We start from the raw sequence: 576,336 nt of genomic DNA on the forward strand, positions 1-576,336 counted from the left end.
GTCAGATTTGGATGGTTGATGCCCCTCCGTGTAGCTTTAGCTTTGTTCTTCTGTTTAGCTGCCCGGCCTTCTGGACGGTTAGATGTTGGGGTCGCCGGCGCTGCTTTCCGCTTGTACTTGTGGAGGTGAGTGTGTGGCTCATCTCCCAGCCCAGCCCCTGGGTCTTTCGGGAACAGAAGGGCCTCTAGCTTTTCCCAGAAAATCTGAAAGGACCTGTTCAGCCGATGCTCGACCTCTGGAAGCTCGCTTTGAGAGCTAGGGAAGGATGCCGCCTCCGCCATTTTGAGTGCCTTGTCTTCGCTCGTGGCAGTGCCCTGTGTCATCGTGACATTCTTGTTGGGTTGTCTCAGGGTCTCCCTAGGGTGGACCGGGATAACCCCCACCGGTCCATAGGGGGGGAACGGGGGTCTGGTCTCCGTTTGTCAGCCGCCATTGCCAGCGGGGGAGCGGCCGTCTCCCTCACGCCGGCCACATGTGTAGGCCGCACTGGAAGAGTCGGTGTAGTAAGCCGGGGTCGTCGCTTAAGTGACATTGTTGTGTGCCCCTGGGTTTCACCTGTCTTCTGGGGTCCTTTTTGAACCGATCAGGTCCCGTTTTGATTGTCTATAGCTGATTAATTAGTGCCGCAGAGCAGGAGCCGTATGAGTTTGCATCCTCTGCTCTCTGCGGCCAGGCCCCGCCCCCGTAAGCATGGGTTTTTGTATGGAAAATGTGTGAGTGAATGTAGGGGTGTGTAGTGTTGGCGTTTGAATGCAGGCATGCATTTGTGTGTAGTGTTGGCAGTATAGGGCAGTGGTGTGGTTATATCAAAAACATGGTGATGTTTTAAAGGTATGTTTGTTTGTAGTGTTGTTTGAATGCATTGGATATGCTTGTGTGTAGTGTTGGCAAAATGCTGAGATGTATGCACATATACACATACACAAATATATTCGCACAATCAGACAACACATTTGCATAGAATTCATACTAGCCACCCAGATTTCCTGTTCTGCGCTGGCTGACACCTCTAAACTTCGATCTTTGTTTAGCAGATAACTCCTATTTGATATCCCTATGTGAGATTGCCATATTTAGATACAAACCCTAATTTGGCATATTTAAATATGGAAATCTCACATAAGAGCATTAATTTAGGGAATTATCTACTAAACTGCTAAAAGATCAAAATTTAAAAGCCTTTTACTTAATTTTAATATTTCAGTTGTTTAGTAGATAACTCCCGTATTTGTTATCCTTATGTGGGATTGACATATTTAAGGACACCAAATAAGGGAGCGATCTACTAAACACATACACATTTATATACACACAGACTTGCACATCTGTGGTTGTGTGTGTATATAAATACACACACAATCCCAGACATACACCTAATCACAATAAACACACACTTAACGACAGAGATACACACAATCCCAGACACACACAAAAATCACATTCTTACACACATTTAGTAATTAAGATGTCCACCCAGCTTCCCTACCTTGCTCTTGGATCTTCCCCATGGTGATTAACGGTTGCTGCTGGGCGCTCTTCCTGCACAGCTCACTTGTGCTCCCAGTAGTGATGACGATGCCATCTTATCCCAGCTGCCGGTTCACTGCAGGGCGCGCACTAACCTCACTGCCTCCCAGAATATATCTGTCCTTGTCCCTTGTGTAAAAAAAATGTGTTTGTGACAGCGTATGTATGTGCATTGTGTGTGACTGCATATGTAATTTGTGAATGTGAGCCTGTGTGTAATGTGTCTATGTGACAGTAGGGGAACAGTTGTATGTGCCTGGGTGGGTCGGAGTAGATTGGGGTCTGGGACTTTCTGTGTGATATTGCATGGGGGAATAGGGCAGGGAGGGTGAGGGTATAATGGCACGGAGGGTGGGGGATATAGGGCAGGGGGTGGGGTTATAATGGCAGGGGGTTATAGGGTGGGGGGGTATAGTGGTACCTTACCATTTAGGAGGGTGCAGGATCAGCAGGGTCTGTTTCACCATTTGGTGGCTGTTCTGGGGTTATAATGGCAGTGAGGTGGGGTATAGGGCAGGAGGGGTGGGAGTATAATGGTAGGGGGGTTATAATGGCAGTGAGGTGGGAGTACAGGGCAGGGGGTGTGGGGGTAAAGGGGTGGGAGTATAATGGCGGGGGTATAGGGCAGGAGGGGTGGGAGTATAATGGCAGGGGGGTTATAATGGCAGTGAGGTGGGAGTATAGGCCAGGGGGTGTTATAATGGCAGGGAGGTGGGGGTATAGGGCAGGGGGGATTAAAATGGCAGGGAGGGTGGGGGTATAATGGCCGTGAGGGTGGGGTAGAGGGCAGGGAGGGTGGTGGTATAATGGCAGGGGGTATAGGGCAGGTGTGGTGGGGTATAAAGCAGGGAGGGTGGTGATATAATGGCAGGGGTATAGGGCAAGGGGTGGGGTATAGGGCAGGGAGGGTGGTGGTATAATGGCGGGGGGTATAGGGCAGAGAGGGTGGTGGTATAATGGCGGGGGTGTATAGGGCAGGGGGGTATAGGGCAGGGAGGGTGGTGATATAATGGCAGGGGGGTATAGAGCAGGGAGGGTGGTGGTATAATGGCAGGGGGTACAGGGCAGGTAGGGGGTGGTATAATGGCAGGGGGCATAGGGCAGGGGTGGTGATATAATGGCAGGGGGGTATAGGGCAGGGAGGGTGGTGGTATAATGGCAGGGGGGTATAGGGCAGGGAGGGTGGTGGTATAATGGCAGGGGGGGTTATAGGGCAGTGAGGGTGGTGGTATAAAGGCAGGGGGTACAGGGCAGGGAGGGTGGTGGTATAATGGCAGGGGGTACAGGGCAGGGAGGGTGGTGGTATAATGGCAGGGGGTACAGGGCAGGGAGGGTGGTGGTATAATGGAAGGGGGGTATAGGGCAGGGGTGGTGGTGATATAATGGCAGGGGGTATAAGGCAGGGGGTACAGGGCAGGGAGGTGGTGGTATAATGGCAGGGGGTATAGGGCAGGGGGGTGATATAATGGCAGGGGGTACAGGACAGGGAGGAGGGGTTATAATGGCAGGGGGTATAGGGCAGGGAGGGTGGTGATATAATGGCAGGGGGGGTGATATAATGGCAGGGGGGTTATAATGGCAGGGGGGTACAGGGCAGGGAGGGGTGGGGTATATGGCAGGGGGTTTATAATGGCAGTGGTGGGTGGGGTATCGGGCAGGGAGGGTGGTATTAAAGTTACTTATGATTTTTCATTTAGGAGGGTGCATGGGCAGCAGCTCCTTCCCAGGCAGGCAGCTCCTTCCCAGGCAGGCAGCAGGTGCAGGGGATCTGTACAGAGTGACCGCGGGGGAGCAACCTGGCTCTGCGCCCCCTGCTGGTACACTCCGAAATAGCCTCCCTGCTGCTCAGTGTGTGAGTCAGAACACAGGCTGGGAATCCCCTCCTTGTGCTCTGACTCACAAACTGAGCGCCGGTCTGCCGGAGCTGCGGGAGAGCAGGAGGTACAGAACCTGGCACCCCCCTGCTGAGTGGCACCCGGGGCGGAAACCCCCCTGCCCCCCCCCCTTAGTACGCCACTGTATATACATATATATATAAAGGTAATGTTTCAGTTGATCTCATACATAGCAGAGCTATGTACAGACATATGGTTGGATCCAGATCCACTCTCCCGATCCCCATCCATTCTTTTCCGTCTACATTTTAGTATATATTTTTCACACACACACACACACACACACACACACACACACACACACAAAAATAATTCCTGCACTCACGCTATTGCATCCCTTAGTGACCAGGTGCCAGCCATGCGTAGTTAGTGTATCCAGAAAATCCAAGTAGATGGCTGCACTCATGGTTTTGTATAAAAGTCCAAAGTTTATTGAAGAATCATTAAAAAAAATTGCGATCCAAATTTTTTTATGATTCTTCAATAAACTTTGGACTTTTAAACAAAACCGTGAGTGGAGCCATCTACTTGGATTCTCTCTCTCTCTCTCTCTCTCTCTCTCTCTCTCTCTATATATATATATATATATATATATATATATATAAATGTAAAATAAGTAGTGTAAAGATAGCACTCCAAGGACTTCAGAAATATGGTGAAAAAACTTATCTTTATTCAGGCATCTGCCTAGGTGGATCAACGTTTCAGTTCACTAATGGAACTTTCATCCATTAGTTCCATTAGTGAACTGAAACGTTGATCCACCTAGGCTGATGACTGAATAAAGATACGTTTTTTTCACCATATTTCTGAAGTCCTTGGAGTGCTATCTTTACACTACTTATTTTATATTTATTGCTGACCAGCACCAGTCCGATTATCTCTTAACAGGAGTGCAAGCATTGGATTTTATATATATATATATATATATATATATATATGTAAACAAATAATGAAGATGAGTGCACTCAATTGATTTCCAATTAAAATAAGTGTATTAAATATCGCCAATTAGGATCAATGTTTCGACCTGACTGTCTTTATCAAGATGGCAATACAGTGCTTAACATATGTTTATATAGTATCTATAAAATAAGAATAAGTGACTTACCAAGTGCAGGTGAACTGAGTAAACAAGCAGAGTACTGTGAAACCCGGAAGTGTCCCCTGCGTGATAGCGTGATGACATGTACATGCGTCCCGCTGTCATGGTGACGACATAAGTTAACGGTAGCCTGTGACGTACACGTAAGTGAAATGTACAAAGATAATAAAATGAATAATACAATCTATAATGGAGGAGAAGAATGATATACATAGGAACTTGGTGAAAGATGCAGTGGAAGGTGTGTGAAATGTGCCGAGCGTGAAGAGTGAGGTGAAGTAAAGTGATGGGAAAAAAGTTAGTGTTTGAGAGTGATGGGAGTATGTGTGGTGAGCTGTGAAGGATCACAAGTGAGAGGCAAAAACTGACTGATGTGAAAGTGCTGTAAAAATCAAAGTGAAGTGATCAAAACAATGTGATAGAAAAAGTGAGAGGAACGAAAGAGGAAGGAAAAGTCAGAGAAAGAAATGGAAAAAGGAAAAAATGTGCAGAAATTAATAGTGATAGTAAATATATTTATTTTATTTTACTTCACTATTTAATTTTTTTCTCCATATATATATTTTTTCTTCATATATTTTTTCTATATATTTTTAGATTTTTTCTTTTCTTTATATTATTTTTCTTCTACATTTATTTTTAGTTTTTATTATATATTTTTATTTTCATATTCATATGTATTTATATTTTATTTTTCATTTCTTACTTTTATTTTATATTCATTCATCATTACAACTCTTTTAATTATATTATTTTTACATTGCACGTACATCTTCAATACATTATACATGTCTACCTACTCTTACGTCTTATATCATTTATATAATTTTATCTTTGTAGACTGTTTCCATATTCAGGTATCTAAACATTTTTTGTATGTTATATATCTACTTGGGTTAGTACCAGGAAAAATCCCCAAATGGATTTTATTACATTCACACAACATATAAAATAGTTTTGTTTTAAAGTGACTCTTTATTATTATTATTATTTACTTCACATTATTATAGTGTTTTCTTCCATAGGGGGGAAATGTCCGTGGTTACTATCCAATTGCATACATAATTGTTATCAAGACAGTTCAATGATTTGTTGGTTAGTACTAATTATATTTTTCTCAGAGTTTAAAGTTTGCTAAATGCACGTCAAATATGGCAATTCACCCCATACATCGAAGGTGGAACGCACACTAACGACTGAATGAAACGCATACGTCATCAAGAAATTCCACAGAAGATCAACGTACCGGAAGTGACATCAGAAGATGCGAAACAATAATTTAACTGGGAAAAAGAAGATATATTAATGGAAATGGATTATTAACAGCTGAAATCCATTTGGACTATCCCATAAGAAGACAGAAGAGCCATATTTAAGGAAGGACTCGGGAGGGGATGTATATTGCTTTTGTTATTTGGATAACTCTATGTTATTTGTTATTGTATTTATTGTTATACTTTTATACTTCATTTAATTTATTTGTTGCTTTAATACTTTGGAAGGTCCCTGAGGAAGTCCTTTTGGGACGAAACATGTAGTACCATACCCAGCAACTATACTCTGTAACTTTTTGGACACTTTTTCTTCCCCTTTGAATCCCTGGGAAGGTGAGGCTCTTCCCCTCCCCCAGTTCCATTGTTCTCCAGCAGGGCATTGCCCCAGGGACACTGCCAGACCAGTGGGAACTGGTTTGGGCAGGAAAGCCATGCTTGCAATTGGTAATTAAGGGACCTCAACCTAACTTTTTAACCACTGGACGGATTCATGTGATTTTTACATATGTTGCGCCCCAAGTTATGCTGATCACAGAAATATAATTTTATTTGTATGTGATGTAAAATCAGGGAGTTATAAAAATGTATAAAAAGTATGATTTTTCAGCTTGGAGATAAATGAGTAGATACAGTAAGAAACTCAATTATCTCCCAAGCAGAGGGGAGGAGATGTATGGGAGTGCTTGTACTGTATACTACGTGTTTATTGGTTGTTCTGTAAACCCCTGTGGGTAGTCCTGTATGTGTTAAACCTGCATAAAAGAAGGACCTTTGGTGCCAAGTAAACAGAGTTCTGCTTTGACCTCAAAACAAAGTGTTGTCTCGTTATTGGGGGCATTGGACTGTATGCTGATTGTCAGGAGTGTAAGCTGGTTGAATGCTTTTCCTGTTCAGCTGTTTACAGCATTCCTATGCTTGAGAGCATTCATATGCTTCTCCGGTTCGGTGGTTGTGGTGTCTGCTGCAGTGCTTGGAGTCCTCAGGAAGCGCTAGGAGCATCCTTCAACGGAGGTATCCAGTCGGGGTGTCCGTCGCTCCGTTACACCTTGCACCGGTCCTGATCAGCCCCCCACTTATATTGGGGGTGGCACCCTAAGGTGACTTACCAAACTTCATCTTATGAGGGCTAATTTATTTGCGCAATAACTTTCTGTTATACAGTGTTACACTATTTGTGTTTCTTTCTGTTTCCTTATTTTCTTTGTAGATCTGCAGCTGTATTCTCCATTGTGTTCGTATTTTTTCAAACTATATACACTACACATTTGTGTGAGGGTGGTTTTGGTGCTCTGTGACACATTCATACACCCAGGGTATTAGTGTTCATTTTATTACAGTGGAAGTTTGACACACTCATTCATTTATGAAGGCAGAAAGGATGGTGGCAATTGGTTGAATTAGGGTGAGTGTATGAGGAATGTTTTCCTGTCCTCTGATGACATCAGTCCCATGTTTTGGTATTATATGATTAATTTTGAGCATGCTAGTCACTTTATGATGCCTATGTGCATTCAACAGAAGTGTGTATATATATATATATATATATATATATATATATATATATATATTATTGTTATTAGAACTTGGTTATACAATCATAAAACCACACAATACTTTTACCTATGTTGAGCTATGCTCCTGTAAATGAAAGTGCTAAAGGGTACTGAATAGCCATATGATAATCTTTATATATATATATATATATTAAAAAAGATTATCATATGGCTATTCAGTACCCTTTAGCACTTTCATTTACAGGAGCATAGCTCAACATAGGTAAAAGTATTGTGTGGTTTTATGATTGTATAACCAAGTTCTAATAACAATAATATATATATATATATATATATATATATATATATATATATATATATATATATATATATATATATACACTTCTGTTGAATGCACATAGGCATCATAAAGTGACTAGCATGCTCAAAATTAATCATATAATACCAAAACATGGGACTGATGTCATCAGAGGACAGGAAAACATTCCTCATACACTCACCCTAATTCAACCAATTGCCACCATCCTTTCTGCCTTCATCATCTAACTACATCCTGCCATATCCATCCAATCCCTCTCAAATATCATACTCCCTCTACTTCAGCTTTCACATTCCCATTGCTCCAAAATTATTTTATTAATTTCATTCAGCCATATTTTCTATCTCCTCATCTCTGTATCATTCATCTCTTCATTCAACATATTTTATATAGCCCTAAACACTTCTAATCCCTCTCACTACATGTACATCTTTTATAAAATCCCCCCTCTACATGTCCTCCCCCCATCCATATGCTCCAAGCTGTACTTTATTCTCCCTCCACAATCCATATCCCTTGCCGGACTCATTTATGTGTCTTTTCATCACCCCTACTCTCTCACTACATGTAAATCACATATCCCATGCTCCTCCATGAATTGTCATCACACAATGATTCTCTATTTCACTTTCAATTATGCCCTTTCCTTTCATCCCCTGGCCATCGCCATTCTATTCTTCCTGAATGTATCTCCTCCTGCATGTCATTTTCCTTTTATACTTACTCTGGTCTCCGAATTGCACTCCTCTTTAGTCTTTTTTTCCTGATTCTATCACTTCTCCTGTAATAACATCTCTACCTCCTCCATTCTATTGTCTTCTTCCAGATTAATTCTGTTTCCCCTTCCATTCCATCCTTGCTTTTTCTTGTTGTGTTATTTCCCGTTTTATATTTTTTTCTTGCCATCTCAAAATTAAAGGATCTTTCTTGAATAACTTAAATAGGTATATGTAAATTATAATTTAAGTGACAGAGTTACTTTAACACGATCACCATGTACAAACATGCTAAGATTAGTTTTGCATTGTAAATCTAGGCAAAATTTAAATTAGTGCTTAAAGCTCTACTGGAAGGGTATCTATAATCACAAAAATAACAATCATTATTTGAGGACTATAGGTTCCATTTTGCCCACCCCTTTTTGCAAGCAAAAATGAAAGTTTAAAAGAGATTACCACCTTGTTTCCCATGCTAGGACTCCTCAGTTACAGACTCCAGTTCCGTTAATTCCAGTACAGGTTTTCTTCCTACAGGGAAACAAACATGTCTTCCTGTTATGTACATCATGTTCACATTCCAGTGGCATTTTAGGTCATTTCTTTTCAACAACCAAAAGCCTACAAATATCCAGAATCAAGATATTAAACCAGGTTAAATTGTTTTGTAGCACTCAAAAAACGTATTCCTTGCTTTTCTTTTTCCAGACTTAACCTTATACGTTGCAAAAATTGTGAAGTCAAGCATATCTATAGTTCCCCAACAGGTTTATAAATGATGTAAATAAAAAAGTAAAAACATGTACATTTACATAAATGTAATTCTAATTGTCTATGCACAAAATTTACCCCACAATGTTCTACCAATACATCAAATGTTTGGATTTAAAAAAAAAAAAAAAAGAGAAAACATTGTTGGGGTCTAAATAAAAAGGTAACGTAAGTGTTTTGAAATTGTGTCATTTTTATTAATTTCACTATTTTCATAGTATTGTCTTTTGTATTGCAATCCTCATTTTGTATTGCTTTATATATTACACATATACAATTTATGAATGCATACATATTCAACATATCTTCATGCAAACATCCTGTGTGCACCGTGTTTATCACTTTTTTTCCCCTTAATTAAAATAGGAAAGCACGTCTTTGTGCAAAGTCAATTGTACATTTTATGGGACTGTATTCCGTGTGTGGTATATCCATACAATTAAAGATGATTAAAATGAAAAAAAAAAAAAAAAAACAGGAATAAAGGATCCTTTCCTTGCACTTCTGAAAGAAAAAACATTGCTAAAAGAGAACACAGACTTGCCAGCTAGATTCTACAAGGCTTTCTTTTTCTGAAAATTCCCTACAGATACTGTTAAAAAGAAAGATAACAGATATATTAATGTAACTAAGCCATGCTGTTTAGTTTTAATGCTGTGAACTTTAACTCCCAATATACTCAGCCACAAACTCTGCATTATGTGATGTGTATTTTACTACAGATGCCTATCTCTGAACTTAAATACAAAACATAAACATAAAATACACCAGATATACATACATTACATATTTGAATTTAACTGTGAAAAAACAATAACATGAAATTACACATATACATTCCTGTACATTTTCTTGTAATTGTCCCCCCCTCCCCCCCCCCCCCTCATAATATTATAAAGTGCTGCGGAATCTGTTGGCGCTATATAAATGGCAATAATAATAATAAGACTCAGGTAAGTTTTAATGCAGTATAAAGAATGTCTATCATATTGACATTTGACAAGCTTTTTTTTTATTTTTATTTTTTTTAAACATTAGGGTAAATATATACCTGCAACTCCACCCAACAATTTCAAGACAGACAGACAGACAGACAGACAGACAGATTAGATAGAATGGAATGAAAGATCTCAAATTGCTCTATACAAATCTGCTGCTCACACTTTGCAGTAAGTAGAGAGGATGTGTGAAAAAGTAATAAAGTCATGTGCTGATTTGAATAATTAAATAAGCAGAATTTGTCTTTTGTGCCCAGACACCGTATCATAGCTTCACACAGGGAGCTCTGTGAGTGGCATGTGACGTCAGAGTGGGTTTGTTCAGTGTTTGCTAGGGAAAGAAGGTGATGCTAAGATCTGGCTTGTTACTGTGTAGAGCAGCAGATATGCTGCTGGGGAGAGCATCCTTGGTGCTTTGGAGCTGTTAGTGCAATAACCATCAGTCCTCTTCTGCACCATTCAAAGTAAGTAAGCTGTTGTGAGAGCAGAAAGTGTGTCCTCTCATTAAGTCACAGCATGGGAACAGGAGGCCACTCCAAAGACTAATTGTCCAGCAGCCTTGAAAGGGGATGCCAGAAGCAAAAAAAAATCTTCAAAGTTAAAAAAAGGGTTTCTTTGTCATATTTCTAGAAGACAAAGATCAGTGTCAATTCCCTTTAATGCTCTGCAGTACCTCTCTAATTAAAAGAAGTTGGATCAATCTCAATGGACAAACAAAAAATAGCTTGAATGAAATGGGGAAGAAAAGGGAACAAAGGATGGGAAATGTTCTTACAAAAAAAAAAATCTCAAACAAAAAAAAATCCGAATGAGAAAGATCAATGGTAGTTAAGGAGAAGAAGTAACGTTCCAGGAATCCAGGCACTGAGAAAGGACCTGCTGAACAAATGCAATGAAAGTAATAAGAAAGTCTTCCAATGGGCTCTGTCTGGTCCAGTCTAAGTGTATGTGTGAAATTGATATCCATTTGATCATCCCCTGCATGGTTTGGATTATACTGTCTGTGGCATGTGCTCCAGGTGACGCTCCTACAAGGTAAGCAGTCTAATTACTTTGTATCTGACATGCTCCGGGGAAGCTGTGAACCTTCTTTCTTGCCTGAATTTCCTCCTGGTCCCAAAAGGGACCTCAATCCTGCATAACTCGAAAAGAAAATGCCAATAACATGCTAGTACACTGAATGACAGCTACGGGCTTTAGGCAAATCCATTAAAGTTCAGGTTTAACCCTTCGTGTGAGGGACCGTTTGGGGTGACTATCCTCACACAGCACTGCCTTCTTGGCTAATGTTCTGATTCTTTTCTTTGTGTGGGATCTGTGGGATCTTAAAGCATATTGATTTCATCCAAATCCCTATGTTGCTATATTTAATGCAGTCTGCCTATTAAACAGTGCAAAGTGTGCTCAGACATTGTAAATGATCAATGCCATGTTTAAGACAGCAAGAAAAATTCATTTATTTTTTCTGGTCTCTGTTCAATATATTGTAAATGAAAAATGTAGTAATAATACAGTCAGATATGGTCATGCACAGATTTTGGGATGTAAAATTAACCATCTGATTAACAAAGACAAATGTGCTGCATTGTTCAAATCAGATGACTACATGATGTAGATACAATTCCTTTACCTGTGTTAGGATTTGACATGTACACAATGACACTGCTGGCTAGGTAAGGGGGTGATATGAAAATTGTTCTCACATGTGTCTTGCAGATCATGTCCCAAATAAAGTAAATTGCTCAGGGATTAAAAGTCAAATGTGCACGGTCACTCTTGTAGGAACACCAATATGAACTTAGTCCCATCAGTGTTGGTGGGACCAATTCCCCAGAGGCATTCCATGCTTAGACAAAGTAGAAACAGAAAATCAGAATAGAGATATGCCTGAAGGTGGAGTGAGTGACAGCTACTAGATATGTTAATTCCCTTTCTCTTTCTTTAACATGAACTGCCCTTGGAAGTAAAAGGCATGTTTAACACAAAGGTCTAAAATATTAAGCCATAGTCTTCTATGTTTGTGCCAAAACAGGTAATTTATCACCACAAGAGCTGTCACTTGTTAAGCGTGTTCTTTACTAAGCAGGGTAATTTAAAGCAGTATATTGTATTGTTTTAATGAGAGTATAATGTATTTAGAATATATAAGTATTATAAGTTCCATATCACTGTGAAGCGATTAAAGGCTTTGGATTATTGTGATTAAAGCACACTGATGGGTATTTTTATGAGACCTTGCAGTTTGAAATAAATATTACAAGGTATCTAGCCCAGCAATATTTATTAGTAGCAAGCCATGGATATTACCAGAGATAAATTATTTGTTGCTGAGCATAATTTTTAGGAACTGACAGCTGGATTCTATCCCTTGGGCATGCCATATTTTGTCTGTTATTAAAATAATAATGAAACCAGTGGAGTATTCAAAGACCCAGAGTAGCATTCTGCTTTCTGAAAATGGTAATGCCTTTGGGGGCAGAAATATTAGAACTCGTTTAATAATATTGTTTTGATCATGGCGTAAGATAGAACTGCGGTCACCATTTAAAGGCATTTTATTCCCCATTTGTTTTATTTACCACCATAGTAGCTTGTTTTTTCTTGATGTAGATAAACATGGTTTTTGGATACTTACCAAACACCAACAGACAGAGTGTGGCATAAAAAAAATGTTTGGATTAAAGCACTTCAGTACCAAGTAATAATTGTTTTTAAAAATAGCATATTACTTATTTGGAAACTGGGATAATTAGCTTGCATATAACAGCACCATAAAACAGCAGATTTATAATTTTGGTATGACAAAATCAGCTATTTAAAAAGTATGCTTGTGCATTCTATTTTAAATGCATTACAATTCGGCAGAATTTTGGTTGAGCATCCTGTTGTCTGAATTCCATAACTTGGACGCGCCATATGGACATATCATGGAACAACCAAAACAATGGATGAACAGTTTTGTTTGTTTCATGCTTGGAGTTACATCAATAGAGCCAAAAAAAAGAGTTAAGTGATGGCAAAATAAAAAGATTCATGTTTAGGGGACAGTCACTTATAGGGTTGTTAACTTAAATGAGAATCCAAGAGGAATTCAATCTGAATTTAAAATTTAAGGCCAAAGTAGCTGAACTGGAAGCATTACCGAGTTTGATAACTTTTCCAGTCACTTTGAATTCTCACTATAGTGCATAACCCTGCTAAGTTATTCAGTGACCAACAGAGGGGAAATAAACAGTAGCAGAAGAAGTAAAAAAAAAATCTCTATATAGTATATAGCTAGTAAATTTAATTTTCTACTACTTTTCCTTTTTTCCCTCTATTGGTTAATTCTTCTTACTTTATCTTCCATAAACAAAATTTGCGGAAATATGCACCTATCATTGTCTTTTCGACTTCCACAAATCTAATAAAAACTGTGTTAACTGTGAAGAGTGTGTCTTTTTTATAATTTTACAAAACTTTAGATTTCAAAGAAATGGCTACTTTTATAGATACCCTTATTACACAGCTCCTGCCGGCTGTCAATCAGACAATCGGTCCTGTTACTTCCTGGTTGTTTAGCTAAGTGGATCTAAACTCAAGAGGCAGGCAATAGCTCAGAGCTGCCTTGCATAGACCTCTCATTGATCTGCATCAGGAAGTTTTTGATCGGACAGACACAGAAAGTCCGAGCTGGGCTATAAGAGAAGGGTTTGCAAAAGTTTCAGACAAGAGCTCTGCAGCTTTTGCAAGTTTTTAGACTTTTTAGTTTTTAGTTTATTAGATTTATCTCTAATGGAAAAATACATAATAAGACGCATTTATGTTTTTATTGGGGTATCAACTGAACAGGGATTTTTTAAATTATTTTTTTAGGCAGTGCAAGGTCCCTTTAATACTAAACATTTTTAAAATAAATTGCTTCATAGGATGCAGTTGCAGTCTACAATAAATCACTCAAATATACTCACTATGTCTAGTGCCTTGCTCCCTTGCTACCGTAAAGTTTGACCTATAAAATTACTAAAGGGTATGGGAGAGGATAGCGATTGTGCTATTTGCTATCCAAGATTAACCCAAGAGAGTATGGGTCCCTTTTTAAGAAAGTTGCAAAATACAGCACGGGAGCAGCAACTGGATCAGCATTTATGGCAACATATGGATCAGTATATAACAAGGCACTGTGAGCATACATGGGACAAATATATTGGACAATACATGGAGAAATTTGATTATAAATGTAACAATGTATAGGGGTTAGTATGAGACATTTGGAAAATGTGAATTTCTAAATATGAGTGTTCAAGGTAATTGCTTCCACACAAAAATGGTGGTGAGTAATTAACAGCTCAGTATGGAAAATGTAGGTTCTGAAATCCCCACTACAGGATATTTTCTATGTTATCTCACAATTTCCAATGATGCAATGAAACAGAGAAATAGAACACATTAGACAAGTTTAACAATATCAATGTTTTTAGATTGCCGTTAATAAAAAGCACTTTAATAAACCTTGGCCTGGCTGTGTTCAATATGGGGCACTATAAATATTTTGAAGTATAATGTTCTGAAAAATGGTGCGCAGTACTAAACGTGGGGCAATCTCCCTGTAAAGCAGCAGTGGAGGCTCATCTATATGGACACATGGGACAGTACCCCACCAGTTTTTATTGGGAAAAATATATAAAATTATGCAGGGCCACTAAAATTATTTTTCTGGGTGGGAAAAGGTCATCTTAAAATATGAGAAAACAAAAATAAATTAAAATACTCCAGCAATTGCCTATTCTATGTCAAAATAAATTTTAAAAAAATCTGTATCCCTTTTTTTGTCATACGTTTCAACACTGCAGGGCCCCTCTGCTTGATAGCTGTCTGTCTGGTGAAGCTTTGTTGGGAGCAGCTAGCCATGTAGAAAAATATGTATATAGCACAGAGACAGCACAGAAGCGGCAGCTTTTGACCCCTATCACATGAAAGTGTATAATATTATATTCTCTACTCCAAAAGCATCATAAGGTCCAATTAGCAAATGAATTAACTAAAATATATCATTAATATAATATACACATTAAATATACACTTTGATAAATCTCCCCAAATGAGATGGCACTATGGTCGCAGCAAAGTATTATTTAGCATTTATTTAGGAAATTACCTCTGCAGACACCAAAATATCCATAGGCAGTTTTTTAAAAAAAATTGGATTTCTAGTTTAATAAAAACATAATTGTGTTTACAAATTAAAATAACCTATATAGTTAAGGCATGCCTATTAGATTAAAGGGAACCTCCAGACACAATAACTACTTTATCAGAATGAAGTTGTTATGGTGCCAAGAGGTCCCTGGAGCCAGCTGTTAATGAACAGTTTAACGCCAAAATTAAATCCAAAGCCATTCAGTTCTGCTCTTTAGATCTGCATGCAACTGAGAGCAGATGTTTTTCGTTCACGTCACAAGATTGATGTTATTTCCCCCATGTGGCAACTTCGTACCTTTGGAAAAAGGTGATTGGTTCAGGGAAATTTAACCGAAAGAGTGAGTGAAAGGGAGTTAAGTTCAAGAATGGGAAATTTGTTATGTTGAGGTAAAATTGTTCCCAACTTTTAGGCCAAATATTTCAAAATTGCTGATTGAAAGCCAAACAGTAACATGCTATAGGTTACAGGTAGTTTGAATGTAGATGGCATGACCTCTTTAAATTTACAGGCATCTTGCAAATATCTCTCTCCTTTGTCAAAAATGAGATTTCCCTTTTGTAATTCTGTTATTTACACTGTGTATGGGATGAACTGTTCTCCAGATGAAACCTCAGAACTTAGATATGCCTGTACATTGTAATACAATGTAATACATAGATTGTTCGCGGTCGCCGCGGCGGGCGAACATATGCGATGTTCGGTCCGCCCCCTATTCGTCATCATTGAGTAAACTTTGACCCTGTATCTCACAGTCAGCAGACACATTCCAGCCAATCAGCAGCAGACCCTGCCTCCCAGGCCCTCCCACCTCCATGACGAATAGGGGGCGGACCGAACATCGCATATGTTCGCCCGCCGCGGTGACCGCGAACAAGCTCTGTTCGCTGGCGAACAGTTCCCGGCGAACTGTTCGGGACATCTCTAAATACAATATCTTAGATCCCCTTTTGTAGATTAAGTCAACCATTTTAGCTATACATTTATGTTATTTTACATCTTCTATTTTATTTTTTCACGTTTTAGCCTTTCCATAAATTAATTATGTGCCTAAAGTGTTTTTCATATAAATGTATGCCCAGATTTTCACTATATTCATGCTAGGTTTGTCTAATTCGTTGTAAAGTGGTTTTACGTAATTTCTATTGCTATATCAATACACTTCTGATATACATCACATATACAAATATTTTATTTAATGGTTTAATTTTAAGAGAAGTGATGATTCCTCTTTAACTTTAATGTGTGAATATAAACCAGAGAGCGAGAAACCAAATCCTCTGCCAGCTGGTCCAAGGGTCACTGAGTACCGAGTAAGGTATACAAATAGAAAACATGTTATCGGTAAGCCAATTCTGATGCAGAATAATGCAATAATATAACAGAGTTGAATTAGTAAAGGTTTGGAATATTTTGTGTAATTAAAGCTAAGTTTTTTTAACCAGTAAAGCTTTCAGGGTAAATCCCAAGACTCTATTTCTATATGATAAATCAGAAAAGATGCTAGGGAATCAATCCGAGATGATGGAGAATGAAAAAAGTTTGTAATCCAAGTGAGAAAGCCATGAAGTTCAGTCTGTACATGAAAAAATATTTTAGGATAATGTTTTGGACCAAACCCAAAGAGAATCATTGGAGTCTAATACTGCTAAACCGGAAATACAAATATGAGCTACAGGAAGTCAGGCAATCAGAGTGATCTGACAGACAAATAACCCCACTGGCAAGACTTTCCTGGGAATACATACATATTAGACTGAAAGGTTTAGGTACTTCCAGAATACTTGGTGCTGCAGTATCTTTAGTATTGTTTTATGTAGGTGTGTGTGTGTGTGTGTGTGTGTACGTGTGTGCAAGTGTTTTTTAAACTGGCTTGTATTAACACCACCTAAAAACATTTTTTTTTCTGTCTTACTGTACAAAATATTACAGGTAGAAGCATTGACTGAGAGGTTTAATGTATTCATATTGCAGCATCACAAATTCCATTGTCTGTCTGAGAAGACTTGTGGCGCATACGACCTGACCTCTCAGTCTCCATTCTGATTGTCAGTAGACACTCTTGGGAGACAATAAGCAGAAGAAGAGAACCAGACTATGACAGACACATATAAAATCATGCAGGTTATGCAATGATATAAAATCATGATGACTAAAATAAGTCAGTAAACTCAGTCTGTACAAGCTTGACCCAATAAGTCAATCTGTTGAAGGCTTTATGACAGGTATTCAGATGGCCTTCCATTCCATAAACTGAAGCACTACTTTACTTATTTATTCCTTAATCATGTTTATGGCACTTCATACAGATTATGTTATAGACTCAACTCAACACTTAATTAATACAATCATCCTAGTTTTGAATATGTTGTCCTATGAGGAATAATTACAGAAATGAATTCAAGTACCTATCAATGGCAGGCTGTTTAAGATTCTGGTACTGATAAAATTAACTTCCACATTCTTTTTAAACATTATAAAAAATATTAAGCATCATAAGTACAACTGTAGTACTTGCTTGTCTGGTACCCAAAGGGTAAACCCAGTTTCAGCATCAGGCTATTTTGAGCATTTGGTACTCACTTGTATAAGTGTGCATAATGTTGTGATTTACTCACCTCACCTTCTTGCAGATCATTTAACTTGTTATATTCAGAGAACCTACACAGTATTTGCTTTACTTGAACTGGAACCAGAAAAATAGGCTATCTTGTTCTTACATCTTTCTTTCTTATAAGTAGATTTCTGTCGACTTAATATATGCATTAAATCTTAGCTTGGAATATAGTAAGAATTATAATATATTAATAAAAATGAGAAAGGACATCTTTACTGTTACTAGATTTCAAGAATATTCTTTTAGTATAGATATCATGATTGTCAAACGTAATAGTTCAAATTATATCAGCCTTGGAATGATGAATTCAAAACTGACTTTGGCAGGAGTCTAACATATTCCATTTAAATTAATGCAGTTGGAAAAGTTGGAGCACTAAAAACTGGGCCATCTCATTAGCATTCTGTACCTAAGCATGGGTTGGTGATTGTCTCCTTTTGCTAAGATTGCAAAACAAGGATTTATTAGCTAAACAACACAAGTGAGCTTAAAACTGACATGAAATTAAGACCAAAATTGCAATGTTAGAATGGAATCTCCAATTGTCATGAATTAGGAAATTTCGAACTTTATTTCCCAAGATATTCCTCAACTCACCACAGTGAACTGATGTATTGCGAGATGCTGTTATACTAAGTAAGCATAACTGTGATTATTGATAGGCATTTTCCCCAAAGCAATCAAATGGAGAACTGCTATGCAGTTAGCAAAATATATATTTTTTTTCATAGAATATAGGTATCTATTACTTTGAAATAATATTGTAATTATTATCATCATTTATATAGTACCAACATGGTCTGAAGCTCTTTTACAAAATTAAATACAAAAGGTTATTTAACAGCAAATAAGATGCAAACTATTACATACGTGAATAGCTTCAAGAGGTTCATGAGAGCCTATCCAAATAAACAAAACATATACTTCATCGTCACAGTTGTACTTGATGTGGCTGATCATGTGGTATTCATTATAGATATCGCCAAAAGAGTTGCTAGAAGCAACTATATTTTTATAGCAGGTCTCATTAGCAGTAACATTAAACTCTAAAAATAATTCTGTTTATCTGTTTTGTGGGATTTCATTTTAGCAAAGCAGACAAAGATTGTTTAGCTGTACTATTTCCTTATTTTATAACCCTCAATATTCAATATTATCAAAGTAGGATTCGCATCATTACATGCAATGATATCTGCAGCTACTAACAAAATGTCATTGTGTTTCTCAAAAATAATGAATGTACCTTGCTACGGCATCCTCGTATTCTGTTACAAGAGTGGTTATGGTGGGAGGAGGGTAAATGAATAGTTGTATTAGTCTGTCCTTCTAGCTTTTACATCAGATGAGCAAAGCTAAAAATGCCCTTTCACTGAAAGGGAGATGGATGCTTTGATTCTTGCTATTACTACAATAGGAAGATCTGACATCCATAGAGTTTCAATCAGTATATCTCAGACAGAAAAACAACCGAGTTGATATCGTTTACATTTTCATATTACCGATCTGCCAACCTGCCAGCTCAGTGACACATATAATCCAACTTGAAAGGCTATGTCCTCTATGAATTAAAGCACCTTACACTAGCCAACAGAGAGTTGGTAAAATCTGTTAAGGTAAACTAATAAAGAGGAAAAAAAGGGCTGGTAGAGATATCGGAAAATAGTGAGATATCCAGACTGAGAAATATGTGGATAACAATAGTAGGACATTTTTAAAATAAAGTAAAACAGTGGAAATGAGAAATGTATTAAATCAGTTGTAATGAACCTTCTCCTAATACCACTATCCTGAAGCTGTGATTACTACAAATAATAGTGGTGGAGGTAGTGGTGGTTGTGATGGTGGTGGAGCTATCAGGTATCAGCCGTCTTCATGGCGAAGGTGTTCAAACTCTCAGAAACCTTGACACTACTGCTGATGGTTTACTGGTTTACAATACCCCTTTTCCTACCCTCCTTTAATGTTGGCCTTGGGGTAGAATGTTACATTTAAGATGGTGGGTTTCTTTTTCTAATTACAATAAATTAGGCAAGGTATAGAAATGATTGTGTATAATGTAAACTAACACAACTTTACATTAGTAAAAAAAAAAAAAAAAAATAAAATAAGCAGGATTTCTTTCCTTTAAACAGTTAACCAAAAAAAAGCTGTATTTTGGGGAAACAGTCTTGCACTAGGATGAATGACCAAATGCCTGCCAATCCAAGTGACAACCTCCTATCTCCAACTCAAAGTTTTCTCTGGTGCTCCTAGCAGTAACAGCTACATATAGAATTAAGCTACAGGTAGTGTCACATTAGAATCAATGGCCCAGGCTATTTCCCACTTCAACACTGGCACAGCAAGGGAAACATGTTTTATCACTGCTGGTTTGTCTTCCTCTATTGGTTACTTCACATGACCTGAACGGATCCTGCAGCAAACTGAACCAGATCTAGGTGTATTACCTTGTGTTACATTGTATTTTTTTATACACAATTAATAATATAAAAGGTTTTACACTATCGAGGTTTTATTATCTCTCCCACGCTAAGGAACTAGGAGATCCGAAAAACCCTCACTGTATAATAATAAGGTATCAAGTGGAATTTTTTTTTAATGCAATAGATCGCTTTAAATAAGCGCTCTAAAAGCGCTCTAAAACACTTGTGTGGGAATATTTTATACCCCACACCAAAAAAAGTAAAAACATATAAGTGATTAAAATTCATGGTAGTGGAGCGCTTTAAAAACAATAAAAATGAAATCTTGCTTAACCTTATAATGCATGGGTAGGAAATACACCAATATGACATAAAAAAAAAGAATAAATATATAGTGCAGATGATAATTGCTAAAATACTTAGTGACATGATGATGATATTGAAAAACACTTACATGGACAAAAGCCTGTCAGTACCGGCCCAGTAGATTGCACCTTTATGCTTTGTAGGGAGCATCACACATTCCTCTGATTAAATGCAGGTCTCAAATACAAAAGGGAAACATATACCAATAGTGTAATATGTACAGATCCAAGTCACTTAACAGGTTTATAGTATTAAGCTCACCTTGTAAATCTCTGGCTCTGAGGTTGAGAGGCTTATTGTCAACGTGTGGGGGCACCTCTCTGTTAGGTAGCTCCTGGAACTGGAAATCAAGCCAGACACAAAGAGTACTAGATGTCTAGATGAACAATTTATTTAATATTAAAACAACAAATAATTAAAAATAAATATATATTGCAGGTGGAACTAGATCATTTTATTAAGATAAAGTGGTCTGGGTGCATATAGTGTTCCTTTTATGCTGGAAGCTAGAATTAAAGCAATTCATATAAGATCCAGAAACTATGTTTTAACGATCATATTTAAATTGCTTGGATAACTACGAGCAAATCTAAAATAGAATGGCAATTTGCCTATTTAATTATAAGACAAAATGTCACTGCATAAGCAAGAGATACTGACATGTTCACAGTATCTCGCTATCCATTACAAGTATCCATTACACTTTTGGAAATGCTTTTACAGACTAATTATCAGTCTCTGGTGTCAACATTTTAGGTCCTGTTATCAAAGATATGACATTTATTTTTAATATACATTTACTCAGGCAGAGAATGTTGTCCCTACTTCAATTCAATGAAGTGGTTATAGTGCCTGAAGTCCTCTGGCACTGCTCTCCTATTCAGCACTAAAAAAAAAATGTCAATGCCAAATGGGAGCCCCCATCAGCTCTCCCCTTCTGTACTGCTCAGACTAATGAGGTAGCTGAGTGTGTCAATTGACTGTTTTCAGCCTAAAACGTTGGTATAAATTGGTATAGCTAGAAGAAAGTGTGTATTATCAGCCTTAGCCATTCTTCAGTATGCTTTGTGTGGCCAGGGGTAAGATGCTTTAAAATGGTTTAATGCTGAATATAGGGAATATGCCAGGGGATGGCAGGCTTTATAACCAATCCAGTTAAATGAAGTAGCTATAGTTACTAAGGGGTCCATTTAAATACAGGCACATCATTTATTCCGTTTTGGAACTAAGAATTAAACAGATTACCTGTCACCTATTTTCAATTGAGGAACATTGTGTCTCATGAAATTGGTTGGATGGTAGACTCCACTCCTTGATGCCTATAGTTTAGCCTCTTTTAGACTTGAATAGTCCGTTGTCATTGTTCAATATGACAATTCATTTACAGCTGGTACACTATAACAAACTGACTTTATGAAAGGTTGACACAAATTGAGATGCTCACAGATGTTGACACCTATAATGGCTTCAAGGAAGGCAATATTTCTCATGTAAAAAAGACGCTTTGACAGGAGACAAAATTCTAAGAATAGAAACACAGACGGATCCAAATCTGATTCAAATTATATCACTAACAGAAAGGGGTCTCGATCTTTATCACGTTCCCGACAGAGCTCCAAGGGAATCCTACATGGTCAGGACAAATCGGTATAATTTTTAGAAACCTTACCCCCCACTACCTGCGCTACAACTTTTTTAGACCAGGAATGACCTCCCCTGCAGAGAGGCCGCTTGAGAGACAGAAGAAAGTGGGGTTACAAACCAGAAAGGATCAACAAAAGACAATAAATACTACAAACATTCAAAACGAGGACAACAAAATAATTAATCTGTCAAACTTCATACTAACGAACGACCACATTTCACTTCTGATGAAAGGCCTATCATTTGTCCCTACCCCAGGGGCTTATAGATTTGATTGGGTTAAAGACACCAACCTATTTGGGAGGAAACATGCATTATGCTCTATACATAAACGTAGAGAGCATAAATTATGCAAAGAAATAGGTATTTCCACCGAAGATCATCCCCATTTACAAACTTTGATACAATTATTGTTTAAACAGAGAATATTTTACATCTTACTGACCTTAAACCTCCTAGTTGGTATACCCCTAATTTTAAGGAAGTTACTAATGTGGATCTTTTTGTCCAAAAGACCACAGATAAGATCAAAAAACTACCAATTTTCCCTATACAAAAACACAATCTATCCCAAAAGGAACAAAGTATGATAACTAAGTATCAATAAAAATCTTGTTATAAAACCTTCAGATAAAGGGGGAAACACTGTCCTCGTAAATCGGGACATGTATATCTCAATGTGCATGGATCATCTTAAAGATTCTTCCTTCTATGAAAAATTACCTAAAGATCTAACCATAAAATATTTGGAAGAATTGAAACAAGTTCTCAATCAAGCACTAGAACTTAGTCTCGTACATACAGGACACCAAACAGACCCTACTGTTGTTGGAAGACCTCACAGTACCACTCTATACCCTATTGGCAAACCTAGATGTGGTATCCCTTTATAACAATATCCCTCACCAAATGGGGTTGAAAGCTATCATGTATTTTTTGAACAAATCTGAGATATTTTCAACTCCTCAAAAAATGTTCATACTGGAATTACTCCAGTTTGTACTAATGCATTATTGTTTTGTTTTTAACGGGAACCATTATCTACAAATCAAAGGCACAGCCATGGGCACAGCTTGTGCCTCAAGCTATGCCAACCTATATTTGTGTTGGTGGGAAGAGACAATCTTAACTCAGGTCTTAGCTACACAGTATGGGCAATTTGTACAACACTTGTACAGGTATTTTGACAATGTCCTATTATTCTGGACGGGCCCAACAAATATGTTTAAAGAATTTGTACAGATTCTGAATTACAACGACATCCTATTAACATTGGCGCAAGTCATTGGTGTTAAAGAACTAGAGTCCCTGGACCTCAGGATCCATCTTAATTTAGATGGAAAAGTAGACACAGAACTATTCAGGAAAATGACCTCTACCGATAATCAACTTCATTGGGAAAGTCATCACCCCTACAAAAAAAAAAGCAGATATACTGTACGGCCAATATTTAAGAACAAGGAGAAACTGCTCTAATGAAGAATCTTTTTAAAGAGAAGCAAAAGAATTGCAAAAACGTTTTAAATCTCAAGGGTATCCCAATAAAGTACTAAAAAGGGCATATCAACGGGCGGCCTCCATGGAGAGAGCAACATCTCTAAGGACCACAAAACCACAATTGGAAAAACAACCTATATGCTGCATTGGCACCTTTGATCAGCTATGGGATCCAATCAAAAAATTTATTCAGATCACTGGCCAATTCTGAGACACGATGGTGATCTAGCAAACCATCTTACACAGTTTCCCAGCATCACAGCCCGTAGGTCCAGAAATTAAAAGGACATCCTTGTACATAGTCACCTGGAACCAGAGTCGACTCAAAAAACATGGCTCACTACTATCAAAGGAGTATATAGATGTGGCCACTGTAAGGCCTGTGACTTTGTAAAACCCTCAAAAATTGTAGAATGTACACAAAAAAATAACAATTCTACATAAAGCAATTTGTAAACTGCGCCTCTACCAAAATTGTCTATGTTATTACCTGCAGTTGTGGACTACAATATGTGGGGAAGACGTATCAACAGTTTAGACGACGTCTTTTACAGCACGTCAATACTGTGACCAACCTGAACATAACAACTCCAGTGGCTAATCACATCAGAAAAATTCATAATAGTGATGCCTCTCACCTCAAGTTTCAGGCTTTTGAACTGATTACTCTCAATTCCAGAAAGGGCAATTTCAATCTGAAACTACTTAGACAGGAATCTAAATGGATCTATGTGCTCCAAACACTGGCACTTCAAGGCCTAAACGAAGAGTTCAACTTTACCCCTGTCATTCATGGATAGAAGTCATCTCTTCAATTAACAATTAACGTATGCTCCTGCCTTTTTTACAATCAGATGTTGGATCATCCTTACCCTTAACTACAGTTATAGCGGAAGTCTGACCCATTAATTTATATATGGGCTGACTTTTCCCTCCTCAAATCATCATAAAAAGCAGGAGTTAATGGCTGTCGTCATAGTGTCATATTTTAACATCTAAATTGCACATAGAATAAGAAAAGTGACCCTCTAATTGAATGTATAAAATGAGATGAGGACCATAATTATCATCCTATGACTGAAGATATCCTTATTTTCACATGGGTATCCACAGCCATTAAACCAGCTACTAAGTGGGTTCACATTACACAAAACAACTGTAAATACTGTAAATATTTCAATTAATATGAATCTGTAATTCTATCAAAACAGCCCCCAAAGTGTTAAAATATCATCAGTTTTTCTATATATCCCTCTTTGTCTTCATAACAAATACTAAACAAATGGACACATGAAAATGGCCAGACAGCCTAATATGCAGTAATTTTGGAGGGACAATAGATATGTTTATATTTGCTATATATTTTGTTCTAACTGATATCCAATGTTATTGCAAGTAAACTACTGAATTTAAATCTCTTCATTTTTGTTTTGATTCATCAACACACACGCGACCCTTTAATTGTATTTACAAAACAGTTATGATGGCCGTAGTATCATCCTATTGCAGATGATAATCTCAATTCCCTATGTGTATCTACAACTATTAAATCGGCTAATAAACGTATTCTCACCAAAAAAACACTGTAAACACTGTAAATATCTTAATCAATATTAATATGCAAATTTATTATGACAGTATAGTTATCAAATTAGCCCTTAAAGTGTTCAAAACTATCAGTTGTATACATACCCCTTTATTTTCATGAAAAATGACCAAACAAACGGATACATTAAAAATAGAATTGACTAATATGAATATGCAACATTTCTATATGGAGATCATTATATGCGTTCATATTTGCAATACTTTTTGCTTTAACCCCTTATGGACACATGACATGTGTGACATGTCATGATTCCCTTTTATTCCAGAAGTTTGGTCCTTATGGGGTTAAACTGACATTCAATTTTATCATAAGTCAACTACCGAATTTAAATCTCTTCCTTTTGGTCTTTTTCCCCTTGGCTATAAAAAAAAGCAATGTCCCTGCTCAAATTCACAAAGCTTCCAAGCATATTAACGTTAGGGGTTAAGCTTTTTCCCCAATTAGTAACGTCACACAGCTAGGCTGTACTAACATCATATTGGATAATTCAAACAGACCAGTTCCAATCAAATCAAAGCACCTCTTTTTTAAACCAGCAAAACATTGTGTCCGGTTCCTCTCTGATGAGCTGACAAGCGAAAAGCGCGTCAGGGAAACCAGGGCAACTTGTGCTACCAGAGATCTATTACCACAATTCATCTCCAGCTACCAGTGAATATACAAGAATCCTGTTCTTTTTTTTATTTTTGGCCGATTCTATAGATAATTGCTGATTTTATAACTTAGCTTGAATCTGGGGGAGGTGGATTTTTACTAGGGTGAGCTTTTTACTGTGGATAAGGGGTGCCCTCGAAGGCACAGTAGGGAATGTTGTACTTAGTCCCACGATCCTCTGAGCTATAGCCAGACACCAATATCTCCCCTACATACCTTACCTGTTTGTCATTGCCTAGAACTACACGGTGTACTAAGAAATCTCACATTTACAGACAAGCGTCAATCTCGACCAACAAAAGGTTAAAACCTTTTGTATTTGACTTCACTAGTATCCCCTATACTGATGGGATTGCTACAGTGATAGTTGACACTGCATACAAACGGATACAATTTAGAATTAAGTAAAAATTAGTCTAAGGAAAGCTTACTGCTATTAACAGACATTATTCAGTGTATTGTAGCAGGCAAAAATTAACATACGTTACACAGCAATCTTTTGCAACAATACTGAAAGTTTTACAACTTTAGAGATACCTCATGAAACATGGAAATTGTATAATTGGTAGTTGCCCTATTGAGTCAAACATTATTTGTTTTGGTTATTACCAACCACTTAGGATACATTTTGGCTCTATCTTATTGAGTCCTTACAAAGAATCAGTGGACAGATTGAGTCCTGCTCCAGTCAGTTATCATGACTGATTACTTTTTAGATTTTTTTTTTTATATTAGTTTGTAGTGTTATTAAGTCCACATTCTGGGACTTTTTAATAGGATATTATTAAAAGTGACATTTTAATTAATTATCTTCTCAGGATATTCCACTCTTTCTATATACCTTATTTGCTATTACCTCCAATTTTATTATTCTCTCGTGCATACCTCATGTGTCACATTTCATTCCCCTTGTCATATTTCATAACATTTTCATAATCTATCCAATGTATTTCACTACATTTTCCATGCCATATTTTAGATTCTTAATTCATCATTTACCATATGTTATTGCCAATTTTATCACTGATTTAGTGTTCAGACTACTGGATTCTCTATGCTATTCCAACTGGTATTACCAAAACTACATACTAATGTTATACCCATCAATAATGACTAAAAACCAACCAATTTATAATCTGATACACAGGGCCTCACAACTGCAGAGCCCTCTCCTTCTCCCCTCAACAGACAGAGGAGAAGTCATTACAGAAAATTCATTTAACCTGGTGGACTGTATTATTATGTTTTCCACACTTAGTTAGATGGGCTTCGGAGAGGGTTTTTGCAAATGGATAGCAGCCCTATACTTGTGCTCCGCAGCTCATTTAAGGATTAAAGTGGCACTTACAAATTCGGAGGAATCACCTACCACCTACATAGAACCCAGATCCCAAACCCTCTCCAATGCCCGTACATCAACACTACCCTTAGGGTTTGCATTAACTGTTAACACAATTGTACTTCCATTCCAGCACCCATGCTGCTAACTCACAACCCTGACTTCCCCACGGGCACCCATCATCTGAGTCTAGCCTTTTTTGGTAAGGGATTTTTGGTATGATTTCTGGACTCAAAGTTAGTCCCCTTTCGGACCTAAAGGATAAAGATTCTTTAACAGGGATAGATAGGCTCCACTACTTCCAAATTGCTAACTTTTACAAATCACTGTTCCCCTAAATTAATCTCCACCAACAGCACTATAACTTTGAACTCTACTGATATGCTTGGGAAAGACTATCCCGGAGTATCTCAGTCTTGTTCCAGTTGCTCCTCACACCAGTAGTCTCTGTGACTCCTACATTCATCACCAGGTGGGAGGCTGGTCTGGGACATGTTCTTACAGAGAAACAATGGTCAAAGATTTATCAGTTAACTCATAAAGCTTCCATCAACTCCACCATACAGGAAACCAATTACAATCTATTAACTTTTTGGTATCGCACCCTCCAACTATTGCACAAATTCAATAACGAAATCTCAGGTCTGTGTTGGAGGTGCGGATAGGAAGTGGGTTCTTTGTTTCACATTTGGTGTCTATGTCCAGTTATAGCCGCCTATTGAAAATCAATACATTCAACTATGAAACAGATAGTGAGTGACATAACAGTGCTGCAACCAGCAGAAATGTAGCTCCACCACACTTCAATGCCAATATCACAATACAAAATATCTCTAACTAAACACCTGCTAAATGTGGCTTAATTTTTTATCCCAGTCCTCTGGCAGCAAAGGTGTGCACTGACACTCAGTGACTTACCAGTGTAGAGGACACATGACAAATGGAAGCACCGATGGCTTCCCTACAAAACAGGACTTAAAAATATTACACAACATGGCTCCCCTGGATTGAGTATATATTCAGACTGGATGGGCTTAACCGGGTGTCTACAGATTGCTAATAGAGTCCCATTAACTTATCTCTTCTTTCCCTAAAATAAATTCAACATCTTCTTTAATTGCACCTCTCTTTTTTTACTTTTCTTTTACCTCTATCTGCTACCTCACATCCTTGACTTTAGCCCGATCCGCCATTATATTTATTCTCTTCTTGTAACCTCACCCTCATCCCCCCACATAAACAACGCAGATCACGTTCAACATAAAGAAATGTCTAATGAAAATGACAATTACCTCTCTTTACACCCAACCAGAGAGGCAACACAAGGGCAGTTTGGTTATTTCAAAGTGCTCACTCCTTACCAGATACATAAATCTCGAAAGTGTACTTATACCAAATGTTATGATTTTGTGAATTATAATATAATATGATTGTGGGAAATTGTACCTACTTCCTTGTCCTTCCCATTGAAAATCCTGTGCTTGAAACTTTATTAAAAAAAAACAGATTGTCAAAAAATAAAGAAAGAAAAGAAAGAAAGAAAAAGAAAAAACAAGTGGCAAAAAAGTAAGATTTCATAGAGGCTCCCTGCAGGCATCCTTAGAAGATGAAACAACCACGTACATTTACCAAATAAGTTTTAGTAAAACCTCGCACATATAATCTGAAATTAGGTTATACAGAAAACAGTCCAATGCTCACATAACTTGGCTGCAATTCAAGATGAAATGTAGTAAATGTTTCAAAACATAATTGCTCTTAGGAATCTAACAAGAAAGTAACAATCGGAATAAAAATACACAATCAACGAAAACAAAATTTATAAAGATATACTATCTGAATTAGATTATTCCTCTAACCTTTTCACGAGCTTTGATGAATCTTCAAACAAACAAATGGTTCTTAACATTCATTGATTCTCCATATTCATTTATACACAGTATTTTCTATTTGTTGAAATCAGATTGGCTGGTACTTGGCTTGGAATCAGCCAGTGAGATCACAAGAAATCTGATTAATTATTCTGAACATTCAAAACTGAACCAATTAAAATAATCACATTTCAGTTGAATTTACTTCTAGTGAATATAATTGTAAATAAAGATGAATATTCAGTTAATTTAACCTCATGTTGTCACTCTGAACCATATCTGGTCCTTAGTGAATATCCCTGTAAGATAATTAACAGTTACGCATGTAGTGGTTCTAGGGATTATATTGTGTATACTGATTAGAACAATGATCCCTCGATCTGAACCCATCCTCCAATCATAATACAATGCCAAGATTTGATCAGCAGTGCCATAGAAGGCAGAGCGTATTTTGTGGAGATATTTTGTGTATCCACAGTCCAAGCCTTTACTTGGAAACTTTTTAAATTGTTTTAGGAAAGCTGCCTTAGTTTTTCTAACTTTTATTCCTGAAGTTGCAAAATGTCTGCCAACTTTTTTTTATTTTTTATTTTTTTTAAATTCTTTATTTTTGACGTGCAGCAAGATATCATGGATAGGTTACATATGTAAGATATTGATTCACAAATACGGTTATCTAGCAAACATAATGAGAAAAACAGCACGCATTTTTAGATACATGAAATATGGGAACAGTACCAGGCTGGCGTTTGCTAGGGTAGTCATAGGAGTGTCAGTATGCATTGATCACGGCAGGACTGGAGTTCAGTTTAGGCTTACACCGGTAGGTGGGCTGTTTGTAGGGATATTAATCAATTTCGGGAGTTGACCGGTATTGCTTTAGAGCCCATTTACTAAGGGGGAGGGGGTGGGGGTTGTATTATAGGTGGGCACAGCCGTCGTGTATTACTTAGGAGGGAGATGTTTCAGGTAAGTCCTCATTAATTGAGGTTATGCAGTGGAGGAGAGCAGAAACGTTAACTTAGTCTAACTATAGAGAAATATTAAAATCAGGTAACAACATTAAACATTGCAAAGGCGTGTGAATGTCCCAGGTTAGCCCTGGGTATCAGGATCTCTTCACCCAATGCCTGGTGCGTTCCTGGGTGTGAAAGGCACCACGTTATCTATGTCCCATTGTGTGGTGGACACATGAGCTGTATCTGGGGCTGGTTGGTCGGATAGTCCGAGGGCTTGAAGAAAGCCGGGTGCACCAGTGATGTCTTCCAGCCTGTGTTCCTTGCTGTCTCGGTAGGCACACAGCATGCGTGGTGTGCCCCATCTGTAGCGAATCCCAGCTGCCTGTAGTCGCTGAGTAACGGGACGCAGTGTTGCTCTCCATGTGAGAGTGGCTCTGACAAGGTCGTCGTAGAAAGATAGAGAGGAGCTTTCAAAGTCCAGTGGTTGTTTGTCTCGCACGGCAGACGTTACAGCTCGCTTGTCTGTAAGGGATTGGAAAGTCACAATCACATCCTGCAAAGGAGCTGTCGTGGGTCCACGGGCGCGGCCCACTCGGTATATCCCCTCAGTGGGCATCGATTTCACCTGTTTGGGTGGTAGTAGTGTGGACAGCAGGCGTCGGACATACTGTGGTAATTCCTCAGTGCTTATGTCGTTGCTCACCCCCCTTTTTTAAGGTTGCGTCGGCGCTGGGTGTCTTCCAGGCCTGCTACCCTGCGGGCTAGTGTGGCACATTGTTGTGTGAGCTGTTGGTTAAGTAAGGCCGTGTCGAGGTGAGTCTGACGGGCCGTCGCGGCTTCCTCTTCAACTGACTTCATGCGGCCGGAGAGGGTGTGTATGTCCTCCCGGATCTGTGCGCAGTCAGCTTGGAACATTGTACGTAGTTCTTGCAGTAAGAGTTTAAGGTCGCCCTTGGTAGTTGGGGCGCTGTCATCATCCACCTCCGTTGCCCTTCTCCCCTTCTTAGCTGCAGATGCCCTGGCTTCTGGAATGGGGTCTGGAGCATCATACTCCAACTCACCCGAGGAGCAGGAAGGCGATCTTTGCAGCGGGGCCGCCATCTTGGGCTGCGGCCTAGTGCGGAGCAGATCCCCGATATCACGGGATCCCTCGCTCCGATCCTGTCGGGATTTGAGGGTCTTTTTCCCCATGCTGGTCGGAGGCGATAGGTGTCAACCGGGCTCCGTTATGGGCTTTCGGTGCGCCTCAATGTGGGCTTAGTACGGCTTGTCTCCCGGAGCTCTGCTGAGATGCGACTTGGCGCGACGGCTGCTTGCTCCGCCCCCTGCCAACTTTTTTATAGATTAGAATAAGCCATGTTTACAACCAGGCTGAATATCTACTTTTTAAACAAAAACGAAAAGATACATTAAACATGTTTAAAGAGTTACAAATCATACCAATTTTGACACTTGCTGCCAAAGTTTCATTAAAAGCAACAAGTATGTCGACACATCACATCTTTTTTAATCTACATTGCTTTAGCTTCATTTTTGAATTCATCAGTTCATAAATTTTATGAAAGCTTAGGAACTTAGGTTAACTTAAAAATCGTGGTTAAGTGACAAGTCCACTTTGAAAGCCATTAACTTTTACCTTATTAAAGATATTGCAAAATTTGACCTTGTCAAATATAACTACAATGTGTGCAATACAAAAAAAAATTAATTATGGAAACAAATATAATCATTTAAATGGTGTGATGAAAACAGAAAAAAAAGTCCACACATTTTCTGCAAAATAGAAAACAGCAAAACCATTGGAGTTAAACAGAGAACACATTGTGGGGTTTCATAGCTGGGAGTTATTTATCAAGTTCTCAAGAACCTGTAAATGGCAATACTGCGTCTTAAAACATTGTCTAGATTTCAATAAACTGGATAAGCTGCAGTCATCAATTAGTTCTGTGGATATAATACTTTTGAGCCATCCCGACTGCTTTGCCAGAGCACAGCATTTTAATTAGAACATTTTACTACTACTTAGTTTCATAACTATAGTCCCAATATATTGTGATAGTAACTTCTTAAATGCTGGTAGATAATAACAATGGTATTGTACCCTTTTAACTAGAAAGTTATGTTTCATAATTCGTTCTTTATTATTTTATTTTATTACTATACTACATAGCATAAAGTATCATATTTATGTAACTACACAACGATATATAAAGATAGATAGATTGATAGACAGACAGACAGATAGATAATTAGACTTGTGCATTAGTATGTGGATGAATACAAAAATTTACTTTTTTTTGTTAACTTCATCCAGAAACTAATATGGGTAAATAAATTAGCGAATTACCAAATTAACTAATCTACCACTGAATGAATTCAATTTGGTGCCATTCTGTCATTTGTTGACCGGCAGCTGCTCTTCTGGGTGCATGAGAAAGTAACATACGTAATATATATATATATATATATGTAATCTTTTCTTGTTTTGCAATATTTTAGAATTCCCTATTTAATCATTACAACGTATTTTCTTTAAATGATCCCAGTTACCTTTAGAGTCCTCCAGTGTACACTGTAAATAAAAAAAAAGTTACTTACCTTTTCTTAAGTGCAAAACTTCCTTTAGTGCTGCTGCCCGCTCCTCCTTGCATGACGTCGTTATGGAGGCAGTCCTATCTTGTAGAGGAGAATTGTGGACCCTAGGCACATGCATGTGCTCTCCACAATCCACCACATGTGCGAGTGACATCACAATATGCCTGAGTACAGTAGCAGAAGTAATATAGAGAGGGCCCTGCTTTAAGAATATTTTTGGGCCCCCCTATCACAAGGGTAGCCAAAAGGTAGAGCCCCAAAACGTACAACTCCCATAATGCTTTGCCAATTGGGAATCTACCAATTGTCCATCATTGCAGTAATGTATTTGACACTGGACTTTAGAAATATGCAATATATAGACACACAGTAACACACAGATACAAACACACCCTGACACTTGCTACACAGACACAAACACTGACACATATACAGATACACAGGCACATATATAAAAAAAAGTGACACACATAAAGATACAGGGACACACATACATATGCAAAGACACACATAAAGATACACAGACACACAAGTACACACATGCAGATCATAGACACACAGTCACACACTGATAGACAGACACAAACTGACACACATAAATCTACACAGACACAAACACTGGCACACATACAGATACACAGATGCAAACACATATACAGATACACAGAAACACGCACAGGTACACACACTGATACCCATGCAAGTCAAAATGTGCACAAACCCTCCTGCTTCCTACCTTATGTGCAGAAGGTTGGCTCCTGCTGGCAGACTTATACTGTAGGCACTATAACAACTTCAGTTAGTTGAAGTTGTTGTAGTAAATACAGTGTTCATTTAATAACAATTTATATACCTTCTAACTTTATTATTTCCTTTTAAAGGGGGTTATTGTGACTGCAACCTTTTGAATTCCTTATTTCCCAGAGGGATTAACAGGTGCCCAAAATTTGTTAAGTTAAAAAAAAAAGGAAAATTTTAATTTTCAGATAAAACCAGATCTCTATTTAAAATATTTCCTGCCAAACACAAAATCTTAAATTGTCAACTGAACTTAATCAAAAATATTTCCGTAAAAATTTCTAATAGAAATATTGTTAACAGCTTAATCTGCAGATGATATTAATTATAATTCATATAAATTATGATATGAAAAGCTATTTATGTAACAGGTTCCCTTTAATTTCATAGATTCAATTCTTTGGAATAGTTTTCTAGCAACATTTTTTTAAATGGCAGTTAGAAAATGCTTATTTTTCTAAAAAGAATATAAGGTATATTGCTTCATGTTAAAAACAGACCACGGCGCGTATTAATCCGCTCAACTCCCAAACCAACTGTGTAAATGGCTTCTATAAAAGTCTGATCTGGAACAGATAGTAACAAAACGAGAGGGCTTGAGTGACAGTGGAGTTGCTAAGAGGAGTTTTGAGTGATATCCTTGCATAATTATCTTTACAAAATCCATCTAACAAATAACAAGTAGTTGAGCTCTGAGCCTGGGGAGACTTGTTCAAACAGGAAAGATGTGTATTTGAACCGTTTATTAGTAAGAAATGTATGTAGGACATGCTTTTCAGTATCAATCATGCTTGAATATTGACACTGTGGGTTTCCTACTGCCTTGCTAGTCACTAAGCAATATATCACCATAATACCTATTATATCGCTATCTTATGTTGTCTTTGTCATCATTGTGATATCAATTATGTGTTTTTTCTCAGAACAATATTGGTGCTCTATTAAAATTCATATTACATATTTTAACAAGACACAAGAGAAACTTATGAAACTTACAGAGTCTCTCCAGCTACCAAAACAACTTAATCTAAATTAAGTTGTTATGGTGCCAGAAGGCCCCTGGAAGCAGACTTACCCCAAGGGTTAAATTGTTCTTGAATGTTTAACCCTAAAGTTGCCTGCTGTGGTGGTAATGCTCTCAGCTAATCAGTGTTGCCCCATTCACAAATCTGGCTTGGAAAGAAATGTACCTTTCTCAAGCCAGTTTACTGAATGGGGAGTCACTGATTGGCTGAGAGTGCTAGCTGACCGCTCTCAGCTAATCAGCAGCGTCCCTGCCAGGCAGCACTCCACACTTCCTGAAGCCGGATGCCACCAGGGGAGAAGTGGACATCACTGCTGGAGGCAACTGTGGGGTTAAACCATGAATGGTTTAACCCCTTGAAGTAAGAGTGCCTCCAGGAGCCTTCTGGCACCATAACAACATTTAGATTAAGCTGTTTGGTGCCTTGTGTTTCCCTTTAAGTCAAATCATAATGTAAAACTAGAATGTTTTTTTAGCCATAGTAAGGCCCATACAATTTCTTAGGGAGAAAAGAAACACATTAATTTATAAATCTGTGCTTTAGGCTCATGGATCTATTGCTACCCATAATGATGAACAAGTAAAGAGAAAGAGTAACACACAGTAGCCAGCTTTCATTGAGAAAACATTTATACAATTCACATATCTAACAATATGAAGAGCATTAACTGTATCGATAGAGAATAAACCTTGTTTTGTTTGTTGCAGAAGGTATTACCAAACCTGATAATGTATGGTAATGGAGACAGGACAGTAGTTATCAATTAAAACAGTAGAAAAGATTTTGTGCTTTTCATGGTGCAGCTTTATCATGGGAATAGTTACAACAAAACGAGGCACATAAACCGTTCAATGTATTTAGTCTCTAAAGCACTTGTTCTCCAACGCGAATGCGAATCATGTGATATAATTATATTAAGCTGTGTTCGGAAAACAAGGAAAATAGGATGAGAATCCTTCTCAAGCTGTTGAGAGTGTGAGTGGGCTAAGCTCTGCATTGATATATGCTACTCATATGGTAATTAAAAAAACTTAAACAGATGGTCTAGCAAGTTCTAAATGTTGACGTCACCCTCTCCTAAATATTTTTATAAATTTACAACATATCTTAATTGTCAAATGTGTGTGTGCATGTTTATCCCACTCTTTTCTTCCATATAACTAGTTCTTTTTGTTTGCTATTTTCTCCTAGAATTTCAAATTTCATGAATTCATGATTTAATGAATATCAGTATGCATCTACTTCTGAGATGGGATGCAGCATCTAAAAATATGAACACAAAATATTTTCATTCTGAATAGAGAAATCTCTTTTATTCCTACATTCCCATGCCTATTTGCAGGACCAGATTTACATAAATTTGTCTAAAAAAATAACTTCAGTCTTACAGCAACTTCAAGCATGTATAGTTTCCTAAACGCTTTGATGCTAATTAAATCTTAATATTTAGTAGTAGTAAGAAGCATGCACCTTGCTTTGTGAGGTTGCAGAGGCATATTTTCCTGAAAATCAATGTTGTATATTGTGTAAAGTAAAACAATGTCTTTAAATAAACCGCTCCAACATAATGTAGTGATCTTGGTGCCTAGATAGTTCTCCCGCATTCTGTGAAATGTATGCATTGTCAGATGATGCTCTCAGCCTTTCACCAGATCCCCATTCACAAAACTATACCTATCTCACACAGTGTTGTGAATGTGGAACTGTTGATAGGTTGAGAGAATTAGCTGACTCTTTCAGCCTATTACCTATTACTGGTGCCCAGATGGACATATTGGAAGGAGAGTAGAGGGGACCTCTTAAGGTAAGATGATGCCCATGGCCTCCAGATGCCATAGCAACCTCATTGAAATTAAGCTTAATAAATGATCACTGATATAATAAAACATCTCTTGACATTAATGTGACAATAACTAATACGATTCTGTGAACATTCTACTGAGATAGGTTATATAATCCTATCAGATCTAAAGATCTCTGTGTGTGTGTGTGTGTATGTGTTTGTGTTTCTAATTGTGTGCTGTGTGTGTGTGTGCATGAATGTGTGTGTAAGGGTGTTTTTGTGCATGAGTGTGTGTATGTTTGTCTGTATGTGTATTGGTGTGTGTGTATAGTGTAGTCAGACCATCCATGTTTTCCTGGGAAATCACTTCCTATAACAGGGTAAAAACCCTAGAATTACTCCTTGATGAATGAACTTGCTTCTCTCTTGTAGCTTATGAATAATATATAGTATCTATATAGTATTGCAGAGTTTTTTTGTTTGTTGCCCATAATATGAATGGACATTTTCAGTCTAGGTAACATGATGGACCTAGCAATACTATTTGTGTATAACATATAATACAATTAAAAATAGTCTTTATGTCATTTACACAGTAACTCATATGATATTCAAAATTAGCAATTGTTTTTTAATCCTGAATTAATCCTCTGTTATCATAGAGCTCATCTTTAAATTGTAAGCTTGTTAAACATAATCAAATCATAATAATTTGTTGTAAGCCATTTTTTTGTTTTTTTCATTGTAAAAAAAAAAAAAACTCGCCACAAATGTATATTCTGCCTGAATTATGGCTTTAATTTATGTTTTTTCTCCTTATGTTGCATGCCTCTCAATTTTGGAATAATTCTGATTATGCTAACAAATACCATGGGAGATGATTCCTTAATTAAGTCTTGTAGAGACATAGAAATCATTAGACTGAGTTTGCATAAAATGGGCATGAGAAAATCATTGCTGTTCTAAGAAGTGCTAAGTAAAATTATTCTGGACAAAGAAAATACTGGTATTCATTTGCGGTGCCCTGGTAAAAGCCCAAATTACAGTGTGAAAATCCTGGTTCACGATAATGAAAAGATTGTGCTTCAAAAAAGACATCTGATGGGAGCAGAAGAAGGCTTTGTTTTAACCTGCATAATTTATGCTATTTTATTTTTATTTTTTTAAACCGTTCATCGTGGTATTTTGATGTATATGTGTAATCGGATAATCCTCCTATTGATTTCTAAAGCATTGTCTAGCAGTTACACACACAAATTCATGTAAGATAATAATTAGAAGAATATCAATAAGCAAAGAGAGTTGGCAGAGAAAATAAATTTGTTTTTCAGAGAACTGACAATAAATCCCCTGGATAACAGGAGCTCAGCTTAAACAGCATTTATTTTTCTTTTGCTGTTTTTCTTTATCTTTTTTTTATATTTATTGTTATGTATTCCTAATTGTGCCATTTAATTTGAATTTGTCTTTTGTTCCAAAGAGAATGAACCTGACTTTGACTTTATATAGCTTAGATACCTAACATTTACTGACAACTTAACTAAATACAGACTGATCAACATGATATTAATCAATTTAATGAAAATAGAAACTGAATCACAAACCATGCATCTTATCCCACCCAACAAATAGTATTAGATTACAGACCAGTTTAACAGTGAGATTGACCAGTTGTCTGCGTGCATATTTTGATTCTCTGTAGGACTGCTCTCAGTGATATTATTATTTATAAAATATTTTACCAGGAAAGATACATTGAGATTTCTCTCGTTTTCATGTATGTCCTGGGTCCACAAATCATATTATATATTGAGTACTGTAAAATAAACCTAGAAGCAGAAATGGTGAAATTACTATATAAAGGTGGTGACATCAGATTTTTGCTCTCCCCTCATTATTCTTTTCAACCCTCGCTCCTTTGCCATTCCTGCTTATTTCATCTTTTGAAGTTCATTCCATTTGATTTTTACATCCCCTCACTGCTCTTGATCATTTTTTTTCTTGTTTTCTTCACTTTTCTCTTTTGACATTAAATCCCTCATTCCTGGCAACGTGAACATGCCAATTAATTAGCCTAACAGCTTAATAGCCATAAAATGTATTTCCATTATCTCCTTCTATTTTTTTTCTCGCTGGACTAGCACTTCTACACATATAGATAATAATACCCTTTTCACTTGCTTCTCCAACATAAGCCCAGTCAAGTTGAAAAAAATAAAAATAAACAGATGGCCCACCCATGCAAATTTCAGATGAGTAATCTCCTCCCAGTATTAAAGGGAAACTATGGTGCTAGGAAAACAAAGTTGAAGGGGCTAAAAACCCCTTCTGTCACTTACCTTATTCCAGCGCTGATGGTTCACTGGTTCAGGCTCCACCTCCACTCCTCTTTCACTCCTCCTCTGCTTACGTCAGCCGGTGTGGGGGACCTAATACGCATGCATGGCTAGTGCCACAATCGCATTCTGACTTTACCCATAGGAAAGTATTATATAATGCTTTCCTATGGGGTTCTGGGTGATGTTAGATGTCCTCATACAGAGCGTGAGAACGTCCAGCGTCAGGTGACCAAAAGTCGCCTAAGCACCCAGAGGTCCCTCTAGTAAAAGTCTTATATCACATGACAGGAGACTTCATATGCATTAACTTCCATTACTCCTCCAATAGCAGCAAAGAACAAATAAAAATAAATGACCAATAAGAGACAAGCAGAGTATATATGAGGCCTCTCCCACTGAGGCGCTTCCTCTTTCTTTGCTGCTCCATCACAAGTCAGGTCAGAATATTGTGTCTAACACTTTGCCACTGGCTTGTCTTGTTATTATATTTGTGTAATTATTTTTATTATTATTGTTACTATTACTGTGTTTCTAGTATATTTTGTATTGATTTCTGTGGAATGTTGAGAGCTATCCTGCACCCTTTCTGGGGTGCTTGAGGGTTAGGTTTTTTGGCCCTATTCCCTTTCTCCCTATTTTCTCTCTGTTTTTTTTTCTTTTCCCCCCAGGTTTCTACTTTCCAGATCATACCGACGGTATACCCCACTCTCTCTGTGGCTACGCTTGCCACTTTTGGGGAGTCCTCGTGACAAGTCACGCTCACTAGGGTGAGCGTAGAGTGCCCGGGAGGCTCTCCTAACTGCCAGATGCACGCGCCCCGCCTGCATTTTTACGGCGGCGTTCGTCTGTTCGGGACGTTTTACCCGACTGGGTACATTGCCTTACACGTTCGGTGAAATTTTCCCTGTTAGCGTTCGCTGACTTCCCTCAAACCCATGGTTGTTCGCAGGCACCAGTTTTTGCATAACATCCACATCGTACCTACCATACGCGACTAACAAACCACTTGTGTTTGGTAGTTTTGGCTCCCATCAGTTTCATATGTATTTCCGGGAACAGTTGTTGATGAACAACGGCATTCGCGGCTTAGCACTGTTCATTTTTCTATCTCCTCGTTCAGGAGTTTTTTCCCATTATCCTATTGTGGATTTGCGGGCTTGTTTCAGTGGCCATCTTAGATTTTGCAAGCGAGAGTCCCGGCGGCCATTTTAAACGCTGAGTGAGCCCCAGAATTTTGTCTGCGTATACGTGGGCATTATATACACAGGCCAGTACCAAACCCTGGGTGGTCACTGCTGACTATCTGCCGCAACGTGCCTAGTTGAAAAGGCCTTAGATGACGAGACATGGGGTCATAGCTCCTTCATTAAGGAGACTTTCCTGGGTGAGCCCCAGTAACAAGAGGACGTAGACGAGGCAGAGGCCTCAGAACATCCGGATAGTGAGCGCTTTTATGACTCCACAGGTCAGTGAATATTCGACCCAAGGAACATCCGACACCCACGTTTGGGAGATTGGATACCTCCATCTCATCTCACTAAGTTCATGCATTTCTGGCTGAGGAAGGAAGGACAAAGGGGAGGAAGGAAGGACAAAGAGTTCCGCAATAGATTGTTGCCCGGTAAAGTTGCACTCACTCCGGAGTTCGATCAACTCATGCTAGAAGAGTCAAAAAGAGCTTTAAAGGAGCCCAGGTTAAGCTGTTGGATGCTATAGGGCAACTGGCCCACGTGATGACACTAGCAGACCAAGCCTATGCTCAGTCTGATTCTTTTAAGTCAGACATGGTACGCGACTGGGCACATGATGTTAGTGTGTGCCCAAAGATGTTTCTGTTTTTTGGGCAACACCAATGTGGCCTTCTCATCAAAGAGGTGCTGAGCAGCGCTTATCAGAATATATGAAAAACTGGTGAATCTTGGGGCCAAGGAGTTGGGACCTCAGGCACGTGGCAACTTGTTCGGCGAACCTTTTATGAAGGAGCTGAACAAGCATGTGAATGCGTTCACATCATTAAATAAGGCGCAAACATCGATGCGCAGAGTCTTTAGAGGCAGTACCCCAAGTGGGGTTTTTGGCATGACTGGCCATACTGCCAGCCGATTCTAGCCTTCAGGCCCCCGATACCCATGGACACAGCACTTCTACCCAGAAGTTGCCGGACACCAACAATTCCAATACTCCCAAAGTTCTAACAGGGGCCGCGGAGGCCATGGACGCCCCCGTGGACACTTTGCAACAGGTAAGACACCGTTATTTAATCTTAATATCTTCTGTCTTAACTATGGCACCCCCAGCGGGTTGCCTTTTATATTTTTTCCAGAACTGGGTAGAACTCCCAACAGATGCCTGGGTTCTACAGACAGTACAAATCTATAGCATAGAGTTCGAAACCACTCCAACTGAGGCCTTGCCTCCATGTCCGCTCTACTTCACGAGACCAGGGCCATATAACCGACTACGTCCCCAAGAGGTTTCTTCAGCAATATGTTCCTAGTGCAGAAAAAGCCTGGAGAATACCATCCAGTAATCAAACCTAGGGATTTAAATGTACATATTACCTTCCACAATTTCAAGATGGAAGGTATACATCTACTATGAGATCTGCTCCAAGAAGGAGACAAGACAAGGTTCATCCGGCTAGATCTCAAGGATGCATACATGTCCGTCCTAGTATCGAAAGTTGAACATTTTTGAGATTCCTATGGCAAGGAACACCTTGGCAATTCACTTGCCTTCCATTCGGTTCAGCTCACCACCATGGTGCTTTACGAAGGTTATGAAACCAGTGATGGCCCACCTTCGAGAATTGGGTATCAGATGCATAATATATCTGGACGACATACTTTTGTTCAGTCAAATACGACAATGACTGGTGTTGCAGATGGCATATTGTCAGGATTGCAAGTTGATCCAGCACGCAGAACTGTGTCACACCTAGGATTAAGGATAACATATAACCGGACCTTAGAATGGCCGGACTTAACGTATCCAAGAATATTAAAAATACTTGCCGAGGTCAGGAACACAGAATCAGACACAACAATGTGGGAAAGCCAAAAGTCAAGGATACCAGAATTCAGGGAAGTCAAATTGAAGCCAAAGACAAATACCAGAAAATCAAGATCAGGAACACACTCTCGTATTACCACCAGGATAAAACCATGACAGGGCAATGAGCAAAAGGAGAATTGGGTTTTAATACCCCTACTGTGGATCTGATTGGCCATGACCGGCCTTTGACCCTAAAAGCAATTACCAGGTTTCCTTGTGTATGATTACTGCTCGGCACAACTTTTCCTGTCAGGACGGTAATGCTGCTCGGCACAACCTTTCCTGTCAGGACGGTAAATGCCATTAACCACATGTGCGGTTGAATATGTGACACATACATAGTACAAGTGTTGGAATACCTGTGATTAATCGTAAATTGCACACAATTAGCAATGATTCTGGTTCAATGTGTACAATTTCTGGGCTTCGACATAGACTCAAGGTCTTGTACACTTCGACTTATATCAATGAAGGTTTCAGCAATCCGGAAGGAGTTTGCAGGCTCCTCCATTGGGATTCGATCCCGCTTCGAATGTTAGCACTGGGTCTCCTATATTCCTCCATTCAGGCAATATTCCCAGCATGCTGCACTATCGTGCCATGCAACGCCTGAAGGCACGTTTCCTCAGGTGAAACCCCACCTACGACCAACCCATTCCCGTGACTGAAGAAGTCCGACAGGAACTTCGGTGGTGGCTCGATTGCATGCAAGCCTGGAATGGATGGGCCATTTTTGGCTTAAGTCCGGATTTTGCACTGGAATCGGACGCGAGCCGATGGGGCTGGGGTTCCACCGATGGACAAATAGCCACAGGCGGGGTAAGGACGACGGAGTTACTCACTCTCCATATCAATTACCTATAATTGCTGGCAGGGGCTTTTGCAATTCATAGCTTGACGAAGGGGAAAACCAATTGCTGTATCTTACTGCGCATGGACAACGTCTCTGGGTATTGATACATCAACCATCTAGGAGGCATCCGCTGCCAAACATTGGTGGATCTCACAAAGGACATCTTCGAGTACTGTCTACCACGCAACATCTGCTGGGGATTCCAACCTAACAGCGAACTTGGTGGGACAGCAGCGACTGGCAATTGGATCCTCACATATTTGCATTGCTAAAAAAATGGAGAGACCCACTCGAGGTAGACCTTTTTGCGTCTCACACCAACCGACAACTACCAACCTTCTACAGTTGGCTTCTGGTTCCAGATAGTTCAGCAGTGGATGCATTCATACAGAATTGACTGACCAGAGGCGCATACATCTTCCCGCCTTTTGCGATGATCGCAAGAGTACTGGACCACATCAGGTTTCAGAGAGTGACGGTTCTCCTATTGATCCCTCTACCCGAACCTTCTAGCTCTATAATGCGAGGACCCTCTCCTCCTCCCATTTGGCCAAACATTGCTCAAGGACCCCATGGGGAACCCGCATTCAATGCTCCTAGATGGACTTTGGTGGCCTGGACTCTTTCAGGGGATCATGGTGCACCAAGGAAAATATGCCGGAGACTAAAGACATCCTCTGGGAATCATGGGCTCCAGGAACTAGAATCTGGGATGTAGCCCAGGTTCTCTGATTCCTAAAGGACTGGCCTTCTAACGCTCATCTGTCCCAGAGACAATTGTCGGCCAAGTTAACTCTTCTCCTTTGTCTAGTCTCCTTCCGTCGGGTTTTGGACATTCGAGCCTTCAATGCAGATGCTTTTTCCTTTTCTCTGGAGGATGTAAGATTCCGGATATCGCGACGTACGAAATCGGATTCTACATCAGTTCTTTACCGCTTTTTTCTATCGGAACCCCATTTATGTGTGGTACAAACTCTACAGGCTTACTTAGAGGCTACTACTGCATTACGGCCTATATCCTCCCATCAATTGTTAATCTTCTATGTTAAACCACATGGCCCGGTCTCAGTTACCACCTTGTCACGTTGGGTTAGGTGACTTTTATCTTTCTATGGTATCGACATGTTGTTTGGTGCACACCCGGTTTGGTAGCAGTAGTGGATTGGTCGCGGGAATCCACTTTTCGGACCTTTCATTTTCAGCCTGCTCTCCTTGTTGCAATAGCATTAAAATTGCAAAATATGAAGCCTCCTGTCATGTGATAAAATTGAAGATTATGCTAACTTTAGTGAACTAATAATCTTAATTTTAATAATGACAGGAGGCAAGTATTTTCCCCCAATTTTTGTAATTTCTTTTCGCTGCCTTGACTTTGGGTTTCCAGCTTGGGATCATATGGGGGCCTTATGTATACTGTTTATTTGTTTTCACTGTTAAGGTATTCACATTTATGCTATACATCTCTGTGTACGTGCAATTAGTCATTATTTCATATGGCATAATTGTGTTAGTCAGTTAGACTGGGTTGGCTATTTACTACATTTAACAAGTAATGTTACTAGTTAGCCAGACGATGGTTGCTCATGTATATCACAGTTACTTGCTATACCACTCAAACATTCTCGGTTTTGTTTCAGCTTAATGCAACACGACACAGGCTCCGGATGTACTCTTGAGAAGATGTTTCTGCATCCCGACTCTCGAATGGAGTTTAAAGGGACAATCTCTATTCTATTAACACTTGTTGGACGTTTCCTGGTTCGGTTTACGTTTATTTGAACTTGTGATGTCGCTAATTTTCATGAGGAAGTGGGAGGGGCTTGATATATACTCTACTTATCTCTCATTGGTCATTTCTTTTTATATGTTCTTTTGCTGCTATTGGAGTAGTAATGGAAGTTAATGCAAAATACTCACCTCCTGTCATTATTAAAATTAAGGTTATTAGTACACTAAAGCTAGCATAATCTTCAATTATTGCAGTTAATCAAAAATTGCAATAATTATAGTTGAGGGACACTACACACAAACCACATCAATGAGCTAAAATGGTCTGGTTGCCTATAGTGTCCCTTTAATCTAAAAGGTTTGTTACAAACTCGATTACTCCTACTCCTGTAATACCATGGATGCCCCAAACAAAAGAATTGCAAAATAATAATGAATATTCTCTAAAGCTTTCTAAGCATAGAAGTATTAAAAAGACTGTACACACAATATACGGCACAGAAAAAAAAGGAAGAAGAATTAGTTTAACTCCAAAATTGAATATCCATACTTCAAATCAGTGCAATCTTATACAAGCCAGGGGTGATTCAGAGTACTATATATTTACATCGTAACATTTACTTTTAAGTGCTAGAACTTGAATACTAATGCAATGAGCATACAACGGATAGAGGAGAAAATTAACTTTATCCAATTTAATATTTGATACAACTTTTATTACTAACTTTGCTATATTACAAAAGGGAGGAATGTCCGCCTTACCTTTAACATAATGTGTGACTCTCTTGTCTAATTGCACTTGTTATATAGACATTATTATAAGCAAACATTGGAAAAAGTTTTTTTTATTTCATTTTCTTTTCATTTGTATTACAATAGTATTAAGTATTGTGTTTATACTTAATGTTGCATTATGTATACATCAAAAGAAAAAGTATCTAAAGAAAGCCAAAATGTGTCCGTTAAAATCCTAATCATGTTTAATAACTCCAATTACATTATCTATATACAAAAGGAAATAGTAATTCTTAATACTTTTATACATAGGGACCTTTAAAATAAGTTTACATATGTTCAGTATAATGTGGGAATATTTTTTATTGTTTTGTACTTTTTTCGAGTTTTCCGTGGACTAACAAGAGTAGTTGTTAACTTGTATGTAGTGATCCCTTCATTCTAATTCTAGGAAGATGTGAAAAGGTAATATAGGGAAGCAGCACCTTCACTAATGTCCTCAAACCCAATTGAGTATGGGTTAATATGAAACGATAAAAAGAAAATATAATGAAATCTAGTACAGTGTTTTCATTGCTAGTGTTATTAAATAAGAAGAAAGAACTACACTTAAAATTTTCTGGAGCTTAAAATCAAAAAAAGTCAAAGCCTTTAACTTAGAAAGAGCCTGACTGTGGGCAAATGTATTAGTGTTTTATTGGAATTTTACATGATATTATTGGTTTTATTTGCTTCCTAAAAAAATAGTTTTTACCTTTTCTCAACCTTCCTAATTTTATCTTTACCTGCAAGATGTCAGGAACGACACAGGGATCCAAAACGCAGAATGCAAAAATAGGAGAACGTTTACCGTGCCTTAGAATGGCCGGACTAATGTAGCAAAGGACAGAGAATAGTAAGGGACAAGCCGAGGTCAAGCCGAGGTCGAGGGAGCCATACAACAGGTAAGCGAATATACAAGCCTAGTCGAAGGGAAGGAGAACACAGAATATTTAAAATCAGAGCCAAGTCAAATACCAATAAACCAAACCAGAGTATGCTCTATTGGAACAATAAAGCTAGAACCAGGACAGGGCAATGATTCATTGCAAATGAGTACTTTTTATAGTTTGGCTCTTTAAGTGATGACCACACACCCAAAATTCCCTAAATCAGCGCGTCCGGCAACTGAACGGCCGAGATGAGAGGAGGGAATGTGAGGAGTGTCCCCATCATGTGGGTGAAGACCCACAGGCTGGATTCCTGCCTGGGCAGTAACCACAGGTATCCTGACACAAGATTTCATATTTTATAGGTGGAGTTGATACCACCTAAGCCTTAAAAGATTGAGCAAAACTTAACTTTCCTCTCCTTTTGTGGGTATCCCTCCTTTTATTTCTTATATTACCATTTTATCCATAAAGAAAGCACTAATTTCTGTTTTTATTATTTTTTTGCTGGTGAACTTTTATTGATGAAACACAATGTACTGAAAGAAAACACTTCAAGCAACCGGTGACTGCTGCTCACCACTGACAGGCCTGAGGATATCTCCCAACACAAGACTAGGACCTAAAGCAGCATATCCATAGGCAGAAATACCTTCCAAGCGAATATATCTGGAGCTGATTTTAAGCTCCAGAAAATTGTAAGTGCATTTCATTCTTCTTATTCAATAACACCAGCAATTAATATACTGCCCTAGATTTCATTTCATTGTCTTTTTATTGTTTCATATTATCCCATACTCAATTGGATTTGAGGACATTACTGAAGGCACTGCTTCCCTACATTCCCCTTTTTACATTTACCTACTGCCAGAAGGAAGAGACTCTGGATTGGAAAGTCCAAGCAGCCACTGCACAAGCTCTAGAAATCCCATCTGTCTCATTTAATTCTAGGAAGAGATTACTAGCCTGCATTTTCATATCAATGAATTTAAACAATTTATGACTTTTTCAACTAGACCAAAGCTATGAAAAAGCACCTTAAGGCAAAAGTGCATTGGAGTTATCAGGATGACACTAGTTCTCAACCTAGAACATTTTTTTATATTATAAATATTTGTTACTCTGATGCTTGATCTCCAGGTTGCTACAATTGTACTTTCATCACAGAGCTCTACATAGTTATTATTATACTGACAAGCATTTCCAGGTAACATATTTTCACTTTTTTTTGTGATTAGGTGCTTTTTCTCCGTTTTCAGTTCTCAACATACTTCTCCCAAACATAACTTAGTGGTTACTTTTCTGACACCATGTCCTCTGCTACTCTCAGATGAAATCCCCAAGGATTAATTAGTGGTCCCTTTTTGTTTTCCATTTTTGCAGCATATCGTGGTAACCCATTTAGCTCCTTTATGTTAATAACACTGAGATTTACCTGTCTTTCCTTGATCTATCTCCTGCCCTCCTACAACACAAATTGCCTCTCTTCTATCTCTTACTAAATGGCTGAGGCTTCCTAAGCTATCTCAGCCAATCACTGCCTTCTAGGTTAAACAAAACAAGCATTAACAATGCAGCACATGGGGGTGGTCTGCAGAAGTCTGGATACCAAGATGAGTCCAAGTTTACGTAAAAATGGTTAATAATAAATGGTTTGATGTTAAACAGCAGGAAAATACTCAATACACCAGATAGCATAATCACTATTTCAGTCTGCAGCAGTTATGTTGTTTCTACTGTTATTTTAAAACTTGGTTATACCTTGTTACTCTAAAAAGTATACAATTAGTTAATTCACCAACTCTTAGTGTTTTATTCAATAATTTCCCTTTAGTTTGTCACTGTTAAAGGAAAACTATAGTCACCATGAAGCAGTTTTGGTGTATGTATCATACCACTGAAGTCTCACTGCTCAATTCCCTGCCATTTAGGAGTTAAATCACATTGTTTATACAGCTCTCGTCACACCTAGCTGCATGTGACTTACACAGCATTCCTAAACACTTCCTGTAAAGAGTACTCTAATGTTTACACTTTAGTGCAAATTCTGTTTAATTTAGATTGTATTATCTCCTGATCTGTTAATAGCTTGCTGAACCCTGCATGAGCCTCTTGTGTGTGATTAAAGTTCAATTGATAGCAGGAGATAAAAACTTTTAAAATAAATTACATTACTTCTGATAGAAAATTAAACCATTTTGTTTTTATGCAAGCTGTATCAGTCACAGTCAGGGGAGATGTGGCTAGGGCTGCATAAACAGAAAAAATAATAATTAAACTCTTAAATTGCAGCGAATTGAGCAGTGATACGTCTGAAGTATGATCTATACACTAAAACTGCTTCATTAAAGGACCACTATAGTGCCAGGAAAACAAACTCATTTTCCTGACACTATAGTGTTCATAGGCCCCCCACCCTCAGGATCCCACTCCCACCAGGCTCTAGGGGGAGGAAGGGGTTAAACACTTACCTTTCTTCAGCGCCGGGCTCCCTCGGCGCTAGGGGATTCTCCTCCTTCTTCCGACGTCATCGGCTGAATGTGCATACGAGGCAAGAGCCACGCGCGCATTCAACCAGTCTCAATGCTTTCCTATGGACGCTGGCGTCTTCTCACTGTGAAAATCACAGTGAGAAGCGTGGAAGCGCCTCTAGCGGCTGTCAATGAGACAGCCACTAGGGGCTGGATTAACCCTATTGTAAACATAGAAGTTTCTCTGAAACTGCTATGTTTACAGCAGGCAGGGTTAACCCTAGATGGACCTGGCACAAAGACCACTTCATTAAGCTAAAGTGGTCTGGGTGCATATAGTGGTCCTTTAAGATAAAGTTGCTTTGGTGAAGTTTGCTTTTATAGTGTCTCTTTAAGATCAAAATATATTTATTAGTGTTTTGAAAATCTACAAATCTTTTCAGTCATGGGCTTTAATGTAAGCAGATTTCTACACAACCAGTGCTTTCATTCCAATGTATCCATGTGAGTATCTACGTTTTGGTTATGCTTGGTTAATTAGGGTTGATAGGCGGTAAATACTTTATCTAAATTTGCCAATATAAACAAGAATCCTATAACTTGTGATTTTCTTACATTATTTATCTGATTTTACCAAGCATCCTCATTGTGTGAGCACAGTGTGCTGGCAGATGTTTGAAATGTGTAGCAACGTATGAGCGTCTGGTAGACAGGAATGATAAATAAATTATAAATTAATAATAAAGAATGATGGTGGATGACAGGTTGAAACACACAACTATACTCCATTGAAGCATGGATTACATGCCAAGAGAATCTAGAAGCTCTGCATGCTACACTCACAAAAGTATACTGTGACTGCCATATATGACTGATCACAGCGTTCTGTTTGTATGTACCACTGTGCATACAATTCCCTTTTAAGTTGGTGAATAACTCTTTGAAAACTAGAGTAGCAAGCTGCTCAGCCCTTTTACACTTAATGCAAATCCACTATTGAGAGCTTTTCATAATAATATACTTGAAACATTGATTTTATAAAGAGCAGATTGGTGTAAAGGTAACTGTTCGGGATTATAAAATGAATCAGTTGTTTTTTTAAAGCACCATTTATACAACTAGGATGCAGTGATATTTTATACACTTCATGTGTACTCTCCCAAAACGACACTGTCTCTTATTTCAAATAAAGTAGATCTTACCTTATACAATTTTAAAGCACCCTGTGTACATTACTAAACTAATTACACGTACCAGTTACTAACTCAAATATTTTCAGGGGAGTTGTGTAGCTGGTCACTCAGTCTTCTTGATACTTTACCTTATTTAATTCTGCATTCCAGCATCGGCTGTGCGGATCTATGATTGAAGGCAAACTCACCGGACTGGGGTTACTGCTATAATCCTACACTACATCCATTGTTTAACCCTATACTTGCTAGCATTATCTGTTAGACTATGAGGTTTGTTTCTTTATTAACTGCAATTCATCCAAATTTGGGTCGATCCTCTGAATTCACGATTTCCGAATCGCCATATAGACAAATCATGAAGCAAATTACACAATGGATCAGCGTTTTTATCTGATTCGTGATTCAGAGTTACTCCCAAGGCACCAAAACAAGAGATGGTTTAGGAGAAAATTGATGATTGGTGATCAAGGGATCAATAGTGTAGTATTTTAGATGCGATTTGGGGTTATGTTAATTTTATCAAACTCAGATGTACTAGAGCCAGGTCGATTAAATGGTTCAATGACATGTGAGTTTGATATCAATTCACATAATCCTAAATTACATCTAAAATCTTACACTATTATAGTTTTGTATTTTTGTTTTGGTGTATATGTAAATACACAGAGAAATAAAAATAACAAATAGATAAGATTTACAGGTAAAATATATATTGGTGCAGATCTCCACTTTAACAGCAGGTATAATGATATATTTAATATTTTGGATTGGTTGTTTTTGCATTCCGTTATCTGTACAACACATGTAAAAAATGATGTCAATTGCAGGCTGGAGTGCCCATTAATTTAAAATTATGTTAGGAATCTCTGACAAACCAAGAAATCAATAACCACCTGAGTGCTTCTCCGCGTGTTTTACAAAAGTTGCACTCTAACTGGGATTATTATGAAAGTGAAAAATAATATAACTTCAATGCTTGCTTTAACTCCTTAATAATATGTATACAGAGTTAAACAGTAAATATTTAAAATAACTACATCTATAGTAAATACTTAAGATGTGTTCTCTCTTTGAAGCATGCATTTTTTTCACTTCCTTAATAATAATTGTATTTCAGAAAAATCCCAGTGTGTGCTCTCATTTTTCAAATGTTCAGTGAAATGATACTCTGTTAATAGAATGCAATTAGTAAAAGGCTACCTGACCTCCAATTTTAATATAAATAAATATGCCATTTTACAGGATTAATAAACATTTGTGGGTAGATGTATCAAGTCCTACTGTCTAAATCAGGCTTCCACAAACTCCGGCCCTCTAGATGTTGCTGAACTACAACTACATTCTATTAATAAAATAGGCTGAGAATCATGGGAGTTGTAGTTCAGCAACATCTGGAGGGCCGAAGTTTGGGAAAGCCAGGTCTAAATGCTTCCCCTTTGTGGTTTTTAACCCATCCGATTAATATATATATATTTTATTTTTTGGAATATATTATCCCTCCATGCAGGTGCCTTAGAGGGAATTGTGTTGCAAATGCACCTTACGTAGAAGGAAAAAGAGATTCCAAATGCTTTTGCATGAAATAACAGTTCGCCATTTCAAAATATTGAATTGAGTTTATTGATATATTTGTGCAATAGAACCAACAGAAAATTGATATAATTAATTGATTTATTATATAAATATATATATATATATATATATATATATATATATATGTATATATATTTATAAATATATATATATATATTTATATATATTAGATAAATACATGTATCTAATACGTATATATAATAAATCAATATATCAAAGGTATCCATTCAATTTGGTATGTTTTAGATTTAGAATATGTTATTTTTTTTATATTAAAGGAAAAAAGGGAAAAGGAAGTGAGCCAAATAGTATACACCAATATAGTCTGCCTCATGTTATTTTTTTTTATATTAAAGGAAAAAAGGGAAAAGGAAGTGAGCCAAATAGTATACACCAATATAGTCTGCCTCACTACCTTCAATCAAATCCTAACTAAATGTATAATAATAATAATTTAATTTGTATGTGTTTATTTTAAATATGTAACTTGTAATTGCACTATTGCAGTATAAGTGCACTCCAGGACATACTTGAAATGAAAAACCTGTCATTATATTCTGCCTGGAATGACTGACTGAAGATGATAAATCAAATCCCATTTGTGCTATTTGACTTGCTGCAGAAATGACAGTACTAACGCAGCCAAGAAAATCTCAGCTACAATAATTAGGCTGACGAAACACAATGTGTCTAAGCAGCGCCACCACTTAAACAGCATTTTTCTTTTTGTATCATAAACACAACTTACACATGACTGGTCCAAGATGGCAAATCAGAATCACAACTGTAAAATATGACTATTTACAGCACTGAAAGATATCTCAGTGACAACTAAGCAGGCTTCTGAAAGATGACATGTCAAAATGTACCACAATCTAAACAAAAAAAAAATTTAACACAGAAAAAAAACAAACAAAACAAAACATGAATAAGATGGTGAATCAGAATCAAAATTATAAAACAAGCTTGTAAAAATGCTTACATCTTAAACACAGAAAATATATGAAAACTTTTAGTATTTCCCCTAGTGAATGACTACATTCCCAAAATGCTTCAGCCCCCCTTCACTATTCTTCAAGAAACAACAACACAACTAGTAAAAAAAAAATGCCTTAGGTTCTTCCTATTTTATATTAAAAAGGAAAAAAATAGCTAGAAGGATAGACAGATAGATGATAGAAAGATAGATAGATAGATAGATAAATAGATAGATAGATAGTTGGATCAGAAACATGCAACATATTTATTAATAAATTACATATTGCCTTCTTATCTTCGTGGAAGAAATGTGTGCCTTTCTCACTCTCTAATTAGCACATAAAGACTTGTGAGGATGATCACGAGTTCTGTGGACGTTTGACAATTTTGCCTTCATTAGGTAGAGGTGGCAGTTAGAAACTCCTAAGGAAAGTCCTCCCTGAAATTCTTTTATTTTATTTTTTATTAATGCAGTTAACTGTATAAAAAAATGATGTATTATAGTTCAGCTTTTATCATCATTAAATTATATTATAATGTCACAGTATAAAGTATTAACTCTATAGCTAGTTCTTTTCTTCTTAAAGCTAATTTTCAGTAATATTATCTTGCTTTTACCATTCTGTTGCAGACGAGGTCACATAACAGTTTCCTCTTAGCAGTTGGGTTTTCAAATTATGTGGTGAATGTGTTTCTTAGACGTGTGCATTCAGTTTCAAATTAATTACAATTCACCCAAATTTTGGGTCATCTGCAGTTCTTCTGAATTTTATATATCTGAAACTATATGGACGAATTACAAAACAAACTAAATGGACAATGGATTAATAGTTTTGTTTGTTTTGTCATTCAGAATTTTGGAATTTATGATTAGGGTACAGGCACTAAATGTTGATTTTATTAAAAGAGCAAGTGAGACACGATCAACAGAAAGGGAAAAAAGGAGAATCAGTAAAAAAAAATCTATCTATTTATATGTTATATATTTAAAATATATATAATATATAAATATATAAACAGTTTAGTTTTTTTACTGCTTCTACTTTCTTCTCTCTATTGGTTACTTCTCTCTTGATCTGTGAACCAAATGGCAGGAAATCTGTGTACTCCAAAATATATAAAATGTATGTATCTTTAATTTAATATATGAAGATATATATTGCAGTACACTGATTGCCCCATTTATATGCCCTTTTGGTTTATCTGAATTATTTTCCCCAAAATGATCGCATGGATGAAATTTGTCAGAATATTGTCAGAAACACCCCATGAATTAATTCAGAATCGAGCAACACAAGACACACACAAGACATACATACAAAGACACATACACAAACAAACACACATTATATTTAAGTCACCCTCCTGTTTCCTACCTTTAAGGTGCAGGAGGGTGACTTTCCCTGGGGTCCAGTGGTGGCTCAGGTGGATGGGAGTCAGAGTTCCGACTCTAACTCCCTCCTCCTCATTCCTCCCGCGGGCTCTCAGTATGCTGGGAGGAGTGACCGGGGAATCACTTCCTCCCAGCAGAGATGATGTCATCACAGAGGGCCCGGTCGCGCTGTTAAAGCGCCCAGCGCTGACCGGGCCCCCTCACAATCCACATCCATCAGGTGGCCCTGACAGCATGGGCCACCCGATGGACCCCTCCATATGCAGCCCCGGCAGTTTGCCGCGCGGGCCGGGGCCACAAGTGGTGATGGCGGTACCCGGTCGCAGGGTGATGGCGGTACCCGGTCGCCGGCTCGCACCCGCCCACCCGCTCACCCAATCTGTAAAAAAATTTGAAAATCCCTACCGCCCACCTGGAATCCTGAAACGCCCACTAGTGGGCGGTAGGGACCAGGTTGATGACCCATGAGTTAGATAATGCAATAGCGTTTTTTGTGGTTACAGAATACTATCTGTATGGAATGGAAGTTTTGTCCTTATAGAATACCTTCTGAACAAAGACTTTCTGTATTCTTGAGTGGATGGAATGTCTTAAAAAAAATAGAGTTTGTATTGCCAGTGTTCCCACAAAACAGCTCAGTAGGCATGACAAAAGGGTAAATAGACTTCTATTTAAGCCTGGGTCTGATTTAGGCACTCTCTTGTAATTATCGCGGAGCAATACTGTAATACTGAGAAAGAAATAAGGACATAAATTACAACACAGTTGGGGAGGGTCTTGAGTGCAGGTTTAATGCTGCAAGTTTTAGGATAATGCTGTTGTTGTAGGGTTAATATAGCATGCTGTTAATACAAGTGTGGTGTAAACCTTTTCTGATTTATTACCCTGATCATACACTTTAATACAGCCACAAAACTGTTACACATTGCTCCTGTGTTTCCAATTTTGGAGTTCAATTGCAAATATGTTTATTTGTATGTATATATATATTCCTTTTTGTTTTTCTTAATCTTAATTTATTAAGGTCAAAAAGGACTTGTAAGAGACAATTCAAGGGAGTCGTGAGGTACAAAAATACTGAGAAAAAAAATAAGTATAAAATCCCTGCATAATCAGCTAAGGTATGCCAAATATGCCAGTGGTGTGTGGGAGGTTGGTATTACTAAGGCGTATTTATTATTATTCATAGCCAGGAAACACCAGAGACATAAAATAAAATAAAAATAAAAAATAAAATAAAAGAAGCATCCAGCAGAAAAAAAAAGAAGTAGAAAAATGAATATAGACTATGTTAACAGACAGTTCAAGCTCAAAGCATACACAAGGGCAGAGAATACAATTTCCATGATTTCCACCAAGAGGTCTTCACATTAACCCTGAACGCTTCACCAGGAAAAATGAAGCAATGGTTGGTATGTCCCAGGTTTGTGAGGTCTCCTGCCTCAAAGTTGCTCCTGCTAGGACACAGAAGCCAAATGCATGCAGAAAGGTGCCACATTTGGATCCATATTTAAAAAGGTATGCACCTGATCATCCCTCTTCACTTCTAGAATGAGGATCTTTCCAATGTTAAGAAATAACAGAATCCCGCTATTGTTAGTGACTTGTCTACATTGTATTGCAGACTGGCATACGTTTTCAAAGAATGTGCACTGATGGAATTCAAATGTTAAGGGCTCCTTATACATTGCGTTTATACATGTAGCCTTTTCTCCAACAGATGGAATGCATAAAATAATGTCCTTGGTAGCAGACCCTGACGGTTTAGGCAGGTGATAGAAGCTATCTAAGGAGATGCCTTCAGCTTGTTTGTGAGACAGCAGCTAGGTTAATAGGTGGTGGAAAAATTGAGGTAGCTCCTCGGGGTCCACATTATCAGCTAGTCACCTGCGTTTAACATTCTTACACCTGCTGGCGTCACCCTTTTTTATATAGTTACATAGACAAGTAGAGATAACATTTTTGTAAGCCCTTATGTGGTAATGCTTTCTTGAGACTGCTGGAATCTTGAGATGTCTTCCTCTATGCATCCAATGTAGCCTTTTAATGTGGTTATGACCAATTTAAGAACTGGAAGTCCTGCTGTGAACAATGCTTTAATGTTCTGCATTAAGGAGGTTATGTCCCCTTTACTAGCTGGAATGCTCAAGTCCTCACCTGAGGATGTTGTGGGTGATAGAGTTCTAGAGTGAGTTAGATGGTCAGTTTGCTCCATGTTATGATTATCTGAGGCTGAATAAAAGGTCTTTAGCAACATATTGGGCCTCATTTTGGCAACGAGACAATGAAACTCTGATATCTGTAAAAAAATGGAAATAGCCCATTATAGCAATATCATTGGTGATCAGTTACAGGTAGAGACGTGGGACACATTTGCTCCACTAGCTGGTAGCTTCACCCTCCTATTTATGGATGATTTTCTTTAGTTTGGATAAACAGAGATAAAGAAGGATGTTTGAAAAGTTGAAGTTGATGGCCTTAATCATCAAGTAGAAATGCACAAGTTCTTATTTCACATGAAAGGCAAACTTGTTCTTCAAAAATAGCACAGCACAATATTAACACAATGACATGAAATAAAGGGTAAGGACACAGGTCAAGTGAATAACATTGATTAAATGATTACAATGGCATCTGTCAAGGGGTGAAATATATTAGGCAGCAAGTGAATCGGTATGTTGAATTTCATGTTTTGGAAGCAGGAAAAATGGGCAAGCAAAAAAAAATTGGTTTACTGACAAGGGCTGGATGACTGGGTCAGAGCATTTCCCAAGCAGTGTTTCTGATATGCTGTGATTAGTACCTACCAAATGTGGTACAAGTAAGAACAATCGGTGAACTGGGGTCACAGTCATGGGCGCACAAGGCTCATTGATGCACATTGGGAGTGAAGGCTATCCCATTTGGTCCAATCTGGTCCAATCACACAGAGCTACTTTAGCCCAGATTGCTTAAATACCTAATGATAGAGAAATGTAAGAGCAAACAGTGCATCACAGTTAGCTGCATATGGGGCAGAGTGCTCATGATGACCCCTGTCCACTGCCGAAAGGGCCTTCAATGGGGATGTGAGCATCAGAATTGGACCATGGAGCAATAGAAGAAGGATGCCTGGTCTGATGAATAATGTTTTCTTTTAGATCAGATGGATGTCCGAGTGTGTGTGCATCGTTCATCATGAAAGCAGGATGCACTATGGGAAGAAGGCAGGTCAGCAGAGGCAGAGTTGTTATGCTCTGGACAATGTTATGCTGGGAAACATTTAATTCATGTGGATGTTACTTTGACAAGTATCACCTACTTAGAGATTGTTACATACACCACTCCATGGCAATGGTGTTGCCTGATGGTAGTTGCCTCTTTCAGCAGGAAAAGGCACCCTGCCAGGCTGCCACACTGCAGGATTGTTCAGGAATGGTTTAAGGAACATGACCAAGAGCTCAAGGTGTTGCATTGGCCTCTACATTCCCCAGATCTCAATCCAATTAAATATCTGTGGGATGTGGTAGAACAACAAATTTGATCCATTAATGCCCCACTTCGCAACTTGCAGGACTAAAAGCATATGCTGCTAGTAACAGATACCATAGGATATATTCAGAAGTTTTGTGGAGTCCATGCCTCAATGCATCAGAGCTGTTTTGGCAGCAGACGTAGGATCTACACAATATTAGGCAGGTGGTGTATGTTGTGCCTGATCAGTGCATATATTTAAAAATGTTTATACATTTTCCTGCTAGAAATATTGAAATCTGAAGTAAGATAGTAGATTCTGTTCATGGAAAATTAAACAATGTTCTTTGTGCATATGCCTGTTTATTTAATGTATATTTATATATACCAAAATTGAGATCAATAAAAATTATTTCAATGCAGGGAGAGGTTTGGATGCTTCTGTAGAGATATATATACCATACAAATAATTTAACAATAAAATATAATATATCTGTATGCATATCTATTCTTTCTTATCAGTTAATTTATTCACACAGTATATTAATATATCAATCATTAACAGTGCTAAAAGGGCATTGAGGGAGTTCATTTACGGAGTACTCCGTGGAAGCTTGCAAGCATTGCTTTTCAGGCTCCAGTACCTGATCAGGTTTAAATTTCCCATGAGGATATAAAACAAGAACATTGTGTTTTGCTGTTTGATCTCTTTGTTTTGTTTGAAAAAGTCTACACTCAAAGCATAGAATCTTAATTAATTATGCTTTTAAATGTGAGCAGTAGTTAGAGGTGCAATTAAAAAGAATTTATCATTAACATTGTGTCTTAGTTTTTGTTAAAATGCAGCCTTAGGTAGTGTGGAGTATTTGTATTTGTCATATATGATATGTGTCAGTTTGCATATACTGTACAGTTCTATGTTCCTTTTTTCTCTAAGCATCATAAATACATATGTATTTAGCACTAATTTTCTATGTGCTCAAATAGCATAGAGCAGGGTTTTCCAGTATTTTTTTCCCATGGAACCCCATCAACAACGTGGAACCCCCATCCCCCGTAAAAAAAATAAAAATTGTGCCATTGCATAAACCTTTGTTGTTGTTGTATGTGCCAGTGTGTCTGTGTGTCAAGGTGTGTGTATCTGTTTTTGTATGTGCCAGTGTGTGTATCTGTGTGTCAATGTGTATCTGTGTGTGTGTGTGTTTGTGTGTGTATGTATCTGACACACAGATACACAAGCACACACTGGCACATATTGGCACACAGATACACACACCTTGACCACTGTACCCCCATGCAGCTACTACAGTCCCGATGCCCTTCTGCACCTACTACAGCCCATATCCCACACAATTCAGCCACTATCAACACACACAAACTGCAGCCTTTGTATCCCCCAAACAGTAGAGCCTCTATTATCCATACAAACACAAACTACAGCCCCAGGATCCCCCAGTAACCTACTACAGCCTATCCCACACACATACAACAGCCCCTACCACACACACTGCAACACAACTAGCCGTCTCCACCCACATACTAAACTGCAAACAGCCTCATACACACACACAAACACACCAGGAGCCTCACTGTATGCACACAGTCCAACAAGCAGCATCCCCACACATGGAAAACCACATGAAGCCTCCCTACGAACACTTATCACAAGCAGCATCCCCACCATTGCAATACTGCATACAGCCTCCTCACCCACACACACACGCAATTATTACAACCATTTATATAGCACCAACATATTCTGCAGTGCAGTACAATAGGTAAAAGAAGAGAAACAATTCTAACACAACACATTGACATACAGGAACACAACATCACGATCAGCATCCCACACACTGAATCTCCCATGTAGCCTACAAATACATGTTTGGAGGCTACTTACATGGACTTGTATGATTGAAAACAAATGTGAGGGATGCTGCTTTTGATGTCACCAGCAAACACAGAGAAAGCGTATAATTACATATTACATTGGCTTTATTTCTTTATTTTAGTGGGGTTGGGGTGTCGAGGCATGCCAGTTAGGGTTACTCCATTCAAAACAGTGTTTTATTAAAACACCTTTTGGTTGGATTAACCTCCTAAAAGCAAAACCCTGTTTGGAGGCCTCGTGGGTGGAAGTCATGATTGTGTGGTTCTCACACAGCCATTATGGGTGTTTGCAGCATGCATATAATATCTTTGTGAGAGTCACACAAAGAAGGGGGAGAAAAGTAGCAGTATCCAAAACACTTTGCACCAGAAGGGGCCTTTGGTCTCCCATTGCCTGAGGGCCCTGTGAGTTGTCAGTCCGCCCCTGGGCCCTATATATTAATGTACTTTTTTGTGTTTTACATGTTATTTTAACCCCTTAAGGACCAAACTTCTGGAATAAAAGGGAATCATGACATGTCACACATGTCATGTGTCCTTAAGGGGCTAAAGGTACCCAGATCACTTTATCTCAATTAACTGGTCTGGATGTAGTGGCCCTACAAACTTATGGAAAGTGCAATGTATCTATTGTAGAGTTAACCCACTGGTTTTCATGACAGCCACTAGAGGCACCTCTTCATTCAGAACCAAGTCAAATGTGGTTCTCAATCAAATGCTGCACATAGAGCTTCCAGCGCAGCATTTGATTGATGCAGCATGCTATTCCTCTATGTGGAAACATTGGATTGGATAAGATCATCAATCTTGATTATCTCAGCCAAATAGGAGGAGCAGCATGATGGAGACAATAGCGGTGATGGCTGTAGGCTATGCAAAACTCACCTTTCAAACCCTCACAGGCATGGAGATAGACCTAAATAGGTATCTTAAAACTATAGTGTTTGGAATACATGTTTGTATTCCTTACACTATAGTGTTCCTTTAACATCAGCCAACTGGCATTTATCCACCCCATTGGCAAGACATTTATTGATTGTTTTCTATGAAATCTCTACATCTACAAAAGGCTTGAAAAATATATGTGTGTGTGTCATCAGCATAAAACTGATTGTGTGAACTTTATTGCTGATATCGCCCACTCAAAGTATGCTGTGGCAAACCTAGCCACTTCTGAACTATATTTACTGTAGGTTGTCCATAGGCTGAATGCATACTGTGTGTCCTTACCTGTATATGTGCTGTGTTATGGCCGTTCGCATGCTGGCAGCCGTACGCTGCCAGCATACAAAGCATTCGTTCGACGAAACACGGCTATCCCGGCCGTTCGCCGTACGAATGCGGGCTCCCCAGGTAGACCACCCATTCACAAGTCGTGTGGCACCAATTAACCGATTGCAACAATGTTGCAATCAGTAATTAAGGGCTCTCCTAGGTGGCCGCCGTTCGGCTACCGACCATGCGGCGGTCGGCCATCTTGGATCCTTTGTCTCTGCAGCGGTGTTCGGTCGTCGAGAGCCTGGAACTGAAAAAAGCTACTCAATGATCCGAACACCGCTGGACTTCCAGAGCGTTCGGGAGTCCCGCGTTCGGCACATTCTGTTCCCCCTAGCTGTTCGGTACTTTTAAACCGAACTCAATGTTTTAATGTGTTTTGTGCGCCGTTCGGTCAATTCAGCTGGGATCAAAGCGGTATTCCCACGAAGTATGCGCTTCGACCCCAGCTATCTACCGAACATTCAGTCATCTTAAAATACCGAATATTGTGGAAAATATGTATTTTAAAGTAAATTGTCAGTTCTGCTGCACGAGGGGATAATCCACTTAATCGTCCATTTTGGTGGGAGTATCCCTCTCGTGCAGCAATGCCTGCTGGGAAAAGAACAATGCATGTTGGGAGAAATCCCCTGGATTATCTGTAAGGAAACCCCTTGCATGGGGAACTGCTTAAATATGCCAGCCTGTGAATAAACTGAGTTAGTTGACTCCCAAACTGTGTTTCGTCCGGTTATTGGGAGGATGGGGAATATTGCCGTGCTTTCTGCCCTGACTGTGGATTTCCTGAGGATACCAACGGATATCGTGGACTAATGTACTGCATTCCGTTACATATGTCCTCAGTGAATACATAAAGCATATGCAGCCTTGAAATACTTCCCATGTCAAAGGGATATATGCACAGTATGATGGGTATACACTCTGTGATCAGTCAGAAAGGAAATATTTCCACCACCGTGAACCATTAGTTATCCCTTCAACATCCTGCAAATGGCCACTTAAAACGCTATGGTCCATGGTGTTGGATGCTGTAGACATATCAGCATTCACCCCTTTCTTTGCCAAAAGAAGATTATGTATACTTACAAATTAAGTCTTAATATTATGCCTATTGTAGCAAACATCCCAGTGATGAGTCATACAATTTGTCAGTAGCCAGACGTCTAGTTCGCCTCACAATGACTTTACTAAAAGTGAAGATTTGAGTTAAGACCCACTATCTATGATAACATTTGTAACTACTAGTACTACTACCCATGCGCCCCGCTGCCCTCAAGAATTTTATTTTCCCCATTGCTGCCAGCCAGGGACCCACACACTAAGTAGACCCACCAGTTGGTCCATGCACTTACGGCCACCCAGTGGGCTTGCTTTTAGCAGAAGCACGGTCATGCGCTAAAAACAGTGCGACCGGACCCTTGCTTATCAGCAGCCGTCTGGGAGGAAGTGACAGCCGCAAGTCACTTCCTCCTATAGAGAGGAGTCGTGCGGGAGGGGGCAGAAGGAGCCGCGCAGGAGGGAGGAAGAGAAGGAGGCAGTGTGTTAGTATTTATGTCAGTGTATGTGAATGTGTGTGAGAGTCAGTATGTCTGTTTGTGTGTCAGTATGTCTATCAGTGTATGTGTCTGTCTATCAGTGTGTGTGTGTGTGTGTGTAAGTATGTCTGTGTGTGTTAGTATTTATGTCAGTGTATGTGAATGTGTGTGAGGGTCAGTATGTCTGTTTGTGTGTCAGTATGTCCATCAGTGTATGTGTCTGTGTTGTGTGTCAGTATGTCTGTCAGTGTATGTAATGTATATGTGTCAGTATGTCTGTCAGTGTATATATCTGTGTGTGTCAGTATGTCTGCCGGTGCATGTGTCTGTGTGTCAGCACGTCTGATAGTATATGTGTCAGTGTATCTGTGTGTTGTCAGTGTGTGTATCTGTATGTAGTTAGAGTGTGTATCTGTGTATCTGCATGTGTGTCAGACACACATACACATACACTGACAGAGTGTATGTTTGTGTGTCAGTATGTCTGTCAGTGTATGTATCAATATGTCTGTCAGTGCATGTGTCTGTGTTTGTATGTCTGACAGTATATGTGTCTGTGTATCTGTATGTGCGTGTGCTTTTTTATGTGTGTATCTGTATGTTGTAAGTGTGTATACTTGTGTGTCTAAGCATTTGCATGTGTGTCAGGTTGTGTATCTGTTTGTCTGTATCTGCAAGTGTGTCAGTGTGTATCTGTGTGTATGTGTATCACAGTGTGTGTGTGGCAGTGTATGTGCATATGTGCATACATCTCAGCATTGATACACCAACACTACATACACTACACTATATTCAAATACACCACTGCATTCAAATTTTAATACTACATACAAGCACACTCCTGCATTGAAACATCAACAATACATACAAACACGCACATTTTGGTGTTAAATACCAATAATATATAAGCACACCCCTACATTCAAAAAACAACACTACACATAAATGCATGCTTGCATTCAAATGCCACATACAAACGCACGCCTGCATTCACACAAACATACTCCATATAAAAACATGCTTACATTCAAACACACCAATATGGCTCAGTGATAAATACCCCAGCTATCAAAGCATTGTTGGAGTCGCACGACAGATAGGGATCTACCTTCTGGCCACCCTTGTAATTGGGGATGCCCCAACAAAAATTATTGCGCCAGTCCGTTACTGAGTTGGGTTGGAGGGCTTGATTGCATGCAAGGGAGTGAGGGGGAGGTGGCGGCGGCAGGGTATAGGGAGCCCAAGCAAATGCTTGCCCTGTGTCCATTCAGTATTAAAGATAGCCCTGATTGCATGTCTTGTGAAAGGTAATTTCTGTATGGCTGGCAACTGATACTTTCATATTACATATGCTTCCTGTCCTTACATTGGCTTCCTGTATCCTATAGTAATCAATTCAAAGTGCTAACCCATACCTATAAAGCACTGCACAATTCTAGCCCCTCTTATATCTGTTCACAGATCCATAGAAATGCCCCTTCCCGGTCTCTCCGCTCTGCCCGTGACCTTCTCCTGTCTGTTGCTCGCACTCGTACGGCCAACTCACGCTTGCCGGACTTCTCGCTGGCGGCTCCCTTCCTATGGAATAGCCTGCCTACCCTAGTCTTGTATCCTTTAAGAAGTGCCTTAAACTCAATCTCTTCAGGAAAGCGTATGGCCTCCCAGAGTAACCTCTACCTCACATATCTGTCTCTTGCTCTCTCCTAAAGGGCAGCACTCTACTCTCTCCTCCAGCTCTGCTTCACTCCCACCCTATTTGATTTCTATTTCCTGTCCTAATGTGTTCTGTACCCCACCTTCTATAGACTGTAAGCTCGTTTGTGCAGGGTCCTCTTCAACCCATCGTTCCTGTAAGTTTTCTTGAAATTGTCCTTTTTATGGTTAAATCCCCTATCATAAAATTGTAAAGCTCTGCGGAATCTGTTGACGCTATATAAATGGCAATAATAATAATAATAATAATAATAATAATAATAATATGCATATCCATAATACATTTTTAGTGAGATTGAATTTATTTGCAAATGTGTTTCAGTATCACACCATATGTTACTCGTCCCATCCCCCGCCTACCGCATCTCCCTGTGTGCCTGCAGAAAGCATGTTTGTGGATTCTCAACTTCCTGTGCATTCATACTCTCTCCATATTCTGTCCTGTACCCTGACTTCCCTCAGAAAACACTTCCACAATTTTGCTACCACTAACCCTCCCCCCACTCATCCACCCCTGCTCCCCCTTTGTTTATAACACGTTCCTTCAACTGCTTCAAGTCTTAACTATTTAACTGACTCACACGCTACTTAGTATTAACGTATGTCCACAGATCTCTGGCCATCAACATCAAACACCCTCCGCAACCTCATGTCTCAACCCCCCATTATTACCTTGATTTTGTAAGCTCACAAGTCATATTGCTAAGCACTTTGTACAAAAGTACAGTAATTGCTAGACTGTAAGCTCATGGGCAGAACTCTATGCTTCTTTTGTATTAATTTGTGTTTATTGTTTGTCTATATTCTCTATCAATGGATATGCTCTGTTTTTACAAATTACGAAGTGCTCTGGATGAGGGCCCTGTTTAAGTTTTGTATTGATCTGTGACGGTGTGCTGTCTTTTTCAACAAATGTACAGTGCTGCAAAATATGTGGACACTTTATAAATGCCAGTAATAATAATGTATTTTTCACAATTGTCTTTAATGCTTGTCTGGTATGGTAGTGACTTGTTTTTTTAGAGTACTTGTGTATTTTTATCTGTCAGTGAGTTTGGTATTTTAGAGTAAATGGATTTATCAGCAAAGAAGACTATACACTTCTCCCATTTTAGTTGAGTTGAGATTGTGTTTAAACAGTTAGGTTTGCAGAGCTTTTTCTACTACAAATACACTTTCAAAATGTTAAGAACGGTATTTGATCATTTACTGCAAGACTCCAAACTTCCCTTTTTTAATTACCCACTTTTGACAGAATGTTTATTCAGCAGATTACTTAGAAAAGTTTGGGCTGTATTTTTTCCACTTCACTTAATGTAATCCCTAGATCATATAGAGAAACTGTTTGCTGAATTGCATGCTTGATTCATTGCATATATTCCAGCATTTGCAGCCATGTGTAAATTTCCAATATTGGGAAAAGTCTGACTGAACTCCAAAAGTGTAGTCATGCATAGGCATTGTGCAAAATAAAAATAATTTTAAGGTAACCTAGTAAAGCTTAGAAATTAAAATAAAATAAAAATAGCCGGGCATTAGAAAATGAAAGTTTCTCTACAGAGCATATTAATTGAAAGGGAATTATAAAATATTATCGTCTCTCCGTAGTTGTACTTATAAAAAAAAACATAGTTTAAAATTAAGAATTTTGCAATTTCTAATTTCAATGCAAGATGATTTTCTAAAATACTCTAGTGTAATGGTACAATATTCATTGCAAGTGCACAGGTTGATTAAAAGTATAAAATTTTGGCACTATAGCCACCTCATCTCATTGAAGTGATTATGGTGCTTGCAGTTCCCTCTTCAGTGTTAAATAATGATTTTATTTTTTTACACCAAATGAGAGTTATCTTGGCTTTGTGGCTCTACCCCTTGAGGATACAGCAAATGCAGAGCCTATCACTGCCACCCATAATTTAGCTAATATGCTCAATCAATGAAGCAGAGAGGAGCCAGACTGCAGTAAGCCAATGACCCTCATTCAATGTTAAACTATGAAAACACAGTTTGACACTGAACAGTTAGATGGTGCCATGGGATTGTAAACACTATAACACCTTCAATAAGATAAAGTGGTTAAAGTGACTAGAGTCCCTTTAATGTTAACAATTTAAATCCTAAAGATTAAGATGCATTAATATCTGTATTTGTAATCCTAAAGGCTGATCTGTATTTGTATGTATCTTTGTGTTTGTTTGTGTGTGTGTGTGTGTGTGTGTGTGTGTGTGTCTGTGTTTGTATGTGTGTGTCTGTCCTTTACCACAAGTTGCAAGTCTCTTTCCTAATGAACTACACTTATCAGCCCTAACATAAAAAACACTTGGCTAATATTGTGTAGGTCCCTTTGTGCTGCCAATACAGCTCTGCATTACACAAGACCTCTGAATGTATCCTGTGGTATCTGACACAAGACTTTAGCAGTAGATCTGTTAAGTCCCCTACATTGCTAGGTGGGGCCTAAATAAATTGATATTTTGGGAATTTGGAGGTCAAAGCAGCACCTTGAACTATTTGTCATGTTTCCCAAACAATTCCTGAACAATTTGTGCATTGTCACAGGGTGCTATCCTGCTGAAAGAGACCACTGCCATCAGAGAACACCATTGCCATAGAAGGTTGTGTTGGTATGCAACAATTTTTGAGTAGGTAGCATGTTGCAAAGTAACATACATATGAATGCCAACACCAAGGTTTCCCAACAGAACATTGCTGAGTGAATGACACTGACTCCACTGACCTGCCTTCTGCCCATAGTGCATCTTGCTGCCATCTCTTCCCCAGGTAAATGATGCACACGCACCTGGACATCCACCCGATCTAAAAGAAAATGTGATTGATCAAACCAGGCAACCTTCTTTCATTGCTCCATGGTCAAATTCTGACACTCATTGAAGGCGCTTGGGCACTATGACCAGTTTATGTTTTTCCAGCCCCATAGACAGCAAACAGTGATGCACTGTTTGTTCTAACACCTTTCTATCATGACCAGCATTAAGTTTTTCAGCAATTTGTGCTCCAGTAGCTCTTTTGTGTGATTGGACCAGATAGGCTAGCCTTCACTCCCCATGTGCATCAATGAGCCAGAGAAATTCATGAACTGACTGTTCACTTGCTGCCTAATATATTCCACCCATTGACAAAATAATCAATGTTATTCGATTCACCTACCAGTGGTTTAAATGTTGTGTCTGATCAGTGTATAGTGTCATTGATTGCTCAGTACCTGACCATTACAAGTGTCCAGTGCCTTAAAAAAACAGTGCAATAGTGAGCCCAACACTGTTCCGCTAAAAGAGGCTAATTCCCTACTTTACAACATAAAAAGCGACCAATCCCCAGGCTTTAAAGGAGCACTCCAGACCCCTGAAGTACTTTAGCTTTATTAAGTGCTTTCGGTATGAAGAGTGTGTCCTCCACCCTTGCTATCATTCTGACAACCAGTCCTATTGCTTGCTGATTGTTAAGCTCAGAGCTAAACTCAAGAGGCAGGTAACTGACCAGAGCACCTGTCTTGCAAAGACATCCTATGGAGCTGCAATGGGAAGTCTGTGATTGAACAGTCTGGGCTTGGTTTGAATGGGAGGGCATACAGCAGACTAAAGATCTGCAGCTTGTGCAAGTTGTTTTAGATATACTCTCAATAAAAATGCATAATGAAATGCATGCATCTTTTTAGTGGGTGCATATCTACTAAATACTGATTTTTTTTTATTTTTCTTTATTTAAGCAATGTAACTTAAGTGAGAATTGGTGGGAATTCCAAGTGACTGAAAAAATTCTCCAAGTCAGCTATGATTCTAGTTTGTGTATGGTATAGGGCTATTCCAAGCTAGCGAAATAAGAAATATAGGGCATAGTGCAATACTGAATGAAAATATACAACATTTAGAGGAACAAATAGCTAATGTTAAAAATAAAAAGAAATTAAGAGATAGAGACGATAAACTTAAAAACACTTTCTCTACTGTAAATAAAATGAAAAACAGATCTAATTACAGAAAATTTGGTGAGAATAGGCATTTTGGACGAAAAATTGGTCCAGAAAACAATCGTTATAACAACAAATATGGAAATGATCCTAGAGGGAGCAAATATTCCTATACTAAACCTTCCAACACTTGGGGTAATAATGAGAACAAACCTCCAAATAGAAAGGAACAATTTGTACCACCTAAGCGTAACAGCAATAGAGGAGAAAAGGGACAGTCTCCACCCTTTTTTCACACTAAAGAAAGAACAAGAAATGCTTCAGGAAATCCTCCCATCCAGAGATCTAGCATTTCCACACAGAAACCTAGTACCTCTACCTATCAGAGAACATATGCAGAAACAGCTAGTTCTGGTCGGGAAAATTTTCAAGAGAGGGAGGAATGTTTTTTAGAGAGGGAGCCAGACCAAAAAGAACGGCGAATAACTCAGTTTTTCAAACCCCGCAACAACCAGTGGGAAAACAGATTCTCCCCACTGGAAAGTCCCATGGAAACTCCACCCAAAAGAAAGAGAGCAGAGGAAAACCTCCGGAGGGAGGAATATCCAAAAAGGAATTAGAAATAAAATTAGGCATTTATAATTTAACAGATATAGAGCTAACTCGATCTAAAAGCTCTTAACTCCTTAAGGACCAAACTTCTGGGAAAAAAAGGAAATCATGACATGTCACACATGTCATGTGTCCTTAAGGGGTTAAAAAGGGTCTTAAATTCGCACCCAATCAAGGTATGAATTATTTTAATACCTATATAGACTTACAAAAATTTGTTCGAAAGATGACTCTTAAAAGGTTCTTTCTAAAACATCCAGCTAAAGAAAATCCTATTCAAATTTCACAGCCAGAGGAGAAAAAGTTTAAAAAGAGATCACATTTTTACCCTATTAGCCAGAAAGGCCATCATTTGGAAACTTTCAGTAATATGGTCTGCAGTGATCTAGAACAACTAGATCTACAGCAAAAAACTAATAAAAATAAGAATAAATTCAATCTCACTAAAGGGGAAAATGCCAGTATTAAAAAACTCCAAAGTATGGAAAATGTCATCATTAAAGAAGCGGACAAGGGAGGGGCAATAGTCCTAATGATTAAAGACTATTACCTAAAAGAGGCAGATAGAATTTTAGGGGACAATAAAACGTATTTAAAACTAAAATGTGATCCTACAATTCAGTTTAATCAAGAACTAAAAACACTTCTAAATCTTGCTTGGGAAAAAGATGTGGTATCTAAAGAAAATATTGAATATCTTTATGTTGAATTTCCTGTGATCCCGATTTTCTATTTTTTACCCAAGTTGCACAAGAACCCTGTAGAACCCCCAGGAAGACCTATTATAAGCGGGATAGATTCAGTTACATCACGCCTTTCCGAATTTATAGATTATCATTTACAAACATTTGCTCAACAAGCATCCTCCTATATACGAGATTCTTCTCATATCTTGGAGTTGATGGCAAATAAAGATTGGGAGGAAGATTACATATGGGTAACGATTGATGTAACTTCGTTATACACAATAATCAAACATGAATTGGCTATTCAAGCAGTAGATAAAATCATGAAGGAGGACATTAATACGTCAAGTACATTTTGTATTGGATGGTATTCACTTTATTTTACACCATAACTACGTTTCCTTTAACAATGTTTTTTACATTCAACAAACTGGCACAGCCATGGGGACCAGGTTTGCCCCCAGCTATGCCAACATATACATGAGAGATTGGGAGACCAACTCCGTGTGGAGGGGGCATGGCTGGGTTGCAAACCTGGTCCTTTGGAAGCATTTCATAGACGACATTATCCTAATTTGGAAGGGAACCCAGAGTGAACTAAAAAAATTCTTGAATTACATTAACATTAATAACTATAATTTAAAGTTCACACATACATTTGACACCAGAAGCATAAATTTTCTGGACATTACATTCTATATTAAAAACAATAAGGTTTAATCGAAGTGCTACTTCAAAGAGACAGAAGGGAACAGTTTTATTCACAAAAAGAGTTGCCATCATGAACATTGGCTAAATTCTATACCTAAAAGCCAACTAATCAGAATCAAAAGAAACTGTACCAACAATTATGATTACCAGGAACAAGCTAAACATTTATGTAATAAACTCATGTCCAAAAAATATGAAAGAAGTGTATTAGACAAGGAAATTAAGGAGACAGGAAGACTAGACAGAAAGGAGCTAATTAAAAAGAAGAAAAGAGTCAAAGACAACGGAGAAAATTTCAAATATGCATTTATCACCCAGTATAATACCCAACATCAAAAAATTAAAAATATTCTAAATAAGCACTGGGGAATCTTGCTTAAAGATCCGATTTTAGGAGAGACATTACCCAAACAGCCACCTATGATTTTTAGGAAAGCAAAAAATTTTAAAAGCTTATTGGCTCATAGCTATGCTTTAAAAAAAATAAACATGAAAATAAGAAAGGTGAAATAAAGGGTTTTAGCTCATGCAATCATTGTAAAGCCTGTTTGACACAGAGGCTTCTGAAAGCAACAAATTTTAGAAGTTCGGTTACAGGTAGGGAATTTAACATCAAAACCAACATAAACTGTGATAGTAAAAATGTAATATACTTGCTACACTGCCCCTGTGGAAAGCAATAAGTGGGACACACGTGTAGAAAACTTAAAGAACGAATCCTGGAACATAAAAATAATATTAGAACAAAATATGATAAACACTCAGTTCCCATGCATTGTAACTCATTTTAGTTGGAAACATTTCCACTATATAGGTTTAGAAACAATTAATAATCATTGGAGGGGTGGCAATCTCACTAAAAGATTGGCACAGCGAGAAACGTATTGGATCAATATATTAAAAACCCTTCAACCAGGAGGACTAAATGCAGATATAGATCTGTGGTGCTTCTTAGAGTAATCCTTTTTTCCTCTGCTCTCTTTTCTTTTTCTTTTGCTCTCTATGGGTGGTGTATATTGTCATATATCCCTCTATATGTTTTTTGGTATTGAACAAGCCAAGAATCTATTCTATTTTTTCCCACCATCAAATATAGAGGAACGTTTCCTCTCAAAATTATAAATACGTGGTCTTCTAGTGGCATTAGATATGCCTTAATTTTAAAATTACAGATTTTTTTGTTGAAGGTAGAAAAACTACCATGTTTTTTTATTACACATCTTTTATTATCATTATTTTTTATATACATTTATTTTTTGCAGAATTATATGTTTTAATACATTTATGGCATTATTTGGAATATCTTGGCTTGTGCATATTACATTATGCAGTGTGCATGCTGCCTTATGCAGTATGGAGTTAGGCATTCATGCACACTGACATATAAATATATCAATGTAAGAAACACAGGTTATTGGTGTGTTTGTTTTGTCTTTTATAAATAAAGATTATTCAAAAAACCTTCAAATGAGCAATATCTCTTTAACCTCTTTGCCATTCCCTTTTGTACACTCCCCCCATTTGTATTTCTATTCAGAAACAGTCTTTTTTGGACTTTTTTGAACATCTCAGCCTGTCATTATGAGTGACAGCCGAAACAAAGGTGGAACACATAGCTGGAACGCATGACGTCATCACTGAAGTCACGTGACCGCACTGGACACACGAAACCCGGAAGTAACTCAAATTTGAATTGAAAAAAGCTGAAGAGAAATTGAATCATCATCAGAACCATCATTGGGACTGATTGGGGGTGGTATATATTAGGGGATGTTTGTAACTAGGTTTGTAAGTATTTTTATTCATCATCTTTGTTAAAGATTGTCCCTGAGGAAGTCCCTAACAGGGAAGAAACGCGTTGGACTGATTTACCGGCTTTTATTTACTTTGCTGTAAGTAATAAATGCTTTTTTTACTCTTTACTCATACAGTCATCCAATCTATTTTTTGCACTTAGTTTTTTATGTGAGATTCACATTTACCAAGTATTTGAAGCAAAGAAGACACACCAAGTATATTTCTGAAGGCACTTCTTGGGATGTCAAAGTGTGAGTGAGCATTTGTCACTTGCCCATATATCCAATTATAATATATACAGTATTGCACTATGCCATATATGTCTTATTTCCCTAGCTTGGAATAGCCCTATACCATACACATGTTGAATTGAAGATAGGAGGAAATCTCCGGGCATATCCTATATTGCTAGGGGAAGTCATTTCACTTTTTATCACAATCACTTTTTGAATTGAGATTTATACAGCACTGTATGTGGACACTATCCGTGAGTGTGTGAGAAATTCTATATATCTTTTATATTGTATGATTCTAGTTTGGCTACTTTACTTTAAATTGTAAATTCACCATGTATTCTGAGAATTTCACATTAGAAAATACAACGGATAGTTTTTCAAATCATTCAAAGTTCAAAGTCATTCCCATATATGTTGCCTTATAGAGATATCAAACATTAAAACTACAAATGTCAAAAAGTCCATAAACCATGCAACCCATGCCTGTTTGCTGAATTCATTTCTCTTTATGTTGCTTATTGTTGTATTTTGTTTTAAATGTATTTATTTATTTCACCAGGGTTATAGACTAAAATGAGAATTCAAAATTAATTAAAAGTGAATTTTAAATTTAGGCAACGGAAAGGGTTTTTTACAGTAAGAACTATAAGGATGTGGAATTCTCTACCTGAAGAGGTGGTTTTATCAGAGTCTATACAGATGTTTGGATACTTGCAAAAACATAGGGGATATAATTTTTAATTTGTGCGGTAATGGCTTCTTGATCAAAGGAGAGATCTAACTACCATTATGGGGTCAAGAAGCATTGTTTTCCTAGTTTGTTGCAAAATTGTAAAATGCTTCAAACAGTTAGTTTTTTTTTTCTTCCTTTCTTTGGATCAACAGCAAAAAGGGCTGAATTTGATATACCCATGTTTCTTTTCAGCTATTTAACTATGTAAATTTGAGGCCAGATTAGCCTAGCTAGAGTAGATAAATGTTCCAGTTTGGCTATTTTGACCTTAAATTTAAAATACATTTTTAATTCATTCTGAATTCTCACTTTTGTAAATAACTCTGTAAGGGGCATTATGATATCTTTATTTTTGTTTTGTTTTTTGTTTGTTTTTTAGTTCATTTCAGTTTGCAGACAATGCATGTTCGGAGATTCTGCTTGACAACAATAACAGTGTAATCACATTTCTTATTTTCTTGTTTTAAATTGAACCTCTTCTTTCCCTACGTTGCATATACATAGGCTACGTTTTGCTTTGCATGTCGTGAAAAACAAAAGCCCCACATTCCTTCCTGTTTGTGATAGCACAGTCTACACTTAGCCAAAATAAAAGAAAAGTATTGGGATGCATTATGGTCTTTAGACACAAATTCCAACCTGCTGAATTGATGTGAGCATTATCTCTACATTCCGGTGGCATTTCTATGAATTAGCATTAACTAACAAATTTGTATCAGGCTCCTTACACCCTACTGTTTCTACTTCCCTATTAATTTTTAACACCATGTCTGAAATTATTGCAAGATTAAGGATTCCATACATTCTCTGTGTATATGTTGTTTTTCCCCTTCCCCAATGTTACTGGTCAAGATGAATGAGGACATGGGTAAAGGTATATTAGTTAAATGCATATACATTTCAGCTTTTAGGTATCCATGAACAGCAATTTATAATTTAAAAAAAATCTACATTTATGCACCTTGTATGCACCTTGTATGCATACCGTGTTTCAAATAAATATTATACTATTTTTTAAAATATAAAGTAACAAACATAATTCAAGCTCTTATTTAGATAGACTGGAGGACTGGGCACTCAAATGGCAGATGAAATTTAATGTTGAAAAATGCAAAGTTATGCACTTCGGCGTAAAGAATACACAAGCAACGTATACCCTTAATGGAAGCGAATTAGGAATAACAACACACGAAAAGGACTTGGGAATTGTTCTAGACAACAAACTATGCAACAATGTGCAATGTCAATCAGCAGTGGCCAAGGCCAGTAAGGTATTGTCATGCATGAAATAGGGCATTCATTCTCGGGACGAGAATATCATTTTGCCTCTCTATAAATCACTGGTAAGACCACATATTGAATATGCTGTGCAATTTTGGGCACCTGTTCTAAAGAAGGATATCATGGCACTAGAAAAAGTGCAGAGGCGGGCTACAAAATTAATAAAAGGAATGGAACATATCAGCTATGAAGAAAGGTTAACAAATTTAAACCTATTTAGTTTAGAAAAACGTCGCCTGAGAGGGGATATGATAACATTATACAAATATATTCGGGGCCAATACAAACCATTGTGTGGAAATCTATTCACAAACCGGACTTTACATAGGACACGAGGCCATGCGTTTAGACTGGAAGAAAGAAGATTTCGTCTAAGGCAAAGGAAAGGTTTTTTTACTGTAAGAACAATCAGGATGTGGAATTCTCTGCCTGAAGAAGTGGTTTTATCAGAGTCCATACAGATGTTCAAACAGCTACTAGATGCATACTTGCAAAGACAGAATATTCAAGGATATAATCTTTCAATGTAGGGTAATAACTGCTTGATTCAAGGATAAATCTGACTGCCATTCTGGGGTCAATAAGGAATTTTTTGTCCTAGCTTGTTGCAAAATTGTGCTTCAAACTGGGGTTTTTTTTTTTTTTTTTCTCTTTTGGATCAACAGCAAAAAACAGGTGTGAGGAAGGCTGAACTTGATGGACGCAAGTCTCTTTTCAGCTATCTAACTATGTAACTATGTAAGCTTTTGATAAGAGACCTTTCCTTCTTAAAAAGTACAGGCAATGAAAGATAGGCTAATAAGAGTAATACCATCTTATAAAATCAGAGTATTTCAGTTATAAGCTAAAGCAGAAATGTATGTTCAATAACAATGTCATTCCTATAAATTAGCAACAATGGTCAGTTTTATAGTCTCTCTGCAGAGATGCAGAGGGACCGAATATAATCCTGACACTGACATATGGATACAAAACAGCTCTGGAGCAATGGGAAAAATACCTGGGGGTCTAAGATGTGAATTTTACTATGGCATTGCTATATATACATGCAAGTGAGAAGGAAACACGAAAAGACTGCAAGTTTGAGTTAATATGGTGTACTATTTTACTTGACTTCAAATGTCAATGCAAGCAATGAAAGTGGATTTATTTCATACTAGTTTGCATATTTTACTTTTAAGATAGAGTGTAAAAAATTACTTTTTATTAAATAACTAATGAATTGCTGTTCTGTTTCTGAAACAGTTATTATTCCATGCAGGTCTCTTTTGAATTATATTCCTTTTTAATATTTTACATCGTCTTGCAGACTCCCTTTGATGGTTTTTGCCATGCTTTTATTTCAGTTTGTGATGCAACTAGAGATAGGTGTGATCCTGTACCCTTTCATATAAGAAAACATCTTTAGAGCTGTCTGTATATTTTTCCATTAGACATTAACCTTAAAGCTGCCCTGGAATCTCTGCTAAAACAATGATGTTAAATCCTATTTTAACTGAACCTGAAAAATATTCACAACAGAAATGATACTGTAAGGATGTAATTGCTGTGCCTTGAGTCTATCTCCTATAATTTTTGTTATATATTAATATGAGGGTTGTTCATCAATGTGAGAATTGTTAGAAATTCAAAGTGAGTTTCACGTTAGGGCCAAAGTAGCCAAACTAGTAGGTGAAATTTTTTCACATTCTTCTATTTTTGACTTAAATTTGAGATTACACGCAATTCTCACTTAAGTACATAACCATATACACTAATTTAGAATACACTAATTTTGTAATTCTTTCCTTTTTAGCAATTTAGGTAGTCACAGTTTGTAAAAGAGTAGGAAGAGAGAAAACAACTACCCCTGTGATGAAAGCATATCTGGTGGCCAATACAGTGAGGGAAAAAACATATTTGACCCCCTACTGATTTTGAATCAGACTGATCATTTCTTTGTCAGTGGGCAAATGTTCAAAGTCAGCAGTGGATCAAATACTTTTTTCCCTCACTGTATCTACATTAAAGAGATCAAGAGTTTATGTAATACTGATTTGCAAATAAAGACAGTAAGAACAGGGGGAAAGAGTCAGCGCTAGATAACAAACTGAAAAGCAGCAACCCAGCAAAAGGGAATCCATCAAGACCCTTATTAAAACAAGATAAAAGATGTGAAGGAGGTGAGGGCTGCACCTAGGGCTAGTAACAGTAATCCATAGCAATAAGAACCAGACCAAATAGTAGGCCTATTCAGATAATAAAATAGTAGAGAGTAAAAAAGTCTCAATGAGACAACAGAATAAAATAGGGGAATAATCTTCAGGAGTTGATCTGTCCGGATAATTAAATATTAATATAAAAGGGGCGGGACTTCCGGTCCCACGGAACGGTCGCATGGTGTGAAAGCTCCGTGATGATAGTGGCCCAAACCGACAAAAAAACGCGGCTTTCGGATAACTACCTACTTGTCACAGCAGCACTAACTTGGGGAGACCTCACCCTACACGATGGCACCCCCAAAAGCACAGCGTGCATCAGATTTCTTCCGCCAAGGCAGACGAGATAAGACGCGGCCGGAACAAGATGGCGGCGGCTCCCACTCACCAACGCCTGCCTCAGACCAAGGATCAGACACAGAGACCACACAGCCTCCCCCTGGGGAGATCTCCATGTCGGAGAAAAGAATGGCGGCTATGCTACAGGAGCTCCGCTCCTCTATGAAGGAGGATCTACAACTGGCGGTTAATGACATCCGCCGAGAGGTACATGAGGTGGGCAGCCGTTTAAACGCTTTAGAGGAAAAAACTGACGATCTCTGCCTTGCCAATGATGGCATTCTGGAGAGAGTCCACAAATTAGAAGAAGAGCAAACACGTTTAAAGGTCAAATTGGCGGACCTAGAGGACAGGTCGCGCCGAAATAACATCAGGGTGCGTGGGGTTCCTGAAACTATATTAGGAGCTGACCTCCCAGGATACCTCCAACAACTCTTTAAAGCCATACAGCCGACCATGGACCTGGCGGACCTCCGACTGGACAGGGCACACAGAGTACCTAAACCTGTGAACTTGGCCCAAGATATACCCAGAGACATTGTCACAAGGCTTCATTACTTTAGCGCCAAAGAGGCTATACTCACAGCGCAACGCCAAGCCACGGCAATGCCCCCAGGATATACTAATATCTCATTGTATGCTGACCTATCTCCCATGACAATGGCTAGACGAAGGGACTTTGTAAACGTTACAAAATGCCTCCGCAATCACAAGATCCCCTACCGCTGGGGCTTCCCTACGAAACTATTAATCTGGAGAAATGGATCTCTAACGAAACTGGATGACCCGGACCAGGGAATGAACAAGCTGAAAGCCTGGGGCCTATTCCCGGACCGAGCGCCTACCGGCACCCCCGCATCCCCGAAAAGAGTGGCCCAGGAGTGGACCAAAGTTCCAAAAAAGAAATGACTGGACCGCTGCGCACCTCCCCCTGCTACGGATTTCACAATCTCACCTGCCGGGCCCCTCATGAGACCCTACATGATGAACTTGACCCCCTTAATTTGCCTGCAGGAGAGGGACCGAGTCTGGAGGCGATTAAGTATTTCACCGCGTGAGTAAGCAAAGTACTGTCTGCCACCCCATAACCCCACATGGATGGGCTGCAGCTGCCCTAAACATTATATGTTATGACCCCATGCCCTGGGCAATACACCCCACCCTTAGGGCTGTTTCCCCCTCTCTGCTGTCACAAGTGACCATGTACAGATGAGTCCCCATATGGCCCGGAGCTGCCCACATGCTTTCCAACCCATCTGGTTCCAATACCTGTGGTACCCCTGCACAGAACATTGTGCGCATGCCATGGACAGCGACGAGAGAATGAACGATCTTTGGGGTCCCCCTCATGCCCGCTAGAAGTATCCTCCATGACCATGTAGGCCACTTCTGAACCTGGATCGTTACCCCGCCTCCCGCTGAGACTCGCACCTGCGGTGTTACCTCCCCAGTGCAGTGGGGTTCGTGCATCCGCGGGTCAGCCTCGACATAATGCTGTTATGCTTTATGAGATGTATATACTTTTGTTTTGTTCACTGTTTCCCCCCTCAGTTATCTGTTATGTTTTACCCTAGCCCCCCCACCCCTCTGGAGATGCTGAACACCTCAGGTTACGCACATAGCGGAGTTCCCTCCCCCTTACAGCCGCCACAGCAAACAGGGAGTCGGGAAAGGCGCTGTCGCCTGGGCACCACACAGGGTCCCCCCAGCCTTCTCAGATGACCCCCCTTCACCAGTTTAATGTTCTCTCCTTAAACGCCCGTGGCCTGAACACACCACAGAAGCGCAGGCTCGCCCTCTCCCAGCTCCATGCGCTGCAAGCCGCAGTAGCCTGTATACAGGAGACCCATTTCTCTATCACAAACCCCCCGAAATTCTCCTCTGCCAGATACCCCGCCTCCTACCATGCCCTGGCGCCCAACAAAACAAGAGGAGTTAGTATCCTATTCCACTCAGATTGGAACTTTACTTGCTCCACGGAGTATAAATGTGCTGAGGGTAGACTGCTGATTTTAGTTGGCATGCTCAATGGTGTCCCTGTGACGATAGCGAACCTGTATGCCCCCAATACCAACCAATATGCCTTCATTAGGAAATCTCTGAAAAAGCTGGATAGACTACGACAGGGCCAGACATACGTATGCGGAGACTTTAATTGTGTCCTAGACCCTGATCTCGACAGATCGGACAAGCCGGGCTCCCACCCTCGCTCCACCTCTCTCGGCGAAAAACTCTCTGCCCTCATACACTCCCATGGCCTATATGACACGTGGCGCTCATTGTACCCAGCAACTAGGGACTACACATACTACTCGATGGTCCACGACCAATACTCTCGTATAGATATGTGCCTAGTAGACTTAAAAACCCTGGACACACTGGCCAAGGTCACTATCGACTCTATCACATGGTCGGACCATGCCCCCCTGCTGTCCTCCTTCACCACACTGCACCCAGTCAGGGGACGAGGAACATGGCGCCTCAATGAGTCGCTTATAGATCAAGCTGAAAATAATGTAGAGGTGAGGAAAACCATAGTGCACTACTTTGCGGAAAACCAGTGTCAAGACACGCCCGAGACAGTGACATGGCTAGCCCATAAGGCAGTGATACGAGGGGTACTGATTAAAAAGGGAGCGTCATTGAGACGCAAAATTGCGGAAACCAGTACCGCACTACTTAGGGACCTGAAGATAGCTGAGGATCTCCACAAATCCTCACCCACAGACACACACAGAAGGGAAGTTAATAAGATCAGGGCGGCCCTAGAAACCCAGCAACTTCAGCGAGTGGAGAGGGCACTCCGCAAACTCAAGTGTGATTACTACAGACAAGGGAACAGGGCAGGGAAGCTATTAGCCGCTCAGCTACGCGAAAAAGCATCCCAGATGCGGATAGCACACTTAGTGGATAACGCGGGAACAAAACTGACGAACCCCAAAACAATAGTGGATGAGTTTGCGACGTTTTACGGGGCACTCTACAACCTTGCCTTAGACCCTCTCCAACACCAACCGACTCCGCAGGAACTAACCACCTACCTGGACGGGGTGGGACTCCCCCAGCTCTCTAGCGACCAAGCCTCGCCCCTTAACAACCCTATCACCCCCGAGGAAATCTCTAGAGCACTGAAGGACACTCCTAGACATAAAGCCCCTGGCCCAGACGGATTTACCACCCACTACTATCGAGTCTTTGAAGACCTACTGCTCCCACACCTGACCTCCCTGTTCAACAACATCATGGAGACAGGCTGCATACCCCCCGAAATGCTGGAGGCCACCATAATCACTATCCCCAAACCAGGCAAACCCACGGACCTCTGCGCAAATTACCGCCCTATTTCATTACTCAATGCCGACACAAAACTGTTTGCCAAGGTATTAGCTAACAGAATACGCCCCCTTTTATGCACGCTTGTCTCCCCAGAGCAATCGGGCTTTGTCCCAGATCGCCAGGTGGAGGACAACACCAGGAGGGCATTAGATGTACTGGAGCTCATGTCCAAAAATAAAACGCAAGGACTGTTGATGGCTCTGGACGCAGAAAAAGCCTTCGACAGGCTTCACTGGGGCTACATGACGGAGGTCCTTCGCAGATTCGGATTTCCTGAAAAATTTCTCGGAGGCCTCCTGTCACTGTACTCCTCCCCGACAGCTACGGTCATGAGCTCTGGCTTCATATCCCGTCGCTTTGCCCTAACGAACGGTACGAGGCAGGGGTGTCCATTATCACCCCTCATATTTATCCTAGCTTTAGAACCCCTGCTACACAAAATTAAAATGGCCCGGAACATTGCAGGAGTCCCCTCGCCAATAGGTCCCCAAAAAATAGCCGCCTTTGCCGATGACATCCTCCTATTCCTGACCAACCCGACAGTCTCCCTGGACCATCTCCTGTCCCTACTCCAAGAATATGGCCGAGTATCCTACTATAAAAATAATGTGGCAAAAACACAGGTGCTACCTATGAACGTCGCCACCTCCCACCTCACTGCCCTACAAGCCCTACACCCCTTTGACTGGAGGAAGGACACTCTCTCCTATTTAGGTACACATCTGGCACCTTCGCGGCACTGCCTCATACGACACAATCATGAAAAGTTACTAACTAAAGCAGAGGCGCAGCTGGAGAGCTGGGGGGCCAAAAACACCTCTTGGCTGGGCCGAGTCAATGCCGCCAAAATGATCATTCTCCCACAAATCCTTTTCCTCTTCCGAGCCCTCACTATTGAACTCCCAAAGCGGCTACTGCAACGATTTCAGCGCATGCTCAACGCGTATATTTGGAAAAAGAAACCGCCAAGGGTTTCCTTAGCGAGCATAACCCTACCCATGGGTGGTGGAGGAGTGGGAGTACCCAACATTCCCAAATACTATTTAGCTACAGTCCTATCCCAAACAGCACGCTTACTGAGGGCCCCAACACGCCCCCTGTGGTACCACCTGGAAACCGCAACTATCGCACCTCACACTCTATTGGACCTCCTATGGGTCCCACTCAAATCTCAACCCCGACACTCTGGCCTGCTATCCACTACTAGCACAGCCCTTCACATTTGGCGGCGGTGGGCTCCAAAGCTGCTAACTCGCCCTATGATTTTATATGCCCCCCTAACAAGTCTACAATACCTCACACAAGACCTGACCCTAGACAAATGGACAGAGAGGGGGATAGTAAGGGTATCCCAAATTTTGGAGCAAACGGGAATAAAGCAATTCCCCGAACTTCAGCAGACGTTCCTCCTCCCTGGTAGGGAACTTTTTACCTACCTCCGTGTGAAGCACATACTGCAGGGCGTCGCCCACGCGGCATCTGACACCCGAGTGCCTAACATGTTTGACTCCCTATGCTGCAACCTCAAAACCCCAGCAAAGCCGCTTTCCCTCTGCTACCGAAAACTCCTAGAGGTGGACAAACTAGATAAGCTAAGATACATGGTGCAATGGGAAAACGAGCTTAACTGCACACTAGATGTGAACAAGTGGTTAGCAGCAATGGCATTGGTAAAAAAGTCCTCGCACTGCCTAGACCATGTGGAAGCTGCCTACAAACTCTGGATGAGATGGTATCTCACCCCCCAGCGATTGGCTCTGATATACCCAGGTGCGCAGCAGACATGTTGGCGCTGCTGCAGGCAGGTGGGTACCATGTGCCACATATTCTGGCAATGTCCTGTGCTGACCACCTTCTGGAGCCAGGTACAATCGCTCATAGAAACAAGTCTACGGAAGAAGCTCCCGCTTACTCCGGAGACCTACCTACTACACATGCTGCCCGCAACTCTCTCGCACTCTGAGGCGGCGCTAACCACCCACATTACATTAGCGGCCAAACATTGCATAGCCTCCCTCTGGAAATCAACTATGGCACCGGGAATACAGCAGGTGGTTAACAAGGTGAATCAAACACAGCAACTAGAGAAAGTATCACACACAATCAAAGGTGCCTTAACACGTTATAACCAAATATGGTCCAAATGGTCAGGTTAGCTGAACCTGGACCCAACACACTTGTAGGTCCATCAGCCACCCCGTCCCAGTAGTCAGGGCAATGCGAGACTGAGCACTCAACATGGCTCCCTCAAATCTCACGAAGAAGGCAATGGCGGCTGAGCAGAACCTGTGCGAACTAAGAGTGTGAGTTGAAACAACGCTCTGAGATAGCACTCTAGATGGTGATGCAGCATTCCAAACTCCTCCCCCCACTCACATTCCCTTCCCCTCCCAACACTAGTTACCCCCCTCCCTTTCGTATCATATTTTTATTTTTAAACCCTTCCTAGTACTCACATACGGTATCCAAAATAGCCAGATTTGGCTTGCCTATATACCCACCAGACGACAGCGATAAGACACCTGCTGCCATCCAATGTTCCTACTCCCTTTATATGTGACTTGCAAACCAAGATATGGCCGTAAAGCTGCACTCTCTGTAACATCTGGTTAAACTATACCATGGAAGGATGTTTAAAATGTTTATAATGTTTATCTGTTATTCATTCCGCTTTGAAAGCAATGTGACACAAGTGCTGAAACACACAATAAAAACGAAATATTAAAAAAAAAAAATAAAAAAATAAAATATTAATATAAAAGTCAAACAAAAGTCTCACTAATATATCAGCGATAAGGTAGGGGTACAATCCTCAGGAGTTGATCAGTCCGGATGGTTAAAATATCTGTATATGTGGAGCGACAAAGGGGAAACACGACAAACAGCCTATAGTTTAATATAGCCAAGATCCAATGATAACATGGATAGGTTACAATGAAGGTAATAAACTCACATTTGAGAGAGCTCTAACCAGCTCTGGAGTGAAGGGCGTATAGCGGTATAATCCCCGCTAAAGGATATAGTGGAGAGGTGCGTCCGTCAATCCGGTCTGATTTTTCAGTGCTCCAGGATATATAAAAAAACAGCAATAGTGCTCTCAATATATACAGAAAGAGTAGTAAAATGTATATACACTGTACTTACAAGTATAGAGCAGAAGGTACTGCTCTATTAACACAGCGTTGGTGGAATAATCCCCACCTCGGATTGCTTTAGTACAGGATACAATACAAAAAATGTCAGGGAAAGTAATAATAAAAAGTGCATATAAAATACAATAAAAAGATAATTGGTACAGGAAAAAAGTAACCAAAAAACGTTTATTGCTAAAATATACAATTAAAAACCATTAACGCGTTTCACCTACCAGATGTATATGTAAATGGTACTTGCTAGTAGAGAGTAATTTTTGCAACTGAATAACACAACACAACTTGGTTCACATTGAGTACAATTAAGATGCTGTTATTCATGCTAAGCAAACATTTAAAAAACATTCCTTGGTTAGGGGGTACTGACCACACGCACACCACATGAGCATCAACAAAGCACATAGGGCAACCTAGGGACAGAGATACCTACGCCCACACCAAACACGATAGGACATTGGGCCCTAGACATTGCCACAATGACAAGAAGTGTGGCAACTTTCTTTATCGCCACAGACAACTTCAAGTACCACTTACACGGGTCTAGGAATGGTTGCTCAGAACCCAAGTCATACACTAGGCGTAAAGAGCATATTGAACACACACAACTAGTTCCTCTAGACAGGAGAATGTGGCAATCTAACGATAGCTCCAGGCAGAATGTTGTAACGTATGAACCTAACCTAAAAAATGTGCACCGTATCCTAATGCCAAATGTTTATTTATGTCTTACGTATTGAAGCCTGAGAAAACTGTTGTGGCATCTCAAGCGACTATGTTAAGCAAATGCACAACAAAAATAAAGAATTAAGAAAAAAAAAAACTAGAATATAATGTTTATGTAATATAACATTATATACATGTATAATATTTACCAGTATATGGTAATTATTAATATTATTACATGCTTTGAATTATGTATCATTATTTATACTGGTACCAAAATAATGTCATTATTGGGAATCAAGATGGTTTTAGAAAATGTAAACTATGACAAATCATGTTAATTGCATTCTCTATAGAAGTGAGCAGAAGTATAGAATACAGAGTTGTAGGATATTTGATCTTCTTGGAGTTTGCTAAACGTATTTGACTCAGTTCCAGAACATTTCTGTACAAATTGAAAGTAATCAGACCAGCTTCTAGAGACTGAATTTCTTTTGGATTTTTATGACAAAGACTAATAAAGTAGAATTATTCTTCTCACATTATTCATTAAGAGTAAAACTACTAAGTTATCATAAATGCATCCTATATAAGAAATTTATTCCAATCCTACTCTAGTATTGTGAACTCTGGAAATACAGGTGAAGTGTCCAAGGTCCCTCAAATCTTCACCCTAAAGGATTGTATTTTCCTAAATTTGAGCAAGCATTCATTTTTGCATTATAATGCTAACTCCAAATGATAATTTTGACAAAGATACGCTACCTGTTTAGAGCCATGCAGATTGTGGTTCCTAACAGTGATCTCTCCAAATTTGTTAGGAATATGCTGAAATATGTTTAGGCAGGCAAAAAGGCACATTTATCAACATCTATAGCTCTTAGACCTCAAAGGGTTGGGGACCAGATGTCTTAAATTTATCCCTGTTTTACAGACCTGCCCAGTTTGCACAATCACTTAAATAGGGAGCACCTCCAGGAATGATTTGCGGGTGGATATAGAGAACAGCATCTGCTCCATGAAACTTCTATCTGCCTAGCTCTGGATTAACCTACATAGAAAGAATGTGGGTTGTTTCCTCCAAATAAAGTCCATACCCACACCTTTTCCTTATGGCAGAGATGAGCAGGCAAGGATGGTTTTTGATTCTGTTGATGTCAACTCCGTTTTCCATTGCCACTGCAGAATAAGGCACGATGGTTTCTCATATTGCAATAGTCTATCTTTGACTACAGTGGAACACTATGAATGGCAGGTTAGCTTTTAAAGCTGAGTTCTTTATGGAGAAATTTGGTGCCCTTTGAAGGAGTACTTGGCCTTGTTACCTCCTGACTAGCCCATTCTTCTTCAAGACTACCTTACTTTCCTTGATTGGGTTAATATCAAAATGATGTTCCATACAACTATTTTTAGTGTTTGGCATGCCTCCATCCATTGACTCCTTTCTCCACCTTTTTTTTCCCTATACTCTCTTATTTACTTTTAACCCTATGTTAGTGCTCACAGCTTTCTATTTTCTATTTGCATAAAAGAAAAATGAATCTCTTTTATGAGTACTTTTATGAGTACCTTAATTTTTGTTTTATGTTATTGTAGTATATTCATGAGCTATTGCACTTTGACAGGTGCTGCTATATTACTTACATTTTAAAAAAAAATTTTAAGAAATAAGCGCCATTACCACAATTTTTGATATTTGTATTTTCTATTTGTCACTTATTTTCCTCGTGTTTTCATTTCGCTGATTTCTTCTGTGTTCTTATTATTTCTTCTATTTTCTGTATTGGCTCGTCTTTTGTTTCTCGTATGTCCTCTTTTGTTAAAATTGTTATGATGTTTAATTTGTCTCTTGGCCTTTGACCAAATATTATGTAGATCCTCTTGGATGCTCAACAGTGTTTTTTTTTTTTTTTGGTTCATTATTTTTTCAACAACAATGTTGTACTGGTGGAGTTCAGTTAAAAGGAAAAAAAAAGAGGGGTGAATAAAAGGGGGAAAAGTGAGTTTGTAGTTTGAATTTATTTACAGAATTGGATTCTGTCTGTATGCTTGATGTTGTACTGTTTATTCTATCGTTCTTGCCACTGTGTATAAAAATCCACATATAAATTGTGTTTTGTTCAGGATTTTCCTCCCAAACAAAAACTGATTTAAAAAACAATAATAATCAGTGATGCTGCTTATTCATTATATATTTTTTATCATAAGAAGCCTGTTTTTTTATTAGTACAGTAGTGACATTTCTTTTTAGTAAGCATTATATGTCTAGACTGATATGCATTTGTTTCTCTACCTAAAATATAAAAGTTGTGCAGCCATATCACATCAAGCAATAAAAAGTATAATTACTTTTTGTAAATATATGCAAGCATGGTTTGGTCGTAATTAATGATGGCAAATGCAAAATACATTTCTTGAAATTATTCAGAAGTATAAAACAGACAGGAAGGTCTAGCTCCCTCCACTACCCTTCATCCAATGAACAGCAGAGGAGGCACATTAATAATAATAATACGAGTAAAATAGAGAAAATGGTGCTCTCATCCATTGGAAGGGGTGACTGATAATTACATTTAGATGAGACCTTCCAAAATATTTCCTCAGTGTCACAAGCTACAAACAGTGGGTGAGGGATTAAAGTTAGAGTAGGCAAACATACCACCCACCCATTTTCAACATCCAACCATTGATGTCCCCTCTAGTCTCAACACAAGGACATCACTGGTGCACTATTTATGGCAACAGAGGAATTACCAACACGGTTAATGGGTGTTAGGAATTTTAGCAGATTCCTGTCTGAAAGATGCTATAAACTGTCAAGCTTAATATTTTGTCTGACTATAATGGGAGTTACAGTTCTCAGCTTCATGAAAGCAAATATTATGTAGCCATATGTCCCTCATAATCCTAACTTCAAAATCCCCTAACTAGAAACACTCAAAAACCCTAATTGTAAATACTGCCTGTAAGTACCTGTAATATTACCTGTAAGTACTAACTCAAATTTCCCCTACTTTCCCTACATCTAGTTAGTCTAATGGCTGGCCTAAAATGCACTTCCAGTTTTACCATGGCTTATTACACTCAGTAACCACAAACACACTAGTTGTAGCTCAAATATAATCGGGAATAATTAAGAAAAGATAGCGTTACATGCAAATGTGCTTGTATACAGTACCTGTGTTTGTAGTTAGAGTTGGGCCAAATTTGACTTTAAAGGCATACGATAGGCATCAAACCATTTTTAGCTTAATCAAGATGTTTGGGAGTATATATCATGCCCTTGAAGGCTCATTGCTCAATTATCTGCTACACATAATAATAAATTAAATTTGCAACAAAAACAAAAAATGTAAGAACTCTGATACCTTGCCCTTGGTAAATTCTCAATACCCTGGCCTTGGTAATTCCCTGCTGAGGGCTCAAACTAGTGTTTGCTCTCTTGTGCCATTACAGAGTGAATCTGTACCATTTGCATATCAGATAAGGGAAGTCCAGATCCAAAAAGTCTGCCACTTCCCTCTGCACAAGAGATACAGCAACCCAAGATGATAATTTTGGCATTATTTGAGCCTCATCATTGAGGTGTAGCTGATATCCTTCGAGGAAAAGTGAGCACAGGTTCACGTCCGGATCATACTTTAAACTTAGGGAGAATTGATACATTGCAACAAAAAGACTATGATAACTCTGAGAATGGAAACTAGTTTTTGCTAATTCATGCCATTAAAGAGTGAACCTATACCATTTGCATATCAGACTGCCCATAAGGGCAGCCCAGATCCAAAATGCAAGATACAGCATCCCATGGCGATCGTTTAGGCCTTGTCAGTGAGGTGCAGTTGATACCGCTGTAGGCACAGTGAGCACGGGTCCACATCTGGATTACCCTTTAAACTTAGGAAGAGTTAACTTACTTTAGACCTTTTTATTTCCTGTTCTGTAAATTGCACTTTAATCACACAGTGGAGGCTCTTGCAGAGTCTAGCAGTTAATTAACAGAGCACAAGATAAAAAATTTAGAATTCAATAGATTGTGCAAAAGGAGGTTTAAACATTAGATCTCTTTTTACAGGAAGTGTTTAGAAAGGCTACGTAAGTCACACGCATAACACCTAAATGGCAGTTAATTGAGGAGTGAAGCTGCAGGGGCATGATCGATACAACAAAACCACTTAATTAAGCTGAAGTTGTTTTGGTGCCTATAGTATTCCTTTAAAGGCTTACTTAAACTATAACCACTTCTTCTTGTTGAAGCGGTTATGGTGCATGGACTCTGTATGAGACCTTTCTTCTTGAAACACTGCTAATAAATAATTGCTTTAAAAAATTTACTGGGTGTAACTCCACTTCCAAACACGATTATCTTCCCATTGGCCATTGATGCTCTATACTCACAACATCTTTTTGCTTAACCATTTTTTATATTTGTTTGATTTCCTTTTTTGTTTTTACATAGTAAAAGTAGTAAGTCTACAAGCATCAGAATATGTGCCTTTCCGAAATCTAGGCATAATGCAGTATTCATAATTCTCTCTACATCAGTTGTTTGTAAATAATGTAAGGAACCTCAGGATAACATGTATATAATACACAGATGCATATATTGATTTAAATATGTATATGAATGTATATGTATTAGTATAATATGTATTTAAATGTTTAAATATATGTATTGATATACATGTGGATAGATAAACTTTTAAATAAGGTAGTGAATGATATAATAAATATATTAATAAATACTGTATGTAATTTTTGCCTATATTATAGTTTTGCTAATGTTGTTGCCATGGCACCTGAATCTTCTCAAAATTCAAGAAGCACAAGAAAGCCATTGAACATGCTTATATTTCGAGTTATTGAGCTATTAAGCAGTATTTACCCCGTAGGGAGAAATTTTATGATACGGAAAGGCAGTCCTTGTGCATTTTATACAACATTACTCATTTCTGACATTTGAAGTGTGTTTTTAGATACAGGGCAAAGAAATGAAAAAAATCTCAAATGTAAATAAATCCTCCCAAATATGCCACATGCAGCATATTTTTATGACACTATATACAAATGTATGTGATCTGTAACATGAATGAGCATAAATGCGGATAGAATCAACTAACTGCATGCAAATCAGATATTCCGTATGGGTTGAATTTTTTTGAATTTCTTTATTATTATTTGGCAGAACAACTATTTTGCATTCCTTGCTACTGCATACATTTTGCTCATTACATTTTCTTGCATGGGCATTTCTTTACTTTCTACTTTATCATTATAACAGTTATTGTAATTTTTAGAAAATTTTGAACATAAGTTTATATTTCAAATTAAATCCAGTCCTTAATTGGGAGGCAAATTTTTGATTTTTACTGAAAATCAGAACTATATCATATTTTTTAAACCAAGACAATTTTTTCATAAAATAAACATAATGAGGCAAATGTACATGGATTATACAAGATTACTGAACTCCATAGTTTTGCTCCCTCCCTAGTTCAGTCAGGAGCTATAGGTTAAATGTGATATGCAGTAAGATCAATAAAATCAAGTTCTTCTGAATGGATCTATGTACACTGAACTAAATTATAAACGCAACACTTTTGTTTTTGCCCTCATTTTTCATGAGCTGAACTCAAAGATCTAAGACTTTTTCTATGTACGTAATAAGTCTAGTTCTCTCAATTATTGTATACAAATCTGTCTAAATCTGTGTTAGTGAGCACTTCTCCTTTGAGACGGCTCATGGTAGAGAAATGAACATTCAATTCACAGGCAACAGCTCTGGTGGACATTGCTGCAGTCAGCATGCCAATTGCACTCTCCCTCAAAACTTGCAACATCTGTGGAATTGTGCTGTGTGATAAAACTGCACATTTTAGAGTGGCCTTTTATTGTGGCCAACCTAAGGCACACCTGTGCAATAATCACGCTGTCTAATCAGCATCTTGATATGCCACACCTGTAAGGTGGATGGATTATCTCAGCAAAGGAGAAGTGCTCACTAACACAGATTTAGACAGATTTGTGAACAATATCTTTTGTGTACATAGAAAAAGTTTTAGATCTTTGAGTTCAGCTCATGAAAAATGGGGGCAAAAACAAAAGTGTTGCATTAATAATTTTGTTCACTGTATATATATAAACTGATTTTCTCACCCCTCCTGGTGTTATATTTATTCCTCATTCTCGGGTCCTCTAGCTGAAACTTGGGAGTCTGAGGGATCTGCACAGTGTGCTAACTGTTATTAAAACTGCACTCTTCTGGGCAGCGATCTCCTATGTCCCACCTGGAATCTATTGAAGCCACTGCCCCATCTTGGGAGTCACAGCCTTCACTTTCCAAATCCTATCTAGCTCTTACTTCAGTTCATGGTATTTATCCATCTTCTCATGTTCCTTCTTCCTGATGTTATAGTCACCAGGGCTGCAGTCTTCTGTTCTTTTCCAACCCCCATGATGTCAGGTTGTTTGGGAGGTACTTGCTTGACTGTCAGGATAAGGATGTCCCACAGGATCTTAGCCCTGTCATTCTCAACTATCCTTTGTGGTATGTCCCATCTGGACTAAGACAGGTCCATTCCATATTCTAAGCAGATGTTTTGGTACACAATCAACTTGGTTGGGTCTCTCATTGTATGCTGTTCATGCTAACATCTTGCAACCGGTCACTATGTATTGGATTGTCTCATAGGCCTCTTTGCACTGCCTGCACCTTCGGTCTTGCCTGGTGTGGTAGACTCGTGCTTCTATTGATCTGGTGCTGAGTACCTGTTCCTGTGCTGCTGGGATTAATGCCTCAGTGCTGTCATTTAGTCCTTCCTTTTTGTAATGTGAACCACATCCACTATCTGCCGGTTGTACACCCCATGAAGAGTTTTGTCTTGACATGGAATCTCCTCCTTTTCTGCATCCTGTATCTGTTGAAGTCTCAGGCATTCCCTTAGCAGTTCATGTTTGGGAGCCATCTTCCTGATGTACTTGTGGATGCTCTGTTTCATCCAGGATTGTGGCCTTGACACTCATCAGCCCCCTACCTCCTTCCTTCCGTCTTGTGTACATTCTCTGGGTGCCAGATTCCTAGATTTCATGAGTCAGTTAAGGTCTAGTTTATATTTTAAAACCACTAGTGGTTATTCAATGTTACTATGTCTACTTGTTTAGAATTATAAATCAAAGATCAAGATATATATATATATATATATATATATGTAATGCATTATCTCTATAAAATGAAGGAATGATATATGTCATAAATTCTGCACATAATCTTGGACATGAAATACATTGTAGTTGCTTATTGCATAGAGATCTTATTTGAATATTAATCCACTTACTTGGGAAATGCATTCTCCTGAGACTCTCTGCAGTGTTTTGTTAAACTATGTCTTACAAGTACAACAGTACACCCCTTATACAGGTATCAGGATCGCCAGGCAAGGTATGAATGCCAATCATTCGGACATACTATGTCACCCTAATGGTATTAAAGCTCACTTTTATCAGGACAGTATAGTACACCGTAACAGTGTTTAGGTTTTAATAATTAGAGGATCATTCCTTGTTTAATTTTTTTTTTTCATTTGTTCTATCAACTGCACTTTTTATCACAGAAGTATGTACTCACTTATCAAATATTTCATTTACATGTTACCAGCGACTCAAAATCCTATTTACAGTTCAACATGGAAAAAGATGTTCAGTAAATCAGCATTTTCCCCAGACAAAAAAATTCTAGAACCATACTTTTTATTTTTTTAGGTATTTAAAGTGAGCTTAAATTAGACTGGCTCATGTAATCTAATTTAAAGAAAGGTCATAAAAAAGAAGTCTTTAACATTTCCATGATGGGTAACATGGGGGAAATATGTCTTCAAAGCACACAAAAGACCAAGCAATAACACACCTAGCACAGATCTTCACAGATTTTCGTGTTATGATCAAACCTATGAACACCTGCTTTACAGAATGTTTGACTGTAACGCAACCTGCACAGAATACTGTGGATTCCAAAGATACTATTTTTCTCAAGAGACAATTCATCTGTTTTTCCTTACAGGCTACATACATACTTCAAGGTTCACAAATGTCAGGTAAAATGGAGAAATGCATTAGAAATACCTAGTGCTGCCCTACAACTACATTTTTTTTTCTGTTCTCTGTTTTGTTTTGTTTTTAAAACACAAAAAGCTAAACATCTGGCCACAAAAACTGGAAAAAACAAAACTTTGAATGCTTGTTTACATGCCAGCAAGCTGAAATTAAATATGTCCTTGTAGAGAAAGAGTGGATGGATGGTAGCACGGACGGGTGGATGGTTGTGTGAACAGAAAGATGGATGATGGCTGTAAGAGAAGTTTTTTAGATGTATCTTGATATACATTGAATAATGAAGAAAAGTCCAGTGCAGTTTAAACTTTTTTCTGAAAGAAAACTATGTAATTATGGATTGGCAACATGGAAAAAAAAAAAAAAAACATATTTAGTTTTTCCACGAAAAAGTCTTCATGAATGCCAACACAATATGACATTTGTTTAACACTGTGATGAAAATAAATTTGATATAGCCCATTGTGTAATAATAGTATGCTTGGTAATAAGTGAGTCTCCTGCATTGTATCTCTTCCATTATATCCACTATCTTCTATGTTTGACCCCCAGATGTTTATTTCCATACTCCATAATGATTTCATAAGTAGGGCACTTTACAAGGCTTGGATAAAAGCACAGGTAATTCTTATTTTATTGATTTTATGGAGGGGGTTCACATTGAGTTGGATCTGCAAAGCAAAAAATGATTTTAAAGATGTTTGGTGATTCTTGTCTTCTGATGACAGTTTAGTGCCGAGTCTTACAATGAATAATTTTACAACTTCTGTTTGTTAAAGTGTCTGAGTTTAGAAATAGAGATTATGTTATGTTTCAAAATATATAAAAGATAAAGAAACAATCAGGAAATATTACAATGCAATTTTAATAACCAAAATGCATATACTATACGGGAAGTAATACTATAGGTGTGACAGAACAGTCAGATTAAATTTGTAATGTAGTAACACATTATGGTTATAACAGGCTTGGCCAGAACAAATGTTTTTTTTTTTTTTTTCATGCAAGTTATGTTAGTTATGTTGTTTCAAGAGGCCATACATGCATATAATGTTGGCTGCCTTAGAACTAGAAAACTCAGGTTTGACTCATTGTCAGATCACCTCACCAGTAAGTGACCCCTGCACTCCCCTATATATCTGACTACCCCAAATCCTTTTTGGGTGTAAGCTAGTTTAAGTTTTCTCCAGCAGAGAGAAATCTGTCCCTGCCTGCATCTCTCAATTTAATGTGATTAACTACAGTTCCTCAGCAAAGTGTAGCACTGGAGCCTATGATACTAAATTAATAATGTTGACTATTTTTCTGTTATAGCTGAAACATTCACTGTTGCTTTTTTGTAAATTTATATTTTCTTTTAAACTGTTCCATGTCAACAAAATGTTTCCTGCAACATAAAGTAAAAGACCAAATATATATGTTAATTTTTGTTTTTCAAAAAATGTATGTTACGGGCTCTTAACCCCTTAAGGACACATGACATGTCATGATTCCCTTTTATTCCAGACGTTTGGTCCTTAAGGGGTTAAAAGATTTTTTTGTATGCCAAACAAAAAAAATGTCCCGCATTAGTTTTAAATTATCCTGGAGTTTATAAATAATTAAATGAAAACAGTAAATGTTACGCAACTTTTTACTGTGATCCTTGCACTCAACAAAAATATATAAATGCATAAAAAAATAATAGCTGTTTTTATTAATTTCTATTTGCGCCGAGCCATCTAATTAATTGAAATAGGATCTTTGATCCTTCTTAATTTCTGAAAGTAGCTATTACTGATTTCTGTCTATTTGGGAACAAAAAAAAAAATACACAACTTGACTTTCAGATGAAAATCTCAAGATCTGGGAATTGTCTCTATGAAGAGATATGCTTGGGTTCATTTCAAAGCAATATTTTTCAGTGAGTTGTTCTAGTCAAACAGATGTGAAGTACTTTCAAATAAGCCCTTAAGGTGTAATATAAGTGCTATTCTATTCATTTTCTTTTTACAAACTTTAAGGACTAGAGTCAAAATGGACAACTGTCGGGAAATAATTATGTAATTTATTGTAAAGTGAGTAGAATATATCTAGTTATAATAGTTATAATATGTACAACATTTTGGATATAGATACTTTAGTCAGTAGCTTATTCGTTATTTCTTCTACCTTAAACAAAAAAAGTGTCCTTGGATATATTAAGTGAGATCCATTAGCTCATTTCATGCAAAGTCATGTGCCCAAAAAATCATTGACTTTCAGAATAAATATTTTCAGTTTATGTGGCAAGTTATGTTTTATCTTAGAAAAGTATTTAAAACTATATAAAGTTCATTTTTAAAAAATGTCTTGGTATATGTCAATAAATTCCATTCGTACATAGCGAACAAGATTCTAATGTTACGTAACAAAAAGTGGTGCCAGTGGCTATAATGAAAAAAGGTTAAATAAGAAACAAGTGATAACAGCAATGTGAGTCTTGTAGTGTCTTAGATGTCTACCTGTGAACCTCCAACAAGGTGCAAGAGGGACAATGAATAAAATTCAGATGCATATATATATATATATAAGTGAAAAGGTAAACATAAGTCGAATGGTGAAATACTACATTTATAGCTATCTGTAATACCTACTTCAAAATAAGTAGTTATTCAAAGTGAATTTCAAATTTAAAGGAACAATGTAGCATTAGGAATACATATCTGTACAATTAGTCCTGCCCCCACTATCTTAAAATAAATACAACATAATTAACTTTAAAACAAATTACTCACTCTTCTCTGAATCTCCCTCTGCGATTTCGCCATGTCCTTCTTCAGTGACATTAGTGACTCACAACAAGACCATAACATATTTATAAAGGGGTAGGGAAGATAATAACTAACTCAAACTATCTCCCCTGCCTGCAGAAATCATACCATGCAAATCTTCCTGAGTATGCAAATTAACAAGCCTTGCTATTCAGGTAGTGCATATAGCTGTTTCAAGCTCCCTGCTACCTACACTATACAGACTCCACAGCCAAATCCTCCTAGATGACTGCAAGCATGCATCACTTCAAGACCCTTGCAAACAACAGGTGGCACTGTACAGTCTCCACAGCCAAATCCACTTAACTCAGTGGTTCCCAACCCAGTCCTCAAGTACCCCCTACCAGTCCAGGATTTAGGGATGTGTCTAACGTGCTTTTTTTTCTTTTCTAAAAACACCTTAGACACAACTGGGTAATCCCTAAATCGTGGACTGGTACGGGGTACTTGAGGACTGGGTTTGGAACCACTGACCTAACTGATTGCAAGAATCAGCAGGGGAGGAGAGAACACAAACATTTACTAATAAGCATTACATTTTACACACCCTGCAACCTATAATAGGCTCAGGGTGACAAGGATATCAGAATAACCTAGAGATCTACATAAAGTGTCCATCTTCAGCCCCCAGTGATGGTGACTACTGTCACAGTCTATATATCTATGTATTTGTAGGATGTGTAAGAGAGACTGTGGCATCCAGGTCTCCAATCCTGCCTACTTACCCCACTCACCCTAATAATAGTGAAGGTGAACAATAAACCTAATACATTTAAAATACTATATATACTTGCCAAATAAAAATGCAAAGTTCCAGACGCACCTAATTAAAAAAAATATATATATTTTTGCAAAAAAACACAAGAAAAAACTAAAAAAGAACACACTGCAAGACTGGAATACTGGACGAAAGGAAATTTAGTCTAAGGCAAATTAAAGGTTTTTTTTTTTTTACTGTAAGAACAATAGGGATGTGGAATTCTCTGCCTGAATAAGTGGCTTTATCAGAGTCTGAACAGATGTTTAAACAACAATTAAATGCATACTTGCAAAAACATTATATTTAAGGATATAATTTTCAATTGTAGTGTAATAGCTTTTTGATCCAAGGATAGATCTTACTGCCATTCTGGGGTCAAGAAGGAATTGTTTCAAACTTTTTTTTTTATTTATTCTTTTTGATCAATAGCAAAACAAAAAGCAGATTTGAGGATGGTTCAACTTGATAGACAACTTTTCAGCCAATGTAACTATATAACTATGCAATAAAATGAATCCATCTTTACCCATGGCGGGCTACGCTCCAACTGAACTCTTATACAGGCTACATAAGCTATGTCAGCTATTGCAAAGCATGGGAAAATTTCCCACACTTTGCTATACGAGTAGGAATCCTGTGATTGGTTGGCAAGTAAGGCAACCAATCAGAGTGCTCTGACAACCAAGTCTCAAAAGATGTGAGAGCTCAGTGAGTTTCAGTACTTAAACTATAAATTAATTCAGATCATTTTTCCAGCTCAATTATTTTTATCATACATTTGAAATGCATTGAAATTTAATGTACTTTAAATTCTCACTTTAGTGAATAGTGTGTGTGTGTTTGTATTATTTTATTTATATATTTATGACAAGAAGTTGTCTTTACATGAGAATTGTCACTGCTCTGTAATCTACACCACTAAATCAAACATTAAAAAACATTCGTAACTTGTGTTTTTTTGTTTTTCGATTTAAAGTTACATTAAAGACAAGGCTAACATTGCAAATGAAGAGAAGGAATACATAATTTAATTTTTACTCTTCTCTGTATGCGAACTCTTTGCTGACTGTCAGGTTCAAAGGATAGAGCTTATAGCAATTGGCAGAGAGCTAAGATGGAGGCACACAGTTGTAGAATACTGATGTGTGTGTTTTTTTTTTTTTACCCCTCACACCCACAAATTTGATACATATAAGGATACGTAAATATGTGTATATGGTTATGGTAATTATAAAATGAGCAGCTTAACAGAAAGAGGGTGCTGGTAAAAACTGACTAATTATTAAAATCATCTAGGCAGTTTTTATGCTATATTTGATTGATCTTCATTAGGTGACAAGTCCATTTTAGGGGGAAAAATGGGAATTTAATCATCTTCAGTAAATAAGATATCTGTCGAAAATTCAAAATACATAATATGTAAATAATTTCAGCATTTCTGTTTGAATATCAATGCATCTAATGTCACAAGGAATATTTTCCAATTTAAATATTCAGTTGTTATAAAGATATATAAAGATTTGTACTAGAAGATATATCTGCTTCAATAAACTAAAATTATTGAAAGTGAATTCTCTTCAGCAAATAAGGAATTTGCTACGTCAATTTGTTTAAAAGTCTTCAGATTTTTAGATGTTTGCTTATACATTCCTAATGTATTTATTTACATTATTGTTTAACAATATTACAGTCATTATAAAATTGCCCATTTTATTTTAATACTTTGATATTTGTAATAACTACAGGTTCTGCAATGCTGTCTTCATTACATCATTTAACAACATTTTATGCAATATCCAGAATCTATGAACAACACGCTGGAGAGCCCAGCTTAGATTGCTGCAATGAGCTGAATTGGAGGAAGCAGTTCTCTGGCTCTTAATATCTGCCAATGAATCATGTATCGATTGTACAGCTTCCATTTATATTTTAATTCCCGACTGAACTTCCTTTGAAAATTCCAGATTGAGCTACCTATCAAAACAGTACCTCCACATTGTACGTTTCTTCGAGCATGATCCTCAATAACTTTGTGTTTTCTGTTAAAGGAACAATACAGTGTTAGAAATGCAAACCTATAAACAATGAAGTATTCAAAACTATTAATAGGCTGGTATGGTCTGGAATATATATATAAAAAAAAAAAAAAGAAATACAAAGCTGTATTCCTAACACTTGAGTGTCCCTCTGCGCCCTCTCCACGACCATGTAAAGGGTTAAAAAAAAATTAAAAATTAAACACCCGATTTCAGCACCAATGTCCCTAGGTTCTGGATCATGCTCCTCCTCTGTTGGCGTCAGTGCGATCCGGGTATCTGGCAAGTACCGTACGCGCATGATTTCTTCCCCATAGGAAAGCATCAACTCACTGTTTTCGTATGGGTTTTTTCAACACGCTGGACATCCTCATACAAAGCATCGTCGTTTCACTGAGTTTAACTGAGTGAAATTGCAGAAAGCGCTTCTAATGACAGCCACTAGAGGCAGCCTTAGCACTGCAATGTAAACATTGGAGGGTTAAGGGGACAGGGATAGTGCACCAAGACCACTTAAATTAGATGAAGTGGTCTGGATGCCGATTGTGTCCTTTTAACAATTATACTAATTTGTCTTTTAATTTGCTGTAATAGCCCCACATTAACATTGTAAAAAGTTGTGGAATATGTTAGCACTATAAAATACTAATAATAATAAAATATCAGTGAGTTGTTCTGGCATACCCCAAGAGTCATAATGAGATTTTGCAACAGATCTCAAAAAGTCTCTGAGCATAAATGATTTTATTGTTGAGAAAACACCTTTTTTTTTTTTTAATAAGTTACTGCATTTTTCAAGACATAGCATATCTTCCTTTTCACTTTGTGACTCAGGCTATGAGGTTAAGTGAAAGTAAATTGTCCCTTTGGCCAATGCTTATGGTGTCAAAAAGATTATTTACTTTACACTGCTTGTCTGTGGGCGAAGATCAGCTAATGACCTTTCATTTTTATATTTGACCTGCCATATATCATAGTGGCCCGAGATAATACATATGTAAAACCTGAATAGATTTCACAATTCAAGCACATGCAGACATATTACAAATATGTAAATGCAAGGCATTTATTCTAGAGCAGTGCTTCCAAGCTTTGCATGCAATAGCTTAAGGAGCTTAAAAAGAAAATATATATAAAAATAGAATATATGTTTTTATGGTGACTGGTAGTGGTCAACTAAACCCTAGGTGACTACTATATGCTATAGTTGGTACAACAAAGATCAAAGATGTAGAATTCTTTGCTACATTATTTCATCAAAATATATGTATAATAGTTGTATCTTTTGATTCACCGCCAAAATGATTACAATTATTTAGGCAAATCAGATCCACTCTACAAATTTAAGGAAAATTAGAAATAGCATTTGCTTTTATGAAGGTAACATATGGTTCTAAGGGGCTTTATTTTTTTACAAATTAGTACTACGTCTATCAGAAGTGAAACATCTTTTAAATCAACATTGTCCCTTTTTCATTAAGGCATAACTCAACAAGGTAGCACCTTAGTCTTTTACATAGATCAGTTGTGTTTGCCAAGAGTAGTTAATAGAGAAATTACCATAATACTGATACCTTTTATACTGGATATAAGGCCATTTTCTTTGTTATATGTTTTAGTTACAAAAAATATATATCCATTCGTTCAATTTTCTAGAATTTTCTTTCAGATTAATAAAGTATACATTGTCTATACCCTGTGTAGAGGAACAGAAAGGACTTAGTGATATTAATCTCTGGATGTCTAATATGGAATCAGTTAAGCAATAAATTACAGTAATAGAACTATGACAAAATAACATGCATCTGGATGTTAATTTATCTACAAACAGCTTTGTTAACATGTGTTGGATTGATTGGTTACTTTTTCTGAAGCCTTTACATTTTTATCAATATTCCTGTTAGTGGAGAAAGATCAGATAAAGTGATATCAGTATATTTTAATGCACAAATAAATATGTGTAATATATATATATATAGATATATATCTAGTGATGTAAAGCACAGATAAATACAGGGAGGCATTTTTGAGACAGGATAAGATAGAGCTGGAGAAGCTATTTATTAAAAAGAAATTCTATATCACATAGGAGGTAAATCCCGCTGAGCAATATCGAGACAATCTAATAGGATTATTGAATGCTACCGTCATTGAAGAAACATCTTTATATTTGGGATTTAGATGTGTTCCAGTTGGGCAAGATACCTGCAATAAACAGTCGGAAAAACTATACATAACATGATAGCATGTAATTCAATTTACTGGTAGATAATCTGCACATAATTGACTCTATATTGATTTATATAGCAAATAAACAGATAAATTCCTTCCTATAAGTTGCTTTAAAATGAACACAGTATTAAGCTTAATGTAAATTTGTGGATGATAATATAGAATAATGGTTTTAAACAATATGAACCTCTCCATGTACATTAGTTGCTTGTGATAGACTCAACATTCATCAATAAAGTGAGAATAATCTGGGTCCATGTCCCCTTTCTCTTACACCTCCCAAGATAAATGTTTATGGGTGATCCAAGGGTCACTGACATCATAGGACCGGATTGAATGAATGCAGCTAAATTATTTATCTCTTTCCACATCTTATTCCCCATCCCTTTAAATCTTTTTTTTTTTTTAATTTAAATCAACTTTTTATATGCCTAACACTTTTCACAATAAATGACATCACAGTAAACATAGTCCTAAAAATTCTAGGGATAATGTTCACCCTAGTAATGATGATAAGCTATAACAGTGCAGATGTCCATGAAACACATGTGGCTTTGTGTTGCATGGTGTAGTTTACTAGATGGGTGAATGTATGTGAACAGGGCTATGGATGGATGGATGAGTAAAATGTAACAGGTTATTTAAGTATGGCTTTGGGTAACATGTGACTAGGTGAGTGACGAACCAGGCAGCTGGGTGTACATGACTTTATGAGGTGTGTTGCAGGGTGTGTAGCTGAGTGAATGTGAATGAGTGCTGGTATGTAAAAGTTTGTGAGTATATGACAGGGTGCATGACAGATAAATGCAACAGAGTCTGGGGAGAGAGACAGGGTGGGTTTACAGTAAAGAGAAACCTTTGGGAGCCTGCAGCCCATGCACTCCTCTTAGTTCACATTTTACATTATATAATTATATACAGAATATAATTGAGTTAAACTGCAGGGATAGTTAAAGCACTAAAATCACATTGTTTTAATTAAGTGGCTTGGGGGCATTTATGCAGCCATTGTTTTCTTGCAAATGAAAACAGTGTCCTTTCTGAGAAACATCATGAGTACCTGATTTGGCAATAATCATCAGTATTGATGACTTCACAGGAGGCAGACTGGACTCCTTTTTAGAGATAGTCCCAGTACTGGAATAAGGGTAAATTTTAATGGCATAAAAAAAAAAAATGGGGAGAAGACAATATTCTCTAAATATAAGAACACATCTAATTAAAATACAATCAGAGTCTTCCTTTAATATCCATTCTCTGCTTAGAAAATAATATATATTTTTGTTTTCTGTTTAAACAAATACTTGTTTTTTATTCCTCTTCCGGATGCTTGTTAAGAGCACTGAATTGTTGTTTTGGGTTTTGTATTGTTTTAGTTTTTGTTTTTAAAATCATTTTCAACCCTTCAAGTTTGTAAATACTTTAAAAGTTACATTCAAGAACATAATTGGCATATGTTATTAGCTGAGCATAAAGACAGTAAATATGACAAATATGAATGTGTTGTGAGTATTTATGACTGTTCGCAGCGATTATTGCAAAAATACATATTATTATTATTAGCCTTTTTATAGAGCCAACATATTCTGCAGCTCTTTATTATTATAGAAACGTGAAGAAGGCCCTGCTCAAACAAGCCTACAATCCATCAGGATTTGACATATGCAGATACACAGTAAATTGTTTGGTGTCTTGCCCAGGGACACTTACTGGTAAGGTGGTCTAACTGGGATTCAAACCTGGGTTTCCCATTTCTAGGGCAGTGATGTTAGCACTGAATGAATAAACAATAATTTTCATTGCATTTGAGTTATGATTGGCAATTCAGCAGATAATGTACCAGAACTATAACATAGATTATAAGTTTTATAGGTTTCTGAGCAACAATCAAAGCCATCTAGCTGTAACATCGATTACCTGTATATTTCTGCAAAACGTACTCTTATTGCTCCTGCAGCATGAATGTCCACCTAGGGACCTGATATAAACTTCAGATTTGGTCTTGAATTGCTACAACCTGTTAATAGTTTGTACTTTAAAGCACATGCTCGAGTGTCAAATGCACAGTTACTCATTTAATTTTTGTTTATGGATTTCTCTCTTTACCATTTATTAAGATATTGGTTTTGTCTTGTTACTTTCTTCATATTGACTTTTACATTTTAATAGCATGTTATGTGATGTTGACGTTGTTTACCACTGTCTTTGTTTATAGTGGTTGCAGTATGTATATTATTTTACACATTATTTTATTTAACTTTTGTGCAGACATGTGTTTATTTTTTGTTTCATTCCTTAAACATGCTAAGGAGACATTTATTTAATTGCTTGTTTGCTGTGGTTTTTTTTTTGATACCTTGAGGTTTTTTTTTTTGATACCTTGAGATGATATTGTGAGAAAAAAAAAGAATTCTCAATTTTGTAATAAAAAGTGAAGACAAGACCATGCTACAAAACAAAATCAGGGACTGTAGTATTAACCCCTTAAGGACACATGACATGTGTGACATGTCATGATTCCCTTTTATTCCAGAAGTTTGGTCCTTAAGGGGTTAAAGACACTAAAGACACTATGCATCAAAGCCACTGCAGATTAATTTAGTAGTTTTTTGTTCAAAGACACTGTCCATGAACTCTAACAAATGTAAACATTGCCTTTTTTGACAATTGACAATGTTTACATTTGTCAATCTGAATTCCCTTTATCAGGATATCATTCAGACAGCCATTGGACACATTATCTTGTGAAAACTTTCAATAACTTTCAATAGCTGAGCATCTTTATGTTCTACATTGTAAAGTGTTGTGAATACTTCTAATAGAGTAACACTGGATTTAAGCATCTGATTTGTTGAAACTGCTTAAAATTTTACATAATTAATATTTCCATACCACAATACAATGCCAAAGAAAAGTTGTTTTATTTTTCCAATGTTATATATTTCCATTTAAGGTAAGGTGATGGAATGCACGTTGGAGTTTTTTGATGCTATACAGTTAACATGCATTTATAAATTACTCATCAGATTTATCGGCTCTATAAAATAATAGACTAGCTCATATTACAGATTGAATGCTTAAAACATTAGTTTAAAAATGATAATGGATTGCAAATATATTATGCTATTACTATGGTAATTGCATGTAACATTATTATTAACAAATGCACACACTTTTAGTGGTGACTAAAATTCCTACATGGCTGAATTAGTTGTATACATCAATTGTGTGAAGTTAAATAACCACTAAAGAAACCCAGACCACTTTATCTCAATGATGAAAATTAATAACAAGATGTTTTGGAGATATTATTTTGATAATTTATTTATAAATTTCCAGCAGATTATGCATTGTCGTTTGATTGTGATGTAGATTCATTTGTGGCGTATTGAAACAGACAGAGACAGATGGTATGGGAAGCTGTGCTTGCCAGAGCTTACAATCTAAATATAATGTAAAAATGATAATGAGGAGTTAATGATCCTAGTTAGTATATGAGTTTACCAGAAAGTGACTGAGAATTCGGGCCTCACATGACCAGCTACCGCAATTGTGGCTGTTCAGGAGTATTGAGACTTAACCCCTTAAGACCGGAGGGCGTACAATTACGTCCTTTTAAAAGTGTCTCTAAACGCCGCAGGGCGTGATTGTATGCCCTCAGTTTTTTTGTTACTTACCCGGTCGCCGGCGATCCCACGCCGGCGATCGCGGTTGGGGGGACTCCCAGGGAGCCCCCCGCGGCACGTCCGCCCTCTTCAGCCCTCCGGGCCATGTGAGAGTGAGGTCCTTGCGAGGACCTCACAATCACATGGCCGGGATAGCTGGCTGCAGCAATGCCAGCAGGGGGACTAACTGTAATGACAGTTAGTCCCCCTGCTGGCTGGAAATCAAATTAAAATAAATTAAATAAGTGTAAAAGAAATATATATATACTTAGATCATATATATATATATATATGATCTAAGTGTATATATACACATATACACACACACACATACACTGTCTAGGTGTATTTTAATATTAATATATATATATATATAATTATATATATATATATTAATATCAAATTACACGTAGACTGATACTGATTAAAAATATATATAATTATTGTTATATATATATATATTTATATATAATATAAAAAAATATGTAAATACGTAAAAAAATAAAAAATAAAAAATAAAATATTAAAAAATATATAGATGTGTTTTATTTCGTTCTAACTGTATTGTGATATTAATATATATATATTTATATCAAAATACACGTAGAACGAAATAATATATATATATATCTATATACATAAATATATACGTATATATCACTATATATATATACCTATATATAAATACAAATATTTTAAAAAAAGTATATATATATATATACGTATATATACACATAGGTATATATATATACATATATTAATTCTACACATATATTTATGTAATATTTTTACATAATTAGGTATCCTAATTAATTACAATTAGCGGGACCTGCCTGACAACCCATGCCGAAAGTATAGGGAATTTAATTTGCTAGCACTATATTTAACCCTATAACTTTCCAAGACACCATAAAACCTGTACATGGGGGATACTGTTTTACTCGGGAGACTTCGCTGAACACAAATATTAGTGTTTCAAAACAGTAAAATGTATTACAACGATGATATCGCCAGTAAAAGTGAAGTTTTTTGCATTTTTCACGCACAAACAGCACTTACACGGACGATATTATTGCTGCAATACTTTTTACTGTTCTGAAACACAATTGTGTTCAACGAAGTCTCCCGAGTACAACAGTACCCCTCATGTACAGGTTTTATGGTGTTTTCAAAAATTACAGCGTCAAATATAAGGCTTGTGTTTCATTTTTTTCACATTAAAATTCGCCAGATTGCTTACCTTGCCTTTATGACCCTATGGTAGCCCAAGAATGAAAATTACCCCTATGATGGCATACTATTTGCAATAGTAGACAACCCAAGGTATTGCAAATGGGGTATGTCCAGTCTTTTTTAGTAGCCACTTAGTCACAAACACTGGCCAAAATTGGCGTTTTTTGCATTTTTCACACACAAACAAATACTAACGCTAACTATGGACAGTGTTTGTGACCAAATGGCTACTAAAAAAGACTGGACATACCCCATTTGCAATACCTTGGGTTGTCTACTATTGCAAATGGTATGCCATTATGGGTGTAAATTTCTTTCCTGGGCTACTATACAGTCTCAAAGGCAACGTAATCAATCTGGCGAATTTCAATTTCAAATGTAGCATGCTATATTTGACCCTGTAACTTCCCAAAACACCATAAAACCTGTACATAGGGGGGCACTGTTTTACACGTGAGACTTTGCTGAATACAAATATGTGTATTTTATTGCAGTAAAAGCAAAGAGTATTATGACATTGACAGTTAAAATGTCATGTAGAACTAAAAAAAAAAAAAAAATCTTATTTTCTCCCATTTGTTTATATTGTTTTCATATTAAATTATGTTTCATAGCTAAATATTTGATGTTAAATTAAACCCTGTTTCGCCAGAATAAAATGATATATAATAAGGGGGGGTGCATTTAATATGAAAGAGGTGAATTACGGTTGGACAGACATATAGCGCAAATGCCAGGTTTTGTTTACATTTTGTTTCGTTCACAACGTGTACATTTGGCTCCGTCCTTAAGAGGTTAATAAAGATGTTGAAAGTAAAATGTATGAAGGGGTTTGTTTATTTTTCTAAATTTAGCTAGAGATAATGTTTGTTGGGTCTGTGAGTTTCCGAGTCATTATTGTCTGTAGAATAATTGAACAACCGTGACAGATATAATGTGTGAAGTATGAATATCCATTATTTTAAAGGTTGAAAATTTAAACATGTGTGTAAATATAAAAAAACAGTCAAAATACAAAGTCCCAGTGGGTCCAATAGGTTATATGTGAAACTCTAACACCTAGGTGGGATTCCCCTAACCAACAACAACAAATATACAATACAAATATAAATAAGGTGGAGTATCTTACATAAAATTTCCAAAGGCTTTTAGTCTTTATGGAATGTATCCTATAATTGAAACAAGGAAAACAAATACTAGTGCAATATTGTCTGAATATAAACATTAAGTGAATAAAGATAGATGTTTACACTCACAAGTGTAGAGCCAGTAAATGTTGGCTCAATCTATGAGCGTTGTGGGATTTTTCAGGGTCCAACTCCCTCTTCTGTATGTTGAAATATTAGATGATCCTTAGTAGTAGTCACCACTCCAGTGATTTTCAAAGTGCTTTATTTGGCAAACTCTGGCTTGTGATGGAGCAGCTGCCAGTCTGCCCCTACCATATGGCATAGTTAAGCTACCCGCCACACTGACAGAGCCATTGTTGCCACTTTGGGAAGCTACGTTCATAGAAGCCTTTGATGCTCTATGCCTTCTAGAAATGGATCGAGGCCCAGTGGGAAACACAATCACTCACCTCATCCATGGAGGCCTTCAGCAATGTTCTGGCGCAATGCTCTTCTTTTGGTCCAGAGGCCGAAATGGATACTGTGCCCATGAGCCATTATCAGCCTGCTAACCCTACCACAGGAACTGAGGAATTTGGTGGTTTACAGGCACCAACTCATATGCCGGCATGGGCATGGGGAGCTGAGATGCTGGCACACCAACACACCTACTATCAAGACCTGGGGGGCACTCATGTTCAGTTGGGAAGCAGTGGCAGGGACATTCGGCAACCTATGGTTGAAAGTGAAGACAGAGCCCAAACTAAGCCAGTCTGCTTCATCGGCTGATTCATGTATCATATCCAAACTCCAGTCTGTTAAACCCAGCTAAGAGATAGTGTTTATATCAGACAAAGAGTTTTAGATTTTGGTACCAAATCCTATATTTACTCTCAGGTTAATTAGCATACAGTTGTATCACCCTCTGATCCTAACTGGTGGAACTACTCATTGTGTCTATCTATGCATTTTCTCCTTACTTATGCTTGTTTAACTTGTATCTTTAATTTAGCATGCTCTACATAAGTTAAAAAGAGGCAGCTTTTGTGAGGAGTTTATTCCCTAAAATGTACTTAAATTGCAATATTTTTGCTGTTGCTCATGCTATGTTTTTACTCGCATATGTGCTCTTGTTATGACTCCTAATGTATACTGTACTTATCTTTTGCCTCACAAATAAAAAAGAGTGACAAAAAATGAAAAAAAAAAAAGGAAACAAAATGTGATATAATATGAATTTGTGTTTGTTCGACAAATAAAAATGCTGGAAATTGATTCAACACATGGAAAAAAATGCCAGAATTGCCCTCAAGTCCAAAATTAGCAAACTAAAGCTGTCTCTTTATGGGGTCAAAAAAAAAACACTGACTACAAGGCTACATCAATCTTCTCTTTAACTTTTGTTTTTATTTAATTTCAAATTGCCCATATGAATCAGTTTGTAGCCAAGGCAAATGTTAAAAGCTTGATATGATATATATGTAAAGATATAGTTATGCACTTCCTAAACAACACATTGAGCTTGTTGCTGCCTCTAATATTATTAAAACAAATCACAAACGAAAGTAACTACAGCTTAATTCTCCCTTTGGTTCTAAGAAGCACTCGTGTATAAAATATATCAGAGAAAAATAAAATGGAAAAATGCTCTTATTTACATATTTCCTTTGCATCTAACATCTATTTGGCGGATCTCGTTGTACGTTGTGTTCCTATTAGTATATCTAGCTATGGGCAACATTTTTAGCATGCTAGCAAGTGATTTCCTGGATCATAATATATTTTATCCAAATGTTCCTCATTTACACAGGACTTTACTATTTATATTATCAAATAGAAGCATAACTCATTTTGTACAATTAATTATCTTAATAACGGGCCATTCTCTGATACTATTAATTACTTAATAATGTGTATAATTATAGAACATTCCTCAAAACTTTACTTGTATTTTGCACGATAAACGCATACAACCACCATAAACATGTATTCCATCCTTTAACATTGCATTGTCTATGAGTTCAAAATTCATTTTGTTTCCTAATTATATTTATCTTTATTACTTAATGACCAAAGATTTAGTAGAGCTGATTTTCACTCCCATGGTAACATGAATTGCTGCTCTGTAACCTATTAAAATATTAAGAATTATATTGTCCATTTTATGTTTTCCTGGCTATCTGCTTTTCTAATTTTGGTTCTTTATAATATTTTCACAGAATATTTTGCCTGTTTGTTGCCAGGAGATCACCTTCAGCATAGTGATGTCATCTAATATTGGTGTTTTACAAAATCTTCAGTTTTTTTTTTAATTCAACACAATTCATTGTTTAGTGAACACACTTCTAAGTTCTAAGTAAATAAAAAATGAAAGATTTCACTTGATCGTGACTTGATCAGTGTTGCTATGATCACTGTGACACAAAAGTTTTTTGTCTCACAAAAGTTAGCTTTTCAATTAAATGCTGCTTCCTGCCTTATTCTTAAGTCACTTCAACACTTGACATAACTCCAAAGCCCCAAGCATGCATACTAGTTGAACTGAATAAAATTACAGTACATGACTAAATTAAACAAATAAAACCGGATTCTTCATGTCATTATTGATTTTTGTGACTGTGTGTCCTTTATTTTGTCAGTATCAAATTACATCATGCTTGTCTAACCTGTGACGTAGCTTAGCACTCAGCTTGAGTGTCTCCGTCAAGGGTCCCTCTCTTTCAGTACTTGGATACCTGAAGTGATTAAAGATGTTATAGCTGTCTCACCTAAACACTAGTTAAGACTTTGTTAAGACTGTATAAGAACTGGTTGATTGGGAACAAGGCACACTTTTATACATATGACCCCAACAGATTGAACAATGTACTTCCCACCCTGGCGCCTCTGAGTCTGGGAGATAACTAGATCAGTAACTGATAAGTTTATTATCCCCCAGACATCATGGCACTATTACAATAATTAAAAAAAAAAAAAAAACATATGGAATAACACAAATAATCCCAACATGTCTTATATCCCTTGATAGTTCTCTATCCCTACTTTGGTCAAAAGAGTGCTGTTGTCACATTCATTATGTCGAATCACCAGCCTGGTTAAAGTTTTAGCCAGAGTGATCAATAGGAGGCTCACAGCTTTCCTTGTGAGACTTGGTTACTGGGTGAGTTGGAGGAGTATGCTCTTTGGGGCTGTGTCTGGTGAAGGGCAGGGAGACAAACAGGGAGTGTAAGTTCAGCTCTTAGGTAAGAATAAATGACTCTGCATAGTGGCAAAACTGTGGTTCTGTGACATGACCTAAAATAAACTTTAAAAGTATATTTATGGAAATTTATTAGGCCTGTATTCAGAATGTTACATGTAAACTGCCCAGTAATGTGTTGCATCCCAACATGTTTTCCTTATCTTTTTTATGTCATATTGTTACTGTATGTTATTGCATCTAGTGCTATTTATGTTCCTTGCCTTAATAAGCATACATGTAATATTGTCACTTGTACGGTATATAACTTTTTATTACTTGCTTCCTCGGTTCAGATCTTTACCATCCACCATTTCTGTTCTGGTTTCATTTTGTAGACTTCTGTGCCCCTCCCCTCACCACTACTAGTTTAGAAGCTTCTCCAACCTTCTAGCCATACTGTCCACAAGATCAGTTGACCCTTTTCTATGTATTTGCAATCCATCATGGCTATAGAGATGATACTACTTCACAGTTTTTAATAAATTACCATTAGTGATTCTTTTTTTAGAAAAATCATATTAAGCGCAAATTTATGTACAACAAAGTAATACTTTCTAATAAATACTGAATTATGCCACTATGTAGTGACATGAGTGATCAGTATAAACAGGGCAGCTGTATCCATGATAATAAATAAAATATAACAATATCTGAATTTATATAGAGAAAACACACTAAACACAAAAAAGAAGAGCAATGACATTATTCTGATGAATGAAAACAGTAGTTCTGCATTTTTATTCAATTGTTTGAAACTGCAATTTGACATTCTGACAGATGTGAACTTAATATAAACACATTGCACATTATATCACTTTCCTTTAAAAGAGAGGCTGAGGAGTTTAGCCATTAAAATCTGACATTCAAAGTTCTGAAAACCAGATACGAACCAATGGGTCCAAAATGTATGCGCCACCATATCATGGTAACGCGCCAAGGAAATACCAGCACCCTTTCACTTGAAATGCCTATAAGTCATCCGTGCTTGGTTTTCCTGGCTTTGCTGGTGTTTCTAACCCCAGCTTCTACCAACCGCATCTGTAATGGTAGCAGGTGCTGCACTGCAGGGTCTGCATAAATCAGCCAAGCAGGGTGTAACCACTAGAGTGAAAGACATCAGCATGTTCCCTGTAAAGAAAACATTTGCTCAGCAGACCACACAATCTTCTTCTCATCCCAGTAGCTTAGAGGTCACCAGTTTCAGCTTCCTGACCAGTTCTGCTACATCAGTGTGCAGTGTTCCACCAGGAACTAATTTCCTGTTTTACAAGTTGCCATCCATAATAGTTATGAGGTGGATGTACAAGGGTATGACCTGTCCCAAAATGACATTACTCTGGGTTAATTTTCTGTCTGTTTCTGTTTTCTGTCTTGTTAAATAGAGTAAGAGTAAGAACTGCTATAAGCTACCCTATTACTGTCCAATCCTCACACCCAAGTAGGAGTCAATTCCAGTGGAGTGGCAGAGAGCTAGACTATGAATAGCCCACTGCTGTTCCAGTATTCTTGCAGCATGTCTAAAGTGAAGTTCCATTATGTGCTAGACGGTGTGTGGTAAGCCCTCTTTTTCCTTGCTTCTGCCTCATGCTCTTCTCTCTGGACTCTCCACTTGATATTCATCTGGATCATAGTCAATTTTTTTCAGGGAGAGACTTAAATGTGTGGACTGGTGGGAGAAAGAGCAATATCATCATCGTTAGGTTCCTCACCACCACTACCAAGACCAAACATTGGGGACATTACTTGGGTACTCTGCTCAACCATTTAAGTAAAGAGTGGCATTGATGGCTCTCTAGTGAGCTTTCCCTTTGTTGCTTCTTCGGTGGTGTGGCGAAAGTAACCTCACCACGTGTTCTTGAAAGGGCCTGTTTGCCAGCCTCCTGTCTCAGGACTATGGGTCATGCACAAAGGCTATTTTGTTCGGCAGTTTGCATTCCCCTCCTATTTTAACATTGTCCCGTTCGACTACCGAACAACCGCACAAATCAGGGACCACCCGGGAGCTTGTTAACACCTATGAACAACTTGGAACGTTTCTCACGGCAGTGTTCTAATTGTTCGTCTGGGTTGCCGCAATTACTATGGACAACCACAAGATGGCCTCCACCTTGTGGTTGTCCATAGGAATTGCGGCAACCCAGACGAACAATTAGAACACTGCCGTGAGAAACGTTCCATTAACGCAGGCAGCGGTGTTTGGGCATGAATCTCATGGAACTAAAATCGGACACAGAAACTCCCGCACACCGCTGGACTTCCATCATCACCTGCGTTTGGTTCTATACATGTTAGAAGGGCACTGTTCGGTAGGATTGTTCATCTGGATGAGGGGAACCAGCTCCAGGGTAAAAACATTGACCATGTTCGGTAGTTTATTCATTTTTAAACTACTGAACTAGACCCTGATTCTCTGGAACTATTTTTGAGCATGGGACCATGCGTGCAGTTGGTCAAATAAATTACTTCCAGTAAATTCCTGAACCCCTGAACTGATCTGGGTGATTTTTGGATATGTTGACTTTTGTGGGGTTTTGTGTGTTTTGGGGTTACTTTTGGGGTGTTTGGGAAAAGAATGTGTTTTTCTGTACTTGGAGATAACTGGCTTAGATTAGTACATTTCCAGATCCAATTATCTCCCAGGCACAGAGGGGGGTTATCCGTTTATGTATGGGAGTGTTGTGTATTGTAACACCGTTGTCATTGGTCTGTGACTTTATACTGTAGTTCCCCACGAGGTCCATGTGGGAGCATGGGGAATTGCATAAAAGGTGAGTGTGGCTACCAATAAATCAGTTCCTGCTTACCCTCAACATAGAGCATCATCTTGTGTGGGGGGAAACGGCTGTATCTACCCTGGCGATTGCTATATCACTATACTTCCCTTGGATTATAATCACTAGCTCTTATAAGAGCTGTTCCTGCTATACTCTCTGGAGAAGGAGAGGTTCACACACTGTAAGCTGGATCCTGGTCTTGGGTCTAGGGTGGGTGGGGGATGGTGAGTTTCCAGGCAAGCTGTAATGCTGGACGTGGGGACTACAGTGCTGATGGTGTCTGGTGGAGTGCTTGGAATCCTCAGTGAGCACTAGGAGCATTGATTGGTGGAGGCAACCGGTCAGGTGGGATCCAAGAAATGGGGGTTACACAGCAATGGCAGCAAGTCCATATTTTTCACTGATCCCTTTCTGCATGCACCATAAAACACAAAAACTGTAGTGCTTAAACTAGCTATGGTAGATGGAGCTGCAGCACTAGTGGAAGCAACAGCCAAAGTTATTGGTGATAAATTGGACTTAAAATGCTGCTAATCCCACTATCCTGAGGCCGAATACAATTAAAAGTGTCAGTGGTGGTGGTGAAACCAGTGGTGGGGAGGTTTTTTAGCAGTACTCATGGCTGAGAGAGAGGTGTTCAAACTCTCATAGGTTAAGGCACTACTGCTGATGGTGGATTAGGGAACACAACTTCCCCTGCCCTTCCAGCTGCTTGGTTGATTTACTACTATAGTGTAATTGTGATTGATGTTAAGAAACTGTACAGTGCTTCAGTGCTCCCACACTTGTACAGCCCATATTGGACTGAACACTCAGAATAAAGCAGTTAACAAAACTGTTTTAACAACTGTACATTGGTACTCTAGTCTCACTCTAGGATCCATGACAAAATGCCTGCTCGCCTCCTATCTCCCACTTCAAGTGCTTCTGGCAGTAGCTGCTAGCGAGATACAGCAGAAAACCATATTACATAGAATCAAAGACCCAAGCTTGGCAGGAGAAACAAATTTAACCCCTTAAGGACTGCAGGCATACTATGCCATCCTTGGGGACCTGGTCCTAAATGCCGGCGGGCGGCATAGTACATCCCCGCCGTCCTATGCACTTACCTGCTTGCCGGCGATCCCTCGCGATGGGGGGACTTGCCTGGCATTCCAGGGAGTCCCCCTGCTGCTGATCCGGCCCTCACGGGCCATGTGATCGCAATGAGGTAGCGCTCACATGGACGGAATAGCTGTCACAGTAGTGCCTGCAGGGGTCCTGCCTGGAATGACAGGCAGTCCCCCCTGCTGCCTGTAGAAATGTTTAATAAAGTTTAAAAACAGTGTAAAAGTAAATTATATATACTTAGATCATATATATATATGAATTATATATATGATCTAAGTATATATATATTCATATATATATATATATATATATATATACAAACATACATACACATACACTATGTCTCTAAGTGTATTTTAATATTAATATATATTTGTTTTGATCACAACTTGTACAACTGCCTCAGTCCTTAACATAGGCCTGCGCAGCCTATTGCTGCACAAACACACACGCCGCGTGTATATGTATGTGTGTGCTGTGAGGGTGCTGTGTGTGTGTGTGCTGTGTGTGTCTGAGGGTGCTGTGTGTGTGTGTGTGATGGTGCTGTTAGTGTGCTGTGTATGTGTGTGAGGGTGCTTTGTGTGTGTGTGTGTGTGTGTGTGTGAGGGTGCTGTGTGTGTGAATTTGTTTGGAGTGGTTGTGTGTGTGGGTGTGGGTTGGACAGATTAGGAAATAGCCCCCCTCCCATCTTACCTTTTGCCTGGGAGGAGGGATCCTTGCTGCCATCCCTGATACCTTGTGGTCCTAGTGGTGAGTGAACTCTAGCCTGCAGGGCTAGAGTTCACTCTTGCGAGATCTGAGCATTGCAGAAGGAGACACAAGGATGAGGGAAAGCTAAAAGTCAAGGATACCAGAATACAGGGAAGTCAAAACAAAGCCAAAGTCAGTAACCAGAAATAAACTCTCAGGAACACACTCTCGGATAACCTACTAAGGGAAACCACAACAGGGCAATGAGAAGAAGTAAAAATTTGTTTAAATATGCCTCCTACGGATCCGATTGGCCCTAACCGGCCTTTGACCCCAGAACGTGCGTGTGCGTCTTTTGCGTGATGATGTCACATGCACGTTGATGTTGTCATTGCCGTGGGCGGACGTGGGGCTATAAAATGGTTTTGATCCACAGCGGCTGGCGTCCAACAGCATGTTGCAGGAAGCAGGTATAGTGACGCATAGCTGATGAGCGGCACAAGGTGAGGATGAATATGTTACACTCAGTTCCCATACATTGCTTCCATTTCAAGAGGATATGAAGGGGGGGTTACCATTCCAAGCAGGGCAATTGCCCCCTACAGCATGCTATCCTTGTCTGCGACCTTTCGACTCCAATGGACAGATCTTGAAACCTCGAATGGGAGGCTTAGTGCCATTACCCGCCTAATAGCCTGGAGGCTGATTGGTGACTGCTCTCTTTTCTAAGTCCTGGGCCTTGTAGCTGTGGGGGGCTTGTGTCTGTATGATGCTGTGATATCACACATTTTGATTACTTTACATTAAGGAGTTGGTTAGATTATAAAGGCAACATATTTTCATGAAGCAGAGCTGTATTTTCGCTACTACCCATTTCGCAATATGACATGTTTATCAAGGTCATTAAGTTAAAAAAAATACTTCCAAATGCCACACTGCCAACAAGCCTTGGAAGCATTATCTTTCATGCTATTTTATTCCTGTTATTGAATCTGACTTGTTTCTTACTTTTTATTTGTTTTTCTTTTTATTGTTTGACAGTAGGATTGTGCTCTAACAGTATAACTACCGTATTTATCGGCGTATAACACGCACCTCATTTTTAGAAAGAAATTCCAGGAAATTTCCCCCCCTCCCATAGTATTCCCCCCCCTCATCCCATAGTATTCCCCCCTCATCCCATAGTGTTCCCCCCTTTTCCATAGTATTCCCCCCTCCCATAGTATTCTCCCCCCCTCCCCTCCCATAGTATTCTCCCCCCTCCCCTCCCATAGTATTCTCCCCCTCCCCTCCCATAGTATTCTCCCCCCCTCCCCTCCCATAGTATTCCCCCCCTCCCCTCCCATAGTATTCTCCCCCTCCCCTCCCATAGTATTCTCCCCCTCCCCTCCCATAGTATTCTCCCCCCTCCCCTCCCATAGTATTCTCCCCCTCCCATAGTATTCTCCCCCCTCCCCTCCCATAGTATTCTCCCCCCCTCCCCTCCCATAGTATTCTCCCCCTCCCCTCCCATAGTATTCTCCCCCTCCCCTCCCATAGTATTCTCCCCCTCCCCTCCCATAGTATTCTCCCCCCCTCCCCTCCCATAGTATTCTACCCCCCTCCCCTCCCATAGTATTCTCCCCCTCCCCTCCCATAGTATTCTCCCCCCTACCCTCCCATAGTATTCTCCCCCCCTCCCCTCCCATAGTATTCTCCCCCTCCCCTCCCATAGTATTCTCCCCTTCCCCTCCCCTAGTATTCTCCCCCCCTCCCATAGTATTCTCCCCCCTCCCCTCCCATAGTATTCTTCCCCTCCTCCCCTCCCATAGTGTACTTCCCCCCCTCCCCTCCCATAGTGTACTCCCCCCCCCTCCCCTCCCCTCCCATAGTGTACTCCCCCCCTCCCCTCCCATAGTGTACTTCCCCCCCTCCCATAGTATACTTCCCCCCCCTCCCCTCCCATAGTGTACTCCCCCCCCCCTCCCCTCCCATAGTGTAATTCCCCTCCCATAATTACTTACCTGTCCTGAAGCGTGAGCCGGCTTCACAGCGCGCACCGCGGTACAGGAACTTTAATTTCATGTTCCGGTTTCCGGCGGGACTTAAAGGAAGTGTGCACACTATTGTGCACACTTCCTTTCAGTCCCGCCGGAAACCGGAACATGAAATTAAAGTTCCTGTACCGCGGTGCGCGCTGTGAAGCCGGCCCACGCTTCAGGACAGGTAAGTAATTATGGGATATCGGCGTATAACACGCACCCACGATTTTTCCCCTATTTTCAGGGGAAAAAAGTGCGTGTTATACGCCGATAAATACGGTAAATGCTGTGTATCGTCCATCGTCATTAGCCAATTGACTATGTTTATAATATCTAATATTACGTTCCATAACACAGTCCTAACACCCATCTGTTGTGGGTTAATAGCACTATGTATATGTGAGCTGCTGCTTGCATTTGTGATCATCTCTATATGTTCATGTGATATTACATATGTACATTTCTCATCGTTAAGCAATTTTTCTTTTACAATATTTTAAAATGTGCAGTATTCTCGTGTATCTTGATATTTTCCAATCCCTGTATTTTCTATGTACTACAAAAAGTTGCTGTCCCCTAAACATCAATCATCTTCTTTTTTTTTTTTTTTGCTACCTCTTGATTGGACAAGAGATCCAGCCACATGATTTGGCAGGTTGTTTGTTCATCATGGGAAACTAAACTGGTTATTAGCCCCCACCAAAACAAAAACCTAAAGCCAACCTTCTCTTTTCCACACCCCATTTTTTTCTGGTGCCAGGAGGGCACTCTGAATAAAGAACCAAAGCAATATATTCAGACTTGTACAAGTCAGTCTCTCCGAGATTCTGGTGCATAGTGGCTAGGAAATCAGAATTTGGAACGATCACCAAATTGCCAAATTGCTGTTTGGGCTTAAAACAAATCTTTAAGTCCAGTATATACCCATTCAAACAAAATGCATGTTAAAATGCATGCAATGTGTCTTACTTAATCCCTCATTAGCATTTTGTTTTAATTTCAAATATGCCATTATAATTTACCTTTAGTTTAGTGGTATTACCTGTTGTTTTGTTTTGCAGTTTCATAAGATGAGGTGAGACTCTAGTAACAAAATAATAATTGTGATAGGCTAGAGCTGTAAAACATTTAGAATATAGACAACATATAGACAATATAATGCAACGCTATTATTAAAAAAACTCATAGACTATGCTAGACTATATACATTTAACAATGAGCTTAAAACAACGAATAAATGATGCATTGGACAGAATCAAACATTTACACAATTTGCAAGTACACCAAAGGGAAATATGATGATTTACTCAGCTTTAATCAGTTTAATATAGTTTCGGGATTTTTACACCTAAAGGACTCGAATTGCCATACTAGTTACCTGTGAGGAAACTTGCTTCTGGCAACTGATAATTAATTCTTAAATCTTAAAAGACTTTGAGCTTAGAAAACCCCTGAGCACATTTGTATGAAGATTAGACATTGTTTCTATTCTCTTCTATTTCTTTGAAGTCTTTTCTTCAAAGATCCAGTTAGATGCTCAGACTGCATAAAACCTCTGTTGACAAAGTTGGCTTTTTATACATTTCACAGTCTTAGGCTGCCAAATTTAAAGTGTATATTCACCCCTTGGTTAAAATAACAAGCAACAAAACTAATTAGCAATGCTGCTGTTATCAAGCAGCTATTCAAATAATACAGAGCACACAGATTGTTAACAACATTCTCGCAGTGACATCACACAATTGTATATGATAGTTTGTATTGTAGCAAACTGAGTGAAATTATACCTTTTATCTGTATTATTTTCCACTTGGCAGCAGTATTATAACAGATGGAGACTTAGCTACTTAATTATTAAAGAAATACAAATGTTCAAAATGCATATGAACACCAATAGACGACCTCGGAATCCCTTAGGTAATGAAACTAAAAAGAAGCTACATCCCATTGGCAAAGTAAAAAATATGTATAACATAGAAGTTTATATTGTATGACTTAAGGATTTACTTTGAAAAAGAAAATGATGACCTTAGTGTGTTGTGTATATGTATATAAATTTCCTCATTGGGTATGAGGTACTTGGTGGTTTCTTGCTACTTGTACCTCCTTAATTATAATTATTACAAAATATTGTGACACAAATAAGCCCCTCCCCTTCCTGTCTAATGAGAGTAATGTTATTGGTCAAATAAAATATTAAATATGGCTGTGCTTTGAAGCTGGAACACACATTAGATTCTAACTCAAACCTCATAATGAGATCTATAAATGTCCATAAGTATACCGTTTCCCCAAAAATAAGACTGAGCCTTATATTAATATTTCTCTCGAAAAACACACTAGGGCTTATTTTTTGGGAATATCTTATTTCGGGGGAAAACGGTTTCAAGCATACGCTGGAAAGCAGGTCTACGTTCGGAGGAATTCCCCCAAACAAAAAACCAGTTTAATAGGGAATGAAATCCCACAAATCTATGTTTGGGGAGACGTCCCCGATTATGTATTAGCTTACTCGCGAATGGAATCCCGTGAATCTACTCCCCCAAACTTGGTTTAGCGAACTAGCTATTGGCGACTACGGCTTATTTTTAGGGTAGGGCTTATATTATGAGAATCCCCCCCAAAATAAACCAGGGCTTATTTTCGGGGGATGTTTTATTTTCAGGGAAAAACGGTTATAAAAGACATTAATGTATATATTAACTTACCTCTTAAATTAAGTTGGTCAAGTTCAGCAGGGGACACAAACCAGCTCAAGCAGTGAACCAGAGGGACCTTGAGAGAAAATAAGAAGAGGTGCAGATGGGGTAACTAAGAGACACACAGAAAAGGGGTATCCAGAGAAACATAAGGGTCACATAGGGGTCACAAGTGGTGCAGAATACATAACAGAAGAGCAGTGTGTCTGTATGTGTGTTAGTATTGGTCTGCATATATGAGCGTATGTTTGTTAGTATGTGTGTGTGTATATTTGTTAGTATATGTCTATATGTAAGTATGTATTTGCATATACGTCAGTATGTGTTTTTCTGTTAGTATGTGTCTATATGTGTTTTCACATACATTTGTGCTAGTTTGTGTATGTAAGTTAGTGTCTCTGTATGCAAGTGTTTAATTATGTTTCTATGTATGTGTGTCAGTGTGTTAGTGTATTTATCTGTGATAGTGTCTCTATCTGTGTGCTTATTTGTATCTATATTCATACTAGTATGAGTCTGTATATGTGTTATTGTGGCTATGTCTGATATTATATCTATGCATACACGCCACTCCTTGTCTATGCACTTGTGGTACTGTGTACATGCATGTTGATGTTTGTGTGTTAGAGTTTGTCTTTTGAATGCATGAGTGCATATGGGTTTGTACTAAAGATATATATATATATATATATATATATATATATATATATATACAATACACAAGATCCAGCGCACTCTCCTATCTACTAAACAGCAACTTCATATATATATATAAATAGTAATGGTAGCACTCACGGTCTTCAGTTTAAAAAATCTTCTTTATTATGCAAGAATTAAAACATAGGTTCCAGGATCAGATCCTGGAACCTATGTTTTAATTCTTGCATAATAAAGAAGATTTTTTAAACTGAAGACCGTGAGTGCTACCATTACTATTTCTTGTTGGATATTGAAAGTCCCAGGGTGAGCACCCGGCAAATACCTGTTACATTTATAGCCTGTGTGCAAGGATTTTCCATTGTTTTATATATATATATATATATATATATATATATATATATATATGTGTGTGTGTGTGTGTGTGTGTGTGTGTCTGTGTGTCTGTGTGTGCATCAATCATGAATTTAGTGTCACATTTTGTAAAAGTTGAATAAAACTGTTCTATTCACTTGATGATATTACCTGCATTTATTCCTTTATGAATGCATGGTAAGATGCTCGCTACATAAAAATAGAGAATTGGACTATTACAGGGTCCTTTATTGTACATTGATATTTTATTGCTGCAGATTGGGGTATGAGTTAAAATTGCTCTTCTGTTTTCTGTAGGGCTGAGATTAACAGATGATATGGCACTTTAACACCCAATGTCACCTGGGATTCATTTCTATTTCCACATCAATGAAGCAAGATTTTTTTTTTCTGTATGTGTCAGATACTAAAAGAGCGGCAAAGTCTAGCATTGTCTACAAAGCAAATTTGTTGTTATATAAATAAATATTATATTATTATTATTATTATTATATAGTAGTAAGAGCGTATACCAAAAAATAAGCTTTATTTATAAAATAAAACAAGGTTGAAACAGAAAAGAAAGATGTGTGTTCTAATGAAACGCCTTATTTTGTAATTAATATCACTTGACAAATATCCTGGTGTTGGACCAAAACATTGATGGGATGATTTATTGATAATATTGTGTAGTGCATTTGCAGTCATGTGTTAATTAATTGAGATATGGATGTGAATCCAAATGGAACCTTTTTATCAATACCATATAAACACAGACTTGCTGGGACGGAGGTAATTTTTTGTATATTGAGTTAATGAAAATACAAGCTAAAACATTTGTGTTATTTTTCTTGATAATCTCTTAGGTACTCCTTTAATATGACAACTTAATGGGGTTTGTTCCATGCGTGTTTATATTGGTCTGATATATGCACTTTCCTTTTTAAAATGATGGACAACCGGATGATATATATCTGCTTTTCTCAAATTCTCATAGGTTGTTAGCTTATTTGAGCAAGGCATTCTCTATCTATGGTATTCCCTTTGTATAACTGTAAAGCACTAAATATACTGGCACTGTATACATAGTAATATAGGAAGAAAATGCTATTTGGTAAGCAAAGTAAAACTTCACTCTGCTTCTAGAACACAACCCACAGTGTTTTAACTGGAAAGATATTTTTCCTTAAGCCATTAGTTGACATTATTGCCAAAATACTACTTTCAGCACTGAATTTCTCTTTGATTAATACAAACAAGGGAAGTAATTATTTAAAACTTGGGAAGAAAATGTGCACATTAAATCAGGACAAATCATAAGTTTAATGTATTGCTTATTATTCTATTAAATAATGTTAGTTTGCACACTTATGTTTTAGTTAATTTGTTTATCTATAGTGCGTTTTAGAGAATATCCACTATTAATTGTATTTAAATATTTTATGAAGTCAGGCTTTAAGCAAGATCTAAAATCTTTGCATGGATGCAAAAATGCCATGTTTGTCACATACATTATGTGCAGTTGTGCTCAAAAGTTTGCATACCCTTGTAGAATTGGTAATATCTGTACCAATTTTAAAGAAAACATGAGTGAGCAGGCAAAACACTTTTCTTTTATTTCTTATAGGATTTATATTCAACTGTAGGTTATAACAGAATGGCACAATTATGAACCAAAACATGACAACAAGACAAAAAATAAACTACCCCTGTTCAAAAGTCTGCATACCCTTAGTTCTTAATACTGTGTATTGCCCCCTTTAGCATCAATGACAGCGTGCAATATTTTATAATACTGTAGTTGTCTATGAGGCCACTAATTCTTGCAGGTGGTATAGCTGCCCATTCGTCTTGACAAAATGCCTCCAGGTCACGCAAAGTCTTTTGTCGTCTTGCATAAGCCACACGTTTGAGATCTCCCCAGAGTGACTCGATGACATTAAGGTCAGGAGACGTTTTCTGCTTTAACAACTAGAGGGTCAACCTGGCCTTGTGCTTATGTTCATTGTCATGCTGGAAAGTCCAAGAGCGTCCCATGCCCAGCCTTCATGCAGAAGAATTCAAACTGTCTGTCAGTATTTTCTGATGGCATGCTGCATCCATCTTGCCATCAATTTTCACAAGATTCCCGTGCCTTTAGAGCTCTCACACACCCAAAACATCAGTGAGCCACCACCATGCTTCACAGTGGGAATTTTATTATTTTCCCTATAGGCCTCTCCTCTTCTATGGTTGTGACCATAAAGTTCTATTTTGGTCTTGTCACTCCAAATTACAGTGTGCCAGAAGCTATGAGATGTGCCAAGGTGTTGTCGGGCATATTGTAACCAGGTTAATACATTGTTTTGCATGATCATTCATATTTTGAAAGTCAATGCCACAATTTTATAATTTCTGCCAGGGTATGCAAACTTTTGAGTACAACTGTATGTAAAAATACCAAAACATGTATTGGTAAAAAAACCTGATGACACTTTTACTAATGCAACTCACCAAAAATGCAACAGTAGTTTAAAAATAATGACTTCATGTGTGCATTATACACACAAACAGTAAGTACAGTTACATAGTTAGTTACATAGTTACAAAGCTGATAAGAGACATGCGTCCATCAAATTCAGCCTTTCTTACATTTGATTGTTGCTGTTGATAAAACAAAAGGCAAATAAAACAGTCTGAAGCGCTTCCAAATGTGCAACAGACTAGGAAAAAAAATCATCTTGACCCCAAAATGGTAGTCAGATATCTCCTTGGATCAAGAAGCTATTACCCCACTAAGTAAAATTTATATCCTTGTATATTATTCTTTTGCAAGTATTTATCCAATTGCAGAGAATTCAACATCCAAATTGTTCTTACTGTAAAAAAAAAAAACCCTTTCCTTTGTCATAGACTTAATCTCCTTACTTCCAGTCTAAATGCGTGACCTCTTGTCCTATGTAAAGTCCTATTTATGAATAGATTTCCGGACAGTAGTTTCATCAGTAAACCCATGCATCTATATGGCAATAGTAAGGGACCCAATATGTTTTTTTGAATATAGCATCCCAAAAATGCTCCAAGAATTAAAAAATAATTTCTGCATGTTATGCACACATAAAATAAGCACAGTCTGCAAATAAGACCTGCCGTGAACCCATTTTAAATGTTTTGCCTCCCTCCCTCTTTAGCTAGCATAAACTGTATTTTGAATGCCATTTTATGAAATGGAGGTTAATGCAAGCACTTTGCACAATTCAGAGAGACTGAGCATTAATTAATTTCTCTGTTGGACAAAAGCATGATAGTTTTTGCATTACTTTTTGAACCTCTACTGTGTGTTAGGTACATAATCATCCTACTAAAAAAATGCAGTTATACATATATTACACTATCTTGCAGAAAATAATGTTTTATGTTAAAAATCAAAAGTATTTGGATTTATAATGGTGTGGATTTATTTGTAATCTGTTCCAGTTTTCAAACTTTAATTAGGAATGATTACAAAATAATTTCTCTCGAACTTTCAATTAAAACCATTACAGGTGACACATTAAAAGACAATGCCCCACAGCAGAATACACTCAGTTACTGAAATGTGATGAAATTGTAATAATCATAGAATTCAATATTTGACAATACAAAGAAAATTCAATGTTCTTGTACTACACTTCACTTGAAGCTTTGGGAAATGTTGACCTTTGTAGAAAGAGCTTCAGTTTTTTTGTTGTTGTTTTTTTTTTATTTCTAAAATGTCATTGTCTTTTCACAATCCAGCTGCTGTACATTCAAAGAATCAATTATTTTTCATCAAAACAAAACAGAGCGTACTTTAGGAAAATATTGCTTCAGCACCATGCAAATCAATAACCTAGCATTTGTCCTGTGCCAAAAAACAAAGACATCAGCTATTGTTAAAATATAATCTAAAATATATCTGTGTGTATCTGGGTGTATGTGCCAGTGTGTGAATCTGTGTGTCAGTATATGTATCTGTGAATGTGTGTGTGTATATGCCAGTGTGTGTATCTGTGTTAGTTTGTGTATATCTGTGAGTTTGTGTGTCAGTGTGTGTACATGTGTGTATCTGTGTGTCAAGGTGTGTGTATGTGCCAGTGCCTTTATCTGTGTGTTAGCGTGTGTATCTGTGTGCCAGTGTGTGTATCTGTGTTCCAGTGTGCATATATGTGTGTCAGTGTATGTATCTTTGTGTGTATGTATTACTGTGTATCTGAGTGTGTTTGTATCTGAATGTCAGTGTGCATCTGAGTCAGTGTGTGTGTGTGTGTATGTGCCAATGTGTATATATGTGTGTATGTGCCAGTGTATGTATCTGTGTGTCAAGATGTGCATATTTGCCAGTGTGTGTATCTGTGTGTGTGTATGTGATAGTGTTTGCATATGTGTGTCAAATTGTGTGCATGTTTCAGTTTGTGTATCGTTGTGTCTGTGTGTGGGTATGTGTTATTTTCTTCACATGTCTGTATCTGTTTTAATGTGTATGTTTATCTGTTTAAGTATGTATATATGTGGTAGTGTATGTACATACATCCCAACAACCAAACACCAACACAGCAAACACAAACATTATATACAAAAACATGCCTGAATTCAAAATCCAAATTATATACAAAACTTACACACTCTTCGCTCAAACACCAATACTACACACAAATGTACACCCGCATTTAAAAGCCAACACTAAAACTAAACACCCCACTGCACACAAATGTAAACATTGCATGTAAACACAACCCTGTGCTCACGTTACCAGGATCCATGTGTGGGCAATCAATGTTGACCCCCTGTAGTGCATCCACTACACACACACACACTACATCCACTACACACACTGCATCCACTACACACACACTGCATCCACTATACACACACACTGCATCCACTACACACACACACACACACACACTACATCCACTATACACACACACACACTGCATTCACTACATACACACTACATCCACTATACACGCACACACTGCATCCACTACACACACACTGCATCCACTATCCACACGCTGCTTCCACTTCCATACACACACTCTGCATCCACAATACACACAAACACTGACTGTGCATTAATTATACACACACACACAATTTAATACACACACACTGCATTCACTGCTTCAACTACACAAATGCACACACTGCATAGACTACACACACTTCATAACATAATGGACGTGGGCGTGTTTTGGTTGGTGTGGTTTTGTTGGAGGGAGGGCAGCATTTCACGCTTTGATCCAGGCAGCACAATGCCTTGGGCCGGCCCTGCACACACATGCATACTAACAGACACACATACTGAAACAGACATACACACATACAGGCATACTGAACCAGATACAACCTCCTCGCAACCTGTCTCTCTCCCGCGCGGAGGGAGCTGGGAGGAAGTAACAATTAACAACAATAATTTAATACAATTTAAGGTGTAAGTTTCTTGTGCATTCTTCACCCCAAAATGTATAACTTTGCATTTGTCTGCCGTTTGAGTACCCCGTGTCCTAATCAATCTAAATCCCTCTGCAGCTAAATAATATCCTGCTCACATTATATTACCTTAATTAGTTTTGTGTCATCTGCAAACACGTGACTTTCAATGCCTATTGCGAGAGTATTTATAAATAGAAGTAGTCCAAGAACAGACCCTTGAGGGACAACACTTATGTCCAGTGTGACAATTTTACAAAAATCACAACTTTCTGTACTCTATCTTTAAGCCGATGTTTTACCGAAAAAAATAAAAAAACATAATGATAACAACTTTAGCTGAATGAATCAGCTTTGGTTTATTGATCATACCCTGTTAGTTTAACATTTTTAATTATCTGCTTTTAAGGGGTTAACTCGATGTGTTTATGCAGCCCTAGTCACACCTCCCTTGAATGTGGCCCTCACAGTCTCTCTACACACTGTAAGATGAAATTTAAAGTTTAATGATCTAATGATTTAATGAAGTCAGGTGTGCCGAAAAGGTAGATCCTCAGATGTTGTAGAAATACAGCTTCCATGATGCTTTGTCATTCTAAAGCATTCCAAAGACATGCAAGGCATCATGGGAGCTGTAGTTTTACAACATCTGGAGATCTACCTTTTGGGCACCCCTGATCAAAGTTATTTTGGTGCCTACTGTATTATTTTAAATTGGATACATTTGATTTGTTTGGTTTTAATACTTAAAAGCATTACAAGACATATGTTAATATATTAAACTGAGGATTACCCCTTCAGAAGGAAGCTCATGCACTTGTATGTAAAACACATTACACATTTGAACTTGTTCCAGTATATTATGTCACATAAAAACGTAATCAGTAGGGATGTGCATGGGCAAAAAATTTGGTTTGATTCGGGCAATTCGGCACTTCGGCAATTTGGTCAGTTGGGCACTTCCAAAATTCAGGACTTCGGGAGTTCGGCACTTCGATTCGGTTTGGCACTTCCGAAATTCAGGACTTTGGCACTTCAGGAATTCTGGACTTTGGCTATTCCCAGACCGTACCCCTAACCCTTCCCTATCCTAACCCTACCACTAACCCTACCCCTAACCGTACCCCTAACCGTACCCCTAACCCTAACCAGTAGGGTTAGGGTTAGGATTAGGGTTAAATTCCTGTCATCATTGCATTAATATTCCTACCCTCTCCTGTTTTGCCACTTTTCAGAAACCCAAAGCACTTCAGCACTTCAGAAATTCGGCACTTCGGTTCGGTTCAACACTTTGGAAATTCAGCACTTTGGAAATTTGTCAATTCATCAATTTAGACATTTGGAAAATTAGGACCGAAACTAATTGGACATGTCTATTCATCATTTTTTTTTATTAATCCTTTAAGATTTCTGTATATTAAAAGTACAAGTTTTTATTTAGCAGGAAAGTCTATTTTTTTCCCCAGTGTATCATTTTTATTAAGTTTTGGCATAGTGAATAAAGAGTACATAAACATGGAATGCATAGTTGTTTGTTACAGAAATAAAGAAGACAGGTGCATTATACATTTGTACTCACACATTACCTTAGATCGTGACTAAGCGTAATAGTAAAGACATTTCTTGGTTGTTAAAACATCCCATGAGATAAATCATGAACCAAAAGCAAACTGCTATTTCAGATATTTAACATGAAACCTTTAACATGAAATGCGGTAAAATACAGTATACTAAAATAAACTAAAGGAACAAAAGACAATGAAGGGACAAGGGAGGGGATGGGAGGTCAGGTGTCCTTGATTGAGTTGTGTTACTTTGGTTGGGTCTTTGGAAGAGCAATCTAGCAAAATAGTTATATTTACATTGATGTTATACAGAAGGTTAGATAGTTAGTACGGTCATTGATGTCAACATGACTCCCTAATTGAGACCTGTGTAATCAGTGTTGGGCCTAGTCTGAGTGTGTTTAAGCAATCATTTAATTAATTAGATGCCTATATTTCTATCTGGCATTAGTCTTCCAGCATGAGCATCATTTTTGCTCCTTAACTTAGAGACCATTTCCCCAGTAAAAAGCTTTCTGGTTGAAAGGGAACCCTTACCAAAGTTAAGTCATGTATGACACGCTCAACCTGCCTCCAAAGTTTTGAGCAGTCCCAGAAGATATGTTTGATGGTGCCTGGGGCGAGACTGCATCTCCAGCACAGTGGGGAGACTGTGGGGTAGATCTGGAAGACCTGGAAATACCATCTCATTAAAATCTTACAGTAAGCTTCCCAGTGAGATAAGCTACTGGAGGAAGACCTTATGAGCTGAATCGCTTGTAGCCAAAGCGGAAGAGGAAAGTTTGTCCCAATGTCACCCTTCCACTGTGTCATGAATGTGAGTTTAACCAGAGCGTCCGTGGCACTGAAGGTGTTGTAACACAAGGATAGCAACTTTTGTGTGTTGCGTTGTCCTATGCAGCAGAGGCCAAATTTCGAGAGCTGAGAGGTATCAACCGGTTGTAAATGCAACTTTTGTATTATGTGTTTAATTCTAAGAAGAGTAAAAAGTTCCCTGGGAGGGAGGGAAAATTCCTTTTGTAGGTCAGGGAAGGCCCTCAACCCATGTGGGCTAAATAAGGAACTAATATTTGTTGCTACCCCCTCGTCCAGGAACGTAGTGGAATATCATCAGATAGAGTGTTCTGGACATGTAGAGGTGCATAATAGGCCAGGTTTGCCTATCCCATCAGACTTGAGACCTATCTCTTCCAACTTTGCAGGAGATAGGAGGAGGTTGGGAGTGCAACTGTTCTCACCTGCATGGATATGGTTGACATCCACATCAGATGGCCTAATTTAAATGGTGTTAAGCATGAGTTTTCTATGGCGAGCCAGATAAGGGCCTTGTATGGGTTATAATGTCAAAACCTTGCGCCATTATTGATGCTCTATAGTACGTGGTAAGGTTTGGTATTCCCAAACCTCCTTTATGGAAGGGAAGCCAAGTCAGGAGTCTTGAGATCCTGTTTTTTTCCCACATGTGTGCATTGAAGTTAGATTGGAATTGCTACAGTATTTTGTTAGTAATCTGTATAGGGATTGTGCGGAAGAGGGTTCGGACGTGTGGAAGAGACATCATCTTGATGGTGTGGACTCAGCCAAACCATGAGATCTCTTGGTTGCACCATAAGTCAAGTTTGACCTATGTTTGTGGGAAAGTCTATTTTTAATGTTTTTCATTGTTCTCTTCACTTTGATTTGTATCTTCTAAGATATAGATGTATTAGAAAATACAAATCAAAGTGAAGAGAAGGATAGTTTTTTTCTTGGATTTTTGTTTCTTTGCTGAGTTATCATTTTTCTTTTTTAAGGAGTGCTGACAAATACATGCCAAACACTAACAGTTTCAATACTGTTCATTATGTCTTTCTTTGTAGTATTTTATTTATAAAATCTAATAATAAGGCTCACATAATTCATAGAGGTTTGATTCTCTTTTGTTTTTCTGTTTTTACTTTGCGCAGTTCCGCTGTTCATAGAAGTGTGAAAATGTAAATATTTTTGCAGAACAAATGTGCTAAAACTTTCACTGAGCCTCTTATAATGATATTCTGTGAACATAAATACAAACAGGTCCAGCTGGCCTCACAATTTATATATAATGTAGCATTCTCTACTATTATACCAGACAGCTTGTCATCTTTGACTGCCATAAATAATGCCAACTAACATGCTGTATTGGGTATTTTTCATTACTAAATTGTGGCCAATGTGCCTTGTTGATACGTTGATGCAATGAAGTGTGAAATTAACGTTTATTGCCACAGATTTTCTCCAACATCATTTTGATAAGCCATATGTCCTTCATAATTGTTACAATTATCTGCAAACAAGATTTTAAATCCAAAACAACAAATTATTTTAGGCATACAAGAAGTTCTCTGTAGTGTCAAATAGAGGTCTAGAGAAAAAATGGCATTGTGTTTAATTTAGATGTGATCTTGGTGTGTGTTTCATTAGTATGCTTCACTCCTGGTTGCTTACTTTCTGCCTTTTTGATCTTACATATATCCAAAGGTATATTGACTCAAATAATTTATAATGTATCCATGAGACACTAGATACACCTTTCTACTGTGGTGTAGAGTAAGATCCACTGTGGTTAGCAACATAAATATAAGATGAAAAGGACAGTAGAAAGAAAATAAATACGGTACACCATCTTAAACCAACAATAGCTGTATTTCAAGAGACTAGTCCGATTTAGTTCGATTTTAGGTACCGCATACATATAATGTTCAATAAGAGCTTAGATCATAAACAGGATGAGAAACTTTATTACTCCAGCTTTTATTATACTATACATCCTAAGACCACAAAGAAAGTCGTATACGTATTCAGATATAGTCAATTGAGATCATATACAGTGTTAGAAGCACATTTAAAGAAATCATTTTCAGAAGGTCATTAAATATAACCACAGTTTTAATGGTTAACTATAATTGGTTAAATATTTAAATAGCAAGTCAAAAATCTAGAAGCTCTGGATAAGTGAAAAGTTAGAAACAAAAAATAATAGCAACATATTTGTTGTTTTTTTTAACCCCTCTTCTGACTCCTCTACATTTTAATGTCCCCCTAGTCAACCCCAAATGAATCTAAGTCCCCCATTTCACCTTATTTTACTGCTTAATTTCTTCTCCGGATCTATGTCCTAAGCACCACCATCTTAATGTTCCTGGATGATGTGTACCATATGGTCTTTATCTGCGTATAATAGCGCGCTCTATAAAATTCCTGCTCATCCCCACTTTTAGACTTGGGCATTCGCTTTTTTCAGAATTTTGAACCAAAATTTCAGCTAGTTATCCAGTCTTCTGAAAGATGAATGAACGGAAAGAAATTATATTGAATGAACATGAACCAAAGACTGAATTGCACTTGGCTCTTCTTCTATTTTCCTTTAATTTATTACAAGGAGGGACCTACCTGTTTGTAGCTTTCTCCTTGTAATATTTAAAAATAGAAGCAGTGGGGAGCAGTGCCGCGAGTAGCGACATGTCTAGTAAAGAGAGAGCAGTCAATGACTGTTCCCTGTTGTTATTGCTGCCCAGTCGTTAATCTTATTAACCCCTCAAGGATGGTGGGCATCCTTAGCCGTCCTTGGGGACCCGGCTCTAAACATCCCAGGAAGTCCACCTGCTGCCGATCCAGGCCCTCCTGGGCCATGTGATCGTGAGGTCTTTGCGAGGACCTCACAATCACATGGACAGAATAGCAGTCTAAGCGTATTTTAATATTAATATATATATATAATTTTATAAAATTTATATTATTGCAGTAAAAGCAAACAGTATTATGACATTCACAGTTAAAATGTCATGCAGAACTAAAAAAAATAACAACATTTCTTAATTTCTGACATTTTTATATAGCTAAATATTTGATTTTAAATGAAAGCCCTATTTCTCCTGAATAAAATGATATATAATAAGTGTGGGTGCACTTAATATGAAAGAGGGGAATTACGGTTGAACAGACATATGGTCAAATTCCAAATTTTGTTTACGTTTTATTTTGATCAAAACGTGTACATTTGGCTCAGTCATTAAGGGGTTAAAGGGGATCTGGCACAGGTCTCCCATTCCCCCTTTGTGGGGCACCTATTAATATAACTAGCTTGGTGGAACATAATTTCCTCCTCCAGCCATTACCTGTGTCCAATGAGTGGTGGGGCTATTAAACTAAATGGGGTACCTATTATACCTCTGTTGCGGTCACCGGCCCGCCGAGCCTCACGGCCGTGCCCGACCGGCACGACCGTACCGACTACACGAGCTTACCTGCTCGTCGGCGAGCCGGGAACCGCGCAGTCACTACTTCCGGGCATCACGCCCGAATCCAATATGGCGCCAACCACGTGGTCGCGTCTATGGATAGCCCCGCCCCCGAGAGTTATACCAACGTGTGCGTGACGTCACAAAGCAACGCACACGCACGTTTTGGGGTCAGAGGTCGCCCTCTGACCAATCATAGCCTAGAGAGGGGTATTTAAACCCCTAGCTTTTCCCAGAACTTTGCCCTGTCATGGTTTCAGTTTCCTGATTTCCTGAGAGTGCTATTTCCGTGATTCTGATTTCCTGGTATCTTGATCCTTGGCGTTTCCCTGGTTATTCTGATCTCTGGTTTCCCTGACTTGGCTTGTTTTATCGGTATTGAGTATTTTCCGGCTTCCTTGACCTCGGCTTTCCCTTTGACCATTCTCTGTCTCTAGCGTATTAGTCCGGCCATTCTAAGGTCCGGTTTACGCTCTATCCTGTTATTTTCCTTTTCTTACTTATGTATATGTTGACATAGTTTCTGCGTGCTGGACCACATAGTTAGCCGTGACATTACGACAGGGCCATGGATCCTGCAGAACTATGCAAACATATGATCGCCTGTGAAAATAGGGTGGAGGATATGGACCACAGGTTAGACCAATTTGCCCAGGCATTTCAGACCTTGCTCCAGAGGACTGCCTATTTAGAGGTCCCTCCTGTACCACCTGTGGTTCCGCCACCTGTAGTGGTTCCCGTACCACATAAACCACCGTCCATAACCCTGTCACCTCCCCCTCGTTATGGAGGTGATTCTAAAGAATTCAGAGGTTTTTTAAACCAAATTGAATACCACTTTGAGGCATCCCCAGGTTCATTCCCAACAGATAGATCAAAAATAGGCTATCTGATGAACCAATTAACTGGAAAAGCCTTAACCTGGGCTAACCCCTTATGGGAAAGTGGTGACGCAGTAGCCCGTGATTACAGTGCCTTTCTCACAGCTTTTAAGGCTACGTTTGAACCTAAAGGCAGGGAGAAGAACGCTGCCAAAGCTCTTATGAGAATAAAGCAAGGCAGTCATTCTGTAGCCGATTATGCCATAGAGTTCAGGACATTGGCGTCTGAGGTTGATTGGACCAATAGCGGTCTGGTGGCTGCTTTCTCTGAAGGTCTAGCTGAGAGTATACAAGATGAGACTGCAGCTAGAGACCTTCCGGTTAATCTTAATGAGTTTATTGCCTACATGATAGACATTGATAACCGGCTCAGAGAGAGAGAGAAAAACAAGCAACGTAACCGACGTTCTAATTTGTCCATAGCTCCTCGTTTCTCTAACCCAGTGGTGAGTAGCCAAGCGCCTCTTCCAGAACCTGAACCCATGCAATTGGGTAGCGCTAAACTCACTGAGGCAGAGAGACAACACAGACGTAACGAGGGGCTATGTATGTATTGTGGCAAGAAGGGACATCAAAGATGGTCATGCCCGGTTCGGCCGGAAAACTTGCACACCTAAGGCACGTACGGGGACCGACCTTAGGTGTGATGTATATGTCCCCTAAATTGACTAAGAACCGTTTCCTTGTCAAAGTTACCTTGTCTTTTAAAAAGACTACTATCCAGTGTGAGGCTATGATTGACTCTGGGGCAGCGGAGAATTTCCTAGACAAAGAGTTCTCTGCTAAACATCTCCTGCCCTTAAGACAAAAAGAGAAACCTATAGCAGTCGAGGCCATTGATGGAAGGCCTCTTTCCCAGCCTTTCATCACACACGAAACTCTGCCAATCACTGTCTCAGTGGGTATTCTCCACTCTGAAGAAATGACCTTTCAAATCATATCTTCCCCTACATGTCCGATAATACTCGGTTTCCCTTGGCTCCTGAAACACAATCCACGTTTGGATTGGATTGAAGGAGAGATTGTGAGTTGGGGTGAGAGATGCAAAGGTGTGTGCTTGAAGCAAATCCCACAACCTATTGGCACCATTAATGTTCCTATTACACCTCCCTTGACCACACAAATACCACCGCGGTATATGGATTTAAAAGAGGTATTTAACAAGGTCCAGTCAGAAGGGTTACCTCCTCATAGACCTTATGACTGTACTATAAATTTATTACCAGGGACTATGCCTCCCAAGGGAGGAGTTTATGCCTTGTCCCCCCAAGAAAATCTTTGTTTGGAAGAATACATAAAGGATGCTCTCAAAAAGGGTCATATCCGTAGATCCTCCTCACCAGCCGGGGCTGGGTTCTTCTTTGTCTCTAAAAAAGAAGGAGACCTACGCCCCTGTATCGATTATAGGGGTTTGAATAGGATTACCATAAAAAATGCCTACCCTATTCCCCTTATATCAGAGCTGTTTGACAGATTGAAAGGAGCTCGAGTCTTTACCAAGCTCGGTCTCCGAAGTGCTTACAATCTAGTCAGAATTAAGGACGGTCACGAATGGATGACCGCATTTAACACCAGAATGGGACATTACGAATACCTGGTTATGCCGTTTGGATTATGTAACGCTCCAGCGGTATTCCAGGATTTTATTAACGATGTCCTAAGAGAGTACCTTCACATGTTCGTTCTAGTGTACTTGGACGACATTCTCATCTATTCCCCAGACCTAGAGACACATCACGAACATGTGAGAATTGTACTGAAAACCCTGTTACAGAACGGCCTTTACTGTAAACTGGAGAAATGCCAGTTTGACCAAACGGAGATACAATTCCTTGGATACGTTATATCTCCGTCTGGTTTCCAGATGGATCCCTGCAAACTGGAGGCAGTCTTACAGTGGCCATTACCCAAGGGCCTTAAAGCTACTCAACGCTTTATAGGTTTTGCGAATTACTACCGCAAATTCATAAAGGGATTTTCCTCCGTGATTGCCCCTATAACAAATTTAACCAAAAAAGGAGCAAATTGTATATCTTGGCCCAAAGAAGCAAGAGAGGCATTTGAACGGTTAAAATCTTTATTTTCCTCAGCACCTGTCCTGACCCATCCTGATCCAACCAAACCATTTATCCTAGAGGTGGATGCGTCAGAAACAGGAGTTGGAGCCATTCTGTCTCAGAGAGAAAGTCCTGATACGCCTTTACATCCCTGTGGATTTTACTCTCGCAAACTCACACCTGCAGAGAAGAATTATGACATAGGGAATAGGGAACTGTTGGCCATTGTACTTGCCCTTAAGGAATGGAGGCATCTCTTGGAAGGTTCCAAAGAGCCACTTTTGATCTTTACTGATCATAAGAATTTGGCTTATATTGGGGACGCTAAGAGATTGTCCTCTCGTCAGGCTAGGTGGTCATTGTTCCTCTCCCGATTCAATTTCGTAATTACGTACAGGCCTGGTACTAAAAACACCAAGGCAGATGCACTTTCTAGGCAGTTTGAGACAGATGAAGTTCCGGAACAGGTGATATATCCTATTATACCTCCTGAATGCCTCATTGCCACTACAGTTTCCGAAGTGTCTTCTCCACTCCTCGGTGCCATAATAGCAGATCAAACTCAGGCACCTGTGGGAAAACCTCCGGACAAACTGTATGTGTCACCCCAGTTTCGAAAAAAGGTATTAGATATGTTCCATGACAACCTCACAGCGGGCCATCCTGGAGTCCATAAAACTCTCTCTGCCATCTCCCGGAGGATTTGGTGGCCTGCTCTTAGAAACGATATCAAAGATTATGTTGGGGCATGTCAAATATGTGCCGTTTCTAAAGTTCCTCCTAGGTCACCTCCTGGACTGTTACAACCACTGCCCATACCTAGTGCTCCATGGACCCACTTGGCCATGGATTTCATTGTGGATCTACCCAGTTCAAACGGGTTTAATACAGTCCTTATGGTTATTGATAGATTCACGAAGATGGCACATTTTGTCCCACTTAAAAAATTACCATCTGCTCAAGATCTAGTTCAAATATTCTTGAGAGAAATCTTTCGGTTGCACGGGGTACCCAAAAACATAGTATCTGACAGAGGCACCCAGTTTGTCTCTAGGTTCTGGCGTTCCTTCTGTAAACAATTGGGCATCAAACTCTCCTTTTCATCAGCATATCACCCTCAAACAAATGGAGCAGCAGAGAGGGCGAATCAGTCTTTAGAAGCCTATTTACGTTGCTTTATAAATGCCAATCAGTCTAACTGGTATGAACTCTTACCCATGGCTGAGTTCGCCAGGAACAACGCCACTCATGAATCTTCTAATCATAGTCCATTCTTTGTAAATCAGGGATATCACCCCGCTGTTTTTCCTTCTGAATTCTCAGACACGGAAATTCCTGCTTTGAACACCCGTTTAGAATCTATTCATGATACCTGGGATTCCGTCCATTCAGCTCTGCAAAAAGCCTCATTACGAGCAAAGTTCCAAGCTGACAAAAAACGGGGCGCTAATCCTGTCTATCTTCCAGGTGACAGGGTGTGGCTCTCCACAAAACATATCAAGCTCAAGGTCCCGTCCATGAAATTTGCCCCTCGATACATAGGTCCCTTTCGAGTTACCCAACGTATTAATCCAGTGACCTATTCTTTGGCACTACCGGCTCATATGAGAATTGCAAATATTTTCCATGTGTCTCTGCTCAAGCCCCTTACTTGCAATCGCTACACCAAGTTATCAACTCCTCCTCCGCCCTTGGTAGTAGGTGATCAAGAAGAATATGAAGTCCGTTCTATCATAGACTCCAAGTTATCCAGAGGATTCTTGTCCTATCTCGTTGACTGGAAGGGTTATGGCCCCGAGGAACGTTGTTGGGTTCCTGCTGACCAGGTCCATGCGCCCCGTCTTATCCGGTCATTTCACAACCGCTTTCCTCTTAAGCCGGGTCCTTCCCGCCCGGTGCGCGGTCTTCGAGTGGGGGGTACTGTTGCGGTCACCGGCCCGCCGAGCCTCACGGCCGTGCCCGACCGGCACGACCGTACCGACTACACAAGCTTACCTGCTCGTCGGCGAGCCGGGAACCGCGCAGTCACTACTTCCGGGCATCACGCCCGAATCCAATATGGCGCCGACCACGTGGTCGTGTCTATGGATAGCCCCGCCCCCGAGAGTTATACCAACGTGTGCGTGACGTCACGACGTCAACGCACACGCACGTTTTGGGGTCAGAGGTCGCCCTCTGACCAATCATAGCCTAGAGAGGGGTATTTAAACCCCTAGCTTTTCCCAGAACTTTGCCCTGTCGTGGTTTCAGTTTCCTGATTTCCTGAGAGTGCTATTTCCGTGATTCTGATTTCCTGGTATCTTGATCCTTGGCGTTTCCCTGGTTATTCTGATCTCTGGTTTCCCTGACTTGGCTTGTTTTATCGGTATTGAGTATTTTCTGGCTTCCTTGACCTCGGCTTTCCCTTTGACCATTCTCTGTCTCTAGCGTATTAGTCCGGCCATTCTAAGGTCCGGTTTACGCTCTATCCTGTTATTTTCCTTTTCTTACTTATGTATATGTTTACATCGTTTCTGCGTGCTGGACCACATAGTTAGCCGTGACAACCTCTTCGTCCCCACCTATTAGCGGTGGGTGCTGGCACTAAGTGATAATGGGTGGGAACCTAAGCAAAGGCTGACAACGCTATATATACAATAGATACAGAAGGCCCAGAAAGCCAAATAAGAGATAGAGAAGAGCTACAAGTACCTGGGGGTACCACAAACACATGGCAACCATAAGGAAGAGGCAAGGAGAACAGTATCTTCTAAGTTAGCATGGACAACATTTACTGAGAGGCACAATGAAGTTCCTGGAATCGTATACTGAAATATTTGCACAAAATATGGATTGGACCAGGGCTGGGCCGGACTGCCATGGTGACTGAACACATGTTAGATCAGCTCCTGAGGGCAGTAGCCTTTAATCACGGATAACAGTGCATTTTTACTCCTCATGTGCCAGAAATCTGAGGCTAAAGGCCCAACCAACTGCTGATGTTGTTCCTGCACTCGGGACTGGGAAATTTGGCTCCTTTGTGAGCAATTCGAGGCCTCCTGACTTGCAGCCTATTTGTACTGGGAACGGGGCAGACGGCCACTGCCTTTTTCTCTTGCTCACCTGCTATACACCAGCCCCTCACCAACATCTGTTGCTGGTCCCGCCCCCCCTTTGGACCGGTGGGTATGATCCCGGTCGCCACTGGGTTAGCTAAGCCTGTTCCAAAATTATTGGATGGAGGAACCAAGGTACATAGTACATGTCAAACTAGCATCCTTAAAAATGCAAGGAACCAAGATTTGCACAACATTGCCCACAGTATAGCACTGCCGCCTCCATCCTGGCTACTTCTCATAGTGTATCCTGCTGCCATATGTTCCCCAGGGAAATTATGTACATGCTTCTGGCCATCCATCTGATCTAAAAAGAAAAAGTGATTCATCAGACCAGGCAACTTTCTTCCAATTCTCAATGATTCAGTTCTGAAGCTCATGTCCCCATCGAAGGTACTTTCAATGGTGGATAAGGGCAACATGACTGGTCTGTGGATATTCAGCAAATTGCAATACACTGTGTGCTCTGACACCTTTCTATCACGTCCAACACTACGTTTTTCAGCAATTTGAGTTACAGTAACTTTTCTGTGCGATTGGACCAAATTAGATATTTTCTCCTCATATGCATTAATGAGCCTGACACAGGTTCACTGGTTTTCCTTCCTTGCACCACTTTTGGTGACACTGCATACCGGTGACATCCCACAAGACTTGCCTTTTTGGAGATGTTTTGATGCAGTCAACTAGACATCACTGTTTGGCCCTTGTCAAAGTCACTTAGATCTTTTTTGCTTGCCTATTTTTCCTGCTTCTACCACATTAAGGAGCAACATATGGGCAGCATAGATTGAGGGCTGTGCCGCCACTAGACGACTGTTGCCACCATGCTGTGCATGCTGACAGCAGATATCCAATATGCACATAATTAATATTAGCTAGCATGGAACTCTGCCAGAGGAGGAATTACACCTCCAATAGCAAAGGGGTTAAACTGAGTGTGCGCAGTTTTTCATAGTGACATGCTGCCATACAAACTCAGGGCACAATGGGAAAAATGGCACCGCCGTCCACTTATGATGCAGCATTCTGCAAAATATTTATTTATTTTGTGCAAAAATTATAAAGATTTAAAAATGCAAAAAATACAGCATATTAATGAGGGCAAAATCTATTAAATGCATTAAAGTTGTATTGGTGACCGGAGTGTTCCTTAAGGTCAGCAATGCTTCCATTTATCTACTCTGGTCTTAAATTTTAAATTCACGTTGGATTATCACGTTATTTAATAACCCAGTTAATGTTGTTGCAAAATCAAGATACGCATTTGATTATTTCTCGTTGGTGTTTGTAGTAGCATGGGCAGATGGACAGATACAGTGGTGGATAACTGGACTTAATTCATGGATATTGATTTTCTTTTCTTGTTAACTTATATGTATCTTCTTTTTCAAGCCAGATTGCATCATTTGCATATTTGCATAATTAGCCTCTGTCTTCAGATGGACCATTTGCTACTCAATCCCTTGCAGAATCCTGGTTTATTAAAACTTGAATATACTCTGCATTACTGTGTGACTTCTTTGGTGTAAATGTAGTAACTCATTATAAAAATACCTGTTCGTTATTTTTATTTTTTTATTTTTTCATCAAACACAGGAAGGACTTTGTGCTTAACTTTCATTTCTCTTTTATCCCCAAACATCCTGCTTTGCATTTATCTTAATTTGTTTTGCATTATGTATACTCTGGCAGGAAATGGGGTTAAATAACCCAGGGTATCCAAAGATAATCATAATCTATTACAATTTAACTTACAGAGAAGTTATATCTTTATATTGAGTCTCTGTAATAAAAACAATCAGTGCACACTATTTAATTTACCTACATAAGATCTATTTTCACTTTCTTTTAATGATCAGTCTTCTTTACCCAAATAAATCAGTTTGCACCATGAAGCATCCCATTAAAAAAAAACTATTTAGAAGAAGCTCTTGGGCTATGATGTGCTTTGTTTGAATTACAGAAACAAAAACCATCTGTGAGCCATTAAGATGGTGGCTCTGTAACTGTCTCTAAATAGATTATAGTCTGTCTTTTAACTCTAGAACTTAAGGGAAGGAAGTATAAACAATCTAAAGTTTCATGCATATACCGTAGCTAATTTTCTCCTTGAATACCCCAAACACAAACTATATCATTCTGTTAGAAGTGTTAAAACATCATAAAAAGTTTAAATCACTCTCTACGCCCATGCTCCCAGTAGAAAGTCTTCCTCCATCTGTGTGTGAAATCTTGCATGTGTAATGTCTTATCTTACTTGAATTGGGCATTGAAAGTCATTTGTCAGTGTTTGTATATGACACAAAACTAGATAACTAATATACTCTGAACATGATATAACCTTTACTGAGGGATTTGGATAAATTGGGAGTCTGAGACGTTTTGTATGAGATTCAATACAGGTAAATGCAAAGTGATGCATTTTGGAATAAAGAACCCGCAAGCCACGTATACATTAAATGAGAAATATAGTTAGAGATAACATTAAATGAAAAGGACTTTGAAACAATTGTAAATCACAACAGGGCAACAGAATGCAATTCCAGTCTGCCATTGCAAAAACTACTAAGGTGGTTTCCTGTATAAAAAGAGGTATTGATTCACGTGAATAAAATATAATTTTGCCTCTTTATAAATCAATAGTAAGATGCAACCTTGAATATGAGGTGCAATTTTGGGCACCAGTTTTATAGAAGGATATTGCAGAACTAGAAAAAGTACAGAGCCGAGAAACAAAATTAATAAGGGGTATGGAAAACATTAGTTAAGAAAAAAGGCTAGAAAAACTGCATTTGTTTTCTTTAGAAAAATAATGCATCTCAGAGTGTAGATGATAGCATGATAGCACTATACAAATATATACACTGTCAGTACAAACCACTATGTGCTAATCTGTTCATTAGCAGGAATATACAGAAATAGGTCACCAATTGAGACTAGAAGAAATGTGTTTTCATTTACAGTAGAGTGTGTAATTCTCTACCTAGAGAGGTTGTCTTATCAGATTCTATATATATATATATATATATATTATTTTTTTTTTATTTTTTTATTTTTTTAAGGCCTGAATGTTTTTTTTTGCTAGAACAAGGATATAATTGATATGTATGTGAACTGGTTGTTGTTTCAAGAAGAAATCTGATTGCCATTAAAGAGTCCTTTTTGGGTTAGAATTGGAAATGACTACAATTGGTTGTATTCCTTTATTTGGGTTTCAAGGTTGAACATAAAGGGCTTTAGTCTTTTTTTTAACCTAGATTGCCTAGATTGCCTATGTAACATGACAAGGTGAGGTATCACTAATAATAAATATAACTATAATAACAATAACAGTTGTGAAATTCAATTCCACAACCAATCACATACAGCTAATATTCTAGTGCCAAAATGTCATATTAACCTATTATTGTGACTTGCATGTGCTTTACACTCTTTAAGCTAGAGCACTGGTATAAGCATAGAGAATATTATAATTATAGTGAAAAGTAAACTGTAGCAAGTAGAATTTTTCCATTGCATCATTAAGAAAACATATAACTAAAATTTGAACAGGTTTATCTATCCAGGTTGGGCAAAGACTAATGTCTGTGTTATGTCATAAGACATAAGACATAACACATTGAGTATTGTCTAAGATCTTTGCAGAAGATACACACTACTACTGAGGAATGACCCCCTGTCTCCCTCTTCCGAGAGGAGTAGGGAAAAATTTCATACATATTTCATTTGGATTTCATTTTCTATGTGGCTATTTCTGCACCAATGCCTGCCACATTATCTGTGATACCACATCCACAAAAATTGGCGCCTGTGATTATCCCAATACCTTCCCAAAACTCAGCAACCAGCACCAGGGTCACCCTTTCTCTCTGTAGTATACAGCTTACAGTAGACATAATTTCCAGGGGAAAAGATCTAAATTAACTCCAACAATGTAAGGTTTGTGATCTCAGACTGCAGTACATTAATACCAATACATAGAGCACGAGCCACTTGACCAGTCACCGTTAATCTGTACAAGTGTTAATAATTTTGACAGCCAGATAAGTAAGTTACATTTTAATCTCCATTGTCCAGGTACATGAAAAATGAGAAATGTTAATTTTCATTCAGAGTAAGATTGTCTTATTTTATTCATGCTTTATTGCTTCATCCTTCATTCAGCTATAAGTACTAAAAGAAATGAAATGCGTTTCAGCATACATCTACTTTTATGTACATGCCTACAGCACACAGAATGAGGATTCATGGGGTCTAAATCATCTATAAAGATTCAAAAGATGCATCATCTGGGAAATGTTAAAATGTTACAAGGAAGCTCTTCTTTCCTGTGCCTCTGTGTGAATTAATGGATACCCCCCCCCCCCTGCTTTGAGAAATCTTCACTTTGCGTTAAGTTCCTTCTCACCATATTGACTGAGACTTGCTAATAATCTTTACTTCTGATTTCTCTAACACAGAAACAGAGCTGTCAATGTTACATTGGGAACCTAACATGAATATTCACACCAGGTAGTACTCACTGCAAGTTTTCTTTGTTTTTGTATTCATTTCCTCCCATAAATTGCATGATCTAGCTGGTAATATTGGATATTATTATTGAATGTCCACTTTGTGACATTTCCGTTGCGCTGATTGAAATTACCAAGATCTAGAACAATAAAATACATATTCATTTTGCTATTGAATGCCAGTATTTTGTGAGCCTTTAATTGGCTACTGAGATTTACCAGGTCTTGGTTTAAATCATTGTACAAATAGTTAGAAATGCACATGTAGTATAAGGGATTATTTACACCGGGGTGCTCCAGGGAGGGAAGGCAAACCCCAAACCTACACTGGAAAAGGCTAAAGAAGTCCAACCACACCCAATAGTTGTCTCAGATGGTCAGTCTTTTATTTAGGAACAGTGTACAACAGCATTTCAGTCTTAAAAAGCTTTTTGTGGGCTTTTTATTGAGGGGGATGGGGGGGGTTACATCATCAACTTGTAGATCTGTGCATTTGGTTTCAAACAAATTAATATGCATTTTAGCCATTCTTTGGGTCATCCAAAATCCTTCATTCCAAATTAACACGTAACTGAATCACAAAACAAAGACAATGAACAGTTTATTTGTTTCATGATTTGGATTTCCGTCCACAGTGCCAAAAAAAAAAAAAAAAGATATAATGATTTATGGTTAGGGGACAGCCACTAAATGTTCATTTTATTTACTGATCGAGTGAGAAGTGATCAATAGAGGAAAAAAAGAAGGAACAGTAAAAAATATGTAGTTATTTATTAGATATTTTATAACTATATAATATGTAAATTTAGATTTATTTTTTTTCGGCTCATTATCTTTTTCTTTCTATTGGTTACTTCTCACTTGATCTGTGAACCAAATGGAGTGAAAATGCACCTATCAGTGTATTGCATAATATATACATATATATATATATATATATATATATATATATATATATGTATATCCACTGATTGGGCAATTTCTACGTCCTTTTCGTTTATTCACATTGTTTTTCCCAAAATAATGGCATAGACAAAATTTGTATGAACCGAAACGCTACATGGAAGAATCCTGAATTGCCGAAACAATTTATCTTTTGGCTGAATTGATTCCGCTAAACCAAATTTTTCCACCGTGCACATGTTTAATTGTTAATCAATATTTTCCTCTATGTTTTATGGATCTATGCAACTAGAAGGTACTCGAGGTAACCAATAATAAGAAAATAACTTGTTTTGATGAATATTTATTTATTTATTTATAAAATATTTTACCAGGATGGATACATCGAGATTTCTCTCGTTTTCAAGTATGTCCTGGGTCTTTGTCCACAAAACATTCCGTTGTTACAATAGGATACAACATTACAAAAATACAATATACAAACTATACATATACACACATATATAAATGTAATACATAACAGTTAATAAATATATTCAACCATGACAGGTGCATTCTGTGCTGAGGTATATTGCCATAGATCTCTTAAAATATGTTAGATTGAATGAAGATTTGACTGTGTCCCTGAGCTTATTCCATAATTGACGTGCTCTGTAGGAAAAGGAGGATCGAGCCACTTTATTTTTGTATTGTGCTATGCTAAATATCGTGCTAGTACTGGATCGGAGGTTATAGGATGTGTTAACAGCGGGGGACAGCATTCTACTCAGGTAGGGTGGAAACTTCCCAGAAATGCTCTTATGCACAAGGCTGGAAAGATGAAAAGTGCGTTGGGATTCCAGTGACAGCCAGTTTAGCTATTTTAACATGTCACAGTGGTGGGCAAAGTAATTACATTCTAGTACAAAGCGGCAGAGTGAATTATATAACGTATTAAGTTTATTAAGGTGGGTTTGCTGTGCGAGTGCATACACTACCTCCCCATCAATGACTGGCATTAGCATTTGTTGCACTATCCGTTTCCTCACTGTAGGGCTTAGGCAGGATTTGTTTCTGTACAGGGCACATCCACTATCCACTTTTCTACCTCTGTGAATTGGTTTTGGAGCACAGCCTCAAGCTGCGGTAGCTGGGGTTTACTAGTGTAGATTACAGTGTTGTCTGCATACATGTGTACAGTTTAGGATTTGCAGACGTTAGGCAGATCATTTATAAATAATGTGAATAGCAGGGGGCCGAGTATGGAGCCTTGGGGAACACCACACGTGACTAGAAGAGGGAGGGAAGAAATGGCCACATATTGCAATCGGTCTGAAACATAAAATCAAAACCAGGTTAGCAGACGATCACCAATGCCTGAGTTTTTAAGTTTTTGCAAAAGAATGCCATCCATGGTCTACTGTGTCAAAGGCCATGGCAAAATGGGAGTAGCATTATGTAGAGATTTGAAAGCAAGAACCAGAATTTTAAATTGAGCCCTATATCTTACAGGAAGCCAATGTAGGGACTGACAGAAGGGTGAGGAGTGGGAGGTGCGGGCAGACAGGAATATAAGCCTCGCTGCTGCATTCATTATGGACTGTAATGGCGCAAGTTGGAAGCACATAAGACCACTGAGAAGCGGATTACAGTACAGGCACAGGTCTAAAATTTAATTTCTCTGAATGAGTATTTTGAAGATTTGGCAGGGCCTGATCTTTACTTGCGGTCTGAAAATGAGTGCCATTTGTTATCTTAGCAACCAGGATGGTATCACTTCCAACAAAATCATTATTAAAGGCAATTGCTACATCTAGGGGGTGTTGCAGTTTTTGGTTGTCCATTTTGACAGTGGAAGGTTCAGAGTGGATTTGGGGGGTTTCTATGCTATTTATGATTTTCCAGAAGTTTCTTGGGTTTGATAGGTAGTTGTTCAAATTTTCACTAAAATATTGGGCCTTTGCCATTTTTGTTTGTTTTGTGCATGCATTTCGACAATATCTGTAAGTACAGTGATCGTTCATGGAGCCAGTACGCTTGAATTGTAACCACAGTGAATCTCTAAACTGGTACATTTGAATGAGGTCAGCTGTAACCCAGGGCAGGTGTGTCCCTTTCAGTCGCACTTTATGCAGAGGGGCATGCAAAGTCCAAACAAGCAAGATCTGGTATTAGACCTAATCTGTGCCGTGGTATGTTCTGTGCCATGGTATGTTCTGTGCCATGATATGTTCTGTGCCATGGTATGTATGTTTATGTTGTTAAGGGGTTATTCCAATTAGTGATTCAAAGTGGCCATGGTGCCCTGAGTCTATATGGCAACATTTCCCTATGAAACATTGCACATACTGCCTTTAACCCCTTTGCTGCTGACAGCGTCATCGGGGCATCAGTAACCAGCCCGGAATAAGAGTTCCATGCTAGCTAATATCAATTATGTGCATATTGGATGTTTGTTGACATCATGCACAGCATGGTGGCAACAGTCCTTCAATGACAACATGGCCATCAATCTATTCTGCCCATGTCCTCTCCTCAACACAGTTTTTTTCGGTTGGAGTAACCCTTGAATTAACTTTTTGTTCTAACTACATTTGAAAACATTCTAATTATCATATTTACCTTTTACACAAAGTGACAAATTTAAAAGTGTATTTGTATTCTAATATTAAAGACAAACCAGAGTCTCTAGGCACCATCCCCATGTTGTCTAACTGTTTAGAAGCTATTGGACAATAAAATTAGTCTATTCACAACATCCAGAGACTGCCCTCACCCCAGATGTATTGATAATGCAGAATTAACATTCCATATTACTATTTTTCACAATTAGACTGCTTTGATTGGCTGAGATTACTGATGTAAGGTTATATACTGGAAAATAATGCAATTAAGAGCTTTTGGTGCTATTAGGATAAACCAGGAGACAAAAGGTTAAGGGATTAATTAAAGTCTGTACAACCTTAAGATTGCATTATTTTATCCTAATACTTGTATTTTTAAATTAATTGATTGGGTTAGGGCTTTGTTAAATGTAGAGTTTGTGCTAAGGGCATTCAAAACTAAAAAAAAAAAAGATGGAGTTTAGTTTGAAAAAAGTCTAGCATTATAAAGTAGAGAAATTAATGGACTGCGCTATAAAGAATTATTGAAGGAGAAGGTATTGGTGATATATATTTGGATGTGTCCTCTGTATAATAAAATTTGCTACTTTGATTCACTGAACATTATCCCAAATGTAGCTGAAGGGAGATTTTATTGTATTTGAATAACTGGCATACATTGATTTCACCTTTTATATTGGCCCACTGATGTAGAATTTTGGATGTGCAGATGATACACTTTAGGCTTGGGTAGCCTGTGGACACTCTAACAGCCCTGCACTTTTGTCAGCTCTGTTAGCTTAAGCCTGATTGTTTAAAAAGCATCACAAATACTTTTTGAACTACAAAGTGCTGTATAATAATGCAAAGCATGTACAGAGGCAGCTGCAGCACATCCCAAAAATGCATTAGAGTTGAATTCTAATGATCATAGTCACTGGACTGAAACATGGTTGCTCATACTGATAAAACATTTACATTCATAGAAAGTGCTTCAATGAAGACACAGAGGGGCTGAACAAAAAAAAAATTTAAAAAATGGTTTTATGGTGATTTCTGTGCATTTAGTAACAGTGCAGGTTAATGGTCATACAAGGAGCTGTGCTGTATTATATTTAGTAGTTAACTATTGAATTTGTAGTTAATATCCTCTTAGCACGTAAGACTTTATGATTCGGCATATAGGACTTTAAAATTTTGTCAACTGTATAATAAATTGATTGTGGTGCTAAATATTGGGCATTTGTGTGTGTGTATGTGGATGTTTGTATGCATGCCTGAAAGCAGTTTTATCACTTCTTGGTATTTCATAAAGATATAATCTTTATGAAATACTAAGGCTGACTGCCTTTATATTTCACATAAATTTAAACAGAATCCAAAAATTCCATAAAACAAAATAGACGCTACTTTGTCTTAAAGAAAAGTCTAAGGTTGGCAACATTTTACAAAAGGTTTGGTTCCACCATCATCTTTTGTCCAGTGCCAGCAGCAATCACAAGTGATGGGCATGGCATTCAGGCATCATCTTGCTCTTTACAAGACATGATCTATAGAGGCGCCCACAGTTTCACAGGGCCCTACATGTACGTGTTGTACATTCACAATGTGCGAGAGTGCATTACCGATGAAGATCTTGGCAGATGAATCTCGAGGAGCTGAAGAGGATCTCCCAGATGAAGAGGAACAGATTTAGGTAAGTAAAACCTATCTTTGACTGCACCCCATGGCCACGGGATGCGAAATTGAAATATCTCCTTTCAGGGTCTTTGCAAAAGTGAAAGATACGTTTTAAGAACTGTGCACAGTCCAGGGTTTTGGGGTTATCCAATTTGTTTGGTAGATTATTAATAAACATGGGTAAACATGCGTACATGTGGATTACTGTATGTCATTATGGGAATCTCTCCTATAGAACTTAGAAGTAGGTAGAAATTGTTCAAAGTAACATTACTTTTACCAGCTTTAATGAATTCGAAACATTATTTGTGGTTATATATATTGTATAAAGATACATTTTAGTTTGTACTACTTTTCATCCCACCTGCATCTTTTCACAAAACCTGAAAACTAGTGTTAATCTTATCGAAGACTGGAGTATGGTTTAGTCACTTATTGTATTTGTACCTAACGTTAGTGTTGAAGTTTGGGATATAGACATTATTATGGTAATGAGACTGCCTAAGCAGAGTTTCCCCACTTTCGTCATTGTGATGCTACATGGTTTGGTTGAAGAGATAGAAATTTCAGATTGTACTGAAAACTACCTTTCCATTTGTGCACAGGCAATGATGAGTAAGTATGTTATATCAATGTTTTCCAATACTGAAAGAGTGTTGTGCATAGAGCAATGGTAGCTGCCCACTAGAGATGCCACCTCCTGCACGGAGAAGGTTAGAAAAACATGAGGGTGGCTGAAACATATATGAATATATTTTTATAAATGCATATGTGTGAGTATGGCAGCATGTATCTGTGTGTTTACAGCAGTGACCTTTGTTCCTTCATGTCTTGGAGTGAGTATATGTATGCATATGTCTTCTTGTGTGTTTGCGTACGTACATCTGAGAATGTGTCTGTGTCTCCATGAGTAATCATCTGTGTAGGTCTGAAACTCTGCATCTGTATATTTAGGAATACATATCAATTTGTGTGTGGTTGCCTGGGAACACATGTGTGTGCAGGTGTTTAGTTACAAATGTGTGATGTGTGTGTATGTATGTGTTTCTTAGTTTTTTGCTAGGAATATGCATTTTTGTGTGTATCTGGGAGTGAGTGAGTGAGTGTTTGTATGTTTACATATGCGTGTCTTAGAGTGTGTATTGTCAATGGTTTTGTGTGAGGCCTCAAAGGTTCTGATGGCAGTCCTGCCTAGAATGCATGTTTTGTAAATAGTGTTATTTTACCAGTTATAAATACCAGATGATTATTGTTGTTTAATATGTACTAGATGATCTAAGAATGATTGGTTTGAATTACAGATTGGTTTGAATTACATTGCAACTCCAGCGTTTAAAAACAGTTTAAACTCCCCATTTATGAATAAAATAAAATTAGATAGAACTAGATAGAACATTTGGCAAAGTAAATGTTCATTTAGTTTTGTTTTCCTGTCAGATTCTGTTTGATTTAAACATATTAAAATAATAATTTTATAATGTATAATAGACCACATTTGCTTTCAGTTAATTAAAACACATTTTATATTTCCAATCAAAAAACAATTAACTTCAAACTAACTTGTAATCTCAAAACATAATATTTGCTGGAAGGGAAAAATAAGTCTTCATGCTCAGACTATCTAAATCGTGACAAGCCCGAATGACAACACCAAGTCATTTTTTTCCTTTGTAAATTTCATTACAATTTACCTCCTACATCTCCCAGCGCTTTTTCAGTAATTCTTTCTTTGGCTCTGCCTCTTCTCCACAACCTCTCTCAATTGGCATTCCCCAAGGTTCTGTCCTTGGTCCCCTGCTGTTCTCTATCTATACTACATCCTTTGGTAAACTCATCAGCTCTTTAGGCTTCCATTATCATTTATATGCAGATGACACACAAATCTACCTCTCCTCTCCTGATCTCTCTCCGCCCATTTTGACTCGTGTCTCTGATTGCCTCTGTGAAATTTCAAATTGGATGGCTGCTCACTTCCTTCACTTCATGCCTGCGCCTCCCACACTTCCCCCCTCCCTTTCAGTTTCACATTGGCTTCCAGTCAATCAATTTAAGATTCTGGTGCTCTGTGCGATTTCCAACTGGATGGCTGCTCACTTCCTTAAACTCAACCTGTCCAAAATAGAACTTCTGGTCTTTCCTCCCTCAAGAGTTGCTACTCCCGTGTTGCTACTCTCTCCAAGTCAACGGCACCACCATCACCTCTAAATCACAGGCTCGCTGCCTAGGTGTTCTCTTTGACTCTGACTTCTCCTTCACCCCTCATGTCCAATCGATCGCCAAATCCTGCCGCTTCCATTTGAAAAACATAGCTCGCATCCGCCCCTATTTAACACCACGCCATTTTTCTCTCTTGCCTTGACTACTGCAATCCTCTTCTCAGTAGTCTTACGTGTTCCCAGCTTGCACCTATTCAATCTATAATGAATGCGGTGGCGAGGCTAATTTTTTCTGTCCGCCTGCACTAGCTTCCAGCCAATCAATTTAAGATTCTGGTGCTTGCTTACAAGTCCCTACATAATGCTGCTCTAACCTACCTACCTATCCTCCCTTATACACAAGTACCCTGCTGAAGACCTACATCTATGATCTGTCCGTACTCCCACATCTGATGCTCACCTTCAAGACTTCTCCAGGGCTGCACCTTTTCTGTGGAACTCCCTTCCCTTCTCCATTAGACTTTCACCCAGTCTCCACTCCTTAAAAAAATCTTTGAAAACACACTTCTTCAGGTTGAATACCATTTAAACTGTTAACAGGTTTTCATCCCACCCCCATGACTCCTCCCCTGCAAATGTCAAAAATAACCTACTAATTTCTCATTTAATACTTTTCTAGCAAACTACTTAATTACCCCAACTTATACCCTTTTGTGTCACTATACCCCACTCCCTCTAGCATGTAAGCTCATTGAGCAGGGCCCTCAATCCCTCTGTTCCTGTGCGTCCAACTTGTCTGGTTACAATTACGTGTCTGTTAGTCCACCCATTGTACTATAATGCTCTTATCCCTCATCAGCTTTTCATATATGATTTCTGTTAGGTCCTGCAATAAACTGCATTGAATCCGCCATGGTCAGAAACTTTATAATCTTTCGTGTATGCAGTCTCTTGTTTTGGCATCTCCTCAGTGATACCTTATAAACGTGTTTTACTGCTTCTCTTTATATTATACATAAATTAGTATTTTTAAATTAGTTCTCTGTGTTGTCTTTGTCTCAGTGTGTAAGTTGTCACAGATGTACTAGTAAAATGCATTAAATGTAAAATGGAGAACCAACTTTAACAAATGATTGCTGTTTTTTTCATTTAATAACAGTAGTAATTTATTTCTCAAACTAATTGATTTTTCATTACCGATTCCAAAAATGTATTTCCATTTTCTGAGATGATAATCACACACTCTACTATGTGGACAAAATAATGGAAAAAATGCCCAAGAAAAAATAGCGCTTTGGTATTTCCAGTGCTCCCAGCTTATCACTGATGTCAAGATAGGATGGAATTTGATGTACATAAAAATATAAATTCTGCTTTATGAATTTGTCTAAATACGGTGTGGTCTCTTGGATTCAAGGGAGGATTGCTGATGGAAACTCTAATTTATATGCTATAATATGGATCCTTTAGTGCTCTACCTATTTCACCCACATCAGGTCAGCTTTGTCAAGGGAGGGATGGACTTGCTTATATTAGGAAATGCTCAATTTGGCATCAGCTATATACAAATCTTCCAGGGGTGATGCTTCAATCATGCAACATGGGGAAGGATTTTGACCTCATGGATTGTCTCTTTAATCTACTCCTAGTGCAACAATAGAAAAAAAAAATAGAAACAATGCCAAAGTCTCTCAGTAGAAAAAACAGAAGTATAGAAAATATGGTTGGATCTCAACAGATGACTGAATAGTTGTTCTGTGGGTAATGACGATTGTGCCAGTTCATATCAATTCTATTGAATGTCTATAGTTGAAGGTATGATGATAATCGATGCCACATCTCATATACCCTGATTACCTTCAACTACAGACATTCAATGGAATTGATACGAACTGTCTCAATCTTCATTTCACCTATTCATTTGATTTACCCACAGAAAAACTATTCAGTCATCTGGTGAGCTCCAACCATATTTTGTATACATCCAATTTTTCTACTGAGAAACTTTGCCATTTTTTCTATTGTTTTTAATTTTGTCAACTTTTTTTCTTTTTATTCATTTATTTGCTCAATTTTGTCTTTTTTTTTTCCTTTTTTTTGTCATCAATCTCTGTACAGATTTCTACACAAAGAATGGAGTTCTTTTTCACATGGAGTGTCTCTATACTTGGTGGATCCACCAGACTGATTTTCAATTTCACTGCTGTATATATGTATATAGGATATTTATACAATAGACGTATATAAGGATTGTGTTCATCCATATTAGGATCATATGTCAGACCAGACATCCGGTCTGCTTTTATTTTATTTTTTTGCACCCTTCTGTATATTCATTAGTCTTTTTTTTTACTTATTCACAATTTTTCTATCTATAGTAATAAACTTATGATACTTATTTATACCAATTGTTGTCTTCATTTAGACATAATTCATATGCTTAAGTGTGGTATTTATATTTTTTTGATATGGCAAAAGGGATTAAGGACCTAACATTGCTCAATAAACCCAATCCCTTGATGGTACCAGCAGAGCCCCATGACATGTCAGTTTAGGAATTGTTAGCCTTCGATAAAGCCATGAATTGCTTTCTTACATAATGGCTATCCTCATTGAGGTTTGAACCTCTTACAAGGTCAACTGTGAATGGATGACTATATCGATGCTTTAATGGTTTAACCTGACTTAATGGTGGTGATATTTCCCTCCCACAAATGCTTCATTGTAATATGGAAAACTTAATTTGGAGAATCTCTAGATCCTATAGAATGGCAGACATTTTCCACACTTCATGTAAAGTCACCATTTATAGAGGGAGAATTGCTGTAAAACTGCATCCAGATTGTACCTGTTTGTACCATGTGTACCTGATACATTCCACACAATATTTACAGCTGTTGGACTTATTGTAGTGAAAATCTGGAAGGGAAATCTAGAATATAAAATTGTGTACATTTTTACCAAGGGGAAAATGACAGCTCTCATTATGGACAGAACCTACCACTTCTATGGAGTCTGGACTCCCTGGCTTGAAGCTCTTTTAGATGTGAGTTGACCAAACTTCTTGATTTTTCCATAAGTACAGTCTAGAGAGAAAGACTGTTTCCCTGAATTTCCTCCTTCCATCTTTTCTTTTCATTCTATTCTTCCTCCTTCCTGGTCAAATCATCTTTTATCTCCCCAGTATCTATCTCCCACATTTTTCCTCCTCCTCCTCCCTCTCTATTTTCAGATTGGAGTTTTTCCTGATGCAGTACACATATTTCTTGATAGCTCCTGATACCATCTTTACAAAGACGCTTTTGGCTCTTGACCAGCACTTTACCTACAGACCCCCAAACTCAATAGCAGGTTCCCACAAACAGGCAACACTGCAGCCTGAAGACAGGTCTAAAATCTGCTATTGGAATTCCTGAAAGTACCAAGTAAGACACAGAGTTACTAATGGAACTACTACTAGATTCTTTATTTACAACCAGGACTAGCTTATTAACACTAAATGTAACATATGGAGACTCACTAAATACAATACATACAACATAATCATATGGGTAATCCTAGAGATAACAGGAGGGAGAAAAAATTTAAGGGGGTGTAGACATTAAAAAATATAACATAACAAGAAGGAAATTCTGATTCTGACATATATAATTATTAATATTATTATTATTATTATTATTATCATGGTATTTATATAGCACCATCAAATTCCGCAGCACTTTACAATGGGTGGACGAACAGACATGTAGTTATAACCAGACAAGTTAAACACACAGGAACAGAGGGATTGAGGGCCCTGCTCAATGAGCTTACATGCTAGACTTTAGCATGTAAGCTCATTGAGCAGGGCCCTCAACCCCTCTGTTCCTGTGTGTTTAACTTGTCTGGTTATAACTACATGTCTGTTCGTCCACCCATTGTAAAGTGCTGCGGAATTTGATGGCGCTATATAAATACCATGATAATAATAATAATAATAATAATAATATACCCCACTAGAGGGAGTGGGGTAAAATGACACAAAAAGGTAAGGATAGTATTAGACTAGTGACAGTTGCAGAAGAGGAATCAGTCAGGAGCTATTAACAGTTTAATTGATACACTTTTATGAAGAAGTGGGTTTTTAACGATTTTTGAAGGAGTGGAGACTGGGTGAGCATCTAACGGAGGAGGGAAGCGAGTTCCACAGGAATGGTGCAGCCCTCGAGAAATCTTGAAGGCGAGCATCAGAGGAGGGAGTACAGACAGAAGATAGACGTAAGTCTTCAGCAGATCGTAAGGGCCTAGAGGGAACATACTTGTGTATAAGGGAGGATAGATAGGTCAGAGCAGCATTATGTAGAGATTTGAAAGCAAGAACCAGGATTTTAAATTGAGCTCTATATTTTATAGGAAGTCAATGTAGGGACTGACAGAAGGGTGAGGCATGGGAGGTGTGGGCGGACAGAAAGAGGAGCCTCGCTGCCGCATTCATTATGGACTGTAACGGCGCAAGTTGGGAGCACGTAAGACCACTGAGAAGCGGATAACAGTAGTCTAGGCGAGAAAAGACAGTGGAATGGACCAACACCTTAGTCGCATCTGGCGTTAAGTAGGGGCGGATGTGCGCAATGTTTTTGAGATGGAAATTACAGGATTTGGCGATAGATTGAACATGAGGCTTGAAGGAGAGGTCGGAGTCAAAGAGAACACCTAGGCAGCAGGCCTGCGTGGTGTAGCTGATGGTAGCACCGTTGACTTGGAAAGAGACAGACACAGTGTAACGGATCGCCTGGCACCCCGACTTGGTACCTCCGTTAATGGATGCTCCTAGTGCTTCCTGAGGACTCCAAGCACTCTGGCAGACACCATAATCACCGAATCCAAGAAACCTTTAAATTCTCCCAAGCATATGAATGCTGTAGACCATTGAATAGGAACCATACGAATAGGCTTGTACCCCTAGCAGTCAACTGGAACAGCATACAATAAATCCTTCCCCCAATAATGAGACGACACATCACTTTGAGGTTAAAACAGGAACTCTGGACTGGCTCATCCAGCCTGGCTTTTATTACACTTGTACACTTACAGGCCACACCCAGGGGGAGGCATAAAATAACCAATCACATACATGGTTCAGCCCACACATCCCCTCCCCTCAGATAACATTAAACTCAATTATCCGGTACACTTTTTCAGCCAAGTTCTGGATGTACCCCAAAACCCGGGGGTACACCTTTAAATCCAGCATCGCTGGATAGCCCTTATTCAGGGGGACAACATATCCAAAATTCAAGTAATTCGGATGAATGGTTCGTGAGATATGGGGTTCCAAAGATTTGACCGACCGCAGGGGTAAAGTATCCGAAAACAGTTCCATGCATTTTGGCCCTGCGGTCGGTCACAAACAAGGGAATGAAAACAGGCGAATTGCCTGTGTTATAGAGCCTGGAGAGGGTTTGAATGAATTCCCTTGTTTATGGGGTTCTTTCTACCGAACGGCGGGTCATTCGGTAGTTTCCATACGAATTTCTGGAAGTATGGAGGTCTCAGCGGTGTTTGCCTAGTCAAGTGTCCGATTTTAGTTCCAGACACTCGACGGCAAAACACCGCTGTTCGGTAGTTTAAGATGGCCGCCGCCACGTGTTTGTTTCCCGAATGGCGGCCACCCAGAGGACAAAGAATACATTACACTGATTGCCAATTACCCGTTTGCAACATTGTTGCAAACTGTAATTGGAGGCACACTTATTCCTGGGTGGTCTGGTTGTTCGGTAGTTTCACTCAATATAATGAATGGAGTGATTCTACCGAACAATCAGATGAATGCTGCATACATATCCCAGGTTAAACTTAACACACAAATACACATATAATATTACAGGCAGTACACTAGAATATGTATCACAGTCTTAAAGGGACAGTAGTCCCAAAAGTCCCAATATGTCCATAGATGCTGTTAAAAGGGCCAGTAGCAGCAATATACAGTACAATATGCCCCAAATAACCCAGGGGCCATAGTCAGCAGGTAGGAGGCTAGCAAACAGGCTTCTCCAGGGCCCAGTGGCGAGGTTGGTTTCGCCACATTTCTCCCCTTTTCCAAACAGACTAACAGGGTACCTGACCTCTTGCCGGTCAGTGCCCTTGTTAGTCCAGCAGCCCACCCACAAAACAGAAACAGCAGTACAGCCCACCCACAATAAATGGTTACTACACCTGAGTAAGAGAAAAACTTGTCCAGGTCCAGGTGCCTCACCATGGCTGTGTGGGGGACTGGTAGGCTGTTTTGGTGGGTTGCTGAGTGGGCAGAGCCCAGCGGTACTCTGCCCTGGTGCCAGCACTACCCCGGGAGTAGTCTGGTTGGAGCCTTGCTGGAGACCGACTGCCTCCCCTTTAGCTGCGCAGCTCTGCTGCTGGAGACCGACTGTCTCCCCTTGAGTTACACAGCTCTGCTGCTGGAGACCGACTGTCTCCCCTTTAGTTACACAGCTCTGCTGCTGGAGACAGACTGTCTCCCCTTTGGCTAAACAGCCCTGTTGTGGGGGGGCAGGACCGACCGTCCCTACCCCCTGTGCTGGAAGTGCAGAGACCACGGTCCCATCTGCACAGGTGTGGGGCTTACAGTCTCCCCCTGGTACATTAAGCTGTCGCTGGGGAGAGGTGGTAACCAGCTCCTCTCCCATTAGAACACTCTGCCCATCGATGATCCGTCGCTGGGGAGAGGTGGTAACAATCTCCTCTCCCATGCCTACTTTCAGTCTTTGTGGAGGGAGACCGACTGTCTCTCCTCCCAATTCAGTGTCCTGCTGCTGGGGAATAGAGACTGGGCTCTCTATTCCCAAACAATCATGCTGCTGCTGGGGGGTAGGACCAACTACCTCTGCCCCCTGTAACTCAGCCTTCCGCTGGGGAGGGAGGACGCTGCTCTCCTCTCCCTGCACTTCACACTGCCTTCCCGGCATATCACTCTGCTGCTGGGGGGAAGGACCAACTACCTCTGCCCCCTGTAACTCAGCCTGCCGTTGGGGAATGGAGACTGGGCTCCCAATTCCCTGTGATTCACACTGCCGCTGGGGAATGGAGACTGGGCTCCCAATTCCCAACAAATCACACTGCCGCTGGGGAGGGAGGACGGCCCCTTCAGCTCCCTGTAACTTGGGCGCAGAGACCACGGTCCCATCTGCGCTGGTGTGGGGCTTACTGTCTCCCCTTGGTGTGCTAAGCTGCCGCTGGGGAGAGGGGGTAACAAACTCCTCTCCCTTACACACTTTCAGCCGCTGGGGAGCAGGGCTGACCCTCTGTACTCCCTGTAGGCAGGGCGCAGAGACCACGGTCCCATCTGCGCTGGTGAGGGGCTTACTGTCTCCCCTTGGTGAGCTGTGCTGCCGCTGGGGAGAGGGAATAACAAACTCCTCTCCCTTACACACCTTCAACCGCTGGGGAGAGGGGATCACAGGCTCCTCTCCCTGCACCGTAGACTGCCGCTGGGGAGCAAGAACGGCACCTTCAGCTCCCTGTAACGCACACTGCCGCTGGGGATCTGGGCCGACTGCCCAGCATCCCTGTAGGGCCGGTAGAGAGACCGCAGTCCCATCTCCACCTGCCATCTGTGGGTCTTCCCAGGACCAATCCGTGAGGCCCCTCAACATTTGTGAGTAAGGGCCACCTGCTTCCCCACCTGGCAACTCTGGCTGCTGCTGGGGATCTGGGCCGGCTGCCCAGCATCCCGGTGGGCCCGGTGGAGAGACCTTGGTCCCATCTCTACCTGCCTGTTGTGGTTCCTCACAGGACCAGTCTATGAGGACCCCCACTTCGGGTTCCTCCCGCCGCCTCAGGGAAAGACGGCTAACCTCCTCGGATGCAGCCTCTACTCGGCTGCTGTAACGCTCCTGCTGCTGAGCATACTTCCTCTCTTTCGCCAACCGGAATTCTCGGTCCAGCCTTGTGTTTCGCTCGGCCATGACCTGGTTCCAGATCACCCGGCGTGTCTCCATGGGTATATCATCCCCATACTCGGCCACTCGCTGCCTCACCTCGGCCAGCCAATCATCTCCAGAGCCAGAACCTTCCATACTAGTCTGCTCCCAGGGGCGCTGCACGACTGCTAGCGTTGCCCTCAATTTGTAAATCCAAACGTACTGTGTCTCCGAGCTGCTTTACCTCGCACTAGGACGCCATCCCACCGCTTGCCACCAATGTAACGGATCGCCTGGCACCCCGACTTGGTACCTCCGTTAATGGATGCTCCTAGTGCTTCCTGAGGACTCCAAGCACTCTGGCAGACACCATAATCACCGAATCCAAGAAACCTTTAAATTCTCCCAAGCATATGAATGCTGTAGACCATTGAATAGGAACCATACGAATAGGCTTGTACCCCTAGCAGTCAACTGGAACAGCATACAATAAATCCTTCCCCCAATAATGAGACGACACATCACTTTGAGGTTAAAACAGGAACTCTGGACTGGCTCATCCAGCCTGGCTTTTATTACACTTGTACACTTACAGGCCACACCCAGGGGGAGGCATAAAATAACCAATCACATACATGGTTCAGCCCACACATCCCCTCCCCTCAGATAACATTAAACTCAATTATCCGGTACACTTTTTCAGCCAAGTTCTGGATGTACCCCAAAACCCGGGGGTACACCTTTAAATCCAGCATCGCTGGATAGCCCTTATTCAGGGGGACAACATATCCAAAATTCAAGTAATTCGGATGAATGGTTCGTGAGATATGGGGTTCCAAAGATTTGACCGACCGCAGGGGTAAAGTATCCGAAAACAGTTCCATGCATTTTGGCCCTGCGGTCGGTCACAAACAAGGGAATGAAAACAGGCGAATTGCCTGTGTTATAGAGCCTGGAGAGGGTTTGAATGAATTCCCTTGTTTATGGGGTTCTTTCTACCGAACGGCGGGTCATTCGGTAGTTTCCATACGAATTTCTGGAAGTATGGAGGTCTCAGCGGTGTTTGCCTAGTCAAGTGTCCGATTTTAGTTCCAGACACTCGACGGCAAAACACCGCTGTTCGGTAGTTTAAGATGGCCGCCGCCACGTGTTTGTTTCCCGAATGGCGGCCACCCAGAGGACAAAGAATACATTACACTGATTGCCAATTACCCGTTTGCAACATTGTTGCAAACTGTAATTGGAGGCACACTTATTCCTGGGTGGTCTGGTTGTTCGGTAGTTTCACTCAATATAATGAATGGAGTGATTCTACCGAACAATCAGATGAATGCTGCATACATATCCCAGGTTAAACTTAACACACAAATACACATATAATATTACAGGCAGTACACTAGAATATGTATCACAGTCTTAAAGGGACAGTAGTCCCAAAAGTCCCAATATGTCCATAGATGCTGTTAAAAGGGCCAGTAGCAGCAATATACAGTACAATATGCCCCAAATAACCCAGGGGCCATAGTCAGCAGGTAGGAGGCTAGCAAACAGGCTTCTCCAGGGCCCAGTGGCGAGGTTGGTTTCGCCACACACAGGAGTAACAACACTTGAGGGAGGAAAGACCAGAATTTCAGTTTTGGTCAAGTTTAGTTTAAGGAAGTGGGCAGCCATCCAGTTAGAAACAGCAGAGAGGCAGTCAGAGACACTAGTCAAGAGGGACGGGGAGAGAACAGGAGAGGACAGGTAGATTTGCGTGTCATCTGCATAGAAATGATATTGGAAGCCAAATGAGCTAATGAGTTTACCAAGGGAGGCAGTATAGATTGAGAACAGTAGGGGACCAAGGAGCTGAACCTTGGGGAACACGAACACAGAGGAGTTGGGGAGAAGAAGCAGTGCCAGAGAAAGAAACACTGAAAGAGAATTATATATATATATCTATATACACACATACACATACACAATACATACACACACAATATTTATACTGTGTGTGTATTTATTGTATGTGTGTGAGTGTATAAATATATAAATATATATATATATATATATATATATATATATATATATATATATATATAAACACACCCAATATACAGATTATACAGATAATGACAGCACTGTTAGCACTGTTGCATCACATTTTCTTATTTCTTGTTTAGTAGTCGGAATGTTTCTCAGTTTATTTTCAGATTTTATATCTTCTCTGTAATGTTCTTAAACCCATGTGGATTCCAATGTTCATTGTACAATGTATAAAAGGACAGTGAATTCCTAACCGTGTGCTATTAACCGTGTGCTATTAATCAAATGTGACATGGTCTTTGTCTAGGCATAAACCAAGAAAACAGGAAGCTTTTTTTTTTTTTTATCTTATATTGAATAACTGTATTGTTACACACAAAAATAATAAGAAGAAACAAGAATATGAGTAAAAACAGGTATTATATCCTTACTGGCTGGTTTATATCATTCATGCACAGTATATACAAAACTAAAATTATATTGTGTGCAAGAATAACAATAGCATATGAACTGGGAAATAGCCAGATTGTTAAAATAAACCCTCACATACTAATAAACAAATGGAACAAATATGGGCATTTCTTAGATGCTATTTAGACTATAGTGAATGCAACAAAATAAAATAAATAAAAATAAATAAAAATAAACGCATATGTGCTTAACTCCAAAGTAAAGGAATTAAAACACTAACACATTCACTACCAACCCCATGTATAAACTGGGTTAGTTTCCTATTGCCTGTGCATATGCATATATTACACAATATTTACATTTATACATCCTTCTATGAACTTTAAAATGACACAGCTCTTTTGTCCAATCCTGTGCTACTAGCTTGTTCTATGTAAAATCCTTTACATTGTTCAGCCTTCGTTCCTGCAGAGAGACGTCAACTTAAAGCAAACATAAAGACAAAAGAGTGGTGATGAAATGTTTCGAGACCAAAAGCTTTCTGAAACAAAAGGATGACTACCCTACAGTTATATGACTTGAAATAGCTAAATAGTTCTTTGACTGATAAATGTTCATGTTTTATATGCTAGCGGTACAAGGAGGCAGTTGTGTAATTGTCTTCATGAAGGGCTGAGGAGGGAGAAGGCCAGTGACACATACAGGGTTATTCAATAAAGTGAGAATTGTAGGGAACTCAAAGTGAAAACAGAAAGAAAAGAAATTGGTTTGTCCGAAAAATGTGTTTGGTTAAGATGGATCAAATGGCAGCTATGTGGCATTTCAGTTTAGGCAGATTTTATCCATGCACATATAAATACTAGGTATATATTTTGTAGTACAATTATAGTTGTATTTTCTCTCCAATTGTTTCATAGATCAATTGAGAAGAAGCATGCAATAGAGGAGAAAAAAGGAGGAGTAGTAAAAAATCCATATTTTTATATTTTTAAACATGTGCACAACGAGAATATTTGGTTTGGCCGAACCATTTTTTCAACGAAAAAAAATACATTTAAAGGAATAGTCAAATTTCGTCCATATGTCAGTTCAGCTCAGCAGAATTTCAGTACCGAAAAACTGATTCAGGAAACGAATGACATAAAAAGAAAGCAAAATTGGCCAATCCATGTATTGCTAAATATATAAGTAATATAACTATTATGTATATATTTTGCGATAGCAGTTTTTCACCATTTGGTTCACAGATCAAGTGAGAAAAACTAACCAATATAGGAGCATTAAAAAAAATCTATATTTATATATTATGTTGTTTTTTTATTTATTCTGCTTTTAATTTTTACATTTTGATCAAGCCAAGGCAAAAATATTACACAACACTACAAGTCTGAGCTTATTTACATATATAAACAAAAGAGAGAGAAAAACAAAAAACAAGTATTGTCCCTCTCACTTTTCTTTTTTTAAACAATTTATCTCACTTCATATTTTAACAGATGTCACAGCATCCATTAACTACTTTTTCCTTCCTTTTCCCCTCCCCTCCTAATATTTCATCTCTCATTGTTATCGCCCCTCCAAATTCTAACGCTTATCCCTCATTAAATCTCTACCTAATACCTATTACCTTACTTGTTCACCTACCTCCCCATCCCATTAATAAAATCCAAGACAAACCAGCACTAAAAACAGTCACACACCCTTTCACCCCCACTCTTCTCCCTATGGCCCAGGTACACAATAGTACAAAGTATAAACAAACAACTTTAAACATATTGGTACCATATAACTGTGATTCAGTTGAATTAATTTAGAGGCGTCACTCTCTATTTCTTCAGTTTGTGGAGTGATTTTATTTTCAACCATGATATTCAGCAAAAAAAGCAAGAGCTCTAAGATAATTTTGTTGAAGAACATTTTTACAGCAGATTTATATGTATGATGACCTCCAACGAGTGAAAACCATACTCATATACCTTGCCACCATCATAACTTGAACACATAATTTTTCTGAGAAAAAATTAGATCTTCTTGAATTAGATCTTCTTCAGTATAAAAAAAGAGAACTAGAGGTATGTGAAATAGTAATGGGATTAAAATGGATTAAGACAGTGTTATAGTTATCTTAATTGTTATTGAACTGATTTACCCATTCATTGCCAAAACTGTATATACATATTTTTACTTTTGTTTGCATTGCAAAACAAAATTTACTCCATAAATCCTCAACTACCTCCATTTTTACCAGCTTGAAGAGGGACACATTTCTCTGCCAAGAATTAATTCCACCAATATTATGTCTATATATGTCCTGAAAATGAGAACTTGACACCCTTCTTCAAACATTAAAGACATTTCAAAGATCATACATGATCTAATTATTCTAGCTACAAGGTTATAATATCCAAGACATGTATTACTGATTATAACCTTGTCTAATGAATTATTACATCTGTCTTGCTTTGTGTTCTTTACTCCCAAGTACCATCTTTCTTGAATAAATTGTCATTTCCAGATACCATAGCCTACATTTATAAAGTGCCATAGAAAAAGAATGTGTTATCTCACTGTGATATTGGAGTAAAGGTGAAATGTTTATTGACTAAGCATGCTGCCATAAAGTATAGGTTTCTAGACTTCTTCAGTCTGACTTGAGAGCAAACCCAGTAAGTGGTCTTGAAAGCTTTCTCTCCAGTCGGTTTTAGCCAATAAAGAAATAATATATTCTCCAACTTGAAAGTTTGACAGCTTGATCATTCCTTAATTTAGAATCCAAAGTTTGTGTAAATATTTTTTTTTGTATTACTATATGGTATATGGCATTGTCTTTCCATCAGTGGTATGTGCCAAACAAGGTACATCTAATGAGACCAGAACCTTTTTAAAGAAACACTGCCACTCTAATAAGATTTTCAACTCACTGAAATTGACAAAGGGGCATGACTGTTTTTGTAACTGTTTAACCCCAAAGTAGCCCAACACAGATGACACACTCAGGCTATCAACAGCCATGCAGCGAAATCTTCCTCATACTGCGGAGGCAGAGAGGAAGTAGCTTGAGGGACATCTGTGTCAGACATCAGAGGACCCACTCCTGAGGTAAATTGTTGCATAATGAATTAAGAAATGACGTTAAAACAATACTCACACACTCCTGGCCCCAGAGCAACATTAATGAGCTGAAGCTGGTATGCTGTTGGGAGTGTTCCTGTAAGAATCCATTTCAATTTCTGAAAGAGAAAAAAAGTGTAATTCATAGGTAATACTGATATCTGAGTACTTGTTGAGCTAAGAATTAATATTAGAACTAGAAAGATCTGTTAACTATGAACTATTGGTATGGAAACAAACAGAGGTGGATTAAGATTGCCCTAGACCCTAGCAAGTTTGCCAGATTGGGGCCTCTCCTAGAGGTCTGCACTCTGTTTCTTTGAGTCTTGTAAGTGTGTGAGTGCTTGAAGGTTGAGTGTTTGAGACTGTGTGTAGTGACTGAATTCTGTATGTGGAAGAGTCTGAGTGTTGTGTTTGTAGGTAAGTCTGAGTGTGACTGTGAGTGTTGTGTCTATAATATTTGAGTGTGTGTGGATCCCTTCCTGCTTGCCTTTTAGCAGGAGAGGGTGAAATAACCGGTGACCAGTGGAGTCCATTCTTTTGCAGGATTCCTGGAAGTTCAATGAGGAACACTGTGGACTGCACCAATATGAAGGTCAGAACACTTTAAGAGCTCCATTGCAGTCCAGGGATAAATTAATGTCTCAGAGCACTGGCAGTGGCATGTCCTGAGTCATCAAGAAGCATCTGATAGAGTTGCAGACCACAAAGCTCCCTCAAGCAGGTGAGGAGGCACAGAGCAGAGCATGGAGATATAATGATCTGGAACTCATGGGTCATGATGTGAACTGGAGTCCAATAGCAGTCTCAGTTAGTTACGCACTAGATGACAATAATGAGGTTGAAGTCTATTTACAGGTTTTGTGTATTCTCTTTCCACAAAAATGTACATCAACTGTTTTATATCTTTGTAATGTTTGCAAACTTGTTGAATATTATGTAGCAAAGCAATCACACAGAATAGCTGGAGGCATCCATAGACAGCAAAGAGAAAACATGCCAAACCACACAAGCAATTTAAAATACAAAACATGAGGTGCAGTTTGGATGCAATCAATTATGTTTTATTAATGTTACTGCAATACAAGTTGTGGTCCAGCAGTCATAATCTGTTCAATGCAGGACTGAACTGAGCTAATAGCAGAATGTAATTTGCAGCAGCTTCTGCTCACTTACAAAACACTTGCTATGTTAATTGTGATTTCACACTTGACAGAACCTGTTTGCCTTTAGGTAACTTTCACTTCATAGCACACTTATTCTTTTATCAGTATGTTCTACTTAATGTTTCTAACACTCTGAATAAAAACCTCCAGGTTATCACTTGAATAGATGTGCTTCAGTTAACCCTTTCTGTGTTAAGTAACAGAGTAGTTCCAGTTTAAATCATCAAGAAGGTTAAATGAAAAGAAAGAAATCTACCCATTACTGTTATGTGTTTTAAAATATCTTTCCTTGAAAACAAAAAGAAAAAAAGAGCAGAAACTAAGAAGATCTGAGAATATAAGGTAGCAATTCAAATAAAAACCTGACAATACCTATGTTTAGTGTAAAACCCCGCAAATGATATACCATAAATCAAAATGTAAAGGAGTACCTCTCACTCCAAAATGGGTGAATAAGGAATATGAAAAAGGAATAACGTTGTTCAAAATAATAGAAAAAGAAGAAAAGAATGCTGAAGAAAATATCTGTTATCAAATAAAAACACACCCAGTGAATATGTTTCAAATTAGTAAAACACTTGGGCAGGCTTCTAGCGGAGCCACCTTTGGTTTTGTTGATTTGAGCCCCTAATGGAACTATTGCTTGTCAGCTATACACTAAATATACAGTTTTTCTAGACAATTAGGAATGTCTCAAATATTTAATCAAGTTATTTCTAGACAATTAGGAATGTCTCAAATATTTAATCAAGTTATTTCTTTGATATATTACCTTCATTTCATTCCATGTTTTCTCGAGTTTCTATGCCCTAGAATGTCCCCTTAAAAGTTTGATTTATCATTTTGCTATATATATATATATATATACAGTATCTCATAAAAGTGAGTATACCCCTCACATTTTTGTAAATATTTTATTATATCTTTTCATGTGACAACACTGAGTCCTCTTCCACTCCTCCAAGACGACATCACGGAGATGGTGGATGTTAGAGACCTTGAGCTCCCCCACCTTCCATTTGAGGATGCCCCACAGATGCTCAATAGGGTTTAGGTCTGGTGACATGCTTGGCCAGTCCATTACCTTTACCTTCAGATTCTTTAGCAAGGCAGTGGTCGTTTTGGAGGTGTGTTTGGGGTCATTATCACGTTGGAATACTGCCCTGTGGCCCAGTCTCCGAAGGAAGGGGATCATGCTCTGCTTCAGTATGTCACAGTACATATTGGCAATCATGGTTCCCTCAATGAACTGTAGCTCCCCAGTGCCGGCAGCACTCATGCAGACCTAGACCATGACACTCCCACAACCATGCTTGACTGTAGTCTTTGTACTCCTCACCTGGTTCCCGCCACACATGCTTGACACCATCTGAACCAAAAATCTTTATTTAAAAATTGCACTTGCCGATTAGTCATTGGTGTTTATCTTAGTCTCATCGGACCACAGGACATGGTTCCATTTATCCATGTCCTTAGTCTGCTTGTCTTTTTCAAACTGTTTGCGGGCTTTTTTGTGCATCATCTTTAGAAGAGGCTTCCTTCTGGGATGACAGCCATGCAAACCAATTTAATGCAGTGTGCGGCGTATGGTCTGAGCAGTGACAGGCTGACCCCCCACCTCTTCAACCTCTGCAGCAATGCTGGCGGCACTCATATGTCTATTTCCAAAAGACCACCTCGGAATATGACGCTGAGCACGTACACTCAGCTTCTTTGGTCAACCATGGCGAGGCCTGTTCTGAGTGGAACCTGTCATGTAAAACCGCAGTATGGTCTTGCCCACCATGCTGCAGCTCTGTTGCAGGGTCTTGGCAATCTTCTTATAGCCTAGGCCATCTTTATGTAGAGCAACAATTTTTTTTAGATCCTCAGAGAGTTTTTTTTTTTTAACTAGAAGATTGGATACATTTAAACAAAATGTTGACATTAGTGGAGGAAAACATAAGTGGCAAACAGTACTATTATGCAACCTTTAAGATTAAGTTGTATAACATGTAGTATCCATTCTGATGTGAGCTAGTTAAGTTTGTATCCCTGAATCAGAGTGTGTCCCTTCCAATGCTAGTCAAGATATCTGCTACAGCTCTATGTGTTGCTGTCTAGAGTCTATTGCAATTATTTTTTTTTGTTAAGCAATTAGGGAGCAATTTGCCACCACTCGCAGACTGCCCTGGAGATTTAATGATGCTGAATTTATAGTTCTCTCAGCTTACCACACAGAATGGTTATCAATGTAAAGATGTCAATTAAACATTATCAACTTGGCTGAGGAGGACACAGTCTGTCCCGGCCACGGTGAACAAGTACGGCACTACAATATATCCGCTACATTTAGCTGTTTAATAAACAGAGTTGTAGGGGTTATGTTTAGAGCGGCCTGTTATAAAACGGACCGCAGATATTGGTCCAAAATAGAAGATTTGTAAACATTTTCCAGGCCAATTTAACTAGTTTATCTTGTTTAATCTAAAACCTGCAGTTCCCTTGTTAATTAACCCCCGTAGTCCTTAGACACTTCTTGTAAGATAAACAGCATTTTCCCTAAAACCTATAACTAGTTCTCTTTTCACGTCACATGAAAGGGATGTGCATACATTACAAACAGTGAGAATAACTCTGCAACCTGTAATCTCAGTCTCTGCCAAAAGGCCGACAAGAAAGATGGAGAAAAAAAAAAAAAAAAAAGACAACAGTGGAGGTGTTTTTGTCACATGAGAGCAAGGTTACTGTAATCTTTCCATCAATAAAAGCAAAAGGCCTTCCTAGGTTTAATGAATGTAAGAGCATTGATTGCTGGAGGTTTGACAAGTCTCAGTGTCACTTGATGTTTTCCCGTTTTAGGAGATGCCGGATGATCTCTTCCAACTTTTCAACTCTTTTTAGGACGTCGTGGCAGCAGCATTCAGGACCTTTACATGCACCCTTAGATGGGGGAGTTGTGCTCTGGGCCAGTCCTTCACTGAACAACTTTTCAGCGATGTTTAAAAGCCTGGTGGAGTGCAGCTGTTCCAGGGAAACGGCGTAGATGCCCCCATTCACACCCAAGACTGTTAAGGTAGCCACTTTCTGCAGAATTAGCTAATTTAACAGCTCACTACACTCCGCAGACCACTTTTCTAAAACCGGTGTCACTCCTGCAAGGCTGCACTTTACAATCTGCACAGGGAGCACCAGCGAACTCTCTCGTATCGGATGGAGGGATGAGAAAGGCAGGGTTTCAATGTTTCCATAGTCTACGTATATGAATTTCGCAGCACATTCAGTGGTGTTCAATACCAGTGCTCTGTAAAACTGCCCATCAGCTGTGAACTGGGCACATCACATTTCACCAACAGATGGTGTAAATCTCCCACCACTTCACTCTGCGTTACAGTAGCCAGCAATGTCTACCAACACTCGCTGAAGCCTTTGAACTCTCGTCTCATCAGCTTTGATTTCTTTAGGGAAAATAAAAAACAGGTCTGGACTGATCAAACTAATCATGCAAGCTTGTAATGCTTCATTTAGTGGCAAATCTATAGATTTCCACTGCCGGTTATCACAAACATCTTCCTGCCGTTGATTAAGGGTCATTTTATTCACTACGGAAGATTCTTTGGACAAATCCTTCACCTGTTCAACTGGAGAAGTTTGTTTTGCGACAGGCAAAATGCTGCTACCGGATGGATCTGTAACTGCAGGAGCTTCCCCATTTGCAGAATATCTATTTGATGTAGTCTCCCTGGGCGAGGTGTCTGGCACACTTATTTTATGTACTGATTTAGAGTCGCCGCTTGACATTCTGTTTTTCCTGTCGTCATCAGAAATGGCTGCTCCCTCCCCAATAAAGACATCGCTGATTAGCTTAATGCTCTTTGTATCCACAAGTTCCACAGAGTAGCCATCTTTATGCTTACTAACCGCGTCAGCCTGAAGCTTATGGCCAGCTACACACATCTGAAACTTCTCACATGATTCTCGCCTCCTGTTCTTTCCTATAGGCTTTACACCAGCCAAACTGCATTTGACTGCTTGAAAAGGAAGTTCCAAAAATTGTGAGGGCATTTTGCAGAGTTTATCAACAGCCACTTCCTCTACATTCCCATAATCCAAAAAGTTTACTTTTTCCTTCTCAGTCTTGATAAGCTTGATCACCTGTGCCCGGTACCAATTTTTATCACCAGAGAAAAAGGAGCAACACAACTTCCCCTGCTTTGGATTATAATCCTTGGACTGATGCTTCAAGCAATGCTGACTCAGTAACCTGTTCACTTCTCTGAGCGACGATAAATCTTTCTCACTGCAGAGTTGGCAGTAGAATTCTCCTGGGTTTAGCAGCACACAAACTGCAACTTCAATAGGACGTCCAATAGGAAGCTCAATCCATTTCAATAGCAGCGAATCTACATCGTTAGGCTTCCTGTCTTCTAAACTGTGAGATTTGGCACTCATGATCTCTTTTTCAACTGCCATGCCAGCCTTAATCAGGTAAATTGAGATTAGAAGTTCAGGATTCATGGACACATCCAGAAGATCCACAATCAAGGAGAACTCCGCCTGTGCTACCACTTTAACCGTGATTATCTTGTTGGCAACTAGCGTCATCATGGCAGCTGTAGCCTCTTTAGACCACGTTTCAGAGGGAGGTCTAACACCTGCTAAACTGCACTTTATGGCTTGTAAAGGTAACATCATCATACTGGGGAGAATGGGTCAGAGTCTGGAGACAGGTAAGATCTCCACATTTCTATAATCTACGTAGCCAACAAGCACAGAATCCTGTGATGTGTACTTTAGAATGCTAGTTCGGTACCAGCGGTCATCCACTGCAAACTGTGCGCTGCACATATCCCCCACAGCTGGGACAAAACTAGGGCTGACCGGCATTACTTTGTAATGTTTGCTCATGCTGTCCATGAGCTCAGCAAGATCTTTTGCATTCTGCAGCTGCTGACAGAAAAAATCCTCTAGACTCTGAGTATCTGTGATGGCAGCATTGAAAACATTTCCTACAGCCACAGCAATCATTTTCAGTGTCTGGGTCTGTGGCTGTGATTCATTGCTGGGATTCTCACTCTTCCCATCAAGGAGTTCTTTGTCTTTCTCCAGAAGTGGAAGCTCCTGTGTGGGATTGTGATTTTGGATGGGGCTTTTCCCTTTTTCGGTAAACACATATCCTTTCTCTACAAGCAGTTTGGCCATATTCACTCCTGATGGTAAGAAAATATTGACCCCGTAAGGTTTTCTCAGGAGCAATTTTCTAACATCTAAGAGGCATTCGGGGGTCCACCCACAAGACGGAGCAGAGATGCTTGCTAATGAATATTTAATTGCGGCTGGTGGAAGTAGTTCCAGGTCTTTATGCATCTGCTGTAGATCACTGAATGACACGGCCTCCTGATTCCCATAGTCAATATAAAGGACCTCATGCTGACTTCTGTGTCCTGCATAAACACTCTATACCAATGCTGATCCTGGGAGTATTTAGCGACACACACCTCCCCGATGGCTGAGGTATAGCCATTCTGGATGTTCTGTGGGTTTCTGTATATGTCATTTAATGCCATTGACATCTTGAGCAGAGATTCCACTGATTTGGTGTTGTAGATTTGAACATAAAAATGACATGGGTTTGAAAATTCCACAACAAGTCCCTCAAATTGCCTCAGAGAGTTTTTTGCCATGAAGTGCCATGTTGAACTTTCAGTGACCAGTATGAAAGATTGTGGGAGTGATAACACCAAATTTAACACACCTGCTCCCCATTCACACCTGAGACCTTGTAACACTAACGAGTCTCATGACACCGGGGAGGGGAAATGGCTAATTGGGCCCAACTTGGAGATCTCCATTTAGGGGTGTATTCACTTATGCTGCCAACAGTCTAGACATTAACCCCTTAAGACCGCAGGGCGTTCTATGCCGTCCCTATTTTGGTGGCTCTAAACGCCGCAGGGCGGCATAGAACGCTCTACGATCTTTTGTACTTACCCGGTCGCCGGCGATCCCATGCTGGCGATTACGCTATGGGGACTTACCTGGGAGCCCAGGGAGTCCCCTCCATCCTCTTCGGCCCCCCTGGGCCATGTGATCGCGAAGTCCTTGCGAGGACCTCACAATCCCATGGACGGCATAGCCGTCCAAGGCAATGCCAGCAGGGGGAGTGCCTGTAATGACAGGTACTCCCCCTGCTGCCTGAAAATAAAATAAAAAATGTTAAAACAGTGTAAAATGAAATTATATATACTTAGATCATATATATATTTATTATATATATGATCTAAGCCAAACTGCTTGTAGAGAAAGGATATGCATTTACCGAAAAAAGGGAAAAGCCCCATCCAAAATCACAATCCCCCACAGGAGCTTCCACTCCTGGAGAAAGACAAAGAACTCCTTGATGGGAAGAGTGAGAATACCAGCAATGAATCACAGCCACAGACCCAGACACTGAAAATGATTGCTGTGGCTGTAGGAAATGTTTTCAATGCTGCCATCACAGATACATATATACACACATAAATATACATACACTGTCTACGTGTATTTTAATATTAATATATACATAATTATATATATATATATTATTATCAAAATACACGTACAATGATATTGATTAAATATATATATATATAATTTTAATTATATATATATATATATTTATATATAATACAAAATAAATATATAAATACGTTAAAAAATCAAATTAAAAAAATAATGAAAAATAAATAGATAAAAAATATACATGCATGCGTAATTTCGTTCTAACTGTATTTTAAAATTAATATATATATTCATATCAAAATACATGTTGAACGAAATAATATATCTATATATAAATAAAAATAATTTTAAAAAATTATATACATATATATATACACATATATATATATTTACACACATATATATATATATATATATATAATAATTCTACGTATATATTTATGTAATAATTTTACATAATTAGGTAATTTTATTAATTACAATTTGCAGGACCTGCCTGAAAACCCAGGCCGAAAGTTCAGGGAATTTAATTTTATAGCACTATATTTAACCCTGTAACTTTCCAAGACACCATAAAACCTGTACATGGGGGTACTGTTTTACTCGGAAGACTTCGCTGAACACAAATATTAGTGTTTCAAAACAGTAAAATGTATTACAACGACGATATCGTCAGTGACAGTGACATTTTTTTGCATTTTTCACACACAAATGGCACTTACACTGACGATATAATTGTTGTGATACGTTTTACTGTTTTGAAACACTAATATTTGTGTTCAGCGAAGTCTTCCGAGCATAACAGTACCCCTCATGTATAGGTTTTATGGTGTTTTCAAAAGTTACAGAGTCAAATACAAGGCTTGCGTTTCATTTTTGTTCACATTAAAATTCGCCAGGTTGCCTTTGAGACCGTACGGTAGCCCAGGAATGAAAATTACCCCCATGATGGCATACCATTTGCAATAGTAGACAACCCAGGGTATTGCAAATAGGGTATGTTCAGTTTTTTTAGTAGCCACTTAGTCACAAACACTGGCCAAAATTTGCGTTCAAATTAGTTTTTTGCATTTTCAAATATTAACACTATCTTTGGCCAGTGTTTGTGACCAAGTGGCTACTAAAAAAGACTGGACATACTCCATTTGCAATACCTTGGGTTGTCTACATTTGCAGATGGTATGCCATCATGGGGGTAATTCTTATTCCTGGGCTACCATATGGTCTCAAAGGCAACGTAACCAATCTGGCGAATTTCAATGTGAAAAAACTGAAATATGTAACACCCGAAATATTTGACCCTGTAACTTCCCAAAACACCATAAAACCTGTACATAGGGGGTACTGTTTTACACGTGAGACATCGCTGAATACAAACATGTGTATGTTACTGCAGTAAAAGCAAACAGTATTTTGACATTCACAGTTAAAATGTCATGTGGAACTAAAATTTAACAATTCTTATTTTCTCCCATTTTTTATATTTTGTTCATATTAAATTATGTTCCATACCTTAATATTTGATGTTAAACTAAAGACCTGTTTCCCCTGAGTAAAATGATATATAATAAGTGTGGGTGCATTTAATATGAAAGAGGTGAATTACCGTTGGACAGACATATAGCGCAAATGCCAGGTTTTGTTTAAGTTTTGTTTTGATCACAACTTGTACATTTGGCTGCGGTCTCAAGGGGTTAATGGCTGTGTATTGAGTTATTTTGCGGGGACAGCAAATTTACACTGTTATACAGGCTGTACACTTACTACTTTACATCATAGCAGAGTGTCATTTCTTCAGTATTGTCACATAAAAAAGATATAATAAAATATTTACAAAAATGTGAGGGGTGTACTCACTTTTGTGAGTCACTGTATGTATAGGCTAGCCGAACACTGGCAGTAAACCAACGGCCTTGTTGCATCCAGTGCTGTATGCATTAGTGAAAAAAAGTGTAAAACTGGTGCCCTCTTAGGACTTTATACAAAAAACATGATTACATTACATTAGTGATTCAATGTTTTGACCCCTCCTCTGATCTTGAGAAAGGCTCAATGAGGGACTGAAATGTTGATCCAGTAATGTTCACTGTTTGATTGTTTTGTTAATTAAAAGCTAAAATAGTTTTTTGTATGAAGTCCTAAGAGTGCACCAGTTTTTCACACACACACACACACACACACACACACATATATCATGGAGTTGCACCTGAGGATTACTATACTTTATCGCACAGTACAAGGTTTAGCATCAACATTTAGTAATAAAAACCTTATTCAGGACAATCGTAGCAAAATACATCACCCATGTCTACAGAGAAAACAAATCACCACATTTACTCATTCTCCTGGGAAAAGTTGCCAATTCAGAGCCAAGCTAATTCAAAAGAAAGACTACACTACAGAGAACCCTGAAGTTAACACCTCCTATCATGAAGAAGTGCTATTATAGCAAAATAAACAATGCTTGAAAATAAAAATATATATATATTTTTTTTTTACTTGCTTGTTTATCTATTTGTTTATTTTGATTTTTTTACTGGTTTTCTTGTTTTTCCCCCTCTAATTTGTATATATATATATATATATATATATATATATATATATATATATTAGCAGATCTCACTTGGAGAAATGTTTCTTTGATAGACAGCATTTAGATTAGGTGACCAGAATATGAACTGGATCATTGTTTAACAGGATCGGTTGTTATAAGTGCCCGAAGTCAAATAGGAGGTCTGAACACTGTAAACTGATGTTCTGAAGAGTAGAAGCAGACAGATCTTAATTAGAAATTATCATTGAAAAATATGTGATGTGAGATTGGGGAGATGAAATGGGTGAAAACTGGAGATGATTTAGCACTGTTGTATTTTTTCATTGCTTTGCTCTTTAACTCTGGCATCTGACAGATGCCCATTTTTCTAAACCTTGTGTCCTTGGACATGCCGCAATATAGTTTTTCATGATACTTTCACAATAATACAGGTGAATCAATCATTGGATTGGTCATTAATCAACATGTGCATGTGCTGTTGCATGTGGATCCAATCAATATTTATCTTCTGTCGGTGACCGCTTAGGTTAATTATGTATAGTAATCATTACCATAGAAAATCTCATCTCCTGTGCTGCTAAACAGGATGAAAAGTTACTGGCCACTCTAAACTTGGAGGGTACATGACATACTACCTAGGTATACATTTCTGCTAGCCATGGCTGAATTTTAACTCACCAATTACTAATCGACAAGTGTAATTTTTAAACAGTATTGTAATTGCTAGAACAGATGTACATTCATACCTCCCAACATTCCACACACTTTAGGAACAGCTAGTCCACAGATGTGTGTTGGGTGCAATATATAATCATATAAGGATGCATTACTAATATAAACATATGAATACCTGTAAGTCATGGTGATATCAAAAGTATGGATGTATAATTAGATCTCTAAAAATATAATTAGGGCTGTCTTACATGTTTTTCTTGCCTCAAACCCCATTACTCACACATACCACCAAATCCACCACACTTTATGAAACCATTGCTCTACTGATGCATATGAGTATTGATACAATCTCAGATCTATGTCTTTCACAATCTTCAGAGTTCATCTAAACGTTATGGCTAATTGTGCATACGTTAACCTGAAAACAATACGCTGGAACACGGCATGAAGCAGTGCAGACATTAGACCTTCATCAGAACAAATGTAATGAGTCACTCAAAGTTATATTCTGGGATGTTGCTTCATATGATTGACATTAGGTTTCATGTTACTGCCATTGCAGCAAACAAATAGTCAGCATATTCTAGGTTGCATGACTTATAAAGACACATAGGCTTTGATTTAATATTGTTGGATAAGCTTTCCAAATGATTTAATATTTTTGGATAAACATTTCAAATGACTTTTTTAGCATATACAAATATCAAAACATATATAATACAAAAAAAAAATAACAATATAAATATATTTTAAATTCTGTTGTTTCATAGTATTAAATCATTTTAAATCATCAGTATTAAATCATTGATTAAAAAATTTTTATCCAATAATCTAAAATCATTTGGAAAGCTTATCGAAACAATATTAATTTGAGGCCATAGTAAGATGTTTATCAAGGTGTTCTAACTAGTGGTAGTAGATTTATATCATTTTGTTGATCAATATTCAGTCATCTGAAAAATGTATTTTATAATTACAATTAATTCCACTCGTTTTCCCCAAAAAATGTATGTTCAAAATTTCCTATTTTCTGTGCATGTATATATATTGTTGTGGATGGAGAAGTGTTTTTTTCCCCCTTTTTTCCTTCCGTACCCTTTTACAGAGTTGATTTTTTTCATTTATTGAATTAAAAAGTATTTGAAAAGAAAAGTGTAGGCGGCATTTTGATAAATCTCTCACTTAGAACAAAACTTACAAATGTTTTATAGAGATGTTTACCTTGTAATTACCAATGTTTTATAAATTCAAGAACCATATACTTCCCACTTATTTTGATTAATTTTTCTATTTGTATTTAAAAAAAGAATTCTGAAACATAGTAAAACCTATAGAGAGACACAATTCAGTAGTTAATTGAAATTCTTTCTACAGATTGCAATTTCAGCTGTCTCCTAAAAAAGTACATAGCTAAGGTGTGAAATTTCTTCTTGTACCAAACACCTTTTGGGATATGTAACTCAATTTCCCTGAACATTTAATCCTTGACCTACTGAAAGTCATTGACAAAAAAAAATCACTTGCGATAAAGCATTCTAGTACTTGAAATGAATTAGTTCTCTTTATACACTGGTTTCCCAGCACAGTAATTACACCATTCTTTCAGATAGTGTATCTTTCAAATAAGCGAGCTGCTGTGGTATATTTTACAAGATTTTCTTGATTAAGCCGCTATTAGAGTTCATGTATATTTTCTAACACATTCATACCAAACAATGAACTTGGGTGATTTGCATTTTCCTTTCCTCAGAAACACGTTTTTCAAAAGCTATAGACTACCTGTAATTAAATTTCCAGAGCATTTGTCTGCACATGGCTTTATTTATTTATTAAAACAATATGATATTCAAGAAAAGCTGTAGATATATGCGCATATTACAGATCAGTTTCTTTAATGGCACTTTGCAATTTATAGCAAATGTCATAGTTCTCAAGTTCATTATACAGAAATGGTAAAATGCCTTGATAATATTGCTAATATATATATATATATATATATATATATATATATATATATATATATAACCCCTTGTGTTAACTCCTCGCACTCAGTAGCTCCCCGTCTTGTCAGTGCCTCATTGCAACGTCTGGCCTATTGTATAGAATACCTTGATGGAGAGCACTCACAGGACTCGTAATAGTGAAGAAGATGCATTTATTTCAGCAATTCGTACATCAAACTTGTCAGTATCGACATTTCAGTCCAACCAGACTTTTTTCAAGACAAACAATAAGTGATACCATGGCAGTTAAAATACACGTAAACGTGGTGCTCATTGGAGGGTGAATGAGAGTGCAAACGAGATTAGGTGATGTCATAAGTGACGTGTGCAGATTCAAAATATGGCATTGAATAAGTTAACCCTATGAGGTGTGAACACAAGGTAAACCAATAGAAAGTAAAGAGCATGGGAGAAAAATATATATTATACATATTTACATTTATTTACAAAATACAGGGGTGGTAATTGGAGCAATCTCAGAGTGGTGCATAGACAGATAGAAATATATAAGAATATTTTTTGTCAAAGAAGCATGTTAAAAATAAAAATCAATACATTAGCAAAACCACACGAGATAGAATCCCATGACCCAGGAGTATATGTCCCATAAGGGATGATCTTCCTCTCGGGATAAGTAGAAAAACTCGAATACTGAGGTACTAAACATACTGGTAATAAAAGAAAAAGTTGGATAAACACGACATAAATATATATAAATATATATATATGAGGTGTTTATTATTATTATTATATATATATATATATAAAGGGAGAGAAACAGAGAGAAGGTGAGATTAAGAGAGAGAGAGAGAGAAAGTATATACAGATAAGGAGCAGACTTGAACGGGAGGAATGTCCCTTTCTCCCAGCGCTATCTTGTAACAGCTGAGAAGAGTACCTTGGGCCAATAGTTTAAGTAGCATTTGGAAGAATTACCATTTTATAGGACCAAGCCCCATTAGAGACTAATTTATGTAATTTCTAATTGAATTGTGCATTTATACATATATACACACATGTATATTATATATTCATATTATATATATATAATTATTTATTTAAATTCTTTATTTTTGCACTTATAGACATGCAGCAGTATGACAGTGTAGGTTTATGCAAAACCAAATCACAATATTTGTATCGTTTGGGTTACAGAGAGGAAAGTCGTATTGTTAGGTCATGTAACATTTCATACAGTGGTTAGCGGCTTTTTTGCGGTCTAATCAGGGTTTTACTTTTATTAAAAAACAACTACTGTATATACTCGAGTATAAGCCGACCCGAATATAAGCCGAGGCCCCTAATTTTACCCCAAAAAACTGGGAAAACTTATTGACTCGAGTATAAGACTATTGTGGGAAATGCAGCAGCTACTGGTAAATTTCTGAATAAAATTAGATCCTAAAATTTAGATTAATTGAATATTTATTTACAGTGTGTGTATATAATGAATGCAGTGTGTGTGTATGAATGCAGTGTGTGTGTATGAGTGCAGTGTGTGTATGTATGAGTGCAGTGTGTGTGTATGAGTGCAGTGTGTGTATATGAGTGCAGTGTGTGTGTATGAGTGCAGTGTGTGTATGCAGTGGTGTATCCTGGTTTTGTGCTGCCTTTGGCAGGACAAAACTCAGGTGCCCCCCCTGCGCCACCCCTACCCAACCCTTCCCCCTGCCCCGCCTTCTAAATACACACACATTCACTGACAGATGCGCATACACTAGCTAACAGAAACACACACTCACTAACAGACACACAGACTCACAGGCAAACACACTCACAGACACACACACACAGTCAGACACACACTAACAGACACACACTCACTCACTAGCAGACACACACACACACACTCACTAACAGGCAAACACACACACAGTCACACACACACACACACTAACAGACACACACACTAACAGGCAAACACACAGTCAGTCAGACACACACACACACTAACAGACACACACTCACTAGCAGACACACACTCACTAACAGACACACACAATCACACTAACAGGCAAACACACACACACAGTCAGACACACACACACACACACACACACTAACAGACACACATTAACAGACACACACAGTCACACACACACACACTAACAGACACACACAGTCAGACACACACAGTCAGACACACACACACACAGTCAGACACACACAGACACACACACAGTCAGACACACACACACACACTAACAGACACACACAGTCAGACACACACACATTAACAGACACACACAGTCAGACACACACACACACACACACACACCCACAGTCAGACACACACACACACTAACATTAACATATATATGCTGGGAATGCTGGGGGGGTCTCTTTCTCCCTGGTGGTCCAGTGGCTGCCAGTCGGGCTGCTGGGCTGGTTGCAGGTCGGGCTGCAGGGCTGGCGGGCGGTGCTGGCAAGGGAGCTCTTCCTCTGAGCTCTCTGCTCAGCTCCCTCGCGCGCCGCCCGCAGAGTGAGGCTGGGAGCCGGAATATGACGTCATATTTTGCCGCCCCCTGGAAAATGCCGCCCAAGGCAAATGCCTTGTTTGCCTCACGGCTAAAACGTCCCTGTGTGTATGAATGCAGTGTGTGTGTATGAGTGCAGTGTGTGTGTATGAATGCAGCGTGCGTATGAGTGCAGTGTGTGTATGAGTGCAGTGTGTGTGTATGAATGCAGTGTGTGTGTATGAATGCATTGTGTGTGTAAATGCAGTGTGTGTGTATGAATGCAGTGCGAGTGTGTGTGATGCAGTGTGTGTTTGTGTATGTGTTGCAGAGCCTTGTGGGGGGTGGGCATTTTTATTATCATTTTTTATTTTATTATTATTTTTTAAATATTATTATTTTATTTTATTATTATTTATATTTTTTTTCGTCCACTCTCCCTGCTTGATACATTGCAGGGAGGGGGGCTCTCACTCCCTGGTGGTCCAGTGGCATTGGCAGTTCAGTGGAGGGGGGCTGGCAGAGAGCGTTTACTTACCATTACAGCAGCTCCTGTCACTTCCCTTCTCCTCCGCGCCGGTCCGGTCAGCTCCCCTGTCAGCTTCCAGTGTAAGTCTTGCGGCCGCGCTCTGACCTCGCGGCTCTCGCGAGACTTACACTGTGAGCTGACAGGGGAGCTGACTGGACCGGCGCGGAGTAGAAGGGAGCTGACAGGAGCTGCAGGAGAGCTGACAGGAGCTGCAGGAGAGGTAAGTACACGCTCTCTGCCAGCCCCCCTCCTACACAGCCCATTGTCTGTATTATGGCAATGTAAATTGCCATAATACAGACATTGACTTGAGTATAAGTCGAGTTGGGGTTTTTCAGCACAAAAAATGTGCCGAAAAACTCGACTTATACTCGAGTATATATGGTATATACATTGGCATTGCCGTGGACAAATGGCTAAATCGGTAGGCTGTATTCAGCAAGTGTTATATCTAACAGGCATGGTATAATAACAGGTGATATTTGTTGTACAGTTTGTTGTTATCGTCTGTTTACAGCAGCTATCGTGTTAACCTTTTGTCTGTCTATGATAGCATATGGAAACAGTCTGCATACATTTGTTTGAATTTTGCCTTTTTCCACCTTCTGCCTGGTTGCACATCGGTATGACATGCAAGAACAGAGAAAAGTGTGAAATGAGAGAGTATAGGAAAGGAGAAATATAAAGAAAAGAATCTGCGATCTCCGTGATAGCCAAGGCCAGGATCGTATCGATCCTATATAGAGCGGCGCCTGAAGCATCTATCCTGTACCCTAGCCTTTGCCAGAGACCCTTCTGTTGGTGGTGCCGCTGCCATGCATCAGGGTTCTGGAGTATCTGTGTTGGTGAGGATGTATCCCAGAAGTTTGTGTTGTGAGTTCCTGGTGAGGATGCTGCCTTGCGTCGCTAGATCGGGTCCCCAGCCCACCCGTGGGCACTCCCACCACATATATATATATGTGCCCTTCCCACCGCATAGGTGCCAACAGTCATCTGAGGGGTTCAGTTTCATCTGTTTCTGTTTTACCGGGGTTGTGTACCACCTGTATAGTGTTTTGTAGGATTGCTCTTGCAGCGTTACACAGATTGTTGTTTTTGTGTATGCCTTCCATATGTCTTTCCACTCGGTTCCCTCCAACACCTCCCCCAGGTCGGCCTTCCACTGGCCTACCATTAAGGCACAGTGTAGTGCTCCCTCCGTGTCTGTGGCTGTACTAAGATGGTTGTAAAGCAGCGTAATAAGTTTGGTTTGTGTGGTTTCATTAAGGCACATTTTTTTCAAAGAAAGTAATTGGCAATGTTGCCGCTTCCCTAACTTCAGCTTTTTGTACAAAGTCCCGAATATTTAGGTATCTAAAGTAGTCGCCCGTTTTGAGTGTGGCTAGGGTGTTCAGGTGTGCATATGTAACTATTTCTTGATTGACATATAGGTAAATATATATCTTTGTAGCCCCATAGTTTATATCCCTCCGTAGTCTCTAGCCCTCTGTTCCTGAATACTGGTGTCATTGGGGACAGGGGGGCACTCAGGGAGTATTTCTGTTTGGTTTGGTCCCATATTTGTATGGAGTTGAGGATAGCTGATTAGTGGTTCTCAGGATAGCGCGTTGTTTCTTTGGTACCAATATGAAGAACTAGGGAAGATCCATGCCTGTCATCAGAGATTTGAGATCTACCCAGTGTCTCTTGTCGTGGGGTGTGTGCCACTGTATGATCTAGGTTAGTTGTGCTGCGGTATAAGAGGTTGAGTGCTAGTCTTGGGCGTTTGTTGTGCCATATGAACATATCTATTGTCCTTTGTATGCTTGCTAGGTGTCCCCGGTTAACTCGCACTGGTAGTGATTGGAAGAGAAATAATAATTGTGGTAGGATGTTCATTTTAATGGAGTGTATGCATCCTAACCAGGAGATAGGTCTGTCTGTCCATTGGTCTAACTCCCTGGTAAGGGTTTGGAACAGGGTGTATCGTTGTGGGTAAATAGGGATGTGGAATTCGCTGTCAGACGGATGCCTAAATACATGAATGCCTCCGTATTTATTTTTAGATGATGTCGGCTGCGAATGAGTGACATGTCCGGAGGGTCAGGAGGACATCATTGGCGTATGCTGACATCGTGAATGGCCTTCCCATCACCTCCACCCCCTCAATGTGTGGGTTCTGTCTGATAGCCTGTAGGAGCGGCACCAGCGTCAGGGCAAAAATTAGTGGGGGAAAAGGGCACCCCTGTCTGGTTCCATTACCGAGGAAGAATGGGGTTTTCTTTGCTTCTGTGATGAGCGCCTGCCTCGCGTATGTCCATGTAGAGTGCCTTGATTGCTATCACAAAGGGTTCTGGAAACCCATGAAAGTGGAGTAGGTTGAAGAGGTACGGCCACAGCACCCTGTCGAATGCCTTCCCTGCGTCTAAAGAGAGCGCCAGAGAAGGCATTTTGGATTCCGCCATGTATCACAGTATGTCCACTCCCTGTCGGGTATTTTCATACAGTTGTCACCCTTGTATAAAGCCGACCTGGTCAGGGTGGATCAGTCGCGGAAGTAGGGGTGTGAGTCTGGATGCTAGGATTTTTGTGAATATTTTGAGGTTAGTGTTAATGAGCGATATTGGTCTGTAGCAATGGGGCTAGTGTGTCATATTATCCGGTTTCGGGAGGAGTATGATGTTTGCCGTGGCCATGTCTGTACCAGGCTTCCCGTCTTGCATGAAGTGATTACCTAGAGTTTTGAGGTGGGTTAGTACATCTTTAAAACGTTTGTAGTAACTAATGTCATATCCATCCGGTCCCGGGGTTCTTTTACCCTTGAGAGATGCTATGGTCATCTCCACTTCCTCTGGTGTGATTGGGTCCCTCGTAGTTGCTGCCTCTTCCCCAGTCACCTTTGAAATGGTCAGTCCTGATAGAAACCTATGCAGGTCAGATGTGTATGCAGTATTGTCAGTCGTAATATGGGGTGAGCGATTATATAGACTTGAGTAGTATGTGGTGAACAAGTCATTTATGGCGTCTGAAGTTGTGGCTACTGTATTGGTTTCAGTATGTATTTTTGCTATGGTTTTGCTTCCCATTCTGGGTCGTAAGACTCTGGCCAGGAGGGTGTCCATTTTTTTTGCTTTCTCATAGAATAGCCTTTTGGACCATAGCAGCGAACGGGACACTTCTTCTAGGGATATTTCCTTTATTGAGTGTCTGAGGGCATTAAGTTCCTTTAATTTCGTATCGGTTGGATTGGTTTTATGTTGTTGCTCCGCTGTTCGTAGTGCTGATTGTAGCTCTAGTAATAATTTTGTTTTAGTGTGCTTTTTGTGTGTGGCTATTTTTATGAAGTGTCCCCGGAGGACAGACTTGTGAGCAGCCCATATCATAGCGGGGTTCGTTTCTGGGTTTGCGTCGAGCTCAAAGTACTCTTTGATAGCTAGTCAGGTTTTTTCCTGTACGTCGGCATCGCGGAGGAGGTTAGTGTTAAGTTTCCATGTACAGTTGGAGTTATACTGTATTTTGTCTAGGGTGACCGTTATGTCAGCATGATCTGATAAGGTAATGTTGTTTATTTCTGTGTGAATTGCCTTACTCATCCCCGTCCCATTAATAAATATATTATCTATTCTTTAGTATGTATTATGGGGCGCTGAGTAGAACGTAAAGTCTTGGTGCTAAAGGCGCCATATGTCTAGTAGTCCAGTGTGTGTCAAGAACATGTGAGGTAATTTATCTTGCCCCCCCCCTTTCCCTGTGACCTCATGGTGCCTAGTTTTGAGCTTCAGTCAACAGCCAGACAACGCGTTAAAGTCTTCTCCGACCATAAGTACTCATCCCCTCGCTAAATTAGCACAGAATAGTGGATCAGGCTCGTTAGGAGCATATATATTGAGGATATGTATTTTAGTGTTATAGAGAGTGCCCCCAATGTAAATGTAACGCCCCTCTGGGTCTACCTGAGTGACCATTATTTGGAGTGGGCTCAGTTTATGGATTAGGATTGCCACCCCTGCTCGGTGCGCAGTGTTAGTGCCTCATGTACCATTGTGATAATTTTTATTTTTTAAGGAGCTTAACTTTATAAATTATTATGCAGAAACCACAAAACAAACATGAATACAATACACATACAGTAATAGACATGTATATGCACAATACTCTAAGAATTCACATACACAAATATAACATGCAACAAGGGCTTTGTACACCACACTCCTAACTAAACTTGGAATTGTAGGAAACGAAAATTGAAAATGTATAACTTGGGCTAAAATTGTTTTTGAAAAGGTTTTTAACTCTATAGTAATAATTTGACTATTTTAGCCAAAATTCTCATTCTAAAATGTCTTCACTTGGTAGATAACCCAACCTGTCTCCCGGTGTTGTCCTTGTGTCAAACTCCAGTCCTATACTATATCCAACAAAGAGCTCATAGGATTTAAATGAAAGTTTTTATTTAATTACTCATTCAATGGCATACAGTTGACGTTCTTTTACAAGAAAGCAATGTTATGGGACTGAATCATTATGCTGTTGCTTAATTCTGTTTAAAATGAAGCAGTTATTTTGTAGTCATGGGAATGAGATAATCCAGATTGGAACATTCTCAATTTAAATTTTCTTTTTACCTATATAAATAAGCACGATGATGGCACTTTATATTATAGTAAAAGGTAACGTTAAAATTATGGATTATTCTGTACATTGGTTAAGTGATCGTTGCTTATCTATATAAGATTCTAGAGTTCTATAATTGTTTTTTAAACAGTATTAATATGTGATGTATAATTTTATTTCCTTCCCTTTTTTATTTTATTTAAATAGGGATGCTGCATCATCGGCCTTTTGGTTGTACATGCCCCCTGACAGAGCATTATAAAGAAAAATGGTGAACTGTTTGTTAAAGGAAAATAATGCCATAGAATTATTTTTGAGACATTATAATAAATATATGCGGGTGCTGCCTGAAATTAGTATGAGTTACACCCCTGTCACAGCTATATTCCAGCTTTGGGAGAGTACTAAGTCCTTTTTGAGATGAACCTTCTATAAATAAACTGCAGTACACCTCTTAATAATTACTAGTCAGTGGACACAAGATTAGGGACAAGCACTGGTCTAAGTCTCTCCTTGTTATGTGAATTCACAATTATGTCTAGCATATGCAGACTAATTCCTTTGAGCCTTTTACTAATTACTGTAATTGGAGCTGCTATTATTAGCAAATTTGTTTCACTATCATAAGGCATGGCAAAACCCACTATAATGACAGGCTTTTTTAAAAAAGGAGGAGCAACAGCAGCAGTACATCCTTTGCAACTACCACCATTAGGCTGAGCAGGGAGGATGTTGAGGATAGACTGGCCAGCATTGCTTCCTCCTTTTGATTGCACACTGCTGGCAGGACACGGTATCTGGGTATGGTGGTGGAAGTGGAAAAAGTCCAACCTTAAAGCAAACCATACTTGATCAGAGAATTTCTGGAAATATCCTTTGTAGTGTAACAGCTAGTCAACTCTTGAAGAAGAAGCAAGAGAAAAGAGTGCTTCCACAGATGGTCTACAACAGGATGTCAGCATACAGTGGAACTCCACTTTAGGCATGGTGGTAAGAAGTTTGGAAGATCAGAGGCAATATATACTTGTCTCACAACTCCATTTATTCCATTTGACTGACCACTGATGTGTAAGGATTGGACAATAATTGGCAGCTAGTGTTAGTTCTTATACTATTTAGGTACGTGACAGAAACTTTGTGGCCACAGTAATGCCAGTTTGGGACAGGTGATTCCCTTGGTTACCCAAATCATAAAAATAATTCAAAAGTAAAATTAAATTATGCCTGCTGCTGCTCCCACTTTTTCAAATACCTTTCATTGTAGTGGTTTTGTCCTGCCTGAATAAGTGTTCACATCCACAGACTCAGTTGGGAGAAGCTGAAAAGGCACTGTGTTTTCCACACTGAAGGAGGTCACTAACTCGCCTGCAGACTAGACGTTTGGAAACGCTTTGGTCTTGTCAGGGTGTATGGAGTGAGTGGGTGATCAGTTGCCCAATGACTTTTTTTTCGTTTCATGTTTGGATAAAATCCATATTTTTAACTGTAAATGACTCCTGATCCCATTAATTTAAGTTCTCTTTTTTGTTTGTTTTTATCCAGATACATAATAATCTAATTTTGGCAAATCAGAATTGACATTTCAAATGCCTGACATTTCGTATATTGTAGCAATGTTGTGTCCATTTTTGCATATGCACAGTCATAGTCATCATTTTTCCTGTTTTTATAGCTATTCAAATTGCCTTTCCAAAATTTTACAATACTGAAATCTGGCCGAGCTGAACAGAGGGATGTACTAAATTATATTTTCAAAAAAGAAGAACCTGCCAAAGTGGTTTGGAAACACCATATTTTGTTAGCCTGTACATGTTTAATATACCTGACGACAGCGTGTAGATACGCCGAAGCACGCGTCAAGCACTTTACTTTTTTTGTTTGTTCACTAGGTAGCACTAGGTTCTTCTATGCCTTATTAAGTTTATTTTTTCTTTAGTACTATTTTTGCCAGGTGAAAGGGGGAATTGTGGTTCAAATGGGTTCAGTGCAGTTCTCTAAGGTACCGGAGTACCATTAGGGCTAGCTATCCTTACTTTTAGGTGACGCTATGTTAGCCTAGGCTCTGACATCTACTTACATCCTTATTTTGTGTGGGGGGTTTATTTCTGTGGGTACGAGTTTTTTCTGTGCTCTCTCGAGATTCAAGTAAGTGGGGGCGATATACAGGCTTAATTTTGGAATTGATATCTTTATATATTTCCTGATTATACCCACCTCCTATGTGCAGTTACCCTTACCGACCTTCCCCCTCCTCTGCCTCTCCCCTTATATCTGGTTAGTGTCTTTTAACCTGCTCTAGTCACTTTCTAGACAAGGGTACCTCTGTGTCATCCAATCTTCACTTCAGGAACCCTGTGTTTCAAGGGTTTCCTTCTATTCTTACTGCACTATAATTGGGTTACCCCCTATTTTGAAGCTTGATTTTAGGCTTTCTTTAGGACCTATCTGATATTCCCATGGTTTATGTGGCTTTACAGATTGGCCTTATACCTATATTTCTTATGTTTAATATCTACCTAATGCTGCCTTCTGGGATTGAACCCAGTCATATAATAATACCGAGCAAGCATTCATGCTCCCAAAGCTTTGCCCTAGTCATATGTCCTCAGGAACAGAGCCCCGAGTGCACCTTACCTATCAACAGGAATGTGATATTGTATGAAATTGTTGGAGGAAGTAAAATGTTAAAATATGCCTTATAGAAGCTTGGAAAATATAAAAATAACACTGCTTATTTCTTTTTTCATTATGTGAAAAACAAGATATTTTCTTTTAATTATCAGTTTATTGCTTTTATTATTAAATATAATATCTTGAGGGATAGTTTTTTTGACTACAACATTATTATAAATCACATAGACAGAAATTCTTACAAGATCATTTCTTTCTAATTTGTTCCTTGAGGGCCATCAACCTGTCAGTATGCCAATATTTATATAATTAATATGTACAACTAATTACCTATTCATGTCACCAAGTGATGCATGAGACATTGCCTTTAAAACCATTTTTGTTTGTGATCTTTGGGTTTGGATTTAAGACAGTTTTGTTGACGGGTTTATTGTTTCAAAGAACAGTCAACCTTCCAGTGAACTTTAATATCACAGCCTACTGAAAGTGGCAAAGTGGGACTTAGAATTCGAGCAATCTTAGGTTGCTAAAAGTGGAACAGAATAGATGAACTGACACAAATCCATCAGCGAACTCCCCTGCACACAGTAACTCTGAACTGGGCTACTATATCACTAGATGAGATGTTCTGAGTGAAATCTTATTTAGTTAGAACATATTTTTTTTTAAAATGTAGAGCAGGCATTGCATAGCAAAAACAAATGCATTTTGTGTTTGGTTCTCTAAATGACAACATATCACAACATTTAATTTAGAATTTTTACTTGTTTCTCTCTAATAGGGTTACCCCCTATTGTTTGGAATAGACTGCACCCCTCTTCTTCATACAGCTTGACTTATTGTGCCACGTTGTTATTATTATATACATGCTTACTAGATCACAAAAATAGTTCAAATTAATATTTAATGATTTCTAATCTACTTTACAGGTTATACCTTCATTATTTTAAACATGTTATTTACTGACTATACTTTGACCTGCTGAGTGATTTTGTTAGGGTTAGATACAATTGTTAATGATAATTAATCTTCATCTCAAATAATACATCTTGAATCCTACGGCCAAGTTTCTTGTTTGGAAAAAAAAATTAGCTATACTTGAAACATGGGATGCATATCAAGCATATACATACAGGATCAAAACAGCAATTATGTACATAGAATAAAAAGAGTAAATTATGTAAATGTGAACGATTTTCTTATTTCCAGAGAGGACATAGTTGCCAGACGGCTAACACTATAAGTTAAATCATATGGGCCAACTTTGCCTCTCAGTCAAATTTACCAGCATGTTGGCTAAGAGACTGTGCAGGTCTCTGTCCGGCTTCCACAAGCAAAACTAATAAAAGTAATACAAGAATGTTTGAATACAGATATACATGGCAAATGATCTCATAATTTAAAGATATTTAAGCTTGTATAATCATAATTGTACCACGATTTCTCAGTCATAAGGTAATAATGCTTGATATTAAACTAATAGCTCCCTGGTTTGATGACAGCCTGACGGCAATGAAGAAATGATACTTAGATAACCAGTAATAAATTGCTTAATTGACTCAGTGGGGGGAAATGTAATTTGCCAAGAGTCATAACAAATATGAGTGAAAGGAATTAAAGAAATGTAGCATTAGGTTAAATTATGTCATGTGTCCATTTTGAAAGCTTTATTAACTCCATTTATCTTCTAGCAAATCTACTTAACTATTCTTTGTATATGAAATGCCATATATATTTACTTTTGTAACTTTTTGAGTGGCAGAGGGTACACAGAGCTTTAGTAAGGCTTCGCTTCAAGCACGTGCTTTAATAGAGTTAATAAAATCATTATTTATTCATCCCTCCCGCCCCTCCCCCCCCTGCCCTCTCCCCCTGTTGATTAAGCAGGCAATTATTGCAGTCCTCTTTTTTTTTTATATAAAGAATATTTTTGTATTTCAAAAGAAAATTAAGTTAAAGGGAAAAAATATAAATGTATTGAATATAATATATTTGGAAATAACAAGATCATTATCAAATATAAAACATTCCAACTTTTATCTACTATTTCACAGCCAGGTGATACAAGCACCTTATAACCTAAATAGTTAGGGATTATTCTAGCCTTGGTGAGGGAATAATCTAAATTGTATTAAAGACAGGAGGCAAATTTTTGCTTTACCTTCTTTACTGAAACCTCCAGTAGCAAAGAAATAGTTAACAGAACTTTTCAAAACAACCAATCAGAACAAAATAACAGCAGTATAAAACCACTTGGGCAGACCCTCCCACTTCCTCTTTCTTTGATGAGGTCGAGCAGGAGAGCAAGGAAAACCAACGAATCCACCTTGTAGCAGGCACTTCTAGAGAAACAATCGTCAAAACCAAAGGGAAAACTGCAAGGAAAAAGAAACATCGTGAAAGTAAACTGTCAAAGCAAGATGTCATATCCATACAATATTACTTCCATATCATAATACATGATGAATAAAATGCACATGGACAATCACCACCGTATAATAGAAATAATCTTTATTATACAACACCATGCATCTACAAAAACATAACAATATCCCCAATTAATCATAAAGAGAAAAGATAAATTAATTAATTACTTTAAAAAAAATCAATTCCAGGGAGAGAAACGTAAAGGGGGGGGGGGGGGGGGGATATATTTGCCACCTGTCTTTAATAAAATGTAGAATAGTTCCTCACCAAGGTAAGAATAATCCCTAATTTTATGGTAAGACAGGATGCTTCATATTTGCAATTTTAACGCCCAAACATAAAAACACAGAAGGAAACACAGAACAAGCAATACATCCTAAACTGAGGAATAGCAAGAGGTAGGGGTCCCAAAATGCGCACCCCTCGAAGTAGTCTGCAGACCAAGGGGTCCTTACCAATGCCAGAATCTTGAGAAGGCATATGAGCTGTCAAGCTAACTGACCTAAGACGTAAATGGTCCCATACAACTTACCCTGAGAAAATAATTCAGCCAGGCAGTTTAGGACAGCCATGATAGGGGCCAGAAAGGGATCCAAACATCTCTCCAGACACCAGTCATGCCAGGATCACCAGGCGTGCAGGTATGACCACCTGGTGCCAGGTGCCCAAGAGTCCCGGAGGAACTCTCTAACCGTTGTCGATAGGTCTGACACATCCCAGGACCCTGAAATGGTCCACGCCACTCGTGGTAGGCGATCCTCTAATATCAATATATGTGGATTACCTTGAGGATCCCGTAGGAGACATCTGGAGATAGGGAATAGTAGAGGGTCTTTGCATGACAATTCTAGAAAGAGAGGGAACCATGGTTGACTCCTCCAAAGTGGTGTGAATAGGAGAAACGACTCTCCCAGGAGTTTGGTCTGATGCAATGTCCGAAGTATCCTGTAGAAAAAAAGGGAGGCCAGTCTTGGAGAATGTGTCCACCACCTCGTTGAGGGGGTCCGGAAGCCAACTGAAGAACCACTCTGTTTGACGGTTCACCCTGGATGCAATTAGATCTGAGTGAAGGGGAGGAGGGCTCAGAGTGAGTTCAGTACTCCAAACACCGGAGCGTGAAGTAGCAAATCGTTGGCATCTCTCGATTATCTGGATAACCAGTCCGCTACATGATTGTCTCATCCCGGGAGATATACAAGTGACAAATTCTTGTCCAGACAGTATTGATAGGGATCCTTTGTGAGATCTGCCTGCAGTCCGGAGTGGACAGCATGCGTCTGATATCCTTCCTGAAGGCGGTCACCTTGGACATCGGAAGACAGAGCACCGCCTGAACCGAATATTCTACAAAACCCAGAAAACTGGACCAACTGAGAGTGAGTCAGTTCCGATATTTCCACATTGATGGCGAATCCCAGGTAGGCTTCCCTCAGATCCAGTTGAGAGAACCAATCACCCTTGCAGAACAGGGTGCCCTCCATCTTGAAATGTCAACAGGCAACATACAGACTGAGAACAGGGCAATAGTCCCCCGCCTTCCTCCATACAAGGGAGACAATGCTCAAAAAGTGAGGTTGACCTGTCGCCCACTCCACTGCACCATTGCCCAGCAGGGATAAACTTCGAAATGAACCGGAACGGATGCCTCTTTGGCCATGCGTATCCGCCATGGAGCAGTGATCTGAATCTGGGCACGGTCTGAGAGACATCTGTGCCTAGTTGAGAGACGTATAAATAGAAACGTATTGGATCAACTCGATCATGAAGGCATCCCCGAAGGGCAGAACCAATTCCTTGGAAGCCAAATCTGCCAACTTGCTGTCCAGCTTGGAAGGGGCCGCTTTTCGGCATTCGGGGGATAGGGCCAAATAGGCGTTTTCTTATAACCAAACAGGCCCATTCACGAAGGAGAGTTAGCATCCACCGGTGTTGCACTTTGTAGAGCATCATCCGCCCTGAGGAACATCTGTGTCAACTTGCCACTGACATTCAGCAGTTAGTCCTGGGCAGAGCACAAACCCTGTTCCAGGTCTTTGCGAGGTCTTTTCCGGACTTATTCATGAAACTGCCCATCTTGTTTAACTTGTCAGGCAGCTCCCTCTTCATCAGTGGGAGCACCATGGCCCTTCCAAGGTCTCTTACGTGCGGAGTCCATATCCACAGAGCAGAGGGAACTGACTAGTCGGAGCCTCTAGTACCTGAGGTGCCGGGTGCAGAGTCCAGGGTGGTCGGTGGAGCGTCACCATGTAGGGCAACTAGGACTTCAGGCAATAAGTCCATTAAGGCAGCATGAAGCCAGGCCTGGAGACCTTCTGGGCACGAAAATCTGCTCCGTCAGCCGTGACTGTATCACTGCCATAGAGGTAACACTGTCAGTGTGGTACCTGGTGCGACCAGCTGGGGGTAACCCAGTGTGCAAGAGGTGGTCACCCAACAAGCACAAGCATACCATGCAGTATAGGCCAGCAGGGGAGAGGGTCACCCTCAGTATGAATATAACAGGACACTGTATGTACAGCAGTGCCGTCGGCAGTAGGGTTCAGCCGTATTATGAATTTAACAAGACACTGCAGATCCAGCACTGCAGAGAGAAGGAGGGGGTCACCCTCATTATAACCACAACAGGACACTGCAGGTCCAGTAGTGCAGTATGCAGGAGGGGATCACCCTCAGTATGAGTATAACAGGACACTGTGAGTACAGCAGTACAGTCAGCGGGAGGGGGTAACCTTTGTTATGAACATAACAGGACACTGCAGGTCCAGCAGTGCAGTAAGTGGGAGGGGGTCATCCTCAGCATGATTATAACAGGACACTGTAGAGCCGGCAGAGTATTCAGCAGTAGGGGGTCACCCTCAGTATGAATATAATAGGACACTGTAGGTCCAGCAGTGTTGTCAGAGGGAGGGGTTCACCCAATCCACAATAGGGCTACTTGCACAGCAGTATGGCCCAGTAGAGGGCAGTATAAGCAGGGACAGTGCCCCAGTAATGTAGAGTGGGGGGGGGGGGGTCTCTAGGGTTCTTCTTTGTATGCAAGAGGACCACAAAGCTCTGTTTTGAAGTATGTTCTGAATTACTTACTCAGTAATGTAAATACTAGATTATTTGATATAGCATTGTTTCGTAATGCACTGTTTCTAGATATAGTCATCAAATCTGAGACATGCACCCATAATATGAAGGGCTTCTTTGTCCATAAAAATAGCACTTGATTTAATAAGTTTCATTATGTGTTCAGTAATAGTCTACATTTGATTGTCTGTTAGTATTGCACATATCTATTAGCAACACAGAAAAATAAACTTGGAGATTCATTTTGGGCCAAACAGCAATTTAGATAAATTTGTACTGAAGTTGAGATGCCTAATCAGTCAATAGGCCAAATCCTGAACTCCACCCTGAAATGTACACGAATCGTGGCTCAACCGAACAATGCCATGCTCAACATGCATGGTGGGAAGAGACAAACAGTAAAAAAAGATATGTATATACAATATTTAAGAAATATATAAATATAGATTTTATTAAAGGAACACTATAGGCACCTCAATGTAGTGGTCTGGGTGCAATATCCCTGTCCAACTTAGAAACTACTATAATTACCTTGTAGGACTAATATGCCTCCATTGGCTGTCTATCAGACAGCCACTAGAGGCACTTCCAGGATTCTAAGGGACTCTGAGTCCCTTAAACAACGCTGGATGTCCTTACGCTCTTAAGGAAATCCCCATAGGAAAGCATTGAGGTATTTCTGATCGGGAGGGCCTAATGCACTTGCGGCACTTGCTGCACATAGGCATTAGGCCTCTCTGTCCTATTTTTAGCAGTTTCAGAGAACTGCTATATTTACACTGAGTGTTAATCCAGCATTCAGAGCTGACGTTGGCAGGGGGAGGAGAAGTCACCAGCGCTGAGGGAGCCCGGCGCTGGATTAAGGTAAGTGGCTGAAGGGGTTCTAACCCTTCAGCCCAGCGGGAGGGGGTTCCTGAGGGAGGGGGAACCTAACAACCCTATATTGCCAGGAAAACTAGTTGTTTTCCTGGCGCTATAGTGCTCCTTTTATGCTCCTCTCTGCTACATAAAGAGTAACACCAACAAAGCAGCACTAGAAAGGAGAAAAGGTGAATAAATATTTTACATTGAAAGCATAATATACTTTGGCCCCAATTTGGACATTTCCACTTAGGGCCCAATTTGGACATTTCCACTTAGGGTTGTACTCACTTTTGTTGCCAACGATTTACACAATAATGGCTGTGTGGTGAGTTATTATGAGGGGACAGCAAATTTACACTGTTATACAGGCTGTACACTTACTACTTTACATTGTAGCAGAGTGTCATTTCTTCAATGTTATCACTTGAAAAGATATAATAAAATATTTACAAAAATGTAAGGGGGTACTAACTTTTGTGAGATATTGTATATTTGTGATATATGGAGTATTCATTGTATATGGGAGCTTTTAAGGTAAGTTTATTTTTCTGGTTACAGGTTCACTTTAAGCAACATATAAAATGTATGTGCCTGCTTTTGCTCCAAGTTGCATTATGCAATGGGCAAATGGTTTCAAAAATACTTTGGTATTATTATTATTATTATTATTATTAGCAGAGCTGGAGGAGAGAGTAAAGTGCTTCCCGTTAGGAGAGAGCAAGAGACAGGTATGTAAGGTAGAGGTTACTCTGGGAGGCCATAAGCTTTCCTAAAGAGATGGGTTTTAAGGCACTTCTTAAATGATTGAAGACTAGGTGAGAGTCGGATGGTTGTAGGCAGTCTATACCAATGGAAAGGAGCCACCAGCAAGAAGTACTGCAAGCGTGAGTTGGCCGTATGGGTGCGAACAGTGTACCGGAGAAGGTCATGGGCAGAGCAGAGAGACTGAGAATTGACTTATATAGGATACAGGAAGCCAATGTTATGACTGACTGAGGGGTGACATGTGAGAGGAGCAACGGGAGAGGAAAATCAGTCTGGCAGCAGCATTCATTGTAGACTGTAATGGGGCAGTACGGCTTCTGGGAAGACCAACTATTTTAATAGTCAATGTGAAAGATTACTAGAGCATGAACAAGCTCCTCAATAGCATCTTGAGTAAGAAGGGGGCGGACGCGGGCAATGTTTTTAAGGTGGAATCGACAGGATTTGGTAACAAAATCCACTTGCCCACAAAAAAGAAAGTTTAAGTAGTTAATTGAAATGAAACATTGAAATGTTGTTGTTTCTTGAAAAAGGTTTTGATAGCCAAAAATGATTTTACAAATTAACATAAAACAATATTGTCAAACATGATGTGTTTTGTAATATTACTAGTATTATCTCTATGTAGTCACAGTCAAAGAGTCAGTAAAACAGTTAAATATTTATTATTAAATACATAGTGCCACATTTTGATGTTAAGTACCAGAGCTGCAAAGATGGCCACAGCAGAAATTAAAGGTGCAGCTGCCTTTCCCCAAATGACGTGCATGCCGTGCATTATTGGATGCCATCCACGTGATGTGGGGGTGGGCGACTGTGCACAGTCACTTCTATGCACATCTTGCATTCATCTTGTATGCGGCATATGGCAGCAATGTATAGATTAATTGTATCCTACTAAAGGTTTTTGTGAATTACTGAATCACTTTATACATAGTAAAATTGTACATGCCCCATCAAACTACCATAATGATGAAAACTGTGCTTTAGTTTAACTGGAGAGAAAAATGTCTGATATGCAGTATTTAGGTCACAGTAACCAATTTGGAAAAAAATCTGTAATTGATCAAGACTGCTTGTTTTCCCACCAAAGCTATTTTGACTCTTATTTTACAAGCCCGATACTAATTCACATTACTCATAATTTATTAACTAGACTCTTTAAAAAAAAATGTGATAATGATCTGGATTTTAATTTATCCTGATGTTGTCACTGACACATTTTTTTTTTGGCCACAGTTAAGCACAGCAGAAAAATTGTATATATAACTGAATAACCATGCTCGCTGATAAATAGTTATGTTAGAAATAAAGTGTTTACCAGCTACCTAGTCATCTTGAATGTTAATGTTTAATGTTCATTTCATTTGCAGTGATTTGTTCTAAATAATTCTAAACTTTTCTTTTCAATTATGCATGGAATTTCTTCCAATAATAATGTATTATACTTTTTGGGAAATGGCAAATCTCATTATTGAAATAGTTTTATATGATGAGTTTGCAAACAGTAAAAATAAACTATGTATGGTGGTACAGATTCATGAGGTACAATTTTACACTATTGTTCCTCAAATAATATACTTTTTTATAATCATTTCCCCTGTTTATTTCTTTTCAGGAACAAAATGGTATTGCAGCAACCTAAATGACTTCTCTGGAGGAATGAAACCATATACTTCTCACAGATTTATAATCGGTCAAAAATCATGAAGACTTTCATTGTCCTAGTGTTGATTGTTTTAGCCTTATTTTCAAAAGGGGTTTTGCTGTCTTCAAGTGACCATAACTTTGTGAGAAAAGAAATAAAGTTTGAAGGTGACCTTGTTTTAGGTGGTTTATTCCCTATAAATGAAAAGGGCAGTGGAATGGACGAGTGTGGAAGAATTAATGAAGACCGTGGAATTCAAAGACTTGAAGCCATGCTTTTTGCTATTGATCAAATAAACAGAGACAGTACCCTTCTACCTGGAATAAAATTAGGTGTTCACATTTTGGATACCTGTTCAAGGGATACTTATGCTTTGGAACAATCCCTTGAGTTTGTTAGAGCATCTTTAACTAAAGTGGATGAAGCGGAGTATATGTGTCCAGATGGGTCGTATGCCATCCAGGAAAACAGTCCGTTGCTTATTGCAGGTGTGATTGGTGGCTCCTACAGTAGTGTATCTATACAGGTAAGTTGTTGTTATTACATCTTAACTTAGGTATGAAAATTAGCAAATATAAAGCCCTTTCATGATAATTTGTTTAAAAATTAGTTACATTTTCATTCAATATAAAACTAGCTAGCATACAGCAGTGATTAAAATGTACAAATAACTGAGACAGCCAAAGTGACAGTGTTCCATCCAGTGTGAAAAGACGAGGTACTGAATTTAATTAGAATGTACAATGAATGTCAATCACTTTGTGATGGTGAAGGTGCCCTGTACATTCCTGTTATTTACATACATGATGCTGGACGTACCAGCTGCCTCCGGTGTTTATGCACTGCCCATCCCTAAGATTGAGCATTACCAATCACACCTAGTTCCAGGTAATAATGGATTCCTTACCAGTGAGACAATCAAGCCATAGCTTCCCTGGAGCTCTGCCAGAAATCTATTCATGTAAGCACATTAGGCAAAGCAATTGGATGACATTGTACATTAAAATTCATTAGTGGTAGAGTCCAGTACATACTGATGTATTGCTGGCTGTTTCAGACATGAGTTTACTTTGCTCATCAAATTACTGTGACATTGTGTTGCAGGAATCAGAAACCTCAAACTGCAAATAGCCCTTCTTCCCAGTATTTAAATAGATGAAACAAAGTTACACAATGCAAGTTAATTCAGATAGTGTCACTTCACCAAATAGAATATCTGGGAAGCAATCAAAGGGAGAGTGTAAAAATCACTGTATATTTCTAATTTGATCACTTAAAGGGACACTATAGTCGCCTGAACAACTTCAGCTTAATGAGGTTCTTCAGGTGAGAACTATAGCTCCCTGCAACCTTTCTCATGTAAACACTGTATTTTCTGAGAAAATACAGAGTTTACATTGTAAGCTAGGAACACCTCAAGTTGCAGTCACTCAGACGGCCACCATCGGGACTTCCGAATTAATGAATGCCTAATTCTCCTTTATCACGTTTGACATCTTCACGCTTGGGTGAAGACATCAAATGTGCTATCAGCAGACAGGAGATAGGAGGCACTGTGAATGCGCCTCCTATGTCCGGTAGTAATCCCGGAGCCTGTCAGCAATGAGAGCCGACAGTGGGGAGATAAGATTTCCTTCACAGAGCATCGGCTCGAGCTCACAGGCTGAAGACCGGAGACCGAGCAGGAGAGGAGGATCCAAACCGTAAGTAAACTTATTTTGTGAGTGAGTGAGTGAGTGTGTGTGGGTGAGTAATTGAGTGTGGGTGACTGAGTGTGGGTGACTGAGTGAGTGATTGTGACTGAATGTGGGTGACTGAGTGTGGGAAAGATAGATATCAGGTGTATTAAATAACAAATATTTGGGACTGGCAGCTACATACATACACAAGCGTCTAAAATTGAGTGGTAGCTCAAAAAAGTATAAAGAAGTATGTGCGCTCAAGAATGAATATGTCAAAAAATGACTATTGTATTTACTGTGATTTAACACTTATACAATAAATAGATATATTTATTTAAAAAATCAAACAAAACATTGAATAAGTAAAAAGTCACAATGTGTGCACGGATCCACTTTGGTGAACAATGTATCAATCAACTTTCTTTATAGAATATGTAACACAATACAAAGTGTAATATAGATACTAATCTGTCACCTAACTCTGTATAGAGAGTACAAAGTATCACATACGGTATCAAAAGCAGCTGCCAAAAAAACAAATAAAAACCTATATATAAAAAATAAAACTATAATGCATAAACAATAATAAAAAGTACCTGCCTCGGTGTGGGCCCCCCACCGAGGTAATAGAGGAAAAAAAACCCAGAAAAGAGGAAGGGTATTGAAGAGGATTCTATGCCGCCGGCATCCGACCCACTTCAAAAGGGGTCCGTCGAGGAACGATGATATGCACCGCGGTCGGGATCTTCGAAAAAGACCGCGGTGAACGTTGTAGCAGACCACTCACACAGGCACCTGGTGAGTCACTTACAATATGACTATATATATATACCGCGGTCGGTGTCTTCTCAAAAGACCGCGGTATAGTTGAAATGGAGCAGCCTTGGATGTATAGCCGTCAGTCCCCGGCTTCACTGTGTCCGGAGGTATAGTAACCCTCACTTCCCTTAACCAAAATAGTTGGTGGTAAGGGGAAAATGAATAAACAGAGAACAGATAATCAAAGAGAAACAAAAATCAAAAATATATACAAAAAATAAAAAATGTGATTAATTAAAAAATAAATAAAACAAATAAAGGCAGCCGAAAAGGATCCAGTGGAACCAGCCACACATGCAGTCACGTCTACGCGTTTCGTCCCGCCCACGGGACTTTCTCAAGACTGGATAGCTGCAAGATAATTTGATTTAAATACCTCCAAGATGCTGGAGTAATTAAACAGGTGAGTGTGGGTCACTGAGTGTGGGTGGGTGAGTGTGAGCGACTGAGTGTGGGTGACTGAGTGAGTGTGAGTGACTGAGTGTGGGTGGGTGGGTGAGTGTGGATGGGTGAGTGTGGGTGACTGAGCGCGTGTGGTGACTGAGTGTGGATGGCTGAGTGATTGTGGGTGGGTGGCTGAGTGATTGTGGGTGGCTGAGTTTGGGTGACTGAGTGGCTGAATGTGGGTGACTGAGTGGCTGAGTGTGGGTGACTGAGTGTGGGTGACTGAGTGTGGGTGGGTGAGTGTGGGTGGGTGAGTGAGTGTGGATGACTGAGTGAGTGTGGGTGACTGACTGAGTGAGTGTGGGTGGGTGGCTGAGGTATTGTGGGTGGGTGGCTGAGTGTGGGTATATTTGTGTGTTTGTATACAAACAATATTTATATAGATATCTATATATATATAGTGTTTCTATGCAAACACACACAGTTTGGGCTTGAGGATTGCCATAGGAGAGGGGCTGGCATAGAAAGCGAGCTAAGCTGTTAGTCAGCTCAGCTTGTGAACGCGCATACCGCACAAATGCATGGTAGAGCACTGAGTTCATTCAATGCCGCTCTATGAAGAATGCGATTGGTGCAGCGCGAAGCCATGCATGCCCACCAGATCGCTATAACGCTTGTCTAAGAGAAGCGTCTGATTGAGCCCTGCTATTTCGTCATTTTGACGAAAAAGGGGACGCGGCCTGACGGGGATCTCGGCGTTGGAAATGAAAGTTTATATGCTAAAAAGGACTCGAAAATTATGTTTAATAAGGGTAAGTTCAAATAAAAGCAAGGACAAAGGCTAGGGGACCAGTCTTTCTTGCTTTTATTTGGAGACTATAGTGCTCCTTTAAGTTTCAAAAAAACCTAGCAATGATGTATATGTAGAGCAGTGTTTCTCAACCTTTTACTAAAAAGTACACCTGCAGGTCTAAAACAAATCCCTAAATATCCCTGCCTTGAGGAAGTAATTTCTATTGATTAAAATTTAAATACGTAGACACTGATATTAACATTAATACCATATTTGAGTGCAAGCCTGATTAAAATGAGTAAATAATATTGTTTTAATAAATATGACATAATGTGCATATTGTGTATTTAAGGAAGAATGTATGAACTATTAATCTGAAGTATAAAAGTCAAAGAATGAAAATATACACACACATATTTACACACCGAGGATACTGACAAAACACATACTTACACACAGAAGACACTGACACACACACATTTATACACATAGGACACTGACACACACATTTACACACAGAGTTAACTGACACAAACACACACTTACACACAGAGGACACTGACACACACATACTCACTGACAGACACACTCTCACTGTTTGATACACACTGACAGACACACTTACTGAAACACACATTCACTGACAGATACACACTCACTGACAGACACATACCTTTTCTCTCACCCTCACATATTATAACTTTTAATTATTTTTAGGAGAACTGGAGTAGATCCTTTCCCTGGAATCTAGTGTGGCTGTTGTCATCGTCATAGACTTTTTGCTCTGCTCCCTCACACACTGTTTAGTGATACTCGGGCCAGAGTGATACCATAACCTGGCTCCTGGCATCACTGCAGGGTGCACAAGAGAGCATTGCTGGAATAGCAGAGAGTGCAGCGCCATCAACACCCAGCTACAGCTTCCCCCGGACACCGTATTTGGGTGAAGTAGGCATCTGGATTAGTGAGTGCCTTCTCTGCCATAGCGCACAGTCGGCCACTTCCTTGGGATCCCTAAGGTGGCCAGCCGGCCAGCTCTTGGCATACCCCCTGCATTTGGTGTGCATACTCAGGGCCAGGCTGGGATAAATATACAGCCCAGGCAGTTAAGGGTAGATCAGTAAAGGGGACATGTTTTGTCATCACCAATGACAAGTATGCTCCCCCCATCCGCGTATGTTAGTGTGATGCCTCTCTAGAGCTTAACCCCTTAAGGACCAAACTTCTGGAATAAAAGGGAATCATGACATGTCACACATGTCATATGTCCTTAAGGGGTTAAAGGGCTCTTGGATGGAGAAAATGTCCTGTTGTTTTCTGCACAATGTAAGCATGTGCGTTTGCTGAGATACCAGAGAGCAAAAGTGGAACTGGGCTGTTAAAGTGTGTTGTGCATGTGTGGGGATGGTCCCTGGGGTGTTGTAAACATTTATACATTGATTGTGGGATATAATGTTTGTAAAGAAGCCTGTTTGTGTTGCAGTGTGTAAAGAAGCCTGTTTGTGTTGCAGTGTGTAAAGGAGTCTGTTTGTGGTGTACTACGGGTAGCTAGGGGCTGTAATGTGTTTGTTTATGGTTTCTGGGCTGTAAAGTATGTGTTGTTGTGTGATTAGAGAGTCTGTAGAGTGTATGGGCCTAGGGGGCTTGGTGTGTGCATATAAGGGCTGTACTCTGTGTGTGTTTAGGGCCTGCATTAGGGTTGCATTGTGTGTGTATGCACACAGGGGTTATAGTGCACAATCTGTGTTTAGTGTGTGTTTAGTGTGCATGCGTGTATAAAGGGTATGGTGTGTATAGGAGTATAGTGTGTGCCTCGGCGGGTGTAGAGTATGTATAGGGGTACAGTGTGTGCACAGGTGGTGTTGTGCGTTTCTAGGGGTACAGTGCATGTGTATAGGGGTATAGTATGCATGTGTGTGTGTGTGTGTGTGTTTATAGGGAGTATAGAGTGAGTGCAGTGTGTGAGTGTAGTGCACATGTATAGGGTGTATACAGTGTGTTTAAGTGCAGGGGGTTAGTGTGTATATAGGGGGTTTAGAGTGTTTGTAGTGTGTTTGTGTGTATATAGGAAGATAGGAAATTCTTACACTACTTTGTCTTATTTTTATTAGCGAAGTTGCCAAAACTTCAAATAAGACAGAGCCTCAATATCATATTTTGTCAATTCACAGCTGTCACTAGCATTAGCTGCAGGAAACAGGCACCTGGCATAGGGAGGATGCCACAAATAATAAATCATTTGAGAAGCTTATGCAAAAATATTAAATCGGGGCATAAACCAGATGATAGGAAACTGATAACATCAAACAAAGGCCTCGATTTAATATTTTTGGATAAGCTTATTGGATGGATAAACTTTTAAAATCATTTAATATTTTGAAAAATATTTTTATATTTTTATATGTTTCTATATATTATTAATACATATGTATGTATTATATGTTTGTTGAAATCTTAATATTGAAAAAAATCTATATATTTGAATAGTTCATCCAATAATGTTAAATCATTCTAAAAGCTTTTCTGACAAAATTAAATAGAGGCCAAAGTACTGAGGGGTAACGGCATAATGTAACATGGCATATGGCAAAAAATATATGTTATGGCACTCTTCCTGGGTCAGTGTCAAATTATGCTAGTAACACTTTACTGCTCCCGGCCTGCAGAAAAGCAGTCATTAGAAGGAAGATGTGGAGTCTTATTGTTTACCATTAACACTGGATAATGTTGAGTTATGCAAATCAAGCAATAGCATACAAAGTAGCTTTGTAATAGGAGCCTACCATATGTCAATGTACAAATTAGATCACTTTTACTCTATGGCTCTGCTAAACCCTGTAATGAGGTTTTATACCTTGAGACAATCTAACGTGCTGCAACCAATAGTAAAATAAATGGAATCAATGCAAAAAATGTTATTTAATACCTACACATAAAAGGACACTATAGCACCCAGACCACTTCATTGCAATGACGTGGTCTGGGTGCCATGTTGTTGCAATTTTATCCCAAAATGGAAAATATTGCCGTTTTATTCCAACCGCTATAGTCTTATAGTGTTCCTAAAGCCTTCGAGTTAATATTTTTGGATAAGCTTTTCAAATGATTTAATACTTTCGATAAATGTTTAAAATATTTTTTTTCAAAATATTAAAATATAAAAAAATATATATATATCATATATTAAAAATAATATCAGCATATTAAAACAAAATTAAAATATTAACAAATCTTTCTACCTATTTCTTTAACTCCAATAAATGCATTGCTATAGAAATTCTTGTAAATGTAGAAATCAACAAGGTTAATATTTACTTGTGCATTATAGGTATAATCTTCTGTAGCAATAAATGATGCACACAATACAACAATTAAAATATAAGATAAGTGGCTTCTAAACAAATCAGTGGTAATTCACAAATATTTTTAATAACTTTTTTTCATTTTTATTTTTTTCTATTTTAACGAATAGTTTTGACAATTATGAAATATTATCTACTGGTCTGTTCATTTACTTCATGAAAAAGACAATTTTAGCATTGACTGTGCTTCTTGTTCTGTACAGCAATTTGTCTATTTTAAAATACTTGTTAACCCTCCTGTTAATTTGCATCCACAAATGTAACAGTGTACATACATGAGAACACATTCCATGATTAAAGTAGTCCGACCTTTGAAAAAATCATTAACATTTAACTTTTATTTTGAGCTAAAAAAAGTCCATCCTGTGTGCAGTGCTCAAACTGAGCTGTGCATAGAGCTCTTTAAATAGGCATTTACCTACCTATTACGGCAATGCTGTTTGAGCAAAGATAAATCCCTGCACACACCAGGAGACCCAGGTTTCAACAGATACCTCGGGCTCCCCTTAGTCAAATGGGGCCATTTTTATCAAATCAGTGATGCATACAACCTTTTCAAATCCATTCAGATCAATGCTATCAATCTTCCTGTAATACTGGAAGATGCATGCTTTCTATAAACAGCCCTTGGCAGCTAACAAAGCCCTGCACCGATCATAAGCAGCTTGGGGACGTGAAGGTCTCCCTTTAGCAACCTGCAGCCCTAAAAAAACAACAGCTGTGCTGAAGTTGTGATTGGCTGGGAGTGCAGGCTTCATTCACTATTAAATAAAATCTTTCTGTAATAATGAAAAAAGGCAGTAGATGGTTGCAACATGCCACTCTCAATTGGTTTAACTAGGAAACCAATCTCAGGATTTCAGGTTTCATTCGGGTTAGAGCTAAGGGTAGGATTAGGGTTCGGGTTAGAGGTAGGGTTAGGGTACGGTTAGTGTGAGGATTCGGGTTAATGCTGTGTTTGAGTTATTGCTGTTTTAGGGTTAAAGCTAAGGGTTAAGGTTTGGTTAGATATATGGTTAGTGCAACTTTAGTGTTATGGCTGGCATAGTATTAGGGGGTGGGTTCAGTATAAGGTTAGCGCTAACCATCAAAAATAATATTTTAGATCCTATTCATGTTAGGCATTTAACAATCAGGACGGATATGAACATTCATTTTGAATCTATATTTTTATTTAGCTGCACTGGACATTATTATTAGCAAACATTAAAAAATATATTTTATTGGAGGAGAACAGTCCTGGCCATGCATGTGCTTTTTGATTCTCAAATGTAAATAATAACCTTTATTCCAGTTTTTGTTTAGATTTGGGGGGGTCGGGGGTCTGAATATAAAAGAACACTATAGTGTTAGGAATACAGGTTTAAAATCCTAAAACTATATTGTTCCTTTGAAAAATGGCTTAACACATTTCATAACCTAGAGGGCACTTACATATATGCAGACAGGGTTATTCGCTGCACACCGGACTGAACAATTAGGCAAAAATGGCCAAATTCTAACCAGAATGGCAGTTTCGGTCAGAATTCAGTGAAGCTGATTGCTCGTCAGTTGTCAAATAAAAAAAAAAAAACAGCCCCACCCTTCAGAGTGTTCTACTGACATTTCAAAGCTTAAGAAGGCCTTTATAAAGGGTTTTCTGCTGGCAAATTTTAAACGGCTAAAGGACACTGGGTATGTACAGAGCAATCAGCAGAGCTACGTGTATAGTCTGCATTGAGGCCAGGAACCCAACTTGAGAGGCAAGTCCACTCCCTGCACAGTACTATGTTGCAACTTGCACTTTTCCTGGCTCAGCTCCATCCTGGAAGGTGGGCAGGGAAGATTAGCAGGTATACACATGCAGCCACATTGTGCCACTTAATTGGGAAAACCACTGGTATCTGGGTTAGTTTATATTGAGTTCAAGTGATAGCAGAAACAGAAGAGAAAGTGCGAAACAATGGCTTGTCACATTAAAAATAGTTAATTGTAAAGATGATTGTAGGAACCGCACTCAATCCCAGCAGCCACCGCTGCACTGGAACAGGACCAGCAATCCAAACACGTTAAGGCAAAAAAGGGATTTCCAGGCACTCAGAGTGTTAAAGCCGCAGGCAGATTTTAATGGAACAAAAAGAGCAGCAACGTTTCGACCTTCTGAGAGGTCTTTTTCAAGCTAACACCACAAGCCAAACATCAGTGCATATATGGCAAGTGATACCAAAGAAAAGGTCAAACAATAATTCACTTAAGTGAAAGTCATTAACATAAATCAATAACACAAAAAATTACAGATCATGCAAAATATATCTATAGAATTATTATATATAATAATCTATAACTTACCCCTATGTGCCAAGGAGGGGAGAGACCATAGTAGAAAATAAAAGTATAAAAATAAATAATCTACAGTGAATAACGCTTGTCAGGGCAATAAGGAATCATTTCCGGTTAGATGAAATGCAGAAGGGCTTCTGGAACACAAAAGGAACGCCCCTTCTACGGATCCATACAGGTGCCAAATCAAATAGCAGTTCGTATGTCTAAACATATGAACGGCAACAAGGGGATGCGCAGATACGAGCACAAATGTGCCTGTTCGTATGTAAGACACACAAACAGCACCCCATGGACCAAGATATAAACAAAAAAAAATCCGAACGGCACTGAATGAAAGTGTGCACATGCGCACGAGCAAATAAATGATCGAACAGGCACTTAGTTTGGATTGTGATATAGCCTATTCGTGCGCATATCTGCGCGTACCCTTGTTGCCGTTCGTATGTTTAGACATACGAACTGCTATTTGATTTGGCACCTAGAAGAAGGGATGTTCCTTTTGAGTTCCAGAAGCCATTCTGTGTTTCATCTAAAGAGAAATTGATTCCTTAGCGCCCTGACAGGCGTTATTCACTGTAGATTATTTATGTTTATACTTTTATTTTCTACTATGGTCTCTCCCCTCCTTGGCACATAGGGGTAAGTTATAGATTATTATATATAATAATTCTATAGATATATTTTGCATGATCTGTATTTTTTTGTGTTATTGATTTATGTTAACCCCTTAACGACGAGTGACGGACGAGGTCCGTCACTCAGGGGAATGCGTTAATGACGAGTGACGGACCTCGTCCGTCACCCGTTAAAATTAACCCCAGATCGCCGCAATCGCGGCGATCGCGGGGTTAATGGTGCTCCGGTCTGCCTCTGCATTAGAGGCAGACCGGGAGCACCGGATCGGGCTGTCAGAGTACATGTGCCCGCTCTGACAGCATGCCAGAGCGGGCACATGTGCTCTCTATACTCACCTCCGCCTCCCTGCACTTCCTGGTTCTGTGTGAAGTGCAGGGAGCCGGATCTTCAGTGATCCTGCCCCCTGGTGGAAAGAAAATATAGTCAAATTAAAATCCCCCCCCCCCTTTACCCCCCCTTTACCCATTTTAATAAAAAATTAACCCCTTCCCTGCCAATTGATCACTGACTACAGTGATCAATTGGCAGGGATTACATTTTACTAAGATCTGATTTTTTTTTTTAACCCCTGAGGGTTAATTCTTTTTTTTTAACCCTCAGGGGTTCAATTTATTTAATTAATTAATTTAAATATTTTAAAATTATAAATTTAGCTAGCTGGGGAGGGTGGAAGTTAGTGGGGAATTGGGGGATTTAGTATTACGCTAACTAGGGGTTAACGTTAAAAAAAGTTTAAAAATACGCTTTAAAAAGTTAAAAAATTAAGTTAAAAAAAAAGTTTTAATAACATTTAAGTAAAAAATGTAAAAAAATAAACCCTTTACCCAGTCCAAATAAAAATTAACCCCTTCCCTGCCAGTCGATCACTGCCTACAGTGATCAAAATACAGATCACAGTATTATACTGTTCTAATTTTTTTTTAACCCCTGACGATTAACTTTTATTTATTTTTTAACCCTCAGGGGTTAAATTTATTTAATTAACTAATTTAAATATTGTATAATTAAATATTTTGCTAGCTGGGGTGGGTGGGAGTTATGGGAAAATGGGGAATTTACTGTTAGTGCTGCTTACTGCTAGTTAGGGGTTAACGTAAAAAAAAAGCTTAGAAAAATGTTAAATCTGTAAAAAAAAGTTTTACGAAAGTTTAGGAAACTTTAAAAAAATGAATAATCAAAACAAAAGTTTAAAAAATAGTTTTAAAAAGTAAAAAAAGTTTTAAAAAGTAAAAAAATACATTTAATAACGCTCATTACCACTACACCTGGTACAAGCTAGCGGAAAAATGATCCCACGCTAAGGTTCAAAATATGCCTTTTGAAATACCCTGGGATGTCTTCTTTAAGAAATGGTATGGCTTTATGGGGTATTTGGATTATATAGCCTGGTAAAATACTCTAAAATGGGACATGGGCACAGCGTAAAAATTCAAAATTTGAAAAAAAATGGAATGGCTCTGTCCCAAATGTGCCCCTCCGATGTCCACATATACCTGGCAAAGATACATACGGGGGTATTTTTGTACTCAGCAGACATAGCTGAGCAACATATGAAGTATTATACAGTGGTAGTACACATAAGGTTTGCAAAATATACTGTGCAAACTCACTTTGTGTGTCAAAAAGGCAGAAAAAACGCTTATTACCACTACACCTGGTACACGCTAGCGGAAAAATGATCCCACGCTAAGGTTCAAAATATGCCTTTTGAAATACCCTGGGGTGTCTACTTTAAGAAATGGTAGGCCTTTGTGGGGTAGTTTGAATTTAAAACCTGCAAAGATGCTTGGAAATTGCACATAGGCCCGGCGTCAAAATTCAAAGTTCGGTCAAAACTGATATGGCTTGGTCTCCTATATGGCACTGTAGCTTCACAAAATAGTGCCATAGACATACAATGGGGGTGTCCTTTTACTCAGAAGACTTAGCTGAGCATAATTTGGGGGGTTTGAACTTAGTGGCACACATGAAATATACAAAATGCCCAGCAAAAATGCAATCCGTATGTAAAAAATGCACAAAATTATTTTTTACCACATACTTTGGCATGTAATGGTAAAAAAATGGGGGCATGTTAAGGCACAATATGCACCTTATGAGATACCCTGGAGTGTCTTCTTTTACAAATGGTAGGCCTTTGTGGGGTGTTTTGAACAGTAAAACTGTTATAATACCCCAAATGGAAGCATAGGCTCATTAAATCCGTCTCTCAAAATTCTACTGTGAATACTGAAAAGGACAGGTCTCCTGTATGGCACTGTAGCTTCACGAAATAGTGCCATAGACATACAATGGGGGTGTCCTTTTACTCAGAAGACTTAGCTGAGCATAATTTGGGGGGTTTGAACTTAGTGGCACACATGAAATATACAAAATGCCCAGCAAAAATGCAATCCGTATGTAAAATATGCACAAAATTATTTTTTACCACATACTTTGGCATGTAATGGTAAAAAAATGGGGGCATGTTAAGGCACAATATGCACCTTACGAGATACCCTGGAGTGTCTACTTTTACAAATGGTAGGCCTTTGTGGGGTTTTTTTGAACAGTCAAACTACTATAATACCCCAAATGGAAGCATAGGCTCATTAAATCCGTCTCTCAAAATTCTACTGTGAATACTGAAAAGGACAGGTCTCCTATATGGCACTGTAGCTTCACGGAATAGTGCCAAAGACATACAATGGGGGTACCGTTGTACTCAGCAGAAGTAACTGAACACATAATAAAACTTTGTACAGGAATAGCACACACCAAATTTACAAAATACACATGAGAAGTTCTTTGTTATAAGTTTGTGTGCGAAAACCCCCAAAAAACACAATTTTACTCCAATATTTAGCAGAGGTTGGCGGTAAAATGGCTACGTAGAAAGTGTCAAAACAACCTTAGGTAAATAGCCTGTGGTGTCTACTTTATATAAATATATACTTTTGTGTGGCAATTTTGTTTTCTTTTATGGCTATTAGGCTTACAAGACAAACATACCAAATTCTAAAATCGCTCCACATAAAAAGTTTATTTTACTCCTTGTGCTTTGTGACCTGTAACTACCAAAAAAAACTGAAAATCCCAGACACATTATATATTCTGTAATTCAGAACAACTAAATGAATTTATTTTTAATTACTTTCCTTAACCTGCACTAATTATGTACACATTATTATTGCAAAAACTGTAAAAAAAACACACAAAAATTCATTTTTTTGCATATTTCTGTATTTTTTTTATAATAAATAAGCATTTATATATACATGTGTTACATCAAATTAAAGCCCTTTCTGTCCTTTAAAAAACGGTATATAATATGTGTCGGTGCAATAAATTAGTAAAATGCAAATTGCAGTTGAACGCAAATAGCAAAAAATGCAAAAAATGCCGTTGTCATTAAGTGAAAGACAAGCTTCTGAAGCTCTGTCCTTAAGGGGTTAATGACTTTCACTTGCTATATATGCACTGATGTTTGGCTTGTGGTGTTAGCTTGAAAAAGACCTCTCAGAAGGTCAAAACGTTGCTGCTCTTTTTGTTCCATTAAAATCTGCCTGCGCCTTTAACACTCTGAGTGCCTGGAAATTCCTTTTTCGCATTTAAAATAGTTAAATCACAAAGTATTAGTGTTGGAGGTTCCATATAAATAGAATCAAAGTACAAATCCTGGGCATCAAACACATTGCACCCAAAATCTGTCAAAAGCCTTTTTCTACATCCATTGTAAGGAGTACAAGTGAGTGTACCAGAATCATAGGATCATATGCATAATGTTTTGCATGGTTATAATATTATATCATCACCTGGGGATAAAGAATAATTAAACTATTACTAACACTAATCATTATCTGTTTGGTCATATGTTTGCCTTTGTGGCTGGCACAGTTATTATAAATAAACGGGAATAAAGTAGAACAGTTGTGAGTTTCAACTATTTTTAATTCTTCATATTAAGACTTTCAATACATTACAAATAATACCAAATATAGAATAGCAGAGAACTAATTAGATCCATTTTCTATTTTGAGGCAGCAAACATACGGTTACGTTTTTTCTGGTGGAAATCATATTATACTATTTGTGCATTAATTCTTCTAATCTTTTCCACTCAACACTTTTTAGACACTTGTCTTTTAATCTTCTATTTTATTGTTATCTGCTTTTCATTCAGATTGTATTTGCTTAAATAGAGTCTTTAGAAAGTCTTCATAGTAGGTATGAATTAATGATGACCTGGTTTCACTGAAGCTGCACATTCTATTATATTGCTAGATGGATGTTCTACAGTGACAAAGACTCCTTCGAAGAAATTTAAGAAACCTGTTAGAGCCAGTGGAGATCTGTATGATGTATGCCCTCTCTGCACATGCATCCCATATAAGTACTTAACTACCCTCTGGTCAAATTCAGGACAGAGGTGTGACTGCTCCCAAAGCTCTCTGCCTTTCACTGCCCTCAATGTTAATGTAATTAATATGGTAGTTATAATGCAGAAGTGCAAATTCAAAAGTCAGCTGGCAAAGGTGCTAGGGAGAGCTGTGTTATAAGTCCCAAAATATTCAGACCAAAAAGGACTGGATCCATAGACTCTTGGCACCATAACCAATCATTATACTGAGCTGTAGTCATTATGATTCTTAAAGTTTCCCTTAAAGATGATATATTAATACTGTTAATAATGGAAGCAAAACTAAAAACATTTTGCCCTTGAGAAGTATAAAACACGTATGAATTGTTCCCTGTACATCCTGTTTTGCACTAACAACCTCTGACAGCTGGCCTGTTGAGAGATGTGATCTTACAGTAGCAGCACGTCCAAGGTAATCTCTAGCAGCTCAACATCCCTTGGCTTTAGATACAATAGGTAAAGGGGACATAAGTAAGGACATCTGTCCCTATCAAAATTATAGCCTCCTGATGTGTACTGTGTGACTAGCATTGACAGAAGTAATATAAATTAATTAATATAGTTTTTTGATCCATGGATAGTATATAAATGGCCATGACAATTTTATTAGACTTGGAGTTTCGTTTCATTACGAATTGCTGTTCATTTCAATTTGGGCAGATCTGGTGATCATATGAATTCCCAATTTCTGAACCACTATATAGACTAATAAAGAAACAAAAGACTTGCACAGTGAAGGAGCATGTTTGTTTTGAGTCCTGATTCAGAATTTCACCCATGGCTAGAAGAAAGACACTAAATGTTTTTTTGTTTTTTACAAATTCATCTTTATTGAGTATTTAAAAAATCTCTTTTTTTTTTTACAAATAGACATACACTCACAATCTTGTCATACAGTCAAGTGCAAAATTCTGCTTGAACTAGCATTGTTATAAGAATCATATACTATACACTGTGTGCAGAATTATTAGGCAAATGAGTATTTTGACCACATCATCCTCTTTATGCATGTTGTCTTACTCCAAGCTGTATAGGCTCAAAAGCTTACTACCAATTAAGCATATTAGGTGATGTGCATCTCTGTAATGAGAAGGGGTGTGGTCTAATGACATCAACACCCTATATCAGGTGTGCATAATTATTAGGCAACTTCCTTTCCTTTGGCAAAATGGGTCAAAAGAAGGACTTGACAGGCTCAGAAAAGTCAAAAATAGTGAGATATCTTGCAGAGGGATGCAGCACTCTTAAAATTGCAAAGCTTCTGAAGCGTGATCATCGAACAATCAAGCGTTTCATTCAAAATAGTCAACAGGGTCGCAAGAAGCGTGTGGAGAAACCAAGGCGCAAAATAACTGCCCATGAACTGAGAAAAGTCAAGCGTGCAGCTGCCAAGATGCCACTTGCCACCAGTTTGGCCATATTTCAGAGCTGCAACATCACTGGAGTGCCCGAAAGCACAAGGTGTGCAATACTCAGAGACATGGCCAAGGTAAGAAAGGCTGAAAGACGACCACCACTGAACAAGACACACAAGCTGAAATGTCAAGACTGGGCCAAGAAATATCTCAAGACTGATTTTTCTAAGGTTTTATGGACTGATGAAATGAGAGTGAGTCTTGATGGGCCAGATGGATGGATTGGTAAAGGGCAGAGAGCTCCAGTCCGACTCAGACGTCAGCAAGGTGGAGGTGGAGTACTGGTTTGGGCTGGTATCATCAAAGATGAGCTTGTGGGGTCTTTTCGGGTTGAGGATGGAGTCAAGCTCAACTCCCAGTTTCTGGAAGACACCTTCTTCAAGCAGTGGTACAGGAAGAAGTCTGCATCCTTCAAGAAAAACATGATTTTCATGCAGGACAATGCTCCATCACACGCGTCCAAGTACTCCACAGCGTGGCTGGCAAGAAAGGGTATAAAAGAAGAAAATCTAATGACATGGCCTCCTTGTTCACCTGATCTGAACCCCATTGAGAACCTGTGGTCCATCATCAAATGTGAGATTTACAAGGAGGGAAAACAGTACACCTCTCTGAACAGTGTCTGGGAGGCTGTGGTTGCTGCTGCACGCAATGTTTATGGTGAACAGATCAAAACACTGACAGAATCCATGGATGGCAGGCTTTTGAGTGTCCTTGCAAAGAAAGGTGGCTATATTGGTCACTGATTTGTTTTTGTTATGTTTTTGAATGTCAGAAATGTATATTTGTGAATGTTGAGATGTTATATTGGTTTCACTGGTAAAAATAAATAATTGAAATGGGTATATATTTGTTTTTTGTTAAGTTGCCTAATAATTATGCACAGTAATAGTCACCTGCACACACAGATATCCCCCTAAAATAGCTATAACTAAAAACAAACTAAAAACTACTTCCAAAAATATTCAGCTTTGATATTAATGAGTTTTTTGGGTTCATTGAGAACATGGTTGTTGTTCAATAATAAAATTAATCCTCAAAAATACAACTTGTCTAATAATTCTGCACTCCCTGTATAGAATTGTACAAATACATTCCTACCATAAACAAAACAAGCGAATTTGGGCAGATACTGGATCTCTCCAAAGGAAAGATAATGCATATATTATAGCGTCTATTAACCTGAAGCATAGCCTTTAAGGCTCTGTACAGGGGAGCAGTCTAGGGGTAAGTCATTCACAGGGTAAGGTGGTTCAGAGAATCATTGGCCAGGGTTAACGCTTTCATAATATAAAATCCATGGATCCCAAATTTTCTTATATTTATATTGAGTCATTATATCTTTGTTAAAGTATAACTTTTCTGCCTCTCTCTGGAAATTAATTTGGGTACCTATTTCGATCATTGTAGGAGTAGTTGTATTTCTCCAATTCCGAGCTAAGCATTTTTCGCTGCAGCCAAAATGTTAACGCATAGATATCTATTGTTTCTTCCTGTAACAGGTAGATTGATATGAAACAGGAAAACTTGTGGTGTAAGAGTGAATTCTGCCAAAAAGAGGGTTATTAATTGTTCTTCAATACATTTTTTGATGGGAGCCAAGCTCGGGCATTCCCACCAGTTGAGAATTTGTGTACCTGGATAGGTTTGGCAACACCAACAAAAGTTTTCTAAATTTAGGTCAAACTCTGCCAGACATGTGTTAACTTAAAGTATTGTTCATGTAAACTAATGCAGTGCATGGCTGTTCTAGTGACTCGCCAGGCATTATTCTCTAAAGAAGTGGTAAAATCACATCCGCTCTCCCATCTAGAAATCGCTTTAGGTTTATTTAAGATAATTCTCTTATTTAAAATTTTGCCAACTCTGGAAATTGTTTGGATGCTAAGTTGCGTGTTATGGAGAGTATCTAGTAGTCCTGGATGACTTGTTAATTCAGAAGTTAATCCGAAGATATTTAAATATTTCTGGTGATGCAAGAGCATACTTTTCCTGTAGGTTGGAAAAAGATCTTAAAGATCTGAAATAGTTTTAATATCATCATTTTGCCATTGTAAAATATCTAGGTCTTCTATATATAAAGTAAGAGAAAAAATAGGACTAGCTCTGGTCACTTTTCATTTCTCTTTCTGAATCTAAAAAAACATGTGATTAATGCCGTTACTATTTGATTCAATATTTTAAGTTGTCTGAGCTGTTCATAGTTCTTCCAGAGACAATAATAGTGATCAATCCCACCACATTTGCTCCTTTCTATATTATACCATCCCAGATCTTTATGTCTTTTAATATTTAAAGGGACACCATAGTCCCCAGAACAACTACAGCTTATTGAATTTGTTCTGGTGAATAGAATGATTACCTTCAGGGTTTTTGCTGTAAACACTGTCTTTTCAGAGAAAATGCAGTGTTTACATTACAGCCTAGTGATAACTTCACTGGCCACTCCTCAGATGGCTGTTAGAGATCCTTCCTGGGTCATGGCTGCCTAAAATGCATCCAAACATTCAGTTTCTCCTCTTAACTGACACTGAACTTTCCTCATAGAGATTCATTGATTCAATTCATCTCTATGAGAAGATGCTGATTGGCCAGGGCTCTGTTTGAATCATGCTGGCTCTGCCCTTGATCTGCCTCTTTGTCAGTCTCAGCCAATCCTATGGGGAAGCATTGTGATTGGATCAGACTACCACTTCTGCTGATGTCAGCATACTGCTTGTTTTTCTGATGCAAACAGCATGCAGAGTTACAGCTTCAGGCTTAAATACAGTGAGATTTTTCTATATTTATGGAGTCATGAGGGGCCCAGGGGGGCTAGATGGTGGTTTTAATACTATAGGGTCAGGAATTCATGTTTGTATTCCTGACCCTATAGTGATCCTTTAACATAAGTAAATTGGAGAGCATGCAAGTTTGGTGAATTTTATGTAGGTCTGGATATCCCAACCCTCCTGAATTTATGTTTCTCTTAAGAACATCACCAGGTACTCTTGGTCTTTTAGCATTTCACACATATGAAGAACAAATAATTTAGATTGCTTTTATTATGTTAAATGGAACTGGGATAGGAATAGTTTTGTATAAATAAATTCTTTTAGGACCAGATATGATTTAAGTATGTTTACTCGTCCAGGCCAGGAGATCTTTAAACCCCTCCACTTGTCTGTTGTCTCCTTGAGATTTGTCAGCAAGTCCATATAGTTTTTATACATCGTAGACTTTGGATCTGAGCATAGTTTTATTCCTAAATATTGTATTTCTTTATTAGACCAGTCTAATGTTTCATATCTCTCTCTTAAAGATAGATACTTGAAATTAGGAATATAAAAATACATAATTTGAGTTTTCGAAAAATTAAGTTTATAATTTGAAAATTATATATACCCAATATATGTAGTATCCTTAAAACGTCTGGAAAAGTGTGTTCAATAGAAGATATTGTTAAAAGGATATCATCTGCATAAAGGGAAACCAGATGGTATTGTCATCCAACCTTTATTCCTTTAATTGTAACTGTCTTTCTAAGTAAGGTCGCTAAGGTTTCCACTATCAGAATATATAAGAGGGGAGCTAACGGACAGCCCTGACAGGTGCCGTTTTGAATCTTCACATACAAGGAATTAAAGAAAGGGCCAGTAATTCTTGCGGTGGGGAGTCGGTATAGTGCCATAGAAAGACACTAAATGTTAATTCACTTAAAATTTAGTAAGTAAGGATGTCAGCCGAATGTCAGGATGTTGAATGAGCGGAGAACCGGTGTCAGCTGAAGGAAGAGGAGTGGTGTGGCCAGGGCCGAGAGGAGGTATGACACTCTATCAGCTTAAAGCAACTGGATCTTTTTAAGTGACAGTCACACTGCAACACTACCACATTTTAATACTCTTGGAAATTCTAAAAAAAAAAGGTTTAAATTTGATTGCAATTTGCAGAGGGAGCAGACACAGTTACACTGCAAGAATCAGGCAGGTAGGGCAAAACCGGTACCTTGAAAGTCATTTAAAAAAAAAAAAAAAACATTTCAAAATGTGAATTTACAACAAAAAAGGAAATGAAAAACATGAAGAAGAACAATTTTCCCACACATCTAGTATGCAGCATAAGTGTCCGTCCTTCAATGTGGGAAAAAACATTGTTCTATAAGCTTATACTAAATGCATCGGTGGAGGTAGCAGGTGTAGTCACAGCGCAAGACTCAGCCAGACAGGGCAAAATCACTGCAAGTAGTACAATTGGTTCCCCCTTACACTACAGTGAAAATGCCTAGCAACCCTCCTGCAATCATCAAGTATGATTGCCAGGAAAGTAGGACCTCCTCCACATACCCAGGCAACGAGGGCTGCTACATGATGTCCTTTAAAAGGAGGAAGCATTGCTGGCCAGTAGGAGCACTCCATAAATCTAGGTAATCAGATAGATGATTTTCTTAGACTGCTGTTTTCACATTGCCCTGGAATAAAAACCCAACCAAATGTTCAATATTTGCCTCATTGGGGTAATGAGGAGTCCCAATTCAATCTGTTGACTGTTGACACTATTCTCTGGATCTGCTCGGCGCTGCCTTAGGGTAGTAGTAGTTGGAGGTACTGCTGTTGCAGCTGTCCCCTTTTTTAAAATTACCTTTCATAGTAGTGGTTTCACCCTGCCTTTTGGTTGTGTTAAAAAGAGGTTGCTGCTTGATGAATTTACTACTACTGTAACATTATAGTGTTTGACTTTAAGATTAAACACTACACTTCAACACAGCACATAATACAATGCACAGTGCTTGCACACTTGCACAGAACACAAGTAAATGAAAAATATTATTAAATCAGATTTTTCAAGGATGCTGTCCTCTGCCTGTAATACTGGCTAGGCACAGTAGTAATCTAACTGGTCTCACACTAGGATCAATGACCCATACTACTGATCTCAAAGTTGATGTGAGTGGCACTGTCAACCACTTCACCAGTCTCAAACTAGGATTAATAATACAGGCTGACGTTATCTCCAGCTCCCACACAGGTCGTTTTCCTATCTCTAAAATAGCTGAAGTCAAAGTGTCTGGAAGAATCCTGCTTGGAAATATAAATATTTTGTCTGATTTTCCTTTTTTCCCTCTATTGGTCACTTCTTACACGATCTGTGAATACAATTAATATTTAGTGGCTGTCCCCTAACCATCAGTTGTCTTTGATTGCAATGCTTGATTGGACAGGAGATATAGCCCATATCATTGGGCTCTTGTTCATCATGGAAAACTAAGCTGCTTATTTTGCTTATTTGCTTTACAAAAAATTACATTAATTTCTTATTTAGTCACTATTTTTTTCTGGCACCATGACTGACTCTCAATCAGAAAAACAATGAAATAGCTTGTAAATGCCCATTTTGTTTGCTTAGTGATTCATCCATATGCCATTTCAGAGTTATGGAATTCAGACAACTTGCCCAAAGTGTAGATTAATCACAATTTGATCAAAACAATGAATGTACTATTTTAGTATTTATTTAAATCAATATTTTCTGATCTTTATCCTCTTTATTCGGTAACTGTAATATATATATTTGTTATATATTTGCTTATATATTATTATTATTATTTATTTATTTATTTATTTTCACCGTATTTTAGTTTTCCAAATTTTCCAATAGTAGAATCGAAATAAGGAAAACAAAACTTTTGGCAGCAGAACTCTTAAAAAACAAAAACAAAATAGAAATAGCCCATTCACAGCATGGCCTATGTCTTAACCCCTTAAGGACGAAGGCAGTTGTACAATTTCTGATCAAAACAAAACGTAAGCAAACCTGGAATTGGACTATATGTCTGTACAACCATAATTTACCACATTAATATTAAGTGCACCCACAAATATTATATATAATTTTGTTCAGGAGAAACAGGGCTATTATTTCATATCAATATTTAGATATGAAACATAATTTGATATGAATAAAAAGTTTTAAAAATTGAGTACCGTATATACTCGAGTATAAGTCGAGTTTTTCAGCACATTTTTTGTGCTGAAAAACCCCAACTCGGCTTATACTCAAGTCAATGTCTGTATTATGGCAATTTACATTGCCATAATACAGACAGGGGGCTGTGGGGGCTGCAGAGCGGTTACTTACCTCTCCTGCAGCTCCTGTCAGCTCTCTCCTCCTCCGCGGCGGTCCGTTCAGCACCTCGGTCAGCTCCCAGTGTAAGTCTCGCGAGAGCCGCGGGGTCATAGTGCGGCTCTCGCGAGACTTACAGTGTGAGCTGACAGAAGAGCTGCACGGACCGGCGCGGAGGAGAAGGGAGCTGACAGGAGCTGCAGGAGAGGTAAGTGCTCTCTGCCAGCCCCCTTCCCCCACCCACTGAACTGCCAATGCCACTGGACCACCAGGGAAGGAGAGCCCCCCTCCCTGCCATGTATCAAGCAGGGAGGGGGGACGAAAAAAAATTAAATAAAAATAATAACAAATAATAATAATTAAATTAATAATAAAAAATAATAATAATAAAAAATTATTAAAATAATTAAAAAATATAATACAATTGCCCACCCCCCACCAAGGCTCAGCTACACACACACACACACACACACAGCACTCATACACACACACTGCATTCATACACACACTGCACTCATATACACACACTGCATTCATACACACACTGCACTCATACACACACACTGCATTCATACACACACTGCATTCATACACAAACTGCACTCATATACACACACTGCATTCATACACACACTGCACTCATACACACACTGCACTCATACACACACACTGCATTCATACACACACACTGCATTCATACACACACTGCACTCATACACACACTGCACTCATACACACACACTGCATTCATACACACACACTGCATTCATACACACACTGCACTCATACACACACTGCACTCATATACACACACTGCACTCATATACACACACTGCATTCATACACACACTGCACTCATACACACACTGCACTCATATACACACTGCACTCATATACACACACAATGCATTCATACACACACTGCACTCATACACACACACTGCACTCATACACACACTGCATTCATACACACACACTGCATTCATACACACACACTGCATTCATACACACACTGCACTCATACACACACTGCACTCATACACACACTGCACTCATACACACACACTGCATTCATACACACACACTGCATTCATACACACACTGCACTCATACACACACTGCACTCACACACACACTGCACTCACACACACTGCACTCATATACACACACTGCATTCATACACACACTGCACTCATATACACACTGCACTCATATACACACACTGCACTCATATACACACACACTGCATTCATACATACACACACATCACTCATACACACACTGCACTCATACACACACGCTGCACTAATACACACACTGCACTCATACACACACACTGCATTCATACACACACTGCATTCATACACACACACTGCATTTATTATATACACACACTGTAAATCAATATTCAATTAATATACATTTTTTAGGATCTAATTTTATTTATAAATTTACCAGTAGCTACTGCATTTCCCACCCTAGTCTTATACTCGAGTCAATACGTTTTCCCAGTTTTCTGGGGTAAAATTAGGGGCCTCGGCTTATATTCGGGTCGGCTTATACTCGAGTATATACGGTACTTAAGAAATTTTCTTTTTTTAGTTCTGCATTGCATTTTAACTGTAAATGTCATAATATTTTAGTTATTACTGCAGTATAATACACAGATTTATATTCAGTGATGTCTCACGAGTAAAACAGCAGCTCCCATGTGCAGGTTTTATGGTGTTTTGGAAAGTTACAGGGTCAAATATAGCACATTAAATTTTTCAGTTTTTTCACATTGAAATTTGCCAGGCTGGTTATGTTGACTTTGAGACTGTATGGTAGCCCAGGAATGAGAATTACCCCATGATAGTATAGCATATGCAAAAGTAGACAACCCAAGATATTACAAATGTTTTTTTTTAGTAGCCACTTATTCACAAACACTTGCAAGTTAGAATTCATATTTGCTTGTGTGTGACAAATGCAAAAACACATTTGAACGCTAATTTTGGCCAGTTTGTGCTACTAAAAAAGACTAGTGTTAAAAATACCAAATAGTGGGGGCGTGGCTGGACCTCGAGCCGAATGGACGTTGACTGAGTGAGGTTCATCATGTCGGCTCTAAAAGAAGCATATTTAAAGCATACGAGCAGCACAAAAATATGCAGACTCACCCCAAACAATGTCACAGCACCGCTCTAAGAAAACAGCAAGAACAAAGACAAGGCGGCCTTCATTACAGCCCGCACTAAGCTTCAAAATTCGAGCCAGCAGGCCCAAGATGCAGTCAAGTCGGATGCAGATAGCGACCACACGGAGGATATCATAGTGACCGAGCCAATACTGCAAAAAATGCTTGACAAAGTAGTCAGCAAAATGCAGGCCACGGTAACAACTTCTATATCAGTTCTGAAAAAAGACATAGTTGAACTGGGCACCCACACATCTCATCTGGAAGGCAAGATGGAGGAAATCTCCACAGCCCACAACTCAATGGCAGACAAGATGGAAGAACTTGAAAATAGGCTGGATCGATATGATCACAAGTTCATAGACCTAGAGGATCGCTCATGTAGGAACAACCTCTGACTAAGGGGAATACCTGAGGAGGTACATCAGACAGAGTTAACCGCCTATGCGACAGAATTCTTCCGCTCCATATTGCCGGACATCCCCGTAGGCATGCTGGTCCTTTACAGGATCCACAGAGTGGCAAAGCTGTCCCATCTGTCTCCCTCTGTCCCTAGAGATGTTCTTATGCGTGTGCATTATTTTCATATAAAAGAGCAGATCTTAAGGGCTTACCAAACCAAAAGAGATGTAGCAGAGAAATTCAAAGACATCCTCATCTTCGCAGATCTTTCGGCGGAAACCCTGAGAAGAAGACGGACTTACTGGACCATCACACATACACTCCATCAGCACAATATCCCATAGCGCTGGGGGTTCCCGGTGAGACTCCTCATCTCCAAAAGTGGAAAGCTTCACACGGCTAGATCTGAGCAGTAACAGTGGCAAGAGACGCTTCCTCATGTACCAAGCGGTTGAGGTTTGGACCTATTTAAAAGGGAACAGGAGGTGAACTGGGCTGGTCTGATCACTGTCAAGGGCAAAAGGGGCTTGACACAGCAGGGAGGGGAACTGGGGGTTGAGTCCCAATGGTTAGGTCAGTCAGAGAATGGGGAGACATGTGAACTGAGCAGTGGGAGTACCTGAGAACCAGAACTCACGAACGAGAGGCCTACTCTAGCCACCAAAGGCTGGGAGGGACAGAGAAAAGAGGGAAGATGTTATCATGAGCAACCTTAAAGTGATGAGGTACTAACTCTGATGATAATATTTTTGTTTATGTTCTATGTTTTTACAGTTATGTTTTATAATAGATTGTCCTGTACCCAATACCCACCGCCCTCATTAGCTAATCAAAGAGTCAAAGGCTGGTTTATTTTAGCCTCTCATGCTAAACACACTTCCGTGAGACACCGCACACCCTTTCTCCATGCCAGGGAATGCCAGCTCCAGAAATCACCACTACCTGAGAACACTGTAGGCAACAGACAGACACAGCAGTCTCCCCAAATGCACGATTAACATGAAAAGATATACACACAATGTAGGGGGTTGAATACCCCGCAAAAAAGGCACACTCTTCTCAGGGACCTCAGGGGCACACAAGCAGATATGATCTGCCTGCAAGGAACTCACTTCCAAGCAAACTCTAACCCCGTCCTGGGTAAAGCAGAGTTCCCTCATCAGTTCCATGCAACAGCCCCGACAAAAAGCAGAGGGGTTTCCATATTGTTAAGCCGACACCTGGCATTTGACACAATCACAGTAAAACAAGACCTGCAGGGCAGGTATATCATCCTGATCATTAATATAAACAGCTCCACTTGGAAAACCACTGACGGTATGTCCACATTTTAGACCCATCTCCCTGCTAAATGCAGATGCCAAATTATACGCAAAAATCTCTGCAGAAAGGCTCAATGAAATACTGCCCAGCCTGGTCTCTATGGACCAAGTTGGATTTGTGGCGGGTAGACAGGGCCCAGATAATTCACGAAAAGTACTTGATATCCTTCACTACCTCAATCAATCTAAACAACAGAGCACTTTGCTATCACTCGATGCTGAAAAGCATTCTATAGGCTCAATTGGTGCTTTTTATAAGAAGTTTTGACCCGAAGTGGCTTCCTACCCATTATCTTAAACACAATAAAGGGCACTCTATGGCACCCCTTCAGCAACGGTATTAAATTCAGGCTTTAGTTCTGCAACATTCCACATTACAAACGGCACACACCAGGGATGCCCCCTCTCCCCACTGCTTTACATACTGGCGTTAGAGCCTCTAGCAATAGCAATCCGCAACACTCCGGACATTAAGGGGATTATAATTGGCAAACGAGAGTACAAGCTAAACCTATTTGTGGATGACATCCTCCTTACACTATCCAACCATATCACTTCCGAACCTGCACAAAACAATACAAGATTATAGTATTACATGACCAAAACACAAGCCATGTGCGTCAACATACCCAAAACAGACGAAGACAGATATAGACTTGCATTTCACTACGACTGGAGAGACGATTTCCTGACATTCTTAGGAATAAAATTACAAATTACTCAAGGATGTGGAAAACATACTACAATCATTGCAGAACAAATTTCTAACATGGCTCGGCCAAATAGCATCCATCAAGATGACAATTTTGCCAAAAATCCTATACATGCTCCGCTCACTGCAAATACCTTTACCACAAACGTACTTTAAAAAAACTCCAGTCAGCACTGATCAGATACAGCTGGAGGGGGAGACATCCCAGAGTCTGTCAGGCCGTCAGAAAAGGGGGACTTGGATTCCCTAACCTGAAGGCGTACTATCAAGCGACGCATATAGCAAACATACTTACCATGCATTCAGCCTTGTACACGCCTCTATGGGTTGCGATAAAAGCTCACTGTAGCGGGGCGACAAACTTGCCAGCAGCAATATGGATACCAAAACACTTATTAACAAATTAATGATAAATATGTGGGACAAACACGAGGACGCATTCTGCTCAGCCAAGCCCTGGTCTCTGACGACGCCATTACAATCAATCAATCTGTGGAATGAGATCTTCCCGCACCATACGTGGAAGGAATATTCATTAACACACCTCCATGTACAGATGGTACATGGTACCATCAAAACTCAGGGCAATTTATCCTAACACAAGCGATAGATGGTGGAGATTAGAGATGTCCCAAATAATTCGCTGGCGAATACTTCCTGGTGAACATAGCTTGTTCGCGTTCGCCACAGCGGGCGATGTTCGGTCCGCCCCCTATTCGTCATCATTGAGTAAACTTTGACCCTGTACCTCACAGTCAGCAGACACATTCCAGCCAATCAGCAGCAGACCCTCCCTCCCAGACCCTCCCACCTCCTGGAGAGCATCCATTTTAGATTCATTCGGAAGCTGCATTCTTAGTGAGAGGAGGGACAGTGTAGCTGCTGCTGATTTAATAGGGAAATCGATAGCTAGGCTAGTGTATTCAGTGTCCACTACAGTCCTGAAGGACTCATCTGATCTCTGCTGACAGCACCCCAAAAAGCCCTTTTTAGGGCTAGAACATTTTTTTTCCTGTGTAATCTAATTGCAGTTGCCTGCCTGCCAGCGTGTGTGTCAGGCTCACAGCGTATACTGTGCCCACTTGCCCAGTGCCACCACTCATATCTGGTGTCACAATAGCTTGCATTAAAAAAAAAACTTTTTTTGACTGTAATATAATAGCAGTCAGTTTCCTTCACACGTGTGCGTTTCAGGGCCTGCCAGGGCACAGTGTCACACCAGTGCAACTCATATCTGGTGTAACAGTAGTGTACATTTAAAAAAAAAATACAGGGGGCTTGTTGTCACCTTTTGGGTACCCTTGGTGTTGTACGTGGCTGGGTGGAGGAAGAGACCTTCAATGACCTTAAATTTTGATTGTAATAGATTGAATAGCAGTTAGTTGTCTGCAAGCATGTGTGTCAGGCCTACAGCGTCTACTCTGCCAACTTCTGCCAGTGCACAGTGCCACTCATATCTGTTGTCACAGTAGCTTGCACGCATAGTACCACTAATTGAAAAAAAAATGACAGGCAGAGGCAGGCCACCCAGCAGGGGCCGTCGTGGTCGTGGTGCTGTGATTCCCTCTGGACCTAGAATAATGCCCAGTGTTCAGAGGCCACGTACCCTGAACTCGAAAAGTTCTGAGGACATAGTTGACTGGCTAACACAGGACACCCAATCTTCTACAGCTTCCGCTCGGAAGCTTGACGCACCATCCTCCTCCAGCTTAGCTTCGGGCACCTCTCAAGTTACCACTCGCCCGCCTGCCGCCACCACCAACACTAGCACCACAGCCGCTTCACTTGATCTGTCAGAGGAGTTATTTACACATCAGTTGGAAGAAATGAGTGATGCGCAACCATTATTGCCAGAGGATGTAGATAACAGGGATATGTCTCAGTCAGGCAGCATTACACATATGGACGTACGGTGTGATGATGATGATGTTGTACCCGCTGTTGCTTCCTTTGCTGAGTTCTCAGCTACAAGTGAAGCGGTTGATGATGACGATGCGTCCGTGGATGTCACGTGGGTGCACGCTAGAAGAGAAGAAGAACAGGGGGAAAGTTCAGATGGGGAGACAGAGAGGAGGAGGAGATGAGTTGGAAACCGGGGGAGGTCGTCGCAAGGAGCTAGTGGCACAGTCAGACAGCATGCATCGGCACCCGGGGTCAGACAGACAGCACGCCAATCAACACATGCTGTTGCCACCACCAGAATGCCATCATTGCAGAGCTCAGCAGTGTGGCATTTTTTTTTGTGTGTCTGCCTCTGACAACAGCGATGCCATTTGCAACATGTGCCAAAAGAAACTGAGTCGTGGGAAGTCCAACACCCACCTAGGTACAACTGCTTTGCGAAGGCACATGATCGCACATCACAAACGCCTATGGGATCAACACATGAGTACAAGCAGCACACAAACTCAAAGCCACCTTCCTCCTCCTGGTCCAGCATCTTCAGCCATGTCAACCACTGCTGTACTCCTTGCCCCCTCTCAACCATCCGCCACTCCGTCTCTCGACTTGAGCAGTAAGTTCCTGCTCATCTGCCCACAGTCAGGTGTCTGTCAAGGACATGTTTGAGCGTAAGAAGCCAATGTCACAAAGTCACCCCCTTGCCCGGCATCTGACAGCTGGCTTGTCTGAACTCTTAGCCCGCCAGCTTTTACCATACAAGCTGGTGGATCCTGAGGCGTTCCAAAAATTTGTAGCTATTGGGACACCGCAGTGGAAGGTACCCGGCCAAAATTTCTTTGCACAAAAGGCAATCCCCAACCTGTACTCGATTGTGCAAAAGGAAGTAATGGCATGTCTGGCACACAGTGTTGGGGCAAGGGTCCATCTGACCACTGATACCTGGTCTGCAAAGCATGGTCAGGGCAGGTATATCACCTACACTGCACATTGGGTAAACCTGCTGACGGCTGCCAAGCATGGAATGCGTGGCTCTGCAGAGGAGTTGGTGACACCGCCACAACTTGCAGGCAGGCCTGCTGCCACCTCCTCTACTCCTCCTACTCCATCCTCTTCCATAACCTCCTCGGCTGAGTCCTCTTCTGCTGCTGCGTCTTGCTCCACATCAACGGCACCCCCCCCCCCAGCTCCCCAGGTACTATTCCACATCACGGATACGGCAGTGTCACGCCGTCTTGGGGTTGACTTGCCTGAAAGCAGAGAGTCACACCGGACCAGCACTCCTGTCCACCCTGAACGCACAGGTGGATCAGTGGCTGACTCCGCACCAACTGGAGATTGGTGATTGGAAGTGGTTTGTGACAACGGAAGAAATTTGTTGCCGGCATTGAATTTGGGCAAGTTGACACATGTGCCGTGCATGGCACATGTGTGTAATCTGATCGTACAACGCTTTGTGCATAAGTACCCAGGCTTACAGGACGTCCTGAAGCAGGCCAGGAAGGTGTGGCCATTTCAGGCGTTCCTACACGGCCATGGCGCACTTTTCAGATATCCAGCGGCGAAACAACATGCCAGTGAGGCGCTTGATTTGCGACAGCCCGACACGTTGGAATTCAACACTCCTAATGTTCGACCGCCTGCTCCAACAAGAAAAAGCCGTTAGCGACTATTTGTATGACCGGGGTGCTAGGACAGCCTCTGCGGAGCTGGGAATTTTTTTGTCACGTTACTGGACGCTCATGCGCAATGCCTGTAGGCTTATGCGTCCTTTTGAGTAGGTGACAAACCTAGTCAATCGCACCGAAGGCACCATCAGCGACATCATACCATTTGTTTTCTTCCTGGAGAGTGCCCTGCGAAGAGTGCTGGATCAGGCCATAGATGAGAGTGAAGAGGAAGAGTTGTGGTCACCATCACCACCAGAAACAGCCTTATCAGCATCACTTGCTGGACCTGCAGCAACGCTGGAAGAGGATTGTGAGAAGGAGGAGTCAGAGGAGGAATGTGGCTTTGAGGAGGAGGAGGAAGACCAACCTCAACAGGCATCCCAGGGTGCTCGTTGTCACCTATCTGGTACCCGTGGTGTTCTATGTGGCTGGGGGGAAGAACATACCTTCAGTGAGATCACTGAGGATGAGGAACAGGACATGAGTAGCTCGGCATCCAACCTTGTGCAAATGGGGTCTTTCATGCTGTCGTGCCTGTTGAGGGACCCTCGTATAAAAAGGCTGAAGGAGAACGACCTGTACTTGGTGTCCACGATACTAGACCCCCGGTATAAGCAGAAAGTGCCTAAAATGTTACCGAATTACCGCAAGTCGGAAAGGATGCAGCAGTTCCAAAATAAATTAAAAAGTATGCTTTACACAGCGTATAAGGGTGATGTCACAGCACGATGGGAATCTAACAGGGGAAGATGTGAAAGTAATCCTCTTCCTCCCACGACCACGCCGGCAAGGACAGGACGCTTTACAGACGTGTTGTTGATGGAGGACATGCAGAGCTTTTTAAGTCCTACGCATCGCCACAGCCCTTCGGGGTCCACCCTCAGAGAACGACTCGACCGACAGGTAGCAGACTACCTTGCCTTAACTGCAGATATCGACACTCTGCGGAGCGACGAGCCCCTTGACTACTGGGTGTGCAGGCTTGACCTGTGGCCTGAGCTATCCCAATTTGCGATAGAACTTCTGGCCTGCCCCACTTCAAGTGTCCTGTCAGAAAGGACCTTCAGTGCAGCAGGAGGTATTTTCACTGAGAAGAGAAGTCGCCTAGTGTGACAGACCCATCCGTATGGACTAAAAATACTGTGTTCGTCTGTTTTGCCGTTTGCATGAATTCCCCCATTCGTATGCCTGGATTAAGGGAATGCATTTGTTTGCCGACCGCAACTACCGAACGGACGGCCACCCAGGAGAGAAGTGTGCTCCTCGTTAACCTATTCAACCCAATTAGAACGTTGAGGTTAACCGAAGCCACTTCTCAATTAAGACCGAAGACAGGGTGGTCGTCGTTCGTATGTCGACCACGAGGCGGCGGCCATTTTAACTATGCGAAAGCCCAGCGGTGTTCGATGATTATTTCATGGAACTCAAAACGGACACTTTTTCAACCGAACACCGCTGAAGCCATCGACCTCCCCTTCTCAATCGACAGGGGTATACGAACACCGGCCGTTCGTGCTTATTGGGATTATGTGCCGCTTGGAACCTATTGCCGTTCGGCTGTAAGTGGCGAATCGTATGGTTGGAGCTCAATAAGGGAGAAAGCCGTACAGGTACCGTTCGGGAGTTTGGAGTGTTCCCTAGCTGGCGGTTTGCATGGTTATACTGTATACGCTACCATACCACAGTATTGTGACCGGGGAGCATTCACAAAATGGCGGTTTGTGCATTTATTACTGGAGGTACCGTAACACCTAGGTAAAAAAATTCTAGATTACCTCACCTTTATTAAGATGAATGAGGGATGGATCCCGAAGGGACTGACAGTGGGCGATACATTCGACTAAAAAAGGCCTGATGAGGGGGACGTTACAGGGATTAAACTGATAAGAATAGTACTACTTAACACACCACTCCTATCTGGTGGCACATTAGATTGCACGCGCAGTGCCCCAAATTTGAAGTAGGAGGACCGACCAAGCATCTTTTTCCATCTCCCGGTTCCTAAAATCGATGCCATATACATGTCCCCTGATAGGGGATGTAACAGGGATTAAACTGATAGGAATAGTACTACTTAACACACCTTATAATAACACAGAGAGAGGCAACGCAGAGAGAGGAGTCTGAAGAAGAGGAGTCAGAGGAGGAAGGTGGCTTTGAGGAGGTGGAAGACCAAACACAGCAGGCGCCTCAGGGGGCTTGTTGTCACCTTTCGGGGACCTTTGGTGTTGTACGTGGCTGGGTGGAGGAAGAGACCTTCAATGACATCAGTGAGGACGGGACATGGCTAGCTTGGTATCCAACCTTGTGCAAATGGGGAGTTTGCGGTTGTGCAAATGGGCTGTTTGCGGTTGTTTGCAGTGCGTTAAACGGGGAGTTTGGTCTGTCACTGTGAAGCGGGCGTAACCCTTACACTACCTGATCAATACAACATCATACCTGATGTTTTAAAGCACGTTATTCCAAACAATTTAGGAATGTTAGGTGATTTATGCCCTTTATGGATTAAAACCAGACTCTGCATCAACTATGTAATTTTCCATGGGAGTTTTGCCATGGATCCCCCTCCGGCATGCCACAGTCCAAGTGTTAGTCCCCTTGAAACAACTTTTCCATCACTATTGTGGCCAGAAAGAGTCCCTGTGGGTTTTAGAATTCGCCTGCCTATTGAAGTCTATGGCGGTTCGCCCGGTTCGCCTGTTCGCGAACATCAACATTTGCGGAAATTCGCATTCGCCGTTCGCAAACGGAAAATTTTATGTTCGCGACATCTCTAGTGGAGATGCTTGACACAGGAAGGGACAATGCTCCACATATGGTGGACATGTAACATAGTACAGGTGTATTGGAAACAAATTATAGACCTGATTAGGGGAGCAACAGGGTCATATTAGAACACAGGGTTGAAACCCACCTACTCTGACTGATGCCAGGGGCATACACAAATGTATAGCCAAACTAATTTTCCTTACGCTCACTTCAACTTCCACATTGCTGGCGAAGAAAAAGTGGAAAACCCACCTGACCCCCTCGTTTACGGAAGTTGTTGCATTGATCTCCACCACTCTTGATTATGAGGTGATACTATGGAACTAAACAAAAATGGGGAATGATAGTACTACAGCGAAAGAGCTGTGGACAGTGTATTTAAGAGGTCAAAGAGTTACGTAATTCCCCTAGCAATCCCATGCTAACTATATAACTCACCCCAATATTTAAACATAACACTCGGACATCAGTTTAGTAACGGCAAAGCAATAGGAGGACATTACTGTTAAACCCAGTTATATCCCTAACCCTTCTCTTTACCTAACGGTAAACCACTAAAAGAAAGGAAGCATTCTCCTGCTTCCATTTTTACTACACTCAGTTTGCGAGGCGGACTACTCATAGAAGATCACCTAAGCATACCAGACCTCTGAAACCATAGGGCTAGTTTTTAGGCCAATAAACCGCTAGTATCTAAGCTACATGCAGGCTGGAGTTTATAAATAGCAGTTCGACACAGACAGGGCAAACAACCTGCAGGCTAACCTGTTGGGTCTCCCCCACCCTTTTGGCACATGATGGCTAGGACAAGTAGATATAACCCACCACCAGGGAATGCAGGCACAGACCAGCCAAAGACAAGGCTTGAACCACAAAGGGAGACAACCCAATGATAGAAGACCCTGCAGTAAGGGGAAACAAATAGCCCCATGGAAAGACAGGGGACAGCAGATTCAGATGGAGATAGACACCCCCCACGTGTCGGGAAATCAAGCAATGGTTGACCGTCTACCCCTAACCCCCCTTTTGCTTTCTGTACTCAACACCTATCCCTACTGTACTAAAATCAATCTAATGTGCGAACTATGTACATGCAAGATTGTCGAGAAGCATATGATTTTGTACCAACAGCTAACCTCCCTTCCCTTTTTCCTTCTGTATCCTAAACACAATAAAAATTGTAAAATTGAAAAAAAAATACCAAATGGTAAGGCACAGTCTTTGAGGTAACATCACATTTTCAAACTTGTGTACAATACTTTTAGGGTAGCTTCAATATTGTAGAGCTATAACCAGCTCTTGGCAAAACAGCAGTGGTATTAAATCCCCACTTGCAGGATATGATGTTGGTACTCAATAGAGTGGAAATGAAGCAAATCACAATAGGGTAGCGATGAGGTAGGTCATATAGAATGACAAAAAAACAACCAATAGTGCTCTCTACATAGGTAAATATTCTTAAGTTGTGAATGAAATATACTTACAGTAAGAGTGAGCAGACTAACCGCTCTATGTGTCAAGCGTGGGTGATATAATCCACACCTAGGATTCTTTGGTCGATAGTCCGCAGGAAATTCAAGAGGATAAATCCAGATGCCAGGTACATTTCAGAGGGCCTCAGCATGCTTTGTGATTTTGAACTCACATGTTACAATGTACAGCAGTGTACCCAGGCAGATTGTATTCCACAAAGGCCTTTTATAATTAGAGTATCACACTGCTAAGTTTTACTCTCTGGAGTTTAAGTCAGCTCTGTTTCCTATGTCAAAGAAAGTATTTACCCTTCTCCTTGACATAGGAAATAGAGCGGACTTAAGTTCCTCGTTGGCTCAGAGAAAGTCAGACATAGGAAAAATAAATAAGACAAAGTAGTCCCTACTTTGTCTTATGTTTTAAAGAAAACTATATAAGAAATAAAGAGAAGAACAGATTCTGAGAGAGGAAGAGAAGAGGAAACAATAGGAGAAACGTACGTTTGGTGTGACAGTGCCACTTTAAATAAGCTCATTAGTAGTTGTGGATTGGAGTAATTAAGCATAAAGGGATCCTATAGTGCCAGGAAAACAAAGCTGTTTTACTGGCACCATATGTTTCTAAGGCGACCCCCTCCCTCGCGCCCCCATCCAGTGGGGCTGAAAGGGTTAAAACCCCTTCAGTCACTTACCCGAAGCCAGTGCCGATGTCCGTAGGCGCAGGATCAGGCTCAACCCACGCTCCTCCCCCCATTGTCAGCCAGCAGGGGAGACCTAATCTGCATTAGGATATCCCAGTAGGAAAGTTTTAAGCAATGCTTTCCGATAGGGAAAATCTGACACTGGAGGTCCTCATGCAGAGCCTTTAAACCTCATTAAAACAGGAATAAGGGACTGTGTGGAGACAGGTTCCCTTTATAGAGAAAAAATTCAATTACGATATAGAAAAATGAAAAGAGGGGAGAAAAGGGAGGGAAAGAGGAGGAGAAGGAAATGAGAGAAAGTTAGGGAACAGTCTGGCTAGGAAAAGAAAAGTGGGTTAACATCTGTAATTGATTTTTAAGATATTAGTGCTTACAGCACAACTCCTGCAAATAATAATAAATAACAAGTACATCCTGGGGATGTACTTTGAAACCAGAGTAAACTGAATGCTCACAATGTGCTCGCAATGTGCAAATATTTGGATGACTTAAGTGGGAAAGGAGAGTAGCCTAGGCAATTGAAATAAAACTAAATATACAAAATAATAAAAATAGCAAGGATGTAAAGGGTAGATTTTCAGAGACAGCTTCTTGGCACCTTTATCAGTATAAGAAGCTGCAGTGGTTATAGTGCTTAGATTATAACTTTAAAATATATTTCTCTTGGTTACATTCTGATATTAATAGCCTATAAAACAGTGCAGAAATGAAGCAATGTGAGTTATCAGACAGTTTAATGTTATATTTTATATGTTTTATTAGGTTGATAATTTAAAGGTAGTTATACAAATATCAAGATGTACAGTTGACTGTGCTCAACAATAACAAATATTGAAAATGATTTCCTTGCCTATGTGTAGAGATTGTAAACCTGTGGGTTCTGATGATAAAATTACAAGTACATGTTTTAAAATACAATGTAAAGTGCTAAATGTGAAAAAACTAGGAAAATTCAAATATTTAATCCCTTTTTACTGCAGCTAGACTTTTTGGGAGTAACACATTTTCTGACCTTATTATCTGAAATACATCATAAACCATGGAAACGTTATCATTTTATAGAAAAAAATCATGTTAATAAGGTTTAAAGAAGAACTGCATGTTCCAGAGTATAACTTGAGTTATTAGTATAAATGTATTAATTTAACCTTGCTAAGGAGCTAGCTTCTATTCCATGAGCCTTTTGGGAAATAAAAATCACAAAATCATTTCTAATGTCCGCAGCAGGGGGATGATAAGCACATTTATTATCTGTGTATGGGAGACAAATTGATTCCTAAAGAACCTAGATTACCACCAGTGGTGTATTTTGGAATTGTGCTGCCCTAGGCAAGACTAAATTCAGGCACCCCCCCAAATCTAAATTTGCCTCACCAATTTGTGTCTCGGCCACTTTTTTTATAATTGATACATGCACTGACATACACTCACTAACAGATACATAGTCATTGGCACACATATGCAGTCATTGGCACACACACTGTTTAACCAACACACACTTTCACTGAGACACACACTGACACACCTACTCACTGACAGACGCATACTCTCAGATACACATACACTGACAAACACAGACACACACATCCTCACTGATCTGATACACTCTGACAGACACATACACATTCACTCAGACACACACTAACCGCTACATGCACTCACTCACAGACATACAAACTGATCTCAGCTCCCTCTGCACTGCTTAGTGATGCCGGGGCCAGAGTGACATCATATTCTGGCTCCCAGCATCACAGAAGGGAGCGCAAGGGAGCAAGAAGAGCGGAGGACAGCCCTTCCTCACCACCCGGATAGAATATTAGTAGTTTAACACCACAGGGAGGGGAGCTAATGTAGCCAGCAAGCTCTTGGGCCCACCAGGATTCAAGGGAAACAAGGCATTTGCCTGGGTGCTTGGGCTGGTGTTTTTTGCCACCCCCCCTGAAAGTGATGCCCTAGGCAAATGCCTTGTTTGCCTTGTGGAAAATACAGCCCTGATTACCACTAGGGTATATGGTAGAGAAGGAGACCTGTCATTGGTAACACAAAGTTGTATAAGGCATGGGAACACACTGTAGTCTCTGTATCTATGCATGCATAACAAATATATGAAGGGATGGGAATGTTCCATCTGAAATTATCTTCAGGATTTATCTGTTCTACAGTCCCAGATACTACTTTCTGATAATGGGATTATAGTTCTACATCAGATCGAGTGCTATAGTTTAAAGGGAAACTATAGTGCCAGGAAAACAAAGATGTTTTCCTGGCACTATAGCTCCCCTCTCCCCCACGCCCCTTTCGTTGTGCAGAAGGGATTAAAAACTTACCTCAGTGTAGAGCCGATGTCCCTCTGCGCTGGCTCGGGTCTGCCTTCGCTCCTACCCCACACTTGCATTAGGATTTCCCTATAGGGTTTTGGGTGACGCTGGACACCCCTAAGCATAGTGTGTACAAAAAGTTGCGTAACGGCCCAGAAGTCCCTCTAGTGGCTTGCTGGCAGACAGCCCCTGGAGGTAGAGTAAACCCACCAAGCTAAATATTGCAGTTTCTTAAGGGATCTGGGACAGTGCACCCAGACAATTTCAATGAGCTGATGTGGTCTTGGTGCCTATAGTATCCCTTTAAAATAGATATAAGGTGGGATTTGTCCCATGCTGTGGCAGTGCTAGAATTCATGGTGTGGAAGACAATATGGTAAAGAACCTAAAACACGGGTTACCCAATTTGATCCCTTGCCACCATTTTGTTCATCAGAAGGGACAACTTGATGTATGCCATATCACTGTAGATCCACAACGGTCAGTTCATGCCAAATGTACAAATTAGGAAGGTAGGTATGCAAACAGGGATTCTGGGAAGCATTCCAAATAGAGAAAAGACTAAAGGGTTATCAAGAGATGGTGGTAAAATGGGAGTACAAAAGAAGCAACAGGGAATGCAGTACTGCAAGAGAGATAGGGGGTAAGTATGTGAATAAATAAGAAATTGGGATAAAGAAGAGACAACATAGTTAAAGAAGGACATGAAATATCACCAAGATTACCAACTTGATTGTGGCAGGGAAGCCCTGAATTAAGGATTCTGTCCCACCAGGGAACTGTCCTTAAAAAGCATAGCGCATCATTATGTGGTGAGCCACCCTTTAGCCTGTCCACCTGGGTCCTGCTACACAGGACACTGATGTTGGGGGTATGAGACATGCAGGAGAATTGCTAACATGGATTTAGGCGCTAAGATTCAGGAATGTGTGGTCCATACATTTAAGTACATATTGTCACCAGGTCCACAACATGAATCTATGTTGGCTTCCCTGCCAAGTCTAATTATTGGGAGGAAGCTTTCAAAAATTTGCTAATTTCAGATCACAATCGAACAAAATAAAAATTCAAATAAACTAATTGTGTTTCAGTTAGATTTAGAGTCAGATTTCTGATGGTATTGTGATGGTTCTTTTATCTTTAACCCCTTAAGGACCAAACTTTTGGAATAAAATGGAATAATGACGTGTCACACACGTCATGTGTCCTTAAGGGGTTAATAGTATTGGTATTGTTATTTTATACTAAGTGCCTAAAACTGTACATTTCCTATGAGATACAGATATCCATGCTTGTCATGATGTGAGTTGTACTGCGAGATGAGAGAGGTTCTATATACCAATGGTCTTAATATCATAATAAATGTGGAAGAATCTTTTTCCATGACAATTTTGCTGCTTTAATAAAAAAAAAAAACAGTATGATATTTGTTTATGCGAGGCTCTGACAATTTGATTTGTATTTGTTCTCTGAAAAAATGAACAGCGTGAACTTTAAAAATATAATAACAATTCTAGTGATTGACATCTGCATTCACCCCAGGACTGTAGGGTAGAAAATGATCAATTAACCTGCCTAGGATAGACCAGCAGTAATTCTGCCAGTTTAATATCCTTTGCTTTTATTTGCTTCGTAATGAAGAAATGACACTTATTGTCAAAGAATAAATGGATTTTCAGAATGTATAGGGGAATTATAGTGTTTCTCTTTAGGGGAGTTTGAAAAAAAAAGGATATTGTAAAAACTGCAGTGATTTCCAATTGGATTTTTTTTTCTTTTCTGTTTTTCTCAAATACATATCCAGCTTGCTGATAAATAGAGCAGTTCATCTCATGATGACATCTTGATGTACTGCACTACAGTAATATCTAGGGAATAGTCTGTATGTTTAGTCATAACAGATAGCATTAATTGCAGAATTTTTCTAATTTGTGTCTAGTGGTACTTTAACCCCTTAAGGACCAAACTTCTGGAATAAAAAGGAATCATGACATGCCACACATGTCATGTGTCCTTAAGGGGTTAAGTCTAGTTATGTGCTTATTATTAAAGTCTCTGCAATGAATACAGATGTTTGACTATAACCTAATTGAATATTATCATTTATTGATGTGATTTCAGTACAATGGGCCAGGAGGTTAAAATAATGTTTTACATACAAATATACTGATATAATTTGCATTTTTACAGTGGTATAAGAATGTGAAAACTACAGATTTATTTTATGAAACTTAATTTTCAGGTTGTTAATTGTTCTTTAAGGTATATAATATGTGTTTTAACATTGCATATATTAGTAAATTTACGCAAACTTGATAACGTTAAATGTTAAAGGACCGGGGGTGTGGCTTGGAGGCCGAGCAAGATGGCTGCATAGAGACTGAGCTCCCAGCCGGCTCCACACAGTTCCTTGTTGTGCCGCGTGTCAGGTTCGACAATGGGTAAAACACATAGACAATCTCAAGCCCTTAAAAATGTCATCACCCCCAGGTTCCCCGGCCTCATCTCTGAGGCAGTATCTGATCACCCTGGCGGATCTATCCTCCCAGGCTTCTAATGACACAGAGACTGTGAGTCGCTTGGAATCACCCTCCCAGAGGCAAGAGAACAGCAGCACAATCTCACCTGCTAGCACTCCCACGGACGCACCGCCGGACTGGATGGCCTTGCTCCACAACCTGCCAATGAAATCAGACCTCAGAGAGGCGTATGCAGATTTGAGAAAGTCCATCACGACAGAACTGCAAGCCCTGCGCGAAGATACCCTTCGTCATCAGGAGTATCTCACGTCCCGTCGCAGCACCTAACCCTGATCAGGTCCCTTCGTAAATGTTTACAACTTCTTGACTGTTGGAGGGCCCACTATCCTGACGAACAGGACTATACATTTCTGTCACACCCCCACAACACAGGCACACGACCGGACTTCCTCTTTGTGAACCACTACCACCTGTCCTTGGTCAAAAGTGCTGACCACGGGACCGCCACGTGGTCTGACCATGCCCCCGTGTCAATCACACTAGCAACCCCCTACACAGACCTAAAGTGACAAAATGGAGACTGAACGAATACATGCCTTCCCTACCTGATACACTTACTGATGTGAGCTAGATCTTGAGGGAATACTTCACCATTAACACCCCAGATCAGATGGCACCCACAGTAGTCTGGGAGGCACATGGTGGCCATCTCATACAAGAGGGTGCACAACTGAAAAGACAAAGGGAGGCACAAATTACCTCTATCATAGAAAAAATCCACACAGTAGACGAAGCCAACAAACAGGACAACCACCCGACATATCAGGCAAAGCTGCTACAGCTGAGATGTGACTTGACAACACTACTCCACGCTAGACACCACAGGGACGCGTTACAACACAGAGCGTTCTTTACATTACATGGGAATAAGAGCAGTAAACTCTTGTCGAGAATGCTCACTAAACGCAGACAAACCATTTACATTGATAAAATACGGAACAAAATGGGGCTTTTGCACCACCTACCAACCAAAATTCAGGAGGTGATACGAACATACTACTCAGACCTCTACTCCCTGCCGCAACCGCAGGGGGGAAAGGCTCAGACTCGCCTACGGGACACGATACAATCCTATTTAATGACATGCACTTCATCATCCCTGGATAAGGAAGTAGCCGATTCACTAGACTAACCCGTCACCCTAGCGGAGCTGGCACTGGCCATGAAGGCATCGAATCCGGGCAAGAGCCCGGGTCCGGACAGACTGCCACTCCAATACTTTAAATTCTTTGCTGACATCCTCTATACACCAATGCTAGCCTCATATAATGGAATTAGAGAGGGCTAACACATTTCCAAACAATCCCTGACTGCATATATCACAATCTTGCCAAAAGAGGGCAAGGATGGAGAGCACTGTGAGAATTACAGACCCATCTCCCTCATCAAGTGTGATCTGAAATTGATGGCAAAGATCCTGGCGATGCGCCTACAATTGCCTCCCCACACTGATACACCCAGACCAGCTTGGGTTTGTGACGGGCTGCGAGGCCAGGGATAACACCATTAGTGGACTGACAATCATGCACGGGAAGTTGACCGAGCGCGTAGGCCTTCTCCTGCTATCTACAGATGCAGAGAAGGCCTTTGACAGGGTTAGCTGGACTTACCTGTCTCAGGTGCTGTTCCACCTGGGGCTGGGTCCGCACATGAGGGGATGGATAGAGGGACTATACAGACAGCCCAAGGCAAACATGAACGGGAACAGGGCCCTCACAGAGGAATTCACCATCCACCATGACAGGGATGCCCCTTTTCTCCTCTTTATTTTTGTCCTTACCCTCAAGCTGTTCCTGAATGCGGTACAAATTAACCCTGACATTACAGGGATGGAGAGGGGGACAACACATCACAAGATCATGGCGTATGCAGACGATCTCCTCTTCTTCATCACAAACCCATAAATCTCATTCCCGAATATTCTAAAAGCCTTTCATGAGTACAGTACAGTCTCCAATCTGGCAATAAACGTCACCAAATTTTATGTCTTCAACTTTTCAGTGCCTAGGACCCAAGCGGAACCACTCTGTAAGAGCTACACTTTCCAATAAGCTGAATCTAAAATCCGATATTTAGGCATATGGCTAACTAAGAATAGTGCAGAATGTTTATGCAGAAAATTTCACTCCAATGTTGAGTAAGTTTAAGAGAGACATGCAGGAATGGTCATACCCACACATTTCATAGTTAGGTCGCATTCCAAGTGGCCAAAATTAACTTCCTCCCACAACTACTTTGCCTGATGCAGGCCATACCCATTCTGATCCCGAAGTTGTACTTTAACTTCCTATGCACAGCACTGGGAAGATATGTATGGAACTGGAAAAGACCTTGCTTAAAGTATAGACAACTCACGCAACCCAAAGAGAGGAGAGGTCTGGCATTGCCAGATTTCTGTCTCTACTATGCAGCGTGCCATCTCCTTTGCATAAATAAATGGTCCAAAACTAAAGTTAACAAATTATAGAAAACAGGGGAGGAGGCAGCTATAGGGTTGCCCGTAACCCTAATCCTGTGGTTACCAGGGAGGGTCTGGTGTGACGCACACATATATTTTCAAGTCACTATACAGGTCTGGCACAGGATAGTGGGATGGAGCGGCCTTACTTCCTACCCATCATCACTCCTTCCTTTGACACACAATGCTGACTTTCAACTAAGGCTCGACCCTAGCACTTTCCAAGTCCTCTTCTCAGACTCACTGCCTAGGCTCCACAGCTAACTAGCTATATCAAGACCCTACCACAGGGTCAGGCGCTGAAATGCGCACTTACACTATTTGAACAGACATGCATCGATCTGGAGTCGCTCCCGCACGGAGTGTCCTTCCCATACTCCATGCTGCAAAAGCTCATCCCAATCGAGTCGCCACAATTTATGGTGAAATGGGAAATGGCCCTGAACCGCAGGTTTAGCGAAGAGGAGAAGGAGAAAATATGCTACCTAACACAAATTGCTTACAAACTGGTATTGCACCCCCGACATGCTGCACAGAATAAACCTGGATTACCCCGCGCAGTGCTAAAAATGCAACGCTGGGTTGGGGTCGGCTTTGCATATATGGTGGCAGTGCAATAAGATACAACCTTTCTGGAAGGGGATACATGGCATGTTGCAGGAGTTTACTGATTAGCCACCCCCCCTTCGACCCTGCCGCGATGCTACTACACCACACGACCCTACCGAGCAATAGATCTAAAAAAAAAATCACAATTAGGGTCCTTAATGTAGCAAAACAGATAAAACCCCAATACTGGAAAAGCGCAGAAACGCCCACACTGGAAAAATGGTACACCCAGATGGACGACTTGAGGGTAATAGAGGACATACACATGAAGTCCACCGATAAGACACAAAAATACCTGGACATTTGGGCATACTGGCTGCCGACCACAGCAGGAGAAGGGTTTGCTGGCAAACTCCACTACTAAGATGACGCTCCTTACCCCACCATCCCGCATTAAGAAGGTCAACATCTGTACCCCGATAAGCCCAGACACTGGCCATCCCCGCCATCTCTCTTTCTCCCCCCACTACACCCCCAATACTTGTTAGACAGAATTACTGTATAGGCCTCTGGCAAATGTATGTAAGCCACTAACGTATGTGACTCCTCGTTATGGTACATACCGTACATGTTTCTTGTCTCAAGGGACCTGCTTGTCCAGCAAATGATATATATAATGTTATAATACTGAGACCTGCTTATCTTATGTATTGGTTTCAACTTGACTTATCTGAGACCAGCAAGTCAACCGTGCTTGCATTTACTGATGTTTCATCGGGCTGCATGTCCCACCTCTGATTGATGCCAAATGATATCTAGTGAATATTGAAAAATAAAAAAACATATTTACAAAAAAAAAGTTAAAGGACCACTAAAGGCAACCAGACCACTTAATTTCAATAAAGTGGTTTGGATACAAAGGTTCTTTCGTTTTAAACCTACAGTGTAAATCACTGCCATATAGTAGATATGGCAATGCTTACATTGCAGGGTTAAATGTGTCACTATAATACCTGACAGCCACTGGAGACGCTTCAGCTGTAAGAATCTTAGTTCTCACAGTTATCCTCCAACAAGAGCGCGGTGTTGCTGCGCATTTGCTTTAGATCCCCAATGCTCCTGTGTGAGAAGCATTGCATTGGACTGTTTGATGTATTGGTTTGAAGTCGCGGGAGGCAGGACAAGTGGCTGCAGAACTTAATCTCTCTACTGAATGCCTATAGTATTTGTTTAATCTAATGAAATATTAGCCCAATTTGTCTCCCTTTAAGTTTACTTTAAGTGGACACTCCATGGACCATACCAACTTTATTGCAATGTAGTTGCTATAATGCCCAGAGTTGTCCTTTAAAATATAAAAACGACTGTATGTAACATATAGTGTTAAACTGATGAGTGCATTTTAAATGAATGATTCACTACGATTCTTGGGTATAGGACACGTAGTCAACCATAGACTCAATTTTAGTAGTATTTATAGATCAATAGAGGTAAAGATGCAGAGGGCCAAACATTTATTGTAAAATAACTATCTATGCAATAGTCATTTCTAGCCCAGTGTGTAGATAAAATTCCTTTACTGCTTAAATTACTTTTATGTTAGAGTAGTGCAATTCTGTGCATCATATGCAAAGCAACGATCAAGCAGTATGCATTTAGAATCTAACTGTTCTTATATATAAAGTGTAGAAGTCTTGTTTGTTTGGGGAATAACATAAAATTAAAAGAACTATATAGGCACCAAATTAACTTTAATTTAATGAAGCGGTTTTGGTGTATATATCATGCCCCTGGAGTTTTTCTGCAGGGGCATGATATCACTTTGTTTATATAGTCACTTTGTTTATATAGTCCTGGCCATACCTCCCAGCATGTGACTTGAACAGCCTTTAAAACCACTTCCTGTAAAGAGAGATCTAATCTTAAACTTCCTTTATTGCAGATTTAATTTAATCTCGAATTTGTTTTAGCTCTGCTTTGTTGAGCCTTCTAGACCCTGCAGAAGCCTTCTGTGTGTGATTTAGGTTCAATTTACAGAGCAGAAGATAAGAACTTATAAAACAAGATATGATCTGACAGAAAACTAAACAATTTTTTCATACAGGCTCTGTGAGTCACAGCCATGGGAGGTATGGTTAGAGTTTCATAAACAGAAACGAAAGTGATTCAACTCCTAAATGGTAGAAAATTGAACAGTGATACATTATACATTAAAACTGCCGTATTAAGCTAAATAGTGTCCCTTTAAGCATATTACTGTGCATATTTTTTTCATTAGAGAAAATAATACTAATTAGAGTACAAATACATGAGATATCATACTCTCCTTATTTTTAGTGGTGGATTTCGTATTTGGATATGCAACTAGCATTACCATTGGGATTAAGAGTACTGGCTACGGTTGAGCAAAAACTCAAATTGAATTCTACTAAATGAATATTAATACTGAAGTGGTTATATAATTTTCACACACACACACATGTACATATATATTATGACTTGAAACTTCTTGCAGGAAGAAGGATTACATCCAGTCCTTCATCTTAATCCCTGATTTCCATTAAATTGATCATCTATTATTTAACTTTAGCTTATAAGAACACTCCAAACACCATAACCACTACTATTGTGGCAGTGTTTATGGTGCCAGGAGTGACCTAATAACTCCATTGTAAGTAGTCCACCCATTTTTTTACTATTTGGCTTCTTACCTGATGTCTGCTGGATGTCTGGCTTCACAACAGTGAGCCAGAAGATCTTGCTTATGCTATTCTGTTAGCTCTCCTGAGCTAAACCCAGAAGTGCAGGGATAACCGATTATCTGAAAGCATTAGCTGATTGCTGTTTTTAGACAATTATCTCAATCCTGCACTACTGGGATTAGCTCATACAGAGTTGGAAGTCTTGGAGGCAGGGTGTGGCTGTAGTGCTCATGTTGCTTGTATTGTTCTTTTAATGAGGCTGTGTTATTGTATCTTACAGACCCTAGAAGTCTCACTGCTCAATTCTCTGCCATTTAGGAATTAAATTACTTTGTTTATGCAGCCCTAGCCATACCTCTTCTGGATATGACTAATTTAAAAAAAAAAGTTTAATTTTACAGCACAGTGTGTTTACTTTAGAAGTTTTTAGCTGATGCACACCAAATAAGTTCAATTTTATTTTAACATGTGAGTCAGAGCTTACAATATAAATATACAAAAATGCTCTTAACATTTATATGAACAAGAAAACCTTTGCCTCCAACCATTATGATTGTACTTCTTTTTGATAACATTTACACAACTTTTGTCACATAATTTTCTCTAATCTTAGAGGAAATACTCTGCTGTTTTTTTCTGTTTTTTCAAACTTGCAGGGCATTGAATAATCACCCCTCATCTGTCCTTGATAAAGTATTGCACGTAGTGCCTGATTGAGGATGTCTACGGCTTATTTAAAATGACTGCTTTTCAACAGTTAGATCAATAAATCAAAGCATTCTTGAGATAAAAGCGCACTAGGACTATAAGTTTTAGTTAAATGACTTTAGATTAAGGTAAATTGGAAAAGACTGAGGAAATGAGAATTATGAATACTGCCACATGGAGATGGATATAATATGGTAGATAGACACTATTATAAACAAATTATGCAAACTAGCATTTATTAGAAACAAAGCCTGAAAATACTCTTAAAGGGGAACTGTCACTTCCACGGTTTTTAATGTTATGTTTAATTATCCTCACATTTAACATATATATATTTGTGAGGGGTAAAAAATAAAATTAAAGTTACACTCTAAAGTTAGAAATGCAAAGATGTATTTTTAAAATTAGCATGTTTACTAAGAATTTAGATTGGTCCCACCCTAAAAATATAAAGAAATAAGTTAACTTTAACTTTCCTTGGCTGAAATCATAAATGACAATGATGTTCCCTCTAACCCCATCGCGACCAAGGACATATCAGGTACATCCATTAAGGACCGCCGATGTACCTGATACGTGCGCATGGAATTTGACCACTGGAAGTGATCGTGATCGTTTACAGCAGCTCCTATCGTATTGCAGCAATGCCTCGATGTCGAGGCATCACTGAAATACCCCCCTCACTGCCAGGCCGCTGGAGTACACCGGGTGGTCGCTCCCCCTGGAGGGATCACTTCCGGGTTGCTCCACGTGGAGCAATATATATACATATATTAATATAAAAATACACTTGGAGTAAAATGACAGATGTATTTAAATAATATATAAATATAATAACTATATATATTGTATATATGTTGAAAGGCAGGGCCTGTATTTGTGGGAGGGGCTATAGACCTACATAAGGGACTCCCCCCTTCCCTCACTTACCTTCGTTGGTCTAGACGAACAGCCCCACCCTCCACTCCCTCAATTATTTATATTCTCCTATGTAAGCCCACTTTATTTACCGGCCTACAGCATACATCGGTTTCGGCACACCTCAACCGACTATTTCCTTTTATTGTATTACTCTCCACCAGAGTATGCCATATCATATGAGAATGCCCCGAACACAAATAAATATATATATATATATATATATATATATATATAATAACAAATAAATAATAATTAATTTAAAATAAATATAACATGTAAAAATTATTTTAAAATATATATATATATATATATATAATTTTATACTAACTGTATTTTGATATTAACATATATATATATACATATATCTTTATATCAAAATACACTTAGAATGAAATTATATATATATATATATATCTATGTATATATAAATAAATAAATAGAAATAATACGAAATATACATATGTCCATATACAGAATTACATAAATATACACGTAGACTTCAAATATATAAATATGTATTCATATATAATTTTATACCAACTGTATTTTGATATCAATATATATATATATATATATATATATATATACATATATCTTTATATCAAAATACACTTAGAATGAAATTATATATATCTATGTATATATAAATAAATAGAAATAATGTGAAATATACATATGTCCATATACAGAATTACATAAATAATTACATAAATAATTTCATAAATATACACGTAGACTTCAAATATATAAATATGTATTCATATTTACATTCCTGACACACCTATACATGGGTGGTATCACTATACTTAGGAGATGTTTCTGAACACATATTGGGGTGTTCTTTGGCAGTAACCCTCAGTTCTCAGTACATGTATTCTCAAATTGCTATGTGTGTAAAAAAAAATCAAAAAACAATAATTTTTTTAAATTTGGCATAGATTAGTGGTAAAATGGTTGCATGAAAAGAGTCAAAATACCCCAAGTTTAATACCTTAGGTTGTCTTCTTTTTAACCCGGGGAGAATCGTTTTGGAAACTGCATTCATATACACTATTCCTCTACTCCCTGCTGCAGCTATAATCACTTATGCTCAGCTATTGGGAAAGAAATAGAAGACCGCAGTACCATAACCACTGCAGGTCTTAACACAGGGGTTTCAATTTCTGGCCCCCAATTAGTTGGTCAATTTTCATTGAATGCAATGGATGGCTAGAGAGTCATGAGATGTTCATGAGTTGTTTTCTAAACTCTGACTACACATCTTGGATTTGTCCTATTATACTGTTGCTCAGATTTGCAGCCCTGTTCCAAAGATGACTAGCCTCTGTCTTCTGAAAGGAACATTATTTTACTCTCTGTTGTCACTGCCTCTAATCTGCAACACCCTGAACCATGACAAATCTCGGTAGTTCGACAAATTCTTTTAAGAGCTCTGCTGGCACTATAACTCCTACAGCAGACCATAGTGATTGTGGTAATTGGACTGTTTAACATTTGCCTTGAAGAAGAGGCTTTCTGTCTGAAAAGTTTTTGCAAGATGTACATATATCCTAAATAAGTGCAATATATTATATGCATGTTTGTTACAGGATTATTCTATGTGTGTAATGCAAATTCATTTAGTTGCAACTTGGTAAGAGGTCATTTCTATATGTTTCAATATTTGAATTCACCAAGTATGTGTAAAACAAGGCATAGCTGCTATGACATACATAGAAATTCTTTCTTCAGTCCTAACTAATGTCATAAGCTTACATGGATCCCTTGATCATGCTCATTTAAGTGGTTGCCTTTCATGCTGTGTCATACTGATCTAAAAAACGTTATGGAATATTGTTTGAGCTTTATATGCCACTTATGTATCATAATCTAGAAAACATTTTAATTGCTGTTTGAATCTATTCTCAAGTGACATATCTTAGGCCTTATTAAGTATGCATGTAGAACGGATAAGAGGTTCAATAATAGCCATAAATTGCTTATTCTGATTATAATCCTGTAATACTATGTAGAGATACTAATAAAATGTGCTATATAATGGGTTTCCATAAAATGTTATTACTAAACTCTTTATTGTTTGAAAGGTTCAACTGGAAGTAAATTGCATATTTTGTATTTGCAGGTTGCTAATTTGTTACGACTCTTTCATATTCCCCAAATAAGCTATGCTTCCACCAGTGCCAAACTCAGCGACAAGTCCAGGTACGACTACTTTGCAAGGACAGTGCCACCAGATTTTTACCAAGCAAAAGCAATGGCTGAAATCCTGCGGTACTTTAACTGGACATATGTGTCTACTGTTGCATCCGAAGGAGATTACGGAGAAACTGGGATTGAAGCCTTTGAACAAGAGGCAAGACTGAGGAATATATGCATTGCCACTTCGGAAAAAGTTGGGCGATCAAACATTAAAAAGTCCTATGATAATGCTATAAGAGAGCTGCTTCAAAAGCCAAATGCGCGGGTTGTGGTGCTTTTCATGAGAAGTGATGATACCAGAGAACTGCTGGCAGCAGCCAATAGGTTTAATGCCTCCTTTACATGGATTGCCAGTGATGGATGGGGTGCTCAAGAAAGCATAGTTAAGGGCAATGAACACATTGCTTATGGGGCAATAACATTAGAACTTGCTTCACATCCGGTTAAAGAATTTGACAAGTACTTTAAAAGCCTTAACCCTAGTATCAACCATCGCAATCCCTGGTACAAGGATTTCTGGCAGCAGAAATTTCAATGTAGTCTACACAACAAAGTTCCGCACTTAAAGACCTGTGACAAACGCCTCAATATCAACAGTTCCAACTATGAGCAGGAATCCAAAATAATGTTTGTGATAAATGCTGTATATGCAATGGCTCATGCATTACATCAGATGCAGAGAACAATGTGTCCAAATACAACCACTCTGTGTGACGCCATGAAAGTCCTAGATGGAAAAAACCTCTACAAGGATTACTTATTGAAAGTTAATTTTACAGGTAAGACTTGAGAACATTTCTGTTGTTTTTTTAGCATTTGTCACATTAAGCTGTTCGTCTGCAAACCAATTAAGTAATTTTGTTTTCTTTAGCTGTTCTGCTCTTAAATTCTCCATCTGTTTGAGTTGAATCGGGTACAGACAGTGCAAGTAATCCATGATTTATTTACTTATTCAACACAATAATTCATAATCGAGAGTTATTCCGTTATAGATTTACAGATACATTTAAATCTTGATAGTGATGTGTGTGTTTTCTAGATGTGCATGAATGTTATATTTAAAATATTTAAAATAAATGCACTGCATTAGGAAAATAAAAAATGAATACTCACATATTATTCTCACTCTCATACTGTGTATATATAGTTTTAGAGCAGAGATTGTAGCCATATTAGTCCAGTAATGCAGATGTAAAAGAACAGATGAAATTATTTTCTTGTAATTCCTTTTTTATTTTGTAATGGCAAGCTTTGGGGAGAACTTCCCTTTCTCAAGTCTAAAACTTTTATGAGCAAAACTGACTTGTAGAATTCATAGTTGTATTGTCATACAGGGGTAAAATTGGTATGACTATGGAAAAAACACAGATTAAGAATGCATGCACTCACATCCAAGAATCCAGAATATGCAAGAAGGCAAATATGTAACCTACACATACATATACATATGCATTTATAAACATATTCAGTGCTACCTTGGTTTACGAATTTAATGCGTTCTCCGGGACGTTTCTTACTGTGAAAAATTTGAAAACCGAAATGCGGTTTCCCATAGGAATGCATTGAAAACCAGTTAATCCGTTCTGGAGGTCAGAAAAAAAGCCAAAATGAGCTGACATTAAAACCAACCCACAATGCAGAACACACAATAAAAGGCATGCAAACGACGAAGCTCAGCTCCCTTCCACCACTTGAGAAATGCACAAAAAAACTTCCAAAAAATCCCCAAACCACTGCAAGAAAGTCCAGAATGGCTCCAAACCTCCATGAAAAAACACCTCCACACTCAACGTCACGTGCTACATACAGGCTCCAGCATGCAGGGGGCGGCGCTATAAACATCCCAGGTGCAATGCATCCTGGGGAAACTTGCTTTGTACTGCAAAATTTTTTTTCTAAACCGAGGCATTCATTTCAATGGATTTTCATTTGTAAACCGACAATTATGTTAACCGAGGCGTTTGTAAACTGAGGTTCCACTGTACATATTTATATACATAGACAGTGTATATTATACACATACACATATTATATACACTCAAGATTTATTAGTCTTGCAAATAAAATAACAATGCATATTTATCATGGGAAAAATAGGTACTATTCTAGGGCAAAGTGCTAAATAAAGAGTAATCCACATGGAAAGCAGTAGAATGTCCCTTATCATTTAGCTCTTTGTACCCAGAGTAACACGTTATACCCTGATACATCTCCCCAGAGGCTTCTGATATGTATAATGTTTATGCATAATGGAAACACACTGATGGAACTGTCAGGAAAAACATTTAAAAAAAAATCTAAATATTGTCCTGAAGTAGTTTGTGTCATTCTCCTTCAAGTATCTAGAACCCTCCCATTGGACACCTTTCAACAGAGGATTGAGGTAAGTACCAATTGTATGGAAGCCAAGAGAATTGTCAGGAGTGGAATGGTATGTCATAATATATGCAATTTTGTGTTTGTAGAAATATGATATTTCTGTAAGTCTTTTTTAATTTTGTTATGTTGCCAAAAGCTTTAGAAGGAGGATGTTTTGGGAGAGTTAATGCTGTCATTTAGAAATATGATCCCTGTAAAGCTTTACTGTTGCACCATAATGTTCAGGGTACATCTGCAAGCGAGTGAGCAGCTTTTCCCAGCCATGTATAAAATACATTACAAGTGACAATATATTATATGGTAACGTGACATGAAAAGGCAGAATGATTGCCTCACAATGTCTAGTGCATGCACAGTGCTGGGGTGAGAATCCCTAGGTGGACAACTGGAGGGCAACAATAGAGGGAAATATAGAGCAATTGGCCTTTTGAAAACCAGCCCATATATGCTAAGGATAAGCAAAAGATATTTCCAAGTGTTAAAATGCACATGATGTACTCCATTGAAAGACTCTGATAGGGTTATGCTTTTAATAATATGCTAAACAAATGTTAAGTAATCCCTTTCATCCTAAAGCTTCAGATTGTGTTTTTATTTATGTTACATAGGCTTAGTTGACTAGCCTAACAAGTTCACCCAATTCTAAATTCTTCATGTCAGTTTAGTACCTCCAGGGACAGATGTTAGCAGGTGGTACCTCAGGTAATGCAGTAATAAGGAAACTACTCTGTGTTTCAATCCTGACTCTGTCAGCAATGATATAATTTGTTAATTCCCTGAACTGATTCATAGGGCAAGTGCAGCGTGCAACTACATAGTTCTCAGCTATTTAGTGTGCGTGCTTTGTGATTACTCTGAGTACACTTCTATGAATAAAGCACCTGCTACCATATAGTACCAAACAGAGAACAACCAAGAACAGGAAGCTTCAACAACAGAAATAGAAAGCTCTAGAAATATAATCTCACCATTGTAACAAAAACTGTCTCGACTTAATTATAAATACCTTCCTGTTCTTTTGTTTTCTAGATTACATTTTTGTCCCAGAAAAATAATGAATGCATGAATTCTCTAAGTTTCTCTACACAACATTTTGATCTCATTTGGCCAATGGCATAGCTGGACTGTTCCCTCTTCTTGAGAATGCTTTCCTTCCTTATGAATTTTTGTTACCTTTAGCGTTTCTTCTCCTCCTTATCCTCTAGTTAAATTCTCTCTTTTCTTTCCTTTCATTTCAGTACCCTTCATTTTTAGCTTTTTTATTTCTTTTTTTATCTCAGTTGATACCAAGTTATCGTTAATTATACCCCTCTAGACTTTTTCTCTCATCCTCTCAACTTACCTACTCATGATCCAACTTAAGTCACTTATTGTCAACTAAACTATCCCCATGCCTGTTAATGCTAATGCCACTAGAAAAGAAATATCAGCCAACAAAATGCCCTAATTTAATACGTTTGCTACACTGGCCTATTGATTTAATTCATTCACTCAGTTGCATTTGTGTAATCGAGTCACCCATAGACCAATCAAATCCCTTTAATGGAAGTCGACTTATTGCCCTTGATTATATAGTGACCCTGCATTAAGTACCACTCTTGTCATACAGCTAATCCCCAGATGAGCTCGGCCCTCCAATTGATAGTTAAGGTTTATATTGTGAAATAATCAGTCATCTTTAGAAAGTATGAGGAATTAAAATACAGCAAAGAATGTAACAGAGTTAATGAGTGGGAGTTACAATATCTTCAAATCTGATAACAGCAAGGTAAACAAATGTGCTACTGTGACAAGCTGTTATGAAATTAAAACAAGATTATTATTTTTTTACTTTTGACGCCTTTCAAGTTAGATTTTGTGCATGTGAATGTAAAAGTAATTAGTCCAAACAGCAAATCAAATGAGTGCTACATTATTTGCCTTTCGCATGGATGAACCTGAATGACAAAATTAATTAATTATGGATACACCAGAACACATTAACATCTGAACCAGGAAGGCCTGTACCACAACTGAAAAATATCACATTCATAGGACCAAATTCAATAATAATATTCAACACTGAACCAAATTTAAGGTACACTCTAAGCATTTAATTGTGTTGTAAACTTATGCACCTGTAGTTTTACTACTCAATTTTCATTTTTTTTAGAAAGTCTTGAGAATCGCATAGTTATAAGATTTAAAGGGACACTATAGTCACCAGAACAACTACAGCTTAATGTAGTTGTTCTGGTGTGTATATTCTGTCCCTGCAGGCATTTTAATGTAAACAATGTATTTTCAGACAAAAGGCAGTATTTGCATTGCTGCCTAGAGACACCTCCAGTGGTAGTCACTCAAAGTTACTCAAATGAGTAATATTATCATAAATATTACTTGCTGCTTATACAAGTGGCTGCAGATGTGTCAGGCATTAAATGCTGAGGACGGTTCCACTTTTTGTTAAAGGGACACTCCAGGCACCCAGACCACTTCTGCCCATTGGAGTGGTCTGGGTGCCAACTCCCACTACTCTTAACCCTGCAAGTGTAATTATTGCAGTTTTTTATAAACTGCAATAATTACCTTGCAGGGGTAACTCCACCTCTAGACAGCCACTAGAGGTCACTTTCTCCCTCTAGACAGCCACTAGAGGTCACTTCCCCCTTCATAGCACAGGTTCTGTGCTAGAGCATCACTGGACGTCCTCACGCTGTGTGAGGACCTCCAGCGTCGCTCATTTCCCCATAGGAAATTCACTGAAGCCCCACTGGACCCCAGGGACAGGTCCATGCCAGTTCTCCAGGTAGGGAGGCTGGGTGGACATTTGTAAATTTAAAAAATATGAATACTTTGTGTGTTTCTGTGAGTGCATGTGTGTGTCTGAGTATGTGTGTGTGTCTGAGACTGTGTGTGTGTTTGTCTGTATGTGTGTCTGAGTATGTATGTCTGTGTCTGAGTATGTATGTCTGTGTCTGAGTATGTGTGTCTGTGTGTCTGACTGTGTGTCTGAGTGTGTGTGTTTGAGTGTGTGTCTGTGAGTGTGTGAGTCTGTGAGTGTGTGTGTGTGTCTGTGAGTGTGTATAAATATGTGAGTGTGTGTGTGTGTGTGTCTGTGTGTGTCTGAGTATGTGTGTGTGTGTGACTGTGAGTATGTGTGTGTGTGTGTATCTAAGTATGTGTGTGTGTGTCTGAGTGTGTGTGTGTGTGTGTGTGTGTATGTGTGCACCTGTCAGTGTGTGTGTGCATTCGTTTATATATGCCCCATGGTGTGTTTGCATATACAGATCCAGTTTCCATTTGAGCTCATGCTACTATCATATCACATGTGAAATGTTTTAGAGATGCAGTCATGGAATTAACATACTCCTGAAGTTTGATATTCTGAGGGTACTCATTTTGACATCATTAATTATATAATATAATATGAAATGGTACATAAAACAAATACCAGCTTGCATAAAGGAATATTTAATCAGTACCTTGTACAAATTAGTTTTATGCTGATGTTTCAGGCATTGTTAGTAGTTTTAGAAATAAGTATTTCCACAGCAAGGCAATAAAAATGATTGATGCGAAAAGGAATGTGTAGTAGTAATTTAACAGCTGGAGGGCAAAATTCATTAGGAAACACAATTCAGCCATGCATAACTAATGCAAAACTAATACTACCTATGCATTAAACTTGGAGCCAGCAAAAGTTTTTTTCTACCTATGTTTTAAAATAATACATTCACTCTCAAGGTTGGTTGCTGTGTAGAAAATGGCTGACTTGTTCTCTTGTTAATATACTAAAGAAATGACTACATTTACAGAAGTCATTTAAGAAATATTTCAGTTTCCACTTTTTCAAGAGAGTATAATTTATTTTTAACTGTGTATAGCAGTGGTTCCCAAACTTCTTAGGCTCAAGGCGCCTTAATATTTCAGTATTTTTCCAAGGGATGCTTGTATGCATTTATTGTGTTTAAATACATGGGTGTGTTTGTATGTGATGTTTGCATTTTATTGCAGGGGTGTGTCTGAATGTAATGTTCACTTTTAAATGTGGATGTACATTTGTGTGAAGTATTTGTGTTTCTGTGAAGGGGTGTGTTTGTATATATATATATTTTGAGTTTGAATGCAGGGGTGTGTTTGTATGTAATATTTGTGTTAGATTGCAGGAGTGTGCTTGTTAGTATATTAGTGTGCATCCTTATCTTGTTGTAAATATATGGTTTTGGGGGGCATTTGAGGGAATACTTTATGAGGTTTTGCACGTAAGGATTTAACCCCTTAAGGACCAAACTTCTGGAATAAAAGGGAATGATGACATGTCACACATGTCATGTGTCCTTAAGGGGTTAAATACCGTATTTTTCTGTGTATTAGACGACCCCATGTACAAGACAACGCCTATTATTTTTAGCCCAAAATGAAGACATTTATATTTTAAACATCAAATAGATCTATGATATTTTAGAGGTGACTTCTGAGGAGAACAACATACTTCTGATTCTCATGCCTCCTCTGTGCTACGGTACTCTGTAAAGTTAATGGCTCTATAGTACATGCTGGGAGACTACAGATACCACAATATGGCAGGTGGTGTGAGGGCATGCTGGGACATTACAGTAGTATTCCCTCTAATCCCTAATCCCCATTTCCTCCTCCATAAATATAAATCAGAAAGCAAGACCTACCTGAGATGGAGCAAACCTTAATATGGCGTGGCATGTCTCTGGAGCGTTGGTGGTATGTCCTGATGTCTACTGCAGCTCCCACGCATATACAAACCTCTTCCTCCTTGCCACACCATTCAGAAGTGGATCAGCGGGAGGGAGACCACGTATGTGTGTGGGCCGTGGCACAAAGAAATGCGTCAGGTGCCATCTTAACTTGGGCCCCATGCACAAGTTGTTTTTTTTTTTTAACCCCTGCAGTGACATTCCATGTATAAAACGACACCCAATTTTAGACTAAAAATGTTTTGAAAAAAACAGTCTTATATATGGAAAAATACTGCAGTTATTTATGTTTTTTTTCCTCTGTGCGATTATGTTATTGTATTATTGAAATATACATACACATATTCCTATTATATGGGATTTAGCTATATATGGAAATGACAAAAATGTGGCTCTAACATTCTCGTTATCTCTGAAATTCTTGAAAATTATAGACTATATTCCACATGTTAAGCCTTGTGACCTATGGTTAACTAAAATTAAATTATTAAATGCTAAAAATTATACCTATAATGGGATTGCAAAATCACATGCTATCTTATGAACACCATGAAGAGATATTCGCAATATTCTGTGTATTACCATTTTTAAATATATTGGAATATGGAAAAAATGTTCACCTGAAATTTTATTAAACAATTAAAAAATAAAGAAAAACCATATAACCTTGTATCATACATAGCTACACTAGGTTTAGTGCATCCTATAAGGCTCTACGGAATTGAATGTCATTTTGTGTAACAATAGCATAAGCAATGGCCTAGAATTGACGTTTGGTTAACACCACTGTCAGTATTACAAGATATGAACATTTTATCTTATTGTTGTGTCCTCCGTAGCCCTGTCCCTAGACAAAAAACAATCTAGAACGCCTTTACACCTCTGATGCACATTCACAGTGACGTGTTGGTACACCTTCAGGGCAGATTATGGTCTCGACTCAGACAGGTCTGAGTCACACAATATGTTGTCCTCTAAAAGAAAGTTATAGTTACTTTGCCCACTTTCTTTTCTTCTCAGATTTTTTTGTAAAGTTTAATGGAATTAAAGCTGTCCGGATTGTATTTAGCAGTTAGAATATTAACAATATTTGATCAGGATTACATTGAGATTCTTTGAGTTGTTTTGTTTTTTTAGAAATAATGTTCAAATTTAATGACATGATACAGATCTGCTTCTCACCTATGACGGCAAATGTGTTCATTAAGAGGGAGTGTTGTGTTACTCAGCATCTGGTCTGTGTCTGTTGTGATGACGATGTTATTACATGAAAATGTGACCTAGTATGTATTAGCAGCAAACCTGGTAGTGATGTGGAAAAAGGTGCGATAGCTGCAATGACTTTAATTGTTAGTTGACGATAGAATAAGCTGTTTGTGAAAAACCTTAACCGTAACCTGGTTTTCTGTATATTTGTTCCAATATTACTATTCAATATTTTTTACATTTTTATTTATTCTATTTTACTTTTCTCTTGTTTGGTAATACACCTATGTTGTGTATACACCTATGACGTTCTCCCCCAAAAAAATCCCAATAATGGGAAGACCAGGAAACACAGTTCTGATGATTTATTGTATGTTTTGCTGTGTTATTATTGTTTGAATAAATGTAGCGGCAAGGCTCATCTTCCTTTCCTCCCACACCACACACACCTCCCCCCTCTGTCAGTCCCTGCATTGGCTTCCAGTTAGATATAGGGCTCAATTTAAGATTCTGGTGCTTGCTTACAAGTCTCTACATAATGTTGCTCCAACCAACCTATCCTCCTATATACACAAGTACGTCCTATCTAGGCCCCTGCGCTCTGCCAAAAGACCTACGTCTATCCTCTGTCCCACCTCTAATGCTCGCCTTCAAGACTTCTCCAGGACTGCAGCTTTTATGTGGAATTCCCTTACCGTCTCCGTTAGACTTTCAGCCAATCTCCATTCCTTCAAAAAATCATTGAAAACTCACTTTTTCAGGAATGTGCATCAACTTAACTGTTAACAGCTTTTCATCCCCGCACCCTGACTCCTCTCCTGAAACTGTCAAAAATAACCTACTAAGTCCTCAGTGAACACTTTTCTAGCAATCTACTTTGATACCCCTACTTTTACCGTTTGTGTCACTATACCCCACTCCCTCTAGCATGTAAGTTCATTGAGCAGGGCCCTCAAACCCTCTGTTATTGTGCGTCCAACTTGCCTGGTTACAATTACGTGTCTGTTTGTCCACCCATTGTACAGCGCTACAGAATTTGCTGACGCTATATAAATAATAAAATATTTAATACTAATAGACGTGCATTTGGATTTGGACAAATCAAATTTTGTCTGAATTTCATCTGAATTCGGTAGTATCTAAATTGACTGAAAATGAAAGATTTCAGAACAAATGTATCCAAAAACTTTTTTTTGTTTTCATAAGGATAGCAAATTAGGGACTTATTGATTAAGTAAATGAAACAGCAACATTAAGAAAAGGGCTTTTATTTCCTTAATTTTAAACTTTAGGCTGTTTAGTAGACTGCTACCTAATATGGTGTCCTTATGTAGTGTTGCCATAATTCAGGGAACCAAATTAGTGACTCACCTACTAAGGACCTGAAAGCAAAGTTAAGAAAAATTACTTTTCTTAATTTTGCTCTTTCAGCTGTTTAATATATAGCATGGGGTGGTCCTCTTAAGAATACAAAATTAGTGTGTTGTTTCATAGAGAGCTCCCCTAATTTGATATTTTTATATGGGACTGCCTATATAGGATACCAAATTAGGGGGATGTTTGGTAGACAGTATTTCTAATTTGATACATTTATGTAGGACTGCCCTATTTGGGATACCAAATTAGGGCGCTGTTTGGTTGATAGATCCTTGATTTGGTATCCTTATGTTGGATTACCTATTTAATGATACCAAATTATGGTGCTTTTTAGTAGATAGGTCCCTAATTTGGTACCCTTATGTGGGATTGCCCTGCTTAGGATACCAAATGAGGGCACTGTTTAGTAGATAGCTCCTCTAATTTGGTATCCTTATGTGGGACAGCCCTGCTTAAAATACCAGCTAGGGTGTTGTTAGGTTGATAGATAGCAATCCAAAATATGGGTACCAGATTAGGGAGCCATGTACTAAGAAGCTTAGTTAGCAATGGGAAAAACCCACATATACTCCGTATCTCTTTCCTGATTCCAGTGTTAGATGTAAAACAAAAATGTATATATAGAAAAGAAAAATACACAATGTGCAGCTAATCTAGAAGAAAATAACAAATGCATGCTGGGAAGTGTGTTCTTTCAAGAGATATATCCATTGTATGAAACCAGGAAAAAAAATCTAATGAGAAGCTATAACAGCCTGACAAGACACTGATCTAAAAAAACTGGATTCTAATTCATTGCCTGTAGTCCACTACTACCATCTGTCCTACTAGGAAATAAATGAAAGAAATATTTCAAAGCAGCGCCTCAGATTTATGTAAAATGCTTACACTGTTGCCTTGGTTATTTGGTATTTGTTACAAAGATGGGTTGGATGTAGCTTGCAAATTAAATACCACATCTGTTTGTTCTATAACTGTAAATTAGGAAAGGCTTTTAGTTTCAGATTAGGCATCGGGGAGCCACAATGCCTTTATTAGCCTAATTGTTCTTAAATTAGTGGTTTGCCTCTTGCAGTGGTGTTTATCTAATTACTGCTTTGCATTTCTTTTTACACGCCAAAGTCACTGAATATATGCTGCTGTGGAGTGCAAGGGCAACTACAAAGGAGTACACATTTATGTAGCGAGTTTGATACGGCGGGTGATCAGGAAACCTGGCAGTCTCTCTCATACTCCATCCTATGTCAGTATGGTCAGAGATTTGAAGATCACATAATAATAAAAAAAAATATTATATCCTGAAGCTCAGCAAAGGCTTTATGGCTAACAATTTGTGTTGCCATATGGGACTCTTTCATCTGGAACTTTCAGGTCCTAGATGACTGCTGAACTGGCAAAGAAATACACAACGCAAATATCATTTCAAGATTATACATTTGCTTCTCTCAATCCTTTGATTTGTAAGCTTGATAAAGATTTCTAAAGACAGCCACTCTGAAAGCTAGCACTGAACCAACATACTTTTACTATAAAAGAAGAAATTAACTTTGGCTATGCATCACAGCTTGACAACAGAATTACGTTAAAAAAAACGCAAAAATACATTCCTAAAACTTAAAATAAAACATACAAACAGAAATCCTATTAAATTATTAGAGCCACTACCCAAGGAGATAAAATATATAATATTTAAACCAACATATTCACAAAATGTAAACAATTAAAAAATCTTACCTGGTTGGGAGGGATTACTTGCATGTGGCTGCATGTAGATGGCCTTGAGACCCCTTCATTTTAATGCTATTTCCATAAAAATAAATTAGATTAAGATTGCGCTTAATTCACCCACTGTCAGAATTCAGTACAAACATTCTAGCTTTTTTCAATCAAGATAAAAAAAAACTACATATAAAGAAAATACCTTTTAACAACCTTGGGAGTGTCCTAATGTTTGGTGTGGAGGGCTTAGCTTGGAAGCGCTAACAGAAGCTCCTGCTTATTAACTTTCCACCAATGGAAATTATGCCCTGCAATCCCCAGGTAAGAACACTGTGTTACTACTGGCACCATAAACAGTTCAGTGAGCTGTAATGTCTATAGTGCTTTGAGTGTTGTCACTAAATGAGTATTGTGTTCCATTTTGGAATAGGGTACTTGTGATCAGTGTGTTTTGAAGGCTTAGCATTAGAGATCCTTAAGTTATACAGTTCCGTAGTCTCCATTCATATCCCATACCTTTGAATGTGGGATTAGAGAACTGACCATAGTATGAAAACAGTTATGCCTAAATTCCTTGTGATGGCAAGTTCACCAACTCAACTACTTCAATTACTTTGCCACACTATTATAGTGTTGTTTCTAGTGAATGTACTAAGACAGAGTTCAATATGTGCAACTACCCCAACAAAACTATCACAAAACTTTAAAAATATAGATGTTACTCACTTTTCCATTGTCCATTGAAATATCCTTGATGCTGTTTTCAGTTCCATAACACAACCAAGTAGAATAAATAAAGAGCAAGTATATATACCGCACTCCTGTAGAAATTTTTCAACTTACATCACAGGAACAATCCAATAAAGAGAAGAGTTATTCGATACAAAATATCATACATGGTAGTATCCAAACCACGTACAATGTGGGGACCACTGTTGCAAAAATAAGTAATAAATGACCATACACCAAAATAAATACTATGGAGTTAACTGCAAAAAAAAAAGAAAAAAAAACAACCCACATGTTTTGCGTCTATCAAGACATGCTTCCGTAGCAGTGACCAGCAGTGGCCTCTCTTGGTAGATGCAAAACGTGTATGGTAGATGCAAAACGTGTGTGGTGGTTTTTTATTATTATTCCTATCCTATCCCCCATTGTATTTATTTTGGTGGGCCCTTTTTTAATTTATTTACAATAAGAAGTGGAATCCTCCCCCAGTTTTCTCCTCTAATCGGATTGCATTGTGGATATTGTGTGGGAAAATTCAAAGTTAATCTTTACATCCGCTGCTTACCGGGAGTAACATATTGGCAAATCGCATAACATCACTTCTATTTACATGTTGAAGGTTGAGTGGTTCAGTTACCTTCTTAATTATATACTGACCATCTGCTAGATTAAAACCACCAAATAATGAAGTGAATAATATTGATTATATCATTACAGTGGCACCTGTCAAGACGTGATATATATTAGGCAGCAAGTGAAAAACCAGATCTTGAATTTCATCTGAGTGACTTTGACAAGGACCAAATAGTGATGGCTTTACCATTGGGTCATGGCATCTCCAAAAGTGGTGCAAGGAAGGGCAACCGGTGAACCAGCACCAGGGTCATGGATGCCCAAGGCTCATTGATGTACATAGGGAGCAAAGAGTAGCCCATGCGTTACATTCAATTTAATGATGGAAAGGTGCCAGAACATACAGTGCATCACAGTTTGCTGCGTAAGGGGTTGCGTAGTCGCAGACTTATCAGAGTGCACATGATGATCCCAGATTGAGCTTTATGATCCCAGCTACACATTAGCCTGGCAATATACGTCATTTCCTGGTCTTCACTGAAAAATGCAGCAAAAACAGTGACATGGATGGCTTGCATTTGCACTTAAACATAATGAACCTGGGCCATCAAACAGCAGGTTGGTGGGCTTTCATGCAGGCAGACATTGACGTAGAGTCTATGCCAACAGTCTGTCTGCCAGGATCTCAGGAGGGTAGCACATTATTTAATGAAATATTCTGTGAAATCTATATATTGCCTAGCGTTTTCATTAGTACAATGTATAGATGAAATCGCAAGAGGAATCCATTACCAGTGAGTAAATAGCAGTATAACAGGTATTATTAAAGATAGCCAATATTTTTAGGGTGATTATTGTTTGGGTTATAATCAACTCACTTTCATGTCAACACCAGTTATATCATTGGGAAAATGAATTATACAATGCATTACCTTAGGTAGATATTAATGTTAAATAAACTGATATATTGTCAGTGCTAAGTTTCACTTATATCCTATTCACACCTTATATCTTCTCACTCGTCGACAACCTGCATAACTGTTCAACAGTTATGTTATATTATGAAATAATAAAGTCCATTTTAAAAAACCTCTGATAAAATCTTAAGCATTATCTGCTTCCCACCTGTTTATTAGCAGCACTTTCAAATAATTGGGTGTTATGTTTGCAATAAGCCTTCTGCACTACAGCGATAGATGTCATAATAAAATCAGCTATATTTAATGACTGTGGAGCAAATGTGGCAAATAGGTGAAATTTGCTTTTATCAATGAGACATGATTGACGTTGATGGGACAAACTTCCAAAATAAAGGGGAAAAATTCATACAGACTTGTAGGAAATCATTGTGAGTTGACATTTCTATGACAACTAGCATCCGAGCTTGATTTACAGATGGTAGAAGATGTAAGTTAAACCAGCCAGTATAGTGGAATAAAGTGTGAATTATCAAACTGTATACCACTTGTCAAGCCATTGTTTCCTCTTTATGTTGATGCCATACTGTTATCAGTAGGGTTGTTGAGTGAGTTGGAAAATTGACAAGGTTGTACATGGTCCGCACAAGCATTGTTTTTTTTTTTTTAGGTACACAGAGCAATGTCATCAGAGGCTTCTGCTTTCATTTCAGCATGAACGGTGCACACTTTGTTCCTTTAAAGAACTTATTAGAATGCAGACATCAATACAGTAATCCTGAAGAAGCTCTGAAATTGTTCATTCAACCTTTGCAATTCATAAAAAAAAAAAAAGAGTGCTGTAGAATATAGTGAACATTTGGAAAATAAAAGTAACCACTTACATTCTGAAAAGGAGCCCACATCAAAGAGCGCATACTTTGTCACAGTGCCTTGCATATTAAATCAAGAAAATTAACATTCATGATCCTTTGCACTTTGTGGCTGTGCTTGCTAAATCTCTAATAAAGAAAATGTCATATCCTCTATTGAGTGAAAGATCAGCGAATATGGCATACTTTCAAAAAATGATGGAGTAGATGCAATAAGAGCAACGTTTCAGGAATTTGCATTCTTTAGTCATGAACAGAGAAACAAGGTCTGCATAAAACTACCACATTTACTAGATATAACATGTCTCATTGTATTTGCTAATGGCACACAGTGCACTATTTAAAGTAACATGGACATATAATGTATTAGTGCAGTGCTAAGACCTACGTGCATATTTTTGAGCGGTGTCCAGGTGGACCTCAGAAACTGCATAATTCTAGCTGTAATAAATTCTGTAAAATGTGCAGGTGTGCAGGTACACACACCACAGATTGAGTCTGTGGATATGAAGTGACAAATGCATTACCCTGTTTGGTATTACTGACACCAGATGGCCACAGTTAAAATCTACAGGCAAGGGTTAATTGTCAAAAATTAGATTAGCAGTACAGAAAACAAAACTACAAATGAGAGGAACAAAGATAACAAAATAAATACATGGTGTTATACAGGCAACATACTAAGACAAGGGCAGGTATCACTCATTGCACATATTCTCACGCTGAATACACACACAGACAGACTGCTGAATACACAAAGATAGACTGCTGAGTACACACAGGTAGACATCTGAATACATACACAGAGTCCCCTGAATACACACACACAAACATACATGCAGACTGCTGAATACATACACACAGTCCTACATACACAGAATCTGCTGAATACATACACAGAGACTGCTGAATACACACACACAAACATACATGCAGACTGTTGAATACATACACACAGTCCTACATACACAGAATCTGCTGAATACATACACAGAGACTGCTGAATACACACACAGACATTCCACTGAAAACACACACACAAACATACATACAGACTGCTGAATACACACTCACACACACATACTGCACTGAGGGGTGTGCGGGTGCTGCGTGTGTGTGTGGGGGGGGTGCTGTGTGGGGGGGGGGGTGAGAGGTGCTGTGTGTGTGTGTGAACCGTGCTGTGTGTGTATGTGTGTGTTATTCTGTGTGTGTGGGGATAGGAGGGGGGTAATGTGTGTGTGAGAGGTGCTGTGTGTGGGGGGGTGCTGTGTGTGAGGAGGGAGGTGTTATGTGTGTGATAGGTGCTGTGTGTGTGTGTGTGTAGTGCTGTGTATGTGGGCGGGGTGATGTGTGTGTGCTGCAGAGTTTGAGGGGTACAGTTAGCAAATGTGCTTTTATCAAAATTATATTATACATTAATCAAATCTTAATCCCCCATCCTTCTTCTTACATTTGGTGAAGGAGGGGGGGCACAGTAAGCCCTGGTGGTCCGAAGGTGGTGGTGAGTTCTGTGTGGGCTGCAGTTAGTCTGGCTGCAGGCTGTCTCCTGTCCTCACGTGCACAAAATGATGTGTGGAGCGTTGCCATGGTAATGTGTTGCAATGCTCCACACAGCCTGCTCGCAGGAGGAGCGATCTGCTGATGTCCCTCCTCCCTTCCACCGGGTCCTCCCGCCCTCTGTCCCTGATCAAAGGGCCCTTGGGTGGGTGAGGGAGATCTCTGATCTCCTCACTGGCCCGAGAGGGTCCACAGCCAGAAAGCAGGGCCACCTCTCCATGGGCCGGCAGGGGAGATCAGAAGATCTCCCCTATCGGCCTGGGCTCATGGGCAGCGCGGTGGGGCCCCAATGCCTGTTGGGCCAACGGGCAACTGCCCAGTGTGCCCATGTGGAAAGACGACCCTGATTCATGAGCTTCTGGGGCTGTTCTGTTTGCTTGTTTGTTTGTTTGTTTGTTTGCTTGTTTTGTAGTTAAAATCAATTTTCCTTTTGGATGTAAACCAGAATAACAAAGTAATGCCTTTACAGTTGATAGACTTAAATATACAGACACACAATCAGAGTGTGTCTGGCAGTGTGTATTGGTACGTGTGTCTGGCAGTGAACATTATTGTGCATTTGTGAGTGTATATCTGTATATATGTACATCTGTCACTGTGTCTGGAATGCATATCAGTGCCTTTCTGTGTACATCTGTGTGCATTTATATCTCTGTATCTGGGAGTGTATGTGTGTGGGAGAGCTGCTTGCAGTATATTGTGTGTGTATGGGGACCTGCTTGTGGTCTTGATGTGTTTGTTTGCATTTACGGTAAGGCTGTGTGTGAGTATGAAGTTTACTGTCTGTGGGGGAGGCTGTCTGTGTATGAGGGTAACTATATGTTAGTGGTGAGTGTGGGGGGTGAGTTTGTGTGAAGGGTGACTGTAACAGGGAGACTGAGTGTGGGGGGTGACTGTGTGTGAGGGTTGAGTCTGTAGGGGTGTCAGGTTGAATTGGAAGAGTAGATTGTGTGTGGTGAGTCTGTATTTCTTTGTCTCAGACCCCTCTGAATTCCCCCTTCTTGTCTCTGACTGAGAGAGAGCAGCTACAGAAAGTTGCTCCAGCTGGAGGTGCTAATCTCCCCAACTGACACATGCAGTTAGCAGAGCCAGGGCCGGTGCAAGGATTTTTGCCGCCCTAGGCAAAAAAAATTTTGCCGCCCCCCCCATATGTCCTGTCCACCATGTGACATCACAATGCCCCGCCCATATGCTCTGCCATATGGGCCAACGCCAGTCTTCACAAAGTGTCTTTTATCTGAAAAGACAGTGTGTTTACATTAAAAAGCCTACAGGCACAGGCTTTAGACACCAGAACCACTACATTATGCTGTAGTGCTTCTGGTGACTATAGTATCCTTTTAATGTGAGGTAAATTAGAGATTAGTGCCACTAATAATATATTGGATTGCCTACTTACCACCAGATGAGGACAATAGGCTGATGATGGGCTCAGTCTGGCTCCACAGGTCTGGTGTAGAAGAGGCTCTCTGGAGACTGTTTTTAACAGTGCTCACAACAATTAACGAACAAGAAGCAGCTCCATTTTTTAGGGCCCCTTACACAGCTCAAGGTCTGGGCCCCCAGGGGGCATACGCCTACAATGCCCACCCATAAATCCACCTACATGGCCCATCCATGAGTTGGGGATGTTTTATGTGTGCAATTTGTGTAAGGGATGTAGTGTGTGTTTGTGTGTAAGGAATGCATTGTATGTTTCTGTGTGTGTGTGTGTGTGTGTGTGTGTGTGTGTGTGTGTGTGTGTGTGTGTGTAATGGGTGCAAGGTTTGTTTCTGTGTATGTCATTGAATGCAGTGTGTGTCTGTAAGGGGTGCATTAATTATGTAAGAGAACGTAAGGGATGTATTGTGTGTTTCGGGTGTGTCTGTGTGTGAGTAGGAATGCATTGTATGTATCTGTGTGTGTGGGGGGGGGATGCATTGTGTATGTGTGTAGTGTAAAATAGAGGGTTTGTGGGGTAGGATAGGGACTGAGAGGGGAACAGCTCTTTATTTTTATTTATTTTTTAAAAATCATAGTGCTCTCCCCTCCGGTCAATTATTGATTTTCCCTTCCCTTCTGTCCCTCAGTGTTCTCCCCTTCTGTCACTTAGTGCTCTCCCTTGGCCCCCTGTCCCTCTGCAGTCCCCCCTTGGTGGTCTTCTCACTCCCCCTCCCCCCTTAGTGGTCCTCCCTCTCCCAAACCCCTTAGTGGTCCTCCCTCTCCCAAACCCCTTAGTAGACCTTCCCCTACTCCCCCCACCCCCTTAGTGGTAATCTCCCCCCCCTTAGTGGTCCTTACCCTCCTCCCCTCTCCTTAGTAGTCCTCCCTCCTTACCCCCCTTTGGTGGTCCTTCCCCCCCTTAGTGGTCCTCCCTCTCCCAAACCCCTAGTGGACCTCCCCTCCTCCTCCCTCAGAGGTCCTTACCTCCCCACCCCCGTTCCCCCTGTGTTCCTTCACCCCCTTCCCCCAGTGGTCCTGACTCACCCCTCCCCTAGTGGTCCTTACCCTCCCCTCCCCTAGTGGTCCTTACTTCACCCTCCCCTAGTGGTCCTTACCCTCCCCTCCCCTAGTGGTCCTTGCTCCCCTCCCCTAGTGGTCCTTACCTTCCCCTCCCCTAGTGGTCCTTACTCCCCCCTCCCCTCCCCTAGTGGTCCTTACCTTCCCCTCCCCTAGTGGTCCTTCCTCCCCCTTCCCCTAGTGGTCCTTACCCCCCCCTCCCCTAGTGGTCCTTACCCCCCTCGTGGTCCTTACCCCCCCCCCAGTGGTCCTTACCCTCCTGGTCCTTACCCACCCCCAGTGGTCCTTACCCACCCCCAGTGGTCCTTACCCACCCCCAGTGGTCCTTATACCCCCCTTTCCCTCCTAGTTGTCCTTATCCCCCCCTCCCTCCCCTAGTGGTCCTTATCCCTCCTCTCCCTCCCTCCCCTAGTGGTCCTTATCCCCCCCTCCCTCCCTCCCCTAGTGGTTCTTATCCCCCTCCCTCCCTCCCCTAGTGGTTCTTATCCCCCCTCCCTTCCTCCCTACCCTAGTGGTTCTTATCCCCCCTCTCCCTCCCTCCCCTAGTGGTCCTTATCCCCCTCCCTCCCCTAGTGGTTCTTATCCCCCCTCCCTCCCCTAGTAGTTCTTATCCCCCCTCCCTCCCTCCCCTAGTGGTTCTTATCCCCCCCTCCCTTTCCTAGTGGTCCTTACCCTCCCCTCCTGCCCATGTAGCGTGGCCGGGGGCGCGGAACGCGGGACAGGAACCTCTGTTTCCTGTACCCGTCCGCCGGCGGACTGAAGGGAAGCGCTCACTGAGTGAGCACTTGTCATTCCGCCGGCGTCCGGGTACAGGAAACAGAGGTTCCTTCCCGCGTTCCACGCCGCCCGGCCACGCTACATGGAGAGACCGGCATGAGGGAGCACTCTGCACTTCCCTCCTGCCGGTCACTCAAACCCGGCCGCCCTCCATGCAGCAGTGCTGCGCCGCCTGAGGCTTGTAAAAGCGCTCAGGCAGCGCAGCATGAGGAGCCACACCGGGCACAGGGATCCGGCGCCCCCTGCTAAGTTGCACCCTAGGCAGCTGCCTAGGTCGCCTTACAGGTAGCGCCAGCCCTGAGCAGAGCTGGCGCTATATAACTTTCTATAATTATGAATGTACAGAAGACTGCAGTGATACATTTTAGCCCTTTAATGACTGTTAGATTGATTGCCTCTTTGATAAATATCCATACTTTTAAATTAATATATTTTTATCATGCAATGGTACATTGTAACAGCTGTAGCAAAAGGAACATAAGTATCTCTCCGGAAATCAGAGGTTTAATTTTCCTCTTTAGCATGTATCACTTTTCTCTATGATGTAAATCATTATCGCTTATCAGCATACTTAACATTCACTCACACACAGGCACACACTCCGTAACATGCAATGCTCAGATATTTATCAAATTCATAAAACCATGAACATGCTTCTAAAATATTTCCCTTCACTGGAATTGCAAGCTAGCCTGTGCCATTTGTGCACTGGTATTATTTGTTCTGGCAGTGTTTTGTGTTTGGGGAAAAGATGATTGCCAAAATGAAAAAGATATATTGTGTTGTTACTTCTTCCAACTATCTGCCATAACAAGGAGAAACTGAAATATGATGCAGCCTCAAGATCAAATTGAAGTAGCAACCCACCAGCAGTATAATAATAGACTATCTAAAATAGCTGTATTCAATCCCAGTATTATTATAAAGGAGATATTTTAGGTGTTACAGGGTCAAACTGTGCTTTACACAACAAAGGTAAAACATTCACACATTATAGAAATACTTGTTTTGTGCTTTATTAATTTTTTGCATGCTGGAAGATTTGGGTTTTTATCACTGTAGTAATGAAAGGGTTCATTTGAGCAACATGCTAATCTACCCCGTGACTGCTATTGACATTTCGTGTGTATAGAAGATTTATTAGAAATTACATATTTGTTCCTGACCAAAATGAATAGTCTCCTTAGAGATCCCAGCCATCTTAACAGTGGGCAGGTAGCCATAATACTTCACCAATAGGAGACTGGGAAGGGCTCTGTGCCATCATTACAAAGTTTCCAGTCACTGTTGGTAATGTTGGATGATAAGAAATATGGACCAGTTTACAACAAAGTGTACGCATCAAATAGAAATCCATAGGCATCATGGTGTGGTATTTTCTATAGTGTATGCATTGTTAGGTGTAGCTTTAAGAACTAAAGCCTTTAGAAGTGGGGATCCCACCAGATGGAGGGAGGCAGGGTATAAAAGGTACTGACTTACAGTGAGTAATTGCCCTGTCGTGGTTTCAGCTTGTCTGTTCCCTCAGTGCGTTTCCTGTGATTGGTTTTCTGGTTATTGACTTGGCTTGTATTCTGACTTTGCTTCTCTCTCCTACCCTTTTACTCGGCTTGCCTTTCGCTTACCTGTCTTCTCGTTCCCTCAACCTCGGCTCGTCCCTGACCATTCTTTGTTTGTGTGACGTTTGTCCGCCCACTCTAAGGTCCGGTATACGTCTTTATAGTTGTCAGTACTCTGCGTGTTGGATCCCTGTCTCGATCCTGACAATGGGGGACAGAGACAAGATTGGGTGTTTTGGCTTAGATGAAGGACTGGAAAATACCAACTGCACTACCCAAGACAAATTACATTACAGGTTTATAATTTGTAGATTACAGGGACAGTCTCTAATAAAGTCACACATGTAGAAGTTGAACTCTAAATATACATATTACAATAAATAAAATATGTATATTGTGAAAGAATTTACTTTGATTCCAAGGTTCACACTTATAGGTGTCATATTAGATATCCTATATTAAAATTGGCTAACTTGGACTCAGGAAATGCTTAATGCTTAAAACGACACTTAAAACCATATATGTCTAGTCCCGGGAACAGATAGCCCCCACCTGAGCTGTCTCTCCTAAATCAGTCTGTTCCTTCTCTTTCTCTGAACGTATCTGTTATATGTACATGACGTTCATCCCCATATATTATCTGTACTCCTTTCACCCTTTCACTCCCTTCCTACTACTGTCCTGTGAGTATTTGCACGTAAACACTTACTTTTTAATGCATGAAAACACATACTGAAAAATAAACGAGAGAGGCTTATTTTGAATACCAACAGGAGTCTGGTGTCTGAATTCACGCTCCTCCAAGTGCACTTGAAATAATAATTTGGGCTCCCTTGAATATAAAGATCACATTGGATCTATATCAATATATATAGTGGAGGAAAATGTGTAAGATAGATAGACAGACAGACAGATAGATAGACATGCTGTTTGTTTATATTGTGCTACTAGGTAATGATACAGGTTGCAATTTAAAGTAGTACATTTCTAGGAACTAATCATAATGTTGACACTAAAGAACACTCCTTTTATAAGTAGAGAATATCTGGCTGTATGGTGGCTTTGCTTGAAATATTCACACTTTTCCAGAACTAACTCTCAACAGCTGGTCTCTAAGTACAAAAGGTATCTCTAACTGCTCCCCTGTCTATCCATCTGAGTTAGAGAGCGCAAAGGTCATCTGTGCAAGGTCTGCAGCCTTAAGGTAAATCCTCCTATCTCACTGGCTAGAAAGCCATTCTTCCGAGTAAAAGTCTTCCAAAACAGAAAGCAGATGCCTAATTGGTCCCCAAAGGCATGTCAATGTCTAAGAACATTGTGATGGGCTTAGCAGTCATACAATGTAACATGTTATTGAATCTGGGTTCTCTTTCTTTCACACAAGTTCCCTCCCTCTCATCCTCTAATATGTCAAAGAGCAATCATAATTTTGGAATTAAAAAAATACTCAGATACAAAACCAAAGAAAAAAGTATACAGGGAGTGCAGAATTATTAGGCAAATGAGTATTTTGACCACATCATCCTCTTTATGCATGTTGTCTTACTCCAAGCTGTATAGGCTCGAAAGCCTACTACCAATTAAGCATATTAGGTGATGTGCATCTCTGTAATGAGAAGGGGTGTGGTCTAATGACATCAACACCCTTTATCAGGTGTGCATAATTATTAGGCAACTTCCTTTCCTTTGGCAAAATGGGTCAAAAGAAGGACTTGACAGGCTCAGAAAAGTCAAAAATAGTGAGATATCTTGCAGAGGGATGCAGCACTCTTAAAATTGCAAAGCTTCTGAAGCGTGATCATCGAACAATCAAGCGTTTCATTCAAAATAGTCAACAGGGTCGCAAGAAGCGTGTTGAGAAACTAAGGTGCAAAATAACTGCCCATGAACTGAGAAAAGTCAAGCGTGCAGCTGCCAAGATGCCACTTGCCACCAGTTTGGCCATATTTCAGAGCTGCAACATCACTGGAGTGCCCAAAAGCACAAGGTGTGCAGTACTCAGAGACATGGCCAAGGTAAGAAAGGCTGAAAGACGACCACCACTGAACAAGACACACAAGCTGAAACGTCAAGACTGGGCCAAGAAATATCTCAAGACTGATTTTTTCTAAGGTTTTATGGACTGATGAAATGAGAGTGAGTCTTGATGGGCCAGATGGATGGGCCCGTGGCTGGATTGGTAAAGGGCAGAGAGCTCCAGTCCGACTCAGACGCCAGCAAGGTGGAGGTGGAGTACTGGTTTGGGCTGGTATCATCAAAGATGAGCTTGTGGGGCCTTTTCGGGTTGAGGATGGAATCAAGCTCAACTCCCAGTCCTACTGCCAGTTTCTGGAAGACACCTTCTTCAAGCAGTGGTACAGGAAGAAGTCTGCATCCTTCAAGAAAAACATGATTTTCATGCAGGACAATGCTCCATCACACGCGTCCAAGTACTCCACAGCGTGGCTGGCAAGAAAGGGTATAAAAGAATTTAATGACATGGCCTCCTTGTTCCCCTGATCTGAACCCCATTGAGAACCTGTGGTCCATCATCAAATGTGAGATTTACAAGGAGGGAAAACAGTACACCTCTCTGAACAGTGTCTGGGAGGCTGTGGTTGCTGCTGCACGCAATGTTGATGGTGAACAGATCAAAACACTGACAGAATCCATGGATGGCAGGCTTTTGAGTGTCCTTGCAAAGAAAGGTGGCTATATTGGTCACTGATTTGTTTTTGTTTTGTTTTTGAATGTCAGAAATGTATATTTGTGAATGTTGAGATGTTAGATGTTATATTGGTTTCACTGGTAAAAATAAATAATTGAAATGGGTATATATTTGTTTTTTTGTTAAGTTGCCTAATAATTATGCACAGTAATAGTCACCTGCACACACAGATATCCCCCTAAAATAGCTATAACTAAAAACAAACTAAAAAATACTTCCAAAAATATTCAGCTTTGATATTAATGAGTTTTTTGGGTTCATTGAGAACATGGTTGTTGTTCAATAATAAAATTAATCCTCAAAAATACAACTTGCCTAATAATTCTGCACTCCCTGTATGTAGGGCCAGCACAAGACATGTGCTGATTGGGACAAAGGATAAAGTGCTGCCCTTACTCCACTCATCAAAACCCACCCCTGTAAAGCCCACCCACAGAATGGCCCTTGACTCCAATTATGACATCCTTTTATTGCTTCCTCTCTCCCCACAAATATTGCTCCCACCCAGTCCATCACCCTTAATCACTTTCAGTGCATTGTAAGAAACTAACAGGGGGGAGAAACTAACAGGGAGGGGGGAGAAAAAAACTGACAGGGAGGGGGGGAGAAAGAAACTGACAGGGAGGGGGGAAGACATTGACGGGGAGGGGGGAGTGACAGGGGAGGGAGGGGGAATGAGAGTAACAAGGGAGGGGGGAGAAGAGAGTGCCAAGAGAGGGGGGAGAGATTGACATTCATCACACACACACACACACACACACACACAATCACACACAATGCACCCCTTACACACAAAGACAATGCACCCCTTGCACACAGAAAAACACACAATGCATTACACACACAATGCATTACACACACACACATGCAATGCAACCCTTACACACAATGCATCCCTTACACACACAGAAACACACAATGCATTCCTTACACACACTCAATGCACCCCTTACACACACTCAAAGCACCCCTTACAGACTCACACACTTCATCCCTTACATACACAGAAACACACCTTGCAGCCCTTACACATACAAACACAAATTCACACAATGCATTCCTTACACACAAATCATGACATCCCCTACACACTCCACCCCCCTGTGAACAAACTCATTGGTGGACCCTGGGGCCCAGACCTTGAGCTGTGTAAGGGGCCCCAAAAAATGGAGCTGCTTCCCGTTCTCCCAGAACATTGATTTTTGTGACCACAGTTACAAACAGCCTATATAGATCCTGTTCTACACCAGACCAGTGGAGCCAGACTGCAGCTAGAGCCCATCATCATCCTCATCTGGTCGTAAGTAGGCAATCTAGTATATTATTTGTGGCACTAATCTCTAATTTACCTCACATTAAAGAAACACTATAGTCCCCAGAACCACTGCAGCTTAATGTAGTGGTTCTGGTGTCTATAGCCTGTCCCTGCAGACCTTTTAATGTAAACATGGCGGCACTCCAGCACTAGCGTTAGTTAACATGGCAGGTCATATGGGTGGGGCATTGTGATGTCACGGGGGGGGAGGGGCGGCAAACTTTACTTTTGCCTAGGACGGCAAAAATCCTTGCACCGGCCCTGGCAGTATCATGGAAGAAGAAATGGGAGGAGGGAAAACTAAAGTTTTCAGAACTGCTAAGGAGAAGGGTGCAAGAATGCAAAAAGACAGAGGAGGAACAGCTCAGGGTATGAAGATGGGAGCAGTATGCAATGCTGTTGGAGGAAATTACTGCCAATTCTAATTATTTTTAATAACATAAATTCTAATTTCATTGTGCTAATTAGCTTAATTAGCTAACTCATATGACCCTTTTCTTCCTATGTTTTGGTCCCTTTTATTTTACATGTGCACATGGTGTCTAAATACTGTATATATATATGTAGAATTGATAATTATTTATTGATAAGAAATGGTTTAAAATGGTTTTCTTAAGAAAGGTAAGAAAGTGCTTGTGTATCGTAGCAGTAGAACGCAGCAGGCACATTGATTTTTTTTCCTTTCAAGGAAGTGACAGCAGCTCAGGGAATAGTTTTTAGAGAGATTTGAGATACTAAGCAGGTAGAAGCCCTAAGGGTACAGGCTGAGGATACAGGTCCATCAGATAATTTCCTTTGAAATTGTTCTTGTACAGAAGGTATTGCAGGCTCATTAGTGATTGTGGTCTCTAGTAGTGCAGGGTTCTATTAGAAGTTTATATCCTGCTCCTATCATTGTGTTTGTTTAGGCACTGACAAATTGTGGGCAGTAATACTAGTAATGTAAATGTCAATTACAGATAAAATTGCCAATTATAATAGACAACTATGTCCATTGTAAAACAAAGGAAGCAATTGCAACCATCATTTTATAGGGTCACCATGGTTTTGATAAATGGCATATTGTGCTAGTTTTTTTTTTGTTTGTTTTTTAATTCTTTATTTTTTGTGCATTTAGTTTTTGGCATACAGTTGAGATACATTAGCATGGTAGGTAGCTTATTACATTGTATGTAGAACACATAATAAATATCTGAAATATGCACTTTATATAAAATTATAAATGTCATCAACAAATCCCTAAAGGATATAGATGGACAGTGTTATAATAAAACATTATTAAGAATGCCATTCTAAGCTAGGCAGAATGATGGTAAAAAGCTTTTAGCCCGGGAAGGGTAATACTGTGGTGGGTCCCAATTGCTGGACCATACAGGATCTTAACCCTTTCTGGGTTGTGAAGGGAGTATTTGTCGCTATGTTAGGGTCATAGGAGGAGGCTATCTGTTGTCAGTTCCTTCAGGAAAAGGAGTGGCTTATTCGTTAATAGTGTGAACTACTTCGGAGGAGCGTTACCAGGGGGAGAGTGTCTGGCAGTAGTGTTATGTTATGTTGTTATGTTATGCGAGACTGGACCCGAGACTGGACCCATACCTCCTACTTTAAGTTCAGAGGTATAGTTTAACAACTTGCTTGTGGCTGCCCAAAACTTGCTTGTGGCTGCCCAAAACTTATCTGAGAAGCGTAATTTAAAAAATATAAAGTGAACCTTTCAACAAGAAAATTTATACAGTATGGAAGCAGAACATCTGTGTAGTCATTGGCCATTTATGGTGGCATGGTAGTGTCTGCTGTACTAGTCAGATAGCTTGTGGGTTCTCCAGACCGGTTCTCGGTACAAATGGTGTTATGTGCGCCAGGTCCCAAGTTGGGTTGGCCTAGCATTGCAATCAGCTAGGGTACTTCTGCACCTGAGGTGAGCTTATGTGTTGTTCCGTTGTGAGTTACGAGGAGCGTTCTGGGTGTCCCCCAGCTATAAGCTACCCCGTTGCGCGCAGGTGGGCTGTAAAGGGACTGAGTGATTTTCTCCATTGTAAGGTAGCTTTAGTTAGGTCTTGATAGAAAGTCAGTGAAGAGTCCTCAAAACTGAGTGGAGTCTTTCCCCTCACTGCTGCCATGATCTGACCCTTGTCTTGAAGCATGGAGCAACGGAGGATAACATCTCCAGCCGTGGTAGCCTTTGTTGGCATGGGGAGCTGATAAATCCCAACAATGGTGATTTTTTTTTGTTATCACAGGTGGTAATATAGTCTCTAGTCACTGTAGAGGGGACACCCTGAATCTTGACATGGTTGCCACGGTATCGATCTTCCTGTACAGATAATTGCAGTGTGAGGGCTTGTTGGGTCCCCTGCAACTGAGCTATGGATTCTTTCCTAGTGAATAACTTGCCTTGGATCCCTTTGACCTCTTCCCCAGTGGTTATCACTTTCCTTTGTGACTTGTTGCATGCTGGTTTTCAGGGCTGTCAGATCTGTGGTTAAGAGCCTCTGGATCTCCTGCAGCATGTTTTGCATGTTTTGTAGATCTTGTTTTGTGGCTGACTCAGAGCTCCTGTTCTCCACCGTGGTTGGTGTCAGTGTGGCCTCCTGCACAACCTGCTCCTGGTGAGGAGCCAAAGATAATGGGGTAAATGGAGTGCCTAGGCCCTCTGCAGTCACCATCTTGGCTGGTGTATGCTGTAGAAGCATAGCTCCAATATCACACTGCTCGGTCACCGTTCTGGATTGTGGTCTTTGCGATCTATACCCCATGGTTGGTTTAGAAGCAGTGAATCGATTCTGTGTACCGTCATCCCTGTATGTGGGGTATGATCCGCATAGGATCTGTGCAAGGTCTGGATGCACTGGCATGTAGTAGAACCCGACTTTGTGCTTCCGTTTGGTTTGCTTTGGGGTGTGTAAGAAGGGCATTGATCGATGCAGAAGTATCCCCGAGTCCGGACCCGATGAGTACAGTGCAGGATGGCTGCTAGATTTTGCAGGTTTTGGCCAGAATTTCGAGAGCAAGTGGAAGCTGTTAGAAATGGCGCCTGGTCTGTCTCTGTGTTAGGCTCCGCCCCTGTGCTAGGTTTTTACACACAGATATTGTATAAATTAGACATACTTGCCTAATTTGGAAGGCACCCCATTCCCTTGTTCTTCAAAACAGCCTTAACTGTTTAAAATATCTAGGTTAAGGTTCCTGATGTAACTTGCTGAGATCTATGTTTCTATGTTTCTATAATTTTGGTTAACGTATGTCAAGGAGGCTTGGATAAACCTCTGTTTCAAATAACATTGGACTCAAAATCAGATGATTAGATAGCCACTGTAACAAGTTGAACTCACTGCTCTTAGCACAATTCATAGTTAATCCTAGTCTTGCACAATGGTGTTGATGTTAATGGCACTCTCTAGGCACCATGACCTCTGCATCGTATTACAATGGTTATGACACATATGGTCCTCTGGCACCAGCCCACTGCTTATTGTAAAATGGATCTTGGTTTGGTTTGAGGTTTCCCAGCCACTCAGATCACTGAGGAGGTATGGCCAATGTAATGCATGAGAAATATACAGTAACTCCACATTAGCCATATCAAATCACACCAACAATGGGCAGAAGTGCAAAGCATTACTCTGTGTGGCAGAGAGGCCATTCTGTGGGTTGTTGGGGACTCATACAATGACAGACCAATCGAAAAACAGCTTAACACTGAACAATGAGACAATGCCAAGGGGATCCATGTGTCTCTTTAATGATGGTATGTGGTACAAGCTAATCCTCCCATCAGTATCATATAGCAACAATTCACAATATTTTTCCAGTCTATGATTATTTTTGTTTATATAGTCCAGTGCATTTTTCTCATGCGCTCAAGTTATCTCCCCATAACATTTTGACATTCCTACCATGCACTTCCTAAAACATTTACATTGTTTGTCATGCCCATTGATCACACGATTGACACGTATACAGAATTAGTCTATGCCCAAAGTGAGTCAAGGGGAAAAAACTATCTTTATCGGGTTTAAAAACTAAGTGATCATGAATTGCACGTGCACTCACTTTTTAGTCTTTAAACCTATTTAGTTTAGAAAAACGTTGCCTGAGAAGGGATATGATAACATTATACAAATATATTCGGAGCCAATACAAACCGTTGTGTGGAAATCTATTCACAAACCGGACTTTACACAGGACACGAGGCCATGCCTGTAGACTGGAAGAAAGAAGATTTCGTCTAAGGCAAAGGAAAGGGTTTTTTTTACTGTAAGAACAATAAGGATGTGGAATTCTCTGCCTGAAGAAGGGGTTTTATCAGAGTCCATACAGATGTTCAAACAGCTACTAGATGCATACTGGCAAAAACAGAATATTCAATGTTATAATCTTTCAATGTAGGGAGAAATCTGATGGCCATTCTGCGGTCAAGAAGTAATTTTTTTCCTAGCTTGTTGCAAAATTGGAAGTGCTTCAAACTGGGTTTTTTTGCCTTATTTTGGATCAACAGCAAAAAACAAATGTGAGGAAGGCTGAACTTGATGGACTAAGTCTCTTTTCAGCAATGTAACTATGTAACTATGTAACTATGTAACACCATCTGCATTAATGAGCTATTAATATTTTGTATATTCAATTTAAGAACAACATAGATTTACTGACACATATTTAAACTGTTTACAAAATATCTCCATGGTAGATCCACACATATAAGACTCTACGTTAGGTAGCCCTGGTATTTATTTTCCTTTTCATGTGTACAGGCAGTGTCACAGTCAATGATACTCCAATTTCAATCACTACCGCTTATCACCATCCCCCTGTTAATTACAACATACCCTAAACATACCTCTCAAAATGTTCACCTTTAACATTTTTGCAAATCATTGTAGTTCTAAACAAATAGAGAGAGACATAGAGAGTGAACCCATTGCACCATAACCTATGCAAGAGACTTTAGTGGTTATGGTGATTGAACTATACATTTAAAAAGTATATGCTTTGTCTGCCTGTTACAGCCTGGATGGAAGCACTATATGTCACGCAGAGACCTAAATGTGTATTAAAGGTTCATTGTCTCCTTTTGTGGCAGCAAATGAAGATGGCTGCTCCCTGTACCCTTTATTTTCATACATTAGGCACATATAATAAAAAACTACTCATTTGAAAACTCAGTTTGTATAAACATGTCCTTATCATAGTTAACTTCAACACAGATGTGAAGAATGTCTTTAAAGAAAATCTGCTCAATCTACAACTTTAACCACATTAACATTTTTTATGAATGCTGCCTGTGGCATATGACTTTTTATTTTTTAATCAGAAAATTGTTTTTGCTTCAAGTGTACTGCATTCAGTGGCCTGTAAAGTAAAATGCACAATTTCTACAAATATTTGTTTCCTTAATTCATGTTTTTTAATGTTCAAAAGGAATATATCACTTAAAAATCTTTGACATGTAACAGAAGTTAAGACAATTGCTTTCGCTGAAAAGCGTTTGTGTGTGTGTGTGTGTGTCCCTGTGTGTGTGCGTGCGTGTGTGTGCGTGTGTGTGTGTGTTTGTCTGTTTATTAGTACTAAGGTTTCTTAGATATATTGAGTGATATAACACAGCAGTTTGGAAAAAAAACCTTCATGCATCAACTAAATTAACAGCTGGATCGCTCCAATGACCTGCTGTGCACTCTGAAAAGACAAAGCTGATCCTTGAGCAGCTATGCACCTTCTTTTAATCTGTCTGTAGAAAAAGAAAATACAATTCCATATTATTCACAGACAAATATAGCACTGCACTGTATCCCCTGAGACTAAAAGTTCCTGTCTGTGTCTCGCCTACGCATTCTTATCCTCAGTAACATTCAACAATTGACAGTGCAATGCATTTTGGTAATTGTGCAAAAGAAAGTGAGTGAAAGCTGTTCGGAGGTTCTCTAAACTGGTAATTGCACTGAATTAACAAGACGAATTCTACATTTAGGCGAAGTAGCTGAAATGGAAAAAATGTTCAATTTAGCTAGATTACCAGATAGATTACAGCTAATGTGGCTTAAAATGTTTAGTTCCCTTGTCAATTCTCAAGTTTCCAGTTTCATTAATAAGCCTAAATATTCCTCTCTTAGTTTTCAGATAGTTAAAAAAGCATATTTGTGTGGCGTGACAGTAAGTCAGAATATAGCAAAGTACCAGCAGCTGCCTGAATCTTCACTTGAGTAACTGACATTTCTCTAAATATTGTCTTGCATTGCTAGATTAATTTAACAGGTGTGCAACATATCTTCTGATCAATGGCCTTCATTGCTTTGTGATTTCTGTATAAATTAAGCAGGTAAAAGGTCTGGAGTTTATTCCAGGTGTGCCGTTCACATTTGGAAGCTGTTGTTGTGAACCCAGAACATGCGATCAAAGGATTTCTCAATGTAAGTGCAAAACTAGTGGATGATCGTAGGATCCTTTCCATGGTAAAGAAAAAAACATTCACAACATCCAGCCAAATGAAAAACACTCTGCGGGAGGTAGGCATGTCTACCATAAAGAGAAGACTTCATGAGAGCAAATACAGTGAGTTCACCACAAAGTGCAAACCATTCATCAGTCTCAAGAATAGAAAGGCTAGATTAGACTTGCCAGAAAAACATCTAAAAAAAAAAAAAGAAAAAAAAAAGCTAGTCCAGTTTTGGAACAGCATTCTTTGGACAGATGAAACTATGATAAACTTATACCAGAATTATGGGAAGATAAAAAAATGGAGAAGGCTTGGAACAGCTCATGAGCCAAAGCATACCACATCATCTGTTAAACACGGTGGAGGCAGTGTGATGGCATGAGAATGCATGGCTTGCAATGACAAAGGGTTCATAGTGTTTATTGATGATGTGACAGAAGACAGAAGCAGCCGGATTAATTCTGAGGTGTATATGGATATATTGTCTGCTCAGATTCACCCATTCAAGATGATTGGATGGTGCTTCACGTTACAGATGGACATTGACCAACAACATACTGCGACAGCAACCCAGGAAGTTTTTAAAGCAAAGAAGTGGAATATTTAGCAATGGCCGAGTCAATCACGTGAGCTCTCAGATCTAGCATACATTTCACTTGCTGAAGACAAAACGTAAGGCAGAAAGACCCACGAACAAACAACAACTGAAGACAGCTGCAGTAAAGGCATAGCAATGCATCACAAAGGAGGAAAGCCACTGTTTGGAGATGTCTATGCATTTCAGACTTCAAGCAGTCATTGACATTTTATTTATGATTGTGTTAATTTGTCCAATTTAATTTGAGCCCCTGAAATAACGGGACTGTGTATGAAATGCTGGCACTACATAAACTTTTCATATAATAGTTTTGTTCAATCCCTTGAATTAAAGGACCACTATAGTGCCAGGAAAATATACTTGTTTTCCTGGCATTATAGGGTCTCTAGGTCCCCCCCCCCCCCCCACCCTTAGGGCCCCCTCCCGCTGGGCTCTAGGGTGAGGAAAGGGTTAAACACTCACCTTTTCTCCACTGCCGGCCTCCCTCAGCGCTGGGAACTCTCCACCTCCTTTCCCGTCATCGGCTGAATGTGCATGCGCGGCGAGAGCCGCACGCGCATTCAGCCAATCTCATAGGAAAGCATTCTCAATGCTTTCCTATGGACGCTGGCATCTTCTCACTGTGAAAATCACAGTGAGAAGCGCGGAAGCGCGGAAGCGCGGAAGCGCCTCTAGCGGCTGTCAATGAGACAGCCACTAGAAGCTGGATTAACCATTAGGTAAACATAGCAGTTTCTCTGAAACTGCTATGTTGACAGCAGGCAGGGTTAATTCTAGAGGGACCTGGCACCCAGACCACTTCATTAAGCTGAAGTGGTCTGGGTGCCTATAGTGGTCCTTTAAAGTTGAAAGTTTGCATTTCAGTCGCATCTTGTTTGTTTCATTTCAAAACCATTGTGGTGCGGTGTACAGAGCCAACATTATGGAAATTGTGTCAGTGTCCAAATATTTCCAGACCTAACTTAATATTTATATATATACATATAAAGTTAGGTCCGGGAATATATATATATATATATTATATATATATGATATATATTGTGCAAACTAGTCTTAGTCTTAACATTCAAGTTTTTAAATCTCCAGTTTTATAAATTATAAATTAAAAGGAATGTTTTGAAATAAGACCAAAGTGATTGGGATGTTATAATTATATTAACTGAGTTTCAATATTAAGGACTATGTTGGTATTTTCCAGATCATGTTCAGCTCCATGGATGCTTGTGGCCTATTTTCCTTTACAAATTGAGTGCCTTGTTTCTCACATTAGTTTAATCATGCTTCAAACTGAATATTTCATGTTAAATAGGCTTTGCAGCTGTAAATTATTTGTCTCTGCATGAAGAGGATGTAACTGATACATTCACAGTGCAGTAAAAGATTGCCACCTAGCAGAGAGAATATAGAAATTCTTCTGAACGATAGCCAGCTTTCTTTTATTAATTTGTTCTCCATGAGAAATATATTATTGAAATGTCTTCAAGAATTATGTTGGTATGGCTGTGAATTCTGGTAAATTTATAAAACACAGTTGTTCACTTAACCAGGAATTGTAGAGAATGTGTATGGTCAGGGCATATTTTAGGACCACATGGTTGAACTGGATAGTTAGGAGAGCTGGAGAATTTTTCTATTTTAACTACTTAGGCCTAAAACGTGTATCCAATGCCAATTTTATATATACCGTATATACTCGAGTATAAGCCGACCCGAATATAAGCCGAGGCCCCTTATTTTACCCCCAAAACTGGGAAAACTTATTGACTCGAGTATAAGACTAGGGTGAGAAATGCAGCAGCTACTGGTAAATTTCTAAATAAAATTAGATCCTAAAAAAAATATATTAATTGAATATTTATTTACAGTGTGTGTATAATGAATGCAGCGTGAGTGTATGAGTGCAGCGTGAGTGTATGAGTGCAGTGTGTGAGCGTATGAGTGCAGTGTGTGAGCGTATGAGTGCAGTGTGTGAGCGTATGAGTGCAGTGTGTGAGCGTATGAGTGCAGTGTGTGAGCGTATGAGTGCAGTGTATGAGCGTATGAGTGCAGTGTGTGAGCGTATGAGTGCAGTGTGTGAGCGTATGAGTGCAGTGTGTGAGCGTATGAGTGCAGTGTGTGAGCGTATGAGTGCAGTGTGTGAGCGTATGAGTGCAGTGTGTGAGCGTATGAGTGCAGTGTGTGAGCGTATGAGTGCAGTGTGTGAGCGTATGAGTGCAGTGTGTGTGTATGAATGCAGTGTGTGTGTGTGTGTGTGTGTATGAATGCAGTGTGTGTGTATGAGTGGTGTGTGTGTGTGTTGCAGAGCCTTGGTGGGGGATGGGCAATTTAGTTTTTTATTATTATTTTAATATTTTTTTATTATTATTTATTATTTTTATTTATTTAATTAAATTTTTTATTATTTTTGTATTATTATTTAATTTCTTTTTTTTATTATTACTAAATAAAAATTTCGTCCCCCCTCCCTGCTTGATACATGGTAGGGAGGGGGGCTCTCCTTCCCTGGTGGTCCAGCATGGGCAGTTCAGTGGGGGGCTGTGGGGGCTGTAAGAGAGTTTACTTACCTCTCCTGCAGCTCCTGTCAGCTCTCTCCTCCTCCGCGCCGTCCGTGCAGCTCCCTCTGTCAGCTCCCAGTGTAAGTCTCGCGAGAGCCGCGGCTCTCGCGAGACTTACACTGGGAGCTGACCGAGGTGCTGAACGGACGACGCGGAGGAGGAGGAAGCTGACAGGAGCTGCAGGAGAGGTAAGTAAACTCTCTTACAGCCCCGGTCTGTATTATGGCAATGCAAATTGCCATAATACAGACTATTGACTCGAGTATAAGCCGAGTTGGGGTTTTTTAGCACAAAAAATGTGCTAAAAAACTCGGCTTATACTCGAGTATATACGGTAGTTCAGGTTAGTGAATAACCCTGTTCTTAAGTGATTTACAGTATGCAACGATACCTTTTTATAGAACTAACATAATACTTAAAAGACAAACTTTCAAGAGTTTTCCTCTGAAGCAGACTTGAGGAAAAGAGGAAAACTATGTATTGTGTTATTTTAGTAAAAAGGTATCATGCATCATGCAATACTCTGGTATTTTTATATCTTGTCTACTGGACTTATCAGGCCAGTCCAACCTACACTACTAAGTTATGCTAAAACAAGGTTAAAGTTTGATAAAAAATTTATGGAAAAGTAGACTTGTGCACATCAAGATTTGTTTAATGTTCCAAACAAAATTTTCTGAATCAAAAATTTTGTTTAGGACTTGTTCGGCTGTAATAAAGTAAACCAAAAAAATTGACTACAGCTTATTGTATTTGTTCTGGTGAGTATAATCAGTCTCAAAATGCAGTGTTTACATCACAGTCTAGGGATACCTTCACTGACCACTCCTCATATGGCTTCTAGAGGTACTTTCAGAGGCAGTGCTGCATGGAGACCCTGAACTTTCCTCAAAGAGATGCATTTATTCAATGCACATCTATGAGAAAATGCTGATCGGTCAGGGCTGTGATTGACTTGTGCTGGCTCTGCCCCAGATCTGCCTCCTTGACAGTCTTAGCCAATCATGTGCTTACTATGTAAAAGCATTGGGGTTGGCTGAAAGAATCACTTCTATTATATCAGCCAAGGACGCATATCAGGGGCAGAGACTGTAATCAAAGTACGATTTTGCTGTATTTAGCTAGATGGTGTTTTTAACACTATAGGGTCAGGAATATGTTTGTGTTCCAAAGCCGTTAGTGTTCCTTTAAAGGACAGTAAAGGCACCCAAACACAACTCATCTCAATGAAGTGGACTCAGTGCAGTGTCCCTCTGTTTTCAAACCTGCAATGTAAAACATTGTTCTGTAGCCCAGTTGTGGGGCTCTGAATAAAATCATAAAGTGGGAGAGGGGCAAATATATAATTGAATAAAAATGTATGGGAGAAATAGTGTCTCCCTTTGTTCCTAGTCATGAAAATCATGCTGTGTGCCATGGGTTCTTCTAAGGTTTGTATTTACATCCTTCTACAGAGACAGAGGGGGAATATGTCAATGTTTTGGTGAATTATTTGTGCATTTTCTGGGATTTGTTTTTTCTGGAGTGAATTATGAGTTCTGCTACTCTTTTCAATAATTAATTGCTTCTGCTTTACTGTTTCCGTAGCACATTCCATTTACTTATTTTTACCCTTTTTCCACCAGAAACATTTTCTATTACATGGTGTGTGGCATTCTCCTACACAACAATTATCTTGGTATAGAAAGTGAGGCAGAATACTTGCAAAGTATTTGCACATTATTCATGGCTAGGCAAACATAATTATCAAAGTGCAAAAATCTGTCCAAATATACAAAGATTTTTAAACCCACCAAAAAAAAGACAATTCAGGACACTTTGATAAACCTATGCTATCGTGTGTATATAACAAATTAATGGTCACTGACTGTGATGGACCGCCATCACTGAGTACCATTACCACTTGCTTGCCCGCATTGTTTCAGATCCTCATGTTGTCCCATTATGGATATGATATTGAAACACAAGGGGTTGTTTGTTCCTGAAAGCCGATGAGCATAGTCAAAGGACTTCCTATCTTAAAGGCAAACCAGACATCTAGGCCACTTATGTGGACTTCTGACCAAATAGCTCTGTTGGAGTTCCCAACTTCAAAGAGGAACTCAGGTTGTAAGATCTGTCCTTTCCTACAATCAATTAACCCCTTTTGTAATTTTAAAATATGTGTGTGGGAGCTTGGAACTATTGTAGACTTTTCTGGACCTGAAAGGGAACTTGATTATCTCTCAGGCACAGATGATCATGGGAGGGATTACCCTCTGGACCTGAGAGGGAACTTGATTATCTCCTAGACTCAGCAACGCCGGGGCAGGCTTATGTTTTGGGTTACTTTGAATGGAGACCCCCTTTGGGGGTCTGTGCATAAATACTGTGTATCTTGCCTTCAATAAACAGATCCTGTTGTACCCTTCATCAAGTCTCGGCTGATGTTTGGGGTAACCAAGAGCTTTAATCACTGCTTCACTTGGGAGTTGGGAGAATCCCAATGGATATACTCGGTCGTAGTATAGGGGATCCATTACACTTGATATAGATTATTTTAAAATAAACAAATATGTTTAAATGTCTATCTGTTCCTGTCCAAATCTGAGATGATTAAATTGCGTATACGCAGAAGTAAATTCACACTGACACACGGAGTTCAGGTTAAAAGCACTTTGAGAAAATTTAATGGCATCTGGTCAAAAAGCGGGCTCGCAGACCCTTATAAGAGCAAAATTACATCATCATTGAATATCAAGATAACAACAAATAAACATCATTAATTGGGTTAGGTGTTAAGTGGCTATGTCAATGTCCACCCATCAATATTATTAATTGGCTCAAGTACAAGGTGGCTGGCTAAATGTCCTCCCACCGAGAGGTGGCGTCATCTTGGACACGGGTGTGGACAGATGGCTCAGGCGCCATTTTAGTCAGCACGAGGCTTTACTCGATGGGAGGGGGGCTTTGAGCGTCATTTTGGGTTGTTAGTGATGTCAGACTCGGGGTCAGGTTCAGGGCCTTTTTTATGAAAGAACATTTCATTAGAGCAGTTTCTCATGAGCTAGCTATGGTATACTTTGTTTCATGTTACAGGAACTTGATAATTCCGGTGTTAGTCATATCCTTCTAGAAAATACATACAATACATTCTCTTTCTAATATTCTAAATGCTGTTAGGAAAATCTGTCATATAATGAAGTTAAATGGAGTTAGTGCAAAAATGTAATAAAGGTTTAATAAAGGTTTTTAATACTTCTACATCAGTCCCCCCTATGAAATGTTAGACTCTAAAAAAGATAAACTTTATTTGTTAATGCCAGAAGACGTGTTAGCCCAAAGGCACAGAAACCCCGTGACCGCTAGCTAGGTGTTATTGCAAAGTGCAATTCTGTCCCTTCCTTTCCCTAATAGGCTGCAGCACATCCGTCAATACGGTCAGGAAATCTCTTCACTCCGTTGGTATCCCGCGGTGGCTTGTCCACCACATCTCCGCACGGCAGTCAGTTCCATAGAGACGGACGCTGTCCCTAAGCTGGTTCCCTACCTAGAACTCTTGCACTTTATCAGTAAAAGGGATAGTTTGCAGCGGTATACAGGGTGAGTTGAAATCTTGGAAATCTTGGTCATCAACTGTCAGATGTGCAAAAGTTGGTGCCGCTTGGTCTACAGTCTTCAGCAGGAATTTTCTTAGACAGGGGAGGACACAACAAACGAGAAGAGCGAAAATAAAAAGAAAAATTAGTAATGCCATACCAATATGCATTAAAGCTTTTTGCCATCCTGTCATCCAACCAAACCATCTTTCCCAGGGATCTTTTATCCCAGAATTCCTTTTTAACTCTTCAGAGAGCTTATTTAGTTTCTCTATGGCCATGGTGACTTTACCATTAGGACCTGTGTTTTCTGGGATGTATGTACAACAGGTCATGGTGTCGGGCAGTATTTTACATACACCCCCCTTTTCAGCTAGAATCATGTCTAAGGCCATTCTGTTCTGGAAGGACATTTGGGATGTGGCCTGCAATTGTTCGGCTAAACCCTGGAGGGCATCTCTGGTGTAGTTGACAAAGCGTTGTTGGTTGTAATAGATGTAATTGATCCAATTTAAATTCTTGTTTGCAGTAACTATGGTAAAAAGTGATTCAAACCCTGCAGCAACTTCATCTCTTGCTTTAAATTCATTAGGCACCCCCCTAGGCACCCCAATGGCATCAATGTAAATGTGGGGGTCAAAACTGCCTCTTACTGGGGCTTCACGCTTAACCTTGGCTGGTGTGTGTATGGACTCATGTATGTCAGGGTGTGTGTCAGAGATAATATGTATAGGCATGATGGCTTTAGCCAGAGTACACTCCCCCCACCATTCCTTGTCCATCCTGGATCTTAGCTGTAAATCCCCACACAACCAGTAAATATCCCCTAATGACCTAGTATGGAATTGTAACAGGTACATAGGGACAGTTCTGTAAGTGGCACAATACCCTTTGGAGAAGTTACCCAAGAACTTACCAATTCCATCATAATTGGCATAACAGGTGTAGTTTCCCTTGTAAACTGTAACACCATCTGGGGGTTTGACATCCTTGGTTAGGAGAGGGTATTCTACTGTCCATGCTTTGCAGAGGGACCTATTAAAGTTGTAGTGATAGGCAAAAAGACTCAAAACACATTCTTCTATATCTACTGGCAAAGTCAAAGGTACGGTGCCGAGGTGAGGCCGGGCACCACCACACACATAGCATGCGGTTTTGTTATGTTTGTTGGCATTGTATTTCATCCATTCTAACCATAAATTAACATCATTAAAACCTGTTTCAGCGGCCATAGTATCTTCAAAGGTGGGGTTAGCAATGGCCATCATGTCTTTAAAGGACTGGATGTGTGGTTTTAGTGGATTTGAGACCATGTGGGTGGCCCATTGCCACTCTGGAGAGTGGCACATATCTTTTAGGTAGAAGTGCCCCAATTTGTTATAGGAACCTTTCTTCCAATATATTCCCATTACATACTGGTCTGCATCCGTTGGACTGGGATGCTCTATGTTTAGGATTAACTTCATGGGTGTACCTCCTCCTGGCTTCCTTAGAGTCATTCTTTGGAGGAGGGATCTACCATGATCATCTACCTTAGATAAGGCACTTTTGGGTTTGTAACCCCAGGCAGGCCCAGCATTCCACCCTGCAGCCCCCCAATGGTTACAGTTATGCCCCCATTGTTTGTCAACTACACAAACATAGGGGTCCTTTACATGAGGGATATCTCTATAGATAGTTTGAATTTGTGACGTAGGGAATGGGCAGTCTACAATGTCACAGTAGTCAAAAGTGTATGTAGCCACACGGGTACATGAGGAATTGTACCAGAAGGTATACCCACTGGCATCTTTAGTAATGGCTACTTGTTGGGCCTTAATTAGGCTAATTAAGGAGATGATGTACCAGAGGTACATGGTTGTGCGGTATCTGCTTCCTCTGGGGCAGGAGTCTTCTTGCAATGGGAAGCGTGGATCCAATGTGGCCTGCCGGCCAACTTGACGGAGGTTGAACTGATCAGGAGAACTTGGAATGGTCCGTCAAATCTTGGTTCCAGGGTGTGTTTCCGCACAAATCTCTTGACCAGAACCCAATCTCCGGGAAGCAGGTTGTGGGTACCCGCATCAAAATCGGGATCTGGAATTGAAGAGAAAACTTGGGCATGTATTTTGTTCAAAGCACTTGCAAGTTCAGTTACATAATCTACTAAAACATCAGTTTGAAGCTGTAGCTGTTGAGGGTAATAACAACCTAGTCTGGGTGCAGTCCCAAATAGAATCTCATATGGGGATAGTGAATGCTTCCCTCTAGGTGTGTGTCTAATGCTGAATAAAGCTATTGACAAGCTTTCTGGCCAGGGCATCTTTGTTTCTTGTGACATTTTTAACATTCTGGCTTTTAGGGTGCCATTCATGCGTTCCACTTTGCCACTACTTTGTGGGTGGTAAGGGGTGTGAAAAGCTAGGGTCACTCCCAGAGCAGTCCAAATTTCTTTAGTCACTGTTGCTGTAAAGGCTGGGCCCTGATCACTTTCAATAACTTCTGGTAGTCCAAATCTACATACAATATCTGCGAGGAGAAGCTTTGCTGTTGTCTTGGCAGTGATATTGGCCACTGGATAGGCCTCTGGCCAGCCTGAAAACATGTCCACTATTACTAGTGCATATTCATGAGGCCCACTCTTGGGCATTTGTATGTGGTCAATCTGAATTCTCTGGAATGGGTATATTGGCTTAGCCAGGTGCTTCAAGGGCACTTTGGTTGGTTTTCCTGGGTTGCATTTTGCGCAAATGACACAGGCCTTGCAGAAGTTGTTGACCAGTGTTGTAATTCCAGGTGCTTCATAATACTTCTGTATGAGGGCAGCCATTAAGTCTTTTGACAGATGTGCAGGTCCATGTGCCCATTGGACAACTGCTGGATATAAATTCTTAGGGAGGCAGAATCTAAAGTTGTTGTAGTATACCCCATCCTTTAGGACTGCTCCTTTCTTCTTCCATTTCTGTATTTCTTCAGGGGCAGTTGTAGCTTGCTGTTCCCGTAGGATTCTTAAGTCAGTAGGAAGAGTCTGCAAGGTAAAAATAGGAATTTCTTCGTGTCCGGACACTTCTTCATCCACTTCCTGCAATTTTCTTGCTGCTTGCTTAGCAGCATGATCAGCTAAGTGGTTGCCCTTTGCTTCATCTGTATCCAATTTCCCATGTGCCTTTACCTTCAAAATGGCCACTTCTTCTGGGAGTAAGAGGGCATCCATTAGTTCCTTGATTGCAGAACTGTGTTTAACTGGCGTACCGGCAGTGGTAAGAAATCCTCTTGTTTTCCAAATTAGTCCGAAGTCATGTGCCACACCCAGAGCGTATCTTGAGTCTGTGTAGATGTTGGCACGTTTTGCTTCTGAGATCTTGCATGCTGAAGTCAGGGCTTGCAATTCAGCTTCTTGTGCAGACATTGTTGGTGGTAAAGATGATGACTTGATAACTTCATCTGTTGTGGTTACGGCATATCCTGTGTGGTATTTTCCTTCTTCATCGGCATACCTTGAACCGTCCACAAACAGAGTGAGATCAGGATCTACTAATGGATCCTCATGCACGGTTGGTAGATGTATTGTCTCCATTTTCATCTGTTCGAAACAGTCATGAGGTGTCTCTGGGTCATAGTCATTCACTATGACCAGATCTTGAAATTCATTTTCCAGGAAGTGGCGTGGCCATGCTTCCAGATGGTCAATTGTTGGGTATTTGACAATGCCATTTTCCTGTAGCTGTGATTCATTCATGGTGGCCCATAATTTTGCCATGGGCCCAAGATCATTCCATGATCTTGTTTTCAACTTGGTGACAGGGACATGTGGGTGTCAGGGTACCTGTGGTCTCTACCTCCGAAAGAGGTAGAGACTTAGCTGTTCCTCCATCCAGACGGTCTGATGGCTCCCTTCCCCGCGGTCTATCCGGTCATGCTAGGCCGGCCGCGAGGGAGTGACTGCCTTTTACAGCATCTAGGCAGGAAGTAGTCATCAGGACACTCCCCCGGAACAACCTGTCAGTCAATGGCTGCAGGACCAATCAGGACGCCTTGGAGGCGTGGTTACTGCTCTGAACAGGGTATTTAACAGAGCTTCTTTCATTAGCTCATTGCCCTGTCGTGGTTCTAGCTTGTTCTAGTCACTCAGTGCTTGTGTATTCTATTATCCCTTTTGGTTTTGACCCGGCTTGTTTACCTTACTCTGCTTATCTCTGTTACCCTTGATTCGGCTTGTCTCTCGCTTACCTGTCTTCTGTTACCCTCGACCTCGGCTTGTCTTTGACCATCCTATACTGTACTACTTACGTTAGTCCGGCCATTCTAAGGTCCGGTATACGTATCTGGCTACTGTTTGTACTCTGCGTGTTGGATCCCTGTCCCGATCCTGACATTACGACAGGGCCAATGGATCCTGCAAGTACAAACAGTCAGCTGGCTGCTCCTGATCCTAGGTTTGAAGCCATGGATCACAGAATGGATCAGATGGCGCTTGCGCTACAGGCTCTATTAGCTTGTGCCAATAACCCACCAGAGGAGATACGTAATACCCCTGTTTCTCCTGTCTGTTCAGGTCTAGAGGTAACCACAGTGGGTGCTTCTTCTCGCATTACCCCCCCAGTACGCTATGGTGGGGCTCCTGAGAAGTGTCGTGGTTTTTTAAACCAAATTAGTATCCACTTTGAATTGCAACCTCGCTCTTATCCTACAGATAGGGCAAAAGTAGGATTTATTATCACCCTACTCATTGAGAAAGCTCTGAGATGGGCCAACCCACTATGGGAGAACGATAACCCATTAGTTTATAACTATAACGCATTTGTAGCTGCTTTTAGAAGAACATTTGACCCTCCAGGTAGAAAGGTTAATGCAGCCAGATTACTGTTGCGCCTGAGACAGGAGAACCGAACACTGGTGGATTATGCATTAGAGTTCAGGTCTCTGGCGGCAGAAATCAAGTGGAATGAGCAGGCGTATATGGATGTATTTTTGAATGGCCTATCTGATGTAATCCTTGATGAGGTTGCTACCAGAGAACTCCCTGTGAATTTAGAGGATTTAATTTCGTTCATCTCTCGTATAGATGAACGTCTAAGAGAGAGACAGAACACTCGAGAGAGGAACCAGAGACCTTCTTTTAGGTTAGCTCCTGCTTTTCCAAGTCCTGACTCCACGATATCTTTGCTTACTGAACCTATGCAGATAGGGTATACCCGCCTCTCTGAGGAGGAAAGACAGCACAGGAGAAGAGAGGGTTTGTGTATGTATTGTGGACCCAAGGGTCATTTACTCTCGAACTGTTCTAACCGCCCGGGAAACGCTCGCACCTAAGTCCCTCTAGAGGACAGGCCTTGGGTGTTTCTATTTTGTCCTCTACTCCTAATTATAAGGATCACAGGCTTCTGCTACCAGTTTCCTTAACTTGGGGGAAGGAAGTAGTAAGGGCTATGGCATTGATAGATTCCGGTGCTGCTGAGAATTTTATCGACCAAGCCTTTGCTAGTAAGAACAATTTCCCATCCCAGCTAAGGGAGACACCTTTGGCCGTTGAGGCCATAGATGGTAGACCACTACTAGACCCTGTTATCTTTCGTGAGACCGTACCCATTGATTTAAATGTTGGTATCCTACACGTGGAGAATTTATCTCTTCTGCTCATTTCGTCTCCTTCCATTCCCATAGTTCTGGGGTACCCATGGTTGAAAAAACATAACCCTATTATCGATTGGGAGTTAGGAGAGATACTCTCGTGGGGCCAGGGCTGCCAGGATCGGTGTTTGTGCAAGGTTTCTCCATTAGCTAATATTAACATACAGGAGAATCCTACTCAGTCCACAGAAAGACAAATACCAGACCTTTACCTAGACTTAAGGGCAGTGTTTGACAAGAAGAATGCCGATTCTTTGCCTCCACACAGGTCATTTGACTGTAAGATTAAGCTGCTACCCGGCACTATGCCTCCGAGGGGCCATGTATATCCTTTGTCTGTTCAGGAAAACTCGGTTCTAGAGGAGTATATTCGGGAGAATTTAGAAAAGGGATTCATCAGGAGGTCTTCTTCTCCGGCCGGGGCTGGGTTCTTTTTCATTAAGAAGAAGGATGGCACGCTGAGACCTTGTATCGATTACCGAGGCTTGAATAAAATAACTGTCAGAAATGCCTATCCTATCCCACTGATTACCGAGTTATTTGATCGTCTTAAGGGCTCCAAAATCTTCACCAAGTTAGATCTCAGAGGGGCTTACAATTTGGTGAGAATCCAGCAAGGTCACGAGTGGATGACGGCATTCAATACCCGGTATGGCCATTACGAATACACTGTTATGCCATTTGGACTATGCAATGCTCCTGCAGTATTTCAAGATTTGATTAATGAGGTACTTAGGGAGTTTCAGCATGATTGTGTTATTGTTTACCTGGACGACATACTAATACACTCTAAGGAGATTGAGACTCACCATAGACAGGTCAGAAAGGTATTACACAAGCTGCTGCAACATGGTCTATATTGCAAATTGGAAAAGTGCAGTTTTGATCAGTCTCAGGTAGACTTTCTTGGATACGTGATTTCTGGGGAGGGTTTTAAAATGGATCCTGTAAAACTCCAATCTATTTTAGACTGGCCCTTGCCCAAAGGACTCAAGGCTATCCAAAGGTTTATTGGTTTTTCCAACTACTATAGGCGCTTCATTAAAGGATACTCCTCTATCATTGCGCCTATTACCAATATGACCAAACAAGGGGCTGATACTAAGTTCTGGTCTAAGGAAGCTCTTGGTGCTTTCAAGACTCTCAAGGAACTTTTTGCCTCGGCTCCCATTCTAGTCCATCCTGATACGACTCTGCCTTTCTTGCTCGAGGTCGATGCCTCTGAGACAGCAGTTGGGGCTGTTCTGTCTCAAAGGTTAGGGGTGGATAAACCGTTACACCCTTGTGGTTTCTTCTCTAAGAAATTTTCTGGGCCTGAGAGCAGATATGACATCGGGGAAAGGGAACTGTTAGCAGTCATTAAAGCCTTAAAGGAGTGGAGACATTTGTTGGAGGGGACCCTACACCCTATTACGATTTTGACGGACCACAAAAACTTGTCCTATATTGGGGAGGCTAAGCGCTTATCCTCTAGACAAGCTCGTTGGTCCTTATTCCTGACTCACTTCAATTATGTACTGACTTACAGACCTGGTTCTAAAAACTCTAAAGCCGATGCATTATCTCGCCAATATGAACCTTCTACTGTACCTGAACCAGTTCTTTCTTCTATAGTTCCGAAATGCAATATCATTGCTAATACGAATCTCAGGATTCATTCTCCATTACTGGCCGAGATCATTAAGTTGCAACATCTAGCACCTAAACAGACTCCTGCTGGCCGTCATTTCGTTCCTCCTGCTCTTCAACTGGAACTTTTACAGTGTTTACATAATAGCAAGATGGCGGGACATCCTGGTATTCGCAAAACTTACGCGTTGATCTCTAAGGACTTCTGGTGGCCTGCTTTACGGAGGGATATTGAGGAGTTCATCGCTGCATGTGAAGTTTGTACTAAAACCAAACAACCCCATACACTTCCATGTGGATTCCTGCACCCCTTGGAGGTTCCAGAAAAACCATGGTCCTGTTTGGCCATGGACTTTATTGTCGATCTACCTATCTCTAAAAGACAGACTGTTATCCTCACCGTGGTTGAAAGGTTTACTAAGATGGCACACTTCATTCCCCTGCCTAAACTCCCGTCTTCTCCCGAATTGGCAGAGATATTCGCTAAGGAGATTTTTCGCCTACATGGGATACCCTCTCAAATTGTATCGGACAGAGGCTCCCAATTTGTTTCCCGCTTTTGGAGGCCCTTCTGCTCTCAACTTGGTATTAAATTAAACTTTTCTTCTGCCTATCATCCTCAGTCTAACGGAGCTGCTGAACGTACCAACCAGAAAATCGAACAATATTTACGATGCTTTGTTTCTGAACACCAGGATGATTGGGTCGGTTTGATTCCTTGGGCGGAGTTTGCACACAACAATCTCGTTTGCGATTCTACTCATTCAAGCCCCTTCTTCATGAATTATGGTTTTCATCCGTCTATTCTTCCTTCGGATTCCCCTTCCCAGGGGGTGCCGTCGGTTGATGTTCATGTTGCCAATTTGAGGAAGTTGTGGGATCAAACTCGACAAATCCTTGTGCACAACTCTATGTTGGTCAAGAAACACGCTGATAAACGTAGAAGGGCGGCTCCGGTCTTTGTTCCAGGTGATAGGGTATGGCTGAGCACGAGGAACATCCGTTTAAAAGTGCCCTCCATGAAGTTCGCTCCTCGTTATATTGGACCCTACAGGGTGCTGACCCGTATCAATCCAGTTGCGTATCGTTTAGCTCTTCCTAATACCTTACGCATCCCGAACTCGTTTCACGTTTCATTGCTGAAACCACTCATATGTAACAGATTTTCCTCCACAATAGCCCCTCCTCGCCCCGTTCAGGTGGAGGGTCAGGAGGAGTATGAGGTTAACTCTATTATTGATTCTCGAATCTCCCGGGGGAGAGTACAATATCTGGTTGATTGGAAGGGATATGGTCCTGAGGAGAGGAGTTGGGTACCTCAGGAGGATGTTCATGCTCCCTGTCTCCGCAGGGCGTATCACTCTCGCTTCCCATCTCGTCCCGGTTCATTCCGCCCGGTGGGCGTATCTGAGAGGGGGGGTACTGTCAGGGTACCTGTGGTCTCTACCTCCGAAAGAGGTAGAGACTTAGCTGTTCCTCCATCCAGACGGTCTGATGGCTCCCTTCCCCGCGGTCTATCCGGTCATGCTAGGCCGGCCGCGAGGGAGTGACTGCCTTTTACAGCATCTAGGCAGGAAGTAGTCATCAGGACACTCCCCCGGAACAACCTGTCAGTCAATGGCTGCAGGACCAATCAGGACGCCTTGGAGGCGTGGTTACTGCTCTGAACAGGGTATTTAACAGAGCTTCTTTCATTAGCTCATTGCCCTGTCGTGGTTCTAGCTTGTTCTAGTCACTCAGTGCTTGTGTATTCTATTATCCCTTTTGGTTTTGACCCGGCTTGTTTACCTTACTCTGCTTATCTCTGTTACCCTTGATTCGGCTTGTCTCTCGCTTACCTGTCTTCTGTTACCCTCGACCTCGGCTTGTCTTTGACCATCCTATACTGTACTACTTACGTTAGTCCGGCCATTCTAAGGTCCGGTATACGTATCTGGCTACTGTTTGTACTCTGCGTGTTGGATCCCTGTCCCGATCCTGACAGTGGGATGGCAATGTCCCAATGACGATACAAGTATTTGAGTTCTGAAGGTAGATGAATCAAGACCATGCTGTTGCCTTCAGAGTCACAGTAGAAGTCTTGTGCAGTAAGTTTCACCTCCACCTGATGATAGAGCTCATCTCCATAGCAAGGTTCAGGAGTGATGTTTGGCTTGTACCACATGGTACAGAAGGCATATCCTGCTCCCTCACAGAGAGGTGTTTGTCCGTCATGAAAGGATAAATCAGGATGCATTCTCTTGATGGTGCCAGCAAGAAGGAAAATGTAGGTTTCATCCATGATAAACCCATAGTAGATACCCCCCTCAGGTAGTGGGAGAAGAGTGGACGGATTGAGAACCTGACATCTTTGTATGGTAATGTTGTCAGGTAATAGGAGATGACATTGAAGACGGAGGTGTCTTGCAGGAGAGACATGCTTGAGTTGTACTTGGTTGATGATGGCAGAAATGTCATGAGGGGCCAAGACAACTAGAGGGTGGCCAAGGACCAGGTCTGCAGTTCTTTCAATTAGTTCTCTTGCTGCAAAAATGGCCCGAAGGCAAGAAGGGGTCCCTCTGGCCACAATATCCAGCTGGCAGGAGAAAAATCCAATAGGCCTTTGACGGCCTTTTGATTCATGTGTTTGGGTAAGGACTCCTGTAGTATGGCCTTGTCTTTCAGAGACAAATAATTTGAAGGGTTTGGTATAGTCTGGTAGGCCAAGAGCAGGAGCAGATGCAATGGCACGTTTTAGTGTACAGAAGTTGTCATGTGCTTCAATGGTCAGGCAGAATGGGTCTGACTTGAGTGCATCATAGAGTGGTTGCATGAGTAGAGAGGCTTCTGGGATCCATGCTCGGCAGTAGGAAATGAGGCCTAAGAAGGCATGTAGAGATTTTGAAGTTCTTGGGGGTGGAATATCCAGTACTGCTCTGACTCTGTCACGGGTGAGATGTCTTGTTCCTTGAGATAGGCAGTGGCCAAGGAAGATAACAGTGGTTTGACAGAACTGAAGGTTGAGAAGTGAAGCTTTACATCCTTGTTCTGCTAGATAGCAAAGGAGATTAATTGAGCATTCTTCAGTTGTAGGTATGTCATCACCACAGAGCAGCAAATCATCCACATACTGGAGCAGGACCACCTCTGGATGGTCAGACTGCCATGGATCAAGAATAGAACACATGGCCTTTGCAAATTGACTTGGAGAATTTTGTGCCCCTTGGGGCATGACAGTCCATGTATACTGTTGTTTGTCATGTGTGAAAGCAAACAGGTACTGACAGATTGGATCCAGGGGTACACTGAAGAAGGCATTGGCCAGATCAATGACTGTGAAGTATTTTGCAGAAGATGGGACCCCATAGAGCAGAGTGTGTGGGTTTGGCACAATAGGGGTGTCCAGGACTGTTGCTTCATTCACTGCTCGGAGATCCTGGACCATCCTGTACTTCTCTGGTTCTCCTTTTGGAGTCTTCTTCTTTACAGGAAACAATGGTGTGTTGCATTTTGATTCACATTTGACAAGAGCACCCTTTTCCAGGAGTGCTTTGATTTGAGTTGAAATAGCTGCAGCTTGAGCTGGTTTCAAAGGGTATTGTGGTTTCCTTGGTAACTTTGCCCCTGGAATGAGCTTCACCACCACAGGTGGGACCTTTAGGTGACCTATGTCCTCTGGGCCTGAGGACCATAGTTTTGCAGGAACAGCTGTCTTCAGTGAATCAGGGAAATTGGACCTCAGTTCCTTTGCATCCCCATGGGGTTCTTCCAAATGGAGCATCAGAGGCAGGGAGCATAAGGCTGAGGTGTCAGAAACAGATAGAGGGGTAGATCGTTCTACCTGTCCATCTGGAGTGAATATGATAGATGCCTGCAGGCGTGAAAGAACATCAGCGCCTAACAGGTTAATGGGGCATGTGGGGGACACCACAAAACGAGCAAGCAAGCTGGGGTAGTTGCCAACTCGTAATGGAGTTGTTAAAGGGCTTTGTCTTGGTAGGCCATCCACTCCTACACAAGAGACATCAATTTTTGACAGAAATGATGGGTCTGGCAGGTCTTGTTCTCGTAGAACACTTCGGGCTGCACCTGTGTCAACAAGAAATGTAGTAGGTTGTCCTTCAATGGGTAGAGTCACAGTGGCAAGTGGCCCCCCTTGATCCCCTGAAGACACTGCCATGACAGGGGTTAATGACACAGGCTTGCCAATTTCCTAATCATCTGGCTCCTCAATAATTGGAACTGTTTTGGGGGCCTTGGGGGCAGGAGGCTTGATCACCTTCTTGGGTTCTGGGCACTCATTTTTGAAGTGCCCTTTAGCTTTGCAATTGAAGCAGAATCCATCCTCGGGTCTAATTGCTTTGGGGACAGTGCCGGGACGGGATACCATAAGAGGAGCTGAATTGGGCTTTCTTGGAGTCTGAGCAGATTCCAGTCCCCTAGCAGCCTGGAGTAATGTATCCAGAGGAACAACTCTAAATTCAGGGCGTGCAGCAACGATTCCCTCACGTATGGAGTCTTTTATGCCTAGGACAAATGAACCAGACAGCATTTGAGAATGAATCTTATTAGTAAGATCAAATCCCAAATCTGTAAACACTTGAAACAGTCTTGCATGGAACCTTTCCACTGATTCTCCTTTTTCTTGTACAATATCAGTAAGGCCAGCAGCCTGATCTGCAAGTTTATCCTTAGCCCATTCCTTTAGCTGGTTGCAGAATGCTACTCCGGAGGGGTAATCAATGTCACTTGTAAGCAAATCTGTGCTGAGGTGGTGGGCTATGCTGGGCCAGTATGCATCTCCGGCTTTAATAGCACAAATGCTTAGTAAATCTCGCCATGCGGCGGAATAAGTCTTTTGAATTTGAACTATTCCTCGGTAAAAAGGCATTGGTTGCTTTTCTGGGTCAGGGAGTGATTTCATCAGAGCACTAGCCTGAGTAGGATTAAAAGAAACATATTTAGGTGGAGCCTGATCTCCTCGGCCCATATGTCCGAAAGGATCACCAAGGGAACAGCGAGGCTGTGACTCCAAGGCATCCGGTGAGCCCCGGTAACCATGAGAGCCGGCCTCCTCATCCTCATCTTCGTATGTGACCTGGACCCCTCTGGGAAGTGGGGCCGCTTGAGGTGTCAGGACCGGGGGGTATGCGGGGATCCCGGATGCTGGGGTGGCCAGTGTATTATGAGCTTGGGGTGAGTAGTCACCGGGAAGTACCGGCATCAGGGGTGCTGGATTACTGGGGACCGCCATATTGGAGGCGTGAAAGGAAGCTGCGTTAGGGTCAAGGGAGGTAGTGGCGGCCATGTTGGATGTGGGCACATCCGGGGTAGACTGTACCGGAATGGGCGTGAACGGGATCTGGGGAGTGGCTTGGGAAAGGAAGTAGGGATGGTTTGGATAGGGCAGGGCCATGGGGTAGGGGAAGGGGTATGGCCAGGACATCTGGGCAGGGGCTAAGGTGGAACCTGGGGAGGGCTGGACAGCTGGGCAGGTATTAGGAAAGGAGGTGGGATATCCGGGGTATGGAAATGAAGCTGAGGGGGTGGGAACTTGGGCTGTGGGAGGAGTAGGCAGGAGAGGGGATGGAGAGAGATTAGCAGAGGCAGGTGTAGTAGGAGGGACCGAAGTGGGTGTAGTGGGATTGACAGTAGCAAGTGAGGAGTGGTTAGTGGACTGGGTGGATGCAAGTGGGAGGGTAGGATTATTAACGGAGAGAGAGCGTAGGGAAGGAATGACGGATGAAATGGTTGGATTAGACAGAGAAGGTAGTGTAGGGATGGATGAGGATGATGGGAATGATAGGGATGATGGGGGGGAAAATAAAAATCCATCAGAATTCAGGACCGGACAAACAGGGGCAATGACGGGATGGGTGATGGGAGGATTGGGAGTGGGGAACATGGTCAGCTGGCTGTCACTCATTGCTGACTGAACCTTGGGGATAAACATCCCCTGGGCGCCATTTTGGGGCGCTGGCTGAGGGAATACCCCAGCAACATAATTATTATGATATACATACAATTTTACACCTTTGTGATCTATTTCTTCCTCAACCCAACCTTCCTGCTGAATAGCTCTTGATACTCTGGACCAGGCTTCTGCAGTACGTAGTAAATCATTATCTGTAAGCTTGCCTTTCTTCTCTGTTAATAATCTGCGCCAGCTCTCTGGCTGTAATCTACCACATGAAGGCACAGCAATCTTACACACCTTAGCAATCTTTTCAACTCCTTTAACCATCTCTTCACCCTCTCTGTCCTCAACTAGATCACACGCTAACCAGCCCTTACTGGGCTTTTCTAATCCCTGTCCCATTCCCCCTATAAAAGGCGTCCCAGATATAGAGTAAGGAAGATGAAACAGAGTGTCTACAATGCTCGACTGCCACTTGAGGGTGGGTCCCCAAGTGCGTCTTCCCAAAACGTAGACTAGTCACTTATTCCGCCTACCCGAGGTAGCCACGGATTGGAGCGAGGTGAGAAGTGTGTGACCAATCACTTCTCTCACAGGAGAAATAGGAGGGGAAAGTGTAAATAACACAGGAAGTAGAGTAAAAGTAAAAAGTGAAAGTAGAGACAGACACAGGAGTTTGAATGACTCCCAATTGAGACAACAATTCAATTGAAATACAGTGCATGCATCACAGTTCAAATAAATTCAACAGTAATCCCTTTCCTTTACTCATGTGGACGAAGCCACCTCCCTCAACCTCGTAGTGTCCCCGCTCGGAGAACGACTTTCGTAAGTCTCACTACCAGCGGCCACAGAAAACAGCTAACACCGGCCCGAGATCTGTATGCATCCCCCGTTACAGCGGTCCAATAAGTGTGACCACCACTATCCTCACCCTTGTAGCGCCCCTACGGACCCACCCGTAAGTCTCACTACCCCGTGGTGATGGAGACAGCAATGCCTGCCCGAATCCACGCACCACAAATAAACCTGGAATGCCACCAGCCTCAGCGCTCGAAGCTGGAGGATACCACCCTCTCTGCAAGCAGAGCAATGTGCACAATGAGGCTAGCTAGGCTATCAAAGTGACACCATGGGGAATCCCCAGGAAGCAGTGAGTCTACACCCCTCCACAGACTCCCCCCCGCCTCTTTTTTCCTTACTGCTGCAGCTACCCAGCACCTAAAAGAGGTAAACAGGCAAAAGAAGACCCCCAGGAAAACTTCCACAGGTCCACCCCCTTTTTCCCTACAGCCACAGCCACGTGGCTCCTAAAAGGGGTAAACAGGCAACAAAGGACCCACCAGGCAAACTACCACAGGTCCCCCCCCCCCTTTATCCCAAAAGGGGCAAACAGGCAAACACTCCACCCGGGCACTTAAACTAAAAACAAACCAATACAAACACACCCAGGCAACAGATAGGCAAATGCAGGTAAACAGGTGGGTAACAATAAGGCACCGGGCAAGATATTACCTGTCTTTGATGTCCTCCCGGTAGCAGTCACAGACACTGGGACGGGTCAATCAAAGGGGCTGGAACATACCGGGATGCTGCAGACTCAACCGTGTATTCAGAGGTGATCAGTCTCCTTTCCTTCCCCCAGGATTCCTCCGTCCAGCAGCGTCTTCATAGGACGGCTTACCGGCCAAAGGCCATAGCCCGGTGCCCCACGTTGGGCGCCAATTGATATAGATTATTTTAAAATAAACAAATATGTTTAAATGTCTATCTGTTCCTGTCCAAATCTGAGATGATTAAATTGCGTATACACAGAAGTAAATTCACACTGACACACGGAGTTCAGGTTAAAAGCACTTTGAGAAAATTTAATGGCATCTGGTCAAAAAGCGGGCTCGCAGACCCTTATAAGAGCAAAATTACATCATCATTGAATATCAAGATAACAACAAATAAACATCATTAATTGGGTTAGGTGTTAAGTGGCTATGTCAATGTCCACCCATCAATATTATTAATTGGCTCAAGTACTAAGTGGCTGGCTAAGTGTCCTCCCACCGAGAGGTGGCGTCATCTTGGACACGGGTGTGGACAGATGGCTCAGGCACCATTTTAGTCAGCACGAGGCTTTACTCGATGGGAGGGGGGGCTTTGAGCGTCATTTTGGGTTGTTAGTGATGTCAGACTCGGGGTCAGGTTCAGGGCCTTTTTTATGAAAGAACATTTCATTAGAGCAGTTTCTCATGAGCTAGCTATGGTATACTTTGTTTCATGTTACAGGAACTTGATAATTCCGGTGTTAGTCATATCCTTCTAGAAAATACATACAATACATTCTCTTTCTAATATTCTAAATGCTGTTAGGAAAATCTGTCATATAATGAAGTTAAATGGAGTTAGTGCAAAAATTTAATAAAGGTTTAATAAAGGTTTTTAATACTTCTACATCACACTGACCATAACTCATTATGAGGTTTTGCTTATTTCCAGTTGTAGTCTCACTGCGACATCTTCTAAAAATTAGAATATATAATATATAGGGATTCTCAAGTATGTAAATAAACTGCGCAAACAAATATACTGCAGAAAATCAAAATTTTTATTTATTATTTTTTTGAATTTTATGAATTTTAAGAGGAGATTTTCTCCATTAATGTTATTTGAGATGTAGCTAGAGTAGGATGTGTAAAGATTATAGAATGCTGCTTCCTTCTGAGGTAGTATCCCTAAACTCTCTGTCTCTCTAAAATATGTAACCAATAGTAATTAAGAGAAAGCGCAAACATAAAATTCTTACACATACAATTTAAAATAAACACATAATAAAAAATACTAGTTCCTTAATGAAACATATTATTTAAAAAGGTTAATACCTAGCAGTGTAATGATAGAATATGGAGTGTGCACACTTATATTCTTAAAGGTTTGGAAAAACTCATAAAAAATGAAAATAAGCAAAAATGAAAAATATAATAAATAAAAATGAAAAATGAAAATAGCAATAAAAATAGAAATAGAATTAAAGTCCAACCTTTATATGAGAAGAGGCGCTCAGTGCCCCCTACTTCCGTTGGTCTTAGGTGTTTCTGTGGATATAAGGGTAGAAAGCCCAGTGGGTATGTATATATTTATAGCTTCTGTAACTGGAACAATACGATGTGGACCAAACATCCACTATATCAGCTGGCGTGTATACATACGGATGGTTGTAGTATGTAAAGGGAATTCCTCTGTGGAGTATGGTATAAGTGGTTGTGGAGTTGCTGGTATAACGGTCCACGAGTTGTGAAAGAGAGTCTTTTACAACTTCTAAAAATATATCTTCTAAAAATTATTATTTCATTCATTCAAGAAAGAAAGAACAAAAGAAAGAAAAAGAAATGTAAACTTTAAAATGGATTAAATTAATATGGGGTTATTTACTAAACCAATAACTGTCATAAACTCACTATGGAATTGCACATTCTAAGCTAAAATAGCCTAGCTGGAAACAGTGCTCAGTTAGAGAATTCTTCCCATTTGTTTGTGAAGGTCTAAAATCCCCAGGTGTTTCCAACAATTCCAGATGTAACAAATAACCCTGAAAATGACAAAGCATAATAAATACATATTCTCAACATTTTTCATAGAAAAAATGAATAGCAGAAAAAAAAATGTCTATAATAAATATATAATACAATAATAATGGAGTTATTATTATTAATGATAATAATATAATAGAAATGCATTTAACAACAAAAATATTTTAAAAGCAGCTGGTTAGTTTGATGCCATGTTTGTACAATAGTAATAATAGAAAATAATAAACAATAGTAGACAATATCTCCTTAATCTTACAGCTTCTTGTTGCTAAGATACCAAATATCAGATGCATATTGACAAAAGAATCCTAAGAAAAGTAGAGCCTACAATGACTCTGATGCTGCTGCAATACATTGAGAGCTACTGAAGCTATTGTTGATGACAGCTCCCTGTTGACCCAATTCAGCTGTAGCCCGTAAAGGTCGGAACCTGAACCCATCGGAGAGACACTTTCTTGCAAGTGATAACAAAGGCATTTAAATTTAATTGACAGCCTCCATAGGGTCTATGGCAAAAAATAAACACATCATTTTAGAAGGATTTGCAGATGCCAGGATGATTCTGATAATGTCAATCTGTAAACTGGACTTTAAATAATTGTAAGAATTGCTATTATTTACCGTACTGTACTTTGGTAATATGGAAGTTGACTTTCCCAGCCTTGATAAAACTTGGTAAGAAGTATCTCTCAAACGTGTATCATATTCTCTAAACAGGATGTTATTAGAGATAAGAACAGATTTTGTGTTTCACACCATACAAACATATGTCTGTTCCAGATGTCCAGATGTCAGGAAGCTCTTTGCAAGGCTGCCTTAACTAGCTTCATGTCAAAATCTGCCAACAAATTTTATGATAAGCAAGATCTTAGGCAGCATCTCCTTTAAATGTCAGTCAGAGTGGGAGGTGTCCAAGATATTACTGATTTATAGTTTGTGAGACCACAGAAATATATATATATATATATATATATATATATATGTACATACATATCACACCCCACTAGTACACATGGAAAGGGGATTGACTAACTTGCCCTAAACCTTCCTCCATGACATGTGACGTGGGCTGGTTGAAAATACTAACCTGTAGAGTTGCCTAATAACCCTTCCCTCATACAAATAATACGAACAGCCCACAAACAAACATACATACAATCCGCACAAACGTAACCCGCTAACAATCCACATACATGCACACAACCCCGCAGCCTCTCACATGCAATGCCCAAAACAGCCCCCACACATACACACACACTACCAAACACACAATGTGGCATATCCATCCACACACACAATTCCACAAGCAGCCCCCATACACAGCCCACATTCATATGTATCATACACGATACCACAAACTACTGAACATATACAATATAATAGCTCATATACGCACAAATACAATGATACAAAGCAATTACAGTATAAATAACACAAGCAGAATACGGCAGAATACACACCTCAATTTAAAAAAAATAGGACCGGCACGCTACGGGACATCACAATCCTATATCGGCACAGTGCTGCTAAAAGGTTGCCTACCCCTGGTATAGATCATTCCCCTGCAATTTCACTGTTCAATTCACTGTCATTTAGGAGTTAAATCACTTTGTTTCTGTTTATGCAGCCCTAGCCACACCTCCCCTGGCTATGATTGACAGAGCCTGCATGAAAAAAAAACTGGTTTCACTTTCAAACAGATGTAATTTACCTTAAATAATTGTATCTCAATCTCTAAATTGAACTTTAATCACATACAGGAGGCTCTTGTAGGGTCTAGCAAGCTATTAACATAGCAGGGGATAAGAAAATCTTAATTAAACAGAACTTGCAATAAAGAAAGCCTAAATAGGGCTCTCTTTACAGGAAGTGTTTATGGAAGGCTGTGCAAGTCACATGCAGGGAGGTGTGACTAGGGTTCATAAACAAAGGGATTTAACTCCTAAATGACAGAGGATTGAGCAGTGAAGCTGCAGGGGCATGTTCCATTACACCAAAACTGCTTCATTAAGCTAAAGTTGTTCAGGTGACTATAGTGTCCCTTTAAAATTACCATGGGGCTAATTACAAAATTTGAATTTCTTATTCTGGCATTTTGTGCTTGTAAGATCAGGAGCCAGTCCTCTGTCTGCAATTAGAGTTTGCAGCATAACTAAAATCATGCCCATTTGCTCTTATAAACTGGAAATTCCAGACATGTAAAATCCATCTTCACAAATAGGCTTAGGCACAGAGAAATTTGCTGGGAGAGTAATGAGTACAAAAAGTCACTGCCTCTTTGGTCATGGGGCATTTTACTAGTGTTATAAACTGTTTCCCTTGTTTTTGTTGCTCAGTAAGCTTCCTAATCACACACTATGTATAAGGCACTAAGCACTTCAGTAGTGATGTACCGAACTGTCCGCCGGCGAACAGTTCCCGGCGAAATTAGCGTGTTCGCGTTCGCCGCGGCGGGCGGACACATGCGCAGTTCGATCCGCCCCCTATTCGTCATCATTGGGCAAACTTTGACCCTGTGCCTCTCGGTCAGCAGACACATTCCAGCCAATCAGCAGCACTCCCTCCCTTCCACACCCTCCAACCTCCCTCCCAGCATCCATTTTCGATTCATTCGGAAGATGCATGCTTAGTGAGAGGAGGGAAAGTTTAGCTGCTGCTGATTAGATAGGGAAATTGATAGCTAGGCTAGGGTATTCAGTGTCCACTACAATCCTGAAGGACTCATCTGATCTCTGCTGTAAGGACAGCACCCCAAAAAGCCCTTTTTAGGGCTATAACATCAGGCTGCTGTTTTTTTTTTCCTGTGTAATGTAATTGCAGGTGCCTGCCTGCCAGCTTCTGTGTGATGTTCACATTGGATACTGTGCCTATTTGCCCAGTGCCTCCACTCATATCTGTTTTAACAATAGGTTAAGCTTTACATTTAAAATAAATATTTTTTTCACTGTAATAGAAGAGCAGTTGCCTGCCTGCCAGCTTCTGTGTGAGGTTGGATGCCTTGCCCATTTGCACAGTCAGTGCCACCACTCATATCTGTTTTAACAATTGGTTAAGCTTTAGATTTAAAATAAATAATTTTTTTCCACTGTAATAGAAGAGCAGTTGCCTGCCTGCCAGCTTCTGTGTGAGGTTGGATGCCTTGCCCATTTGCACAGTCAGTGCCACCACTCATATCTGTTTTAACAATTGGTTAAGCTTTAGATTTTAAATAAATCATTTTTTTCACTGTAATAGAAGAGCAGTTGCCTGCCTGCCAGCTTCTGTGTGAGGTTCACATTGGATACTGTGCCCACTAGCCCAGTGCCACCACTCATATCTGTTTTAACAATTGGTTAAGCTTTAGATTTAAAATAAATATTTTTTTTTCACTGTAATAGAAGAGCAGTTAGTTGTCTGCAAGCGTCTGTGTTTCAGGCCTACTTCAGCGTGTGCTCTGCAGACCTGTGCCAGCGTGCTTTGACAGTTGCCACTCATATCTTGTGTCTCTATAGCGTGCTTTTACAACCAAAATTTTGTTTCCACTGTAATAGAAGAGCAGTTGCCTGCCTGCCAGCTTCTGTGTGAGGTTCACATTGGATACTGTGCCTACTTGCCCAGTGCCACCACTCATATCTGTTTTAACAATTGGTTAAGCTTTACATTTAAAATAAATAATTTGTTTTCACTGTAATAGAAGAGCAGTTGCCTGCCTGCCAGCTTCTGTGTGAGGTTGGATGCCTTGCCCATTTGCACAGTCAGTGCCACCACTCATATCTGTTTTAACAATTGGTTAAGCTTTAGATTTTAAATAAATCATTTTTTTCACTGTAATAGAAGAGCAGTTGCCTGCCTGCCAGCTTCTGTGTGAGGTTCACATTGGATACTGTGCCCACTAGCCCAGTGCCACCACTCATATCTGTTTTAACAATTGGTTAAGCTTTAGATTTAAAATAAATATTTTTTTTTCACTGTAATAGAAGAGCAGTTAGTTGTCTGCAAGCGTCTGTGTTTCAGGCCTACTTCAGCGTGTGCTCTGCAGACCTGTGCCAGCGTGCTTTGACAGTTGCCACTCATATCTTGTGTCTCTATAGCGTGCTTTTACAACCAAAATTTTGTTTCCACTGTAATAGAAGAGCAGTTGCCTGCCTGCCAGCTTCTGTGTGAGGTTCACATTGGATACTGTGCCCACTAGCCCAGTGCCACCACTCATATCTGTTTTAACAATTGGTTAAGCTTTAGATTTAAAATAAATATTTTTTTTTCACTGTAATAGAAGAGCAGTTAGTTGTCTGCAAGCGTCTGTGTTTCAGGCCTACTTAAGCGTGTGCTCTGCAGACCTGTGCCAGCGTGCTTTGACAGTTGCCACTCATATCTTGTGTCTCTATAGCGTGCTTTTACAACCAAAATTTTGTTTCCACTGTAATAGAAGAGCAGTTGCCTGCCTGCCAGCTTCTGTGTGAGGTTCACATTGGATACTGTGCCCACTAGCCCAGTGCCACCACTCATATCTGTTTTAACAATTGGTTAAGCTTTAGATTTAAAATAAATATTTTTTTTTCACTGTAATAGAAGAGCAGTTAGTTGTCTGCAAGCGTCTGTGTTTCAGGCCTACTTCAGCGTGTGCTCTGCAGACCTGTGCCAGCGTGCTTTGACAGTTGCCACTCATATCTTGTGTCTCTATAGCGTGCTTTTACAACCAAAATTTTGTTTCCACTGTAATAGAAGAGCAGTTGCCTGCCTGCCAGCTTCTGTGTGAGGTTCACATTGGATACTGTGCCCACTAGCCCAGTGCCACCACTCATATCTGTTTTAACAATTGGTTAAGCTTTAGATTTAAAATAAATATTTTTTTTTCACTGTAATAGAAGAGCAGTTAGTTGTCTGCAAGCGTCTGTGTTTCAGGCCTACTTCAGCGTGTGCTCTGCAGACCTGTGCCAGCGTGCTTTGACAGTTGCCACTCATATCTTGTGTCTCTATAGCGTGCTTTTACAACCAAAATTTTGTTTCCACTGTAATAGAAGAGCAGTTGCCTGCCTGCCAGCTTCTGTGTGAGGTTCACATTGGATACTGTGCCCACTAGCCCAGTGCCACCACTCATATCTGTTTTAACAATTGGTTAAGCTTTAGATTTAAAATAAATATTTTTTTTTCACTGTAATAGAAGAGCAGTTAGTTGTCTGCAAGCGTCTGTGTTTCAGGCCTACTTCAGCGTGTGCTCTGCAGACCTGTGCCAGCGTGCTTTGACAGTTGCCACTCATATCTTGTGTCTCTATAGCGTGCTTTTACAACCAAAATTTTGTTTCCACTGTAATAGAAGAGCAGTTGCCTGCCTGCCAGCTTCTGTGTGAGGTTCACATTGGATACTGTGCCTACTTGCCCAGTGCCACCACTCATATCTGTTTTAACAATTGGTTAAGCTTTACATTTAAAATAAATAATTTGTTTTCACTGTAATAGAAGAGCAGTTGCCTGCCTGCCAGCTTCTGTGTCAGGCTGGATGCCTTGCCCATTTGCACAGTCAGTGCCACCACTCATATCTGTTTTAACAATAGCTTAAGCTTTAGATTTTAAAGAAATCATTTTTTTTTCACTGTAATAGAAGATCAGTTAGTTGTCTGCAAGCGTCTGGGTGTCAGGCCTACTTCAGCGTGTGCTCTGTAGACCTGTTCCAGCGTGCTTTGACAGTTGCCAATCATATTTGGTGTCTCTATAGCGTGCTTTTAAAACCAAAATTAGTTTTTCACTGTTATAGATTGAATAGCAGTTACTTGTCTTCAAGCGGGTGTCTCAGGCCTACAGTGTGTGCTCTGCAGAACTGTTCCAGTGCACATTGCCAATCATATCTGGTGTCTCTATAGCGTGCTTTTAAAACCAAAATTTGTTTTTCACTGTTATAGATTGAATAGCAGTTACTTGTCTTCAAGTGGCTCTGTCAGTCCTTCCTTCAGCGTGTGCTCTGCAGAACTGTTCCAGTGCACATTGCCAATCATATCTGGTGTCTCTATAGCGTGCTTTTAAAACCAAAATTTGTTTTTCACTGTTATAGATTGAATAGCAGTTACTTGTCTTCAAGCGGCTCTGTCAGTCCTTCCTTCAGCGTGTGCTCTGCAGAACTGTTCCAGTGCACATTGCCAATCATATCTGGTGTCTCTATAGCGTGCTTTTAAAACCAAAATTTGTTTTTCACTGTTATAGATTGAATAGCAGTTACTTGTCTTCAAGCGGCTCTGTCAGTCCTTCCTTCAGCGTGTGCTCTGCATAACTGTTCCAGTGCACATTGCCAATCATATCTGGTGTCTCTATAGCGTGCTTTTAAAACCAAAATTTGTTTTTCACTGTTATAGATTGAATAGCAGTTACTTGTCTTCAAGCGGCTCTGTCAGTCCTTCCTTCAGCGTGTGCTCTGCAGAACTGTTCCAGTGCACATTGCCAATCATATCTGGTGTCTCTATAGCGTGCTTTTAAAACCAAAATTTGTTTTTCACTGTTATAGATTGAATAGCAGTTACTTGTCTTCAAGCGGCTCTGTCAGTCCTCCCTTCAGCGTGTGCTCTGCATAACTGTTCCAGTGCACATTGCCAATCATATCTGGTGTCTCTATAGCGTGCTTTTAAAACCAAAATTTGTTTTTCACTGTTATAGATTGAATAGCAGTTACTTGTCTTCAAGCGGCTCTGTCAGTCCTTCCTTCAGCGTGTGCTCTGCAGAACTGTTCCAGTGCACATTGCCAATCTTATCTGGTGTCTCTATAGCGTGCTTTTAAAACCAAAATTTGTTTTTCACTGTTATAGATTGAATAGCAGTTACTTGTCTTCAAGCGGGTGTCTCAGGCCTACAGTGTGTGCTCTGCAGAACTGTTACAGTTCACATTGCCAATCATATCTGGTCTCACAGTAGCTTGCACGCATAGTACCACTAATCCCCCAAAAAATGACAGGCAGAGGCAGGCCACCCCGCAGGGGCCGTCGTGGTCGTGGTGCTGTGATTCCCTTTTGCCCTAGAATAATGCCCAGTTTTCAGAAGCCACGTACCCTGAACTTGAAAAGTTCTGAGGACTTAGTTGACTGGCTAACACAGGACACCCAATCTTGTACAGCCTCTGCTCGGAACCTTGACGCACCATCCTCCTCCAGCTTAGCTTCAGGCACCTCTCAACATAGCACTCACCCGCCTGCCGCCACCACCAAAACTAGCACCACAGCCGCTTTACTTGGTATGTCAGAGGAGTTATTCACACACCCGTTTGAAGAAATGAGTGATGCGCAACCATTATTGCTAGAGGATGTAGATAACAGGGATATGTCTCAGGCAGGCAGCATTAAACACATGGAGGTACGGTGTGATGATGATGATGTTGTACCCGCTGCTGCTTCCTTTTCTGAGTTGTCAGATACAAGCGAAGCGGTTAATGATGACGATGCGTCCATGGATGTCACGTGGGTGCCCGCTCGGCAAGAAGAAGAACAGGGCGAAAGTTCAGATGGGGAGACAGAGAGGAGGAGGAGGAGACTAGTTGGAAGCAGGGGGGGGTCGTCGCAAGGAGCTAGTGGCACAGTCAGACAGCATGCATCGGCACCCGGGGTCAGCCCGACAGCACGCCAATCAACGCATGCTGTGTCCACCACCAGAATGCCGTCATTGCAGAGCTCAGCAGTGTGGCATTTTTTTTGTGTGTCTGCCTCGGACAACAGCGATGCCATTTGCAACCTGTGCCAAAGGAAACTGAGTCGTGGGAGGTCCAACACCCACCTAGGTACAACTGCTTTGCGTAGGCACATGATCTCACATCACAAACGCCTATGGGATCAACACATGAGTACAAGCAGCACGCCTACTCTAAGCCGCCATCCTCCTCCTGGTCCAGCATCTTCAGCCACGCCACGTCAGTGGCACTGCTGTCCTTCTTGCCCCCTCTCAACCATCCGCCACTCCGTCTCCCGCCTTGAGCAGTTCCCGCTCATCTGCCCACAGTCATGTGTTTCTGTCAAGGACATGTTTGAGCGTAAGAAGCCAATGTCACCAAGTCACCCCCTTGCCCAGCGTCTGACAGCTGGCTTGTCCGAACTATTAGCCCGCCAGCTTTTACCATACAATCTGGTTGAGTCTGAGGCGTTCAAAAAATTTGTAGCTATTGGGACACCGCAGTGGAAGGTACCCGGCCGGAATTTCTTTTCACAAAAGGCAATCCCCAACTTGTACTCGATTGTGCAAAAGGAAGTCATGGCATGTCTGGCACACAGTGTTGGGGCAAGGGTCCATCTGACCACTGATACCTGGTCTGCAAAGCATGGTCAGGGCAGGTATATCACCTACACTGCGCATTGGGTAAACCTGCTGACGGCTGACAAGCAAGGAATGCGTGGCATTGCAGAGGAGTTGGTGACACCGCCACGAATTGCAGGCAGTCCTGCTGCCACCTCCTCTACTCCTCCTACTCCATCCTCTTCCATAACCTCCTCGGCTGAGTCCTCTTGTGCCGCTGCTTCTTGCTCCACATCAACGGCACCCCCCCAGCTCCCCAGGTACTATTCCACATCCCGGATACGGCAGTGTCACGCCGTCTTGGGTTTGACTTGCTTGAAAGCAGAGAGTCACACCGGACAAGCACTCCTGTCCGCCCTGAACGCACAGGTGGAAAAGTGGCTGACTCCGCAGCAACTGGATATCGGCAAAGTGGTGTGTGACAATGGAAAAAATTTGATAGCGGCATTGAAGTTGGGCAAGTTGACACATGTGCCGTGCATGGCACATGTGTGTAATCTGATCGTACAACGCTTTGTGCATAAGTACACAGGCTTACAGGACGTCCTGAAGCAGGCCAGGAAGGTGTGTGGCCATTTCAGGCGTTCCTACACGGCCATGGCTCACTTTGCCGATATCCAGCGGCGAAACAACATGCCAGTGAGGCGCTTGATTTGCAACAGCCCTACACGTTGGAATTCAACACTCCTAATGTTCGACCGCCTGCTCCAACAAGAAAAAGCTGTTAATGAATATTTGTATGACCGGGGTGCTAGGACAGCCTCTGGGGAGCTGGGAATTTTTTTGCCACGTTACTGGACGCTCATGCGCAATGCCTGTAGGCTCATGCGTCCTTTTGAGGAGGTGACAAACCTAGTCAGTCGCAGTTGTGTGTGTGCGTGTGTATGGCTGTCTGCCTGTGTGTGTGTGTCACAGGGTGAAGATTTCTTGCACATGGGTGTGACAGGGTGAAGATTTCTTGCACAGGGCGCCCAAAGGCCTAAGGCTGGCCCTGCGCATGGGTCAGTGGCTCTGCACCAGACTTCCCTCCAATTGATCAAAGTTAAAGGATTTCAAGTGGACTGATTACAATTACAGGGCCTCTAAAGAGTCCTGTATTGTTATTTGTCGTCACTACCTTCCCGCGTCGGGAGTGGGTCATTTGCGCCCCTGCTGCCTTCCTTGCATGTGGTAGCTGTTTGTCAGGGATTTGTCAATCCATATCTGCCAAGTGACCCTATGACAGGGTGAAGATTTCTTGCACATGGGTGTGACAGGGTGCAGATTTCTTGCACAGGGCGCCCAAAGGCCTAAGGCTGGCCCTGCGCATGGGTCAGTGGCTCTGCACCAGACTTCCCTCCAATTGATCAAAGTTAAAGGATTTCAAGTGGACTGATTACAATTACAGGGCCTCTAAAGAGTCCTGTATTGTTATTTGTCGTCACTACCTTCCCGCGTCGGGAGTGGGTCATTTGCGCCCCTGCTGCCTTCCTTGCATGTGGTAGCTGTTTGTCAAGGATTTGTCAATCCATATCTGCCAAGTGACCCTATGACAGGGTGAAGATTTCTTGCACATGGGTGTGACAGGGTGAAGATTTCTTGCACAGGGCGCCCAAAGGCCTAAGGCTGGCCCTGCGCATGGGTCAGTGGCTCTGCACCAGACTTCCCTCCAACTGATCAAAGTTAAAGGATTTCAAGTGGACTGATTACAATTACAGGGCCTCTAAAGAGTCCTGTATTGTTATTTGTCGTCACTACCTTCCCGCGTCGGGAGTGGGTCATTTGCGCCCCTGCTGCCTTCCTTGCATGTGGTAGCTGTTTGTCAGGGATTTGTCAATCCATATCTGCCAAGTGACCCTATGACAGGGTGAAGATTTCTTGCACATGGGTGTGACAGGGTGAAGATTTCTTGCACAGGGCGCCCAAAGGCCTAAGGCTGGCCCTGCGCATGGGTCAGTGGCTCTGCACCAGACTTCCCTCCAATTGATCAAAGTTAAAGGATTTCAAGTGGACTGATTACAATTACAGGGCCTCTAAAGAGTCCTGTATTGTTATTTGTCGTCACTACCTTCCCGCGTCGGGAGTGGGTCATTTGCGCCCCTGCTGCCTTCCTTGCATGTGGTAGCTGTTTGTCAGGGATTTGTCAATCCATATCTGCCAAGTGACCCTATGACAGGGTGAAGATTTCTTGCACATGGGTGTGACAGGGTGCAGATTTCTTGCACAGGGCGCCCAAAGGCCTAAGGCTGGCCCTGCGCATGGGTCAGTGGCTCTGCACCAGACTTCCCTCCAATTGATCAAAGTTAAAGGATTTCAAGTGGACTGATTACAATTACAGGGCCTCTAAAGAGTCCTGTATTGTTATTTGTCGTCACTACCTTCCCGCGTCGGGAGTGGGTCATTTGCGCCCCTGCTGCCTTCCTTGCATGTGGTAGCTGTTTGTCAGGGATTTGTCAATCCATATCTGCCAAGTGACCCTATGACAGGGTGAAGATTTCTTGCACATGGGTGTGACAGGGTGAAGATTTCTTGCACAGGGCGCCCAAAGGCCTAAGGCTGGCCCTGCGCATGGGTCAGTGGCTCTGCACCAGACTTCCCTCCAACTGATCAAAGTTAAAGGATTTCAAGTGGACTGATTACAATTACAGGGCCTCTAAAGAGTCCTGTATTGTTATTTGTCGTCACTACCTTCCCGCGTCGGGAGTGGGTCATTTGCGCCCCTGCTGCCTTCCTTGCATGTGGTAGCTGTTTGTCAGGGATTTGTCAATCCATATCTGCCAAGTGACCCTATGACAGGGTGAAGATTTCTTGCACATGGGTGTGACAGGGTGAAGATTTCTTGCACAGGGCGCCCAAAGGCCTAAGGCTGGCCCTGCGCATGGGTCAGTGGCTCTGCACCAGACTTCCCTCCAACTGATCAAAGTTAAAGGATTTCAAGTGCACTGATTACAATTACAGGGCCTCTAAAGAGTCCTGTATTGTTATTTGTCGTCACTACCTTCCCGCGTCGGGAGTGGGTCATTTGCGCCCCTGCTGCCTTCCTTGCATGTGGTAGCTGTTTGTCAGGGATTTGTCAATCCATATCTGCCAAGTGACCCTATGTAGGGGTAACAGTCCCTATTCTGCTCTGTGTCAGTGTGTATCATGGTCTCTGTGGACAGGGAACAGTCTCTATTCTGCTCTGTGTCAGTGTGTATCATGGTCTCTGTGGACGGTGAACAGTCTCTATTCTGCTCTGTGTCAGTGTGTATCATGGTCTCTGTGGACAGGGAACAGTCTCTATTCTGCTCTGTGTCAGTGTGTATCAGGGGTTTTGAGGACAGGTGTCAGTCCATATCTGCCAAGTGACCCTATGTAGGGGGAACAGTCCCTATTCTGCTCTGTGTCAGTGTGTATCATGGTCTCTGTGGACGGTGAACAGTCTCTATTCTGCTCTGTGTCAGTGTGTATCATGGTCTCTGTAGACAGGGAACAGTCTCTATTCTGCTCTGTGTCAGTGTGTATCAGGGGTTTTGAGGACAGGTGTCAATCCATATTTGCCAAGTGACCCTATGTAGGGGGAACAGTCCCTATTCTGCTCTGTGTCAGTGTGTATCAGGGGTTTTGAGGACAGGTGTCAATCCATACCTGCCAAGTGACCCTATGTAGGGGGAACAGTCTCTATTCTGCTCTGTGTCAGTGTTTATCATGGTCTCTGTGGACAGGGAACAGTCTCTATTCTGCTCTGTGTCAGTGTGTATCAGGGGTTTTGAGGACAGGTGTCAATCCATATCTGCCAAGTGACCCTATGTAGGGGGAACAGTCCCTATTCTGCTCTGTGTCAGTGTGTATCAGGGGTTTTGAGGACAGGTGTCAATCCATATCTGCCAAGTGACCATATGTAGGGGGAACAGTCTCTATTCTGCTCTGTGTCAGTGTGTATCAGGGCTGGGCTTTGAGGACAGGTGTCAATGTTAGGTGATTTCTGCCCTTTATGGAATAAAAGCAGACTCTGCATCAACTGTGCAATTTTCCATGGGAGTTTTGCCATGGATCCCCCTCTGGCATGCCACAGTCCAGGTGTTAGTCCCCTTGAAACAACTTTTCCATCACTATTGTGGCCAGAAAGAGTCCCTGTTGGTTTTAAAATTCGCCTGCCCATTGAAGTCAATGGCGGTTCGCGCGGTTCGCCGGTTCGCGAACATTTGCGGAAGTTCGCGTTCGCCGTTCGCGAACCGAAAATTTCGGGTTCGCGACAACACTACACTTCAGCATAGCAAGTGATAACAAAAATAGAGCAGTGAAGTTGATAGCCCCATTATACAGACAAACTTTAGATTCACCTTTAAGAATACTTTGTTATGATAAGACTGTGACCTTAGAATAATAGTTTACTTCTGAATATTTAATTTTTTTTCAAAGTTGAACCTATCAAAGAGGTAGGTTTTTTGAGTAAATGTAGCCAAATTTATACCAGCAACAATACATTTTTATTTCAAAATATGATTTAGGCATAAAGAGCATCCAGTCGGAACAAAGTCACTGCGCATGAAACCATAGAAAGTGAAATGCTTTATGCAGTAGGTGTTAAAGCTATATTAAGGGTTTAAACACTTTAATTTCCTTGTGTGCATTATAAAGCTAGGTAATAAAGTCCCATTAGCCAAGCATCATGCATCAGGCTACCAAGCATAGCCTGATTAAATAGGAGCATCAGGAAGACAATGGACGCTTTAATTGCCACAGATTGTGGTTCTTTTCTGTGTTGCCAAATATGTTAATACAATTTATTAAAAAAAAAAAACACATGTACAGATGAACACATCTCTTAACCCAAAAAAGTGCACAAAAAAGATGAACATATCTCTTAACACACACAATGCACATTGAGGGTAAAAAACATGATGTGGGGGTAATTTTATACTAGATGGGCCTACTCTGCCCAATTGCCCATCCACCCCATTTGTATTAGCCTGTATATGCATAATGCTAAAAGGGTACCCAAGCCATCTGGCCCTGTTAACAAAAAAGCACGCAACCACTATGGACATTAGATGGTTACTCCAAGTATCATAACTACTAAAGCCAGCAATAGTGGTTGTGATGCCAAGAGTACCCTGGCACCATTCCCGGTAATGAGACAAACAAGAGAGCAATGGTTTGCCCTTTTAACAGCAGACAATATACCATGCAAGACAAAATGATCAGGAACAAAAAATAAAACATAAAACAGGCAATCAAACAACCATACGCGTTTCGTGCAACTTGGACACTTGATCACAGACATATTGGTTATAAGTGACATTGTGTGACAGTGTGGACATTGTGAAAGGTCAATGTTCCAGTTATCAGAGGGAAAATCTTAAAGGAATAGCAACAGAATCTTGCTTAAGCCTCAAATGTGGGTTTTAACTGCTAAACTGTGCACAAACTGACAGGGAGATTAGTGACAAAGAAAGTGATAAAACTATTAGAAGTTTCCAGTATTCTAATAAATGTTTCACAGTGTTGTGGTAAAAAAAAAAAAAAATCCAGTCATAACCTGTGCATATACTAGTCTTCACTATACACACAGGAGACTGGCTTCTGTAACACTCAGCTCATTATGATGTAAGATGTCTTATGATGTAGGATGATATCACTGTTTGCTGTCACCATGTATATCTAAAGAGATGTTTCTGATGCCTTTAAATGCACCCATATAAGATGGCTGCATCAAAGGGCTTAGGTGTGGCATGTTATCCTTCTTATGAATTTATAACAAAACACTTATTTGCACACAAGAAAAAAAGATCATTGTAACACCAAACACGGAGCACATACATACATATCTGTCACTCCTACATTATAAATTGTAGATATATAATGTCATATTCCATTCTGAAGAAGCCACTTATGGTGAAACACGTTTATGGTTATTTACTCTTATATTTTACTGTGTATTTTAGAACAATAAAAGTTTTTTGGCTACTTTACCGTACCAATCCGCTTTTTATTGCACTCTCTATGCACTTTAAACTTTTTTACTTATTCCTGGCATTTTAACGTTCCTGGTTACTTTTACTTCCACTGGCAATTTTACTGTTCCAGTACTCCAAGAAATCCCAGGTGGGGATCATACCACCAACGCTTATTCATTGAGCAGTACCTCTGCACTATCTTTGTGAGTATTATTTTACCTTCTATTTTACTCTCTTACCCCATCACAATTGAGAGCACTATTGTTGCTTTCTATCTCTTTTCTGAGTTTTGGACTACCAGATGGTGTTGACGGAGACCCCTTCCCTACATATCCCATAAGCGGGGATTATACCGCTGTACGCGATTCACACCAGAGCTGGCCATAGCTCTCCCGAATGTGAGTTCTCTACTTTTGTTATCTACTGCACCTTGAATTTTAGACATACTGCACCATTGGTCGTCTCTACCTCTCTTTTGTTTTCATATACTGAACGGTCAACACCAGACGCACCTACCTCTACCAAGGAACCATACCCTATCAAGTATTCCTGACTATCCACTGGTATCCTAGTGATATTTTTACTGGACTATCTTTCTCCACTTGGCGCAGCCCTATATATATTTTTCTCTATCTGTGTTTATCCACTGAAGGACCTGAGGGGTTCTCCTTTTCATGGGTTGCTGCCTGCCTCTACTAATTGTGTGTTAATTAGCGCTGAATTCTTTCCTTTTTTGTGTTTATTCTTAATAAAAACCTGTTATGATCATGAAACAGGACATTAGACTTGATATGATTTTTACAACAATACATTCATTTTGGAATCTGCCCCTTTGCTTTCACAAAAATGGAGGTGACCAGTAAATGGCTCAGTGATGATCTCACTATTTTCAACTGAGCTGAACTCTGCTCAGCAAGTGTTTATGGAACTTGTAGTTGGGGACTTGGCAAAAATGACATTCATCAGATGAATCTCATAGCAACTGTGGCTGCTGTCAGCTGCTGACAGCTCAATGACAGCTCAATTCGCAATTTTCCATAGGGAGCTGTAAGACTTAATCAGCGGTAGGCAACCTTCAGCACTTCCAATGTTATGGACTACATCTCCCAAAATGCTCCTACAGCTATAAGTTATATCATGCATTCAATCTAGCTAGTTGGGAAAGAGCCTGTAAGAGATGGTGCAGGATTAACAGCATGTTTACAATGTTCAGTTATGTGGACAGGTAGAGATAGAAGCATAGCTTCCTTCTATGATGTATCTCACTGATGGCTATTGCTGCAGTAATTTTCGCAAATCACTGCATTTTAAGCATACTTCTTGTGCAGGGAGACAGGAAGAAGGATTCTCCTGCATCATACCCCATGCAAGAATCATAAGTTGCATAATTTGTATATCATGCTTCTATTAGTTGGTAATAGTTGTTAATGTTTGAACATTTGCTTTCTCCACACTTTTAATATGTAACCTTGCAACTGTTTTATTTTATTGTCCTTACGCCCCAGGACATACTTGAGTAAACCTCAATATGAATTTCATGGTAAAACACTTTCTAAATAAATAAAACAGAATATTCTAAAACAAAGTAATAAACTGGACGCAAAGTGCGGAAATATCAGCTAATTGGATAACCGAAGACAATACACCAGTCTCTGCAAGGCACATAAGCATCACATATATTTGTAAGCAATTAGGATTTGCATGTATTTGATTTACTGCCTGTGAAATTAGTTTATTGGATATTTTAGGCTATAATCAATCAAGATGTGCGTGCATCTGCCCTCGCAGGAGTATTGCACACAATGGACACACTGTGAAATTCTGTTGTACTAAAGCTAGCCAAGAATAGTGAAATACCTCATTTTTCTTTATCGGTGTCTTTCTTTTGTTATTCTATTCTACCTCTCATTTATTTCTAGCCCGAGAACTACTGTCGAGTGCTTCTGAGCCATCTTTCCAGATCTAGCAAATCATTTCTTTGACTCCTACTGGGAATTTGTAAAGCTGTTAGCTTTATAAAAATAAAATCAGTAAATCAGAGACAATTTTCAAAGTTGTTTTATTGCAACCTGTGATTTGCCGAAGGAATTCAGAGTTACATTATACTATTTTAAATGTTTACAAATGCTAGACTTCCTCTTAACTTTTTGATTGATCATATCCATTCTGTCTAGCTGCCATTTTCTCAGCTTTTACTTCAGTCTCACTTATTATACGACTTTCGTCAGTCTCCATTATACCCTCTTCTCATCTATTTAGTTGTAGTTAATATTTTTTACATTTTATTTTCTCCTATTACTATCATATAAATGCTGTCCTCATTTCTTTATTCTACCATGTCCTACTTTTTTTTTCTGTTACTATGAATTTCTCTCTCGCTGGATTCGTGACTGGGGTCCAGGGCGGGCGGAGGACAGCAAGAACCCAACCAAGCTTAAACACTGGCCACGGGGACTGCAGTGGTTATGGTGTCAGGTGGAGTGCTTGGAAGTACTCAGAGTTACTAGGAAGCAGTGATTGGTGGAAGCACCCAGTCAGGGTGCCATACCTACCTTGCCTCTTCCCTTGTCCTTGCTTATCAAATAGCTTGCCATTTTAGGTTTTGATTTCTGTTAGGACCAGATATGACTTTAGGTCAAGTTTTTTATCACCTATTTTGTGGGGAAGTCGAGCATGTCAACTTTTTTTAAAAGTTCATAATGACAAAACAAAAAATGAAAAAACTATTTTTATCTGATTAGTTGCTATGGTCTATTTTCTGCACCTTTATTATAGTTGAGTGGGTTTCAGAACTTTTTATATTAATATATTAATTGATATAGCCTACATCCTACTGTGATATATATATATATGTGTGTGTACTTTTCTTTCAAAGCCTTTTCAGTACATTCATTTGGCCCGAGAGAGTTGACAGCCTTTGGAAAGGAATCATTTGGATACAATAATATGAGTGGACATGCCAGGTCACAAAGTGTCAAATGAAGTTACATGTTTTCTGAAAATAGAATATTTGTTCATGAACATATTGCTGACACCAAACGAGGACAGATGTGTTATGCCCTCGCAGGATCATCATAGTTTTAATCTGCATAATATTTCTTCACAAGTATTGAGAACACAGAGGAAATTCATGGGATACGGCGCCAAATAAAGCATGCAGACTGTATACAATTGACATATGACTGACAAAGTTTGGATAGTTCTCCTAGAGTGAGACTATAATACACTAACGGCAATGACTGGACACATGAAAGGATAATATAGGACATATAGCCCTTGGTGCTACTTTAAGGCTTCCACCAAGGTTCCTTCATAAGGATTTAAGAAACTTGATTCACTGCACTGCTTTCATTATTTAAAATAGTTTAACATTGGGTCGGTACTATCAAGAAATAATTTTTAATAATACCATATTCAAATTCATTAATCTCTAATGTAGTTTCTTAATTTTGGATCGTGATACTTGATATTGTCACACAGGAAAGATTGTTAATATATTTCTATATATGTACTAGCTCTTGCTCTTTAGGTAGTGAAATACTGAGCCCAATCCTATCCCATGTAAGCAAAGAAAGTAGTCTAAGCACTCAAGTGTATTATAAACAGAAATATAACAAATATGCACATGGGATACAATGTATACAAAAAAGAACTAAATACACCAATAAAATAATGATATCTACTTGTGTTAAAAACTTGGGTTTCCTCTGATTTTTTTTATTTGCGCTTGGGTTTTTTTTTGGGTTTTTTTTTCAAAGTGTTATGTTTTTTTTATTTGCACTTTTTTGGGGCTGAAAAAAGATGATTTTAGAAAAAAGAAGATATCAAATGGTAAGTTTTATTTATTTTTTACAGGTATTTAGTTATCTTGTTCCCCTCTCACTATTTTTAGGGTGAGGGGGGTAGGTAGGGATTTTTAAATTTTTTTGGTGTGGGGGGGTGACTAGGGGCTTGAGGACCCGTAGTCACCTGGGGGGTTAACATTTTCATTTAGGGCCCCACCCGCCGCGCATGGGTGGGGGCCGGGGAGGGAGGACGATAGGTCCCGCCTTATTGTTATTTAGGGCCCCCACTCGCCGCTCAGGGGTGGGGGCCAGGGGGGCAATAGATCCCACATTCAGTTTATTACTGGTGGAGGCTCGGGAGGGGGGATACTAGGGTTTTTTTGTTTTGTTTTTTAACAGTGAGCAGCCACAGACTGCCTACTGTTTAATAGACATGCCCCTACTCGCGATATAGTGAGTAGGGGCACATTATTTACTAATACTAAGTAATCTTTACCAATTTAGGTCTTTCAGCCTTTTGGTAGATAGCTCCCTAATACTGTGGGAATTAGTGTGTTATCTACTAAGCGGCCGCAAGATGCAGCCGCAGCACAGATCGGATCGGAATTTCATTAATTCGAATTAAATTCCGATACGAACAAAGTCCCGAATTGCATCCTAACATTAATGAACAAACTGTTCTCATTCTGTTAGGGCGCAATTCGGTAGTTTCGCCAGCGTTGTGTCTAAAATGACAGGACGTTCGAGAAAAGTGAAAGGAGGCATCGCTAGAACATGGAGGAAAGGTGAGAATTGTGGGAAAATTGCTCTGACCACTGGAAATGAAGCACACTTTGCTCCTCCGCTGGTCATAGCTGGTCAGGAGTAGGAAACCTGCATAAGACAAATAGTCCCTACTTTGTCTTATGATATTAAAGAAAACTAGAGCAGACAGGAAGAAATGTAGAACAGATCCTGACAGAGGGAGAGAAGAGGAATTGATTAAAGAAAGGTAAATTCGGCATGACGCACAAAATATATAAAAATATATAAATATGCAACCATAAGATCCAACTTCATCTGGATCAATAAATGCAGATATCTATAGCATATGAGTAGCACTTCATATACTTGTGTTATTTTTGGTTACTGTCTTGTCTAATCAGTATTTATAGTTTTTCTAATATTGTCCAAAAGCAACAATTTTACAACACAATAGACGTACTATAGACATTGATTAAGGTACAGCCTCTTACCAGGAGTTCAATAGCCATACAGATAAAATACACATGCCACTTCAACTTGTTAAAAATATATAAGAACTAACAACCCTAAAGAGACGTGATGGTTTCATTTAGACATTCTGCTGATGAAAATGATATCTATAGCTGAAAAAGATGTAAGAGTGAACGAAATTCAATTTTCAGTTAGACATCAAATAATTGTATGCTTTCTCTGCAAGATTGGTCTTGAGAGAACATTCGTAACATTGTTAACTGCTATTTTATCGATCACTTGAAAATCACAGCCCTAACTCACAGTTAATCTCTTCTTAAATATAGCCCTGAATCCCTCCGTGCATGATGGACAGATGAAAATGTGAAATTGAGATAAAAATCCATAGGATCAAGCATGTTATAAATTATGTCCTACGCATTAATTGCCTTCTGATATCTATTTTTCCAATAATAAGTGAGCTGGTTTAGTGTTTTATAACAACGTTCTTGTGCCTTTGTTCTCTTAATCATGCTAAAGAATGATTTTCTTATAAATAATGCAGATGGTTTATTGCTACAATTGCATTGCATTTTAGAAGAAGGAAAAAAAATTAAGCAGTTAGAAACACATCCTGTGATTGTGTTGGAAGGATTCATTTAAGAAGCATGAAAAGTTTTATAACACAAGAAATCAAAGCATGCTGTAATGGAGTATACTTAAAAAGAATCTTTATCTAAACCACTAAAAAAAAGCTGCAATACAGCTAGACTACTTGCATCATCGTGCTGCCGTGCCAACTCTGATTTCTTACACAAGTATCTTGGGGATATAAGTATTGTATGCATTACTGTGAGCATTTGAAAAAATGAAATCCCAGATGCTGGACTGTCACATAAGTAAGAAATTATATTAATGTGTGCTAGGATACTAACATGTCTGTGCTGCATTGGGATAGATTCTATATATTTTCTTAAGTCAGTGAACACTAACATTTTCATTTGGAGATTTTCTGCGAAAGGAAACCTGCATGCCATTCACAATTGTTATACATGATGTACTGTAATAGTGGCAAATATAATTTTATAGCTCTCAGATGCTACAGCACATTCAAGGACCATATTTATGTTATAGTCAGTTTACAGTGGTAATAAAAGAAACTGAAGTCTAAATAAGTCAGGAAAACTTATTTTATTTCTCTACCCCATATGCTGTGGGTCTGGAAGCCGATTAAGCTTAGTAATTGGCTTACTTTTCTTCTCCCAACTCAACATGCTTTGGAATAGGAATATTTTGGAAAAATTTACATGTTCATATGTCAGGTCTTTGAAAATTCTGATTCCGGAAGTTATAAACTGGACTAGGGGATTACAGCGCATACTGCTCCTCTTCCCCTAATACACTCAACTGACAATTCTAAAGCATTTTCCCATATTCTATTGGACCGCAGGATGCTTAATATCGTGTTCACTACTGTACAGTAGAGTCATGCCCTATTGATCCATTAATGCCCAATGAAATGTATAGACCCATACATTGACCCAGTCCCTGATGGTATTACACAAAACCATTTGACAGTTTTATGATATGTAGGATGGTCACTGGGTGCAGCATATTACTAAGTCAATGGATGGAAAGCATTCACAGACTGAAGAATTTCTAACTGACACTTAAATTATTTATCCATCCTCCTTATTAGAGCGAGGAGCAGCACTGAGTGCGAAAAATAATTAGATGAATAAATTCATATTCTGTCATTATGATGATGCATGTATGAAAATAATCTCCCATAGTGAAAAAGCTTACTCAGTGTATGCCTATACAATCATTGCATTCCAATAAATAAGAAAAACATATAACATATTCTTTTTTTTTTTCCAGCTCCATTTATTCCATCTAGTAACACAGACAGCATTGTGAAGTTTGATCAGTACGGTGACGGACTTGGCTTGTACAATGTATTCAATTTCCAGTACAATAGTGGCAAATATTCATACCTAAAGATCGGGCAGTGGGCAGAAACCTTGTCTTTGGAAGTGGACTCAATTCAATGGTCCAAAAGTCTGGTTCCTACATCGCAGTGCAGTGACCCATGTGCTCCAAACGAAATGAAAAATATGCAACCAGGAGATGTATGTTGTTGGATTTGTATCCCATGTGAAAAATATCAATATCTGGCAGATGAGTTTACCTGCACTGACTGTGGACCAGGGCGCTGGCCTTCACCAGACTTAACAAGCTGTTACGATTTGCCAGAAGACTACATCAAGTGGGAAGATGCATGGGCCATTGGACCAGTGAGCATTGCATGTCTTGGTTTCTTGTGTACATGCCTGGTTGGAGGAGTCTTTATCAAGCATAACAATACTCCCTTGGTGAAGGCTTCCGGTCGAGAACTCTGTTATATACTCTTAATTGGAGTTTTTATGTGTTACTGTATGACATTTTTCTTCATAGCCAAACCTTCTCCAGTCATTTGTGCTCTTCGCCGTCTGGGACTTGGAACTTCTTTTGTAGTCTGTTATTCTGCTCTGTTAACTAAGACAAATCGTATTGCCAGGATATTCAGTGGTGTAAAGGAAGGTGCACAAAGACCTAAATTCATAAGTCCTAGATCTCAAGTTGCCATATGCTTAAGTCTTATTTCCATTCAGATCATAATTGTATCTGTGTGGCTCATGCTGGAATTTCCTGGAACGAGACGCTTTACACTTCCTGACAAAAGGGAAACTGTTATACTGAAGTGCAATGTCAAAGATTCCAGTATGTTGATCTCTCTAACATATGACGTTGTGCTTGTGATATTATGCACTGTATATGCCTTCAAAACACGGAAGTGTCCAGAAAATTTCAATGAAGCCAAGTTTATTGGATTTACGATGTATACAACCTGCATCATCTGGCTGGCTTTCCTGCCTATCTTTTACGTAACATCAAGCGACTACAGAGTAAGTTTATTCACAACATACGCCTGTCTGATATTAATAGGAATCAAAAGGATTTTGCATTCATTTAAAAGTATGTTATCTTTGTCATCTATGTCGTTATGAAAATGAAAGAAACCTGAACTGCTAGTTACATTTTTCATGACACATGATTTCACGAAAGATTTAAATACTCCTAAACAGTCTTAATTTTGGTGGCAAATTTTAATTTAGTTTTAGTCATAGTCTTTTGACTAAAAAGCCATTTTAGCATTAGTTGTATTTTATAGGGACTTGCATGGGCAAAAAAAATGGTTTGGTTTGGCACTTCCGAAATTCGGGACTTTGGCAATTTGGCACTTACCCACCCCTAACCTTAACCCTAACCCTAAACCTAATCTTAGCCTAACCCCTAGCTTTTCACAATGTAGAAATTAAGACAAACAGACTCCAGGAACCAGAACCACTTCAAATCACTGAAGTGGTCATGGTGCTTGGAGAAATTATAGACATTATAGAATGATATAGAATGATAGACAGCTAACATTTGTTTTGGTACATGCATCATCTATTGTGGTATTGAGGAGACAGGCAGCAAATTTTACAAATCTATATTAACATGACATGTAATTGTTTATTTTACAGGTTCAGACAACAACCATGTGCATCTCTGTAAGTCTGAGTGGTTTTGTCGTATTGGGCTGCTTATTTGCACCAAAAGTTCATATCATTCTGTTTCAACCACAGAAAAATGTTGTTACACACAGACTTCATCTAAACCGATTCAGTGTCAGCGGCACAGCAACTACATATTCCCAGTGTAAGTAATACTTTTCCTGACAGTACGTTTTTTAAAATAACCAGTTTGTGCACTGAAAGTGGCAGTGCCGTGTTTTTTTTTCATTCAGTTTCCTTTCCTTATGTATCTTAACGGTTATCCCACCTTGCCATTTGTCTTTATTTATATTTATTATCTTTACTCACTATATATATATGTATACTTATGTAAAGACAAGCTACAAACTATTCACTATACATGTTTTGTTACCCAGTGTTACCTCAGCAACACTTACTATAGAAAGTCAGGATACCAGCACTTCAGGTTTTTCTTTTTGCCTTCTTTATTCTGTATAATCCATATTAGATAGTCAACATTTTAGTTCCTTATAGGAACTTTCATCAGGACAACACAACACAGTATAACATAACATAATTTGTTGTCCTGATGAAAGTTCCTATGAGGAACTGAAACGCTAACTAATATGAAACTATCTAATATGGATTATACAGAATAAAGAAGATAAAAAGAAAACCATGCAGTGCTGGTATCCTGACTATATACATATATATATATATATATATATAGATATAAAGATTGATCATCCACAACATTAAATCCACCTGCCTAAAATCGCATAGGTCCCCCTCATGCCACCAAAACAGCTCTCATACATCGAAGCATGGATTCCACAAGACCTATGAATGTGTCATCTGATATCTGGCATCAAGACATTAGCAACAGGTCCTTTAAGTCCTGCAAGTGGCGAGGTGGGGCCTCCATGGATCGGATGTATTGTTCCAGCACATCCCACAGATGCTCAATTTGATTGAGATCTGGAGAATTTGGAAGCCAAGGCAATACTTTGAACTCTTTGTTATGTTCCTTAAACCCTTCCTGAACAATGTTTGCAGTGTGACAGAGTGTATTATTCTGCCTGTTGCGTGCTCAAAACAGCCTCTTCATTAACAACATTAGAAAACTAGAAATGGTGTATTTATTATAATTTAGTGATTTTTTTTTTGTTAATCTGTTTGAAACAATATATGTGTGATTTTGTGTCCGTTAGTGTGTGGTATTGTGGATATGCGGCAGTGAGAGGCATGTCAATAACAATTTTAATTTTCTGCTAACTTTGCAGACTGTTTTCCTAGAAATCTTTATTGCTACTCTGAAAACTACCAATATAGCTTAGATCAATAGAAAGAGCTAACCTACAGGGACAATAACGACCATTACATTGCAAGCCCAGTAAGAAAACTAATGAGTAACAACACACAAGAAGCACATATTTGCAAGAATTCTATTTGTACACTGAGCATTGGCAAAAAATTCTATCTAACTAAATTTCATTTACAAAAACAGACATGTTACTAGCTATCTAACTAAATGTAATTCACAAAAACATAGACACGTATGCATCCAAGACAATTACTTTACTTCTTGTAAATTTAGAAGCAATTGCATACATTTGGTGGCGCTTAATTTAGTGAACCTTTATACCTGCTTGTTCAGCAAATACTTAAAGGGACAGCATAGTCACTAAAACAACCTAATGAAGTAGTCTTGGTGTATAGTTCATGCCCCTTGGTATGTAGTTCATGCCCCAGCAGTCTCACTGCCAAATGCTCTGCCATTTGGGAGTTAAAACACTTTTGTTTCTATCCATGCAACCCTAGCCACACTTCCCCTGGCTGTGACTCACACAGCCTGCATGAAAAAAAACATGGTTTATTTTCAATCAGATGTTAGCTTACTTTAGACGTTTTTATCTAATGCTCTGTAAATTGAATTTTGATTCCACACAGGAGGCTCCTGCAAAATCTAGCAAGCTATTAACAGTACAGGAGATATGTAATTCTAAAGTAAACAGACTGTGAAATAAAGTAAGTTTAAACATTAGATCTCACTTTACAGCAAGTGTTTAGAAATGCTGTGCAAGTCACATGTGAGGAGGTGTGACCAGGGCTGTATTAAAAAAAATGATTTAATTCCTAAATGGCAAAGAATTGAGCAGTGAGACTGCAGAGGCATTATCTGAATAGCAAAACTGATTTGTTAAACCAGAGTTGTTTTGGTGAATATAGTGCCATTCATATGATAGCAATTCAATAAAAGAAAGCACACATTTATGGTCAAGAGGTTCAGTTGTTTTTCTAATGAAACATCAAAAAGTGGAAGAAATATGATTTAAGTGAAATTGACTGTGGAGTGTCCGCTGGTACCAGGAATTTTTACAGAGAATGGTGTGAAAAACATAATTCATCCAAAAAGTGTCAATTTTGTGGGTGAAATGCCTTATTTTATTTTAAGGTTAAGGATAATGGCCATACATCCACAAGCACAAATATGAAACAGGCCTTTCTCCAGGGGGTACATAGAAGTCTAGTTTCACCCACAAACCAGTTGAGTTATAACCCATGTAGAATGGGTGCATCCTCAGTTTTTCAGTATCCCTTTATAAAAATGTACATGTACAGAGCAACATTTCAACTGGATCTCATTACTATGTGATGTTTGCATATTACACTATGTGTTTTTTTTTATCACATTCAAGTTGATGATAAAACATGTTTAATGTGTAAAGTTATACAATGCTGCTATGTTATATCTGCATTGATACTTTATTGGGATCATGTACACATTGGTGAACCTGCACTTCTTTGTTAATAAATATCTTTTTGGTTTTAATTAATCAATTATTATCTAACTTCAGTCATTAGTATCTAGTTAATTGAAAATACATTTTTAAAATCTCGTCCAAAATCACTGATTTGAAACAAAACTCCAGGCCAGCTAAGTGACAACTTGTTTTTTTATTCACCACTATTCACTGCTTAGTAAAAATAAACCATACAAATACAGCTAGGTGAGTTGTATTGAATATTTGGTTCTATGTCGTCACACATAGATATACAGACATTCTAAAGAGTCACTATATGTACTATAGCCCCTACAGTTTACCTTAATAGTTTTGGTGCAAGATTCCATAGGTACGGTCCCATGGAGTCTGTATCAATTAAGCTACTTTGAATGGATTAACAGCAATTCAGTGCTATAGTATACTAATATTCTAGACTTATATGGAAGTCCATAGGATTCAAGTGGGCATTAGGTGTCAGAGAATACTCCAGTTTTTGTCAAACACGTTTAAAACAGATGAAAATCAAAGAGACTGCACCCACGGCTTCTTACCACCATAACTATTACAATACTCTACAGTTGTAATGGTACTACAAGTATCCCTTTAAAGATTATTTCAAATAAAAAAAACAGACTCAATGCAAACCATTAGGGGAAAAAATCCTATTAGATGCCTCCTAATTTCTTGCACATCATTTGAGATCCATATGAAGTAATGTAAAAGGCCTGATCTTGAACACCTGCCTAAACACTCTAGGCTCTTGATAGAAAAATAAAATAACTATAGGGCTGTTAGCAATAATAGTTGAAATTGACTGCATCAATCTCTCCTTAATACTGCCACCTGAAACATTGCTAATTATCTTTAATACTTTATGAATACCCAAGGCACAGCTTAACAGACTGTCTGTTTTAAATATGTCATTATTCTACAATAGGGGTAATAGCTCCCTTTATAGCTCCATTTAAGGCAGTGCTGTACAACTTGTATCTATCTGTCAGTCTATGTGCTTAAACTGTGTATAGAGTGAGTAAGCCTTTCTTCTATTCACTCAAAGATGTGCTAGAACAGGGATGCCAGCACAGATCCCTAGTTGTTCTAGAACTATAACTTTAGAATGGCAGTCATAGAAGTTGCATATCTGCAAAAGCTTAAGGGTCTACCTTTTTGGCAATCCCTGTGCTATATAGCATGAATGGTGGAAAGCTAGAATAGTTCTGCGATCCTTATATCTTCCAGAAATCCACATTTCTTGTTTTCAAGCTCTAGAATCAAGCTGACCTACTGAGCAATCACAATTATAGCATTTTAAGTGCAGAGGTAAATGTGCAAGTTACTAGGATTGGCATTAATGACTGTTTTGTTTGGTTTCACGTAAAAGTTTCCGTTTAGAAAAATATTCTATTTTCAACTCAATTATTGCTTTTCATTATGCTGTATCAAAGGGACACTGTAGCATTAGGAATACATATTTATATTCCTAACGCTATGTTCCAGTATCAACCTCCGTGAATCTGCAAAATGACATTCAAAGAAATTAAACAAAAATAAAAATGTCCTGACCTTCTCCCCAGTACATAGTCTCCTATGAACTCCTCCTCACGTGACATCATCCTGGAGACGTGTCTCCAGGATAATGATCCAATCAAATGTTCCTCAAAGAGGTGTAATAGAGACCATAGGTGCAGTCGCAGCTCTCCAACTCAGAGGACTTGGAGGAGTGGCTTCCAAGTCTTCTGATTATTAATATAAAATCATTTGGGACCACTAAGGAGTGGGGAACTGCTGTAGGTAGTATAACATCTTCATTAAGATAAAGTTGTTATAGTGAGTACAGGGTTCCTTTAAATTAGCCATATGAAAAGTACTTAATTACAGGGGCAAGACTGACACTTACAAATTAGTATTACTCCATATCATTCAGTACTGTACAGTTTAGACAAACATACACTTGCAAACATACAAAATTGGGCCTTTTGCCCAAACTCCCTCTACTCCTGGGCAGCAGCAATGACTATAGAACCAATACAGACCATAAAAACCAAAGTAAAAAGTCTACACACTATCCCAAATCCCTATTCATTTTGTGCTTGGACTGAGACAGAATATAGATTCTGATTAAGATTCTTAACTCCCCTATGGAATATCCTATTGCTAGCTAAGTAACTCCCTTCAAGTAATTATGTTTAAGAAACTAGTGCAACATAGATGGCGCCGATTTAGATGTGGAGGGAGACTCCACAGGCAACCAGCAAGCCGTCACGGCACAACTAGTCACTACAGGAGTGCTGCAAGAAATGCTGGACGCCCTGGCAAGCAAAATGCAAGCCAGAATATATTCAGCTATTGCAGGTCTGAAAAAGGATCTTACAGATTTAGGGAATTGCACCTCACAAATAGAGGACAGAATGGAGGATTTTGCTACATCTCACAACACCATGGCAGGGAAAATGGAGGGGCTGAAAGACAGACTCCTAGCATGTGAGTAAAAAATAATGGACATGGAGGATTGTTCCCGCCAAAATAACCTCAGTTTGCGGGGGGGTGCCGGAGGAAATAGGCCCCGCTGACCTGCAACCATATGCTATAGAATTCTTCTGCTCCATTGTCCCTGGCATACCAGCAGATATGCTTCTCTTGGACCGCACACAGCCAAACCCAAAAACATACCTCCATCTACACCGAGATATGTCCTGACCAGGGTACACTTTTACCACGTGAAAGAACTGATACTACGATCACATCGAGAATGTGCAAACATACCTGCAAAGTTCAAGGAAATGCAGATCTTTATGGACTTATCAGCTGAAACAATCAGAAGGCATATGTTCTGAGAAACAACTGAAGCACTTCGACAATACAAAATCCCTAACTGTTGGGGTTACCCGGCAAAACTGTTGATCTAGAAAGGCAGCAAACTGATCCCGATCCTCTCTAATACTGAAGGGACTGACCTACTGTGTACCTGTGGCCTGGCTCCGAAACCAACCACAGACCGCCTGACACAAAGCCCTCTGCTGAGAACAGAATGGAAGACCCCCGAGAAAGAGAAGGCCGTCCCCGAGTGATGAGTGATGCAAACCTGCATACATGAGTGCTCCAGTACACCCTACACCACCTCATAATACCACTGAACTGGTGGTGTAAGCCAGTACACGAGTTCGACACAAGGGCTTCCGATAGCCTTAACTCTCCTAAACCCTAACCTCTGAGCCCACAACCTCTTGTTAGGGTGTGGGAATCAGCACCTCACATAAATCACCACCTGAGCAAAAAACGGGAAGTTGAAATTAGCATATGACCGAGGGGTAAAATTAGCCTTCCCATACCCAAGGAAGAAGAACCTCCATCACACCTTAGTCAAGGGAAGTGGAGGAATGTGCTCCCGGGAGGGTAGCCCAGGGATATCTGGCATAACAATGGGGTGCTCAGGTATCACACAAGTGTGAGGGGACACAGGGGACATATTGGGAATGTGTTATTATGCTAAATAACTGGTATTGTACCCTGCAGCTCAAAGTTTATTATACAGGTGTTTCCCCTGATGGCTTCACAGTCTATTCATCTGGACATGCACCTAGGGGACAGCATGCTAGATATTTAGAGGGGGGGATGCCTGTAATACCTAGGTCACTTTGTATACGAGACTGGGAAGTAGGGAAATCTCCCAGCTACAGTTCCTGTCTTTCCCCTGTGGACCACACTCCCCAACTCACATAGGCCCTGGGACATCAATTACCTCCCTACACAGGTGCCAGCAGATAAGCCCCTATGTACCATCCCTCCTAAGTTAGAGACGCCACCCCTCATCCAACAACAACTTGCAGTGGTAATGACACCGCACCCTAACTTTCCAGATACTCATGGCACTCAAGCCCAAGAGCACTCGACTGATATTTACCTGGTTGTGAAACAGCCATCACAACCTACCGTAGTGCTTCAACTGACTGGAGCCCATCCAGAGGCAGACCATCCCACCTAATTTCAGACTCAGTATGCCCACTATTTCCCCACCCAGAAGGTGATTTAGATAAACTTACCAGATACCTTTGATTCACAAAGTATACAAAATGTACATGTTACGTTGTTTTTATATATGTTTTTTGTTTAAATTGTTCTGTTATACAGTTGCTCTAAACTGCAGCAGGTACGACCAGGACCCTAACATTGAACACCAGCGACCCAGAGAGCACACTCTCCTTAAGACTACGAATCAACTCCCACTCCAAAAGGGAGATATAGTTCACTATGTCGCCTCCACCACAAAGACACCCTACCTCAAACACACCCAACAGGCTCTAGTCCTGGAAGGCCCCAAGGAGAGACAAGTCTCTGTCAAAAGCGACACAATAACCCCATATACAGTACACATTATGAAAATATACATACGTAATGTACAGGGACTGAACTCCCCCCAAAAACGTTCTACTCTCCTCAAAGAACTTGCACAAGCCCAAGCGGACATTATATGTCTCCAGAAAACATACTTTAAAACCAACACCAGCCAATTATAGGGAGTAAGATATATATCCGAATCAATTCCATGCCACATCACCTACGAAAAGTAGGGGTGTATCCATTCTCATAAGCAGGCATCTCGCCTTCGACAAAATAGCCCTCAAACTGGACCACCAGGGCAGATACATAATCCTAGTGTGCACCATTAACAGCTCAACATACACCATAGTTCTGTATATACACCAAACACGAATCAGCCAAATTACCTCCACAACCTTTTGAACCATATCACAATGTATCAAACAAATGTATCAAACAGGGACCACGGTTATCTGTGTAGATTTCAACCACATCGTAGACCTGACCACAGACTCCGACCCGATTTCAACCACATCCTAGACCCGACCACAGAATTCCATACAGTTACCTTCACCTCTACAAGATCAAAGTTACTACACAAACATTGCAACTCAATAAACAACACACTCACTAAATTTGGTATTTATGACAGTTTGGGCTGGTAGTGTAGGACCTGCCAAAGATGGGGTACATTGACATTGTGGCAGGCTTATGCAATGTATGATCATATAATGTAACTAAACCCCCATCATTTTTGCCTGCATTAGGTGTTTTTTAAAAAAACTAATGCAAACTTACTAAATCTGTCAGCACTGAAGTTCTGAACACAGGGGCTTAACTACCATCACGCAACCATGGGCCTTAGGGATTCTTGAGAGACTGGCAAGTAGACATGGGCCATGAGCTAACCCAAGCGGAATGGAACCAAATCTTCGCAGCACAGGAGGGCCTTACCACATGCGTAACACATATGGAGGCGTCCTGGAAAATCCTGTACCCAAATGTTAGTAGTCAATGTCGGAGATGCCAATCACCCACAGCTCTTGGGACGATGCTCCATATGTGGTAGATGTGCCCAGAGGTAGAGAACCTTTGGGGAAAAGTCGCAGTACTGATAAGTAACAGGTTTCAGAGTAGACTGCACCATAGAGAGATTCCTACTAAAGTTGCTCCCTGAGCACATGCCAAGGGTTATCCAAAAGATAATTTATCTAGTACTCACATTGACCTCCACATTGATTGCAAAAAACTGGAAATCCAACACACCACCAACCATCACAGAAATACAAACAATGGTAACAGCCACCCTAGAATATGAAGTAGTGATATGGTGTCAGACGAAGATAGGGAAACTGAGCCCCACTGCCCAACAAATCTGGGCTTTCTACAAACAAACCACTTCGACACAGTGAGTTAGCATACTACAAAGCACTCAGGAGACGAGTGAAAAACCCTTTGACACTTAATAAACGCTGGAGCCCTTTGGTCGTGCCTGCTTAAGGTTACCCCCTTAAATCCCGTTCCCCCCCAAACTGCTCCCCACATTTCATACAAGGAGTTTGTATCTCCACGCAACATTGAGAACAACGTTGGAGCCATTCACATTAGACCCAAGTTCTCCCCATAACCCCATGTATAAGCACTGAGGGTAACATAGAGCAAAGCTCATCATGACTAACCCAGTCAAAGAACACCAATACTACTCGAACATGCATGTCACCCCTTTTGATAAAGGGGATTGTCCCAGACGGATGATAGTAGAGCCAGTGAGCACAAATTACACAACAATGGGGTAACTCAGAAGGGAACACCGGAAATTGGAGGTGTTATGTTATATATAGGACCACAAATTGGGCCAAAGTTCTGAATTAAGAGCTCTGAATGAAACTTAAATGTATCTTGATCCATAGGGCCCCTGCCCCCATAAAGGGTTCAGGAGGGCGGGGACGCTGATTTGCTTGTATTAAGTATACCTCAACTCTATCACAATGTATGGATTACCTTTGTGAAGAAGTATGGACTGTTGTGAATTACCAAATGTACCTTACTCCTCCCACTCTCCCCCACCCCCCCCCCCTTTTTTTTTATTCTGTGCCCCATCCCAACCTTGAAATAACAATAAACTTCAAGTTGAAAAAAAAGAGTAACTTATAGCATTTTATGAGTTCTGTTTAGAGCTGTTTAGAGCTGTAAGAAGGGACAACTATGATACCAGACATTTTTGGACACTCTCTGAATATTATTTTTTGTCCATTTTTGCTTTCAATAAATCTATAGTTAAATCCCTTATGACACTATGTTTGGTTTTCGTGTTGGAAGGATTATCTTTACTTGTCTGTATATGGGGGTATGTGTTTTTGTACTGTTAAGGGGATCACACATTGATAAAAGGATTGTACAGGGAGTGCAGAATTATTAGGCAAGTTGTATTTTTGAGGATTAATTTTATTATTGAACAACAACCATGTTCTCAATGAACCCAAAAAACTCATTAATATCAAAGCTGAATATTTTTGGAAGTAGTTTTTAGTTTGTTTTTAGTTATAGCTATTTTAGGGGGATATCTGTGTGTGCAGGTGACTATTACTGTGCATAATTATTAGGCAACTTAACAAAAAACAAATATATACCCATTTCAATTATTTATTTTTACCATTGAAACCAATATAACATCTCAACATTCACAAATATACATTTCTGACATTCAAAAACATAACAAAAACAAATCAGTGACCAATATAGCCACCTTTCTTTGCAAGGACACTCAAAAGCCTGCCATCCATGGATTCTGTCAGTGTTTTGATCTGTTCACCATCAACATTGCGTGCAGCAGCAACCACAGCCTCCCAGACACTGTTCAGAGAGGTGTACTGTTTTCCCTCCTTGTAAATCTCACATTTGATGATGGACCACAGGTTCTCAATGGGGTTCAGATCAGGTGAACAAGGAGGCCATGTCATTAGATTTTCTTCTTTTATACCCTTTCTTGCCAGCCACGCTGTGGAGTACTTGGACGCGTGTGATGGAGCATTGTCCTGCATGAAAATCATGTTTTTCTTGAAGGATGCAGACTTCTTCCTGTACCACTGCTTGAAGAAGGTGTCTTCCAGAAACTGTCAGTAGGACTGGGAGTTGAGCTTGACTCCATCCTCAACCCGAAAAGGCCCCACAAGCTCATCTTTGATGATACCAGCCCAAACCAGTACTCCACCTCCACCTTGCTGGCGTCTGAGTCGGACTGGAGCTCTCTGCCCTTTACCAATCCAGCCACGGGCCCATCCATCTGGCCCATCAAGACTCACTCTCATTTCATCAGTCCATAAAACCTTAGAAAAATCAGTCTTGAGATATTTCTTGGCCCAGTCTTGACGTTTCAGCTTGTGTGTCTTGTTCAGTGGTGGTCGTCTTTCAGCCTTTCTTACCTTGGCCATGTCTCTGAGTATTGCACACCTTGTGCTTTTGGGCACTCCAGTGATGTTGCAGTTCTGAAATATGGCCAAACTGGTGGCAAGTGGCATCTTGGCAGCTGCACGCTTGACTTTTCTCAGTTCATGGGCAGTTATTTTGCGCCTTGGTTTCTCCACACGCTTCTTGCGACCCTGTTGACTATTTTGAATGAAACGCTTGATTGTTCGATGATCACGCTTCAGAAGCTTTGCAATTTTAAGAGTGCTGCATCCCTCTGCAAGATATCTCACTATTTTTGACTTTTCTGAGCCTGTCAAGTTCTTCTTTTGACCCATTTTGCCAAAGGAAAGGAGGTTGCCTAATAATTATGCACACCTGATATAGGGTGTTGATGTCATTAGACCACACCCCTTCTCATTACAGAGATGCACATCACCTAATATGCTTAATTGGTAGTAGGCTTTCGAGCCTATACAGCTTGGAGTAAGACAACATGCATAAAGAGGATGATGTGGTCAAAATACTCATTTGCCTAATAATTCTGCACTCCCTGTATAACCAAAATGTTTGTGTTTTATTGTGTTTTATTGTGTTTTATTGTGTGTCTTTCAGTAAAACATACAGCGACTTAGGTGTATTGCAATATTGTTGTTGGGCTCATTCCATTTATTTTTGATGATTTATAGTGTATGTAAAACAGCACTGATAAGATTACTTGAGTGAGTTTTTTGCTAACTTTTAACAACATTTTCATTCTTTTCCCCAGCTTCGGCAAGTGCACACTATACACCAACCATTTGCAATGGAGGGGAAGTTCTCGATTCTACAACATCGTCCTTATAATTGTGATCAGCATTTCTGTCCTCCAGGTTTCTAGACTGTTAGATTATATGCACTTGTTGTGCAGTTATGTACTTTTTTTTTCTTCTTTTTTTAAGAAAAAGAAATATTTTTAAGGACTGTAATCAATGATGTTCTAGAGATTTTTAGACTGGTATTATGACCACTGTTATTCACACATCTAGAGAAAGTGTAGATATGGTGCGTTCTCTACACAATTTACTGTGTCCACTTAAACAGTGATAAATTAATTTATGGCATTTGCCATTTCAGTATAAAGGTTGCTTACTTTCCTATGATGTTTTTGTAACCTAGGTTATTGTTGTAACCAATTTTAGAATGCATTTCAGTTACAGTAAGTGTAACTGGTTGTTATTGCACAAACAGCAGCAGTATTAATGTAAAGATGCCAGTAGAAAAACCTTTTCATTGAGGTTTCCAGCATGTTTCTTCTTGGTAATTTTAATTGGTATATGTTGCACTGTTATAGGAGTTTACAGAGAGAGAATAAACTGAATGAATGTTTGCTTATAGCTCTGTCCTATGAATGGAAATTGGACACAAAATACTAACAGTATTACTGTAGTTAACCAATCCATTTACATTTCATGATAACACTGTTATTCCTGTAGGACCGTTCTGAAAATGATCTCAAAAAACAATGCTCAATAATATCCATTGTTCTCCCACAATCATTGGAACTCTACTGTTCACTGCAACTCTATGGCAATCTTCTGTCAAAAACTTCTTCCTAGTCTATCCAAGGACAAAGTAATTAGCACCAATCTTCATCTCAATTGAAAATGCAATGTTCTAGTCTAAGGCTATGGGAAGCAATATATGTTGTAAGGAAATTACATTATATTCAGCATCATTGACAAAACCATGATGCTTTTTATAGAGCAACTAGTTTCAATGAAGACTAGTAAGTGTGATGAAGGATATTAAAGTCATGTATGGTATTGGCCAACTACCTACGATGGACAGAGACGTTTACTTTTCAAGAAGTTGTACTTCAATATTTCAACAGTTAACTTCATACTGAAAAATTTCCACAAAAACGTAGTGAACTAATTTGCCCTAAATTTATGAGGAATTTATATTGTGTGCTGTTGGTAGGATTTTTTTTTTTTTTTTTTTTTTTTTTTTTTGCTATTCAATGCTACCCAATAAGTTCTAAAATTAAAATAATTACATTTACAACCCATAAAAAAACTTTGGAAAAAGCTTCCTTTCCGTGAGTTGCATTAGACTTGCATTAGAGTTAAAAAATACCTTGCTAAAATCTCTGTAATACAAAAAAGAATTAAAAATAAAATGAGCACACAGCAGAAATTGACAAACACTAAAACAAACATCCACGATTGTTAGTTACTCAAACAGATACTGCAAATAAGAAAAGAACAAAAAAAAAAAGAAAGCACAGATTTAACCAAGGGCTCATTACTAATATTGTTGGTAAGCTTTAATGATCAGTCACAAATTGTTAAAGTGACTGTCTCTAACTTAAGTGAGCAGCGGTTGTTTAAAAACTCCCAAAACTCACCATTAACAACTCTGAATTTTACAGAGCCATTAACTACTACTTACCAATTAATTTTCAAGCTTCTAGCTACATTTTATCTGCTGATGCTGTCTCCTCAAATTTTAAACCCTATCTCTGGTTGGTTAAAATAGACAACATCAAGTTAAAAACTGCTAACTCACTATGCTACTTGTTAGGTGTATGGCGGTATTTTTTATACACAAAAGCGCATATTAAACCATGTCAAACAGCAGTTGCATGGGGGGGGGAGGAGACAGGCACCAGTAAAAAATAAAATTATTCTTTTATGCGACATGTCATTCAAATTGACAATTCACTAAATTGATTGAAAGCCCGTCTGTATTTTATTGCTGCTAATAACTACTTTAAACGAGCAATAAGATAGGAAAATAATTATATTATTACGTTACATCATATTGCATTATTAAGTGCTTCTCTACACATATTAGAAGTTTCTGCTGTTTTTTTTTTAAAAAAACACAGATGCAATCAACATTTTTTACAGGACACCTGGTTAGAAAGTGCTGTCTACATTATATTGCTACATGTATACCATTTGTCCATGTACACAGATTCTGAGTGATGTTATGGAAATCAAGCCAGCTTAAAATGTTATTATTCGTAATTAAAATAACACAAATAGAGCTGAAGTATTACGTTTTAAATAAAATCGATCAGAATGCTAGGGAGAAAAAAGATGTTTGAGCTCACTCCCATCATTTATATTTCTTTGCATTTTAGATGTTTAAAAGACATATATACTCAAAATAATTTGAACTGATATTGAATTTTAAAAGTTAAAATAAAATAAATTACACATTACAATAAATTCTCAATCATTGCAAGTATTTTATAAGCTAAAGTAAATATAAAACACCAATTAGAATAATGTCTACATAACTTTACAATGTATTTCTTGTTACAACCAGGCATATTTATTTTCCAGTGGATAATGTGAGAGTCAAAGCAGGAACAAAACAGTTATCATATAAAACCCAAGATGAATTAAATCTCTGAGAGGACTAGATTAATTAAACCATATAAAAACATAATCTCTGTTTAAGCAATACAAAATTATAATGTTACATCGGTGTGATAAGGTGCTTGTGAGTTACATATCCAATGGATCCCCCTATTAACCTGATTAAGGTGGGTCCTAAGTTCCACAATTGTAGCAATGACTCTGACCGTGGGTAAAAGCAAATGAGCAACTTTCTATAAACGTCAAAACTGTGTCTACATTGGCAACAATATAAGGGGGATGTTTAATTGTTACCAGCAGTCACTTTATAAGACTTGTCCATATTATACACAGACACGGGGAGACCCCTAGGGGAATTAGTCCCTAATTTAACTCAATTGAAAGACTCAAAGAGTGGGTACAAACAGAGAATGGAATATATCCTTTCCCCAAATTCCTTGTATGATTTACACACAGTAATAAATCAATCCACAATATTGACACTAAAGCTGAACTTAAAAAAATAGCCAATCTCTAAATATAAGAACATTGCTCATGGATGTTACTCCATTAAGGAAAGGTATGCTCCCTCTGCTATAATTCACAATGGATGGTGGTTAACAGTCCTCATAGACCGATATGCTATAGTAATTACCTCAAAGAGGAAAAAGCACACTTGTCCCTCCTTTACATACACTAGTCTAAACCAGCCTGCCTACTCCCATTTGCCTATGAAATCAGAGATGACAGGCTGCAGGGCTAAATGTAAATACCTTGAGGTTTAAGGACACTAGGCTAACACCGCCTCGACTATACCAGATTGTCCTGCCTATCATAAAAAGCTTGATCTATATTCCAAGTGTATATCGAGTGGTATACAGCAGCCTATGAAATCAAAAAGGATTGGCTACCGGATTACAAATAAATATCTCAAGGAGTGAGGTCTAAACCAGCACTCCCTTAGATATTCCTGACCTGCGATTCTTATGTGTAAAATATAAATGACAAAACTTTACCAATATTGTAAAAGAGTTGTGATTTAAAGTCAAACAATACCCCTATTATACCATGTTCTGTGAAACGTCTTCTACCTTGGATTTTTTTATGTAATAAAGTCTTTATAACCTACCAGGAGTAAAAATAGCTGCAATTTACAACCTGCTTATCGAGAGTAGAACTTCTCAGTGTTGAAACAGTATATTGCTTCCCTGCCAAACCTTTCTAAAGCACAATCTATACCAATAATGAACAAACTGTTAAGGAAGGAATCAGTTAGGTTAAAAGCACAAGCTTGGCGTGTAGATTGATTGAGATATATATATATATATATATATATATATATATATATATATATATATATGTATGTATGTATTATACAATTAGCTTACTGTGCTTTTTATAAATCACACACTTAGAAATTTGCTAAAGAGCTAAAATCATGTATTGAAAACTTTCTACAGAATAAAAATTGTATACTTGATGACCAATGTTAATATATATTGAGATAATGTTTAAGTCTGCATTCTGTTGCCTCTGAAAATGTCAGTTTTTTTCTGTAATTGCAAACCGTGACAACAAAAAAAACACAAAAAAACTTAATTAAAACGATATCCACATGAAATATAATTTGGACAATCTTAATTAAAGGAATGTAGCATAATTGACTTGATCAAGGTATATTATGACTTGGTGTAAAAGATTACGTGCATTTCTTGGTATTTTCCTATGACGTCTATGCTCAGTATCTCAGATGTTACTAAACTATAGTTCCCATACAGCTGGCTGAGCATCACGGGAAATGTAGTTCAGAAATGTATTGCATTACAAGGTTTGCCATCAGTGGTAAATTCTATTGTATTTCAATCCTTCAAGTCATGTTACCGTCCAATAAACTCTGCATGACAAAGAAAGGGAAACAAATGGCAACTTCGGTTGCTGTCGTGTTACAGGACAGGAAGTATTAATACTGTATTGTGGTGGCAGTACTGTACTTGCACAAAGTATTTTGTAGCAGACATCTGGAGATATATATAATACATTTTCTGATAAGCATGTTGAGAGTTATGAAGAGCAGTGCTGCTTGTCATCTAAAAAAAAATCAGAATGTTCATTCAATCTTCCAATAAATATTTTTATGTTTGAATAAATTATTTCTTACATTTATTCCGAGTGTTCTTAAAGCTACGTGTATTTCAGATTTTTATTAGTGGTGAAACACAATTAAATATTAAGATTCTGAATTACTATACATTCTGAATCACAATATTGTATAAAATAATGATCAATGAACATTTCTTTATAATTCCTGTCAGTATAAAAAGCAACAACTGCTTACTTCTTCCCAAACAGTCCGTAGCTCTGTGGGTCCAAATATGATAAACGATGACAACAAGGAGGGAATTAAATATTGCCAAGGATAATTAGCCAGAAAAGAAAAATATAGGATGAATAAAGACTTATTCTATATTCTTTGCCAATTATTTCTGTTATCATAAAACAGTAATCAAAAGGAATTGCCCTGCATAAATGTAACAAGGAAGAGATTAAATAGAAATGTGTTATGTGTAAATGTATACATAAGTTATTTTACGATAAGACAGAAGGTATAATAGAAGCTAAGAAACTTAGAGTAGTGATAGATGCTGTTTCTCCAAAAGACCACTTATAGTGGTTAATTCTAATCTGTATAATGTTTGTTAAAGCAGTCAAAGTGCCTTCCTATTAGTTTACTCCATGATATGCTCTAGGTGCTGGTTTGACAACTAAAAAGATGAACAAGTAACAGCTTTTCAAAACATTAAAGAAACACTATAGCCAACACAACAACTACAGCTTAATGTAGCAGTTCTGTTTTTTTAGCATGTCCCTGCAGTGTTAGTACTGTAAACATTCGAAGAAAAGGCAGTGTTTACATTGCTGCCTAGGAACACCTCCTGTGTCAGTCTCTCAGACGGCCACTAGAGGTGCTTCCTAGTCCAGTGCTGCACAGTGTGAAGCACCTATGTTCACCGTCTCCACGCTCTGCAAGTTGCCCATAGAGATGAATTGATTCAATGCATCTCCATGAGGAGATGGTGAATGGCACTGTGCTGCATTTTGCCACACATGTACAACAGCCTCCCAAAGTTTTCTTATGGGAAAGCATTGGATTGGCTGAGATCATCAAAATCAATTATCTCAGTCATGAAGGCGTGGCCAGCCAAGGAGAGATCGGCACAACGTGGGAAAAAAAGTTGACTAAAAACACCTATTCTAAGCAATCTAAGGGGAGCTGGCGACCTAAATAGTTAACACTATAGTGTCAGGAATACTTGACAGCTAATAAAATAATAATGCTCTGGTTCCATCCCATCCCCCACCTATGACTGGTGGGTGGGGGGTTAGAAATCACTGAGTAGCTGCCAACTGTTCCGTACCTACATCTAAAGTGGTGGGATGCGGGATGACAAATAAGGAATAAAATAGTAAAAACAAATAAAAAGTACCTCTCTGGGATCCCGGTATCATCTTTCACCCATTCTCAGACAGAAAAGGGTAAAAAAAATAATGCAACTCACTACCCAGTGACTAATAACATTCCCTTAGTGGTGCAGTGAGGGTTCTAACATAATAAAATTGAAAACATAGAAATGGTCCCTCCCTCCATACACCTGTGGACAGCAGATAGGGTCTATCAAAAAAACTCCCCTCTGGTAGTTCAAGGGGATGTCCAGATCCCCTGTCGGCCCTTATGCCCGCATATATATGTGGGCACGGGGAGGTTTATTAAGTAACTTTAAATGGGTAAACCAAATGGTAAATTTCTGTAGTTGTAATATATCTACAGCCCTTATAATGTTCAGTCACTATTAAGGAATGAACATATGAAGTAGGCTAGTAAAGGCTTTATGGAGCCAAAATGTTATCTTTGATTTGGGATGAAGACCTTTCCACAGTGCAAAGTGTATAGTCTTGATTCTTAGATTTATATGATAGGCATATATGTTGCATTCCCCCAAATTACCATATTTATACAGGTATTTCAGCCCAACAATTAAACCCATGTGTTTACACATTCTCGCTAGTATTTTCATTTAATATCTAATGTCATATTGTGACTAAAGTCCTATTGTTGATTGAAGAAGGGACAAAGTAGCTATGGGAAAGGTTCGAGAACCCATCAAAATATAGGTATCACTTCTGCTTACTTCTATCATGCTCTAGGCCAGGGGTCCTCAAACTGTGGCCCTCCAGATGTTGCTGAACTACAACTCCCATGATTCTTTGAATTACATAGATAGCCAGAGAATCATGGGAGTTGTAGTTCAGCAACATCTGGGGGGTCACAGTTTGAGGACCCCTGCTCTAGGCAAATGACATTTAAAGGCGACAGTATGTGATACTGCATAACCCACAATGCTTCCAGAGAAAAAAATACTCACTTACATGCGATTCCAAGCACAAGTATGTGTTGGCTATATAATTCTTAATTTGATATCAGTATAAAAAATATATTTTCTTTCTCTTGAAAATTACAATAATAATAACCATAATAATAATAAATCATTCAGAGAGAGAGAGACGAAAACGTGTCAGACATGCAAATGTATCAGATGGAAAGTAATTTCTGTTATATTTTTTAAAGTGGATGAGAAGGGACCTCGTTATGACACTAGGAGAAATAGCACTAATTATGCCCATAAAATCATGCAATATTAAATATTACCAAATTAAAATTACATATAGATGTTACATTCATGCCTCTTATTAATAGGCTTTGCCTGTAAAAAAAAAAAAAACACAAAAAAACAAGTTAAGTTAATTAGAAATACTTAATACATCATTCTATGCAATTCCACGTTTATTATTTAAGAGAAAAGACTAACATTGAGAAGTAAACTGCATAAAAGGATAAGTGCTGCCTCCTAGTGGTCCTAATAGAAATCTCCTTACTTCGGTGGCATAAAATGTGCACATTTATAGATTTAGTAAACTTGGTGAAAACTGCAATTAAATTAAATTTTAAACAGAGATTTATTACCACGGTAATCAATTTCACTTCTCCATTCTTTATATGAGCACAACTGTGACCAGCCTTGATTTACATATAAATTAATATTTTCACAATTTATAGCAATTATATTTAATAGGAAATATTATAACAATGCATCATTGGGCACAGTTTCAAAATAGATTTAAAGCCAGACACTGATTAAATGAAGGCAACTAAAATGTTATGAATGGTTTTAACAGATCATTAGTATAAAACATGTTTTCCTCCGAAGCAAGCTTATACATGTTAACTATTTTGTTGACTGTTTATGTTTCTGTCACATGTACTAATGCTTGGAACAAAGAATTGAGACAAGTATCGATGGCTTTCAAAAATGGGTTCTCCTTGGCAAGGGCTTAGCTACCAACTACACTACTATTTTTCATTGCCTGCTGCTGTTTAAAATATGTTGGAACAAAGTCTACTTTTTTAAAAATGTGTTTTTATTGTGTGAAAAACAGAGGAAGAGGTATAAAACACATTTACTGTACATGTCATAAACAACAAACTTTACAAATAATAATAATAATACAAAGTGGTATTTATGTTATTTTAAAAAAATATATATATACATATATATATCTGAGTAGATCTATTTTTTCTCTCCATTTTTCTTCTTTATTTTAACTTGATGTTCATTTACTTATTGAAGAGCGTTGGCACTATACTAAAATATTTTTATTATTATTATTATTTATAAAGCGCCAACAAGTTCCGTAGCGCTGTACAATGGGTGGACTCACAGAAAAGTATTTGGAACCAGCGGAGTCGGACACGCAGGAACAGAGGGATTGAGGGCCCTACTCAATGAGCGTACATGCTAGAGCGAGTGGGGTATAGTGACACAAAAGGTAAGGGTAGGGTAGAAATGTAGGTTGCTAGGATAATATTCATTGAGGGCTTAGTGTTTTGTTTTGATTAAAGTTTCAGGAGAGGAATCAGGGTGCGGGGAGTAAAAGCTGTTCACAGTTTAATTGATATGCTTTCCTAAATAAGTAAGTTTTAAAAGATTTTTTGAAGAAGTGGAGATTGGATGAAAGTCTAACAGAGAGGGGAAGGGCGTTCCATAGGAACGGTGCAGCCCTAGAGAAGTCTTTAAGGTGAGCATCAGAGGTATGAGTACGAATAGAGGTTATACGTAGGTCTCCGGCAGGGCGTAGGGGCCTAGATGGGACATATTTGTGTATTAGTGATCAGAGGCGGCTCTCTAATTAGGCGGTTTAGGCGGCCGCCTAAGGCCTCGCGCTGGCTGGGGCCTCGCGGCCGCCTAAACCGCCTGTGGGCAGAGTGTGTCAGGTGCTCGGTCAGTGACCGAGGACCTGACACCAGGAGGGGGCCCGGCGGCTTGCCCGGTATGCCGCCGGGTGCGAGGCCCCTCCTGGCTGCCCGGCCAGCCACCGCAGACACTGGTCTGCAGCTCCGCAGTGAGCAGAGCTGCAGACCATGTGTCTCGCGAGAACCGGCCAATCAGAGCGTTGCCGCGGGTTACCACGGCAACGCTCTGATTCACTCGCGAGATTACATGGTCTGCAGCTCAGCGGAGCTGCAGACCGGAAGCAGTGGCCACCGGACCACCAGGGAGCCCACTGGACCACCAGGGAAATTAAGGTAGGTTCAGCCTCACCCTGCCCCCAGCCTCACTACCCCCCACCACCCTCAGCCTCACTACCCCCCCACCACCCTCAGCCCCACTACCCCCCCACCACCCTCAGCCCCACACCACCCTCAGCATCACCACCCCCAATCACCCTCAGCCTCACTACCCCCCCACCACCCTCAGCATCACCAACCCCCACCACCCTCAGCCTCACCACCCCCCACCCTTAGCCTCACCCCACCACCACCCTCAACATCACCCTCAACATCACCCCCACCACCCTCTGCCTCACCACCACCCTCAGCCTCACCGCCCCCCCACCCTCAACATCACCCCCACCCCCTCAGCCTCACTACCCCCCTCAGCCTCACCACCCCACCACCCTCAGCATCACCCCCACCACTCTCAGCACCACCCCCAGCATCACCCCCACCACCCTCAGCATCACCCTCAACATCACCCCCACCACCCTCAGCCTCACCACCCTCCTCAGCCTCACCCCCACCACCCTCATCCTCACCACCACCCCCACCACACCACCCCACCACCCTCAGCCTCAACATCACCCCCCCACCACCCTCAACATCACCCCCCCACCACCCTCAACATCACCCCCACCACCCTCTGCCTCACCACCACCACCCTCTGCCTCACCACCACCCTCAGCCTCACCGCCCCCCCACCCTCAACATCACCCCCACCCCCTCAGCCTCACCACCCCCCTCAGCCTCACCACCCCACCACCCTCAGCATCACCCCCACCACTCTCAGCACCACCCCCAGCATCACCCCCACCACCCTCAGCACCACCCCCAGCATCACCCCCACCACCCTCAGCACCACCCCAGCATCACCCCCACCACCCTCAGCCTCACCACCACCCCCAGCATCACCCCCACCACCCTCAGCCTCACCACCCTCAGCCTCACCACCCTCAGCCTCACCACCCTCATCCTCACCACCACCCTCATCCTCACCACCACCCTCAGCCTCACCACCACCCTCAGCCTCACCACCCCACCACCCTCTGCCTCACCACCCCACCACCCTCTGCCTCACCACCCCCACCACCCCCACCATCAACCCCCCCTCACCATCTACCCCCCCTCACCATCTACCCCCCTCACCATCTACCCCCCCCTCACCATCTACCCCCCCTCACCATCTACCCCCCTCACCATCTACCCCCCTCACCATCTACCCCCTCACCATCTACCCCCCTCACCATCTACCCCCCCTCACCATCTACCCCCCCTCACCATCTACCCCCCCTCACCATCTACCCCCCCTCACCATCAACTCCCCCTCACCATCAACTCCCCCTCACCATCTACCCCCCTCACCATCAACTCCCCCTCCTTCTCACATTACCCCCCCTTCTCACATTACCATCACCATCACCCCTCTCACATCACCCCCCACACCATCACCTCCCTGTTACCCTCACCCGCCTCTCCTTCTCACCATCACCCCCCCATACACACAACACACTTCAAGCAGCTACCCCATACACATAGGGTCTCAGACAAAAACATACATTCACACACAAGGATACTCTGTCAGACACTCTCAGGCACATACACTGACACTTTTTTGTTAGTGGGGCCTCATGTTTGAGTTTCGCCTAAGGCCTCATAAAGTCTAGAGCCGCCTCTGTTAGTGATGATAAGTAGGTCGGAGCAGCATTGTGTAGAGATTTGTAAGCAAGTATTAGGATCTTAAATTGAGTCCTATATCTTACGGGAAGCCAATGTAGGGACTGACAAAAGGGGGAGGCATGGGAGGTGCGGGTGGACAGGAAGATGAGCCTTGCTGCCGCATTCATTAAAGACTATAACGGGGAAAGTTGGGAACACATAAGTGGAACGGAGCAGAGCAGAAACCTCTTCTGCTGTAGCGGGGGGTGCAAATGAGCCTAGGATAGCTGATGAAGTTTGGTTAGTGGAAAAGTTGGTAGTGAATGGAGAGAGATGAGAGATCTCTTCCCTGACTGTAGATATCTTCTCAGTCAAGTGAGTTGCAAAGTTTGTGGCAGTCAAGTTGGTAGGAGGAGGAGGCACGACAGGGCACAGAAGAGAGTTCAAAGCATGAAACAGTGATTTGGGCTTGTGAGAGAGTGTGGTTATGAGTGTATTGAAGTCATTTTCTTTTGCAGAGGAAAGAGCCAGACTGGAGGAGCGTAGCATAAATTTATAGTGGAGGAAGTCAGACACAGAGTGAGACTTTCTCCAGCCGCATTCAGCAGCTCTGGAACATTTTTATAGGTATCGGGTCAGCGTGGTGTGCCAGGGTTGTAATTGGGGGTGCTTAGTCTGTTTAACCCCTTAAGGACACATGACATGTGTGACATGTCATGATTCCCTTTTATTCCAGAAGTTTGGTCCTTAAGGGGTTAAGTGTAGGAGGTGCCATGATGTCAAGTTGAGAGGAGACAGTGGAGTTGTAGAAGGAGGTTGCAGTGTTAGGACAGGTGAGATTAAAACAGCTCCAGCTGGGGCATCCATTTTTTATTGTAGCCACCATACCCACTGATCTCACAAATCGATTTTAAAAGAGGATGTGGCAATTGTCACGGCCCAAAATGGCAATGTATAAGTAAGAAAGTTTGTATGGCAGTGTTTGCCTTATAGGGTTAATCCATTTTAGATTCTAATAATCCAGTGTTCAGAATAAACAATGTCCTGGCTTCAACCCAAACTCCTGTATCAACAGCTTAACCATTACTTGCACAGAAATAATGGTCATCTTCATTTCTAGAGGCCCCTAAACCAAAATGGATAAGCCAACAGCCACCAGGCAGGGCTGGACAGGCCCACCAGGATACCGGGAAATTTCCCAGTGGGCCGGTGCACCTGAGGGCCTACTCTTAATTTTCATTTGGAGCTGGGGCAGTGAGGCTGCCAGAGGCCAGTATACAGAAAATGTTGGCAGCTGATTTGCAGCAGGGAGGAGTGAGAGAACACTAATTGCCTCTGTAATGAAGGAGCCAACATTGTGTGGGTCAGAGAGCTTCTGTGTTTGTCTATAGTAAGCTTTTGTGTGTATTTGTATCAGTGCGCATGTCTGTAGTGTGCTTGTGTGTGTCAATGAGGTTGTCTGTAGTAAACATGTGTGTGTGTGTGTGTGTGTGTGTCAGTGAGCTTGTCTGTAGTGAGCTTGTGTGTGTCAGTGAGCTTGCCTGTAGTAAGCTTGTGTGTGTCTGTCACCTTGTCTGTAGTGAACTTGTGTGGGTCAGAGAGCTCCTGTGCATGTCGGTGATCTTATCTGTAGTGAGCTTGTGTGTTTGTCAAGTGAACTTGCGTGTGTGCCAGTGAGCTTGTCTGTAGTGAGCTTGTGTGTGTGGAACTGATCTTCTCTGTGTGTGTCAATGAGCATGTGTTATTAAAGGGACACTATAAGCACCCAGAACACTTTGTCTCATTGAATTAGTCTGGATGCAATGCCCCTGTCCCCTTAACCCTCCAGTTGTAATTATTACAGTTTCTGATAAACTGCAATAATCACATTGCAGGGTTAAGACTGCTTCTAGTGGCACTTCCTGGTGGTTAGGTAGTTAGGTGACTTTTGGTTAGGACATCCAGTCCTTTAGGTTAGGACATCCAATCCTTTTGATTAAGACATCCAGCATCAGTTATTCCCCCATAGGAAAGCATTGCAGCAATGATTTCATATAGGGCGGGTCTTGCATGCACATTAGCGTCGGATGATGTGGAGCACCAACCCAGCGCCGAGGAAGCTCAGCGCTGGAATCAGGTAAGTACACAATAAGTCATAGGGCTGGTATATTTTTTTTCCAGGGCTGCTTTCTGTTTCCATTCTGGCCTTGCGACCAGAGATGTCTGCCTGACCAAATTTTAACATAAGAGGGTCCTCATTATTAGCATTTATATAGCACCAACATATTTGCTTTACAATATTATAAGGAGGCAATGTAACAATTAATGAGACAATTACAATATGTTGCAGAAACAATAGGCTTAGAGGAGATGGAGTATAAAAACACAGTAGGAGGACAGAGTGGAGGGCATAGCAACCAACAGACAGGGTGAGAAAGTAACAGAATTGGAAGGTCAGGGTGGAGTATGGCCCTTTAATAGATAGCGATAGACAGGTTTGTGAAATTAAAGTTACTCTGAGACATTGGTATTGAGGAGCTTCTTAAATGATTGAAGACTAGAGGAGAGCTTTGAGTAATTTAACTAAAAGAACCTTGTCTTTTACTCACATTGCGTTGAGTCAAGTACGCAAACATCTCCACTCATCAACATACAATTCAACTTAGGTCTCACCACTCAAATTGCTGGTCGACTGGGAAGCGACAGGCACTTGTCCTGTGTATGTGAACAAGCTGGGACCCTTCTGAGAATGCCAAAAAGCAGAGGCATCTTAACGCATGGGCCCGCTGGACAGTTGCCCGGGTGCCCACACGAGCATAGGGGCTCCACAGGCTTTCCAACTTTTCAGGATATTATTCCAGGAGATTTTTTCAGAATCTTCAACCCCTCTTTATTGAAACATTTATGAGGACTAATCACCTTAGTATCAGCTGTTGCAAAACATATCTTGACCTTGACAACAATGTACACATATTAATTGTTCAAAAGCAACACAAAATCAGCAAACATATTCTTTAGAAGCCATAAAGCTATAATAAAGTTCTTCTAATATTTTTAACAGTCCATGTCAGTTGTTCATGTTATAATGTTCAAACGTTTGTGTGGATTAAACCCTGCTGTACAGTCTGTTTTTTAATGTTCAAAAACTGATTTTGTTTGAGGTACCAATAAATATAAGCTTAATTGTATCAAAAATTTGTATTTTTATTCAAGTGAGTGGCTGTGTAGTCAGGGTCCCAATGCACTGCTTTGTCTGGGGCCTGTAATGCTGTTAAGATGGCCCTGCCAAAGCGTACCTCATTCTGATACTAATTCTTCAAAAAAAAAAAATGATGCAGATTGAGGAAGAGGATGGGGTAGAGTACAAAAGTAGATAACTTGCTTGTTTAGCTTTAAGAGGTGAATTCCTACACTCTGTTTAAAGGACCACAGCTTAATGAAGTGGTCTGGGTGACAGGTCCATCTAGGGTTAACCCTGCATGCTGTAAACATAGCAGTTTCAGAGAAACTGCTATGTTTACACGTGAGTTAATCCAGCCTCTAGTGGCTGTCTCATTGACAGCCGCTAGAGGCGCTTCCGCGTTTCTCACTGTAATTTTCACAGTGAGAAGTCGCCAGCGTCCATAGGAAAGCATTCAGAATGCTTTCCTATCGGACTGGCTGAATGTGCGCGCGGCTCTTGCCGTGCGCATGAGCATTCAGCCAGGGACGTCAGAAGAGGAAGGAGAGTCCCAGCGCCGAGGGAGCCCGGCGCTGGAAAAAAGGTAAGGGATTAACTCCTTCCTCCCCCTTCAGCCCGGTGGAAGTGGGACCCTGAGGGTGGGGGCACCCTCAGGGCACTTTAGTGCCAGGAAAACAAGTATGTTTTCCTATAGTGGTCCTTTAAGTACTTGATGTCACAAAGCATGTAGACAGTTCATAATCATCTCCTATTTGTCACACTTGATTTTAGCTTCTCTACTGCCAAGTTTGTTTTCTTAAAATAAAAAATAAAAAAGCAAAATTAAAAAATAATCTGAAATATTGTACAGCAGCGGAGTACACATTGTGGTCGCAGGGGTTGCAACTGCGACCGGGCCCGTCACTCCATGGGGCCTGGCCGCCCTGCTGACCCTTGTGACGGGGTGCCCAACGCCATGTGTTGCAGCCCCGGCCGCGCAGTATAAGGTATAATTGCCGGGGCCGCACGTGAAGGGGCCACCTGATGGAAATGAATATCATCATCAGAGTGGGCCCAGTAACAGCGCAACCGGGCCCCCTCTGATGATATCAAACGCTGGGAGGAAGTGACTGCCCCGGTCACTCCTCCCAGCAACCATCGGGAGCCGCGCGGGAGGGAGGAAACTGGACCCCAGGGAAGTAGGTAAAAGGTAGGTAATCAGTTTTGCACCAGGGCCCCATGAATTGTGTGTACGCCACTGTACAGCAGAATATGTTGGAAACCTCTATTATCACCAATTTAGTTTTCTCCTCTGCCTTTAGTCTAAAGCCCACTCCCCAAATCAAAATTTGAAAAAATTGTCACCTTTTTTCTGCGTTTACTGCATTTGGTTTACTAATATATTATTTATTAAATAGGTTTTAAATTGCATTTTTTTTTATTAGACTACATTGTTTCAGATCTGATATGTTTCAGATGTTGTTTTTATATTTTATTTATAATGCCTTTTTTTGGTTTCATATTTTTTGTGTGCTTGCTTTTATCATGGATATTGTTGTTATTAATAACTGGTGCTTATCAGGACAAAGAAGAAGAAAATAAAAGTGGCAGATTTTCTATTATGCCTGAAGAACACCCATTATCAAAGCAACTTTATTTTTTCTTTCTGGCCAGTTGTGTGCATTGGAAAACTAGTGGTAAAACTAGTAAAATTGAAATGTAGAAAAAAAAACACGGGCAAAGTATGAACTTCAAATATATATTATATTTCTTTTAAGAAATTGGACAATGAAAATATTTATACCTGTAAGGGTTAAATATAACCTCTTCAAAGAGAAAAACAAATTAACAGAATAACGACAATTAAACAGCTAACAAACACATAGTATTAAAAACAGTTCAGAGTAAACAATGTGCAACAAAAAATAAAATGAATGGCAATAAAATGAATGACAGTTTCAGTGCACAATAGTGTATGTTTGACATAAACACAGAAAACCATTTAAAGACTACAATGACTGTAAGCTGGTCATATTAAAAATAATTTTCTAGCCATATTAAAACAACCTTCATTCATATTCAAAGAAGTCTGTTATCTTGTGGACCTATAGTAGCTCCACGGATGTTTCACCGAAGTAATCGTGATTCTAGTCATCCTACAGCTTTAACATGGAAAAATTATGTCCCATGGATGTCATACCTGGCCCTTTTAGGCCCAACTCCATTCACAGTTTCAGGATGTATCTAAATAACATATAATCAAATTAAAACATGTATACCAATGAGCAATTTTCTCAGAGTAAACGGTCCCACGCAAAAAAAAAAAATATTTCCTGAAAGTCAAGTTGACAATGGCACACACATGCTCTTTACACAAAATGTCTAAAATAAAAAATATGTACAATTTGGTAAATCTGTTAACCTTCTCAAGAAAGTTTACGTAAAATCAGAATGCATTCAATATTATTTTCCTTGCATGGAGATTGCTGTGTGTATGTATGTATTATACAGATAATTAATCACAAATATGTACACAGATCAATAAATCCATAAACACTTGTCTAATGATATTTTATATCCCATTCAATACCTAAATATTGTTCTCATTAGTCAATATATTATTCAGGTCCATAAATGTAAAGTATTGGGAAAAATGCACAGTGATATGTATATTAGCGTCACAAAAATAAACATTTTAAATGCAACACCCTTACTGTGAGTGAAAACAGCATACAGCGTATAACTGTGTAACAGAACAGATTTAAAAAATATACATAAACAGATTCACCATTTGGAGGACAATAAATAACTTATTCAAAACTTCTGCTGTCTTTAACCCCTTAAGGACCAAACTTCTGGAATAAAAGGGAATCATGACATGTCACACATGTCATGTGTCCTTAAGGGGTTAAAATAGCAGTATCTATTCAAGGAAATCCAATGAAATCAATTCAAAAAACACAAGTCTAAAATGTAGTAATAAAATGTACATCCATTGCAACACTTTTTTTTTCATGTACATAAATTATAAAATTCTGCTTCTGACCTTTCTTGGTAAAAAAAATCCAAATATTTCTTGAATGAATAGTAAGATGCTGATTGCTATACACTAATTTGTTGTAAACAATTGCATTATCAAAAAATGGTCTCTGTTAAAGTACTGATTCAGCATGTGTGGCTTCAAATTTAGATTTTTTTGGGGGGGGGAGTTCCTACAGAAGAATGCTTATGCCATGATATGCTACAGCACCATACTGTGTTGCAATAGGAAAAAAGGGGCAGGTTTAATATTGTGCAGAACATATATTTTGCTAATTAATATAAGAAAATGTAATTTTAAAAATGTGATAAAAAAAAATTATTTGGGTAACTTAGTTTTATCAAACAATGAAAAAAACATCCCATTCATTTGTCATCCTATTAAATGTATATGTATATTAAAAAATGTTTGTTTTTTTACAATTTGATTACACATATTAATAAAAGGGAATTTCCCACCACAAGAAATTAGGATTTAAAGTGTCTATGTCACCTCAAACATGCCTTTCTCCTATCGTTTCCTCTTCTCTTCCTCTTTCAGAATCTGTTCTTCTTTTCCAATCTATTTCTATTTAAAACATAAGATAAAGTAGGGACTATTTTCTCTTATGTGTTTTTCCTACACTCGACAATCTTGATAAAGGGTGGGGCCTAAGGTAAGCTCCACTATCTTGACCAAGGAATGTTATGTTTAACTAGTAGTTTTAAGGCAAGATATCTGTATGCAGAATTTATCACTGACCAAACAGCTTGCATTCTAATTTTCTATGCCATAAGAAATGATGACAAATTTAGCATTTATACATCAGGTCTCCTTAATCAGGCTTCTGATTCATGAAGCAGATGAAACACGGGCTCCCAGCATCAAAATGGGGTACACAAACAGAGAATTGAATGAAAAATATAACTAAAATTTAAAGCAGTTATTTTTGCAGAGAGGCCCAAATGCTCTTCACAAAATGACTACATAGCTGTGGCAGAGGCAAACGTTTATTTTAAAAAGCTAACGAATGAGTAAAGTCTACCCCATGCATACATTTTAGAAGACAACAATTACACTTTTTTATTACAGTGGTCGGAAAATTAGTATGATGCCTTAACATTTTTTCAAATGATCTTTCATTGTTTTCTCTATTCCAGTTCCTGAATTTTGATTTGTGTCAGCTATTGTATAGTGTAAAGTAAGTCTGGCCACTCCAATACGAGCTCAGTATGTAAATAAATCTAAATTCCACTCTGCTGCCAATAAAGCATACATATGGGATTACTGAATAAACAGAAAATTGCAGTCAACTGAACTTACGAAAATCACAGCAAACAGACCGGGTGCAAATATAAGAGAATTGGAGATGTTAGATTTATTATTTTAGCCTTAATTTTGCAAACCTGGTTCTTAAACCACAATTTACTCCTTAGTGAATCAGCCTCTTAGTTTCCACATCTAGAAAACTTGGTCACAAAGTTCTCATCTTGGCAATTAAAAAAAATTACATTAAGGCACAACATTATAGTCATATAGTAAAAAGAAATTCAATATACAATTTCTTTAAAATTGCAGTGAACGATTGTATTCTAAGGTATTTGATACCTCCAGTAAGGTATAGCTGTGATTGATGAGCATTATTAATGGTGACTAATTTTAACCATAATGTCTCTATCCTTTATCCCCAAACCCACTGCCTCATTTTCTACCCTCAACCACTAACTATAATTTAGTACTCACAACTCCCATCAATCTGCACCAAAATATCCCAGTCCAGCCTTTATAATTCTGATATATATTTCTGTTGTAAGATATTTTTTATTGATTATTGTTGGAACAGAATGCTTGCTGTACTGCAGGTTATTTATAAAAAAAAAAAAAAAAAAGCAATTCTACAAGTAGAGCAATCCCCAAGAAATCCAATTCAATATTGCTGTTGATTGGTCTGCTTTTAGGAACTAATCTAACAATTGTCTTTATAAATAACCCACAATTTTTTAATGAGTGTGATTGCCTCTGCTTAAACGCTTAAACATATTTCCACCTACACCAGGATGTATTGTACATTTCCAATTTTTTAAACACGTTCATAAATAGTGGAGCATGTACAAGGTTTCCTTTAAAGGACTACCTAATGTTAGATTGGCATGTGTGCTTGATGTGTCGCATATATAAAAGATGCAAGATATGAGCATGCACAAGCAGTGCACATTGGAATAAATATTTCTGCATGAATTTTCTCTTCCTGAGTTAAACGTGAAATCCAAATGAATATTCAATTTTTGGCAAAAATCACACAATAAGGCAGCCACACATTTCATTTCTCAATTTGATGCCTCATCGATCATTCCAGGTACCACAAAAAAGTTTTCTTGTTTCAATATATAGGTTTAGTTTTTGTTTTAGGTTTTTCCTAGAAAAAAAAAACCATTATTCCGTGTCTAAGAGGCATGTCTGGAGTTCATATATGTTGTGGTCGGGAGGATTTCAGCTGAACAGACTCAAAATTGTGTCCTTTTTCCTGTAAAAATAAAAATCTGAAATGTAAGCAATGCCGAATATAATGGGTATACAAGTGTAAAGTCTCAGCTCTGAATTGTCCTTCTTGTTTGTTTGTGCTATACCTTTAATACGTCGATAATGATTAAGTACAGTATTTTTAGTGCCAACTTTGGGTCAAGCACCAATAAATATATATCCATGTATGTTACCTCTGACTAATATGAGGTATAATACTAATAATACATTATTTGTGCATTTAGCATCGCTCACTATTCTTTTGTTGAAATATTGGTCATGCCTCTTGCATTGACAAGGGCATAGCCAGAAATGCCTAAGCTGGCCCAGGGCATAAACAAAGATGTACATTTCAGGTATTTCAGTTTAGCAATAATCTCTCACAAGATTAAAGAACAAGCTCAGCACATACTCTAGCTATCTGCTTATGGCACTTCAAATATTTTTAAAACTATACAAGTCATACCACATTTCAGCAGTAGAAATTACCAAACATTTTTGTGAATATTGTATGTGGTTGGGCATGTACCTGATTCTCTGCAGACTCAATTCTTTAAAGATTATGCAATTGGGGTTCACACATTAACATAAAAATATTGCTATTCTGAAGGCCTAACATGCCTATCAATATCAACAGGGCCCTATTTCCCATTACGCAAAGTAGGCACCTGTCTACAGTAAAATGTCCTGTAGGGGGCACCTGTTTTCAGAACGTATAATGTGCCTTTTCAGGGGTTTTTAAAAGGACTCTTCATTTCAAAGAATTCATCAGGGTGCTACATACCTGTCTGTCTACCCCTGCAATTGAAAACATTGCCGTTTGCAGGAATGACAGTGTTTTCATTGCAGGGATAACACACTTCTAGTGGATATCAGGAAGACACAGAGGCACATCTACAGCTATAACCAGGTTAAATGCCTTACAGAGACAGCTTTGAGTGATGCACAATGTACATCACAGGACAGGGTATTTTATAACAACTAATACATCTCTACTATCAATCATAGGAGAGTGACTTTAAGAAGACACTGGAGGGTGGGAACTTTATTAAATAAGCCTTTAACCCCTTAAGGACCAAACTTCTGGAATAAAAGGGAATCATGACATGTCACACATGTCACGTGTCCTTAAGGGGTTAAACTCTACATGTCCTAAACACACTATGTATACTATGTTTAAGGCATTAGGACCCTGCAGAGAAGGCTAAAAGAGCGCATCAATAATAGATAACCACACCTAAACCACAACTTTACATTTAATCTAGCTTTCAAAAGTTAGACTTTATTTTATCAATAATAATTTTCCAGGCATGATATGCCAGCTTTGGTCTCCTTGACTAAAAGGGAACCTCCAACCACCATGACTACTTCAGTAATTTGAAGTGATCATGGTGGTAGGATTCAGTATGTGCAGTGTTTCTGCTTGATACACTGCACTGCACATCCTGAGATATTTATAATTGTCTGCTGGGGCTAGGCACCCCAGCACACGTGACTTAGGCAGCCTGGAACTTTGTGCATAAATTACATCTGTTGTCAGGGCGCATTACTCCCTCTCACCTCCCTCCGTACTCATTGATCTTTTTTTTTGTTTGTTTAAAAATCCCCACAATCCCCTTGCCAGATCGGAATGCGCGCATGAGCTCAGAGCCGGTGAAAATGTCCAATCACAGGCTTCTCTAAGAGCGAACCCCAGAGGTGTCAGAAAGGGGTGTTGAAAAGCAGCGCCAGAAAGGCCTTCCTCTCAAAATGGTTATAGTAAACCTTAAATAACTGGTAACTTAACATGATAATATGACACAACATAATACCAATACTGTATCATTGTTATCTTACCTTTGTAGCCAGGGACTTCAACTTTCCCAGTAATGACTGTTTACTGGTATAGACAACATCATCTTCATTATCTTCACCTTCCATAATAGCGCAACTATCTGGAGCAGGAAGTTCACACTCCTTGGAATTAGCAGTCATTATAAGCTTGGAATATTTGTACTCCAGCCTGTACAGAAAAAGCAGTCAACAGTTGAAACGAAACGCGTAGGACCAGTGACCTATTATTTGCTTTTATATTTTAGATATTTTTAAGTATGTTTATGCGTTCACATATACACATTTATGTGTGTGTGCATGTATAAAGTGTACCATCCTCTGCACTGTCTGCTTGTTTGTTTTTCTTTTCCCTCTCTCCCCCCTCACTCTGCTCTTCAGAAAGATATTTATGACCCTCTACAAAGATGGTGTCTATTTTCTACCAAACCTGTGTCTTATCTACACTCATGTCGCTTTAACCCCTATATCACAACTCAACTTTGAATTCTATGTGTCGTCTTGCTCAGAAATGCTTCAGACTTGAGAAAGGGAGGTTATCCCGAAAGCTTGTCACTAAAAAATTCTGTTAGTCCAATAAAAAAGGTATTACAAGATACGAATTTTATCTATTTTTCACAGATATTTTTAATATATTTGGAGTTAATAAATTCTTTATACCTACTGACCTGGTCCCTGATTGCTATCCAGAGCACGAACAACATACAGAGGATCCTGACCTCCCACGGAGGGAAGGCAACCTTAAGGTGCCTTAAACACTTGGAGTTTGTGAGTTCCATAATTAGTGGGGGCACCACTCTTTGATTATCAACAGTGTTGCACTATTATTTGTTATTCTTTTCTCTTAGATACTCAGCTGTATCCCAATTTCTATATTGTATCATATTTGTATAAGCTCACCAACAGGGGAGGGACCTTGGGAAGCTGCAATTTCAAGCTAAGTCGCTTTATCCTTGTTATACACTGGCGTGGTGTGAAGGGATAATTTGTTGTACAACCGTTTACATCTGGCTAACTGTAGCAGTAAGACATTGATTTCACTTTAAATAACTGGTTCTTATATATTGATTTTCAGTAATGTTCTTTAATGGGGGATAAGGATTTAAAAGAGTTTTATACTAGCAGGTACATTGTGTTTTTGACCAATATATATTTTTGCAACATGCATACATATGCACATTTTATTAGTGTTTGCGCATGATTGTGTACTGGAAGGCTTTTTTTGGTGATAGTTATTTTGAATACATTCCCTTAAAAATATCTTTCCATACTCCTAGAAGTGTGCATATAAAACCACTCACAGTTAAGTAATGATTCTAATCCACACAATAAGACAGCACGCTCAGGTCTTCACAATACTACAAGTGGTCATGCTGGATACTTACTTCTGATTCTTCTTCCAGAAGTAGCAGGTTAGTGCTATAAGTAGAACAGCTGTGAATGCTCCCACACCTGCTCCAACTTTGAGCCAGAAATCGATGGATTCGCAGGTAGATGCTCTTTTGTCCGGGAGAGGAACTCCTTTATTGCATAACTTGGGCTCGTTCCACACATAATGTGTTTCCTGTGTAATAATGTAAGTTTCAGTTAGATCACTACGAGCCAAGTATGTGTGCCAAATAACATTAGTCATCATATAGCATAAAAGCCAATGCAATATTGTTTTTTTGTTGGCTAAAAAAAAAAAACTAGAGAGAAAAAAAATAAAGGTTTATATATTCTTTTTGAATATATGGTATATTTATATACTGCATATAGAAGATATCACTCCAAGAACTTCAAAATAAGGTAAAGTAAAACTTAACTTTTATTCAGCAGATGCTGGGCAAACAAAAAAAGCGATGTTTCAGTTCTCAAACAGAACTTTCTTCAGAATCCTAAAGAAAGTTCTGTTTGAGAACTGAAACATCGCTTTTTTTGTTTGCACATCATCTGCTGAATAAAAGTTAAGTTCTACTTTACCTTATTTTGAAGTTTTTGGAGTGCTATCTTCTATATGCAGTTTGGATAATTTTGCAGACCAGGACTGGGCTTAAATTTCTTTACAACACTCTGGAGTGCAGGTTACTGGACCTTTTTGTGTGTGTATATGTATATATATATATATATATATATATATATATATATATATATATATATATATATATATATATATATATATATATATATATATATATCATTATTTGATATAATATATTCTAACATATGTTATATATATCTTAATAAATATGGTGTATAATATAGCACTTCAAGAAAATATTTTGGAGTTATTAAGGAAGGTCAAGATATTTTCAGTACTTTTGTGCCAGTCTGCACTATATAGAAACATAGAAACATAGAATGTGACGGCAGATAAGAACCATTCGGCCCATCTAGTCTGCCCAATTTTCTAAATACTTTCATTAGTCCCTGGCCTTATCTTATAGTTAGGATAGCCTTATGCCTATCCCACGCATGCTTAAACTCCTTTACTGTGTTAACCTCTACCACTTCAGCTGGAAGGCTATTCCATGCATCCACTACCCTCTCAGTAAAGTAAAACTTCCGGATATTATTTTTAAACCTATGTCCCTCTAATTTAAGACTATGTCCTCTTGTTGTGGTAGGTTTCTTCTTTTAAATATAGTCTCCTCCTTTACTGTGTTGATTCCCTTTATGTATTTAAATGTTTCTATCATATCCCCCCTGTCTCGTCTTTCCTCCAAGCTATACATGTTAAGATCCTTTAACCTTTCCTGGTAGGTTTTATCCTGCAATCCATGAACCAGTTTAGTAGCCCTTCTCTGAACTCTCTCTAAGTTATCAATATCCTTCTGAAGATATGGTCTCCAGTACTGCGTACAATACTCCAAGTGAGGTCTCACCAGTGTTCTGTACAATGGCATAATCACTTCCCTCTTTCTACTGCTAATACCTCTCCCTATACAACCAAGCATTCTGCTAGCATTTCCTGCTGCTCTATTACATTATCTGCCTACCTTTAAGTCATCAGAAATAATCACCCCTAAATCCCTTTCCTCAGCTGTTGAGGTTAGGACTCTATCAAATATTCTGTACTCTGCCCTTGGGTTTTTACATCCAAGATGCATTATCTTGCACTTATCCACATTAAATGTCAGTTGCCACAACTCTGACCATTTTTCTAGTTCACCTAAACCATTAGCCATTTGGCTTATCCCTCCTGGAACATAACCCTGTTACATATCTTCGTATCATCAGCAAAAAGACATACCTTACCATCAAGACCTTCTGCAATATCACTAATAAAAATATTAAAGAGAATGGGTCCAAGTACAGATCCCTGAGGTTCCCCTACTGGTGACAAGCCCAAGCTTCGAATATACTCCATTAACTACAACCCTCTGTTGCCCGTCATTCAGCCACTGCCTTACCCACTCAACAATATTGGAATCCAAACTTAAAGATTGCAGTTTATTGATAAGCCTTCTATGTGCAACAGTGTCAAAAGCCTTACTGAAATCTAGGTAAGCAATGTCTACTGCACCACCCTGATCTATAATTTTAGTTACCCAATCAAAAAAAAAATCAATAAGATTAGTTTGGCATGATCACCCTGAAGTAAACCCATGTTGTCTCTGATCTTGAAATCCATGTGTTTTTATATGTTTAACAATCCTATCCTTTAACATGGTTTCCATCACTTTCCCCACTACTGAAGTAAGGCTTACTGGCCTATAGTTGCCCGACTCCTCCCTATTAGCTTTCTTGTGAATGGGCACAATATTCGCCAACTTCCAATCTTCTGGGACTACTCCTGTTATCAATGATTGGTTAAATAAATATGTTAATGGTTTTGCTAGTACACCACTAAGTTCTTTTAATAGCTTTGGGTGTATTCTATCAGGTCCCATTGACTTATTTGTCTTTACTTTTGACAGTTGAAATACAACCTCTTCCTCTGTAAACTCACGTGTAATAAATTACTCATTTATCCTTTTTCTTAACTGAGGTTCCTTTCCTTCATTTTCATCTGTAAATACCGAACAAAAATATTCATTGAGGCAGTCAGCTAGACCTTTATCCTCTTCTACATACCTTCCTTCTTTTGTTTTTAATCTAACTAATCCTTGTTTTACTTTTCTTTTCTCATTTATGTATCTAAAAAAAATTTGGTCCCCCTTTTTCACTGACTGTGCTATTTTCTCTTCTGTGTGTGATTTGGAAGCTCTTATAACTTGCTTAGCCTCTTTCTACCTAATCTTATAGATCATTCTGTCTTCCTCACTCACTTTTTTTTTACTATTTTGGCCACATCTGCGGAGTACCACAGTGGTTTCTTGAATTTTTTGCTTTTACTGACAAGCCTAATGCAATTTTCTGTTGCCTTCAGTAGTGCAACTTTTAAACAATCCCATTTCTCTTGGACTCCATTTAAATTGCTCCAGCCTGATAATGACTCCTTTACACATATTCTAATTTTATAAAAGTCTGTTTTTCTAAAGTCTAAAACTTTTGTTTTTGTGTGGTGTGACTCAGTCACTGTTCTTATATTAAACCACACTGACTGATGTCACTGGATCCTAAACTTTCACCTACAGTAATATCGGATACCAAATCTCCATTTGTTAACACTAAATCTAGTATGGCCTCTTTATGAGTTGGCTCCTCAACGACTTGTTTTAGAGACAATCCCAGTAGGGAGTTTAGAATATGTGTGCTCCTGGCACAAGCAGCCATTTGTGTTTTCCAATTCACATCAGGAAGATTAAAGTCACCCATGATGATAACTTCCCCCTTCATTGTCATTTTAGCTATTTCCTCAACTAGTAGATTATCTAACTCTTCAATTTGTCCTGGGGGCCTATAAATCACACCTACACGAATTACTGTGTGATTACCAAATTCTAACGTAACCCAAACGGACTCTATGTTCGCCTCACTAACTTTTATTAGACTAGATTTTATGCTATTCTTCACATACAGGGCCACCCCTCCCCCTTTACTGCCTTCCCTGTCTTTTCTATATAAAGAGTTCCCTGGTATTGCTATGTCCCAGTCGTTTTTCTCATTAAACCATGTCTCAGTAACAGCGACTAAATGTACACTATCAGTTGCCATTATTGCCACAAGTTCATGGATCTTATTCCCTAAACTGCGAGCATTTGTAGACATGACTCTAAGCTTATAATTTTTTAACACACTTGTTACAGGCCCTTCTGTCCTTGTTTTGGGGGACAATTGGATTGATGTTTTTTATCAACCTTTTGCCCCTTTAAATACATCCTAGCAAAACCTCTGAACTGCTCACTGAGAACATTTGCTGCCTTTTGAGAAAGATGCAACCCATCTTTTTTGTACAGTTTATTACCATTCCAAACAGAGCTACCATGAGAAATAAAGCCAAATCCTTGCTCCCGACACCATTCACCAAGCCACAAGTTAAAGTCCGCCTGTTGTTCTGAGTGTTATGCACAGGCAGAACTTCAGAGAATGACAGTGTGGAAGCAATCTGCCGTAGATCATTGGCAAAAACACTAAACACTTCCTTAACCTCTGAAACCTCACTGCAAGCCAAGTAATTTGTCCCTAGATGGACAAGTACATCCAATTCCCCTTCCTGCTTTGCTCGCTTAACAATATTACAGCTACGTCTCCTGTCTCTGTGAGCAGTAGCTCCGGGAAGACACCTCACAAGACCACCATTGTCCATCTTCACACCTCTTATGATGGAATCCCCCAACAACAACTGCTTTCTATTAGGCCTCACCATAGTCTCCAAGCCTCTCTCCACAACACCACTAGCCTCAGTGCCTCTCTCCACAACACCACTAGCCTCAGTGCCTCTCTCCACAACACCACTAGCCTCAATGCCTCTCTCCACAACACCACTAGCCTCAGTGCCTCTCTCCAAAACACCACTAGCCTCAGTGCCTCTCTCCACAACACCACTAGCCTTAGTGCCTCTCTCCACAACACCACTACCCTCAGTGCCTCTCTCCACAACACCACTACCCTCCGTGCCTGTCTCCATAACACCACTACACTCTAAAAGTGCAGAAAATGAATTATGTAGAGCAACAGACTGTGCAATATGCCTTTTATCCACAACTCTAAGTCTACCAGATCCTACAGTGATCCATCTGCCATTCCTAGTACGTCTCTGCAGCAGTGGCTTTGCAGCAGTTCCAGCCTGAGTTTGTTTACCAGATAATTTACAAATATCAGACTTCAAAAATACAATCTCTTGCCTCAAGATAGAGAACTGTCTACAGATTAGACAACAACCAAACCTCCAAAACGTGGAACGTGAAACAAATGCATAGCAACTATTACACTGAACTAAGTCTGCCATTCCAATGAGGTGAAGAATTTAATTCAAACAAATTCTAACTTTTTATTTATCCTCCTGAATATCTCAGATTACCTCCAGTTTGTCTCCAGAATATCTCCAACCACACACTTAGACGCAACACTTAGATGAAGCAACCAACCCCTTCCCCATTTGCCCCACATATGCTGAAAATGTCCCGCCATCCCAATCTTGTCCTCTGTGTCCCACCTCTGGGCACACCATAGGAATCACTCACAGTATGCAAAATGCACTCAGGCCTTTTCTGACCATACAAGAGTGCTTCAGCAAGGCTCTGCACTTGGCATAACCTGAGTGAAGATGGTGTATATCCACATTATGAATTATGTTTGGGAGGAACTGCCCACATCACATTACCAATAATGCAAATTGCATCACTGATATGCCCCCTACTATACTGCCTCCTTCTTGTACCTCTTGCCTACTACCATTTGGAAGTATGCAACTATGCAATATGCATTCAGATTCCCTAAACTACTAGTGACCAGGACGACGTGTCCCTTCAAAACTATTTGAACCTATGTTTTGTTCTCCAACTAAAATTGGTAAGTTTAATATCATCTAAATATTCATAACTCATAGCAAGGAGAAACTAACCGTAAGCAATGTATTTCAATACTGCCTGACAAGTACACATCATATGTATAAGTACACATCCATCGTTCATGTGAAATTTTGGTTTAATTATTCTAAAATAAATATATGAATATCATGTATGCATGGAGCTATTAATTTACCTGTTGTCCTTCTTTACAAGCCCCTTCTATTTTCTGATAGTCATTTTCTGTGCAAAGAGGACAAGCCTCAGCCGTCTCCCAAAGAAAATAGAATGTGCAGCCATCACACGTACCTGCAGGGCACTGGCTGGCAAGATAAAATCAATACATACCACTTTAATATCTACCACAATTCTAAGATATTTTTATAATCAGTAAATAACGATAGCTGTAATTATTTAAGAGATTATTTTAAAGATATATGGTATAAAAACAAAAAATGGTTTCATGCTCATGTTACAAATGCAAATTACGGGACAGATTTTGTTACGTTAAAGACTCCATATCCTTTGACATCCTAATTCAGTGTTCACCAACATGTGCTGCTCCAGCCATTATGACTTTTCCCCCCAATGCTCTATCATTAAGCTCTTTAATAGTTGTTTTTAATTCTACCAGGCCACAAACTATGTGAACATGCACCTCACAAAGCTCTCAGGAAATCATCAAACAGATAAATATTTCAATACTCAAACTGTCAATAAGAACTTTCCACAAAGCAATGCATGCCTAAAATATTCCAAATTCAGGAAATATGTGGAAAAAGTGTGTAACAGATGTTTCCTAGCAATTGAGGAGTATAAAAAATGCAATGTTATCTCATTTCAAAATGTACAAGAGAACATGTGAATGTATATCTGTTAAATAGTTACAACATGGATTTAGAGTTTTACAAAAATATAATGTTTGTTGGGAGACAAAATCTTAGAAGATGTGTTGAACTGACTTATTTTACAGTTTTAATGTAGATAATGTGAAAAAAAACCACATTTGTTATATTGTACTTCATTGCAGCTTCATGGTTCTAACGTGCTCCATGATCTCTATGCTATATTAAGTAGTTAGGGTTTTAGCCATTGTCTATTGTGGGAAATGGGAGAAATACTTGGAAGACAGAAAACATATTAAATATATTTCGTATACTAAACAGAAAAAAATCTAAATATTTTAAAACTCAAAATAAAGCATCTTATATTATTAATTTATTTTGTGGGGATTGTTTCTCTTTATTTTTATTTAGTCACATGCACCATGTAGGCTTTTCCCAAAAAATGATATTGTGAGGTTACAGTGGACTACCTGGGCACCAAGATATCCCCTTGGCCAGTCTTTGCAGGGTTGCATCTTAAGGATATGACAGTTGCACGTCCTTTTTCACATGATGAAGTAACTGAAGTGGATCTGAAGAAGAAAGAAAATGTAAATACCCGAAAGGCACAATCCATAATGACTTCTTACAATTACTATACATATATCCAAGAATGGAAAAAAAACAAAAAAAAAAACATATTGGCAGTCTTTTTTGTCGTAGTACAACTGAGTATGACACAGTATAACTACTGCAGCAAATTATAAATAGGATGGATTAACTAAATGGCAATGAAGTGTGTCTCAACTTGTTTCCTCTTCTATTTATCTTTAAAACATAAGTAGGGATTACTTTGCCTTATGTATTTTTCCGATTATTCACCATCTTGACAAAGGATGGAGCTTAAAGTGATACTCACCTTTGTCACTAAGCACTCCACTGTAGTTTTGTGTGATTTTGGTTTTCACTACTTACCTATATATTTCACTGTCCACTAGAGTTTGGAGTATTGGGTTTGGGGAGCATCCACACATAGTGGTAGCAGCTTTTTTTCTGTAATTATTTTTTTTATTAGCACAATTTTTTAGGCTTCCCCTTTGTCAAGGTAAAGCTTGCCTGAAGCTCCACCCTTTGTCAAGATTGTTAGGTGTAAGAAAAATGCTTAAGACATAATAGCCCCTACTTTGTCTTATGTTTTAAAGAGAAACAGATCAGAAATTAAGACAAAAAGAACAAGTTTTGAAAGAGAAGAGGAAATAGTAGGAGAAAGGTAAGTTTGGGGCGATAGAGACACCTTAATGAAACTTATCAGCCAGTTTTGCAAAACTCACATCTGCAGGACATTTTTAAACACTTCATGTGGGACCAAACTGTTCACTCACTCACAAGTCATTGGAGAGTAGAACTTCAACCCCAGTGAGTAGAAATTCAGCCCTAGCGAGTGTGTCACGGAATCCCACTATCTCTGAGAAACAACCATGTGGTGTGACAGCTTATAAACAGCAGCTGAGGATAGTATCCTATATCTTCCTCGTACATATACAGGGACACAGATAAGTGTAAATCACAAAAATGTTAATAATGTTATATCTGGTCTCCTAGCAATACTGTGGGATATTCCAAGTACCAAAACCATTTATTTTATCTTACTGGAACCTGTCCAATCCAATATTTAATTTTGGAGATAAAAACCTTTTTTGGTGTGTAAGGCTGCCTCACTTGGCTATCAAGACGCTTTACTGTGTCAGGTAACTTTTAGGCCTAGCTAGTAACATATGACTTTAAATAGTCCTATGTTCGTGCTATCTGGCTTGCCAGACAATATAAATGTACAGATCCTGCAAAGCCAATAGATAATTTGCACACACAAAAAAAAATAAAAGCAGGAGACTGTTTTCACTCTTAAATGAGCAAAGTAGATGTTAAAAGTACAGCCCACTGATGATGTCAGGTAAAAATCCCCATGTGAGGTATGTTAGATATCTAACAAATTATCTGAGATCTACTCTACTGTGTGTTTACCTATAAGAAGTATAAGTGTTGCAAAAAGTGAAATATGTGCACTCTAGAAAACATATGCACTGTTGCTTTAAGTATTGAGCAGAAGTCACATGACTTCCTTAGCACGATTGATTACCACAGCTATTTTTTGCACTATGTTCGGTTTGATATAGACTCTGTCACCGGGTTGAAATGTTGATGCTGTGAGACAAATAATCCTAAAAATGACAAGATTTGTCAAAAACTATTAAATTATGTTGTTTAACTGTTCATGGTTTGTTTTAAGAATCATGTAGAGAAGCATGCAGTGTATTTCCTGCACTGCCGTATGGCTAGACATAATACAGAATTTATTTGTGCATAAGGCATCTCACCAGAAGTGGGCCAAACACCCATATTAATATCACTTAAAACTTACTTGTAAAAGAAATGTACATCAGGTAACTTTTTGGGAGCTGGAAACATATCTGCTTTAATACTGATTCCATCAAGAGATGTGTTGATTGTAGACCCTACAGTGACATAAAATATAAACTTATGTTTGAAAATAAAACATAAAAAAACGAACAGCACAGCGTTTGATTGTTCTATCAGATAACTATAGTCTGTGAAACATTGCATAAAGGAATCCAAATTTATTCTCAATAATGGTCTCCGTGTGTATTATCTGCTGTAGATGATGGTCATTATTCACCACAGATATAGGATAGTCACAACTGTTCACTTGGTAAATTGTGTTGATAACAGAATTCATTACAGAAGAAAAGGAGATTTCAGATTCTAGATTGGGCAGATGGATTTGTTCTGCTCTTACTTTCACAGCACGGACATTACGTGCCTCTTATCAGCATGAAGCAATCACAAGTGGTACACAGTGACATGGTAGAATGGAGGCAAAAGAACTGCCAGAAGTACTCCTATCAGGCACAAAGCTAAGTGTGAATGTTTTACAGGCTATGAAAGATCGTATTCTATGTCTTAGTGCTGTCGTGATTTAACCTATTAAGACTCAAAGGCATTTCAGTTCATTACATCACAGTCTTATAAAGGGTTAAATTGAATTTCTATAAAAACAAAAAAACAAAAAAAACTATTAGCATATTAGCAAACGCACATAAATATGTATTTATATATATATATATATATATATATATATGCCAGACTTGTGTCCAAAATATGCCTATTAATTGATACCAAAATTAGTCCATGCCAAATCTCCAAATCAATTTTACTTATACAGGTTAAAGCACCGGTAAAACAATTCAGAATCAAACCATTCAACCAGGTATTTTATCCAGATCAACCAGCTCAAAAGGAATTCCTGCACAAGTCAAATATATATACTACACGTCTGTATAGTGCTATTAATATTATACATGTTTTATTTTAAGAGAGAAAGGATATACTTTTACTTTCAATGTATTATTTGCTGACCAAACCAGCTGTGTTGCCCTAATGGATCCAGATATAATTACTGCCAAAGAGCAGAGTGTACGCTAAATTATCACAGATCAAGATTTTTTTTTAAAACTTGTTGCAGAAGCATCACAGCCACACCCTTTCAGGGCAAAAGACATGCTCAATTTGTAATTACATAATTTGACTTGTTTAACTCCGTGTTATAAAGGAGTTATACCACATAAAACATCTAAATCAATCTTACGCACATAAGGTTATTAAATAGGCCAGGATCTCTTCTTAGTGCAGTTGACAGTGGTACTGCAATGTCTTGGCAGGCTAGCTAGTATTCTGTAGTTTTAGACTAACAAGTGATACAAACTTTTAAACAAGTGTTTTTTGCTTTAAAAAAAATTATTTAATGCAATCTATCAATCTACCTCATTAGATGACTCTTAGATTAGATTGAAATACTTTGAACAACATAAAAGAGTTCACACAATCTCTGGATAATAGTAAATAATCTAATGTCCCTCAGGAATTACAGACCTATGATAAAAATTTACACAAAGTGATGTGACAACTTGCAATTGCCGAAACGTATGTCAGTCTGAGGACATAACGTTTTTAATTAGGATTGCAAGGAGGGGATTTTTAAGGACAGAAGGGGAAAATACACAGGATACATCAAACTGCTTCTGAGGAAATTATGAACTGTGTGAATAAAATGCATTGAGCTTTTGTTATTTGTTTTTTTTTATTTTACTGAATTGTTTTTCTAATTTGGTTTATTCTTGGAAAGCCTTTTTGGAGAACAAGGACCCTCAATAGGTACTGAAGATCCAATGAGGGGGAGACAGAAGAGAGCACTGTCTGCCTGAGTACTTGTGATATGCTGGTATATTTTGTATTTTTGTGAGTGCAATAAATAAACATATATGTGGTGATACTGTCCTGTTCTTTTTTCCATGGCCGGTACAGCAAAGAAATACATCTGTTGAGAAGATCTTCTTGGTCAGAGTGGCGATGAGCATTTTTACATATTTTATTTTGTGAAGGCAATATGTAGCAGGAGGCCCCAGCTTTTTTAAATACACATTGCCCTATGATATTTGTTCTATGTTTTTTTAATTTTGTAATTTATTTAATTCATGGGATATGTTTTTAAAATATCATAAAACACAAGGGATCTGCCTTTAAAGGAACACTCCAAGCACAACAACCACTACAGTATTAGGTTAGCTTAGGAGCTCTTACTAGCTTCCCTAATCACTTTCAGCCAATGAGTTTAGCCCTGCACTGCGGTGCTTAGTGTAGACAGAGAGCGTATCTCTCTCTGGCTTAGATAGTGGAGGTGCAGAGCTGCACCCCACAGACCCCAGTAAAGGAGTCAAGCCATTTGAAAATGGTATGGCTGCTTGCAATGGGAGTGAACTGCTGGCACCATCACAAATACAGCACCCTGGTGCCTGAAGTGTTCCTTTAATTGTACCCATTGTACAGTGCTATGGAATTTGATGGCACTATATAAATAATCAAATAATAATAACATATTTTAAAACATAATACCTGTTTTATACAGACAGATGTAATCATGTAGGGAAAATTCTAAATCTGAAGGCATAAAAAAAGTTTTCACAAAAACACAAAACTCTAGATAATGTAATGTTAAGGGTGGGGGGTGGTGTTTTGAGATCTGGTTTAAAAGATTACTATGGTAACCTGACCACATTTAAGTGGCCTGGGAGCAGTGACTCTGTTCCTTAATCCCACAATGTTAAATCTTGACGTTTCCTTCAAGACAGCCACTTGAGGCGCTTCCGGGTCACGTACAGGGTTTTACACCATCAAATGACATTGGATGTCCTCACGCTTTGCATTATCTGCAAATTACCCATAGCAAAGCATTGATTTAATGCTTTCCTGTAGGGAAGCTTTAATGCGCATGCGGCACTGGTCTTGCATAAGCATTATGTACCCCATCACCGTGATGTTGTGGGAGAAGGAGACCTAGCCAGCACCCAATAGCCTCTGCGCTGAAAAGAGGTCAAGAAATATATTATTTTTAGCCCTTTCAAGATCAGAGGTGGGGGAAAACTATTAAGTTAGGGGCAGGGCACACTACAGTGTTAAGAATACAGGTTTGTATTCCTAATGCTATAGTGTTTCTTTAATGACCCAATGGAATCATTCAAACTCAATTTTAATGTATCATTTTTCAATAATTTTATTTACACATTCGTGCACATATTCTAAAACTAGCTTACATATGTAATAAAACCAAAGTGCGATTAGTTACCCATAAATGTATCAGCCAAGCTGACTGACTGTGATGACAGTGCCGTTCGGAAACTCTTGCTGTCTGATGGAATGATGGTGGATTGGCAGACAAACGTCTTTACAAAATTGGAATAGTCTTCTGATTCTGCTTCCATGTCTTTCGCTGTGACATCAGTAATATTGTCAGTGCAAACTGCCATCTTTTCTCCCTAAGAAATGGAAAAGATGCAAATTGAAAACTAAATCCAAATTTAATATACCCAAAATCTACTTTTAAAAAAATCCCATTATCTTACCCCTAATTGCAGTCACAATCACAGACAAACACACATAACCACAATCAACTGCAGAAAAGCCAATATAATTATTTTCAAATTAGTTCCTTAGGATAGCTGTCTTTAAAATCTGATATTATCTTAATATAATCATGTTATGTTGTACCTCTCAGGGACAAATTTACCATTTGGGCAATTGGGCAATGCCTGAGGACCTGGGCCAGGGAAGAGTCCTGCAAGGCCGCTGTAATGCCATTGGATTCCGGGCTCCTCCACGCAGGCCAGCCACAATGCTTTTTTTTTTTTTAAATGATGGCCTGGTGGTCCTGTGAATTGTCAGTTCGCCCCTGGTACCTTTTCATTTTTTTTAATTCAAGTATACTGTTGTATTGATTTTTGGTTTATTTTAACAAATCACTTGCCTACACTTTTCTACTTCCCCTTTCTGACAGCCATCTTCATGCATCTCAAGTCAGACTGTGAGTTATCCCAGCCGGTGCTCACTGTTTTGCGACCATCATTTTCTTTTCAAAATTGTGTGCTGTATTTTCTGTCAGGTGATTTTGAAAATCAGAGAATAGTTGCAATATAGTGAGCATCTGCTGGCATAACTGACAGTCTGATCCAGTGTGTATAAAATGGCTGTTGGAAAGGGGAAAGTTGAGCATGTGATTTCTTTATAAAATTCAATAAATTCATTTGAAAAAATAAGAGATGGTATAACAAAGTTTAACTTAGGATGTTGAAATACTTCAAACCAGCCTATATAATTATTTGATAAATGATGTATCCCATAATCCCCTGCTGTGCAGAATGTTATCGGACGAAATCTGTCCCATGAAACCAGAATGAGATGCTTCTACTTGGAGAGTCTCATTCTGGTGTAGGAAACGAGTGCCTCAGCTGCATGCAGATCCACCAAACAGTGATGCAGCTAAAAACAAGCTTTTTTATTAAACTTTTTTTTTCTTTATACATTTCTAAAGTAAATGTGTGTTCATAATTACCCCATTTCCACACAAACTGATGTTGAAAACGTGGAAATACTTTGTTCCTTTGGATGTAAAGCTTGGTCCATTAAGGAGGGTCGCTACCCCAGTGAGATTTTGGAAATTGTAAGTAAAGGTTCGATTTTCATTCTCATGCAACAGAGAGCAGTCACTGAAACAGCCCGAATGATCCTTAAAAAAAAGAATGGAAATATTGTCAACAATAGGGAATACATTCATAGACCAAACACACTTTGACAAAACAAAACCTAAAGCCTATTCCTATACCCTATCTCCTTCCTTGGATCCACTAAAACTACCATTGTAAACAATAAAACCAATGAATGACAAGTAATGAGGCAATAAAATAGTTTTTAGCTATCTGCTTCACATATCAAACAGGTCAGCCTGCAGTGAAGTTAGATCATGATTTATGAGAAAATTGAGGACGGCTTAAACATTGAAAGCAAGTTTATTGTTTGGGAGAGCCTTACTGTGCCTTTTGAAAGAATACTCACCAAGTGAAGTTGACTCTAGATCATTTACATAACAGTCATTTATAACCAAAATAGATATCAGATTCAATGGAGTGCAACAGAATAGTTTACCTTATTGCTTCTACTTCCAGGACCACATGGAACACAGGCCTCTTGCCCATACACTTGGTGGGCAGACAGGTAAGTATTGGGAGGACATTCTTTACACATGCTGCTTTCCTTGTCAATGTAATGACCTGGGGGGCAAGGTACACATGATGAACCAAGCTGTTGTGAGCCCAGTGCACAAGCTTGGCAATGTGAGGAGACCCCATCCACAGCATTGGTGACAGTAATAGAATAGATCCTTACAATATCATTTACAAAACGGCGACTCTAGAGGGAAAAGAAAAGAAAATGTAAGTATTTCTCATAGTTCTTTCAAAATTCCAAACTAATAGTACATATTTTTATCTTTTTTAAGATGTGAGGAATGTTGTTTCCAATATATCCAGACAATTTTATTACAAGTTTATTATTATAAATGTGCGCGATGAAGGAGCTAAGATAAAGCAGATCTCTTTATCTTGAAATATGAAGTAGGCGATCATATGTTATAATACTGAAAATAGCTCAAACGTTGACATTTATTATAAACTCATTGAAAATTATTTAATATTGCAGGATAATGTTTACAGATTAATCTTTTTACTTATTCATCTTGGTGACAAGCAGATGATATTCATTATAGATGGTAGGAAATGTGTTTCAGACACTAGAATCTTGAACAAATTAGGTCTTAAAATGACATATTAAACCATAGATCTGTATTTTAAAATGTCTAGCTCCTTTCTCTAGGAGTAATGAGATTTGTTTTACTTGGATTATAGCATTGGAACATAGATAATATTATTGAACATCGTGCTTTATACTTCCATATGGTGGTGTAAATGATGTAAAAAGAATGGCAAAGAAAATGGGAGAAATACATATGGAATTGAGAAAGAAGAAACACATTATAGGATTAGCTCACAGTGGGAAAGTCAAAGATGAAATCCAGACAAAAGACAAAAAATGGGTTTGAAAGCCATAGTAGAGTTGCAGGTAAAAAATAGACACTTTCCTCTCTGAACCTCAAAAAACTAACCATATTCTGCAATTTATTGTCACGGTAGAAAATAGAATAGTTTGATGCTACATATTTTGAAATTAAAGGAAATATATTAAAGGGAAAGAGGAGAAGGCATTTTGACTAAAGATAAAGATATGGAGCACCACGATGCGGAATACATGATGGGTACATTGCCAAATGGTAACGGTCAACCTAATATTATTTTTTAAGTGAACCTGGCATGCCAAATTCAACTAAGTGTATAATGGCTCTCAAAGCATCAACTATAAAATGTATTATATAAGATAAATTATATATTTAAATGTTTTGAAAGCTGTTACTCACTTACTAACATGCTTCATCTGAATCCAGCTTTGCAATTTCCAGAAAATATGTATATTACACTACTGTACCATGCACCCTCCAGTACTCCTTGCTTACTCCACCTGTGCACAACTATTCACCATGCTTGGAAACACTTGCCCTAGCAGGGCAAATAACCCTGGTAATGCTGACATGTGGGCCTCACTGCCAGCACATCAATCACCCCCTTCCTATTTTCTGTATCTGTGATAGAGGGCAGGAGAACCACCTGGAGAACCGATTAACCTTCAAAATAACATAATATTTAGGTATTACTTGACTTTTAATATGAAGCAAGAAATCAACTATAGTGACTATTGGCATAACAGTATTGAACCTCCACCATAGACCTGTATTACACCAACACAGAGAGATCTATGCTGAGAGCTGATTGACAGGTGGAGGAGAGGCCAACATACTAAAGAGCTTTAAAATAAAATAATAATGCTCTTTAATGTAAAGCTAACATGTGTGTACCATAACAGGTACACTAAGAAACAAACTACAGCTGCAAAATTGAAACATCATGCTACACTAATCATATACATAGAGTCCAAAAACTCACCTACAGGGTCTATTGATATAAGGTGGCACGGAATCGTCCAAAATACAAAGCACAAATGGAGCACCCATCCCACTGCCTCCTTCTATTGAAATCCACTGAATGTAAACAATACAACTCAGGAAATATTTCTATATGTTTTGTTGTCATGATTTTCTCTTTTAAAAATACTTACTTCAATATTTTGATTTGTCCTCTGGAAAGCCCATGTGAACATGTAGGTGGCATTTTTGGAAATGATATGTGTATAGGATTGTTTATCTCGACTTCCTCCCCACGATTCTGCTACACTTGTAGTCTTTCTGTTTACATCCTAAATGCATATAAAGATCACTGACATTAGACATGTTCAGACATTGAGAACAGGTAAATACAACTGTTACAAGCGATTTCAATTCCACTAATTGCCTATCTACACATTCTTCACTTAAGATTAACACTGACAGATTATGCAGACGGTTACATATTTTAACTATTGCCTTGATAAGTGGTCAATAGACACTGAGGGGTTACTAAAAATGCAACTAAATAGTTCTCAGATTTTATTTGCATTGTACGTTGTTTAACTCTACCATTGTTAGCTATTAACTACAGATACATCGAGCATGTAACACAATCGTCTACAGAGGTACTTTAATTCATGAAATATGATCCATTCTCTCATTAAATATTAAAGTACTTTAATTCACAGTAGAGTGTTAAATCTCTGAATATGTTATAATCACAGGTTGTTGAATGCAGTTCCACAAAGGAACAGGATAACAGAAGTAATGCTCCAAAACTGAAAGATTGGGAGGAATGCTGCATTCAAAATCACACACATAAAAATCTGGGGGGGGAAAGTGTGAATTGTGATAACAAAATATTTTTGCACAGATTAAGGAAGTGCCCTTTGACATAATGTTCAGCATTACTGTGTATTGGATCATTCAGACATTAAAGTATGCATATGGCGTGAAAAGCCGCGTTATAAAATAGCAGGTTTCATCAAGAACATAAACGATTTAAATCTTAAAAGTGAGAACGCAGTTTGTGCTTGCTTTCATATCTCATCGCCATTCAAAGAGAATTGAGAAACAAAAACTCTCTGAGCTGCTGTGTCTGGAGCAATTTTACCTTGGTATGTGTATGCAAGGAGCAGCAGTACAGTGAATGTATGATTAAAGAAATATAGATGTCTACACAAATTACAGTTAGTTAACGCTGGGGATTTGACATGTTTGTAAAATGAATTGCCGTACTAAACTATCTAAAATTGCTTGGAATAAATCTTACCAGCATTTATCACTTACCAGCATGAAATATAGCACACAGTCTGCAGAACAAATAGTTTCAAATACAAAAGATATTCTTCCCAGCTCCCCATCTGATCCAGTTACTGAGGTAGGAGGTCTGTAAATCATAAAACAAAACAAAGATGACAATCCAAGTGGCATTAAAATTCAAGTGACGTTAGCTGTGAATGTATATCATGACCTCTGACCTCTGATCATCTTTAGAACTTACCATTCATGTACTCTATTAATCCTTGTCTGATTAATTGTAAAACCTTATAACAGCAGCTATTGCTAGTTCTGTGCAGTGTCACCACCATTATCACTTGGCCTTTTTCAACATTGCAACTTAGGTATGCCCTGCTTGTTACTGCAGCTATCTCTATTCATGTGTGTGGTTAGCACATTAGACAGTAGGTGGAGCTGTTAGAAGCATATATAGTTATAAAACAAAGTAAAGTCTGCATTGGTATTCTTGCGTTAAAGGACCACTATAGTGCCAGGAAAACATACTCCCCCTCCCGCCTGGCTCTGGGGAGAGGAAATGGTTAAAACTTACCTTTATTCCAGCGCCGGGCGGGGAGCTCTCCTCCTCCTCTCCGCCTCCGATCCTCCCTTTCGGCTGAATGCGCATGCGCGGCAAGAGCTGCGCGTGCATTCAGCCGGTCGCATGGGAAAGCATTTACAATGCTTTCCTATGGACGCTTGCATGCTCTCACTGTGATTTTCACAGTGAGAATCACGCAAGCGCCTCTAGCGGCTGTCAGTGAGACAGCCACTAGAGGATTTAGAGGCTGGCTTAACCCTTATATAAACATAGCAGTTTCTCTGAAACTGCTATGTTTATATAAAAAAGGGTTAAACCTAGCTGGACCTGGCACCCAGACCACTTCATTAAGCTGAAGCGGTCTGGGTGCCTAGAGTGGTCCTTTAACTTTGTTAATAAAATTACACTGGTCATTAAATATTCTATATATTATAGAAAACATACTTGAGGAATCATTGGTAATTCAAAGCTAATGCATAAAATTCACATTTTTGCTTTGAAAACATTTAACTGTAAATATATGGTCATTGAGCAACTATGTCCTGTGTTGCAATAGAATGAAACTAGTTGAAAACAAGCCATCACAAAGTGGAATGTTATATGATATATAGATGTTAATAGCCCTGATCTGCAGTGCTGACAAGACATAGCAATTCTTTCAGTATGGCTAACTGAAACTATTTTTTAATACAATTTAGTAATCATCTCCTATAGGTTGCACTACAAACTGATTTATGTTGTACAAGGTATGAACCATTGAGAAACGGCTGCAGGTGTTTTAATCTGTTCTACAGGCCAACATTGGTAATGTTGTAAAGTGTCAATTCATAAAAAATAGTTATTGACATATTTAAGTCACATTTCTGTCCTGTGGCTCCTCCGATCCAACAGTTTGATGCAATTTCCTGCATATTTAGAACACCTGTGGTTTCACTCACTTGAATCCTGAAATGTGTAAATTAAGCAGTAAATAGTCATTGTCCGAGCCACCTGATCCACTCTGAACATGATCTCCGGCAACTTCCCAACCTAAGGATTATAAATGTAAATAGACGGTTAATAGGTAAAACTTATATCACCGTAAAATATGAATTGGGCAGAGCAGCATGGAATGGAATAGCTTCAGCAAGTCATATTAGGCAGATGATCACGTATGACTTGCTGCATGATATATATGGATTGCTGCATGATATATATGGTATGTTTAGTGTGCTAGTTAAAGGACCACTCTAGGCACCCAGACCACTTCAGCTTAATGAAGTGGTCTGGGTGCCAGGTCCTTCTAGGGTTAACCCATTTTTTCATAAACATAGCAGTTTCAGAGAAACTGCTATGTTTGTGAATGGGTTAAGCCTTCCCCTATTTCCTCTAGTGGCTGTCTCACTGACAGCCGCTAGAGGCGCTTGCGTGATTCTCACTGTGAAAATCACAGTGAGAACACGCAAGCGTCCATAGGAAAGCATTATGAATGCTTTCCTATGTGACCGGCTGAATGCGCGCGCAGCTCTTGCCGCGCGTGCGCATTCAGCCGACAGGGAGGAGAAGAGGAGGATCAGAGGAGGAGAGCTCTCCGCCCACCGCTGGAAAAAGGTAAGTTTTTACCCCTTTCCAGAGCCGGGCGGGAGTGGGTCCCTGAGGGTGGGGGCACCCTCAGGGCACTCTAGTGCCAGGAAAACGAGTATGTTTTCCTGGCACTAGAGTGGTCCTTTAATTGTTTGTTCAGTTTAACATTAAGTTTAATACTTTTTTATTGGGATAAATTCCTTTTCTATTACAAAACAAAGACATAGAATATTTCATACATATATATATACATACAGCTACATACATTTATGATTCGATATGGGTAATTTACATTATATACTTTACCCAGATGGCATCAGAACATTACATAACATAACAAACATTTAGCATTACTTGGATGAAACAAGAAGTGATGGGGATGGACCAGTCATCTAGGGCGATCTTTAATCTTAGATATCATATTGTCAGAGTAATGGATATATTTCTATCGTTAATAAAATATACAGCTCCTCTTTCCATTTTGAGCTAGGCTTCCAATTGAAATATTATATAGGTACAATGCTCTATATGTTTTACACAGCTGTGCAGTTTAACATTAATGCAATCAATATTTTTACAAAAGGTAAACCATTAGTCTTCATCACTAGTGATCAATACAGAAATAAACATATATTTAAGAGCCTCTCCCTGACTGCTAGATGCAAAGAACATATCTCCTTAAATGATTGCTTAAGAGCTAAGACAGAGCTACAGTTGAAGGATAAAGAGTTGTGGATTCTACCTTTAACCCCTTAAGGACACATGACATGCGTGACATGTCATGATTCCCTTTTATTCCAGAAGTTTGGTCCTTAAGGGGTTAAATGTATTCCTCATTTCTCACATGGCTGGTTATATATAACAAACAATTGAAATTGAAAATTTGAGTCAAATTTCCACTTTTAAAAATGATCCTACTGCAAAGAATAAAAATACTTTTCTTCTTGATAAACAAATCTAAAAGGTCTTGTAGGATTTTGCAATGCATGCAAAATCATACAATGCAATGTTTAAAATAAATCTAAAAAAAAATACATTTCTGATATATACCTGGCATTTATACTACATTATGGCAATTAAAGAATTCAAATAGGGGATTTTTTTGTTTCATTTGAGAAAACATTTGTACATTATTACAGCAATTTGAAACCATAAAAGGGACACTATAGTCACCAGAACAACTACAGCTTATTGAATTTGTTCTGGTGAGTAGAATTATTACCTTCAGGCTTTTTGCTGTAAACACTGTCTTTTCAGAGAAAATGCAGTGTTTACATTGCAGCCTAGTGATAACTTCACTGGCCACTCCTCAGATAGCTGTTAGAGATCCTTCTTGGGTCATGGCTGCCTAAAATGTATCCAAACATTCAGTGTCTCCTCCCTCTGCATGCAGACACTGAACTTTCCTCATAGAGATTCATTGATTAAATTTATATCTATGAGGAGATGCTGATTGGTCAGGGATGTGTTTGAATCATACTGGCTCTGCCCCTGACCTGCCTCTTTGTCAGTCTCGGCAAATCCTATGGGGAAGCATTGTGATTGGATCAGGCTACCACTTCTGATGATGTCAGCAGACAGCGTGTTTTTCTGAGGCAAACAGCATGCAGATCTACAGCTTCAGGCTTGAATACAGTAAGATTTTGCTATATTTATGGAGGCATGAGGGGCCCAGGGTGGCTAGATGGTGGTTTTAACACTATAGGGTCAGGAATACACTATAGTGATCCTGACCCTATAGTGATCCTTTAATATTAAAAAACAAAATTCCATTGTGTGTATTCTTGCAGCTATAATTTTAGGACTTTCCACACCTAACAAGCAACTTACTAAGGAACATGCGCTTCCTTCTCTTTTACATTCTTTTAAAGGGTTGCATGCCAAGTTAGTATTTACAGCAATACATTCCAAATGTATTGATAAAAATTATAAGTTTAAATCAACACTTGTTTAGCTTAAAGTCACCAAAATAAAATGACAGCATTGACATTTGTGAGAAAACAGAACAAAGTGTTGTGAATCTGCTTATAGTAAACTTATACACAGCATGAAAAATTAGGTTCGGCTGAATAAATTCAGCTGGAAAAAATATTGGATTGGACTACAGAATTTTGTCAATGTGGCTCATCTGAATTTCCAACATGCAAATGTTTTGGGACCAAAAGTGTGCAAATATGAGCCTATTACTATACTTCGCCCTTTTACTGACGTTAATTCCGGTCAGAATTCGGTCAACAGAATCCTGACTGACCGTATTGATTGGTGAAACCAGGTTTTTTTTTAATGCAGGCTCTGTCAATCATAGCCAGGGGAGGTGTGGCTAGGGCTGCATAAACAGAAACAAAGTGATTTAACTCCTAAATGACAGTGAATTGAGCAGTGAAATTGCAGGGGAATGATCTATACACTAAAACTGCTTTATTTAGCTAAAGTAATTTAGGTGACTATAGTGTTCCTTTAAGCATCTGGTTCAGCCTTATTTATTTCTTTATTATTTATGTATTTATTTATTTTATATCTTTAACATCAACCATCCAGGGCAGAATTTCAAACCACAAAAAAACTGAAGTGGCTCTTTCATAGTCCATTTCACTTATTTAGTGCTTGCGATTCAGTGTTCGGGAATTTGAATGGCCGTCTGATCGGCCAAAATTTGAACAAATCTCAATTGGATTGAAACTGGACACATAAGTCTAGAATATAAGACTTCGAATTTTCTGCAAAATAAGTAAAATATAAAAATTCCATTTGATAAATATGGAGTCAACTCCAAATGTGAGAATGGTAAGAAAGCTGAAAGTTCTATACAATTTTCCTAACATATTTAAAGTTTATTCGGACATCTTTATTTATGCATATGGTCCAAGACCAAATACAATGAGCCTATGGTTACAATTATTATTCAGTTATTGGAAGCAATAAAAGTACGTCCTGCGTGAATTTAAAATATGTCCAGCAGAGGGAGACATTGAGCAATCTAAAGGAACACTAAACTGGTTATTTACTAAAGGAAGAAATTCAGTATGAATTCAAATTTATGGCCAGGGTAGCCGAACTGAAAGCAAAGCTAGCTTAGATCATTTTTACAATTTGGCTATATTGACCTTAAAGTTAAAAATCACATAGAAATCAATTTGTATTCACATTTTAGTGAATAACTGTAAGTGTCACAACCACTGCAACATATGGCAATGGTAATGGTGCAAGAACATTTCCTAAAATTAGAATCTGCTGATACAAATTAGATTATGCTAACAGATGAACTACAAATCCTAGATACATAAATTGTGACACTATGGTCAACAGTATTTTTGCAGCAGAAAGAAAAAATACAAGTTGTGTGTGAGGGGCAAATAGGGTGGGCTTCTAGAACAACAGTAAATATGTTTTACAAAAAATAATCAAGATTAATAAAAATATATACCCATCATAAGCAATAGAAAACTACCAATTGTACCTAAAGTATAGGTGCATAGAGAGGTCTAATTTGATAGATTTTCTATTTTGGAGCAGTTTCACTTGGTGTATTCACGTTGCACACAAATCAGTACATAAGTCAGTACCAATATCGCTACTTTTTATAATTACACTTTTGTAAATCTCCCTTAATACAAACTTTTAGAAATATTTTATTAGAACTTAATTACACTATGAAAATCTAAGTACTATCACTAATATTTCCTCTTATCACTTCTAAGTATAGGAACATAAAACCAAGGTCAATGCAAACCATGGTATCATGAAAACCATTCAGCATCAGTCTTCACCATGGAGAAAAAAAAAGAAATATCTTCATGGGACTCCACTGGCTCACTCTGTGTCGGGAAGATGATCTATAAAATAACTCCCCAATTCCTTTACTGCAAATCCTATGCAACAGATAATTAACAAGAAGGAGGTGACGGCTTGTGTGTTCCTGCAGGCTTCCAGATGCTTGGTTTTAGCCAAGTAACTGTAATTACTGTCTGTGGTCATAATGAACCATTAATTAAGTTTGAACTATTTTTTTTAAAACAATGGTTCAAAGTTAATACTTTGAATACAAATTTGAATACAGGCTCACCATTCATTCCATCACATTTGGAATTTCCAACATTAAAGCAGGAAGTCTTCATATTTGCAGGTAGGATGTTCCACCACTTGTATTCAAATCCTACAATAGGTTCTGTTCCAGCAGGGCACGGTTTACACTCTGCGGGGGGAATAAAATAGTGCATGTTGTTTAGTACATTCCTACATTGATAATAACAACCAGAGGGAGAATTGTGCATGTGAACTCATGAGGTCGGAAGCTGCCCAACTACTAACTAGAGCCTTAATTTAATATTTTATATAAGTATCTCAAATGATTTAATAATTTAGGATGCATTTGTCTGCACATACAGATACAGCGGTGGATGGTTGGAGTAGCCCTTATCCAAAAATATTAAATAGAGTCCTAGGTTCATACAAGTATTTTTAACATATTCATTTTCAAACAAATTCATTTATTTCTAAATAAAAAAATTACTTTGCTGCAGAACTTAAACTAAAAACCAATCCAGACCCAGAGAGAATACACATTGGATATTCATTGAAGGTCTAAGTGGTTTATACAATAAATAGTAACAAATTAAAATCTGAATGGCAAAACTCAAGTTAAACAGCCAAGTTGTGGCTTTAGCCAAGATGGAAAATGTCTTTAAATCAGCTATTTCGGCCCGCACTTTGCCTATAATATTTCAATTCACTACAATTATTATATTATAGAATAAATCTCTTAATATTAAAAGAAATAGGTAACAATTAGATCTCCATTGTGAGAACTTTTGGGCTCAATTCAGTATTATTTACTAGTTGTTTTCATGGGTCTATTTCATAGGCGTGCGCACGGGGTGTGCCGGGTGTGCCTGGGCACACCCTAATCCCCGCCTCACGCCTCTGGAGTGAGACCAGCAGGGGAGAGATCTCCCCTGTCGGCTCGACTGTTCCCGGCAGCTGGGGCTCCACAGTGCAGCAGCAGCAGCACACTCACGCTGGGGTCCTGGAACAGCCTTCACTGTGTTTCCACTCACAGCAGCTGAACATATGAAGCAGGCAGCCAGGAGGATCGATTCTGGAGAGAAACCACCCTGGTGATCCTGCTCCGTCTGACAGCCTTTACACACAGGAAGCATGTGACCTGTTATTCAGGCACAGACGGGCAGCCCAAGCGGGACTTAAAGGTCTGTTTCCTGTCTATGTGAAAGGCTGTCAGGCAGGGAGAGGGGGTGAGCAGGGAGTCCAGAGCTGCTGGCAGGGAGGGAGGGGGAGGGGGGTGAGCAGGGAGTCCAGAGCTGCTAGCAGGGAGGGAGGGAGGGGGGTGAGCAGGGAGTCCAGAGCTGCTGGCAGGGAGGGGAGGGGGGTGAGCAGGGAGTCCAGAGCTGCTGGCAGTGAGGAGAGGGGGTGTGAGCAGGGAGTCTAGAGCTGCTGGCAGTGAGGGGAGGGGGGGGGCAGTGAGGGGAGGGGGGGGGGCAGTGAGGGGAGGGGGGGGGGCAGTGAGGGGGGGGGGGGGCAGTGAGGGGAGGGGGGGGGCAGTGAGGGGAGGGGGGGGGCAGTGAGCTGGGAGTCCAGAGCTGCTGGCAGTGAGGGGAGGGGGGGGGGGGGGGTGAGCAGGGAGTCCAGAGCTGCTGGCAGTGAGGAGAGGGGGGTGTGAGCAGGGAGTCTAGAGCTGCTGGCAGTGAGGGGGGGGGGGGAGTGCGCTGGGAGTCCAGAGATGCTGGCAGGGGGGGAGGGGGGTGAGCAGGGAGTCCAGAGCTGCTGTCAGGGAGGGAGGGGGGTGAGCAGGGAGTCCAGAGCTGCTGGCAGGGAGGGGAGGGGGTGAGCAGGGAGTCCAGAGCTGCTGGCAGGGAGGGGGTGTGAGCAGGGAGTCTAGAGCTGCTGGCAGTGAGGGGAGGGGGGGGCAGTGAGGGGAGGGGGGGGGGCAGTGAGGGGAGGGGGGGGGCAGTGAGCTGGGAGTCCAGAGCTGCTGGCAGTGAGGGGAGGGGGGGGTGAGCAGGGAGTCCAGAGCTGCTGGCAGTGAGGAGAGGGGGTGTGAGCAGGGAGTCTAGAGCTGCTGGCAGTGAGGGGAGGGGGGGGGCAGTGAGGGGAGGGGGGGGGGGGCAGTGAGCTGGGAGTCCAGAGCTGCTGGCAGTGAGGGGAGGGGGGGGGTGAGCAGGGAGTCCAGAGCTGCTGGCAGTGAGGAGAGGGGGGTGTGAGCAGGGAGTCTAGAGCTGCTGGCAGTGAGGGGGGGGGAGGGGGAGTGAGCTGGGAGTCCAGAGATGCTGGCAGGGGGGGAGGGGGGTGAGCAGGGAGTCCAGAGCTGCTGTCAGGGAGGGAGGGGGGTGAGCAGGGAGTCCAGAGCTGCTGGCAGGGAGGGGAGGGGGTGAGCAGGGAGTCCAGAGCTGCTGGCAGTGAGGAGAGGGGGTGTGAGCAGGGAGTCTAGAGCTGCTGGCAGTGAGGGGAGGGGGGGCAGTGAGGGGAGGGGGGGGGCAGTGAGCTGGGAGTCCAGAGCTGCTGGCAGTGAGGGGAGGGGGGGGTGAGCAGGGAGTCCAGAGCTGCTGGCAGTGAGGAGAGGGGGGGTGAGCAGGGAGTCTAGAGCTGCTGGCAGTGAGGGGGGGGGGGGAGTGAGCTGGGAGTTCAGAGATGCTGGCAGGGGGGGAGGGGGGTGAGCAGGGAGTCCAGAGCTGCTGGCAGTGAGGGGAGGAGGGGTGAGCAGGGAGTCCAGAGCTGCTGGCAGTGAGGGGAGGAGGGTGAGCAGGGAGTCCAGAGCTGCTGGCAGTGAGGAGAGGGGGTGTGAGCAGGGAGTCTAGAGCTGCTGTCAGTGAGGGGAGGGGGGGGGCAGTGAGGGGAGGGGGGGGGTGAGCAGGGAGTCCAGAGCTGCTGGCAGTGAGGAGAGGGGGGTGTGAGCAGGGAGTCCAGAGCTGCTGGCAGTGAGGAGAGGGGGGGTGAGCAGGGAGTCTAGAGCTGCTGGCAGTGAGGGGAGGGGGCAGTGAGCTCGGAGTTCAGAGCTGCTGGCAGTGAGGGGAGGGGGGGGCAGTGAGCTGGGAGTCCAGAGCTGCTGGCAGTGAGGGGAGGGGGGGGGCAGTGAGGAGAGGGGGGGGGCAGTGAGGGGAGGGGGGGGCAGTGAGCTGGGAGTCCAGAGCTGCTGGCAATGAGGGGAGGGGGGGTGAGCAGGGAGTCCAGAGCTGCTGGCAGTGAGGGGAGGGGAGGGGGTGAGCAGGGAGTCCAGAGCTGCTGGCAGTGAGAGGATGGGGGGTGACCTTTGACCCACAGTGTACCATTTGTCACTGTGCTCTTGATTTCTCCCCTTCTGTTGGAAGCAGGAAATTCAACTATTTAAGCAGAAGTTTCAGTCAGGAGCTGAGCGCAGAGCTTTCAAGGAGCAAAGTGGGCAGTGGCACCCAGGTATTCATGTTTATTTAACTTCTTAAGGTGTAATTGTATGTATGTTTGAGGATGTAATTGTGTGTATGTATGTTTGAGGATGTAATTGTGAATGTGTTTGGTGTGTAATTTTAAAGGTATTATGTGTGTGTTTGAGAGCGTAATTATGAGTATGGTTTTTATGGCTGAATGAGTGATAGGTGCCCAATACCTTATGAATACACTATACACGCCTTGACATCCATGCTTTGACACTCACATTCCCAACTTTCCATATACATACACACACACACACACACACACACACAGTGATTGCGCTTTAGGGTGCACACCCTAATGCAAGAGGCTGCGCACGCCTATGGTCTATTTAAAATGAGTGTTAATTATTGTATTTGCAAAGGCTCCAACTCAATTGCTGATGAATGTAACTGTTAATTATTTTATATTTCAGCAGTGAAATTCTAAATATTCTGTTTAATTTTATCATTCCAAAATGTCATACCCTGCATTCCATCGGAAATGGTTCCTGCGGGACAGGGAAAACAGCCATTTGTCCCATTGCTGTAAAATCCTGGATTGCAAGGTGGACAATCTTCCTTGGTCCCAGATGCTGGAAGCTTGATTGCATTCGGAAGATCATCTCTGCAAATCTTTGGTTTTATCCATTTGTATAAAATCTGAGTCTACATAAAAAAATCACAACAATGTGAGTCACTGTTAAAATAATCATAATTTAATCTGCATGGATTCATTAATTAAAGAATGAATAGTAAGAATGCTTTATAATCCAATTATGTATCATTTTAAATTTCAATATATGACATATGGGGAACAACAGACCAACTAATTTGGGCAAAAAAAAATATCCTATTGAAAAAAAATGATGCAAACTCACCAGATACCTAGGCAAGGACAATGCAAAATGCCCCTGGACCTGTCTTGAGATGCTATTTGGGTGCAGTGCATTACATTCGATTTGAGCTCTTAAAGGAACACTCCATGCTCCATCACCACTACAGTGTGCTGTAGTGGTTATGGTGTCAGATGTATCCTGGCACAACAGCCCCCCTCCCCAGTTTCATGTCTTACCTTTGGTCTGCCGTGTGCCAATTTCCACCTCCACCACTTAAGATGTATTTCTGTTCGCTATTTTATGGCAGACTTATTTAACACTGCAAATATTTTATAAATCCTAATGTTAACTCTTACATAGCTGGATGTAATGGAGGTAATGCTTGACTAATTGTAATTGGGGGGTACCAGGGATGTTTTGGCACCATAACCATTACATCACCCTGTAGTGATTATGGTGCTTGAAATGTTCCTTCAAACTGATTTCAATGGAGATGTCAGAATATATCTGCATTTAAACAACAGAAAACATACACACAAAGGTTAACTATCATGTCAGGTCATGTCTAATAGCCTTTAAAATGGTAAATAAAAAGATAATTTTTTTAAGACGCATGGAGCTGTTACCTTTCCTTCGCTGTCACACGGTGTATGTGTTTGGAAAAAATCCTTGTTTGTACAAGGGGGTCTAGCAATACATTTACTGGACCCTTCATCTGAAACAAAGCAAGCAAAATTATTAAGCATATTATTGGTAACATAATCTTCAATACAAGTGTGCTGCCTCCATGAACTTAAAATATCAGAGATATTTTAAGATCATGGTGTTTTAATAGCCCCATCAATTTTATTCACTATACCATTCACAGCCCCATCAATTTAATTTGCTATACCTGATGGAAGAAATGAATAATTAGAGGAACACTCTAGTGTTAGGAATACATGTTTGTAATTCTAATGCTGGATCGTTATTATAACTATTTAGATTACTGGGCCCCCTTAATTAACCAAAGTAAAGTTATTTTGCTACCTTATTCATCGCGGTAACCCGGTCTAATATAGTTGTCCCGCCAACGCTGACTGAGATCAGCAATGTAAACAATGCCTTTTATCAGAAAAGACTGTGTTTACACTGCGTAGACTGCATGGACAGGCTATTTGCCCAGAATCACTCTTTTTAAGGGACACTGTAGGCACCATAACTGCTTCATCTCATTAACATGGTTATAATCTCTGGAGTCCCCTGGCGCTGTTCTTCCATTGAGCGTTAAACCATTATTATTATTTTGAAACTAGACAAGAGTACCTAGCAGCTTATCTCCTCTATGCTGCATGGAGATAAGCTGCTATTGGTCTGAGCTGAAATAGGTGGTTGTGACTGGCTGAGAGCCATTGCAGGTATACCTACAAGGAAGTGTGTAACCTTCAGTGGGGGCAGGGCTATGGTAAACCAGGGACCATCATTCAGTATTAAACTGCTTAAAAAGGTTTTTTTTAACACTAAACAAAGGGACCGTACCATTGGGACTCCAGCCACTAGAAACACTGGTGGTTCTGGTGCCTACAGTGTCCCTTTAAAGCTAAAAACATAAGCTACCTAGCAGGTTTTATACTTACATTTTCTTTAGACAGTTATTCAAAACATGTGCACTGCAGTAGGCTGGCATAAAGTTTCTATTTCTCAGTTTTCTAAGTCGAATCTCCTGACTTTTGAAAATCCATTTGTGCTGTGCAAACTAACTAAATCTTTTTTTATTTAATCCCAAATCAGATCAGGCCACAATTAATCTAGCAGATTATATAAAATGTTTAACACCTCTATTCCTGGATAGGTAGATGCTGAGGGAGCCTGTGCAACTGCAGCAGCTCCACGAAGTCTTAGGGTGCTTTGTTTGTATTCATTATTGTAATTTATTTTTACATTTTTTGCATATTTTTTAAATGCAATATCTTTATACTTAATCCAATGTTTAGAACCACTTCTACTTATAATGCCGTGCATACAGAGATATTTGCACTTTCGTGCCAGGTGCTAGTTGTACCCCTAAAACGTGATTAAATGTTAATTCTGTGCAAAAATTACATCATGAGTCACTGTCATCAGAGTGCAATGTGCACTGCTTCACTGTCTCCCTACAGTTACAGCTATTCGCTTTTTAAATATTCTTAATCGGTCAGAGCACATGCATGCATGGTGAGCAATGAAAATGGTCCAATCAAATGCTTCTATGCTAAAAGCCTTTGATTGGACCTTCGCAGGAGAAAGAAGTGAAAAACTCGAAGCGAGCTTTGCCTGGCACTGGATTCAAGGTAAGTTTTATTATAATTGATATGGTAAAAAAGGGGGTGGATTTAGTTAGTGGTGTCCAGGGCATTAGAATTTATATATATAAAAAAAAAAAAGGATTAAAGTCATCACCCAAAGTATTTTCCCCCACAGCACTAGTTATCTGTATTTTTTAGTTTAAATATAATTTTTAAATCTTTACTATAAATCTGTCACTATCATACTGCATACCTGTCAAGTGTGTAGCATTGATTTGATTTATGTATCCAATAATGACCATATAAAACTATTTTCTGCATGGAACACTCAACACAGTGGCCATCTGAGAATTTAAACTGTCACGAGGATAATTTTGTTATTAAGAAAAATGAAGGGACTATTGGGTCCCGAGCGCGAAGCCCGAGCACCCCACCGACGGCTAAAGAGACCCTCTATCTCAACCAGTGGATACAGGTGGACACACCAGGAAGTACTGAAGGAGTCTTTTCTCTACTTACACAGACCTGGAAAAACTACAGTCTCTTATTACCTTATCCTCCACAACAAAGACATCAGCCAGAATATTGGTGAGATCTAACCATATATTATTCTAATGGGACATATACCATTGACAATTGGTGTGTACACACTGGGACTGTAAATATTTTCTTTTTTCTTTTTTCAATTTTTTTTTTTCATTTTTTTCATATTTTGTCATTTTTTTAAAAAAAATTCTGGTTCTCTTCGGATGGACTTATATTTGTTCCCATTACCAGTGATAATAATATTTTTTGATTGAATAGAAGGTCCTCTACTAAACAGTGCCAATAAGCACTAGTACTACTGACATTGTTGGACTATATTGGGGTATATTTATTTCATGTTTGGTGTATTAATAATAACCACGGTGGTTATGGTGGAATGAGATGTATATGATTTATTGTAGGAATTACATTGTTTTAAGAGATTATTCACTTCGTGACATGATATATTGAATAAAAATTGGGCTTTTTTTCAAGCATTTGCTCAGTAGAATACATTTGTATCAAATATACAAGAGTGCGGTATCATATGTTTTTGTGTATATAACTTTGAGGTACCAAGAGTGGGCTACCTAGATATCCAGCACCTATTTGGATTGAAGAGTGCCTGTACATATTGTTTATTTAAGAAAAATGAAAGACATGTTTATGTGGTAAAATGCCTAATCTCTATCATGAAAGGTCTCCCAGCTACACAAGTAGACAGTTACATATATAGAAAATCTCTCACTAAGACCACATTGTTCACCTGAGTATTCAGTGCCATTATTGCATGCCGTGCATGTTTTGGCTTCCCTATCTGAATAAGTGTCCCTGGGACATATCTTGCAAAGGGATGATCCTGGTTCACCACTGTAGGTACCAGGTTTGCATGGAAAACACTCTGATGTATATGCAACTCCTGTAAGAGAAAACACATTTAAAATTAATAATTACAATAATATATAATTACATTATATCATTATATAATAATAATTAATTACAAAAATAAAAAAGTTGGATTTTGTTTTTTGTTAAAGCTGTGTTTCAATAGATGCTGTAATCTGGCTGCTAATCATATGGTGTGTAAATTACTAGATGTTGGATAGTCCATAGTGTTATAGCAGCATTTGTTCTCACACATAGTCCAGTGATGCCATACTGATATTTATAAACTGCCAGCTAAGCAGATTTTACCTATAAACCATCACTAAATGTTGCACAGCAATGGGTGGAATATTGTCTCATTATAAAAAGCATTTATTTTAAGAACACAGATATTGTTATTCACTTAAGTGAGAATGACTGGAAATTAAAAAAAAAAAAAATTCTGCCCAGTAAATAAGGGCAGAATAGCTGAATTAGAAGAAAAACAAATAAATAAATGTAAAATAAAAATTTTCAAAGTCAATTCTAATTCAAGCCATTTTTGCCTTATGTTGAAAATTCACTTTGAATTCCAGAATGTTTACTTTGCTTGTATTTTATTCCATAATTTACATAAAAATAAAAAACCTGAGCAATTTGGAAGAAGAATTCTGACGATATTCACAAAATGTACTGAGCAAGCTTATTACAGCCTATCAAAATGAACCCAACTAACTCAGAAAGTGCTCAGGAATTGTGTTTTTCTTCCTTCCATACCTTCTATCGTGATGTTTTTTATCAGGACAGGTTTAACCACCTTGGAGCCCATCAGAATGCCTGTCGTTCTCCAATACAAGATGTTTGTTCCTGATTTCAAAGATACCTGCAATTACAATAACAAGCACTAATTATATTTTAATTTCCCTTCTTCCCTCATACTCTCTTCTATAAGAATATAAAAATAATACATTGTCTGCATAGTCAATGTTATAATCGCATATTTAAATTTGATGTAAGATCCACAGATGTCTAAACAGGTCGTTTCTATGGCTGTTGAGCTTCAGTAATGCCTTTAAAAAAGTAATTCCTTTCTCTTGTACCTGGTATATTGCATGCTAAACTTAAAACTACCTTTCAATACATAGCAGGGTAATCTTTGGAAATCTTCAGGGTGAAGGAGCCTATTCTGGAGGATGTGACTTTTCCAGCCACCGTCTCCAATTGGGTAAAACCTCACCAGCTTTTTTCCAAATGCAGAAAAGGGAATCTTCCATAACATGTTGATCTCATTTGTTAAACCTATTTACTGTTAGTATTAGTTTATAGCATTGTTAAATGATGTTCTGCACTTTCCCTGTCTTAATAAAGATATTACACAAAAATGTCAAAACAAATTGATGTCTTGCTGCAGCATCTAAAGTCACTTTAGATACACAGCTTCTACAACACAATTCTGAATATCACTTATAGCAGAGCACGTCATACTTTCACTGTCAGTGTGCAGTTATGTTTGTTTCTATGTTCCATCACAGGTGTTTGTATTCTGAATGCCTGCTGCATCAGTTTATTTTTAGAATGTTAGAATCTGCTCTTTCCTACCAGTAGCACAATTCGTTCTGATGTATTAAAACTTCATTCCACTAGCACTGGTTAAGTACCATTCGGCTTATTGTTGTTATTGTCTGTATGTATAGCAGACTTGTTTATCATCGCAGAAATGTGTCAAGTCTGAACCACTACGTCCAAAAATATGCTATGGAGGTTCAGCTCATTAAAATATCATTAATGAAAAAAGATTTAGGAAAAAGAATCAGACAAACCAAAGGGGCACGAAAATGGTCCAGTCTGTGTACTGCTAGATATATGCATAACATAATATTATGTAAAAAATTGCAGTACTCTGATAGGAGCATTTTCCCACATTTAGTTCACAGATCAAATGAGAAAATGTAACCAATAGAGAGAAAAAGAGGATACGCAATAAAAATATATATATATATAAATATATATAATATTTTTTATATTAGCTATTAAATATGTAGACAGAGATTTCTTTTAATGTTCCTTTTTTGTTTTCCCATTTAGAGAATGGATGTAGGTAGTCAAAAATAAAATAAATAAAATGTAGTCTAAATAAAAAACTACTGAGAAACCCTACATCCTTGCATTGTGTGGTCTCATTTAATCAAATTGCATTACATAGGTGTATTTGGACTGCCAGAGCTTTTGCATTAAATTGCTTCTGATTAGTATTTTTTTAACCCCCCTTCCGCATGGCTGCATCCTTTTTTATCTTTTTTATTTTTTTTCTAAATCTTTATTTTTCGTACGAATAAGTAATATGGCCACGACAGCAATAACACGTTACATAAGAACAGGTAGGTAATACATGGCATCATGGAATGACAATTCTAAAATTTTTATTATAATGGACTGAAAGGTAATAACGAGAGGTGTGGATTAAGAAAATGAGAGTGTGGTCCACTTGTCTATGTGGGGTTAACAGCACCACTATCTAAAGTACTAGTCCTGCGCTCAAACTCCCATTACTCCTGGGCAGCAGCAATGACTATAGTACACATCAGCCAAAATACATATAGTAAAAACCAAAGAAAAAAAAAGTTACCTGTGCTCTTTCCACATCCCTATGTATTTTTACACCACTATCTGTGGCTCATGTGGCCAATGTCATAGATAAGCCTAGTTTTAGTGTTCCAGTGTTGCAGTGAATATGTATTGTTTTGTTATGATTTTAACCAGATTCACCATGAAACAAACATAGATATCTATATTTTTTAATATTTTGTTTTATCTCCACTGGAATTACGAACATAGTAAAAAAAAACAATTGGTTTGATATTGTTGCTGTGATTCATTTTACACTAACTATGGATCGTTACTGCATGATTTAGCTTCAGGCAAACTGAAATCTGTGCACATCAATGATATTTAAAATGCTCATCTGTCTCCAAAGAGCAAAAGCAAATAGTGAATCAGCCACCTAAAAGTCAGAAACTAAGATATATTAGTGTCAACTACTTAATTGTATAAAAATTAGGCGCTGGTTGGCTACATTGTGCTGGAGATGTTGTTAAATAATAAAATATATGCCATTGTTTAGAATCCAGTTTATCAGGAGATATCTAGGTATGGATGATGGTCTTTCTGGCAGCCACCTGAACCATTTGGATAAATCTAGAATATGATTTTGGAGTAATGCAAGAAAAAATACATAACATGGACAGTTCCAGAGACGGTGGCACTGGGAAGTGCCATAGAGAGTTAATATAATGTTAAAAGTTCGCCCAGAAATCTCTTTCCAACAACAGTTTCAAAAACAAAAGAATAAATGTTCCATTATCTTGTAGGCGATATAAAACCAGTTGCATATAACTTTGTAATTAAGCAAAAAGAGGAATTTTGAGCAAAGGGAACATGTCACATAGTTTGACAGAATTGTTGCTCTAGGAAGCAGTTATGTTTTACATTCTAGAATCCAATCCAAGGTGTGGCAATATATCGCCACTAAATGATATTTAAATAAGTGAGAAATGTTAAGACGCAAGTTAAAGTGTTAAGGCCACCCACACCCTTTTTTGTTGCCTTTGAAATGCGGTTAAAAGAGAATGAAACGTGCGTACATCACTTTGTTTGTCATTTATATTTCACATATATTTTAGATAATGTGTAATGTGTGTACTGAGTATGCTATAGATAACTACATATACTTTTTACTTTTATATAATAAAATATATGCAATTTTTTTAGATCCCAATTAACATGTTATTTTTATATACTTTAGATTTTCAGAAAATTAATGAGCAAATTCTAACAGAGGTTATGCAGTTGTGCAAAAAATAAAATAACTGTAGCATTAATTGCCTACTACACTAAGTCTAACAAAATCTTGTTAAAGTAAATTTTTATATTTCAGGTTTGTTTTACTTTTGTTTCATTATTTGTTTACATATTTATCTTAAATTTTTGTGTAATCATTTAACTCATATACAATTTATGTGTATTAATAAAAATATATAACTGGACTGGTCACCAATGTGTATAAGTGATGGCAATGTTTGAAAAGTAATCAGTTCAAGGAAGCCATCAAATGTATAATTACTTGTGAATAACTTAAGATCTTTGCAAAAAGTTAAAAAATGTATCTAGAGAAAAACATAATAAAAGAAAGGAAGTGTAATGTACCAAGTGATGCATCCAGTCGCTGTTATCGGATAGTTTAACCCATTTGTCCGACGACGATAAGGTTTCTTGACACTGATCATTTTGAACCTGCAGTGGACAAGCAACAAATACATTTATGAATCATCAAAACCCCAGAACAAACAGAATATGAATTACATGTTAGGGAAGGCAGAATTTTAATCTGTAAATATAATCAAGTCAAATCCGCATTAATGTCCCATGATACCTAAAAGATGCATTCTCAGTCATCTGCAGAGTTGCCATGCAAGCAAATCTGTTGAGTTGTATCATACATGCCATATATACTACACATACTGATAAATACCCTGTAGGGTCGAAACGTTGCTGTTTTTGCACCAATGAAGCTGCTATTTTCTGTTATCCCAGAGTGCCTGAACTGCTATTTATTCTGCATATCTTCACAAATACAGCACTACAGGTGTTAAAATAATTATATAGTATGTTGAATGTATATACACACTCTGTGGAGAATGAATATAAAGAAGAAAAAAAAGAACACAACCAACAGCTAACTTTTATTAAGATATTGGTCTGTGCAAAAATCACCCTTTCGGATTTGTGATTAATGTCAGCATTTTAAAGGTTACCACTGTTGTGATTTACTAAGAATAGTACGTGGTACGTGATGCAGTGATTATAATGTCAAGAGAGCCCTGGCGCCTCCCCCAAAGTAGTGCGAATGATTAGACTTGTTACCTGGTGTTTGACTAGCGTTACCCCTACCCAGGGCTGCCATCAGGGCATGACAACCATAACGGTTGTCATGGGCCCGGCGGTCCTGGGGGGGCCCGGATTGCTCAGGTCGTCCCTGGCCCCACATTAGCTATGTGCCCACATATATAGCTATTAACGCTATATATGTGTGCACTGCAGGCCCCCCGCTACCTGTATTTTGCAGGGGGCCCAGCAAACTTGAAATATACTGCCCAGATGCTCTGCTCTGTCGAACTCTTGCGAGCGACGCAATCGTCGGAGCGTTGCCACGGGTTACCATGGCAACGCTCCGCACGGCTCGCGATACTTCGACAGAGCAAAGCATCTGGGCAGTATATTTCAAGTGTGCTGGGCCCCCTGCAAAAAAGCGGGGGCTGCACCATGCCTCAGGACCTCTGGCTCCCGCCAATTTGATCTCCCCCCTCCATGGCCACAGGTGAGATACGGGGGGGGGGGGGGAATAAAACATTACAATTAATGGAGGGGGAAAAAATACTATAGGCTTTTCCCCTACATTTTGCAGCCCCATACATTTACACACACTATACACTGACATTTACACACTATACACTAACATTTACACACACCCTATACACTAACATTTACACACACTATACACTAACATTTACAAACACTATACACTAACATTTACACACACTATACACTAACATTTACACACACTATTCACTAACATGTATACAAACTATACACTAACATATACACACACCCTATACACTAACATTTACACACACTATACACTAACATTTACACACACTATACACTAACATTTACACACAATATACACTAACATTTACACACACTATTCACTAACATGTATACAAACTATACACTAACATATACACACACACACTATTCACTAAAATTTACACACACTACATCCTTACACAAACATACACTCTGCAGTCACTACACACACTACATCCTTACACAAACACACGCTCTGCAGTCACTACACAAACACACACTCTGCAGTCACTACACACACTACATCCACTAGACAAACACACACTCTGGAGTCACTACACACACTACATCCTTACACAAACACACACTCTGCAGTCACTACACACACTACTTTCTTACACAAACATACACTCTGCAGTCACTATACACACTACATCTTCACACAAACACACACTCTGGAGTCACTACACAAACAAACACACACTTTGCAGTCACTACACACACTACATCAACTACACAAACACACAGTCTGCAGTCACTATACACACATTAAATACTTACACAAACACACACTATGTAGTCACTATACACACACACTACATTGACTACACAAAGACACACTCTGCATTCACTACACACACACACACACTATATCCACTACACAAACACACACTCTGCATTCACTATACACATCACATTTAATACACACAAACACTACATCCACTACATAAACACACACACACTCTGCATTCACTATAAACACACACTACATCCACTACACAAACACACACTCTGCATCTAATATACACCTCATACATTACACAAATGTACAATCTGCATCCACCATACACATTGCATCCGTTAAACACACACCGCATCCACTTTACACACAAACTTTGCATCCACTACACACATTCTACATCCACTATACACACACCAGAATCAGTACAGACACTGCATCCCTGTGGGTGGACTCAGGGGTGGGCAGCACTTTGGGCGGACTCGGGTGCAGGCACCGGGGGGCCCAGACCTTCAGCTGTGTCAGGGGCCACAAAATTTCTGATGGCAGCCCTGCCCCTGCCTCTAAGAGAATCAGAAGCTCTCTTCAATGAGCAAGTCCGGGCAGTGCAAGACTTAGCTCAAGCTCCGGCTCTCACTTATAGCTGCAGAAAGGCGAGAAGCTGTGCCCAGCAGACCCCAGTTAAGAAGTCAAACTGTTAGCCAATGATTAGACTACTTACACTGGGAGGGTTCTAAAGCACTCCTGGTACCAGACCACGCTGTAGTGGTTATGGTGCTTGGTATGTACCTTTAAATAGAATCGTTTATTGAGTTCAGGAACCTCAAACAAGTTTGCAGTCAATCAAAAAGGTGTTAGCTAGTACATAACCTTTAAAACGGCCACCACAGTATGTCTAATGTAACCTACAATAGTGTATGCTTCCAAGAGAATCTGGTGTTCAATAAGATCAAATGACAACCTGTCTACTTCACATCCCTCATTGTTTCTTTTGGCATATCATTAAGACTTTCTATCTGGTCTTTTGGTGGAAGAGAAATTCTAGGTGTTATAAACGTATAAAGTTTGCTTAAATGTGTGACATGTCATGATTCCCTTTTATTCCAGAAGTTTGGTCCTTAAGGGGTTAAACCTGTGAATATGAGCTATGCAACTGTAATTTGTTTTATTAGCAGAAAGACGTTCTAAATAATGTGTGATACTGTACCTAGGAAAAATGTATATAAAATAACGTAGTTATCTATGTTTTCATTTCTCACAATACAAAGAGATGTGTAATCAGAATTAAATCTGAGAAAGATATAAAAGTGTACTCTTAAAAATAAAAACTGAAAATATAAAGAGAGCCTTACAAAAAATTCAAAAAAGATGTTATTATCAAGGTACTGATAGTCGAATGTCACCGAGCCAGCTTTCTTCAGATGAACAGAGTAGATGAGGGACACGGTACAATCATCTCTGTTTGACTCAATGTAATTTCCCCGAGGAGTCCACGATGAACTGAGCAGACAGAAGGTAAAAAAGAAGTATTCAAGCCATTTTACATTGAGAACTGATAGCATGAAAACATTCCACAGCAAGGTGACAAATAATGTTTACTGCTGAAAGCAAGAAAGAGGACATTTATAAGAAGTGTATCTTAATATTTATACAACCATGTTTGTGTTCTTTTCATCTCATCTATGACATTAGCAGTGAGACTAAAAGTTAGAAATGTAATCAGATGTTGAAAGCTTGTCGCTGTAATTTTATGGTGCTCATATTTCCTATTTTAGTGAATATGTATTCTTTTGTTATGATTTTAACCAGATTCCCCAAGAAACAAATATAGATATCTATAATTTTTTATATTTTTTTTTTATCTCCACTGGAATTACAAACATAGTAAAAAAATATATATATATTGTTTTAATATTGTTGCTGTGATTCATTTTACACTATGGATCGTTACTGCATGATTTAGCTTCAGGCAAACTGAAATCCGTGCACATCAATTATATTTAAAATGCTCATCTGTCTCCTAAGAGCACAAAGCAAATAGTGAATCAGCCACCTAAAAGTCAGAAACTAAGATATATTAGTGTCAACTACTTAATTGTATAAAAATTAGGTGGTGGTTGGATACATTGTGATGGAGATGTTGTTAAATGAAACACAACCATGTCTAGCCCTATTTGGAGCACTTTATGTGTAAAATTAGTTAGTTAGCTTGATTTATTTATGTGTCCTGTGCTTAACAATTTGTACTGTGCTTGCATTTTAAGCTGCCATACACCGAGGCCAATGTGCACAGCTATGTTATTACAAAGTCAATGTTTTAGTCACCACCAAACCTTTATCAAGTCTCTTGGCGACTGAAATTTTGTCTTTGTTTGTTATGATTTAAATAGCTGTAATATTGTTATTATTCTGACTGAACTTACTTATTACAGGTGCTTCCAGAATAGCCGGTAGCAGTCTCCATAAATGTTGCAACATTGGCAAAGCCAGGTGGTATCGTGTCCCATTCATCAAACTTGATCCCAGTTCCAAGTGAGTAGGTTCCAGCTGCACATTTACTACACAGCTGAGTCTTAATATCCAAAAATTCTCCAGAAGCACATGAAAAAGCTACATTGAAGGAAAATAATCGTTTACTATTATTGTTACTAGTAACCGACATTAGTAAGTAAACTTGTTAAGCAATCAAATATATACATTGTACATTTTCTACATCTCACAAGAAAAAGAATTATAGAAGCAAAATTTGTTTTCCAATAGAGGATAGAAAAAAAGATCTATTGACTGTTACGGATAAACCAGACAGATGTTAGAAATGGATTTAAGTCAACTTAATCCCTCAATATTAGAAGAGAAAAATAAACCCAAAATAAAATATATAATGGCTGATCAATCACTATCTGTCAGATAACGTAAAGTCTGTTCTGATCTATATCTATAAGTCGGAGATGATCAATATAGTCCACTAGATATTGTACACAAGATATCCACCACTTATGTTATATTTTTTCATTGCTTCTTAGCTGGACACACACTTATAAGAAAGACACTATTAGGACCTATTTTTCTGCATATAACCCTTTTATAAATAACAAATTACTGGGGTTGACTACCTCTAAAGGGTAGATACGGATATCCTAGTGATTTGGGAAAGGCAGATGCCCAGTTGGAAACATTCAAGAATACCTTGATAGGTCCTGACACAAATGAAGCTATTCATTACTATATAGACAATTATCTTAGCATTTCATATATGTGAGCCATATCTGTGTACCAACATGTAACAGACAGACATGTAACTGTAACAAAAATGATAACGGCATTGGGATAGTCAAGATCTTTAACCCTTCAATGACCACTGATATCCTAAAGGAGGTAAACAGATTTGTACAGTCACTGTGAAACAGAGTGCAACCTATATTCTATTTTTTCAATTTTCCCAACATATGTCGGCATGAATAAATATCTATGTTATGATAAGGTCATCAATGTAAGTAGGTGCCAGTGATGTCATTAATCTAGACATCCTGCTCGAATGTCACGAGACAGCGTCTAGCTTGAGATAATTGATTTAATAAGTTAAGCTTGCATGTGGAGCAGACAGAATTGAATCCCTTCTGGTACTCAGTGCTTGTGAATTACTAGGACCTCCTACAGACAGAAATAATACTATCTGCTGCAGATTGCCTTGACAACAGTGAAGAGATATCTAGAATGGAGGAATCTTTAAAACTAACCCAGAAAGTAATGTATATGAAAAAGCATGTGTTTGTTTTTTTTTTATTTCCTTTTTTTAAGCAATTCATCAATGATGATTAACTTTCGTTTTCATAAGGAAGACAACTCTCAATAAATAAAAGCTTGACTGATCAGGTTTGTAGGGTGTCAATTTATGTTTTATTGGGGCAAGTCACATTGTTAATGATTTACTGAACACACAGAGATTTATGCATCTAGATTAAGTGACGGGAAATCTGTGGTATTATATTAGCACTTGCCTCCACTAAGCACCCTGTAATCCTTTAACCCCTTAAGGACCAAACTTCTGGAATAAAAGGGAATCATGACATGTCACACATGTCATGTGTCCTTAAGGGGTTAAATAAAAAATGGATATTGACAGAGCTCTCTCAATTTAAACCTTTGTCGATTTATTGTTATGATTATTGGCATATATATAGCGCCAACTTATTCCACAGTGCTTTTAGTTAACATTCCTCAAAGGAGCAATACTGTGGCCAATGAGGCCACACTCAGTATGCCAAACGTTCAAATTCTGGGGAGAACATTACAAGTTCTCAGAACCTTAGGACCACCTCCCATTCTTTTTTTTATTACATTAATTCAATATTTATTTTATGAAAACTTTCATACAAAAGCCATGCTCCATAAAGCTAGAATTCGCTTCCAGCTATATTGCAAAATTATACTTTTATCATCAGAACATTTAGGTATGCAATTCACAGTGAGTTCCCTAGTACTATTGCTAGTACTTAGAAAAGTTTAGCCCAAAAATACTAATCCATTGGCGTTACGCAAATTAATAACCAGCCATATGTAAACATAAAAAAACAAAAGGCGAAATTTGGCGACTCTACAATGGAAAAACCCTATTTGACCATTGATCGAATAAAAGATTATTGTGATTTCATAGAGCCTTTAAATGTTTTTTTAAAGGTCTGCAATATATTTAAATAGTTTGTGTTTAACTGATATCATTAGTGTAATTGCAATTTGCTGTTGTCGGCAATAAAAGTTTTTTCTATACATACTTATATCCATAATTTGACCTTATAAACAGGATATGTTTACACACCAGAACTATTAGCTAATATTGTGTAAAATAAAAACAAATCGAGCACTTACTACACTCTTTTCCTTTTTCTGGATCGGGCAGTCCACTACATGTTTGCACTTCATTGGGTACAGCGACTCTCCACCGAGATCCGGTGCTGTCACATTCAGTATATTCATAGTGATATTGTTCCTGCAAAACACAAACAAAAAACCATAAAGGTTAACATCAGCGTACAAATCGAAGAAAATTGTGAGGAGGGGTAGTAGCCTGCAATAAAAATCAAAGTCTCACTTAGGGAGCATACATTAAACAATGCAGCATTCAACAGGCACAATTAGATATTATCACTGGTAAATCTATTAGTATAAAAAACAATGCTATTGTTTTTCTTATCTTTCTTAAACAGTGAAACATATCACCTTAAAAGGTCCGCCATATTTCTAAGGTGGGGTTAACCACCCCCCCTTCCAGTTTCTACATCCATGAGGTGTAGTAACGACAAATCTTCTTGTGTCTGATTCATTATAACACATGCACATGAGATGAAAAGAATATTAAAGATGGAGCAGGTCCCATAAGGTAAACAGGGCGCTTTTGCCAATTTTAGGAGGCAAAATATGTTTTTCCTTATATATGTTTTTACCAGTATTTGATAAGACTTCCCAGTTTACCATAAAACTCCACCTACCTAGATTATATACTTAATATGGTTTGTCTATTTTGGACTTCTTTTCAGCTACATTTGTATAATAATTGCCTTAACTTTTATATTTTAGGGTAAGACTATCTATGAGCACAAGACCTCTAAACTCACCATAAAAAATAGCAAGCAAGAAAGATAACTTTTCAGATAAGAATACAAAACAATGCATTGTAAGAAATACTCAAACATCCGTTGCTGGATCTGAAGATGGACCACTACATTAATAGGAATTTGTTAGTTGCGTTAGAGTCCCCTTTAAATTGTCATTTAATAGGTCACACATATGTCACACATTTGTATTTTCAATTGTGAGGCTCTGAGGAATTTGTTTGTATAATCTAAGCGATGCAACACTATGGCATTGTCAGCTGCCTCAAAAACTGCTTTGTTGACATGACAACATGCTCATGTATAAAAGGATGATGTGTCAACTTCAGTTTCCTGAGAATGAGAAACTCCAGTAAACTACGTTTGGTCATCTACAGATTATAAACTTCTTAAACCATTCACCAAACCAACTTTTATATGTCATAGCTTTGGACCTAAACAATTATGTATTTTATATGATCATAATTTGTACATTATTTGCAAATAATGAAATGCAGCATTTGGCATCTTAAAGGGACACTACAGACTCATACAGCTCTTTAGCATGTTGAAGTAGTTTATGAGTAAAGTATGTGTCCTCTTTTTTTTTTTTTTTTACAAAAAAGTGCGGATTTTAATAGAAATTAGCTGTCATTTAGTTATTCGGTCCTGTTACTACCTTTTTTTTTCTTAGCTTAGTGGAGCTAAACTCAAGAGGCAGCAATTACCTGGCAGCTGACTTGAAAATACTTCTCATTGAGCTGGAATGGGAAATCTGTGATTGGACAGCTAGAGAAAGTCTGGGTTGGGTAAGAAGGGGAGGGCTTGAGAAGGCTGTAGACAATAGATCCGCTATTGAACTTTTGCAAACAGTTTTTCTATATATCCGTAATGAAAAAATGCATTATTAAATCCATGAATGTTTTCATTGGGGCATATTTACTAATAGGTGATTTTTATTTTATTTTATTTTTTATTTTTTTGCTTTTGTATTTGGGCAGTAGAGTGTCCATTTAAGCTTGCCTCTTATGTCCCGCCTACATGATTCTATAATATTCTTTTCCCTCCTTCTAAGCCATGTTTCTCCAATAACACAGTCATACATGTTATCAGGACGATAACCAAAGATTTCTGGCAGATGTAGGTGAGTTTTCATCAGTAGAAAGATCATAACTGAATCACAAGTCCAAGAAACAGAACAGAGCCTGTGTCCAGGAGAGCTTGGAAATTTGTTAGCCAACGTCTATCCTCTATCGCTACAGTCAGATTTAGGCAGACAGCTTTATAGGTGAGAGACACACCGGCAAGTTATCTGTCTGTAGGCAAATTGACGGTCTCATTTCTAATCCCTGTTAATGTCCAATATGTACACGTGTAGTGCTTGGTTAAACATGTCCCACAGTTCAGGCTCCGTACACTATAATGAGAGGCTCCTAACTAGCAAAGCTATGTTCTGGTGAGGCAGAGCTCAAGGTTGATGATCTGAAGCCAGATGATATCTTGCAAAGTACAACATCCATAGATTTTTGTTATTTTTTTTATTTTTTATGTTGGCATAGTAGTAAATGAACTTCACTTTTTGTGTTTACAGGACAGATACGCATTGCATTAATATTCTCTTAGTGCTATGTATCTCTGCTTGATAATGCAGTGAACACATCAGATTGATTAACACTTCATGCTTTATAGACAAAGAATCCGGAGATAAACTGCAGACACACTGAAAATGCACACGCAAGTTATGAATAAATCGATAACGCAACATGAAAGAATATCCGTGACTAATGCAGCAAGTAACCAGACCCCTAGCCATTCATTGATTGCACCTCTTCTCACTGTGGGCGTCCTACTGTGACTGGATTTGAAATATATAGTCTGCAGACAGCGTTTATAATTATTGACTTTCTTACTACAGTTATCAGAAATATAGTTGCAATTGTTATATTGATGGGATTAATTAGAGCAGGGATAGGCAACCTTCAGAACTCAAGATGTTATTGACTTCGATCCATAATGCTGGCAAAGCATCAGGAGACATGTAGTCCACAATATCTGCAATGCCAAAGAATGCCTACCCCTGATCTAGAGCAATAAGTTGCTGATATTGTACAATATAGTCTATGCACTGTATAATGATGCAGAACCAATGAGTTTGTCTGCCAACAAGATCCTAGATTGAAGTCAACATTTCTTTGTCATTCATCATCAGCAATGCAAAATATGGAGCATTTAGCACTATGCATGGGCGTAGGAACCGGGGGGGATGGGGGAGACGCATCCCCCCCAGCAAATCATGCGGGGGGGACAGGTTATGGGGAAATCCCCCCAGCTCCGCCGGCCCCCCTCATGCTGCAGCCGCCCGAGCGCTCTGTAGAGAGCCTCAGGTGGCTGCAGGTTTGCCCGGGCTGGTGCATCCATGAGGGCGCAACGCCCGGGCGCAGCATGAGGAGAGGGGCTGACAGGAGGGAAGCGCTCAGCGCTCCCTCCTGTCACTCCCTCACTGTAGCGTGGCCGAGCCCTGTATGGTCCACGGGTACAGGGAGCATCTGTCTCCTGTACCCGACCGGACTAACAGGAAGTGCACACTGAGTGTGCACTTCCTTTTAGTCCGGCCGGGTACAGGAAACAAATCTCCCTGTACCCGCGGACCATACAGGGCTTGGCCACGCTACAACATAGGTAGGGGAGGGGGGAGGAAGAGAATGACGAGGGGGGAGGAAGAGAATGACATGGGAGGGATGGGGAGAAAAAAGAGAGTGACAAAGGAGGGAGGGGGAGAAAAAAGAGAGTGACAAGGGAAGGAGGGGGAGAAAAAAGAGAGTGACAAGAGAGGGAGGGGGAGAAAAAAGAGAGTGGCAAGGGAGGGAGGGGGAGAAAAAAGAGAGTGACAAGGGAGGGAGGGTGGGAGGGAGGGAGGGAGGGAGGGGGAGAAAGAGTGACAAGGGAGGGAGGAAGGGAGGGGGAGAAAGAGTAACAAGGGAGGGAGGGGGAGAAAGAGTGACAAGGGAGGGAGGGGGAGAAAGAGTGACAAGGGAGGGAGGGAGGGGGAGAAAGAGAGTGACAAGGGAGGAAGGGAGGGAGGGAGGGGGAGAAAGAGAGTGACAAGGGAGGGAGGGAGGGGGAGAAAGAGAGTGACAAGGGAGGGAGGGGGAGAAAGAGAGTGACAAGGGAGGGAGGGGGAGAAAGAGAGTGACAAGGGAGGGAGAAAGAGAGCAACAAGGGAGGGAGGGGGAGAAAGAGAGTGACAAGGGGGGGGCGGAGGGGGAGAAAGAGAGTGACAATGGAGGGAGGGGGAGTAAGAAAGTGACAAGGGAGGGAGGAAGGGGGAGAAAGAGTGACAAGGGAGGGAGGGAGGGGGAGAAAGAGTAAAAATGGAGGGGGAGAAAGAGTGACAAGGGAGGGGGAGAAAGAGAAAGAGTGACAAGGGAGGGAGAGGGGGGAGAAAGAGTGACAAGGGAGGGAGGGGGAGAAAGAAAGTGAAAGTGACACACACACACAATCACACAATCATGCCACCCTTACACACACAGAAACACACAATGCATTCCTTACACACACTCAATGCACCCCGTGCACACACACACACACAATCACACAATCATGCAACCCTTACACACACAGAAACACACAATGCATTCCTTACACACACTCAATGCACCCCTTACAGACGCACACACTACATTCCGTACATACACAGAAACACACCTTGCAGCCCTTACACATACAAACACAGATTCACACAATGCATTCCTTGCACACATATCAGGACATCCCCTCCACACTCCACCCCCTGTGAACAAACTCATTGGTGGAACATGAAGGTGGACCCTGGGACCCAGACCTTGAGCTGTGTAAAGGGCCCCCAAAACATAGATTTTTGTGACCACAGTTACAAACAGCCTCCAGAGAGCCTGTTCTACACCAGACCAGTGGAGCCAGACTGCAGCTAGAGCCCATCATCATCCTCATCTGGTTGTAAGTAGGCAATCTAGCATATTATTCGTGGCACTAATCTCTAATTTACCTCACATTAAAGAAACACTATAGTCCCCAGAACCACTGCAGCTTAATGTAGTGGTTCTGGTGTCTATAGCCTGTCCCTGCAGGCCTTTTAATGTAAACACGGCGGCACTCCAGCACTGGCGTTAGTTAACATGGCAGAAAAATAATTGGAAAGGGTTAGGGGGGCTAATAATAAGGATAGGGGGAGAGGGGTAGGTAGAAAAATAATTGGAAGGGTTTAGGGGGGCTACTAATATGGATGGGAGGAGGGGGAGGTAGAAAAATTATTGGAAGGGGTCTGGGGAGTACTAATATGAATGGAAGAGGTAGGGTGGGTTCTAATATGCATGGAAGGGGTTAGGGGGTACTAATATGCATGGAAGGAGGTTAGGGGGGTACTAATATGCATGGAAGGGGTAGGGGGTTAATATGCGTGGAAGGGGTAGGTGGGGTTGTTTTGTGCATGGAAGGGGTAGGAGTGGTTCTAATATTCATGGGAAGGGTAGGGGTGGTTCTAATCAGGAGGATCCCGGCGCTGTATCTGGGTAAGTAAAACCCCTTCCCTGTAGTGACTCTTTAATGTTATTATTTAATCATTTATATAGCGACTGCAAATTCCGTAGCGCTGTACAATGGGATAAACAACTCCTAGTTTACGGAATAAGAATATACCTGGCGAGTAAAAATGCTATCCCCCCCAGATTTTTTGGGGTTCCTACGCCCATGGCACTATGTACAATTATTGTGAATCAACCCACAATAGCTATAAAAGGGCTAAGAGGGTAAGAGTTTTGTTGAAATAAAATAAGGGTTGTTTTTCACTTTGTTAGATACCAACAGCTAGAAAATATTTAATTTATCAGTGGTTTAATATAAACAGTTGGGGCCCAGAAGCAACATGTTTACAGTGGGTAAATCCATGATTTTTAAATATACCCTCCACACACCATAACCACTACAGTGCACTGTAAATAAAAGAAGGGTTGTTTTTCACTTTGTTAGATACCAACAGCTAGAAAATATTAAATTGATCAGTGGTTTAAAGGGTACATTTAAAAATGATGGATTTACCCACTGTAAACATGTTGCTTCTGGGCCCCAACTGTTTATATTAAACCACTGATAAATTAATACAGTGCACTGTAGTGGTTATGGTGCGTGGAGTGTTCCTTTAAGGTCAAGCTTATACAGATCACGACCTGTTAAGTGTATCAATAATGGCTACTTAGTGCGCATGGTACCCTACAGTAGTCAATGACACTGCTACATCTGTGCCCTATGTGCAAAAGTGGTTAACCCACGCACACATTATTTCTGCTATTGACTGGTCAAGTTAATTGTAGTCATTTATTGTTTTAGCAATAATCTATTAAATTATTTTTGTTTTGTTTTTAACAGTTTTGCTTTTTTTTTATGAAATACTGCCTTAATTTAACGGCACTTAAAATAATGTTTGAACAAGTGCTATGTAAAGCTATAGAATGAATTGAATACGTACTCTTCTACTCCTTCAATTACAAACACCAAATAAAGCAGGAAACTTGTTTTGCCCTCAGGAAACAGATACGAGGAAAAACATGACTTTAAATCGGAATAAAAATTCTAAAGAAAGGGACTCTTCCTGAATGTGAGATCAATTTTCACTTGAACGGTTAAGTATGAGGAAACGATTAACAAGACAAATGCACAAAAACAGATAATACAAGTTTAGTAACTATAAGAATGAGTTATTACCAATAAACACTATTTCATATCAGACATGGTTTAGATACAACAGGTTTTGCTAAATATTGAATCCTGGATGTGTCAGATAGGGGATTTGCCAAACACCACTGATAAAAGTTACAGTTTCTAAACACAATATAACTTTAGGTGTGTGGGATATGAATAATCAGGCTGTGACTTAATGTCTTCATTTAACCTCTATAAAAAAAAAAAACAAGGGTTTAGGTAATGACATGATCTATAGTGCCGCTACTATAACAAAATCTCCACATTGCTGGGGGAGATTTAACAAAGTATCATGCTCTAAAAATGTGGGAATTGAGAGGAACCACCGATAGAGTGTGTCTGCTGGAGTTTCCATGGTGACTGGCTCATTTTTGGTACTTTGCATTATTTTTAGTACACAACACTTTTGTAAATAGTCCCCAATGTTTCTGTTTCTCCAATACAGCGTGTGCCCTGGATATGCCAAGACTGAGCTGGGTTATGTCAATAGGAAAATGTTTAATACACTTTTTAAAGTAAATTGAGCATCATACTGAAAATAAAAGTTTATAGAAGCTATAGGTTTGTGTCGATATTTTATTTAATAAAGCAATTCCCAATCAGTGACAGTTCCCATTCAAACTATACATTTTATTACTCTAATTTCTTGAATTTATTTCCCAATAGTGTTTGACAGAATGCCTAAGGCAGTAACGATTACAACTTTATTAAGATTATTCAATTGGTTGGTATTGATGTTACTTTGTTATTTTCAGTATGGTTAAAAAGCTAGCAATGGGGAATTACAGACATTATAACTGCTACTATTATCATTATTATAAGCATTTATATTGCGCCAACATAGTCTGCAGTACTTTACAATTATTTATTGGGGATATATGACATACAAAGTAATGCTGACAGAAACGGGAGATGAAGAGGGCAATGCACAAAATGTTTGAAATCCAAGAGATATATACAAGACTCAAAGTGGTTTAACCCCAATTGCTCTCGATGGGGCCCCCTAGTCCCAAGGCCTCTTGCTCCAAGTGCAAAATGAATATATTTCAGTAGAGGGCCAACAAAATCACATCTCAGTGTGATTCATGGAGATGGAATTTCTTACACATAAAGGTAAAAAAGTATGATGATTTTGTTATAATATAATTATTGATGAGCAAAGCAATTAATTTAATCATTTCAATGGAAAGATTGTCTTGGGATGGAGCGATCGCTACCCAATTAAATTGTGTTCTTTATCAAACTCCTATGGATGAAAGACTGCTGTAAATATTTAACTCGACGATTGAACAGACTTCGCAGTTGGTATTAAAAAAAAATAGAGATAGCAAATGAGGTTTGTAACTTTACTCTACTGTTTTAGTCAAGATTGAAAAGAAAACAAGGCAGCATTTCACAAAATATATATTTCAGTTTATAAAAATAAATTGGAGATTGGAAAGATTACTGGGAGGTTTGAAGGTTATCACTCATTCAAATAAAAAAAATGCTGTAATATCAACTATGTCTAGTAATTTCTTTAGTGAAGTTTACTATAATATGCAGAAATTGAACCATTGAAGCATTTTTTGACTGACATTTTTAAGGTGGACACACTGTTTTTTTGCCTTCACACTTTCATACAGAAAGCAACACGTCAGATATATACAGGGAGGAACAAATTATATATCTTCTGGTTTAGCACGACTACATGAAAGCTAAACAATTGACCAGTAGTAGTGCTTACCCGCTACATGGAGGACTCAAACTAGAAGCTGGGCACAGGGCCAGATTAAGAGCCGGGTGGGCCTGGTGCTGACAATTATGATGGGCCTAATTACAGAATCTTATCGACCAAAAACTCTAAAACAGTCATAACTCCCAATCGTCATGTATCTGGCGGAAGTGTTGCTGAAGGGAAACTCATAGGATGCAGCTATGAGAAAACACACACTCTCTAATTTATGCTTTCATATTTCACGTAAATCCATACACCTTAACAGCAGTGTCCAGTGATGCAGGCAGTCAATGGAAGGGTTAAAAGGGTGGGCCACTGACACAAATCATGTAATCAGAACTGCCAAAAGAGGCTAACATGTCTTAAAAAGGGGGCATGTCTGCCTAAAGAATTGGAAGGCTAGCCTGGCATGAATGCATATTATGCAGACAGCACCCTGAGCTTGGCATAAATGCGTCTAATGATGAGTTCGCTCCACGCTTTCTAAGGACTGTCCCCTAGCACTCGCTGGTCCATTCCTCTACTTACCTCCTTACTAGCAGGTAGAAGCTCCTGGTATATAGTCTTAGACAGAGAAAAGGTGGATGTAGTGAGTGTAGAAGAAAGGGAACATGCCGCAGTGTTAGAGAGACTGAAGCAGCAAGATCATTTGCATTGTGCTTTACTAATTTCATTGTCAGCCAGTCCACACAAGTTTTGTTCCCATACATCCCTCTAAAGATTCCATACTGAAGCAAGAGTATGTGACGGATAGTTACCTTTCTTGGGAAAAATACCAGCCTTACTAATTTGCATAATTAATTATGTATGCGTGTAAATCACAAGGAGTGACCTAAGAGAAAATTCTGTAAAATCACCAAAAAAACTACTTACATTTATTCTGCTGAATAAAATATGGATTGTTCCCCGTGTCTTCCTGTCTCCCCGTGTCTTAGTGTCCCCTAGTCTCCTAGTTTTCCAGGGTTCTCATGTCTCCCAGTATCCCCTAGTGTCTGTGTCCCCTATGTATCACAGTCTTTCAGTGCCCCATGTGTCTCAGTGGCCCATGTGTCCATATTGCCCAGTGTCACTTGGACACCAGGGGACACTTAACCCCTTAAGGACCAAACTTCTGGAATAAAATGGAATCATGACGTGTCACACATGTCATGTGTCCTTAAGGGGTTAAAAGACATGGGAACACTGTGAGACATTGGGAAACTAGGGGACACTGGGAGCCATGCAGACACTGAGACACTAGGGACACTGGCTGGGAGATATGGAGACACTGAGAGACTTGGGGACATTGGTAGACATGGGGACACAGATGCTAGGGACTCAGTGTCCCCATGTCTCCCAGTGTCCCGAGGTCTCTCAGTGTCCCCAAGTGTCTCAGTGTTCACAGGTCACCCAGTGTCCCCTAGTGTCTCCCTGCAGCCTTTCCCCCCATTCCTCACTTCCCTGAGCTGTAGTCTGTCTCTGCAGGCTGGAAGCTGCTGTCTGGACTCTCTGTGCTGTGTAGATGCTCACCCGTGGATCAGTGAGTAGTAGAGAGATGCAGGGAGAAGCTGTAACTTCCTGTCCCCGCCTCTCTCCACACACACACAGCGACCCCTACTGGCCGGCACAGATGTTGCAGAGTAATCTCTGTTTATATATAGAAATGTGCCGGCATTTGTATTGCCGGTTTTACTGCAATACTGACACTGGCCAGGGAGCCTCAAATACCATAAAATACCAGCCAGATGGTAACCCTAAGAGTAATGTAAAAAAAAAAAAAAAAAATATGTTTTTTCTTCAAATCAATGGGCCTATTCCATGGGCCTGGGCCTGGAGCTCCAGCGCCATCAGCCCCTATGATAATCCGGCCCTGGCTGGGCATCTGAATCTCTCGTATACCCTGATGAGGATTAGACAATACTCAGATAAGGGGCTTGCTAGCAGAGACATTTTGGGCATTTCTGCTTGTTGCTGGGGCTCTGAATGCTTACGTTATTTATTGTATTGTCTGTTACACAATATGTATAGTGCACATTCATAAATTGCATAAAGGTTTTGTTGCAAAGAGTGCCCTAGTGTCCTCCTAGGGCAGGCATAGGCAACCTTTGGCAGTTCAGATGTTTTGGACTACACCTCCCATGATGCTCAGCAAGCATTATGGCTGCAATAGCAGTATGGGGATGTAGTTCACAACATCTGGAGTGCCCACGGTTTCCTATCCCTGTCCTAGTATGGGTATTGGGAATAGTTTGACAGCCTACCTGGGATGTGACAGGCACCAGCCAAGGCCTCCTTCAAAGAGTTTCCATTAGCACCACTGAGTTAAGCCATGCCATACAAGGCCAGCTCATTGGCTGAGAGCATCAGCCAATTCTCAGCCAAGATGCTAAGCCCTACACTGCTCATCTAACTCAGGAGGTGAGGGGAGGTGACAGCACTTGTCAGACACCAGTTAATTTGTCAAACTGGTCACAAATAGTCTGACTATTTACTTTGGTACCATTACAACTGAAGCAGGCTGTAGTGGTTCTTGCCGGGTTTAGCTCAGTAGAAGCTCCTTCCAGTATTAGGAGAGATGGCAGTTGGTGCCCAGAATTACACAGGTAAGATGTCAAAGTGGTATTAAACAGGTTGACTATTTACTCTGGGTGGGTCCCAGGGCATTCTTGGCACCATAACATTTACAGTGGGCTGTAGTGGTTATGGTTCTTGGAGTGTTTCATTGCTATACTCTTAGGAGTCACTGCTGAAGTGTCATTAGACCACTTTAACAGATTACTAATGTGCAATATAATCTTATCTTGTTACTAAAATGTACAAGTATTAGAAGACCAACTATTTTCCTATTTGATAATGCTCCTCTGTGTCACCATCCTTAACAGCCACAGTGATCAAACAATTATGAAATCTCTCTGCAGTTCCATTTGTGATAAGTATTATTTACTAGTGCTGATCACAAGCGGAACTGTAGGCAGATTTGGGAACAGGGCAGTCCTGGCAAAAACTGGACAATTGACAACTATGGCTACCTAATCATAAGAAAATCTCAACAGTACATTACTACAGTACCTAAAGAGGACAGAAACAGAAGAATAATTATATATGTAATTAATTTGCACTTGTCTAACGTCTGTATCAAAAGCTAACAAAAAACATTCAGTAGAACAGGAGTGGCTGCAGCAGGCCAAAGGTTGTGCATAGTTTAGCCACCCTCTCGCTCTCTTTCATAAATCATGTTTTCATAGGTTACAGGAAAAAGATTCAGAAATGAAAGAGCCCAGTGAGTGTTCCAACCTTTGATGATGCATAAACTGTAAGCTCTTTAAGTTGGGCCCTTTCACCTACATTTGTTACTGATAACAACCTACTTATTTTATTTTGTTTACCCATTTAAAGCACTTCAAAATACATAAGAAACATACACATAAAAACTCAATATATACAAATAATCCAATATCTTAATATGGAAAAATACAAAAAAAAGAAACCATTTTTAACCCCTTAAGGACCAAACTTCTGGAATAAAAGGGAATCATGACATGTCCCACATGTCATGTGTCCTTAAGGGGTTAAAATGCCTAAAATACTAGATTATCAGGCTATATTTTATAGTGGAGAGAATATTATTTTGGGGATATGGATTGATGAAGATGTGGGATTTACTTTTTATCTATTTTTAAGCCTTGTGCTTTAAATGCATTTTAAAACCTTGCCAAATGAAAACATTATTTTTGAAATGTTATTATATAAATTTCTCGTTGCTTGTAGATTTGTATATATTTATTTAATTTTTAACGCCAAAAGCAGACAAATTCAATCAATGGTATCATAAAGTCCATAAACTACGGCAGACACAATATTGATCACATTTAGGTACAAGACAGAAAAGAAAAAGGATGAAATATTAGCCTCTATCTGGAAATTCAAACCAGGAAATCCATAGTCTAGTGAGGCTCAAAATGATACATGGAAATAGCATTACTCACACATACTGGGAAGACAAAACAAAAGATGCTATCTGATTTATAGGATGATTATTGAGCAGCATATAAAAAAAATATTTTAGTATATTAATACAAACAATACCAATTGTTTTATAAAAGTCTTTCATTATGGAACAAAGCAAACAGCAAACAATACAAGCCGCCATCCCTCCCATGTGACAGTAAAAATAAAATGATTATTTGACAAAGTAGAGCATATGCTAGTTTACCAGGTATGCGTTTTATAATGTGTCTAGAGTAAAAATATGAACACTTTAGTCATCCAGATACAATAGGATATCCTCTTTATTTTCCAGCATATTCGGAGTTTAGGTCATTACTCAACAAATAGCAGCCTTATAAAACTATTACATAAGTAACAGGGTGATGCAAGTGAGAATTCAAAGTAAATTTAAGATTAAAATAGCCAAACTCGAAAAATTATCTCAGCTATGCTTCCACTTTGGGTATTTTGGTTGGCATGGGAAAACACAAATAACTAAATATATATAAAGGAATATATTTTTAGTTAAAGTGATTCTATAAAGCCGTTTTCCTGGCACTGTAGAATCCTGCAGTGCCCCCCTCCCTCGCATACCCCCTCTCAGCGCTGGGTCAGGCTCCGCCCACTCTCATGCTTGTTTTAGGATTTCCACATAGGAAAGCATTATTCATTGATTTCCTATGGGTAAAAATCTGATGCTGGAGGTCCTCATGAAGAACGCGAGGGCATCCAGCGTTAGATTACGGACCAAAGGTCTGTTTCAATTCCGAAAGTCCCTCTAGTCTGGTAGATAACCACTAGAGAAGGAGTTAACCCTCAGAGGTAATTATTGCAGTTTCTCAGAGACTGCAATAATTACCACTGTAGGGTTAAGGAACATGGGACATTGCACCCAGACCACTTCAATTAGCTGAAGTGGTCTGGGTGCCCACAGTGTCCCTTTAAGGCTTTTTATTATTTAATGTAATGTATGAATGTGAACATTCTAGTATAAGCTAGCAGGATTCCTAAATGAGTTGCGGCTTTTATCATATGAACTTCAGCTTCCTGTGCATAATACATTATCCTAATTGCATTAAAAAATAATTGAGTCAATTTAAACGAGTACCGGAATTTTGTTTGTGACATAGTATTATCTATTGCACTATTGGGAATATTTAGTAGTTAAAATGGCTAGTACAAAAAACCCATACGTACTTCCGTTTGCCCTATTTATTATTGTACCGATTTTAGGTCTATGGCTAGCGATAGGTCATAACATTTCATAATATAACTTTAAATGCACCTTTAACTGAGCAGTGTAACTGTTTTATAAACAAAACAAATGTAACATCTTATCTTAATTGATACATATTGATTTTCTTATATGGCATTATCTAAAATGTTGCACTTGGGCTTCACATAACTTATAAGATTGAAATAGTATTGAATGTTTAGTTCCTAAATCAATTGAACTTTACCTACACTGTAAAAGTATGCAATTTCTATTGGCTGGAGGAAAAGGGTTGCTAATAAGGTATAGTAGAGCTTTCTATACACAAAACAATCCAATACCATCCTGTACTGGCTTGGGGATCTTCTAACCCTAACAGTTTTGAAACCAGGGGACTTTGGGACCCCAGAGTCCATCATTATATATCTCACTAGATACCAAAGAGGAGAGAAAAGAGACCATGCCAGTTCTCTACCTGGTCATGATTACCCTCCACTAGTGGGCAATTCTACAAATACCGCCATTTTATAGAGATCTATGAGGATGATCTATCAATTTTGTGAAACTGCATGCGCTAAATTTCAGTGTTGCTACCAAGAGCTGCACTTTGCATCTCTGTGCAACACTGAAAGACGCATGTGTGGTATCACCTGTACAGCCAAGTTTTAGGGCTCAGGTAGGCATCCTTCAGCACTCCAGATGTAGTGTACTACATTACCCATAATGCTCTTACAGCCATAATGCCCGACAAAGCATCAGGGGAGATGTAGTCTACAGCATGTGGAGTGTCAAAGGTTGCCTATCCCTGGTTTAGGGGATACCTAAATTTATAAATGTGTGTTTTTACACCTGTTAAGTGATTTGTTAGTATGTTCACCAGCAGATTTTTTTTTTATTCTTTATTTTGTTTGTGCAAAGGATTAACAATAACAATATTGCATTTGACGCCACAACAGCGTTTTTTTGGTTTTCAACAAGGAAATCTGTATAGCTTAGTTTAGACCTGCACATTTTTTAGTAAATTATTCAAGCGTAGCATGAGCAGATATTTTTTTATATTAAGTTGGGTGTGTTTAAGGGCCATTAGCTAGAGATAATCTTTGAAAGAGATGATCTTCATCTTCTCTTGATGTAGAATTATTAAAAAATCTTTATTGTACTTGTATTGAATTACTGCACTAACTCCATTTTAACCTGATACTGTGACAAATCCTCCATTTTGTCCTCATAACCTGACTTCTCCATATGAAAACTACATTACATGACAGAATTTCTCAGCACATCTAACACAATAGACGAAGACTGTATTCTCCATAAAGATATGACTAACCCAGGAACTGCTGAATTTCCCCTAACTCGCAACATAGTATAATTTAAAGGCCATGAGAACACAGTAGTAATGAAATGTTCTATTCATAAGAGACCTTGCACCTAACCACGAGATCTGACATCACCGACCGAGTAAAATGACGCTCAAGACCCCCTTGTCCCCACCCGTGTCTAAAATAATACCACCTCTTGGTGGGTGGACACGGAGCTAACCACTTAGTTTTTGATCCAATTAATTATATTGATAGGTGGACACTAATCCAGACACTTAACAATTAATCCAATTAATTATGTTTATTCACTGATATCTTGATAATCAATGATGACGAAAATGTCTCTTAAAAGGGCCTGCGCGCCCTCTGTTTCTTCACTTGCCAATAAATTTCCTCGAAGTTATTTTAACCTGAACTCCGTGTGTCAGACTGAATTACTTCAGCGTATATACGCAATTCAATTCTTTTTAATTTGGACAGGAACAGATAGACATTTTAAACATTTTGGTTTACTGAAAAAGTACCATAACACTCTCATAAGGTTTTCTGGAGTTAAAATATCAGGTAAGATTGATATTGATAAGGAGATGGAAAGAGCACCACAATCATTTTCCTTTTTTTTTTCCGCCATCCATAATTAATTACCCATAGAGTTTTTTATCATATTCTATTCTATAACAAGTAAAATCTATTAACGCAGCTTCATAACTAGCTACAATGTTTCCAATTCCAAATAGATTGATTCACTACAAAATTGTGAAAATATATTATTGATCACTATTTAGGCTCCATGAACTTGTGTTCTGCAATATTAAAAATACAATAATATAATGTACGTATATTCCACAATAAATCAATGTTTAGATCTGAAACTGTTAAACTCTTCAATATTTTAGCAGACATTTCAACATTCTTTAAAAGGATATGTACATCAAGGAATAATTGTGGCCGATGGAAGTTATTATCTGATCCTCCCAAAAGCTAGCTTGCAATGAGCAGGTGTGACTGCCAAACTGTATCCTATAATGTGAATTTTCTGAATCACAATATGCCAGTAGGAACTGGATATGTCATCACAGTATGTTTTTTGCTCGGGTAGTTAAGCCAAACTTAAATATTAACATTAATATATGTATGCATATCCACATGAGCTTATGGCCACTTCTACACACAAACTAATGACACTAATGACACATGCACACTCGTACACACTCACATTCACACTTACTGCTGATTTACATTTGAGCTGACCGTAGTTTACTGTGCACAAGATGCCTCAATGGTCACATGACCACATCGAATGCAGCCAATGTGTGTCTGCAATGCTGCTACCCTGGGAGCTGCATGCAGTGCTGGAAAGTCATGTCTGACAGTTTACTAGCCTGACCACCATCAGAACCTACTGTAGTCACTTCAATCAGTGGTTCTGGTTTGTGCCAGATACCTCTGCCCATTTCATTCGGTATTCAATCTGCAAAACAAAAGTATAATGACTATTCCCCAGAAACTGGGAGCTAATTATGGTCCAGCCTCAAATCCTCCACATCACACACACTCCGAAGGATGGGGTTTAACTACTTCTGCATACAGAGTTAGTGGTGTGTACCAGGAGCCTCAAAACGATAGGTTTATAAATGGGAGAGAGTGCTTTGGTGCCTTGGGTTCACCATACATTCATAACATTGCAAAAGTGCTAAAGGAATAGATAATAGTGAAAGTGCACTATCTGTCACTCAAGGGGACTCCTTGCACTATAAGCAGGCCTTAGACTGCCCCTCTAATAGAAAGGTGAGAGATTGCTTCAAGGTCGTCTAAACTGGCTGAGATTTTAAAAAATGCAAAGAAATATTCTATTGCTCCCTGCCGTGGGCCTAGTTGGTCTAGTGATAAATATGTAAGTCATTGCAAATGCTCAACTGATTTATGTAGTTTATCCTGCAAAAAGCAGGCAAACTGAAATATACAAATGTGCCTCAAACTGAGCCATTTTTTCACCGAATTATCTGTGTTTGATAAATATCTGATTGTTATACTGTGCGATGCAGTTGGGTACTTTCTCTGTTAATTTGGTAGCAGATGGTAATTTGCTCCGAACGAGAAGAGCACATTTTGTGTGATTCCCTGAGTTAACCACTGAGTAGCATTTACTAAACATCCCATTTACAATTCTATGAGTTAAGTGAATAACTCTGTCTGCAAACATTCATAGGTGCAAAGCTATTGACTGCATATTCCTGCAAAGGTCACATAACACAAAAGCAAAGATCAGAGTCTACGGAGGGGTATTGAGGCCAGTAAGCAGTTAGTGCTACAGATGTGCCCTGGATTTATGTACTTAGCACTATACTTCCATAGTCACATAATCAGAGTGAGTAAAATATAAGAAACCAAAATTATATTCATTTTCCACAGAATACACTTCCTGATTGTCCTAGAAACAGGTTTCGTGAAGGCAGCAGGCCATATGTTGTGTGATTATTGCAGACAGTCTATCCCTGTGTGCTACATATTCCAGCCATCCTTGGCTCCACACGCACACACACACACACACACACGCGCACACACACACACACAAGCACAAGCACATGCACTAACTGCCTCCATACATAGCAGCCTTGGTCAGCAATATTGATATGTTGGATCCAGTTTTTGTATTGGTCCAAAAATAGCAATGATACAATGTTGGATAACTCAAAGGATAAACAGACAGACTGTTCCCTGAGCAAGACATCTATCAGACAAAGAATCAAATACCATGCTAATTAGTGGCTGTATTTTATACTACATTTAAACAGATCGAACACTGTTATGAATGTACATGTAACAAAGGAATAAGAATAGTCTCATTGCAAGCTAATGGTTAATAAGCATTATATACTAAATAAAATAGGTCATCTCAGCCAATTCAAAATATCTCCATGGATACGTTCATTCTGTCTGAAATACAGACACTGTTTGGTTCACTGTAGGGGAAAGCTGATTAATACAATATAGCGCAATTGGAAATTTTAAAGCACTTCAGCGTTATGAATAAATACATTTATTGATAAGGCTGGAGTGTTGAAAAATGTATATAAATTCAGCTCTCCCACTCTGCTTTGCCCTAAAAAAAAGTTATTACAACGACACAACTGTCTCCTCGCTACATCTCTGGGGACCATCACTAGCAATGATCTCATATCCAATCCAGTGCTTCCCACAGAGAAATATTGAGGGGTAGGATGCACGCGCAGCAATCTCCACGCTGCACTGGCAACACTTCTTATAAAAAAATAAATAAAACACTGAAACCAAAGCTTCACAATGAGAATTCTCAAGTCTGCTTTGAATGAGTACTTAAAGGACCTTATAGGCACTCAGACCACTTCAGCATGAAGTGGTCTGGGTGCCAGGTCCATCAAGTGTTAACCCTGCAGCTGTAAACAGAGAAACTGCTATGTTTACAATAGGGTAAATCCAGCCTCTAGTGGCTGTCTCATTGACAGCCGCTAGCGGCACTTCCGTGCTTCTTACTGTGATTTTCACAGTGAGAAGACGCCAGCGTCCATAGAAAAGCATTGTGAATGCTTTCCTATGAGACTGGCTGAATGCGCGCGCGGCTCTTGCCCCGCATGCGCATTCAGCCGTTGACGTCAGAAGTCTGAGGAGAGTCCCAGCGCCAAGGGAGCCCGGCACTGAAGAAAAGGTAAGGGACTAACCCCTTCATCGCCACGGGAGTGGGACCCTGAGGGTGGGGTCACCCTCAGGGCACTATAGTGCCAGGAAAACGAGTTTGTTTTCCTGGCACTATAGTGGTCCTTTAAAGCATGAGAAGGAAGAAACCAGTCACAGTTTTCTGATTGGCAGTTAGGATGGCACAACCTAGGAGTTTTATAAAAGTGCTGATTTCTCTTGAAATCTGCACTTTATATAAAGAGAGAGGAGATGCTCTGTTAACCCATAAAGCACTCCAGCAACTCAAATACTTTAGGGATTTGGAGTGCTCCTAAATACAATATATGTTAAAAGCAACTCTGAGTCAGCATACTCTGAATTCTCAAGTCCTTGATTCACAAACAGATATCCATGTAATAATGCATTTACCAGTTCATTGATCATAAAAATAATGTATTTAATAAGAACAGTTTCCCAACACAAAAGTAATGAAGATAAATATAATTGAACGTCAGTAGATGTAGAGCTCAAGAAAATGAAACAATACGGAGCAGTTCTTACCTTTCATGTCTATCTAGAATCCCCACCTTAGCCACCTTGCTATGAGTTCCACGTGCTATCAGGAGATACCGGAATAGTGCTTCCCATCACTATGTAGAATTCTCATGCTGTCAGAGACATTGAAGACCATCTCATTGGAATTACTGTCATTAAATCACTGATTTTCCATAACAGGTGTGTGGAAATCAAAGCCGTGTGGGAAAATTTGATTAAGGAAACTCTAGGCATACTTAACATTCAAGAGAAAGAGATGTGTAAACCGATACACATGCCTTTGGATCTTGTTTTCACCTTTTTTTCCTGTTTATAAAACATTTTGCCAGCATGGCTATTCCAAAATGGATTAATTTATTTACTTCTCAGTTTACGTAATATCAGTCAAGATAACACAGTGGCTTGTAGCATACAGAACATTAGAGTTTAGTGCTTAACTCTTCAGAAAATTACAATTTAAGAAAAACAGATTGATTTTTCCCAACCAGACAGAATAGTTTTGGCATTGCCGCAATGTTACCACATCCCTGGTCCCACCCAAATGGGGAAGACCCACCTGGAAACGAGTGGGTCTACCCAATTAATAAGAAAGTCAGCCTGGCATGAATACACACCAGGGTGCCTGCCAATTTAAATTAGATCTCTCTTTACAGGAAGTGTAGTCTCTCCTGTGTAAGTCGCAGTCAGGAGTGATGTGCCTACGGCTGCATAAATAAAGTGAATGACAGAGAATTGAGCAGTGAGACTACAGAGGCATGATCTATACACCAAAACCACTGCATTAAATGAAAACTGTTTTGGTGTTTAGAGTGTCACTTTAATTGTATATGAGTTTTTACAGCAACTAGTAAATAAACTTAAAATTGGTCAATAATGAAAAAAATATATATATATGTGTTGTTGATTTTTTTTAATATAAAATATGAGTATCCTATAATAAAACAATGGGGAAAAAAAAGATACAAAATTTGAGTTTCTAGAGCAGGCCTGTCCAACCTGCGGCCCCCCAGATGTTGCTGAACTACAACTCCCATGATTCTTTCAATGACACAGATAGCCATGAAATCATGGGAGTTGTAGTTCAGCAACATCTGGGGGGCCGCAAGTTGGACAGCCCTGTTCTAGAGTTTATGGTTCTAAAAGGTATTGCATATAAAAAAAGTGAAAAAATGAAAAACACCTTGGGTGTAGACTAATGAACCAGTTTGACCGAGGGCATTGAAATATTTACATTTTAATATCATACAAGCAACTTTACAACAAATTACACTGATAACATCTAAATAAAATTCCCTGTGTTGTATTTGAAAACACAAACATTTTTTTTACATGAAAATGTTCTTATCTGAGGCATGGTTCTGTCCTTGAGACAGATAATGCTAAGCACTGACTTATCGAGCCCATAGAACTATTTTTAAAACATTAATCCTTTCTGTATAATGCAAATCTAGTGTAAATAGTTTCACTGGCATCTTTGCCACTTCTAAACATAGAGATCGTCAATTTTAAAAATGTTAAGGCTTCGTTCAGGTAAAACACACTGACAGATGTTCCTTTAATGGGGAAATATTATACAGATATTGTTTTGCAATATCCTTTTTATTCACTTGCAGGTTACTCATTCTAAAATATAAGAATTTGTCCTCAAAACAGCTATGTTTTCAAAGATAATGGAGGACTTTGCTACAATATGTGGTATTACGATTAAGGCTGTGAGCTTACTGGCTTATTTTATATATTAATTTTTTTTTATAAGTCATTAAGCTATAGATCAGCATAGGATTAAAAAATCCAGGACTAGAAAAAGTGTTGTAGTTTATATAGGTTTAATTTGCAGGGACATAAGAAGAAAATATAACCACAATATCCTACTGTAGTGGTTATGGTGCCAGGCAGGCCATAGCACCCTCACAGATTAATGTATCAAATCATTTTAGTCCTGCTGGGCACCCGCAGCCATAGCCCTGTATCTGGAATCTCCTAGCAGGGATCAACTGCAATCAGCAGGGCCATGCTCATTGGCTGAGAGGATAAATTGAGTGCTCTCAACCAATGAGCGTGGTCCTGTATCAGGCCTGCTTAACTCAGTGAAGCCGTCCGGCTTTTTCTGCAGGAGAAGATTGGATGTGGAGTAGGCGAACGGAAGCTCAAGATAAATACTAAAATGGTTTGACTTACTCTGAGAGGGTGCCTGGCCCCATAACCCCTACAGCAGAAGCTAGAGGTCATTTTACTTGCGTTGTTCCTTTACGTTAAAGCATATTTATTTGCAAATTGACTAGTAAAACACAACAAAATTGATAACAAAACTAAGGTAATTGAATGTATCTATTGAAGTTTAACCTTAAAGCGGCACTGTCACCATCTTGGGACTTTACAGAATTTGCAACAAGCCCGATGGTGACATCGCTGGGAGTCCAGTGGGGCATGGACACATGAGTTCTGCTTACCTGAACCTGTCCCTCGTAGGCACCGCCTTCTTACTCTAGCGGTTCCTCTCCAGCTCCTGGCACTTCATTGCCAGGAGCCAACATCACTGCTGTACTCTAACATGAGCGAGAGTACAGCAGTAAGGTCTATGGAGGATCCCGCGAGACCCTCCATAGACAGAGCCTATTCCCTGAAGCTATCACTTGTGACAGCTCTTGACACTGTAGCTCTGTCCAGTATCCAAGAATGCCAGGTATAGGGAAAATACGTTAGTAGTCCCTAATTTGTTTTTAGTTAAACATAAATAAAAAAGAAAAAAAAAGAAAGACAGAGTAGGAAAGAGGAAGAGAAGTGTAAGTGACTCTTTAAAGTGAACCTGACACTCCGGGTTAACCTAACACTATAACAGCTCCCAAAGCAGTAAATATATAATTTATCATAAAGATACATTCTATAATTAGTTTCCTTGGGGAGCTGTTATAGCATTTCTTACTTTCTTGAACTCTCCCCAGCACTGCCATTCTCAGAGGCCCTTTGGTGTTACAACGCTCTAATACGCACCCTCCTCTGATACCCCCTGTCTGCTGACATTGGCTGTGCTTGGGGATTCGTCCTGGGAGCTGACATTGTTATTCTGGTCTCATTGCCAGAATATTGGTGTCAATGCTTCACATACGCCCCTAGCAAGCATGAGGAACACCTGCTGGGAGAGAAACATAGGCATAACAAACAACAGAATTACCTTGCTAAAGATTATCTTGCTCCTTCTGTCACTCAGCCCTCTGCATTAAACCATGTGTGCCACAAATGATCAAATACCAAAGATTTGGTTTGTAGATGGGAATAGGCAAAAAGATTAAGCGGCATCAAATAAAAATCTATACATTCGAGAGTATTTCTGCTAATACAATGTATATATAAAATGTAATGTTTTTTTATTTATGACAAAGCTTTATGTACCTTAAAGGACCACTATAGTGCCAGGAAAACATACTCGTTTTCCTGGCACTATAGTGCCCTGAGGGTGCTCCCACCCTCAGGGCCCCACTCCCGTGGCGCTGAAGGGGGAGGAAGGGGTTAATCCCTTCTCTGAAACTGCTATGTTTACAGCAGAAAGGTTTAAACCTAGCTGGACCTGGCACCCAGACCACTTCATTAAGCTGAAGAGGTCTGGGTGCCTATAGTGGTCCTTTAATAGGTACACTTGGATCACGTTCAGCGCAATTTGGTTTAAGTACTGACTCCAAATTTGAACAGTTATCCCTGTTATCAACTGCAATGTTGTAAACTGAATATCTATTTAAATATTCTGAGCTCGATGCAACACTTATCAGCCTTACAGACATAAACTCACAGGAGTTAAACTACTCACCAAACCACATTACTGAGGATATGTGCCTCTGTAGTCATGCAACCCTGTGCAAATACATTTTTGTACTCTTACAAAAATATTTCAGGAGCATTAATCTTGAATATTACAGCTTTCATTTATATACCAGAATGTATTAAACCACGTATGTACCACCTTTAGACATGTGCTCTGTTTACTAATGATAATATAAGAAAGAAAGAAAGAAAATACAGATTAAATATGTATTTTTAGTGGGTGTTTCATAAAACTGAACAAACATGGGTGTAACAGCCTACTGCAGGCTTATAGTGGTGAACAATATAAAGACAAATACTGATAAGGGGGAGCTAAGCATATGCACAAGCAGCTGTGGCTTTAAATATACAACTTGACATGAGACACCTAACTGAACTGAGAGATGTATTGCTAACATATTAACCCTGGTTTGGCAAGTTAGACCTGAATATACCTCCTAGAGCAAGTATGCCAAAAAGGTTGATCCCCAGATGTTGTAGAACTACAGCTTCCATGATGCTTTGTCATTCTAAACCATTCTAAAGGCTATACAAAGCACCATGGAAGTTGTAGTTTGACAACATCTGTGGTTCTACCTTTTGGGCAGCCCTGTCCTAGAGGACCAATTACTTCTGTAAAAATACTGCTCTGTAGCTGTAAATGTTATTATGTAGGGTAGGACAAATCTTATAATATTAACGAGGGTGGCACAATGAATTATTTTTCAGCAAAGGTTCACCAGAAGAGGGCAAGATGGAAGATTAGAAAAAGTTTGAGGGAAGTATAAAAATAAGACATTGTCATATTTGATAAAACAAACAAAAACAAAAGTACTCAGAGTAGTTTTCTTAAAATGTACAAAAAATATATATTTTTTAATAAATATCTCAAAATGATTTTGTGTAATGATAATCTGAAGCATGTCTGTTGGTGCATCTCAAGCTCCCTCATACGTGTCTGAGACCAATATGAGCTTGAAGCAGCTACCCTGAGAGGTGACAAAACACGTCACTCCATATTCAAAGTCCACACATGGAAAATGTGGTAGTCTAAGGCTTGGATGTTTTATGTGGACATGAGAGCCGCAAATAGACCCAGCATTGGATGGACGAATATTTGGAGGTTACACATTGCAGTGAGAGCCTCAACATTGCAGTACGATTTAAACATGTGAAAACTGAGACATGAAATTAGTGAAAGCTGGTGGTAAGAGATTCACTGGATGTTGGTGGATTTTTACATTTGGCTAATATTTGCTTCAGATTGGAAGGCGGAAGCTGGAAGATACAGACGTTTTCATACCTTGCTTATTATGAGCTGAAGATGTGAATGCGGCCGTACTCTGATTTGATCAATTCAGCACTATATTTAAGAATCATGCTAAATATATCATTATTTCCATGTTAATAATGATATATTCAACAATATTTTCAGGACATTAGGCTAAGCTCTGTTAGAAAAATACTAAATCACAAGAGACTGCCAAAAGGAATTTAGGGATAAACAAAACCAACACAATGTATCACTTTTATTCCATAATACACATACACAACATACAAGCTTTGTTTGCCAGATCAATGACATACTTGGAGACCCATAAAATACTTAGAAAATAAAGTTTTAAGAGCAGATCTTGCCATGTTTAAAGAGTTCCAGGTTCGAGAAACAAACTTGGTTGGTGATAGAGAAACACAGATGTATGATGAGTGATTTATCAGTAATTAGTTACCGGCTTATCAGTTTCCTTGTCTCAGACACACTAATATTTCAACACTACTTAAGCCTCATTCAGATCTGTAACACTGGAAGCTTCTGTAACCTTAGAATGTTCCCATAATCTATAATGCCTCGTTAGTTCTTCTGTGTGGTATTTCAAGTTAATTGGCCTAACCATTTTAGCTGTACAGCTCTGCTCACCTCTACTGCATTCGAAGCATCAGAACATTAGACACACAACATAATGTGTAAAATAACCACCTTTATAAAGATTGCAGTCTTATCAAAATATCTAACTATATCTCGTCAATCATTGAGGGACAGATTATTGCAAAACAATTTACCTGGTTATTTGCTAAACTGGGGAATCATGGAAAATTGACAAGTGAAGCACAAATATTAGACCAAAATAGTCAAATTGGAAAAACTGTAAAGATTCGTTTATTAAAAACTTTTGTGAATAAGACCCTTTTTTCAGCAAAGGATGGTTGCCATACAACTCATTGAGCATTGTGGCCATTTATCACAGATAGAAAAGGAAACAAAATGTACAATATGACAGTGCTGCATATCACAGCAAGATTTGCTGTACTACACTTCCCATCATTCCGAGCCAGTCTTCGGCACTGATACATGAGAATTAAGAGTTTGTAATTAAAGAAACAACAGCGTCAGAGTTATACTGCTATGTATAAGCTATATATATATACATAGAAAGGATGCACTCTCCGGTCTTCCAAAGTTAGAAAAGTATTTATTCCATCAAACGGTATATAATAAAGTGATCGACGTTTCGACCCATTCGGGTCTTCCTCAAGATCAACATATATATATATTATAAAGCTATTATATATAAAGCTTATAGATAGCAGAATAACGCTGACACTGTTGTTTCTTTAATTACAAACTCTTAATTCTCATGTATCAGTGCCAAAGACTGGCTCGGAATGATGGGAAGTGTAGTACAGCAAATCTTGCAGTGATACAGGTTTGGGCTCTTTGACAAGTTAATATGATGTACAGTATCTTCGTCTAGCCATGTTGTCTTTAAGTAAGTATGAATTGAAGTGTGCAGCCAATCAGGTTTCCTTAGCTGAGTTGCTGTTAAGTTACAGATGCTATTCACACTATCCCATTGTGTTGCTTTAAATAGCAGTTGTATTATTAGCCTAGAATCTTGCATTGAGGAGCTGTCCCTTGATAAACTCAACGACAAGTGTCTACTTATCACGTGTGGGTACTTATCACACGACCTTAGCTCCTCAGTCTATACAGAAATATTTCTATTCAGAAATGTGTCCCAGATATGGCCTAAAATTGGGTGACCTGGATTTGCTATAAACTAGATTTTATACTACAGGGGTGTTCTCTTTTGTAGGTTAACATACCAAATACTAACTAAACTCTGAAGTTAAGCAAATTAAATTTGAATTGCAAAACTGAGGCTAAAGTAGCCAAACTGTGATTATAGCGATCATTTTTTTTAGCTTCAGTTTTGCTCTTTCAGGTTTAATTTTCTAAAAATCAAAATTCAGAGTACTTTTCACATCTCTTTAACATAACAAAAATGAATCAAGTCTTAGAAATATGAAAAACAATAAGGTACATTATTGAAAGTGAGTGTGTATATTCTTATTAACCATCCATATTTATAAAACTGCACACTGTAGACACTTGCATTGATCGTCTCTTCTAGAGACTTTGCCTAATAAGTATTAACCCTTGACATTATATCTGCTGTAACATTTAGCATCATGTTCTGTTAAGCAGCACACAGGTCCCCATATCGCCATACTTCACTACAGTCATTTGCAGGGATGAGACAAGTGATTTTTGCACAAGGATTTTATCTGCTCTAGTTTGATCTTTCATCCCAATATCATATTCCGTGGAGTAACATGTGTTTGTCAGATCATATATAAAATCACCCACACACCTTGCATGCTGACATGGACTCTTTCCTTTCAGCAGAGGGGAAGCAGATGGCTTTTGACTTGGGGTGAATTAATAATGCATCATGTAGATTTGCAATGATTTTAAAACGGCAGATTTAGATTATGTAAGTATCACAGTTAAATGAGGAAGTAAAACTGCTCTCGATATCAGCGAGCGATGATCACCATGTTTAAGTATGTTTACCCACCAGTTGATACTGTAAATTGAAGGTCAACTTGTTTACAATAAGACTGACGATAAACAGTGAAATTGTTACAATTCTTAATTATGAGTCCAAACTGCCCCAAATTAAATATGGTGGTATCAACAGCATATACTTACAAATTGTAACCAATGCAGTAATTTAATCATTTTCTAGCCATTATCCACAGTATCAGGCAATTTGACTAGACTGGCAAAGCTCAGTAGATAACCCCCTCAGACTGAAACAAGTGTGCAATGATACGATCTTGTGTCTGTAATGGGATTTTGAATCATTGCCTTTGGCTGCATGATGTTCCATGATGTTCAAATGATAGCTTGCCCATAATATGAAGAACAGTTGTCACTGGCTGAAACATTTTAATGGTATATCTAATTATCAGCTATGACTTTATTTACTACAAGAGCCAATGCTGTTGGTTGCTTAGCAACAGTGAAGCACACCCTTCATGAGGACTGAATAGAACTGAATCAACAGTAAAAGCACAATTATCTCAGAAATGATCAAACAGTAGGACTGAATGAACACCAAAGGGGTGATTAATCATTACAATGATCAGGCCTAGTCGACCATGATTTTACTATACGAAGCACTACAGATTAATTCTACATGCTAACATTTAACATGGAACTATTACTTAAAATAACATGCCACAGAAATATATCATGTATTTTGGATAAAACAGATATAGTTGCTGGAAAATATATTAAACAAAAATGATTTAGCAATTGCAGTCTATGGGACCAATGCAATTTATAACAGGTGATAATGACATTTCCAAAACATAAGAAATAAAAATAGGTTTATAATTTGTTTCACCTTCAAATGGAAATATCAATTATTAAATGAAAATGAAATTTTACATTATTAGATGGAGTTGTGAGAAAAACATAGGTTATTTTATTCTCCGACACTGTTCTTATATGTAGGATTTAATGCCATGGCTGTCCCACAGCCTTTCACAGTGTCTTCTGACAAAGTACCACTTGTGCTCAGTACTGAGTGGAAAGGTTAATTCCACAAACCAATTAAAGAAATTCTTCAGAGGTTGCCAGGACCTGCTAATAACGAGGAGAGAGCTCGGATGGGCTACCTCCTGGGAATCCCCACTGCATCACCTCCTGGGAATCCCCACTGCGTTTGCATAAAAACGCAGCAGATGGTGGAACACACAAAATGTATGGGGGGCTTCCAAGACTCACTACAGGTAAGGAAAGAGCTCCGAGTGTGTCAAGACCACGAAACACAAAAACACTTCTGCTAGATACTACAAACTAACCTTATATTGTAGTACAAATTGAAGATTATATACTTAAAATAAATTAAATTAATATTAAAAAAATATATTTTCTATTTACATGCACCTGCCCAGAACAGCAGGACAGGTTTAACTGGTTGGTCAACCAGTGGAGCAGGGAATGCAATCTGTTTACATATATGTTAATAGGAATGTGCCCTAAAACAACCAGGAGACATCAATCTAGAATAGCCACCAGCTGTTTTTCAAAGAACTGAAGATCACTCACAGCTTGCACAGATTGTACTCCTAAAATGCCCAAACCCCATGGCTTCTCTCCAACACCCTCAAGGACAACGTTATATCTATACACCTGCAACCTAATTATAACCTAAAATCCACCAGGGAACAGTTGCAATGCAATGTTTTAGAGGGCTCTGAAAATAAAAAAAAATAAGCCAGCTCTGTAAGGCAATCCCTTTCTTGATGTTAATCTATGCAAATCTTGAAGTAATGAAAGCTCCTGTTTACAAAGAAAAACAAATGAAATATATGGAGCAATCACAGTCACAGTGTGGCCCATATGACCCCAATATATACGACCCACTGAATGAGGACTAGACAAGGTTTGCTGTACTTGTGTAAAATTACTTAATTTTATATTTTGACAATTTGGCTTTGCTATTGACATAAAAAGAATTTGAATAAAGATCTCTGAGGACATGTAAATTTGTGATGATTCTCATTTTGTGGTATTTTTTTTTAAGCTGCTCCGTTTGATTTTAGGAGGGACGTAATAAAGGGGTCCATTGCAACTTGAAAAACAATCAGGTTCCAACACATTAGGGTTTACTCATTAAAATGACAAAGAAAGGGCTAATTACACATCAACATTGCACAGCTGGAAAATGGTGTCCAAGATTGCAAATGCATTTGAGCAGTTGAGTCCTCTTTATCTCTTGTATCTGTCAACATTATTTTGACTGTCAATTACTTGTCACCATATACCTCCACTCTATAATTATAAAGTGCTGATGAATATGTTGGCACTATGTAAATGATAGTAATATTAATACAAATCAGCTATTTTTGCGCTATAAATGTGTAATTTGCTAAACATTCACAACTAACAATTTCGTAAATAAGTCAACATTGCTAAACTGAGAGTTGTGTAGACTCTGCTGCTGCTGCCCAGCAACCAATGCACACTCTAGGAAGCTCTATCAACAGTAGTCTTCAAGAATGTTTCATTCACAAATTACCATGACTACTACCACATCTAAAATGAAGGGTTTGGTGAAAACACCCACCTAGTGATCTTTCTTCAAAATTACCCATATTGCTATAAACCTTAGCACTCCTACTGCTGTTGGACCCTAGTTTCTGCAATTCTCTGTCAGCAAATGGCTGATAGATTCTGGGAAATATGCAGGACCAAATTTGGACAATCAAAGACTACTAGGAGTATTTATTATGTTACATAAAGTGTATTGTCTTTGCATGAACAATATATACCAATGGATCGCTGTATACATTATATAAACTTATATAAATGATGTCTATTCATTTTTATTCTACCAACATTCTCAGTTCATGGGTCCAGTGGTTGTTCTTTAGAACTGGTTCAGTCAAACATAGACCTCCAGTTACTGTAGAAATATAGGGCAAGTTAAAGGGACACTATAGTTGTTCTGGTGAGTATAATAGTTCCCTTGAGTCTTTTTTCATGCAAACACTGCCTTTCCAAAGAAAAGGCACTGTTTACATTGCCTCTAGGGACACCTCCAAGTGGCCACTCCTTAGATGGTAAGTTTTAAACTTTTATAGGGGGGCTGAGGGGGGCAAGCCACCTAAATGGTGGGGTTAAACACTATAGGGTCAGGAATACATGTTTGTCTCACAATATTCTGGAGTGTATTTTGCCCACCCCTACCCAAATGTTTTGGCTTCAGGTACTGGGTAATTGCTACGCTGTGCTCTAAGTGACAACAATTGTCTCCTACTCTGATAGGAACAAAGGACAACCACTTATACCTATTTCACTAGGAATCCCTGCTTTTAGGGACATATGGCTTTTACAATAATAGTAACCCAAACATCTCTGCATCACAAAAACACTATAACCTTACTATATTACATATTCTCCTGCACCTATAGTGTTATACACTAAACTATTACATTGCAAAGGAATTGCAACATTTTGGCCACAATGTGTTATCAAATTTGGCTGATTTGGCTTCATTTGTGTAATTCATTTATCAGTTCATCAAAATTCACAGTTTTGATTTACCTTTGTTTACCTGGATCCTAGCCAATAAATGAACATTCTTAACGTTATGAGGTTAATCAGTTGTCAGAGCCACCTTAAATATGTATAGCAATAAAAAAGTGCCATAAAGAGATATTTACAAAGATGGACTACTTTTATATATTTATATATTTTTTAAATAGGTATTTTGAAATACAATTACATTTCTCTCAGTGCTTCTGGCCTCTTTTCATCCCGCATCATCGAGGTGGCATGGCATCTAGAAGCATTGGGGACCTGGTGCACATGCGCGGCAAGCGCCACCCATGCATCCAATGCTTCTCATAGGAAAGCATTAAATTCGACGTTTTCCTATGAGCTTGCATCGTCCAAGTGTTTTACATTGCAGGGTTACAATGACAGGAACACAGGGCCCACATTGAGATGAAGTGGTCTGGGTGACTTTAGTGGTCTTTTAAAACAGAGAAATCACCAGATACACTGTTGACAAAACAAAGCATATGTTCTATATGGCTAGCTTTTAGGAATGAAAAAGAAACTGGGGGCAAAATGAATATAAGGTGTTTGTTGGCTAAACACAGACTTGTAGTTAATAGGAAAAAAAAACATAATAGCGATATTTAGGATAAAATAGCCATGCTGTGATGATAGCATAGTTAGATAAGTTTCAAATTAGTACTTTTTGGCAAAATGTTGCATATTGTTTTTCAGTTCTTTATAATATCGTGTTTATCACAGAAACCAAGATTGTGGATTGTGTCAAAAGTTTTTTACATTTGGAACCTGGATGGTTTTTTTTGTGCATTTGTAAAAAAAAAAATATGTTTTACAGATGGGATATTTGTTTAATTCTTAAAAGTTGCTACTTGTTTTGCAACAAACATTTTTCATAAGCGAGTCTGCTGCTACTAATGAGCATGATCACACTTTACTGCTAAAGTCATTCAGCCCAAACTGTCAACGAGCCATGATATTAGGGGTCTCCTGAAAGGGATTTGTTAATGAAATATAAATAAAACCAATAGATCATGGTTATTCATAGCAGGGCCCATGAATGTCTGCTCACAAAAGACACATTAAGGTAATGGCTAGTGGCCTATGGCTACAGGAGAGCAGTGCTAGTGTGCGAAGCCCAAATAACATTGCTCCCATGTATTCCATAAGCCTGACTCAATATAAGAACAGGAAGCTTAGCTTCCTTTGTCCTGCCTGTGAAATCAGAATGCCAGTGTGATTTGCAGCAGAGACATAGCTGTTTCTAACAACTGATATGTGTAGACAGATAAAGAGAGGGGGAGATGGGCTGGTACTGTGGGAGATACATTGGCAATCACAACCTGCATGTCTTCTAATGTGAGTGGCAACAAAACAAGACTTGCAGGACGGTTAATGGAACTAGGTGATAATTTACACTAATTATTCATCTTGCTTTATTACAGCTGGTATCTAACATGTATCCACTAGTTTGCCCAGTCTAATATTTGTACATTACTCTAGTAACAAATATAAAAGAAGATGATTTCAATTATTGACATAGTTCTCCGAATAGATGTGGCCCATTTGCTAACATATGGCACATCCAGTATCTTCTTTTATGTCAACTCTGCATATTATTTTGCATCTGCACAGTATATATCACACTGCATCAACAACTGCATGACAAGCAATCTCCTCTCCAACACACAATTGGTTAAGCATGCATTCAGTTAACTCTCTCAATGCTGGAGCTTTTTCAGTCACTCAGTGGGAGGGATGACCCATGGTCTTGATTAGAAAAGGCAATCAGTACATGGTGCATATGTGTTTCCTTTCTCCACACAGAGAGCCCATCCCTACCAACCAGTGTAAACACCACATACTGGTCCCTGGAGAGAAATCACCCATCATAACCCATACATATAAACTGAGTGACCCAGGCAGAGTCCAAAGGAAAAACATACCGAGTTAGTGACAGGACCACACATAATGGGCTTTGCAAGACTCACCTCCCTGCACTGGGGTACTACTCCCAATGCTGTCTGTAGAATGAATGGCAAGCAAATTGCAAACCACCCAGTCGTGCTCACAAATCCCATCTTCCGTGCTGTGTAGGAAAGCGGTGAGTGGGGTAAGTGAATCGGTAGGTCGGTGGTATGACTGCTAGCATTAGATGGAGACGGTACGGCTGCTGCTCCTGCTTCACCTGCTGGCTGCAGAATGGAACGTTGTCAAAGCCGGTCGGTGACGTCATCGATAAGGTGGAGGGACAAAGAGGATGGGAGGAGGGTGGGTGGTGGAGATGAACAGTGCTGGGCAGACCTTGCATAGAGCAGGCAGACATGGGTTAGAACGTAATGCAGGGTTACAGTGCATCTGTAAAGGATTACATTTATATTGTGAGTATTCTACAGTGCTACATGAGTATTACAGTTTATATTACAGTCTCGCTATACCATGGGACATATAGGTGACATGATTTCTTTAATACAGATCAATTGTGGATCATAGATATATATGTGGCTATATCATGCATGCAAGTCTGTGATTGATTCCCTACCTAGTTGATCCTTGGTGCCCAGTGCAAATATGATATGCTATTTACTATATTACAGGATCACCCGATAAATGCATATTTTATATATATAAATAATTCCACAAAGGTTTGGTAAAGGCTACATTTTTAACACAAAATGTAGAAACTTAAAGGGACACTAAAGTCACTGAAACAACTTTAGCTTAATGAAGCAGTTTTGGTGTATAGATCATGCCCCTGCAGTCTCACTGCCTAATTCTCTTCCATTTAGGAGTTAAATCACAACTCCCTGCATGTGACTTACACAGCCTTCCTAAACACTTCCTGTAAAGAGTAATCTAATGTTTACACTTCATTTATTGCAAATGCTGTTAAACTTAGAATTTATTTCCTTCTCTGTTAACAGCTTACTAGACCCTGCAGGAGCCTCATGTATGTTATTACAGCTAAATTCGCAGAGCAGGAGTTAAAAAAAAATAATAATTAAAAGTAAGTTACATCTAATTGAAAATGAAAACATTTTGTTTTCCTGCAGGCTGTGTCAGTCACAACCAGGGGAGGTGGCTGACACAAACAGAAAAGTGACTTAGCTCTTAAATGGCAGTGGATTGATCAGTGAAACTTCAGAAGCATGATATATACACAAAAACTGCTTCATTAAACTAAAGTTGTTTGGGTGACTACAATTTCCCTTTAAAATAGAATCTCCTAAAGTTCAGTCTCCTTTTTAAAACGACCAACAGGGTTATTCACGAAACTGAGAATTGCTAGCAATTTAAAGTGAATTCACAATTTAAGGCCAGAAAAATATTGAAAACTTAAACCGACTTGGATAATTTTTCTATTTCATGTATTTTTACATAAATTGTGAAGTTCACATTGAATTCACCTTGAATTCACAGTAATTATTAAATACCCTTCATATACACTGATCAGCCACAACATTAAAAACACCTAATCTCCCGCAAGTTGCGACGTGGGGCCCCAATGGATTGGATTTGTAGTTCCAGCACATCGCACAGATGCTCAATCAAGGCACAACTTGAACTCTTTCTCATGTTCCTCAAACCATTCCTGAACATTTTTTGCAGTGCGGCATGGTGCATTATCCTTCTGAAAGAGTCCACTGCCATTAGGGAACACCATTGCCATGGCAATTTTGTGCGATCATCAATATGTCCAAATTTCACAACTTTTAAAAAGCCATAGGAGTGTATCACTATACAAACGAAATAGGCAAGGGAAGTGAGATATTTTGCATGTTTTGTGATTCAAAGCTCCGGAGCATTAATATAATACATGACACACATACTCACTCTAGACATACACTAACAGACACACATGATGCCAACAGATGTGGGCATGGACGGGACCAGTGGCAGGTTACAACTAGTATTTTGCTAGTGACTGGGCACCAATAGCAGCCCTGTTGCTTTATTTCATTACAGTGAGCTGCAACTGGCTGCTCACTATAACCAATCGTTTTTTTACAAACCTATAGCATGGCCATAATGTAACAGAACAGAAATAGCACATGGGCAAACAGATTTGGGGTGCCAATCAATGGAAACTAACCAATCTTTTTTGCTGTGTGTAAGTCTACAAAACAAAGTCATCTCTGTGAACAGGGCCAGAATGGTCCACCAGGATACTGGGAAATTTCCCAGTGGGACTAGGCACCTTAGGCAGAGTAGTGCAACAGATTACATAAACCATTTTGTTATATTTATTTATATCCAACATTCCCTCTTCAGATTATTGGGGTGATGGTGCAGCCAACTAGGTGGCCGCATTGAGGCTGCCAGCAGCCAGTACACCAGCAAAAGGAAGAACAGGGAGGAGTGATGTATGTATCTAGTGAGCTTGTGTGTGTCAGTGAGGAGCATGTGTGTATCAGTCAGCTTGTCTGTAGTGAGATTGTTTGTGTCAGGAGCTTCTGTGTTTGTCAGTGGGCTTGTATATAGTCAGCTTGTGTGTATACCATTGAGTTTGTCTGTAGTCACGTTGTGTGTGTCAGAGAGTTTGTCTGCAGTACATTTGCGTGTGTGTGCCAGTGAGCTTGTCTGCGTGTGTCAGTGGGCTTGTGTGATTTATTCATGTGGAACAATCTTTTTACTATATACATCTGCAGCACTGATGCCAATATGCTGATAATGGCATGAACATTGAGGATTGCCTTTCTAAGGGAAATGTCCCCAATGAGGGCCAATCACAACAGAGAGGCTGCAGGTAAGTAACAATATAACAGCTCCCAAATCACATCAATATGTGATTTACCACTATGATAAATCATATTTAGTGCCTTAGGAGCGGTATGCTAAAGTGAATCTGTCATGACATATATACACATACACACTATGTGACACGATGTATGATAGGGCTGGAATAATATTTATTCCAGGGACGGTTTGTGTTTCCAGTCCGGCCCTACCTGTGAATACTTAGGGTAAGTTACACCCAAAAAATTTTTAGATACCCTCTTAGTAAATAATCCCAGTAATTTCCAGTAAGTAAAATGTTTATACTGCATTCAGTAACAATTTTGCCAGAAAAAATAGTAACCTTACTAATACCGTGTGCCTAAATACTGTATGTGGACCTAGAATATATTGCTGTTTCGTGAATAAAGTAATAAGGTGCTTCCGTAGACACCTGTAAACACTAGCAGTAAGTTCTTACATGGCACATTTGAACAGGGTCCTCCTCAGCTCTTATTTTTTTGTTTGTCTATACCTATTGTAGCCTAATTGTCTTGTTTGTCCTTTGGATGTCACTTTATAATATTTCTGAGCTTTTAAAATAAATCCATATTTTTTTTTAATGATAATGTTAATAACAACAGCATAATATTCAGAAATCAATGTGCTTTAACCCAAACTGATATAAAACAATCTCCCAAGTGTTTGTTGTGTACCTCAAACTCAGTGTCTGACACACCTGAGGGGAGTGCCCTTCTGTTGACGCCTGTGGACACAAATTCATAGCTGAATGCAGACAATTTTAAATAAGAATAAGCCCTTTATACCTCAGGGTATTTTTTGCTTAACAGGTTACTCCAACAATAAAAGGAAATGTGTTTTAATAAAACCCTTATTGACATGGTCATATCCCTCAAAACTGGAGAAAAAAAAAAATAATTATAGCACCAAGGCCAAGTTTTCCTGGTAAAATACAGAAAAATGGGATACAGCTGCATATCTAGAAACAGAAGAATAACACATAATAGCGCAACACTGTAAACTAATGAAAAAAGTGACCCCACTTAATGTGGAACTCACAGACTGCAAGCAATATAGCGCTTTCAAGTTGCCTTTCCCATAGGGAGGTCGGGATCCTCTATTGTCCGATGGCCCTCCGGATTGAAATCAGGAACCAGGTAGGTTGAAGAAAACTGGTTTATTGGCGTTACAAAATAATATAAAATATATAAAAATATATAAAATCAATAAATGGTCTCCGGTCCTATGCGTTTAGTTTCCGTGGAAACTTCCACAGGGACTAATCTTAATACAACTACAATGATATGACAGTCAATCAGTAACAATAAAACATCCTACCCACTTCCCTTCCCCATTCCTTTGAATAGGGCTGTCCCTGATTTCCTCTGCTATGTTCTTGCTCTCTCAGCCAATCATCTGTCTCTCTCCATCTCCTCGCAGCTGTTCGCGATGTTGTGCTTGTATTTGGCGCCATACAATCTCGTGTTTGTGTGTTATTTCTGGCTTGCATTCCACTATCAATTTTCATGCATTCCAAATTCTGAATGCAACTTTATTCTTTTTTTTTACATTCTTTATTTTAAAGTGTTATTGTTTGAACAAGATAGTTACCAATTGGGGGTATAATAGTATAGTTGTTGAAACACTTATATTGGCTTATGGAGCAGTCGTAGTGGATGTGCCCTTTGCAATCCACGGTTCCAGCAGGAGTGACCCTGGCAGTCTGGGCCCTTTCTAAGGTGTGCCTCGGAGTCGACCCGAATAATGTGAGCATGGGAGGCTAGACCTGCCTCTATGCCACGCCCTTCCCTTTGTGTTTGTTCTTCTTTGTTAGGGGAGTGGTAGCGAAGCGTTGTAGCTAGTGTCAGATACGAGATGCTTATTACCCCTGTGTGAGGTGGAGGGGGGACCCCAGCCCTCTTCCCTATTCGTGGCTAGGACATGTCATTCCTCTCAGTCTCCCAGCTTGAGTCTAACCTTCGCAGGGCGGGGGACTGTATCTTCAGTTAGCAGGTGGGTGTGTTACAAGTGTGTGAGAGATTGACAGGATCTGCATTCCTGGTGTCTCTGTCAGTGTACGGAGGGCTGTGGTGGAGTCATGTCCTGTGATCTGAATGCAACTTTATTGTTCATACTATCACAATACACAAAATCAGATATATCTCGCAATCTAATAGAGAATGGAAAATGTCTTGGTTATCTGTTGTTATTTTTCCATGTAAACCTAGTGGGAAATTAAGTGCAATCTTTTTAATCTTTAGTCTTCAGACAATATGTCAAAATACATTGTATAGTTTTATGGATCATCCCTCCTGACTGACTCAAAATAAACAGACATTTATACAAATATCTATAGAAGACTATTTATGTGTATCAGACAATATAAAATAACAAAAAAAACACCACTATTAACCCCTTAAGGACCAAACTTCTGGAATAAAAGGTAATCATGACATTAAGGGGTTAAAAAGATTAAGCACAATAATAAGAGCCAAACTAATACTATAACTTTTAAAAAAAAATCATATACAAAAGTATACTAATTAATCAATTAAAAAGTCAGTCAATCAATCCTTAGAAAGCAAACCAGATCTATATCTACATTCAAACCATTTGGCTCTAGTGTCTGCAATTTGTTGATCCAGAATGCCTCACTTTGAGACAAAGTTTTTAATCTGTTTTTAATCTGTTTCCTCCTCTCCAATTGGAATTGATTTTTTTAATTCCTATACATGTCAAGTTCTTAAGATTAAACATGGGACAGGAATTGTAATGCACCAGTACCGAATGGTACTATATTTTTCTTAATATTGTTGGCATGTTCCAACAGTCTCACTTTAAAGCACCTCTTGTGCGCCCTACATATTGCTTGCCGCACGGACACTGCAGTAGATACACGACAAAGTCCGTGTGGCAATCAATCCCTGATCTAATGGGAAATTTCTCTCCTGTTATGTTGCTTTTAAATTAAGTTGTTTTTATTACTTTCATTGTCTGACATGCTTTGCATCTCCCACATCCTTTTGATCCTGGATTTTTAAGATCTCTACATTCGGTAGTGATTTTTATACCTTTCACATAACTGAGTGCAAGAAGATTTTTTAGTGTACAATTTTCGTTATAAATTTTTGAGTTTTTTTTTTTGGCAAGATTGCACCCAATACCGGGTCCTGCAAGATGATGGGCCAGTGCTTGGCTGAACCCCTTTTGATATTCCAGTGATCTTTGTTATACGTAGTTACAAAACGTTGTTGGAAATTGGTATTATGAGTAGTAATACATCTATCCATAAGTAGCAAATGTATTTCTTTATTCCTAGCCAACTTGATCTCTTTTTCTATAGGGTTTCTTTTTTAGCCTTTTTGTAAGAGTTTTTATTTAATATGGTTAGCCTGCAATTCATAATCCCGAGCATCTGAGCAGTTTCGTCTCACTCTTGTGAATTGGCTTCTCGCTATTCCCCTCAGCCACTGTTGTCATCTGTTGGCTTAAAGAAACATCAAGATTCCAATCTCTATTTTCATTAAACAGAGTGACATCCAAAAAAATTATCTTTTTATTACTCCATTCTGGGGTGAATTTTAGTTTAAAAGAATTTTGGTTTAAATAATTAACAAATGAATCAAACGTTTGAGGGGAACCCCTCCAGATAATTAGGATATCTTCTATGAAACGCCACCAGAGCACCAGTCTTGCTCTCCAGTCATGGTCCAACCACACCCAAAGGTCCTCCCATTTCATCATATATATGTTTGCATAACTGGGGGCGAATCTGGTGCTCATGTATGGGAACAAAACTTGTGTGGACTTGCTGACAATAAAATTTGTTTAGGTAATGCAGATGCTGGTCTCTCTAACACTGTGGCATGTCCCCTTTCTTCTACACTCACTACATACACATTTTCTCTGTCTCAGACTATATACCAGGAACTTCTGCCTGCTAGTAAGAAGGTAATGAGACACGTGGACATGTGAGTGCTAGGGGACAGTCCTAAGAAAGCATGGAGTGAGCGCATCATTAGACACATTTATGTCAAGCTCAGGGTGCTGCCTGCATAGTATGCCCTTAGTTGGACAGCATGCAGGATTGGCGGGCAGCCTGACATGCATTCATGCTGGGCTGTCCTTCAAATTCTTTGGACAGACATGCCCCCTTTTTGGGCATGTTCACCCCTTTTGGCAGGTCTGGTCGCGTCAATTTGCGCCAGTGGCACACTCTTTTACCCCACCCATTGACTTCGTGCTTCATTGGACACTGCTGTTAAGGGTTATGGATTTACTTGAAAGATGAAAGCATAAATTAAAGAGAGATTAGCATCGAGTATGTGTTTTCTTATAGCCGCATCCTATGAGTTTCCCTCCAGCACCATCTCCATCAGATACATGCCGCTTGGGAGGTATGACTGTTTTAGTGTTTTTGGTCAATAAGATTCCGTAATTAGGCCCATCATAATTGTCAGCACCAGGCCCACTGTGCTCTTAATCCGGCCCTGACTGACAGGATGAGCAATGTGAAAGCCTGTACTCTCAACAGTATTAACAGAAAATTTAATTCAGTCAGTCTGTCAGATGAAAGTTGGGAAAACAAGTTTAACAATGTCTTTTTTTTCCCTTCAAAAAATTTTACAAGGTAGGAAAAGACAAAAGGTTTACATTTATTTAAATGTTGTATGTAAATGGGTGCAATAAGTGCCTCCTGTGAGAATAATTATTAGAAATAATGCCTTCTGGGAGAAAATAAACTATCCAATTAAGATTAAAGGGGTGTTCTAATTACCATAACCACTACAGCACGCTGGGAAACCAATTATCAGTAAGCCACTCTGACATTATTGTATTGTATACTGCCTTTCAAGGTCAATTCAGCTCAGTGAGAGGTGAAGAGAACAAGGGTGTGGATAAATATACAGGAGGGGAGAAGAAACACAGGTGTGGCTGAAGACCAAAAAGAAAAAGCTGAAAGACACAGGAGAGATTAAAAGATAAGAAAGAGGACTGAAGTCAGGTGTAGCAGAGTGATGCAGGGAGACTAAAGTATGCAGGATGAGGCTGAAAACCAGAACATTTAGGACATAGGTAGGCAACTTTCGGCCTCTTACAGCCATAATACTGGCAAAGCATCAAGGGAGATGTAGTCCACAACATCTGGAGTGCCAAAGGATGCCTATCACTGGTGTAGGACATAAGAAATGGCAGATAACTAGTTTTACGCTATAAATAGGTCACCAGTATCTGGCATGCATAAAAATATCCAAATTAAATTATGTATCTAACTGCAACCATTCAGCTCTTCAGCATTATATAAATAGACCAGTGACATTTCCTATTGTACAATCGACATTAATTATTTAATCTGCAATTATCTTGATGATACTGCTCTGTAAAGTGTTACAACCTGACAATAATCAGACCTGTCTGTTTCTGTATAATATATCCACAGATCTTACAAACCGGTTTGCCCTAAGTTAAAAACTTTTCTTGTATGTTTCAAAGTTGAACACAGACTTGATAAACTGCATTTTTATGTAACTGATATAATTTATCTCTAACACAATTGAAATGGAAAGCATAAATGTTTATAATCACATTGTGAGAACAGGAAAAATGGTCTGACACATATTGGATGATCTGTGTAGAGATGCCAAAAGCATGACTGACTCTTCTGAGGCAGAGTGAGTGCAAACTCCATACTGTACATGTACAATACAAACACAAAATAAAAGCCTCAAACCAAGAGAATGTGCTGTAAATGCAGAGCAAGCAGGATTGCAACAAAATACCTTCACCTATATGTTTCAAAAAGTTAATCTTTATAATAATTAAAGGGACATTTCACTGTCCAAATGCAAAATTATACATATTAGTACTTTTTTTTTTAATCACCATTTAGTAGATGTACCACAATAAAAAAATTTCATCCATTTAATTCTGCATTTTTTTAAATGGTGGTATATCTAAAAACAACTTGCAAAAGCTGCAGATCTCTTGCTATTAACCCCTTAAAGCATGGGTCCTCAAACTCCAGCCCCCCAGATGTTGCTGAGCTACAACTCCCATGATTCTCTGACTATATATGTAATTCAAAGAATTACATATATAGCCAGAGAATCATGGGAGTTGTAGTTCAGCAACATCTGGGGAGTCGGAGTTTGAGGACCCATGCCTTAAAGACACATGCTGGTAATATTCCATCACGATTCCCTTTCTGAAGCTGTCTTCTTAAAGTGTTAATTAGCCTTGACATGCCCTCCCCTCTAAGGCTGTCCAATCACAGAGTTCCTAATGTAGCTCAGAGAAAAGTCTTTGTAAGGCAGGTGCTTTCTGCAATTCGTGCCTCTTGAGTTCTGCTCAACTGAGCTAAACAACAAGGAAGTAACAGGACTAGGTGTCTGATTACCAGCATGGGAGTATGGAGGTTAAAGCAACACTATAGAGTTAGGAATACAAAAGTTTATTCCTAATGTTATAGTGTCCCTATGCACTGGCCGTCACTTCCTCCCAGCACCACTTGCAGCTGCAATTTGTTATAGTGTCCCTAGGCACTAACTAAATAAAGGGTTAAAAAAAAACATAAAAGCATTGATTGCTTTCCTAAGGGGGATTTCAACACTCTGGATGTCCTCATGCAGAGCATGAGAACATGCTTTCAAACTTTTTTTTTTAACCCTTTATTTAGTTAGTGCATAGGGACACTATAACAAATTGCAGCTGCAAGTGGTGCTGGGAGGAAGTGACGGCCAGTCACTTCCTCCCAGCTCACTCCACGCGTGTTGGAGAACGTGAAGAGGGAGAGCCCCCACCACCTCCCATCAGCTCAAGCCACCCACTGAAACAAAAAGATAAGAAATAAGAAACAGGAGGGTGGCTGAAATGAGCTGTGTGTGTGTGTGTGTGGCTGTCTGTCTCTATGTATGTATGTATGTCATGCGCGTTGTCAGTATGTATGTCTGTATGTCAGTATGTATGTCAGTATGTATGTCTGTATGTCAGTATGTCTGTTTGAATGTCTGTTTGCCAGTATGTATGTATGTATGTGTGTGTCTGTATGTCCTTATGCATGTGTGTGTGTGTGTGTGTCTGTATGTATGTTAGTATGTGTGTGTGTGTCACTATGTATATCTGTGTCTGCATATGTGTGTATTTGAGTTTCAGTATGTGTGTTAGTATGTATGCCTATATGTGAGTGTGTCTTTTTCAGTATTTGTCTGGTTGTATGTGTGTGTGTCAGTATGTGTGTGTATCTGTGTCCTTTTGTATCAGTGCGTGTGTTTGTGTGTGTATTCCTGTGGGTGGGATTTGGAGGTGGGCCCCGGAGGCAGGCCTGGAGGCAGGGCCCCAGGGGCCCAGACCCTGAGCTGTGTTAGGGACCCCAACATTTCTAAAGGAGGCCCTGCCTATAATATCCCTTTAATTATAAAAGCGCCAATTTTTATTTGAATTTTTTTTCACACTCTTCACACATAAAAAACATCAGCAAGCTAAAGTGCCTTAGGTGTTTGGAGGGTCCCTATAAGGGAACACTATAGAAATAGTATTACAAACATGAACAGTTGTGCTCAAACGTTTGCCTACCTTTGGAGAATTGCTAATATATGTACCGTTTATTTTTCTAAATTCTTTATTTGTGTATGAACTTACAGGTGGAGAGACAGACTTCATGCAAAAATTTATTACAACAAGGTTTAACAGAAGATGGTATAGATCGATACAATATGTTGCACAGGGTTAACACATCCATGTGGATAAAGTTGTTGAATGTTGCGCGCAGGCAACAAATTGTGCATCCCAGTGTTTTCCGTTCGTCCCCTCCCCCCTGATCCCTATTTTACATTGTGTTAACAATTATTATTTTTTTAAACCATTGTATTTGCTATGTAGGCCGTATGAAGTGGGTGGTGTAGAAAAAGACTAAGCGTGGTGTCGACATCTCTTGTCACAAAAACTACATTCTAAGTAGTTGCCCTTCCATGAGGCATAGGGTCACCTTCAGCATTTTAATTTCCGGGTGTCATGAGAAAAGAGAGACAGGGTGATTGACCTTAGTATGCTATGTTTGGGGTCAGTGGCGTACACACGATCCATGGGGCCCCGGAGCGAAAACTGATCCGTGTCCCCAAAGTCGGGGGCAAAGTAAGGAGGAATGTACGATAAGAAAGAAGAGCGAGAGGAGTGGGTTAAGAATTAGGTCTATGGCAGGAAATAACACGGGTGGACGACAAGGTGGAGGGATGCCAGTGCACCACAGAGTGCCGCAAAGTGCAGGGGATCTCCCATGAGTGCCAGTTTGTTAGCTTTAGGTGATGAAGTCTTCCCATGGATCCCACGTCTTTTGAAAGGCCTTTTTGGTCCCCCTTACTTGTGCCGTCAATTTGTCCATAAGATAATTGTCCTTCAGTTTGAGGAGAACTGTGTCCATGTGGGGTAACATGTGTTGCAGCCAGGTATATGTACCATTTTTAAATAAAACATGAGTGAGCAGGCAAAACACATTTCTTTTATTTCCTATGGGATTCATTTTCAACGGTAGGTTGTAACAGAATGGCACAATCATAAAACAGAACATGGCAACAAAGAAAAAAAATGAAATGGCCCCTGTTCAAAAGTCTGCATACCCTTAGTTTTTAATACTGTGTATTGCCTCCTTTAGCAACAATAATTGTTGTCTACGAGACACCTAATTCTTGCAGGTGGTATAGATGCTCATTCGTCTTACCAAAATGCCGTTTGAGATCTCCCCAGAGTGGCTCGATGATATTAAGGTCGGGAGACTGTGATGGCCACTCCAGAACCTTCACATTTTTTTGCTGTAACTTCTGGAGGGTCAGCTTGGCCTTGTGCTTAGGGTCATTGTCATGCTGGAAAGTACAAGAGTGCAGCCTTTGTGTAGAATAATTTGAATTGTCTGCCAGTATTTTCTGATAACATGCTGCATTCGTCTTGCCATCATTTTTTTTACAAGATTCCCTGTGCCTTATTGTGCTCCTTGAAACAACAACACTGTCTTTTCCACGGAGCAGCCTGTATGTCTCCTAAAGTTAACTGTGGGTTTTTCTTTGTGCCCCGAGCAATTCTTCTGGTAGTTGTTGCTGAAATCGTTCTTGATCTACCTGACCTGGGCTTGGTTTTAAGAGATCCTTGCATTTTCCACTTCTTAATAAGTGATTGTACAGTACTGACTAGCATTTTCAAGGCTTTGGATATCTTTTTATATCCTTTCCCATCTTTATAAACTTATATATTGTATTATTTTACTATAGAGAATGTTCCCAAGTTGAGGGTAAATGTATGCAGATATTTTAGACAATTGTGCAACCTGGAGCCTAGTTTGTTTCTATGCACACAGATGTTCATGTTATTTTGTTGTACAATTACAAAATGTAGTCATCAGAAGCCACTAGCAATCCTCAATTTTAGGTTATCCCTAATGAAGTAATTGAAAAGGCACTTCAGGCCATGATTTCTTACCCACAGCATTTGAATTCTACACACTTCCAAATTTGGGTCTCCTGTTCCACCATCCCAGATTTGTGTTCTCTGATTTGTCCCACATCTAGGCACACCAGGGATATGTCCCAAATGAATGAAGCACAAGCACATCATTAGACTCTCTTGTGCTGCACAAACTGTGCACAGGGCATGCATGCCTGGCTATTGTGCTCTCCCTCTTAGGCAGAACCTCCCTGTAATTGCCAGTGAAGAATGAACTGTAAGGGACGCTCACAGTTCATTCTTCACTGGCACATCCCCTTGCAACCCACTCTATCCATCTTTCTGCATTCATACTTCCCAATGATGGAAGGAATGCTTTTTTTTTTTTAAAATTCTTTATTTGAAAGATTTTTGGTTTTTGGGGGAGGGGTACAGAAAAAAGAGACTGGGGGGAGTTTGAAATACATACATTGTGTAACATACATAATGTCGTTGTGAGAATTCTACAGATTGAACAAGTATGCGTGGGTGTCGTTGGTGGTTTCAACATATACTTTTGTTTTTTGTGGTTCGTTGTACTCACGGATATAGTGGTTTGTGGGGAGGGGTACAGAATAAAAAAGGTCTGGGGGTACAAGTGTATAATATAGACTTTTTGTGATATTTGCCGAGATCAGCTTTGAGTCTGTTGTTACGATGCAGACCTTTGGTGGCTGCAGCTGGACATACAGTTTTTGGTGCAGTTAGTCGGTTCGTGTTGTATGTTGCTGCGATGTGTGCCTGGTGGGTTTGGTGTGGTCCAGGTTTGTCTGATCTGGGCGATCTGTTGGTCTGTTTTGAGTGTGAGGGTGGGGAAGGAATGTTTTTTAATGAAATTGTATTACAATTTTGTTAAAAGAAAAAAAAAATGAAATATTGCATTGACATAAGCTGGACTTAGAATTTAAAGTCCTATGCTACTAGAGAGGCTTTAAACGTTATTAGCCACTGCACACTAATAATAACTAATACTTACCAGGAGTGAATCTCTACTTGCTAGAGAAAATTGTCACTTGCCAATTGCTAATGGTGGTTGGAAATTTTGAACCCTAACCAAAGTATTCAGACTCTTTGCCGTGATGCTTGAAATTTAGATGCATCCCATTTAGATGTTTTTACACTTTGATTGGAGTCCACCTGTGGCAACCTTAAGTCATTGGACATAACATTGAAAGACGCACACCTGTCTTTATGAGGTCTCATACGTCTAATGCATATCAGGAGCAAAAAACAAAACATCAGTTAAAAATAACTGCATGCAGTGATTAGAGAGAGCACTGTGTCAATGCATTAATCTGGGGAAGGCCACAAATATTTTTTTTCTGCATTGAAGATTCACAAGAGCACAGTGGCCTCCATAATTTTTAATACAAAAAGTTTGGAACAACCAGAACTCTTCCTAGAGCTGGCTGCCTGGCCAAACTGAGCAATTGGGGGAGAAGGGCATTTGTAAGAGAGGTGATCAAGAACCCAATGGTTACTTAGATAGCTCCAGAGATCATGTGTGGAGAGTGAAGAAACCTGAGGAAGAACAACCATTACTGCAACACTCCACTGGCATATATGGCAGAGTGGCAAGATGACAGGCTCTACTAACTGCAAGACACATGGGAGACCGCCTGGAATTTGCAAACAAGCACCAAAATTAGTCTCTCTGGGAGAAACAAGATTATCTGGTCTGACTAAAAAAATATTGAACTGTTTGGCCTCAAATCAAAGCTTTATAACTGGAGGAACTTATTACTCATGCTCATTAAATGTGCAATACCATCCCAATGGTGAACCATGGTAGTGGTAGCATTATGCTTTGATGGTGTTTTTCTGTGGCTGGGTCTGAAAAACTGGTCAGGGTTGAGAGAAAACTGAACACAACGAAATACACATAAAAACCTTTTCCAAAGATCTCAGGACCTCAAACTGGGTCAAAGGTTAACCTTCAAACAGGACAATGACATTAAGCACACAGCCAAGACATTGCAAAAGTAGCTTATTGATGACTCTGTGAATGACCTTGAGTGGCTCAGCCAGAGCAATGACTTGAACCCAATCAAATATTTCCTGAAAGACCTGAAATTGCTGTCCACCAGGTAGATGAATGGCAAAAACTATCCAATTCCAGGTGTGCAAAGTTTGTTGCATCATACCCAAAAAAACTTAGGGCTGAAATCGCTATCAAAGGTGCTTCAACTAAGTAATGAGTTATGAGTCTAAATTGACTTTTGACAATGTGATATTTAATTAATTTTTTTTCTGTTTAACGTATTTGCAATGGTACCAAAAAGCTGTTTTTTTGCTATGTTATTATAGAGTATAGATTGAGGTGAAAAAATAAATAATTAAAACTGTTGTAGCATAAAACTGATACATAATGTTTCTTTAAAGAAGTGAATACTTTGTGAATGCACTGTACTTGCGTACCGAGGCATTGCTAAAAGTAATCTTGCTTGTATCCATAAAGCACAGGAGTTGAGAACAACTCCGGAATAATGTATAATTGATTTTGATTCTGGGGTTAATCTAGTTTTAAAGTTCACTCTTAGCATGTTTGTACACTTTAGTAAATACAATACACATTTCTGTGTTACCCCTCCCTCCAAGTAGTGCATATGTGAAAGGGTGGGTAATTAGAAACAGGTTTTTCTTTTCCCCAGATTGTTTTGCCTTATGACTTTAACCTCTCTTTTAAAGTAGCAATAATGTCTTTAAAGGGACACTCCAGGCACCCAGACCACTTCTGCTCATTGGAGTGGTCTGGGTGCCAACTCCCACTACTCTTAACCCTGCAAGTGTAATTATTGCAGTTTTTCATGAAATGCAATAATTACCTTGCAGGGTTAACTCCACCTCTAGTGGCTGTCTACTAGACAGCCACTAGAGGTCACTTCCTGGTCCATAGCATAGGAAACCTGTGCTAGAGCATCGCTGGACGTCCTCACGCTGTGTGAGGACCTCCAGCGTCGCTCAAAACCCCATAGGAAAGCATTGAAATGACTTTTCAATGCTTTCCTATGGGGAGACTTAATGCCCATGCGCGGCATTGCCGCACATGCGCATTAGGTCTCCTCGGCCGGTGGGCGGGATCAGTCTCATCCACCGGCCGACGCAATGGACAGGAGGAGACATCGACGAGGGACATCGCCGCTGCCTCAGGTAAGTGACTGAAGGGGTTTTCACCCCTTCAGTAACCGGAGATTGGGGGGTGGGAGGGAGAGGGACCTTCCAGTGCCAGGAAAACGGATTGTTTTCCTGGCACTGGAGTTTCCCTTTAAGATGCACCTTGGGTGTAGGCTCGAGCATTGGGCTGTTAGGATAATTGCAACCCTTTGCATAAGGTGATTATCACACTAAATAGTTTTCAAGATTGGGTAAAAAAAAATAAAAAATAGTTGTGCCTGTAGTAAATTCATTTTGCCTTTGGCAGGTAAAGACTAATGCCTTTTGATTCTTACCTTCTTTTAATGGTTAATTATACTGTGAACCTCTGCTGTACACACAGTATAATTAACCATAAATAACCCCTAATGTGAGAACAGTAATTTACCCATATTTAGCTGTGTGGTATACACCCAGGTCCTTAGATATGGTCATTGGAACTCAGTAGTATACAACATTTATAGTGATAAAGGCATAATGAAGGTCTGGGGCAGGCATTTAATGGAATTAAAATTTTGTAGTTAACTACCTTCATTAACATTCTTATCTAAATTTCTGTTTATGCCTTATAATGTTTTCCTTTCCATTTTATTTTTTCAACCAAATCAACATTGTAATTACTATGGAACCTGAATCCAACAGCAAAAATCAAAATAATTGGACAGAAACACGAGAACAAAACTTTATAAACCACTGCTGGCAGTTAGTAATGCCCGGAATGGATTTAAATTGCCAAACTGGAAAAAAAGGTAATTTAGTACTGGAAACTGGATGAAATGTAAGACTGTACTATTATCATTTGGCTATAACGGTCTGGGTTTATATTATCAGAATGGAAACTTTTTTAATTGGTTATTTGTTAAATAAGGTTACCATATCCAAAGGTTTGTTGTAGTGATCCAATTCAGATTCATCTTCTGGTTGACTCAAAGTTTATATTTAATCCCCACCATTATTATATGATGTACTTAATTCTGACTGAACATAAGGCCAATGTCCCATTGGGTATAGTAAGTGCCTGTCTTGTAGGGGGCACTTGTTTTCATGACTTATAACTGATGGGGAGAGATACGTGCCAGGAACCTTGGCTAGTGTCCTCTGTAGTCCAGTCAGCCTCCTATGCTTGATAGCAGAGTTGCAGGAACAGTTAGAGAAGCTGATCAGCTCCTGAGAAGGAGTAGAGAAGAAGTAGAAGGGATGTCTTCCCATCTTCCCAGCAGGGCCGGACTGGCCCACCGGGATACCGGGAAATTTCCCGGTGGGCCGCGGCACCTTGGGGGCTGGAGAGAGAGAGGGAGCCCTGCTCCCTATATTGTAATAATATTGCGGCCGCCGGCCGCATGTCAGTGCCGCCGGGTGGCCAGTCCAGCGGCACAGTCTGAGGTGATTACTCACCTTGCGGCCGGCGGCCCCATCTCCTGTGCTGACAGCTATGCTGCTGTCAGTATCAGTGAGTGTGCCGGGCGGCCGCCTAAGCGATCCATCAGCACACTCACTGATACTGACAGCAGCATAGCTGTCAGCACAGGAGGACTGAGGGAGGGGGCGGAGCTAACTACCAAGCTCCCTCGCGGTTCCCATAATTCCCAGCATCTACACATCATAGAGTAGGGATTACTCTATGATGTGTAGATGCTGGGAATTATGGGAACCGGGAGGGAGCATGGTAGTTAGCTCCGCCCCTTCCCTCAGTCCTCCTGTAGCAGCAGGTACAGAAAAAAATAGGGGAAGGGGGGGACAAAAAGAGGGGAAGGGGGGACAAATAGAGGGGAAGGGGGGGACAAATAGAGGGGAAGGGGGGACAAATAGAGGGGAAGGGGGGGACAAATAGAGGGGAAGGGGGGACAAATAGAGGGGAAGGGGGGACAAATAGAGGGGAAGGGGAGGACAAAAATAGTGGACAAATAGAGGGGTAATAGAAACACAGGGGAAGGGGGGGGACACAGAGATTGAGGGGTAATAGAGAGACAGGGGATGGGGGGACAAAGAGAGGGGTAATAGAGAGACACCAGGGAGGGGGGGCAAGGAGACAGAAGGGTAATAGAGAGACAGGGGATGGGGGGACAAAGAGATGGGGTAATAAAGAGACACCAGGGAAGGGAGGGGGCAAAGAGACAGAGGGGTAATAGAGAGACAGGGGATGGGGGGACAAAGAGAGGGGTAATAGAGAGACACCAGGGAAGGGGGGGGGCAAAGAGACAGAAGGGTAATAGAGAGACAGGGGGTGTGGGGACAAAGAGATGGGGTAATAAAGAGACAGAGGGGTAATAGAGAGACAGGGGATGGGGGGACAAAGAGAGGGGTAATCGAGAGACAACAGGGAAGGGGGGGACAAAGAGACAGAGGGGTAATAGAGAGACAGGGGATGGGGGGGCAAAGAGATGGGGTAATAAAGAGACACCAGGGAAGGGGGGGCAAAGAGACAGAGGGGTAATAGAGAGACAGGGAATGGGGGGGGACAAAGAGAGGGGTAATAGAGAGACACCAGGGAAGGGGGGACAAAGAGACAGAGGGGTAATAGAGAGACAGGGGATGGGGGGATAAAGAGAGGGGTAATAGAGAGACACCAGGGAAGGGGGGCAAAGAGACAGAGGGGTAATAGAGAGACAGGGAATGGGGGGGGGGACAAAGAGAGGGGTAATAGAGAGACACCAGGGAAGGGGGGGGACAAAGAGACAGAGGGGTAATAGAGAGACAGGGGATGGGGGATAAAGAGAGGGGTAATAGAGAGACACCAGGGAAGGGGGGGGGGCAAAGAGACAGAGGGGTAATAGAGAGACAGGGAATGGGGGGGGGGACAAAGAGAGGGGTAATAGAGAGACACCAGGGAAGGGGGGGACAAAGAGACAGAGGGGTAATAGAGAGACAGGAGATGGGGGATAAAGAGAGGGGTAATAGAGAGACACCAGGGAAGGGGGGACAAAGAGACAGAGGGGTAATAGAGAGACATAGGGGTTGGGGGGACAAAGAGATGGGTAATAGAGAGACACAGGAAAAGGGGGGGGGACACAGAGACAGGTGGGGTAATAGAGAGACACCAGGGAAGGGGGACAAAGAGACAGGTGGGGTAATAGAGAGACACCAGGGAAGGGGGACACAGAGACAGGTGGGGTAATAGAGAGACACCAGCAAAGGGGGTCAAAGAGACAGAGGGGTAATAGAGAGACACAGGGGATGGGGGTACAAAGAGACAGAGGGGTAAGAGAGAGACACAGGGAGGAGATGGGGAAGAGAGACTCAGGGAGGAGAGGGGGAATAGAGACAGGGAGGAGAGGGGAGAAAGAGACACAGAAGGTTTGTTGGCTGGGTCTAAGAACAACACAAAAGGGGCTAGGGAAAGAGAAAAACAGAGGCTGGAGAAGGGTAAAAAGAAACACACAGGGACTGGGATGAAGTAAAAGATGCACAAGGGTCGCTGTAAGAGAAAAAAAGGAGACAATTGGAGACAAGATACACTAAACGAGGTAAAGGTAATAGACGTAAATTGATGTGATCCTGACAGTAATACACACACACACATATATATATATATATATATATATATATATATATATATATATATTGATGTGTGTATTAGTAACATATAATTATGCCTATAATATTTACACATAGTCATATACATTTATATATGCATAATACACACATAAATGTCATTAATATATATATATATATATATATATATATATATATATATATGTAATGAGCACGTATTGGCCCAGTCTTGTTGCTAGTTGCATACTCATGCACCATAACATATTTAAAGCGCACCCATAGAACTTCAAAATAAACAAGCTAACTTCATTTTTGTTTAGTTGTGCAATTGCAGACATTCAGCATTTCAGTATCATTACTAAAATGTCCTTAATAGGCCAAAGTAGTTGTACTGAAACATTGATTACATGTACGTCTACTTAAAATAAAGGCACTCTTTTGTTTATTTTGAAGTCCTATATGCGTTCTTTCGTTGGAGTAAGAGTTTTCAATTTCAAGTTATTTTTTCACCCTCTATATCAGCACACTATGCTGGCGCGACGCATTATTGGGCTGGTATAGAATTTTTTTCCAGGGCTGCTTTTAGTTCCCAGTCCGGCCCTGCTTCCCAGTAACAGCATTTCATACAGAAAAAATGCTTTGCAGGTGGAGTACCGACAGCAATGAGTGGTTTACACATGTAACAGCTCCTACACCTCTGTTATCAATCATAGAAGACTGATATGACTTCACTTATTTAGCAATTTTATAGCCGGTGTTGATAAGTTCTGTAGGTATAGTACATAGGATCTAGTATTTTTAGGGGGGGGGGGGGGGGGCAATTGCCCACGCATACCCTGTTAATGGGACCAACCAGATTTAATTTTAAATATTTTCCCCACCAATGTCAAGGGCTTACACCAACTGGTATTTTTTTACATTATATTTAATATTTATTTATTTTTAGATGTTACTATTATAGAGTGTGTGTAACCTTTCTTTTATATGTTACTGGCCAGATCACTTTTGTTATTTTGTTTCATTTACACCTACATTTTACACATTGTTACAATGTTTTATGGACATAGTGCGAGTGGAAAGCATCACGTGAAAATTTCGAACACACATATCAGCTTGAGCAGTGGAATGAAGACAGAGCACACTGAAGTTTAAAGGCCTTCCCAAAGAGATAATAGAGGAGGTGTCCCAGGGGCCAGAAAACAAGCCAACACCGCCGGTTTGTCAAATGGAAAGAGACTTGAGGGCATTTACAGCAGGTTTTTATGCTGTACTTGTACTTTATTTGTTGCACGTGCATGTATTATTTTATGTAAAGTCCCTGAGGAAGTCCACAAGGGTGGACGAAACGCATTGTACCGTTTCTATAGCGTATAATGCACTTTGTTTTTATATATTTGCACTCTATGTTCTGTAATAAAATTACTTTTATTTTATTACTTCGCCTGCTGAATTTTTTCCTGTGAGGATCCAGGAGTCCTGAACCCGTGGGAGCAAGCCGTTTAGCCCCCCAACTATCAGGGAAGGCACCATTGAGCCTCGACATCTGTCTACATCTTGTGAGTGCAATTGTATTTGCTAAACAGAGTTACACTATTGTTTTTTCCTATATTTTTTTCAGATTTCAGCTGTTTTCCCAATTTGTTCTGTTTGTACATTTTGCTGTGTAAGAGAGCATAGGGAATAGGTCTTTGGGAAGGCTGCCACATATGATCCATCAGTTTAGAAAGTTGACTCCATCAGTGATGATAAAATATTCGTAAGACTACAGAAGCCACAGGAAAGTGAGCTCTAAAATTAACCCATCAAACTCCACATGCTCTAAACAATCCTTGTCCCTTAGCCTAATTTAACCCTCCAAAAACCTAAACAACTTCTTTCCTTAGTCCCACATTTAAAGGGACACTACTTCAGTGAAGTGGTCTGTGTGCCATGTAGTTTTAGCCCTGCAACTGAAAATACTGTGTTCTGCAGGGTTTAAATGTCTGCCAGCCACTAGAGGTGCTTCTGCAGAAATATCCAGATATATACCTGTGGCTTCCTTATCCAACTTTTGCCAGGATTGGTTTTCTGATTTTGATGCATGCTATGCTCCCAGTTATTCTTTGTACTCATGCATACATAATTATTCTCATTTCATTTAACAATGTTTTATTAAATACCTTTTAATAAAAGCTTTCATTAAAAAAGTACATGATCTTGATCAGTTCCATCGAATCAAAGATTTCTAATCAGAGTACTCTGCAAATTCAGCCATGTCGTCCTAGCATTTACAATATACTCAAGGTACACATCTTTTAAAGCCAGTTTTGAATGGGGAGTCACTAATTGGCTATCTGCTGGAGGTGACCAGTGGGAAGTTTCCTGGTAGGCTGCTCCTTTCTTTTTTTTTTTTTTTATTCTTTATTTTGTCTTGACACGACATGTTACATACCAGGGGTCCAGTCCTGGGGAAAAAAGTGTGGGAACTCCCCCCCACCAAAAAAAACCCCACTCGTATGCATATATAAACGCGTGCACACACATACACTCACAGACACACACATGCACTCAGACACTCACAGACGCACACACATACTCAGACACTCACACAGTGGTGTATTTTAATTTTGTGCTGCCCTAGGCATGACTATACCTGAGCACCCCCTAATCTAAATTTACCACCCCTTCCTGTCAAGGGCGCACTGCTTCCTGATTAAGAACCCACCCCTTCCTCTTTAGACTCCACCTTTTCCTGCTCCTTTTAAAGAAATACTATAGTGCCAGGAAAACAAAGCTGTTTTCCTGGCACTATAATTCCATGTAGTGCCCCCCCTCCCTCATGTCCTCCCCTCCCCCACTTGACACTGATGGGGTTAAAATCCTATGGGTATTTAGCAGATGCTGGATGTCCTCATGCACAGGGTGAGGGTCCAGCATCAGTTAGGCGACTTTTGGTCACCTAACCACCCGAAAGTCCCTCTAGTGGCTGTCTGATAGACAGCCACTAGAGGTGGAGTTACCCCTCAAGGTAATTATTGCAGTTTCTGAGAAACCGCAATAATTACACTTGCAGGTTTAAGGGGACTGGGACACTGCACCCAGACCACTTCAATGAGCTGAAGTTGTCTGGGTGCCTATAGTGTCCCTCTAAGCACACTCTCTGACAGACACCCACACTGGCAGATACACACTGACAGTAACATCCACACTCAGTGACAAACACACAGACGTCACTGATTTGACACACACACACATACACTGACACACGCTCATTCAATGACAGAGAGACACACACTAATAGTCACACACACAAAATGACAAACAGACTCTCACTGATTTGACAGACACTTACAAACATACACTAACAGAAGCACATACACTCATAGGCACACACACGTGCATACACTAACAGAAGCACATACACGCAAACATGCATACACTAACAGAAGCACATACACTCATACACACACACGTACATACGCTAACAGACGTAAATACACTCATTCACACACAGTGACACAAACACACACATACACCAACAGACATGAACTAACATACACACACATACATACACTGACACACACTAACAGACATACACACACATACACTAGCAGACATACACACACATACACTAGCAGACATACACACACACACACACTAGCAGACATACACACACACACATACACATACACTAACATACATACACTAACAGACATACACAGACTAACAGACATACACATACACTAACAGACATACACACATACACTAACAGACATACACTAACAGACATACACATACACTAACAGACATACACTAACAGACATAGACTAACAGACATACACTGACATACACACACATACATAGACTAAGAAACATACATGCATACACTAACAGACATACACACACACACATACATACACATACACTAACATAACAGACATACATACACACAGACATACATATATACAAATTATTCAAATTAACATTGCCCACCCACCCAGCCTCCCTACCTTTTAGGAAAGCTGGCATGGATGGGTCCCTGGGGTCCAGTGGGGCTGCAGTGAGGCGGGCTGCTCTCTCCCTGTCCCTGCGTTCGAAGAATGTCATCTGTTTCCGGGCCGCTGTTTTTATGTGTGACAGGTTCACGAAGTCTCTAATTTGTATGTACCGGAAAAAATCTGCGGGTGTGAGGTGTCCCCGCTGTCTTAGCGTGTCAAAGGATATTACTGCCAGACCCTCGTATAGCTGGCATATGCGTTGTAACCCTATCCCCTCTAAGTTTTTGAAGTCTATAGCCGCCATGCCCTGGGTGAAGGCTTTGTTGCGTAAGTATGGCATAATAGGTGATGGGTCCGACGCCAGTTGGAATTTTAGCTTAAATGTGTCCCATATCTGTAGGGAATTAATTATAGTTGGGCATGTGACCTTGATCTCTGGTCTGTATTCTTTTGGTACCCACATGAGTAGCTGCGGGAGGTCGGCGCCCGTCATAAGTGATTCTACGTCCGCCCATTTGCGGTCCCCTGGCGGAGAGTGCCACATTGCCGTCTGTGTCAGTTGTGTCGCTATGTAATAGTAATATATGTTTGGGAGTCCCAGTCCCCCTCTCGACCGTAGTCTATATAAGATAAATCTAGATATTCTATGCCGTTTGTTTTGCCATATGAAGGCTCTGATTGCCCTCTGTAGGGGCTGTAGTGATGCTTTGGTGACACGAATGGGGAGCGCCTGGAACACAAATAATAGTCTAGGCAAGATGTTCATTTTAATGGCATGGATGTGACCCATCCAAGAAATAGGCCTGTCCACCCATGTCTCCATTTCTCGCATGAGTTGGTTTATTAAGGGCGTGTAGTTTTGGTCGTAAAGTTTTTCTGGTTTGTCTGTCAGTCGAATGCCCAAGTATTTAAGTGCATGTTCAATTTTTAGATGGTACGTGTCATGTATAAGGGCCGCGGTTGCTGCGGGTACCCCTACTGGGAGGGCGCCCGATTTTGCCATATTTGCCTTGTACCCGGAAACGGTCCCGAAGGTACTCAGTACCTACTGTAAGGCCCCCGTCGACTTCACCGGGTCGGTCAGAGCCAAGAGCACATCAACCACGTACGCGGATACCAGGAACTTCCTCCCCCTTACTCCCTGTATGCCCGGATGATGCCGTAGCGCCTGCAGTAGAGGTTCTAGCGAAAGAACAAACAGCAAAGGGGAAAGGGGGCACCCCTGCCTCGTACCATTAGAAAGCTGGAATGGCCGGAGCGGGGCCCCTGAGATCTTCACCTGTGCTCTGACGTTGGTATACATCGCTCTTAATAGTGTCATGAACTGTTTGGGAAACCCTAGGTGAGTCAACCGGGTGAACAGGTACGGCCATGTCACCCTGTCGAATGCTTTTTCCGCGTCGAGCGACACGAATAGCGTCAGTGTTTTCATGGCCGCCTGTCTCCATTTCAAGTCTATGTTTTTACTGGTGTTTTCGAATAGCTGTCGATGTGGTATAAAGCCGACTTGGTCCGCATCGATCAAAGACGCTAGAAATGGGTTGAGGCGTTCTGCCTGGATTTTCGCCAGGATTTTCATGTTGTGGTTTATGAGGGAGATGGGTCTGTAGTTCCCCGGAGACATGGGGTCCTTATCTGGTTTTGGCAATAGTACGATGGTGGCCAGGGACATGTACGGGTTAGGGGAGCCACCCTTCTGGAACCCCTGGAAGACTGCTAAGTGCGGGACTAATTCTTCTCGGAATGTTTTGTAGTAACTTCCATCAAACCCGTCGGGACCCGGAGCTTTGTTCCCTTTCAAGGTCGTTATTTCTTGGTCTATTTCATCGGGGGTGATTTCAGCTGCTAAGGTATCTACCGCTTCTTGGGGCAATTTAGGGAGTCCGAGGTCCCATACGAACCGAAGGGTCGCCTCGTCGTTACATGATGTCCGGGTGTCCGAGTTTGGGGAGTGGTTGTAGAGGGACTTATAGAAGTCGGTGAACACTTCTGCAATATCGCTCGGCAGTGTTTTAACGACTTGTCGGCGTGGCGTATGGAAGTTATATGTCCCCGTTGTGTTCTGGGTCTGAGCCACTAACCATTTTGCGCTGTCATGTATAATGTCATAGCAATGTCTGTGTGCTGCGTGTACTACTCCATTGTAACGTGCACAAAATTTTGAAAGAAGGAAAAAAAAAAAAACATTTCAAACAGAAATTCCATATAACCTTTTAGAGGCCTTGCAGGGCCAAAGCCGTAGTCGGCAGACCTGATTCGGTACCTTTTGGGGAGGACCATAACATCAAGAAAAAGAAAAAAACAACAATGAAACGGGATATGTTGGGACACAGCTGTGGGCCAGGCTCCACACCTCAAAATATAGACATATATATCCCTTCTTGTACCGTACCCTGCAAGCCTTCTCCGCCTCCCCTCCTTCAACGTTTGCCCAGTTGCGCGCCCCGCAGGGGGTGGGGGGGGCGATTCGTCTAATTCTTCAGCTACCTGTCTGTCTAGCCGCCCATGGCTACCCGCTAGCTGGTCTGTCTGCCTGGATCCCTTGGGTGGGTGCGGGGAGCCCCCCGCTACCCGTCTGGGGTTGTAACGATTTGGGATTGGGTGGAGCTATCGGGTCCACCGGGATATGGACACGCCAGGGGGAACCCTTCCCGTAGGGTCCACTATTCTGCTGGGGTACAGGGGGCCTGCCCAGGGGCGCCCATCTGCTCTCTGTCGAGTAAAAGTTTTTTATTAATATTATTTTATTTTTGTTTTTTATTATTATTATTATTATTATTTTGGCCTTCGCTGAGTTTTCTCTATCCACCTGCTGTTGCCCTCCCCCTTTTCCCCCTGCTTTGCTTGTATATCTTCCACTAGGTGGTATAGTATAGGGGTTACCCCCGTCTCCCCGTCTCCCACCCCTACCCCAGACTCCCCTACCCCAGACTCCCCTACCCCGCGTCATTCATGACTCTGCCTGCTCCGTTTGGGTACATGCCCGGTGGGGAGAGGGTGGCCCTGCGCCCACATTGGTGTGGTGGAGTCCCTAATTACCCTCTCGCCTCCCCGACCATGTCGTGGGGATACCAAACGTGCCGTTCACCCGCCAGACCTCCCAGTCCCTCCCCACTTCACCAGGCTCAGGTCCCTTCTTTCCCGCCAGTTGAACAAAAGGGCGGGAAGGAGAAAAAAAAAACTACAATGCCGTAGGTGGCCATGTTCCTTGGGCCATGTGGCTCTGGGTGATGAGGGTCCCGGTCCCCTTCCCTTCCCACCCAAATAAAGTCTCTGGGGCCCCCCCTAGTCCCAGTGTCCCCCGCCACTCCACCTCCCTGATTTGGCACTCTGCCCCTCTGCCAGGTTACAATACCCGTTCCGGCCATCAGCGCCTCCGTGCTCCGGCCTCCTGCCACTCCATCGGGAGGGGGGCTAGCACCTCCCCAGTCTCCGGTCGTGTCGGCAGCTGCGTCGGTGTTGGGATCTGCAGTTCGGTCAGGAATTTTGCTGGGTTGCCCTCAGGTGTCAGCACGTGGGTTCTTCCTCCTCGGAACGCCAGCAGCTTAAAATGATGGCCCCAGGCATACCGCACTCCAGCTCGTCTCAGGGCCTCTACTCTCTTCTCCTCTGCAGTGTGCTGGGCGCCAGATCCTGGTACAGCTGTAGAGTGGCCCCTTCATGTGTTAAGTCTTCCTCTTTGCTCCTTCTCATCAGGGCCTCCTTCGTTTGGTAATGCAGGAACTTGATGATTACATCTCGTGGGGAGTTGGACTCCTGTCTTCTTGCACGGAGGGCCCTATTTGCTCTCTCTATACACCAGCGGTCAGCTTATATGTTGGGCAGCAATGGCTGGAATAAGGTGAGCAGTGTAACCTCCAAGGGGCCCTCGCCTTCTCTTTCAGGCAGACCCCTCAGACGGACGTTGTTCCTCCTGGAGTGGTTAGCCATGTCCTCCATGGCGAGATCCAGATGAGCCACCCGGGTTTCGAGCCGGAGCACGTGAGACACAGCCGCGTTATGCGCCCTGGTGGTATCCTCCAGTCTGTCCTCCAGCCTCGAGGTTCTCGTGCCCAGCACCGATATTTCTGTTCGGAGGACAGAGGTGGATCCCTCGATCTCCCCCGCCAGCTAAGTTTGGATCTCGGCCAATTTTGTGAGAATCTGCGCCGCGTCCCCCTCCCCAGGGCTCACAATCATCGCCCCGCGCGGTGAGGGAGAGCGTGGCGTCGGGCCCACTCCGGCGCCATCTTGGCCCTCAGGCGCTCCGACCTTCTGGACGGTCAGCATGTTGAGCACCGAGGTCCCTGTGTCCGGGCCTTCTTTGTGCTTCGTTTATCCATCTGAGCGTGGAGTAGTTTGAAAAAATTTAAAATAAATCGCTATTGTTGGCTATTTCAGCGCTTTGGGAACGGAGCTCTAGCCAGATGCGTCCAGCTCGTTCCCTGGTCAGGCCACGCCCCCGGCTGCTCCTTTCTGGGGCCTGAGCGCTGGGTGAGTGGCTCTTTAGCTGTCCCCTCCCAGCACAGCCATTTCCTGTGCCGGGCTCTCTCTGCTTTGATGGCGCCCGCCAATTGTCTGCTGAGGGAGCAGGGTTTACTGAAAGCTTAGCACCCAAGCAGAACACAGCGGCCACTAGAGAGTTGCCAGCGACTGGCAATTGAACCCGCAAATATTTGCAACCTTGAACGACCAGAGGGGTCCACTCCTACTGGACCTATTAGCCTCACGCAACAACTATCAACTACCAGAGTTTTACAGCTGGATCCCGGGGGGCAGCAAAATGTGGCAGCTGGTACTCGGTTGCGGGGGTCCGCAGGGCGGACGGGCTCCCTGGAATGACGGGTTTTCATTTGACCAGGTTGATACATTTTACTGTGAACATAAAGCTTGCAAGGGTTAGCCATTAACATAATGGAAAACCAAAAGAAAAAATTATACAACCCTAATGTAAAGTACAAAAAATCTAAAACTTTTTTTCCATACAAATATTTAGGGATGTGCATGGGCAAAAAAGTTGGTTTGGTTCAGCACTTTCAAAATTCGGAAATTCGGCAATTCTGCACTTCCGAAATTCTGGAGCTTCTTCAATTTGGGAATACGGCAATTCGGTTCCACACTTCTGAAATTCAGGACTTCGACAATTTGAGAATTCGACACTTCATGATTTAGGCACTTTGGCAATTCCTTAAGCCTAGCCCTACCCCTAACCAAACCCCAACCCTACCAGTAACCCTACCCATACCCTAACCCTACCTTCTAACCCCAACCCTACTAGGGTTAGGGTGCGGGCTAGTGGTAGGGTTGAGGTTAGGGTTAGGGTCACTTAAAAAAAAAAATAAAGGTCCCCTCTCCCGAGCCCCCACCCGTGCTGCGCAAGTGGGGGCTTCTAACCTGAAGGGTGGACCTATTGCCTGAGTGGTGGGTGGGGGTCCTAAATACTAATAAGGGGGGGACCTAAATTGGAATAAGGGGGGGACCTAATGTCCTCCCCTGGCCCACACCCCTGAGCGGTGGGTGGAGGCCCTAAATACTAATGGGGGGGAACCTAATGTCCTCCCCCCTGGTCCCCACCCCTGAACGGTGGGTGGGGGCCCCAAATTAGAATAAGGGGGGACCTAATGTCCTCCCCCCTGAACGGTGGGTGGGGGCCCTAAATACTAATAAGGGGGGACCTAATGTCCTCCTCCCTGGCCCCCACCCCGGAGCGGCAGGTGGGGGCCCTAAATTGGAATAAGGGGGGGGCTAATGTACTCCCCTCTGACTCCCACCCCTGAGCGGCGGGTGGGGGCCCTAAATTGGAATAGGGGGGAGACCTAATGTCCTCCCTCCTGGCCCCCTACCCCTGAGCGGCGTTTGGGGGCCCTAAATACTAATAAGGGGGGGGCCTAATGTCCTCCCCCCCTGCCCCCACCCCTGAGCAGTGGGTGGGGGCAGGGCCGCCATCAGAAATTTTAGGGCCCCTGACACAGCTCAAGATCTGGGCCCCCTGTGTGTATAGTGGATGTAGAATGAGTGTCATGGATGCAGTGTGTATATTGGATGTGGTATGTGTTTCATGGATGCAGTGTGTATAGTGGATGCAGATTGTACGTTTTTTGTAATGTATGTAATGTTTGTATGCATGCATTAGATGCAGAGTGTGTGTGTAGTGAATGTAGGTGTGTATAGTGAATGCAGAGTGTGTGTTTGTGTAGTGGATGTAGTGTGTGTACAGTGAATGGAGAGTGTGTGTTTTTGTAGTGGATGTAGTGTGTGTACTGTGAATGGAGAGTGTGTGTTTTTGTAGTGGATGTAGTGTGTGTACTGTGAATGGAGAGTGTGTGTTTTTGTAGTGGATGTAGTGTGTGTACAGTGAATGTAGAGTGTTTTTTTGTAGTGGATGTAGTGTGTGTACAGTGAATGCAGTGTGTATTTTTGTAGTGGATGTAGTGTGTTTGTAGTGAGTGCAAAGTGTGTATAGTGCATGTAGTGAGATTGTGGTGAATGTAATACGTGTATAGTGAATGTAGTGTGTTTGCAGCGAGTGCAAACTATGTATAGTGATTGTAGTGAGTGCAAAATGTGTATAGTTCGTGTAGTGTGATTATAGTGAATGCAAAATGTGTATAGCTCATGTAGTGTGATTGTAGTGAATGGAAAATGTGTATGATGAATGTAATGTGATTGTGGCAAATGCAAAATGTGTATGGTGAATGTAGTGTGATTGTGGTGAATGCAGTGTTTGTATTGAGTGCAAAGTGTGTTTAGTAAATGTAGTGTGTTTGTAGTGAGTGCAATGTGTGTCTAGTGAATGTAGTGTGTGTAGTGCAGAGTGTGTTTAGAGAATGTAGTGTGTGTGTGTAGTGCAGAGTGTTTAGTGAATGTAGTGTGAGTGTGTGTAGTGCAGTGTGTGTGTTTAGTGAATGTAGTGTGTGTGTGTGTGAAGTGCAGAGTGTGTTTAGAGAATGTAGTGTGTGTGTGTAGTGCAGAGTGTGATTAAGTAACCAGAGTGTTATGAGTCAAATTACACAGCGTGGGAAAATTCCAAAGAACTTTCCCACGCTGTGTAAAATGACACAGAGCACTCTGATTGGTGGATTTCAAGCCAACCAATCAGAGTGCTGTGACAGGTAAATGTAGAGACTTACCTATCAGTCTCTTCATTTACCTGTCAGAGCACTCTGATTGGATGGCTTAAACCCACCAATCAGAGTGCTCTGAGCCTAATTGCAGGATGGGGCAAGGCTTTATAAGCCTTCCCCCGCCCTGCAGAGCTCAGTCTGCGTGGAGCCCTCCATGGGTGAAGATGGATTTTTTTTTGCGCTCGTTTTTTTTTTTTTAAGTGCGTTGGTTATTATGAATTTTTTATTTGCCCTTTTTTGGGGCTGAAAAAATAAGATTTTAGAAGAAAGAAAACATCAAATGGTAAGTTTTAATTTTTTTTACAGGTACTTAGTTAAAGGTCCCCCCCTCATTATTTTTAGGGTGAGGGGGGTAAGTATTTAGGGCCCCCATCCGCCGCTCAGGGGTGGGGGCCAAGGGAGGACAATAGGTGCCCTCCCCCCCCCATCATTTTACTTTAGGGCCCCCACCCCTGAGCGGCAATAGGGGGGGCACATTTTTTTATTTATTTTTTAACAGTATGTGTGTGTATGTGTATTTTTAACAGTGTGTGTGTGTAGTGCAGAGTGTGTTTAGTGAATGTAGTGTGTGTGTGTGAAGTGCAGAGTGTGTTTAGAGAATGTAGTGTGTGTGTGTAGTGTGTGTGTGTGTGTGTGTGTGTGTGTAGTGCAGAGTGTGATTAAGTAACCACAGGCTGCTCACTGTTTAATAGACATGCCCCTACTCGCGGTATAGCGAGTAGGGGCAAAATTTACTAATACTAAGTAAATTTTACTTAGTATTAGTAAATTTGACGGAAAGACCAATTTAGGTCTTTCAGCCTTTTGGTAGATAACTCCCTAATACCGTGGGAATTAGGGAGTTATCTACTAAGCGGCTGAAAGTTCGAATTTCGAAATGCCAAACCGAAAATTTTCCCCATGCACATGCCTATAGTACAGTCCAAGACATAACAAGTTCTTCTTTAAGTATATTACCTAACATCTTTCCACAATAGTTGAGCCTGGTTCACACTCCAACCACTAAAGGAGATATGTTTCCTCCATTCCATAACCTGGGGGTTTAGATGAAAACTCACTGCAACTTGGAGTATACATAACAGTAGGACAGATTTTCAGAAAGGTTTTCCTTGGTTACTGTAAAGGATGAATAAAACATAGCTTTTATAAATAAAGATGATTAAATGTATTACGTGGTAAATACTGGATGAAAATATAGGTAAAGTGTAAGGTTATACTAAAACAATCTGTTCCATCGTGCTTATTTAAATAGAACAAATCAATAAGGTTAACAATGAGAAATGACTACTGTGGAATAACCGCCTTAAAAGATTCTTCTACAAAGAGTCAAAAACAAGATTTAGACCTCTCTTCTACAAGGTTTGTAGCTTTATTAGGTATTTGTAAAATATGTATTGTAAAAGCCAATGGTAACAAAAGAGTAAGTAAGGGAAGATATGGAGATATTTGAGATAAGGGAAATACGTTTTATGTAAACTAACCCACTTTATAATTCCAAAAGTAAATATATACACAATATCCCAAAATGTTTAGATGAATACATCATTATATTCTATTAGTCCTCTAGGAATCTCATTGATATAAGAGAGAAACATTTCTGCAGATATTATAGTTCAACAGGACCTTGACCGACATTATAAAGGAAATTTCTGCTGTCATATAGCCCCTCAGGACTTTGAATGGCATTATAAAGGTAAATGTATTCCGGCATATAACTACCTTGGGTATTTGACTGACATTATATTTGTAAATGCCTCCCTTTATACAGTACAGATTAAGGAACAGCACACACTAAAAATACATTTTTACATTGTGTAAGGCTACTTAAAATCACCTATCTCAGCAAACAAATTTGGAGGACGGGGTTCAGTTCCACCATATGGCCATATTGTGTTAAGCCCCGTACTACTACACAGTACCCCAATATCAATGGTCCCTACACTAAGGACCTGTGGAAGACAAATCATATGTAAGTGCTAAATAAGCTAAAGTGTATTTAACTAATCTGTTATATCATCATGAATATATATGTGCACTGTTCCTTAATCTGTATTATGTATGAATTCTGGTCTCTACGGCAGAATGCGTGTTCCGAGTGTGCCCCCAGTTACCCTTTGTCCCTGTATATCATGTCAAATATTTTGCCCCACAATTATCCCTACCATAGGGAGTGAATAAATGACCCATTCTTGAAATAGTCTTATACTAAAATCCAAGCTAGTCAACTACAGATTGGTACATAGAGATCTCTATTAGAAATACACAACATCATTAATTAAACATGTACCTGGAAATAGCGCCCCTTCAGAATGGGGTATCAGTTCACAGTCAATTAGACATTTTTCACCCAAAATATGAAATTGTTTTAACCACAGTAAACAAAAAAACATCTTAAAGAACAAATCTTTTAATTATCTCTTCATCTGTAAGAAAATGGATGAGATAATTCATTGGTTCTAAGCTCAAGTCTTCCAGGTATGTGGATCATGGAAGACAGGGCTCTGCCTCCATGTGATGACATCTCCCCAAGCCATGTTAACCCCTTAAGGACCAAACTTTTGGAATAAAAGGGAATCATGACATGTCACACATGTCATGTGTCCTTAAGGGGTTAAAGGAACACTATAGTCACCTAAATTACTTTAGCTAAATAAAGCAGTTTTAGTGTATAGATCAGGGGTAGGCAACCTTCGGCTCTACAGATGTTTTGGACTACATCTCCCATAATGCTTTTACAGCCATATTGCTGGCAAAGCATCAAGGGAGATGTAGTCCACAACATCTGTAGAGCCGAAGGTTGCCTACCCCTGGTATAGATCATTCCCCTGCAATTTCACTGCTCAATTCACTGTCATTTAGGAGTTAAATCACTTTGTTTCTGTTTATGCAGCCCTAGCCACACCTCCCCTGGCTATGATTGACAGAGCCTGCATGAAAAAAACAAACTGGTTTCACTTTCAGACAGATGTAATTTACCTTAAATAATTGTATCTCAATCTCTAAATTGAACTTTAATCACATACAGGAGGCTCTTGCAGGGTCTAGCAAGCTATTAACATAGCAGGGGATAAGAAAATCTTAATTAAACAGAACTTGCAATAAAGAAAGCCTAAATAGGGCTCTCTTTACAGGAAGTGTTTATGGAAGGCTGTGCACATCACATGCAAGGAGGTCTGACTAGGGTTCATAAACAAATGGCTTTAACTCCTAAATGGCAGAGGATTGAGCAGCGAGGCTGCAGGGGCATCTTCCATTACACCAAAACTGCTTCATTAAGCTAAAGTTGTTCAGGTGACTATAGTGTCGCTTTAATGGGAAGCCATGGCAATTTTGTATCACTCAGTGATTTTGTTAGTTTGTGATACAAAGTTACCATGTAAGCTCCCTATTGCTGTTTCCTGCGTATGAGACCTCTGCTTGCCTCTTCGTTACTGCTGATCTCGCCTGCCCCTGAAATTTGGACTGTGACATGACTTTGCCTCTGCTTGCCAATTTTAAGCTTTTGCCTTTTCCTGTTACACTTGTATAAACCTGCTAATTACTATTTATTCAAACACCTTCTACTAACTCAAGTGGACTGCAATTACTTTACTTCAAATACTTAACTGCTAATCTTAAACAATATATCATTACTCTTATGACTCCTTCCTTTACAAATCAAGTTAATCTATTTATTTAAATTGTCTATTTAACATACCACTGAGTGAAAGTATTTGAGAATATGTTTCTCTTATCCTTCTATTCAATATCTGCAGTTGAGTTCCTAAAAACTAAAATTACAGGGATTATAGCATAAGCACTGTGTCTAATCATTGAACCAGCGGATATTCCATCTTAAATCTCGTCACTAAACCAATGAGTGGACATGTCACAAGGCTTGCAAGAAATGCTAATTAAGGTCTCCTGTCTTACATTAGTGGAATTTACAATCACCTGATTTCCTCTGAAGCCACTAGAGGCAGTCAACCTGAAGCTCCAGCCTGTCTCACAGAAAAGTTCTCAGTAGACCGCTCAAAATACTGTGAATTTTATAATTCATAAGCATGTAAGCTTCTATTTGCCTTAAAACCAAGGTCATACCCCACAAACAGAACAAAAGTATGTACAGTGATATATTTTTTAAGCGGTGAACCAATGTCCTGGGCACATACTTTCCTGGAAACCAATGATCCCATCCTTGATCCTCTGGATGGATTTTTCAATTTAATGTCTACTATATGAGGATCCTAATAAAGAATCTACAGGGGAGACGGCAATTCCATCCCTAACTCAGGTAAAAAGACACGTAGAGGACATTGCAAAGTTAAAGAGATGGACGAGGGATACCCAGTGGAATGACATCACTCATAGAAATCTGTTCCATATTTGCCTTTCAAAACTAGTTAAAGACGAAATGTCTTGTACTGAAGTCCCCCTTGCTCTTATGCAACTCTCTAAAAATTAACAGGCATTTGAAATGTCGAGTAGAAAATGCTTTATCTTTCCAAAGGAAAAAAAACACTCCTACACCTCGATGATTGAACCATTTCTTCTACTGAAGCCATGGAAATAGGAATAATTAGAAGCCCTCTTACACCAGAAGAAAAAAATCAGAAGAAGACTTAGTATATTATGCATGTATTGAGCATCTAATGAACATCTTCTCAAAACGTTTCCCAACTTAAAGCGAACCAAAGCTGGTAAGGCACTTCACAATACTACAATTTTGAATGTATCCACCCTAACTTCTCCTCTTTGTCTTATTTCTCTCCTACAATTGGATCAAGAAAGGATTTTTACTTCAGCCATCATGAATTCTGGAGCAGAATGTTTTTTTTTTCATCCCAAAATAATAAAAATCTTGTACATACAAAAAGGCTTTTTTGTTTCGGTTTGTGTGGGTGATGGCCCCTTCAATTAATAAAAACAACATTCCTCTGCAAACGATCACATATGAAGGGAATGCATAATTTATGTACTTTGACATAGTAAAATCACCACAGTTCCCTGTTATTTTAGGAATGAACTGGTTAACTCTACACAACTCTTCAATTCAGGTAAATTTTATGTACTCTTAATGCCAGGAAACATCCTTTTCTCATCTGTCCCTTTTGCAAATCATAAAAGATCATAACAGAGTCAAGTGTACACAAACAGTATCAAGATTTTTCTGATGTCTTCAGTAAAAAATAAGCTGGAGCATTACCTCCACATAAGATTTATGATTGCCCCACAGACATTCTACCAGGAGCATCCATACATTTTGGATATATATGCCCACTGCGTGATGCTGAACAAAAAATACTCAAACAATATCTGGTAGACATGTGCAATTGGTTTCATTCCGAATGTTAATTCGGACAAATTTCGTGAAATTCGGACGCTTCCGAATGTCCGAAGTACCGAATTGCCGAATTTTCGGAAGTGCTGAATTTTCCGAAGTGCCGAAGTCCCAAATTGCCGAACTGAACCGAATGACCGAAGTGCTTCGGATTCCAAAAAGTGGCAAAACAAGAGAGGGAGGGAAAATTACGTGAATGATGACAGGGTTAGGGTAGAGTTAGTGTAGGGGTAGGGTTACGTTAGGGTTAAGGTTATTGGATGGTTAGGGTTAAGGTAGTGTTTGGGTTAAGGCAGAGTTAGGGTAAGGTTAGGTTAGAGAGCCCTACAGATGTTACAAATTGTCGAAGTCCCGAATTGCCGAAATCCTGTACCGAATTGTCAAAGTCCCGAATTTCGGAAGTGCCGAATCGAACAGAAGTGCCGAAGTCCCGAATATTTTTTCTTACCCGAATTTCCAAACCAAAACACATTTTTGGATCATGCAAATCCCTTATACCTGGAGGAAAACCTACATAAACGGTTCATAAGATCATCCACATCCACTGTTGTTTCAGGAAGTTTCTCTGTGAGAAACAAGGACAACACTCTCCATCCTGTCATTTAGGATCATGAATTGAACAAGATAATAGTTAAGAATAAATACCCTTTACCTTTGATTCCTAAATTGATTGAAAGACTAAGGTATATACACTCAACTTAATCTACAGGGGGCTTACAACTTGATCCGAATAAAAGAAAGCGACAAATGTAAGTCTGGTTTTAGAACAATATACGAGTTGTACGAATACCTAATGATACCTTTTGGACGTAATGCCCCTGCTACTTTTCAACATTTCATAAATTATATAGTTAATTACCTTCTAGACATGTGTTATCATCTATTTAGATGACATTCTTGTATATTCCAACACTCTTCAAGACCATAGAAAACACGTAGAAAGTGTTCTTCACAATTGCAATCTCATAACTTATACGCTAAACCTGAAAAATAACTGTTGAGGTCTCTGAAATCACATTCCTTGGTTATGTGATTTAATCACACCCAATCAATATGGATAATTCTAAAATCCAACGCTTACTTGATTGACCTACCCCTACTAATGTCAAAGAAATACAATGCTTCCTCTGAATCTCTAACCTTTATAGGAAGTGTAATCTGTTTGCCCTATTGTTCCTCCTCCACCTACTAACTTGACCGCCTCAGACTTTGCAACTCACTTCACTGACAAGATCTCTACAATCAGGGAAGAGATATCTCATCTTTCTCCTCCCTTACAATACTTCCCCTAACCTCAATCCCTCTGCTGTTCTATGTTGATTCACACCCACTACAGCGGAAAAGGTTTCTGCTTTGCTCCAGTCCTCCCACCCCACCACCTGCTCCCTAGATACAATTCCCTCCCATCTCATCCATACTCTGTCTTCTTCTCTTTCTCTACCTCTCAGTAAAATTCTCAATCTCTCTCTCTCTCCTCTGGCATATTTCCACCGCCCTTCAAACATACAACTATAACCCCAATTCTAAAGAAGTCCAACCTTGACCCTAACTCCCCATCCAACTACCGTCCTATTTCGCTACTGCCTTTTGCATCCAAGATCCTTGAAAAAGTTGTGTATGCGAGATAGACAGACTTCCGCAAGTCCAACTTTCTGCTAGATCTGCTTCAGTCTGGTTTCCATGCTAAGCACTCTGTGGAAATGGCACTGACCAAAGTATCCAATGATCTACTTGCTGCAAAATCTCGTGGTCACTACTCTATCCTAATTCTCCTTGATCCTTCTGCGGCTTTTGACACTGTTGATCATCAACAGCTTCTTCTCATTCTCCGCAATATCAGTCTACAAGATATTGGTCTCTCCTGGTGCCCCTCCTACCTCTCCCAGCGCTCGTTCAGTGTTTCTTTCTCTGGCTCTGCTTCTTCTCCCTAACTCCTCTCTGTTGGTGTCCTCCAAGGTTCAGTCCTTGGTCCCTTACTGTTCTACATCTTTACTGCCTCCCTTGGTAAACTCATTAGCTCCTTTGGCTTCCAATATCATTTCTATGCGAATGACACGCAAATCTATCGGTCCTCTCCTGATCTCTCCCAGTCTATCTTAACTAGTGTCTCTGACTGCCTCTCTGCTATTTCTAACTGGATGGCTGCCAACTTCCTTAAACAAAACTGAAATTCTGGTCTTTCCACCCTCAAGTGTTGCCACTCCTGTGTCTCCTTCCTCCAAGTCAACAGTGCTAACATCAGCTCCATCACGCAGGTTCACTGCCTAGGTGTTCTCTTTGACTCCGACCTCTCCTTCACGCCTCATGTTCAGTCTATCGCTAAATCCTGCCGCTTCTCAAAGACATTACGTGCATCCAACCCTACTAAACGCTAGATGCGACTAAGGTGCTGGTCCATTCCACTGTCCTTTCTCGCCTTGACTACTGTAATCCGCTTTTTAGTGATCTTACGTGTTCCCAACTTGCGCCGTTACGGACCGTAATGAATGCGGCGAGACTCATCTTCCTATCCGCCCGCACCTCTCACGCCTCACCCTTCTGTGAGTCCCTACATTGGCTTACTGTAAGATATAGGGCCCCATTTAAAATTCTGGTTCTTGCTTTCAAATCTCTACATAATGCTGCTCCCACCTATCTATCCTCCCTAATACACAAGTATGTCCTGTCTAGGCCCTTACGCTCTGCTGAAAACTTACGTCTATCTTCTGTCCGTACTCCCACCTCTGATGCTCGCCTTCAAGACTTCGCGAGGGCTGCACCGTTCCTGTGGAACTCGCTTCACTCCTCCTTTAGATGCTCACTTACTCTCCACTACTTCAAAAAATTATTAAAAACTAACTTCTTCAAAAAAGCGTATCAATTAAACTGTTAATAGCTCCACTGATTCCTCTCTTGAAACTGTCATCAGTCTAATACTATCCTTACCTTTTGTGTCTCTTTACCCCACTCCCTCTAGCATGTAAGCTTATTGAGCAGGGCCCTCAATCCCTCTGTTCCTGTGTGTCCAACTTGTCTGGTTACAACTGCATATTTGTTTGTCCACTCACTGTAAAGCGCTGCGGAATTTGTTGGCGCTATATAAATAATAACATGTAGCTACGTAAGTTGACAAAGAAACAAAACAAAAAAACAATGGAAACTTCAACAGTCGTGAGAGTCCCATCTAGTGGTCAACCAAGTAAAGTTTGTAACAGCTCATACAATGAATAAAACACGGAAACAATTGTATGTTTGGCCTCTTGCTGTTCTTTTACAGAAAATGTTTATTGTCATTCACATTCTCATTTGCCCATATGGGGAAATGTTTTACAAGACCCTGGTTTCTTACAGGGTAGCATGAAATATGAAATATCAAATATCCAATGGAAAACTGCATAAATTCTCTATCAAATGTTTGGACTGTGGGTGATTCCTTTCTGGAAGAGGTCATTGGACCAACCATAAGGCCCAGAGGCACAATCTATGGGTGACTGGCAGGACAGGAGAGCACAGCACAGCGCTACCTTCCTGCCAGTCACTTTATGTAGCATGGTTGTGTGGACCGCAGTAGAGGATCGTCTGTATCCTCTACCTGATCTAAGAGAAAACTGCTCACTGAGAGCAATGAGTAGCTGTCAGACCAGGTACAGAAGATTCTCTACCACGGTCTGCAAGGCCACACTATAAAGTAGGTAAGAAAGAGAGAAGAGACCATGAAGATAAAGGGAAGTGGAAGAGGCCACAGGGGGATGGGGGCTGGAGAAAAGACACACAAATGGACTGTGGGGGGAAGAAAGACAAACAGAGGGGCTGGGGGAGAAGGATACACACAGGAGCACTGAGGGGGAGAAAGAGACACACAGTGGGGCTTAGGTGGATGAAGACATACAGAGAGGCTCGGTGGAAAAAGAGACACACGGATGGGCTGTGGTGAGAAAAAGACACACAAAAGGGGCTATGGAAAGGGAGACAGAGACACACAGAGAGCCTCGGGGAAAGAAAGAGCCACAAAGAGGGGATGAGGTAAGACACACACAAAGGGCCTTGGGGGTGAAGACAGATGGGATAGGGAAGGGGGGAAAAAGTGACATGCTGAGTGGCTAGGGAAGGGGAGAAAAAGACAAAGGGGCTGGTTAGAAGGGACACACAAAGAGGGCATGGGGAGAAAGTGTCACATAGAGGGACTGCGGGGTTGGAGGAGTGTCACACAGGGGATGGAGGAGTAAGAGATACATAAAGGCTTGGGGAAGGGAAGAAAGATACACAAAAGAGCTGGAGAAGGGGAGAAAAGAAACACAGAGAGGCTGGGGGGAAGAGACACAGAGGGGCATGTGGAGGAGACACACAAAGGGACTGGGGGAGAGACATACAAAAGGTGCTGGGAGAGAGTAAGAGATAAACAAGCGGCATTGTAAGGCACACAAAGGTGAAAATGGGGGATAAGATATACTAAAGAGGGTAAGATAAACAAAAGAGGGAATAGGAAACACAAATGGTGGTAGGAAATTCAAAAGGGGAGTTGAAGAGAAACACCAATACATTTTGTTGGTGGGAGGAGGGGGATGGCGAAATGTATATTTGCCTGTGTAACCAGAAGTTCTTGCAACGGCCCTAATTGTGTACGAAAAAAGTAAGAAAACTTAGCTAGACACTTGTTGAATGTGACAAAGCTAGTCATCGACAGGCACCCACTATTAGTCAATGGATTATTTTCTCCCCATAAAACCCCAAAGCCCTTTTACCATCTATATCTATCTATGCAGTTTTCATTAGTCTTGTGTTTAATATTCATGAACTGAGATGTATGAGCTGATGCCCAGTGAGTCACACATATTTACTAAACTATCTTCTTTGCCCACAGATAGACCAGATGCTCCTGTCTGGTACCAGTTCGAACCAAGCTTTGATGTTTTACTCCCCTAACAATCACTCTTCTTCACACAAATCTGTAATCCTTAAAGGGATTCTCCAGTGCACCTCTCCCTCCCACCCCATGTTGCTGAAGATGTTAAAACCCCTTTACTTACCGGAGTCCAGCGCCAATGTCTGTTGGCGCTGGATCAGGTTCCACCTACTCTCCTCCCCCACCAACGCCAGCCAGGGGGAGACCTAATGCGCGTGTGCGGCAACGGCCACGCACGCGCATTAGACCTCCCCCATAGGAAAGCATTATTCAATGCTTTTCTATGGGGATTTCGGCGACGCTGGAGGTCCTCACATAGCGTGAGGACCTCCAGTGTCGTGTAACACACTTCATGTTCTAGGAACATGGAAGTCCCTCTAGTGGCTGTCTGGTAGACAGCCACTAGAGGAGGACTTAACCCTGCAAGGTAATTATTGCAGTTTATGAAAACTGCAATAATTACACTTGCAGGGTTAAGGGTAGTGGGTGTTGGCACCCAGACCACTCCAATGGGCAGAAGTGGTCTGGGTACCTGGAGTGTCCCTTTAACCCCTTAAGGACCAAACTTCTGGAATAAAAGGGAATCATGACATGTCACACATATCATGTGTCCTTAAGGGGTTAAAGGAACAGTATTGCGCTAGGAATACAAACAGGAAAGTCTTACTCTGGTTAATGAGAAATTCAGTCCTGCTTGTTTTAATCCCTAAAGATATTCAACAAGCCTTAAAATAAAGAGCGTTAAAATACAGGTTAAAATTGCCATGCTGCATCTATAGATTCCAGATAATCGATTTTGGTCAAAACTCTGATTTTACTACGCAACAATTAGCAGTTTAGCAAACAACCCAGAAATTAATAGCATACTGTCCAAATGTCTTATCAAGTCGCTCCATATTGTTGGTGTCTACGTGTATAACAGAGCGCAGTACCAATAATTCTTACAGTAATGTGTCTGTAAACCACAATAAATGTGTTTAGCAATCAGTCTATGTAAATAATATACATTGTCCTTTTGCCAAATTACATTTTAGTCGCATACATTTTTATTAGCAAGTCACCTAAAATGTCCCAAAGCAGCTTTGTCTCTGGTCACATCCTAAATGCAATAAGTCCCTCTTGGTCCACTTGAAACGATATCAGGTATGTTACACGCTATATTTTTAAAGTATATCTTATATAATACACCCTCATTGTAGTATTTCTGTGTAAGCGGGTAAACACCCCACACAGTGCTCCTGCCGAGCTTGCCGGTGTCTGTGCCCCCATGCCCTAAATACAATGTGCCCCCAAGCACTCAGTGCAATGTGCCCCCATGCCCTAAATACAATGTGCCCCCAAGCACTCAGTGCAATGTGCCCCCAAGCACTCGGTGCAATGTGCCCCTGACTGTCCGCCATGTTGGTTGAGGGCGGACATGACGTGCTGCTGTACTCTCCGCTTCCGATAGCAGGTCGGGGTTGGGGGAGGAGGTGTTTGCAGTCGGCTATGTGCGCTGCTGTGTTCCTGCATCCTGGTATCTCGGAGCCTCCATCCTGCTCTGCGAGTGCCCGGACTAAAAACAGGAAGTGAGTATGAGGCTCGGCCCCGTGTGAGTGTGACAAGGAAGAAAGCCCCAAGATTAGGGACCTCACTGCCCCCAGCTCCTCTCTGAGCGGACCCCAACCTGACTCTCCCCTGTGGGGGGACCCCCTCACACTGGGTGGGCTGACTGCAGTAACATTGTATCCATAGAGCTCAGTGTGCATATAATGCAGGGCTTCTCACTAACACCACTTCATTAACTCAACTAATCACTACAAAGACACGGGGACCACAACTATAATGATTACTGTATAAAGAACACAGAGAATAATTCATATGCACTGGCTTGTGTATAAAGATAAAGTGTAGTAACTGAGAAAATCTATATTAAAATAGCAATATGTTAAAATATATATATATATATATTTTTTTTTAAAAAAAACACAGTTTAATTAGACTGTAAGCTCATTTGAGCAGGGCCCTCATCACCCTATTTATTCTGTTACATTTTGTAATTGTCTCATTTTATTGTAAAGCGCCACGGAAAAAGTTGGCGCTGTATAAATACAAATGACAATAAAAATAATAGTAATGCCTCATAATATTCTTACTATCTCGCCATTGGTTATTATGTAAGGACCATTTGTTATTATGAAATTTGTTATTCTCCAAATTGACTGCAACTTATGTGATGCTCAGCCAGACACACACTTTTTATTTCTTCTCTGTATGACTGCTTAGCATCGTGAGGCTTTTATTTCAAATACAGTTGTAGAACTACTCTATGAATGTCCTATATCTACAAGCAAGTTGATGAATCTCAACTTGTTTCCACAAAATACACCTGAAAATGTTGTTTTACATCCTAAGATGACTTTGTTACCTTGTTCTAGTAAGAGAAAAATAAACATTTCTGATAACATCTGTTATGACGGTTCCCCGAACTATGATATATAGCTATTTAATTTTGTAGCACTACAATAGGCCGTCGTGGCTACACATTGAATAGTCAGGTTAAAGTAATCTATTGCAATGTTAGGTGCTCAGGATGCAGAATAACCATTGAGTACAGTGTGGATAAAAGGGGCAAGTTTAACATTTTCTGACTTCTGAGGTTTTCAAAAATCTAGAAACTGTATCAAAAATGTGTGTACTGCTTTGAAATTCTAGTCCACTAAAAAAATAATAATAAAAAATATATATATATTTATATACATAGACCAAGGGTGCCCAAAAGGTAGATACCCAGATGTTTAAAACTACAACTCCCATGATGCTTTGCATGCCTTTCGGATGCTTTAGAATGACAAACCATCATGAAAGCTGTAGTTCTACAACATCTGGACACCCCTGTAATAGACAATATAGGTCAGCACTTAACATTTCCACTTGTCCACTAGTCATTGAACCATGTCATGGGGCACTAAATAATATAAGTGGGCACTGGCAGTTTCAAGGTTTGGAGAAACTATGGAAAGCTACCAGCCCTCACCTAACTCAGTCTATGTGCAGGGACAAGGAACCAAGGAATTATACAGTGCCATGGTCAGTCTGGCATTATTAGAATTAAAAACCCTAACTAAAGAACCATATTAAATAAATGTAACAATCTAAGAACCTGGGTAAAATTTGTGTTAGTTAATTATGCCAAGTGATGTTTTCTTGTAATACGTTTGCTATGTAAGTTGAAACCTCTTTCTAACCCCCCACCTAACTAACCTAAGGTGTTTCCCTTAATTTTCCAGCATTTGTAATGTCCTCTATAAATGTATTTCCCGGAGAGACTGCACAGCAATGGTTTATGGGAGTTATAGTTCAGTTGTGGGAGAATTGTGCTTACCTGTGCCACTTGGCTTTGTGAGTGTTAGTGCAAAAGCAGGGGGTTCAAAGCAAATGTTGGAATTTCATATGGGATAACCATTGGTATGTGTCATTTTTATTTTGTATAATTTTACAGTTTTATTGATAGAAATCATTAAACAAAATGGAGCAACTTGAACATGAGTGTGATTTCCCTTTTTAATGCGTTATGGATATCATTGTCATTTAAGTGAGTAGGTCTGTACACAGTTTTCACTTATGAAACTCTTCTCTGCCTCAGGCCGTGTGCTTTCCATTTGTCACTACAAGTACGTGACACTATCTCGTCAAAACACGCGGATGTTAAAAATAAATATTTATTATAAAATGACAGTGTTCCTTTTTAGTTTAGAGTACTGCCCCTCATTGTGTAAAAATAAATAAAAACTTACCGGTAATCCAGTACCAGAACATTCTCCTCTATCTTCACTTGCTCTTTCTCATGATAAAATCATCAATTCTGATTACTTTTTGTTATTTTTTTTCTTCAATCTAGGTGGCATATAGGCTGCATGAGCATAAATCGCCATTCCTTGCCTGTCCAGCAATTCTCATGATTCCAGTGCTTTTCTATGAGATGTTCTGGTCATGTTTGGCATCATTATACGACACCAAACATGAAGATCTTGCGTAGATCTTCTATGGGAAATTGCCTCTAGATGTCTTTAGTCTGACAGCTACTACAGGCGTAATTTAAGCAACATGTAAACATTACTGTTTAAAACAAATGTTTTACATTGGCAGACAAAAGGGTCTTTGGACCAAAAGCATGCCATTAAGATTAAGTGGTTTGGTTCTCAGAGTGACAATTTAAAGGGAAACTCCAAGTGCCATGCAGGTTACTGTACTGTTGTGGCTATGGTGCTAAGAGAATATGGGTACCATCACTCCATATATATATTTGTTTTAATATTTTGAAATCGTTGATAAAAACCATGGAAAATACAGATACCCTAAGTGTACCACCGCGCTGATGAGCACTAAACTATGTTCATGGTGTAGGTAATAATGCAATGAGCTCCGCAGTTCTTTTCTCCTGTCATGAGCTTATATTGGATTAGACCGGTGCCCACAAGATTTGGGGTGGTTTAAACACTTGGAAAATCAACTGGTCAGTCTCAGGTAATGAGACTGACATAGCTAACATAGAGAGCTTTCTGCACTATGCCAGTGGGACTGTGCAGTGGTATTCCTGGAACCATAACCACTACAGCAGAATCCAGAATAGATATTAAAGTGCATGTTGAAACCCAGACACTTGAGTGTTATTTGTTTTCTGTTTTTCTTTTTTATTTATGAATTCATCTTTGTCAAAACTTAACATGTCTATTTTAAGGAATATATTACAAGGTAGTCTATCTTTACCATTCAAGGTTTGAAGGCTTTAGATGGATAAAGTAAAGTGAGTCTTCCATATTACCCTGCAGGGGGCTGAGCTTTGGATATTCCAGAGAGCACCAGTATTTATCAAGCTACTCACAAAAGTCCGGGGGACAACACCCAGTGCACAATTACAATGAGATATAAAGGTTATGGTACTTACAGTGCTCATATTAAGTAACTTTATTTCTTTCTCTCTCCTTTCCTACCTCCCTCACTCCTTTCCACCCTCCCTCAAAAGCTAGCTATATTTTGGTATATGCCCCTCCCCTCCCCCCTCAAAAAAAAAAGTTACCCTGTTTATCCTAACAACGTAGGTAGTGTTTATCATTGCTATTTTATATGTATTTGTCCATCATTGTAATTGTGACGGAACGCCGTTGCTGAGTGCCACCCTCTCCCCGAGCGCCAATTGGTGCAAGTTTGTTTCGCGCCCATTCTCCCGATTGGCTGGCGAGACACCTCCCCTCCCTGAGCGCCGATTGGTGCAAATCGGTTCGCGCCCTCTCTCCAGATTGACCACTGCGTGGTTTCACTCCGGGTTCAAGGATGGGGACCATCTCACCACTGCCACCGGATGTGGCGGTATACCCTCTTACTATCGGAGGGTTATTACTGCCTGTGGTTGTCCCTTCCCAGTTGTGCCCAGCCCTAGAGAGATTATAGCGGCTAGCCAGTGATTATAGTTGCTTGCAGGAGGGCAATTGTGGTATCACCCAAACACTAGTCGAGTGAAGCGTGAAAAAGAACTCTTTATTGTAGGCAAGATACACAGTATTTATGCACAGACTCCATTTACAGCAATACAAAACATATGCCTACCCCGGCCTCACTGTGTCTGGGAGATAATGGTATCTCCCGGACACAGGAAGCCGAACACACAAAAAAAACAAAAATACACACGCCACGCGGCGGCCAATCAGGAGAAAGGGTGCAAACCAATTTTCAGCAATCGCCACTCAGGGAGCAGAGGTGTCTCGCCGGCCAATCGGGAGAAAGGGCGCAAAACCAACTTGCACCAATCAGCTTTAGGGGAGGGGAGGGGATGGCATTCAGTGACGGCGTTCCGTCACAGTAATAATAATTTTTTTTTATTCTTAATTTCTGCGTGACAGAAATCAAGGTCAGTGGCTACAAAGCATAACAAGGTTACCATAATGTACAAAATATATATCACGTTCTCCAACCTCAAAATGAAACGTACATGCCATGTGGGTAACTAACATGTTGGGCCCGAGGGCTCCCAAAATCCAGTTGTGTCACGGTTTTTGTGTTTATAATAAAAATAGGAACAAAGACAGAAAATGCAGTGTATACATACTTTGTGATATGCGGGTAGGAGCTTACTAGTGTGCAAGTATATAGATTTCTCTATGAAGTTCCCCTTCGTGGATCAACATCTCAAAATAGAAAATGAAAAATTTGAAATGTTCCCATTGTAAATATTTTAGTATGACATAAAAGAGTAAATAAAGACGAGAAAGAGAGAAAAGATGAGAAATAGGAGATATGGGTCGTGTGTATGGGGAGAGTAACATCTGTCTGCCTACAGTAAAAAGGACCACAGTCAGGTCCTCTCATTTGGTATATAGGGGCTGCAGGCAGAGGGGCGAGGTGGGGATCGGGGAACGGGCTGCACAACATTCACCCACTCCTCCGTAGCGGCTAAACCAGTGTCGGCAGTGGCTCTAACGTATTAAATTCAGAGACCGTTTGTGTCAGTGTCAGTCTGCTTGCGGGCAGTTGTCCCATGGGCCCTAGATTTTTTCGAACCTCCTAGTGGATCCTTGTACCTTTGCCGTTAGGTTATCCATGAGATGGGTTTTCTTTATTTTGCTAATTATGGCCGGTGTAGGAGGAGTATCCATTTCTAGCCAAATGTTACGCCACTGCTCTATGAGCTGCCAGCGTAATCTTGTGTAATAACTTTTGTTCGAGCTTGGACTAACCGTCCACTGATCTGTTCAATAGGTATACACAGGGATCGAGAGCTGGTGCCTGTTGGAATACCTGCCTCACTACCTCCCCAACCGAATCCCTGAAACCTTTAATTTTGGGGTAATAATACATTTCTAATTGGATTCACCTGCTGTATATATTGATTTAGTGATTAAGGTTACACTATAGTGAAAGCTGCTTTGGATACTATGGTATGGTAAAGTATTCCCCAAGTGGAACTGGCAAAAATGATTAGAAGCAGATATCATAGCTATGTGGCAATATGCAGGTTTCAATTAAAGAAACACTTCAAGCACTCTATAGAGGTTATGGTGCAAATTGTGTCCTGGCGCTTTGCCAAGGTAAGTTATCAAACCATTTGCAAATTATTTGAACACAAACTTAGGCTGTGCCAGTTGTACCAGCTGGATTCTCTCCTGGAGTAGGTTATCGGTGCATTGTCAAACTGTCAGCAAACAGATTGACTACTTATCCTGTGTGTGCACTGCAGGAATGCCGTAGTTATGGTGCTTGGATTGTTCAAAACAAGTTATTGCATAATTAGCGATCACTTCATAGTCCCAAGTATTTTCTCTCCCCAACCTGTTTAACAATGTAGCTTTTTGTAGCACTACTGTCCTTATCAAATACGGTAAGCCATGCTTTATGGGCATAGCAAGTGTTTTGAGATCCGTTGTCAGCTTTCTGCTGTAATTCTGACATCATATATTGCTATATTTTTGAAGAGCAATAAGGAAGACAGTAGGTTTGCAAGCATGGGCGTATGGAGCAAATGAACTATATATATATATATATATATATATATATATATATAAATATATATATATATATATATATAAATAAAACCATATAAAACACCCAACGTGGCTGTCTGTAACATAATTTACACATTACACCAGATGTGTGTGGTTGTGTGGCGTGCCCAATTTAAGCAGGGATCTGCTCAACTTTGGAACAAGTCCTCTCTAAAATCATTCGATCAAACTCTGTACGGCATTGGATAATGAAGAGCCAATATGATTTGTGTTTGATGGACTTTTCAATTTTATTAGATTCATTAAGTCTGAAAAAATTGCATATGTTTTACATCTGCAGAGCTCTACCCACATTGATTCAAGTAAAACGATAAGCTTCGTAAGTGGACACTATAAAACATCCCTATCCAGTTTTATTTCATGCAATCTAATTGGGTAAAATCTTATAAGAGATTTAGTAGGTTTTGTAGAAGAGCTCATGCAGCCCAATCCCTAGTTAGTTCATGCATTGAGCTCTGCAAACACAGCAGCTCATAATTTTCCCTGATGGGATTCAAAGTTCTATGGTTGCATTTCCTTGAATTGACAACTGATTTAACCTTGTGACCATGACAATTTGTTGGGTGCAGACACAATGCCACTGTGTAATATTATTTTCTATTAGCAGGTGCTTGATAATCCCTGGCTATCACAAAATGACAGGTTGTGAAAGGAAGTGATTGTTACAATTAAAGGCACACTTAAGACCCCTAAAACACTCCAACTTGTGAAGTGTCTTTCTTTTTCCTCCGTAGTTTAATTTTACAAAAGGATTTCAATATAAATTTAAATTTGTATAAATTAACCTCATTGTCAATCCGACAAATCTGTCTTGTTACTCCTGGTTGTTTAGGTCAGTGGAGCTAAACTCAAGAGGCAGTAATTGCCCAGAGAATCCGACTTGCAAATACTTCCAATGGAGCTGCATTAGGAAGTCTGTGATTGGACAGCTAGAAAAAGTCTGGGTGTGGTTAGGATATGGTCTGCAAAAGCTGCAGACACAAGATATGCAGTGTATGCAAGCTCTTTGTAGATATACACCAAATAAAAAAAATAAGGATAATTAAATGCATGCATGTTTTAAGTGAAGGTTTATCTACTAAACACTGGTTTCTATTTATTTGTTTGTATTTGAGCAGTGGGGTATGCAAGTTTTATACATTTATACATAGAGGTTATGTATAGTGTGGGTATTTGATGTGTTACAAAGTTTTGAAACATTCTTCTTTGTTAACTGTAAATTTAGAACAGCACAAGTTCAATCCTAGCATTTATAATATTGTATATGCAGGTTAATGTTACGAGAATGTAGAACTGTTTTAGATTTTTTTTCAGGACTTGTGTAATTCAATGTAAATGTGTTGTGTCTTTGCACAGATTGAGTATGAGCACAGCTGAAGAAGAGGCTGGCACAGTGAAAGTACAAACCAGGAGCTCACTGACCCTTACCCAGGATCTTGACGGCAACCTAATCCTCCATTGTCCTCAGAGTGGTAAATAACTTTTTGTATTTACTATTTCTTTGACCCATCAATCGTCCACACACTGTATCAGTATTTTTCTGTATGCATAACAATGCACAAGTGTGCACAAAACATTTCCACGTTCAATCTGTTATAGACCAGTGAGTTTATTGCCTTAGAAAACGTAACCTGTGTATATAGAGTCTGCTTAACAGCAGTTATCAAGATCATTGTTCTATCAGTAAAAGCACAACTCCCAAATATCACTGTTTACGAGGGGCAGTCCATCTGCTCCTCTTTTCTTTCCTAATGTCCCTTTTCTCTAATATTGTTGGTGTGTCTAAGTGTACAACAGGACTCCACAACAATAACACTCACACAGGGTTATTTACTAAATACTGGATATTGTCTGGATAGACAAAATATGGGCAAAACTACAAAATTTTAACCGCATTGGCATTTCTCTTATATACTAACTACAAATGCAGTTGGAAAATGGTTGGCCCAAGAGAATCTGAACAGTAGATATCCTGATTAAAATACAAATTATAGGATTCAACACATTCACATAGCACAAAGTGAAAAGCCATCCCTGTGAAATAACCGGGGACATCAAGTGGGAACTTAAAAAAAAAGTAATGGGGAGTGGACAGATTACTATCCAACTCTCTATTTCCCCACCCCTGGCCATCGGACTGGAATATTTAATAAAAATAAATGGGAGGAGGGACATGCTTATGTCTGCCCCGCTACCACCTGTAGCCAGCGGCGAGGGCTATTATAGGATTCAGAGGAGGGGGACCTAGAGTTGTCTCCTCCAGCCCTCACCTTCCCCCACTCATCCGGAGTTTGACTCTGTGAGACAACTCTGGATGTCCTCACGCTGTGCATGAGGATGTCTAACATCAGAGAAAACACCAAAGTTAAGCATTGAGGAATTACTTTCCTATGGGGAAGGCCTAATGTGCGTGTGGCACTTACCATACATACCGATTAGGACTCTCCACCGGATGAAATCTTAGGAGGGGAAGCGCAACCTAGCACCGAGGGACTTTGGCGCTGTAATTGAGTAAGTGATAAAAAGTGTTTTTTGTTCTTTTAACTCTGTATGTGCCGAAGGGAGAGGGCACTATAGTATTAGGAATAAATCTTTGTATTCCTAACACTATAATCATCAGAACAACTACATCTTAGAAAAGACAGTGTTTACATTGCCCCCTAGGGACACCTCCAATGGCCACTCTTCAGGTGGCCACTAGAGGTGCTTCCTGGTTCAGTGCTGCACGCTCTGCATGGAGAAGCTTAATTTTCCTCATAGAGATGCATTGATTTAGTGTATCTCTATGAGGAGGTTTTGATTGGCAAAACAGCATTTGGTCCCAACCCCATCCCACCTCCTTGACGATTTCAGCCAAACCAATGCTTTTACTGTGGAAAAGCATTGGATTGGCTCAAAATCGTAAATTCTGATTATATCACCAATGAGATTGGATGGGACCCACGCGGCGCTGGAAATAAGGTTAGTTTTAACCCCTTCTAAGGGGGCTAAGGGGGGAGGGGGGAAGCCACCAAAATTATGATTTGAACACTCTAGGGTCAGGAATACATGTTTGTGTTCCTGAGAATATACTGTTCCTCTAAGTAATGTAATTACAAAGGTATAACATTACTATATATTTACAACTTACTATAAGGACCTATAAGTTCATCCACCTCCAAATACTTTCTATTTGTTGATCAAGAAGACTAGAACTTTATCCAGTATTACCATAATGCTGCAAAAATAAATACATCATTGCTATGTGTACTAACGTTTGTGGGTCGAGAGGCTATGTTCCCTGTTCGTAACAATATTCAGTTTGAGGTGACATGCACTTGCAAGGTCTCCTCCTCTGTATCTAAAGCACTAGATAGACACTCCAGTAGTGTCTCGGGGCTTAACCCCTATACGGCTGAATAATTCTGAGCTGATATTTTAGGAGTAAGAGGTTATTATTTTTTTACTATTAGTATAAGGTTGCAATGTATTTAACATACTGGGGTACTGCATATAGACCCTAAGTGAGCATCAAGACCTTATTCAATTTTATTCTACTTCTTGTCTATTTAAATGAATAAAATGTGTAGAGGTAGTTTTAGCACAGAGATGGAATCATTATCATAGCCTTACCTTTGACACTCTGTCTAATTGAATATGAAGACATCTGTAGAGATTTTTGAATGCGTATAAAAATTCTATCTTAATTTACTATAAGATCAGTCTAATCAAATGAACTGTATATGTAGTAGCAGATTCTAAGTAAGGGCCAGTTATCATATGGGCTCTGCTCGCTTAAAGGAACATTATAGTCACCAGACCAACTACAGTTTATTGAATTTGTTCTGGTGAGTAGAATCATTACCTTCAGACTTTTTGCTGTAGACACTTTCTTTTCAGAGAAAATGCAGTGTTGACATTACAGCCTAGTGATAACTCCAATGGCCACTCTTCAGATAGCGGTTAGAGATCCTTCCTGAGTCATGGCTGCCTAAAATACATCCAAACATTCAGTATCTCCTCCATCTGCATGCAGACACTGAACTTTCCTCGTAGAGATTCATTGATTCAATTCATTTCTATGAGGAGATGCTGATTGGCCAGGGCTGTGTTTGAATCATGCTGGCTCTGCCCCTGATCTGCCTCCTTGTCAGTCTCAGCCAATCCTATGGGGAAACATTGTGATTGGATCAGGCTACCACTTCTGATGATGTCAGCAGACTGCTTGTTTTTTGAGTCTAACAGCATGCAGATTTACAGCTTTTGGCTTGAATACAGTAAGAGTTTTACTATATTTATGGAGGCATGAGGAGCCCATGGGGGCCAGATGGTGGTTTTAACACTAGGGTCAGGAATTCATGTTTGTGTTTCTGACCCTATAGTGATCTTTTAAACATAGTGAATGCGTGACTGTAGACCTTACTATCTAGCTATATACTGTGCATTACTTATTAACTACCCCAATCGTCTCCATGCTAAAGAGATATTCAGCTTAGACTTTTCATAGTAGTCATTATACCTCCTCCCTGTCCCTGTTATTACAAATACTTTGAGATATTTGTATCCTTACCCACCCCCCTACCTAGGCAATTTTTTATAAAGCCTGGAAAAGTAGGGGATCCTGGATTTATGTCTAAGTCTATAGTAGTCAGAGGCTTAGCCTAATAGGCTTTGGATTTCTTACCTGACCTATATTTTGGGGAAGTGTTTATTTTTATGATTACAATATATTTCTTCCAGGTAACACTAACACACAAGGTTTTCTTTTTGTGAGTGTTACAACTAATTCTATGTTCCCTGTCCGACTGCTGCAATCTATTGACTGTGGTGTGTGCTGATGTCAGAGTAAATTACATGTGTCTATTCTTGGGCAGCAAAATAATTTTACCCTTTGTATCTATTACAAATGCAAAATCTAAAATATAAATTGAATGTCAATTTGATATTTAGTTATATAACACATTTTCTTAAAATACTAAAAGTAGAACTTTTAATACTTTTTTAATGTAAACCAAACTGTACAACGTATTAATATATTAAACATTTGGTTAATTATGTGATTCAAATGCTGCTGTTGTGGATTTGTTGAAGGTGTCTATTAATGCAACTTAGTGTTGCATTAGACTAACAAATTGATTACTAGACTTGTGCTAAAATTAGTTTGGAGCGGTTCATGTGTTTCAAATTTCTTTTAATCCACACCTGAACAAATCTATCCGCCTGGGAGTTTACCTGTGGAGATTTATTTCTTAACCAAGACTCCACAAGTCAAACCCAGATGGATCGATTCATTCGGATGTAGATTAAAAGGAATTTTAATCAGACAATTTTTGCACAAGTCTGTTGATTACTATTTTAAGGTGTGATAACCATAGCATGCTTTCAGATGTAAAAAAAACAAGCCCAGTTAATTTAGTGACATGCATTGGTTTGTGTGGAAGTAGAGTGTAAGCTTGATATTATCTATATATGATTGTTCTTAGAGACAGATGAAATAGACTCGGAGGACATTGTGGGAACCACTGCCAAGAGGCTGTGTTTGTCATCTGAGCATGAACACAGTATTACTGAAACTACCCCCTGCATATCTATTGTTTCCCTACCATGTAAGTCTGTGGTTATGGGAATGTTTTGCACAAGATTCCTGTATTAACATTTTTTTGTGGTAGAGTGAAACATTAATATTGGCACCACATTTTGGGTTCATTGCACTTTTGATAATTTACTATATATATATATATATATATATATAATTACCTTATTTCAAACTAATACTAATTACCTTTTTTCAAACTAATAGATGTGATAACTAAAATCAAGAGATAAACGTAGATTTTGACATTATTTCATAAATGCTATAAAAGCAAATCATATATGAATTTAAAACCGTAAATACCACTGGGCTCATTGATGGAATGCTTGGCAGTCAGCATGCACATTCTCACTATTCTTGCATTTATTCACCAAACCTGTGATGTCAGGGTAGCTTCGATTAAAGATTATTTTTGACATACTGCTCAGAATGTTACGTACATTAGAAGTCTCAATATGAGTAATTGACTCTTAAATTTAAAGAAATAAGGTATACTGCACCATTTTGCAATAAGCAAATTTCTTTGGCACACATTTTCCAGGATAATACCTATATTTGGAATGCTAGTTAGTGGCTATGTATAATGCCTACTAACATCTTCTGAGCAGTGCAGTGACCTAAATCCAATTGACATAGAGCTACAGGATTAGAAATGTGGTTAACGGCATAGAGAGAACCTTTATGGCACTTTGGTTATTATAGTTGCTCCACCACACCAGATTGAATTGTTTCATGACTCTCTTTTTCTCATCTATGTGTCCCTAAATGTCAATAAAGAAGTGTGATTAACCCATATATAAAATACATATTTAATGAATCTGTATAACCCAATTCAAATATTCTTACAAATAGCCTCTCTTTTTCTCTCTATCTGTCTATTTTTAAAATCTAAGATAAGATGCATGTTTTTTTGTCTTTTTCTCCAGTATCCACAAATGATCAGAGCTTTGAGGTGACGATGACCGCTACCACTGAGGTGACTGACGATGAGCTAAATGAAGATTCAGTTACTCAAATACAGGTATGATCTAAACAGAGGGAACTAATTGGGGAAGAAAACTTAAAGGGACTCTCCAGTGCCAGGAAAACAATCCGTTTTCCTGCAACTGCAGGTCCCCTCTCCCTGCCACCTCCCATCCCCGGTTGCTGAAGGGGTGAAAACCCCTTCCTTCAGTGACTTACCAGAGGCAGCGACATGTCCCACATCGCTGCTTCTTCCTCCGCTCACGCTCCTCCCCTTTATCACGTCAGCCGGCGGGGAAGACCTAATGCGCAGGCGCATTAGACCTCTCCATAGGAAAGCATTGAAAAAGCTTTTCAATGCTTTCCTATGGGGATTTTAGCGACGCTGGAGGTCCTCACACAGCGTGAGGACGTCCAGCGACGCTATAGCACAGAAAACCTGTGATATAGACCAGGAAGTGACCTCTAGTGGCTGTCTAGTAGACAGCCACTAGAGGAGGAGTTAACCCTGCAAGGTAATTATTGCAGTTTATAAAAACTGCAATAATTACACTTGCAGGGTTAAGGGTAGTGGGAGTTGGCACCCAGACCACTCCAATGGGCAGAAGTGGTCTGGGTGCATGGAGTGTCCCTTTAAATCACAACAATTGCAATGGCTGTACAATGGGCACTGAAGTGAAATGGCTTATTTGTGCCGTAATCCTTTATATCACAAGTATATTTGCTGTGAATTGTATTTCCTTCATAACCTACTAAAATCTTAAAAGCACAGTCCTGCTACATAACTGATATGGCTATAGATTTTTATATTTTTTCTTCTTCTTAACTGGGCAGAAGATATCTTGGTCTGCATATATGTAAACAAAAAATGTCCCTTGTTGTAAAACCATATACCAAAGAGAAATTATGTGAATATATTCAGATTGCAAGTATATATGTCTTTATTTACAAATATTGATTATAGTACTGAAGGACATTTAATTTATTTCAAGATTCTTCAGAACGAACAACTTGATGACATTTGTACTGCAGACAGCGAAGAGGTGGCAGTTAGCCGAGCATGGTTTACCAGCAAAGAAGACAAAGATTCTCTTACAAATAAAGGTTGCTCTTATAAATCTGTTACAAATTCATTATGATTTTGGTGTGTGAGGAAATAAAATAATAGTTACATATATTATTATTCTATGCTTGCATGTGTTTGTTATTTCAGTGGGCATAACAAATACTATAATGCACAGCATTACTGACTGAGCACTGTGATGCTAATTCCAGGGCAGCACAGGAATATGCATGTCCTGGTCTGAATGAATTAGCAGGAGTTCTTGTCCTGGATACTAGCTGCTGTCATTCATTCAGACCTTTTCCCAAAACCTTTATCGTTTGTATATGTATAGGACCTTTGTGTAATCCATCTTATTTGTGAACAATGTAAAAGCTGTCATTTATCATGTTATTGATGTTCTCTGTGTTACTCATTGCTCTGAGTATTGAGAAAAGACAGGGTTAATGTGAATTTATCATGTGAATTTCAAATTTAAAGGTAGCTCAAATTCTCAATGATATTCTCATCCCGAGAATGAATGCCCTTTTTCATGCATGACAATACCTTACTGGCCTTAGCCACTGCTGCTTGACATTGCACATTGTTGCATAGTTTGTTGTCTATAACAATTCCCAAGTCCTTTTTGTGTGTTGTTATCTCTAATTCGTTTCCATTAAGGGTATGCGTTGCTTGTGCATCACGCCGAAGTGCATAACTTTGCATTTTTCAACATAAAACTTCATCTGCCATTTGAGTGCCCAGTCCCCCAGTCTATCTAAATCCCTCTGCAGCAAAGTCATATCCTGCATCTACTAAAGTAAAACCACCATCTACTTACTTTACTTTGAATTAATAGACTTTCTTTATTAAATACAATTTTAGTTTTTTTACTTTGAGGATACATGTAAAAGATAAGTTGATGTACATGAGTTTCAGAGATACAAAAGGAAGTGCATACCAAGAAGAAAAAGTTAGCTAGAGCAGAATAACTTGGAATATGCCATCTATCAATACTTTACTTTTAAAACCAGCTTATCTTTCAGGTCATAGGTGGAAACAAGGGATGTGGTCCAAAGAAGAAATTGCAATACTAATGAATAACATTGACCAATACCTGAAGGTAAGTGAAAACCACTTATCTAGTGGATGAAGATCAATATGCCCTTTTATATATGTCCATTTTGTATCTATATAGTCCAACAAGCTTTGTTTGTATGCTTGCTTTCATCTATAGTGTATTGCTCATTGTGGATCTACTTCAAATTATTAACATATTTAATGTCCATTTTCCTAATTTGTAATAGTGTGCATTTTCCTACTTATTCTGTTCGATATACTGAAGAATGAGTGTGGCCTACGAGTGACCTACTGATGAAATGTATTTTTTCCTTCCTAGACCCATGGCATTAAAGATGCAACTGAAATAATCTTTGAAATGTCAAAAGATGAGCGAAAAGACTTCTATAGGACAATAGCTTGGGGTCTGAATCGTCCTCTTTTTGCAGTGTATAGGAGAGTCCTCCGCATGTATGATGATCGGAACCATGTAGGAAAGTAAGAGAAAAACAACTCCTTGGCAGTCCTAAATATGATGCAATTGCCACTCTTCAATGTATGTTTGATTAATGATCTAGTTTAGGCTCAAATTTTCCACCTTCCAGTAGTCATTGGTGAGTGAAAATTTAATTCTTACCCTGGCAAGTAGAATTTACCCCTAATGATGGTGCTATCAACCCTCCAAGCTTGCAGTGGCAAGTACATTTTAAGGCCTGGCTAGTAGTGGAGAACTTGATATTTTAACCGCTGGGTAACAAAATTAATAGTGTAGGGCCTACTGTATACCCAGTGTAAGACGGAAGTATAACGAAAGTTGTAAGGAGTCTTGCAAATTTGAGGGGAAAAAAAAACACAAACTGCATTTACCCACTGTATCCTACTGGTACACAATAGTGATTGATGTAGTGAAAGTGGACCTGTCACCTGCAAAACCTGTGGAAGGAAAGTAGGGAAATGTAGACCTCTATTTTTGAGTGTTTTTACAATGTCCTATTACCTCCAACACATCAGCCGATCTCAGTTACATTTTCGGCATATAGGACCTTCCAGTCCCATCTACTCATTCTGTGCCGCTTACTTCAAGCACCACCAGGCCCGGACTGGCCATCGGGCATACCGGGCAAATGCCCGGTGGGCCGCGATGGCTGTGGGGCCGAGGCCGGCAGGGGAGATCACAGGATCTCCCCTGCCAGCCCCTGCAGGGCCAGCGCTACCCGAGCGCCGGCCCCGCTGTGTGCCTCCATGGGCCGGTGGGGAGATCAAAGATCTCCCTCACCGGCCCAGAGGCAGATACAGTCGGCCGCCGGCAGGAGAGGGTATAACACTATGCCCCCTATACACACACTCTCTACAGCCCCTAGCGACACATATTACACCACAAACACAAATTAAATTGACCTATTTACACAATACCACACCACACTCTACACACACGCAATCCCACAAGTAGGCTTCAAACATATGCACCATGCACTTTCCTGGCCCTTTTGTCCTCTGGTATCCCACTTGTGGAGACACCAGAGACAATTTAAAAACAAACACAGCGCAAGCATGTTATTAAATTTGCTTGCGCTGCGCAGAACAAATTCAGGGCCTTTTTCTAATGCCAGAGCTCTTCAGCGGGGCTCTGCGCGTTGAACTAACATGCTCACTTTGAGAGGGGGCATGCTTGTCATTAGTGATGACAAAACACACCCTCTCTGGCCCCGCTCCCTTCTTAGGGGGCCGCTCTGATTGAAAAATGCCCGGGCCTAATTTTTTTCCCAGTCCGGCCCTGAGCACCACCTACCACCACCAATCAACATTTGAATCAATGCACCATATGAAAGAACACTTCTGGTCTTCCTTTTGGGAAAATGAAGGCAAAGATAAAAATATCCATACTAAGAATTCAACATGAATTAGTATGTATGTTTAAAATCAGTGCTATTTTCTAGTTTGTCTCTATGGTTGCACTTATTGTTTTGGTGTTCTAAATACACTGTTTTTAAAGACCATTTTTTGTCTTCTACAGATACACACATGCGGAAATTGAAAAACTTAGAGAGTAAGTTATAAAGAATATAATTATGTGAAAAACTGTGTGCATATTATGCTTTTAAAAATGTTTTGCAGATTAATAAGATCACCACCAATGGGAAATATTTTATCTTTATTGTTAACAAAAGTAACTATATATAAATAAAGCACCACAATATGTTTCTTCTTAACAGGTAGGAGCTTAGCAAATAAGCTGAGGAGTAGTAGGAAATGCTATCGTTCTGCAGTCTTTTTCAAAACTGTTTGTTTTGTTTATAAATGAAATGGGAAATTGTTGTTTAAAGCAGGCATTTAAGAATAACGACTTACGAATTACTTCCGTTTCTTGAAGCCATAAATCGAGGATGAAATATTTACATAGGGTACAAGTCTTTAAATCCATTTTGTAGACTGTTTTCTTGTCTTATTGTCAGGTTACGAATGAAGCATGGGAATGACTGGGCTACAATAGGTGCTGCTCTTGGTAGAAGTGCCTCATCAGTCAAGGATCGCTGCCGGCTAATGAAAGAAACATGCAGAACAGGTTTTTACAAGTTTATCTTTATTGGACTTTCATAAACCAAATTATGTTCCTACAGACATCCTGAAATGGATCCAGCTGACAGTACAAATCTTTGCTACAATCTTTATGTAGGCTTTCTCGTGGATGTAGAAGTCCATGCTCAGGGCCAGTTCTTCTAAAGATTCCAAGGCCTCCATCCTGCCTGGGTATTGTTAATTATGTTTAGATGTTTGTTGGTGGAGGTAAAAAAAAGTGTTACTTATGACTACTTTTACAGCCACTAGCAGAAGAATAGGACCTCAGTAACATGAAGCCTAATGTTTTCAACATGGCTGTCTTCTGAAGTTTAGCTCAGGTAGGAATGTTTTAGCAGACCTTATGACAATTGTTTTAGAGGCTGCTGTTGGTGTAGGTACACCCTCTAATTTAAACGATATCAAGGTAGTATTAGATATCACATATAGACTATTTTTATTTTACATATACATTTATTCCTTTTAGCCACTACTCTAGCTTACACACAGTCTCAATTGTTGTGGTTAATTTCAAATTTGTTAGGGAAGTGGACAGATGATGAAGAGCGACGACTGACAGAAGTAGTCCATGAGCTGACCGGCACTGAGACAGGAGATATTGTAACTCAAGGAGTGTCCTGGGCTTCAGTGGCAGAAAGAGTTGGAACACGATCTGAAAAACAGTGTCGATCTAAGTGGTTGAATTATTTAAATTGGAAGCAGAGTGGAGGCACCCAGTGGACCAAAGAGGATGAAATCAATTTAATACTAAGGTTTGTTTCTTAAGATCAGTTTAACTGGTTAAAATTGGACAGACTCTGGCCATCATTCATATATAAAATACTTTTTCTAACAGAGAATTCACATTAGACTGGAGATATTCCCACATAGGTAATTTCAAGGAAAACTATGGTACCAAGAATACAGATGTGTATTCCTGACACTTTAGGTTTAAAATAGCCACTTAGGTCCACTTCCCCCCTGTTAAAAAGTTGATTTACTCACTTTTTTTTTCAGTGTCGTGCAGGTCTCCTCATGGCTGTCCCTGTTCTGCTCCGCCTCCTTGGCCAAGATTATGAAATTCGCACTGAGTCAATCAGCATCTCCTCATAGAGATGTATTTAATAAATGCATCTCTATGAGGAACTTTCAGTGCCTTCATGCAGAGACACTAAACGTCAGGGCTCAGCACTAAACCAGGAAGCGCCTCTAGTGGCCGTCTGAGTGACAGCCACTAAAGGCGCTGCCTCTGAAAATGCTGTGTTTACATTAAAAAAAGCCTACAGGGACAGGCAATACACACCAGAACAACTACATTAAGCTGTCAGTTGTTCTGGTGACTATAGTGTCCCTTAAAAATAAGATGTTTTATCTTTTTATTACTTTACTCTACTTGCCTTTCTACATTTCTCATTTGTGTTACACAAATGTGATAGAGTTGTCAGTTGGAAATCTAGCACATGTGACCATGTTCCAGAATGCATCCATAGTGGGTTGATCAGACACAAACACACCTCCTCTGGCAAACCGTTGAAGCTTGGTTTTTGACCGTCATATTTATTTGCCGGGAAGGTAAAACATAATGGCCACGTGAGGAATGTGCTAGTAACTGCAGAAATTCAACAGAGATTATAATGCTGACATAAATAGAATCATAAGTCCTTAGCAGGTTGAAGTGTGTGTGTGTCATCTAAATCAATAAAGTTGTGTCAAAGTAGGTTGACAAAAGGCAGAGCTCCGCTGTCAACTTGAGTCAAATCAGTGAGTGTGTGGGTATGTCAGTGTGTGTATGTCTGTCTCTAAGTTAATGTGTGTTTATATCTGTCAGTGTGTCTGTCAGTGAGTTTGTTTGTCAGTTAATCCGTGTGTCTGTGTCATTGTGTGTGTGTTTCTTTTAGTGAGTTGTGTGTGTCTGTCGGTGAATGTATGTGTATGTCTGTCAGTGAATGTGTTTATGTCTATCAGTGTGTGCCTGTGAGTCTGTGTGTATATGTCTGTCCATGTGCGTCTGTCAGTGACTGTGTGTGTGTGTCTGTTAATGCGTGTCTGAGTGATTGTGTGTCTGTCAGATTGTGTCAAATCAGTGAGTGTGTGTGTGTATGTCAGTGTGTCTGTGTGTATGTCAGTCAAAGCGTGTGTTACTTTTTAACAGGAAGAGGTGTGACCTCAACAGGAAGGGGTAGGGATAAGTCAAATTAGGGGGTCCCCTAGTTCCATCACGCCAAGGTCAGCACAAATCCAAAATAAACCATTGATCACCAGAAACAAACAGCAGATCTCACTCTCAGGGGTCTTTGCAGGCTTTGTATTATGAATAGTTCTTGAAATCAGTCTGAATCCTTTTTCAGAAAATCATTCTCATGTTTGTTCCTATGCCAGGATAGCAGAGCTTGGCGTGTTAGATGAAAATGACATAAACTGGGATATATTGTCAGAGGGATGGACCAGTGTCCGCTCACCACAGTGGCTCCGAAGTAAATGGTGGACTGTCAAACGGCAAATTGCTAATCACAAGGATGTGTCATTTCCTGGTAAGGTTTATGTGATTTAAAAACACTAGCATATAAGATTATCCCAATGTTTTTAAATTTCTAACACTCTCTGATTTATAAGAGTGATAATCATTTTAGAGTGAAATAGTTGCATTACAAAACATATATTTCTACTTTGTCAGATATAGACACTGAAGTGTTATTTGTCTAGAATTCAAAGTGCATTTGAAATTTTAAAGAAATAAGGCAAATTCCAACAAGTGAGTTGTACTTTTTTGAATTCCTGACAATTCTCCTTTTAGTGAATATCCCTGTGTAAGATTGTGCTTTAAACACACTTGATAACACACTTTTAGTCCCTATTGAAAGGAAATGCTACTACAGTTGGATAATATAAAAATACTGCTTTTATAGAGAAAGGTCTGAAAATGTATCACATGCTCATGCTGCTTTGCTATCAAGGTGTGAAACACACGTAACTGTGGCTAGAAATTCAGATAATTAATGAGGAATCCTTCAGTATATGAATTCTACATAACTCCAAACTTGTATTAACTCCAAACTTGGAGCATTAAAACTGCATTTATTGCATTAAACCCTTGTACCTACAGCAGTAGCAGCACACAGTGTTGTATAATTAACTCCAAAATGTTGCTTTAAAGTGTCACTAATTATAAAATTGGAGGTATTCTTTGTCTCTCAATATTACAGTGGACTCTGGGCTAACAAAGAAAGGGTGCCAAAAGCAGAACCAGGACCTTTTAAGACCGGGTCATACCCCTAGCAGCGTGTGTGTGTCTATGTCTTGCATTAAAATTGTTGGGAATTCAAAGTTAATTTAACATTTTAGATCAAAATAGCTGAACGGGAACCATTGATTACGTGGAGATTTATTTATTTTTTGCAATTCAGCTATTTTGGTCTTAAAATTTAAATTGCTGACAATTTATTTTTGTAAATAAATCTGTATATGTGCGTCTGTCGCCATGACTGCACTTGTATTTATGTTATTTTCTGTATGAATGTGTCCCCATTCTTACTCATGTCTTTATGCTTGTCTCTGTGCATGACTGAGTGGCTTTACCCCAAAAATGGGTAACGTCTATTTGGATGGTATAGCTGCAGACTAGGGGTGGCCAAAAACTAGTTTCTACTTATTGTGAAACTATAACTCTCGTGGTAGTTTTCGCTCATGAAGTCATCAATTTAGACACTTTGTTTACTGGCATTCCCTATTAACAATGAATATATGTATTGCTTTCAGTGTTGATAAAAGGTCTGCGGCAGTTGCACGAACACCACAGCACTCTCCTGGGCACGGAGGAGTTGGAGAACAAACCAGACATTCAGTCTCAGGGCAGTAATGGCAATGTGCAGCATGTGCAGATAAGAGTAGCTCACTTGGAGGACAGCCCAGGTCTGCCACAAAGCTCCATGTCAGCCTTACAGATTCCTGTACAAATTACCCATGTCTGTAAGTTAAATGTCATGTGCGTTCAGCCTTTCATAAGAGACTAAAAAAATTAGTGATGTCTTAATAGAAAGGATTTTTAATTTAAGAGGTCAAATATATCTGGAAATGCTGAGAGTATCATGGATATATTTGCACTGTTTTTACAGCTGCGACATGTTTGGTATTATCAGAGAAAGATAAAAATTAAAGGACAGCTTTCACCTCAAAACTAGTTTTTAATATCATAATCCTCTCTTTAAGTTCCGAAAAGAAACAGATTGTTTATTAAATTAAGTATATGTAAAAAAAAAAAAAAAAAAAAATCTTGTTACTCTCTGTGGCCTCCCCTGCTTCTATGCAGATAGTTAATCAGGGAGGATCAAATGGCACAAAGGTCACATAATGAGCCAATCAATTAATTTGGTTCACCAACTGGATTGTTCCATAGTCAGAACGTTGGTGCACTGCATAAACTATATTGCTAAACACTTAAATGATGTGCAGATTGCTATGTATGGAAACCACCAAATGAGAGTTAATGTTTGTAGTATATATTCTTCCATATAAAAGAAATATATATATATATAATTTTTATTTCATTTTTTTTTCCTTTTAGCCTCTTCAGATTCATCCTCTCCCACAACTGACCCAGAAACAATAACACTAAACAGCGGCACACTACAGACATTTGAAATTCTTCCAGTAAGTGGATGACTAAACATGTTTAAGCATCTTACCTTGTTTTTTAATGTACTATACAGAAGCAAATAAAAGTTTTTTAAAAACCAAATAAAAAAGTTACTTGTGCTCTATTCCAAATCCCTATGCACATTTAAATAACTCAATGTTTTTAGTTTCACTGGCCATTAAAGTGTAAGTTTACCTGCCACTTCTTAGATGAGTCCTACACTAAAAGGCAAAATCTCTAATAAGACAGAGATGGGTATTTTTCTTAACCGCTGCACACGTATTAACCCTTAATGGGGAACACATGGGTTGGGCAGCTGCACTGTAACATGGCTGTGTAATAGAAAAGCAAATACAAAGCTGTCCAGGAGTAGTGAGAGAATGAGCACAGGACTTAATTTTGGATATTTGTAAATGCATGCTATTGTATTTTTAACATTTATAAAGACAGTGTGGTTGAAAGGTATTCATTTATCAGTTGTTTTTTTTTGCCTGTTGTACAGTGGGAGGCTGCATAGGAAGGAGGAACAGTAATTAAGAAACCACTGTCCACCATACCGTTTCTATCCATATAATACTATTTGTAAAATAGTAGTTCATACATTGCTGTATTGGATATCATGGCAGTAAAGGCTTCTTTATGCAATGAGGGTACTATGAATATTAAGCAGATTTATATCTCTTTATATTTTATTTGTCATCGTCCTAACTTAATTATCTTTTCTTTTTCATCTTAGTCATTTTACTTGCAGCCAAGTGGCACCACAGGAACATTCATCCTTCAGACGGGTTCAAGTCAAGCTCTTCCAATAACACTAACCTCGAACCCATCAGTGACTCTCACATCCAACTCTTCTCCAGCATCACCAGAACAAATCATCGTACATGCCTTAACTGTGAGTTGGCTCTCTTTTACCATCATCTTTGCACCTATATTGCTCATTAGTGGTAAAACAATCAAGAGTCCAATGTTGGATGCTCTGTACAACAAATAAAACAATTTATTTAAATTTGAGTGCTTTCATCCCCCTAACAACATTTTTGAATGTGAACACATGCTCAATTTTTCTTCTAATTTAGGAGATTGTAAAACACTCATTTGTCTTGGAAACTGAAAAGGAGCAGTATTTTAAGCTCTAATTGTATTTTTGTAAGCATTTTTTATACAGGAATTTAATGAGCTATAAAACGTAAACACTCTGGTCATACTGTGAGATACACATTCAAAATCAAATTCCAAAGGCTTTACAGAGTAGTTCAAATAGGAAGGAGTTTTATTCAGGATCAGGAGAACAAAAGTATATACATTAAATGTACATGACTAAGGCTTGATGCAAAAATATTGTATATAATTTTGTTGTCCTGATCCTGAATAAAACTCCTTCCTATTTGAACTACTTTGAAACCTTTGGATTTTGATTTTTGAATACTTCGAATGAACTGTGGATCGCTTCCATGGTGCTTTAGGTGTGGTAGCAGATTCTTTCCTGAGTTTATTCCATAAGTTCAACATACCTTTGGTGTTAGATACACATCTATATGTGAAAAAACAGATAACCAATCAATGTATAATGGATGTAACAAGGTTATTATGCCAATAGATAGAAATTTACCTTATTTAAAAAAAAAAAATATGGGACAAGTGGATGATCAAATTTCCTATAATCCAAATTAATGCCCTGATATAAAGACACTCTTCCCCTCTGATAGATCCTCAGGCTAGGTGTGATGTTGGTTTTAACGCTTTAGGTAACACAGTTCACAGAAACATCCTCACACCATTATAACTTCTGTCTGATTAATTTGTTATGGTGCCCAGAGCTAAACTAAAGAGACAGACAATTACTCAGAGTACATTTCTTACAGAGACTTCTCATTGAGATGCATTTGGAAGTCTGTGATTAAACAGCTGCAGAAAGTCTGGGTTGGGGAAGCAGGAGAGGGCTTGGAAAGGCTTAAAGGGACAATCCACAACCCTAAAACACTTCAGCTTGCTGAAGTTCTCTAAGTGTGAATAGAGTGCTCTCTTTTTTTATTTTACAAAAAGTGCAGATTTCAATAGAAATTAAAACTTTTATAAATTAACCGTGTTACACATCCCTTGCTATCAATTGGACAACCGGTCCTGTAACTTCCTGGTACTTCAGCAAAGACTTCTCATTGAGCTGCATTGTGTGATTGGACAGCCACAATAATCTGGACTAAGTTAGAGGGGAGCTTGCAAAGGCTTTAGACCAGAGCTTTTGAAATTCGTTTTAGATATACCCCTAATTTAAAAAAATGCATAGTTCAATGTGTGCATGTTTTTGTTTTTATTTTTTATACTTTGATTTCGGCAGTAGAGTATCCCTTAATGTCATACATGTTTATTTGGGCACATGTGTCCACTGCTCTCTTGACTTTAACTATGTTATTTCTATAAATCTATTAACAGCCTGAGCACCTACTCAACACTAGTGATAATGTCACAGTCCATTGTCATACACCTGGCATTATAATTCGTACGGTGACATCAGATGAGATCACATCACCCTTGGCTCAGGCACAACATTCTATCGATTCCGACTTGCAGCAAGATAACTTGAGCAATCCACATAATGCCCTGGAAGCGAACTCATTCTCCCAGGATATCCATCAGACAGACATTGATGCAGACCAGGAAGCTTTATACTGCGCTGAGCAATCTTTAAAGTCACGGTCCAGAAGTAGCATGAAATTAATGCATCATGTTGAAGCATCTGATGAAACCTGCTCTGGAGGAGATTTAAGCAGTGACAATGACAACCACATTGGCCTGACTTCAAATTATGTAAAAGGAGTAAGTGTTAAGAAAATTAACATATTTCTCAGGCTAATCCTAAAACTTTTCAATATGTTATAGGGAAGCCTTTTTTAGTAGATTGAGAAATTGTATATTTTGATTTGGTTGGAAGAAGAATGGCTGTTTAAAGGGACACTACCTCTAAACATGTAAACTTGTTAACCCCTTAAGGACAGACAACGGATATATTCCGTCATGATTCCCTTTTATTCCAGAAGTTGTCATTAAGGGGTTAAACTGCTTTATTTCAGCTTTTAACATCTACTATTTGTACGTATATGTCCATCTTCTGCTTGTTTACAGTCTAGAGTCAGAATCAACTGAGCATCATCATGGAAGAAGAGGGGGCAGTAGAAATTTGGATGAGTGCATTAGGCAGCCATTATTAAACCACTCTTCAGATTGGAGGAAATACCAATGTTTAGTGGATAGAAGTGCCATTTGGACTGCGTCTGTAACTTAAAGCACAACTGCCACTTTTGGAATTTTGGACTAGATCATATTGACTGTATTGGATTTCCATGGAAATTATTACAGTCATAAGGTATACATGAAATAGAATAGGTATGTTTGGCAAAATATGACAATGAATGGGGCTTCCACCACCACATCCTGTCATTCACAATGGCATCTACATGTAAGATATACAACATTTCCTTATACGAGAAGATCTATGGAAAATGCAGTAGCCTTGCAGGATTTTCCGTAGACCCTCTTTTTGCATTCATGCATACTCTCGAGCAGGGTTTCCCAATTAATTTTTCCTTGGAACCCTTTGACATGGTATAGCAAAACTTTGGAACCCTCCCCTCCCCCCCAAAAAAATGTGCGTCGTAGTGCAGCGCAGCGCAAACCTTTCAATGAGCAGAGTGTAATGTTCTCTTTTGCTGGCAAATTCTTTTTATATCTGGTTTAATTGTTGACAATTGTATTCGCATGTCTGCAGTTGCGTCAAGTCGATTTCAATACTTTGTTTTTGTTGCAGAGTAGAGAATCCAGTTTCACATAAGTATGTGCTTGCGAATGGCAACAGAACTTTGATTGCCCGCTTGGACAATTCTGGGTATTCTTCGCGTAAATCACCCCAAAAAGTAATAAGAGAAACTTCTTTAAATTTTTGGCTTAGTTGATTGTCAGAAGTTATATATCGATCAGATTCTCAAAATCTACATCAGAAAAACTGGCTGGCTTGTCTTTTATGACTGGATTTCGTACCCAATCATTATTGTTTTCATTCAAGAATGGAAAATAGTGATTAATAGATGTGATTAAATGGCGAAGATGATCTACAATTTCATTGCAAATTTCATCTTCATGTTCAATTTCTGATACTTCAAGAAAATCCATAAGTGTTGGCAAAGAGTTCAAGTTATTTTGCTCAACAGATGAGCTCCAAAACTGCAGCTTAGGAGACAGTGAAAATATTTTATCTCTTTCATTAAATATATTAGTGATTTTTCCTTGGAGTGATAAACATGTCATTTAATTTTGTGAATATGTCTGCAAGATATGCAACTTTGGATAACCACAGAGTGTTTGTTAATCGTTTAGATAATCCAAATTTATGATCCTGGAAATACGCAAACAACAGTACTTCACCTTGTGATAGCCAACAGAGTTCTGAATGCAAAAGCAGAGCAGAGTGGTGACAACCCATATCTTCACATATTATTTTAAATAGTCGTGACTGTAATGGTCGACTTTTTATAAAATGAATAATCTGAACCAATTAGTCTAGCACAGTTTAAAGTGAGATTAAAATATTTTTAGCTACCAGTGCATGTATGTGAAGAACACAGTGAGAACTGGTGCTGTTTTCTGCTACATTTCTTATTCGTGTCACAGCGCCTGCCACTTTCCCAACCATTGCTTTGGCACCATCACTGCACACATCTACACATTTGTCCCAATTTATACTGTGTGTGTTCACGAACTTCTGGATACAGTTAAAGATGTTCTCACCAGTGGTATGAGTTTTCAAAGTTTCACACGGAAGCAAGTCTTCTTCAATCTGTCAAAATAATATCTAACAAAAAACAACAAAACTGAAAGTCCTGCAACATCTGTGGACTCGTCTAATTAGAGTTAGTACCCATCACATTAATACAGTTGAGAAATTAGTTCAGTATGGATGTCATCAGCAAGATCGTGAATACGGCGCAAAATTGTGTTGTTGGAAAGTGACACAGCCAAGTTACTCAACTTCTTTCTTTTGCACGTGGTTTTATTCGTGATTCTTCAATTGTGTGTGTTTCTCCTGCAAGTGCTATGTGGTAATTCACTCTGTAAGAAGCCTCTGTGGCTTTTTCATTAGCATTTTTGATACCGGAGAAACTGACGGAAGCGAAGCACAGAGAGATGGACACAGGTTTCTTCAGGAAGGAAGAGATTCTTTATTGGATCACCGATCGGGACTCAGAGGGACTAGCGTCACCAAAATACCACAAGTTCTGAGTCCCGGACAATAGTGCAGGCTCCTTATATAGGCACATAACTCCTCCCATATTAAGCTCCACCCGCACATTCTCTTGACCAATCAATACAAATAAGAATTAACTTCCTGCTTGACCGCATGGCTTGTCCAGCAGAATGGAGGAGGGGGAATACTACATCCTGTATTCTTGCACATGCTCCGTACACTACTGATCGTATCTTGCCTCGTGCAACCAACTGATCGATACGTCAGCATATGCACGTACACATGCCACGTGGTAATCTCGGCCTACTAAATTTATTTTTACCGAGATTCCACCACATTCCCCCCTTTGATGCCTCTTGATATTTCACAATTACTTGAGGCATCACTTAACCTTGGTTTGCATACACCGCAAGTTACCTTGAACCAGACCAGACTTATCTTATGATGTGAATCTTCAACACTCATCTTCCTGCATTGGTTCTCCCTGATCTAGAGCCTTATACTTATAAATCGCCATTATCTGTGCAGCAGCCTTCCTCTCTGCTATATTTTCTATCAGGCTTTGCACAGACCTAACTACTAAGGGTATAAGACACGGCAGGAGTAGACACAACATTAAAATCAGTAGGACTCCACCTACCACTGCCTTAAGCCCTCCAAACCACTCATACCAGCTACCAAACCAACTACTTGGATTGTACCCTTTCCATACCTGAGTAGGCACATGCGCTAGTTTAACCATATGGCTAGTAAGCTCAGCTATTGCTTGCCCTTCGTCATCTATTTGAAGACAGCAATTGCTCAGGTTAAACTTCCCACATACACCTCCCTCTACTGCCAAAAGGTAATCCAAGGCTAATCTATTTTGGTAGACTGCTGTCCTCATCCTGGTGTTATGCTTCGCTAGAAGATTGAGCGCTTGTGATGTCTCGTTAGTGATAATCTCAACCACCGCCTGTAATCTTATAATACGGTTGAGCATATAAATAGGGGTTCTATAACCAAAGGTACCATCTTCTGCCCACGTGGCTGGCCCATAATAATCTATAATACGCTGGGGAGGCCATTCATCATCTTCCCAGGCGCCTATCTCTATGGGCCCCCTTTTCTTCCTATGATTCACATCATACACTTTAACACCTAAAGTCTCACCTGTTTCAATCGGTAACAAGAAGAAGGAGGGTTTGAGCATACCCAACACACATGCCCCTTCCCAGTCCTGTGGCAACTCCGAATAGGCTTTCTTACCACAGATCCAGTACAAATTTGCTGGGGCTCTCCAGGTAGATGTGATAGATCAAACCACACATCCTTTAAATTGGCGTATCTAGCAAACGGGTTAGATGGTTCTGAGACATTTGAAGCCGACCACCAAGTTGTATTCTTTGTATCATCATCATAAGCTTTTTGCCCTAGACAAGTTAATTCTCCTACAGAAGTATTATACATTATTCCTTTCCTTGCTATGCAAACATAACCTATGATGGAGGTCTTTAATCTCCACTCAGATTTACCTCTAACACTCATATGATAATTGGCTTGTGTAGATATTAGTTGGTCAACTGCCTCAGAACCGGACATTACCTCCTTTGCTTCCCAAGGCCATTGGTCTCCCATGTTAGTACCTCCACACACATAGCAGTTGGTAACATTAAGACTACCGGCAATACTTTCGGCTAAATCAATAAACAGGTTTTTAGCATTATGGGGGATCTTATTATCTATACTCATCTCTTCATAAAAGGAATGGTATACTTGATGAGTTTGGGAGGATACCGTATCAGTCTCTATCCCTATAAATAATACTGTCCCAGGATCTAAACCCGTCCCGTATATCTGAAACCCAAATAAATTGCCATATTTGTCTAAGAACTTATCGGGGTTATTTATAAGTATATGGATGGGATTACATTCCATAGACTTACAATATGGGCTAGTCGGCAACTTAGTCACTATCATGTCTTTGTCTACTGTCTGTCCCCAAGTCGCCCACCCCACACAAGACCAATATGGGCAAAAGTTATAGTCTTTATTTGGGCATCTAGGACTCACATATTTATTTTTACTACTGGGACAAATATATTTATCATTAGACCCATACGTCCTCTCCCATCTAAGATCCCCACATACATTCCACGGCTTTCTACCACTTGATATCGCTTTACACGCATCAAATAGCAGAACACCCGAAGAATGTACGGATTCTAACACCGTCTTATTAATTAGGGTCCCCTGAGGATCTCCATTCCTGAGAGTCAACCAAATTGTACGAGGTTGATACTCCGGACTGAAGCACTTAGGTTCTCCTACTCCTAAATGGCACACACTATAGTCTATATTTAGGTATCTACATCTCGATACATCTCCTTTACACTCGTATTGTGAATGCCAAATTAGGGTTTGGGAAATATGGTTACCTGTTCTTGTAGTCTTAATGCATACCTCACAGCTAGGAGTGTCGGTACCTCTACCTTCCTGAATATAAAAACACACATAAATAAACACTATCAAAAACACATCTTTCGCCGTCATCCTCAGTCTTCGTCCGTGCGAAGGCACCTCAGCTTCCAGGATGTAAGGGCTGCAGGGAATGGAGTTCTGCTCGTCTTCACAGGAGTCCCTTCGAGACTTTCCCTGGCTTATATACTATGTGCTGGTGAGCGGACAGGCTTTATTATGGCCGTCTAAAAACACTCACTTCACCAAATCCCTGTAACAATAAAATTTGTAATCCACAATAGTTCCTCGTTACTCCGACTGAGTAGTGCGTTTTAACCGGATCTTGCAGGGATTCTCTGGATCTGCTGTAACTTGCCAAGAATCGACTGCTGCTGGTTTAACCCTGGAGTGATGTATCCACGGAGTCACTTCGGCTACTTTTATCGCTGTAGGGGTAGACAAAAGAACAACATAAGGACCTCTCCACTTGGGCCCTAACGGTACATTATTCCACTCTTTGATCCACACTTGATCTCCTGGATGATAACTATGAACAGGGGGATAAATATTCACAGGTAATCTATCTTGTACCCATTTCTGTACCTCCTCCATAGTCTTACCCAACTCTACAACCTGCTGCCGGGTAATTCCTTCTCCCAACTGACTCAAATCCCCCCTTAAGTTACCAAGTACGGGAGGTGGTCGCCCATACATGATTTCAAAAGGAGAGAGGCCCATCCTTCTGGTAGGGGTACTGCGGATTCGCAATAGAGCTATGGGTAAGAGAACGTTCCATTTAAGTTGGGTTTCCTGACACATTTTAGCCAACTGGTTCTTAATAGTTCTATTCATTCTCTCTACATTACCAGAACTCTGGGGTCTATATGCTGTATGAAGCCTCCACTTTATACCAAGCATATGAGTCAGTTGTTGTAGGCACTGATGAACAAAGGCTGGACCATTGTCCGATCCTATAGAACAAGGTAGTCCATATCGGGGTATTATTTCTCGTAGCAGGAATCTCACAACTTCTCCTGCTTTCTCTGTACGAGTAGGACATGCTTCTACCCAGCCTGAATAGGTGCACACAATTACCAGCAGGTAACGATGTCCACCCGATTTAGGCATCACTGTAAAGTCAATTTGTAAATCGGACATGGGGAGTCCCCCCATAAACTGGACTCCTGGTGGCTTTACTGGTCCTTGTCTTGCATTATTTTTAGCACACGTTACACATCTTCGTACAATGGCCTGAGTCAAGTTGGACAATCTTGGTATGTAGAAATGTTTTCTGAGAGATTCTTCAGTACTGTCTCTCCCAGAATGTGTCCCGTTGTGATAATTTTGGACAATTTCTACCGCTAGTGATGCTGGTATGACTATTCTTCCATCTTCTAGCTGATACCACTTGTTCTCCAAATACTTTCCTGGTTCAGTCTTTAACCACTCCTCTTCTTGAGCTGTATAAACTGGAGTCCATTGGGACAGTGGAGTTGGTATAAGAGCAGCTATATGCCCCACATACTCCTGTCTTCCTGATTCAGCAGCACGCTTAGCTGCACTATCTGCCATCCGATTTCCCTTGGTTACATCACCATCTCCTCTCAGATGCGCTCGACAATGTATGATACCGACTTCTTTCGGCTCCCACACTGCTTCCAATAGTTGTAGGATTTCAGCTGCGTATTTGATTTCTTTGCCTTCTGAATTCAGTAGTCCTCTTTCTTTATACAAAGCTCCGTGGGCATGAGTGGTTAAAAACGCATATTTGGAGTCCGTGTAGATGTTCACTCTTAAACCTTCAGCCAATTGTAACGCTCGTGTCAGTGCTATCAATTCTGCCTTTTGTGCTGATGTTCCTTTCGTCAGTGGCCGAGCTTCTATCACCTTGTCTATTGTTGTTACTGCATATCCTGCATAGCGGATCCCTTCTTTCACATAACTACTGCCGTCGGTATAATATTGAACATCGGGGTTCTGGATGGGAAAATCACGAAGATCTGGTCTACTTGAGAATACTTCATCCATTACTTCCAAACAATCATGTTGACTTTCAGTAGGTTGTGGCAAAAGGATAGCTGGATTTAAGGTGTTTACAGTCTCTAAATGCACTCTGGGGTTTTCACACAACATTGCTTGATACTTGGTCATACGGCTGTTACTAAACCAATGATTTCCTTTGTAATCCAACAACGTCTGTACTGCATGTGGGACTCGTACATAAAGTTCTTGACCCAGAGTGAGTTTATCGGCTTCAGCTACTAGCAGGGCGGCTGCAGCTACGGCTCTTAGACAAGGTGGAAGTCCGCTGGCCACTGCATCCAATTGCTTAGACATGTAGGCAACAGGTCTTTGCCATGATCCCAAGTACTGTGTCAATACTCCCACAGCCATTCTTCTTTGCTCATGTACATACAGGTAGAATGGTCGTGTGTGATCAGGTAGACCTAATGCTGGGGCACTCATCAAAGCCTTCTTCACATCTTCAAATGCCGTTTGCTGTTCTTGGGTCCATAAGAAGGAGTCGTGCTCTGTACCTTTTATAGCTGCGTACAGAGGTTTTGCCAGTATCGCGTAGCTGGGAATCCATATCCTACAGAAGCCTGCTGCCCCTAAGAATTCTCGCACTTGTCTTCTATTCTTGGGTATTGGTATTTGGCAGACAGCTTCTTTTCTCTCTGGACCCATTATTCTTTGACCTTCAGAGATATGGAATCCCAGATATTTGACAGTTGGCAAACACAACTGAGCCTTCTTTCTAGACACCTTGTATCCTGCCTTCCAGAGAATGTGTAGTAGATCGTGCGTTGCTTGCTGACAGATTTCTTTTGTAACTGCTGCTATCAACAAGTCATCTACATATTGTAACAATACACACTCTCCTGGGATGGACTCGAAATCCAGTAGATCTTGACTTAGGGCTGAACCAAATAGGGTAGGTGAATTTTTAAACCCTTGGGGCAGTCTTGTCCAAGTCATTTGGCGTTTTGAGCCCGTTACAGCGTTCTCCCATTGGAAAGCGAAAATACATTGACTTTCTGCGGCAATTCGGAGGCAAAAGAAGGCATCTTTGAGGTCTAAGACTGTAAAGTAAGTAGCCCCGCCCGGAATTAAAGCAAGCAGGTTATATGGATTGGGTACAACTGGATGTATACTAACAACCGCATCATTGACTGCTCTCAAGTCCTGCACAGGTCGATACTCATCTGTACCGGGCTTTTGAACAGGCAGCAATGGGGTGTTCCAGGGGGAAGTACAGAATTTTAGGATACCATACCGTATGAACTTATCCAGATAGGATTGGATGTTCTTCTTAGCCTTCTGCGGGATGTGGTATTGTCTTAGGCTCACTGGATAAACCCCAAGTTTTAGTTCAATTTTTATAGGTGGAATATTGCGGGCCAGTCCTGGTGGGTTGTTCTCTGCCCAAACTCCTGGTATGTTAAATAATGTCTCATCACTCCTAGGGTTTTGGCTAGTCAACGCTGTATAAAGTCGCCACTCTTCTTCCTTTGGTACGGATAATGTCATGATACCTGAAGGTCCATTAAACTTTAAAGATGTTGTTCCATTTGGTAGGAACGTAATCTGCGCTTGTAACTTAGATAGCATATCACGTCCCAGCAATTGGACTGGACATTCAGGCATATAAAGGAATTGATGTTTTACTACGTGGCCTCCCAATGTACAGAGTCGACTTTTAAGAACCGGTTTTTCAGCACTTCTTCCAGTTGCTCCTATCACAGTAATAGTCCTTCCAGATGGAGGAGCAACTAGATTAGTCACCACTGAATGTTCAGCACCAGTGTCGATCATGAACGCACTCCTTTTTCCCCCTATTGATACATCGACCATAGGCTCCGCTCGACCAAGGGGGATGGAGCCCGGTCGGTATCAATAGTCCTCCATGACCGTGTCAGCCAATCCTACAAAGTCCCTACCTTCTTTATCGAGGGACCTTTGCGCTGCTGGAATATACCTGTCCACTATGATACAGCAACACACTATTAACACTCTCGCTAGACGGCTGAGCTCGCGCTATCTAACAAGATATACACTTTACTAAACAATCTTTATCACATTTACAATTCCCAACTAAACTATTGGCCAGTACCTTGATGGACTACCTAAAACTATATACACCCGTTTTGGTTAGCCACACTGCCCAATCACCACATATAGCGAGCTAGAGAACCGAATTTACACAGGCGCCTCTTAGTCGCACTATCAAAAGTCTAGTGGGTTCCAAATTTACACGCCTTCCCACTTAGCCCAGATAGGTTGAGAGCTAGCGAACCGAATTTACACAGGCGCCGCTTAGTCTCCCGGTCCCTCCGACCTAGCGAACGTAATATACACCCTAGAACGCTAGTCTAGACAAGACACCGGTGTCCGGCTAGGGCTATTTACACCAGGACCCCGCCTGACTAACAAAATCAAACGGTCTGACTAAAGAGCGTTCGATCGAGCGGTGCGCCTTCGCTCCTTCCCTCCGACAGAGGGGGCAGATACACAGATTCAAACCCCTTTGGGCCTACCGCACAATCGGTATACCCCTAGTGGGTTCTGCCGTCTAAAACAGCAGTTGTCTTACCTCCTCGTTCCTGAACCTGAGTTCACACTCATCGACGGGGACACCCCAGCACTTCTCACGTAGAGGCCGATGATCTCCTGGACAACAGACCAGTGGCGCCGAGACGAAGGGAGGTCCACGCAGAAGTTCAGGGGTGCAGCCGTAGAGAACGTGGGCAAAGATAGACCGTCTCACGCCTCTGCCTCTCAGCTACCGTTGAACGATGAGCTTCCCGGCCAATGCACCAAATGATACCGGAGAAACTGACGGAAGCGAAGCACAGAGAGATGGACACAGGTTTCTTCAGGAAGGAAGAGATTCTTTATTGGATCACCGATCGGGACTCAGAGGGACTAGCGTCACCAAAATACCACAAGTTCTGAGTCCCGGACAATAGTGCAGGCTCCTTATATAGGCACATAACTCCTCCCATATTAAGCTCCACCCGCACATTCTCTTGACCAATCAATACAAATAAGAATTAACTTCCTGCTTGACCGCATGGCTTGTCCAGCACAATGGAGGAGGGGGAATACTACATCCTGTATTCTTGCACATGCTCCGTACACTACTGATCGTATCTTGCCTCGTGCAACCAACTGATCGATACGTCAGCATATGCACGTACACATGCCACGTGGTAATCTCGGCCTACTAAATTTATTTTTACCGAGATTCCACCACATTTTGAAATTTTTTACATAAATAAATTGTTTACTCTTCTGATACTCCTTTTAGCTTTTGTTTAAAAAAGTCAATGTCTTTATCTTTGTACTCTGCGTGGTTTTGCTCAAAATGACAACGTAATTTAGCAGGTGCTAATGAACTGTTTGGTAATATTTTATTGCAAAGTTCGCATTGTGCTTCAGGGCAATCTTCATTTCTGGCACTTGTGAATCCAAATGACAAGTAGCTATCATCATATTTTCTTTTCTTTGTCTGAGAAGAAGATTGGCTAGCATTGTGTGCTCTTCTTTTTTTTTTTTTTTGACTTGTCACTTGTCTCTGCTATTTGAGGAACAGTAGATACAACTATTTTGGGCATGTTTTTAGAATTTTTTGTTGTATCTCCTTTCTGCAAGTGCCAAACAAGTAGAGGTAGTAATAATATTTATCTGAAGAGTTCTTTAACCAGCTTTCCAAATTCTTATTTGTTTATTGGTAAATAAAATATATATATATATTTGAGCACTTTGAAAATATACAGATCTCACAACCTGACTGAAAAGGATGCTGATTTTGATAATGCTCTTAGAAACAACTGAACCTTTGCAGGATTTTTGAGTTACACATGGAGCTAAAAGATTTAAACACTTTGGAAAAAAATACAGTTAACAGTTTTTTCCCCCTTTACAGAGTCTGTCAATGCCCCTGGTAGGGATTTTAATGTCCCTAGCAGATAATTTCAATGCCCCTGACAGAGCCTTTTGATGTCCCTTACAGAGCTTGTTGATGTCCCTAGCAGAGAATTTCAATGCCCCATAACAGAGCCTTTTAATGTCCCTGACAGAGCCTTTTGATGTCCCTAACAGAGAATTGCAATGCCCCTGACAGAGCCTTTTAACCCCTTAAGGACACATGACGTGTGTGACATGTCATGATTCCCTTTTATTCCAGAAGTTTGGTCCTTAAGGAGTTAATATGCCTTACAGAGCCTTTTGATGTCCCTAGCAGAGAATTGCAATGTCCCTGACAGTCTTTGAATGCCTCTGACAGAGTCTTTGAATGCCCCTAGCAGAGAATTTCAATGCTCCTGACAGTCTTTCAATGTCCCTAACAGATAATTGCAATGCCTTACAGAGCCTTTTGATGTCCCTAGCAGAGAATTTCAATGTCCCTGACAGTCTTTGAATGCCCCTAACAGAGAATTGCAATGCCCTTGACAGAGCCTATTAATGTCCCTAATAGAGCATTACAATGCCCCTGACAGAGTCTTTTAATATGCCTTAAAGAGCCTTTTGATGTCCCTAGCAGAGAATTTCAAGGCCCCTGCCAGAGTCTTTAAATGCCCCTCAAATAGTATTTCAATGCCCCTGACAGAGGCTTTCAATGTCCCTACCTAACAGAGATTTCTGTTTCCCTACATAACAGAGCTTTCTATTTCCCTACCTAATAGATTTCTATGTCCCTACCTAACAGAGCTTTCTATCTGACAATAAGAGAGCTTTAACTATCAGCTCCACTCTCTATCACTCCTCTACCACGAGTGATCGAAAATGGCTAACGGCAGGGCTGGCTGACTGCTGGGAGGGCTGGCTAGCTGACGAGCTAAGTCTCTAAGTGGCTGGCTGATGGCAGAGCGGGCTCTGACGGCAAGGTGGGCTGAAGGCAGGGCGGGCTTAAGATCGCGGTTGCGCGATCTCTGCTGTTTCCGACCTTCCGGGAACATCGGGTAGCGGCGGCCATGTTGGATGTGGTAAAATGCCACAGAATCCCAATATTGTTCTCGCGGAACGGAACACCAATTGTGAAACACTGCTTTAGAGTAAAAACATGGCTCAGTTCTTATCAATGGAAGCTGAATAGATAGAACAAGTGGAACATGGAACAGTGGAACTTAGGTAAGTTTATTTCCTTCTAGGCAAGCAGACATATCACCTTTGTGATCTTTGGAGAACTTGCAAATCCACACAAGACACAGTACCACTTAAGGCACTACACAATTAGAAAAACTGGCTGCAGTAAATTTAATGTAACTTTTCATCTTTTTTTAAATTAAAAAAAATATATATTTATTTATTTATTAACAATTTTTTTATTTTTGCAGTGCATGGTGTAACAAACAGCCTTGCGCTGCCACAACAGAAGATGCAAGCGTAGGATGGTGTACAGAGTAAACAGTATTGTGGCATTCAATAACGGCACATTTTTAATAATTAAAGACGTTAGGTTTAGGACATTGGTTTTAACTAGGCGGATGCATACGCTAGGTGCATTAGGCATAATGGTTAATGTCTAGTGAGAGACGGTGTGATAAGACAGCTAGAGCTTAGCTTTGTAAACAGTACAAGTATGATTTGCTATGTGCGTAAGTCATGACGAACTATGCAGCAGGTCAGTTTGGTAGGCGATAAAATAGTGCCTGACCTCCATGTGTGTTAAGTTACATGACTAGCTAAAAGCATGGCAGGGTGAATACTGTTTAAACCAGAACTAGTTATGCCCGCCAGACAGTTTAATTATTCACTGCGATCTGGGGTCAACTTGTGTGTCATGCTGCCCATTAAGCTCCTCAGTCTTGTTTGTGAAGTATTGCAGGACCAATGTTAGTAAGTGGTAGTGTTGCCGCGGGTTAATGGGGTTTCAGGTAGAATCATCTTCATCTGATGCCTTTTTTTCTGGAGGCGTTAGGGGCCCATTAGTGGGTCTCTGCGGTCCGCTTCTGTGCAGATGTAGGTGAAGGTGTCCCTCCAACTCCAGGCTGGTGTGCTGGCCTGCATCTCTTGGCCACAAACCCAGTCACCTCTGGGGCCCGAGTTTTCTCCACGTGTGGGAGTGACGGAGGGTCTTGTAGTCTTCTGTGGCTTGCGTTGTTTATGCCTCTGTACGTGTGGGCGATGCATCTGGGTTATCAGCCCTGTGGCCTGCAGCCCAGGTGGGCCAGGTAGAGTGTGGGTGAATGGGTTGCTTTGCGCCCAAGGGTCTGCCCCTCACTCCCTGCTGTCTGCGGTTCTGCTCACCTGCCCTCCGTGGTTCAGGCATATCGGTTTGGGCCGCTGACTGCCGCTTCCTGAGCTTGTCCCAGAAGCGGTTGAAAATCGCCTCTAGTTCCTGCGGAAGGTCAGACTGTTGCTGTTGTAGTGTCGGCAGCATGCCCTGCTGGTGCGATATGCTGTCCGCCGCCAACTTGGATGCGCCTTGTGAAGGGCTGCCCCTCTGTGTTTCTAATGCTTGTGGTAAGGCCTTGACAGGCCGCCCCAGACGTCCAGTGAGGACTGGGATAATCTCCGCTGGTCCATGGGGAGGTGGAGAGGGGGTTAGGAGGTGAGTGTGTCAAGGTGTCTGTGCGTGGCTTTGCCATCGGGGAGAGCAGCCGCCTCACCCTGGCTCGGTTGCGAGTAGGCCGAATTTGCTTTTGCGGGTTCCCGGGAAGTGTACGTCCCATTTGTGGTGTCGTTAGATGCCCCCGGATTTCCTCGGCATGTCGCGTGCTCTCCTGCCGGTGACTGCCCCGGTTTTCGGGGTATTTATCCCTGATTTTGTCGATTTTTGTCAGGAGCTGTTTCTCGGTGCGTTTTTCCAGTTCGGCAGTTAGACCCCGCCCCGTAACTTTTCATCTTGTTTTATCTAATAGCTTGTCATGTTTTATATAATTATATAAATAAATAGAAAAGAGTGATGTGTGGTGTGTCTGTTTTAATTGAAAAAGTTCGATATATTTACAGACTGTGGCGAAAGTAACCTTGCCACTTGTACTTGGAGAGGCTTGCTTGCCAGCCTCTTGCCCTGTGACTATGGCCCCTGCGATATATTGCCCTTAAAAAACACTATAGTACACTAGTACAATACAATACAATTCAGTTCAGGCACTACAAGAGCATTCCATGCAAATGAGTAGGAGAACAGCAACAGTATTGATTTATTCTTTTTCAAGTGCCAGTTTGGGCACTATAGCAATTTAACAGAAATTAAGTTGTTATGGTGCCAGGCGGACTTGAACGGTTCAACCCCAAAGTCTGCCACCAACCTCCTTGCACCAAGGCAACTTCATTTCGATTAAGTTGTTATGGTGCCTGGAGTGTTCATTTAACTGTTTTTTTTAAATGTATGCTGTTTAACATTTGTTTTGAGTAGGATAACAATTCAGGCCTCCAGCAGACTTTGTGGTCAGTAGCATTTTAAAGGCACAGTAGGAAATCTATCATTTATAGTGTTTTCTTCTCATATTGTTCAAAGAAGACAAGAAATGACTACTATCATGATTACTATAAGAAAAAGTAGTATCTCTTATTCCACATTTTTTAAAGTTTAACCCCTTAAGGACACATGACATGTCATGATTCCCTTTTATTCCAGAAGTTTGGTCCTTAAGGGGTTAAAAAAATCAGTTTCTTCATTTGTGTAATTATAGTGCAACTGTTTTTACTGCTCTTCTTATATGTTGTGCAGGGTCTGAGGCCTGTTATGTTAGAAGAACAAGTGGGTCAGCAAATCTCTGAAAATGGAACGCTGCTTATAGTCCCATCGTCCCATAGTTACATTCAGACTGATGACATTGATGGCGAGTCAGTGCTTCCCCTTACAACACTTGCAGGTATTGTAAACATTTACTTCTATGTCTTTTTTCTCATGTTCCAAGAGCGTTCTTTTTTTTTTTTTTTAGTTTTTTTAGTTACATAGGCTGAAAATAGACGTGTCCATCAAGTTCAGCCTTTCTCACATCTGTTTATTTCTGTTGATCCAAAAGAAGGCAAAAAACCCAGTTCGAAGCACTTTCAATTTTACAACAAGCTAGGAAAAAAATACTTTTGACCCCTAGAATGGCAGTCAGGTTTATCCTTGGATCAAGAAGCTAATACCACACAATTTAAAAATGATATTCCTGACTGATTATATTTTTGCAAGTATGCATCCAGTTGCTGTTTAGACATCTGTACAGAATCTGCTAAAACCACTTCTTCAAGCAGAGGATTCCAAATACTTATTGTTCTTACTGTAAAAAAACATTTTCCTTTGACTAAATTTCCTTTCTTCCAGTCTAAACACGTGACCTCTTGTCCTATGTATAGTAATGTGTGTGAATAGATTTCCAGACAATGGTTTGTATTGGCCCCGGATATATTTGCATAATGCTATCATATCCACTTTGAAACACAATTTTTCTAAACTAAAGAGGATTAAATTTAACATTCCTTCATAACTAAAATGTTCCATTCCTTTTATTCATTTTGTAGCCCACCGCTGCACTTTTTCTAGTGCCATAATATTCTTCTTTAGAACAGGTGCCCATAATGAAACAGCATATTCAAGGTCTGGTCTTACCAGTGATTTATAAAGAGGCAAAATTACATGTTCATCCAGAGAATAAATTTCTCTATTTATACAGGACAAAACCTTACTGGCCTTGGTCACTGCTGATTGACATTGCTGCCTAGTTTGTTGTCTATAACTAATCCCAAATCCTTCTTGTGTGTTGTTATCCCTAATTCACTACCATTTATGGTATAGGTTGCTTGTGCATTCTTTATCCCAAAGTGAAACTTTGCATTTTTCTACATTAAACTTAATTTGCTATTTGAGTGCCCAGTCCTCCAACCTATCGGTCTGCAGCAAAGTAATATATTTTCTCACTGTTATGTGCAGGATAATGCAGTGCACATTAGCTTGCAGTGACCATGTGCTTAGAAGTGGTAGTAAAGGGAAAAGCAGAGAACTGAGGGGGTCAGGGTGGGCTTTTACATCCACACATTCAGAGGTTTAATCCCTAAAGACCACCCATAGTAACACTACTATTGCAAAGAAGATGAGCACTGTGGCTCCGTCACAGTTATCTCCATTATATATTAGTGGGAAATTATATTATTTTGGTGCATCTTGGCAGTAGCCCTCTGCTATAAAAATCCCAGTATTATCATCAAAATGTGTAAGTTACCATTTATATTTGTGGTAAATGCAAGCAATTGTGGATACCATTTGCAGATTGTGTTAATTACCATTCCCTATACACTGAGTGAACTAACAGGATGGGTAAAAGCAGTGAAATGCTACTCTTCTCTCCTTTTGTGTGCGGATGAGGGTTGTTTATATTAGGACACCACTCCTTTCCACGATTGTTGCCATAAATTGAGTGTTTGAGAAGAACACCAATCCTGTAATCCATATGTGCCAGGCCTCCACCTTGGTATTTCATGACCATGCTTCCTATAAATAGTGTTTATGTTAATATAACTTAAAAATAAAAGTTAGAAATTGTAAAATAAAATGTATTTTTTCACGTTAATGTTCTGCTTTAGGAAACAATGTATGTAGATGGAAAGCGTGCTGTATCATTATTGATACATGAAAATGGAATGTTGCTCATTTTGCATATAGACATTAGTCATATAGTAGAGCTCTAGGTAGCAATATTTTTCCTGTAGAGTGTAAGATTTGATATAAGTCCACAATCTTTCAATGTATTAGTTTGCACCATATTGTAATTCAATTTAATATCTGAAAATTATGACTTGCAAACAGAAATACCTACTGTAAAATGTGGAATAAATAACATATTTATATAAATATATATTTTTATTTAGTTATTTATTTTCCCCTCACAAATCAAGGTCCTTACCAAATATGAGCAATATTTATATTGCCAATTTCGTTAAAACTAACTTTTTATTTGTTTCAATCTAAGATCCGATTCTGCAACATCATGGTGAGAGACCAAACCTGAACGACTCCTCTCTAGATGGACCAGACTCGGATGACTCAAAAGATGTTGAAGATCTTTAACAGTGCATTCCTCCATTCCTACTCACTGGTCCATTACTGGGCTTTGCTGCATCCATTCCACCCACCTCCAAGTGCTTTCTTGGGAATGGCAACCCCAGGTGGTTTCAAATGAGTTGACTATTTTTCTAAATGCCCTCATATCACCAGCTTATTGTATTACAACTGGACACATACTGCTTTGGCCAGCACTCTCCCTAGATTAAATATCTTAGGAAAGCCAGTTTCCTTTAGCTGCATACAGATAGGAAATTAGAGGAAGTTTACAAAACCACAAGATTTCCTTGCTTTGTCTGCATTTTAAATTACTTTGAAGTAAAGTACTAAGTGCAACAGACATTTTGGAAAGGTTTATATTTTTGACCATAAGAAGGTGTGGGCTGTATAAAGCCTGGTGTTAGTACTTTGGGTCAGCTTTAACAAATGTCACTGATTAACATTTGCTTACATAGCCTTTTATGATCAAACAGCAGGGCCTCCCTGTGTGGTTATGGATCTCTCTAGTGAGTATCGTGTAAGCAGCAAGCTCGTGAGAGATTCAATTTTGTTCCAAGTTATGTTACAAGCAGTCAATGGAATGCTCTGAATAGGAAATATAGATCAAGTTCAGAGGAAATTGTTATAGTGGGTGTCTGGCAGGGCACCTATATAAATGCATATATCTACAGGACTTTATGTGAACTATGCAAAGAAACTGCAGGAACCGTATTTGTGAATCCCAATCCTTTCAGTTGTATGAAATGGTTATGGTGCTTAGCGTTACCCTTTAAACACATTAGAAAATTTAATGTTACAGGGCCTAACTGAGGTCACACTGCAAACACATGCTTTTCAGGGTAGGAAGTCTGCATGATGTGAGATACTAAACAGTAAACAATAAGATATTATTCACACAAATAATATATTTATGTAATTTAATTCCCCATTGGTGTAAGATACAGTTATGGTAATGGCAAAATGACAAACTATTTAAACAGCAGATCTTTATCATGGTCATAATTACAGGTAGTGATATAGCATTATAGGTTGTGATCAGTATAAAATCTAATTAACTTAAAGTTCAACACTAAAATGAGCAGCATATGCAGACCTCCCCCATCCCCTGAGAATTTACTTTTATTTGTAAAATGTATTTATTGACAGAGCCTAAAAGTGACTGTTCCGCCAGACACTTAGAAATATCTAGGTCAACATTCTCAGTAGATTTTAATCTAAACAAGTTTAACTATAACAACCATTAAACTTTTTTTTTTTTTAACTCAAAGTAAAGTTGTTTTATGACCTCTCATACAGGTGCAGAAAACTGACCTTGTGATACTGGCAGCCAAATCAGATTGAGATTTCCTGTCAGATTAGTCCATAGCTTGCCACCATTCAAATTATTGTGTTCAGACTTGCAAAGCTGATGGACTAGACCCACATTTGACCACAATTTGGAGAATTTTCTTTCTTTTCTTAAATGTGGTAATTTGATTCACTTTGTTTTCTATTGAAAACCATGAAAGGTCCAGATTTCTTATAAAAGATGGGATTTGCTCATCTTATAAAGTATATTAATTTTTACTTTTTCTAAAGACAAAATTGTCTTTGCAATTTTGATTTTTTTCCCACTCTTTTACAAGTGAAACAGAAGGTTCCTATTGCACTTTCAGCCAGCTGTATTTTCCTCATTGTCTCACAAGAAAATCCTTAAACACGTAGACCGTAACGTTTTGTTTGTAGAATAATCTTGTTTTGTCCCATTTTGATTGTAGAATAATCTTGTTTTGTCCCATTTTCCCTTGTGTAATTTAAAAAAAATAAAATAATAAGTTCGGAGGTTTAGCTATATGTAAAATGGGTTGACTACTTTTTCTTATAGAGAGTTTATGACCCATTTTAGTTGCTAAGTTAATTTACTTACAATCCATCAAAGGAATCCCAGAAGAATGGAAAACTGTAGACATCAAACATAGGATGAAGGTTCCCAAGTGTTGATATCTAGTACAACACAAAAATAAATAAATCTTATAAAAAGGCAAAGAGGGAGTAATATCCGGCTGCTTCCTTACCTTTAGGGGTTAAACCATTCATGAATGGTTTAACCCCAAATCTGGTCTGTGGCGCAGGTTCTCTGTCCTCAACCGCGGTCAGAAATTCTTCTTAAATAAGTCTCGCACTGCTGCCATTCATGAGTGATTTAACCCCTAAATGTAAGTTAGTGCCAGAAACCTTCTGGCACCATAAAAACTTAATTGCCCAGGGTATATACATTTTAAAAGAAAATGGAAAGTCACCTATAACTTGTTAACTTTTTATGTGATGTTCAATGTTTTATTCAAGGGTGTAACTTCCAGAGAAGTGACAGTTGCACTTTAAGCCCTTACAAACCAATAACTGTTTATGCTGTCAAAACAATCTAATAATTTTGGAATCTAAAATAAAACGTTTCCTTAGCATAGCAGGGTGTTAAACAGCTGTATATACTGAATATGCATGAAATGTCTGCTTGTATAAGGTCATGGGGAGTAGACTGTAATGTCAGCAAATAATGTAAGTGGGGTTTTTCAGTGGTAGACAGTGGTTTAAACTGTGGTAGAGGGCCACTTTTTAGTCCCAAAATTGCAGTGTTGATGCATTAAAATATGGTACATAAAATATATAAATATATATCAGACCACCAATAGTACCAAAGAGTCCACTTTGTATGATCATTTTACTTTGGGATGGGTGGTAATCTGCCAAAGGTGCTAGTTTGATTTCGTGTAGTTGAAGTATTGTTGGAATATATTTATTTTCTTGTATGGTTTTCCCCCATAAGATAGGTGCTGGCATTTTGTAGACCTTTTCAAAGATAACTGACAAAATGGCATGTAAATATTTTGTTTTATTTATTTAAACCTTCATTCAAAATGTCTTTCATAACCTAATATTACAGTTTTGGTAATGTGAAATAGTACTTACTGGCATCTGTTGCATAGTAAAAACAAACTGTTATATTTAAACTAAATAAACACACTTGACATAATGCCTTTGAAGGTTGTTCTTCCGGAATTGATCAGAATTCGTCCCCAAAAACAGAATTTCAGAAACAAAAGTGCTTTCACCAGAATGTCTTAAGTGCAACAATGGTGTTTTTTTTGTTTTTTTAAATAAAAAAGAAAGAAGAAAAAAAGGTGGGGGGTTAGTCTCTTATGGCAGTAAGTCATCGTCACTTCAGAACAAAAAAGGGATAACTGCAACTCCATAGTTTGATCCACAAGGTGTCCTTCTGTTCATCACACCGCTCTGGAACAGGCTTTCTGCTATTGTCCATGTTTCATTTCCCCACATCATGAAAGTATAAGTTGGCACATATACATAACATGACAATAGAAAATAAAATGTAATAGATCAATTTTCTAAACTTAGGTTCCAGGTCTCCTTGTCGGTACCAAAAAATCTGCAGCGTGAAGAAAATTATAAAAATTATTATTCATGTGCTAAAAACATCCTACAGTGTTATTACTGCATATTAAATTTGCTATTGGCAACAGCAGCAATCTTTGACCTAAATATTTTTATAGTTCAGTTTAATTTAAAATTTACTTTTCTCATCTAATCAATGTATCAATATTTTGAAAGTAAAAAAGTCAGTTCCAGTTTTGCAAAAATGTGTGTAAAACAAAAAAGTATTTTGTTTTAAATTGATAATGTATGAGTATGGTATTCACCTTCTTCCCAAATCAGGCTTGGATGAACCCAGAATACTGTACATACAAGTGGATTACATGTTCTATTTAAAACAATGACAGGATGTATCCAGTTATTGTGCCTCATTTATCATAATCAAAAAACTAATACTAATTGGGCCAGGAGAGAACTTGGGGAAAAGTGTGTACTGCCTCCACTACAAAAACTAGATAAGTTGTGAAAATGGTACAGTCTGCATATTGTTGTGAGTAGCACACTTAAAGGGACACTATAGTCACCCCGACCACTTCAGCTCAATGAAGTGGTCTGGGTGCCAGGTCCCCCAGGTGTTAACCCTTCAGATGTAAACATGGCTGTATCAGAGAAACTGCTATGTTTACATTTGGGGTTAATACAGCTGCTAGAGGCTCTTCTGCGAAGCTGGATGCGAAAATTGCATTCAGCGTGCAGAATGTCCATAGGAAAGAATTGAGAAATGCTTTCCTATGGACTGTTTGAATGTGCGCATGCGCATTCCGCTCCACTTGGGAGCTGGTGGGAGAGGAGAGGTCACCAGCACCGAGGAAGCCCAGCGCTGGATTAAGGTAAGTAACTGAAGGAGTTTTAACCTAAGATATAGTGACAGGAAAACAAGTTTGTTTTCCTGACACTATAGTGATCCTTTAAGGCCAAAACAATAATTTGGGAATATTCTCCTACACCGCAATAGCTGCAGCTTGGATATTTTAACATAACTAATTCCCATATAATCCTTGTAACCCATATTACCATTATAAAGAATAAGTACTACCCCAGCAATCACGCACGCGATAGCCCTTTGGGACAAACTCAACCCCAGGTACGATCTCTCCCCAGTGACACCGATATACTGCAAAAAAATTTCCCACCGGGCATGACAGCAAAACAATTCACCGCATTTTACCAGAGAGACATCTCCAGACTCCTACACCTATACCGACAAGGGGAAATGTTTAAATACTCCGAGCTACCAAACGCAGACGCTTTGACCATGGCAGACTACTTCCGCTACATCCAACTGCGAGACTTAGCACAACAGCCAGGAGTCAAACAGGCAGGTATACCGCCACCAACACCATTCGAAAAACAATGTTTTGATGCACCACTTCGTCGAGGACAAATCTCAGACATCTATACCACACTCACAACGCACGCCTCCCACATCAATCTAACTTACATTACGGCATGGGAAAGATACATCGGACCACCGGAGGACCCGAGCGACTGGGCAGCCACGAACTCCCTCACTACATGCGTAACGCATAAAGAACAGGCCTACAAAACCATCTTCCGCTGGTACCGGACGCCACACAGACTGCAGCAAATGGGCCAGAAACCCAACACCGAATGCTGGGAACTATTTGGATAAAAGGGTACATACCTCCACTCTTGGTGAACATGTCCCAAACTCAAACAGATCTGGACAGAGGTACAGAGCCTCATCGAACAGGTGAGGGGAAAACCCATCTTAGCACAGCCATGGACAATGTTACTCAACAAACCACTGAACACCCTCACGAGACAAGAAAACAAACTGGTGGCCCGCATAACCCTAGCTACTCGCAGGGCAATCGCAGAACTATGGGCAGATCACCGGATCCCCAAACTAACGACCATCATCCGCAAAATAAATGAAATCTGCGACTTAGATGAACTAACAGCGCAAATACATGACTCGTATAAAACGTTTCATTGGACATGGGACCTCTGGACCTCTCAGAACTTAGGCATAACACTCCCATAGTAACACCTACCAATACAACCAGACCCACCCTCCTGACAACTCAACCCCGCTCGGTCTCCAGACGAGGGGAGCTTCAACCCAAATGGCCACCCACACCTTGACAACACAGGCATACAAAAGATAGACGAACCCACACAAACCCCCCCCCCCCAAACGAAAAGAACATTCAAACCAGTGAGCCCTCTCTGCCCCTCCCCCCACCCTAAAGGCCCGGCCGGTGAGGACGCACGGACACGGGGCGGGACCCCCGACCACACACCACTCCTTCGGGTCCCTCAAAGGGAGAACAAGAAACGGAGAGACGAAAAAGGGCAAAGAGGGAAGGAAACACACTCAAACCAACGCAAACGTTACACAAGGACACGAAAGCAACAGTACACCCCAAACCACAACACGAAGCAACTGCTCATGACCAACACCGAAAACCCCCAACCATAACAAGGGCAACCAAGATAAGACACAGACCAGTAAAGGTGAGGGTATCGGACCGGAATTACACCCACTAAAGACACCGATGACAGACCCCCAACACACCCTGATCAGCTCCTTTCCCCCCCCCCCCCCCCCTCCACCGTTCACTCCCCAACAACCCTGAAAGAGACCACCCCGAAACAAATAAAACTACAAATAAGAACTCAGAAACATCGACACACAAACAAACAAATCAGGAGAGCACCTTAGTCTCTAGGAACGCCCAACCGCCCCCTAGTAGGGACAAACAAATGAAGGAAGCACCAGATAACATGCAAACACACTTGAACACAGTCCAAAGGCAATACACGCGACCAAAGACCTAAGAAGGGCCTCACCCGCAACGACAAGACCTGACCGTCCGAAGACCCCAAAACCAAGTACACACACGAGCACCATGGCAACGGTCAGCTTAGATAGACATCAGACTAAGGCTACTCCAGAAAGCGACTTAGATAAGACAAGGTCAATCTGGGACACTGGGTTCGAAAGTTGTGATTGCAATATGTTACCCCTCCCTACCCCTTCCCCTTTTTCTCTTCTGTACCCACAACCCGTACCATGCCAAAATTAAAAACTTAACAAAAAAAAATAAAAATAAGTACTCCTTAAACAAAAAAGACATTGGTGAACAGTTACATTAGGTTTAATAAAAAATTAGGTTACAGTTGTGAAAGATAGCTTTTTTTGTGTTTTACTCTACACCTTTTCAGTTGTTTCCACCCACAGTGCAGTGTTTTCCATTTTACCAATAAAACTACTGAAAAGGGTGTCAGGACAATAATAATATAAAGCCACAACTGAACTTAAACTTCAAGAAACCAGTGTGTTGCCAATACAGCATTACTCATTGCTGCATTAAAAGTGATCATTATTGGCAGAGGTACTTCTTTGTTTAGTTTCAGCCAATTGTAAAAGCTGCAAACCCTGTGAGATTGCAGCACCAGCATATTTTTATTATAAATAGAATAAAACTTCAACCTAAAGTGCCCCTTTTAATTTAAGAGATCAATAAATACAATCTGCACAGTGACTGTAGGTCTTAGTTGCCTTGACATTTGAGAAAACAGTTGGAACATCTAACCATACATTGAGGGGGGGAAAGTATTTGATCCCCTGCTGATTATGAAGCCCAGAGGAGAGATTGTAGGCCTGCGGCCTATTGGGCAGAGAGCAAAGTGGACGGCCAGCTCTCTACTCTCGCGCCTGATCGCAACACATTGGCTCCTGAGATTTCATCCCGCTGGTCTCCCCTATTTGGACCGGTGGGGGTTATCCTGGTCCCCACTGGAAGGCATAGCAGCTGGCATCGATGTGGCATGCAGCCCCGAGCTGCAGTGCTGAGATTCCAAGATGGCCACCACAGCAGCCCTGTGGGATCTGATCCCTCACCCATCCGGTGGAGGAGCTCCCTTATACACTCATGGCATCTCCTGGGCTCTGTTCAGGCAAATGTAGATGCTACATGGCATCACTGTGCCTCGGCTTGGAAGTGGAGGCTGCCGGCAATATTTCTGCGCATACTAGACATCTGCACATGGTTCCCGCCCTCCCTTACCTGAGCCTTGAGTCTAGTGGAGAGATCTGCTCATTGCAACCAAACACCCTCGAGAGTGGTCCGCCAGCGCTGGGTGCGTCATGGGATTACCTGATCCGAGGGCACCTCCAATGGGGCTTAGGGCTGGTGGACCGGATTCTGAGGAACCTGTCAGTGTGCTGGGACTTTCCCACCAATTTTCCTATCTGACACAGCGAAGGTCGGAGTTAGTGGTGGGGTCTCTCACAGGGTTCTGCCATACTTCTGTTTGCTACATCGTCTTAATCAATTTGTGATATAGGAGCAGTTAAAGTGCATGCCCACCAACATTAATATTGTTTTACAAAAGTATGTTCCTCATCCTGAGCAGTTAGCCTCCCTATTATCAGTCTGTCAGTATAGGGCATAAATTTTAGCGAGGTTTAAGTTTTATTCTACAAAGGTATCCTTTCTGTAGCTGAGCCTAATCACCCAGTGGTAATCATATCTTGCAATTAACTACTGTTCTAACCTATATCTTATTTTCTTTCTGTTAACTCTATAGAATTGTGTTCTTGATGTTTTTTCTCGTTAACTATAAAATGTGCAGTGTTTTTGACATTTCCTGTCAAACCTACATCTTTATGTATGTTGTCATCTACTATGAAATGTCTAACCAAGCTTGTTTGATATATAACGCACAATAAAAATAAAGAATGATTTAAAAGAGAGACAGAATAACAACAAAAAAACAGAAAAACACATGGATAAGTTGATTTGCATGTCAATGAGTGAAATAAGTATTTGATCCCCTATCAATCAGTAAGATTTCTGGCTCCCAGGTATCTTTTATACAGATAGCGAGCTGAGATTAGGAGCACTCTCTTAAAGGGAGTGCTCCTAATCTCAGCTTGTTACTTGTATAAAGGACACCTGTCCACAGAAGCAATCCGATTCCAAGTTCTCCACCATGACCAAGACCAAAGAGCTGTCCATGGATGTCAAGGACAAGATTGTAGAGCTACACAAGGCTGGAATGGGATACAAGACCATTGCCAAGCAGCTTGGTGAGAAGGTGACAACAGCTGGTGTGATTATTCGCAAATAGAAGAAAAACAAAATAACTGTCAGTCTCCCTCAGTCTGGTGCTCCATGCAAGATCTCACCTCGTGGAGTTTCAATGATCATGAGAATGATGAGGAATCAACCAAGAACTACACGGGAGGATCTTGTTAATGATCTCAAGGCAGCTGGGACCATAGTCATCAAGAAAACAACTGGTAACACACTACGCCGTGAAGGACTGAAATCCTGCAGCGCCCGCAAGGTCCCCCTTCTCAAGAAATGTACAGGCCCGTCTGCCAATGAACATCTGAATGATTCAGAGGAGAACTGGGTGAAAGTGTTGTGGTCAGATGAGATCAAAAATCGAGCTCTTTGGCATCAACTCAACTTGCCGTATTTGGAGGAGGAGGAATGCTGACTATGACCCCAAGAGCACCATCCCCACCGTCAAACACGGAGGTGGAAACATTATGCTTTGGGGGTGTTTTTCTGCTAAGGGGATAGGACAACTGCACCGCATCAGAGGGACGTTGGACCGTCAAATCTTTGGTGAGAACCTCCTTCCCTCAGCCAGGGTATTGAAAATGGGTCATGGGTGGGTATTCCAGCATGACAATGACCCCAAACACACAGCCAAGGCAAAAAAGGAGTGGCTCAAGAAGAAGCACATTAAGGTCCTGGAGTGGCCTAGTCAGTCTACAGCCCTTAATCCTATAGAAAATCTGTGGAGGGAGCTGAAGGTTCGAGTTGCTAAACGTCAGCCTTGAAACCTTATTGACTTGGAGAGGATTTGCAAAGAGGAGTGGGACAAAATCCCTCCTGAGATGTGTGCAAGCCTGGTGGCCAACTGCAAGAAATGTCTGACCTCTGTGATTACAAACAAGGGTTTTGGCAGCAAGTACTAAGTCGAAGGGGTCAAATACTTATTTCACTCATTGACATGCAAATCAATTTATAACTTCGACATTTTTTTTGTTATTCTGTCTCTCAATGTTAAAATACGCCTACCGTTAAAATACACCTACCGTTAAAATTATAGACTGATCATTTCTTTGTCAGTGGGCAAACGTTCAAAATCAGCAGGGGGATTAAATACTTTTTTCCCCTCACTGTATATTGGAACACTAGTAGTATGGTACATTCATACAAACATATGCACAGAATTTAGTGACCCATCAAAATATTTATATCTTTTCAGTTAGGCTACCCCACTGTATGCACACGAGGGGGGGCACTTCACGTTAATAATACTTACCAGTACGAGACATGTAACCGAGCACAAAATTATGCAGAATGCAAAGAATACATTCAATGGTTTGGGAGGTGGTTGAGGAAAGACAAAAGCACTGATAAGTGTTACCTGTGTGGATAGAAAAAACATAAATTCAACCTCACATAAGACAATTAAAAAAAAAATGCAAGTTCTATTGGTAACAAATTGCCTCCTTTACTGTATTGGGTAAATCGGCTAAAAATAAACAATAATTACAGACTGGGGTACTACTAAACATCCTTCATTCACCATAGTGAGCACACTGATATTACATATACATTCCCAACAGCTTCTGAGAAAATGAAAGTTAAAGTTGTGATTTACAGAAAATGACGTGTCATTATTTGGGTCAGTGTTTTTTCAGACTTGAAGAAATTATATCTCCAATATACTGGAGAGTCTTAAAGGGATACTATACACTGAAAGGCCTGGATGTGGTGTCCCTGAAGCTCTTAGCACTCAGGTGACTGTGATGGCCACTGTAGAATTTTCAGTTCTTCTTCTGTAACCAAGCCTTGGTGGAATTTGTTTTCTTGTTGAAAGGTCAAATGACGCCAAAGTTTAAGCTTCCTCACAGACGGATTGACGTTTTTTTCCTAGGGTTTCCTGGTACTTCAATGAATATTATTATTTATAAAGCGCCAGACACGTAGTTGTAACCAGTCGAGTCGGACACACAGGAACCGAGGAATTGAGGGCCCTGCAGAGGGAGTTGGGTATAGTGACACAAAGGGTAAGAGTAGGCTAGAAAAGTAGGTTGCAAGGTTAGTATTCACGGAGGACTTAGTGTTTTGATGACAGTTGCAGGAAAGGAATCAGGGTGCTGGGAGGAAAAGCTGTTCACAGTTTAATTGATATGCTTTTCTGAAGAAGTAAGTTTTCAAAGATTTTTTTGAAGGAGAGGAGACTGGGTAAAAGTCTAAAAGAGAGGGGAAGGGCGCGCCATAGGAATAGTGCAGCCCTAGGAGTCTTTAACCTCTTAAGGACCAAACTTCTGGAATAAAAGGGAATCATGACGTGTCAGACACGTCATGTGTCCTTAAGGGGTTAATGCGAGCACCAGAGGTTAAACGTAAGTCTTTAACAGAGCGTAGGGGCCTAGATGGGACATATTTGTGTATTAGTAAGGATAAGTAGGTCGGAGCAACATTATGTAGAGATTTGTAAGCAAGTACCAGGATTTTAAATTGAGACCTATATGTTATGGGAAACCAATGTAGGGAATGACAGAGAGGGGAGGCATGGGAGGAAGATGTGCCTCGCTGCCACATTTATTATAGACTGTAGCGGGGCAAATTGGGTATACGCAAGACCACTGAGAATCGCATTACAGTAGTAAAGGCGAGAGAGGACAGAGGCATGGACATGCACCTTAGCTGTATCAGCCATTAAATAGGGCTTCTGAGATGGAAGTGGCAGGATTTGGTGATTAATTGAACAGGAGGGGTGAAGGAGAGGCTGTAGTCAAAGAACACCTAGACAGCGAGCCTGCGAGGTAGAGCTGATGGTAGCGCCATTGACTTGGAGGGAAACAGACAAGGGAGTAGCAACACTTGAGGGAGGAAAGACCAGAAGTTCTGTTTTGGACAGAACTTCCACATGCTGCAGGTTTCCAGTGCCAGAGGATGCAAAGCAGCCATAGAGCATCACCGGAGCCACCACCATGCTTCACTACAGGCAGAGAGTACTTTTCAGCGTATGCTTCATTCTTCCTCAGACAGACCGCTGATCCATAAGGCTGAAAAGTTTCAGTTTTGTTTCACCGCTCCACAAAACAGAATCCCAAAACTTCTGTGGCTTATTTATATGATTTTGAGCATATTGAAGCCAACTTTTCATTTGGGTCAGTAGTGGTGTAAGTCTTGCAAAAGCTTTTTCATAGCCACTCTTTTTTACAACCTGCCTTCTCAGAAATCTGGCCACTGATAGCTTCCTTTTTCTGCCCCATCCAGGTAGTGTAACCACTGTTCCTTCAATTCTAAACTTGCGAACTATGCTTCCAACGGTGTCTCTAGGAACATTCAGTGCTTTCCTATCTATTTGTATCCTGTTTCTTGTTTGGAATGGGTGATGATCTTGTCTCTTAACTTTATGGACCATTCTTTTGACTTAGCCACAGGAGGACTGTCCAGTAATTAAAGAGGCAGGGTCTTTGGCATGGCACCGAGGTTCTGCTCCTTGTAAACAGCCAGTGGTGCTCCGTCTGCAAGGGGTGGGAGGCAGTCAAATGACTTCTGACCTTTGGCTTGACCTGGTTTCTTTGCTGCCAGCCCTGACCACCGGACACTGCTTCCTGTCTGCTCCTTTCTGGTTTCTACACTTCCTCTGTAAATAAAAAGGCCCCTGTGCCCTCACAGATCTCTCAAGTTCCCGTATCACTCTCAGGCACCTGAAAGGGCCGTGTTTGCAAGAGGTTGATGTTCCACTGCAACAGAGTTGGGAGTGCAGAAGGTATGACACTCAGGGTAATTCACAAAAGTGAATTTTTGCAAAATAAATCCAATTGGCAAAATGGGAGCAAAAATAGCCATATTGTGGCTAGGAGGATTCCAGGTCATCTATTTTTGCCTCAGTGTTTCCATTAAGATTTAATTTATGAAAATGCAGAGCTTAACTATTAGCCCTGTACATGTCTGGGCCTCTTGGTATGGATGCCAATCTTTGTAATTGACTTTATTTTGTCAAGACAAGTAGATTGGACTTCCGCTTTAGCCTCCGAGGAGTACTTTTTTTTTTTTTTCACACTCCTGTAAACTGAAGTGGAATTGAAAGTTGTTACTCCAAATAGTGAATATTTGAAAACAATAAAAAAAAAAATAATAATAATAAATAAATTACCCTAATGGTTTCCTTCATTTTACCAGCTAACATGCTGTATCATATTCTAAATGTAAAAAAAAAAGAAAATTAAACATACTTACTAGAGCGAATAGGGATGTTATTCCACCAACAATGATATTGATGATTCTATCCTATAAAGCATAAAATGAAATATTAAAATACATGCAAACTGTGACTGGATAGTCATTCACATAAGCTGTATAATGATCCATCTCAGCTCCCTTCCAGATACAGCAGAGCCGGGAATTACGTTTGCGTTACGGCATTTCTACACATGAAACTTCTAAGTAAATAGATTTCATAACTGCAAGTCCGCTTTTTTTATAGACCTACAGATACACCCAATTTTTATTTTATTTTTCAATGGGCCTTGGATTTGTGTGTGCCATATATGCCAGGTAACTAAATTGTTCCAGGGTATATGAGCCGCTGTTTATCATATTATATAATTATGTAGTTAATTATAACCAAATAAATTAACACCACCCAAATAGGTGGGTATGCTTCCAAACAAAAATCCCAGCTTCACTCAACCCCTTCAAAAAAGGGCTATTTAATCCATCAGTTTATATTAACACCACTAGGGGGCCCAGTGTCAACAAAGTCATCATAAAACAAACAAAGTGGTGAAGATAATATGGAGGGTGGTCTTGCCTTAATCTACCCTATATTACAGCGGAGAATTGGCTATGCTGCAAAATCAAAGAAGACAGGATAGAAAAAAGGCATGCAACATTCATTTTTTTTTCTTCACTTGATGAGGAAGGATCTTATTAGGAGTGCACTTCTTTAGGGCTAGAACCATTTACTATTCAGGAGGCTTGGTCTAACATAGAACTCTGCTCTTTTCAAAAAAGACAAAGACTTAAACAATGTAAATACCGTATATACTCGAGTATAAGCCGAGTTTTTCAGCACATTTTTTTGTGCTGAAAAACCCCAACTCGCCTTATACTCGAGTCACTGTCTGTATTAAGGCAATTTGCATTGCCATAATACAGACAGGGGGCTGTGGGGGCTGCAGAGCGTTTACTTACCTCTCCTGCAGCTCCTGTCAGCTCCCTTCTCCTCCGCGCCGGTCCGTTCAGCACCTCGGTCAGCTCCCAGTGTAAGTCGCGCGAGAGCCGCGGGGTCATAGTGCGGCTCTCGCGAGACTTACACGATGAGCTGACAGAGGAGCTGCACGGACTGGCGCGGAGGAGAAGGGAGCTGACAGGAGCTGCAGGAGAGGTAAGTGCTTCCTGCCAGCCCCCCTGCCCCCCACTGAACTGCCAATGCCACTGGACCACCAGGGAAGGAGAGCCCCCCTCCCTGGCCAGCTAGGAAGCAGGGAGGGGGGACGAAAACATTTAATAAAAATATAAATGATAAAAAAATAAATAAAAAAATGTAACAAAAAAATTGTTATTAAAATAATAATAAAAAAAAGTAATAAAAATGCCCACCCCCCCACCAAGGCTCTGCAACACACACACACACACTGCACTCATACACACAGTGCATTCATGCACACACTGCACTCATACACACACTGCATTCATTATATACACACACTGTAAATAAATATTCAATTAATATAATTTTTTTAGGATCTAATTTTATTTAGAAATTTACCAGTAGCTGCTGCATTTCCCACCCTAGTCTTATACTCGAGTCAATAAGTTTTCCCAGTTTTAAGAGGTAAAATTAGGGGCCTCGGCTTATACACACACACACACTGCACTCATACACACAGTGCATTCATGCACACACACTGCACTCACACACAGTGCATTCATGAACACACTGCACTCACACTGCATTCATTATATACACACACTGTAAATAAATATTCAAGTAATATAATTTTTTTAGGATCTAATTTTATTTAGAAATTTACCAGTAGCTGCTGCATTTCCCACCCTAGTCTTATACTAGAGTCAATAAGTTTTCCCAGTTTTAAGGGGTAAAATTAGGGGCCTCGGCTTATATTCGGGTCGGCTTATACTCGAGTATATACGGTACTCTGGTATTCTATGAATCATTGAAGAGAACGTGCACGAGTTAGCTGGAGATCATTGGAAAGAAGCCTGCCGAGTATGGCTTTATGGTAATAAGAAGTCAAAAGACTTGCACACAGAGAATATTAAAGGATTTAATCATCGGTGGTACGCCAAAGTGCTTCTGAGATATGGTTGTCTTAAAGGGACACTATAGTCACATTTGAGGTACTAACACAAGTGCATACAGTGGTCTCGTATTCATGCTTAGTTTTTTTTCCCATAGTCATTTGCAAAAACAAAAAACTTGCAGCTTTGAGCTGCATAACCTTACCCACAAAACATTTGCATGCAGAATTTAGGCAAGGAGAGATCAGTGTGAGCTTATCTGCCGAGATGACCCTGCCACTGCCTTTTATTATTATTTATACAGCGCCAGCAAATTCCATAGTGCTGTATAATGGTTATACTGTCCATTTATATAATCGCTGTAATATTTTAAAGGGATGCTATAGCCACCAAAATAACTTTAGCTTAATGAAGCTGTTCTGGTGTATAGATCTTGCCCCTGCAGTCTCATTGTTCAATTCTCTGCCATTTAGGAGTTAACCCCTTAAGGACACAGCTTCAGAAGCTTGACTTACGCTTAATGACACAAGCAATTTTTGCATTTTCTTGCTGTTTGCGTTAAACTGCAATTTGCATCTCTCTCATTTATTGCACCGGCACATATTATATACTGTTTTTTAAAGGACAGAAAGGGCTTTAATTTGATATGACATACATATATATATATATATATATATATATATATATATATATATATATATAAATGCTTACTTATTATAAAAAAAATACAGAAAAATGCAAAAAAAATGACAAATATTGTTTTGTTTTTTTTACAGTTTTTGCAATCATAATGTGTGCATAATTAGTGCAGGTTAAGGAAAGCAATTAAAAATAAATTAATTTATTTGTTCTGATTTACAGAATATATAATGTGTCTGGGATTTTAAGTTTTTTTTGGTAGTTACAGGTCACAAAGCACAAGGAGTAAAATAAAATTTTAATGTGGAGCGATTTTAGAATTTGGTATGTTTGTCTTGTAAGCCTAATAGCCATAAAAGAAAACAAAATTGCCACACAAAAGTATATATTTATATAAAGTAGACACCACAGGCTATTTACCTAAGGTTGTTTTGACACTTTCTACGTAGCCATTTTACCGCCAACCTCTGCTAAATATTGGAGTAAAATTGTGTTTTTTGGGGGTTTTCGCACACAAACTTATAACAAAGAACTTCTCATGTGTATTTTGTAAAGTTGGTGTGTGCTATTCCTGTACAAAGTTTTATTATGTGTTCAGTTACTTCTGCTGAGTACAACGGTACCCCCATTGTATGTCTTTGGCACTATTTCGTGAAGTTACAGTGCCATATAGGAGACCTATCCATTTCAGTATTCACAGTAGAATTTTGAGAGACGGATTTAATGAGCCTATGTGTCCATTTGGGGTATTATAACAGTTTGACTGTTCAAAAAAACACCACAAAGGCCTACCATTTGTAAAAGTAGACACTCCAGGGTATCTCATAAGGTGCATATTGTGCCTTAACATGCCCCCATTATTTCACCAATATATGCCAAAGTATGTGGTAAAAAATAATTTTGTGCGTTTTTTACATATGGATTGCATTTTTGCTAGGCATTTTGTATATTTCACATGTGCCACTAAGTTTAAACCCCCCAAATTACGCTCAGCTAAGTCTTCTGAGTAAAATGACACCCCCATTGTATGTCTTTGGCACTATTTCGTGGAGTTACAGTGCCATTTAAGTGACCTGTCCTTTTCAGTATTCAAAGTAGAATTTTGAGAGACGGATTTAATGAGCCTATGTGTCCATTTGGGGTATTATAACAGTTTGACTGTTCAAAAAACCCCCACAAAGGCCTACCATTTGTAAAAGTAGACACTCCAGGGTATCTCATAAAGTGCATATTGTGCCTTAACATGCCCCCATTTTTTCACCAATATATGCCAAATTATGTGGTCAAAAATTATTTTGTGCGTTTTTTACATATGGATTGCATTTTTGCTAGGCATTTTGTATATTTCACATTTGCCACTAAGTTCAAACCCCCCAAATTATGCTCAGCTAAGTCTTCTGAGTAAAATGACACCCCCATTGTATGTCTTTGGCACTATTTCGTGAAGCTATAGTGCCATATAGGAGACCTATCCATTTCAGTATTTACAGTACAATTTTGAGAGATGGATTTAATTGGCCTATGCTTCAATTTGGGGCATTATTGCAGTTGGAAAGTTAAAAAAAAAAAACCACAAAGGCCTACCATTTCCTAAAGTAGACACCCCAGGGTATTTCAAAAGGCATATTTTAAACCTTAGCGTAGGATCATTTTTTTGTTAGTTTGTACCAAGTCTAGTTGCAATTAGCATTTTTTTCTGCCTTTTTGACACACACTTGGAGATGTTACTGTATATTTTGCAATCCTTATGTGTGCTATGGCAGTATAACACCTAATATGTTGCTCAGCTATGTCCTCTTAGTGCAACAATGTGTCACGGGCAACGCTGTCACGGATTCCAAAACACAGACAGACCACAAAGAGAGAGAACACAGAGAGAGAAACTTGTAATACCGGTCCTTAGAATGGCCGTGCTATACAAGCAGAGAATAGTCAAGGTACAAGCCGAAGTCAAAGGGGTAAAGAGAAACGGAACAACGATAGGACAAGCCGAGGTCAAGGATCAGAGAAGACAGGATAAATGGGAGACAAAGCCAAGATTTGGTAACCAGACAGTTGACTAAAATCACACCCCAAAACGGGTCTGCTTATTCGGCCTGGGTGTGGAAAACTTTAAAACAATGGCCAATACATAGGCCGGGCTGAGAGGGGCAATCAGGGAAGTAATAGCTGGTCTCAACTCTTACGCCCCTCTTGTAACACACCCTGCACCTTTTCTGGGGGTTTTGTTTTTTAGGGGTTGGTGGAATCTTAAAGCAGAAGTGACCTGCCTCCATTCTTCTGCTAGGCTCCACTGATGGTCCCCCTCTGTGGCACTCAAGTAACCCAGAAATGAGCTGAAATTGAAATGAAAGGAATGTGCATTTCAGCTCAGCATTTGCCTTTTTAAAAATAATAAAGGCATTGTGGACTGCCGTCTGCATTATATATATGCCCACTTTTTTATACCATGCCCTGGTTTTGCGCATGATTAGATACAGCTGCATTGGTTGATCGGATAGATCAACTCCCCCCATGTGCCGATTATATTGCTGAATGCAGACTGGCACCCGTTTATGTTCCTCTCTGCCACGAACTGCGACCCTGCGAGTGTTTTCCCCATGGATCGTAGTTAGGATGAAAACCTCCTTTTTATCGCGGTACTTGAGTGCCAGCAGTTCATTCTGGCAGAGAGCTGCTGTTTCCCCCTTTTTTAATTTTTTTTTCTGCTAGAGCCTTTGGGAAACCTGTGCGACTCTTCCTGATAGTGCCACAGGCCACGGTCTCAAAACAGTACAGCATTTGTAAGAGTGGGATGCTGTTATAAAAGTTATCGATGTATAAGTGATAACCTTTATTGAGTAATGGCATTATTAAGTCCCAGACAATTTTCCCACTTGTCCCTACTGTATCTGGGCAACCTGGGGGATCAAGGTGGCTATCCCTTCCTTCGTATACACCATGGGTCGTCAACCTGGTCCCTACCGCCCACTAGTGGGCGTTTTAGGATTTCAGGTGGGCGGTAGGGATTTCCAGGTTTTGGCGGACGGGCGGGCGGGTGCGAGCCGGCGGTACCCCTGCGACTGGGTACCGCCGTGACAAATTGCGGCTCCGGCCCGCGCGGCAAACCGCCGGGGCCGCATATGGAGGGGTCCATCGGGTGGCCCATGCTGTCAGGGCCACCCGATGGATGTGGATTGTAAGGGGGCCCGGTCAGCGCTGGGCGCTTTAACAGCGCGACCGGGCCCCCTGTGATGACATCGCAGAGCTGGGAGGAAGTGACTGCACATCACTCCTCCCAGCTAACCCTGAGAGCCGCGCGGGAGGAAGACCAGGGAGTCAGAGTGGGAACTCTGACTCCCATCCACCTGAGCCACCACTGGACCCCAGGGAAAGTCACCCTCCTGAATCTAAAAGGTAGGAAACAGGAGGGTGACTTAAATATAATGTGTGTGTGTGTGTGTGTGTCTTTGTATGTATGTCTTGTGTGTCTGTATATATGTGTGTCTTGTGTGTGTGTATGTATGTGTGACTGTCTGTTGGTATGTGTGTCTTGTGTGTGTCTGTATGTATGTGTCTTGTGTGTATGTGTGTCTGTCTGTGTTCCTGTATGTGTCGTGTGTGTCTTGTGTATGTGTGTGTGTGTATGTATGTATGTGTGTATGTATGTGTGTGTATGTATGTGTGTGTGTATGTGTCGTGTGTGTTTGTGTCTGTATGTGTCGTGTGTGTTTGTGTCTGTATGTGTGTTGTGTGTGTGTGTGTGTGTATGTATGTGTCGTGTGTGTGTGTGTATGTATGTGTCGTGTGTGTGTGTGTGTGTATGTATGTGTCGTGTGTGTGTGTGTATGTATGTGTCGTGTGTGTATGTACGTGTGTGTCTGTATGTGTCGTGTGTGTCTGTATGTGTCGTGTGTGTCTGTATGTGTCGTGTGTGTCTGTATGTGTCGTGTGTGTCTGTATGTGTCGTGTGTATGTATGTGTCGTGTGTGTATGTATGTGTGTCGTGTGTGTATGTATGTGTGTCGTGTGTGTATGTGTCGTGTGTGTATGTATGTGTGTCGTGTGTGTATGTATGTGTGTCGTGTGTGTGTGTCGTGTGTGTCTGTGTGTGTCGTGTGTGTCTGTATGTGTCGTGTATGTATGTGTCGTGTTTGTGTGTATGTATGTGTCGTGTGTGTGTATCTATGTGTCTGTATTTGTGTATCTATGTGTCTGTATTTGTGTCTGTATGTGTATCTGTATGTGTGTTGTGTGTGTGTGTGTGTATGTATGTCGTGTGTGTATGTGTCGTGTGTGTGTATGTATGTGTCGTGTGTGTGTATCTATGTGTCTGTATTTGTGTATCTATGTGTCTGTATTTGTGTATCTATGTGTCTGTATTTGTGTATCTATGTGTCTGTATTTGTGTCTGTATGTGTATCTGTATGTGTGTTGTGTGTGTGTGTGTGTGTATGTATGTCGTGTGTGTATGTGTCGTGTGTGTGTATGTATGTGTCGTGTGTGTGTGTATGTGTCGTGTGTGTGTATGTGTGTGTGTATTTGTCGTGTGTGTATGTGTCGTGTGTGTGTATGTATGTGTGTCTGTATGTGTGTCGTGTGTGTGTCTTGTACGTGTGTCTTGTACGTGTGTCTGTCTGTTATAGTGGACTATATAGTAAGTAGGCTACCTAGCTCAGCCTTCCTACTGGGCATTGCTACAAGGAAGGTTAAAAAATAGAAAAAAGGGGGAAAAAAAAGGTGGGGAGGGGAATTGAGGAGGGAGAGGAGATGAGCTGACGCACAAGAAAAATCATAGAGAGATAATATGAGAAATCATATTATGCGCAAACAGAGAAGTCGTCTGAATATCACTGAAAGAGACCTTCGTTTGTTCCTTACGAAAATCGAACCAGAAATCAAATATTTAGTCTCGCAGCATCAACCTCAAGGATCTCATTAATCACTAGTAAAGGTAATTTCAATTTACTTTATTGTTTTCTCATTAAACTTTATAAAGTTAAAAACCTTATAAACCTGCATTAAGTAGAAATAAAAAGATAAATGTACGTACATTTATTTTTTGTAAAACACCCTCCTTTCTAAAAAATATTCCGCATTTGCGCGAAAACTGGTGGGCGGTAAGGAAATTTTTTCAACCAAAAAGTTGCATTAGTGGGCGGTAGGTAAAAAAAGGTTGACTACCACTGGTATACACGGAAGGTGTATAAATAGCCACTGCCACTTTCACATAATTTATAAAATTTTATCCCATACCGGGATCTTTTGGATGGGATGTATTGTCTAAATCCCAGTCTTCCCTTATATTTCATGAGGGACTCATGAATTGAAATTAGTTTTTTGGGGGTGTAAATAGTGGCAAATTTTTCATTTAAGTTGGTAATTAGAGGGCGTATTTTATAAAGAATGTCATACTGCGGATGACCTTTTGGGGGGCACTTCATATTGTCATTAAAATGCATAAAACGCAGTATGTCCTCATATCTCTCCCTATGCATAGTCTGGGAAAACATGGGGGTATTAAAAATAGGATTTTTAGTCCAGTACATTCTAATTGTGGGCTTTTTAACTACCCCCATTAACATGGTCAGTGCCCAGAATTGTTTAATTTCTGGCACACTGGTTGGGTACCATCTCTCTGTCCTGGCGATTCGGGAGTCTTGGTTGCGTGCAAGATATTGCTCCGCATACAGATTCGTCTGGGTAACTACCTCCCCAAAAAAATCACCCCCCAAAAACAGCTCCATACAATCCAGCGCATTATAGCCAGACAGGTCAGCCTGTATGCCAGGATTGCCAGTGAACACTGGGATGTCTGGCGAAAAATGATTAGGGGGTACCCAGTCATCTGCGCCATATTGAACATTAGGGGAAATCAGCGATTTCCTCTGATGTTACTGCACTATCTGGCACATAGTCCCTGTCCCCTGCGTCACTCCCTGCGTCACTCTCTGAGGCAGTGTCGGTCGCCTCTGAGTCGGCGGCTAACAGGGCATAAGCCTCCTCTGCGCTATACTTTCGCAACATTTTTAATACAGTTAACACAGCTAAGAAAACTTTAACTAAATAACTAAACTTTTTTTTTTTTTTAACCCCTAACTAAATTCCCCAAATTACCAATAAATTCAACCCACCAACTAACTAAATCACAAATTAATAAAATAAAAGAATAAAATTTAACCCCTTAGGGTTACAAAAAAATTAAATTTAACCCTTAAGTGTAAAAAAAAAAAATAGATCACAGTAAAGTACTGTGACCTGTATATTGATCACTGCTAGCAGTGATCAAGCAGCAGGGAAAGGGTTAATATTTTTTTTAAAGGAAGGGGAAAGGGATTAGGAACCTTTTAAAGATATTCACTATTCTTCTGGGACACAATGTTGCAACGATCCGTCTCTCTCCACTTCACAAACCCACACGAGGTGGAGGGAGGCGGTTCAGATATCCCAGCAGTATTGTGACCGCTGTGACTGGCTGTTACAGCGATCACATGTGCTGGGACATCGCGATTTGCTGTTGCTGGTCTGCCCCTGACTCAGAGGGACCCAGCAACAGCGTTAACACCGCGGTCGCCGGCACTGCGCGATCGCGGCGTTAATTTTACCGCGTGACGGACGAGGTCCGTCACCCGTCGTTAAGGGCATCCCCAGGATGACGGACCTCGTCCGTCACCCGTCGTGAAGGGGTTAAATCACTTTTGTTTCTGTTTATGCAGCCTGCATTAAAACAAAATAGTTTCATTTTCAATCACGTGTAACTTCATTTCAATGTTTTTATCCCCTGCTCTGTAAATTAAACTTTCTTCTGCAGGGTCTAGCATGCTATTAACAGAGCAGGAGATAAGAAATTCTAAATTAAACAGAATTTGCAATAAAGTAAGTTTAAACATTAGATGCCTATTTACAGTAGGTATTTGAGGTATGAATAGGGCTATATAAATAAAGTGATTTAATTCCTAAATGGCAGAAAATGGAGCAGTGAGACTGCAGGGGCATGATCTATACACCAGAACAGCTTCATTAAGCTAAAGTTGTTTTTGTGACTATAGTGTCCCTTTAATCATAAATGTGTTGGTCTAGCTAAGGTTGGGGGGCTGAATTTCTCCAACAGGTAGCAGCTGCTATAAGGTTTTTTTTTTTGTTTTTTGTTTTTTAATTAAAGGGACAGCCTACAAACACCAGAACCAATACATGCTGTTGTAGTTGTATTGCAAGTAGTCTGTGGACACTGTCCCATAGTTTTGATCCGTCTGGCAGCAGGAGGGGAGCACATTGCACAGCGCTCCCACCCTACTATTTATTCCTTGTATTGTGGCCAAGCTGCAGACGAGGAGCTTGTTTTCCTCTACCCAGTCTGACAGGAACTGTGAATGGATGGCGCCAAACTTCTTCCTGTTAAACCAGTGGAGGGAAACAAGCTACTTTACTCCACGTCTCGACCACATTACACAGGGGGGGTAAGCTTGCACATTTGGAAGGTGTGGGGGAGGGGTAAGACACATGGTGGGGCTGGAATTAAACATGAATGTAGGTACTGGGAGAATGATTGAGACATGTGGATGGTGGGGGGGCTAAGGGAATGAGACAGATGGTGGGGAGGGAATGAAACCCATGAATAGAGGTGCTGCAAAGGAATGAGACACATGAGGAAAGGAGGCTGTGGGAATGAGACACATGGGATAATATTTGATATGAGACAATATTTGATTCTGTTGAATACTCCAATAAATTAAATTGCAGCTCTTGAATATTTCTAAATGTTAACATGAGGCTCTTACGAACAAGACGTTTGGCCACCCCTCCCATATATGTATATATAGAATTGAAAACATACCAGAAATATATTGCATGCTTACCCTAGCAGAGGTTTCCCCAAACAAAGGTCTGTTGTCCAGGCCACCTGTTCCATAGGTCCTGGTGGTATAATCCTCCATTATAAACGGAGTATCTTCTTCAGTCATTAAACTAGAGTTTGTGTATTAAAGCATACACCTTTCTGCAAGAATGCAAGCACCTTCAACATAGGTCGTCGAGAGCAGCTTATTCGTGGACTGTACACTGTAGTGGCAGAAGTACAGATGGACTCTCTGTGAGAGTGATACAGTACTTCGAATCTTCACTTCATGGTTATTTGATTCCTGTAAACATAAAGAACTAGTGTTGCATGTGGAAAAAAATGAAATGAGGAGACAATTCACAAAACAGTGAGCTATTAAGCAACAAGCAAACCTCTTATAGTTGGTTCTCAAATACTGCCAACAAAAGCACGATTTACATAAATTTTTTCAATCTTTACAATTTGAAGTACACTTTTAAGATTTGATTTTCAAGGACATTGCTTTGAAAGTGAAGCTTGAATTAGATCACAGTATGAACTAAGGATTCTATACTTGCGAAATGAACTACATTGATTGTGGTCTATGATAATAGCTATCCAGCTTGTGCTCATATGTAGGAATATTTTAGCACATAAATTTTTTTGCTAAAATTACTTGTCAAGCACAAGTAATTTAAAGGGACACTAAGCAACATAACCACTACAGCTTGGTTATGTTTACAAGAATCTGTCAGAACTGTTTAGGAGCAGTTTGAAGACAAATAAGAACTGAATAAAAAATAAATAAATAAATAAATATATAGATATATCTCCAAATGATAAGTATGACAAGCACTCACGGTTTTGTTAAAAGTTGTAGATTTTATTCATACATGTTAAAAATGGCAGCTCAACGTTTCAGTCCTCTCCTGGGACTTTCATCATCTCCTGATGAAAGTCCCAGACGAGGACTGAAACGTTGAGCTGCCATTTTTAACACGTATGAATAAAATCTACAACTTTTAACAAAACCGTGAGTGCTGGTCATACTTATCATTTGGATATTTGAATCTTCCCTGGACTGCAAGCACCCGGATTCTATACTTTGAGCCTGTGTGCAAGGAATTGGTGTATATATATATATATATATATCTCCCCAAAGCTCCTGCACTCCAACACCTGGTGCTCTGAACACATAAAGTATAAATATTGAAAGAAATACCAGCACTCCAGGATTTGGTAAAAAAAAGATAAGTTCTTCTTTATTCTTACAGTTCCAAACTGTCAACGTTTCAGCTCTTGTACAGAGCTTTCATCTGGTCAAGAGCTGAAACGTTGACCGTATCCCCCTACCCAGGATTCAGAGACCACCCTCTCCTCTGTTGCATAAAGAACACTTGAATGACACAATATCAACATAAATGTTTGACAACCTGCACTCTCAGACAAACAATGTATCTAAGTTTAATGCAATTTGCATTGATGAGGGAGAACCCCAGTTTTATCAACAAAAAGAATATAAAACTGGAACGAAAAAGTATGATATCTCAAGGCACCACTTCTATCGCGAGAAATATGTACTTTAAGAAGAGATGCACTACAGAAACCAGATACCATTCAGTCCCAAACCCTGAGGCTTAGCATCCGGAGGGACCCAGGTAAGTTGCAAAAGAAAAAAAAAAGGATTGACTTCTTACCGGGGATAGGCTCCAGGGTAACCTGCCATCATAACTAATACAACAGGCTGTACTGGCTCATTTTAACCTCCAGACCTGGCAAGAAAAAAAAACAACTAAGAAACCCCCTCTGAAAAGCTTAATGTGTGTAGAGTGTATCTGCTTTTCATTTTACAAAGAGAGCTAAGAGTTGGTCAGCTGCGTGCTAAGGCAAGCCTAAGCAATCTGTTTTTTTACAGATAGCAGATGCCTATTCTGCCTCAATGTGCTGTATCAGGAAGGGAGAATGAAGGCGGGCAGCCAGCGAGTTCTGATGTCTGTGCTCTTCCAGCACTTCTCCCCAGTGCCCTGCAGTGATGCCTTGATCCAGGTTATGATGTCACTCTGCCCCCAGCATCACTAAGTGGCTGTGGAAGGAGCAGAACTTCCTTGCCACCTGCCTACAGTATGACCAGACAACAAGCCACCCTCCGATCGCATGATTCAACCTTACACATGGGAATGTTTTTTAGGTTTTTTTTTTTTACTCTCCTTTCTTCCCCACGCTGTGCCTGTCTCCCCGCAGCTTGCCCTGCCTCTATGGCCAAGATCATCAAGCTTGATTATATCCATAGGAAAAGTATTGGGAAGCTATTGCGCATGTGCTGCAAAACGTTGCACCAATCAGCATCTCACCAATGCATCTCTATGGGGAATGTTTAGCGCCTCCATGCAGAGTGTGGATACACTTAATATAGGTGCTGCTGAGATAGGAAGCACTTTAGTGGCCATCTGTGTGACTGACATTAGAGGTGTTACTAGGCAGAAATGTAAACACTGCCTTTTCTATGAAAAGGCAGTGTTTACACTGAAAACCCTGCAGAGACAGGCTATAGACGACAGAACCACTAAATCATCTGTAGTGATCCTGGTGACTATAGTGTCCCTTTAAGAATTGTAATGTTGGCAGTAAAAATAAAGCTTTGTAAGACTAAAGAAAACCTGGCTCTTAACATTTTTAACAGACTTCTAGATTTAAAGCAAATTTGTCACGTCCAGATGGATAGATATAGTAATTATATACATGCATGCATGTTTTCAGTGGAAGTATATCTATTAAACAGTGATTTTTAAATTTTGGCAATGGAGCATCCCTTTAAAGTAAAGTAAAGCATGTTATTTATATAGCATCAACATATTCTGCATCGCTGTACAAAAGGTATACTAACAAACATTTAATTTAGAGAAAATTAGACGTATAGCAAGAGGAGGAGACGAGGGACCTACTCAAACAAGTTTCTATTCAGTGTTTATAATAGAAACACTGCCAGAACAAACACATTGCTTTTTCCTAATGCTTTTATTGGTTCAGTAATTGAACAAAGAAAAAATATACATGTGCAGCTTTTAGAAACATAGAACAGATAAGAACAGTTTTGGCCCACCTGTTGTGAGAGTTTGAAAAGCTGAATTTTACTAACCTTTAATCCCATTGCCATGCTAATCTCCCCACAGTTGCTCCGCCTCCTTGGCTGAGATCATAAAGATTAATGATCTCAGCCAATCCAATGCTTCCCCATAGAAAAACATTGGGAGGATAGACAGCATGCACAGCGAAATGTTGCGCTGCGCCAATCCAATTGAATAGCCAGGTTTAACTATAAAGGCAGAAGCCCCTTTAGTACGGTCAGGAAGACAACCACTAGAGTTGCATTTAACCCTTCCATGAAAACACTGATATTTCTACAAAAAATTTAATGTTTATATGGAAAGGTTAAAATTATAGGACCATGGCATTAATATAAAGTGGCCTGAGTGACTTTAGTTTGTCCTTCAAAATGTACAGTTAGATAGGTATTCCAAACCTGACACAAAGAAGCGCTAGGCTTTTCCACACATCTCCACTGGTACAATGAACACGTTCATCTAAAGCAGCTTTTTGCACTACTTTCCTTGGTAATTACTAATAGATACAAAAATAAATCATTTTCTTTCTGCTCACAGTCTTATGAGCTAGTGAGTCCAAGATAAAAATAAAACCAGAATAATCCCTTTCACTTCAGTTTAATTTCATGAACCATTGAAATAGTTTCATAGGCTTTTTCAATGCACACCATAATTAAAAGTAAGATGAATAACTATAGGACAAAATATTAGGGAAAAATCTATCATTTGCAGCTCATTCATATTATTTTTCATTATTCATTTTATTATCTAGATATTTATATATAATATGTATTTAAAACAAATTGATATATCACTTAAAGGACCACTATAGGCACCCAGACCACTTCAGATTAATGAAGTGGTCTGGGTGCCAGGTCCAGCTAGGATTAACCCTTTTTTCTATAAACATAGCAGTTTCAGAGAAACTGCTATGTTTATAATAAGGTTAATACAGCCTCTAGTGGCTGTATCATTGACAGCCGCTTCCTACTGTGATTTTCACAGTGAGAAGACGCCAGCGTCCATAGGAAAGCATTGTGAATGCTTTCCTATGGATTGGCTGAATGCGCGCGCGGCTCCTGCTGCACATGCACATTCAGACGATGACGTCGCTATGGAGGAGGAGAGTCCCCCGCCCGGCGCTGGAGAAAGAGGTAAGTTTAACCCCTTCCACTCCCTAGAGCCCGGTCGGGAGGGGGACCCTGAGGGTGGGGGCACCCTCAGGGCACTATAGTGCCAGGAAAACGAGTATGTTTTCAAGGCACTATAGTGGTCCTTTAACCCCTTAAGGACCAAACTTCTGGAATAAAAGGGAATCATGACAGGTCACACATGTCATGTGTCCATAAGGGGTTAAAGAGTAGCCAATTCTTCATAAGTAAAGGATTTCAAGTTTTGAAGATGTAGTGTGCGTTATGGAGCATATACAAGAATTGCATTCCAATACTGAGAAAAGGCCGTCATTCAAAACGGATTGCACATAAAAATGCACTCTAACAGATGAAAGGTGTAGTTTACATTACTTTCTGTTTTGCAATATGGATGTTTGCCATTCCACTCTGAGAAGAACCCTCAAGACCAAGAGATCTTTTCTTGATAACCTTTCAGGAAAAAAGTTCTTTAAAATATTTGGAGATGACTCATGCTTTCCATGTAAAAGTAAATTTCTTGTAAAACCAGAGGAAGGAGAGGCACAATCACATGGCTGAGCGGGGCAGGTACAACGCTAGAAGGATACAGATCATACGGTGGATGCCATTATGTGCCGTCTCCCATGCGCCAACCGCTTCAGGACTGAGCCGGTTTATAGCTTCACCTATATGCCGACATAATTGCACGCGGGCATCACAGACGCACACACATACTTTGGCGTCACAATGGCATTTCTGACCAATCTCTGCCATCTTAGGGATAAACACATTTTAGATTTTCATCAGTGCCCTGTCGTGGTTTCCATTTACTGGTAATCGGAGAGTGCATTTATCTTGAATTTCAATTTGGCTATTTTGACCGTGGCTTGTTATTAACTATTCTTATTTCTGGTATCCTAGATCTACTGGCCTGTCTTCTCAAACCGGTCTCATTTTGTATTTGTTACCATGGCTTGTCTCGGGCCGTTCTATATTTACATAAAATATGGCCACACTAAGGCCTTATAACATCTATATTTCAAATGATTTTAGATTATATATTACTTTACTGAGACGCTGCATGTTGGGTCATAGTTTATCCTGACACAGAGTGACTAACCCCTTGGAAATTTAGTCAAAATAACCAAACTGAAAAAAGTCAGCTGGGCTTTCAATTCAGCTATTCTGGCTTTAATTTTGAAATTAACTTTAAATTCATATTTAATTTTCACTTTAGTGAAAAACCATGACAGATACTAATGAAAAGGCATCTTTTCATCCTTAATTTTGATATTGCATGGAGCACCAACATATTATAGAATGAAAAAAAGCATATTACAATATATAGCAACACCCTTGTGGGTTTCTCCACAAACACCACAACCAAACAGTATATCAAATAGAATGGTCAAAGAGCAACACCGTGGTGAAGAAAATGGCAGCAATTATACATATCATGTAAGCCTTTATAGGGTAATATGGACTGACAAACAGCCAATATGCCACAACATAGGCCTAACAAATGCTTCTGCCAAAATTTGACCTTAATAAAATGAAATGGGGAGGTCTATTTTGGGATTTCATAAACAAGAAGCACATATGAAACAAACAACCCTCAGGTACACACCTGGTGATATCTACTGGCAACTGATATTTTCGTAACTGCTATTAAACTGCTATGTACCTCTCCAAATATTCACTGTTTTTTCTTCTTCTAAAAGCAAAAGTTTATGCATCTAAACAATTGGAAGTCTTGTCTGTAAAAATAACAAACAGAATGTAATATGTGTAGGTGCATTCATTTTTACCAAAAAGTCAAAACAGCTTGTGTCTTTAAGTACCAAACAAGTAAAATTAGGCTTTGTTACAAAATGGTTAAGGGAAACAGACACCATGTAAGCCAATTAAATCACCAGGAGCATTCCATTGGTTTCCGGGGCAATTACTGCACGTTTAACCCTTTAAACGATGACCTTTTACATGGTTGGAAAGTTGGGTTTAAAAGGCCATCCTCATGAAAGTTACACGGTAGAATTGTCATGCCACATCTTATCTTTCTCTGCATATCAAATGTAGAAATGAATACACTGCACATGTAAGGAATAACCTTTCAAGCACAGCAGGACAACACCCAACATATCCCGATCACAATCCAAAATAGTTCCACGATACATACAAAAATGCTCATCAATTTCTATAGGTGTCTATGTTTATAAAATATATACTTTTGTTGCCAGTTGAAACTCCAAAACAATTATTAAGCTCAAAATACACTTTAAAAAAATGATTTAATTTAGAACTAAATCATACTCATGAGTTTTTCCACAAATCAGGACAGAATAATCACTAGTAGGCAACCCTTGTCACTTCCGATTTTGTGGACTACATCTGCCACAATGCTTTGCCAGCATTATTTCGGTCAGAAAAATATGGGAGATGTAGCGCACAACATCTGGAGTGCCGAAGGTTGTTTAGCCCTGCACTAGTGTATCACTGAGAGATGTGCTCATCCATCTTCTTTTAAAAATACAATAAAAACATACAAGGGGTTGTTTTTTTCAGTTAAATTATAACCAGCTGTCATGAATCTTTCAAGAAATAGTCCTGCCTCCAGCAAGCACAAGATAAAAACAAATAAAGACCACTATTTGTAATTTCAATAAATGAAAATAGCTAAGCACTCTAGACTTGCGAAAATGCAAAATGAAGAACATTTTCCAACATCTGATGATAAAAGAGCTACTCCAATCATCAAAACCACTACACACCACTGTAGCAGTTAAGATGTGAGGCGTACACTGGCCTGGTTCCTTGGTAATGGGAAAAACTGGTAAGCAACAGTTTCACCCATTACCTGGGTTCATTACAGGCTCCAATGATGTTGGTCAACTGATATGCTTCAGACTTCGGCAGAATACCAGAAGCTGCAACCATTCATTGGCTGAGAACGTCAACATATCCCTTTAGCCAATGAATGCAATTTGGTGCAGTACAAGTTGCACAGAATTGACATTAGCAAGCACCGTACTCTAGTTCCAGGTTGACTAATGACACCGCCACCAATGTGCACTAGCCTCCCAATGCGTCTCAGTGAGGAAGCATTGGATTGGCTGAGATAATGAACATTGATGATCTCAACCAAATACGTGTAATAATCACCTTTAAAACTCTTACATAAACCCTAGCAAATGTACATATTGATGGGGGTGGGGGAAGGGGTCACTTATCAATTATTTAGCTTTGCATAAGAATTTACTGACAGGAAAAGCATGACAGACCTCCCACAGGCAGTCCTTATGCTCTCCAGGCATGGCAACTACGGTGAAACCGCTGTGATTGCTATAGTAACACTGTTCCGGGAAGCATCTCTGATTAGAGCAAAGGCAAAGTGTAGGCAAACCAGAGGCAGATGTTATAGAAGTGTAGCACCCTCTTAGATAAGGATATAGCAACGCTGGATCAGAGGCGAGTTTATATTGAATGAATCATGTTTCTCTGTGATATATAAACTTTCCTATTCAATGCATGTGAAGGGATCGATATGAAAGTCAACTTATAATGACCAATTTACTTTACAGCCATTCACTGGTTAAATTAATTACTTTAACAGGACCATAAATAAGGCCCCCAAACCACTTCACCTCAATGAAGTGGCCTGGGTGCAGTGGACCTGTCCTTTTAACCCTTAAATGTTAATTATTGCAGGTTTTTTGTTTTACATTGCACGGTTAAGCCCACTTCCAAGTAAAACCTGGTCGGGTGATACAGAAGCCCCCATCGGAAAGCATTGATTCAATACTTTCCAACAGGGAAGTTTAGATACAAGCATGGTGTTTGCTGTGCATGCGCATTAGGTCCTCAATGCTCCTCTATGAGGAACATTGGATTGGACAATTTCAGAGAAGGCCATACCTCCTCGAGGACATCAGGGGAGGTCGAGAGGTCAGCAGTGCCAAGGGGATCTTGGCGCTGGAAAAAGCTGAGCAAAACTTTCATATTGCTTTTTACATTTTATTATGCATGGTGGGGGATAGACTTTAACACAGGTAGGGACAGTGACACTAAAGCATCAGGAATACAGATTTGTATTTCAAATGCTATAATGTTCCTCTAAGATATGGATAAAACGAACATTGTTAATGCAGTAGAGGAACTTCTGCATTACCAATACCGAACAGTGGTCTGGGCTACGAGTGTCTTGGTAACATCCATTTTGATCAAGCCGTTTGAAAAATGTTAAAGGATGGCCGAATGACCCGTAACAAATACATCCTCATGTGCATAGACTGTACCTTTAAAAAAAAAAAAAAAAAAAAAAGGACACTCCAGAAAGCCTCAGATTGGGAGCATCAGCTGACACTCTCAGCGGCTCCCAGTCTGAGGTTTCCAATGGGCAGAGCCGACAGGCACCGGATTGATGACTTTGGGGATAAACTATTTTGCTATTGCGCCCAGGCACCTCTTCACCCCATAACTTCATTCCGATTAAGTTGTTATGGTGCCCATATTGTTCTTGACATTTTCCCAACATTTTGCAATTTGATTATCAGATCACAATTCACTCTTTAACAAATACACTCCTTGGGTTCATATCGGAATGACATGTTTTAGTGTAAATTGTCAAAATGGGTTATATATTTTTTTCACAATCTATTTTAGCATAAAATGTAGATTCTGCTCAATTCTAATTCCTTTTGAATAATTTCCAACGTAAGGACTACTGCTTTAAATAAGCATGTGTTTATCATATCTTTATCTCAGATGATCCTTGAAGCCAGAAAAACCTTGGAAGAATTAATATTCGTGATCATAAATACCAAACACAACAAAAGTTGAATTGCAATACAGAACACACACTATGCTGGAGACAAACTATACACATTGAGTGTTATCAGGCAGAGGGAATTTCAAACTCAATGCCAAAATAACAATAACAACAATAAAATGAAATGTAAGCGAGCAGAGCAGCAATGTGCTATCCATGCCCAGCCAGGCACAGTCCGAGTAACATATTAGGGGGCGAGGGGGTGTTAAAAAACAATTGTCTGGAATTTAAAAGACAACTAAAAGTGAACTTCAAATTTTAGACAAAAAAAACAAAACAGAGAAATAAGTCCCAAATCTCCAAGTTATGTATGTTTTGGCTGAGCTATTGTGACCCCCGAGTTCCCCTATAATGGGCCGGTGCCGGGCTGGGAGCAGGGCTGCGGGTTACCCGGGGTCAGTGTGAATGCCCCCAGACCGGGTGACATGCTGTGACACTAGCTTACCCCACAGCCAGTCAGCTCGGAGCTCCAATCACAGCACACACAATCCGGGCACTGCACTGACAGCCGTGACCCCGCCCCCCGCCTTTAACGCGCTATGCGCTCTATAGTGACAGCGCGTGACAGTGAGCCAGGTACCGGTCTGTGTCCCGCGCTGCGCGTGCCCGCCTCGCCGGTGTTACAGTGAAACAGCCGTTGCCCCCAGCGTCGCGCGCCGCCCCTCCCCCTCAGAGCGTGTCACCTGCAGCATCCCGCCGGAGAGGGCGGCGCCAGCATGAGTCCAGACCAGGAGCGCGTTACCCGGACAACCAGAACCCGGGCCGGCGTTCTAAAGGTGCAACGGAGGAAGAGTATGCGCATGCGTAACCGTACTTCTTAACTTCTAGAGAGGGTTTGGCTGGGGGAACTTGGCTCCGCCTACTAGTGCGTCATTTACAGTGCGGGATTATTGTAATGGAACGTTGATGATGTTAGTGTATTCCCAGCAGGAAATAACTCCGCACTACACCCATTCCCAGCATTAGTAGGACATATAGCGGGTATAACGTATTCCTCTATACCTGTACTGTCTGCTGACACACCCTAAGGCTATTCCTACTGACCTGAAATGGGAGTGTGATGTAATTCCAGTAAAATACAAGTTTAGCAGGCTAAGATTGCCACAAGGCATATGTATGTATATGTGTTTGTAGTATCAGTTAGTTAATTACACGTAGCTAAGATACTGTTATCACTGTACTGACCAGGTGCAGGAATGTAAGAACTGGAATTACGCGTCCCTCTCCTTTGTATCAGATGAGCCACGTGGTTAGACCGGATGGATGAGTTTAGACTCTATTTATTAAATAGGTTAAGGGTATGTGTGGGTGTAGTTAATTGTGGGAGGAGCTACAGTGCTATATAAGGAATGTACTCTATGTATTCAGTACTCAGACTTTGCTGTATTTTGGTGACGCTAGTCCCTCTGAGTCCCGATCGGTGATCCAATAAAGAATCTCTTCCTTCCTGAAGAAACCTGTGTCCATCTCTCTGTGCTTGGCTTCCGTCAGTTTCTCCGGTATCATTTGGTGCATTGGCCGGGAAGCTCATCGTTCAACGGTAGCTGAGAGGCAGAGGCGTGAGACGGTCTATCTTTGCCCACGTTCTCTACGGCTGCACCCCTGAACTTCTGCGTGGACCTCCCTTCGTCTCGGCGCCACTGGTCTGTTGTCCAGGAGATCATCGGCCTCTACGTGAGAAGTGCTGGGGTGTCCCCGTCGATGAGTGTGAACTCAGGTTCAGGAACGAGGAGGTAAGACAACTGCTGTTTTAGACGGCAGGACCCACTAGGGGTATACCGATTGTGCGGTAGGCCCAAAGGGGTTTTGAATCTGTGTATCTGCCCCCTCTGTCGGAGGGAAGGAGCGAAGGCGCACCGCTCGATCGAACGCTCTTTAGTCAGACCGTTTGATTTGGTTAGTCAGGCGGGGTCCTGGTGTAAATAGCCCTAGCCGGACACCGGTGTCTTGTCTAGACTAGCGTTCTAGGGTGTATATTACGTTCGCTAGGTCGGAGGGACCGGGAGACTAAGCGGCGCCTGTGTAAATTCGGTTCGCTAGTTCTCATCCTATCTGGGCTAAGTGGGAAGGCGTGTAAATTTGGAACCCACTAGACTTTTGATAGTGCGACTAAGAGGCGCCTGTGTAAATTCGGTTCTCTAGCTCGCTATATATGTGGTGATTGGGCAGTGTGGCTAACCAAAACGGGTGTATATAGTTTTAGGTAGTCCATTCAAGGTACTGGCCAATAGTTTAGTTGGGAATTGTAAATGTGTTAACGATTGTTTTAGTAAAGTGTATATCTTGTTAGATAGCGCGAGCTCAGCCGTCTAGCGAGAGTGTTAATAGTGTGTTGCTGTATTATAGTGCACGGTACCATAACCCTGTATATTTACTGACATTATATAATAAGTACTAATCATTGTCGTCCATTGCATGTTTAACACCATAACCACTAATAATTGTATTGTGACCTTAACTTGTGCTTTGACCTATGCTAACCGTACTGTAACCGCTATTTGTAAAAGACGATGTTACTGGGGTGTGTTATAGACGGGTAATTCGTATATAGAGAATTATAGCGTGGGTGACTGTATAGTTACGCCAAAGGGCATAATATTGATTATATAGTGACTGGTGTAACAGCTGTGTGTGTACGGGAATTCCCTGAGTGTTTATTGTTATTGTGTACGTTTCACTTGGTAACCGTACCACGTGGTGCTGTTGCCAGAGGAAACGGGTGTGACTGTTGAATAGTACGCGTGTATAGTATTCGTTGTCGACGACGTTCCATTGTTAAGTATGGGTGCGTCGCAGTCAACGATTCCGGATCCCTTAGGATGTATGGTTAAGAATTTTAAAAAGGGATTCAAAGTTTGTGATTTTGGGGTAAAGATGTCTCCTGTACGTTTGGTCACTTTGTGTACTAGGGAGTGGCCTACTTTGGTTGCGGCATGGCCGCCACGTGGCAGTTTGGATCTAACTCTGGTACAGCGCTTACACGTGGCTGTATCAGGTAGGCCTGAACTTTACGGCCAGTTTCCTTATATTGACTGTTGGAGACAGGCCGTAAATGACTCGCCAAAATGGCTCCAGACATGCCACGAGGAGCAGTGTCGCCTCATGGTAGCTAGGACTTGCTCGTCCACTAGGACTGGTGTTAGGCCCATTTTGGACACGCCCCCTGAGTCCGAGATCCCTTTGCCGCCCCCTTACTTTCCGTTAAGAAGAAGTGACGCAAACGCAGGAAGTCCTGCACCCCTCCCCTCATTACCCTCATCCACTTCCGCTTCCTCCTCCAGTACAGGATCCACCCCCCCTCGTACTAAATCTCCCCTTCCGGAACCAGAATCCACCCCCATTAGAAACGAATATCCTGATTTGGCGCCACTTCAGACTTCCGGTCAAGCTTCATCTAGCTCGGCTCGAAGTGTTTTATTTACGACCTTTTCCCAAAACCGACCTCCCACATCCCCATACCCTATCTCTCCCCGACCGGAACCCATGACTGACGCCTCTCTACGTAGCCCCATCCAAATCCGACAGTTGACTGGTGCCCAACAATTAAAGCACTATCAGATGCCTCTTCGTCTGAATCCCGGGTCAGCTTATATCGATGCCGCAGGTCAAATGGCACACGCTGACCCAGTCTTCGTATATGTCCCATTTACCACAACCGATCTTTTAAACTGGAAGACCCATAATTCCTCGTATACTGAGAAACCACAAGCTATGACTGATCTGTTCACCTCAATAGTACAGACGCATAATCCGACATGGGCTGATTGCCAGCAGTTACTAATGACTTTATTTAACAATGAGGAAAGGACAAGAATAAATCAAGCAGCCATTAAAGCATTAGAGGATAGAGCCCGTGCTTTGAACCAAGCCAATCCAGCAGCATGGGCCGCGACACACTATCCCAACACCGATCCCGATTGGAACGTAAATGGTGCTGATATGGTTCAACTCAGAGCCTATAGAGACGCTATAATTGCTGGCATGAAAGCCGGAGGAAAGAAAGCCATTAACATGTCGAAGACAGTTGAGGTGATCCAGAAAAGCGATGAAGCGCCCAGTGTCTTTTATGACCGATTATTGGAGGCATACCGCTTGTATACCCCCTTTAATCCGGAAGACGCAGACAATTCCCGAATGGTTAACTCCGCCTTTGTCAGCCAAGCATACGGAGATATTAAGCGCAAGCTACAAAAGTTAGAAGGGTTTGCAGGTATGTCCATCACCCAACTAATGGAGGTAGCAAATAAGGTCTATATGAACAGGGATACAGAAAGTAAGAAAGAGGAAGAGCGCAAGATGCGTAAAAAGGCTGATATGCTAGCGGTAGCGATCGCAGGCGTAGATAAACGGGGCCCAGATAGAGGCAATAATAGATGGAGTAGGGAGCCTTTGAGTATGGATCAATGCGCGTATTGCAAGGAAGAAGGGCATTGGAGGAACGAATGTCCGCAAAGAGAGCAGTACGAGAGAGACCAACCCAGGGCAGGCTACGGAAACTTTAGAGGTAGAGCGAGAGGTAGAGGAGGCCCCGGAGGGAGTAATGGTTATAGAGGGAGTAATGGGAACAGAGGAAGTGTTAGGGAAGACAGGTATATTCCAGCAGCGCAAAGGTCCCGCGATAGAGAAGGTAGGGACTTTGTAGGATTGGCTGACACTGTCATGGAGGACTATTGATACCGACCGGGCTCCATCCCCCTTGGTCGAGCGGAGCCTATGGTCGATGTATCAATAGGGGGGAAAAGGAGTGCGTTCATGATCGACACTGGTGCTGAACATTCAGTGGTGACTAATCTAGTTGCTCCTCCATCTGGAAGGACTATTACTGTGATAGGAGCAACTGGAAGAAGTGCTGAAAAACCGGTTCTTAAAAGTCGACTCTGTACATTGGGAGGCCACGTAGTAAAACACCAATTCCTTTATATGCCTGAATGTCCAGTCCAATTGCTGGGACGTGATATGCTATCAAAATTACAAGCGCAGATTACGTTCCTACCAAATGGAACAACATCCTTAAAGTTTAATGGACCTTCAGGTATTATGACTTTATCCGTACCAAAGGAAGAAGAGTGGCGACTTTATACAGTGTTGACTAGCCAAAACCCTAGGAGTGATGAGACATTGTTTAACATACCAGGAGTTTGGGCAGAGAACAACCCACCAGGACTGGCCCGCAATATTCCACCAATAAAAATTGAACTGAAACATGGGGTTTATCCAGTGAGCCTAAGACAATATCACATTCCGCAGAAGGCTAAGAAGAACATCCAATCCTATCTGGATAAGTTCATACGGTATGGTATCCTAAAATTCTGTACTTCCCCCTGGAACACCCCATTGCTGCCTGTTCAAAAGCCCGGTACAGATGAGTATCGACCTGTACAGGACTTAAGAGCAGTCAATGATGCGGTTGTTAGCATACATCCAGTTGTACCCAATCCATATAACCTGCTTGCTTTAATTCCGGGCGGGGCTACTTACTTCACAGTCTTAGATCTCAAAGATGCCTTCTTTTGCCTCCGAATTGCCACAGAAAGTCAATGTATTTTCGCTTTCCAATGGGAGAACGCTGTAACGGGCTCAAAACGCCAAATGACTTGGACAAGACTGCCCCAAGGGTTTAAAAATTCACCTACCCTATTTGGTTCAGCCCTAAGTCAAGATCTATTGGATTTCGAGTCCATCCCAGGAGAGTGTGTATTGTTACAGTATGTAGATGACTTGTTGATAGCAGCGGTTACAAAAGAAAAATGTCAGCAAGCAACGCACGATCTACTACATATTCTCTGGAAGGCAGGATACAAGGTGTCCAGGAAGAAGGCTCAGTTGTGTTTGCCAACTGTCAAGTATCTGGGATTCCATATCTCTGAAGGTCAAAGGATTATGGGGCCAGAGAGAAAAGAAGCTGTCTGCCAAATACCAATACCCAAGAATAGAAGACAAGTGCGAGAATTCTTGGGGGCAGCAGGCTTCTGTAGGATATGGATTCCCAGCTATGCGATACTGGCAAAACCTCTGTACGCAGCCATCAAAGGTACAGAGCACGACCCCTTCTTATGGACCCAAGAACAGCAAACGGCATTTGAAGATGTGAAGAAGGCTTTGATGAGTGCCCCAGCATTAGGTCTACCTGATCACACACGACCATTCTACTTATATGTACACGAGCAAAGAAGAATGGCTGTGGGAGTATTGACACAGTACTTGGGATCATGGCAAAGACCTGTTGCCTACATGTCTAAGCAACTGGATGCAGTGGCCAGCGGACTTCCACCTTGTCTAAGAGCCGTAGCTGCAGCCGCCCTGCTAGTAGCTGAAGCCGATAAACTCACTCTGGGTCAAGAACTTTATGTACGAGTCCCACATGCAGTACAGACGTTGTTGGATTACAAAGGAAATCATTGGTTTAGTAACAGCCGTATGACCAAGTATCAAGCAATGTTGTGTGAAAACCCAAGAGTGCATTTAGAGACTGTAAACACCTTAAATCCAGCTACCCTTTTGCCGCAACCTACTGAAAGTCAACATGATTGTTTGGAAGTAATGGATGAAGTATTTTCAAGTAGACCAGATCTTCGTGATTTTCCCATCCAGAACCCCGATGTTCAATATTACACCGACGGCAGTAGTTATGTGAAAGAAGGGATCCGCTATGCAGGATATGCAGTGACAACAATAGACAAGGTGATAGAAGCTCGGCCACTGGCGAAAGGAACATCAGCACAAAAGGCAGAATTAATAGCACTAACACGAGCGTTACAATTGGCTGAAGGTTTAAGAGTAAATATCTATACGGACTCTAAGTATGCGTTTTTAACCACTCATGCCCACGGAGCTTTGTATAAAGAAAGAGGACTACTGAATTCAGAAGGCAAAGAAATCAAGTACGCAGCTGAAATCCTACAACTATTGGAAGCAGTGTGGGAGCCGAAAGAAGTCGGTATCATACATTGTCGAGCGCATCTGAGAGGAGATGGTGATGTAACCAAGGGAAATCGGATGGCAGATAGTGCAGCTAAGCGTGCTGCTGAATCAGGAAGACAGGAGTATGTGGGGCATATAGCTGCTCTTATACCAACTCCACTGTCCCAATGGACTCCAGTTTATACAGCTCAAGAAGAGGAGTGGTTAAAGACTGAACCGGGAAAGTATTTGGAGAACAAGTGGTATCAGCTAGAAGATGGAAGAATAGTCATACCAGCATCACTAGCGGTAGAAATTGTCCAAAATTATCACAACGGGACACATTCTGGGAGAGACAGTACTGAAGAATCTCTCAGGAAACATTTCTACATACCAAGATTGTCCAACTTGACTCAGGCCATTGTACGCAGATGTGTAACGTGTGCTAAGAATAATGCAAGACAAGGACCAGTAAAGCCACCAGGAGTCCAGTTTATGGGGGGACTCCCCATGTCCGATCTACAAATAGACTTTACAGTAATGCCTAAATCGGGTGGACATCGTTACCTGTTGGTAATTGTGTGCACCTATTCAGGCTGGGTAGAAGCATGTCCTACTCGTACAGAGAAAGCAGGAGAAGTTGTAAGATTCCTGCTACGAGAAATAATACCCCGATATGGACTACCCTGTTCTATAGGATCGGACAATGGTCCAGCTTTTGTTCATCAGTGCCTACAACAACTGACTCATATGCTTGGTATAAAGTGGAGGCTTCATACTGCATATAGACCCCAGAGTTCTGGTAAGGTAGAGAGAATGAATAGAACTATAAAGAACCAGTTGGCTAAAATGTGTCAGGAAACCCAACTTAAGTGGAACGTTCTCTTACCCATAGCTTTATTGCGAATCCGCAGTACCCCTACCAGAAGGATGGGCCTCTCTCCTTTTGAAATCATGTATGGGCGACCACCTCCCGTACTTGGTAACTTAAGGGGGGACTTGAGTCAGTTGGGAGAAGGAATTACCCGGCAGCAGGTTGTAGAGTTGGGTAAGACTATGGAGGAGGTACAGAAATGGGTACAAGATAGATTACCTGTGAATATTTATCCCCCTGTTCATAGTTATCATCCAGGAGACCAAGTGTGGATTAAAGAGTGGAATAATGTACCGTTAGGGCCCAAGTGGAGAGGTCCTTATGTTGTTCTTTTGTCTACCCCTACAGCGATAAAAGTAGCCGAAGTAACTCCGTGGATACATCACTCCAGGGTTAAACCAGCAGCAGTCGATTCTTGGCAAATTACAGCAGATCCAGAGAATCCCTGCAAGATCCGGTTGAAACGCACTACTCAGTCGGAGTAACGAGGAATTATTGTGGATTACAAATTTTATTGTTACAGGTGTGAGTGAGAAGGCCATAATAAAGCCTGTCCGCTTACCAACACATAGTGTATAAGCCAGGAAAGTCTCGAAGGGACACCTGTGAAGACGAGCAGAACTCCATTCCCTGCAGCCCTCACATCCTGGAAGCTGAGGTTCCATCGCACGGACGAAGACTGAGGATGACGGCGAAAGATGTGCTTTTGATTGTGTTTATTTATATGTGTTTTTATATTCAGGAAGGTAGAGGTACCGACACTCCTAGCTGTGAGGTATGCATTAAGACTATGAGAACAGGTAACCATATTTCCCAAACCCTAATTTGGCATTCACAATACGAATGTAAAGGAGAGGTATCAAGATGTAGATACCTAAATATAGACTATAGTGTGTGCCATTTAGGAGTAGGAGAACCTAAGTGCTTCAGTCCAGAGTACCAACCTCGTACAATTTGGTTGACTCTCAGGAATGGAGATCCTCAGGGGACCCTAATTAATAAGACGGTGTTAGAATCCGTACATTCTTCGGGTGTTCTGCTATTTGATGCATGTAAGGCGATATCAAGTGGTAGAAAACCGTGGAATGTATGTGGGGATCTTAGATGGGAGAGGACGTATGGGTCTAATGATAAATATATTTGTCCCAGTAGTAAAAATAAATATGTGAGTCCTAGATGCCCAAATAAAGACTATAACTTTTGTCCATATTGGTCTTGTGTGGGGTGGGCGACTTGGGGACAGACAGTAGATAAAGACATGATAGTGACTAAGTTGCCGACTAGCCCTTATTGTAAGTCTATGGAATGCAACCCAGTCCATATACTTATTAATAACCCCGACAAGTTCCTAGATAAGTATGGAAATTTATTTGGGTTTCAGATATACGGGACGGGTTTAGATCCTGGGACATTATTGTTTATAGGAATAGAGACTGATACGGTATCCTCCCAGACTCATCAAGTATACCATTCCTTTTATGAAGAGATGAGTATAGATAATAAGATCCCCCATAACGCTAAAAACCTGTTCATTGACCTAGCTGAAAGTATTGCCGGTAGTCTTAATGTTACCAACTGCTATGTGTGTGGAGGTACTAACATGGGAGACCAATGGCCTTGGGAAGCAAAGGAGGTAATGTCCGGTTCTGAGGCAGTTGACCAACTAATATCTACACAAGCCGATTATCATTTGAGTGTTAGAGGTAAATCTGAGTGGAGATTAAAGACCTCCATCATAGGTTATGTTTGCATAGCAAGGAAAGGAATAATGTATAATACTTCTGTAGGAGAATTAACTTGTCTAGGGCAAAAAGCTTATGATGTTGATACTAAAAATACAACTTGGTGGTCGGCTTCAAATGTCTCAGAACCATCTAACCCGTTTGCTAGATATGCCAGTTTAAAGGATGTGTGGTTTGATTTATCCATCACATCTACCTGGAGAGCCCCAGCAAATTTGTACTGGATCTGTGGTAAGAAAGCCTATTCGGAGTTGCCACAGGACTGGGAAGGGGCATGTGTGTTGGGTATGCTCAAACCATCCTTCTTCTTGTTACCGATTGAAACAGGTGAGACTTTAGGTGTTAAAGTGTATGATGTGAATCATAGGAAGAAAAGGGGACCCTTAGAGATAGGCACCTGGGAAGATAATGAATGGCCTCCCCAGCGTATCATAGATTATTATGGGCCAGCCACGTGGGCAGAAGATGGTACCTTTGGTTATAGAACCCCAATTTATATGCTCAACCGTATTATAAGATTACAGGCGGTGGTTGAGATTATTACTAATGAGACCTCACAAGCACTCAATCTTCTAGCGAAGCATAATACCAGGATGAGGACAGCAGTGTACCAAAATAGATTAGCCTTGGATTACCTTTTGGCAGTAGAGGGAGGTGTATGTGGGAAGTTTAACCTGAGCAATTGCTGTCTTCAAATAGATGACGAAGGGCAAGCAATAGCTGAGCTTACTAGCCATATGGTTAAACTAGTGCATGTGCCTACTCAGGTATGGAAAGGGTACAATCCAAGTAGTTGGTTTGGTAGCTGGTATGAGTTGTTTGGAGGGCTTAAGGCAGTGGTAGGTGGAGTCCTACTGATTTTACTGTTGTGTCTACTCCTACCGTGTCTTATACCCTTAGTAGTTAGGTCTGTGCAAAGCCTGATAGGAAGTATAGCAGAGAGGAAGGCTGCTGCACAGATAATGGCGATATATAAGTATAAGGCTCTAGATCAAGGAGAACCAATGCAGGAAGATGAGTGTTAAAAGATTCACATCATAAGATAAGTCTGGTCTGGTTCATGGTAACCTGAGGTATATGCAAACCAAGGTTAAGTGATGCCTCAAGTAATTGTGAAATATCAGAGGCATCAAAGGGGGGAATGTGATGTAATTCCAGTAAAATACAAGTTTAGCAGGCTAAGATTGCCACAAGGCATATGTATGTATATGTGTTTGTAGTATCAGTTAGTTAATTACACGTAGCTAAGATACTGTTATCACTGTACTGACCAGGTGCAGGAATGTAAGAACTGGAATTACGCGTCCCTCTCCTTTGTATCAGATGAGCCACGTGGTTAGACCGGATGGATGAGTTTAGACTCTATTTATTAAATAGGTTAAGGGTATGTGTGGGTGTAGTTAATTGTGGGAGGAGCTACAGTGCTATATAAGGAATGTACTCTATGTATTCAGTACTCAGACTTTGCTGTATTTTGGTGACGCTAGTCCCTCTGAGTCCCGATCGGTGATCCAATAAAGAATCTCTTCCTTCCTGAAGAAACCTGTGTCCATCTCTCTGTGCTTGGCTTCCGTCAGTTTCTCCGGTATCAGGAGATTTACCAAAGTGTCCGAAAATAACACTGTGGGTGAGGGGTGCATATGGTCTTTGTTATGTGGGGGTTCAGATGCAATGAAGTTTGTATGTATTCTTTATTTAACCCCTTAACACCGCAGCCAAATGTACAAGTTGTGAACGAAACAAAATGTAAACAAAACCTGGCATTTGCGCTATATGTCTGTCCAACCGTAATTCACCTCTTTCATATTAAATGCACCCCCCCCTTATTATATATCATTTTATTCAGGGGAAACAGGGCTTTCATTTAATATCAAATATTTAGCTATGAAACATAATTTAATATGAAAAACATGGGAGAAAATAAGATTTTTTTTTTTATTTTTTTTAGTTCTACATGACATTTTAACCCCTTAAGGACGGAGGACGGTTCAGGACCGTCATCGGCATTTTTGCGTTGCCGACCGGTGACGGTCCTGAACCGTCCTAACCGTCCAATGTACTTACCCGATCGCCGTCGTTCCCCCGGCGGCGATCGGCGGTGCTCCCGGTGTGGGGAGACTGCCTGCAGCCCAGACAGTCTCCCCATGGCGGTTTAGGACCCCTGTGGCCATGTGATCGCCCAACAGGGCGACCACATGGTCACAATAGGTGTCCTAGTCTCTGCCTGCAGGGGGACTGTCTGTGCTGACAGGCAGTCTCCCTGCAACTGTAAAATCAGTGTAAAATCAAAAAAAAATGTAAAGTTATAGTTAATAAAAAAAAAATATTATTATATATGTGTATATATATATGATATATAGACATATATTATACCTATATAATATATGTCTATATATCATATATATATAATGTCATGCTAAGTGTATTTTTATATTAATATGTACATATATTAATATAAAAATACACTTATAATTAATTTACACACGTATATATATAATATATATAATAACTATATATATATTGTATATATATATTATTATAAAATACGAATAATAAATAATTTAAATTAAATTAAAAAAATTAAAAATAATAAAAATTAAAAAAAATTATATATCTATACGAAATTTTATTCTAACTGTATTTTGATATTAATATATATATATTTATATCAAAATACACTTAGAATGAAATTGTATATATATCTATGTATATATAAATAAATAAAAAGAATGCGAACTATTCATATGTCCATATACAAAATTACATAAATAATTATATAAATATACACGTAGACTTCAAATATATAAATATGCATACATATTTAAATTCTACGTGCGTATTTATGTAATATTTTTACATAATTAAGTTATTTTATTGATTGCAATTTAAGGGACCTGCCTGCCAACCCAGGCCGAAAGTACAGAGAATTTAATTTGCTATCACTGTATTTTACCCTGTAACGTTCTACGACACCCTAAAACCTGTACATGGGGGGTACTGTTTTACTCGGGAGACTTCGCTGAACACAAATATTAGTGATTCAAAACAGTAAAACATATCACAGCGATGATATTGTCAGTGAAAGTGACTTTTTTTGCATTTTTCACACACAAACAGCACTTTTACTAATGATATAATTGTTGTGATACATTTTCCAGTTTTTAAACACTAATATTTGTGTTCAGCAAAGTCTCCTGAGTAGAACTGTGGTGGAATCTCGGTAAAAATAAATTTAGTAGGCCGAGATTACCAGGTGGCATGTGTACGTGCATATGCTGACGTATCGATCAGTTGGTTGCACGAGGCAAGATACGATCAGTAGTGTACGGAGCATGTGCAAGAATACAGGATGTAGTATTCCCCTCCTCCATTGTGCTGGACAAGCCATGCGGTCAAGCAGGAAGTTAATTCTTATTTGTATTGATTGGTCAAGAGAATGTGCGGGTGGAGCTTAATATGGGAGGAGTTATGTGCCTATATAAGGAGCCTGCACTATTGTCCGGGGCTCAGAACTTGCTGTATTTTGGTGACGTTAGTCCCTCTGAGTCCCGATCGGTGATCCAATAAAGAATCTCTTCCTTCCTGAAGAAACCTGTGTCCATCTCTCTGTGCTTTGCTTCCATCAGTTTCTCCGGTATCATTTGGTGCATTGGCCGGAAAGCTCATCGTTCAACGGTAGCTGAGAGGCAGAGGCGTGAGACCAGGGGAGGGCTGGCAGCCTTAGGCCTGGGGGGCAAATCCAGTCAAGTGGCCCATTGCACCAAGAGGAGAGTAAAAACACCTTTCCCATGTGATTGAAAGTGTGTGGGGGGGGGAGGGGGGGGGGAGCAGTCACCTAAACAGACAATCAATGACAGGCACACACACTTGCTGATTTGGCACACACTAAAAAACACACACTCACTGACAGGCACACAGACACACACACACACACACACACACACAGAAAGACACATTGTTACAGGCATACTGACTCAGACAGACATACTGACACACACAGGCATACTTGCACACAGACATACTGACACACACACAGATACATACTGGTATTCTCACAGAAAGACACACTGTTACAGGCATACTGACTCAGACAGACAGACATACTGACACACACACACACACACAGGCATACTGGCTGACACACACACAGACAAACTGGCACACACACAGAGACATACTTGCACACACATAGACAGACATAGTTGCACACACAGACAGACATACTGACACACACACAGACAGACATACTGGCACACACATAGACAGACATACTGATGCACACACATAGACAGACATACTGATGCACACACACAGACATACTGATGCGCACACACACAGACATACTGACATACTAACGCACACACAGACATACTGACATACTAACGCACACACAGACATACTGACGCACACACACACACACAGACATACTGACTGACACAGACATACTAACACACACAGACATACTCATACACACACCCTCAAACTTTACACTTTTAAAACCAGTGGACAGGCTTGAGTAAGGGGACAGGGCTGTAGTGGGGGACAGGGGGTGGTAGTGGAGGGTATAAGCTGTAATTGGGGGTTTAGGAAATGTACAGGGGGATAGGGGCTGAAGCAAGTTGATGGCTACAATTTGGGAAAGGAGCTGTGGTGTGGGTAATATGGGTTGCAATTGGGGGAGAGGAGCTGTAGTGGGGATGTTATGGGGCTGTGGTGGGGGGCATGGGGCTGTGGTGGGGGGCATGGGGCTGAGGAAGGGGGCAGGAGCTGAGAGGGGGGAAGGGAGCAGGGAAAGGGTGGGACATGGGCTGAGGTAGGGGACAGGGGCTGACTAGGGGGACAGGGGCTGACTAGGGGGACAGGGGCTGAGGAGGGGGGACAGGGGCTGAGGTAGGAGCTGACTAAGGGGACAGGGGCTGACTAAGGGGAGGTGGGGACAGGGGCTGACTAAGGCTGAGGTGGGGACAGGGGCTGAAATGGGGACAGGGGCTGAGATGGGGACAGGGGCTGAGATGGGGACAGGGGTGAGATGGGGACAGGGGCTGAGGAGGGGACAGGGGCTGACTAAGGCTGAGGTGGGGACAGGGGCTGAGATGGGGACAGGGGCTGAGATGGGGACAGGGGTGAGATGGGGACAGGGGCTGAGGAGGGGACAGGGGCTGAGGAGGGGACAGGGGCTGAGGAGGGGACAGGGGCTGAGGAGGGGACAGGGACTGAGGAGGGGACAGGGGCTGAGGAGAGGACAGGGGCTGAGGAGAGGACAGGGGCTGAGGAGGGGACAGGGGCTGAGGAGAGGACAGGGGCTGAGGAGAGGACAGGGGCTGAGGAGGGGAATAAAAAAAAACACTAAAGTGTATTTCCCCCTCCCTGAGTCTTACCTTAGGCCAGGGAGGGGTGGACAGCAGCCAACAGGAGCAGCAACCAGCAGCAGCAGCCAGTGAAGTCGTCATCTCCTGATGATGTCAGGAGGAGGGGGCGTGACTTCCTCTGCTCTTCTCCCAGACTCCCCAGCGGTCCTGTGAGAAGAGCAGTGGAAGTCACCCCCCTCCTCCTGACATCATCAGGAGAGGCCGGCCGACTCCACTGGCTGCAGGCTGCAGGAAGTGTGAGGTAAGTTGAAAAATCTGAGTCCCCAGCCAGAGGCAGGGCCGCAGCCAGAAGCAGGGGATTCAGATTTTTCCTTTTTTTTGCTGGGTGTGGGCAGCCCTGGGTTTAGGGCGGCCTGGGGGGCAATTGCCTCCCTGCCCCCCTTCCCAGCCCGCCCCTGCGTGAGACGGTCTATCTTTGCCCACGTTCTCTACGGCTGCACCCCTGAACTTCTGCGTGGACCTCCCTTCGTCTCGGCGCCACTGGTCTGTTGTCCAGGAGATCATCGGCCTCTACGTAAGAAGTGCTGGGGTGTCCCCGTCGATGAGTGTGAACTCAGGTTCAGGAACGAGGAGGTAAGACAACTGCTGTTTTAGACGGCAGACCCACTAGGGGTATACCGATTGTGCGGTAGGCCCATAAGGGGTTTGAATTGTGTATGGAATCTGCCCCCTCTGTCGGAGGGAAGGAGCGAAGGCGCACCGCTCGATCGAACGCTCTTTAGTTAGACCGTTTGATTTTGTTAGTCAGGCGGGGTTCTGGTGTAAATAGCCCTAGCCGGACACCGGTGTCTTGTCTAGACTAGCGTTCTAGGGTGTATATTTTGTTCGCTAGGTCGGAGGGACCGGGAGACTAAGCGGCGTCTGTGTAAATTCGGTTCGCTAGCTATCAACCTATCTTGGCTAAGTGGGAAGGCGTGTAAATTTGGAACCCACTAGATTTTTGATAGTAATCGACTAAGAGGCGTCTGTGTAAATTCGGTCCTCTAGCTCGCTATATGTGGTGCTTGGGCAGTGTGGCTAACCAAAACGGATGTAGATAGTTTTAGGTAGTCCATTCAAGGTACTGGCCAATAGTTTAGTTGGGAATTGTAAATGTGTTAAAGATTGTTTAGTAAAGTGTATATCTTGTTAGATAGCGCAAGCTCAGCCGTCTAGCGAGAGTGTTAATAGTGTGTTGCTGTATTATAGTGCACGGTACCATAACCCTGTATATTTACTGACACTGTATATAAGTACTAATCATTGTCGTCTATTGCATGTTTAACACCATAACCACTAATAATTGTATTGTGACCTTAAATTGTGCTTTGACCTATGCTAACCGTACTGTAACCGCTATTTAAGACGATGTTACTGGGGTGTGTTATAGACGGGTAATTCGTATATAGAGAATTATAGCGTGGGTGACTGTATAGTTTCGCCAAAGGGCATAATATTGATTATTTAGTGACTGGTGTAACAGCTGTGTGTGTACGGGAATTCCCTGAGTGTTTATTGTGTTATTGTGTACGTTTCACTTGGTAACTGTACCACGTGGTGCTGTTGCCAGAGGAAACGGGTGTGATTGTTGAATAGTACGCGTGCATAGTATTCGTTGTCAACGACGTTCCATTGATAAGTATGGGCGCGTCGCAGTCAACGATTCCGGATCCCTTAGGTTGTATGGTGAAGAATTTTAAAAAGGGATTCAAAACATGTGATTTTGGGGTTAAAATGTCTCCTGTACGTTTGGTCACTTTGTGTACTAGGGAGTGGCCTACTTTGGTTGCGGCATGGCCGCCACGTGGCAGTTTGGATCCAACTCTGGTACAGCGCTTACACGTGGCTGTATCAGGTAGGCCTGAACTTTACGGGCAGTTTCCTTATATTGATTGTTGGAGACAGGCCGTAAATGACTCGCCAAAATGGATTCAGACATGCCACGAGGAGCAATGTCGCCTCATGGTGGCTAGGACTTGTTTGTCCACTAGGACTGGTGTTAGGCCCATTTTGGACACGCCCCCTGAGTCCGAGATCCCTTTGCCGCCCCCTTACTTTCCTTTAAGAGGAAGTGACGCAAATGCAGGAAGTCCTGCACCCTTTCCCCCATTGCCCTCATCCACTTCCGCTTCCTCCTCCAGTACAGGATCCACCCCCTCTCGTACTAAATCTCCCCTTCCGGAACCAGAGCCAACCCCCATTAGATCTGAATATCCTGATTTGGCGCCACTTCAGACTTCCGGTCAAGCTTCTTCTAGCTCGGCTCGAAGTGTTTTATTTACTACTTTTTCCCAAAACCAAGCTCCCACATCCTCATGCTTTATTACCCCCCGACCGGAACCTCTAACTGACGCCCCTCCACGTAGCCCCATACTAACCCGACAACTGACCGGTACCCAACAATTAAAACATTATCAGATGCCTCTTCGTCTGAATCCCGGGTCAGCCTATATCGATGCCGCAGGTCAAATGGCACATGCTGACCCAGTCTTCGTATATGTCCCGTTCACGACTACCGATCTCTTGAATTGGAAGACCCACAATTCCTCGTATACTGAGAAACCACAAGCTATGACTGATCTGTTCACCTCAATAGTTCAGACACATAACCCGACATGGGCTGATTGCCAGCAGTTATTAATGACTTTGTTCAATAATGAGGAAAGGACAAGAATTAATCAAGCGGCCATTAAAGCGCTAGAGGATAAAGCCCGTGCTTTGAATCAAGCCAATCCATCAGCATGGGCCGCAACACATTATCCTAACACCGATCCCGATTGGAATGTAAATGGTGCCGATATGGTTCAACTCAGAGCCTATAGAGACGCTATAATTGCTGGCATGAAAGCTGGAGGAAAGAAAGCCATTAATATGTCGAAGACAGTTGAGGTGATTCAGAAAAGTGATGAAGCGCCCAGTGTCTTTTATGACCGATTATTGGAGGCATACCGCTTGTATACCCCCTTTAATCCGGAAGACGCAGATAATTCCCGAATGGTGAACTCCGCCTTTGTCAGCCAAGCTTACGGAGATATTAAACGCAAGCTACAGAAGTTAGAAGGGTTTGCAGGTATGTCTATCACCCAACTAATGGAGGTAGCGAATAAAGTATACATGAACAGGGAAACAGAAAGTAAGAAAGAGGAAGAGCGCAAGATGCGTAGAAAGGCAGATATGCTAGCGGTAGCGATCGCAGGCGTAGATAGACGGGGCCCAGATAGAGGCGATAGTAAGTGGAATGAGGAACCTCTAAGTAGAAATCAGTGCGCATACTGTAGGGAAGAAGGGCATTGGAGAAATGAGTGTCCGCGAAGAGAACAGTATGAGAGAGACAGACCTAGGACAGGTTATGGAAACTTTAGAGGCAGAGCGAGAGGTAGAGGAGGCCCCGGAGGGAGTAATGGTAATAGAGGGAGCAATGGGAACAGAGGAAGTGTTAGGGAAGATAGGTATTTTCCAGCAGCGCAAAGGTCCCGCGATAGAGAAGGTAGGGACTTTGTAGGATTGGCTGACACGGTCATGGAGGACTATTGATACCGACCGGGCTCCATCCCCCTTGGTCGAGCGGAGCCTATGGTCGATGTATCAATAGGGGGAAAAAGGAGTGCGTTCATGATCGACACTGGTGCTGAACATTCAGTGGTGACTAATCTAGTTGCTCCTCCATCTGGAAGGACTATTACTGTAATAGGAGCAACTGGAAGAAGTGCTGAAAAACCGGTTCTTAAAAGTCGACTCTGTACATTGGGAGGCCACGTAGTAAAACATCAATTCCTTTATATGCCTGAATGTCCAGTCCAATTGCTGGGACGTGATATGCTATCTAAGTTACAAGCGCAGATTACGTTCCTACCAAATGGATCAACATCCTTAAAGTTTAATGGACCTTCAGGTATTATGACATTATCCGTACCAAAGGAAGAAGAGTGGCGACTTTATACAGCGTTGACTAGCCAAAACCCTAGGAGTGATGAGTCCTTATTCAACATACCAGGAGTTTGGGCAGAGAACAACCCACCAGGACTGGCCCGCAATATTCCACCTATTAAAATTGAACTAAAACTTGGGGTTTATCCAGTGAGCCTAAGACAATATCACATCCCGCAGAAGGCTAAGAAGAACATCCAATCTTATCTGGATAAGTTCATACGGTATGGTATCCTAAAATTCTGTACTTCCCCCTGGAACACCCCATTGCTGCCTGTTCAAAAGCCCGGTACAGATGAGTATCGACCTGTGCAGGACTTGAGAGCAGTCAATGATGCGGTTGTTAGTATACATCCAGTTGTACCCAATCCATATAACCTGCTTGCTTTAATTCCGGGCGGGGCTACTTACTTTACAGTCTTAGACCTCAAAGATGCCTTCTTTTGCCTCCGAATTGCCGCAGAAAGTCAATGTATTTTCGCTTTCCAATGGGAGAACGCTGTAACGGGCTCAAAACGCCAAATGACCTGGACAAGACTGCCCCAAGGGTTTAAAAATTCACCTACCCTATTTGGTTCAGCTCTAAGTCAAGATCTACTGGATTTCGAGTCCATCCCAGGAGAGTGTGTATTGTTACAATATGTAGATGACTTGTTGATAGCAGCAGTTACAAAAGAAATATGTCAGCAAGCAACGCACAATCTACTACACATTCTCTGGAAGGCAGGATACAAGGTGTCTAGAAAGAAGGCTCAGTTGTGTTTGCCAACTGTCAAATATCTGGGATTCCATATCTCTGAAGGTCAAAGAATTATGGGGCCAGAGAGAAAAGAAGCTGTGTGCCAAATACCGATACCCAAGAATAGAAGACAAGTGCGAGAATTCTTGGGGGCAGCAGGCTTCTGTAGGATATGGATTCCCAGCTACGCGATACTGGCAAAACCTCTGTATGCAGCTATCAAAGGTACAGAGCACGACCCCTTCTTATGGACTCAAGAACAGCAAACGGCATTTGAAGATGTGAAGAAGGCTTTGATGAGTGCCCCAGCATTAGGTCTACCTGATCACACACGACCATTCTACCTGTATGTACATGAGCAAAGAAGAATGGCTGTGGGAGTATTGACACAGTACTTGGGATCATGGCAAAGACCTGTTGCCTACATGTCTAAGCAACTGGATGCAGTGGCCAGCGGACTTCCACCTTGTCTAAGAGCCGTAGCTGCAGCCGCCCTGCTAGTAGCTGAAGCCGATAAACTCACTCTGGGTCAAGAACTTTATGTACGAGTCCCACATGCAGTACAGACGTTGTTGGATTACAAAGGAAATCATTGGTTTAGTAATAGCCGTATGACCAAGTATCAAGCAATGTTGTGTGAAAACCCAAGAGTGCATTTAGAGACTGTAAACACCTTAAAACCAGCTACCCTTTTGCCACAACCTACTGAAAGTCAACATGATTGTTTGGAAGTAATGGATGAAGTATTTTCAAGTAGACCAGATCTTCGTGATTTTCCCATCCAGAACCCCGATGTTCAATATTACACCGACGGCAGTAGTTATGTGAAAGAAGGGATCCGCTATGCAGGATATGCAGTAACAACAATAGACAAGGTGATAGAAGCTCGGCCACTGGCGAAAGGAACATCAGCACAAAAGGCAGAATTGATAGCACTGACACGAGCGTTACAATTGGCTGAAGGTTTAAGAGTGAACATCTACACGGACTCCAAGTATGCGTTTTTAACCACTCATGCCCACGGAGGTTTGTATAAAGAAAGAGGACTATTGAATTCAGAAGGCAAAGAAATCAAGTACGCAGCTGAAATCCTACAACTATTGGAAGCAGTGTGGGAGCCGAAAGAAGTCGGTATCATACATTGTCGAGCGCATCTGAGAGGAGATGGTGATGTAACCAAGGGAAATCGGATGGCAGATAGTGCAGCTAAGCGTGCCGCTGAATCGGGAAGACAGGAATATGTGGGGCATATAGCTGCTCTTATACCAACTCCACTGTCTCAATGGACTCCAGTTTATACAGCTCAAGAAGAGGAGTGGTTAAAGACTGAACCTGGAAAGTATTTGGAGAACAAGTGGTATCAGCTAGAAGATGGAAGAATAGTCATTCCAGCATCACTAGCGGTAGAAATTGTCCAAAATTATCACAGCGGGACACATTCTGGGAGAGACAGCACAGAGGAATCTCTCAGAAAACATTTCTACATACCAAGATTGTCCAACTTGACTCAGGCCATTGTACGAAGGTGTGTAACGTGTGCTAAAAATAATGCAAGACAAGGACCAGTAAAGCCACCAGGAGTCCAGTTTATGGGGAGACTCCCCATGTCCGATTTACAAATTGACTATACAGTGATGCCTAAATCGGGTGGACATCGTTACCTGCTGGTAATTGTGTGTACCTATTCAGGCTGGGTAGAAGCATGTCCTACTCGTACAGAGAAAGCAGGACAAGTTGTGAGATTCCTGCTAAGAGAAATAATACCCCGATATGGACTACCCTGCTCTATAGGATCGGACAATGGTCCAGCTTTTGTTCATCAGTGCCTACAACAACTGACTCATATGCTTGGTATAAAGTGGAGGCTTCATACGGCATATAGACCCCAGAGTTCTGGTAAGGTAGAGAGAATGAATAGAACTATTAAGAATCAGTTGGCTAAAATGTGTCAGGAAACCCAACTTAAGTGGAACGTTCTCTTACCCATAGCTCTATTGCGAATCCGCAGTACCCCTACCAGAAGGATGGGTCTCTCCCCTTTTGAAATTATGTATGGGCGACCACCTCCCGTACTTGGTAACTTAAGGGGGGATTTGAGTCAGTTGGGAGAAGGAATTACCCGGCAGCAGGTTGAAGAGTTGGGTAAGACTATGGAGGAGGTACAGAAATGGGTACAAGATAGATTACCTGTGAATATTTATCCCCCAGTTCATAGTAACCACCCAGGAGACCAAGTGTGGATTAAAGAGTGGAATAATGTACCGTTAGGGCCCAAGTGGAGAGGTCCTTATGTTGTTCTTTTGTCTACCCCTACAGCGATAAAAGTAGCCGAAGTGACTCCGTGGATACATCACTCCAGGGTTAAACCAGCAGCAGTCGATTCTTGGCTAGTTACAGCAGATCCAGAGAATCCCTGCAAGATCCGGTTAAAACGCACGACTCAGTCGGAGTGACGAGGAACTTTGTGGATTACAAAATTTTATTGTTTCAGAGATTTGGTGCGTGAGTGAGAGGGCCATAATAAAGCCTGTCCGCCCACCGACGTATAGTGTATAAGCCAGGGAAAGTCTCGAAGGGACTCCTGTGAAGACGAGCAGAACTCCATTCCCTGCAGCCCTTACATCCTGGAAGCTGAGGTGCCTTCGCACGGACGAAGACTGAGGATGACGACGAAAGATGTGTTCTTGATAATGTTTATTTATGTGTATTTTTATATTCAGGAAGGTAGAGGTACCGACACTCCTAGCTGTGAGGTATGCATTAAGACTACAAGAACAGGTAACCATATTTCCCAAACCCTAATTTGGCATTCACAATACGAGTGTAAAGGAGATGTATCAAGATATAGATACCTTAATATAGAATATAGTGTGCGCCATTTAGGAGTAGGAGAACCTAAGTGCTTCAGTCCGGAGTATCAACCTCGTACAATTTGGTTGACTCTCAGGAATGGAGATCCTCAGGGGACCCTAATTAACAAGACAGTATTAGAATCCGTATATTCTTCGGGTGTTCTCCAACTTGATGCGTGTAAGGCGATATCAAGTGGTAGAAAGCCGTGGAATGTATGTGGGGATCTTAGATGGGAGAGGACGTATGGGTCTAACGATAAATATATTTGTCCCAGTAGTAAAAATAAATATGTGAGTCCTAGATGCCCAAATAGAGATTATAACTTTTGCCCATATTGGTCTTGTGTGGGGTGGGCAACTTGGGGACAGACAGTAGACAAGGACATGATAGTGACTAAGTTGCCTACCAGCCCATATTGTAAGTCTATGGAATGCAATCCAGTCCATATACTTATAAATAACCCCGACAAGTTCTTAGACAAGTATGGTAATTTATTTGGGTTTCAAATATATGGGACGGGTTTAGATCCTGGGACAGTATTGTTTATAGGGATAGAGACTGATACGGTATCCTCCCAGACTCATCAAGTATACCATTCCTTTTATGAAGAGATGAGTATAGATAATAAGATCCCCCATAATGCTAAAAACCTGTTCATTGATTTAGCCGAAAGTATTGCCGGTAGTCTTAATGTTACCAACTGCTATGTGTGTGGAGGTACTAACATGGGAGACCAATGGCCTTGGGAAGCAAAGGAGGTGATGTCCGGTTCTGAGGCAGTTGACCAATTAATATCTACACAAGCCGATTATCATATGAGTGTTAGAGGTAAATCTGAGTGGAGATTAAAGACCTCCATCATAGGTTATGTTTGCATAGCAAGGAAAGGAATGATGTATAATACTTCTGTAGGAGAATTAACTTGTCTAGGGCAAAAAGCTTATGATGATGATACAAAGAATACAACTTGGTGGTCGGCTTCAAATGTCTCAGAACCATCTAACCCGTTTGCTAGATACGCCAATTTAAAGGATGTGTGGTTTGATTTATCCATCACATCTACCTGGAGAGCCCCAGCAAATTTGTACTGGATCTGTGGTAAGAAAGCCTATTCGGAGTTGCCACAGGACTGGGAAGGGGCATGTGTGTTTGGTATGCTCAAACCATCCTTCTTCTTGTTACCTATCGAAACAGGTGAGACTTTAGGTGTTAAAGTATATGATGTGAATCATAGGAAGAAAAGGGGACCCATAGAGATAGGCGCCTGGGAAGATAATGAATGGCCTCCCCAGCGTATTATAGATTATTATGGGCCAGCCACGTGGGCAGAAGATGGTACCTTTGGTTATAGAACCCCTATTTATATGCTCAACCGTATTATACGATTACAGGCGGTGGTTGAGATTATTACTAACGAGACATCACAAGCGCTCAATCTTCTAGCGAAGCATAATACCAGGATGAGGACAGCAGTATACCAAAATAGATTAGCCTTGGACTACCTTTTGGCAGTAGAGGGAGGTGTATGTGGGAAGTTTAACCTGAGCAATTGCTGTCTTCAAATAGATGACGATGGGCAAGCAATAGCTGAGCTTACTAGCCATATGGTTAAACTAGCGCATGTGCCTACTCAGGTATGGAAAGGGTATAATCCAAGTAGTTGGTTTGGTAGCTGGTATGAGTGGTTTGGAGGGCTTAAGGCAGTGGTAGGTGGAGTCCTACTGATTTTAATGTTGTGTCTACTCCTGCCGTGTCTTATACCCTTAGTAGTTAGGTCTGTGCAAAGCCTGATAGAAAATATAACAGAGAGGAAGGCTGCTGCACAGATAATGGCAATTTATAAATATGAGGCTCTAGATCAGGGAGAACCAATGCAGGAAGATGAGTGTTGAAGATTCACATCATAAGATAAGTCTGGTCTGGTTCAAGGTAACTTGTGGTGTATGAAAACTAAGGTTAAGTGATGCCTCAAGTAATTGTGAAATATCAAGAGGCATCAAAGGGGGGAATGTGGTGGAATCTCGGTAAAAATAAATTTAGTAGGCCGAGATTACCACGTGGCATGTGTACGTGCATATGCTGACGTATCGATCAGTTGGTTACACGAGGCAAGATACGATCAGTAGTGTACGGAGCATGTGCAAGAATACAGGATGTAGTATTCCCCTCCTCCATTGTGCTGGACAAGCCATGCGGTCAAGCAGGAAGTTAATTCTTATTTGTATTGATTGGTCAAGAGAATGTGCGGGTGGAGCTTAATATGGGAGGAGTTATGTGCCTATATAAGGAGCCTGCACTATTGTCCGGGGCTCAGAACTTGCTGTATTTTGGTGACGTTAGTCCCTCTGAGTCCCGATCGGTGATCCAATAAAGAATCTCTTCCTTCCTGAAGAAACCTGTGTCCATCTCTCTGTGCTTTGCTTCCGTCAGTTTCTCCGGTATCAGAACAGGACCCCCCATGTACAGGTTTTATAGCGTTTTTGAAAGTTACAGGGTCAAATATATGGGTCAAATATTTTTACATTGAAAATGGCCAGGTTGGTTACGTTGCCTTTGAGAGCGTATGGTAGCCCAGGAATGAGAATTACCCCCATGATGGCATACCATTTGCAAAAGAAGACAACCCAAGGTATTGCAAATGGGGTATGTCCAGTCTTTTTTAGTAACCACTTAGTCACAAACACTGGCCAAAATTAGCGTTCAATTTAGTTTTTTACTTTTTTCACACACAAGCAAATATGAACGCTAACTTTGGCCAGTGTTTGCGACTAAGTGGCTACTAAAAAAGTCTGGACATACCCCATATTGAATACCATGGGTTGTCTACTTTTTAAAAAATATGTACATGTGGGGTGTTATTTAGCAATTTATGACAGATAATAGTGTTACAATGTCACTATTGATACATTTTAAAAATGTATGTTTTGAAACCGCAATATCCTACTTGTACTTATAGCCCTATAACATGCAAAAAAATAGCAAAAAGCATGTAAACACTGGGTATTTTTGAACTCAGGACAACATTTTGAATCTATTTAGCAGTTTTTTTCATTCGCTTTTGTAGATGAGTAAAAGATTTTTCACATAAAATTCAAAAAACGTGTATTTTTTTCAATTTTTCATCATATTTTTTCATTTTTTTAAAATTAAATTACATGAGATTATATAAATAATGGTATGTAAAGAAATCCCCTTTTGTCCTGAAAAAAACAATATATAATTTGTATGGGAACAGTAAATGAAAGAGCGGAAAATTACAGCTAAACACAAACACCACAAAAGTGTCAAAAAGATGCCTGGTCGCAAATGTACAACATCGCAAAAAAAGTCCGGTCCTTAAGGGGTTAACTGTCAATGTCATAATACTGTTTGCTTTTACTGCAATAAAATACACATATTTGTATTCAGCAAAGTCTCACGTGTAAAACAGTACCCCCTATGTACAGGTTTTATGGTGTTTTGGGAAGTTACAGGGTCAAATATAGCGTGTTACATTTGAAATTGAAATTTGTCAGATTGGTTACGTTGCCTTTGAGACTGTATAGTAGCCCAGGAAATAAATTTACACCCATAATGGCATACCATTTGCAATAGTAGACGACCCAAGGTATTGCAAATGGGGTATGTCCAGTCTTTTTTAGTAGCCATTTGGTCACAAACACTGGCCAAAGTTAGCGTTAGTATTTGTTTGTGTGTGAAAAATGCAAAAAACGCCAATTTTGGCCAGTGTTTGTGACTAAGTGGCTACTAAAAAAGACTGGACATACCCCATTTGCAATACCTTGGGTTGTCTACTATTGCAAATAGTATGTCATCATAGGGGTAATCTTCATTCTTGGGCTACCATAGGGTCATAAAGGCAACGTAAGCAATCTGGCGAATTTTAATGTGAAAAAAATGAAACACAAGCCTTATATTTGACGCTGTAATTTTTGAAAACACCATAAAACCTGTACATGAGGGGTACTGTTGTACTCGGGAGACTTCGCTGAACACAAATATTTGTGTTTCAAAACAGTAAAAAGTATTGCAGCAGTAATATCGTCCGTGTAAGTGCTGTTTGTGTGTGAAAAATGCAAAAAACGTCACTTTTACTGGCGATATCATCGTTGTAATACATTTTACTGTTTTGAAACACTAATATTTGTGTTCAGCGAAGTCTCCCGAGTAAAACAGTACCCCCCATGTACAGGTTTTATGGTGTCTTGGAAAGTTATAGGGTTAAATATAGTGCTAGCAAATTAAATTCCTTATACTTTCGGCATGGGTTGTCAGGCAGGTCCCGCTAATTGTAATTAATTAGGATACCTAATTATGTAAAATTATTACATAAATATATGTGTAGAATTAATATATGTATATATATACATATGTGTATATATACGTATATATATATATTTTTTTTAAATATTTTTATTTATATATAGGTATATATATAGTGATATATACGTATATATTTATGTATATAGATATATATATTATTTCGTTCTACGTGTATTTTGATATAAATATATATATATTAATATCACAATACAGTTAGAACGAAATAAAACACATCTATATATTTTTTAATATTTTATTTTTAATTATTTTTTTTATTTAATTTTTTTACGTATTTACATATTTATTTTTTTATATTATTTATAAATATATATATATAACAATAATTATATATATATTTAATCAGTATCAGTCTACGTGTAATTTGATATTAATATATATATATAATTATATATATATTAATATTAAAATACACCTAGACGGTGTATGTGTGTATATGTGTATATATATACTTAGATCATATATATTTAATATATATATATGATCTAAGTATATATATATTTTTTTTTTACACTTTTAACTTAATTTTATTTTATTTTCAGCCAGCAGGGGGACCAACTGTCATTACAGTTGGTCCCCCTGCTGGCAATGCCTGAGCCAGCTATACCGGCCATGTGATTGTGAGGTCCTCGCAAGGACCTCACTCTCACATGACCGGGAGGGACCGGAGGAGGCAGATCTGCCGCGGGGGGGCTCCCTGGGAGTCCCCCCAACCGCGATCGCCGGCGTGGGACCACCGGCGACCGGGTAAGTTTAAAAAAAAACGGCGGGCGTATAATTACGTCCTGCGGCTTTTAGAGCCGCTTTTAAAAGGACGTAAATATACGCCCGGCGGACTTAAGGGGTTAAAAAAATAAATTATGTTTTCCAACCCTTATTACCTTTGGCCAGGGAAGGAAGACATTGCAAGTCTTGATGGTCCGGTGGTGGCTTGTGAACTTCACTCTTCTTGAGTGTTAAAGGACCACTCTAGGCACCCAGACCACTTCAGCTTAATGAAGTGGTCTGGGTGCCAGGTCCAGCTAGGGTTAACCCATTTTTTAATAAACATAGCAGTTTCAGAGAAACTGCTATGTTTATAAATGGGTTAATCCAGCCCTCAAATCCTCTAGTGGCTGTCTCACTGACAGCCGCTAGAGGCGCTTGCATGATTCTCACTGAAAATCACAGTGAGAGCACGCAAGCGTCCATAGGAAAGCATTAATAATGCTTTCCTATGAGACCGGCTGAATGCGCGCGCAGCTCTTGCCGCGCGTGCGCATTCAGCCGAATGGGAGGAGAGGAGGAGGATCGGAGGAGAAGAGCTCCCCGCCCGGCGCTGGAGAAAGGTAAGTTTTAACCCCTTTCCTCTCCCCAGAGCCCGGCGGGAGGGGGTCCCTGAGGGTGGGGGCACCCTCAGGGCACTATAGTGCCAGGAAACGAGTATGTTTTCCTGGCACTATAGTGGTCCTTTAAGCACTGTGACGGAGCGTTTCCATGGTATAGCGCTGCAATGCTCCAAACTGTCTGCTTGCAGGAGGAGCATACAGCCTCCCTGATCCTCGATCCTGACATACATACCACTCATTGACAGACAGACACTCACTCACACACACACTCACTGACAGTCAAACACTCCCCTCCCTGGGGACCAGTGTGCGGCAGCTCCTCACTTCTCCAGCGCGCCGTTTAGTATACCGGGGCCGGAATGACATCATATTCCGGCTCCCGGCATCACAGAGGGCGCGCAAGGGAGGAGTGAGAGGCTGCTGGAACATCCCCTCTCCTCAGGTCACCGGTGTTTAGTGGCAGAGCAGGCACCTGCCATCAAGGTAAGCAGGTGCCTGCTCTGCCTTACTGTAGCACAGCATCGGGAGCGCCCTGAGGTGGCCAGGGATCCTCTTGCACCCCCACCTTCGGGTGCCTTGAGGATCGGCCCGGTGCTGGGGGCGGCTGAATAGCCACTCGCCCAGCGCTGCGGCCCCAGACAGGGGGAGCCCACCAGGAAACATCCCGGTGGGCACCCCCAGCAGGCCGGCTCGCTAGGCGAATGATTAGTTTGTCTAATGGTGGCGCCGGCCTTGTACTTGGTATATCGTACCAATGAGCAGCAAATGCTTATACAGTGGCATAACTAGAAACCACGGGTCCCCCGTGCGAAAATTGCTCTGGGCCACCCCATTAGACTTCCCCCCCGCAGCCCCTCCATGTGTCACATTCACTCCCCCCAGCCCCTCCATGTGTTTCATTTACACACACAGGGTGAGTGTGGCATGGTTGGGGATATGAGTATGACAGAATTGGAGGGGTGAGTGTGACAGAGCAATGTAGAATGAGTGTGACAGGATTGGCGGGGGAGGGGTGAGTGTGACAGTGCTAGAGAAGATGAGTGTAATAGGGTGAATATGGCAGAGCGATGGGAGGTGGGTATGGCTGAGTGACAGGATTGGGGGAGTTATTGTGAGTGTGGCAGAGTGAAGGGGGGGTGACAGTTACACAGACTCACAGGTGCATACACTGACACACATGCAGGCAAACAAACACACTGGCATACATGCAGATACACACTATATAACATACAGATACAAACACGGACACATGCTGATACACAGACAAATGCAGATAAACAGAATGACACACATTTACAAACACTTACACACTTGCAGATACACAGACACTTAATGACAAACATTCAGAAACACAGAATGACACTTGTTAAGACACTCACAGCTTAAATGGATGAAACCGCCGTTTAGCCGATATTCCCCCTTTCCAGAGACACAGGCTCTATACAGCAGACCGCCAAACTCCCAAACGGAGTGCAAGGGAATGCGGTAAACCCACGAACACAAAATCAGCCGAACTCCTTCCACGGCTAAAACAGGCAAAACAAATCCTTCCAAGTATCAATCCCCCCAAACACAAGACCAAGCTCCGTCTTGAGGGTAAAACAGGAATCTGTTTAATGAGGGCTACCTGCCCGGTATTTATGCAGGTCTCCCACCTGGTGGACACTCCCCTAGGGGACCAGATGGAAGACTGAGACATATATTGGAGAGTGGCCAATCACAGTGGCCCAGGTTTAAACACTCCCCTTTACACAAGTAAATCCCTGCTCTCTATCCTGGAGATAATTGGGAAGAAATCCAATTATCTCCAGGGATAGAGGCAAACCGCCATTTTATATGGTACAGTAAAAACACATAAAAATGCATAACTTTACAAATACCGAATACATTGGATTCGTGCAACGTATCCCCAGATAGCCTGGATCTGAGTGCATATTACAACCGAATAGCGCTCAGATCCAATGCGCACAGTTCAATCGCCATGGAGTCAAAGTCTTTCACATGTCTTTCGGTATACGATTGACTCCATGGGATGGCAATCTGGGTTAAGTCCATTCGTATCATCCAAACTCCCGACCGGACCGGTGTTCGTATGCCTTGACGAAAAAGAAGGGCGATCGGTAGTTCCAGCGGTGTTCGGTAGGTAAAGTGTCCGTTTATAGTTCCATGAGATCTTCGTCGAACACCGCTGGTCTTTCGCGTGTTTAAAATGGCCGCTGCCTCGTGGTCGGCATACGAACAACGACAACCCTGCATACGGTTAGAATGAAGAGGTGTCTGCGGTTAACCACAACGTTCTAATTGGGGCCAAGAGGTTAACCAGCAGCACACTTCTCTCCTATGTGGCCGTCGGTTCGGTAGTTTTGTTCGGTATATTCTGTAACAAACGAACAGGGGCATATGGACAGGCAATTCCACGAAGGGAGGCAAAACAGACGAACCAGCAATATCAGTTTATCCAGATGGATCTGTCACAACACTCATACAGATACAAACAGTGACACACGTAAAGATACAAATATGCAGACATACAGATACACATATAGACATACACATACATACAAACATACAGAGACACATACATACAGACACACATGCAAAATGTTTTAGTCACCCTCCTGTTTCCTACCTTTTAGGTGCAGGAGGGTGACTTCCCTGGGGTCTAGTGACTGACTCAAGCTGATGGAAGTCCCCACTCTGACTCCCTCCTCTTCTTCTCCTCCCGCGCGGCTCTTGGTTATTGCTGGGAGGAAGTGACTGGGGCTGTCAGCATCTGACATCATCACAGGGGGTCTGGTCGCGCTGTTAAAGCGCTGCAGCGCTGACCCTGGAAATACATTGCCATCGGGTGGCCCTAACAGCAGCCCCGGCTGCGTGTGCCTGGGCCGAATTACATGGCCGGCGGGCACACCGGTTGCAGCCGTCCACAGAGTGTCCGAGCCCCCTGGAATGACGGGCCTGGTCACACTTGCAATCCCTGCAACTGAGGTGGTTCCGCCACTGTGCATATACTTGGTATATATACTATGTATTTAATGCCAGTGAGCAGTAAATGCATAAACCTTGTATATCAAGCTAAAGAGCAGTAAATGCATAATTTTGGTATATCATGACAATAAGCAGTAAAAGCATAAACCCTGTATATCATGCAAAAGACCAGTCAATTTGTAAAAATTTGCATATCATGCTAATGAGCCATATGTACCTCCAAAAGGCCTGCTAGTGTCATCTGTGCCCACATACAGTTTCAGTGCCATCTCTCTGCCACCGTTCTGCTCCCAGAAGCTCTGTCCCATACTTCTACCTCCACCAATTTGCTCAGGCATCCGGAATGCATCTCCTGCACTTACCCCATGATTAGATGACATTCCCAGCACTCACAGGATCCATATGGCATTCTAAGGACCTCCCTGGTGTCTAGTGGGAGCCACCGCGGTGCTTGTGCACTATGTATGTGCACAGACATTCTGTTTGCCTCTTGTGCTCTCATTTGGTGAAGTCATAGGTTGCAGGTCACGTTACTTGCGACCTCTGACTTCGTGACACATGGGGAGCACGAGAAGCAGGCAGATACAGTGCACAGACATAGTGCTGCTTCTCCCTCCCCACAGAGTCAGATGGCATGCAGTTGGTGTATTTCTAATGCCGGCAATGGCTGGATTACTGGTTATTATGACTAGAATTTTGCCGGCAATGGCTGGATTACTGGTTATTATGACTAGAATTTTGGGGCGGTTCTCAGGGCCAGCCAGACTCTGGTCCTCTCCCACCCTCATGCCAGCTCACCCAGCCTCCCTATATTTTATTATTCTTTTTTTTTTTGCTCCCTTCCTAATTTGAGCACTCCCACCCCTCCCTGCCTTCCCATCTGGTCTTTCATTTATGTTTTGTCCACCCTCCTAGACCATTGCTCACTATCTCCCCTCCTTGATTCCAAGCGCTGTCTTGGGGGTGGTTGGTAGGCATTAGCGTTAAGATTAGCTGTCACTCAGCACGATGTGGTGTAGCATTCAATGTTTCTAATCAGAAGACACTGATAGGCGCATTTGCCAGTCCTTCTCTATAAGAAGCATTTGATTGGACCAAGGAATGGCAAACTATGATGTGGTGTGTTGTGGAAAAAGACATGGAATGGATCTGAGAGACCTTGGCCCAGCACTGGATTCAAGGTAAGTTTTAAACAATGTTATCACTTTATGCAGCAAAAAAAGAGGAGGGGCCTAAGTGACAATGACAGGTCTTAAAGGGACACTCCAGACCCCTAAAGCACTTTAGCTTGCCAAAACATTTTCTATGTAAAGAGTTGTGTCCTTTTTCATTTTGCAAAAAGTGCAGATTTCTATAAAAAAAAAATGTAACTTTTATAAATTAACTTGGTTACACCCCCTTGGCTTTCAAGCCGACAACAGGTCCTGTTACTTCTTGGTTTGGTTATCTACCTTGCAAAGACTTCTCATTGAGTTGTTTTGGGAAGTCTGTGATTGGACAGCCACATAAAGTATGGGCAGGGTTAGAAGGGGTGGGTTTGCAAAGGCAGCAGACAAGAGAACTGCAGGTTTGGCAAGAGGTTTTTAAATCTACCTCCAATTAAAAAATGCACAATTAAATGCATGCAAGTTTTCCTTTGGGGTATGTCTATTGAACAGTGATTTTGATTT

The 576,336-nt window shown here is 40.2% G+C and overlaps 4 protein-coding genes and 1 pseudogene across 8 annotated transcripts; 2 read left to right on the forward strand and 3 right to left on the reverse strand.

The window, feature by feature from the left end:
• Nucleotides 1–10,511: 10,511 nt before the first annotated feature.
• GRM3 (glutamate metabotropic receptor 3) lies at nt 10,512–332,568 on the forward strand. The gene is made up of 6 exons (XM_063448195.1): nt 10,512–11,154; nt 193,177–193,732; nt 242,565–243,420; nt 318,433–319,499; nt 320,121–320,295; nt 331,389–332,568. The coding sequence occupies exons 2-6, from the start codon at nt 193,265–193,267 to the stop codon at nt 331,463–331,465; spliced, it is 2,643 nt and encodes an 880-aa protein (XP_063304265.1). The 5' UTR covers nt 10,512–11,154; nt 193,177–193,264; the 3' UTR covers nt 331,466–332,568.
• On the reverse strand, nt 165,861–168,166 carry LOC134601726 (tudor domain-containing protein 1-like; annotated as a pseudogene).
• Nucleotides 332,569–348,288: 15,720 nt separating the features above from the next.
• Nucleotides 348,289–428,436, reverse strand: ELAPOR2 (endosome-lysosome associated apoptosis and autophagy regulator family member 2). Its single transcript, XM_063448194.1, has 22 exons — nt 428,240–428,436; nt 396,197–396,317; nt 393,754–393,940; nt 392,683–392,830; nt 389,371–389,457; nt 385,945–386,050; nt 385,070–385,222; nt 382,141–382,229; nt 381,164–381,344; nt 377,342–377,470; nt 372,654–372,744; nt 371,187–371,286; nt 370,070–370,207; nt 367,991–368,254; nt 367,401–367,574; nt 366,138–366,327; nt 362,859–362,952; nt 360,931–361,032; nt 359,812–359,938; nt 354,129–354,307; nt 352,750–352,915; nt 348,289–350,917 (listed from the first exon to the last, which is right to left on the reverse strand). The coding sequence occupies exons 1-22, from the start codon at nt 428,327–428,329 to the stop codon at nt 350,858–350,860; spliced, it is 2,976 nt and encodes a 991-aa protein (XP_063304264.1). The 5' UTR covers nt 428,330–428,436; the 3' UTR covers nt 348,289–350,857.
• A 41,412-nt stretch (nt 428,437–469,848) lies between these two features.
• Nucleotides 469,849–513,162, forward strand: DMTF1 (cyclin D binding myb like transcription factor 1). Of its 2 annotated transcripts, XM_063448196.1 has the most exons (17): nt 469,849–469,948; nt 477,275–477,390; nt 481,381–481,503; nt 482,417–482,511; nt 483,446–483,557; nt 484,542–484,618; nt 484,895–485,052; nt 486,569–486,601; nt 487,008–487,117; nt 487,655–487,883; nt 489,490–489,641; nt 490,867–491,076; nt 491,672–491,757; nt 492,480–492,638; nt 494,177–494,560; nt 509,104–509,248; nt 511,334–513,162. In XM_063448196.1, exons 1-17 carry the CDS (start codon nt 469,869–469,871, stop codon nt 511,429–511,431), a joined length of 2,367 nt encoding a protein of 788 aa, XP_063304266.1. In that variant the 5' UTR covers nt 469,849–469,868; the 3' UTR covers nt 511,432–513,162. The 2 variants fall into 2 exon arrangements, with proteins under 2 accessions (XP_063304266.1, XP_063304267.1); XM_063448197.1 differs by lacking the exon at nt 481,381–481,503.
• Nucleotides 513,163–514,280: 1,118 nt separating this feature from the next.
• TMEM243 (transmembrane protein 243) lies at nt 514,281–544,418 on the reverse strand. 4 transcript variants are annotated; one of them, XM_063448199.1, is made up of 5 exons: nt 544,310–544,418; nt 534,611–534,892; nt 524,109–524,159; nt 521,170–521,274; nt 514,281–514,849 (listed from the first exon to the last, which is right to left on the reverse strand). In XM_063448199.1, the coding sequence occupies exons 2-5, from the start codon at nt 534,713–534,715 to the stop codon at nt 514,727–514,729; spliced, it is 384 nt and encodes a 127-aa protein (XP_063304269.1). In that variant the 5' UTR covers nt 534,716–534,892; nt 544,310–544,418; the 3' UTR covers nt 514,281–514,726. The 4 variants fall into 4 exon arrangements, with proteins under 4 accessions (XP_063304269.1, XP_063304271.1, XP_063304270.1 ...); XM_063448201.1 differs by lacking the exon at nt 544,310–544,418 and adding an exon at nt 544,207–544,300; XM_063448200.1 differs by lacking the exon at nt 544,310–544,418 and adding an exon at nt 544,072–544,196.
• Between the last annotated feature and the right edge of the window lie 31,918 nt (nt 544,419–576,336).

The sequence above is a fragment of the Pelobates fuscus genome, chromosome 3 (genome assembly GCF_036172605.1).
Source record: "Pelobates fuscus isolate aPelFus1 chromosome 3, aPelFus1.pri, whole genome shotgun sequence".
Taxonomy (NCBI): Eukaryota; Metazoa; Chordata; class Amphibia; order Anura; family Pelobatidae; genus Pelobates; species Pelobates fuscus.

What these genes read in the sequence shown, in the direction of transcription:
- DMTF1 (XM_063448196.1), top strand. Translation starts at nt 469,869, where the DNA reads ATGTGCGCTGCTGTGTTCCTGCATCCTGGTATCTCGGAGCCTCCATCC. An exon ending in ATCTATTGTTTCCCTACCAT is followed by an intron (nt 481,504 to 482,416) that starts GTAAGTCTGTGG and finishes CTTTTTCTCCAG; the next exon opens with TATCCACAAATGATCAGAGC. An exon ending in GAAAGAAACATGCAGAACAG is followed by an intron (nt 487,118 to 487,654) that starts GTTTTTACAAGT and finishes CAAATTTGTTAG; the next exon opens with GGAAGTGGACAGATGATGAA.
- GRM3 (XM_063448195.1), top strand. Translation starts at nt 193,265, where the DNA reads ATGAAGACTTTCATTGTCCTAGTGTTGATTGTTTTAGCCTTATTTTCA. An exon ending in ATTGAAAGTTAATTTTACAG is followed by an intron (nt 243,421 to 318,432) that starts GTAAGACTTGAG and finishes TTTTTTTTCCAG; the next exon opens with CTCCATTTATTCCATCTAGT. An exon ending in AGCAACTACATATTCCCAGT is followed by an intron (nt 320,296 to 331,388) that starts GTAAGTAATACT and finishes TCTTTTCCCCAG; the next exon opens with CTTCGGCAAGTGCACACTAT.
- ELAPOR2 (XM_063448194.1), bottom strand. Translation starts at nt 428,329, where the DNA reads ATGGGATTTGTGAGCACGACTGGGTGGTTTGCAATTTGCTTGCCATTC. An exon ending in GATGTACATTTCTTTTACAA is followed by an intron (nt 361,033 to 362,858) that starts GTAAGTTTTAAG and finishes TTTCTTCTTCAG; the next exon opens with ATCCACTTCAGTTACTTCAT. An exon ending in TGAAGTCCCTGGCTACAAAG is followed by an intron (nt 350,918 to 352,749) that starts GTAAGATAACAA and finishes TTATTTTTACAG; the next exon opens with GAAAAAGGACACAATTTTGA.
- TMEM243 (XM_063448199.1), bottom strand. Translation starts at nt 534,715, where the DNA reads ATGACTGAAGAAGATACTCCGTTTATAATGGAGGATTATACCACCAGG. An exon ending in TTGGGGAAACCTCTGCTAGG is followed by an intron (nt 524,160 to 534,610) that starts GTAAGCATGCAA and finishes TATGCTTTATAG; the next exon opens with GATAGAATCATCAATATCAT. An exon ending in TAACATCCCTATTCGCTCTA is followed by an intron (nt 521,275 to 524,108) that starts GTAAGTATGTTT and finishes CTATCCACACAG; the next exon opens with GTAACACTTATCAGTGCTTT.